This window comes from Mercenaria mercenaria, chromosome 15 (assembly GCF_021730395.1).
Source record: "Mercenaria mercenaria strain notata chromosome 15, MADL_Memer_1, whole genome shotgun sequence".
NCBI classification, from domain to species: domain Eukaryota; kingdom Metazoa; phylum Mollusca; class Bivalvia; order Venerida; family Veneridae; genus Mercenaria; species Mercenaria mercenaria.
In genome coordinates, this window is record NC_069375.1 from 34,550,655 (window position 1) to 35,127,370 (window position 576,716).

At 35.4% G+C, this 576,716-nt stretch overlaps 12 protein-coding genes across 28 annotated transcripts; 6 read left to right on the plus strand and 6 right to left on the minus strand.

Moving 5' to 3' along the window:
* Positions 1-18,452: 18,452 nt before the first annotated feature.
* LOC123550853 (potassium channel subfamily T member 2-like) lies at positions 18,453-314,434 on the minus strand. Of its 10 annotated transcripts, none has more exons than XR_008367420.1 (32): positions 146,897-147,641; positions 124,957-125,036; positions 124,226-124,319; positions 122,214-122,327; positions 108,543-108,651; positions 104,605-104,619; positions 102,816-102,890; positions 99,323-99,406; positions 97,887-97,981; positions 96,888-97,071; positions 91,849-92,013; positions 86,938-87,138; positions 86,485-86,593; positions 84,196-84,304; positions 82,587-82,736; positions 80,642-80,880; positions 75,592-75,835; positions 74,964-75,069; positions 71,314-71,486; positions 68,448-68,519; positions 66,667-66,801; positions 64,763-64,874; positions 63,972-64,157; positions 63,195-63,335; positions 60,126-60,185; positions 52,099-52,128; positions 45,672-45,804; positions 42,431-42,515; positions 41,655-41,739; positions 38,623-38,721; positions 28,315-36,069; positions 18,453-18,485 (listed from the first exon to the last, which is right to left on the minus strand). XR_008367420.1 is itself a non-coding variant. In XM_053524976.1 (32 exons), exons 2-32 carry the CDS (start codon positions 202,306-202,308, stop codon positions 35,860-35,862), a joined length of 3,870 nt encoding a protein of 1,289 aa, XP_053380951.1. In that variant the 5' UTR covers positions 202,309-202,345; positions 314,315-314,434; the 3' UTR covers positions 28,074-35,859. The 10 variants fall into 10 exon arrangements, 9 of the variants coding, with proteins under 9 accessions (XP_053380951.1, XP_053380952.1, XP_053380953.1 ...); XM_053524976.1 differs by lacking the exons at positions 18,453-18,485; positions 146,897-147,641 and adding exons at positions 202,133-202,345; positions 314,315-314,434 and having other exon boundaries at positions 28,074-36,069; XM_053524977.1 differs by lacking the exons at positions 18,453-18,485; positions 146,897-147,641 and adding an exon at positions 202,133-202,539 and having other exon boundaries at positions 28,074-36,069.
* Positions 189,741-342,826, plus strand: LOC123550896 (glycosaminoglycan xylosylkinase-like). The gene is made up of 9 exons (XM_053524983.1): positions 189,741-189,876; positions 196,694-197,090; positions 319,841-319,964; positions 320,885-320,971; positions 322,125-322,275; positions 326,326-326,459; positions 327,595-327,786; positions 332,466-332,525; positions 338,774-342,826. Exons 2-9 carry the CDS (start codon positions 196,784-196,786, stop codon positions 338,985-338,987), a joined length of 1,269 nt encoding a protein of 422 aa, XP_053380958.1. The 5' UTR covers positions 189,741-189,876; positions 196,694-196,783; the 3' UTR covers positions 338,988-342,826.
* Positions 342,827-352,611: 9,785 nt separating this feature from the next.
* Positions 352,612-357,711, minus strand: LOC123556523 (uncharacterized). Its single transcript, XM_053524171.1, has 3 exons — positions 357,305-357,711; positions 355,471-355,670; positions 352,612-352,799 (listed from the first exon to the last, which is right to left on the minus strand). The coding sequence occupies exons 2-3, from the start codon at positions 355,589-355,591 to the stop codon at positions 352,612-352,614; spliced, it is 309 nt and encodes a 102-aa protein (XP_053380146.1). The 5' UTR covers positions 355,592-355,670; positions 357,305-357,711.
* Positions 357,712-383,223: 25,512 nt separating this feature from the next.
* Positions 383,224-462,107, minus strand: LOC123550936 (putative leucine-rich repeat-containing protein DDB_G0290503). 8 transcript variants are annotated; one of them, XM_045339471.2, is made up of 35 exons: positions 462,002-462,107; positions 449,163-449,218; positions 447,278-447,345; positions 445,482-445,586; positions 445,139-445,215; positions 444,537-444,639; positions 442,614-442,730; positions 441,696-441,727; positions 441,051-441,198; positions 438,986-439,021; positions 437,874-437,969; positions 436,974-437,114; positions 436,263-436,355; positions 435,250-435,291; positions 415,614-415,718; positions 409,334-409,387; positions 405,855-406,031; positions 405,204-405,400; positions 402,190-402,643; positions 401,560-401,869; positions 401,074-401,140; positions 398,475-399,435; positions 397,746-398,014; positions 397,232-397,400; positions 394,876-395,100; positions 394,118-394,293; positions 393,400-393,510; positions 392,250-392,362; positions 391,642-391,791; positions 391,304-391,381; positions 390,590-391,039; positions 389,886-390,058; positions 387,590-387,748; positions 386,902-386,998; positions 383,224-385,970 (listed from the first exon to the last, which is right to left on the minus strand). In XM_045339471.2, the coding sequence occupies exons 1-35, from the start codon at positions 462,055-462,057 to the stop codon at positions 385,858-385,860; spliced, it is 5,778 nt and encodes a 1,925-aa protein (XP_045195406.2). In that variant the 5' UTR covers positions 462,058-462,107; the 3' UTR covers positions 383,224-385,857. The 8 variants fall into 8 exon arrangements, with proteins under 8 accessions (XP_045195406.2, XP_045195387.2, XP_053380959.1 ...); XM_045339452.2 differs by lacking the exons at positions 435,250-435,291; positions 438,986-439,021 and adding exons at positions 434,467-434,505; positions 439,817-439,888; XM_053524984.1 differs by lacking the exon at positions 438,986-439,021 and adding an exon at positions 439,817-439,888 and having other exon boundaries at positions 401,074-401,137.
* A 7,716-nt stretch (positions 462,108-469,823) lies between these two features.
* LOC128548757 (uncharacterized) lies at positions 469,824-470,162 on the plus strand. Its single transcript, XM_053524172.1, has one exon. It carries the CDS (start codon positions 469,824-469,826, stop codon positions 470,160-470,162), a length of 339 nt encoding a protein of 112 aa, XP_053380147.1.
* LOC123550975 (mucin-2-like) lies at positions 470,162-493,599 on the plus strand. Its single transcript, XM_053524173.1, has 8 exons — positions 470,162-470,219; positions 481,553-481,662; positions 483,845-483,916; positions 487,006-487,174; positions 487,626-488,540; positions 488,907-489,470; positions 492,012-492,141; positions 492,799-493,599. The coding sequence occupies exons 1-8, from the start codon at positions 470,162-470,164 to the stop codon at positions 493,019-493,021; spliced, it is 2,241 nt and encodes a 746-aa protein (XP_053380148.1). The 3' UTR covers positions 493,022-493,599.
* A 16,409-nt stretch (positions 493,600-510,008) lies between these two features.
* Positions 510,009-512,082, plus strand: LOC128548758 (translation initiation factor IF-2-like). The gene is made up of 4 exons (XM_053524174.1): positions 510,009-510,225; positions 510,692-510,945; positions 511,239-511,567; positions 511,740-512,082. The coding sequence occupies exons 1-4, from the start codon at positions 510,009-510,011 to the stop codon at positions 512,080-512,082; spliced, it is 1,143 nt and encodes a 380-aa protein (XP_053380149.1).
* Positions 512,083-512,521: 439 nt separating this feature from the next.
* Positions 512,522-513,923, plus strand: LOC128548759 (sex-determining region Y protein-like). Its single transcript, XM_053524175.1, has 2 exons — positions 512,522-512,704; positions 512,922-513,923. Exons 1-2 carry the CDS (start codon positions 512,522-512,524, stop codon positions 513,921-513,923), a joined length of 1,185 nt encoding a protein of 394 aa, XP_053380150.1.
* A 7,482-nt stretch (positions 513,924-521,405) lies between these two features.
* Positions 521,406-523,709, minus strand: LOC123554453 (heparan sulfate glucosamine 3-O-sulfotransferase 4-like). Its single transcript, XM_045344658.2, has 2 exons — positions 523,419-523,709; positions 521,406-521,921 (listed from the first exon to the last, which is right to left on the minus strand). Exons 1-2 carry the CDS (start codon positions 523,707-523,709, stop codon positions 521,478-521,480), a joined length of 735 nt encoding a protein of 244 aa, XP_045200593.1. The 3' UTR covers positions 521,406-521,477.
* A 30,977-nt stretch (positions 523,710-554,686) lies between these two features.
* LOC123564666 (uncharacterized protein F54H12.2-like) lies at positions 554,687-556,086 on the plus strand. Its single transcript, XM_053524176.1, has 2 exons — positions 554,687-554,743; positions 555,121-556,086. Exons 1-2 carry the CDS (start codon positions 554,687-554,689, stop codon positions 556,084-556,086), a joined length of 1,023 nt encoding a protein of 340 aa, XP_053380151.1.
* Positions 556,087-559,812: 3,726 nt separating this feature from the next.
* Positions 559,813-560,912, minus strand: LOC128549018 (uncharacterized). The gene is made up of 3 exons (XM_053524986.1): positions 560,631-560,912; positions 560,177-560,471; positions 559,813-560,054 (listed from the first exon to the last, which is right to left on the minus strand). The coding sequence occupies exons 1-3, from the start codon at positions 560,906-560,908 to the stop codon at positions 559,821-559,823; spliced, it is 807 nt and encodes a 268-aa protein (XP_053380961.1). The 5' UTR covers positions 560,909-560,912; the 3' UTR covers positions 559,813-559,820.
* Positions 560,913-561,093: 181 nt separating this feature from the next.
* LOC123531892 (uncharacterized) lies at positions 561,094-562,365 on the minus strand. The gene is made up of 3 exons (XM_053524177.1): positions 561,947-562,365; positions 561,465-561,801; positions 561,094-561,337 (listed from the first exon to the last, which is right to left on the minus strand). Exons 1-3 carry the CDS (start codon positions 562,194-562,196, stop codon positions 561,094-561,096), a joined length of 831 nt encoding a protein of 276 aa, XP_053380152.1. The 5' UTR covers positions 562,197-562,365.
* Between the last annotated feature and the right edge of the window lie 14,351 nt (positions 562,366-576,716).

Consider the following 576,716-nt stretch of genomic DNA (forward strand, 5'->3'; position numbering starts at 1 on the left):
TTTACTGTACTGCATGAGGTTTTATGAACTATTCTTATCCACTTCACGCTCACTTGAAATATTAACTTGTTACTAAAGGCTTTCGTATGAGGTTTTACGAACTACTCTTATCCGCTTAAAGTATACTTGAAATATTTAATTGTTACTAAGTCGATTAATTGCAAATTCATACATGCTGTACTTAACTTGAAGACATATTTCCTGTTTTGAGAATAAAGTAAGAATTAAAAGGAAAACATATCGCATGATACAGTATACTTAGAATGAATAATGAAAAGGCTTTAATTTTAACAATTCTGGTGTTATGATAGGCATAAAGTGTTAGTATAAACAGAATAGATTATTAACACCATATTTTAATGTAACAAACGACTATATTGGCATAGTCTATTATAAAGACCCTTTTAGAATTATAATTACAGTTGAACCTCTCTAATCCGAACATGCTCGTTAGGATTAGAGGGGTTTTCGGATTAGAAAGGTTTCTATTTTAGAGCGAAAATTATGCTGTTTGTTACACATGGTGTGTATATTCATCTTTTTGTGAACAGACTAATAAGACAGAATTAAACTATAAGCAACATGTAGATTGGTTTAGTGTAATGTCAATTTTCATATTAAATTTAACTTCTCAACTTCACTTATAAACATCTTTTTTACCAGTCCTACATTCCTCAGAAAGTAGCTAAAAGGAGAATATTTTACAAAAAGCTATTGTAACGATCCGATTAAGTATCACTTTCAGTAAATCATTTTCCTATTTTAAATGAACAATTTGTGAAAAAAATCTGTGAGGAAGGTGTAGGACAAACAAATTAATATGGATTTATCACAGTGTTGTCAGTACTTATAGAATTGAATGTTTGTGTGGTTTGATCAGAATATATTACTGTTTGCTATTCTTACAGACAGTATCAGTGACTGGGCCTGTTAGTGGTGCGAGCGACATGACTCTGGTTTTCCTCATTGATACGCTATATGATACAAAGTCTCTTATAATTCAATTTCAAGAATGGCCAATACTATGTATTATATGTTTTTTAAAATTTATATGTGTATATTTGTAATGTATTGGATGAGACTGAAATAAACAAATAAAAAACAAAACAAATGTACATGCAGCTTTCACACCTGTGCTAATTGCATGCATCTACAAACTAAAAATCTGACACGACTTGTGATTACCAGTGTTGAGGGCCTATTGTTGTTGACACCTTTATCAAGATTAATAGTTAAAATTGTAAACAGTCTCAAAAATGCCAAAAGTGAGCAAGATTTATATCAGCAACATTTACTAAGGTTCGGATTAGAAGGGTACATTTTAATGTAATTAGATAATACAAATCTCAAAAGTTTGTACTAAACGGTTTTCGGAGTAAAGAGGTTTCGGATTACAAGGGTATTTTATAATAAAGAATTATTAAAATCGGGACCAAACAATTCGTTCAGTTTAGAGAGGTTTTCAGATTAAAGGTGTTCGGATTAGGGAGGTTCCACTGTACTTGTTTTAAATAGTGGGGAAATGGAATGTGTTATCCTTCTTGTAGATGATGTATACATACAATACAATATCATTTTATTGCGTTAAAGCACATATAGCAGTAAATATATAAAACAAGGTCCCTGGTAATGATATGATCAATTAGGGAACTCGGAATTTAGACCTTTTTTCTTTTTATACTCAAAGCTATGTTTTATTCATGGGTTTTTACTAAAATATTTTAGCATGTTTATTAATATAGGATTGACAAAATGATGGGTTTTTTTAAAGGCAGTACTAATTGTAGTGTGAAAATGAGGGTAGCTTAAATTAAGGGGATGATTAGTATTTAGTGGTAGTTGAGTATGAGCTCCTATCTAAATAATTTCAACTTGTCAAATTAATGGCTCAATTCAATCCTTTAGTTTGTAACTTTTTCTGGCTTAGTAAACACATAATATTAAATCCTTTTAAACAATATAGTTTTGGCATCACTGTGTATAACATGTAGTGCATTTTGTGTAGCTAAATCACTCCTGAATAATTCCGGGTATAAAAAAATACTTTCAAAATCAGGGATTTTGGTTACTAATTCAACTTCTAGTTTTCATGCCCCCGAACGTAGGCATATTAAAATCGCACTGTCCCTCCGTCCGTACGTGAGTGCGTGCGTACGTGCGTGCGTACGTCCGTGTAAATTTTTGTCCAGGTTGTAACTCTGCCATCCATAAAGAGATTTCGAAATTACTAGGCAAATTGTTCCCCATAATGAGACGACGTGTCATGCGCAAGATCCAGAGCCTAGCTCTAAGGTCAATATCACACTTAGAGGTTAAAGGTTAACATGGTTTGCTTCTTGTCCGGTCCATAACTCTGCCATTGATGAAAGGATTTTAAAATTACTTGGCATAATTGTTTCCTATATTGAGGTGACGTGTCATGCGCAAGACCCAGACCCCTAGCTCCAAGGTCAAGGTCACACTTAGAAGCCAAAGGTGTTTCTTGTCTGGTCCATAACTCTGCCATTTATCAAGGAATTTGAAAATAATTTGACACAAAATGTTAACCATATTGAGAAGGTTTGTCACGCTTATGACCCGGGACTCTCGCGTCAAGGTCAAGGTCACGAAATGATGCGTGATTTTTTTTTAAGCAGACAATTGTACAGCATTCTTGGGCACGCTTCGGGGGCATTTGTCACCAATAGTGACAACTCTTGTTTCTTCTTTCTTTAAAGTAGCTTTTAACAAGTTAATAATAATAAGAATGAATTAGTTTTTTAATGTGTTGTAATTATTGAAAACTATGACAGTATCATATTGTGTTTTAAATGTCCCTTAAAACTCTACCAGAGAGTGGCAAAGTACGTGTATAGACAATTTTATAATGTTTTAATATTGATTTGTGTACTTTGATGAGACTTTAATTCAATATGGCAAATAAAATTCAAGAAGGCCGCCATACAATATTTTTTCCATGAAAGTCGTGATATTGTGAATATTGCGAAACGTTGTATGATGGTATATATATTTGTAAAATATGCTGCTTAAACAATTTTAACACTTACACTGGGTAAAAATGTCCGTGAATATGACCAATAAAATTCAAGATGACCATCATAAAATCTGAATGTATGGATTTACTAGGAAAATGCACACCTGATCTCGAATATCCAAATACAACCCTAGTTGCTTATGTTGGGATATCTTGTTCTACTATTACACTCATTGACGGACTTAGATTTAATAAGCCCTTTTAGTTTAAACATGTTTTATTTCAGCAATTAATGAAACACAAAATGATAAATGAGGAAATGGAAAAATAGCAATGCTAAGTATCCCCCTCTAAGGCCAATGTAGACAGGATGTGACCAATCTGCAGTCCCTTCTGTGTTACATTGATTTTGTTGCACATGTTCTGTCATACAAAAGGGCAACAGATCTCTAAACTAGTTATTGAATGGCAACTAATATTACTTTATCCTGGGAAATCGTAGATGCCATACGCTGTAAGCCCCTAATTTGTTTTCAAGGGAAATGCAGTTCCTTTCCTCTTTTCACAGCAGAATAATTGGGTCTGATCACAACTAGCTTTCGGAGTATCCTACAAGTAGATGTCTCATACGATGTTATACCTGCTGAGTTTTAATTCTGGGAAGTAGTTGAAGCACAGGTGTCTGAAGCTCAGTCAATAAAATATATATGCAGGTTAGATATCTTGAAAGTATATTAGGTGGGTGGGGTATGGTAATGCATATATCTATTGATAGAGCTTCAAGCGCCTGTGGTTGAAGTGCTAATGATGAATACTCCGCGAACGCTTGAGTGTGACCCGTTTTCAGTATGTTCAAAATTGTAGCCCAGTACAATAATACTACATTAATTGAGCCGTGCCATGAGAAAACCAACATAGTGGCTTTGCGACCAGCATGGATCCAGACCAGCCTGCGCATCCGCGCAGTCTGGTCAGGATCCATGCTGTTCGCTAACAGTTTTTCTTATTCCAATAGGCTTTGAAAGCGAACATCATGGATTCTGACCAGACTGCGCGAATGCGCAGGTCGGTCTGGATCCATGCTGGTCACAAATCCACTATGTTGGTTTTCTCATGGCACGGTTCAATTAATGTAGTATTATTGCATTGGGCTACAATTTTGAACATACTGAAAACGGGTCACACTAAAGTTAATGTCTCAAAATTGAAGCAGAGTTATCTATTACATTCTAACCAGATTTCAGTTCGTTCAGATAGAAAATATGGCTTCTAGAAAAATATTTATAGGTTATTAGCTTTGTATCGAGAAATATGCACGAGTTCTTCAGCGGAAATATTGCGCGAATTTAGGAGCGCAATATTCTTCCGCTGAAGAACGAGTGCATATTTCCCGAAGCAAAGATAATAACCTTTTTATTACATACACATTTACACGTATAAATATTATGTAATTATCATAAATATGTTCAATAGCCTGAATACGATTGACAATACTGAACTAAATAGAAAAAAAATAGTGCAACAACACACACTGAATGACGTCACGCACCCGATATGAAATTCAGGCGTCAGTGTATGGAAAAATATTGACGTTTCCGGTACTAGTGTAACTTAACGGGGAATAGAAACGAGTATGTAATAATATCCATTATCGAATCTATGCTCAGATTATGTTGTCTTATATATTTTATGTGTCACATGACTGCTCGACAAGTGGGGTCTCATATGTATCAACAATATTCAATAGGATAATTTGGACTAACGTAAGAACCTTTACTTGATGTTACTGTGAGTATTCTTGAATGAAAATGGCGAATAAACAACAAGAAAACAAAGTTTCATAAACATTGGTTTGTCTTGTTTGTGCAGTAAAAAGTAACTATAAAATGTACATAGACATATTTATGAACTGTAATACATCATTGCTTTATGATATGACTCCGTATAGAAGTCTCCGGTACACAGTTTGTGCTATTGACCGGTGAATACTTCAGCACTAAATTTAAAGCTTAAGTCAAAACTTGCGCATCCGCGCAGTCTGGTCAGGATCCATGCCGTTCGCTAACAGTGTCTATAATTGCAACAGGCATTGAAAGCGAACAGCATAGATCCTGCAGTTGGTCTGGATCCATGCTGGTCGCAAACGCACTATGTTGGTTTTCTCATGGTGCAGCTCATTTATATTAAATAATTTAAAACAATATTTTCTCTAAATTCGAAATGGCTGTCTGCAATCATCTTTCATCAAAAATAATTTTTAATAAACAGGTAAAGTGAATATAAACAAAATAACTATTATAAATGTCTACTAGATGAACACCATGTTTATGCAACTATGGTCGTTAGAGCACATATAAGTAGTAGAAGTATTTTCTTAAAGTAGGTTAACTGTTAGTCCAACTCGAATTCAGTAAAGGGAGGTAACTAGAGTCACAGATTGGGACTAGTTTCTATAGTGCCAACAGAAATACGACGGAAGTCATGGAGTGTGTTAACCTAAAGTATAAAATGCACTGTTTGACTTGTAAATTTCATAATCTTAAGTTTGTTCATGTCTGTCACGAATTTGTTTATCTTTGTTAAAACTTTTAGCAATTCTATTTGCAGACGAAAAGTTTAATCTTCTTATCCGTTTTATCATTCACATACGCATCTGCAAGCTCTGCAACTGCCGTCGGCGTTGTTCTCTCCCCTGCACGATCCTTAAACTAGTCCGAACCTTCACACAATGCTTTGTATATAACGCTAGAACAACTCCTCTTCTGTATATCCCATCTTTTGGAGCCCTCGCGAAGTTTCTGGAAGTATGCCTTGATATTATCCTCGTTTAGCCCACTCATGTGAATAGTTTTGGCTGGATTTCCACACTCCATTAGCTCAGTTTCAAAATCTTCGTACCACTTTGCTGGTTTCCCAACAACTGCTGCCACGGGATTTTTTACTTCTTCAACTGGCCACCAACTCACATATGTTCTATCAGAAAGTTCCAAAGAAATATGTCCGAAACTTCCGAAACTTTTAGATGACGAATTCCATACGTAAATTCTCACAACCATATTTTATCTTTGTAAACGCACGTAACAAAACCGCCGAAATATTATGTAGTATCTAAATAGGACAATCATTCACTTTTTGTGTTCTTAAATCGCGGAAGATACGTTGAAATATCAGTTAAGAGCAATCTTTGATGATTAAAAGGTTACACCTGAATTGAAGGTCAAAGTGATTCAACTGTTTTCCCATAGGCCCACCTTGTAATGTTTTTTGTTATGGGCCTTTCCTAACATTAAAACTTTTGATACCACCTACTCAAAACATGCATAACTATCGCCTAAAATGCAGCATTCCAAGTAATTTTAGCCAGGAATCATGGATTAGAATTTTAATTTATGAAATTAGATAGTTTTCAAACACGTTCAACACGTATTAGACCAATGGGAGACCACTTTACATCAAAATATATACTGCAGAATTCCCTATACATTTTCAAACAATCGGAGGCCCTGTGATTTGCTTCACTGTCAGTGACCTGAAGTCCATGGGAAAATTGCTTTTGTTATTGTGGCTCAAATAAGCATTATGGTAAATAATATTGTAAAAAATATTGGCCCATGTGCTTGTTTTGTTTTTAGATATTTGCCTAAATTAAAAAAAATCCATACATTTTAGCCGATTTCAAGTCATTATTTGGAATTATCAAATGTGCTATTAATTTTTAAATATCATACATCATCTTTAGAATGCCATTTTAATACATTTACTCATGGGTTGCCAAACATTCATGACTTTCGTTTCCGTATGCCGAGCCCAAGCTTTGATCTACGTTATTCGGATAAGAGAAATTCGGTTTATCGAACGCGCAGAGTTATTTTATAATGAATAATTAAGAAATAATATATCTCAGACAGTAATTTGCGGTTGATAAAATCATTGTGTGGAGGTCAGATGCGAAGAAATTATGTCACGAGCCCTGGTGATGTAATATATACCCATCTGAAACACAAACAATGATTTTATTCAAGAGAAAATCAATGTTTGAGACACAATATATCTAGGAATATCCTTCACTACATCCGCCAAATATGTGCATGTTTTGTGAGGTTTTCTTTTCCAGTGCGCCGCTGTGACGTAATAAATGTTACATGCAGACTGTTAATTTGTTGCATAATATTACACACTTTCTGCCTTCTTTTTAAAAAAATGAAAATCAGGTCAATTAGAACTCATGCCTATTAGTACGGGGGCCAATAACGTCTACCATGCATCCCCCTAGACTTTTTTCATAGGTACCAAATTGTTCGGCAGGACCAACTCTTTCAAAAAAAAAAAATGTTCCCATGAAAAAAACTCTTTTGAACTATATACATGTATGATTTCACTGTTTCCATGGCAACCGTTCACCTTTGAAAAGGACAACCATATAGATGATAATCAGTCATATCTTGGTCACCGTGAACAAGATTCAAAACAGAATTTGACCTTAAAAGAATTTAGACCTTTATACAACAGATATTAAATATTAATAAACGCATTATTGGATACCATATTCTGTTGAAGCAGAAACTAGCATGGAAAACCAGCCACCTGTATTACAAAAATACTTACTACAAGTTATATTAGATCGTCTTAAGAAATGTAATAAATAATAATAATGCGGCAGAGTTTTTTAAGCAACAATTTTAGATTGTTTGCACTGTTTTCATGTCTACTCCACACTATTAAAATTGTGCTTTTCATGAACTTTAATGTTTTGTAGACTCTTTAATTAAATATTTAAACAATGTTAATTCAAGATCTATGAAATCTCTATATTGCTCTGGCCGACGGATTCGTCAGACTGAACTCCGACACTATACACTTTTTGTGAAAATGTGCTTACTTGTTAGTGTAACTCTTCTTTGAGAACTGGGTCTTAATACTGTCATAAATGATACAAAGGTACATTGTTGGAACAGGCCCTTGCCTTGAAGAATAAGGGTAACCCTGATACAGCCTGGCCGGTCAGAGTCAAAGGCCAAATGTCAAATTCTGGTAATATTCCAAAATATTTTCTGTGGGCGCCTGCACATTAACACATTATGGGGGCGATGCATGTTTGTTTACATGTGTGCATCCAATTTTCAACGTAAAAGTGTCAAAACCCATCGTTGCCAGATATTTGGCGATCATATGAGCCGCGTCATGAAAAAACTAACATAGTACGTTTGCGGCCAGCATGGATCCAGACAAATTTATTTTTCACTTCATTGCAATTTTTATTTCAAGATATATATATTTCTTGGAAGGCGGTGGCTTTAGACCAATATTTGATGGATAAAGTAGCAGTCCCTCTTGTCCCCTTATGACATCCAGTATAGAGCAGTATAATATGTGTATTAAAGGTTTGTCCGAGTATATGGTTACAGCATCCTTTACATGTCGGAGCAGGTTTCTGCTCTTTTAACATGCTCCCTGGTTGGTCTCGGCGGCGGAAACGAATCTCAATCATATAATTTAGAAAATCAAACACCACACATCACCCACCAAAACTGTCTCTGACGAAACAGAAGGTGAGGATTCTTCTCACTGGTCCGTCACATCCAACATAGCATTTCTAGGATTCTACTGACGACTTTTCAAAACGACAAGCATCTCTCCTTTTCTTATTGAAAAATACTCGAAAGTATAATTGGTGCACTGAATTCTGTCAAGAAATTACGTGCAGTACAGGGGATCTACTCGTTGAAGCTGAATTCATAAGCACACAGGTGTAGAAAAGGTGTAAATGAAAAACTGAACTGGAAATCGGTGGTATGGGAAAGAAACCAAATGATCCCTAACACTACAACCGTTTAATAAATATGGATATAGGGGAGGAGGATAAACATTCCCTTAAAAAGAAATCTCCTAAGAAGACTGATTAAAATGTATTTACCATATTTTTTTTAATAATACCACTTAGCATCTAGAAAACAAGACTATTTTATGACAGGTACTTTAAATGAAATAGATCTTCTTCAGACTTAATCAATTGCATTACCTGTAATATTACCAGTTAACAGTTGGTATTTACGAGAAAACCAACGGATGCGCAGGCTGGTCTGGATCCATGCTGGTCGCAAACCCACTATATTGGTTTTCTCATGGCACGGCTCATTCGTATATTTTAGATGATAAATGATATTCAAACTATGTTTTTCAGTTTAACATATCCGGCATTTTACGGCCTTTAGTCCTTTAGGTGTCGAATTGCTGTAAAATCCAACACGCTTAAGAGAATCTACATTTTTGTTCTTGTAAATATAGATCACATGAACTCACTTATAAAATTTATATGATATATGTCATATGCTTATTTACGGCATAAATTACGCGCTTAAACGGTCTGTTAAAACATTGGTTGATATTCTACAGTATACAGTTAGTCCACTTCAATTAAGTAACCACTTAAGGACCAATTAAGGAAATACATGACATCAACATATTTCCTTAAGATGCCGTACATAGCTTTATGTTTTATTAGCTTACATCTTCATAGTTTTGTATCTTTTCTGTTATAAACCTTTACATTGTTTTAATGGTGTATACGGGTGACTAATTTCCCAGCTCCCTACTGATAATTTAGAAGAATGTGGCGGTTGAGAATGGATAAAAAGAAGTGTTTTTATTGCTAATTGATATCGGTGGACACATCTTTCGATCTAAAAATGATTTGTCAGTAATTGAAATGACAATATTTGAGCCGTGCCATGAGAAAACCAACATAGTGGGTTTGCGACCAGCATGGATCCAGACCAGCCTGCGCATCCGCGCAGTCTGGTCAGGATCCATGCTGTTCGCTAACAGTTTCTCTGATTCCAATAGGCTTTAAAAGCGAACAGCCTGGATCCTGACCAGACTGCGCGGATCCATGCTGTTCTCAAACCCACTATGTTTTCTCATGGCGCGGCTCATTTCTTAAAAAGTTATTCATTCACTATCATCAAAAAAATAACGTGTTTATATTCAACTGCTTTATATTAGAAAGGTTTTTAACAAATATTATTTGACCTCTTGACCAAGCTTTTGACCCCAGTTCATTTAAATTAGAAAACAATATGATTTTTACAGTTCTTGTAAGGGTCCTTTTTGACTAAATGATCTAGACTAGTGTTAACTCTGGATGACGGCCAGTTTCAAACGTGGACTATATTATATAAAGGCACATATTCTGACCAGCTTTCATATAGATCAGCTGAAAATATGGTCTCGAGAGAGTTAAGAATTGACCGGGTTTTTTTTTACCCTGGGTGACTCTTTTTCAAAACTGAAATCGGTTTCTTCATTACGTTCTGAACAGATTTCAGCTTGTCAGGAAGAAAATGTGGCTTCTAGAGAAATCTTATCCTTTATCGAATCTATGCTTAGATCTTGTTGCCTTATACATTTCATGTGTCATTATGACTGCTCGAGAAGTGTGGTCTCAAATAAATGAACACTATTAGATATGATCATTTGGATGCGCAGGCTGGTCTAGATCCATGCTGGTCACAAAGCCATTATGTTGGTTTTCTCATGGCACGGCTCACATGTGCTTTATTACATAACATCAGAAATAAATTTTCATATCTTATTTCTTTTGACTTATGCCCGGCAAAATCTACTGTTGAACTAGAGATTGATCAATAAGACAAGCTATGGATATGCTGAGAGTAATTGTAATAATTTTGACTATTAACCGGTAAGTCATTCAATAAACGGACTAATATGGAATGATACTATAGCCCCGTCCGCTGGCTAACAGTCAATCGTAAATCATCAAACAGAACAATGTGAAGAACATATTTTTCTACATATGTTTTATTTACTACAGTCTAAGCAAAACATATAAAATTACACAAAAATCTATGGCAGTTTAAAAAACCCATAAGTACAGATCGAAAAACAAGAGGGTCATTGACCCTAAAGCGCTCACCTGTGTACAAGGCTTCAAGTGTGTTTTTATAAGTACAGTGTTAGGTTTCTTCTATGTTAGCCTATATTATATACATGTCACACACACTTTTGAACCTACGGCAATAATTTGAACTATTATGGTAGACAATACAAATCTGATATCACACGCCAAATATCAAGGCTCTAGCTATTATTGATTCAGAGAAGAAAAGTGACCACGTCCCCTGGCAGCCATGTTTTTCTTTGACGAATCTGAATAATTTGAACAATCTTGGTAGAGGGTCACACAAGGACCATTTGTGTAAAATTATTTTCAAATCGGGCTTGCAATTTCAAACAAGAAGATTTTTTAAAGTTTCCACTATATACATATAGGGAAGGGAAAAGTGAACACGCGCTCTGGCGGCCATGTTTTTTTGACGAATCAAAACAATTTGAACAATCTTGGTAGAGAGTCATACAAGGACCATTTGTGTACATTTTTTTTTAATTTCACACAAGCAGCTTTTTAAAGTTTCCACTATATACAAATAGGGAAAGTGACCACGCCGTCTGGCGGCCATGTTTTTTTGACAAATCAAACTAATTTGAACAATCTTGGTAAAGGGTCATACAAGGACCATTTTTGTAAAATTATTCTAAAATCGGGACTGCAGTTTCACACAAGAAGATTTTTAAAGTTTCTACTATATACATATAGGGAAAAGTGACCACGCCCTCTTGCGGCCATGTTTTTCACCGAATCAAAATAATCTGAACAGTCTTGGTAGAGGGTCACACAAGGACCATTTGTGTAAAAGTATTCTAAAATCGGGCCGGCAGTTTCACATAAAAGGATTTTTAAAGTTTCCACTATATACATATAGGGAAAAGTAATCACGCCCTCTGGCCGCCATATTTTTTGACGAATCAAAATAATTTGAACCATCTTGGTAGAGGGTGACATAAGGACCATTTGTGTGAAATTATTTAAAAATCTGACTATCGGTTTAGGAGGAGATGTCATTTGAAGTTTGTTTTTCCATTTTTAGCTCTGGCAGCCTGTGCAACCAAGCTGAACCGTTTGAACAACTTTGGTAGAGGACCACCCAAGGAACATCATGGCCAAGTTTCATCAAAATCCATTCACTGGTTTTGGAGGAGATGTCGTTTAAACACAAATGTTGATGACGGACGGACGACTTGACGGACGCACGCACGACGGACACAGCATGATCACAATAGCTCACCATGAGCATTTTGTGTTCAGGTGAGCTAAAAATATGCTGATATTAAACTGTGGATGAGTTTTATTTTAAAAGCATTCCAATTCAATGCATTATCGCAGTAATAGTAATATCAAAAACTATACTCGTGTAAATCCCGAACGATAACTCAAACGATAACATGAGCCGCGCCATGAGAAAACCAACATAGTGGCTTTGCGACCAGCATGGATCCAGACAAGCCTAGTTTCTCTAATTGCAATAGACTTTGAAAGCGAACAGTATGGATCCTGGCCAGACTGCGCGGATGCGCAGGTCTGGATCCATGCTGGTCGCAAAGCCACTATGTTGGTTTTCTCATGGCGCGGCTCACATGTTGATACTTATGTTTTTTTTTTCATTAAAACGTTTCAATACAGAAAATGCTTTGTATAACAGTCAAGTATGCACTTAACTTATATCATTGAAAACTTTTTTGAGTTCAACGATGGATGATAACCATAACAATCAAACAAACAATAATATATACATGCTGTCGTTTAAGTAGTATAAATTTAAATAAGAAAATTCGACATGGCTGGCTGCATTCGTCTTGCATAAAATGAATATATACAGAATTACACGTACACATATCTGATGGATTAATGCCAGGTTTAAGCAGGTCGTTGTGAAAATGTGCATAAAATGACGCGTGATATGAATGTCAAATAATTTTGTCAGGTTGATAAAGTAAGAAAAGAAAAATAAGGAAAGAAAAACATATATAATAAAATAAGAAATAAGAAAACCCTAATATTTTATACAGTCGTAATTATGGTCGATAGAACAAACATAAGCAGTAAAAATATTTTCCTGAAGTAGATTTACTGTTAGTCCAAATCGTGTCACTTTCATTTCATCAGCATGGGTGTGATAGTAACTATTGAGCCACACTTTGGGACTAGATGACTGTGTGTGTGTCACTGTGCTAAAAGGCATACGACGAACAAGTGTCTTAAAGTGTCTCATCCAATTTATGAAATACACCGTTAGACTTGCACATTTCGTAATCCCATCTAAAGGTTTGCAACATGTCTGTCACGAACACTTTCCGCAATTTTATTTGCAGAACGAAGCAACTATGATCTTCTTATCCTTTTTATTATTCACATATGCTTTGGCAAGCTTTGCAACAGCCATCGGCGTTGTTGTTTCCCCTGCACGATCCTTAAACCAGTCCGAACCTTCACACAATGCTCTATATATAACGCTAGAACAACTCCTCTTCAGTAGATCCCATCTTTTGGAGCCCTCAAGTAGTCTTTTGAAGTATGCCTTGATATTATCCTCGTTAAGCCCACTCATGTTGAGAGTTTTGGCTGGATTTCCATTCTCCTTTAGCTCGCTTTCAAAATCTTCGAACCACTTTGCTGGTTTCCCAGCAACTGCTTCCCTGACACCGTCCACTTCTTCATTTGGCCACCAACTCACATATGTTCCATCTGAAAGTTCCAACGAAATATGTCCGAAACTTTTAAGAGATGAAGGCTTCCACACGTAAATTCTTGTAACCATATTTTCGTTTGTTTGTAAGCGGATGTGACGAAACTGCAAAAATATTATGGCATCTAAATAGGGCCATCACACAGTAAACATTTTGTTGCAACGACTGTTTTCGTTTTGTGTTCTTACATCATTAAAAACAACCATACGAAAATACGTTACGTTAACTGTTTAGAAATTATTTATGTTTAAGATAATTCTGTACATTCGGGTCATTTTTATAGTGGAGAATTTGATTAAAACATGATTTTTCAAAAACTTCAGAATATACTAAGAAAATTATGCAGATGAAAATGACAGGGTCGTGCGCTTGATGGGAAAAAATCGCGATTTTGATGCCATTTTTCGTAAACAGAATATTTTCTACAGTGACATTTTATTGACACTTGCTTAAAAAAGCATAAGTGCGTAAACTCTTGCGAACAAGATGCAAAATAGATTTTGGCCCTGACATAATTTAGACCATACCTTATACAGCAAATGTTTTATACATCAGTAAACGTCCTTCCTCAAATACATGATAGTTGTGGTGGGACACCATAGTCCGAGTGTCGAAACCGAAATAGCTAGCATGGGAAACCAGTCAATAAAATGCGTAATACAGTACATACCTGTGTTGCAAAATAATTTGTATAAGTTAGATAATACATACAAGTGTGTTACCGGCTGGTTTCAGCAATCATGCGATAAAGTAAATTTAGATCACATTTAGCTCTTGTGGATTTGCCAGGCCCGGATTTAGACAATCATTAATAACTGGCTCACAAGTATTGTCCGTAAGTATTGACCTGGCACTCATTAATCTTCGCCAATATTTTCGGGCGTTTTCGATATTTCTCGTGATATTCGTGTCCTGAAAATATCTAGATTTATCAAAATAATCAATTTGGAGAACCAACGGCACAGTGGTGTAGTGGTAAGCTCTCCGACTTGAAAACACGTTATCATGGGTTCGAATTCTCTTCTAACCATTTTTTAAAATATAATTCCTTGTGTTTGTATTTGTATCTATGATTATATATTTTTTTATGAAACTTTGCATTTTGTATCGCTAACAACAGTTCTTTGAATTGTTCGTTGAATGAATGAATGCTTGTCCGGTCCTGAAGATTTTAAACGACATTTTGTAGAACGGTTTTATGTACGTAGAAGAAAGGTAATCGATAGCAGAGTATTTCGTTGATAAAACATGATAAGTGTGACAAGTTTCCGTCTTTTACAGACAAAATCATAAAAAAAATAATTTGGTCAGACAGAGGACTCGAACACTCAACCCTGAGATTAGTGGCAAAACGCTTTGTCCGCACAGCTATATCCGCACATGATACGTGATGGTATATAATTGGCTTTTCAACAGCTTTATCATTGTTTGGGTTCGTACACCGAAAATTAATTTACGGAAACATACGGAATATTCATGAGTGCCAGGTCAATACTTACGGACAATACTATAATGAACTTGTCCATCTTTTAAGGGAGTTCTGCACGTTTGGGTCGAAATTTTTTCTACAATGTAGAATTTGATTAATCTCTGATTTTTCAAAACCTAGAAAATTCAGCAAATAAAAAAGATAGGGTCGTGTGCTCGATTTTTTGCTAGACTGATTTGACTGAAAATTTGGACCTCATGCACTATTTCATAATGGGAGTCTATGGGAAAATCATAACTTCGCGAATATAATTTTTTCTACAATGTAGATTTTGATGAAACTTCTCACAGTTGTTAATAAACATATCGCCTATAATTTGGTAAAACAAAATGTATAGGCCCGTGTGCTTATTTTTGAGATATCTGGCCGTGTTTAAAGTGAACCGGACATTGCACGCTAATTTTAAGACTTATTTTGAATTTTTAACGTGCCATATGTTTTAGTATCATATTTTGACTTTAGAAATATAGCTACTCTATACACACCTGTGTGGCTCCAAGCAAAAATGTCTGATAAAGTTCACTAAATTATTTTTTAATAATAATTGCTTTTAGGTAAAACAAAGGACATTTATAATACTATCTAGACCTAATGCAAGGTACAAGCAGCCTGATGGGTAGGAACAAGGGAGGAAATGCTCTGAGGTCTGAATTCTGTGCTTTCAAAAATTTATGCCGCTTGTTGTCGTTATTTAGGTTGGAGCGTTGGGTGCACTCCTGAATCAGACATTGTATGTATGTATGTATCTATGTATGTATGTATGTATGTATGTGTCATAGCATGTATGCGGTGTGGTGTGGTGTGGTGATGCCATGTCATGTCATGTCATGTATCTATGTGGTGTGGTGTGGTGTGCTGTGGTGATGTCATGTCATGTGATGTCATGTCATGTCATGTCATGTCATGTCATGTCATGTATGTATGTATGTATGTATATGGTGTGGTGTGGTGTGGTCACAGGTGCATTGATGTCATGTCATGCCATGTCTGTATGCATGTCATGTAATGTAATGTATGTATGACTTGTATGTATATATGTATGTATGTATGTATGTATGAGCTTTTTTCCAAAGTTGGAGGCAAGGGTGGGTTTTTTTGTTTTGTTTTTACCTGAAGTAAAGTTTGTACTTTCACTTGCGGGCGGTATGGTAGGCTGAAAAAAATCGATGTCCGCTCAATAACTAGTGTTTTTTATCAAAACTAAAGTGAACGTAAACAAATTGTGTATCTTTATAAAATCCAGGCCAAGTTTAGACAAGTATCTCTAGAGGTATGGCTCTTGAATTGGTCAAAGTTGCCAAAATTGATGGCGTCCTCTCGAAAACTAGAAAAAAAATCTTTGATGTCAACCATACAAATACAGAAGATGTATTACAATAAAATCAAAGCAAAATTCTATTACGAGCCACTTCGGATAGAATCTCCAGGGTTATGGCCCTTGAAGTGGTCTAAATTGACAGTGTCCGCTCGATAACTAGAGTAACTTTTCTCACAATTAAAATAAAGTGTGTATCTCTATAAAATATCGGTCAAGTTCGATAACTAGCCAATTCGGATCAATGTTTCTTTATCTAAATTTCTACCGCGGTATCTCTATCAGTATCGTCTTGCCAATTTAAAGGAAATATATATACAGTCAAAAGATGGTGCTCCATGCTCTTACGCTTATGTATACTATTGAAATTATCAGTCAAAATTACACTATAAAGCGTTAATACATTCGTATCAATCCTTCACTTTTCTTCAGCAGGGTTTTAAATAATTAAACGTTGATGCAAATGCTATTCAGTACGTTAAAAAACAGAATAATTTTTTCAAGCAAATCCAAAGTCAGATTATTTTTACATAAAAATCCCCCAACCCCTCCCCTTGAATATCAAATGGTCGGTCCCTAACTCATGTTTTTTTTTATGTCTACTGCATATTGACTATTAAAAATCATAGTGTGGAAGGCCTTGTTTTTCTTTAATTTTAGAGTTTTGTAGACTCTTCGATAGAAAAGATATTTTGACTAAATAACAGAGCTCGCTAAACTCAAGATTTATGAAATCTCCACATTGTTCCCGCGACAGATTCGTTAGACTGAACTCAGACACTTTACAGCACGTGTAATCACCTTACCCCTTCTAAGCTTGACTTATTATATTGTTTTTATACGCTTTTAACCAGCTGCATGCCTTATCTCAAAAGCTACCCTACATGTCCGGTCTTGCTTTCAAGCTGCATCAAGGACCTTTACTTACATATTTCAGTCGTATGGGTTCTATCCAGGTCGAAACATTCCAGATATGGCAAAAATAATATTCTCATCGGTTCGAGCACTACCTATTCAACTTCCTATGACATACCCTGACCTCTATGGCTAAGCAAGATACCGGATCTTTACCAGGTCATATACCTGTATGTCAACGTGTAGTATAGTTGTATAGTACATGTACATGTTCTGGTCATTGGCGCCCAAACCAAGTCAAAACAACAGCATGAACTTTCTTACCCCATTTATATATCAGTTTATGTCCCTGTCAGTGGGCCTTACAAAACATTGTCCGCAAACACAGCTTTTATCTTATAAAGCGCGCAGGCGAACGCATGAATGCTGTTCATTTTATTCCGAGTATGTTTAGATATTATTAAGTTCTATCACTGAATATTTATTGATGTCAAAAACATTTTATAATTGTATTAAGTTCCAATCCAACATACGTAACGGTTACCGAGATATAAACTTGTATGCATAGCTTTAACCAAGGTGTTATTCCGGTTGGTAGAAACACGTGAAAACATCGAAAAACTAGAAAACACCAAAAACACAACTAGAAAACTATAAAGATTGATCGATGTTTTTTTTTTTTTTTTTTTTTTTTTTTTGATGAATTTCATATATCTGATTCATCTTTTGAAGAAACAGCTGTGTATTAGCCAAAAATGAGTCATATCTTATGTTTTTTCGGAAGTCCGTAGAAAAGCCTGAAAACACTCAAAAACACATTGAAAATAAAGAAAACTATAAGAATGTGTGACCTCGATGTCGCTAATGCCTGTGAGTAGAATAGCTCTCAAAATTCTTCGAATAGTCAAGCTATATATACCATATAATTCTGATGTAGTTTTACAGCAGTTAGTTGTGTATGGCTTCTGCATGGTTACGTTAATTACTGTATTATGAGAAATTTTACACTACAAGAACAAACAAAGAAATGATTAAAAAGTTTCACCTTTTATTACCCGATCAAAAACAATTCAGTTTCATAAACTTCATAACAGTTAGTATTTGAACAATCAATGCTTACATTAAATATATAAATAAACACAACAAAACACAGACCTACATTTATTCAGTATAAAATATTACATTGTTTAACTATAAAAGAGATTACTTTGCAATGTAATATAAAATGTTGTTTATATATACAGCTGAACCTGTCTTACCAGTCACCTGTATTAAACAGCCGCTTGCCTTAAGCGGCCAGTCACCTACCTTCACAACCTGACAATTTTTGTTCTGATTTCTACCTGCCTAAAGCAGCTACCTGCCTTAAGAAGCCAGACTTTGTAACTTCACTGACTGACTGCTTACTACAGGTTTAAAAGTACATGTATAACAGATTCCTCTGTAGATGACATGCTATTACTGGCAAACAACAAGACAGAGGTTTATCAACTTTATGGCCTAATAGAAAGGTGATACATCTTATAGCAATAACTAAATACTAGTTGACAAACCACATGGAAAATTCCTTTTTTTTGTGCTCATATAGCCTTTCAAAAATATCTAGACACTGGTAATAGAATAAAAAGAGTCCTGATTCTTGTGTCTTTTGTTGTGCCTTGTCTCCATGGCATCACACATTTTTTGAAATCTAGTTTGTATTTGTAGCATTTTATCGAAATCTTAGTGCATGCTTGATAAAAATGGTGGTGTTACAATTTTAAGTCCACACAAATACAGTCAAACTTGTGCTAGCGACCACCCGTGAATAGCGACCACCTGTCGACAACGACCGGCCTCTGATCCCTCCGTAGAAAAATGCTCATAAAAAGGCCGTGAACAGCGACCACCTGGCGACCGCGACCAGCGACCAGCCTAATTCATTCTCCTCCAGTAGACGTTGTTTTTTTTTAGTTGGAGGAGTTGGGGCTCGAACTCACGATCCCTCGTTTCGTATTCAGACGGGACAACTGCGTCCGCTCTGAAGTTAAAAACAGAACTGAGTGTAGCTTTTGTGTGCGCTATTTATATAACTCTCACCGTCTCTTTACTTTGATAATGTTCTTCTTGATTATGTTGACAGTCATAAACATTTAGGAGTTACTTTTAGATCAGATGGTAAATGGCACGATCATATCAATAATATACTTTCATCTGCCTCAAAAATTCTAGGGTCAATGAGAGCATAAAGTTCAAACTAAAAAGAAATACGTTAAATCAGATTTATATATCCTACATGAGACCTGTTCTAGAATACGCATCAATAGTCTGGGATGGCTGTGCAGATTACGAAAAACATTCTCTTGAAAAACTCCAATTCAAGGCTGCACGTATTGTCACAGGTCTTACGAGGTCTGTTTCTATCGAACGTCTTCTTAATGAAATTGGTTGGGTATCTCTGTCCGATAGACGAAACATTCAGAAACTTGTTACCATATATATATATATATATATATATTCTCTTTATTTCCACCTTGCGGTGATAGATATTTACAATACATGTATACAATTCATTTTCTTATCACAAATATGTTAAAACAGAAAAAGTAAAAGTATGAGCATAAGTTAGAAAATGCATTTATAAGTATTAGTATACACTTTGTTTTTGTTTCTATATATCTAAATGAATAATTATATAATGTTAATGATATACGAGAGAAATATTAACATTACTGCATATTACAGGAGGGATGAACTATATTACATATGATTTCAAAAATTCGTACAAATCTAATGTACAGTTTATGCAAATACAGGATTTTACTTAGCAATTTTGGGTGCTAATAATACATAATGTGTTTTAAGAAAATAGAGACAGATCTGATAGCATCATATTACCCCTTACTCTTATGCGAGAATATACCTTTCAAAATTATAAAGGGATATTAAGGGGTTTTGCAATTGATATCCTGATTTAGGAATTCATTCATTGTTTGTCGAAAGTCGAAATACAAACAACAACTGTTTCCATTTTGGAAAATTATACATTTGCGTATGTTGAAATGAGGTCCTCTAAATTGATGATGTATTTAGAGTTAAACATATTTCACAGCTTGTGTAGTTTTTGTTCTTGTTTCTGGGTATATAACGCAAATACCTATTACAGTTTTCTGAATTTAAGACATGAGATCAAATATTTATATGATACATGCAGAAATGATTTGTGACACTCCATATTGACAAATGATGCAAGAGTTCTTCCTAGCAAAACTTGATATAACATTTCATCATTTAACATCTGCATTTCATAAATCAAACCATGAATGTTGAGTCTGGTAATGCTATTATAAAACATTTGTCTTTCGAAGTACCATGTATAAAGCTAAGCATCGTACATTACCGGACTATCTATTAAATCTTATTCCAGATACAGTTGCCAATGATGTATCCTATCTTCTAAGAAAGAGGAATGATTATATAACAGTTGCTCGTCGTACGCAATTGTTTGCTAACTCGTTTATTCCATCAGCTTCTTCTTTATGGAACGATTTAGAATCCGATATAAGAGAGTCATCCACAATTCATATTTTTAAATCAAAACTTAAACTAAAATACAAACCTTCATCTGTACCTACATATTTTTGTATTGGCGAAAGGCTGTACTCGGTTTACCATGCTCAGATGCGTAATTAATGCAGTAATTTAAATGCTGATTTATATAAAAATCATTTGAGAGACAATGCTGCATGTGATTGTGGTCACGATACTGAAGATGCCGAACATTTTCTCTTTAAATGTAGACATAATGCTTTACAAAGAATACAACTTTTTAACGCCACACGTATCTTTCATCCACTGAATACGCGTACTCTTTTGTTTGGAGATGAAAATTATACTGAAGAAGAAAATTCACTAATATTTATATAAGTACAAAAATATATCAAACATACAAATCGTTTTCATTAAGAAATCTGATTGCTGCCGTATTACTTTAGTATATAAACTTAACGCAGTTGTACCCCACACATCAAGTTACGACCCTTGGAACACTCTGGACTCTCTCTCTTCTTATATTACCATCTATCTAGCTTTCTTTTAATTTCTACAGTTAAATCATTCTACTTCTTCTCCAACATTGTTGTTATTCATTTCGCTTAACTTTGTTCTCTTCCAATTACATTTTGTCATCTTTATAAGAATACAATGCAATCTATAATATAAAATTTTCCTATAAATATACCTTCGGGGACGGACCGAACTACTAATGTTATATGAACTTGTGGTCCAACCCTTTTACCTTTCTTAGAATGTTTTGTATATTTTCTGTATATGTACATTGCATATGTTGTCACAAAAAGGAAGGAATAAAATATGTTTAAATCAAATCAAATACAACTCTGTCAGGTCATGTATATCCAATGAAAGTTGCCCGACAGCATACAATACAAAAGGTACAGTATGAATTTTTTCTGCCAGTTCGTATTTCTTTGTGAAATACAAGCCGTATTTTTAACAGAATATACCGGGTATATAGGTATAACAAAATAATAAATTAATTTAGAATAATTTAAGGCTCATTCTTCTATACAGAAATGTTATCCATTATCGAACCATTGCTTAGATGTAGTTGTCTAAGTGTAATGATGACTGCTCAAGAAATATGGCTTCAAATGTATTAACAATATAAAATATGATATTTGGACAAATTCAAAGGCCAGAACTGGTGTTACTGTGGTAGTCTTGCCCATCATCATCAACTTTACCGAGATCTTGTCGCCATATATCCATAATAAACTGAGGAGTAGTATTTAACCCTAATCATGCTGGACACGATTGATTCTGCGTTTGCGACCAGTGTAGATCATGATCAGCCTGCACATCCTTGCAGTCTGATCATGATCTGCACTGTTCGCCATTCAGTCAGTGTATTTTGGTAAGCACCCTTTTAACAGTTAAAGGCACTGTCCAAATTGAAAGATGGACGAGTTCATTATAGAAATTTAGTAGGGTATGGGTTGATTAACTGAATTAAAATGATCAAGAAACCTCACACTACTGTGTAATATTTTTTAATATCTATGTCATTTTCGCAGTTGCGCACCTAATTTTAAACGCATTCCAGTTCAATGCATTTGCCATGCAGGTATCGCATACAAACGATAATAATTTAAAACAAATATCTTGTCAAAATTCGACATGGCTTTTGCGTTAAAAGATAAATGATAAAATGAATATAAACAAAATAACAATTGATGAGCACCAGGTTTATGCTAGTTGGGCATAACATGACATGTGATATGAATGTCTAACAATTTTGTCAGGTTGAGAAAACTGTCAGAAAAATACGTAACTAATATTTTATACAGTCGTAACTATGGTCGATAGAACGCATTTAAGCAGCAAAAATATTTTCATACGAAGGTTTACTGTTAGTCCAAATCGTGTCACTTTCATTCCATCAGTAAGAGTGTGAGGGTAATTACATATAAGTCACACGTTAGGACTAGATGACTGTGTGTGTCACTGTGCTAAAAGAAATACGGCGAATAAGTCAAGGATAAGTCTTAAATTGTCTTAAACCAGTTTATGAAATACACAGTTTGACTTGCACATTTCGTAATCCCCTCTAAAGTTTGTGCAACATGTCTGTCATGAATTCATTTATTCAACGCTTATCTTCTTTGAAGATTTCAGAAATTCTATTTGCAGAATGAACCAAGTTTTATCTTTTTATCCTTTTTCCCATTCACATATGCTTCGGCAAGTTTTGCAACTGCCATTGGCGTTGTTGTTTCTCCTGCACGATCCTTAAACCAGTCCGAACCTTCACACAGTGCTTTATATATAACAGTAGAACAACTCCTCCTTTGTATATCCTATCTTTTGGAGCCATCAAGAAGTTTCTTGAAGTATGTCCTGATATTCTCCTCGTCTAGCCCACTCATGTGAACAGTTTTGGATGGATTTCCATTCTCCTTTAGCTCGGTTTCAAAATCTTCGTACCACATTGCTGGCTTCCCAGCAGCTGCCGCCATGACATTTTCCACTTCTTCAACTGGCCACCAACTGATATATTTACTATCTGAAAGTTCCAATGAAATATGTCCGAAACTTTTAACAGACGAAGGGTTCCATACATAAATTCTCGTAACCATATCTTCTTTCTGTACGTAAACATACGTGACGATACTGCCAAAATATTATGGCATCTAAATAGGGCCATCACACAGTAAACATTTTGTTGCAACGACTGTTTTCGTTCTGTGTTCTTATATCTTTAAAAACAACCATACGAAAATACGTCAAGTTAACTGTTTAGCAGTTATTTATGTTTTAGGTAGTTCTGCACATTCGGGTCATTTTTATAGTGGAGACTTTGATTAAACCATGATTTTTCAAAACTTCAGAATATACTAAGAAAATTATGCAGATGAAAATGACAGGGTCGTGTGCTTGATGGGAAAAATCGCGATATTGATGCCATTTTTCGTAAACAGAATATTTTCTACAGTGACATTTTATTGACACTTGCCATAGTGGCTTAAAAAAGCATCAGTGCGCAAACTCTTGCGAACAAGATGCAAAATAGATTTTGGCCCTGTCATAATTTAGACCATACCTAATATACAACAGATGTTTAAACATCAGTTTACGTCCTTCCTCAAATGCATGATAGCTGTGGTGGGACACCATAGTCTGTCGAAACCGAAACTAGCTAGCATGGGAAACCAGTCAAAATTTAACGCGTACCTGTATTACAAAATAACTTGTATAAGTTAGATAATACATACAAGTGTGTTACCGGCTGGTATCAGCAATTATGCGATAATGTACCGGCTGGTATCAGCAACCATGCGATAAAGTAAATTTAGATCGCATTTAGCTCTTGTGGATTATCGTTAATAACTGGCTCACAAGTAGTTTAGTAGTACTCCTCATAAAATAAACAAGCGTGTTTGTAAACATGGACGGTTCCTAACTGAAGGGGATCCTTGCTAAAAATAATGACAAAATACAATACATATGGCATATCCGTAGCCGTGACCAACCTATAAACCGGGCCAGTCTATTTTATAGGCAAAACAACACTGTTGACCCAAATCTTTTTGTATTAAAATTTTCCACTTACTATAATGAACTTGTCCATCTTTTTAGGGTGTTCTGCACGTTTGGGTCGAAAATCTTTCTACAATGTAGAATTTGATTAATCTCTGATTTTATCAAATCAAAACTTCAGAATATACCTAGAAAATTCAGCAAATAAAAAAGATAGGGTCGTATGCTCGATTTTTTGCTAGACTGATTTGACTGAAAATTTGGACCTCATGCAATATTTTATAATGGGAGTCTATGGGAAAATCATAACTTTTATAACATTTTCGCAAATAGAATTTTTTCTACAAAGTAGATTTTGATGAAACTTCTCACGGTTGTTAATAAACATATGGCCTATAATTTAGTGAAATAAAATGTATAGGCCCGTGTGCTTATCTGACCATGTTTGAGGTGAACCGGACATTTCACGCTAATTTTAAGACATTGTTTTGAATTTTTAATGTGCCATATGTTTTAACATCATATTTTGACTTAAGAAATATATTAACAGTGCCACTGTAATAAATTTACTCACAGGTTTCGATTAATTCATAAATTGATTTTCATCTCCGTACGCCGAATCCAGGTTATATACTATGCTTTCCGGATAAACGTTACGCCATCACTTCCGGTTTTTCAAACTTGGACAGTACCATTAACTGTTACAATGGGTGCATACCAGATACTGAGTCAGAATGGCGAACAGAGCAGATCATGATCAGACTGCATGGATGTGCAGGTTGATTGCAAAGGCACAGCATTATAAGGGGTAAAGTCCTCGAGTGTATATGTATAAATTATATGACTGATACCTAAAAGATAAAGGCAGTGGCAACGATTACGGAACCGTAATCCTAGCCTCCGGTTCTAGGAATACGGAAGTTCCGTATTCCTAGACAACCCTATGAGGATAGGCTAGGATAACGGAAGTATTTAAGAGGCATCAAATAAATGTTAGGACAAGCATAAATGATGTTCGTAGATAAAAGGGCATAAGGGTCGTAGTCATCCAAAAATGGATGTTAATTGACAAATCAGGGGGTTTGAATTGTAAAACATCACTGGTGCATTTTGATGTATCAAAATAGCCTTTGTAATTATTCTACTAGCTACTCTATACACACCTGTGTGGCTTATCTGATGTAAATCCAAGCAAAAATGTCTGATAAAGTTCACTAAATATTTTTTAATAATAATTGCTTTTAGGTAAAACAAAGGTCATTTATAATACTATCAAGACCTAATGCAAGGTACAAGCAGCCTGATGGATAGGAACAAGGAAGGAAATGCTCTGGGGTCTGAATTCTGTGCTTTCAAAAATTAATGCCGCTTGTTGTCGTTTTTTAAGTTGGTGCGTTGGGTGCACTCCTGAATCAGACATTGTATGTATGTATGTATGTATGTGTCATAACATGTATGCGGTGTGGTGTGGTGTGGTGATGCCATGTCATGTCATGCATGTATGTGTGGTGTGGTGTGGTGTGGTGTGGTGTGGTGATGTCATGTCATGTCATGTCATGTTATGTATGTATGTATATGGTGTGGTGTGGTGTGGTGCATTGATGTCATGTCATGCCATGTCTGTATGCATGTCATGTAATGTAATGTATGTATGACATGTATGTATATATGTATGTATGTAAGAGCTTTTTTTCCAAAGTTGGAGGCAAAGGTTTTTTTGTGTTTTTTTTTTCTGTTTTTACCTGAAGTAAAGTTTGTACTTTCACTTGCGGGCGGTATGGTAGGCGGAAAAAATCGGTGTCCGCTCAATAACTAGAGTGTCTTTTATCAAAACTAAAGTGAACGTAAACAACTTGTGTATCTTTATAAAATCCAGGCCAAGTTTAGACAAGAATCTCTAGAGGTATGGCCCTTGAATTGGTCAAAGTTGCCAAAATTGATGGTGTCCTCTCGAAAACTAGAAAAAAATCTTTGATGTCAACCATACAAATACAGAAGATGTATTACAATAAAATCAAGGCAAAATGCTATTACGAGCCACTTCGGACAAAATCTCCAGAGTTATGGCCCTTGAACTGGTCTAAATTGACAGTGTCCGCTCGATAACTAGAGTAACTTTTCTCACAACTAAAATAAAGTGTGTATCTCTATAAAATATCGGTCAAGTTCGATAACTAGCCAATTCGGATCAATGTATATTTTATCTAAATTTCTACCGCGGTATCTCTATCAGTATCGTCTTGCCAATTTGAAGGAAATATGTATACAGTCAAAAGATGGTGCTCCAAGCTCTTACGCCTATATATACAGTACAGTTTACTATTGAAATTATCAGTCAAAATTACACCATAAAGCGTTAATACTTTCGTATCAATCCTTCACTTTTCTTCAGCAGGGTTTTAAATATTTAAACGTGGATGCAAATGCTATTCAGTACGTTAAAAAAAAAAACAGAATATTTTTTCAAGCTAATCCAAAGTCAGATTATTTTTACATAACCCCCCCCCCCCCCCATCCCCTTGAATATCAAATGGTCGGTCCCTTTAATGTTTTTATGTCTACTGCATATTGACTATTAAAAATCATAGTGTGGCAGACCTTGTTTTTCTTTAATTTTAGAGTTTTGTAGACTCTTCGATAGAAAAGATATTTTGACTAAATAACAGAGCTCGCTAAACTCAAGATTTATGGAATCTCCACATTGTTCCCGCGGCAGATTCGTTAGACTGAACTCAGACACTTTACAGCACGTTTAATCACCTTACCCCTTCTAAGCTTGACTTATTATATTGTTTTTATACGCTTTTAACCAGCTGCATGCCTTATCTCTAAAGCTACCCCACATGCCCGGTCTTGCTTTCAAGCTGTATCGAGGACCTTTACTTAAATTTTTCAGTCGTATGGGTTCTATCCAGGTCGAAACATTCCAGATATGGTAATCGGTTCGAGCGCTACCTATTCAACTTTCTATGACATGCCCTGACCTCTATGGCTAACCAAGGAACCGGATCTTCACCAGGTCATATACCTATATGTCAACGTGTAGTATAGTTGTATAGTACAAGTTCTGGTCATTGGCGCCCAAACCAAGTCAAAACTACAACATGAACTTTCTTACCTCATTTATACATCAGTTTATGTCCCTGTCAGTGGGCCTTACAAAACATTGTCCGCAAACACAGCTTTTATCTTATAAAGCGCACAGGCGAACCCATGAACGCCGTTCATTTTATTCCGAATATGTTTAGATATTATTAATTTCTATCACTGAATATTTATTGATGTCAAAAACATTTTATAATTGTATTAAGTTTCAATCCAACATATACAACGGTTACCAAGATATATGAATAAACTTGTATGCATAGCTTTAACCAAGGTGTTATTCCGGTTGATAGAAACACGTGAAAACACCGAAAAACCAGAAAACACCAAAAACACAACTAGAAAACTATAAAGAATGATCGATTTTTTTAGATGAATTTCACATATCTGATTCATCTTTTGAAGAAACAGCTATGTATTAGCCAAAAATGAGTCATATTTTACGTTTTTTCGGAAGTCCGTAGAAAAGCCTGAAAACACTCAAAAACACATTAAAAATAAGGAAAACTATAAGAATGTGTGACCTCGATGCCGCTAATGCCTGTGAGTAGAATAGCTCTCAAAATTCTTCGAATAGTCAAGCTATATAATACCATATAATTCTGATGTAGCTTTACAGCAGTTAGTTGTGTATGGCCTCTGCATGGTTACGTTACTGTATTATGAGAACTTTTACACTACAAGAACAAACAAATAAATTATTAAAAAGTTTCACCTTTTATTACTCGATCAAAAACAATTCAGTTTCATAAACTTCATAACAGTTAGTATTTGTACAATCAATGCGTACATTAAATATATAAATAAACACAACAAAACACAGACCTACATTTATGCAATATAAAAAATGTTAAATTGTTTATATATAAAAAGAGATTATTTTGTAAAGCAATATAAAATGTTGTTTATATATACAGCTGAACCTGTCTTACCAGTCACCTGTATTAAACAGCCGCTTGCCTTTTGCGGCCAGTCACCTACCTTGGCAACCTGACAATTTTTGTTCTGATTTCCACTTGTCTAAAGCAGCTATCTGCCTTAAGAAGCCAGACTGTGTAACTTCATTGACTGACTGCTTAATACAGGCTTTAAGTACATGTATAACAGATTCCTCTGTAGATGACATGCTAGTATCGGCAAACAACATGACAGAAGTTTATCAACTTTATGGCCTAATTGAAAGGTAATACTAAATGCTAGTTGACAAACCACATGGAAAATTCCTTATTTTTTCTGTGCTCATACAGCCTTTCAAAAATATCTAGACACTGGTAATAGTCAAAATATAAAGAGTCCTAATTCTTCTGTCATTGTGTGTCTGTTGTGCCTTGTCTCCATGGCATCATACATTTTTTGAAATCTAGTTTGTATTTGTAGCATTCTATCGAAATCTGCATGTTCCTAGTGCATGCTTGATAAAAATGGTGGTGTTACAATTTTAAGTTTAGAAAAATGTCACTGAAAAATCTAAAAGAGTTAATTTAAAGGGTTGTAGGTAATGTAGCATACCATTTGTATATAAAAGCTAACACTCCCTTCTCTTTAACTTAATCACTAGTAGTGACTTCATTGCATTTCTTATATAGTTAATAAACCAAATGGACCAGAGAATCAGTAGAAACACAGTATTCAAAAACCTACAATATCCTCCCCAATCCCAAACAAAATTAGATGAAATCTGGCAGCTGAATTCCAGGTCTACTTAAAAAGACAGTGTTCTCAAAATGACTTAAACTATTTGTTCCCCTACCTGATGAAAATTGTGTTTCTTAACGATGTAAAAACATAAAAGGTTAATAGGCCATTCACAAAATACAACCTGGACATCTTGGGAACTTCAAAATTGTGTTCAGGAAAAACCAATCAGATTTTAGAGGACAAGTAAAAAATGTGCGTCTTATACTCGCAGAATCATGGCACTCTTGATCGATTGCTTAACACTTATCATGCTGGACACGACTGATTCTGCCTTTGCGACCAGTGTAGATCATGATCAGCCTGCACTTCCATGCAGTCTGATCATGATCTGCACTGTTTGCTATTCAGTCAGTATCTTTTTGATAAGCACCCCTTTTAACAGTTAATGGTACTGTCCAAATTGGAAGATGGACAAGTTCATTATAGAAATTTAGCAGGGTAAGGGTTTACATCGAAAACTGAACATACTTAATAACAAAGATCTATACCAAAGATATGCAATCTACAAACTCTTTCAAGTTTATGAGTAGGTCAACCAACACTTTAACAATAATTGAAACATCACAGAGTTATGAAACAAACAAAAATGAGGTAAAAGTGTAAAATGTTTAACTATTGCACTACCACATCACACAGTTAATGAGAATCAATTGTTTATAAATTAGGAACAATTGCTACAGTTTCATCCTGAGGCAACAAAATAAACATTTGAGTAGAATTCTTATCATAAAAGTCATACTGTAAAAGCAGAAATATTCGCGAGGGTTTAATTTTCGCTATATTTGCGAGGCCCTTTATCCTGTGAAAATTAATCCTTGCGTAAATTTTCACCATTAGTATAATTCAAATTCAAGTAGGATACCATTTTTACAATTTCGCGAATATTAAACCGCGAAATTTTGACCAAGCGGAAATATGTGCTTTTACAGTAGGATACAAAAGAATCAAATAAAATTTGTAAGAAGATCCTCCAGAACAGAAGAAATAATATCAGACTGGTTTGAATGAGTCTTATTCATAAGAGGTAATGAAATATGCAATACTACTCATGCCACAGAGCACTTACTAAAACTGAATGTATTCCACAAACCCAAAGGACAAGAAAATATAACAACATGCTAGTAATACTCAAATGCCTTCCTAACAGATTAATTTTCTATGCATTATTAAAGATGAAACAATCTGTTCAGTACAAGTTGTGTTCTGTAACAAAATCCTTGACATGCCCACATAGTTTTCATTTTATTTTATATAAAGAAGTTGCGCATTTGATTACACAAAATGTCAACAACTAAGTACTAGTATAAATATTTAATCTGCAAAAAAATGGTATGCCCTTAATGACACAGTTCATTTAAGTATTCTGATATTTTATTAAAGGTACTGAGGGTATTTTAATAATTTATTGTTTAAGCGAATAATCTAAAACAAATAGTATCATAGAGCGAACAATCATGAGTAGCAAATCTATCTTCCTTTTATTCAATTTGTTCCCAGTTGTGTGTACTGGTACTGATGATAAACCCGAACAGAAAATGAGGTTTTTTACCTGTAACTTTTTTATTTCTGCAAATTGTAATCAATGGTCAGTATCAAAATAAAGCTTAACATCTGCTGAAAACTTTACATAATTCAAATTTATATTTAGTTAGCAAACTCACATGAAGTGAGGCCCTGAAAGGGGTTTGTAAAATGGGGACTGTAAGCAGGTTGACTGATGATAAATTCGAACACTTTGTCACTTACAAAATTTTCTTCGTAGTATTATATTGAAACTTTCCCCAAAACGCTGCAACCGTCATTCCTGATCAAGTAATGAAAAGTGACCCAATGTCAGGCCTTCATGTGGCGACAGTGAGCATGCGCAAAAAAACAGGCTCATCCCCAGTAATTTTGGATAAATATTTTTTATACAGATAAATGTAAGTCATTTATTTATACAGAATATTTACCAATTTTGTTTTTATTTACACCAGTTGGTGTTGTAAATGGAAACTGTTAGATGGCGTGTTCAATTTTATAAATAACCGATTGCAATCAAATATTTCCAAGGTGGTCGACTTTATCATCTGTCCGGGTTTATCATCAGTACCAGTATAGAGATTTCATATCTATACACAAACTGCCAAAGATTCCCCATTTATAATAACAGTGACTTTATACAGACATATTAAACTGTTGCTATATTTAAGAAAAATCTTTTAAGCTTGAAAGATCAACATTAACATTTTTTTTTACAATTCACAAAAATACACAAATTTCAAACATTACATGTATATGCCTCTTATGTGCACTTCAACATTTTACTTATTACAAGTTTTAGCATTAACAAAATAAATTCACAAAATGTTGATACACCAATGAAAAATGTGACATCATTATATGGAAATGTATCAAACATGAATGGTGAATAAGAACAGTGCTTTATGCTTTACCATTTAGGCAATAATCAAGTTCTTTCTATAACCAAACAACTTTTGTATCAGCCTGGTACACTGAGAACAGAAGATAAGATTTTTTGTCAGTCACCTAATATAAATTTTCTGGATTTGGCTTTGGCTGCCTTTAAAATGACCTAAGGGGAACCAAATGGGAGGTTCAAACACAGACGCTACAGACAAACTTAAGTGGCGATGAAGCAAGTTGTTCACAAGATGTTCAAGGACTTTTTTTATTTTCAGCTCTGGCAGACCCTAAAAGGAACCAAGCATAATCATTGAACAAATTTCAGAAAGGTTCACAGAAGAGTGCTAAAGACAATGATGATGAAGATAAATCATTTGGGCCATGAGAAGTTTTTTTGTTTTTTTATTTTCAGCTTTGGCAGCCACGAACACACTTGAGAAGTCTATAAAAGGAAGCTACATACCAAGTTTGGTAAATATCCAATATGTGGTTCCAGTGAAGAAGTCAATTTCAAGTTGTTTTTTCTATTTAGCTCTGGCAGCCCCCAAAAGTGGCAAAGAACACCCATTTGAATAAATCTGAGAAAGTTCCTTACAAGGATGCTACCGACCAGGTATGGTGAAGGTCTGTCATGTAGTTCATGAGAAGTTATTTAATCATTTAGCCCTAGCAGACCGTAGTTTATGACAAGTTATTTAATCATTTAGCCCTAGCAGACCCTAAAATGAGGATCTATAACATGGTTCATGAGAAGTTGTTCTAAGTTTTTCTACTTTTAGCTTAGGCGGCCCCTAATACTAGTAATCAAATCAAAATCCTACACATAACTTGAGAAAGGTTCATTCTAAGATGCTACAAACCAAGTTTGGTGAAATTTTGATAAGTACTTTCAGAGATGAAGATGTTTAAACTTTAGCCTGCTGGCATCAAGTTATTTTGCCTTTGTGACCAATGTAGACCAAGTTCAGCCTGCATGTCCATGCAGCCTGATCATGGTCCGCACTGTTTGCTATTCAGTCAGTAAATTTTCAGTGAACATCCCTTTGAATAATATGAGGTACTGCCCAAATTGAATGATGGACCAGTCTATTTTAGAAATTTAGCAGGGTAAAGGTTAAGTAAAAAAAACACTGAGGCAGGAAAAGGGATGCCATACCATTCACCTATACCAGTACTGTACAAAGCTGACTTAGGAACACTGTTATTATCTTACATGAAATGTTATGAGAACTTTTTCCAACAATAAGTGACTTCAAATATTATGTAAATGATTGTTTACCCAATCATGAGCAAATATGTACAAAAATATTACAACTTGTGGATATAAATATGGAACAATTATTACAAAATATAAAGTATTATAAAACAAAATTATTTTTTACAATAACTTGAGCAAAATGAACACAACAGGAATGGCTTCTTATAGGTATTTGACAAAATGGAAAAGTCGGGTGAAATGTAATAAATGCTCAGTATAATATCTGCCCTCCCTACTTGGGAGCTTTCATAGAGAAAACAACAGTCTCATTTTGGAATGAACATTATTTATGTGTGTTTCCAAACAAATGGCTGTTAACCTTAAGCCTGCTGGCGGCAAGTGATTCTGTCTTCACCACCAGTGTAGACCAAGATAAGCCTGTACATCTGTGCAGGCTGATCATGGTCTGCAATGTTTGCTATTCAGTCAGTCAACACCCCTTCGAATTTTAAATGGTATTGCCCAAATTGGATGATGGACCAGTCCATTTTAGAAATTTAGCAGGGTAAAGATTAATTAAACAAGAGCTGTCTCAGGACAGCAATGCTCCACTATTTGAAAGCCCTTTCCACTGAAGATATAAAATATAAGATATGAAAAAAAAGGGCATTGATTTTCAAAAGTGCAAATTGGATCTCAGACCAATCGTCCAAGTAAACAAGTGTGTGAAGTTTGAATCCATTTCTGCAAGTGGTTACTGAGAAACCACGTTACCAACAAAATCTTAATCAAGACAGGACACTGCTGCCAACACAATGGTGAGTGTAACACCTCTACCTGTTCTTCAAACAGTCCCGCTAAAAATGTCTTAAAGGGAAAATAAAGGTATGAAGGTACTAAAACGTGGTATTTAAACAGATATGCAATAGATGATGCACCCATTATCAATAAAAAATTTAAGAAATCATTTACAAATATAACAGAATCTGTACAATACTTATTGACAAACTTTAACCATAAATATACTCAATTCAAAACAATAACAACTAGCCTATGGTATTTCAATAAAATAGCAAATATGTAAAATGTATTTTAAAGCTTCTAAAAGTTAAGCCAGATTAAATTAACCCATATCATGCTGGACATGATTGATTCTGTCTTTGCGACCAGTGTAGATCATGATCAGCCTGCACATCTGTGCAGTCTGATCAAGATCTGCACTGTTTGCTATTCAGTCAGTATATCTTTTTGGTAAGCACCCCTTTTAACAGTTATGGTACTGTCCAAATTGAAAGATGGACAATTCATTATAGAAATTTGGCAGGGTAAGAGTTAATACTAGTGCTACCAAAGGCTTTTCTGAGAATTCATGATTATCAGAACATCTTGCTTTTCAGCAAAATTAACATTTTTTGCAATTTCTCATAGAAGACTTTTTGAGTGTGGAAATATTGGTTAAACATACAATTTTGATACCAGTAATTAAAAAGGATTTAAGTTTGATTTCATAATTTATCTTTGTTAAATTTTATTGTTCATTTCTATTAAATGTTTGGTTAGTTGATCGTTAGTTTTTATTATTTAAGCCCACAAGCTGCCAACCGTGAAGCGGGTTATATATAAACTAGAGCTGCTTTTGAGAAAAGCGTATGTCTCCCACAACTGCCTTATCATCTGAATAGTAGTATATGAGTCAACCATGCACCAAGACCTCAACTGCCTTATCAGACTTTGAGTGCTTTGATTATCAAAAAACAAGTTTCAAGGGCCATAATTCCGAAGTGCCTGGGCCGATTCGGCTAGTTATCGAAATTGGCCAAGGACTTATTGGCAAACACGTTTTGTTCAAGTTTGGTGAAGATCGGATGAGAAATGTTCGACTTAAGAGTGCGGACAAGCTTTGTGACAGACAGACTGACATACAGACAAACACACACACAGACAGGAGTAAACCAATATGTCTCCCACACCACTGTGTGGTGGGAGACATAACTGTGTAATACACTTATATCCAAATCTATGGAATTGTTGTATGTGCTAGCAGCTACACAAAAATTAATTTTTCAATTGGCGTCTTAATTTTGCAAAAATCTCCCATAACAAAGAAAATCACTAAAACATTGCCACATCACATAATTTACCTCTAAACAGCATCAACAAGCAGTGACCATAACCAATTTTAAAGTAAATTTCCAACAATTAAAATAGCAAAATAAAGCATCATATTGAAAATTACACAACATAAAAAATGTCCAACCAGATTAAGTTTGATTCAATCAAAATTGTAATAAATAGATTTAAAATAGTGACACCTTGTTATACTTTAAAGCTTTAGATAAAAATACAAATTGTGTAAAATATAACTTATATATTACTATGATCGATATATAATACTATTAAACAGAACAACCAGGAAACTTGACTGTCTAAATAGAAAATGATATCACAAATCTTCCTGCTTATGCAGTTGCCGTTGAATATTGAAATTCACACAAAAATAGATAAACAAAAGACCATGTTAAAATATAAAAATCACAACCATTTTTGATACACATTACACATACTGACAATATTCACTACACAAGTCAAACAAGTATTTCCAGTATACATGAAGGTGATGAAATGATGATTATTAATAAGTTCTCATATTTAATTTTTCTAAAATAAAACAAGTTTCAAAGAATTTGTATCTAAATTCAGAGTTCAATCTACAAGCAAATCTGGTAATCTAATATTAAATCTTTAAATAAAATATCAAAATATCACAGGTATGTTTTTAGTAAAATTTCCCCACAGGGATTGTACTTTACACAGATTTAGAATGTCAAAAAACAACTTAACCTAACTTCTTTAACACAATATGCTTCAACAGTTCTTAAAATGCACTCAAATAAATAAAAAAACTATCCTGGAAGTAACACAATAATTTACACATTTATTTGTTTATTTATTTCACCACTGAGCTCTGGAGGCCCTTCTTGAAGATTTAAAGCCTATAATTAATGCTTCAAGCTACCGGTACCATTAAACAAACAGTAGTGACTGATCTCATCAGTGGTTATCCTCCCTCAACAAAAACTCTCCCTCTCAAAGCTTCAACTGTTTCATGAGCATTTCATAGTGCTTCGCACCAACATTTCTATTTCACCTTTAACTGTTCATCATAAATGGTCAACAAAGTTTCATACCACTGTCCCTTTAACAGCTATAACTGGGGGTTCGAGGCTGTCAGATCTGCTAATATGTTTACTCACATCTTCCTGCTCATCATCATCAGTCATGAGGTCAAAGGTCGGAATATTTTTGTTTCTTTCTGTGTTTTCGCTGGTTGTTTTATCATTTTCTGTCATTTCATCTTCAGTCTCACTATCATCCATATATATTATTGGAATCTGAAATGAACCATAACATTTAAAATGTACCATAAAAGCTAAAATACAGAATTCAGACATATGTGTAATAAAAGTGATTTCTTCAGGATACGTGTCCACCATGCCAAGTTCAGAGCATCGCGCTTAAACTTTTAAAATGGATCAATGTTGCATACAAATGAATCTGTGCATTTTAAAGGAAGACCTTATTGTAATTAATGTAATGGAATTGCAATGACGGTCAGTAATTCTGTACGATAACGTACTTTTGTAAGACAATTCAGCCTTTTTCAGATGTTAAATACAGCTGAATGCATGAACACATACGTTAATACAGCTGAATGTGTGAACATGTACATTAATACAGCTGAATGTGTGAACACATATAAAAATACAGCTAAACATGTATGTCAATACAGCTAAACAAGTATGTTAATACAGCTGAATGTGTACTTTAATACAGTTGAATGCGTAGGTTAATACAGCTGAATGCATGAACACTTACATTAATACAGCTGAATGCGTTAACACGTACATTAATACAGCTGAATGTGTGAACACGTATAATAATACAGCTAAATGCGTGAACATGTACGTTTATTTAGCTAAACATGTACATTAATCAGGGTTCTAGCCAGGATTTTCTGAAGGCATGATGCAGGATATTTTTTGACAAGCAAAGGGGTGGGTGCGGGAGGGGTGTCCCCTCCTGCATGGGGGGTATGGGGGTCACCCCAGAAAATTTTGTGTTACTACAACTCATTTTGGTGCATTCTGGTGCATTTCAGAGTGAAAAACATTGTGGTATTTTCAGTGATTAATAAGCATCATTTACTTGTACAACAAGAAAAGATGTTAGGTCATAAAAATCCTATGTAGTTATTTGCTGAATGACAATTAAAAGTTCATCAATTTTAAGTTGCTAAAAATGTTCATTTACTATTTATTGTACATAAAACAACACAATTTTAGCACTGCACACAGATCTATTTGTATTTTAAAGTTTATGTCTTCTATTTCTGCGGAGTTTATTTGCTGAAAACTTATCCATTTTAAGTTTTTGAAAATGTCAACTGTTTGTTGTACATACATGTAAAACAACACAATCTGAGACTGTCATCCAGGGAAACGCTGGTTTCCATTTTGGATCAATGGCCATTTGGCGTGGCTGGGAGGGATTCTGATATTGTGACCGGGGCCTCCGTGGCCCAGTGGTTAAGGTCGCTGGCTTCAAATCACTTGCCCCTCATCGATATGGGTTCGAGCCTTACTCGGGGCGTTGAATTCTTCATGTGAGGTTCTTCATGTGAGGAAGCCATCCAGCTGGCTTACGGAAGGTGGTTCTACCAAAGTGTCCATTCGTGTTGAAATAATGCACGGAGGGTATTTCAAACTTTTCTCTACAAGTTCTATTTTGAAAGTGACGACAGAAAACATTAATTCTTGCATTGTCTTTTCGATATTCTGCCCGAGAAAACACATTTCATACATGTGAAAAACATTAGTATTACGGTGATAATTGCTCAAAAGCATTTTACCGTGATGCACAATTTTTGACTTAATTCCTTACATTGTCTTTCCTTGATTGCGAAAAACATTCGGATGATAATTGTTGAATCATCTGTCATTATATCTAACGACATGTATAATCTTAAAACTTGCGAAAACAGTCACTTTCATGTACACATCACAAGATGCCGCCTGTCAAAGGATTTAAAGGCGGAGCTACGATGAAATTTACGTCACACGTTCCACATATAGGAAGCTGTCATTGGTTTATCGGTTATCTTAACTGGCATCGCTTTACCTAAACTATCGGGTAGCACGTGGAAGCTTTTCGAATACACTATCGAATTAATCGGGGTGTTTATTGGGATGATTTTATGACATGTCCCTTCGGCAATTAAGGGATGACGGGGGAAATAAGGGATGTCGAATATACAACTCAAAGTCTGAAGGCATGTCGCACGCGACAGGCGATAATAGCCTGGCGAGAACCCTGTTAATACAGTTGAATGTGTACGTTAATACAGCTGAACACGTACGTTAATACAACTGAACACATACATGAAAAAGCTGAATGTGTATGTTAATACAGCTGAATGCGTACGTTAATATGGTTGAACGCATACAAAACTTTCTGTAAAAGAAAGCGTGTCGAAATCACATACACACAAAATGTAATTTGCCAATTGTCATTATGGGTCCACTACCATAAAATCTTCTCATCTCTCCAGTGAAACTAAGTCAAACTGAACACACGTTGAACAATCTTAAATCTCAATTCCTGTTTATACAAACATGAGGAATAATCATAAACTCATGTTAGTTTTATTGTTTCCCACTTAATAAAGGGGATCTTACAGCTCTTCCATTATCTGTTCAGTCATCTGCTCCATAACTGTTTACATAACTGCAGACCAGAACTCTCTCCTAAACAGTCAGATCTGTCCTCGTCTAGGATTCAGAAGTACCACTCTATTGCATCATTATTAAAAGCGAAGAGTGAAAATGGGTACTAACTGTGTAAGTTACAATAACAGATCTGCTCCATTTCTAAGTTTAATACCTTACCCTGTTATTGCCATCTTTGACAATTCTCCCTTTAGTTTTAACAACAGTATCAGCTGCCTGAATCTCAGCATTGTCTGCCCCTGTTGGCTCCTCCCTCTTCTGCAATTTACAAAACATACCATGTAGCCAGCATTTTTGATTTTTAAACAGCCATCATCAGTTACTGATGACTTTGTTGTTTTTTTAACCAAAACATCAATATAAACTTGATTATTACAGTTTCATGTTGAAGAACTGTTGAATCTCTTACAAGTCTGCTAAACAGGAAACAAAAACACAGGTGTTGAACAAGAGCTCGTCGAACATGAAATGCCCCCCTCGACGCATTCAGTAATTGCACAAGGAACAGAAATTATATGCTCACTGTAAACAAAAGTTCTACCATTCTGGTTTAATCTGACCTTGACCTTTAATCTATTAACCTAACAAGAGATTACAGACTGATATTGGCGCCATCCACTAAGCCATTTTTGAATGTTCCAAATTTCAAGACTAGCTCAAGGTCAAAACAAATGTTAAATTTCATTTTGGTACAAAACAATGTGTATGTGGTCCAAATTTGAAAGCTGTGGCTTGAGAAATGTAAAAGCAGGTCACTAGATCAATTTCAAGGTCAAAGTTCATTTCGGTAGACAGAAGTTATGCATGTGCTTCAAATTTGAAGGCTGTAGCTTGAGAAATGTGAAAGTAGGTAATAGGTAAAAATCAATGTCAAATTTCAATTCAGAACACAAAACTACGCATGCAGTCCAAATTTGAAGCATGTAGCTTCAGAAATGTGAAAGTAGGTCACTAGGTCAAAATCAAGGTCAAATTTTATTTCGGAACACAGAACTATGCAAGCAGTCAAAATTTGAAGCCTGTACCTTCAGAAATGTGAAAGTAGGTCACTAGGTCAATCTCAAGATCAAAGTTCATTTCAGTACACAAAACTATGCTTGTGGTTCAAATTTGAAGGATGGAGCTTGAGAAATGTGAAAGTAGGTCACTAGGTCAAAAGCAAGGTCAAATTTAATTTATAACAAAAAACTATGCATGTGGTCCAAATTTGAAGCCTGTACCTTCAAAAATGTGGAAGTAGGTCACTAGGTCAATAACAAGGTCAAAGTTTTTTCGGTACACAAACCTATGCATGTGGTCCAAATTTGAAGGCTGTAGCTACAGAAATGTGAAAGTAGGTCACTAGGTCAAGATCAAGGTCAACTCATGTCAAGGTTCATCTTGCCACTCAAAACTATACATGTGGTCCAAATTTGAATGATGTAAGTTATGGACATGAAAGTTCCAAGTTTTTCCCTATATAAGTCTATATGAACCATATGACCCCTGGGTCAGGGCCATATTTGACCCTAGAGGGATAATTTGAACAAACTTGGTAGAGAACCACTAAATGATGCTACATTACAAAATATCAAAGCCATAGTCTTTGTGGTTTGGACAAGAAGATTTTCAAAGTTTTTCCCTATATAAGTCTATGTAAACCATGTGACCCCCAGGGCGGAGCTATATTTGACCCTAGGGGAATAATTTGAACAATCTTAGTAGAGGACCACTAGATGATGTCATATACAAAATATCAAAGCCCTAGGCCCTGTGGTTTTGGACAAGACATTTTTCAAAGTTTTTTCCTATATAAGTCTATATGAACCATGTGACCCCCAGGGTGGCACCATATTTGACCCCAGGGAAATAATCTGAACAATCTTGGTAGAGGACCACTAGATTTTACTACATACCAAATATCAAAGCCCTAGGCCCTATGGTTTTGGACAAGATCAGAAACCGTTTTAACTGTTCCTGGCCAATGTGACCATGACCTTTGACCTAATGACCTCAAAACCAGTAGGGGTCATCTGCTGGTCATGGCCAACCTAACTATCAATTTTCCTGACACTAGGCCCAAGCGTTCTAGAGTTATTGCCTGGAAACCATTTTACTGTTCCTGGTCAATAGGGGTCATCTGCTGGTCATGACCAACCTCCCTATCAACTTTCATGATCCTAGGCCCAAGTGTTCTTGAGTTATCATCCGGAAACTGTTTTTCTCTTCAGGGTCACTGTGACCTTGACCTTTGACATACTGACCTCAAAATCAATAGGGGTCATCTGCTGGTGATGATCAACCTCCCTATCAACTTTCATGATCCTAGGCCCAAGTGTTCTTGAATTATCATCCGGAAACCATTTTACTATTCAGGGTCACTGTGACCTTGACCTTTGACATACAGACCTCAAAATCAATAGGGGTCATCTGCTGGTGATGGCCAACCTCCCTATCAACTTTCATGATCCTAGGCCCAAGCGTTCTTGAGTTATCATCTGGAAACGGATTGGTCTACATTCCGACCGACCGACCGACATCTGCAAAACAATATACCCCTCCTTCTTCGAAGGGGGGCATAATGAAAAGAATACCTGACCCCTGCTGGATCTGATCCAGTTGTCATTGCTGAATGTTCTCGCATACAAGATGTTAACATGGTTCCCTGGTAGTTTGTCTGGGGTACCATGTCGAACATCTGATGAGTGAGAATGTTGCTGAATGGATAAACAATATCAAACCAACCTTCACATCCTTTTGACAACGTGTATGGTTATACTTACCATTTACCATCCTAAAATAAATTTAAAGTATAAGCTGTTTACTTATATATCAAGAATGAGTACAAACTACTCCTGAACCTGTTAGTGGCCACCTGTATTAAGCAGCCAGTCAGCTAACTTGCCAACCTACTTTTGGTTTCTATCTTCAACTTGTCTTAAGAAGTCACCTGCCTTAAGCAGCCAGATTGTTGCTCCTCTGGCAGGCTGCTTAATCTCTATCCCGCTAAATTTCTAAAATGGACTGATCCATCATTTGATTTGGGATTTACCATTTATTATTCAAAGGGGTGTTCACTGAAAATTTATCGACACATAGCAAACAGTGCAGACCACGGATGTGCAGGCTGATCTTGGTCTACACTGGCTGCAAAGGCAAAACCACTTGCTGCCAGCAGGATAAATGTTAACAGAAATTTCACTATAACTTACCCCATTCATATGATGCTGCATCTGTTTCCTTTCATCAATCAAAGGAGAAGGTTTGGGTGACAAAGAACTCGGTCTAATTAAGTAACTGAAATATTGAAAAGGTAACGTATATAACCAATCAACTTACTGGAATAATATTGATCACTCTGCTACATTTGCAAGCATACTCTAAAGTAAACTTAAACTGTAATTTGCTGGAATAAGTTGGTCACTCTGCTATGTTTGGTTTAAACAATATTTTATTTAACAAATAGCATGTGATTACAATAAATGTTACAAAAGCAAGGGATCGAGTAGTAAGCTAATAAGCTTTTTCAGAAACTCTTTCCCGAGCTATCTGCTATGTTTCAAAGTATACTCTAAAGTAAACTAAACAGTTTCAATGACATTTGTCTCATTTTTTTCATGTTTGGTTTCATGCTGGTTCTATTCAATAGTATTTCTGTTAAACTTTGTATGCATTAAAATTTTAGCTTAACCATGATACATAATATATATGTGTTAATGTTCTCTATTGCTAATACTCACATTCCATAAACAAAGAAAGCCAAATGGATGACTTTATACATGGAATCTGTCAAACTGTCTGCGTTAACCAGATAGCTCCAGAAGAAATCAAACATAATCTATTTGATAATTTTATATTTAGAAACTGGAAGATTATGGTAGTAAGTCCAAAATTACAAAGCAGAAATCTGGTAATCACTTGGATTTTACAAATGACAATATAGGATTCTGACACTGGTTCAGTTTTTGGAATTCAATTAGTGACTTACACAACATCTCCCAGTTTGAGTTGCAAGTCGTATCCTGGGTTGATGACAACATAAGATATAGTATCTTTCTTTTCATTCTTTTCATCTGAAAATATTTGAGCCGTGCCATGAGAAAACCAACATAGTGGGTTTGCGACCAGCAAGGATCCAGACCAGCCTGCGCATCCGCGCAGTCTGGTCAGGATCCATGCTGTTCGCTAACAGTTTCTCCAATTCCAGTAGGCCTTAAAAGCGAACAGCATGGAGCCTGACCAGACTGCGCGGATGCGCAGGCTGGTCTGGATCCATGCTGGTCGCAAACCCACTATGTTGGTTTTCTCATGACACGGCTCATATTATAGATAACATCTCATATCATGTTACATAATATACAGAGGAAGCTTCATCTAGCAGAGAACTGTTACATCCAGACACATTATGTAATTTTCTAATCACTTATTTTCACTCAAATCTTCCTTTAATTAATTTACATGAAGCAAAAGAAATTTAAATAAAAACATCTATTATAATATTGGTTTTCAATTCAAATTTAGAGAAATTCAACTAAACACTTTCTGTAGTCAGTTCCTAGAAATCTTAAACTGATAAAATTTTAGCATTTTTAAGTGTTAATAGTGTGTTATAATCAATGCTCAGACAGGAAGTTGTTTAATCTATACAGGAAACAGGGTCATTTAAGACACAAAGTCTTTTAATTCAGAAGATGCTTGGACAGTTTCAACTGTTATCAGTTCATACAAATCTTAAAATGTTTTATAAACAAGAGCTGCCACTAATGGTGACAAATGCCCCCGCAGTACCTTGACCTTTGACCTGGTGACCCCAAAGTCAATAAGGGCCGTGTACTCAATAAGTACTATCAGCATGTGAAGTTTGAAGGTCTTGGGTGCAGTGGTTCGCGAGTAAAGTGCCTTCATGCAAAAAGTTAACATTGGCCCCTGTGACCTTGACCTTTGACCTGGTGACCTCAAAGTCAGTAGGGGTTGTGTACTCAATAAGTACTATCAGCATGTGAAGTTTGAAGGTCTTGGGTGCAGTGGTTTGCGAGTAAAGTGCCTTCATACAAAAAGTTAACATTGGCCCCTGTGACCTTGACCTTTGACCTGGTGACCCCAAAGTCAGTAGGGGTCGTGTACTCAATAAGTACTATCAGCACGTGAAGTTTGAAAGTCATGGGTGCAGTGGTTCACGAGTAAAGTGCCTTCATGCAAAAAGTTAACGCTGTGACAAACGAACGAAAGAACTAAAGAACGGAGGGACAGTTGAAAACTAATATGCCTCCCTTCGGGGGCATAAAAATACGCACTTCTTGGTGCTAATAGTGAGTTATAATTAATGGTATACCATGATTTTTAGGTTTGGAACAAACTTTTTTGAGCTGCAAGGCAGGATAAGGCGGGTCCACTAGAAAAGGAAGTTTGATAAAACAGAAGAAAAACATCAAACAGATGAGGACTGGATTTAATTTGTTTTCATATTTATATTGTTATGACATAATAATGTGTAATATTAAATGAGGTTGTTACGTTCAATTAACAGTCCATGTTTGTTAAACCTCAAAGCCACTCATACCAAGTTCAATTTGAACATATAAAATTACTGTAATCTGGTTGTCTTAAGACTATACATTTCTAGAATGGACACATGCTTTGTCTATTATATAACCATCCATAACTGGATCTGACATATGTGGTGACTATAATATGACCATCCATATCTGAATTGGACATAATGTTGTGACTATCCTGTCACTATCCATAATTGGACTGGAAATATGTTTTGACTGCCCTGCAAACATAACTTTTAACTGTTCTGTCTGAACAAGGTTTTATTTCAAAATGTCCATACAAATTCCAATTATTCCAGGAAACATGCCTACATAATTTCTTTCAGGTAATATACCTGAACACCTGGTCAGTTTGACTGGACTAACTGCATTCTATTAAAGACATCCGTCAAACAAAATATCTACTACTAATGACAATTTTGTTCTCTGTTTTTGTTTGGTTTAACATTACTTTAACACAATAATAGGTCATATGGTAACTTTCCAGCTTTTAATGGTATAGGAAGATCCCAGGTACCCTTTCTTGCCTTACTTCAGGCAGAGGCAGGCATCTGTTTAGAACCTCCCACCTTACATAAGTCACCTGGATTACTTCCTCCCATGATACAATTCTACACGCCAAGCAAGGTTTCAAACTATTAGCTGTGAGTGGTTAAGTTATTTGAAATCAGTGACCTTAACCACTCTGCCACTGAGGCCCCACCATAGACTAAACAACTCTCCTATACAGGATGTAACTTATCCTAAGTCTTAACAGCACAGTAAGCTAAGAAAGTTAACATGTATGGCTCTAAGATTTGTAAATTAAGCAAGCTGGGTTAAGTTTTTTCTTGATAGTTTCAGCCCTTACCTGTGATTTCTGAAAGATTTCAAGAGAGAAAATTTAATATCGCCTGGTATTATTTAAATACAATTATCACTTGTTACTGCTTATCAATTTACAAAATTATTTTACCATTTTGAATCTCTTCAATCATAATGCACTTCTGTTCAAATTCAGTAATGAACTATAAACAATGGTCTGATATAAACATAGCCTCAAATCAAGCATGTACAAAGGCAAGATTTACAGTGAAACACCACTAACTCAAGCATCCATGGTTCTAGTATAAGTGCCCACTTCAGCAATTCAATGGCTTTAGCACATTGGCTCTCTTGAGCAATTCATTGGCTCACTTGAGCAATTTAATGGCTCTAGCACATTGGCTCTCTTGGGAATATTCATTGGCTCGCCTGAGCAATGCAATGGTTCTATCACATTGACTCTCTTGAGCAATTCAATGGCTCTAGCACATTGGCTTGCTTGAGCAATTCAATGGCTCTAGCACATTGGCTTGCTTGAGCAATTCAATGGCTCTAGCACATTGGCTCTCTTGGGCAATTCATTGGCTCGCCTGAGCAATGCAATGGTTCTATCACATTGACTCTCTTGAGCAATTCAATGGCTCTAGCACATTGGCTTGCTTGAACAATTCAATGGCTCTAGCACATTGGCTTGCTTGAGCAATTCAATGGCTCTAGCACATTGGCTCACTTGAGCAACTGATGTGGTCTCCAATTTTTTTCCTAATATCTTCAATATTTGGACAGATGGAAACCCTGGACATGGCAAGCATTTTATTCATTCCCTTGTGACCTCTAACAATCAAAGTATTATTGTAATGATAAGCTTACCATAGTCATCTAGTGGCTGGCCAATACTTTGCATTCTACATTTGACCATTTGACTGATCTCATGAAGTTCTGGGTTGACTTGACCGGAGTGATCATCATGCCTGTCTCCACCAGTCATCATGTTCAGTGATACCTAAAACAGAAACAATTAGTTATCAGATCAAGATTACATATGTGCAACAAAAACGTGTAAGATTTCTTTATGTATTAAAATAACCACCTGAAATATGCTGTTTAACAGTAAAACTGATCTGGGGTTATAGTATGGTGATTTGAATTAGGGTAATGCCAAAACATGTATCTGTGCTACTGCTGAGAAATGAAATCAGGGGTTTTAATATTAACTTGCTGTATACTGTTTGCCAGTCAGTACCAGCTGCACACACTATCAAACTTCACAATACTGGCATAATGTCAATGTTTACAATTACATGGTGATAAAACACTTGCAAACAAATAGAATTAAAAAACTTGACTGTTTAAAGGGATATCTGATTGATGTATCCTTAACAGAGACTTTAAAGGCACTGGCCTCCAGATCGTTCGACAACAAAGAAAATTATTTTTTTGTTCCATATCTTGAAATTAATGTTATATTTCTTAAGAATGCTTTGAAACTTAATTACTGACAAACTACATGTATATGTCATGCAAACACATGAGAATTAGTTTGTAACATTTTACTCAGAGTAAACTGCCTCGATTATAAATATGTATAGTTAAGCCACACTGAACACTAAATCCTCAACAGCCTATTGGTGGCGACAGTGGAAAACTTCTTTATTGCAGCAGCGGTCCAGACGTGGTCATCTTTTTTTCTTGATATGGCATTTTTAAAACAATGTTTAGGAACAAAAACTCATATTCTAATGTTCAATATGAAAGACAAATAATTTTTTGGCCAAAATCTGGAGGTCAGTCTCTTAAAAGCATACACTGGTAATAAAACACAATGAATTGACACAGATATTGAAAGATATACCTGTAAAGGTTATTCGCTGGAAGGATTCTAGTATAATGTAACATGAAACTGATGGGAGAACAAGGAAATACATTTTCAAGAGATGAGTGAGGCAGCAATCTTTAGACTGCTAGCCCTGTGCTCACACTACTATCAAGAGATGTAGAAAGTAAAGGGGTCAGAATTACTTTTTAAAACAAATATGTGAAAAAAGGATAAGATATTTAACATTAAGTAAAGATTAAACAGAACTATAAAATAGTAGCATATTTACAGATTTTAATCATAATCAGAAAATGGGATTTCTATTTCAAAGAAAGGCAAGAGACATACACTTTTGTAAACACATAAATGTCATAATTATACTTGCAAAGAAAAATAAGACAGAAATAAAAGGGTGACTGAAAAATCAAACTTACAGCAGACAATGCCTGTGCAAAAATATAATAAAACTTTTTTCAATCAAACATGCTATTGTTAAACTTGGCAAAACTTCAAATAATGGCACCAACAGCTGAATTTTAGTGTCTTATTACACATATTTTTTTTTGTTTCTACTGACATCAGTCACTCGCTGAATTGTCCATTTTAAAGTTCTAAAAGTTTAAAAGTTTTCCGTTAAAACTTTCTTTGACTTTAAAAACAAACTTTTATTTCTGATGCAGAAAAAATTATTGCACATCTAAATGAATATTATTGTAAGCTTGAATGAAATAATAAAAATCTGCTGACTGCAGAAAAATACTCTTTCTTTTTAAATGTTCTCATTTATCATATGTGTAACAAAATACAGCGCATTAATTTATTTACACCATGCTGCAATAATTTCAAAGCAAAATTAAGTTAAAGCAATGCAGCCACAAATATCTGCTGAAAAAGTTTAATTGCAATTTAAATTCTATAATAATTAAGAAAAGTTCAATTCATACTTGTTTTACACTTATCAATAACAGATTCATTCATATTAGAAAGGTTGAGATTTCATGTGTAGAACTTTAACTATGCATATGTGTAGGACTTTGATGGACTTTTACTATGCATATGTGTAGGACTTTTACTACGCACATGTGTAGAACTTTTACTATGCATATGTGTAGGACTTTTACTATGCTCATATGTAGATTTTTTACTATGCATATGTGTAGAACTTTTACTATGCATATGTGTAGGACTTCTACTATGACATGTGTAGAACTTTTTCTATGCATATGTGTAGGACTTTTACTATGCACATATGTAGAACTTTTACTATGCATATGTGTAGGACTTTTACTATGCACATGTGCAGAACTTTTACTATGCATACTGTCAGGTCTCACATATAAGGCGAACTCACTTATAAGATGTACCCCGAAATTGGACAGACAATCTGCGGTCTTTTACACTGACCCTCACATAAGACACCATCATATATCGATATCATCAATGTAAGCAACATTCTCCATTTTTGTTAAAAAACTGCCAATTTTATTGTAAAAAAATACCAACTTGAAATTTTTTTTGTAATAAAACCCTTTTAAATGATTTATAAACAGTGAATGGGCGAAACCTTTTATGTTATCTGCCAATGTTTTTCAACAAAATAAAATAAAGTACTTCAAAATATATTTTTATGTATAAGCAAATGCATTTAAATACCTTAGAGATGGTGAACATATGTCTAGAAAATGTCTCTAATTCTGGCGTTGTTCACCGATTTTATTCAACAAATAGCAGACTAGTTTTATGAAATGTAAAAATAGAAAAGAATATCTAAGAATATCGAAATTTTTACGATATTCATCAATTTTATGCTGTCAAATGATGACATATGTCAATCAAATATAGGTATGGCCACTCTGATATATTATCAAATCGCGTTCAAGTTTCAAGTTGCTTGGCATCTCTACAGGTCCATCATTTTGCAAGAAGGGAATTCTGAAATAATTGCTGTCGGAAATTCTTTGAAGTCGCCAAAGTTTGACATCAATCAGTGTGTATCATAAATCTGTTTTCATGCCCGCATTTATTTATTGGTATACTGAAATTTCAACCTCTCTAGTATTTAAAAATAAATCAAGAAAATATGAGCCGCACCATGAGAAAACCAACATAGTGCAATTGCGACCAGCATGGATCAAGACCAGCCTGCGCATCTGCACAGTCTGGTCAGGATCCATATTGTTCGCTAGCAGTTTCTCTAGTTGCAGTAGGCTTTGAAAGTGAACAGCATGGATCCAGACCAGACTGCCCGGATGCGCAGGCTGGTCTGGATCCATGCTGGTCCCAAACGTACTATGTTGGTCTTCTCATGGGGCGGCTCAAATGTGTTATTACCGGTACATGGAGACATGATGACTATATAGAGATAAATGGGAAAAGTGTGCATGAAAGTGAAAATAAATTCTAGAATGTGTGCACATAGTTCCAGAATATATAAGTATAAGAATTCAGTAGTATCGAATGACGAGACAATTTTGGTACCTTAGAAGATGACAGTAAAATGAAAGTATGTTAAATAAGAAAAATTCCTAGAATATTCTAAACTACGCACTAGTACTGGTATTAGGTTCTTTGTTTTCAGCCATTAGAAAATAAATGAAACATAATAACTCAAATCAACAAATACTGATTGCAAAATAAATCTAAAATGAAATGAGCATTCCTCAGAAGTAGAGCAGAAATGCACACTAATAAAATATAACATATACTAATAAGTTTTCTAAAAGAAAAAACAAGAAGTATGTCCAATGGTCACATGTGCCTCCTATATAAATGGCCTATCCATAAAGTGTGTTTCTTTCTTTTTACAAAAACTTTAGGAATCAAATACAACAAAAGTTTTCTTGTACAGACCCATAACCTTTACCCTGTCTCAAGAATTGCATCTTAAACATACAGACTGATTCTTAATCTATATTATTAGCCTCAAATTAACACTGAAAACAATCACCAAAGAAATAAACCTCCTCTACCTATTAATAAAACAACTCAATCCAAAAATTAAATGTTTGGATAAATGTTTAGTATTCAAAGCATGCTAAATATGCAATCTGTTTTAAAACAAGAGGGCCATGAAAGTCCTGTATCGCTCACCTGACTCAAATGGGTACAGGTTGCTTATAGTTCAATTGGGAGGTTTAAATATATGACATATGAAAAAGAAACATTCATGATTTTACGCATTCCAGGGTGTCATATATAGTACGCAACATGTGATCATATTTGCATTTATCAAGGTAAGATGCAAATATCATAATAAAGTATGTTCAAAAATAAGAAACAAATATCTTAAGCTGGTATAGATCAACTTTATGCATCGAGACGTGTCTGCACTTTTAGCTCATAACAATACTGCGGTAAATGCCGAAGACAGCGGATAAGTCACGCCTCACTAACTGACATTGAATTATAATACAAGAGGAAATAAGTAACAATGTATAAAGCTGATTGAACTGTACTTGAGCAGGCTATCACCAAAATCATTATAAAAGGTCAACTTGGGCAGGTGCCAATTTTAATGCCAGAAGCATGATTTGAATAAACTAAACAAGAGCTGTCCGTAAGACAGCCAAGCTCGACTATTCGAAATATTGTCACAGAAGCAGGAAATTATTACCCAAAATGTTAAATATCAAAAGAGTTTTAAGTTCGAAACGGGATATAATTTGACCAAAATGCACATCAGAGTTATGGGACTTGATGCTATCAACTAGTTTAATAACCCCGAAGAAACATGTTAAGTTTCAATTCCATATCTGCATTAGTTTTGGAGATAGTAACTTGCATGTAAAACTTTAACCAGAATTTTCTAAGTCCAAAAGGGAGCATAATTTGCTCAAAATACATGTTAAGAGTTATGGAACTTGACCCAGTGAGGTTGGTAACTGACCTAGAAAAAGAATAAATAAGTTTCAAAGCTATATGCCTTTTGGTAATAGCTGTATGTACTTGCACGCAAAACTTTAACCAGGATTTTCTAAGTCCAAAAGGGGGCATAATTTGCCCAAAATACATGTCAGAGTTATGGGACTTGATTCTATCAACTAGTTTTATAACCCCGAAGACACATGTGAAGTTTCAATTTAATATCTGCATTAGTTTTGGAGATAGTAACTTGCATGTAAAACTTTAACCAGGATTTTCTAAGTCCAAAAGGGGGCATAATTTGCTCAAAATACATGTCAGAGTTATGGGACTTGGCCCAGTGAGGTAGGTAATTGATCTAGAAAAAGAAAAAATAAGTTTCAAATCAATATGCCTTTTAGTAATAGCTGTATGTACTTGCACGCAAAACTTTAACCAGAATTTTCTAAGTCCAAAAGGGGGCATAATTTGGCCAAAATACATGTCAGAGTTATGGGACTTGACCCAGTGAGGTAGGTAATTGATCTAGAAAAAGAAAAAATAAGTTTCAAATCTATATGCCTTTTAGTAATAGCTGTATGTACTTGCACGCAAAACTTTAACCAAAATTTTCTAAGTACAAAAGGGGGCATAATTTGGCCAAAATGAAGGTCAGAGTTATGGGACTTGGTGCTATCAACTAGTTTTATAACCCCGAAGACACATGTGAAGTTTCAATTCAATATCTGCATTAGTTTTGGAGATAGTAACTTGCATGTAAAACTTTAACCAGAATTTTCTAAGTCCAAAAGGGGGCATAATTTGCTCAAAATACATGTTAGAGTTATGGAACTTGACCCAGTGAGGTTGGTAATTGACCTAGAAAAAGAATAAATAAGTTTCAAAGCTATATGCCTTTAAATGATAGCTGTATGTACTTGCATGCAAAAACTTAACCAAGGTGTGACGCCGACGCCGACGCCGACGCCAGGGTGAGTAGAATAGCTAGACTATTCTTCGAATAGTCGAGCTAAAAATGGTAGAAGACCACTATATAATTCTATATGCCAAATATCTATGCTCAGTGTGTTGAGGTTTGACAAGAATCTTTTTTTTTTTAAAGTTTCCATTGAATAAATATGAAGAAAAGAAACCAGACCCTCTGGCAGATCTGTCTTTTGATGAATCTGAATCTTGGTAGTGACCCATCTAAAGAACATTTGTGTGAAGTCACTTGAAAATTTCACCAGCAGTTTCTGACAATTTCCCACTATATACAAAATTTTAGGGAAAATAAAACCACGCCCCTAGCAGCAATATTTTTTGAGAACTCAGATAAATTTGAATAACCTTGATAGATGAACATTTCTGCCATCTTTGAAGAAGATTTAAAAACTTCTTTCGTGTTGTTGTGGAACCCAGAGTTCTGCCTGGAAATAAATTCTTTGAATAATTTTGGAAGAGGACTTCCACAAATGGTTTCAGCAGAGTAGTTGTTTAAAGAAAAGTGTGGACAGACTTAGAGTGACCATAATAGCTCACCCTGAGCACTTTATACTCAGGTGAGCTAACAAAATGAAATGATAATTCTAGAAAACACATTTGATTAGTAAGTAAAAGCTAGAACAGTTCTGTATATACCCCGTTCTGGTTTCTATAAGTGCGCCCTCTCTGAAAACAGTCAAAAGAGATTCAAAGATGACTACAGTACAAACAATTCTGACAAATACATGACAAAAAAGTCCACAATTTAACTTAAATAAGTATCACAAACACTAATCAAAATTGAGAAAAATACTTAACATTTTAAAGAAATCAAATATAGTTTCTGCAGATAACAAGTATTAGAGTCAAAAGATAGAAAGACTACAAGACATTTTTACAGGTTGGAGATGCAGATAGAAATATCCTGCCCCAGGGTAACTGTTTACAAGAGCTCGTCGAACACGAAATGCCCCTCTTGATGCATTCAGTAATTGCACAAGGAACAGAAATTAAAAACCTCCCTATTAAGTTTAGTGATCCTAGGCCCAAGCGTTCTCAAGGTATCATCCAGAAAGGGTTTAACTGTTCCGGGTCAATGTGACCTTGACCTTAAGCCTACAGACCTCAAAATCTATAGGGGCCATCTACAGGTCATGACCAACCTCCCTATCATGTTTCATGATCCTAGGCCCAAGCGTTCTCAAGTTATTGTCTGGAAACGGTTTAAATGTTCCGGGTCACTGTAACCTTGACCTTTGACCTACTGACCTTAAAATCAATAGGGGTCATCTGCTGGTCATGATGAACCGTTCTATCATCTTTCATGACCCTTGGCCCAAGCGTTCTCATGTTATCGTCCAGAAACCGTTTAACTGTTCCTGGCCAATCTGGCTTTGAACTTTGACCAAATGACCTCAAAATCAATAGGGGTCATCTGCTGGTCATGATCAATCTCCCTATCAATTTTCCTGATCCTAGGCCCAAGCGTTCTTGAGTTATCGCCGGGAAACAGTTTTACTGTTCAGGGTCACTGTGACCTTGACCTTAAACATACTGACCTCAAAATCAATAGGGGTCATCTTCTGGTCATGACCAACCTCCTTATCAACTTTCATGATCCTAGGCCCAAGCGTTCTTGAGTTATCATCCGGAAACCGTTTAACTGTTCAGGGTCACTGTGACCTTGACCTTTGACATACAGATCTCAAAATCAATAGGGGTCATCTGCAGGTGATGACCAACCTTCCTCTCAACTTTCATGATCCTAGGCCCAAGCGTTCTTGTGTTATCAACCGGAAACGGATTGGTCTACATACAGACCGACTGACCGACATCTGCAAAACAATATACACCTCCTTCTTCGAAGGGGGGCATAATAAGCAGTAACGAGGCACTGCCAAGTTACCCGAGTGTCAGATATCTCCATCAGCGTCTACAACCAGTGATAAGATTCTTTTTCTTGCATACATTACAAGTTATATAAAGACATGAAATAAAAGAAAATTTATCAAGTTCTTTTAAGTACTCTTTCCTTATAGCAGTGTACATTTTTATGGAATCATTCACGTAAAAAGAAGTTTGTTATAATGTTAATTGCAGCGTAATTCATCATTTGCCACTGTTTTGACAGCAGTGGTAGAAAACCCAGACACTCCCATCTGGTATGCAAAAAAATATTTACTTGAAATTTGCTAAATAACAGACTCAAGTAGCACAAAGTTTGTAAACTTAAGATTAACTACACTCACAGCAAATAAAATTTAGTTTAGTATAGTGAGTGAGACAGTATGAGACAAAGCAATGAAAACTAGAAAATGCTTTTGTAAAAAAGCGCATGTCTCCCCCAATGCAAAGTCCTATAGGCACGAAGTCAATAGGGGTCAGGAGCAAAAGAGACACTGATGGTTGGCTGCAATAGGGAACATCTACTTGGCATGTCCAGTCATCCAGCTAACTTTCAATACTAGTGGCCTAGTGGTTCTCAAGTCACTGTTCAGGCTCCTGTGACCTTGACCTTTGATCAAGTGACCTCAAAATAAATAGGGGTCATCTGCTCTGCATGTCCAATCATCCTATTAAGTTTCAACATTGTAGGGCAAGTGGTTCTCAAGTTATTTCCAAAAAATGATTTGACATGAACAGGCCACTGTGACCTTGACCTTTATTAGACTGACCCCAAAATCAATAGGGGTCATCTACTCTGCATGACCAATCAACATTTCAACATTCTGGATCAAGTGGTTCTCGGAAATTGTTTTCCATGTTCAGGCTCCTGTGACCTTGACCTTTAACAGAGTGACCCCAAAATCGATAGGGGTCATCTACTCAGCATGTTCAATCATCCTATGAAGTTTCAACATTTTGGATCAAGAGGTTCTCAAATTATTGATCGGAACTGGTTATCAATGTTCAGGCCCCTGTGACCTTGACCTTTAACGGAGTGACCCCAAAAACAATAAGGGTCATTTACTTTGCATGAACAATCATCCTATGAAGTTTCAACATTCTGGGTCGAGAGGTTCTCAAGTTATTGATTGGAAATGGTTTTCCATGTTCAGGCCCCTGTGGCCTTGACCTTTAACAGAGTGACCCTAAAATCGTTAGGGTTCATCTACTCTGCATGACCAATCATCCTAAGAAGTTTCATCATTCTGGGTCAAGTGGTTCTCAAGTTACTGACCGGAAATGGTTTTCAATGTTCGGGCCCCTGTGACCATGACCTTTCACAGAGTGATCCCAAAATCGTTAGGGGTCATCTACTCTTTATGACCAATCATCCTATTAAGTTTCAACATTCTGGTTCAAGTGGTTCTCAAGTTACTGACCGGAAATTGTTTTCAATGTTCAGGCCCCTGTGACCTTGACCTTTAATGGAGTGACCCCAAAATCGATAGGGGTCATCTACTTCGCATGTACAATCGTCCTATGAAGTTTCAACATTCTGGGTCAAGTGGTTCTCTAGTTATTGATCAGAAATGGTTTTCAATGTTCAGGCCCCTGTGACCTTGACCTATGACGGAGTGACCCCAAGATCAATAGGGGTCGTCTACTCTTTATGACCAATCATCCTATTAAGTTTCAACATTCTGGGTCTGGTGGTTCTCTAGTTATTGATTGGAAATGGTTTTCAATGTTCAGGCTCCTGTGACCTTGACCTTTGACGGAGTGACCCCAAAATCAATAGGGGTCATCTACTCTTCATGACCAATCATCCTATGAAGTTTCAACATTCTGGGTCAAGTGGTTCTCTAGTTATTGATCGGAAATGGTTTTCAATGTTCAGGCCCCTGTGACCTTGACCTTAGACGGAGTGACCCCAAAAACAATAGGGGTCGTCTACTCCAGCAGCCCTACAACCCTATGAAGTTTGAAGGTTCTAGGTCAAATGGTTTTCCAGTTATTGCTCGGAAATGAAGTGTGACGTACGGACGGACGGACGGACAGGGCAAAAACAATATGTCTCCTGGGGGAGACATAACAAGAGCTGTCTTTTGACAGTTTGCTCGACTAAGCGAAGAATTGATGTAAGTATGGGGTCAAAATATTAACACAGATGTTCAGACAAAAGAAGAAAATAGATAAGACAAATAATGTATCTGTATTTGTGGAACTGGATAAGTATTATTGCACTATATGGCAATGTGTGACTGTGATGGTAAGCAAGTATTCAAAGTTTCAAAGCCACAGTCATATCAAACAGTTTAGACAAAATATGAAATGATATGTGAAACTTAACTAATTTCTCTGTCAAAAAAGGGCCATAACTGAGCCAAAGTCCATGCCCTACTTATGTAGTCTGCTACATGTTGACTTTGATAGTAAACAAATGGTCAAAGTTTCAAAGCCATATGACAAACAGGTTACACAAAATATGGACTGGTATGAAAACTTTAACTGATATCAAAGTCCAAAAACAGCCATAATTCAGCCAAAATACAAAACATGGACTTGTGCAGAATCTGAACCAATATCCAAGTCCAAAAAGGGCCATTATTTAGCCAAAATACTTGACAGAGTTACCCTTGCCTATAGGTAGAAACTGTTAAAATAAACAAGTGTTTCAAGTTTGAAGAAAATATCTTTGGATGGTTTACAAGATATTACCATAAAGACTTTAACAGGTGCCGACACAGGGTGAGTAGAATAGCTCTCCATATAATTCGAATAGTTGAGCTAAAAACTAACAGAGAAAAAAAACATCATTGTTAAACTGACAGTCTAACAGTCTGTCAGTGTAAAGCATGCAAATGTTAAAGAAGATGATACAAAGCATAAATCCCATGTAGAACTTACTTTAAAGAAAGTAATCAACTTCTTTACATGACTTTTAACCGCATATTTTTTCAGTATTTATTACCTACAGCTGATAGATGATAATGTATAGGACATGCTACATGAAGAAGATACACACAGTGTTCAGAAAGGTCACGAATTGTAGAGGTAGGGGTTCCTGTTACAAAACATCCATAACAATATCAATAGCAGAAAGACCATAGTATACTGTACAGAATGTCTCCCACTGTCATGTATGAAAACCATAAATCCCAGAGGAAATAAAGTGATATTGGCATAGAATATATCCTCCTTTACCACTGCATTCAATTTTAACCCTTACCCTGCTAAATTTCTGTAATGAACTTGTCCATTTTTCAATTTGGACCGTATCATTAACTGTTACAAGAGATCACAGAGTGATCTTGGCACCCACCAATGTGTCATTTTTGTGTGTTCCAAATTTCAAGACTTACTGACTAGCTCAAGGTCAAATTTCATTTCCGTACACAACACTGTGCATGTGGTCTAAATTCAAAAGCTGTAATTTGAGAAATGTGAAAGTAGGTCACTAGATCAATTTCAAGGACAAAGTTCTTTGTACACAAAACTATGCATGTGCATCAATTTTGAAGACTGTAGTTTGAGAAATTTGAAAGTAGGTCACTAGGTCAATCTTAAGGTCAAAGTTTATTTCTGTACAAAAAACTATGCAAGTGGTCCAAATTTGAAGGCTGTAGCTTGAGAAATGAGAAAGTAGGTCACTAGGTCAAAATCAAGGTCAAATTTCACTTCACAACACAAATCTATGCATGTGGTCCAAATTTGAAGCCTGTTCCTTCAAAAATGTGAACGTAGGTCACTAGGTCAATATCAAGGTCAAAGTTTGTTTCGGTATACAATCCTATTCATGTGGTCTAAATTTGAAGCCTATAGCTACAGAAATCTGAAAGTAGGTCACTAGGTCAATCTTAAGGTCAAAGTTCATTTCGGTACACAAAACTAAGCAAGTGGTCCAAATTTGAAGGCTGTAGCTTGAGAAATGTGAAAGTAGGTCACTAGGTCAAAATCAAGGTCAAATTTTATTTCGGAATACAAAACTATGCATGTGGTCAAAATTTGAAGCCTGTACCTTCAAAAATGTGAAAGTAGGTCTCTAGGTCAATGTAAAGGTCAAAGTTTGTTTCGGTACACAAAACCATGCATGTGGTCCAAATTTGAAGGCTGTAGCTTGAGAAATGTGAAAGTAGGTCAATAAGTCAAAATCAAGGTCAAATTTCATTTCGGAACACGAAATTATGCATGTGGTCCAAATTTGAAGCATGTACCTTCAAAAATGTGAAAGTAGGTCACTAGGTCAATGTCAAGGTCAAAGCTTATTTCAGTGCACAAAACTATGCATGTAGTCCAAATTTGAAGGTTGTAGCTACAGAAATGTGAAAGTAGGTCACTAGGTCAAAATCAAGGTCAACTCATGTCAAGGTTCATCTTGCCACTCAAAACCATACATGTGGTCCAAATCTGAATGTTGTAGGTTATTGACAGGAAGTTTTTATAAGCTTTTCCCTATATAAGTCTATATGAACCATGTGGCTCCCAGGGCGGGGCCATATTTGACCCTAGGGGGATAATTTTAACAAACTTGGTAGAGAACAACTAGACGATGCTACATTACAAATATCAAAACCCTAGGCTTTGTGGTTTGGACAAGAAGATTTTCAAAGTTTTTCCCTATATAAGTCTATGTAAACCATGTGACCCCCGGGGCGGGGCCATATTTGACCCTAGGGGGATAATTTGAACAATCTTAGTTGAAGACCACTAGATGATGTCACATACAAAATATCAAAGCCCTAGGCCCTGTGGTTTTGGACAAGAGGTTTTTCAAAGTTTTTCCCTATATAAGTCTATATAAACCATGTGACCCCCGGGGCGGGGCCATATTACACCCCAGGGAAATAATTTTGAATCTTATTGGTAGAAGACCACTAGATGATGCTTCATACCGAATATCAAAGCCCTAGGCTCTGTGGTTTGGGGCAAGAAGATTTTCAAAGTTTTTCCCTATATAAATCTATGTAAATTATAGAAATAAACAAAGGGCCATAACTCAATAAAGAATTGTTGAACCAGTCTGATTTTCAGGGGGACACAACTAGGGTACCAATACATCATTCTGACAAAGTTTGGTCAAAATCCCCCTGGTAGTTTCTGAGGAGATGCGATAACGAGAAATTGTTAATGGAAGGACGGACGGAATGACGGACGGACGGAAGGACGACGGACCATGGACGCAGAGTGATTTGAATAGCCCACCATCTGATGATGGTGGGCTAAAAAGGGGTGCTGACTGAATGGTGAACAGTGCAGATCATAATCAGGCTGCATTGATGTGCTGGCTGATCAAGACCTACACTGGTCGCAAAGGCAGAATCAGTTGTGTCCAGCATAATAAGGGTTAAAAATAAATAACAACAAGAGCTGTCGGAGGACAGCAACGCTCGACTATTCAACAGCCTTGTCGATTGAATGAATACGAAAGTCGAAAAAGGGGCATAATTTAAAAAAAGCAAAATAGGGTTATGGAACCTGCATAGTGCTTATCAGCTCATGACAGTGGACAAGTGTGTGAAGTTTCAATCCATTCCCATTAGAGGGTACTGAGATACCAGCTTACATATAAGAATTTAACCAAAAACTCCTAAGTTTAAAAAGGTGCATAATTTTGTAAAATGTAAAGTTGAGTTATTGACCCTTTGCACTGCATGTCATATCATGACAGTGAACAAGTGTGTGAAGTTTCAATCCTTTCCCATTAGTGGATACTGAGATACCAGCTTACATACAAAACCTTAACCAAAAAATTCTAAGTCGAAAAAGGGGCATAATTTTGTAAAAAAGCAAAATAGAGTTAGGGAACCTGCTTTGTGCATGTCAGATCATGAGAGTGAACAAGTGTGTGAAGTTTCAATCCATTCCAATTAGTGAGTACTGAGATACCAGCTTACATACAAAACCTTAACCAAAAAATTCTAAGTTGAAAAAGGGGCATAATTTTGTAAAAAAGCAAAATAGAGTTATGGACCTGTGCAATGTAAGTCAGTTTATCACAGTGAATAAGTGTGTGAAGTTTCAATCCATTCCCACAAGTGGTTACTGAGATACCAGCTTACATACAAAACCTTAACCAAAAATTTCTAAGTCAAAAAAGGGGCATAATTTTGTAAAAAAGCAAAATAGAGTTATGGGACCTGTGCAATGTAAGTCAGTTTATCACAGTGAATAAGTGTGTGAAGTTTCAATCCATTCCCACACGTGGTTGCTGAGATACCAGCTTACATACAAAACTTAACCAAATCGGGACACGGACGCAGACGCCGACGCCGACGCCGAGGCATGGGCGAGTGCAATAGCTCTACTATTCTATGAATAGTCGAGCTAAAAATTGCTCAGATCATAAAATCTTCACAAGGTCAGTAAGGGAAAATCAGAAAGTTTTTGTGAAGTTTTAAGTCTCAAATTAAATATCATTTACTAAAATTTATCTCTGCTGATCACAATGACATAATTTCCCTTCCTATGCCCCTATGCATTTTTGAAAAAAAATCTCGTACATAGATTCTATTCATGTTTAGAATTCTGTTGAAATCTAGTGTCTAGAAAATATCTGCTTTACAGAAACTAAACCGGATCCCATGTAGACCGAAAACCCATCAAAACTGAACTATTTACCCATATCCAACCCACTACAGTGTTATTCCATTATATAAAATTGAGACCTGTTAAAAATTCAACAAATGTTAGCTCAACACATATTATTTTATCATTTACATTTAAAGTAGTGAGAAAGTGCAGGATGGAGATAGAACATTAAAAACAAGAAATGAAGGGGTACATAAATATATACTTACTACAGAATTTCTAAATGCTAAATTTAATGCTGACTGGTCTCTGGACATGAATGAGGCATTCTAAATATATAGCAAACAAATGTGACTCATGTACATATATGAATGGCATTGCAAATAAATGTGACTGACTTGTACAAGAATAACATAGGCAACAAAAAAGACTGATTCATACTAATGACATTTGAATAGCAAACAAAAGTGACTGATTCATACAAGAATGACATTCTAAATTGACTGACTCATACAAGAATGACATTCTAAACTGACTGATTCATACATGTATGACATTCTAAATTGACTGATTCATACATGAATGATTTTCTTACTTGTCTTATTCATACATGAATGGCATTCTAAATTGACTGATTCATACATGATTGACTTATTCATACATGAATGACATTCTAAACTGACTATACATGAATGACATTCTAAATTGGCTGATTCATACATGAACGACATTCTAAATTGACTGATTCACAAAGAATGACATTCTAAACTATCTGACTCATACTATGTATGAATAAGCAACAAATGACTAATATTTTCCATATTGAGATTTCTTCATCGCTACGTAGTAAGTAATAATGGGCACCTGCTGAAAATTAATTCATTTATTAATGGTGTGTCTTACTACCAAAAAAAACTCCAATATAATCTATCATAACTGTTTTATCAACTTAAACATCTCATTTTGTTAAAACAAATTATGTTTTGAATTCTGACACTCATATATATATATTCTGAGCTTCTACATTGGTGAGGCTCCGTGAAAAATTGCAGTCAGTTGTTTCTTATGATAAACAAGTATTCCATTTAGATCTTACACATTAATGATACACCATGCTCATGTGATTCACTGATATATGAGCCGTGCCATGAGAAAACCAACATAGTGGCTTTGTGACCAGCATCCGCGCAGTCTGGTCAGGTTCCATGCTGTTCACTAACGGTTTCTCTAATTGTAATAGGCTTTGAAAGCTAACAGCATGGATCCTGACCAGTCGCAAAGCCACTATGTTGGTTTTCTCATGGCGTGGCTCATATGTAAAATATCCCAGCAATATATGGATGCCATTCAACAAATAAAAGCATAACCAGCAATGACTTGTAACAGCAGCAAACAAATATATTTCCATCTTGCAGCTAAATAAACAGGAAAAAGATCACGATGTTTCACACTAAGTTCCAATTAAGCTTCTTTTTTCTATAGTATTCAATACTCTGCGTAGTAACATTATGTATTTTTTCGACATCTGAATTTTATCTTGTTTCTGCAGAACATCCCTCACTAACAGACACAAGGGAAGTAACTCTTGTGAAAACCTAATTTAGAAGGCCCTATTCAACTGGGCTGCCATGTATGGGGAAAAGAAGTTATCACATCATGCCGATTGACCAACTGAACTTGTAGGACATAAGAAAAGATAAATCACTGAAAGTATTCGGACTTCACTAGCAATTCAAAATAACAAATATTTGCCCCACCCACAATATAAATATTAAACAAAAAAGTAATTTATACTTCATATTTATGCGCAAAACAAAAAATATTTAACCTTTAGCCTGTTGGCGGCAAGTGATTCTACCTCTGCGACCAGTGCAGACCAAGATAAGCCTACATGTCCGTGGTTTACACTGTTCGCTATTCAGTCAGTAAATTTTCAGTGAACTCCCCTTCAAATAATAAATGGTACTGCTCAAATTGAATGATGGCCAAGTCCATTTTAGAAATTTAGCAGGCTAAAGGTTAAAGAAAACTCATGCATATAAACATAGAGTTGAAGCCTACAGTAATTTTCAGTCAGTAAATACTGCTGCAAAATGGAAAATTACAAAAAATCTGTGATAAAAGACAAATGTTAAGGTGAAAAACGTAAAATACGAAATTACTCTATGTCCACTTTTGGCTATATAATACTCCAGTGCCTGAATAAAACAAACAAGAATCCTGAAACGTCTTTTAAAAAATTAATAAAAACAAGAGCTGTCACTATTGGTGACAAATGCCCCCGAAGAGTGCCCAAGAATGCTACAGCTGTCTGCGCAAAAAAAAAAAAAAACACAACATCTCGTGACCTTGACCTAAGAGACCTGGGTCATAAACATGACACACCTCAATATGGTTAAGTTATTTGTGTTAAATTATTTTCAAATCCCTTGATAATTGGCATGGACCAGACAAGAAACACCTTTGACTTCTAAGTATGACCTTGACCTTGGAGCTAGGGGTCTTGGTCTTGTGCATGACATGTCAACTCATTACAGGGAACATTTATGTTAATTAATTTTAAAATCCCTTCATCAATGGCAGAGTTATGAACCGGACAAGAAACAGACTAAATTAATGTTTAACTTCTAGGTGTGACCTTGACCTTAGAGCTAGGGGTCCGGGTCTTGCACATGGCACATTGTCTTTCTATGGGGAACATTTATGCCAACCCTTGACGAGTGGCAGAGTTATGGACTGGACACGAACAGACCCTGTTTGGCTTCTTAGTGTGACCTTGACCTTGGAGCTAGGGGTCTTGGTCTTGTGCATGACATGTAGTCTCATTATGGTTAACATTTATGCCAAGTTATTTCAAAATCCCTTCATGGATGGCAGAGTTATGGACCGGACACTAAACAGACTATGTCAACATTTAATTATATTCCCAGTCACGTTTGTCTGAATAATCTAATAAAACTATATGTATATTTCACTTTAATTCCAACATTTCTAAAGTAAATCATATCAAATAAAAACTTATTAATTGTTGGAAAGCATGAAGTGTGATACTACAGCTGATAAACCAAAATACATCATTCAAGCATATACATGTACATTGTATAATTTCTAATGATTTACATGTATATATTCTACAAATAACTTAATAGATAATATGCATCAGCACAGTCTATTTGAAACATCCAACCAGAAGCTACTACTATTTTGTATGTTTAATGCACATAACACAGGCTGAACTACTTTTAAAGTACTATAAACTGAAAAACCTAACAATTCACACATTCATACAAGCCTGTCTAATAATGAACAGAAAACAACTATGGATAGAGTTAACTTACGGAAGTATTGACAGGAGGTGAGCGACATGACTTGGTCTGAGTTCTGTAAATTCCTATTGGAATTTCACACGTTGTGGAACAAAGTTTTTGGTACAATCTACCATAGGTTCTTATCCACAGATCATCTTTAGTTATCTTCATCTGAAATGTGAACACATCAACATCAATTAAAGTTGTAAACATTTTTGCTTTTTATCATTTGCATAGAAAGATCTTTGTAGTGACTACAGTTTAATCCCTATCTCACTTGCTTCAAAACAATCAACTAGTACACTACAGCCCCAACTTCACAGTACATTACTATCTTACACTCATTAGCAACAAAAACTTTTACATATGAGCCACGCCATGAGAAAACCAACATAAGTGAATTTGCGATCAGCATGGATCCAGACCGGCCTGGTCAGGATCCATGCTGTTCGCTTTCAAAGCCTACTGCAATTAAAGAAACCAATAGCTAACAGCATGGATCTACATACTGATGTAAAATGATATTCTTTCATTGTTCACATCAGAATATAAGTTTCTTAAACCAAAGAGGAAAACCAACAACTGATGATGTCAGATGTGTAATGTCACATCAAAGTGTGGTATTCTGCCGTAAACTTTGTTAACACTGTAGAGTTTGTTAACAACAAATTTTCTCAACAATTTTTATATTGGACGGATGAACTTTAATTTGTACATACATTTCCATATAAAACACTAGAAATTCGTAAAATTTAACAATACGTTACTTTCCCACGAGGACACACACAAAGTATAAAAAAAACTTACACATGACAAATGTCCGGAGCCGACAGCCTGGTCAATGCCGAGTAAAAGTCTTACAAATGTGATGAGATAATCCTTCACAAAAGCTTGGTATAACAGCGTGTCTAACATACTGGCACTGAAAACATTCCCCGCAGCAAATGGCAGACGGAACATATACGATATGTGAGACCCTCGCTCTTTCTCTTTCTGTCAAAAGAATACATTATCATAATTAATCTGTTGTAGCAAACTGCAAATGCTTATATTTTCTCCAACAGTATGCAACATGTCAAATTTAAACATTTCATTGTAAAAAAAGACAGAATGGAAAAGGTATAACATGTATCCAAAACTGTTGCAATGTTTTGAAGCTGTCTGAAACAGTAATAGCTTTCAACATCTTAAAATGCTTTTTCTTAATTTAACACAGCTTTAGTTCTAATAAAAGTCTGAGAATGGCTTGCTGTTAGGCTCCTTGATATATATCATTTAGTCAAAGACAGGCTGTACACAACACAAAGTCATAACAATAACTGAAGAGCAGCCTCTGTGGCCATGCAGTTAAGGCCATGACAATCATTTGTTCCTCACTACGAGTTAAAAACTACACAAGGAATAAAAAAAGATTTCCATGTGAGAAAACAACCCAGCTGGCTTCAAGGAAAACAAAGCAGCTACTCATGTGTCAGTTTCTGCCAGATATAATATAACTTCTCGCTGCTGAGGGCACCAGCTGGGACCTTCAACCATCACTTAAGCTGGAAAATGGCCAATATAACCCATAATTAAATAAAAAATAACATCATATTTACCTTTTCTTGTTTTGACAATTCATAAGAGTATGAATCATTAGCTTGGAACTGCATAAACCTCATGTTTGATGATTGAGTTAACTCTGTTATAATGTTGGCACTTGGAAATAATCTGCAATTATAAGAGCACAATTAAAGGGGCATACTTCCAGATGAGCGTATCATAATCTTTTAAATAGTTAGCAACCTATATAAGTATCAAAACTAATAAATCAGTGTTACAATTTATTTACGTAGGGCTAAGGCAAGGATACATCTTGAGCACTTATTCCCCCCACTCTCCATTCTAAATGGAGTTATCTCTATTTTACTTTGAGAGTGGTACTGAATATTTCACAGGTTAACAATAAGTGACCATTAAGATAAAAAACCCTTTTAAATTATTCAAAATCCATTACTCGTAAAAGTGAGAAAAGTTCACCTAAAATGTTATTTTACACTATTGTTACAGCTTTAAACAATCAAGCGTAGTCTATAATTATTGTTCGGGAAATGTATTAGATGTACACTAAAAGCATCGAGTATCTGCCAAAGATTACAGACAGCTAATAACTCAATTTACAATTTTCCAAGTGATGTCCAAAAGATCTTTGCCACAATTTCAGATTAGAAATACAATTGATGTTGGACATCATCCATCTGTAATGGCTGTTCCTTTATTCAGGTTCTTTTTTTGTTCTACATTAACTGACACTTTGTGAACAGTATACAAATCTAAGAGTAATTTTGATCTATCAAACAAAAGGCTCAAGAGTTGGAGAAAGGGGTGATGTCTTTTGTGGGTCAATCTTGTCTGGATCCTTAATAATGTACCTAAATATAATTTGTACAGTTACAATGGTATTACTGGACAGTAAATAACGTACCTAAATATACTTCGTACAGCTTGGATGGTATTACTGGACAGTAAATAACGTACCTAAATATACTTCGTACAGCTTGGATGGTATTACTGGACAGTAAAAAACGTACCTAAATATACTTCATACAGCTTGGATGGTATTACTGGACAGTAAATAACGTACCTAAATATACTTCGTACAGCTTGGATGGTATTACTGGACAGTAAATAACGTACCTAAATATACTTCGTACAGCTTGGATGGTATTACTGGACAGTAAATAACGTACCTAAATATGCTTCGTACAGTTACGACGATATTACTGGAGAGTAAATAACATACCTGGACATCATCCATCTGTAATGGCTGTTCCTTTATTCAGGTTCTTTTTTTGTTCTACATTAACTGACACTTTGTGAACAGTATACAAATCTAAGAGTAATTTTGATCTATCAAACAAAAGGCTCAAGAGTTGGAGGAAAGGGGTGATGTCTTTTGTGGGTCAATCTTGTCTGGATCCTTAATAATGTACCTAAATATAATTTGTACAGTTACAATGGTATTACTGGACAGTAAATAACGTACCTAAATATACTTCGTACAGCTTGGATGGTATTACTGGACAGTAAATAACGTACCTAAATATACTTCGTACAGCTTGGATGGTATTACTGGACAGTAAATAACGTACCTAAATATACTTCGTACAGCTTGGATGGTATTACTGGACAGTAAATAACGTATGTAAATATACTTCGTACAGCTTGGATGGTATTACTGGACTATAAATAACGTACCTACATATACTTCTTACAGCTTGGATGGTATTACTGGACAGTAAATAACGTACCTCAATATACTTCGTACAGCTTGGATGGTATTACTGGACAGTAAATAACGTACCTAAATATGCTTCGTACAGTTACGAGGATATTACTGGAGAGTAAATAACGTACCTAAATATACTTTATACAGCTACAATGGTATTACTGGACAGTAAATAACATACCTAAATATACTTTGTTCATCTACTATGGTACTACTGGGTAGTAAATAACGTACCTAAATATACTTTGTACAGCTACGATGGTATTACAATCAGCTAGGGTCTCCTCCTCCTGGGAGTTGGAACTCTCCTTGTTCACTATCACAACATTATCAGCAAGGTTTATACCTGCTCGCAGTAAATCATCTATTCTGTAATAAAAAATCAGTCTCTGTGATAACAATACTCTTTAGCTGTGTCCGTTTTCCAGAACTGTGAGATCATTAATATTCATAGGGAACTATTTTCTGTGGATTTCACGGTTGAGTCAATCTATGCAATGAAAACCAAACAAATTAGTAAAAATCCATTCCACATATTCAGTTTTAAATGAAATATTTTAACACTCTTAGTAATGCGTCCTTTTACGTCTAAAAAAAAAGTCCAGATTAGTATCCCTTCCTGGTGTAAACTAAATGTGTTAGAATGGAAATAGATTTTAGTTTTGTGTGCTTTGTTGGCAAATGAAACACTTTTTTGTTAACAAAACATGCAAAACAAAAATCAATTTCCCAAGCCCAAAACATGAAATATTGCCCCACAAAATTAAATGATTCCACAGTAATGTTAAAAGTCAAACATGTATTAAAGTGCACCTCTCTATAAAGACTACAGCTATATAACTAAGCGTTCTTCTTCCTGCTTGCCTACAAACTGTACAGCTTTACAGGGTATGAGAGACTGCCATTTTCCACTTTCCAATGATAAGTCTTCAAAGACAGGTTTGACTGTGCAGTAAAGCTTTTAAATGGGTATGTCTGCCATGTAAATATACACATTCTAAACCTGGACAGATGAGGTTCCAGTCCACAGTCAGGTAAATCTTAAATTCCAGACCACAGTTAGGTAAATTTCTTAGGATGTTTTTCCTTCTCTATTATATTTTAGTAGTTGTCATTTTACAACAATTTATTATCCAGTCTCAAAACTTAAGCATCTTTTAGGTTTAATATTGAACAATAGCATGGCAGCATGCAGTAGATTTGACTTTAACAAATAGCATGGCAGCATTCAGTAGATTTGACTTTAAACAATAGCATGGCACATTCAGTAGATTTGACTTTAACCAATAGCATGGCAGCATGCAGTAGATTTGACTTTAACCAATAGCATGGCAGCATGCAGTAGATTTGACTTTAACCAATAGCATGGCAGCATGCAGTAGATTTGACTTTAACCAATAGCATGGCAGCATTCAGTAGATTTGACTTAACCAATAGCATGGCAGCATGCAGTAGATTTGACTTTAACCATAGCATGCAGCATGCAGTAGATTGACTTAACCAAAGCATGGCAGCATCAGTAGATTTGACTTTAACCAATAGCATGGCAGCATTCAGTAGATTTGACTTTAACCAATAGCATGGCAGCATTCAGTAGATTTGACTTTAACCAATAGCATGGCAGCATTCAGTAGATTTGACTTTAACCAATAGCATGGCAGCATTCAGTAGATTTGACTTTAACCAATAGCATGGCAGCATTCAGTAGATTTGACTTTAACCAATAGCATGGCAGCATGCAGTAGATTTGACTTTAACCAATAGCATGGCAGCATTCAGTAGATTTGACTTTAACCAATAGCATGGCAGCATTCAGTAGATTTGACTTTAACCAATAGCATGGCAGCATCTCATAGGTTTAAAACTGATCAATAGAAAGGCGGTATTGCCAGACTGGTCATTAATCTGTTGCAGCCAGGAACCAGTTAGTACAATGGTTAACTAACTGCTGTAACAAAGTCAGGAAACAGTACCAGTGATACATAAGCAAAACCAAATTTACAAAAAAAACTTACGCATCTATTGACCCAAGCATCCAGTAAACCATTGGAAAATGACATATTGTCTCAAGGAATGTTGTGTCTGGTCTGTAAACAAATTAATCATATCACTTTAAGACTTCTTGAAAACTCTTAAAAGTTGATGCCCTTTCAATAACTTTAACTTCTTGATAACTCAGAAAAGGAAATACAGTAGATTCGCGGTGCTACGAATCGCAATTTAACGAAATACCGGTATACTACGAAAAGGTGTTGTGGTCCCGGCTGCTTTCCTTCTTATTTCTATGCAACAAAGTCGCGGTTTTACGAAAATGCAATTTTACGAAAAATGCGCTCCTACGAATGTATTGATATGCCCTTAAAGCCTGTTTTCAACTTGTTTTAGTTGCGATTTTACGAATGTATCGTCTAAGTTTTCACACCTTCCATAACGGCCTGAAAATGCTTTGAGTGGAAAGTGTCACTATCATTTAGCTGGGCGTAAACAGTGATTAAAGTGTGAAAACTTAGTAATTAAATTCGAAACACATACGTTATACACTATGAACAAGTTAGTGGTTATTTTTTTCTCCTATAACTATCCGATCGGATGGCATACAAGTCACACTTGCTTCGATATCTATATGTCTCAAACAATCACTGCATAAAGAAAATAAAACAATATTTAAGTCCTGATCGTCTGTATATTGTTGTTTTATTATACCAAACAATTAGTAAAGGGTATGAGGGTATCGGAATATGCAATTGCTATTTTTTCTCGTGCAACAATGTACCCTGTATGTGTTTTATGTACAGTGAATAAAAAGTGAAGAAAAAAACCCGTTCTGCATTCTACATACGATCTGAGTTCAGAAAATCACATGTTTAAATATCACGGGTTACGTATATAGATATTAAGGTGCTATATAGCGAAATTTCCTATGCTACACTCGAACGAAAATGCGATATTACGGAAAAAACGGCCGGTCCCTTGGCTTTTCGTAGGATCGCGATTGTACTGTATGACATATCAATCAAACAAACATCTAAAGAATAGAAACTGTAATAACTGAAAACTGTTTTTCTTGTCTTGAACGGAATAAAAATACAAGAAACAAAGAGGGCCATGATGGCCCTATATCGCTCACCTGTTATCATTGCACTTGAGGACAAGAAGGTGCTCAGAAAAAATATCTAAGTCCAAAGGACAGAAACAACAAAGGAAAGAAATTTAACCAAAAAGAAAAACAAAATTCTTACAAGGTACAGATATGTCAAAATACACTTAAAAATTGGAGGTACCATCCACGTTGTACCACAGAAAAGTGGTCTCGGGTTTTTCCCTACGGCCAATAATAAAAAAGTAACTAAAAATATGCTATTTATAGTAACGTAAAAGGGAAGTAATTCAAAAGAAAATTATTGTAAGTTAACAAAAGAAGGATCTGCCAAATAAATCTGTTAACATAAATGAAATTTCAGATCAGTATCTTCATTAGTTACGGAGATATACTCATTTTAATTTCAAAAATAAAGGGAGGTAATTTGACATAAAATCAGTCCCTAGTTATCTTCCCTGATTGGCTCAGTCCAACTAGTGACAATAATGAAATTTCAAATAAGTCCTGTAAGTACTTACTGATATAAATCCATTTTGACTACAATTAGGGGAGGTAATCAGATATAAAATAACTCTGGAAACTACGAATGGATCTGATTTGTTTTGGAATCCAAGATTTATTGTTGTTGAAGATATTTTGGAAATTTGTATCAAATAAAACCATAAATGAAGTCTCTATATGGCTGCAAAAGCCAAAATAGCCAAGTTTGGACATTTAAGGGGCTATAACTCTGGAACCCATGATGGAATCTGTCCAGTTTAAGAAAGGAACCAAGATCTTGTGGTGATACAAGTTGTGTGCAAGTTTGGTTAAAATCAAATCATAAATTAAGTTGCTACTGTGCAGACAAGGTCAAAATAGCTAATTTTGGCCCTTTCAGGGGCCATAACTCTGCAACCCATTAGGGGATCTGGCCGGTTCAACAAAAGGAACTGAGATCTTATGGCAACACAAGCTTTGTGCAAGTTTGATTATATTCAAATCATAAATGAAGCTGCTATTGTGCAGACAAGGGCAAAATAGCTAATTCTGGTCCTTTCAGGGGCCATAACTCTGGAACCCATAATGGAATCTGGCCAGTTCAAGAAAGGAACCAAGATCTTATGGTGTTACAAGTTGTGTGCCAGTTTGGTAAAAATCAAATCATAAATAAAGCTGCTATTGTGCAGACAAGGTCAAAATAGCTGATTTTGGCCCTTTCAAGGGCCATAACTCTGGAACCCATAATGGGATCTGGCCAGTTCAAGAAAGGAACCAAGATCTTATGGTGATACAAGTTGTGTGTAAGTTTGGTTAAAATAAAATCATGAATGAAACCACTATCGTGCAGACAAAAAATTGTTGACGGACGGACGGACGCACACACGACGGACGACGGACGAAGGGTGATCACAAAAGCTCACCTTGTCACTATGTGACAGGTGAGCTAAAAATATTTCAATGACTAACTGAAAAGGCTTAGACCACATGAAAAGCTTGTACCCAAGCCATTGATGTCTAAGCAAGCACTGTTTCACTGTATCTTACAAATGTATAATTTTCTAAATTACTTATGTTAGTTGACATGTTTAAAGGGAATTTTTGTTTCAACTTCATTGTAATTATTCCTTTTCTTTGAAAAATGTGACCTGATCTGTTATAAAAATATCATATGCATCTTGAATTATTTCTAAATAAGGATTTAAAAGTTTTGTTATACAAAGCATGGTCCTTTCTGATAGGACAGAAAATATAATTACATTGTATTTACATATAAATGAATGAATTGTATATATATTTACCTCTTTTCTAGTACTAAAACAATGGGATTTAATGTATTGCTTGGCCTTGCATGGGAGCGCAAAGGTACAATGAAGTTGTATAGACCATTACTGGCATAGTCTGCTGCAACAATAATGGTCGGGTTTGGCCAATGATACTCTTTAGCGTTGTTGAAGCTGCAGTGTTCACACAGCTGTAAAATAGCAACAGATAACAAATTGAAACTCTTTATTGTGTACAGCAACATGAGAAGCTACAATAGGACAAGAGGGCCAAGATTGCTCTAGGTCGCTCACCTGAAAAACACACCATAACAGTGTAAACATGTTTGACCTAGTGATTTAATGGAAACAAATATTCTGGCCAATTTTCATTAGTATTGGACCAAAAATGTGGTCTCTTGAGTTTAAACAAGTATTTTCTTTGATATGACCTAGTGACCTAGTTTTTTTAACCCAGATGACCCATATTCAAACTTGACCTAGATTTCATCAAGGCATTCAATCTGATTAAATTTCATGCAGATAGATTGAAAACTACAGCCTCTATCGCATAGACAAGGTTTTTCTTTGATTTGACCTAGAGACCTAGTTTTTGTCCCCAGATGACCCATACTTAAATTCGACCTAGATTTCATCAAGGCATCGTTCTGACCAAATTTCATGAAGATCAATTGAAAAATTCAGCCTCTATCGCATACACAAGTATTTACTTTGATATGACCTAGTGACCTAGTTTTTGAACCCAGATGACCCATATTCAAACTCGACCTAGATTTCATCAATGCAATTATTCTGAACAAATTTTATGAAGATCAATTGAAAAATACAGCTTCTATCACATACACAATGTTTTTCTTTGTTTAACCCAGTGACCTAGTTTTTGACCCCAGAAAACCCATATTCAAACTTGACCTAGATTTCATCAAGGCAATCATTCTGACCAAATTTCATGAAGATCAATTGAAAAATACAGCCTCTATCACATACACAATGTTTTTCTTTGATTTGACCTTGTGACCTAGTTTTTGACACCAGATGGCCAATATTCATACTCGACCTAGATTTCATCAAGGCAATTATTCTGACCAAATTTCATGAAGATCAATTGAAAAATTCAGCCTCTATCGCATACACAAGGTTTTTCTTTTATTTGACCTAGTGACCTATTTTTTGACCTCAGATAACCCATATTCGAACTCGACCTAGATTTCATCAAGGCAATCATTCTGACAAAATTTCATGAAGATCAGTTGAAAAATACAGCCTCTATCACATACACAAGGTTTTTCTTTGATTTGACCTAGTGACCTAGTTTTGACTCAAGATGAACCATATTCAAACTTTGCCTAGATTTCATCAAGGTAATCATTCTGTCCAAAATTCATAAAGATCATTGAAAAATACAGCCTCTATTGCATACACAAGGTTTTTCTTTGATTTGACCTAGTGACCTAGTTTTTGACCCAAGATGACCCATTTTCGAACTTGGCTTAGATTTCATCAAGGTTATCATTCTGACAAATTTTCATGAAGATCAGTTGAAAAATACAGCCTCTATCTACAGACAGACGACAGACAGACGCCAGACAACGAGCGATCACAAAAACTCACCTAAGCATTGCTCAGGTGAGCTAAAAAGGAGCCGTTTGTAAAACACATATACCTCCCATGATGCCCTGCCACAGGCAACTGGATACAGTCAAACTTCGTTACCTTGAACTTGACAGGACCATCAAAATTTGTTCCAGTTATCAGCAGTTTGACCCACTGAACAATATACGTTATACAGGGCTTTTGCTGCAACCTGATAATGAGTATGAGCAAAAAGTGGTGCTTGAATTATCCAAGTACGACTGAATAAAGTTTAATTGTATATGAATTTCAATTATATAGGGATTGATTGGTGCTTAACTTTGTGTGCAGATAAGAGGAATATTCCAGTAACAAATATTCAAACAAGAGCTCGTAGAACACGAAATGCCCTCCTTGATGCATTCAGTAATTGCACAAGGAACAGAAATAATTTGGTCACTGTATAAAAAAGTTCTACTGTTCTGGGTAAACGTGACCTTGACCTTTGACCTTACAATAAACAGAGGTCATCTGCTGGTCATGATCAACCTCCCTATCAAGTTTCATGATCCTAGGCCCAAGCGTTCTCATGTTATCATCCGGAAATGGTTTAACCGTTACGGGTCACTGTGACCCTGACTTTTGGCCTACTGACCTCACAATCAATAAGGGTCATCTGCTGGTCATGACCAACCTCCATATCAACTTTCATTATCCTAGGCCCAAGCGTGTTTGAGTCATCATCCAGAAACTGTTTAACTGCTCCGGGTCACTGTGACCTTGACCTTTGACATACTGACCTCAACATCAATAGGGGTCATCTGCTGATCAGGATCAACCTCCGTATCAAGTTTCGTTATCCTAGGCCCAAGCGTTCTCAAGTTATTGTCCTGAAAATGTTTAACTGTTCTGGGTCACTACTGGATCTACTGACCTCAAAATCAATAGGGTTCATCTGCTGGTCATGACCAACCTCCCTATCAATTTTCATGATGCTAGGCTCATGCATTCTTGAGTTATCATTCAGAAACCATTTAACTGTTTAGGGTCACTGTGACCTTGACCTTTGACCTACTGACCTTAAAATCAATAGGGGTCATCTGCTGGTCATGACCAACCTCCCTATCAACCTTCATGATCCTAGGCCAAAGCATTCTTGAGTTAGAAACCATTTAACTGTTCCATGTCACTGTGACCTTGACCTTTGACCTACTGATCTCAAAATCAATAGGGGTCACCTGCTTGTCATGACCAACCTTCTTGTCAATTTTCATGAACCTAGGCTTAAGAGTTCTTGAGTAATCATCCGGAAACCGTTTAACTGTTCTGGGTCACTGTGACCTAGACCTTTGACCTACTGACCTCAAAATCAATAGGGGTCATCTGCTGGTCATGACCAACCTCCCTATCAATTTTCATGATCCTAGGCCCATGCGTTCTTGAGTTATCATTCAGAAACTGTTTAACTGTTTATGGTCACTGTGACCTTGACCTTTGACCTACTGACCTTAAAATCAATAGGGGTCACCTGCTGGTCATGACCAACCTCCCTATTAACTTTCATGATCCTAGGCCAAAGCATTCTTAAGTCATCATCCGGAAACCATTTAACTGTTCCGTGTGACTGTGATTTGACTTTTGACCTACTGATCTCAAAATCAATAGGGATCATCTGCTTGTCATGACCAACTTTCTTGTCAATTTTCATGAACCTAGGCTTAAGCGTTCTTGAGTTATCATCCGGAAACCGTTTAACTGTTCTGGGTCACTGTGACCTTGACCTTTGACTTATTAACTTCAAAATCAATAGGGGTCATCTGCTGGTTATGACCAATCTCCCTATCCACTTTATGATCCTAGGCCCAAGCATTCTTGAGTTATCATCCGGAAACTGATTGGTCTACATACCGACCGACAGACATCTGCAAAACAATATACCCCTCCTTCCTCGAAGGGGGGCATAATAAGTGGAGTCGACTGTACAAAGTATGCTGTGAACTTTAACATTGACTTAATATCTTCTTCTTCAAATGGGGGAATAAAAATACCAAGTGTTTTTAGCTGTGAATATTGACATAATACAGCAATTTTTATACCTGTACAAGTTGAAGACAACAAAGTGGACGTTTTTCTCTCATAAGATGACATAAAGTTGGACTTGTTCCTATGTAAGGTGTCACTGGCGGAAATCCTCGTACATATCTATACAAAATGAAACAAAGGAACAATTAAGGATAAAAAATTACATTTAATGTAAAAGGTACATTAGTTCTTAGAACAGAGGTAGAGATTTCATGCTTTTTCATTCTTTATTTCAATAAATCTGTGAGGTGTCAAAATTTAAAACAATGCATGTAATTCACACAATTTAGCCATATACCTGTATGTTCAAAATGCGCTTATAAAATTTAAATCTGAAATTGTAAATTTTCTTGTAGCAAGTGATTTAAATAAATTTCTTGGAGAATTTTCAGCAGATGATTAAAGGATGTATTTGTATGGAAGTATGGAAGTGTAAATCCACTTATTAGTGACAAACCAAGAAATTTACTAACTTGCCTAAAAATTAAAATCTTTTACTCACTCAAACATACATTCATTTGGTTATATTAATAAAAAAAAGTAAAATAACACAAGTATTTCTATCCCAAATATCCAAACATTATTTAAATATCTGATTAAACAGCATTTAATGTTTACAAGAAAGAAATTTAAACAACATACTCTGGATTATCCTCTTCATCAACATATGGCAAGCTGTCCTCGGACATCGTCTCTTCCTCTATCTGTATAGTAATATCTGAAGCCTCTACAAAGGCAGGCACAGGTGCAATACTTGGTCTTTTCTGTAGATTAGCTGCTGTCAAACCCGCAGGTAACTCCAGCTTGGTGCGCCGACTGCCCGTTCTTTTTATCTCAGGAGGGGCATTGATTAGACGTGTGTGCTGCAACTCTAAAGCCATTGTCCCTAAAACATAATATTTTTTTTATACAAATTCAGCAACTTAATGCAAATTCATTCTTAAGACACTTATTAAAACAGGTTTTTAGGATTTATGACAGAAAAAGGAAAAAGAAGGTTAAGAAACAGAGCTTGTATTATATTTCAAATATTATCTAATCTGATCTTGTATAATGGTTTCTTGCAAACTACCTTTTTATATGTATTTTCATCCAATTAACCACTTGCATAATAATAATAATAATAATAATAATAATAATAATAATAATAATAACAATAGAAATAGTAATGATGATGATAATAATAATAATGATAGAAATAATGTCAGAAAAATACACATAAATTTTATACATGTTTTATGCCCTCCTGGAGTAAATCTTGATATGCAATGTTTATCTGTACCATTTTTTATGAAAATCTGCATGAAAAACCTTTGAATCTTCTTTGACTAAATAAGAAGGTATCTTAAAACTGTGCAAAAGTGAAATTGCTTAAAACACATAACAGGGTGGATGGTGTGGTCAATACCTTAAAAAAAGGGTATTCTTCAATTTAAAACTGAATCCTTAAACAAATGCATACTAACACTAACTAAACATATTAAAACTGATGAAACTAGAGCTATCACTAAAGGTGATGAATGTACCCCCCGCATACACTGACACAGTACATTGCAATTTGATGCATACAAGATTGCATAATTATGTGGACTGTATGTATATAGACTGTATGTATACTGTATAGTAACAAAAAACAAAGTCCCATAACTATGCAGAATATTTATCTAAAAGAATGTAACATGCACCATGCACAACTAGGGTTGGTACTGATCACTTGTGTGAAGTTTCATTAAATTGTGTGTAAGGGTTTGGTAGATTAGGCACGCACAAGATTGCATATGCAGACTGTATGTACATAGTATGTTAACAAGAAACAAAGTCCCATAACTCTGCAATTTTTGTCGCCGAAAGAACCTAACATGCCCCATGCACAACTACTGTTGTTACTGATCACTTGTGTGAAGTTTCATTAAATTGTGTCAAGGGGATGAGGAGAGATGGTGCGCACAAGATTGTGTCTATGTACAAATGTATATTGTATAGTAACAAGAAAACAAAGTCCCATAACTCTGCAAATTTTTTTTCTGAAAGAACCTAACATGCCCCATGCACAACTACTGCTGTTACTGATCACTTGTGTGAAGTTTCATTAAATTGTGTCAAGGGGATGAGGAGAGATGGTGTGCACAAGATTGTATCTATGTATATAGTATAGTAACAAAAAAACAAAGTCCCATAACTCTGCAATTTTTTTTTAAAAGAACCTAACATGCCCCATGCACAACAACTGTTGGTACTGATCACTTGTGTGAAGTTTCATTAAATTGTGTCAAGGGGATGAGGAGAAATGGAGTTCTGTAAAATCAGAAACTTAGGGGTGGGAATTAAGTTTCGATAATCCAGTATTTTTTCTATTATTTTGCAAAAAATTATCCCTTCTGGAAATACAAATTTTATTTAGTTTTAAGGTAAGATTTCACAGCTTAATAGTATCTAACCTTAACCCTGCTGGCTGCAAGTGATTCTGCAGTGTTTGCTATTCAGTCAGTAAATTTTCAGTGAGTAAACTTTCGAATAATAAATGGTACTGCCAAAATTGAATGATGGACCAGTCCATTCTAGAAATTTAGCATTCCATTAAACACAAACTGACTGTCCAGCTTTTGATGATAAGGGTTGACCCAAGATACCTCTTCAGGCATATTTTTTCAGGCACAGGGAGACACCAGTACAATCACTGCAAAACTGCAAGCCAGCAAAGACAACTTCCACACATGAAGAATTCTACAGCCAAAGTGAGGTTTTGAACCCATGGGGCAAGTGACTGAACAACAGTAACCTCAAACACACTGCCAATAAACTTGAACCATGAGAATACTTACTGCTCTTTAGATGTATGCAACAATAAAGTAACTTACTGTCCTTGAGATGTATGCAACAATAAAGTAACTTACTGTCCTCGAGATGTATGCAACAATAAAGTAACTTACTGTCCTCGAGATGTATGCAACAATATTTTTTTTATACAAATTCAGCAACTTAATGCAAAGTCATTCTTAAGACACTTATCAAAACAGGTTTTTAGGATTTATGACAGAAAAAGGAAAAAGAAGGTTAAGAAACAGAGCTTGTATTATATTTCAAATATTATCTAATCTGATCTTGTATAATGGTTTCTTGCAAACTACCTTTTTATATGTATTTTCATCCAATTAACCACTTGCATAATAATAATAATAATAATAATAACAACAGAAATAGTAATGATGATGATAATAATAATAATGATAGAAATAATGTCAGAAAAATACACATAAATTTTATACATGTTTTATGCCCTCCTGGAGTAAATCTTGATATGCAATGTTTATCTGTACCATTTTTTATGAAAATCTGCATGAAAAACCTTTGAATCTTCTTTGACTAAATAAGAAGGTATCTTAAAACTGTGCAAAAGTGAAATTGCTTAAAACACATAACAGGGTGGATGGTGTGGTCAATACCTTAAAAAAAGGGTATTCTTCAATTTAAAACTGAATCCTTAAACAAATGCATACTAACACTAACTAAACATATTAAAACTGATGAAACTAGAGCTATCACTAAAGGTGATGAATGTACCCCCCGCATACACTGACACAGTACATTGCAATTTGATGCATACAAGATTGCATAATTATGTGGACTGTATGTATATAGACTGTATGTATACTGTATAGTAACAAAAAACAAAGTCCCATAACTATGCAGAATATTTATCTAAAAGAATGTAACATGCACCATGCACAACTAGGGTTGGTACTGATCACTTGTGTGAAGTTTCATTAAATTGTGTGTAAGGGTTTGGTAGATTAGGCACGCACAAGATTGCATATGCAGACTGTATGTACATAGTATGTTAACAAGAAACAAAGTCCCATAACTCTGCAATTTTTGTCGCCGAAAGAACCTAACATGCCCCATGCACAACTACTGTTGTTACTGATCACTTGTGTGAAGTTTCATTAAATTGTGTCAAGGGGATGAGGAGAGATGGTGCGCACAAGATTGTGTCTATGTACAAATGTATATTGTATAGTAACAAAAAAACAAAGTCCCATAACTCTGCAAATTTTTTTTCTGAAAGAACCTAACATGCCCCATGCACAACTACTGTTGTTACTGATCACTTGTGTGAAGTTTCATTAAATTGTGTCAAGGGGATGAGGAGAGATGGTGTGCACAAGATTGTATCTATGTATATAGTATAGTAACAAAAAAACAAAGTCCCATAACTCTGCAAATTTTTTTTTAAAAGAACCTAACATGCCCCATGCACAACAACTGTTGGTACTGATCACTTGTGTGAAGTTTCATTAAATTGTGTCAAGGGGATGAGGAGAGATGGTGTGCACAAGATTGTGTCTATGTATATAGTATAGTAACAAAAAAACAAAGTCCCATAACTCTGCAATTTTTTTTTCCAAAAGAACTTAACATGCCCCATGCACAACTACTGTTTGTACTGATCACTTGTTTGAAGTTTCATTAAATTCTGTCAAGGGGATAAGGAGAGATGGTGCGCACAAGATTGCCCTTATGGACAGACGGCCAGACGGACGGACAGACAGACGGACAGACAGACAGTCAACCTGAAACCAGTATACGCCCCCTTACAACTTTGTTGTCGGGGGGTACAATAACTTCATACTTGCAAGGATGTGCTTTCTAAAAATCAAAAATAACTGTGCTTTAATGACCTTAAATACAGCCTGTCATTTTTTCTTTCTATATACTTTCATTACTTATGGCTGGGACTACATAAATTTGAGTTGTGATTATCTCGATAAATTAAATAGTTAAAGATAGCGAAAATTTATGAAATATTCTCTTTAACATTTCTGTCACCCAAAAATGCATTTAATTCAAGGCTATAAATTCTGGTACTCATATGTTCATGCAAATGACAAACTTAAGATCCCTTTTTACTCATATCTGTTTGTAAAATTTGAAAGAAAAACAAAAAATCTGTGAAAGTAGAGTGCAGTGTAAAACCAAGAATAACTTGCTTAAAAAAAATGAAAACAAACCATTAGCTGACTCATGATTGGGTTCACTCTTTTGTTTAGGGACACACATTTCCAAGACACTCTCACTGGCTGATTTGAAAAGGGAAACAATTATATCCATTGTCAGATTTACCTCCCTTTGATAATTCAGAGTCGGTCTACATGTGTATTTACATACTAAATGAATTTTAATGCTGAAGCATGTTTCCTAAACGCAAAGGAACCTTACATCAATACAACATAGCTGACGTAATAACCAGGTTTTCAGCTTTGAAAAACCTGGTTAAAAACATTGCGAGGTCAAACTGAACATTCAGTATTATAAAGATTACATCTAAATTTCCAACTTTTAACCAGTATTAAATACAGACCCTGCTGTTGTGTCAAGTAAACTCAGACTAGCTATCTTATAAAATATGAGCCGTGCCATGAGAAAACCAACATAGTGGGTTTGCTACCAGCATGGATCAAGACCAGCCTGCGCATCCGCGCAGTCTGGTCAGGATCCATGCTGTTCGCTAACAGTTTCTCCAATTCCAATAGGCTTTAAAAGCAAACAGCATGGATCCCGACCAGACTGCGCGGATGCACAGGCTGGTCTGGATCCATGCTGGTCGCAAACCCACTATGTTGGTTTTCTCATTGCATGGCTCAAATATAGTTTTCATTAACTTCACATTACTGTAAAAGCTGCTTATACATACCAACACTAGCGATAACACTCGCAACTTTCGACGTATGTTCTCCTCCTTGCATCAGCTTTCTGTCCAGCTTAGATTCCTCTTGGTTCGGATGAGCTAAAATGAAAGCAGAGTTCTCTTCCTTTGATATATTCATATAGAAACAAATATCTGACTCCTTCATAATGTGTCGTGGTCCTGGGTTGAGCTGTATAGTAGAAACACCACTGTTCTGTTGAACACCAACTAGGCTTACACCATACCTGTAAAAACATAATACAGAAATATAAAAAAAGTCAGAAAGCATCAAAACACCTATTAGAATTCTAAAGTTAAGTATATACACAGAAAAAAATACATACCTCAACGGATGACTCAATAACAAAATCTATTATCAAATGGAGAGATACCGTATAGCCTGATCATCATCACTTGTTCAGACCCATCAAGGAGATGAAAAGCAACAGTTTTCCTGTGGCTGCATGTAGTGTTTCTCTCTTGCCAGATGGGTATTGAATGAAAACTCCTGCTCCTGCATCTTTGACGGCGCATGTGGCTGATCTGTCTGTATAGACATGAGTCCATGATTCCAGAGGAATCTTTGCCTCATGTATGAAGCTGCTACGTTTGAGCTGATTCTTTGTGTAGCCTTCATGGGATGGTCTTGAAAAGACCTGAACTTCTCTGCTTGAAGCAGAACCTTTGCATGTCTCCTGTCTTGTAACGGCTGTGTGCCTGTTAGCTTCTCCATGAAGGATATTGGTGTAGACTTTGTAGCACCTGTTATGATCCGCAATGTTTCGTTCTGAACCTTGTCTAAAGCCTGTTGATTAGTTTTGGCAGTAGTGGACCAGGCAGTTGAGCTATTGGGTCTGACTGTTCCCTGATATATTGTCTTGAGTATTTGCTCATTTGCTCCCCACGTTGTTCCAGCAAGTTTGCGCATCATGGAAAGCTTCCTACGGGCCTTCCCTTCTGCTTGACTGATGTGGGGCTTCCAGGTTAGCCGTCTGTCAAAGGTCACTCCAAGGTATTTCGCCTCGTCCGCTTCAATCAGCGAAGTATTTCCCACCTTGATTTTACCCGCCCTCTGCTATGACTACACAACCACAATTATTATGGTATGATTAACTTGACAGCAGACGAAAAACTCGTGAGATAAAGATAACGGGTTGTTATATTAAGCGAAATATCAAAGTTTATTTCTGCATCAAAAAATTCTGCAGACAGTTTAAATGTGCGGAATTTATTTCTGCGTGACAGCCTCGACCCTTAGAATAAGCAGAAATAAAAACCCACAGAATTAACCCGCTATAAGGTATACTAACAGAATTCAAATATATATGCTCTTGATAATGGGTTACACTTTTTGTTCCTACAGAAGATTCTGAATTTCTTAAATGGGCTTGTAGATACATGTGGCAGTTTCACGCAAAATTCAAATAACTGTGTTTTACAACCATAAAAGTAAAGTTACCCAATCATAATTATGTCTTGGTGTGATGTTTGTACCATAAAAGTGCAACTGCTCAAATAAAGTAATACTTCATACACCATAATTATTATAGTTTCATATGTCTTAGTGTGGTGTCTATATTGAGGGATTAAATTGTAACTCTTTAAGTAATATTTTAACTGGTCAAGTAAAGTAACACTTCATAATTATGTCTTAGTCCAGTGTTTGTACCTTGAAGGTGGAAACTGTTCATGTAAACGTGATACTTCACACATCTTAGCATGGTTTCATACCTCTTAAGTGTTTGTACAGTGAAAGGTGAACTGAGGTGTAATGTAAATCTCAAATAATACTTTGTATTACACCTCAGATTAATGAAAGTCATCAGTAACCTAGGAAACAGGTCAGTATTGACACAGAACCCAGGAACGTTGGAAAAGTATTCCATAACTCTTAATACTATCAAATAATGAGGTTTAACCCATATAAAAACATAAAATATGGTATACATACTTTCTATGAGCATGAAAAGAAGCGTATGTGAAGCTCTTTCCTTTGTATTCTCCAAAGAATTTACTTTCTCCGAGTCTAATATGGTATATCTCGTTTCCGGAGCACTTGCCGTATAAACGCTGCCATTCTTCCGAAGATGACTGCCCTTCCCTGGAAAAATATAAACATGCTTTCATTAATACAACCTTTAATGGCTTTCTGAGATACGGCATCCTGTCTGTCTAATAAATTGAAAACTAGAGATGAAATCTGAGAAAATATCCTACAGATCATCTTTCTAAATCAGAATGCATTTTGAGGAGAAAGAACAAAGAAATGGAGTTCTGTAAAATCAGAAACTTAGGGGTTGGAATTAAGTTTCGATAATCCAGTATTTTTTTTTATTATTTTGCAAAAAATTATCCCTTCTATAAATACAAATTTTATTTAGTTTTAAGGTAAGATTTCACAGCTTAATAGTATCTAACCTTAACCCTGCTGGCTGCAAGTGATTCTGCAGTGTTTGCTATTCAGTCAGTAAATTTTCAGTGAGTACCCTTTCGAATAATAAATGGTACTGCCCAAATTAAATGATGGACCAGTCCATTCTAGAAATTTAGCATTCCATTAAACACAAACTGACTGTCCAGCTTTTGATGATAAGGGTTGACCCAAGATACCTCTTCAAGCATATTTTTTCAGGCACAGGGAGACACCAGTACAATCACTGCAAAACTGCAAGCCAGCAAGGACAACTTCCACACATGAAGAATTCTACAGCCAAAGTGAGGTTTTGAACCCACGGGGCAAGTGACTGAACAACAGTAACCTCAAACACACTGCCAATGAACTTGAACCATGAGAATACTTACTGCTCTTTAGATGTATGCAACAATAAAGTAACTTACTGTCCTTGAGATGTATGCAACAATAAAGTAACTTACTGTCCTCGAGATGTATGCAACAATAAAGTAACTTACTGTCCTCTAGATGTATGCAACAATAAAGTAACTTACTGTCCTCGAGATGTATGCAACAATAAAGTAACTTACTGTCCTCAGTATGTATGCAAGAACAAAGTAACTTACTGTCCTCTAGATGTATGCAACAATAAAGTAACTTACTGTCCTTGATATGTATGCAACAACAAAGTAACTTACTGTCCTCTAGATGTATAAAACAATAAAGTAACTTACTGTCCTCGATATGTATGCAACAACAAAGTAACTTACTGTCCTCGAGATGTATGCAACATCAAAGTAACTTACTGTCCTCGAGATGTAAGCAACAACAAAGCAACTTACTGTCCTCGAGATGTATGCAACAATAAAGCAACTCACTGTCCTCGAGATGTATGCAACAACAAAGTAACTTACTGTCCTCGAGATGTATGCACCAACAGAATAACTTACTGTCCTCGAGATGTCTGCAACAACAAAGTAACTCACTGTCCTCGAGATGTATGCAACAACAAAATAAAAATACTGTCCTCGAGATGTCTGCAATAACAAAGTAACTCACTGTCCTCAAGATGTATGCAACAACAAAATAACTCACTGTCCTCAAGATGTATGCAACAACAAAGTAACTTATTGTCCTTGAGAAGTATGCCACAACAAAAGTAACTTACTGTCCTCGAGATGTATGCAACAATAAAGTAACTAATGTAGACGTGGCTGGACATAAACAGTTGTTGGCAAGAAGGGCATATTTAAACTCATCTACACAAACCACATGCTCTGAAAGTACAAATGGTAATATTAGAAATAGCTGAGGGTTGACAATATACTAGTATATATGGTTACTGAAGTATATTTCTTGGCGATACAATCAAATTCAAAGAAACTTGATGAAGTAAAAATCTTGTTTAAGTTTGTCTAAATCCATCAAGACTGTCTTCTTTTACCTGGGACTGTTCTATCTGAACAGCTAGGTCTCAATCCTAACTAATCTTGAGTATAACCTCTTTTATAACTTCAGACTGGTCTCCAGTCTCAATTATACAGCCTCAGACTGGCTTTTATTCTCAGCTTTATAGCCTCAGACTGGTTTCTATTTCTCAGCTTTATAGCCTTAGACTGGTTTCTAATCTCAGCTTTATAGCCTCAGACTAGTTTCTATTCTCAGCTTTATAGCCTCAGACTGGTTTCTATTCTCAGCTTTATAGCCTCAGACTGGTTTTTATTTTCAGCTTTATAGCCTCAGACTAGTTTCTATTCTCAGCTTTATAGCCTCAGACTGGTTTTTATTTTCAGCTTTTTAGCCTCAGACTAGTTTCCATTCTCAGCTTTATAGCTTTATATGGTTGGGTTTTGGAACAGATTGATAAAAATAGAGAATACCTGGCTAACAAAACAAATTTTTGAACATGATTATCAGTTTGTAGGTAAAACATAGTGTTCAGAGATCAAACATATATTACAAGAAGCAAATCTGTTAGAACATTTTTTGAACAAGACATGTGTTGATCTCAAAGAATTGGAAGATTGTTTGTTAGAAAAGTATAAGCTTGACTGTTCTGAAAAAATACAAACAGTATCGAAACTGAGAAGTTACGTACAATTCAAAAACGAGTTTACCACAGAAAAATATCTTCTCAGTAACCTTTCTAAGGTAGAAAGATCTCATTTAGCTCAGTTTCGCTGTGGAATTTTGCCTCTTAAAGTTGAAACTGGCAGATATATAGGACTTAACCCTAATGGAAGAATCTGTCACTTCTGTAACAACGGCTTGATCTAAGATGAAACACACTTTTTATTAACTTGTCCAACGTATGCAGACACAAGGGTAAATCTTGTTGCTAAAGCAATATAGTGTTATTCACATTTTCTTTCATTATCTTGTACAGAAAGACTAAAATACCTAGTTAATAACAGTTTTACTCAAGTTGCAAAATTTATTGTACTTGGCATGTTTAGAAGAAAATCTCTTTTGTATAACTGATAAATTTCATATCATAGTGTTTGAATAACTAGCTATAGCCTGCGCATTGTAAATAGGACTTGATTGTATATAAATATTCTCATACTGTATCATAAAATCTATTTATTGAAGTGACTTATAGGCCCAACGTGGCCGGGTGTTGTTATTGTTATTAGTCAAATGTTTGTCATGTATATACACAATGTCACTATAATAAAATTTACTTACTTACTTACTTACTTATAGCCTCAGACTGGTTTTTATTTTCAGCTTTATAGCCTCAGACTAGTTTCTATTCTCAGCTTTATAGCCTCAGACTGGTTTTTTTTCTCAGCTTTATAGCCTCAGACTGGTTTTTATTTTCAGCTTTATAGCCTCAGACTAGTTTCTATTCTCAGCTTTATAGCCTCAGACTGGTTTTTATTCTCAGCTTTATAGCCTCAGACTTGTTTCTACTTCTCAGCTTTATAGCCTCAGACTGGTTTCTATTTCTCAGCTTTATAGCCTCAAACTGGTTTCTATTTCTCAGCTTTATAGCCTCAAACTGGTTTCTATTCTCAGTTTAATAACCTCAGACTGTCTTCAATCTGACGTTTCGTAACTTCATAACCTAATGTTCTGCTAGAGGGAACAAATCAACGCCAGAGAACTTCAGAGCAAACATAAAACCTTATTAGTTATTACAGACTGTAATTACATACCTTTTTACTTTTTGTTCATTTCTATGCTTGTTCATGCTCTTATTTTCTTAGTTTTTACTAATATGTTTCAGCTTGATTGAGATAAAAGTTTACAGCACATTTGTTTCACTCTCGAGTCCACTGCCTTAACTGGGACTGTTATCATATGAGGTGTGGTTGTGAACCCAGAGGGGCTCAAACCATCGGCTTCTGAGTTGAGCGGATGACATGCTAACCACTCGGTCACCTTCCATTTAATTATCTGGACACAGTCATGTTATAATGTCAAACTATGATATCAAAATAAAACAACATACCTGCAAATTTGACGTGGAACTTATTTTCAGGTCTGAATATCTGGACATACTGTGGACATTCTGGAGCAAAATCTTTGATTGCCCATGATCTCATTATGGTATGTTGGTCCTATAATGAGCACAAACTGATGTTCAAGGTAATACAATTATAAAGGTCCTAACTTAGGTTAATACAAAATCATACAGCTAATTCTGTTAAAGTGTAGTTCTGTCACACAGCCTGCTGTTTTGTTTTGTAATGTATAGTATGTTAAGCTTTTTATGTGTTCAAAATGAATATGTCTGTCAAAAATCCATCATTATCCTCAAAGATTACGTTAAGTCAAATGAAATTCCGCAGGTCAAAGTTTAGAGAATAAATTTGTCTGAACATGACAATTCTAAAGTCTATCCATCAGGTCAAAGGTCAAGGTCAATGAAATGAAATTTCAAGGTCAAGGTCACAGCACTTACAGCAGCTTCCTTGTTTTCCACATTTTGTGTTGAGAGAATAAAGCAGGCTTCAGCATCTTGAACCCTGCACCTGGCAAGATCAGTGTCTTTAAGGGCTGACCCCTGAATGAAAATCACTCTCTGGGCCCACATTGGGACTTGAAGCAATACTTTCATTGTTGGGTCAAGCTCACAGGGTGACAGCAACACCACGAAATAATCCTGAAATAATGAAACAAAAGGTTGCCGAAAATGGCTTTGACTGAATTTGAATAACTGTTTCAACATGAAACAGCTTTAGCTTATTTTTATCAGTGAATAAAGATCACTTGCACAAGAAGACCACTTTATGGCTTTAACAACCATTACATGGTCTCAACATATAAGTTTGACTGTATGGTGCTTCTAAAATCACCGAGATGATGTAAAAGTTGCAAATATTGTTCCTATAATCAGACAGCAGCAATTAACACTGCCTATGTTTCTACGCAGTTTTAAAAGATTTAATGTCATGGCATTTCATGGAGGCATGTGCTGTCAGTATGTGTGCCTAATGCAGTATGAGTTGTGCTGTCTTATTTCACAACACCCCTGGGAAAACATTATCTTACTTACAATGCATTAGACATCCCACATGTCCCTAGATAAGCTGTAAACTGCAGAAAACCTTTATGTAAATTAATACATCGGTAAATGGCACGCCATTTGACATATGGAACGCCTCTGCATAAGGTTTAGTAATTCATTTATCAGGAAGATTGTAAGGTCTCAAAGGACAAATATGATGCAGAATGAAATGCAGTGAAGCTGCAGGGTGAAAATGACAACATTGCATGCAATTGAGATAAACATTATCGATGCACAACAGGGATTCCTTTCTGTCAAGATAAAATGATGAATTGCAAAACTGCAAGAAACAATTTGGAACAAACTCAAAATGACATACTCCCTTAAAACTGTAGAAAATGTAAAAACTTGCCTTGCAGATTCAAGTGTAAGCTTTATCATTACTGTGGTACTGACAAAAATTCTCCTAGAAAATTCAGCATAATGACATACTAATAATGTCAGTCTTTCGACATTAAATGGTGCGATAGCATCATTGTAAAGTACTGAAAGAATTCAGCATTAAATTGTGCGACATCAGCATTGTCCAGTACTGAGAGAATTCAGCATTAATAAGTATTATTTTGCCTAAAAATAATTACATTTATTTTCTCCCAAAATTTATAGCTTTCTTGTTGCTAGGTGTGTAAACTATAAACTATCGTCATTGTCAAGTAATCCGGTTTTCTAGTTCCTCGTCTAAACATAACAGATTAATGATGAACGCCTATGCATCAGGGAACCACTCGAGCGTTATGTTAACTCGAGATCACGTGCAACATTCTCAGTTGAACTTAAGGTATATTGGCGATGTTAAATTGAACAGCCATGCCATGTGGTTGATGCAGAGCACGCTAGAAACGTAGAGGCGAGCCAGCCTGCCGAGATGATTACCAGGGGAAGGAAACGAAAGGCGGACAAGACGGCGGATTTGCAAGAAAATTCCAGGCACCAGACAAATGCTGATAGGTTTGTTATAGATTTTGAACAACTCTAGAAAGAGTTGCAATTAATTCTGCAGTCTGATAATGACAGTACTTACGTCGGTAAATATTTATTCATAGCTAATGTGTTCCTGTTAACATATATGCACCAACTATAAATAAAATTTATATTGTATTTGTTAAGAACTTAAATACGGGGTGTGGCGACCCTAATTCTTAAAATTTTACAGATTCGAACCAAAGCAATAGTGTTGCTAGTTCAAACAACTGTCAAAATAGTTCCTTGATTCCAGCAATACACGAGATTCACAAATTGCATTTCCAATTAATAATACGTAAGGTGCTTGCAAAGCAAGTAGTAACGCTGGTGACATCACATTTCTTAGGATGATGACATTGCTGTGCTCATTTACTTCCCACAAATAAATAGCAAATTTGCAGAGGGTCTTAATATGTTAACCTCTCCTTGAGGCCAAAAGGGGCCGTCTAATTGTCTAAGTATTGCAATGGCATAGTATTATACCGGTTAAGTTTGGGTGGGTTTATCGAAACTAGCCAGAAAGATTGTAAAGAAAAGTTTATACAAGGACGCAACTGTAAGATATTTAAGTACGTTTTCTCATGCACATAATCACCGCCCTCACTTTGCGATAAGTTGCACAGGATCGGGAGAATCTGTTGGCATGCAAACGCGGGCATCTGCACAAACAGGTATTTTTCGCGACAGACATTTCTTGAAAAGTCTGATCAGATTAGGCAACTTAGTTCTCTCGATATCATAAAATTAGCAAATTCACCGGTTACAACATCAGATTTAGATGTACTTACCATTTTCTCCTGAATGATTTCAGTACTGATTTTTCAATATACTGCACGGGTGCACGTGTATCCAGAGAATCAAAAATTTAAGATCCTGTATTTAATCCAGATTTTGATAAAATCCAAAATAAATAAAGATGTTGAAGTTGTTAGGTTGTAATACAGGTAATATGCAGCTGTACTACATGTTTTCAGGTGGACTATTTAGGCCCTGCTTTTGAAAATGTGTTATGGCAACTTTATCTGAAAACTTATTTATTCATCTTTTTTCAGCATAGTTTTTAAAGTACAGAGGAATAATTGTCTTATACTGGGAAACAAATGCGATTGAAATTTAACTAAACACACTGATGTACATACATATTGCTACATTAATTCAATACAATGTTAACACATGAAACCTGTGAGATGTATATCGGGAAGGTTACATGAATTTAAATGGAAGCCGTTTCTTTTTGTAGGAGGAAAACTAAGCGTGCGCCGACTAGCACTGACTGCCGTCTATTATTAAAAAAAAATACTCAAATAATATGACAGATATCTAATTTTAAACTCTGTAGTCCTGTTGAGTATACTTTGAAATAACATCAGTTGAAACTAGAAGATGCTTTTGTAAAAAAGCGCATGTCTCCCCCAATGTAAAGTCGTATAGGCAAGAATTCAATAGAGGTCAGGAGCGGAAGTCAAAGAGACACTGATGGTTGGCTGCAATAGGGATCATCTACTTGGCATGTCCAGTCATCCCGCTAAGTTTCAACACTTTTGGCCAAGTGGTTCTCAAGTCACTGTTCAGGCTCCTATGACCTCGACCTTTGATCAAGTGACCCCAAACTAAATAGAGGTCATCTACTCTGCATGTCCAATCATCCTATTAAGTTTCAACATTCTAGGTCAAGTGGTTCTCAAGCTAATTTCCAGAAATGATTTTACATGACCAGGCCCCTGTGACCTTGACCTTTCAAAGACTGACCCCAAAATCAATAGGGGTCAACTACTCTGCATGTTCAATCATCCTATGAAGTTTCAACATTCTGGGTCAAGTGGTTCTCAAGTTATTGATCGGAAATTGTTTTCCATGTTCAGGCTCCTGTGACCTTGACCTTTAACAGAGTGACCCCAAAATCGATAGGAGTCATCTACTTAGCATGTTCAATCATCCTATGAAGTTTCAACATTCTGGATCAAGAGGTTCTCAAATTATTGATCGGAAATGGTTATCAATGTTCAGGCCCCTGTGACCTTGACCTTTAACGGAGTGACCCCAAAAACAATAAGGGTCATTTACTCTGCATGACCAATCATCCTATGAAGTTTCAACATTCTGGGTCGAGTTGTTCTCAAGTAACTGACCGGAAACCGTTTTCCATGTTCAGGCCCCTGTGACCTTGACCTTTGATAGAGTGACCCCAAAATTATTTGGGGTCATTTACTCTGCATGTCCAATTATCCTATGAAGTTCTAACATTCTGGGTCAAGAGGTTCTCAAGTTATTATCAGAAACAGTTTTCCATGTTCAGGCCCCTGTGACCTTAACCTTTAACAGAGTGATCCCAAAATCGATAGGTGTCATCTACTCTGCATGATCAATCCTCCTATTAAGTTTCAACATTCTGGGTCAAGTGGTTCTCAAGTTACTGACCAGAAATGGTTTTCAATGTTCAGGCCCCTGTGACCTTGACCTTTAACAGAGTGACCCCAAAATAGGGGTCATCTATTTTGCATGTACAATCATCCTATGAAGTTTCAACATTCTGGGTCAAGTGGTACTCAAGTTATTGATCGGAAATGGTTTTCAATGTTCAGGCCCCTATGACATTGACCTTTAACGGAATGACCCCAAAAACAATAGGGGTCATCTACTCTACATGACCAATCATCCTAGTATGAAGTTTCAACATTCTGGGTCAAGTGGTTCTCTAGTTATTGATCAGAAATGGATTTCCATGTTCAGGCCCCCATGACTTTGACCTTTGATGGAGTGACCCCAAAAACAATAGAGATCGTCTACTCCAGCAGCCCTACAACCCTATGAAGTTTGAAGGTTCTAGATCAAATGGTTCTCCAGTTATTGATCGTAAATGAAGTGTGACGTACGGATGGACGGACGAACAGGGCTGGGGGAGACATAATAATTATTTGATGCATAGCTTATTTTTGAAATAATAAAGAAAGTTCACAATTTTCTGGGACAACCCTAGTAATGTGTAACATAAGACTGTGCACTGCTTAGATTTCAGCAGAAAACTAGTGCAACATCAGCACTATTTAACACATCTAAAAGTGCAAAATTGGCAAATAAAGAATCTACTGTTTAAAAACAAGTGTTCTTTTTTCAGATACTAAATGAAGCTGATCTGACAAAATGGATAGAATTTATTTTGTGGTGTTTCAAGTCGCACCAACACAATTACAGGTCATCATGGCGACTTTCCAGCTTTTTATGGTGGAGGAAGACCCAGGTGCCCCTCCGTGCATTATTTCATCACTAGTGGGCACCTGGGTAGAACCACCGACCTTCCGTAAGCCAGTTGGATGGCAAAGTGGATAGAAAGCAATACATCACCTGTAATTTGGGATGTGAGTAGAACTCATTAAGGAAGTCCATGATAGTATCAGCTTGTAAGGTAGTTGTACACACTACCACATGTTTTTCTGTCTGGGCTCTATGACTACTGTACGTCCCACCCTGCTTCTGTCTCTCCATCCAGGTGTAAGCCAGCTGTTCAAGCTAAAACAGAGAAAAATTCAAACTGTAACAGATAAATACTTGAAATAAAGCAGAGAAAAGGTTGGAGTTAAAATAAGAGAGAAAAATTAAAATGAAATAGAGAAAACCTTCAAACCTAAACAGAGAAAAAGTTCAAACTGAAACAGAGAAATGTTCTACTGAAAAAAAAAAGAAAAAGAGAAAATTATTTTTGTGAGAAAGTTATATAGACTGAAAGTCACCTTTGTATAGCATTCACAAGACAATTCACATAATACTGTGTTTATTCTGGACTACAGGATACTCAGATAAAGTAGACATTTTGGATTTTAGATATGTATACATATCATAATTTTCTAGCTGCATTACAGTACCTGAAGCCAGACACACAAAATGACAATTTTTAGTAAAAAGCTCACAACTACACATAGTAATTTTATATAAATACATTTAGTAATAATTTAGCATTATTAAGTGTGTTTTGAAAACTCCTTACAAATTAAAAGCTCTTAATTTATTTGCAAAGATAAAACTGCCTGCAGATAACAAATAAAATTCATTCTGCATGTAATTTTCAGAAGTACAAAAGAACAAAACAAGCAGAAATATCTGCGACTTAAACATGAAACACATGTTTAAATTTGTATACAGTTCATGACAACAATGTTACCTTCATTCTGAAGAGTTATCTCCCGGGATTAATACCTCACTATATGATTAATCTGTTCATGTTGCAGATAGACTGATATATAGTTTCCATTAAAAAACACTGTACAAGTATTCTTTTGGGAGTAAAATATGCTATGCATACTCACTGCCTAGAAACAGTGACAGAAAATACTACCAGAGTTTAATGCGTCAGACCGACTGCTTCATACAAGTTCAATGTGAATTTTCAACAAGTTTCCTTTACATGACAGGTCATTCAACAAAATCAGTACTTGTGCATTTCATACCAGAAATAACATCTTCTCCACTACTATCCAACAACATTCTCACAAAAAGCATAGGTGGAGGATGTATGACTTCAGACTGACTGTCCTCTGTCAAAATTGTCTGACAAGTCTAATGACTATGGAGCTTATTCTCATAGCCTTGTGCAGACCAACACTAAATGAATGACACTGACATAGGCAATAAGGGTCAGTTTTACGATACCTTAGACATACAACTTTTTCGCTATGATTTGAAATCTTAATAAGGTCCAAGGTTACAAAGTTTAATTTGAAAACCAGTCAAAAATCTGCAGCATCTGATTGGCTGTATCTGATCACAATTTTGATATTGACCAATAGCAAGACTGCATTCCAAGACTGGTTCCCATACACAAATTTATTATCTTGAAGCCAAATCAACTCAGTATGGTGAGCTTTAACAAGATCAAACATTGCCTAATATCACAGCCATCCAAGGAGATAAAAAAAATTACATGTGTGCAAAAATATCAATTTTAAAAACCAGTGAATGCTATACAAAGAGGACAAGTTATTTTTTATATGAATGGTTCATGCTTGAAATGGGACTGTCAGCCATGCTCATGTTGTGGTCCAACCTCCCCATGCATACCTGTTTCCAAGATACAAAATTACATGTTAGTACAGCATGTAACACAGTCAAACTCGAATGTCATTTTCCAATATTAAATGTTTCTTTTAACATCAGAAAAATCAAAGAAGACATTATGACCAGCTTAAATGTAATATTTTAGAAGAGCAATCAAGTCCCTTCTACTCTACATTTTGTGTGTATAAACTGTTAAGTGTTCTATTACTGTTGCTGCCACTACCGACTTCTTCTTGCAGTAGCTTTTTCTTAAATGTTAAGGATAAGTTTCACTTTAGCATTAATTGGTCTACATAATTTGGAAAAATAACTTAAAATTGTTTGGATTCAGGAGATTTATCTTCTACAAATTATTCTTTTGTAAAAAAATTATCATTCTGTTCAAAGCAATCCCTGAGCATTACTGGAATTACAGATTTTAAAGAAAAGTGTTACAGGCATTTTTGGCTGTATTTGGGACATATGGGAAGTAAGTAAGTAGGTAAGCAAAGTCAGGGACCAAAAAAATTATCTTAATCAGAGATCCAGCTTCTTTAACATAATTAATATTGATTCTTTTGTTGTGGCTGAAAGATGTGTCTATATTGTAGTGTAGTTTAAAATATCGGATACAAAATGAAGTTTTTCCATACCTGTCATGTTAAAAATGCTTTTGATTGTTTGAGAATATTTTCTTCAGTGGTAAGTGAATTGCAAAGTAGTGCATGCACTTCGACAAAAATAGTTCTTGATGAAAGGAAACTTAGAATTTCACTCAATTTTGAGGCTTTTAGTTTTTAGGCTTTTAAAAGTGAATCTTGTCCATACAAATGTTTACCTAGAGACTTGCACTAAACCCATGCTGACATTTTCCATTGAGCACTAACATACTTTTAATAATCGGTTTTCATTGCAACTGTTTTATTTTCACTACTATTTTCAAATATTGCCTTGTCATCCACTCTGAATATTATCCAACATGTTGTCCAATAATATAACCAGTTTGACATGCCAAGTTGACAATGCAATTAAGCTGCTGACAACTAAATCACAAAATGAAACCACCTGCCATTCATTAGTTGATCAATCTAACCAACCAATTACAGACTTAGTTCAAGCTCTCTGAGGCATAATTTTACCTCAGCATGACTGGTTTCCAACTAAAAAGTATTGTACACAGTCTGGTTTCTTGCTTATTAGTGTTTTACTTATTCTGATTATTATACACAAACTGGTTTCCAGCTTACAAGTATTATACTCAATTTGGTTTCCAGCTTTAATACATTCTAAACTTTATGTAAGTTGGAAACCAGTCATGCTGAAGAATCTTTATGTAGCCTAAGAAAATTGGTAAAATTGTGACTAAGATGAAACAGACTTGTACATATATTTAACGAACTGAGACAGGACTGTCATCCCTTACTGAAGGTTCGTCTCAAATGGAAATCAAATGCAAACAAGAGCTGTCACTAATGGTGACAAATGCCACCGCAGCACCTTGACCTTTGACCTGGTGACCCCAAAGTCAGTAAGGGTGGTGTACTCAGTATGTACTATCAGCATGTGAAGTTTGAAGGTCCTGAATAAAGTGGTTTGCATGTAAAGTGCCTTCATGCAAAAAGTTAACGTTGGCCCCTGTGACCTTGACCTTTGACCTGGTGACCCCAAAGTTAGTAGGAGTGGTGTACTCAATAAGTACTATCAGTATGTGAAGTTTGAAGGTCCTGGGTGCAGTGGTTCGCGAGTAAGTGCCTTCATGCAAAAAGTTAACGTTGGACCCTGTGACCTTGACTTTTGACCTGGTGACCCCAAAGTCAGTAGGGTTGGTGTACTCAATAAGTACTATCAGCAAGTGAAGTTTGAAGGTCCTGGGTGCAGTGGTTCACGAGTAAAGTGCCTTCATGTAAAAAGTTAACGTTGGCCCCTGTGACCTTGACCTTTGACCTGGTGACCCCAAAGTCAGTAGGGGTGGTGTACTCAATAAGTACTATCAGCATGTGTAGTTTGAAGGTCCTGGGTGCAGTGGTTCGCGAGTATAAAGTGCTTTCATGCAAAATGTTAACATTGGCCCCTGTGACCTTGACCTTTGACCTGGTGACCCCAAAGTCATTAAGGGTGGTGTACTCAATAAGTACTATCAGCATGTGAAGTTTGAAGGTCCTGGGTGCAGTGTTTCGCGAGTAAAGTGTCTTCATGCAAAACGTTAACGTTGTGACTAACAACTAACGAACGAACTAAGGAACTAACGGACGGACAGTTGAAAACTAATATGCCTCCCTTTGGGGGCACAAAAATAGCACGACACACACAAAATGAGAAATCGACACAATATTGCTTAACCTCCTTGAATTTTGTACAAGGTATAAACACTCCTAAATTTGACAGTAGCAACAAAATGACAAACAAGTTTGACTGTATCATAAAACATGGTGATAATTCGTTCCTAAATTACCGTCTGGTTCCCTGGCGAGGAATTACCGGATCGTCGATGTAGACAATTCTTTGTCCAGATATAAACTAACTGCTCACACTGTTCATGTTACAAATAATACACAATATTCATACATTCATAATATAATCTGATTAATGCCTTTTTTATACAGTACAAAATGTCTCAATTTATTAACAACTGCTACACAATTGGTGGGATTTTCCGAACAATGGTATCAGCTGCTATCTTAAGATTTACTACTTACATTTTCACAATGTCACTTTATTTCAAGACAAATCTCTACATAATTGTACGTTTGGGAATATACCAAGTGGACTCAAATGAATCTTATAAAATCATCACCTGAACAACATCTATAGACTGTAGGAGTGGAATGGCCGTCTAACGTAGTCATTACCACACCATTCATGTTTGGTTATGAGATGTATTTTCATATAAACTTATTAATGTAACAGTTACCAGACAAATGAGTTCAGATTTTGGTCATCTTGGAAAATCATTTGAATATTTGCTATTACAGGGATGCAAAAAGTCAATGACTTCCTCTCAAAGATGAAACTGGTTAATACACTAGTCTATAAAGTTCAAGGTACTAAGGCTGCCAACTTAAATATGGACAACCCCTATCAAACAACACACCCCTGCTCAATTTTTTTAAGGGTGACATTTTCCCACTTTTTTAAAAATCTTTCTAGACAAATGAACTTTTTCAATAATCGAATTTTTTAAGGTCTTTTTTTTTTAAAACAAATTCAACGGGCTGGTTCTGTCAACCCTTGTCAATATCAGCAGGATGGATCTTGTCCGCCGAGGAATAAGCCTTACATTCCTATCAGGATGAATATCTCTGTTACACGAGATAGGCGGTAATACTATGATATACATGCAGAAAATAACTCACCTGTGTGGGCAAGACAAGCAAGGCAGCTACAATCATGCATAGCATCCAGAGTCGACTAGGCCATATATCAGGATGTATATCTCCGTAACCTACGGTAGACAATGTTACGATGGTGAAATACATGGCCTCAAACAGATCCAGCTGTCTGTTACCTCCTCGCTGGAGGTGTTGGATACCACAGGCACTGAAAGTTGAAATCAAAAGTAAGGGAATATATTAGTCTAAACCTATATATTCTACATCAATTGTTGAGAGAAGTACTGATGGCTGTTTCCAAGGTTTCTGACCAGTACTCGCACCTTGGTAAGGCATTGCAGACACCGTGGTAAAATTCTGTTCCAATCTGGATAAAAAGCATTGACAGCTGGACACAGACTTCAGTGCACTACCCCTGCATCCCTACTTCTTTATATTTCTAAAATATGTAATTTCAGTTTCCAAAGAACTGGACATTATTTCAAAAGTACTGAATATCGGGTAATTTTCACAATGGTTTTATTTTTGCTATTAGTCGTAAATAATGTCACTCGCAAATATAAAATATTCATGAATATTAATCGGGTCATGTTCTAAAACACAAACACTCACATTTTAAGAATTCTTAACACCACAAATGAGGCGCCCGCCGCTAACCATGAAAAATGCCACAAAATTACCAGTAGCTACATGAAAATTAACAAAATTACAGTAGTAAACATTTCAACAAACATGTTAGGCAATACAATTGTACAATTTCTTATTTGAAAAAAAAATGAGAAAAAAGTCAAACATAAGACTCAATCAAACGGAGTCTGCTATTATGTTGCTTGGTTGCATTCTATGCTTCCAAAGGATCTTTTCAGAGTTTACTGTGAAATTTGTGAAAATGAAATTTCTGCATTAAATATAGCACTGTAATTTCCACCATGACAAAGTTACGAGTCTGAAATTGTGTCTGGACAAAACTGGACAAAAGTAACAAACACATTTTTTTCGTTATTAAGGAATTTATAGACTTACCTAATAAAAACAAGGCAAATAAGAGTAGCACATAAAATCATGAGTTGTTGAGCAAGGGCTGACTGAGATTTCTGCATGACACGATGTAAATCATTCTGAAAGCAATAAAAATCGATACTGTGACATAATGCTGGCTCGTGCATTGATGCTCATGCTTCAGGATTGGCTCGAGCAATGTATGTCGTCTACGACTGTTTTCCTTATTTTTCCACGTTTCAATCCTTTGAAACCCTCAATAACTCAAGTTTGTTGCTCATCTTGTGATCTCGAACAATCAATGCTTTATTAAAGTTTATTGTATGAAAATGTTGGGTACCTACACTGGAACAAATATTTAGCAGACCTTCATCTAAACCTTTAAAAAAATTTGTCTGGTTCCACGCTCATTATTGCAGATAAATTTCTCACCAGTTTATTCCCGGTCAAACAAGACAACATAGTTCATTCCCAGTCAAACAAGACAACATAGTTTATTCCCGGTCAAACAAGACAACATAGTTTATTCCCAATCAAACAAGAAAACATAGTTTATTCCCGGTCAAACAAGACAACATAGTTTATTCCCGGTCAGACAAGACAACATAGTTTATTCCCGGTCAAACAAGACAACATAGTTTATTCCCGGTCAAACAAGACAACATAGTTTATTCCCGGTCAGACAAGACAACATAGTTTATTCCCGGTCAGACAAGACAACATAGTTCATTCCCGGTCAGACAAGACAACATAGTTCATTCCCGGTCAGACAAGACAACAGTTCATTCCCGGTCAGACAAGACAACACAGTTTATTCCCGGTCTAACAAGACAACACAGTTTATTTCCGGTCAAACAAGACAACACAGTTTATTCCCGGTCAAACAAGACAACATAGATTATTCCCGGTCAAACAAGACAACATAGTTTATTCCCGGACAAACAAGACAACATAGTTTATTCCCGGTCAAACAAGACAACATAGTTTATTCCCAGTCAAACAAGACAACAGAGTTTATTCCTGGTCAAACAAGACAACAGAGTTTATCTCAAAAACTTCATACTGCTAAACGTATAACAGTACTAGTATGAAATAGACGACATATTTCAGCACAGTGCTGATGAATAATTATTACAAAATCTTACATCTGAATTTCGAAGTGATCATTTATGAAAGCAGTTTGTTATCTCAGTCATGTATTCCAAAGCCAAAGGATTGAGGCATGGCCAAACTGTATGTTTCCCAACCTCTGACAGTGAAAACAATTTTGAATCAATTAACTTTTAAATACATATAGGCAATAAAACTAAGACGTTAACAAGTCTTAATAAACAAAATTTTGTGATGTTCAAGTCAAAATGATGCACAATTTTAAGTGAAACACTACCCATTTGAAGTTCAAGAGATATTTGATTTATTTTTCATGTATCAAAGTACAGTATTGAAAAGCTAGTACTTACAAACATGTTTTGCATGGACTGTTTCGCCAACCAGCAGTTGAGAAACACTGGGATGAAGAGCCGACGTAATGGCGCCCAAAAAATCTGAAACAAAACGAACGTGTTAGGTAGCCAGTCCATACTGTTCTATAACAGCTCAACAAAAAGGAGCTTATTTTCATCTCATATACAAATTGAAAGTTGCTTTCTAAAGGGAAGTTAGTCTCTTTTCAACAAAACAACATTAAAGCTAGTGAGAGAAAATTAGACTTTACTTCAATGGTTATACAGTCCCTTGATACTCAGCTCACTTGAGGCCACTTGTGTAAAATATCAAAGAAAAAAGTGTCTGAGTTTCATCTTAAAGCGACTGGTTCACATCTTAAATTTTTTTGTTTTCAGGCTATTTTTTCTCTCAGAAATTGATAAAGTATGAATGCTGTGAACGTGACAAGTAGGAGAAACTTATTGGCATATGAAATTTGCAAGATATCATAATAAATTGATCAACCACATTTTGAAGAAGGGTGAAAACTATTGCAAAACTTCTGAAACAGAGGAGAAAATTAGTATTTTTCTTCCTTTTTTCTCCAATATCTAACACTTGTTTTTACTCACATTATCATCTTCCTACATCATATTCATCATTTTCCAGCATCGTATTTAAATTCTATGTGAAACTTGGAAAAAAAACATACTGAAAAATTTCACACTGTGGGAGAGTAACTTTACAGTATGTAATTTAAACTGTCAAACTGGGGTTATTCCTATGTCATTTAACCTTAAGTCTGATCATGGTCTGCACTGTTCCCTATTCAGTCAGTAAATTTCAGTGAACACCCCTTCGAATAATAAATGGTATTGCCCAAATTGAATGAAAGACCAGTCCATCCTAGAAATTTAGCAGGCTAAGGGTTAAGCTAACAATAAGGCTTTAGATGCCATTTTTGCTGTATTCACAGATTTGGTAAAAACAACAAGAAACATGACTGAAGGTACCAGATATCAATATCTCCATTTACCCTGTTATTTTCAATTCATTACTTTTATTTTCATTTCATTCTGGTCTCTGGTATCTGTCAACACTTCTGGCATTAATCCTGTAATTTTCTGTTCTAGAATCCATGTTGTGTAAACAAAGTGTGTTTGCTCATTTAGAAAAAAACTAGCCCAATATGCAGTTAACTATCAAGGACAAATGAGCCGCATCATGAGAAAACCAACATAGTGCATTTGCAACCAGCATGGATCCAGATGCGCAGGCTGGTCTGGATCCATGCTGGTCGCAAAGCCACTGCATTGGTTTTCTCATGGTGTGGCTCAAATAATTTTCCTGTTTTGTCCATGATAGTTAACTGGGGGACACGTTAATTTTCTGAGCAGAAGTGTAGCTGGGCAAAATCCAGTGTGCACTTGTGTATCATCCTTTCTTAAACTTAAACAATCAGAATAACTACTACCCAAAATCTTAAAATATTCAAGAGGATATTACTGTTATTAGTAAACCCTTACCATATCAATGCTTTTCTTATTTTTAAGTCTGGAAATCTTTTTTACTCACACATTTTGCTCATGCTCAAATGTTTTGATAAAGATTCAAAAATGGTTTGCAAAAACTGATATTTCTTACAAGTTCTAGACTCTCTGGCCTTATTGGTATGCTGAATACATGTGCAATTACAAACATCCTGGATATTCCCCTGCTAACTTACTCTAATAGACTGACCAAAAATCCCCTGCGGTATTATTGTTACAGCTTGAGATATGCTGTCAAAACTTATATTGTCAGTGGTTAAGACTTGCAATTCTTTCTGCATCAGTTAAGACCAAAACTACCCTGTGGTATTATTGTTACAGCTTGAGATATGCTGTCAAAACTTATATTGTCAGTGGTTAAGACTTGCAACTCTCTGCATCAGTTAAGACCAAAAATCCCCTGTGGTATTATTGTTACAGCTTGAGATATGCTGACAAAACTTATATTGTCAGTGTTTAAGACTTGCAACTCTCTGCATCAGTTAAGACCAAAAATCCCCTGTGGTATTATTGTTACAGCTTGAGATATGCTGTCAAAACTTATATTGTCAGAGGTTAAGACTTGCAACTCTTTCTGCGTCAGTTAAGACCAAAACTACCCTGTGGTATTATTGTTAGAGCTTGAGATATGCTGTCAAAACTTATATTGTCAGTGGTTAAGACTTGCAACTCTTTCTGCATCAGTTAAGACCAAAAATCCCCTGTGGTATTATTGTTAGAGCTTGAGATATGCTGTCAAAACTTATATTGTCAGTGGTTAAGACTTGCAACTCTTTCTGTATCAGTTAAGACCTAAAATCCCCTGTGGTATTATTGTTAGAGCTTGAGATATGCTGTCAAAACTTATATTGTCAGTGGTTAAGACTTGCAACTCTTTCTGCATCAGTTAAGACCAAAACTACCCTGTGGTATTATTGTTACAGCTTGAGATATGCTGTCAAAACTTATATTGTCAGTGTTTAAGATTTGCAACTCTTTCTGCATCAGTTAAGACCAAAAATCCCGTGGTATTATTGTTAGAGCTTGAGATATGCTGTCATTGTCAGTGTTTAAGATTTGCAACTCTTTCTGCATCAGTTAAGACCAAAAATCCCCTGTGGTATTATTGTTAGAGCTTGAGATATGCTGTCATTGTCAGTGTTTAAGATTTGCAACTTTTTCTGCGTCAGTTAAGACCAAAAATCCCCTGTGGTATTATTGTTAGAGCTTGAGATATGCTGTCATTGTCAGTGTTTAAGATTTGCAACTCTTTCTGCGTCAGTTAAGACCAAAAATCCCCTGTGGTATTATTGTTAGAGCTTGAGATATGCTGTCAAAACTTATATTGTCAGTGTTAAAGATTTGCAACTCTTTCTGCATCAGTTAAGACCAAAAATCCCCTGTGGTATTATTGTTAGAGCTTGAGATATGCTGTCATTGTCAGTGTTTAAGATTTGCAACTCTTTCTGCGTCAGTTAAGACCAAAAACCCCGTGGTATTATTGTTACAGCTTGAGATATGCTGTCAAAACTTATATTGTCAGTGGTTAAGATTTGCAACTCTTTCTGCATCAGTTAAGACCAAAAATCCCGTGGTATTATTGTTAGAGCTTGCGATATGCTGTCAAAACTTATATTGTCAGTGGTTAAGATTTGCAACTCTTTCTGCATCAGTTAAGACCAAAAATCCCGTGGTATTATTGTTAGAGCTTGCGATATGCTGTCAAAACTTATATTGTCAGTGTTTAAGATTTGCAACTCTTTCTGCATCAGTTAAGACCAAAAATCCCGTGGTATTATTGTTAGAGCTTGCGATATGCTGTCAAAACTTATATTGTCAGTGGTTTAGACTTGCAACTCTTTCTGCATCAGTTAAGACTTGAGAAAATGAGGCCAGCACAAAAAGCAAGTTAGAACTTTATGTACTCTGGTGGAACTTAGTTAAATGAGTTAAGTACAGCCGGAACACCAAGACCTGATCTGATGAGATGTTAACTTACTGTAATGATGAATGGTACGGTGAGAAATAATTCCAGAATGAACTCAACGGACAGTATCTGCTGCAAGATGTTACCCTGAAATAATAGTAAAATCAAAACGACCATGATCATAAACATCAAACAAACGCATATAACAATTACAGTGTAAAGTTCAAGAATTTATTTCTATCACAGTTTTATCCTGAAAACTTGAATGTCACAAAGGATATATCTAATATTTTACCAATATAAATTTAAATTTCTTGCTCATAGTAATAATTATCTTGTTGGAAGATAACTGCAACAATATAAACCATGTTGCTAAGATACTGTAACAATAGATATCTTGTTGGAAGAATATTGCTGCAATATTATCATGTTGCTAAGATACTGTAACAATAGATATCTTGTTGGAAGAATATTGCTGCAATATTACCATGTTGCTAAGATACTGTAACAATAGATATCTTGTTGGAAGAATATTGCTGCAATATTACCATGTTGCTAAGATACTGTAGCAACACATAATGTTGGAAGAATATTGTAACTGAGATACTGTTGCTATACATATCTTGTTTGAAGAATATTGCAGCAACATAATTATACAACATAATTATACAATGCTGCTAAGATAATGTACCAATACATACCTCTTACAATAAAATGACAATACATACCATGTTGCTAAGATACTGTAACAAGAGCTGTCAGTGGACAGCGCGCTCGACTATTCTCAGTGCTTGATAGTATGAGCTATGAGTAAAACTATAACATAACAATAAGCATTCTAAGTCGAAAAGGGGCCATAATTCAGTCAAAATGCTTGATAGAGTTGCCTCCTCCTTTTTACAGACTGGGGTCATGATGGTAAACAAGTATGCAAAATATCAAAGCAATATCTCAATGGACTTTGAAAATATTTGGGGTGGCACGCAAACTTTAACATTTATTCTAAGTCGAAAAGGGGCCATAATTCAGTCAAAATGCTTGATAAAGACGCCTCCTCCTTTTTACAGAATGGGGTCATGATGGTAAACAAGTATGCAAAATATGAAAGCAATATCTCAATGGACTTTGAAAATATTTGGGGTGGTATGCAAACTTTAACATTTGTGTGATGCTTACGCTCAAGCATACGTTCACGCTAACGCTGACGCTGGGGCAAGTAGGATACTCCCCTATTCTTTGAATAGTCGAGCTTAAAATACATTACTTGACAGAAAAATATTTAGGCTTGTAGCTTATTTGAAGAATATTGTAGCAACATATACCATGCTAGTGAGACACTGTAGCTTTACATATCTTGTTCAGAGAATATTGTATCAATTCATACCATGCTGCTAAGATACTGTACCAATACATACCATGATGCTAAAATTGTTTGTTTGTTTGATTTGGGTTTAACGCTGTTTTTCAACAGTATTTCAGTCATATAACGGCGAGCAGCTAACCTAACCAGTGTTCCTGGATTCTGTACCAGTACAACCTGTTCTCCACAAGTAACTGCCAACTTCCCCACATGAATCAGAGGTGGAGGACTAATGATTTCAGACACAATGTCATTTATCAAATAGTCACGGAGAACATATGCCCCGTCCGAGGATCAAACTCGCTACCCTGTGATCCGTAGACCAATGCTCTACATACTGAGCTAAGCGGCGGGTGAAATAATGTAGCAATATATATCCTGTTGGAAGAATGCTAATGTAATACATGCCTCGAAGTTAGGATACTGTATCAGAACATATCTTCCTACTAAGATACTGTTCAAATACATACCTTGATGCTAAGATACTGTTCAAATACTTACCTTGCTGCTAAAATACTGTAGCAATATATCATATATACCTTGAAACTAAGATTCAGTAGCAACACCTTGAAGCTAATATACTGTACAAATACATTATCTGAAGCTAAGATTTAGTAGCAATTCAAACACTGTAACAAAACACACCTTGAAGCTATGATGCTGTAGTAATATACACCTTGAAGCTAAGATACTATAATAGTAAATATACCCTGAAACCAAGTTACAGTAGCAATACATTCCCTGGAGCTAAGATATGGTGGCAATAAATGCACTGCTGCAATATATACATTGTAGCAAACATACTGTTGCAAAAATGCCTAGTGGCATGAAGGGGGCAATTGGCCGAATATGCCTCCGTGGTCCACTCGAATGTAGTCCATATCAATATATAGTGCAATTTTCCCGCCTAGTAAAGGCCCTTTTCATGCCAGATATAAGCTTTATTGATGCTTGATTGTAAAAAGGAATGTCCGCAGATGATTTTAGGCTACGTTATATGCTTCAAAAGTTGATTTGAAGCTGCCTTGTAAAATGAAAGTGAAAGTAGGTATTTCCTGATGTCTACCTACGCAATATTAGCGTTTCCATCACGTGTCTCAGTCACGTGACCATGGTTTCACTGCATTATGGTCGACCCCATATTTTTTGGGTATATTTTGATTGCCTAAAGACAGACCTTCAAGACAAGGGTAGTCTCGCAGAAAGTGAAAGGCTAGAAGTCTTGATAAAAATATGTTATAAGTTGTTAATTTTATAAAGAAAATAGTAGCGGGTGCATTTAATACCTTCATACCTAAAATGAAAAATTCGCACTTCGTGAAAATTGCTTGAACCGATGTAAAACTGGTACTTTCTGGTTAGAATTGAGCAATAAGCACCATTTTAAGACAAACATGGCATATCATTTGCATATTTTGGGCGAATTTGAGATTTTTTCGGAAAGTAGGCAAAATTCTGTTTTTAAGGTGATTCCCCACATCTCTGTTTTGCATCAGCGACACCATTTTAGGTAAGAATGACAGAAATCAATTTTTTTTCTTGTACTTCTAGCTGTTTCTTGCAAACAAATTATAGAAATAAGAAAAGTAAGGCCGTATGATACTATATTTAATGAAAAATTGGCATTATCTATGCCCCTGACACGTTTTTTGCAGGTGTGGACTGTCTGTCTGAACGTGGCATAATTCCGACAGTAGCCATTCTTTCAAACTGAAAGTTGGCAAAATTGTTGACAATTGACTTACGTACAGTAATTGACTGCAACAGAACGATTTTGAAAACTTTGGTATTTCTTATAGGCATGAAGGGGGCAATTGGCCGGATATGCCTCCGTGGTCCACTCGAATGTAGTCCATATCAATATATAGTGCAATTTTCCCGCCTAGTAAAGGCCCTTTTCATGCCAGATATAAGCTTTATTGATGCTTGATTGTAAAAAGGAATGTCCGCAGATGATTTTAAGCTACGTTATATGCTTCAAAAGTTGATTTGAAGCTGCCTTGTAAAATGAAAGTGAAAGTAGGTATTTCCTGATGTCTACCTACGCAATATTAGCGTTTCCATCACGTGACTCAGTCACGTGACCATGGTTTCACTGCATTATGGCCGACCCCATATTTTTTGGGTATATTTTGATTGCCTAAAGACAGACCTTCAAGACAAGGGTAGTCTCGCAGAAAGTGAAAGGCTAGAAGTCTTGATAAAAATATGTTATAAGTTGTTAATTTTATAAAGAAAATAGTAGCGGGTGCATTTAATACCTTCATACCTAAAATGAAAAATTCGCACTTCGTGAAAATTGCTTGAACCGATGTAAAACTGGTACTTTCTGGTTAGAATTGAGCAATAAGCACCATTTTAACCCTTTACTCCATACAGATACAATAGTATTGATTATTGATACCCAATACACTCAGTAGCATTTTCTGTACACTATCTCCATACAGGTTATTGGAGAAAAATGCAAAATTTATACCTGTGTTACTCAGATCAAAATTAGTTTATGAATACTTGTTTTAACCATTTAGTGTCCAACATAATTTATTTTTAGAATTAAATTTCCTTTCTGATGGTATATTTTTCATAATTTTGTGATAAATATTTTTCACAATAGAAAGCTACAAACCTAAGACTTTAGAATATTATTATAATTTAGCTGTTTTATGCATGTGATACAACAGAAAAGAAATATTTTTACTGTTACAAATGCACAATTTTATTAATTGAAGGTAAATGAAAGACTAGAAAGGTCTGTATTAAGTGATTTTCAAAATAAGCAAACCCATTTAATTATAATCATTAAAATTTACACCCCTACCAAACTTACAGAACTTCATAGATCATAAAATTAATTAATTACATAATGTTTTGATAAGAAGCACTGATCAAAGACACTTTCTATAAAATTTGTTGATCCACATCATAAATAATGATGCAAACAACACCCTAATTGCTTTGTTTTGACAGCTGTGCACAATAAACACACTTCCAAGGGGCCTAGGTCAATTAGCATAAATTCCATATGTTGACAAGTGATCTATGGATTTTAATGGTTGTTATGGTAACCACACCTTTTATTACACCAATCTTATGTCTCATTTTTACATAATTTGCCATAGTTGAATGATAGAATGCAATATATAACTTGTTTTTGGGTCACCTATGTACTTTTCCATCCATCAATAGCTGTCCTAATATATATAAAGCCAGTGTGATTTTCAGAAAATGCCACCTGAATTAAAAGTGATAATTATCAATAAATTACAATTATAACCACAAGATTTTCTGAAACTGATCTTTTATTAACAGTTTAAACTTCACAAATATGCTTTTGTGGGCTTCATTGCCAATATATTTTATTGGTATTTTGCATTTAAACTATCAGTGTAGTAGAATGCGATAAAAGGAGTATCTATGGAGTAATGCATAGATGCGTTAAAATGCGTATCTATGGAGTAATGCATAGATGCGTTAAAATGCGTATCTATGGAGTAAAGGGTTAAGACAAACATGGCATATCATTTGCATATTTTGGGCGAATTTGAGATTTTTTCGGAAAGTAGGCAAAATTCTGTTTTTAAGGTGATTCCCCACATCTCTGTTTTGCATCAGCGACACCATTTTAGGTAAGAATGACAGAAATCGATTTTTTTTCTTGTACTTCTAGCTGTTTCTTGCAAACAAATTATAGAAATAAGAAAAGTAAGGCCGTATGATACTATATTTAATGAAAAGTTGGCATTATCTATGCCCCTGACACGTTTTTTGCAGGTGTGGACTGTCTGTCTGAATGTGGCATAATTCCGACAGTAGCCATTCTTTCAAACTGAAAGTTGGCAAAATTGTTGACAATTGACTTACGTACAGTAATTGACTGCAACAGAACGATTTTGAAAACTTTGGTATTTCTTATAGGCATGAAGGGGGCAATTGGCCGGATATGCCTCCGTGGTCCACTCGAATGTAGTCCATATCAATATATAGTGCAATTTTCCCGCCTAGTAAAGGCCCTTTTCATGCCAGATATAAGCTTTATTGATGCTTGATTGTAAAAAGGAATGTCCGCAGATGATTTTAAGCTACGTTATATGCTTCAAAAGTTGATTTGAAGCTGCCTTGTAAAATGAAAGTGAAAGTAGGTATTTCCTGATGTCTACCTACGCAATATTAGCGTTTCCATCACGTGTCTCAGTCACGTGACCATGGTTTCACTGCATTATGGTCAACCCCATATTTTTTGGGTATATTTTGATTGCCTAAAGACAGACCTTCAAGACAAGGGTAGTCTCGCAGGAAGTGAAAGGCTAGAAGTCTTGATAAAAATATGTTATAAGTTGTTAATTTTATATAGAAAATAGTAGCGGGTGCATTTAATACCTTCATACCTAGTTGCTAAGATACTGTGGCAATAGATACTAACATTCTGTATCAATTCATACCTTGTAGCTAAGATACTGTACAAGAATAGTCTCTGAAAGACTGATAACAGCCACTGTGACCTGTACAAACAGCAAAACATTGTGTCTGTCCACCCAGATAATGTGATCCCTGAAATGAAATAAATAGTCTTTTACAGAAAATGCAGCATCACTATTCCACTGAGCATCACTTTTTACAGATTTACTGTTAACTTTTTTTCTAATGAAGACTTGATGATGCCGTTTTTGATATTGGTTTGATATCATATTAAGTGATAAACAGAATGGGAAATATTTTCCTTTATTTTTTTTTGTGATCCATCAAACCATCAAACATCTTTCTCTGTAATACTTAAAGTCTGCCATGGGAAATACTGTTTTTAATAATTTACAAAATAAAACATTTTTTTATATACTGACACAAAGTGTTGACCTGGGAATCAGTAAAGGAGACTAAATACATTGAAGCTTTAATATTTGATGAATGGCTATAAAGTATTAAACTGTTTGTTTAGTGACCCATATTTCTGCAGAAAGGTTCAAAGAACATTGTAGAAATACAAAGAAGTGCTTTAATACAATCAATAATTGCATAATTTAAAGGCGTATGCTAGAATTCCCTGTATATGAGATGGGCGAAATTTTTCCCAAAAATAGAATTTCATCAAACTTATGATATTGAAGGACAATCATCTAAGAAACAAAATATGCAATAAAACATCATAGGTCACCAGTACTGAAAAAGAGTTATCTGCCCTTGAGAACGGCATTTTTGGGGAAAATGCTGTTTTCAAGGGCAGATCTCTTTTCCAATACCTGTGACCTATGATTTTTATTGCATATTTTTGTTTCTTAGATGACTGTAATTCAATATCCAAAGTTTGAAGAAAATCTGTTACTGGGAAAAATTTCAACCCGAATTCTAGCATACGTCCTTAAATACAAGGAGAAGCATAACCAAAGAAACTGAAATAAGAAATATCAGAAGAAACTACAGGGCAGTAATTGTTGTCCTATCCTAACTATGAAACTTGCAAAACTTCAGTGTTGTGCATCACATAAAGCTAACCCTTACCCACCTGAATTTCTATAATGAACATGTCCATCCTTCAATTTGGGTAGTACCATTAACTGTAAAAGGGGTGCTTGCCAAAAAGATACTGACTGAATGGCGAACAGTGCAGATCTTGATCAGACTGCACAGATGTGCAGGCTGATCAAGATCTACACTGGTCGCAAAGGCAGAATAAATCCTGTCCAGCATAATAAGGACTAATTGATTGATTGACAGACTACAGGACGTAAATGACAACTTTCCTACACTAATCAGCTGAATATGACCAATGACTTCTCATGTATTGTGATTTTTTATTTGTTTTGGTGAAAATTTATCTCATCAAAGTACCAAACTAAAGAAGAGAACTGATCTCTTGATATAACTAATGCCTTGAGATTTCATGCATAAAGACTATTCTACGTGGTATTTTTTTTCAAGCAAAGGCGAGCACATAGGTAGAACTAAGGATGTTCTATAAGCCAGCTGGACGGGTTCTTCACATGAAAAAAATTCTACATTATCATGCTGGTTCGCAAAACACTTGTATGGGTAAGCAATAAATACTGTGAAATCATTTAATATTTGTGGGGGAGTAATTTTCGTGGATTTTGTGGTTAAGTCAATCATTTTATGTTCAACTAGAGCTATCAATAAAGGTGATGAATGTATCCCCCGCATGCACTGACACAGTACATTGCAATTTGACGCACACAAGACTGCATAATTATGTGGACTGTAATATATGTATATTGACTGTATGTATACAGTATAGTAACAAAAAACAAAGTCCCATAACTATGCAGAATATTTATCTAAAAGAATGTAACATGCACCATGCACAACTAGGGCTGGTACTGATCACTTGTGTGAAGTTTCATTAAATTGTGTGCAAGGGTTTGGTAGATTAGGCACGCACAAGATTGCATATACAGACTGTATGTACATAATATGTTAACAAGAAACAAAGTCCAAGACTCTGCAATTTTTGTCGCTGAAAGAACCTAACATGCCCCATGCACAACTACTGTTGTTACTGATCACTTGTGTGAAGTTTCATTAAATTGTGTCAAGGGGATGAGGAGAGATGGTGCGCACAAAATTGTGTCTATGTATATAGTATAGTAACAAAAAAACAAAGTCCCATAACTCTGCAAACATTTTTTCTGAAAGAACCTAACATGCCCCATGCACAACTACTGTTGTTACTGATCACTTGTGTGAAGTTTCATTAAACTGTGTCAAGGGGATGAGGAGAGATGGTGCGCACAAGATTGTGTCTATGTATATAGTATAGTAACAAAAAAACAAAGTCCCATAACTCTGCAAAATTTTTTTCTAAAAGAACCTAACATGCCCCATGCACAACTACTGTTGTTACTGATCACTTGTGTGAAGTTTCATTAAATTGTGTCAAGGGGATGAGGAGAGATGGTGCGCACAAAATTGTGTCTATGTTTATAGTATAGTAACAAAAAAACAAAGTCTCATAACTCTGCAAATTTTTTTTCTGAAAGAACCTAACATGCCCCATGTACAACTACTGTTGTTACTGATCACTTGTGTGAAGTTTCATTAAATTGTGTCAAGGGGATGAGGAGAGATGGTGCACACAAGATTGTGTCTATGTATATAGTATAGTAACAAAAAAACAAAGTCCCATAACTCTGCAAATTTTTTTTCTGAAAGAACCTAACATGCCCAATGCATAACTACTGTTGGTACTGATCACTTGTGTGAAGTTTCATTCAATTGTGTCAAGGGGATGAGGAGAGATGGTGCGCACAAGAATGTGTCTATGTATATAGTATAGTAACAAAAAAACAAAGTCCCATAACTCTGCAAAATTTTTTTCTAAAAGAACCTAACATGCCCCATGCACAACTACTGTTGGTACTGATCACTTGTGTGAAGTTTCATTAAATTCTGTCAAGGGGATAAGGAGGGATGATGCGCACAAGATTGCGTCTATGGACAGACAGACAACTTGAAACCAGTATACCCCCACTTACAACTTTGTTGTCAGGGGGTACAAAAATTGAAATCAACAAATCCATATCAGTAGGGAGTGTTGGTCTACGGATTGCGGGGTCGTGAGTTCGATCCCTGGGCGGGGCATATGTTCTCCCTAACAATTTGATTAAAGACATTGTGTCTGAAATCATTCGTCCTCCACCAGTGATAATTCATGTGGGGAAGTTGGCAGTTACCTGCAGAGAACAGGTTTGTACTGGTACAGAATCCAGGAACACTGGTTAGGTTCACTGCCCGCCATTCCATGACTGAAATACTGATGAAAAATGGTGTTAAACCCAAAACAAAACAAACAAGAGGGTCATGATGACCCTGGATCGCTCACCTGAGTAATATGAGCTACATGTTTCAAATGTCAAACTGATGATAAAATATTAAGAAAGTCAGTAGGTCACATTCATGGTCAATGAAATTCAGTTTTACAATTTGTGTGCAAAACTGTGTATGTCATCAAAATTTCAAGGCTGTATCTTAAAAAACAAGGAAGTAGGTCAGTAGGTCAAGGTCACAGTCAAGTGACATCACCAGGTAATTATAATTAAACAGTCTTGAAAATAGGATCAAATGATTTTTAAGTATTTTTCCTATATAACTCACATAATAACTAAGTGACCCCAGGGCAGGGCCTCTTTTAACCCCAGGGACATATTTTAACAATTTTGGTAGAGGACTACTAGACAATGCATCCTACCAAATATCAAAAGCCTAGGTCGTATGGTTTCAGACAAGAAGATTTTTAAAGCTTTTTCCTATATAAGTCTATATAAAACTTGGGACCCCCAGGGCAGGGCCTCTTTTCATCCAAGGGATACAATTTGAACAATTTTGGTTGAGGACCATAAGACAATGCTACAAACAAAATATCAAAGGTCTAAGTGTTGTGGTTTCAGACAAGAAGATTTTTAAACTTTTTTCACCTATATAAGTCTATGTAAAACTTGGGACCCCAGGGGCGGGGCCATATTTGAACCTAGGGGGATAATTTGTAAAATCTTGGTAGAGGACCGCTAGATGATGCTACATACCAAATATCAAAGCCCTAGGCCATGTGGTTTTGTACAAGAAGATTTTCAAAGTTTTCCCTATATAAGTCTATATAAACCATGTGACCCCGGGGCGGGGCCATATTTGATCCTAGGGGGATAATTTGAAAAATCTTGGTAGAGGACCGCTAGATGATGCTACACACCAAATATCAAAGCCCTAGGCCGTGTGGTTTTATACAAGAAGATTTTCAAAGTTTTCCCTATATAAGTCTATATAAACCATGTGACCCCCGGGGGGGGGGCCATATTTGACCCTAGGAGGATAATTTTAACAATTTTGGTAGAGGGCCACTAGATGATGCTACACACCAGATATCAAAGCCCTAGGCCATGTGGTTTTGGACAAGAAGATTTTCAAAGTTTTCCCTATATAAGTCTATATAAACCATGTGACCCCCGGGGAGGGGCCATATTTGATCCTAGGGGGATAATTTGAAAAATCTTGGTAGAGGACCACTAGATGATGCTACACACCAAATATCAAAGCCCTAGGCCATGTGGTTTTATACAAGAAGATTTTCAAAGTTTTCCCTATATAAGTCTATATAAACCATGTGAAAGTTTTTCCTTTCAGTTGCCATGGCAACCACAGTTCTGCATGGAATTCAAGTCTTTGAAATATTTTGAAAGGGGGCCACCCAAGGATCATTCCTGTGAAGTTTGGTGTAATTATGCCCAATGGTTTTCAAGAAGATTTTTTTAGAAATTGTTGACGGACACACGACGCATGACAGATGACTGACGACGACGCACTACGGACGACGGACATCAAGGGGTCACAATAGCTCACCTTGTCACTTCGTGACAGGTGAGCTAAAAATATCCCACAAAATTGCTGTTTTGACCAGAACCACGAAATTTCATGCCCACAAAATTAAATGATTTTACAGTATTTTGTTAAATATTTCACAATAATCTTACGCATATTGTGTCAAATATGAGAATAATGCCATTTTAACTAAATGCATACACAAGGCATTCACAAAACCTATTATTGCCATATATAACCAATGTACATTCACATGTAGCGTGCCACTCAAACTATTAATTTGAGCCGCACCTTGAGAAAACCAACATAGTGGCTTTTAGTGATATGGAAATATTGTAAAAGTAGTTTCATGTCTTAATATGTTAATGTAGTCTTCGTAAAGCTTGTATGTAAATTGATATGTATTACAGGAATAAAATATCCCCAAAACCAAAGAAAAAAAAAAACAAAACGGTTTCTCTAATTGCAACAGGTTTAAAAAACCAGACTGCGGATGCACAGGCTGGTCTAGAACCATGCAGGTCGCAAAGTCACTATGTTGGTTTTCTCATGTTGCGGCAGATTTTTATAGATTTTCTGTAGAAAATGCATTTATATTGGGATTTATTACAATAATGCACACATTTAATGATCTTATTAATAACCTCTTTATTGTTGGCGTTTCAACAATAATCAGATGACAAGCCCACAAAAACCACTCAACTAGAAAAGCAAAATAATATTCTCTCGAAATATTGCCACTGTCTCTGACTTTCCTTCTTCAAATTCATGTGCAAGATGCCAAAGTTGCCTTTTTAGCGGGTTTGCTTTTTAACATTTTTCCCCCCACTAATTGTGGTTTGACATTATATCAAATGACAAAATAAGACTTTTCTGAATGGATTAACACATCCTCATTTTCCAAAGATATACTTTAATGACAAAAAAAGAAACAAATAAAAACAATCCCACACTTGCCAAATAGAGATTCAACATTTTGTATTTTATCCTTTGTTAAGCTTAGAGGATCTTGATACTTTTTGTTCATTTCTTGTGAATAATTTGTATTCTACTGTAAAACACCTTCTGTCACTAACATCCATCAATCTGCCCATTAAGGGAAAAGTAGTCTGGATCTAGACAGAGCTGAATCTCAAATAAGAAAGCATCTGGTCTCAATGGAGGTACAATCTGCATAAAGCATCTGGTCTCAATGGAGGTACAATCTGCATAAAAACTGCCCTTGTTTTTCAGTATTTGTCAAAGCCATGACATTTCTACATCTCTAGTTTTCCAGGTTTTATTTCAAGATTTACTGAGCTTTAAACATGTACATACAAAATGCCAGCAATTAAGTGTTAATAAATATTAATGTGTACTATAGTACATTTGCACTTCACTAACGAGCCATTAGTTCTGAAAGATTTTTCCTCACAGGGAAGTTAATTATACTTGCAAAACAGGGCTTAAGACATGAAATTTCTGAATAATTGAATATTACGATTTCTAAGAAATTCAGTTGTTTTTTTCGTGTGTAATACAAATAATTGAAAAGGTAAAAGGTATGGTAATGTATCTTACGTACGCTTGTGTACATGAAAGATAGGTCACAGTAAAGTATAGTAAGTGCTCGTACTTGATCGATCGTCAAAATCAACTTTACTTAAATAAGGAAACATGATACAGTATAACCTGCATTAAGAGACCACCAGTCCTACAGGATGGACAAAAAGTGGTCTCTTTACATAAATGGTCTCCTAAAACAACAGTATTTGTTCTATAACAAAACAGAACGGAAATTGAAAAAGTCGTCTCTTAAAGCAAGTGGTCTCTCAAGCAAGTTCGACATTAATTGTGTTGTTCGCAATGGCACTGCTTTCATTCTAATACCTATACTTACAAATTCTGTCGAACTGATGCCACACTCAATCATTCTTTCCTAATGGTATACATTTTTTTTTATATTTCAGAGTCAGATAGAAATATCTTTCACCTAGTGAACTGGGGGAGATACAACAGTCTCACAAGTTGTGTGTTGTGCAGCCACATCATTTCAAGAATATGAAAGAAATGGTGTTCATGAGTGAAAGATATTTTAGAACCACAGGTAAAATAAACATACATTCTTTTTTTTATTCATTTTAGTAGTTTTAACCAAGCTTTACCCATTTTGTAGTTCCGTATAGATGAAATTTTCCATTGTGAAATCACCAGACGCATTTCAATATTTCAATAATGCACTAAAAAGCATGTAATAATCAAAGGCCTGAAGGGCCTGAGAGTCGGCTAATGATTGATGTACTGGTAGTATAGTCTACCACTTTCAGTTTGGTTTTAGTTTTTTTCCCCAACTGAACAGAGATTTTGTTACAATAGATGAAATGGACATTCAATCGATGCCTAGTAAAACTTTGATTGACATTATACAAGTATTTAAACCCAATATATTTCTCTAAAATTGAAGAGTTGTTTGCAAAAATAAAAATGTTGAAAGTACAAACTACAATTTGACAGGTGACACTAAGATACTGCCCATGACTATAAATATTTTTCCAGTAAACATTTGCCTCCGGCATTACCAAAACAGGCAATTATCAGCTGGTATATATTCACACATGATGAAATTTGAATATGAAAATTTATATATTGAAATTTTATAGCGCGGATTGCCACATACAATTTGTAACGGATGGACGAAAGAACTGTTCAGATATTTTACAGATAAGGGGCCTGGCAATAACCGTGTCACACTCTAGGTATTGTTCAATCATATCATAAGGGATGTGAATTTAAAGTATACTTACTTTAGCATTTAAAGATATGTAAATGTTGCTGAGTGTCAATATATAGTGTCATGAATGTTTACACTGACAGGAAAATTGCGCATTCGAAACTAAGAGAAGTTACTCGGACTAGCTACCAATTTCGGAAAAGATAATCAATATTAATAAATGCAGTTCTTTTTTAATTAAAACCATCATTTATTCTATTTCAGACATGTTAACCGCTTCAAAACCATGTCAGTAGTCCCCAAGTCTATGTACTTTCAATTATCCGTTTTGATTCATGTAGACAGACAGGCCCAGACTGGGCTGAAAAAATGATTGAGCCATTTTTACGTGGTCGGTAGCAGGGTGGGTTTGGGGAGCGGTGTTCCTTCCCGCTTTGAACTGCAGTCAGATTTTGAAATGGGCATTGTGGCAGGTGGTAAAAGGGCAAATGTATCAAACTGTAAAGTGGCAATATGGGGGGAGGGTGTGGGAGGATACTCCCTCCTGCAATTAGGGTTTGGGGTATCACCACAAGGAAATTTTGAAAATGTAGACCCTTGATACAGCCTTTGGTGCGATTTCTAACTGAAAATTTTATGTTTCAATATCTAAATATTACCTCTAGATTCTTTTTAGTATTACAATATTCAAAGTATGAATGACTGTCACTTCATATTTTTACTTTCAGGTCATGCCTCAGCACTAGAATATAAGTCTGATATTGATTCTATGTATGTATTATAAAAATAAATTCTAGAATCATTTCTGTTACAATAATATCTATCATGTCTGTTACTTTAATGTTTAAATTTCATAACACAGCTCGATATTTACCCAAAATATTATATCCAGATATGATTACACTTTCTTTTATACCGCCAAAATCTCCAGTTTCAACAATATGTTTTACAAATTGTGATGATATGAAGACAGTTTAGCAGCAATTGGCAGTATCTGACATTGAAGTTTACGGTGAAATTATTTAAATCATTTCATAAAAAAAATTGTTTCGTTTCGTCAAAGCACTCTAACATAGACGATCTACTTTTGATTTCAAAAACTACAAGAAAATATAATTTAATGTTTCGCCGATTTGTTTATTTCTCGAAAAATAAGAAATAAAATCATTTTTAAAATCAGTAGTAATTAAACAAATCGGTAAGAGCTCTTTCTCGGGATAATTTATTTGCTTACTGACTGCAAAAATCAAGCCATTTGTCATCATGAAAAGCAGAATGGGTGACGGTTGCATTTTTTTGCGAACCTGAATCGTAAGCAAATTATCCAAACCAGTCAAAATTCCAGAAAGGTTACGATCTAGATTCTTTCTAGTATTACAATATCCAAAGTATGACTGTCAGTTCATCTTTTTACTTTCAGATCATTTATTTATTTATTTATTTTGTTGGGTTTAACGTCGCACCGACACAATTTTAGGTCATATGGCGACTTTCCAGCTTTAATGGTGGAGGAAGACCCCAGGTGCCCCTCCGTGCACTATTTCATCATGAGCGGGCACCTGGGTAGAACCACCGACCTTCGGTAAGTCAGCTGGATGGCTTCCTCACGTGAAGAATTCTACGCCCCAAATGAGGTTTCGAACCCACATCGATGAGGGGCAAATGGTTTGAAGTCAACGACTCTAACCACTCGGCCTTACTTTCAGATCATGCCTCAGGACTAGAATACCAGTCTGACACAGATTATATGTAGGTGTAATAAAAATAAATTCTAGAATCATTTCTGTTACAATAATATCTATCATGTATGTTACATGAATGTTAAAATTTCATAACACAGCTCGATATTTACCCAAAATATAATATCTGGATACGATTACACTTTTCTCCATTTTCAACAATATATTTTACAAATTGTGATGATACGAAGACATTTAGCAGCAATTGGCAGTATCTGACATTGAAGTTTATGGTTAAATTACCTCTTATTTAAATCTTTTCATAAAAAAGTTGTTTTGTTTCGTGAAAGCAGCCAAACATAGACGATCTACTTTCGATTTCAAAAACTACAAGAAAATACAATTTAATGTTTCGCCGATTTGTTTATTTCTCGAAAAATAAGAATCAAAATCATTTTTAATATCTGTAGTAACTAAACAAACCAGTAAGAGCTTCTTCTTCCGATAATTTATCCGTTTACTGACTGCAAAATTCATGTGTGTGTGTAGAAACCCACGCAAAGTTTATAGAAATCATACGATGCGTGTATACGTTCAGTGTGGGAGAATTAAGGCTGATCGGGATCGGCTATGTTACCTAACGCATCCAGACGATTCAGATTTTGTTTTTAAAAAAGCATTGTGTGCATTTCTGTAATTTTATATACGTTTTTATACGCTTAGAAATTATTAGACATGCGTATTTGCATTATTTCTATACGTAATTTACGCTAATACGCATCTTATCTGGAGCCCTGTGGAACTATTTTTTGTCTTTCGCTGGATGTTACGCAAGCTTTGTAAGCCTGCGCAATTCATAAAATGCACATTTATGCTTAATGAGTTACATTCAAGTATTGCACAGTTACAAGTCATAAATATAATCTAATGGAACTACATCCCTTCACTGTGTTATTTGGTCCATTTAGACTTAGAGAATCGCTGGACAGCAAGGACTCGTCAAAACGATTTCATCGTTTAGCCGACTATAAAATGTGGTTTGTTGCAAACAAAGCAAAATTATTCATTGTTTTAGAAAACAAAGCATAAATAAATCATGAATATAAACAAAACACACATACAATTTGTACAAATGAGTGCTATATATTATTCATTGTGCCTGTCTGACATTATTCAGTTCATTGCAGTCTACCAGTCTTTACTCAGATATTGCAATTTTACAAAATTAACAAGAGCTCCGGGAGCAATATACACCTAAAGTTTTAAAGTGGAGAAAGTAAAACTTGTACAAAGATTGTAATGGGTGTGTAACATGGTGATGAGTTTTGGTTATGGGATTTTGTGCACATGGCACAAGTAAATAAAAGTGTGTTTTTTTTCAGGGCATAACATTTTCTGATTTTTATAGAAACATTCTTTTCATATTTTATTAAATCGTAAAAACTGTATCTTTACTGATTACAGTTTTATCTATGTATGTAGTTATATATATAGTATTCACTCATTTTACATTATATATAATTTATATCTTGTGTTAAACAAAACAAAACAATGGTAATTCAATGATTATATGTTGATTTACACAGAATGTTTACTTGTTGTTAATTACTAATGGAAACCTTTTTCCCTAGGCATAAATTTGTATGACTGATCAAATGAACATCTGTCAAACAACAGGGCAACAAATGGCTTTGTATATGATTTTTTTCAGTTTCAGACTACTTAGTAAAAAAAAAACATGATAGATTTTTCTGAAATTTTACATGGAAAAATGTATGTATGACCTCCTTTAATTTCTATAAATCCACTAAAAATCAGCTTTAAGATCTTGAAATAGTGAACAATAAAATCTCTGAATACATCTTCTTTTCTAAATAACATTATAGCATATCACAGATTAAAAAGTTTACTCTTCACTTCCTGTAAGAAAAACATTAAGCTGTATATAGCATTACATTGTATCTGGAGAAACCGAATTCAATTTCACCCACACAGTAGTAGACAGTTTTGTCACTGGGGAGTAAAATGGCTTCAAATTCAGTTTATCACATTTTCTTACATGGCTCGATTTGATTGACATTAAAACAAAAGAAAATCAACCTCTGTATATTCTGTGATAAACAACGGTTGAAATACGATACGTAAGTGAGCATTATGATGTCAAATTGCCACATGATAACCTGTTCATTAATACGCAGATAAATCAAAGAGCTATAAAAATAAATAAACTTGGAAGGAATTTAGAGCAAATCTCGCCAACATCACATGGGAACTAATTGAGATCTCGTTTTACCGGTGTATGAAACAGACAGAAGAAGGATAAAAATTTGTGTCATGAAAAACTTTCTATCAGATTGTTTGTTTATAATGATGACGGTATTATTTTAATGTTATTAGTATTTTCTACATGGGGAACGAATGAATTTATGATTGGAAGTCTGAGGAATCAACAGTTGTTTGAAAATTGGACCGGATTTGGTTTATTATGTGCCGGCAGTATTGCCAGTGTAATACTTTAACAAGAGCTCGTCGAACACGAAATGCCCCCCTTGATGCATTCAGTAATTGCACAAGGAACAGAAATTATTTGCTCACTGTAAACAAAAGTTCTACTGTTCTGGTTAAATGTGACATTGACCTTTGACCTAAAAACCAAAAGGGGTAATCTGCTGGTCATGATCAACCCCCCCTATTAAGTTTAGTGATCCTAGGCCCAAGCGTTCTCAAGGTATTGTCCGGAAAGGGTTTAACTGGTCTGGGTCAATGTGACCTTGACCTTTAGCCTACAGACCTCAAAATCTATAGGGGACATCTACAGGTCATGACCAACCTCCCTATCAAGTTTCATGATCCTAGGCCCAAGCGTTCTCAAGTTATTGTCCGGAAACTGTTTATGTTCCGGGTCACTGTAACCTTGACCTCTGACCTACTGACCTTAAAATCAATAGGGGTCATCTGTGGTCTGATGAACCTCTCTATCATCTTTCATGACCTTGGCCCAAGTGTGTCTCAATGTTATCGTCCAGAAACCGTTTAACTGTTCCTGGCCAATCTGACCTTGAATTTTGACCAAATGACCTCTAAATCAATAGGGGTCATCTGCTGGTCATGATCAATCTCCCTATCAATTTTCCTGATCATAGGCCCAAGCGTTCTTGAGTTATCGCCTGGAAACCGTTTTACTGTTCCTGGTCACCGTGACCTTGACCTACTGATCTCAAAATCAATAGGGGTCATCTGCTGGTCATGACCAACCTGCCTATCAACTTTCATGATCCTAGGCCCAAGTGTCTTGAGTTATTATCCGGAAACCATTTAACTGTTCAGGGTCACTGTGACCTTGACCTTTGACATACAGATCTCAAAATCAATAGGGGTCATCTGCAGGTGATTACCAACCTGCCTATCAACTTTCATGATCCTAGGCCCAAGCGTTCGTGAGTTATCGTCCCGAAACGGATAGGTCTACATACAGACCGACCGACCGACATCTGCAAAACAATATACCCCTCCTTCTTCGGAGGGGGGACATAATAAGCGTCAGACTCTGCTGATATGATCAAGTCAGCAAACGCTTCAATAAGATAATGCGGTGACACAAGCTTACGCGAGATTATCAGATATCTCCTGTTGCCATTCAGTGTATTTTATACTTCTTTGAATAAATGAAGCCCAGTATAACTGATTATCAAAAGTTTTCTATGAACATGTAAGAATGAAATAATCAAGGCTTTCTTGTGGCTTATCATCGTTCAGATGTTTGGATATTTAACCAGACGGGCTAACGCCCTCATGGTTCAATTCCTGCGCATCTGAACTCTGAACCATGATAAATCCAGTCACAAACAACTTGATGACCTTGATTATTTGTTAAATACATAAAATTTCATGTTTTCCAAAAACATAGCAATGGCTGGCATCAGATCTTAGCAATAATTTATCTTTACCTCTCCTACCTGCGAAATGATACTTAAAGCATGCAGTCCACATGCAAAAACCCGACCAGTGTTTGGCATGGAATAATCCTTTTTTAATCTTTGGTACAGGGCCAGCCAAGGAATAATCCCTGCTAAGTGTCATCAACTTAACCAAACTATTTTAGAGTGGATGTCGTTTGAAGAAAATGTGAATGGACAGTGGATGATGATCGAATGGTCACAACAGCTCAACTTGATCAATTTGAACTCAGGTGACTTAAAGACAAGACATCCTACATCTCTAAATCATATGCTAAAGCTGAAAGTTACCAACAGCTAAGGTTAGTCTATTAATACCGTTTCAAGTCATGTGTTAGCAACTAGTGGAATAGCTCTCTCCAGGCTTTTGGCAAATGAAAAACCTCAGATCTGCCTTCGCAGAAAACCCTCAATATTTTCCAATTTAATTACTCAAAACCTTACCAATGAATTGTAGGGTGTTCCTGAAACATCTCCTTGTCAATACTCTTCCAACAATTAACCTCCTCCACAACGTCACTGCCATTGTTTGTTGATACTGTGTCTGGTAAACTATCACTTTATGAAAGTATAAGTTACAGATTCTTGATTCAAAATGAACAAAGAAATTTAAAGAGCAAAATATCTACATCACTATGATATCAATAACTTAAAAATCTGTCTATAAAGTCATGTTGCTTAAATCAGAAACAATGTAGAAAATTCTAGTGTCAATCTTCCTTCTGACTTCCTCCCAAAAATAAAATTAACTAGAATGTGTCTGTAGGACACAGGGTGTGCCCCCAACTGGTACATTTGTCACAAATAAGGGGCAATAATTCAAATGTTTGCAGTCTTAAGGGGGTAAAGCCTCAATAAACATTTTATAAAAAGGATTCATTATTCTAGGCGATTTACTTTTTTATACTATGAGCATCACAAACAAAAAGTCCACTATTTTGGCTATTTCAAGGGCCAAAACTCTGTAATAAGCGCTAAGATTCTCAAGAAAAATGCCAAATACTTTTTGAGCTAGGCACATTATTAGGTGAAAATGTGCATTTTTGACTATTTCAGGGGCCATAACTTTAAAAATAGGGGGTGGAGCCAGCCAAAAACTAAGAGGTGTGCAAGTTTATCTCATGATAAAGACTCGTGCAGGTTTTCATCAATTTATATCATATACTTTTTGAGCTAGGCGCGTCACAAGGTGAAAATATGCATTTTTTACTATTTCAGGGGCAATAACTCTGGAAATAGGGGGTGGAGGCAGACGAAAAATAGGAGATTCGCAAATTCATATCATGATAAAGACTCATGGCTTGCAAGGTTTAATCAATTCCTATGGAATACGTTTTGAGCTAGGTGTGTCACAAGGTGAAAATGTGTATTTTTGACTATTTCAAGGGCCACAACTCTGGAAATAGTGGGAGGAACCAGATGAAAAATAAGAGGTGCGCAAGTTCATATCATGATAAAGACCCATGCAAGGTAAAAAAAATTAATCAATTTATATTAAAAACTTCTTAAGCTAGGCTCGTCACAATGTGAAAATGTGTATTTCTGACTATTTCATGGGCCATAACTCTAGAAATATGGGGCGGAGTCAGATGAAAAATAGGAGGTGGGCAAGTTCATATCAGACTCGTGCAAGGTTTCATGAATCTATATCATATATTTTTTTAGCTAGGCGCGTCACAAGGTGAAAATGTGCATTTTTTACTATTTCAAAGGCCATACCCCTAAAAATAGGGGGCGGAGCCAGACGAAAAATAGGAGGTGCGCAAGTTCATATCATGATAAAGACTCATGCAAGGTTTCATCAATTTATATCAAATACTTTTGAGCTAGGCGCGTCATGAACTTCGGACGGACGGACGCACAGACAAGACCAAATCTATATGCCCACAACTCATAGCACAAAAATACACTTGTCCGGAGATAAATAATTCCAATGACAGCAAGTTACCCTAAGTAAACACAGAAATTCCAGGTCTGAGGAAAATTTTACATAGCAATTTCACACCTCTAACAAAATTTCAAATAGTAAGTAGATTGCTTTTGAAACTAGATGGCTCTACGTTGATCATCCAACCTTGAACACTGACCTTGAATATAGGTCAAAAACACTGTGTCGTAACAGAAGAATACTCTGATGAAAATGTTTACGGTCCATACTTAGTTCTTCCTAAGCCAGACAGGGGTTATGCAAACCAACTGGACAAACTTTAAGGATGCTGAGCATTCTTTAGTTATTAAGTGTCTCTAAGTCACTGTGACCTTGACCTTTGACCTACCTTTCTAAAACTTTGGCTGAAATCCCAGCATTAATCCAGACAATCTTTTGTGACAGACAGATAAACAGACAGGTGGACAGAATAAAAATCAATATATCTCCTCAATTTATGGACAGATGTAATTCTACATCCCTGTAGGCACAAAATTCCACACGGATGAGAACATGAAAAATAGCTTACCAGTCTGGCGGTATGTTTTCTGTAAGTACTCGCACTGTATACAAGACACATGTTAATAGCTTGATCACAAGATTGAATATACGAATACGCAAACCTGCAAAACAGAATTTATAAAACCATTCTGCATGTGAACATAACACAAGGAAAGAGTATACTATTCATATATAATATTATATATACATACTCCTATAATATTATGTTGGATAGTATTATGCAATAAGCAACATCATGAAACTACATTTTATTATGCAGTCAAACTTCATTCGCTCCAACGTGATGGGACTGGCAAAATTTGTTCAAGTTATCATCAGTTCAAGCCATCAAATTTATAAAACATTATATAAGTGGATTTTACTGGGACCCGACGATGATTTCGAGTGAAGAGTGGCATTCAAATTATCAAGTAAGTGAGCAAAGTTCGACTGTATACCGGTACCTGTATGCCCATCACAACATTGTTTCAGGCATGGTAGGGCACTGGGAAGAACCAGCGACCTTCTGTAAGCCAGCATGAATATTTGTGCATCAATTGCACTTGAAATAAAAAACATTCCAGACATATAAAACTTAACTACTAGTAAATTGAACAAAAACGTCTCCCCTCTCATTATGGCAGCACTTAAAATCTTAATTTTTAAAATAAGCATCCCTCGACTTGAGTGATGTCGAACTATGTCTGAGAATACTTGACAATGAATCACACTTGTATTTTATACTAGATAAAAACTTACTTGATCTTTGATTTTTGATGAAATATAACTGTAGCCTCTCCTTGAACGATTTCTCATTGGTAAAAAACTCAACACGTACTCTGAAATAAACAATTATTTAGAGTTAGTATTATAAATGAAGAATCCTTACTTCCCCTCATAAACAAAACCGAAATGAAAACCTTGGGAAAGGTAATGAAATAAAACTTAATAAGAGGGCCATGATGATTCTATATGTGTTATTTAAACTTTGTCGAGTTTTCCAGGTCACAATAAATCTGAGCAAGTTTCATGATGACCAGGTCAAAGCCACAGACAGTCAACAGACAGAGGGAGACAGGTTTATTTTGTATAAAATGCACACATACATAATCATATAAAATAGCATGATGTACAGGTATTCTCAAATACATATATATATTATGAAATAACGATCCATGTTACACATTTTGGATTGGCATAACTTATGTACACCACACTCATATAAGGTATGAGTTCATAAAAAGTTTAAATATTTGTTTGTGCTATCAAAAACACAGCCCTCACCCTGTACTCTAACATGTCAATGACCAACAAAATATAAACATTCAAACATTCACATTGATCTCATTGACCTCTGACCTTGACCTTTAAACAAGTTTATTTTGTACGGGCAGTCAGATATTTGGACGATCAGTGTCATAATTTTGTATAAAAATATGATACCTATTGAAATGGAAGTAAGTATTAAATTTTACAAAATAAATGGTCTTTCTGTAAAAATTTGTTTATTGCATTTCAGTTCCATTTTATTTTAAGATGGATAATTTCCAAGCCTACAGGCTACTTTCTCTTGCTGTATGTCTCAAAATTGTTTTCAATGTCATTTTCACAGACTGTTAGACCTACTAAATATGGTCTCCAGCAGTATCTTCAACACAGTATTTGTTTTCAACTATGAGAATATTTCCAAACCATTTCCGCCACTCAGCAATATCTGTTATTGTAAGCCATCTCAAACACTTAATCAATTAGTTAAAAATCCATCAGAAAAGGACTAGAACCATTGACCAATGTGTCTAACTTGCAATCATACCATCATTCTGAGCTATCAAGTGCTATATTTTCTTATTCACGTGAAATTACATTTACATAACAATTTACAACCATCGCAATAAACATGAATATTCTACATTTAAAAGTGCAAATTTTGCAAAACAAAGGGCAAATAACTCTAGACTTATAAATCCTATCTTCACCAAAATACAATGTGACCAAGAGTTAATGGGAATACACATTTTGTCCAGACATCCCAACTTTTTCTGAATGCCAAGTGGGAGTTTTTGCTTTCCAAAGTGGGAGATTGAGGTGTCCAAGTGGGAGATTTTATACCGCGGTAATTATGTTCATGATAACGAAGCTTTTAACAAATCTAATGATAATATAAACTTATTTGCCCTTATAAAATCACTAGTCTTAAAACATTCACTTATATCTTATTATTCATGCATTTTTAATGTTTTGGAACAATAATACATGAAGCCTTCTGTGCAAATTATAATAGTTATGGCACTTTAAGCACTATGTCTAAATTCAAAACACCACTGAGAATTAATCCTGCACTTTTATTTCTTATGTTGGAAAGAAGACTTCCCAGGTGAATTTTACATGACAACAGTGCAGCTGTTAGGACTGTAAAAACAAAATGTATATAGCTAAAAGAATAAAGTTCAAGCAATAGAAAATTTACTGTTTGATTCTCATCCCTGTCAACCAGTATTTAAACACCCTCGCTCAAATACTTTTATTGATCAAATCCTGTTATCCAAATTCAATGTCGGTATTGTTACACTTTCGTAGATTTGCCTAAATCTCCAGTGAAAAGGATGTGTTTGACAAATTGTTATGATGCAAAGACAGTTTAACAGCATTTATTAAGTAAGTGATATTTAAAATTTACCATGACATTTCCTCTTCTCAATGATTTAAGAGAATGTTTTAAAACCTAGCAGGTTGACTCGGCGACCATCTACTTTCGATTCAAAAAGTTACAGAAAAAGGTAAAGCCAGTATAATTTCTGATCTAAATTTGATTGAATTAAATTAGATATCTAATGTCTGGATTTTAATTTCAATTGTGACACATTAATCAACACCTGGCTTTGTTTGAAACTTTGTTGAATCGTGTAATAAACAATAATCAGCACAGGTAGAATAAGGTGCGAAAATATCCGAAAGGTGTTGTTTACAGACTCGATCAGTAGTGATACATACAGTATCAGATAGGCGCAAAGAAGTGGATTATTTCATAATTTTTGTTTTTTCATTGTTGTTTATGTTGTTTTGTTGTTGTTTTTTTTAATCGGGAGTTTGAGACTTCTGATCGGGGTGATCGGGTTTTACAACCAGAATCGGGAGAAACCCGATCGGATCGGGAGAGTTGGGATGTCTGTTTGTCTAAAAGCAGTTTGGAGTGTTGAAGAAAATTTTAATGAAGTTACTTAACTGCTAAAATTAGTGTTAACAACCCCTGTGAAAAAGGTTCATGAACTTCATGAATTTATTCATGAAATAGTTCATGAATAAATATTCATGAGAATCAAAATTTATGTTTCATGAATTTCAATATGAACTTGTTCATGAATGAAAAAAGTAATACATGAACTAGTTCATGAATATTGAAATACATGAAACATAAATTTTGATTCTCATGAATATTTATTCATGAATTTTAATTCATGAACACATTCATGAATATTGAAATTCATGAAACATTAATTTTGATTTTCATGAACTTGATATTCATGAACTTGTTCATGAATTAACAAGAGCTGTCTCCATAGGATGACATATGCCCCCGATGGCACTTTGAATGAGTAGTTATGGCCGATGTTAGAGTTTAGGACCTTTGACCTACGGAGCTGGGTCTTGTGCACGACACGTCGTCTTACTGTGCCACACATTCATGCGTAGTTATTTTAAAATCCATGCATGAATGACAAAGATATGGACCGGACACGCCCATCAATGCACTATCATGAAAAATGACCTTTAACGTCTAAGTGTGACCTTGACCTTTGAGCTACGGACCTGGGTCTTGCGTGCAACACGTCGTCTTACTGTGGTACACATTCATGCCCAGTTATTTGAAAATCCATCCATGGTTGACAAACATATGGACCGGACACGCCCATCAATGCACTATCCTTCAATGTCTAAGTGTGACCTTGACCTTTGAGCTACGGACCTGGGTCTTGCACGCGACATGTCGTCTTACTGTGGTACACATTCATGCCAAGTTATTTGAAAATCCATCCATCGATGACAAAGATATGGACCGGACACGCCCATCAATGCACTATCCCTTAATGTCTAAGTGTGACCTTGACCTTTGAGCTACGGACCTGGGTCTTGCGCGCGACACGTCGTCTTACTGTGGTACACATTCATGCCAAGTTATTTGAAAATCCATCCATGGTTGACAAACATATGGACCGGACACGCCCATCAATGCACTATCCTCTAATGTCTAAGTGTGACCTTGACCTTTGAGCTACGGACCTGGGTCTTGTGCGTGACACGTCATCTTATTGTGGTACACATTCATGCCAAGTTATTTGAAAATCCATCCATCGATGACAAAGATATGGACCGGACACGAAAACTGCGGACAGACTGACAGACGGTTCAAAAACTATATGCCTCCCTTCGGGGGCATAAAAATCATACAAGAATTTTAATTCATGAACTAATTCATGAATATTGAAATTCACGAAACATAAAATTTGATTTTCATGAATATTTATTCATGAACTATTTTTGTTTAAAAAGAAAAGAAAATGTTCATGAACCTATTCATGAACTAGTCAAGGAAACCTGGTAACACTATGAAACCTGAGAGATCCGCATGTAATGGAATTCTTTTAACAATTTTGGTAGAGCTTGATACAAGAAAAGCTCCTGTAGGTCAAATTGTTGTTCAGTTAGCCTTGCCAGAGACTGTTTTTTTAGTCTCTGCTGAGTCACTGTGACAATGACATTTTCCATCCTCGACAAATGACATGTTGAGTGAAACAGTAAACTAGAGTAGGATTGGGAGCATAATAAGAAGTAAACAATTGCTGTATAAAATACAAAACATTAAGTTAAACAATGTATAATTTACTTTAATCTCAAGATTGAAATTCAGATACTAGCTTTGCTCTGGGCCGTGAAAACTTGTGACATTTTAAAAGGATTTTATCTTTTTTAAATGAACGATTTATGACAACACTATAATTACTTATCTGATTTTCAGTATACTCATGTTCCTTTTAAACCATTCCTAACTGTAGTATGACAATTATTTCCTTCTTATTTGCTGCACAAACTTCTCAAAAATTCCTGAATCACATGTGCAAAATATTTCCCAGCATGCAACAAAATAATGGAAACCGATCATGTGACATTATAAATAAAATGTTCATGAACATTCATGAAAAGTTCATGAACTTATTCATTTATTGTAAAAGGTAATAAATCTAAGTTTTATGTTTAATGAATGAACAGTTCAGAAACTCACAACTGGGTTCAAAAACCAGTTACACTGAACTAGAAAAAGGTTTTGAATTTTAGTACTTTTAATGAAGCTGTGTTCATGAACAGTTTTGGTTCTTAGTCTTAGTTTAGACCAACAGTAACTGTTCAGGAACTGGTAAAGTTCCATAAGTTCTTGAACTTTTGCAGTTTTTGAACCAATGTTCAAGAACTATCATTGTTCTAGAATCACAGTCTAAGAACTGTTATGCTGGTTCAAGAACAGTTCTTTAAGTTCTTCAGAAGTTCTTGAATGTTCAAGAACTTAATACTACATAACCCTGTAGTTCCTGAATCACAATTTCAATCATTATCTGAATTTCATTTTCAAGTTCATGAATTTCTTAAATTATTTAATGATTTTCTGAAATGTTCATGAACTGCATTTACAAGTTCATGAAATGAAAGGAATATTCTTGAACTTGAGACTTCATGAACTTAAGTAAGTGAACTTTTCCTTGTAGTTCATGAACTTTTTTGATAATTCATGAAATAATTCATGAATAAATTCATGAAGTTCATGAACCTTTTTCACAGGGGAAGGTTTCTGATTAGGTTTCATGTACATCAGATATATTAAAATGTGAGTGTTGACAATGTGAAATAAGGTAATGCAGGCTAATTGTCTGGTTTCCCAAAAAAATAAATTTGCTAATTATTTAAAGGTGTGCTAGATTTTGCGGCAATTATACATTCTTCATAGTTTCATTAAAACTTCTCAGAAATTCTGCCTTAAAATGTGTTAACAAAGTGAAATATGATATTTTTGACTTATTCAAGGGCAGTTACTCTGATCATACTGATGTCACTTAAACAATCTTGCCCATTAAAGTTGGCCAATATGTTTATGGACATTCTGTAAAGACTGGTAAAATAATAATATGTACAATGTGTTATGAATAAAACTGTTAACAAACCCAAAACAACAAATGATAATGGACACTGGGCAATTACAATACCCCACTAGGTGAGACATATGATTCTGAAATGTTTCTGGCTATGTGTATAGGCCTTTTTGCTCCACACAATATAAAACAAACAAACATGAAAAGATAACTGTGCCATTGACCATCTTTAGGGACTAATATGGTTTAATTCATTCAATCTGAGGACTGTTATGAAAATTAATTTTATCCATTAATTGAATAGATAAACAAGTACAGAAAATTACAATTATATTTACATGTGTCTAATCAATTCATATATGGGCTAAAATAAGAAATATACCATTTCTTGAAAAGTTCCTAATTTATAAAGATATAGCACAGACACTAGATCCAGAAACCTGAGTGCATGGTTATGGAATGTGAGTTTGGAGACCATTTTCAGAATGCAACCATGCCATTGGTCTGGTCAAAATCAACCAATAATGAGTTTGGAGACCATTTTCAGAATGCAACCATGCCATTGGTCTGGTCAAAATCAACCAATCAACGACTCGAAATTTATAACTTATTCATTAAGTATATCACTAAATATCATCAATTCATATTTATAAAAAAGGTTGTATTTTCAATTGTTTATCTGCTTGAAATCTGACAGACTGATAAAACTCCTGGTCATGGCACCAATATTACAGGTGTGTTCAGATTTATACTTCGATAGTTGTAAAAAGCAAAACTCAGATCTTTTTGTTTCGCTTTTGTCCGGTTTAGAGTCAGAATGGAACATTTTAGTCATATGGTGCCTTTTCAAGCTTTTGATGGTGGAGAAAGAACCCAGGTGCCCCACTGTTCATTGTTTAAGGCACTGGCTGGGACCCGGGTAAAACTGCCATAAGCCAGCTAGATGGCTTCCTCATAGGTTTCTAAGAAAGAAACCCACATCTGCAAGTGGCAAATGAATTGAAGTCAGCAATCTTAACCACTAGGCCACAAAAAAAACAAAAAAAAAAAAACCTAGAAGTTATAAACATAGTATTATTACATTGTAGAATTTACAAACATTATGTATTCAGAAAGGGCAACAAATATTGAAACGTCTTTAAATCATATCCCCATGTGCATTGTATCTCTAGAAAGTCTGAGAACCATTACTTACTATGTAGCACATAATCTTATACAAAACTCAGTTAATGGAATTAGTCAGATTTCCAACAGCTATGCAAGGAAATTTCCATTGATCTGAATTTCATATGTCACTTTATCTAAGGCTCGACAATGGGTTCATACAGAAGCCTTCATACTTGGAATTTATAATCTAGGACCTATGACTTAAAATTTCTTACTTTGAACTTAGAAGTAAAAGATGATAAACAAAAATATTTACATTTTGGTAAATTTCTTTTATTTGTTATTTGTTTTGGAAATAAAACAAAAGCAAATCACTATCAAAGTAACCAAAAATGGGCATTTTCATACATCAACTACTTAAGTTCTAAGTCATAAGTTTTAAGTCCAAATTACCCTTACAGGCTTCAATAGATTTCTCATTTAGTGTATCATGTATGGTGCCTATAAATTTGTTTCTCTCCTGTCTCTTTAATATTGCTACATTGTATTCAGCCTATAAATTGCTTCTAGCAGAGTCAATGTCCTTATTAAGCATCCACTAATGATATCAGTTTGTGATCAAGGAAACCAAAATGGTCTTTTCACCTTACTGACAGGATTCATTATTTAATTGATAACTTTTTCATTGTTCCATTAGCCCTTACCATGCTGAACACTAATGAATCTGCCTTTGCAATCAGTGTAGACCAAGATCAGCCTGCACATATGTGCAATCTGATCATGGTCTGCACTGTTCGCTATTCAGTCAGTAAATTTTCAGTAAACACCCCTTCAAATGATAAATGGTACTGCCCAAAATGGAAGATGGACAAGTCCTTTATTGAAATTTAGCATGGTAAGGGTTATAGACATTATACAGCACTATTCAAAATATACTGTTTTAATTATGCAGACTTTCATAACGACTGGGAAGAAACCTTGAGGACAGTTTTAGTTATAACGAATAAGTCATGTCTTTAATGAAAATGTGAAAAGACGTATACATGCATATAACGAATTCCTTTAATTTACACCACATACAAATTGCATGACTAGAGTGTAGGACAAAACCCCTTCCGCTGATATTTGATGAAGTGGACAAAACACCTCCCATTGTTTTTTTCACGTAAAGATAAAACCCCTCCGGTTAAGTATTCAAGGCAGACAGAATCCCTCCAGTTGAAATATTAGGCAGACAAAAACTCTCCTATCTAAATTTCAAAGTGGACAAAACCACTTTCTTAATATTATGCTATCTTCAAATGTAATGAGAACATAAGGCTGGATATAATTACACAATAAAATTTCCTTTTGTAAATTTTATTTCCTCACAAGACACAAAACAGAAGATATAATATGTTTACTTGAATTGTTTAATGGTTAGTTTCATCTTTCCTTGTAATTACGGCTATTTTGAACTTTGTGTGAACGTGTGAAATATATACAAGAGGGCCATGATGGCCCTATATCACTCACCTGTTATCATTGAACTTGAGGACAAGAAGGTCCTCAGAAAAAATATCTAAGTCTAAAGGACAGGAACAATAAAGGGAAGAAATTTAACCAAAAAGAAAAAAAAATTCTTACAAGGTACAGATATGTCAAAATACACCTAAAAATTGGAGGTACCATCCATGTTGTACCATAGGAAAGGTGGTCTCGGTTTTTCCCTATGGCCAATAATAAAAAAGTTCCCAAAAATAAGCTATTTATAGTAACGTAAAAGGGAAGTAATTAAAAAAAAATTATTGTAAGTGAACAAAAGAAGGATCTGCCAAATAAATCTGTTGACATAAATGAAATTTCAGATCAGTATCTTCATCAGTTACGGAGATATACCCATTTTAATTTGAAATAAAGGGAGGTAATTTGACATAAAATCAGTCCATAGTTATCTACCCTGATTGGCTCAGTCCAACTAATGACAATAATGAAATTTCAAATAAGTCCTATAAGTACTTACTGATATAAATCCATTTTGATTACAATCAGGGGAGGTAATCAGATATAAAATAACTCTGGAACCTACGACTGGATCTGGTTTGTCATGGAATCCAAGATTTACTGTTGTTGAAGATATTTTGGAAGTTTGTATCAAATAAAACCATAAATGAAGTCTTTATATGGCTGCAAAAGCCAAAATAGCCAATTTTGGACCTTTAAGGGGCCATAACTCTGGAACCCATGATGGAATCTGGCCATTTCAAGAAAGGAACCAAGATCTTGTGGTGATACAAGTTGTGTGCAAGTTTGGTTAAAATCAATTCATAAATGAAGCTGCTATTGTGCAGACAAGGTCAAAATAGCTAATTTTGGCCCTTTCAGGGGCCATACCTCTGGAACCTATTATGGGATCTGGCTGGTTCAAGAAAGGAACCAAGACCTTATGGTGACACAAGTTTTGTGCAAGTTTGATTAAATTCAAATCATAAATGAAGATGCTATTGTGCAGACAAGGTCAAAATAGCTAATTCTGGCACTTTCAGGGGCCATCATTCTGGAACCCATAAGGGAATCTCGCCAGTTCAAGAAAGGAATCAAGATCTTATGGTGATACAAGTTGTGTGCCAGTTTGGTAAAAATCAAATCATAAATAAAGCTGCTATTGTGCAGACAAGGTGAAAATAGCTAATTTTGGCCATTTCAGGGGCCATTACTCTGGAACCCATTATGGGATCTGGCCAGTTCAAGAAGGAACCAAGATCTTATGGTGATACAAGTTGGGTGCAAGTTTGGTTAAAATAAAATCATAAATGAAACCACTATCGTGCAGACAAGAAATTGTTGACGCACGCACAGACGGACTGACGACAGACGACGGACGAAGGGTGATCACAAAAGCTCACCTTGTCACTATGTGACAGGTGAGCTAATAAAACGACAAATTTTCTCTGAATTTAATACATTTTCAAAATATCTACAGACCTAGTGAGTAGTATTAATCGGTATTACAGTCTCATCTCATGCCACCCTAAACATTATATAAACTTTAAACAAAAATAGATAGGCACAAAAAAATACATCAAAGTCTGTAATCCCCTTTGATAGGCTTAATTTCATTGGCTTTAGTCAAAGCTTTTTCTCAAATTTTCAGTATAGCAACTTCAAAGAATGTTTTTCCATTTTCAAATCAATGACTGTTGATTGATTGATTGATTTAATATATTGATAGATCTTTAATTGTTATTATAGGGGACGCAATGATTGTGTTTTGTAGGGGAATGAGTACATTTTTGCAAAGCAGAACAGATGTGGACCTTTTTTGTCAACATTAACTGCTGCAGAAGATTTGAAAAACAAAAATAACAAAAAGTATACCTTTCACTTTGTGCATCATCCAGATAACCAAAGGTAGAAATACTGTGAATACCACTATTCTCGTGTTTTTTCAATTCAGGAAATTTCGAAACATTTGACCCGCTTGCAGAATCACTATTATAAAACCTAACATCACAGGTACTGTTCTGCACTTTGGCCTTGGATTCTTCTAATAACTGTTGCCGTTTTTTAGGTGCAGAACTTTCGTTACTCTCCATTTTTCCTTGTTGGTTTTTGAAGGCACCATGAACAATGTAAGGATTGGACATCTTGACAGAGGCTTAAAGACCAAATACCTTTCCATTTATTTTACTTGGCATGTGAGCTTTATGCATATCTGATGGCCCTCTACATCGGTTGCCTGGACGTAAATTAACCTTCCTCGCTTTAAAGGAGAAATAGATAACATTTGTTTATGCAAATGAAGATGTGTAAATCGTAACCTCTCAGTCTGACTTCCTGACAGATATGCAACTCTGATCGCTCAACTAAAAAGCGTTTAACATGAAAATATCAATAAAACCATGATCAACAACAAAATCATGGTTACAAGTATCTTTCTTCTATTAATAATTTCAAGAAAATAGATATCAGAAGTGTTACATTATTCGGCATACATGAATGTAAACAGAAATACAGTCTAAACTGATTCTTTAAGTATCTTTTTATTTTCCTAGCACATACAAAGAGGAAAATATAACAATGGCACAAAAACCAGGTTTTCAACAATTGAAATCCAAAACCATTTCTCTATTTTAGTAACAGTGGCTTCAACTTGAGTGACCACTTGACATGATAAAAGCTATCTGCTACCACGTCTGGTGACAATAGGTGTACCCAAGTTAAGGTTACTGAGTGGAAACCACTATTCTGTTTTAAGTAACAGTGACTTTGACCTTGACCTCTGTGGCCTTATATGCAATCCCATCTGTCATCTCCATCTAAGCTTAGCCATAGAGTTTCACCATAATAGCTCATTCCTAATTAAGTTATTGCATGGAAACCATTTTTCTATTTGAATTTTATTAACATTATATACTACAATGACCCTAACCTTGACCTGAAAGACCCCAAATAAAACACATCCTTTGTCTTAACTCATTAAGTTTGGAAACACTGACACTGTAAGACACTGAGCAGCAATTTCTATTTATAGTAACAATGACATAGACCTTCAACCTAAGTGGCCCAAATGCAATCTTGTCTGTCATGTCCATCAAACCTACTTCACACCAAATTTCACCAACATAACTCATTTTTAAGTGAAGTTATTGCACAGAAACACCTCTTCTATTTTTGATAACAGTGTTCTTGACCTTGGTCCAAGTGGCTGTAAATAATATATATATGCAAAAACAGGGCCTTTGCAAATATACTTTTTATCTTTGCCAAATATTTGCTGTAACCTTTGCAGAACAGTTGCAGCACATGATTGCTGAATATATTCCACAGACGAGTAGAAATGGAACAAAACGTGCAACTATTCTGCAAAGCTTTCGCAAATATACACTACGCACACAGAATGCAAATACTTCGCAAACAATTTACAGTTCGCAGCTGAAACTTCGGCAAATAAATCGCAAAGTGATAGCAAAGTAATCGCAAAGTGATAGCAAAGTATTTGCAACTTGCATGCAAATAATATGCAAAGTATTCGCAAATACATAACAAATAGCAAAAAAATGAATTTCTGAGGTTCAAAGAAAAGGACTTTGTTTAATATCTGAAAAACAGATGTAAATTCACAAAACTATTTGCAGTTTAAATAACTATTAAAAGTCAATCATTGTAGTGATCATTCAGTAACAATAACTAAAATCATGTAATAATTAAGTTTCAACAATTGCTTCAGTAAAAAGTGTTTTATATAACTATCATTGATTAACATTACCTTTCCACATGCTGCAATATTCTCTTGCTCTTGGAAGTCTTATTGGTATTGCATTATCCTTATTCAACAAAGTTTATATCCAGAAAAAACAATTAGAATATAAAGATCTGTTTAACAGCAGTTTGCATTACCAGAATATTTCTACTAACTGATGTGTAAACATTTCCTCACAATATTTTCAAAAATCCTGCCATATGAATATAGACCAATCAGAAAACAGAATGGTTAATTACTTCCTGTACCTCGAGTCTACCAGGAAAGCAAATAGCGCTCTCTCGTATTCTATAAATAGAACACACCGCAGAGATACCATAATGCAATGCGCGAATTGCGGACAAGGGACCGTTGTTTATATATATAACGTATATATACTAAAAATTTTTATTAACCTTTCAGTAAACTTCGAAGAGAATTTAAAAAGTAAAATACGGAAAATTCACTTTGGCTGCACAAAATTCCTTGAAAAACCTGCTAAATAAAGGAATCAATAGGCATATATATTGAAATAAACGTAGGAAATAAATAGACATATTATTTTAGCATTTCGTTAGACCGGGGCCATTAAAAAGATGTGTTCAAATAAAAAAATTTAAAAAGTACAGTACATTGCATACAAATTACTCAATAGTCTGCAAATTACATCAATAAAGTATAGCATCAGAAGGACTGGCTTAAAGTCTTTATCACAAATATACAATATTTTCGGATTCGAAACACCAGCGGTCGAAAAAGTAAGTGCAAGATTATAATTTTGATTCATGATTTTCAAAGCATATATCAGCACAATCATTAACACATGTACTTCTTTCCATACATTTGGTTCACACAACACTGCGCTGAGCCTCAATACGAGGTACTTGAAAGCGTGGTCCATTAAATACTTCATAATTGAAAAAAATATATGACAGGACGTAGGTAGAACTGTATAAGGTGTTGCATTAAATTAGCACCATGTTTTATCAGATCACATCTAAATATCATTGCTAAAAGTCAAATATCTACATGTCACACTAAGGTGTCATTTGTAACATATCATTATACTGATGCATTTCACAGAGATGTTAATTGTTTCAATGAAGAACTATAGATCTAAGTTATGAAATATTGCTGACTTTCAGTTATACATATTGTTCATGACATTTCGAAATTTCAATCGGATTACTAGGATGTGATCATGTGATATCATATATTTACATTTTGCAAAAAACGCAGAATAGTGATAAATGTTTGAACACTTGCGAATGAGGTAAATAGCAAATGGATATAATCATATTGACATATGACCGTAACTGGAATGTGTAAGACAAATAGTAGAACAACATCATCCTTTCATATACTGATGACAATTCGATGTGTTATTACTGACATGGATTTTAAAAATTCAAAACTGTGCTGTCAACATTTTTAAGAATTTCTTACTGTTCAGTATTTAGGCGTAGTATATAGAAATTGAAAGCTATGTGAAACACATTCGTTTGATATGCATCAACTTTAAAATACACGAGGAGATAAATGCAAAATCTGTGAATTACTGATGCTAATATACAGGAAAAGCACCGACTGTTTGTCCGCACATCGAGACCTGTGCTATTTTTAGATAGCAGACATTGTCAGTGACGTCACAGATCCTTACATACGAGACAGCGCTATTCATCTATGTTAACTATTTGCAAATGCTTTGCTCTTTTATTTCTGTACAAAGTTTTTGTTTGCAATACCTTTGCTAACTAAATGAGCTAAGTGTTTGTTTGCAAATGCTTTGCTGTATGCTAATTTAATAAAGTATTTGTTTGCAAAACCTTTGCAGTCTGTAATTTATCTAAGTGTTTATTTGCAAACCCTTTGCTTCAGTGTGATACGTTTTGCAGACTGTTTGCAAAAGTCTGACGCAAATACTTTGCAATCACTTGGAATATAGTTTCTGAGAAAACAAATATTTAAAATATATTCTGCAAATACATGACAAAGGGTTAAATGTGTATAATTAACCAAAGACCAAGTTTATTGAAAGGAAATACTATGTCCGACACTGCCAGCTTGCCCACCTAAACAATGACATACCCAATTCTAGTAATTTTTGGAATCCCTGAATAAAACTGCACGTAGCAGAGATATTGGCAGACCGAACAAACAGGGCCATCATATAAGATACATGAATAAAGCTCACTTTAACCAAGTAAAATAAGTCTAGCAAAACACTAAAACAGCCACTATTGCCATTTACTCACTTAACACCACAATAAATGATAAAACGTTAATGACAACTCAATCTAAAATCCAGTTATCAACATTTCTGAATTAAGATTGTAATCCTGCTACTGTGAAATAGCCATGAAAACACATAAATATAAGTTATACTTTTTTTAATCCTTAGTTAATAAATGTTCCAGACAATTTAAGATTTATATAACTTGAAGTTTTGCATGATTAAATCCGGTTTTATTTCAGAACATATAGAGAAACTCCATACAGACAGCTATATCCCTTAATGTCAATCCTTGAATATATTTAAAACTTCTAACGCAGCGTAATGCTGACTCGGGGAATTTTATAACCAGATAGAAGCTAAACCGGACAAGTTTCACAACCATTACATAAAAATATAAATGTAAGAAAGGAAAATGACCAAATGTGCCAATTACCAGACCAGAGACAGCTTGTTCAGATGGCAATTAACAATTCATGTCAGCTAATTAACGTCCAGGAATAAGTGCCTTATAATTACATGGCAAGAAATTTACTTAACGACATGCTGAATTAGCGTCCTTTAATCATATATTTACTATCATTAGCCTTTTCTTTGTTGTTCTTGTCTGACCTATCTTCTTTAATTAAATCAGCAGGATGTTCCATTGTGATAATAAATGTGTGTTGGCACTATTATAACCTTTTATTCATTATTCATAATTTTTATGTAATTATTTCCCTTGGGTATCAGGGCCATGGTACAAGCATTGCTTATGCAAACACTTTTAAGACTCTCATGAGTGGATAAGAAACTATATAATCAGTTAGACTGAAGGAACCAGATTTTGCTATCATCAACAAAGGTATGAATTTTGTATTTCTAAGCAAGCGCAAGTAGTTGATATTTTCAAAAGTGCATATCGAACAATTTGGGGATCAAGGTTCATGTGCTTTACATGTAGGGAGACACTGCTTATTTCTAAGATATTTTCCCATGATTATATACTGAAAGACATAAATCTAATGGCTCTGAGACAAGGAGTTCAGAGCCAAACAGAAAGACGGACAGAGTGGTTACCTAGCTTACAGCTTCCATCAAAAGATGCAGCCCCAATAAATATCATTCAACGTATGATATGGAATACAGGTAAATTTTAATGTTTTCACTTATTTAGAGAGCAATTCTAATATCTTATAATCGAATTACCTCCCTTCTGTGATAGATTTGTGCGTGTGTGTTCGGGTTTAATGTCTTTTTCAACAATTTTTCGGTCATATTAACGACGGTGTCTACTTGTAGCTGTGAGCACAATGCCCAAATTTATAGTACTGCCTCACTGGAACATCACGCCGCAGACACGTGACATGATACCCCACTCAGTCACATTATACTGAAGCCGGGCTGACCAGTCTTAGCACTATCCTCTCAATGCTGAGCGCCAAACAAGAAAGTGTACTAGTACCATTTTTTACGTCTTTGTTATGAAGTGACCAGGGATCAAACACATAACCTCCCGCACTCAAAGCAGGTGCTCTACCACTAGGCTACCAGGGTAAATGCAAAGGATGTGTAAAACTATCCATCAAACTGACCATCCCTAATTTTTATAGTTGAAATCCCATTTCAGAAGAGACAGTCGAGACAAACATTTGTGCAAAAAGGACAGACAGATTGACAAACAAGACAAAATCAATAATTATCCCCAAATATTGGGAAACATAATTAGTGCTTTTCTGTGATTAGACTTTGTGGACTGACTCCACTATATCCAGGAAAACAAGTCCCCTATGAAAATTAATGATTATACAGTATCATAGCGCGACATCTTACCCCATTGCCCTTAAAGAACACAAACCAATATAACTGGAATATATCTACTGGCACATTTCCCTTGTGTACCATACAGACAAACTACTTGCAATCTCAGTACATAATGTTCTAGGGTCAACTTACAGACAACATACCAAATGCAGGGTGTCAGACAAACAAATCATATCTATTTCATAAGGCTTCGGAAAATATATGAGCCGCACCATGAGAAAACCAGCATAGTGCATTTACATCCGCACAGTCTGGTCAGGATCCATACTATTCCCTTTCAAATCCTATTGCAATCAGAGAAACCGTCAGCGAACAGCATAGTTCCTGACCAGACTGCGCGGATGCGCAGGCTGGTCTGGATCCCTGCTGGTCGCATTTAACGCACTATGTTGGTTTTCTCATGGTGTGACTCAATTGGTCATAAAGGTTTGACTCAGCTATAAAATGTCTATTGTTATACTGTACTATTCAGCTGAATATAAAATTTTGTAATTCTGAATTCATTTATTTCCAATCTATCTTGGTTGCGCAACCAAGATAGGCAAAGGGAGGTAATAATAATTTTTCAAACTTGCGTTTCTAATGAATTCCATCTAAATACATAATTTTTAATGCAAATATTTTACAAATATATTACAATATGTCTAATATTTATACATTTCCTTAGGCAAAGTATGTTTATCAAATTTATACTTATGATAAAATAACTCTATCTTGGTTGGGCAATGAAATTTTAAAAATACCTCCAGTGAAAATCTAATTTGTATTAAGTGTTAAGTGAACATAAATGAGTGTAAATGATCAGATGCTAAAGTTTCGAACAAATCCGTTACATGGCCAAAATCTGATTATCCACCTTCAAGAATGATATACATGCAGGGGTAAAATATACATACACATATACTTTTTTAGTATTAATTGTGGATTTACTAATTTACAAGTGCAAAAGTCAAATATATATATTCATATATATATTCTGCACTTGTGAAGTTGTAATCAGAATGCACATTAATATAAAAGATGCACATACATGTCCATAATTATATGTGTTCACCTATACATTTATGAATGTATACTTTTATAGGAGCATGTCTATTTTGAAATGTGAACACATGCAAAGCAGACAAGTAGTCAGCCCATATGAAAATAAAATTGGCAAATTTCATGTGATATCAGCAGAATGAATGTTTTGTCTCTGTCAAATTCAACTTCACTCATTTTTGACACTGTTTCGCTCCCAATTGTCTAACCTTGCCAGCTGTCTATAGTATACTAACATTCCTCAGCGGATGACACATATAAGTGCACATATAAGTGTTCATTTGGGGGGAAAAAAATTGTCACATGACCAAGACTTGCTGTAACTCTTCAACTTTTCATTCAAAATTTACATTTTAGTAAAACTTTTGTTTGGTTAAAACTTATAAAAAGCATAGTACAAAATTGAGCATCGTGTGAAGGGTTTCTTTGAAAAACTGAAATGTGATGTTTGACAATTACCATCAGGAAATCTAGTATATAGCAGCAACAGTGATTTACCTATATAGATTTACAGTGTTTCTTATGAATAAAATATTACTCCAGGTATTCGTGCCATAGAAAAATATTATTGACAAACATAAATTATTTCTTCACTTTTAAAATCCTCGTAAATTTCAACATAAAGCAAGAAGAAAATTGCTGATATGTCATTTCATTATTATTGTAGGTAGTAAAGCTAGAGCACTGCCAGTTAGGATGCTCATCTTTCAAGTTATCTGTTTTGATATATACATTTTAATACACTTTAACCCTTAGCCTGCTGTGGCAAGTGATTCTGCCTTTGCGACCAGTGCAGACCAAGATCAGCCTGCACATCCATGCAGTCTGATCATGGTCTGCACTGTTCGCTATTCAGTCAGTAAATTTTCAGTGAAAACCCCTTTGAGTAATAAGTGGTACTGTCCAAATTGAAAGATGGACCAGTCCATTATAGAAATATAGCAGGTTAAGGGTTAAATAAAATTCTAGATGAAATGAGAAATTGAACTAGTGGCTCATTTAAGGTGAGAACCTTTATCTAGATGCATGAACTAGTGTTACAGCTAGAAAGTTGTCATAAAGGACAGGTAATTCAACAAGAGGGCCATGTAGGCCCTGTATCGCTCACCTGACCTACTGACCTAAAGATCATCAAGATTAACATTCTGACCAACTTTCATTAAGATAAGGTCATAAATGTGGCCTCTAGAGTGTTAATTAGCTTTTCCTTTGATCTGACCTGGTGACCCAGTTTCTGACCCTACACGACCCAGATTCAAATTGGACCTTAAGATCATCAAGATTAACATTCTGACCAAGTTTCATTAAGATACAGTCATAAAATGTGGCCTCTACAGTGTTAACAATCTTTTCCTTTGATTTGACATGGTGACCTAGTTTTTGACACCAGATGACCCAATATAGAACTCGTGCAAGATTTTATTGAGGGTATTTATTTATTTATTTATTTGGGTTTTACGGCGCACCAACACAGTATAGGTTATAAGGCGCCAAACAGGACTACAAATTTTGGTTTCACATCCCATTTACATAGAAACTAGAACTGTCACAGGAGTGACTCATACCCCCACCATACGGTCTTGTCACAGAAGAATGGCAACCATAAGAAATCTTAAAAATACTTTGGAGTACTTCATCCTCGGCTTCCACATATAAGTAATACTAGTATAATACTAGTATAGTAATACTAGTAAATATATTAAATCTCTAATATTAGAGATACACTAAAATATACACTAAAAGTGAATACAAAAAAAGTGTCTTACCGACCCATGTTACCACAGAAAAATGTTTTTACTTTTTACACAGAACTTATAATAAAAAAGTAAGAAAAATACCTAAAATATTGAAAATCTAAAAATAGGATTTCTAAAAATAGACTTATTCCTGGAATTTAAGGGGAAGAAACTCAGTACAAAAGTTAAAAAAAGGTTACTTCCCTTTGGCTCTAAGCCAATCAGAATGAGATACAGTGAAAATACATCAAAATTAACCTTAAATTCTAGGTAAAAGGGGACACAATTCAAGAAAAATTAGTGTCAGAGTTATGCACCTTGTGTCACATGATGTGGGTGATGAGGTGGAACATCTGTTTTAAGTCTGAATCAAATCCATTCAGTAGTGACTGAGATATAGTGAAAATACATCAAAATCAACCTTAAATTCTAAGTAAAAAGGGGCATAATTCATGAAAAATTGGTGTCAGAGTTATGCACCTTGTGTCACATGATGTGGGTGATGAGGTGGAACATCTATTTTAAGTTTGAATCAAATCCATTTTGTAATAATTGAGATATAGTGAAAATACATCAAAATCAACCTTAAATTTAAAGTAAAAGGGGACATAATTCATAAAAAATTTATGTTAGAGTTATGCACCTTATGTTACATCATCAGGGTGATAAGGTGGAACAACTATTTTAAGTTTTAATCAAATCCATTTAGTAATAACTGAAATATAGTGAAAATACAACAAAATTAACCTTAAATTCTAAGTAAAAGGGGACATTATTCATGAAAACTTGGTGTCAGAGTTATGCACCTTGTGTCACATGATGTGGGCACATGATGTGGGTGATGAGGTGGAACATCTATTTTAAGTTTGAATCAAATCTATTCAGTAGTAACTGAGATATAGTGAAAATACCTCAAAATCAACCTTAAATTCTAAGTAAAAAGGGGCATAATTCATAAAAAAATGGTGTCAGAGTTATGCACCTTGTGTCACATGATGTGGGTGATGAGGTGGAACATCTATTTTAAGTTTGAATCAAATCCATTTAGTAATAACTGAGATATAGTGAAAATACAACAAAATTAACCTTAAATTCTAAGTAAAAGGGGACATAATTCATGAAAACTTGGTGTCAAGAGTTATGCACCTTGTGTCACATGATGTGGGTGATAAGGTGGAACATGTATCAGCGTTCGACACTAACTTTTTTGCCAGGTATCCCGAAGGAATACCTGCTGGGAAATTTAGGAGTCCCTGCTGAAAATTAGGAGTCCCTGATAACAAAATGTGGTAAGAACATGAAAAAACTAAAATCTAACAAACACAACTGTTTACAGTACTACATGTATTTTATTTCCACTTTATTTCCATTTTACATCAATGACAACAATAGCTTGTATGACTTTTGCTGTAAAAGAATAATGTCATTTCTGTCCTCGTCCCCCTCATCTTCACTACCATCGCACTCCTCTACCATTTGTTGTAGTTCGTCTAAATGTATACCGCCTAGTTCATTCCCCCTTATAACCCCCTTATTTGTAATCAATATTTTGACATAAAAAAAAAATCCGAAAAGTCTCTCTTAGATAAAAAAAAAAAATGTTCCGACCTACCTACCCTAATTTTTTGAGCATGTTACCAGATACAAAGATTTTTTAGGCCTTATTAATGCAACTCCCACAGACTTTATCTAAAACTAGTACATTGGTCATAACAGATTTTCTTAAACATTTCATATTTTAGTTGTTTTATTTTGCACATTGCCTAAAAGTGGGTGGGGTTTAGTGTTTGCATGCTTTTATTATCAGCAAATTCTTCTAAATAAGAGCTGCTTTGGCAACAGTGATCATATTTTTCGTAAATGTAGACGTTTTATTGGCTTTTTATTTTAGTTTGTACTAGAACAATCTTGTAAGAAATGATAAAAATGTTCGAAAATGTTGGTCTAGAAAACGAGTGACAGATACGAAAAACAAAAGTAACAGTTAAAGTTCTTGAAAAGATAACTGTTTTAACTTTATTTTCTCATCATACCACGTATAATTTCTGCTTATTTAATTTGTTTTGCCCAAACAAAGCCTCGGCAATGATAATAAATTTGTTATAGACCGTAACGGCCGACCGGCTCATGTAATCGTATCGAGCACACAAAATAATGGTACAAACACGATAATCTAAGGCTGCATTGTTTATCAATTAACTTGTAAACATTGATCCATAAACACTTTTGATAATGACAAGGCATATTGTACTAAATACAAACCGCGAGATAAGCACGTGTCATTTGGCGCGTGGCGTGACTGACATCTGTCAGTAGCTAATTAACATACGACGCTCCGCCTACTGCCATATTTCCGCTTGTGCCGGCTAACAATATTGAAATTCACTGGGATTTTGATTGACAGGGGGCAGAACTATCGAACTTGGAACGCATCTAAGTAAATTTTCGCGAGTCAAGCCGACGCACGTGCCGTAATTTATGCGGGTAAAATACGAGTTTTTCTCGATTTTCGCGGGTCGAAACCCGGGACCTCGGGTCAACTGAACGCCCTGGCTTAGCAAAAGACCGATGTTTGAGCGAACAAGACTGGGGAATTTCATTTTTTTTAGAATCATATTTTATCTGAAAATCAAGAGTCCCGACGGAACACCGAAATTGTGAACTTTAGGATCCCTTGCGGATTTTTGGTGTCCTCGGGATCCCGGGACACCGTTAGTGTCGAACGCTGTGTATTTTAAGTTTGAATCAAATCCATTTGGTAATAACTGAGATAATAGATTTCGGGACGCGACGGGACGGGACGGGACGCGACGGGACACGACAAAACTGACTCCTATATACCCCCCTCAAACATGTTTGGTGGGGGTATAATAAAAACATGAGGTATGGAATCAAAATTTGCATACCTGCTGGAATCACAGAGTTACAGCAAAACCAAGTGTTAAGACCCTATTAGTCGCCTCTTACGATCATGCAAGGGTAAGGCAGTGGTTCCAATTCTTTTCATACACAGATCATCCCAGATCATCCCAGAACCACAAGGGTAACATTCTGACCAAGTTTCATTAAGATTGGGCCAAAATTCTAACCTCTAGAGTGTTAACAAGCTTTTCCTTTGATTTGACCTGGTGACCTAGTTTTTGACCCCAGATGACCCGATATCAAACCCGTGCAAGATTTGATTGAGAGTAACATTCTGACCAAGTTTCATTAATATTAGGCCAAAATTGTGATCTCTAGAGTGTTAACAGTCAAACTGTAGACAACGGACGGACGGACTACTGACAACGGACACAGGGCGAACACAAAAGCTCACTTTGAGCACTTCGTGCTCAGGTGAGCTAGAAAGGTAATGAGAACTTTGTTTCTCTGCAGTAGGAGATAAAACAATTTTGAAAAGTTAAAAATCTAACTGACTTACTGTGGAGGTGGTGGAAGTGTATCAATGCTCTTACTGAGCCCTAGCACACCACTATTCCTGTGATGAGGGAATTGACGATACGATCTCTCCCTCATCGGTCTCGGATAACGACGTGAATGATTGCCACGGTTACCACTATTTACATGTCTACCAGCACCATTATCATGTCCGCCATGATGATAAAACCAAATATAGGACATATTAGATAATATAGTTCGTTGAAATTTGTAATACTGTCTTTAAAAAAAAAATTATTAGTCCATCGGTATAGCATGTCTATAATGCTGCCATATTCTTTCCAGTCTTGTCACACACTGATCCAAGTTGCAATCAAGAAAGAAATTGTTGTCAAATACCCGAAGCGTCTAGTCTGTTCCATTTAAACAATATATCTGCTGCATCCAATCAAACGCCATTGAATCGAAACCATTAGCTCACTATTGTTTAGTATTGAAGAAAAGTTGATTTAATATGAAAAGAATCATATGATCACTGCATAATTAATCACACACCATATCAAAATACAACTGCATGAAAACATGTCATGCAACTTTCACTTTTCCACAAGTCCTAAAATCAATCACAACTTTCAGCCAATTTGAAAATTTTATTTTCGCAAAATTTATTTTCCTAAATCCATTTTTTGGAATGACAAAAAACCCACACTTTTTAAAAACAGATATTCCAATACTCTACACATTTCAAATAAGGAGTTTAAGGGTATTTCAGAATATTTCACTCTGAAAAGAACTAATGTACACCAGAGACCTCCGAGAATTGAAATGCGAGGTAACTTACAGGCACACTTGTACAATGACTGACATATCAATCTCTCTCACACAGATGTCATTATTATATATTAGATCAACTACTGCAAGTCTTTTCTCAACAAATCCACAAACTGCATTGAAAATTGATAAATTGTAGAAGACAGGATGAAATTATAGCGTAGAGACTGCTTCGATATGAACATTTTAATTAAAGGTGGTTAATCAGCTTTTGTTCGACTAATGATTTTGTTCTGATCTGATCTATTAACGTATATTTATGTATACATGTAAGGTTTTCACTAGAGGTACTTTAAACAAGAGGACCATCATGGTCCTGAATCGCTCACTTGTCCCCACATGACCCAGTTTTGAACTGAGTATGATGTCCTTTTTTCTATTAATTGACATAGTAACCTAGTTTTTGAGCTCATGTGACCCAGTTTTGAACTTGACCTAGATATCATCGACATAAAAATTTTGACCAATTTTCATGAAGCCCCATTGAAAAATATGGCCTCTAGAGAGGTCACAAGGTTTTTCTATTATTTGACCTTATGACCTTTTTGAAGGCACATGACCAAGTTTCGAACTTGACCTAGATATCATCACGGTGAACATTCTCACCAATTTTCATGAAGATCTCATGAAAATTATGACCTCTAGAGAGGTCAAAAGGTTTTTCTAATATTTGACCTAATAACTTAGTTTTTGAAGGCATGTGACCCAGTTTCGAAACTGACCTAGATATCATCAAGGTGAACATTCTCACCAATTTTCATACAGATTTCATGAAAAGTATGGCTTCTGGAGAGGTCACAAGGTTTTTCTATTTTTAGACCTACTGAACTAGTGTTTGACCGCACGTGACCCACTTTCGAACTAGACCTAGATATCATCAAGGTGAACATTGTGACCAATTTTCATGAAGATCCATTGAAAAATATGGCCTCTAGAGAGGTCACAAGGTTTTTCTATTTTTAGACCTACTGACCTAGTTTTTGACCGCACGTGACCCAGATATCATCAAAGTGAACATTCAGACCAACTTTCATGAAGATCCATTGAAAAATATGGCCTCTAGAGTGGTCATAAGGTTTTTCTATTTTTAAACTACTGACCTACTTAAACGCATTTTTATTAAAAATTATTATTACCTCGATCTGCCTTATCTTGACTGCGGAACCATGATAGATCAGAAAAAAAATTATTCTGAAGTTACACGGAGTTTAAAACTTGTCCTTTGGTTCGGATTGTTGATTAATACTGATATCTATCAAGTGAAAATGTAAACCTTGAAATAATATTGAAATCAAAAGAAATAATCAGATTTTTAAATATTTTCATATCAAGGAGGATAAACTAATTTTTTTTATAAAAACAATTAAGTCTTACTTCATGCAAAAAGTCTTTTTGTTCCTTTTTAAAAATAAATCTCCTACAGAATATACAAAAAGTAAAAAATATTATAAAATGTTGCTTAAATGTGACTGAACACCTTTAAAACATAAAACAATAATTTTTGTTTTTACTTGTGTCTCTTTCGGAATAATTCCACTCTTGTCGACAGTTCTATATAACAACACTAGCCCATTAGTACTGGAGACTTTATACTGCCACATGGCACTTAAAGACAGTGCCATTAAAATAAATTTTGCTTTTCATCAGTCACAAGAAACCAATTTTCAGTCTTTGTTAACAACTGACCTATCCTTAAATTCTGATCCCTGTTTTCATAGAAAGGCAAGGTTGCGTCAAAGAACATATGAGCTGTGCCATGGGAAAACCAACATAGTGGGTTTGCGACCAGCATGGATCCAGACCAGCCTGCGCATCCGCACAGTCTGGTCAGGATCCATGCTGTTCGCTAACAGTTTCTCCAATTCCAATAGGCTTTAAAAGCGAACAGCATGGAGCCTGACCAGACTGCGCGGATGCGCAGGCTGGTCTGGATCCATGCTGGTCGCAAAGCCACTATGTTGGTTTTCTCATGGCACGGCTCATATTATTATTTTAACTTGATAAGTGAAAAATTCTTTTGTAACTTAAATTTAATTTGTGAGATTAAAAATTTTGGATGGACCATTCTGTTTTATCTGCATTAAAGTTAGGAATTCACAAATGAACTGAAAATTTCAAAATCTTTAAAATTTAATATTTAGGTAACTGACCAACAATGACCACTGGAAATTAAATTCTCGAATATTTCTTCGGCATTTACTGTCAATGCAGTTCATATTACATTATTAACTGGCTTTGCATACATAAATTTATGGAGTATAATTATGTAACTTATTTGAAAAATTGACGACTGTCACAAAACTAGTGAATGCAAAAACCACATAATGATGAAGTAGACCTAATCTGATGGAAATTGTAATTGTCATAAAACATGGAGAAATTGCCACAATCACATTTGCCACATTTGGAGTATACATAACCTGATGGAAATTGTGATTGTCATAAAAATAGAAAATGCCACAATCGCATATGGAGTATGCATAACCTGATGGAAATTGTGATGGTCATAAAAAACTGGAAAAAGCCACAATAGCACAGAGTATATGCATAACCCAGCAGATATTGCTGTCATTATGGATCCAATACCAAACATACATTATTTCGCATAAAATGTGAATGTGCTTATAAAATACTAAGAGCACACAGTGGTTCAGTGGTAACACTTCTACGTCTATAAAACCAGTGGTTGTTATTTGGGGCCCCCGCTCCTTCAACTAAAATTACAAAGATTGGGAAAATCGCCTTTGTACAAGTACTTTACATCTGGCACATAAGGAACCAGGGAAGTTTGTTTGTTTGTTTGTTTTGGGTTTTACGCCGTTTTCCAACAGTATTTCAGTCATGTAACGGCGGGCAGTTAACCTAACCAGTGTTCCTGGATTCTGTACCAGTACAAACCTGTTCTCCGCAAGTAACTGCCAACTTCCCCGCATGAATTATCAGAGGTGGAGGACGAATGATTTCAGACACAATGTCTTTTATCAAATCGTCACGGAGAACATACGCCCCGCCCGGGGAACAAACTCGCGACCCCGCGATCCGTAGACCAACGCTCTCCCTACTGAGCTAAGCGGAACCAGGGAAGATATTGGAATTGGAGTGGCTTCTGTATCTTGCGCTATACTACAATAAAATTAAGTCTTCCGGAGGAAATGCCTATATGGGTTTCCAAATGAGACTTATAAATAAGCTTACAAACAATAACTAACATTAATAAAATGCTTTTGATCTCTCCAACTGATTTGTATAGTACTACATTAAAGATTAAATACATTTGCAATGGACATACTTTCTAGAAACTGAAATAGTATTTTTTACGAAAACTCAAGCTTGACTCGGACAGTTTAAGATGAAGAATCTAAGCTTTTGTCTGTTAGGTCTTTAAAGTCTTTATTGCAAATTATTTTTTGTTTTTATAAGATATTGAACAAAATAAGAGAAAATAATGAAATCCTACAAAGATATGAAAAATTACCACTGAATTTATACAACCATGATTTTTATACTATCCTTACTTCTGATATAATGTCACTATAGTCAAAATCGGACAACTCGTTTTAAAAACACAAAAACACCTTAAATTAATACCCTCTTGTCCAATAAATCATCGTAAATTTCAAAAATGTTTACAATTATCATTGTTACTGAATACTGCAGTACGCACAATATTGATGAATTATAAAATTACTCAGCACTGTATAATCCTGTAAGGCTCTCACTCATTAAAGAACAAAGTCACTAAGATAGGAAATATCTATTATCTCAACTTATACACAGTTTTTCTCCAATTAACTATTAAGTTCTACATCTAGTCAACCTTTTCTATCATGTATTTTTCAGTCACAACAGCTGCTGTGTATGAAAGAAAGTAATCAAAAACAATCTGGTACCACATTATTAACAGGGAATTCCTATCAAGCTGAAATTCTGATACAGTCAAACACGAACATGGTGAACTTGGATATACCAAAATGTCCGATACAAAGCACCTGATTTATCTCCCCTTTATCCTTTATTAAATTGGCCAATAGTAACCTCATTTGCTTAATTCAAAAAATGGGTCACAGGCAATGAAGTTTCAGGGCCAAAAGTGACTAAAATTTATTGAAAAATGAATTGTTAACCCTTAGCCTGCTGGCGGCGATTGGTTTTGCCTTTGCGACCAGTGCAGACCAAGATCAGCCTGCACATCCGTGCAGGCTGATCATGGTCTGCACTGTTCGCTATTCAGTTAGTAAATTTTCAGTGAACACCCCTTCGAATAATAAATGGTATTGCCCAAACTGAATGATGGAACAGTCCGTTTTAGAAATTTAGCAGGCTAAGGGTTATTAGTGAACTTATTTTGACAAAGACATAAAGTAAATATTCACAAAACACACAAAACTACGATGATAAAAGTCGAAATCACAATGATGAAAACGCGATATAATTTCATATTTTCACCATCATGGTTTCGTGTTTTTATCATTGCCAGGTTTCGACTTTCACCATCAAACTTTCGACTTAGACTTTCATCATCTTAGTTTCAACTTTCACCATCATGGTTTTGACTTTCATCATCATGCTTTCGACTTTCGATGTTGAAAGTCAAAACTATGATGAAAAAAGTCAAAATTATGATGTTGAAAGTCGAAACTATGATGAGGACAGTCAAAAGCACAATGATGAAAATACAAGAAAACGCGAAATGATATTACTTTTTCATCATTGTTTGTGGTTTTGTGATTTCGTCTTTCACCATCATAGTTTTGAGTTTTCACACAATATTAAAGAAACAAAGTGCAACATTTATTTTTGTATGCAGTTACTAAATTCTACAGACTTTTTTTTGTGTTTTCGTTTTTGTTTAGCTTTCAACTTTCAGGGCCCTAAAATCTAAATTCTATTGACTAAGTTAAATGCCTGGATATAGTATAATCAACTGTTTCTTTTTGTTTTTCTTTAGCTTCCAGCCCCAAAATCTAAATTTTACAGACTAAGTAATGCCTGGAAATAGTGTAGTCAGCAGTTGATAAACTTTTGTTTTTGTTTTGTCTGTCAGTCTGCTTTGGCAGATCAGATGCAGTTAGCCTTTAGCCTGCTGGCGGTTTGCGACCAGCACCACAGACCAAAATGTGCATGGTATGCACTGTTTTCTATTCAGTGAACACCCCTTCAAATAATAAATGGTACTGCCAGAATTGAATGATAGGCCAGTCCATTTAGACATTTAGCAGGGTAAAGGTTAATTCATTTAGTTGTTTGGATTACCTCCCTTTGACATGATGGCTGTGTAATATTTACAAATATTTCGGTGCCACCAATGAATGATTGAAGCTTAGTCTACATCTGAGATAACAAGTTATCTATTTAAATACAACTAGGAAAGCCTCATACAACACAATTAATCTGAAGTCATTTATTCTCTGCCTCTCTTCCATCATGGGACTGTTCCATGAGGGGAAGTTGCCAGTTACAAGCAGAGAACATCTCAGTCAGTACTGATATAAAAATACAAGAACACTGGTTAGTTTCAGAGATAGCTGTTAAACTGTTGAAAAATGTAGAGATGGTACCTAAGGCTATGTATTCAACAACAACAACATCAAATCATATGCAAAACTGAAGTACATATCGCTTATCTCACACTAGCAATATTTTAACATAGCACCATGCAGTAAATACGTGAACTTTTGACAGTGACATCAGCTTCGTTGTTTTGGTGGAATAGCTAAAGAAAGGTGATTGTCATTTCTTTTTAACAAACCCAGCCATTTTATTTATACTAAAGCACATATTCATTAAATTAACAGAAACGACAGATTCCGCAAGGTAAATGCGATTCAGCACACCTCGGTCAATATGCAAATTAGGTTCATTTGTAAACACAAAGTGCGTGTCATAAAAAGTGAAATAACTTCTTTCGGCATAGTTTTTGGTATGGTTTTGGTGTGACCATCAGATAGAATATAGGTTTCTATATATATCGCTTTATTTTTAAATCACACATTTTGAGGCCTTGATCATTATTGGCAAATGAATTTTGTAAAATGATAAGGGATTCGATGTCGTAAAATTCATATAGTCTATTTATATTTTTTCTCATGAATAATGTTTTCTTTCCTATGATCATACCATACCTGTAAATTATCAGCAATAATAAATAAAACAAAAGTCTTAGAATTAGTTTGTTTGAAAATGAAAGATAATGCTCAACTTTTTTGTTTGAATGATTATTCACAAATCTTGAAGTAAACTATATTTTTGTGAAGGATGTATGCAAACTTTGTTCAGATAACTAAATAGTCCCAGAAGACTTATCTGTCACTGGCTTCATTTTTTCCAAGTAGGACCAAATTTTTTGGATTGAATATTACCTTTCAGCATGAAAAATGAAGTATGAATGTTAAACCATTATATAATTGAGGTACTTCCATATTATTAGTTTTCAACAGAAAGTAATATCACATGCAATTTGAATTTTTAGGTACCATCTCTTAAACAATGGCTCTACAAGATATAATCTTTCATTCATTAATTATGTATTATTCAGTATTATATAATTGTTTGCTCAGAGTAGTAACTGTATAGCAGGAGCGTATTATGTAACTTCCTCTAGGTACAGTACAAAAAACGGAAATGAAAGCTTCTGTCTCTACAGAATGAATAATGAGAATATTGTTTGCCCATGATTGTATATTATCTAATTTCTCTTTCAATTTTTCTCTGATAATGAGGAATTAGGTTTCATATTATCTGGTCTGTAAAAAGACATAATGCTATGTTCTACACAAGTAAGATTGATTTCCTTTTTCTATCATTTCTAATTGTCTGTAATGCAAGTTTGGTTAAATGTCAGGAATTTTTTCAATTTAATGAATTATACTGTCTGTTTCAGCATATTTGTAACTTAATATTTTTCTGAATTATCATATGGGCCTTGTGGTTTTAGAGGTTTTTCCTATATTGAGTCTAATGCCGTGTTTACACTAGCAGATTGGTTTTATTTTTATCGGGCACTAATTGGTTATAATTGGTATTTGACATTTAAAACCCATAAAAATATAATCTAGTTTGCGTCCATACTAGGAAAAGAAATGTGGTTTAAATATATACATGCAATGTTGGAAGTAAACAAATATTTTGCAATAAGCAAAAAAGATTACAAAGAAGGGGGCTGACAGAAACAAGAAGGAGTCATTAATGTTTAAACTTCTGTGTTCAGCTAAAAAATTCTGTTCATTCCATCTATAGTCAATTTTAAGCATCAGCATGACTCCAAATTGCAATTTAATGTTTTTGCTTCATCAACACTCCAATTACCTTTGCCAGCCATAGCATCAATTGTTTGATACAAAAGAGAAACACATGGTATTCTTCAGCCAAAAGGTAAGATCTGGGGATTTGGGATTGTAAAACCAGTTATAACTCACATTTGCTTTCACACTTATAAAATAATGTAGTATTACTTTTTAATATAGTATTAAAACCACCTCCCGAGGTAGTTTTAATGCTACATTACAGAAACCACTTGACCTTTACATAATTCACGTTTTACATCACGTATAGTGTGGACGCAAACGAGTTTAAAAAATAAACCCAAGTTAATGTAGGATTAAAAGCGTAGTCTGAACGCGGTATATGTAAAACAAGTGATATCCCCTGGGCACGGCCAATTTTGACCCAAGGTGCATTATTTGGACAATTTGGTAAAGGACCAACAGACAATGCTACATGCCAAATATCTGAGTTTGAGGGCTTTAGCTTTTGGAGATACAAATTGTTAAAAACTTTTTTTTCTTTTGGTTGCCATGGCAACCAGAAATCTGCATGAAGTGGAATACTTTAAACAACTTCAGTAGGCAACCATGCAAGCATTACAGCCAGGCTTCCACCACACAATTTCAGGGAAGATGGTGTAACCAACAGACTGATGAAGGGACAGTTAGTTATCACAATTATAAACTCACCGCTAAAAACACAGCAGTCACATTATAATCCTTTATAGCAACTTGTTCCTTGACTTTTGTAAAATTAGCTTACGTCAAAGTTTTTGTAGTAATTCCAGCAGAGTTTAGAAAAGCTCAAAACAATTTTAATCTTGTCAAAATATAGACTTTTCTTACATAATTTAAGTCAGTTTGTAGTTACAAATAAATACAAGATAAAAGTGATGTGCATCACACAAATCTGAAATGTCTGCTGAATGAAAAACATAATAGCATATTTGAAGAGAGCCGCAGGATTCAAATTTAAGCTAAATGTGAGCACATTTTGAACAATTTGAGTGACTTTAGACCAAGCTTAATTGCAAAGGCGAAAACCTAGGTATTCGGGTATATAAAATTTCTATAAAAAAAAAACAGCTGAAAAAAAGTTGATTTTTTGCAAGATGAAAAGTCTGAAATCCAAAATTAGAAACAAACACTGGATAAAATTAACTTATATACATTATTAGAAACAACAAAATCCTGTTACTTGAGTAAAAACTTATCTAAAATTTAACAAATAAATTTCCAAGAATCTTAAAACATGAAAAAAAAAACAAAACATTTTCAAACATTTCTGGCATAAAAGCCGTTAAAAAAAGAAACAGCAATCTATGTACACATGCATACATCAACACACATTTATTTCATTAATTAGCATGATTGACTGCACTCAAACTTCATTGTTCTAAAATTATAAACAGGATCAGTGCTTCTAATTACCCTAACCAACATATTAGACCCATTCTCCCCATAACCAACCCCCTCCCCAAACACATTGAAAGTTATAACTACATAAAAAATCCAATTATACATCCACTATCACTAGCAAATATGAAACTTATGATGACTGAGACCAGCAGAAATATATATCTATTTGTAATAGAATCCTATATTCATTGGTTCTCACATTTCAGTGTCACAGATAATGAAATTGGAAAACAGAGCTGTTCATCATAGCAAAATTATCAAAGATGTCAAGGTACTATTTTCTGCTATTTTCCTTGTACCAGGTACTTGAAAGCTCATAACGCCTTATGACTGCCACATTTTTTATCATGAACATCAAATATTATATTAATTTCCTGTTAATTCCTATTTTCAATACTTGCTTTCTCTAATATTTGTCAAAGGTGTGAACACTGATGAACGCGCAGCATAAAGTTTTATTGAATATATTGATTTCCAATTTTCCATTACCTCCCTTTATGGCTCCAACTGTAAAAGTTTTTGTGCAGTATTAAAAGTAGCCCTTTTCTAACCATGCAACTATGGTAACATCTAATGGGAGACAGCCTTTTCATCTGTTTAAAACATAATTTGTTTTAAGCCCTATGGATCTTTTATAAGTAATCAGTGGCAGGATGATGCTTATTATCTTTAAAAATAGTATTTCTTACAGTTGCATTAATAGAATAACAATATTTTTTCAGGGACCCTCCCATTATGACTGCATGGATGTGCTGGCTAATCATGATCTACACCAGTCGCAAAGGCAGAATCAATCGTGTCCAGCATGATGGGTTAAGACACTGATCTGAAGATTTTATATTTACATTTAATGAACAGCTCCTTATCTTGAAAAATACTGAACTTTAACATCAAATCATAGAAAGAAAGACTTCTTTCACGTGAAAATTGAACAATGTATATAACATGAATATTAATCAGCAAAACAATGACAATTTACTGGTATAGGCATTGAATTCGGGGGGCATAAAAGGGTCACTGTGACTTTCCTTTGTTGTTGTAGTTGAGTTTATTTATACTCGCTGCCGGGAGTCCCATATGAGCGAGAGTATTCGCGCCTTCACTGTCCATCATAGAGCGTCAGCGGGCGTCTTGTCATGCTGTCTCTCGTAGTCCTTGCGTAGTACCAATCTAAGCGTTCAGCGTGGAAGATGACAATACAAGCTGAGGAGGTAAACGATCCTTTTTAGGGCCACAGCCCTCGCCCTTAGTTGTGACTCTACCGGCTGTCCTCAATATATTTATGATCACTTTCGGTAGAGCCGCATGCCTGCTCCGCGACGTGCACGCGGCGAGAGCTCAGGAGCAGTGTGACTTTCCAAGAGTTCAACACCTTTAAATACCCATTGTTTTCAAAGAACTGTTACACATCTTCATTTTGATGCATTTGCAATAAAGTCCCAGTGTTAACTAAGTTTAACATAGTTTTCTGCAATTGTTTATTTTCATTTCTTTACAAATGGCATTCTTCTATTCTTTTTTAAAGGGGGACAACTTTTTGAGAATATTTTAAGTATCCAGTCTTTATGGGACAGTATGTTAAAGCATCAATCTGACTAAAGTGCTTGATCTTCTAAACGAAGATCTGAGAACGACCCATTCACATTCGTCTTCTGTATATTTTGGATTTCCATTATTGCTATTTTTATGTTATCCAATCAGACGACTTGTTCGATTGTCAAAGAGTAAGAAAAATATACAGTTATTCCAGGACTCGAACCAGGGACCCCTCGCTTACAAAGCAAGTGGCCTACCGACTGAGCTAACCGGCTATCTGATACATTACAACATAAGAATTGTAAATATCAAAAGTCAATGCTACAGGTAGATTTGCAAGATGTTGTAAGCTAGGCTCTGATTGGCTAGTGAAAGGGCCGTCAGAACGAGGCAATGAATAGGTCGTTTTCAGATCCTATGCGTAGCGTAATAGGAGATGTACTTTAGTCAGATTGGTTAAAGCATGTATAACTGGACAGGTAGATTGTTGGTAAAGAGGTGATTTTTTACCAAAAGTTTCTATGATTTGGTTTTATACTGCTAAAAACCTGAGTAACTGTCATAATAAAAACAGCTTCTCTGAAGCAATTTCATACAACCTGAGTAAGTGTCATGTAAATTGAGAAAGTTCTATATATTACCACCTAACCTAGTGTGTATAACATTTTTTCACCTAGACTGTTGTTATGATGTCAATTACCTGATGCTATGACCTCAAATTACATTATTTTACTAATGAATCAGGGAACAGTGTGAAGTTTCACGACTACACCTGATGGTTACACCGGATGGATGGTACGTATCATGTGACTGAGTTGCATCATGTGGCAGATACAACACTGATTTTCTTTCTCTTAATATTATTCATATTTAAACATATTTTCTAAACATTACCTTGAGACAGTAAGAATGTATAAATATAAATTGCAATAATGTAAAATGATCACTTGAGTGGGAGTAGTCTCAGGCATTGCCACAGGTAAAACTTTAAATTTTAAAATTTAAATCTTTGAAATTTAAAATCCATAAATTCATGTCCAAATCAGATAAACCTCCGAACATTTAGCAAAATTAATAAAATAAAATAATTTTAATACCCGGCCTTATGTTCAATCACATTTAAGCAACATTTTGTGTCATTTTTCATACTTCATAATTATATTCCATAAAAGATTTAATCAAGCCTGATATAAAGAACCATGTAACATAGAGTCAAACTCATGAAATTAAAAGAATCAAAGCTTTGAGATGTCTGGTGGTTGCGGGTTTTGCTATAGTTATTTTCATTTTAAATGCCAATCTATAAATATACATGTATAAGAAAAAATACTAATGTGCCTCATATCTAAGATAAACTCTGCCTGACCTTACATGAACAGCTGTAAGTCAGTGATGTAACCATGGGCTGGAATACCTAATCATTGCCAGATCTTATATAATCTAAATGGCCAGTGTGAATGGATAGAGGATGAATAAGAACTGCTTGATCATTGATAATTCATCCGTGTTGTTCATGAATGGGACTACTTTGTGTAGCACATGAACAAATTCCTTTGGATGTGATTTGGAATCAAATAAAGATACTACATGATTGTCAGAAATACACTTAACTTTGGTAGCGTGATAAACCCGCAACCAAAAATGCTGATTTTTAAAATATTTTCATATTAAAGGGAGGCAATTTTAGATTTTGATCACAAATAATAAAAAAAATATTTTCAATTACTTGTGATCTAACTCCCGGGTATTTTTGTTCCTTAAATAAATATCTAACAGAAGATTCGAGATAAAATGTGCTTAAGGTACTTCCGCAAATTGAAATTAGAAATCCATGTGAAAAATCAGAATCCTCGAAACAGCTTTCGAAATGCAAGGACACAAAAGATATATGATAAAACTTGAAAAGATATATCTGTAGGTAAACTTGCGAGTATGAAAGTTACGTTGAACCCTATATCCACAGTGCTTTGGAAGAAAATGAGTGAACATTTTTGGTGCAAAATTTTAGTATCGTATGCATCCTAAATTGCTATAAAATATTTATTTTCAAATCAAAGAAATGCCAAAATAGTGCACACGAGCGCTATTTTCTCAAGAAAATGTCGTTAAACATTCTAATGCGCAAAACACGTGCACAGTTTTTCTAAAATATTTCGCCGCCATGTTTATTTCAAGAAATAAAATATATGATTGTTCTTTTACCTCAGATTTCCTTACTGAAATATATATGCCTCCTTATCAATGGTTAGAGATATCCATTTAGTATAGTTTTGCACTGTCCGATCTCCTTAATTTGTTACCGATCCTTTACATTTAAAGAATAAACGCAATGTGTAATGATATTTTTTCGCTTTACACACCTCTTTTGGACAAGAAAGCCGTTTCACTTAAAATTTGTAAGCATCCGCTGACAAAATATTGATGAAAGATCGGGTCTTTTTCTAAAAACAAGTTCGATTTCAATCATTTTCAAAAACTGGAAATATTGCACATTGTGTTGAATTTATAAATAAACAAAAATCCTCCAAATAAGCCATTTTAGAACTTTTCCGGGAACTTTACGTTTCAGCCGAACAACGCATTTCAAGATGACACAAAACTGATTTCTCTTTGTAAACAATGTCAAAGTTCACCTGAGGAACATTGCTGGAAAAGTAAAAGTGCTTACTTGTTTCAGTTTTACGTCCTGTATAAAACAATCAACTTTCAACTTTAAATGCATATATGTTCTATGATTATTCCAATATAAAAAACCGTCCGATCTTTTCCGTGAGAAATAAAACGAAGCAAATTTAACTATTTGTTTACACTTCAACCATGTGAAATAAAGGCATGTACTATCACGAGACTCCCGTGCATTTTGAACCTCGTGGTGAATAAACTGAATTTACTTTTAAGTATGGTGTCTCAGCTGAGCCAGTTATTTGTTAATTTCAGAGAACATACAATAAAGAAGTGTTTATGAGATCATGCATATGTTCGAATATTTACTAGTTTACTTTATATTAACGATGATAGAAAACAAGTGTGCACTCGGCAAATAGCAAGTCTATTATTTCAGGTGTATACTGAACACTGATCCCAATGTTCGTAATTTTCAGATAAAGAACTCGTTATCCTTGGTTTTGTAGACAGTCTTAGTACTGGACCGCTGCTTCCGCTGTCAACACCGCAGTGACCACTAATGTAAAGTCAGTGTCCATTTCTATGCCGGAATTTCAATACACATTTATTGTAGGGATAATACACGCTTTTTTTTGTGTGTAGTAACGTCTGCAGAAGCCCGCGGGATTGTTTGTGACCGAGACCGAAGGTCGCTATTCTTGCATAAAAATATATTTCACGACGATTTATGTATTGTTTTCATATGTGATGACTTGACGATTCCGGTACATTTTTTACTTACCATTCCAGTTGTTCTCGGAAACGGTAAACATGTTTTAAATATCCGTATCCAGGGCTCAGAAATAAACATCACTATCAAAAGCACATCCTGAAGGTTTTTAAGCGATTTTGTTATCTCTCATTATTACAATATAAAATTACCGATAATTTTTCATATCAGTTCACAATTTGGTGGACTCGATCACAACTTCAAGAATAATAACTTTACATTCGAGTTATATTGGAGTACGGATGAGTATGAACGTAGTGTCATGTTTCCAAGCTGTTTATATAATTTCTTCGAGAAATTAGATAAAAACATACTGATTGATACATATCAAAATCATAAATATAATACCTAAAAACAAAGAATCGTACAGGTAAACACGCAATTCTTTAAAATTCACGGTTGTCTACAAAATCTGAATTGACGCAGAGTTAAAATGGGAGTTTAGCGTATTCGTTACTTACTCAACTTACTGATACAGTAAATCATTCTATGGTTTAGATTGCATATTTAATGCTTCAAGTAGAGGTTTTTATGAAAGAAAAAAGACGTAGATACTAGATGTCAATCTGCGCAGAATTACATATACGTCCCTGGGTAAGCATTTTTAAAAATAAAAATCGGGTATTAACAGCACGTGAATTGCCTTGTTTGAACATGATTTTTCTCCCGTTAATACATGGGTGGATCCAGTGAAAAAAGTAGTTTTTTATGCAAGAATATCTGTTTAAATCTATGAAAGTGTGACAAATCATCAGGTTATCTACAATTGTATACAAATTATAATACCTCCTAACATATGTTGTTGCACATTTTTTCTGCGATTTATTACATGCTGCATAAATTCTCACATTGTATAAAAAGTCGAAAGATCAAAATTGGCAAGTTTACGACGCATGAAACCTCTAAGGAATCATTATACACATCGAACTTGTCCCCGACCAGTATGCGGAAATACTGTGGTCAAATATTTTAAGATTGTCTAAAATATTTGCATATATCGTGATAACGCAAATATTTCGATTGTTTTTATAACTTATAAATATACAATCACGTATGTGTGAGAAAGTTACGTTAAGTAATTTCGGTAGTTAGCGCAGGAAGTGCCGAAAATTCCATTTCCATTAAATTTTCCGTGAGATAAGCAGCGCGTTAGTACATAAAGTCCACAATAGTAAATTAAAATTTTCTTATACTTGCACAATCCTTGAAAAGAATTTTGGATCGCTGCAAATCTTGTTCACATTAAGTCTGAGACTTCTCTTACAATTTTAGGCAGTTTGGTACACCATACATAGAAAAATCATTGTCCGCACATTGCACTACTTTTATGTATGCTGAAAATAGCAATATGTACAGATTTATTTTTGTTTTAATACATGAGGTGGTCAGATTTGAAAACAGATTTTGTACTAAGTTTAGTTCTATTCGGTAAGACAATTCTCCTATGCACTAATTGATACTTTGAAATAACTTTTGCCATTCATGAATTTTTAATGAAGTATTTTGAAAGGATTTATAAATCTAACCAAAAATTTGGAAAAATACAGGTAAAATATCTTCTTTGTTTATTTCCAAATTTTATTATTACTTTTTATACAGCTACTTTTACTTCAGATCTTGCAAACTGAGCTGTTTTTGTACTCTGGAACAGCTGCATTTGAAAGCTTTTGTTCACAATATTTTCACACCTTAAATGAAGGTCACTCTAAATTCAAGATGGCGGAAGTACCTTAATCTTTAGCTTGCCGACCGCAAGTGATTCTGCCTTTGCGACAAGTGCAGACCAATATCAGCCTGCACAGATGTGCAGGCTGATCATGGTCTATACTGCTCGCTATTCAGTCAGTAAATTTTCAGTGAACACCTCTTATAAATGGTACTGCCAAAATTGAATGATGGACCAGTCCATTTTAGGAATTTAGCAGGCTATTTTAGGGCTAAAGGTTGCCAATGACATTTCATGACATTTCTTTCATTTTCTGTCTGATAACAAATTTGTTATTTGACTAAAACTACCTTTAACCCTTAGCCTGCTGGCGGCAAGTGATTCTGCCTTTGCGACCAGTGCAGACCAAGATCAGCCTGCACATCCGTGCAGTCTGATCATGGTCTGCACTGTTCGCTATTCAGTCAGTATATTTTAGGTAAGCACCCCTTTTAACAGTTAATGATACTGTCCAAGTTGAAAGATGGACAAGTTCATTATAGAAATTCAGCAGGGTAAGGGTTAATATGCCATTTGTTCTAAAATTCATGACTACAGCATTAATTGTTAATTGTCTAAAAGGGTCAGTTCACAACAAAATGACGTTTTAACTCCTAAGAGCCTAATGAATGTAAATTATCTCCCATTAATTATATTGTTTATATTCCAGTCACAAGAGTTAATAAAAACTGTGACATTTTCGAGCCAGACACATCCATGACAATTTGAAAGGCAAGTGCGATCTGTAAGAAAAAAATCCCAATGCATTCATGTTGTGGGAGTTGCTGCAAAGTTTTCGTAACAGTCATGCCACAAAAGACATTAGTTCGTAACTGAATAGACAATACATAAAGTCATCTTGATGCTTCCTGCTTTGATCTACACAGCTTATTCACTGTCCCGATGTGCGAGTTGCTGCGCAGTTTGCTTAAACAGTAATGCCACATTACACAGTAAGACATTAGTTTCTTTTTGGATTGACAAAACATAAAGTGATATTGAACCTTCCTGCTTTCATCTGCAAAGCTTATTCACTGTCTCAATGTTGTGCGAGTTGGTGCAGTGTTTAACAGTAATGCCAAAAAGACAGTTCTGTAATCCATCATTTAAGAATAATTTTAGCAGTGAAACATTTAACAGTGCTTAATTGACAGAATAGGACTCCCCTCACATCACACTACATTTCAACATGTTTTCTGCAAATAAATAGAAAGGGCCCTCATACCAAAATTATCTAACATGTCATATGGAGCATAGCCTCAATTTTCAATGCCAAGTTAAAAGTCAGTCCTTTGAATAGTTATAAAGTTATGTTACAAACACTAAATAGAACAGACTGATAACAGACTGATGCATCATCGCATAATACATTCATTTTTCTATAAAAGATGAATAAAAAAGTAAGTTGTTATCTCCTTGCCCACTAACAACATTTACATGATTTTCATGCAAAAGTAAACCTACCGTATAACCCCATATTAACCCCCCCCCCCCCCCTAGTTAACGCCCTCCCCCCAATGTTTTTTGGGGAAAATAAAAAAATCTTACCTTCAAAAATTGGTCCTAGATCCAACACAATAATATCCAGATAATAACAATTCCATAACAATACAAATGAATTTAAAAAAAAACACACTTTATTAACACAAACACACAAACTTTTAAACACGTCAACAGGTATGGCACAAATAAATCTACTGTGTGTAAGTACTGAATATGCCACGTCACTCAGCGCGCGACTTTACACAGATTCCCAGTACGATGACATATCGGGTTATGTCAGTGAATGAATTGGGATGAATGGTGGGGGGGGGCGTTTATACAAGTTACTGACATTGTTTGGATCAAATTTTTCGTAAAATGCATCGCCCCCAGGGGTGTTTAAACAGGGTTATACGGTATATCAAATTTGAAAGAAGGCCGAGTGAAAAAATTAAAATAAATAGCTAATTCAATTTATGTACACATTTGCATATACCAGTTTATTTTGTGTTTTATATGCTAAATAAAGCATGCAGTTACATGAGTCGGATACACTTACTCATTCTGCTTAAAAAGCCTCATGTAAAAACCGTTATTAGACTGTTTTATCTTGAAGAACAACAAATATATCCTTGTCTAAGCTTTGGAAAATATATTTTTTTTGTCCATTTGAGGTTGTAGGGCACTTTTGAAGCAAAGTTGATACCATACCTATTACAAGATAATTTTCAAACAGCATTATAAGCAATACACTGCCTTCTGCATGTTGCACATCAACAAGAAACAATATCCTTTTCATCAGTGAACTAGAGCTGCTTTTGAGAAAGGCACATGTCTCCCACAACTGCCTAATCATCTAAATAGTAGGTCAGTCTTTATATACTGTTTACTTAAAGCACATGTGCATGCGCTTTTTTGACCTCAAAAGGACCCCTGTACAAATTTGAGCGTTTTTTGGTAATTCAAGAGCCAGAATTCCAAAGTGCCTGGGCCGATTTGGCTAGTTATCGAACTTGGCTGAGCACTTATTGGCAAACACATTTTGTTCAAGTTTGGTTAAGATCGGATGAGAAATGTTTGACTTAAGAGTGCGAACAAGCTTTGTGACAGACAGACAGACACAAGACAGGAATAAATCAATATGTCTCCCACACCATTGTGTGGTGGGAGACATAATTATACAGTAGATGAAATCTGTCAGTACAAGACTACAAAAAAACACAAGCCAGACACTTCAATGACAAGTTTAATTACAAAAGGATTATCTCAGTAAACCACAAAGTCCCCCAAGGACTTCAAACTATAGAAACCGAGCTTTCTTCTAATCTCCTTGAAAACAAGAGATTCAAAGCTATCATTTTCTCCAGTATGAATATTTCATTTCCAGCAAAAATGCTCTCATATACACTGTACATCAATTGCACGATCTTGAAAACAACATCCATATCAACCCATTCAGGTTGACTGGTTATAATCAAGGACAAAAGCTTTATTCCTTGCTCTGCAAAAGCACAAGTATATTCCAGAAGGACTTTTTGCTTTGTCAAGCCCTAAAAAACTGAAGCTATCATGATATATTAAGTCCGACCATATCTACACAGAGTTTTCCAATTTTTCTCTGGCTGCATGCAGGTTTGCATCTAATTCAACATGTGTCTATTGTCCTTTTTATGATAGGCAGCATCAATCTTGACATGTCCATCACTCTTTTATGCAAAAGAAAAACAATGGCAGCATCAGACTTGACCAGTCCATTTAATGCTAAAGACAAGTTGTCATGTTAATCGTCCTTTAATGCTAAAGACAAGTGCTACACATACTTGACAGGTACACTTTCCTTTCATGCTAAAGACTTTGGCAGTATCTAACTCGACAGGGCCATCACCATTTAATGCTAAAGACAAGTGTCGCATATGCTTGACAGGTACACTTTTCTTTCATGCTAAAGGCTGTGGTAGCACCTAATCTGACATGGTCATCACCATTCTGTGCTAAAGACAAGTGTCACATATGCTTGACAGGTACACTTTTCTTTCATGCTAAAGGCTGTGGTAGCACCTAATCTGACATGGTCATCACCATTCTGTGCTAAAGACAAGTGTCGCATATGCTTGACAGGTACACTTTTCTTTCATGCTAAAGGCTGTGGTAGCACCTAACCTGACATGGTCATCACCATTCTGTGCTAAAGACAAGTGTCACATATGCTTGACAGGTACACTTTTCTTTCATGCTAAAGGCTGTGGTAGCACCTAATCTGACATGGTCATCACCATTCTGTGCTAAAGACAAGTGTCGCATATGCTTGACAGGTACACTTTCTTTCATGCTAAAGCTGTGGTAGCACCTAATCTGTCATGTCATCACATTCTGTGCTAAAGACAATGTCGCATATGCTTGACAGGTACACTTTTCTTTCATGCTAAAGGCTGTGGTAGCACCTAATCTGTCATGGTCATCACCATTCTGTGCTAAAGACAAGTGTCGCATATGCTTGACAGGTACACTTTTCTTTCATGCTAAAGGCTGTGGTAGCACCTAATCTGACATGGTCATCACCATTCTGTGCTAAAGACAAGTGTCGCAACTGCTTTACAGGTAGACTTTCCTTTCATGCTAAAGACTTCGGCAGTATCTAACTTGACAGGGCCATCACCATTTACTGCTAAAGACAAGTGTCGCATCAGTCTAGGAATGTTCCTTTCCCTTCCGTCACATACATGGTCTAGCTTCCCTGGTCAGACATTATGTCCTTTCATGTTTTATATAAGGTTTCATCTAACTTGACCAGTACATGGTCCTTTATTTACATAAAGGTTTCTGACATGACATTTTCATTTTCCATTTATGCTAAGCACAAGAACTGTATCTATCTAGAAATGTTTACTGTCCTTTCAGTTTACATAATTATATGGTGACATCTGCCCCTCAAAATCACATCTTCCTATTTCATGCTAAAGACAAGTGTTGAACCTTACTTAATTGAGACATTCGTTGTTCTTTTAAACAAGAGAAAATGGTAGCATATAACACTTGTCCTTCGTCATTTTATGCTTTGTAAAGACAACAGTTGCATCTACCTTACATGTTTATTGCTTCTTATACTAAAGAATATGGTAGTATTTAACACTTGTCCTTTGTCATTTTATGCTAAGTAAAGACAACAGTTGCATCTACCTTATATGTTCATTGCTTCTTATACTAAAGAATATGGTAGCATTTAACACTTGTCCTTTGTCATTTTATGCTAAGTAAAGACAACAGTTGCATCTACCTTATATGTTCATTGCTTCTTATACTAAAGAATATGGCAGCATTTAACACTTGTCCTTTGTCATTTCATGCTAAGTAAAGACAACAGTTGCATCTACCTTATATGTTCAATGCATCTTATGCTAAGGACAATGGCAGCATTTAACATTTGTCTTATGTCCATCTATACTTTGTAAAGACAACAGTTGCATCTACCTTACATGTTCATTGCTTCTCATGCTAAGGACAATGGCATAATTAAACACTTGTCTTTTGTCCATCTATACTTTGTAAAGACAACAGTTGCATCTACCTTATATGTTCAATGCATCTTATGCTAAAGAAAATGTCGGCATTTGATACTTGTCTTTTGTCCATTTATGCTAAGTAAAGACAACAGTTGCATCTACCTTACATGTTCATTGCTTCTCATGCTAAGGACAATGGCAGCATTTAACATTTGTCTTATGTCCATCTATACTTTGTAAAGACAACAGTTGCATCTACCTTACATGTTCATTGCTTCTCATGCTAAGGACAATGGCATAATTTAACACTTGTCTTTTGTCCATCTATACTTTGTAAAGACAACAGTTGCATCTACCTTATATGTTCAATGCATCTTATGCTAAAGAAAATGTCGGCATTTGATACTTGTCTTTTGTCCATTTATGCTAAGTAAAGACAACAGCTGCATCTACCTTACATGTTCATTGCTTCTCATGCTAAGGACAATGGCAGCATTTAACACTTGTCTTTTGTCCATCTATACTTTGTAAAGACAACAGTTGCATCTACTTTACATGTTCATTGCTTCTCATGCTAAGGACAATGGCAGCATTTAACACTTGTCTTTTGTCCATTTATGCTAAGTAAAGACAACAGTTGCATCTATCTTACATGTTCAATGCTTCTTAAGCTAAAGACAATGTCAGCATTTAATAATTGTCTTTTGTCCTTTTATGCTAAGTAAAGACAACAGTTGCATCTACCTTACATGTTCAATGCTTCTTAAGCTAAAGACAATGTCAGCATTTAATAATTGTCTTCTGTCCTTTTATGCTAAGTAAAGACAACAGTTGCATCTACCTTACATGTTCAATGCTTCTTAAGCTAAAGACAATGTCAGCATTTAATAACTGTCTTTTGTCCTTTTATGCTAAGTAAAAACAACAGTTGCATCTATCTTACATGTTCATTGCTTCTTGTGCTAAAGACAATGACAGCATTTAACACTTGTCTTTTGTCCATCTATACTTTGTAAAGACAACAGTTGCATCGACCTTATATGTTCAATGCATCTTATGCTAAAGAAAATGTCGGCATTTGATACTTGTCTTTTGTCCATTTATGCTACATAAAGACAACAGCAGCATCTACCTTACATGTTTATGTCGGCATTTGATACTTGTCTTTTGTCCATTTATGCTAAGTCAAGACAACAGCTTCATCTACCTTACATGTTCATTGCTTCTCATGCTGAGGACAATGGCAGCATTTAACACTTGTCTTTTGTCCATCTATTCTTTGCAAAGACAACAGTTGCATCTACCTTACATGTTCAATGCTTCTTATGCTAAAGACAATGACAGCATTTAATAATTGTCTTATGTCCTTTTATGCTAAGTAAAGACAACAGTTGCATCTACCTTACATGTCCATTGCTTCTTATGCTAAAGGCAATTTAACGCTTGTCTTTCCACCTTTTATGCTAAGTAAAGACAAAAGTGGCATCTACCTTACATGTTCATTGCTTCTTATGCTAAAGACAATGGCAGCATTTAATAATTGTCTTTTGTCCATTTATGCTAAGTAAAGACAAAAGTGGCATCTACCTTACATGTTCATTGCTTCTCATGCTAAAGACAATGGTAGCATTTAACACCTGTCTTCTGTCAAGTGAGTTTTATACTAAGTAAAGACAAAATTTTTAGTGGCATCAACCTTACATGTTCATTGCTTCTTGTGCTAATGAAATTGGTAGTGTTGATCACTTGACATATCTATTAAATCCTTTTATGTATCAGGTCATGTTATGTTTTTTTTTTGTCATAAAGATGAAAATTAAGTTGACTTTATGACAATTTCTTACAATACATATTACGTTACAAAAAACATTAAATATCTTAATTATCTTAGGCCTAATTATAAAGGTCAAGGGACAGAAATCTTAAACAGAAATTTGAATGATGGTTCTCTGCAATTAATGAACTTGTTTTGCAAATTTTAAATAGTATATCTCACAGTACATATTGATTTGTAAACATTATTTGTTTGTTACCTTAGGCCTTATTGGCATTCTAAATTCTTATATAAAGATACAGAGAGAAAATAATTACTGTGAAATCATTAATATTCATGGGGGACTAATTTTCGTGGATTTCGTGGTTGAGTTAATCCACGAAATTTAATCCCAACGAACAAGTAAAATTCCCATTCATTTTATGTTCAAAAATTGAAATCCACGAATTCACATCCCCACGAAATTGCCGTTTTGACCAAAACCATGAAATTTCATGCCCACGAAATTTAATGATTTTACAGTACTTCATATTGTAATAAATCAGATTTGAAAATATCAGCCATTATATCAATTAAGCCAGGAAAAAGTCGAACTTGAATGTTCATTAAATGTTGCATAAATATTGCACAGCTGAAATAGGAAGAAGTTCAGAATCCGAGACTTAACTGAAGAAAAAGAAATGAGCCGCAACATGAGAAAACCAACATAGTGCTTTTGCAACCAGCATGGTTCCAGACCAGCCTGCGCATCTGCACAGTCTGGTCAGGATCCATGCTGTTCGCTTTCAAGGCCTATTGCAATTAGAGAAGCTGTTGGCGAACAGCATGGATCCTGACCAGACTGCATGTATGTGCAGGCTTACCTGGATCCATGCTGGTCGCAAACGCACTATGTTTGTTTTCTCATGGTGCGGCTCAAATACTGTTGACTCTCAATATCTCAAACTTTCTTAACTCCAACTTCCGGCTATCTTGAAGACATTTTTAAGTCCTGTCCTGAAAATTCATGCAAAAAATATCATTTTAACTCGAATTCTGGTTATCTCCAAGTAAATCTCTGGTTCCCTCGGAATTCCACATACCATATTTCAACTGTACATTATTTGAAAACGTCATTTTTTGGGGAAATGCCGTTTTCAAAGGCAGATAACTCTTTTTCAATACCGGTGACGTATGATTGTTATTGCATATTTTTGTTTCTTCGATAACTGTCCTTCAATATCCAAAGTTTGAAGAAATTCTGTTATTGAAAAAAATTTCACCCCTAATTCTAGCAATACGTCCTTAATTAATACAGGTATGACTGTCCTTTAATAAATTTCTTGTGTCGGAGTGATGTTAAACCCAACAAAAAAAAAAAAAAATATCTATAAATTTAATGAATTTCTGTATTTCTATGCTTAATGATGCCAAAAATGTTGTGTATCAATGATATTAAGCAGCTTACTTAATTTTTAAGCTGTGTTAATATGTCTTGTACTTTTAAAGTTACCTGCAGGATCCCACTTTGTGCAATGGACTGACAGATGGACAGATGTGGGGCAAACCTTAAGTCCCATCAGTGGTGGTTGGGGGAGGGGGGGGCTTTAATAAAGGACTCCTAATGTCAAAACATACATTGCATAAATTTTATTCAGACAGACATTTTCTCATTAAAATTTTATACAGCAGTGAAATCATTAATGATGAATTCCACTTTTTCAGAAATTGATTGTATTAAAATGAAATACTATCTTCTATTAATGACACAAACAGAAAATGCAGACAATTTCCTTGCCCATTAATGTTACCGTATTTTCCCGAATAAACGCCCCCGGGGGCGTTACATTTTCCAAAGAGGGGGCGTTCATTTGAGGTAAAAAAAAATAAAAAATGAAAATTTTTACAAAACTTAAAAACATTGTTCAGACCGACTGTAAAGTGTTTCTGTGTTGTTTAAAATTCCCCCAAAACGTAATTATTTGGCATCCAGTTTAATGCAGTGTGTCTTAAAATTATGCATTTAAATACGGTACCTCATGTATTCCGTGACACGCTCGCGACATTACACATTACGTCATCATACCCAAACAGCTGTGTACTCCGATAATATTTTCCTTAGTACATGCGGGTAGCAATACACAATGTCAGTGGTTTGACACGCTGCTTACGTGTCGGCTTTTAAATTAAAAGTTACTAAAACTGCCGAAGAAAAGGTTAACACTTTGCCGCAAATTTGTTTAAGGTCGACAGGAAGCTTGTGCGGGGGTGGTGCAAAAACAAATCAAAAATGGATTTACCGTTTAATTTTCTACTTGATGATTGGATACGTACCGTACTTAGTATAAACGTTTTGGATTTACGGTACATGGACTGTTTAAAAGTGTGTTTAATTCTTAATACATTGGATACTTACTGTATATTACTTATTATGATGACTTATAAAAATGAGGTAGGTGATTTTTTTTCGTTCTTGTTGACTTTTTTTCCCTCCAAAATGGGTGGGGGGCGTTAATTAGAGGGGGGGCCTTAATTCGGGAAAATACGGTATATGAATTTTACTTGATGATAATATAGTTTTGTTACAGGAAGTTTTAACATTCTTTCTGTTTCTCACAATTCAGTGATTTTTCTGGCCGTTTTTTCCGGCCCCATTCCCCTGTCCAAAAAGTATGTTATTTTTGTTATTTTCCCCTATTTCTGAAAAAAAATTCCCCTCCAAAAAAAATTATATTATTATTATTTTTGTTTTTACATATCCCAACCAACAAAACCCTTTCTAGATGTACATGATAATGTAAACTGTACCATTTAAAACATGAGACAATGTGCTTTTAAATCATTTTCTTTTTTAGCGTAACATATTTATGAAAAATACTGCTTTTATCACGATACAATTTTTTCCCTATTTTAGTGGTTACAGCGCAATTTTCCCTTCCTTATGGTCCCCGCCACCACTCCCCCAAAACATAAAAAAAACAACACTGCAATTTCCGATGACATTTCAAAAATGTACTCCTATCTTTCTTCCCTTTGAACAGTGACTATTACAATTTACAGCACTCAGTATTTTAGTACAACTGTCCAGGAGGTGAAAATATCAGTCCTATTATTTGTTAACTTGGAGAAGAATCAAGAACTTTGATACATCTCTGAAAACAGTAAGAGGCTGTTTTGAATAATGGTTGATTTCCTTATCTGATTTGCCTTAAGGGACCTTCATACCCAAGTTAATTGGAAGAACCATTGTCCAACTGTAATTTCTTAGAAAATCAGGCAGGATTATTTATCTTATGACTTCCAGAGCATACTGAGATGTTATCACTTATTCTTTTAGCTTCTTTCTCATTTTAAGGATATTTCTGCTTTCTCTGAGATTTATAGTAAAAGTTTAGCCTGCTGGCAGCAAGTGAGTCTGCCTTTTGCGACCAGTGCAGACCTTGATCAGCCTGCACTGTTCGCTATTCAGTCAGTAAATTTTCAATGAACACCCCTTCGAATAATAAATGGTATTGCCCAAACTGAATAATGGACCAGTCCACCTTAGAAATTTAGCAGGGTAAGGGTTAAATAAATGACTTCAGTTTCTATTTCAGCTGAACATAGTAGCCATTCAAAAATACCAGTCTGTCTTTCCATAATTAGTTCTTTTTTTTTACAAACTGAACAAATTCCAAAGGACTAGAACAGTACAGATTTTTACGAGTGTTGAACGCAATACTATCGTAAGTCCTTTTTTATTTAATAGGAGTTACTACAGTATTGTGTTCAGCCCGCGACTGAAATTATGGACCTTTGAGAATACAGTTCTAATTACAATGTATCATCAATACACCATCTGTAACCTCATGCATAAGTTTGAAGGAATTCCTCCTAGTAATGAATTATTATACCTTGGTACACCAACTTTTTTGGAATTATAGACAAAATGTGACATACTAGAAAATGGAGAAACATAATCGGATGAGAACTACGCCTGAATAATTTGCTATATATAAAACTTCAGATAAATGTTTAACATTACATTCTAAATTTCAAGTGTACAGTTCTGAATTTTGACTCCTCAGATACCATGAAATTCTACCTAGAACACTGTATCCTAGACTGGCTCCAGTCCCTATGTTTGTTCTTCTTTACATATATTATAAGTTTTATTCATTAAGAGGGACGTTACTCCAGCATGTTGTTTCTACATTGATATTTTTTATTGCCCCTGGCTCCGAACATGTGCTATTTTAGAGGCTTAAAATTTTATTATAAAATGTTTGCATTATTTATATAAAAATAACCATGCAGCCAGGGAGCCAGGCTAACTGTATCCTTATTAGAACCAATTAGATGATTATTTCTCTTTATATTAACAGAAAAGCCATAGGCTAGTTGCTCTCACAAATAAGCCCACCAGTGGGACATTATATTTCAATATATTCATGATTCATTAATAGTGGGATATTAATTTGCTAAATTAAATGCTAGAATATTGCTTCAGCATAAAATCTCACAAAGAAATTCTATGTTAAAACTATGTGACGACACTTCAGCCTTCAGGTGTGGAAAAGCTGCATCGATTAATTTTACCTCTAAATCAGTTATGCTGAGTACTTTTCACATGGTGAAAACATGACATTCTTTTTATGGTAATAGAACACTAAATGTGTTGAAATCCATCCAGGTAACGATACCCTAATTAAGGTTTACATGTATGCAAAATGAACAACACCAAGTGCCATTTTACAAAAATTAAACAGCATAATTTGCCCTTGTATTCTTAGTAGGGACCTATAATGGGGCTTATACAATTCACACTGTTCAACACCTTTAACACGTCCTGGGGGTTATGAATTTGTGGATTTAACTTCTGAAGATAAATTGAATTGAAATTTTATTTGTTCCTTGGGATAAAGTTTTCTGGATTGATGCATCCATGAAATACAAGAAATTTGGTCCCCCATGAATGATTTCACAGGACATGTCATGTACTTGCATTTAGAGGTATTATAGATTTTGATTCATAGTATAGATTAATCAATGGCATCCTGGATATGTAATAATTATACAGTCTGATTGACATCTTTTCGGAAGTTTAACTGAACAAATATTAAATAATAATTCGCCCCCTTAATGCAAAAAGGTACCAAGTGCTGTCTTTATTCATATGCTCATGGTACCTTTTTGCATTAAGGGGATGATATATCCTATATATATCCTAGATTCTGTTTTATTTCTGTCTGAAAATTACATAGCTGTTAAATTGTCTATCTGAAGCATACTTATTGTCAATGCAGAGAATCTTATTGGGGCAGGGGATAGTAAATTCTGAAAATTTGTTGACACCAGTGTGAGAAAAATCATAAAAAAAAAACTTTGAGAAATGTTGGTGGAGAGAAGAGCGAATGTTTTAAGTATATTCAGCACTTTTCAGCCTGCCAATTCACCTGTTTTCATGATAAAAACAAGTTTAAGGACACTAAATTTTGAGACAAAAATGGCCTAAGATGCGAGGCCTGTTCGATATTACCAGCAAAAGACTCAAGTTAAAATGGAATGTACATTTTTGTAGCATACAACCTGGTTTTTAAATAATGGCAGTAAGAACAGTGTCTAATATCCGCTCAAGTTTTTCTAAAATTTGAGCTGAATCTTAGTGAGACAGACGAATGATTGTTTCTATGCTGATTGACTTATACCTCAGGCACGTTCATAGTCCAGCCATCTGTAAAACATACAGATTAAATCATCCGTTTATATTACATGACAATTACTCATTCCTGGGAATCCCTAGTTCTACAAACAACATGAATAACCAACGGAATATAAATGCCTTTAAAAATACATTAACCTCTTTTATTCAGAAATCATCCTCGGCAACAAATAATGATACTGAGCCTCTTGGTGCTTGCTTTCTCTACCAAGATATAGATCCGGAGGAATAGCTACATTCCAAGAACACTGCCAGACAAAATTAATAATGCATATTTAACAGCTATCCTGTCATTTAACTTATGTAATGCCCTTACAAATAAGGCAAGATGTATACTTCCTAATCTGAAAACAATGCCGTATTTTAGAGTACTAACAAGGTTCTTTTCTATACTTTTCTACCCAATACAAACCAAATTTTAACAATAATATAGACAATACAAAGTAGATCTAGTAGAAAGCGCATCCTCCAGAGTACCAAGAAGTTTTTTCTTTGATTTGACCTTGTGACCTAGTTGCTGACCGAAGATGTCCCATTTTTTCTTTAAAATCATTCTGACAAAGTTTCATTATGACTGGGCAAAAAATATAACCGCAAGTGTTTGCAACAGACACATGGAGAAAAGCACAGGACAGCCACAATGTCTTTGAGCACGTTTTGCTCAGGTGAGCTAAAATCATCATGCCATAAAGAATGTCCTCATGTTCTCTACAATAGGCTACAAAATGAAGTGATCAAAGGGAGACAAACCTTGTGTGACACCCCTGAAAACATTACTTAATCATTTTTATGCCATAAATTATTATCTCTACAGGACAAGATTAATGATGTTTTTATTTTGATTCCTTTTTTATTCCTGTGAGTTTAATCAAGTCTAATTGAGATGCTGGGATAATTCTGCCCGATAATGCATTGTTAAATACCTGGCATTAAAGTGTCAATGTCGTTAGAAGCTTCAGAAATCAATAGCTGTTCAGGAGAAAAATATCCCTCTGTTTTCATGACATTTTATAGAGAACAAAAAATGCCTTTAAAAGGCTTCATTTTAGAAGACTTTTCACTCTCTTATAATCCAATAGGGAACACAAATCTTACAGAAGAAAAGTTAACTCTTACCCTGCGAAATTTCTATAATAAACTTGTCCATCTTTCAATTGGGACAGTACCATTAACTGTTAAAAGGGGTGCTCTGTGCTTCCACGAAATCTACCCTTTCCTTTAATCTCTTGTTTATACTGCATTGGGAATGGTATAATGTAAGGCAAAGAAATGGGAGTAGCACAACCTTTTTGATCAGGAATAACGGATTTGGAAACTATAAACATGTAAGCAGTGCTAATTGACCCATCCGTCAAGTTACACTTACGTTTATGTAAGATTTAAATGCTATGGAACCATTTTGATAATAGTGGAAAAAAACTTGCTGGTTTGTCAGCAACGGAAATTTTCCTTTATCAAAAGTTTGTGTGACAATTTCTAAATAGTTACATGGAATTGTATTATCACATTTATCCGGCAGGATAATAATATACAAGAAAGTTTAGTGCCCATAGTTTTACAGCATGCTATAGCAGGTAAAACTGACATATATATGAGTTAACAAATCATTAGGAAAAACACAAAAATGATAACATCATACTTCATTCTAGCAGTCATATTGAGAGACAATACTTTGCTATCAGTATTCCTGCTGTTGCACGGAATCCTTTTCTCTCCTTATCTGGTGATATCTAAAATATTACGAAATCGATACGGTATGAAAATGTTAATTTTCTTTATATAATGCATACTGGAGATGTTATATAATTTCTTTAACTGTAAATGATACAGTACTCATACTTCACATGAAACGGTGCCTATATAGTCTAAGTTATATTTTCGTCTTTATCTCATTACAATACAAATTTATGTAAATTCATAGACCTAGTGATTTTTGAAGACTTGATTTACATCATAAACATGAACTCAGATATAGTGTATAAATATGTTCTCACAGACAGCTTCACAATTCTACATGTATTAAATGTTTCATGTATGCACTTTTAGAACATCGTACATATATACACAGTCAGTTCTTCAATCACTTCCATCTAAAATAACGGCATTTTGACTGTAAACAAGAATTGTAAAAATAATTTGGCAGATACACAAAGAAATAATATCCTGCTATGTCATGACACAATTACATTAAATGCAACAATTTTGTTTAGTGTGAAATACATCCCAAAATATTATAGACAGGACACTGCAGTAATAAGAAAGTCAAACAAAACCATTTACACAAACTTCTGACCAAGTCTGGCAAAGATCCATTCAGCAGTTCATAAGAAGAAGCTGTTTAAAGGCTGTCCTTTTGAAGCTCCAATGGCCCCTACATGCAGTCAAACAGAATAGCTTTGAAACACTTGAGAAATGTCCATTCAAAGATGTTTATACAAGCAAAGTTTGGTGGATATCCATTAAATGCCATTAAGACTTTTTTTCTATTTTAAGCTCCAGCAGCCCCTAAAATGGGGTCAAGAAGAAGCATTTGAACTTGAAAATGGTCCAAATTATGCCAGCATGCGCAGTATGAATTCATTTGAGGCCAAAGCAACCCAGGTTTGATTCCCAGAAATGACTTTTTAGCTCAACTATTCATAGAATAGTAAAGCTATTGGACTCGCCCATGCGTCGGCGTCTGCGTCGGCGTGGGCGTCCCAATTTGGTTAAGTTTTTGTATGTAAGCTGGTATCTCAGCAACCACTTGTGGGAATGGATTGAAACTTCACACACTTATTCACTGTGATAAACTGACTTACACTGCACACATTCCATAACTCTGTTTTGCTTTTTTACAAAATTATGCCCCTTTTTTGACTTAGACATTTTTGGTTAAGGTTTTGTATGTAAGCTGGTATCTCAGTAACCACTTGTGGGAATGGATTGAAACTTCACACACTTATTTACTGTGATAAACTGACTTACACTGCACAGGTTCCATAACTCTGTTTTGCTTTTTTACAAAATAATGCCCCTTTTTCGACTTAGAACTTTTTGGTTAAGGTTTTGTATGTAAGCTGGTATCTCAGTACTCACTAACAGGAATGGATTGAAACTTCACACACTTGTTCACTGTCATGATCTGATATGCACAAAGCAGGTCCCATAACTTTATTTTGCTTTGTTACAAAATTATGCCCCTTTTTCAACATAGAAATTTTTGGTTAAGTTTTTGTATGTAAGCTGGTATCTCAGTATCCACCGATGGGAAAGGATTGAAACTTCACACACTAGTTCACTGTCATGATATGAGATGCAGTGCAAAGGGTCAATAACTCAACTTCGCATTTTACAAAATTATGTCCCTTTTTCAACTTAGGAGTTTTGGGTTAAATTCTTATATATAAGCTGGTATCTCAGTACCCACTAATGGAATGGATTGAAACTTCATACACTTGTCCACTGTCATGAGCTGATAAGCACTATGCAAGTTCCATAACCCTATTTTACTTTTTTTTACTAAATTATGCCCCTTTTTCGACTTTCGAATTCATTCAAGCGACAAGGCTGTTGAATAGTTGAGCATTGCTGTCTTCCGACAGCTCTTGTTTTTTTCTTGATTTCACATCTTTTAAAGGTGGATAATCAGATTTTGGCTAAGTAACGGATTTGTTTTAAACTTTAACATCTGATCATTTACACTCATTTGTGTTCAGTTAGGGCTTAATACAAGTTAGGTTTTCACTGGAGATATTTTTGATAATTGGTTTTCCTATTGCAGTTGCCCAACCAAGATCGAGTTATTTTATCATAAGTATAAATGTGATAAACATACTTTACCTAAGAAAATGTATAACTAACCGATATATTGTATTATATTCGTAAAATAATGGCATTAACAATTACATATATAGATTGAATTCATTAGAAATGCAAGTTTGAAAAATTATTATTACCTCCCTTTGCCTATCTTGGTTGCGCAACCAAGATAGAATGGAAAAAATGAAATTCAGAAGCTACATGCATTTTAAAACCCACCTTTTGATTCAGATTGTTAAATATTTGGTATATCTATCCAATGCGAATGTAAAACTCGGAATTATATGAAATAAAAAGAAATACCAAGCATTTTAAATATTTTCATATTAAAGGGGAGTAATTACAAATTTTTATGAAAATCAATAAAGTATACATTTCTAACAGGGATCTAAGTAATGGGTATTTTTGTTTCTTAAATAAATCTCTAACAGAATATACAAAAAGTAGAAAATGTCACTAAATTTTGCTTAAATGTCATTGACCACCTTTAAGATATTTTAGAGACAGTAACTCATGTTTCTAATGTTCATAATAGAAGAATTGATATGGCCAAACTTCAATTTAAAAGAATGATTGTTTTAGCTTATATATCTGGTATCCGGTCCCTTTAAAGCAACATTTCATCATTTAATTAAATTATCAGTAGTTGCTTTTTTCTCTTCTTCACTTTTTTGTTGTAATAAAGTCACCTGGGATTTACAAACTGAAACTAATTTAAGTAATAATAAATTATGAACTAGACGTATATATGTTCAGTCCAGTTAGTGATACCAGGTTATTTTTTCCTGTTATTTTGGAACTAGTCGACTGATTTCAGTAAAATGTAAGACTTAATAGTCTTGAACAGATAACAATTATAACATGACTAGTTTACGGTATATTTTTACATACAAAAGTAGTATCCTTCGATCATCTGTTTTGACGCTCATGAGTTTTGACGCCCTTATTTATTTTGCTGTTAAATAGGTATAAGTGACCTTTTATGATGCCAAATTACACACATTTGCAAAGCAGGCAATATTTTACCTTGCTCAAATAAAACATTAATGCATTCAACAGATTTACAGTAAGATTATATTATTTTTTCGTACTTTGGTGTATTTTTATGTCTTTTTAATAATGCAAAAATCTCCAATCCTTTAAAAACCTAATTCTTACAGAAGCAACTGGTCAGGAATTCAGATCTTGGTTTTCTCTTTCCCCCAGCTATTTTTCAAAGTCACAAGACAGTTCTTTGACTGAAATTTTGAATAAAGTTTAGAATTTTCACTCTCCTGTAGGCTATACACCTTGTATCATTTGAAAACATTAAATTAATTTAATTGAATATGGTTTTGCTGCTCTTTGGCAAATCTTGTTGTAAATAAAGAAGATCATGTTTCTAATAGGTTTTCACTGAAAGTACCAAAGTTAGAGCTGTTAGAAAGGGTTATATATTTTTGTGTCCTCACTGTTTTGATAATGAATGACTGCTATTAACAATATGTAAAGTGAATAAAAAAGATCACATTTAACAAAGAAGTAGTAAAAAGGTCACTTAAAAAGATTAATATTAATTTGTTTATTGTCCTTTTAAGTTTCAGGTCTCGACTGCATTCACATAGAATTATACCAGCCAAATATGATTTTGGCCATATAGGCTCCAGAAAAGTAAAGTTTTGGTTAAGAGAGCCAGCCAATCAAAAGGCGTCATTTCTCATGAGCCTTTAAAATATGGATGCCTCGATGGTCAGTCAGCAGTAATACAAATATTGACACCTTTTTGCCCACAAAATTCACAAAACAAGAATAAAACAAGAGATCACAGAGTGATCTTGGCGCCCACCAATGTGCCATTTTTGAGAATTCCAAAATTTTAAGACTTATTGACTAGCTCAAGGTCAAATTTCATTTCCGTACAAAACACTGTGCATGTGGTCAAAATTCGAAACCTGTAGCTTGAGAAATGTGAAAGTAGGTCACTATATCAATTTCAAGGACAAAGTTCTTTGTACACAAAACTATGCATGTGCATCAAGTTTGAAGGCTGTAATTTGATAAATTTGAAAGTAGGTCATTAGGTCAATCTTAAGGTCAAAGTTTATTTTGGTACACAAAACTATGCAAGTGGTCCAAATTTGAAGGCTGTAGCTTTAGAAATGTGAAAGTAGGTCACTAGGTCAAAATCAAGGTCAAATTACACTTTAGAATACAAATCTATACATGTGGTCCAAATTTGAAAGCCTGTATATTCAAAAATGTGAAAGTAGGTCACTAGGTCAATGTCAAGGTCAAAGTTTGCTCTGGTACACAATCCTATGCATGTACTTCTAAATTTGAAGCCTGTACCTACAGAAATGTGAAAGTAGGTCACTAGGTCAATCTTAAGGTCAAAGTTCATTTCGGTACACAAAACTATGCAAGAGGTCCAAATTTGATGGCTGTAGCTCAAGAAATGGTAAAGTAGGTAACTAGGTCAAAATCAAGGTCAAATTTTAGTTTGGAACACAGAACTATGCATGTGGTCCAAATCTGAGGCCTGTACCTTCAATAATGTGAAAGTAGGTCACTAGGTCAATGTAAAGGTCAAAGTTTGTTTCGGAACACAAAACTATGCAGGTGGTCCAAATTTGAAGGCTGTAGCTCGAGAAATGTGAAAGTAGGTCACTAGGTCAAAATCAAGGTCAAATTTCATTTCGGAACACAGAACTATGCATGTGATCCAAATTTGAAGCCTGTACCTTCAAAAATGTGAAAGTAGGTCACTAGGTCAATATCAAGGTCAAAGTTTTTTTCAGTATACAAAACTATGCATGTGGTCCAAATTTGAAGGCTGTAGCTACAGAAATGTGAAAGTAGGTCACTAGGTCAAAATCAAGGTCAACTCTTGTCAAGGTTCATCTTGCCACTCAAAACCATACATGTGGTCCAAACTTGAATGTTGTAGGTTATTGACAACAAGATTTTAAAAGCTTTTCCCTATATAAGTCTATATGAACCATGTGACCCCCAGGGCGGGGCCATAATTGACCCTAGGGGAGGACTTGAACAAACTTGGTAGGGAACCACTAGATGATGCTACATTACAAATGCCAAAGCCCTAGGCGTTGTGGTTTGGACAAGAAGATTTTCAAAGTTTTTCCCTATATAAGTCTATGTAAACAATGTGACCCCCGGGGCGGGGCCATATTTGACCCTAGGGGAATAATTTGAACAATCTTAGTAGAAGACCACTAGATAATGTTGCATACAAAATATCAAAGCCCTAGGCCCTGTGTTTTTGAATAAGAGGTTTATCAAAGTTTTTCCCTATATAAGTCTATATAAACCATGTGACCCCCGGGGCGGGGCCATATTAGACCCCAGGGAAATAATTTGAATCATTTTGGTAGAGGACCACTAGATGATGCTTCATACCAAATATCAAAGCTCTAGGCTCTGTGGTTTTGGACAAGAAGATTTTCAAGTTTTTCCCTATATAAATCTATGTAAATTATAGAAATAAACAAAGGGCCATAACTCAATAAAGAATTGTTGAACCAGTCTGATTTTCAGTGGGACACAACTAGGGTACCAATACATCATTCTGACAATGTTTGGTCAAAATCCCCCTGGTAGTTTCTGAGAAGATGCGATAACGAGAAATTGTTAACAGAAGGACGGACGTCGGACCACGGACTCAGAGTGATTTGAATAGCCCACCATCTGATGATGGTGGGCTAATAAAGGGAGACATGCCATAGTTTATAACAACACTATTTATTGGTTTAATTTATCTATATTACTAATGAAACACATGTTAGACTGCTTAAGGGCGTCAAAACTAATGACTCTAGGATAACTATGAAGTGTCGCTTTAAATGAATCAATTCTGACTGGGCTGAATAATAAGAATACCAAAAAATTGATAAAACTAACACCTTTTGCTTTAAAATACTGCACTGGAGACCTTCAAAAAAGCAATTCATAATGGATCATAAAGGTGAAGTATATAGTTATACATAATTTCATACATTTATTTTCTGTTAAAATTACATGTCATTTAATTTGTAAAAAAGTTGGATGGCAAGTTCTATTCGTAGAAGTACGAAGCTCCACCACAGGAATTGGCATTTCTATCTGAAAAGAAGTGTACGGATTTAATCTCATGTAATCATATTTCAAAATGCCTTAATACTGTGCAATTCTTAGATCTTAGCAAAAGATCCTATGGAAGCAAGTAAAGTATTGAGACTTGTTTTGACTGAATCTGTTCAAAAGAAGTAACCACAAGGACTCCATGATTCCAAAGGACAGAAAATATAACAACAGTATTCCTAGTATGTGTAGTTCTGACTACCATTTATAATTCAACTAAACAGCATAATAAACATCTCTGAAGCTAAAAATGATTTAGCTGAAGTAAGGGGTGACTTGTTATAGCCAATATATCGCAGTTAACCCTTAGCCTGCTGGCGGCAAGTGATTTTGCTTTTGCGACCAGTGCAGACCAAGATCAGCCTGCACATTTGTCTGCACTGTTCGCTGTTCAGTCAGTAAATTTTCAGTAAAAACCCCTTTAAATAATAATTGGTACTGCCCAAATTGAATTAAGGACCAGCCCATTTTAGAAATATAGCAAGCTAAAGGTTAAAGACTATTGTTCTGTTGGTAAATGAAAGTTAATTTTCCTTTTCATTATGATTATTCACAAGATACAATTTTAAGTCTTGGTTAACAACAGTTACTGACCTATTGTTAAAGTTGACCCCATTCTAAAAGAAAGTAAAGATTGCAAGTACAAAAGACCCAATATACTAGGTAACAGTTTACTTTATAATATCTAAACTGCAAATATCGCACAAACTGCCATATGATCAACAAAATAGTTCTGAGTAAAAAGTCCAAAATCTGACTCTGCCAAAATATCCCAACAGCATTCCTTTTCCTAAAATTTCCTGTCAACCAAGATGAAAACCAATCAACATTTTTCCAATAAAATATGACCGTAAACAGCATCCTCGGCAAACAGAATAAATCAAGCTATTCATTAGTCTCCTATAATCTTGTAATACTTGCCCATTATATCAATGATATCGCAAATATCACTCCATAAAAAATAACAGCAGGAAATTGATTTTTAGGACGGCATGCATAACATGTTTAATAATGTTCTCTTTGCAAATATTTTTGTTTGAATATACTGTTTAATATCTAATTTGATGAAAATTACTGCACTTTTAGTGCACATTTGAATAAACAGAATGATTTGTACATAACATACTGATATTCATCTTCTATTTGACCGTCGGAATATATTTGCTATGTTCAAGCACCTAAATATAACATTTAAGTCCTTTGGATGCGACTTAAATAAAATAAAAATCCCACAAGGTTTACTTAATGCTTTTACACACTGCATGAATCAGACAAAATCCTGGTCACACAAATGGTTTTGGTTAAGACTTGACACCCAAAAGGACCGCAAGAAAATTGAGGTCCCTGGTGATGCTTGCTTTAGTAAAGGCTTTACTCTCCAAATGAACCAAAGAAATGTAAGGTGATAAGGGCATTGAGGTCCCATGAAACTTGCTTTAGTTAAAGCCTTACACCCTGTAAGAACCTCTGGAAATCGTAGTCCTATGAAGCATTCTTCAATTAGGGCTTTGCACCCTAAAAACTCCTAAAATTGGTGTATCTCTTGCATCTTTTATCGTCCTCCAAAACCTTCAATGACCAGAGTTGCCCATGTGGGCAAAATAAACTTGGATGCAACAAGCATTTAAGCATCTGCAAGCTGTGTAACATGCAGGTTTTACACGCCCGTTTGAAAAACGGGACATATTATGGGAACGCCCCTGGCGGGCGGGCGGTTGGGCGGGCAGGCGGCGTCCACAGACTTTGTCTGGAGCATATCTTCTTCACGCATGGAGGGATTTTGATGAAACTTGGCACAGCTGTTCACCATCATGAGACGAAGTGTCATGCGCAAGAACCAGGTCCCTAGGTCTAAGGTCAAGGTCACATTTAGAGGTCAAAGGATACAAGAATGAAAACTTTGTCCGGAGTATTTCTTCTTCAAGCATGGAGGGATTTTGATTTTGATGTTCACCACCACGAGATGGAGTGTCTTGCACAAGAGCCAGGTCCCTAGGTCTAAGGTCAAGGTCACACTTAGAGGCCAAAGGTCAGATACAAGAATGACTTTGTCCGAAGCATTTCTTCTTCATGCATGGAGGGATTTTGATGTAACTTGACACAATTGTACACCATCATGAGACGAAGTGCCATGCGCAGGTCCCTTCATCAGAATTACTTCCCTTTGTTGTTACTATAAATAGCTTGTATTGCAACTTTTTCATTACTAGTCGTAGGGAAAAATCGAAACCACTTTTCTGTAGTACAACATGCATGTTACATCCAATTCTGAAGAGTATTTTGACCCATCTCTACCTTGTAAGGATTTTTGTGTGGACTTCTTTTTTTTTTTATTTTTTTTTTTTTTTTAAGATTAATTCCCTTTAGTTAGTTGTTACTATAAATAACTTATATTGTAACTTTTTTATAACTGACCGTAGGGAAAAACCAAGACCACTTTTCTGTGGTACAACATAGATGCTACTTTCAAATCTTAGGTGTATTTAAAGGTTTTTCTACCTGGTAAGGAGTTTTTATGTGGATTTAGAAAAACGAAAGAATTACAATAATTACTACCACAAAATTAACATTCCATTTGCAAATACAGGTGCTAGTGTAAAGAAATTTGCTGTGACGGGCATATATTGTGACATTCTGGCACTCTTGTTACTATTTACATTCATCACAGTCGTTACTGCTGCGCGTCATTGTGCTTATCAAACCACTGCAGACATATCTAGAACACATTTTGAACCTCTGAAGAAATAGTTTTTGTCCTAAAAACATGCAAATTTGGATTTCTCCTCAATAAGGCTTTGAAAGTCAATTCTATTTTTCCAACATCGCCAGATCAAATTATCAGGAAAAGCTATTGATCTACATTGAATTCATTGGATTAATTCTGTAAAACAAGCCCATTTATAGCAGAAGACTGTTCTTAGAGAAGGGTTTACAAAGAGGTGTTGATGTTTTTTGACATAATTGTTGTGCCTTCCCGAAGGATCATTAGGCCAAATAAAAGTTGTTTGTTTATGGTAACCCACACCCAGTCCTAGCTAAACCCCACTAGCAAAACCTACAAGTTTTTCATTTTACATTTGAGGACAGAATCTTTCCTCAAATTAAAAAAAAAGATACTAAAATATCACTTAAAAGGTTTGTCCAGGAAAGGTCAATTTTTGCAGCATGTGTGTATCATATAATTCCGTAAAATTCTGCATGGAAAAAACTTCTGTGTATTCTGCAAAATAATTGAGTACAAACATATCACTTTTACCGGTAATAACTTCCTTCTCATACAAACAAAAATTGCGTGTGTATATACAATTGTAATCATTTTGTCTTTTTTATTCCATAAAAAGAGACATTCTTCGTTTAATTTCTCAGGGAAATATAAATCAATAGAAACCCGTTAATCAGAAAACTATACAATAACAAACTTCACCACCTCTTATAGGAGCCAGAAGTGAGGGGGAAAAATGAAGAAAATAAAGAACTAGGTTAAGAGGAACATTCGTTATTAAATCCGACTGAATGGAAAGTAAACAGTATTCCTATGGGAAAACAACAAGCTGTACTTGAGGAAAACAGTATCAAGCTGTATTGCAAGTTAAAACAGCCACAAGTTGCATAATTTATGAGGTTTAGAAAATTTCAAGACTTTTCCATTCAGACTTAACTCTATTTTCAAAATATAGAAAAAAATCTGAATTGACCGCCATTACTTAAACAACACAATTAAATTTTGGGCTTCACATATTGTGGAGCATGGCAAAATGAAATTGTAACCAACAAAATGCAAATGAAAAGACTCTTTTATCATTTGCAATACTGAATCATGAATAATTCAAACAAAATACTAGACAGCGAATATCATCTCTTGCTGAGTATCATTTACTGAAAGTTTCAGATTATCATAAATCAAATATGCCAAAAACATATAAATAAACCATAGTTTTGTTTTTCATTAAGACAATTAACAACCAGATCACAAATAAGTACATAGTTTTCATGGTTTTGTTTTTCATTATTACAATCAGCTGTACCTTTTAATAGAAAGACTTCTAAGCCTCTGGGGGATGTTTATGGGGAAATTGTAGTGGGCAGACAGTGCAGTTAAATAAATCAATTTTATATTATCTAGTGACAGACAAACAGTAAAGACTAAATAATAATAATAAATATCTATGCAAAATATGACTTTTGAGTCTGATTCATAAAACTTATTTTTTCTCCTTGTACAGTCAAACCTGTGCTATAGTGATAGACCACTTCCAGATAAAGATTGCAACAATAAAACCTGGTTATGAAGGTCACCTTTTTCTCACTTAGCCATTTACAATGTTGAAGGACCATCAATCCAGGTATACCTTAAACCTGCTGGCGGCAAGTGATTCATGAGATCATGGTCTGCACTGTTTGCTATTCAGTCAGTAAATTTTCAGTGAACATCCCCTGCTACTGCAAAAATTGAATGATTGACCAATCCATTTTAGAAATTTATATGGCTAAAGGTTAATTAACATCACCTTGGTCACAAGGAAGTTAGTGGTCTTAAAAGACTGGTTTAACTGTATTTATAAATAACTGTTTGTATACCCTTGGGTAAGATCAGCATAATGCTAACATCAAATGATTACCATAATGATATGCAGGAACTTATCAGTATCACTGCTGAAAGATACAGATCTACATGTTTCTTCCATTATAATGTTAGCAGTTATGAGTTCAGAAACAGGTCACTAACAGACTTATCACAGACTGCATATAATTATATATTAGCAAAAAATCATTTTAAGGGATCTTTGGTCAAAATTGTGGGTAAACAAAAAATACTTTACGGATCAGTAAATTTTGCCACCAAACTGACAGTTCATAATACTTTTTATTGTTTGTACTTTTTATTGTTTGTATTATCAGGCACCAGTCCTGTCTTCTATTACATGTAATAGTGATATACTTAGTGTATGTGTTTTTTTTATGTTGAGGCTATGAATTTAAAACAGGACTACATAAACTGTGCTGTTTTAATTGTAGTTTGTCTTCTTTTCCACCATTTTCCTACAACTTCAGATGCACATCAATGTTGTTTGTTGGGAAATAGCTTAAGGAACAAAAATCTTGCTGAGGTCAGTTGTAGGTAAAATCTACATGAGGCCAAAATTAAAAATATGTTTGTTTGCTGTCTCCCTACATACCCGCTTAAAATGCTGCGCCCCAAAAGTTTTTATTGGACAATGCTGATCAAATATTTTTTTTAGTTGCTATTTATTATAAGAAGTGCCGCATATATTTCAAGTAAGCACAATAATAAGTAAGAAAGTTTAAATTGTATTGTTTGATTTCATCCTTTTATACAACATATACAGATTTGTCTTATTTTTACAGACTGAAGAAATATTCTGTAAGGAACGATCATTATATCTACCGGTAAAAGTATCATCCCCCCACCAATATAAAAAAAAGAACTGTCATTCTTAGTAACCTACCCAGTCGGGAGACAGCAAACAAAGACTTTTTTAAATGTGGCCTGACTGAACTAAACATTCTGCTAGGAGGATATCTGCAGTCTCTGCTACTGAATAAAAATGCTCTAAACTAATGAATAATAATTTAGCAATAGCATATGTTATTTCAAAAATGTCTTAATATATATATTTTAATAATCAGAGGTATTGTGAAAACATCTTCTAATATAATAACAAAGAAAACAGCATAAACTTAGTATCAGTTACACTCAGTGTCAATTTTCTTGAACGATTAGATTATAGATAGATCTAGTTAAACTATGGGTATACATGTTTATTATTATTGAGTACATGATGAATCTATTCAGTGCTTTCTCCATTCCTTATTTACATGTATCTTTCTCAAATACGTATCTCTCAAACTTTGACCATTAGAAACATTTTTGAAGTTATCCAACCCTATCACTTCAAATAATTACAAACATCTAATACTGAGGAGATCTTAACTGTTTGTCAACACAAACGTCAAAATTTGAGAGACAATATTTTGTACCTGTCGGAGTCTGCAGGACTGTTATCTCCAAGAATTAAGTCCCGTAATCTAAATCTTGGTGGTAGAGGCGGAACTTGCGAATAAACATCACCCTGAGACATTTTTTCACCGTGAAAATACAAGATACCAGCATTTCCGTGCATCAGAATTGGTCGCATCAGCTTCAGCAGCCAGACTGGTTTCGTTGATTCCCGATTACGGAAAATCAAGCTGAAGTCCAGTCATTTTGAACGAAATATTTATTACAATATAGCTTATTTTATTCATTTAAATAAATATTCTCCGCTTTCAATTTCAAGCAGATATTTTGATACATAAATTTTATATTATTTACGGGATAAGGGACATTTAATCATAAAAGTTATGACATATATGAAATAAGTTTCCGTCCACTGTTAATTGCAGATAGCGGACACTTGTCATTTACCAATTAACTATAATTTTTCTAATTGTCAAACCGTACTGTATCATTTTCATTAAAGGACAGTCCAGCAGGAAGTGATTAACTTTTTTCAGCACATAGGTGAATTTTATTGCCTTCGATATTTATACACAACGATTTATAATACAGCTACACGAACATGATGTATTTCGGATACGTCATTTCGGATGATGTTGATGCTAGGCCGCATAAATCTCATAATGCTATCAGAATTTAAACTAAAAACACACTCTAGTGAAATGAATGTTTACAGAAAAGTGATTTGTAGTGTTTTAATGAGATGTAGAAATTTTACTGTCACTGCCCAGCTGCTTCAAAATATTTAATTCCAGATATTTTTGTTTGGATAGGAGAGATCGTGGTTGTATACAAATTCTATTTTTAGAACTGATAAGACAGTGATCGGGTGGGCAGAAGCCGACCGTCCATGTTTTTTGTAAACAGTGATGTTTTTTCTAACGGTCTAAACTTTCTTAAAACACAAATTACATAAATAATTTTTAGATCAATGGAAAGGTTATAAAACAAGCAATTTATTGATTACTTTTAATTGTTATTTCGAAATAAAATGGATTAATTATGAACGCTTAACTTACACTGTTTTTCTAAAGGTTATGAAACTCACTACGCCCCTTTTTAAATTATATGTCATTTAAAACGGTTATTCATTGAAAAAAGATATTTGGTTACAAAAATATGAAGATTGTTAGTATTTCAAATCTTTTTGAATTTTGAAAATCCATAAATGAGCAAAAAAGTTATTAAAAATTAAAAATTCTGATTCAATACGCAAACGGTGTTAATATCATTTGTTTTGCCAACCACCAGATAAGCAGATGTTAACGCGTGACGTCACGGCGATTTCTCCTATATTGGCAGTGGCTAGGGATAGGAGAGATCGTGTTTGTATACAAATCCCTTTTATTTTCTATTTTTAGAACTGATAAGACACATATCGGGTGGGAAGACGCCGAGCATCCATATTTTTTTTTGTAAACAGTGGTGTTTTTCTAACGGCTTAAACTTTCTTAAAACACAAATGATACCAATAATTTTTTTGATCAATGGAAAGGATATAAAACAAGCAATTTATTGATTACTTTTAATTATCATTTCGAAATAAAATGGATTTATTATAAACTCTTAACTTACAGTGTTTTTTCTAAAAGTTTGGAGCATCGCTACGCCGCTATTAAAATCATATGTCATTTAAAACGGTTATTCATTTTAAAAAGATATTTAAATGAGAAAATATGAAAATTGTAAGCATTTCAAAACTTTTTAAATTTTTAAAATCCATAAATGAGCGAAAAAGTTATTAAAAATTAAAAATTCTGATCCCATACACAAACGATGTAAAAACATTTGTTTTGCCAACCACCAGATAAACAGGTGTTAATGCGTGACCTCACGGCGATCTCTCCTATATAATGGTAACCAGACCTCTAGACCAGGAAACTAGAGGTTCCAGTGACCAGACTAGACAACCTGTATAGGGCTGTCAAGAGGTCCTGTTATCAATATGAATACTGAGAATGGTATTTACAGAGAGGTGACTGTAATTTATCTACAAAAGTTACTGAAAAACAGAAGATGATTTCAAAAGTCAACTGTCTTTTTTTTATAGTCATTTCAAATACATTACAAGTGACAGGAAACAGGTTTTAGTTATTTATGATTGTTAAATTCTGAGTAAAACACCATTACAAATTCAATAAACTATTTATTATAGTAATTAGAAATTTGTGCACCTTAGTGTTTGAAATTATTTTTGCAATGGCAATTATTTGCAGTATTTTTCAAATTATTGGGAAATTTATTTTGGTAAATCAACATTTACTTCCAGTCGTTTATTAACACGGTAAGTTGCATACTGTAAACGGAGCTTAAATTTGTAAAAAAAACATAATTTCAAACACGAAACAGGTTAGTATTTATAAGTAAGCATTTATCAAATTAAATTGGTGGAAGCTTTCTATTAAATTCATGTTTTCAGCGTAAAAAAAATAAAAATAATAAACTTAATGCTTTCTTTAGTATAAATTTAAGACATGGATGGTGCTCATAAGTTGTCGGATTTGTTTTATGCCTTGAATAAATAATGGTGACTAAAGGAAATCACTGTTAAAATTGCATTTTCAATATGCCTCCAAGCCCAACCAGAGTGAGAGCTGTTTATAAATAAAATATTTACAAAAAACATACTATAATGGCAACTTGATAACAACTAACTATAGCTTTTCCCAGCAATAACCTCATACACCTGAAATACAGTACATGATAGTACATGTATACTGATTACCAGACCTAGAGACTCAGGAGTCTAGCGGTCCAGTTACCGGACACCTAGCCGTTTCCTTGGATATTGCCAATTTAAAACCCTACATGTATATAGATGTGAATGAACTGTGAAGAAATAGTCATAAAAATCTACACACTACATGGAAAAGTATATGAAAATAACTATCTTGATTATAATATTTTGTTCAGCTGATTATAACACCAATTATATATGATTATATGTCCTGTTATGTTTAAATATCACTGCATTTTTTGTCATCTGTCAACTTTACATTTGAAGCATGTAACGTTTTAAGCTTACAGTAACTAAGTGATAATGAAGTTAAAATTTTAAAACTGGTGTAAAATGGCATATAATAAACTGTATTAGCATTGATGAAATATTTTTGCATATAGTTTTATTTTGTTGGCAGTGTCTAGTCATACGGTAACATAACACCTAGCCTGCATTCTAGCCTTATGTATCTGTTTGTTTATGAATAGTGTAACGAGTTAAGTTGATTTAATAATTATATTTTGTTTGCTTAACCCTTACCCTGCTAAATATCTAAAATGGACTGGTCCATCATTCAATTTGGGCCATACCACTTATTATTCAAAGGGGTGTTCACTGAAAAATTACTGACTGAATAGCGAACAGTGCAGACCATGATCAGACTGCACGGATGTGCAGGCTGATCTTGGTCTGCACTGGTCGCAAAGGCAGAATCACTTGCCGCCAGCAGGCTAAGGGTTAAAATAGCAGTCCTTACCTGCACACAAATACTAGTATTTAAATTAAAACAGTTAAATATTACCCAGTCTGTTACTTTGTGTTGCCTCGTCTTTCTTTGGTTTTGTTTTAAATACTTAGACTACTCTTAGTTCAAACCTAAACTAGACAGACTTTTTTATTACTGTTTCTCAACAGGTAAATCTGATGTGTGACAAAGTTGATAATGGCGAAAATATATAAATAATTAGAAATAAACTTTCAGTCATAAAGAATATTTTAACGTGCTGACATTGCATTTACACAACTACTATAAGTAGTTTTATTATTATTCATAGACACAATATGCGCTTTTTTGATTAATATAGAATAATGTCTACTATAAAAAAAATTGTTTGTGGAAGATATTTAATGACATTGAAATGTTTATTTTTGTGTTCATATTTAGGGGATGCTAAAAGAGGATTTCAGTTCTCATCACTTTCAGTGTACCAAATGCAACCCTTTGTCTCAGCATTGTCTTCGAAATGAAAGTTCTGTTCCTCAAAATTAGCCTCAGCACAACAACAGCAACATTGGAATGCTTTTAAATAATGAAAGTAACTTCATTAGCAGAAGCGTTTTTAACACAAAATGTTGATCAGTGCAGTCTGATCATGATCTGCACTGTTCGCTATTTAGCCAGTATCTGTTTTAAGCACCCCTTTCAACAGTTAATGGAACTGTCCAAATTTACAGGCGGATAAGTTTATTATAGAACTTTAGCAGGGTAAGGGGTAAAATAAAAGAAACAGTGACAAAGATCCAGTAGGAATAGCCAGTAGTCAGTACGCATCCTCCAAAAACAAAACCACACAGTGATGTATGAATAGATTCATAAATGATAGGTAGATATATATATATATATACACACACACACACACAAAACAAGTAAAAGAACTAGACAACAAAGAGAAAACAGACACATAAAGGAACCCAGAGTGCACCATCTTGGAACTTATGGTACAAAAAAACAACATTGTGAGCTTGACCCAGTTAATTGCACGCACCCTCACTCTTAATCCCGACCATGTTCCAAAGTTACTTGTCACTGTAAAAAGTTATCCCCACAAGCTTAATCCCTTATGAAACACTGTACACATGGCAACGTGAAACCTCAAAGTCAAGTCTGACTGTTCGTTTCATAAACTGACAGCCTGGGGAAATTCATTTTTCAATTGCAGCACCTCCTACATACATGTAACACTCAAAATAAACAATGTATTATAAAGCACAGTATCTCTTGAATTCGTTCAGTTGCAAAAAAAAAGAGAAATAGGATTTTGACTAACAAGAAAGCAATCAGTTGCAATTGTGTAGTACCTGTGAATGTTTTCTTTCTACCTTCAGAATCTTTTCAAACAACTTGAAACAGCTGTTAGATATTTCAGTACAAACTTCATTGTGCTTTAATATTATAAGATTGAAAGATAGGCTTTATATGTAACATAATAATCTAGAGAAGATGGCAGATTTTAAAGATAAATTCCTCATTTTCATGTTGAGCATATGCCAGTATGATAAGAGTTAACTGTAAGTAAATAATACAATTAATGTAGACGACAGTCAATAATAATATGGTGAAATTTTCATCAGATTTCCTCAGGAATTAACAATGTAAGAAACACAGTCAGTACCCTTGCAAAGTGTTCTGGTCTGTTTTAATGGACAAGTTATTCACTTGCCAAGCTGGGCAATATGGTGAAAAATGACATAGGTAGTCCTTCCTATTGGATATTTGTTGGATTTATTATCATTTCATTCATGCATGCTTCAGTATTACTATTTTTAAGTCATAAGAAAAACAATTATTATTATAAATTGATAAAGATACAGAAATACATTGTATAGGAAGTGGCACAGGAAGCTTCTAAAGGGAAAGTATTGTTTCCTCATGACGAAAAGTGCCTTTCAGCAGCATATTTATTATAAGCATGATAAAATGCCTTTTGTAGAATTTTTGTCTGCTCCATATCTTCTTAACCTCTGAAAAGATTTTCATAAAATTAGCATCAGTTTTAATTATTGAATAGACAGTCCTTATTAGCTTGTCTGATTTTTAGCTCACCTGAGCACAAAGTGCTCGGGGTGAGCTATTGTGATCGCTCACTGTCCGGCGTCCGTCCGTCCGTCCACACTTTCCTTTAAACGACATCTCCTCATAAACCACTTAGCCAATTTCATCCAAACTTCACAGGAATGTTCCTTGGGTGAAGCTCTACAAAAATTGTTCAAAGAATTGAATTCCGTGCAGAACTCTGGTTGCCATGGCAACCGAAAGGAAAAACTTTAAAAATCTTCTTCTCAAAAACCAGAAGCCCTAGAGCTTAGATATTTGGTGTGAAGCATTGCCTAGTGGACCTCTACAAAGTTTGTTCAAATCATGACCCCGGGGTCAAAATTGACCCCGCCCCAGGGGTCACTTGATTTTACATAGGAAAATCTTAAAAAATCTTCTTCTCAAAAACCAGAAGCCCTAGAGCTTAGATATTTCACATGTAGCATTGCCTAATGGACCTCTACTAAAATTATTCAAATCATGACCCTGGGGTCAAAGTTGACCCCACCCCAGGGGTCACTTGATTTTACCTAGGAAAATCTTAAAAAATTTTCTAAAAATAATCCAGAAGGCCTAGAGCTTAGATATTTCACATGTAGCATTGCCTAGTGGACCTCTACAAAATTTGTTCAAATCATGACCCCAGGGTAAAAATTGACCCCGCCCCAGGGGTCACTTGATTTTACATAGGAAAATCTTCAAAAAATTTCTAAAAAATAAACCAGAAGGCCTAGAGCTTAGATATTTCACATGTAGCATTGCCTAATGGACCTCTACAAAATTTATTCAAATCATGACCCCCGGGGTCAAAATTGACCCTGCCCCAGGGGTCACTTGATTTTACATAGGAAAATCTTTAAAAAATTTCTGAAAATAAACCAGAAGGCCTATGTCTTCGATATTTCACATGTAGCATTGCCTAGTAGACTTCTACAAAATTTGTTCAAATCATGACCCCTGGGGTCAAATTGACCCCACCCCATGGGGTTACTTGATTGTACATAGAAAAATCTTCAAATTTTCTAAAAATAAACCAGAAGGCCTAGAGCTTAGATATTTCACATGTAGCATTGCCTAATGGACCTCTACAAAATTTGTTCGAATCATGACCCCCGGGGTCAAAATTGACCCCGCCCCAGGGTTCACTTGATTTTACATAGGAAAATCTTCAAATTTTTTTTGAAAAATAAACCAGAAGGCCTAGAGCTTAGATATTTCACATATAGCATTGCTTAGTGGACCTTTGTTCAAATCATGACCCACGGGATCAAAATTGACCCCGCCTCAGGGGTCACTTGATTTTACATAGGAAAATCTTCAAAATTTTTCTAAAAATAAACCAGAAGGCCTAGAGCTTATATATTTCACATATAGCATTACCTAGTGGAACTTTGTTCAAATCATGAACCCCGGGGTCAAAATTGACCCAGCCTTAGGGGTCACTTGATTTTACATAGGAAAATCTTCAAAATTTTTCTAAAAATAAACCAGAATGCCTAGATCTTAGATATTTGACATGTAGCATTGCCTAGTAGTCTTCTACAAAATTTGTTCAAATCATGACCCCCGGGGTAAAATTGGCCCCGCCCCAGGGTTTACTTGATTGTACATCGGAAAATCTTCCAAAAAAATTCTAAAAATCATCAGTTTGACATTTGAAACATGTAGCTTATATTACTCTGGTGAGCGATCCAGGGTCATCATGACCCTCTTGTTTCCTAAATGCTAATTGTGAAAACTTAAAATAAAACCAAAGAAATAATTTTCTGCGATCTTTCTCTTTGCAGGGTATTGGTAAAGGGAAATAAGACAGGGAGAAAAGAATGGAATTTTCCAATATGAACTACACATCTTGAGTTGATGTCAGATGTGGCACGATGCGACTTAAACCAAGGAGAGTACTTTTATTGGCATTGATATTGTTCATTTTTTACGTATTGTACAAGATTCTTGCGCCGGAGACCAGCAGCAAACACATTCAAGTTGATAAATATACAAACAAGCCTTCACTTACAGAGGCAAGGAAAAACGTTACACTCAAAATTGAACAAAGTGATGTGGTGAGAGAACTGAAAGCAACATATAGGCTAGATTGGGATCATCATCTCAATGAATCACCATGGACAATAGCACAGAAGTGGATCTCAAAAGAACATGTTCATCCAGAGAACACACCCGAGTTAGGTAAGTAAAACATGGGCAGCCTCATGTGCATTATTAAAAAGAGGACTTACATGTACGATTATTTTTTTTTTTCTGCAGTTTTGGCACTTTGTTTTGACTGTCATCTTGTACTGTCTTTAGCTCACCAGAGCACAAAGTGCTCAAGGTGAGCTATTGTGACCGATCATTGTCCGGCGTCCGTCGGCATGCGGTGTGTGTCGTCTGTTGTCCATCAACATTTGCCTTGTGAACACTCTAGAGGCCACATTTGTGGCCAAATCTTTATGAAACTTGGTCAGAATGTTAGTCTTGATGATCTCTATGTCAAGTTCGAAACTGGGACATGTGGGGTCAAAACCTAGGTCAGTAGGCCAGATCAAAGGAAAAGCTCGTGAACACTCTAGAGGCCACATTTGTGACCCAGTCTTTATGAAACTTGGTCAGAATGTAAATCTTGATGATCTCTAGGTCAAGTTCTGGGTCATGTTGGGTCAAAAACTAGGTCAGTAGGCCAGATCAACTCTGGTGAGCGATATATAGGGCCATCATGGCCCTCTTGTTTTCAGGCGTTTTCAGGGTCTGTTTCGTGTCCGGTCCATAGCTCTGTCATTCATTAAGGGATTTTTAATATAACTTGGCACAAATATTCCCCATGATGAGACGATGTGTCATGCGTAAAACCCGGACCTCTAGCTCAAAGGTCAAGGTCACAGTTGGAGGTCAAAGGTGAACAGTGTTTTTTCCTGTCTGGTCCATAACTCTGTCATCCATCAAGGGATTACAATATTACTTAGCATAAATGTTCCCTTTGATGAGATGACGTGTCATATTCCCCATGATGAGATGACGTGTCATGCGTAAAACGCAGAACCCTAGCTTAAAGGTCAAGGTCACACTTGGAGATCAAAGGTCAATAGGATTTTTTTTCCTGTCCAGTCTGTAACTTTGTCATGCAAAACAGGATTTGAATATCAGTTGGCAGAATTATTTCTCTGGATGAGACAATGTGTCTTGCGCAAAACCTGGGCCCTTAGCTGAAAGGTCAAGGTCACACTTGGAAGTCAAAGGCCAAAAGGGCTTTTTTCCTGTTCTGTCTGTAACTCAACAATCCGTCAAGGGATTTTAATATTACTTGGCACAAATGTTCACCACCGTGAGATGGAGTGTCTTGCGCAAGAACCAGGTCCCTAGATCTAAGGTCAAGGTCACACTTAGAGGCCAAAGGTCAGATACAAGAATGACTTTGTCTCAAGCATTTCTTCTTCATGCATGGAGGGATTTTGATGTAGCTTGGCACAAATGTTCACCTTCGTGAGACGGATTGTTTTGCGCAAGAACCAGGTCCCTAGGTCTAAGGTCAAGGTAACACTTAGGGGTCAAAGGTCAAATTCAATATTGACTTTGTCCGGAGCTATGTATGTTACATCCAATTTTTAGGTGTATTTGGACCTATTTCTACCTGATAAAGAGTTTTATGTGGACTTACATTATATGGATTTTTTTTAGGATTTATTTCCCTTTGTTATTACTATAAATAACAGTAGAGAAAATTAGGTGCCTTCCAGTAGCGGACTTTGTATTGCATGGCAATACTTCATTCACTTGTTTATATGTGGCTCTTTAAAAAGGATAGAGTTCATTGTATTATTGTCAGAATGTCTGTGGTTTTCAGGGTAACTGGGCCTTTGGCAGTAAAACTTTGTAGGATGACTGCCTGTGCCAGCAGATGATCCCTTACAATTTGCATGTCAGTAGATCAAAGGTCAAGGTCACATAGACTTAAAATAGTTTCAATAAATAGCTGAAAAACACTTGCACCTATTGCTGTTAAACTCTGCAAGTTGTCAGCAGATGACCCAAGTAGTTTTCGGGTATTTAGATCTAATGTCAATGTCACAGTATACTTCAGACTGAAAATGACATACTCATTTACCTCTAGCAGGCTTTCATTTGGAGCATATGTGTTTTGCAAACAATGCTTATAAATAAAAAAAGGTGTATTTCTTATTCTTGTTTATTTTGATCATATTTAATCAGCAGCTGGATTTTGAAGTCCCCATTTTCATTGTTTTGTATGAATTGATCTCCTTTATCTGCAATAAGAGGTCAGTTTTTATTGCTGTCTTATGCCAAAGAGCTAAAAAAATAAATAGATCCATATAGAGCAAATCTCGCCAACATCACATGGGAACTAAATGACATCTCGTTTTACTGGTGTATGAAACAGACAACAGAAAGATAAAAAATTTTGTTGTGAAAAACTTTTTATCAGATTGTTGCTTCATAATGATAATAGTGTTTTCAGCTCACCTGTCACAAAGTGACAAGTTGAGCTTTTGTGATTGTGCAGCGTCTGTCATCCGTCCGTGCGTCCGTAAACTTTTGCTTGTGACCACTCTAGAGGTCACATTTTCCACGGGGTCTTCATGAAAGTTGGTCAGAATGTTCACATTGATGATATCTAGGTCAAGTTTGAAACGAGGTCACGTGCCATCAAAAACTAGGTCAGTAGATCAAATAATAGAAAAACCTTGTGACCTCTCTAGAGGCCATATTTTTCATGGGATTTGTATGAAGGTTGGTCTGAATGTTCATCTTGATGATATCTAGATCAAGTTTGAAACTGGGTCACATGCGGTCAAAAACTAGGTCAGTATGTCTAAAAATAGAAAAAGCTTGCGACCTCTCTAGAGGCCATACTCTACTTTTGAATGGATCTTCATGAAAATTGGTCAGAATGATAATCTTGATGATATCTAGGTCAAATTTGAAACTGGGTCACGTGCCATCAATAACTAGGTCAGTAGGTCAAATAGTAAAAAAACCTTGTGACCTCCCTAGAGGCCGTATTTTTCATGGGATCAGTATGAAAATTAGTCTGAATATTTATCTTGATGATATCTAGGTCAAGTTCGAAACTGGGTCAACTGTGGTCAAAAACTAGGTCAGTATGTCTAGAAATAGAAAAACCTTGTGACCTCTCTAGAGGCCATACTTTCGAATGGATCTTCATGAAAATTGGTCAGAATGTTCATCTTGATGATATCTAGGTCAAGTTCAAAACTGGGTCACGTTCCATCAATAACTAGGTCAGTAGGTCAAATAATAAAAAAACCTTGTGACCGCTCTAGACGCCATATTTTTCATGGGATCAGTATGAAAATTAGTCTGAATATTTATCTTGATGATATCTAGGTCAAGTTTGAAACTGGGTCAACTGTGGTAAAAAACTAGGTCAGTAGGTCTAAAAATAGAAAAACCTTGCGACCTCTCTAGAGGCCATACTTTCGAATGGATCTTCATGAAAATTGGTCAGAATGTTCATCTTGATGATATCTAGGTCAAGAACGAAACTGGGTCACGTGCCATCAATAACTAGGTCAGTAGGTCAAATAATAAAAAAACCTTGTGACCGCTCTAGAGGCCATATTTTTCATGGGATCTGTATGAAAGTTGGTCTGAATTTTCATCTTGATGATATCTAGGTCAAGTTTGAAACTGGATCAACTGTGGTCAAAAACTAGGTCAGTATGTCCAGAAATAGAAAAACCTTGCGACCTCTCTAGAGGCCATACTTTTGAATGGATCTTCATGAAAATTAGTCAGAATGTTCACCTTGATGATATCTAGATCAAATTTGAAACTGGGTCACGTGCCCTCAATAACTAGGTCAGTAGGTCAAATAATAAAAAAAGACTTGTGACCTCTCTAGAGGCCGTATTTTTCATGGGATCTGTATGAAAAATGGTCTGAATGTTTATCTTGATGATATCTAGGTCAAGTTTGAAACTGGGTCAACTGTGGTCAAAAACTAGGTCAGTAGGTCTAAAAATAGAAAAACCTTGTGACCTCTCTAGAGGCCATACTTTCGAATGGATCTTCATGAAAATTGGTCAGAATGTTCATCTTGATGATATCTAGGTTAAGTTTGAAACTGGGTCACGTGCCTTCAATAACTAGGTCAGTAGGTCAAATAATAAAAAAAACTTTTGACCTCTCTAGAGGCCATATTTTTCAATGGATCTTCATGAAAATTGGTCAGAATGTTCACCTTGATGATATCTAGGTAAGATTCAAAACAAGGTCACGTGCCGGCAATAACTAGGTCAGTAGGTCAAATAATAAAAAACCTTGTGACCTCTCTAGAGGCCATATTTTTCAATGGATCTTCATGAAATTGGTCAGAATTTTTATCTTGATGATATCGAGGTCAGGTTCAAAACTGGATCACATGAGCTAAAAAAACTAGGTCACTATGTCAAATAAAAGAAAAAACGACGTCATACTCAGTTCAAAACTGGGTCATGTGGGGACAGGTGAACGATTCAGGACCATCATGGTCCTCTTGTTTTAATGTTGTTAGTATTTTCTACACAAAGAAATGAATTTATGATTGGAAGTCTGGGAAATCAAAAGTGGTCGTTTGAAAATTAGATCTAATTCGATCAGCCATTACCTTTGTATGAAACAGAAAGCAAAAGGATAATAATTTGTGTCGTGAAAAACTTTTTATCAGATCGTCTGTTTATAATGTTAATGGTGTTTTTTTAATGATGTTAGTATTTTCTACACAAGGAAGAAATGAATTTATGATTGCAAGTCTGAGAAATCAACAGTGGTCGTTTGAAAATTGGACCTGATTCAGTTTATTACGTGACGGCCTTATCGCCAGTGTAATACTTTAATAAGTGTCTGTCGATTTGATCATGGCAAACGCTTCAGTAAGATAACGCCGTTTAACGCGGTAATATGTGCCGCAAGATTATCAACAGTTACGATTCTGTGGGTTTATACTAGTCTTCTTTGCTTGCGTTTAACCCTTATCATGCTGGTCATGATTCATTCTGTTTTGTGACCAGTGTAGATCATGATCAGCCTGCACATCCATGCAGTCTGATCATGATCTGTTCTGTTCGCCATTCAGTCAGTATCTTTTTGATAAGGACCCCTTTTAACAGTTAATGGTACGTACTGTCCAAATTGAAAGATGGACAAGTTCATTATAGAAATTTAGCAGGGTAAGGGTTAAGACAGGTCAGAATTTATCCCATACTTGTACCTACCCTGTGTCTCTATTTATATTTATGCTTTCATTATCGGAGATGTCTGTAACATCAGATGACAGTGTATGCATTGTGCTGCGTCCCGGTCTTTTTTCCGGCCCGTCTTCCTGTTCCACTTGAATGTCTGGGACATTTGGTATAGGGTCGTATCCTCCACTTTGTCTTTTGGATCCCATCGTGATGAATAAGGCATCAGCTTATTATTTCTCTATTCTGAAATAGAAAGTTTAACATACTTTATCTAGTCCCATTCTGTTGTAATTCTGACAAGATTTTAGATATTGTCTTACTGGACCTCAACAGGTTGAAAACTATTTTAGGGCTCTATAAAATTTCACATCTTCAGTAATTATTTGTCAGTTTGTCATTCAGTCAGCACATCCCATTCTTTTTGTCCAATCCTTAACTCCATGACATTCATCAAAGAATTTTGATATTACTTGGCACATCATAATGATATGCTGCACACAATACTCTGGCCCCCAAGGGATTCTGATATTATATAGCACAAATATATACCATAATAAGACGACATGCCACCCTGAAGATCCAGGATCCTAGCTCCAAGTTCAAGGGTCAGTTGTTAGCAAGTGTCGTGTCTGGTTCATAATTCTGTCATCCATGAAAGAATTTTGATATAACTTAGTACAAGTCTTCCACATCACTAGGGCCATGTTTTTTGTGCAAGACACAAACCCCGTGCTAAAAGGTCAAAATCACACTTTAAGGTTAACATTTAGCCTGCTGGCGGCGAGTTAATTTGCCTTTGCGACCAGTGCAGACCATGATCAGCCTGCACATCCATGCAGGCTGGTCATGGTCTGCACTGTTTTCTATTCGGTCAGTAAACTTTCAGAGAACACACCTTTGAAATATAAGTGGTACTGCCCTAATTAAATGATGGACCAGTCCATTTTAGAAATTTAGCAGGGCGAAGGTTAAAGAGAAGCACTTATCCACTTTCGGCACTGAGGTGATGATTATTGTGTCTTACAAAATGGCCTTATACCACACCAGGAAGGTCTAATACGGGGAGTAGAAACTCCGTATAAATCAATACATTTATCTGTACTATGCTGTCGTCCAGACCTGTAAATATCGACCAGTCGTTAGCGATCGATATTTTGTTTTCGCCACTATCGATTAGCGCGTAATTAGCATATTACCTCATGTTAATCATGGAGCTATAACACTTATTGTTCAAAGGGTTTACCAGTCACATGTTAAGTGGCGATAATTAGATGATCAGAGATCGATCTAAAGGGATTCTGAAGCAAAAACAGCATGCGACTGCATGTGGTGATATGCTTAATTATTATGAATTAACTCGAGCTCACTTCCCTGAAGAAACATTTTACCACGTAACTTCAAACCTTTATCAAAGGGCCGATTTTTGTTGGATTTGAATAAAAAAATGGAAAATAACAGAAAGCTGACACTTTTCTTAATCTTGTAGAGTCATAATTATAATTATTGTTTATAATGTCAGATTTCTACATACAGAAACAAACATTCTTCTAGAACGTAGGGAATGTTTCAAACGAAATTGTTGTTTAAACTCCAAAAATTAGTTTAATAAATTTAATCTTAAAACTGATGTGTGAAAAATACAATGTATTTAAATTAAAATAATATTTTTTTTTAAAAAAGGCCAACAACGAAGTCACATTTAGTATTCCGAACTTTTAGATAAAACTGCAGAAAATCATCTAGGTTTAACACGCATTTAAATGGTGAAGAACAGAGCAATATCATAAACAAATATTTTCAGGCAACAGTTTACAGTTTTGACTTGCTATTTTCACTAAAATATGTCCTAATTTTTTTATTCTAAATACTCTGAATCAACAAGGCAAATATCATATAAAAAACAACATCTTTCTTTCTGGGTAAGACAAGTCTAGATTTAGCCATTTTCACAGGGCGAAAAGTAACATTAATGTAGATATTTGCTATTTAAAAACAGATGCAGGCAATAATTTCATGGCAGAACGTTTGTTTTCAACAAAAAATTCAACAAATGCTTTCCAAGATTTTCACTGAAAGGACGAGTTAAACTGTAAGGCGTAAGTGTTTGAGTAATAGCAGAATAACCTACGGCATACGCTTCGATTGGACGACAGCATCAGATAAGATAAATGCCGGTTTCCAGTCCCCGTATCAGTTGTTCCAGACCACACTAACCAATATTCCAGTTTTGAAATTTAACGTCATATAAATATCTGATAAAAGATTATTCAAAGGAATCCAACAATTTTTAGAAAGGCTACATTAATTATTTATGCAATGGTTATAATGTATAAGCTTTCATGTATTTCATGTATTATGAGCACTTTTCTGCCCATTTTTTTTTTTTTTTTTTTTTTTTTTTTTGGTAGATGATTGAAGATAAAGGAACACCGTATTGTAGTAAATAATTATAGTTTTTAGTATAAAACGTCTTAAGACAATAAAAAATAGAAGTTTTTTTTTTTTTTCAAATTTTAATAACTATAATTATTGTTACCTGTATCTTTTTCTTGTTAAATTTCCTTTGATGTAACTGCAATTTTGCAATTTGATATAATTTTAACCAGAAATGTTCTCCAATTTGAGGAAAATAATACTTAATTCAAATAATGCTTCATTTCCAAACTTGTACCGAGTACATCTTGTTCACTCAAACTCTTGCGGAAAAGACTGTTACATTGAAAAGAAGCTCAGCAGTTTATAATATCAGTACTATAATAATGTTTTGTCAATGAAATAGCATTTCGTATATAAGCTTTCCTACCTTATAAATTGTATGTACTCCAATGTTACATTATATTAATATAGACCATTAGTATACACTGATATTAGGCAGTATAGTATCCATTAAAATTCTTCATCAATTGAAAACTTGTTTTTTGCGTTATTGATTATTGGTATTTTTCAAATGTTAAACTAGATATAGGAGGGTGTTGTTTCTTGTTTACATGGACTGACCTACATGAAAAATGTAGTATTGTTTGTTTTATGTTCTTTTTTTTTTAAAGAGTAAAACCTGCTTTAGAGGTCACCTCTATTAAGCAGCCAACCTGTCTTAAGCAGCCAGTGTGTCATTTCCCAAAATGGTCATTCATTCTATAAATTACCTGCGTTAAGCAGCCACCTGCTGTAAGCAATCACTTTTTCCTACTCCCTTTGCAGGCTTTACTGTAAGTGAATTGAATTTAAACAGTTTTTTTTGTACATCAAGCGAAACTGACACCATGATGTTTAAAAAAAAACAATTTCAAAACTTGGAAGTGCTTCTGGTGAGCTGTAGTGACCTCTCCCCATTTGTCATCAGTCCATCCACCATTTTGCTTAAACATCATGATTCTCTAAAACTTAATAAATTATGTGGTTAAAGTTGACGAAATTTTGCATTTTTTGATGGCTCTGTCTGTTCAAAAGTCCAGACATGTGTTCCACTCCCACTGGCGCCAGATCAGAAAGAAAATGCCTCTGTACATATTATACCCTACCCCTAGGTATTCTATAAGAACCATGGTCGTGAACGGGAAAATATACTAACCCGTTTCAATCGCGCATTTCATACCTAAAACACGCAGTGGGGTAAATGTGTACTATGGATATCAAACAAGTGGTAATTTATCTTCCATTGTGCACCGGTCACATTTTTCAATACATCTTATCTTATAAAAACAACGCGTAGTTTATAGTAATTTCAACATTACACAAAAAACTTGCTTGAACTTCCCTGGTGAAGTTCCGTTCTAGATTACAAAACCATTCTGATTGGCTGTTGTAAAAATGTATGTCAATCGTCATTTTACTACACGTGTTCGCTAAAATGTGAAAATGCAGCAAAATGTGCAAAATGAATAAAATATACAGAACAGACGCAGACCAATGTACGATTTCAAATTAAAGATCATATACAAGATGAATTTCATTCATCATTTCGAGTTTTAGTGTAAAATTTTGATTTTTTTAAAATCTGTTTTTGTTTGTTTACGTTTCGCCAAACATGTGCGCACTGCCGTGACCTCTAGACCGGATGTTCATTAGGGAAGTTCAAGCAAGTTTTTTCTGTAACATTGACGAAAGCATAAAATATGTTGATAATCTCAGCAATATGGAATATTGAGACAATGTGACTGGTGCACGATGGAAGATAAATTATCGCTTGTTCAATATACTAGGTACCCATTCACCAAACTGCGTGTTTAAGTTGAGAAATGTACGATTGAAACGGGTTAGTGCACTTTCCCGTTCATGACCATGGTTCTTATAGAATACCTAGGGGTAGGGTATAACATGTACAGAGGCATTTTCTTTCTGATCTGGCGCCAGTGTCCACTCCCCCAATAATGTTAAAATTAGAAAAAATTTCAACCCAAGTCTCGTAAACCTTTTGCCAAATTTTAAAAAAATTTCACAGAGATATTCCATAGCTGACCTAGCAAGATGGTTTGAAATATTCATGTTTGTCCAAAAATATGGCCACTAGAGGGCATAGTCACTTTTCCTTATTTGTATACAGTTTTGTTCCGTCTGTAATGAACCTATTTATTCATTCAATTTTATTTCAGTAGTTGAAAGATGTTGTTGATGTATATGCTAAGTGTATGATTGCCTTCAATTCATAATCAATCTATTTCCTGTCTACCACCTCGGTAGCTTAGTTGTAGAGCACCTGCTTCAAGTGCGATAGGTCTTGGGTTCCTTCCTGGCTGCGTCATACCTAAGACATGAAAAATGCTTGGTGCTCAGTATTAAGAGGATAGTATTAGAACTGGTCAGCCAGGTGTCAGTATAATGTGTTTGTTTGTTTTGGGTTTAATGCCGTTTTTCAACAGTATTTCAGTCATGTAACGGCGGGCAGTTAACCTAACCAGTGTTCCTGGATTCTGTACCAGTACAAACCTGTTCTCCGCAAGTAACTGCCAACTTCCCCACATGAATCAGAGGTGGAGGACTAATGATATCAGACACAATGTCGTTCATCAAATAGTCACGGAGAACATACGCCCCGCCCGAGGATCGAACTCGCGACCCCGAGTATAATGTGACTGGTTGGGGTATCATATCACTTATGTCTATGGCATGATATTCCAGTGAGGCTGCACTATAAAGTTGGGCATTGTAATCACTGCTACAAGTAGACACTGTCATTAATATGACTGAAATATTGTTAAAAAAGATGCTTAACCTGAGCACACACTTAATTGGTCGAGTACTAGTAACAGTAACTGTTCTCATCCTTTAAACGTAAATTGTGGTTTCTAAGTTGGAGTCTGCCAAGTTATTGCAAATTTTGTATGTCTTTCAACATATTGCTACGTTTAATATTCTCATTCAGTCACAACTGATGCACTTGATGCATCCAGGGAAATCAAAGGGTCTGTACCGACCTTATATAATATCTATGTATTGAATTGAATTTAAAATTGCGGGGAATTTGATATAAATTAATCAATGTACTTGTTGTACAAGACCAGACATCGTGGTGTTTCTCAAGGCAACTCCAGGGTGTCAGGATTTAATAATGTATGAGTGGATATATTTGCGGGTCAAAAAGTTTGTGAATTGCAAATTCCAGATGTTAAATGCGATCAGAAATATTCGGGAATTGTCAAAAACTGAAGTTCCACAGCTAAGAATGTTTATCTTTACTTGACTATAATGACATGTGATATTTTGGTGAATTTATTGAATTTGCAAAATTCACAAACATTTTGACGATTGCAAACTTTTCCACTTTAATATACAGTCAGTTAGTAGCAAAAAAGTGTTTGATTTCACTAGGTGGCCCTGATGCATATTAGAAAAGAGTGCCGGGTTGACTCAAGTTATAAAGTTGTTTTCACCTTCTGAAATTATTCTCTTCAGCCTCTTCTGTTGTTGACATTAAAGACTAAATAAGATTTCAATTCATCTTCATTTTAAGGGCTCAACAAATTCCTTGAGAACAATTCATCTTGGAGAACCAGCTGCCTAAAGTTTTCACTTGCCTTGCTACAATTCTTACTCGTCCTGCAGTTCCGAGTTAGCAAAAACGTTTGTTACAGACAGCATCTTTTTTAAAGTCTGTTTAAAATGGTACAGACTGTAATTTTGTTCTAAACTATCAAGCATATAGCTAATGCAATCATGCGGTACCATAACATAGCAGGACAGAATTTAGAGTTGCGAAAAACAACCAACATTTTCTGTTTAAGATCTTCAGCTATCCAGTATCTGCACTGCTGGACCTTTTAATTTGATTGATCATATTTTTGGTTAAAAATCAAACTTGTCCTTCAGGACGAGTACAACAGCAATTTCCACTCATCTGGAGCCGATTTCTACTCGTATTTACAAGTAGATGAGTGGATTTGTCAAACCCTGGTTTTTGACCGCACTGACCCCAATGACAAATATACCACTCTTTTTATAAAAAAAAGAATTAAACCCATCTCGTGTGGGAATGAACTGCCAGCCTTCAAAACTTGATTGATACAATATCAAATAATAAAACCCTAGTCTTGAATCAGGATAGATTAAAGTCATAAACTTTTATATTTTGGAACAAAATTTTATTGTTTAGAAAACAAAAAAAAAGATCTGAAATGACATAAAGAAGTAATGAGATATAGATCATTTTTATCTTGTTTAACGTTTTACATATTACATAACAATTTAATTTATGACATTCAAGGGTTGAGTTAGGTATCAATTGTTATAGATTCCATTCTGAATTGTGAAATAATAATTAGGCAGAAAAAATGCTATATTTGTTTCTTACTAGAGTCTAAGGACAAGAAAAAAAAGATATTCATTGCAAGGTAATTTTCCTGCATACTTATTAAGTGTTTTATTAGCAATCCAAACACAGAAAAAAGGAAGGAAAAAAGCTTGAGTCAGCTTCGCTCCAGCGAGAGCATTGTTTCCCTGTATTGATAATAACAGCAACACAAAAGTACCGAACTTATAGTATTAGTCTGATAACCCTAACATGTTGCATATTTAGTGTCACCATAGACTATAGTTACTAGTAATAGGTGTATTTTTTATATGTCTGAGAGAGCATTGATACTTGTTGAATATCTGCTTACATTTGGCAGCAGGAGAAGTTAACCATGTTATAACTATGAAGGGAAGTAATTTAACATACAATATAAGAGACCAGTCTAGTGTCACAAATATTTGTTTGTTTCAGTGTAAGATCAAAATTTTACCAGATGCAGTAATTTTCATGGCACAGCCACTGGTGAAAATATATAATATTGTGTTCATGAGTGAAAGATATTTTAGCTCATATACATATAAAACAAAGAAATTTTCTTTTTTATTGTTTTTATTGCTCTGCCCCCTGTTTCCAGAGTTATGGCCCCTGAAATAGTAAAAAATGCTCATTTTCACCTTTTGATGCACCTAGCTCAAAAAGTATCTAGAGTTATGATTCCTTGTCACTACACTCCTCACTGACTTCTATCAGTTTGTAAAGTATCGAGTAAATATCTTGCATAGTATTAGGGGTGTAACGATACATCGAACTATCGATGCATTGCGAACTAAGTGTCCCGATAGCATCATCAAAGGGAAAAGTCACGATTCAAAACAATCGCCGATAGTTCCTTCAACAATCGATAGTTTCGATAGTTTTGAAATTTTAGTAAATACAGAAATAATTTATATTTATAAACCAAGAAACAGAGCCAGCTTTCATTTGCCCCTGGGAAAATGTTTACGTCTCCATTACAATAATTACCCTCACGAATTTAAACTAACATAAAGGACTGAGGAATCTGGAGATAATTAATAAATTTAGTTTCTTAGGACTTTGTTTAAAATTTATATTTAAATAACCTGTTAATCTTAATGAGAAAATGTACTATGGACGGGAGAAACCAAGGATACTTGTATTTACAGTAAACTGTTCGGTAGGGCCCTTCATTTAGTGCTGGTACACCTTAAACCGATCCTTTAAATTTTTTCGTCTTTTTCGATGCTTTGGTTATTAAACATGTTGACACTCGCAACAAAATGGCCGATTCGTTTGAGTATACCTTGCATAGGTTTATTTTACTTATTTTTCCCAAAGCTAAGGAAGTCAAGAAATATTTAATGTTAGAATTATTTCTGTCCATTTCATTTATACAAACATCTCAATGTGTGTTAACAGCAGTTATAAACAGTGCCGTCTCTTACACTGTGTAACAATGCCAGTTGGTAGCTTTACTGTATAAAATAGGATGGCCGATAACTATTGCAATAGTATCGCAATAGTAACCTGCAATAGAATAGTATCGCAATAGTTTTTAAGCAATATCAATAGTATTGCAATAGTCAAAATTGGCCTCAATAGTCACCCCTACATAGTATAAGAGTTATGTCCCAGACAAGGTTTGCAAAATATGGGAGATAATTCAAAATGAGACCACCTAGAGTTATGGTTCCTTGTCACTCCATTTCCTATCAATGAACTCTACCATTGTATTAAGTAACAACTTGGTATCTTCAGTACTTTTTAGTTATCCTCTGGACAAGAGGTGTGATGGACGGACGGACGGACGAGCAAGGTGGCGACTATATGCTCCCCCACTTCGGGGAGCATAAAATTGGAATCAAGAATATTTACAAAGCTTTTCTTTGATCTAAACCTAGTTGCCTAGTGTTAAAGCCAAGATGACCCGATTTCAAACTTTGTCGAGAATTTGTTCACTCAAACCATTATGCCTAAGTTTCATTGTGATATGGCTGAAAGTTTAACCTCTACAGTGTTAACAGTGTACGACGAATGACGTCGGACGACAGACACAGTGCAACTTGAGCACTCAGATGAGACGGATGTGTAACTCCTAATGTTAGATAAAATTCCTATACAATTTCATGATCGTTCAATACTTTTGGTGATATGTGTAACCAAAGAGCTATAAAAATAAATAGATTGGCAACTTGAAAGGCATATAGAGCAAATCTCGCCAACCTCCCGTGACAAAAAAACGAGATCTCGTTTACCGACGTGGCACTTTCTCCACGCGCCATTTTGTATGCGAAAAGCAATTATTCATGGGTAAATAATTATCACCGTATGACCAGCTTCTTTCGATGGCAAAAAAAAAACGTGTACTTCGTGTTTTAAGACCATTTCAAATTAAACTAATTTTGTTTTAGAAGCTAACATGTATTTACAATGTAGTTTTAAAGGTACAAATTGTAACTCCATGCTCGCCGATGTTTGCTTTAGTAAGATAACGCCGAATCACGCTCTGACACGAGCTCACGCGAGATTACAGCCAGTTGCCATTCTGTGTATTTTATACTTCTTTGGTGTAACACAACTTTTCTCTGATGGACAGAAAAAACAGACAAATCAAAATTATATCATCTACCGCATAGTGATGATATAATAATCCATACTTTATTGCCGTTAAAGGCTGTTTTTCCTACCGCGCATAATATAATCAAATTATGTTGAGATGACCCCCTTGAAAAATCAATCGTCCACACTCCACTTTGCCTTAATTCGCAAATGTCTATTACCTATAAACCAGTTTCAAGTTTGAAGGCAATATAAAATTCAGTTTGAAGTTTCCATTTGCTATTAAAAATGTCTGAAAATGTTCACTAAGTGGATTGATAGTTGATTGCCATCTTATCTACTGACATACTGGATCAAAACATTTTAATTTGCAATTAAACCAAAATTTTCATGCAAAAAATTACCAAAATAGGCTGTAAATTCACTTAAACCCCTCCACTTCAGTGTAAAAATAAAAATTAACAGTCATCCGTTAACCCTTTTCCTAAAGTGAAAATGTTAAACAGCTATTCCAATCATCCCTTTAGGTATAAACAAATGAAACAGCCATCCAGCTCCTCTCCTTGAGTGTAAACAAATCAAAGAGTCATTCAACCCCTGCCCTGTAGTGTAAGCAATTGAGAGTCGTCCATCCCATCCCCTTCAGTACTATAAAATGAAACGTCATCCATTCTCTCCCTTTCAGTGAAAACAATGAAACAGCCATCCATACTTTTACATATAAAACAGTCATCCATCCCCTCCCATTCAGTGCAAATGGATGAAACAGCCATCCAACCCTTCCTTTCAGAGCAAACATAAAACAGTCATCCTGAGTAATCCAACCCCTCCCCTTCAGCAAAAAATGTAACAGCCAATTTACATTTCTAAGCATTGTGCTTTTTAGCTCACCTGAGCACAAAGTGCTCAGGATGAGGTATTGTGATCGCTCACCGTCCGCGGTCCGCCCGTCCGTCCGTCGTCCGTCCACACTTCCTTTTAAAACAAACATCTCCTCCTAAACCAACGGGCCCAATTTTGATGAAACTTCACAGGATGTTCCTTGGATGGTCTTTTTTAAAAAATTGTTCAAAGAATTGAATTCCATACGGGAATTCTGGTTGCCATGGCAACCCAAAAGGAAAAACTTTAAAAATCTTCTTTCTCAAAAACCAGAAGCCCTAGGTTTTAGATATTTGGTGTGAACATTGCCTAGTGGACCTCTACCAGTTTTGTTCAAATCATGACCCGGGGGTCAAAATTGACCCCGCCCAGGGTTCACTTGATTTTATATAGGAAAATCTTAAAAAATCTTCTTCCATAAACAAAAAAGTCCTAGAGCTTAGAAAATTTGACATGTAGAAAATTGCATAGGGGACCTCTACTAAAGTTGTTCAAATCATGACCCCGGGGTCAAATTGCCCCCACCCCAGGGGTCACTTGATTTTACATATGAAAATCTTCAAAAAATTTCTAAAAATAAACTAGAAGGCCTAAGCTTAGATATTTGACATGTAGCATTGCCTATTGGACCTCTACAAAATTTGTTTAAATCATGTCCCCAGGGTCAAATTTGACCCCGCCCCAGGGGTCACTTGTTTTTTACATAGGAAAATCTTAAAAAAATTTTTCTTCTCAAAAACCAAAAGCCCTAGAGCTTAGATATATGGTGTGAAGTTTTGCCTAATGGACTTCTACCAAGTTGTTAAATTTCATGACCCCGGGGTCAAAATTGACCCCGCCCCAGGTTTACTTGATTCTACATAGGAAAACTTAAAAAATCTTCTTCTCAAAAGCATAAGCCCTGGAGCTTTGATATTTGACAAGTGGCATTGCCTAGTGGACATCTACTACAGTTATTTCAAATCATGACCCAGGGTCAAAATTGACCCCGCCCAGGGATCACTTGATTTTACATAGGAAAATCCAAAAAAAAAAAAATCTAAAAATAAACCAGAAGGCCAAAGAGCTTAGTATTTGACGTGTAGCATTGCCTAGTGGACTCTCTACAAAATTTTGTTCAAATCATGACCCCGGGGTCAAAATTGACCCCGCCCTAGGGGTCACTTGATTTTACATATGAAAATTTCTAAAAAATAAACCAGAAGGCCTAGAGCTTAGATATTTGAAAATGACATTGTAGCATGGCCTAGTAGACTTCTACAAAAAAATTTCAAATCAGACCCTGGGGTTAAATTGGCTCCCCCCTATGGGGTTACTTGATTGTACATGGGAAAAATCTTTAAAATTTTCTAAAAAAAACAACAGAAGGCCTAGAGCTTAGATATTTGACATGTAGCATTGCCTAGTGGACCTCACAAAAATTGTTCAAATCTTGACTCCCCCTCCCCCAACGCAGGGTCAAATTTACCCAGCCCCAGGGTTACTTGATTGTACATAGGGAAATCTTCATAAATTTGCTAAAAATAAACCAGAAGGCCTAGATCTTGTTCAAGTAAGCAACTCTACTCAGGTGAGCGATATAGGGCCATCATGGCCCTCTTGTTTCATTCAGTTTAATTATCTACATCAGACTGCCACTCATCTGGTAGACCATTTAATTTGGTAATTTGTGTCCTGTTGAAGCATATGACATGTTCCGCAGGCTTTGAAGGCAGAAAGTTAATTAATTTTGTTTGTTCATGCCTAGGAAACATTGCACAACAGTTCTCTAGAGTTCCAATAATATCCATTAATTTTTAATTTGTTGCTTTTAATTTTGATAATAATGGCTGAACATAATAAATTATGCTTTTGTTGTCTTTTATGCAAGTATCAAGCTCTAGATGTCAAATGAAGAAGCGAAAAATAGCTTGGAGTGAGCCATACTACAATGAAAAAACTACATGCTTGTATGACAACCAATTGTACAATTAGTCTGTTTTTATCTTTCAACAGGGAAAATGTTATTCATCTAAAAATTTAAGTGAGATGTCTTAGTTCAAAGTTCATCATTACTGTGAATATATAAGATTAAAATTCTTTTAAAGCAGTAGGTGCTGTAAACACACCTGTTAATATATGCGCTTTCCAGGGCAAAACGAAATGGTACAACAGCCCTGTAATGCATAATTAAAACATCTAAAAGGAAACGAATGCTTATTGACATAAGATTCTTTTAAGTTAGCTTTTGATACATTGTTATGAATTTAAAACTTTCAATGATGTACTGGTATATTGTCAGGCACTTGCTGATTGATTTTCTCAGTCACTTAAAATGCAAGAGTATGATTATTTTCACAAAATATGATATCCAGAAAATCTAGAATACTTCATCTAAATGTACTGTCTGATTATATTTTCTCCCTCCTTTTTTCTAGCTAGAAAACATTTAAATTGCATGAGGAGGTCTTTAGAAATTTTCGGAGGATAATTGATAATTGATCTGGTGTCAAATTTCAGAGATCGTTATTGAACAGAAAGTTGACTTTGACTACTCTTACAGTGTGCCTGGGACATAAATTGCTACTGTTCAAAAGTAATTGATACCTTTCATGTAGTTTCTACCAAAATCAATAGATTCGGAGAACTATAAATTGTGAGAAATACTTGCAAAACTTGCACTGGATGGACCCATATAAAAGAAAAAAGCCCCTGATATCCCTTATGAAAATGAAATATGGAAACAAGCTTGCATTAAGCTGCAAGATAACTGCCAATGATCTGGTAACAGTCTGTCAAAAAGAAAAGGTAACTGGAAATAATCTGACTCCTACAGGGGAACAAACCCCAAGAAAAAAAGTCTATCTGAAAATAACATGGACCCTATTCCATATTATTTCCAGTTTCTGGGAATAACCTGCAAACTATATGACAATAAACGGGCCCTCATAAAAATTCAGCATGTAAACACACTGAAAATATTGTCAGCTTGTTTCCAGTGTCTGGAAGAAATCTGGCAGGAAAATGGCAAGGAACTGGAAATAAAAAACATAATTTCTATAATCAAATTGATATGGAAAACACACTGGAATTGTAAACAAGAGCTGTTGGGAGGACAGCAATGCCTCAACAGCCTTGTCAATTGAATGAAGACAAAAGTTGGAAAAGGGGGAAAAATCCTGTAAAACTGCAAAACAGGATTAGGAACCTGACAGTGCATATCAGCTTATGGCAGGGCAAGTGTGTGAAGTTTCAATCCATTCCATTAGTGGTTTCCAAACTTACATACAAAAAAATTTAACAAAAAATTGCTATGTGGAAAAAGGGTATAATTTTGAAAAAAAAAAAGTTAAGGGACCCGCTTAGTGCATGTCAGATCATGACAGTGAACAAGCGTGTAATTAGTTTCAATCCATTCCCATAAGTGAGTAAATGAGAATACCAGCTTACATTTCAAAACTTTAAAACCCTTCTAAGTCGAAAAAAGGCCATAATTTTCTAAAAAAAAAACATACGGGCATGTCCAATAAAATGGCTATTCTTTGAATAGTTTGAGATAAAAAAATTTCATAATGACAATATTGTATGAATTTTCTGTCTGTCTGACAGTACAGTGGATCTAAATTTACTCTGAGAGCAGATTCTGGCAATGCACTGGCTACACACTGGCAATATATCCATCTTAGCAATTTTCACAGCAAAACAAATATTACAAGACACCTTATCAAAAAAAAAAGGCCCAGTATTGCATTTTTCCCACCAAAATTATTTTTAGTTTTCAATAGTTTTCCAGCATTGATGGGCACATTGTAAAGGTACTTTTTAATTTATTTTTTATTTTTTTCATGTAACACAGATTCTGTCCGCAACAAGTATTTGTGCTTAAGAGATGCAGAAATTAAAGTGATCTATTTTCGCTACCCTGTAAAATTAAACTTGCAAATTTACCAAAAATCTCGGTCAAATTCCTTTGGTTTCAATATTATATTATTGATAATTGAAATATCGCAAATCTTTAAATTGGTTTAAGAATTGAGTCCAAGCAAATGAAGGTTTTAAGTCACATTAAAATTCATATTAAACATTAATAAAGATAAATAGAAAAAATATATGCTGACACTAAAACTGGAAACAAACTTCCCATACACTGACAATGCTACGACAATACAATGGTAATAAAGACAAATTTTTCCCAGGGGGAAATAAATAAGATTAGTAATACTGAGTAAGCAAAGCGATTTTATTGGGATACTAGTCCTTCTTTAGCTGAGTAGGAGAGCATCGTCTACGGATCATGGGTCGTGAGTTCGATCTTCCGACGGGGCTTATGTTCTCCCTGACTATTTGATAAATGACATTGTGTTAGAAATCATTAGTCCTCCACCCCTGATTCATGGGGAAGTTGGCAGTTACTTGCGGGGGAACAGGTTTGCATGGTACAGAATCCAAAGGGAACACTGGGTAGGTTAACTGCCCCTGTTACATTACTGAAATACCGTTGAAAAACGAAAGTTTAAACCAAAAAACAAACAAACAAAACTAGTCCATCTGCCCCACTAATGTATAAGTGCTCATAACTTTGTACTGCATGAAGGAATTTAGTTAAAAAAAATTTAAATAATTTATTCCAGTTTGTAAAGTGTTTTTCTTGTCCATGTAAGAGAGCCTGGCATGTTGTGACTGACTTTAACACTGACAATACAATGACACACACTGGCATATGCCAGTGTGTTGTCGAAAAATATTTCCAGTTTTACTGGCTGTGCACTGACAATACAAGGACAACAGAATGAAAAGTCCAAAAACCGCTTGTGTCAGTTGTGTATCCAGTGTGTTGCAAGATTGACACTGCATACCAGTTTGTCAGTGTTTATTTCCAGATACCTCTATATAATTTTAAACTCCTTCAAATAATTTTTTTATGAAAAAATCAATAAAATTTTGTAAAATGTCATTACAAACATCACTGACAACAAACTGTATATAAAAACTGACAGCAGACTGGAAGTTAAATTGTACAGCTGGTTTTCAGATCTGGAAATTAGCTGACAAGTGCATGGACACATGATGGTTATTCAGTGGCAACACACTGGGTCAGTTTATTGTCAGCACTGGAAATAGGCTGGCAAGTAACTAGATTTAAGAGTATTATTCACTGGAAACACACTGGACATAAACTGACCATACACTGACAATAGTGAAAGTTTTTCGTAAGGGATGAATTGCAGCAAACTTTAAGCATACATAAGTGATTATATGTAGTCTGTTAGATTTATGTTACATGTATCATACCAGATAATATAAGGGCCATTCTAAAAATATTGACAAACACGTGCTTCCGTATAAGTTTGACACGCAAGAAACTCTAGTTTTACGTGGATGATACATGAATGACTCCTTTATAATCCTCTAAAGTTTTATTGAAAACTATTGTACCCTTACGGAGATATTCAGTTTTGCATCAGGTGTCATATACACAAAGCAAAATTTGAAGTCTGTAGGCAGACTGTGTACTATAACAGAGAGAAAATTATGAAATTATATTTCATAATTTAAATTTTATTTCATATATATAGAAATGTTTCATTTTTCATATAAAGTCTGCAAATTGTTATGTACAGGTTCCTCATCATGTGTTTGTAATATTATTATTTTAATTTCATTGATGTATAATATAACAGTTCAGTTTGTATATCAAAGGGATGCAGACGGACCCTAGCTTGTAAATATCCAAATTAGTATTTAAAGACTTTTCATTTGGGAAACCGATAGGGGTTAATTTTAGTTTTATATGTATGTGTTGACAAGTGAAATTTATGTGTTAGGTTACAATGACCAATGAATGGATATTGTTAATTAAGGTAAATTTTGGGAGTTAAGGCAGTTTAGTGAATGTTGATTGTAAGAGAGGAATAAAGGGTGTGGTCTTGATTTGAGAGAAAGGGAGCTGAAGAGAACAAAATTTTTAGTAAGTATAAGTTCAGTAGGGAGGTAAGGTCAGACTTAGAAAATAATCTTTGGAAATTTTTAATATGAGAATGTGGACTTAAATTTTAAGATGATGAATAAAATATATAGAAAACTGAATCAAGTTTCAACTTTGAATAATTATAAATAATAATAAATCTATTAATAAAGTAGTACCCTGGTTCCCGGCTGTAGAATGTCCATGGCCAGGGTTTTTTATCCATGTTATAAACATGGATATCCATGGCCAGAGCATGGATATCCAGGTGAATTTTGGGGTTTTTCCATGGAAAAGTTGAATCCATGGACAGTTGTCCAGGGGTGAAAAGGGAAGGTTATCATGGACATTGTCCATGGGAAAATGAATAGTACATGGACATGGTCCATGGTCAGCTTTTCTGTTCACACTTAGAATTTCTCTGATGAATTAGGCAGAAAAAGTTCTAAGTCGAAAAAATGGGTTTTTAAAAAAAATTATTAATACATTACTGTCCTTTGTTTTATGGTCTATAGGTATTCAAATTAATTGAAAAGAAACAAGGAATGTAACTAAATAAAATTTTTTCATTTTGCATATAAAAAAAAAGTAAATTAGAATTATATCATTTTATTAATTCATCTTGCAGTTATGTAACAAGATATCATACATCATTGAAAATGTATCCACTATTTAAGCAAATTTTTTTCTTTCAGTTTGTTATTGAACATCACCAAAAAAAAAACAGTAGTTCATAAGGATTAAATGTCATATAGTCAAAGAAATTGTTATGAAATTATGCTCATATATGTAAACTCATCATATTATAAATTTTAATAGTCTATGCCTTTGATAACCCGGAAGTGATAATTATCTAGCTTTTACAGCCCGTTAATAACACTGCTGTTTTAATGTGTACTGTTGTATAAATGAAACACAGAGATAGCTGATAACCTCTGGAGATTCTGACCAAGATAAAGACCAATGGAAATGCAGGCTTCTGAAGCCGTTTTAAAACCCTGTAGCCCCCAAAAAATAATCCCAATACTTTTTTATTTTTTTTCTGTGATCTTTGCAAATTCTGTGAGCAAAAAAATAGAAAAATTCTCATGAACTGTATATATATTTTAAGAACATTCCAGATTTTTCCCTTCAGTAACTATCTGTATCAAGGAATATTGCTCATGAATACAACATACAATTTGAATTTTAAACAGGGAAATGCTTTGTTCTAGATGTTGGAGGCCCAAAAAGGAATGGAGCTAAATAATTTTGTACCTTGAAATTCTAAAATGCTTTTTTCAGAGATATCAGGTAAGAACATTAAACTTTGAACTAAAATATAATTTAAATCTATATTATCCCAGAACTTTAAAAAAAATAGACTGAATTAGGAACTTTTTTCATCTCAGTGGCTTAAACTTTCACCTGGTTACAGGTATTTTTAAGGTATTTTGTGAATGATACATAATTTTCTTCATAGCAACAGTTTATTTAATGCATAAGTTCTTTCGTTTTCTATTATTCATTTTCTGTAATTAGTTCTACAATCACTTTGGCTTACAAGAAGTCTAAACATTTTCTTATAATTTTATTTTCAGATACAAGAGTGTCATATTTATTATTAGAAACATTGTCTTCAACATGTATGAATGAAATATGTAATCAGAGATATTTGATGGCTTTAGTGACTATGCTACAGGATGAAATGAGATCACAGACAGAGCCCCATCAAACACTAAACTGTAAGTAAATATTTGCAAACACTTATACTAGTATATTTATTTCTATTTAAAAAGGTTGATGATGTAATTAATCTATCTTGCTGGGGATAAGGTTTCATGACAGGCTGATAATTCATCAACATTTTATGACATTAATTTTTTTTTCAGTACGAAATTCTAAAATTTCTTTTTAAGCTTGTCTGTCATCATTTTTAAAAGCATTTACTGAGATGAGGGATAGTACCACAGATTGTGCTCTTATTTTCATTCAGTGTCCAATTATAAAGTAATTGGTTTTGATACCACATTTTAAAAGGTAACTGCAAATTAATCTGGATTTAGAGTTTTCCCTTTACATAGGTAATATGTATTGTCTAAAACATTTTTAATTGCAATTATTAATATAAATTGTTTATATCAATTTCAGAAATGGCTGGAATGAGGTTCCTGACCCTGTGATGGTTTTAGCAAAGCTATAAGAGACATTCAGTGCCACCTATATTTAGCCAACATAACTCCAAAAATGATTTTTTTGTATTCATAAAATTTCTATTAAATCTTTTATATTTAATTTTATCTTTAGTTTAATTTTTTAGTTAAAGCTAAGTGAATATTTATCATTCTTTACCAGAATCCACTTGTCTGATATGTAGATTTGAACAAATCCCTGTTCGGTAGGAAGTTCAAGCCACAATTGCCAGGTTAGGCTAAAGAAGTGCTGCATGATGACAGGTCCTTGGATGGCATTTGGGCCCAGTCCCCGGATGGCAAAGGACACCATCCATGGATGGCTTAGACACTGGACAATGTCCATGGGTATGCCCTGGACACTGGCCATGGATGCCAGGACATTGTCCATGGCCACTGTCCCTGGACAGGCATGGATTTTTATCCAGGGATACACAGTTTTTGTCCATGGATATGTGTTCCAATACTCCATGGACAACAGACCATGCTGAAATCCATGGAATCCATGGACATACTACAGCCGGGTTATTATAGTACCATATTCCAGCATGATAGTCATTATTTTTAGAATGGCCTGCATTTCAGAAAGCCATATTCATTCTACCAACATAATGTTTTGACCCCTTTCATAGATCTGACATTTATTGACAGCAATTTTAAAAATTCATTTTGCTGGCTTTCTTGTGGAGTATATTAGACTTAAGGGAGTATTATGTCATCATGTAGAGACCAGAATATTTCCTTCAACCCCCATCCATCATCTAAATCACCCACATTCCACTGAAACTCTATTGTTATTGCTGAAAGATGGATCCATGTGAATCATTGAGACACCATTCAGTAATATGACCTGATTCTAGATAGTAACCTATATGATGTAATGTTGGCATCAGTCGACGTTCCAAGCATCAAAAAGTTCAGTTTCAAATGAGATTTCTGTCCTATTAGTCTAAAATTATAGTCAGTCATTTTGGCTAGTATTACACTAGAAATTGCTACAGTTGAAACTGGCGATATTTCAAACTTGCTTATCTCAAAATCCCGCCTATCTCGAAGACATTTTCAAGTCCTGTCCCTTAAAACACATGCACAAAATATCATTTTAAGTCAGATTTCGGTTATCTCAAAGTAAAATGTTCAGCCCCTTGGAATTTTAGATACCGATTTTCAATTGTACTATATGTATATTATAAGGTCGGATCATATCAAAGCAGTACTTGTTGTGCAATGTTGGGGATTTGCCAGGCCAAGTTGTAGACAATTAATATGATTCTTGTATTAATAACTGAGATACAAGTAGTTCAGTAGTAATAGGTCCTTGAGAGGTACTTTTTGTTTCATTTGAGAATGCTGATCAAGGTTTGTACCAGCAACTGTCATATCTGTCAATTTATCCATTTTGCTCTTGGCTCAGTTTGAAGAAAGACCTGTTGCTTAAGAGAAATAGATTTAAACATCTTCACTAAATCATTATTGATCAGCTACTCTATTGATTATGTGTTGTTTTCTTTCCAAGTTTACAGTTTGTTTCCAGTTTTGCTTCTGTGCTTTCAAATATTTTCTTAGATAATCAATCATTTTAATTGACTTCAATATTTCTTGTGTCTTTATTTACCTTACATATATCTATTGTAGTCTCTCCTAGGAGTATTGCATTTTTCAAAATGGGGGCAATGCTTCTTTTAGACCTGTAATGGTAGAAACACCCAGCAATTTTTCATTAAGTTTTAGCCCTGGCTTGTCTGTAACAAGCTAATGACCTCAGACTAATATAGAACAGTGTTAATTCATTAATTTTTAATCATTAACAGCAAACCAGACTTCTAATTTCCAGTCTTTGTGGCTTTATTGCATGTAGCCTGAGAGATTAAGAGGTGATAAACATAGCTTTAAGAGTTGCAAAGTGTTTCATTTGAGACACGTCAAAGCTAAGTAATGTCCAAACACATGTCCTTTGAGAAGGTCCTTACAAGGTCATTTCATAAAGTGTTAAAGATTTGTAATATAACTACACACGACATTCAAAGAAAATGGTACAATGCTATTGAATCAGTAGTCATTTTGGTAGAAATTGTGATTGTGAATCAGTTAGAAATTGTGGTAGTGAATCAGAGCTAGTTTGGTTGAAAATGTGACAGTGAAGCATTGGTCATTTTGGTATGAAAGTGAATCAGAAGTCAGTTTAGAAGGAAATGTGAATATGAATCAGTAGTCAATTTGGTAGAAATTGTGATAGTGCATAAGTAGTCAGTTTAGAAGGAAATGTGATAGTCAGTTTGGTAGAAAATATGATAGTGAAGCAGTGGTCCTTTGTGTGGAAATGTAATAGTGAATCAGTAGTCAGTTCGGGAGGAAATGTGATATAGTCAAACCTGTGAACAAAGACCACTCTTCGGAACAAGCAAAAGTGGTCTTTGTTCACAGGTGGTCTTTATTCAGGGGGAAGGGTCACTTCTCAGTTAGCCATTATCATGCTGATAAAATATTTTTACAGCTTCTTGCTTTCTTTATGTTCTATGTATTAATTCGGCCAGTACAGACTTGCAAATTTTCAATCAAGCAGTAATTATTGTGTTTGCTATAATGTGAAAGTCGTGAAAATTCGGCGGATTTCAAATTTTTCATGCCAGAACGATCCAGCTTGGTCGTTATTGGGGAGGCAAATATGACTCTTGGGAATGAATAAGGCCGGTCGCTGGTCGCAGCCGCCAGGTGGTCGCTATTCACGGCCTTTTTATGAGCATTTTTCTACGGGGGGACCAGAGACCGGTCGTTGTCGATAGGTGGTCGCTATTCACGGGTGGTTGCTAGCACAGTTTTGACTGTAGTGAAGCAGTAGTCAGTTTGGTAGGAAATGTGAAAGTGAAGCATGAGTCAGTTTGGTAGAAATTGTGAAAGTGAAGCAGTAGTCAGTTTGGAAGAAATTGTGGTAGTGAAGCAGTAGTCAGTTTGGTAGGAAATGTGATAGTAAAGCAGTAGTTAGTTTGGTAGGATAGTGAAGTAATCAGTTGTCAGTTTGGTAGAAAAAGGGGATAGTGAATCAGTATGAGTTTTGGGAGGAAATGTTTAGTGATCATAGTTGTTTGGTAGGAAATGTTATAGTGAAGCAGTAGTCAGTTTGGTAGGGAAAAAAGATAGTGAAGCAGTAGTTAGTTTGGTAGGAAATGTTATAGTGAACCAGTGGCCAGTTTGGTAGAAATGTTATAGTGAAGCAGTATCAGTTTGGGAGAAAATGTGATAGTGAAGCAAGTAGTCAATTTGCGTAGGAAATTTTATAGTGAATCAGTAGTGAGTTTGGTAGGAAATGTTATAGTGAATCAGTAGTTTAATTTGGTAGGAAATGTAAAGTGAAGCAGTAGTCAGTTTGGTAGGAAATGTGGGTAGTGAAGCAGTAGTTAGTTTGGTAGGGAAAAGTGAAAATGAACCAGTGGCCCGTTTAGTAGAAATGTTATAGTGAAGCAGTAGTCATTTGGTAGAAATTATGATAGAGACATTATAGCATGGTAGAAATTTGTGGAAGTTTATTCAGTCAAAATAGAAGACATGATTCCATAGTGAAAATTGTGATAGCAAGTCAATAGCCGCCTTGTAGAAATTGTGATACAGTCTCTTGTCATTGTGGTGAAAATTGTGGTTATTAATCGGTTGTCAACATACTAGAAATGGCAGGTTCTGATGGTGAATCTGTACTTATTGTGATAGAAAATGTGGAGTTTTCATTGCCAACAAGGTAGCACAGTAGAAATGGGCAGTTTAAGGAAAGAGTCTTAGTACACAGTTTTGGTAAAAATTGTTTGAAAAGACATAATGAGCTTAAACTAATGTACAGAAAAAATATTTTTCTCCCCATAAAATGTATCATGATTAAAAGGTGCATTTAAAAAAAAAAATTTTTTGCACAAAGAATCACCATTTAACCAAAACCAAATTTTCTTTTTTTGTAAAAAAAACTCAAAAGACTCATGGAAAAGGGGGTTTTAAGCGAATATTATTGACATAGTTAATTAATAATGAAAAACCCCAAAAATGCCCAAATCCCTGTATAAAACATAAATTATATTAAATAGCAGAAACACTGTTGTAAGTAAATTTTTAAAAAAGTTGAATAAAAGCAGTTTTTAAGATTTTAAATTCCCCCGTTTTAAATTTTAATATTCTTTACGGGTTTTGCCAAGTTGCTAAAGGGAAATTCCCGATTTCGTTAAAATCGGGCCCTTTTTCTATTTCCCAAACAGTTGTCAAATCAACTGTATGTTTAAAATTTTTAATTTTTTAAATTTTTATGATTAAATAGACCCCCCAAAAAAACACTGACGAACTGAAAAGACTTTTTATAATTAAAATACAGAACTTTAAGATTTTTAATTTTTCTCGCTTTGCTTAATGCCGCACAAAATTAAAAATCTTAAAACTGCTGTTTTCAACTTCAATCTGACTAAAGTACTTGACTTCAAAACGAATCTGAGAAGGCCCTTTCCCACATTTGTTTCTTATTTTTTTTGGTTTTCCCCCAATATTACTTTTTTTTTTTCCGGCAAATCAATTTTTTTTTAAACCCAATCAGACGACTTTTTTCAAAAAGGCCGTGGGCCAAAAACCATCAAAATGTGCAAAGTCAAAGAGTAAAAAAAATGTACATCATCCGGGACTCAACCCCGGGAAACCCCTCGTTTACGGGAAACTCCCCCTACCAACGGGGGGGCTAACTGGCAAAAAACCCCTGACATTTTAACGTGACCAAGTGACATATGTTTTCTCTAAAAACCCGAGGGGTACCCCACGATGTGGTCGCAAAAAAATTTGGAAAAATACAAAAAAACCCGGGCTAAACATAGTTTTTTAAAGCTTAAAAATTTTTTGTAAAAAGGGCCTTCGATTGGCTAGGGGAAAGGGTCGTCAGAATGAGGCTAAAAATAGCTCATCTTGGGATCCAAACATAGCGTAGTAGGAGATGTACTTTAGCCCGATTGTTTTCCCCAACATAAAATTTAAACCATCTTACAGTTAGCCCACCCAGTGTACTTGACTGACAAAACAGGATAGTGTTTTTGGCAGAGTAAATTTAAATTTGGTAACATTTAAAAAATTAAACTTATACATCCCACTGATACTTTGGGAAGTGATTTTTAAAATTTAAGGGTTTTTTTTGCTCATGATTTAAATTTGGGTAGTATTGTTTGAACATAAACAACCTAAATTTTTTAATTTTTTTTATCTGTAATATATAAAAAAATAAAAGGTAAGAATAGATTAGACAAGGCTTTGAAAGAACATTTAAAATATTTTATAGAACAATGATTTTCCCTTTAACTTGTTTAACTGCTGGTTATTTGTTATTTTTAAAATTAAATTGTTTAAACCAATAATACATTTTAAAAATTTGCTGATTTTTAAAAAAAAAATCCCATATAGGTGGCAGTAACTGTACATAGGATATAGCCAAAAAAAATACTTCCCTTGGTTACAGGGGTTAAACCTTTTTCCTCCTTTTATTTTGTAAAATTTGTAAATAACGTAAAAAAAGGGCCCTCCATATTTTAAACTTTTTAACAAGAACAGTGTACAATTTTTGTACATCGCATCCCAAACCCAAAAATGTCAGATGTCCCCTTTTGTAGGTTTTGTTTGAAAACCCCAAAAATTGCAAAAGTAAAAATTTTCATACCCACTTTGGGAACAGGCGGTATATAAAAGTAAATTTTAACAATTTTTTTTAAAAGTCTCTCTAAAATATTACTGAAAAAGTAACGGGAAAAAAGGGATGGAATTTTTTTTTATAAAAATTTAAATTTCCTTCCCATTTTTTGTATTGATTTCTGTATAAAACGGAAAAAAGGGTTGGGGGGAGGAATGATAATTTTACTTGTTTTAAGTGCTGTAGTCAAACTTTATTTTTTTCCCCGCTTTTTGGGAGTTTCAACTTTTGTTCAAATCTCTACTGAGAAATTCCCTAAAAAAGAGGAAAAGCATTTTTTTTTAAATTGAAAAACTAATGCAAATAGCTTCTAGATAACTCCCCTGTTTTGGGATGGGACCCGGACCGATTTTGAGCTCCCCAAATTATATAATGGGAAATAACAAAAGAAATACAAAAAAATTTAGAAAACAGGGGGGGGTTGGGGGGGAATAAATAAAGTTTGATTATTTTTTAAAACCTTTACCCCTGCAACAGTTCAAAAGGGCCGGGCCCCATCATTCAATTTGGGCACACCACTTACTTTTAAAAGGGGGTGTTAAATAAAAATTTGGGGGGGGGAACGTGCAGACAGTATCAACTGGAGGGCTGAAATTGTTTCCCAAGCAGGCAAAAAGGTAAAGAAAATTCCCTATCAATCTATTTACGGGTGGGAACCCAATAGGTTTTTACCCATATGTTTAAAACAGTCCGTAGTTTTAAAAAAAACTTTTTTTTTTTTGTTTTCTCGGGTCCACTTTTTTCCAAAATGTTTTTATACATAGATAAAAATATGGTCTGAGAATCTTTGTTCGGACGAAGATTTGGTTTTCCCAGCTTTTTGAGAAGCTATTTTGTCTTTCATTTATATAAAAATTATATCTTTTTTATCAAAAAATTTTTTCCAAAACAGTGGCATTGCAAAAAAACCCTATTTTTTCTTAAGTTTTTTGAAGTATTTTTTTAAATAGCAGTTGAAAGAATGTTATGATGTTCAAAAAATAGTTTGGCCCTTTCCCTGAGCCAAAAAAAATACCCTGATTTCACCTTGTCACTATTTTAAGCCCAATATATCAGTTAGACTAAACCCAAAGGGAAAAATTGTTTTGTCAGTAGCTCTGTGTGGGGGCTGTTTTTTGAAACACAAATTATTCCCTTTTGGTGTGGAAAATTTCTTGTGTTCTGAAAATTTCCCAAAAGAATTCAGGGGCCCTAATTTTTAAATTCCGGGGTGGGGTTCATAGGTACTAAAGGGGGAAAAACAAAATTTTTATGGCACGGTCAAAACGGATTTTTTTCTTGCAATTCAACTGAAAAAAAACCCATCTAAAATAAAAAAAATTTTCTAGGAAACGGGGGGAAAACCTGGGGTCCCCTCCACCTTAAACCCGGAAAGTCCCCCAATGCCCTATCATGTGTGGGTGAAAAATTTTTAAAATCTAACAAGAAAAAAACATTTTTCCAATTTTTGCCCCAATTGTTAAAAAAATTTTTTTTTTTGAACTTCAAACTAGAAAAAGGCACTACCCATTAGCATTTAACAAACAAAATTTTTAACAATTTTAAAATTGCCAAAAAAACCATTCTACAGTAAAGGTCAACTTTTCCCAAGCTTTTAAAATTTTTCAATTGGGAAAACCAAAATCAATAAACTGCATGCATTTATTACTTTTTTTGTATCGATTAAATTGGGGAAATGATTGTTTTTTTGGGTTTGGGTTCCAATAATCCCTTGCTGAGCCGACCTATTTTTATATTTCCTTTCCCAATGTTGTTCCGTCAAAGTTCTAGGGGCCAAATTTTCCAAAACTTTTTTATCATTTTGGCATTCCGGGCCCCCAAAAAAACCCTATCCCCAATATATCACAAACCATAAAAACTTCGGGTATTTTGAATTTAAAAATTGCTGGGCTCAAAAAAATTTTAAACCGGGAAAAATGAAGTTACAGGAGAGAATGAAAAATTTGCCCCCTAAAAAAAATGTACTTTTTTACAAATTTTGGTAAAAAGGGCGGGAAAACCACAAAAAAAACCTTTCCTTAGAAAATTTCAAAATTTAATTTTTACAAAAAGTTGGCACCCAAATTTTGGGGTGTACATCTACTGCTCTAGTTATCTACTGATAGTGTAACGTTTCAGTCCCACACAAATCCCTTAAAGTGAAAACTAGCTCATCCCCAAAAGGGTTGTTTTAAATGCGCATATATACTGCCCTTTTTACTCCAACGACAATTCACAGGTTTAAAAATTTTGCATATTAATGGAAAAAATTTCCCCTTTAAATCTTTCATAATCGTTACATTATTTTCCCCCCTCCGAGAAACTTGCCCCAGATTTGGCCGGGAAAAATACAGGGGAAAGGCAACCCCTTCCCGGCAGTTGCTTCACCCCCGCTGCCACCTTTTGTAACTTTTAGCCCCACAAAAAACCCGTAATTAAAAAAGCAAATCTCATCACCAAAGTGTTTAAAAGCGCAAATATCTGCCCAATTTAACCCCAACGACAATTACGGGTTTAAAAATTTGCATTTTAAATGGAATTATTTTCCCTTTTAAGCATTCAGTAATCGTTACAATAAAAGAAGAACAGTTTAAATTTTTGGGCATCATCTGTGTGTCTCCCTTTTTTTCCATAGGGAAACTGCCATATTTTTGTGAAAAAAAAAAAACTTGTAATAATTTTACAAATTTCCCGTTCACTTAAATTTAAAAAAATCTGAATGGTATTTTGAAAATCTTCCAAAGTAGATAAAACACATTTTTTGGGTTTTAAAGATGGTTGGGTTTTTTTGGGCCCCAATTTTTTTGCATCTGGGAATTTTATACCACAATGAAAAATTACAAATGTTTAGTTGGGATTTCAATTTTTAAATATGGGTTTAATGTATCACAAAAAAATTGTCCCCGTTTTAGCCAAAATATCTATCCCCAGTACCCCCAAAAAAAAAAGGCCCCCCCAAAATCTGTCTCAGCACCACATAGCATAGAATTTTTTCAGCACCAATAGCAATAGATCATCCGGGACTAATAGCCATGGGCTAACTGCCCCCAAATAGCCAAAAAACTATCCAGCACCACATAGCAATAATCCTTTTCAGCACAACAACAATAATCTATCTCACACCACTAACCATAAAATCTATTTGCACACCCCATAGCCATGATCTTTTCACAGCACCACCTGGCCCTATTCTATCCTCACCACATAGCCATAATCTATCTTTAGGGCCCCCCATAGCCATAGATCACTCAGCACCAAACCCCTAGATCTAAACTCAGCACCACCAAAACATTTTGAAACTATCCAGCACCCCTTTGCCCCTAGATCATCTCACACCACTAGCCATAGATCTAATTTTCAGGGACCACAAGGGCCTAGACTATCTCAGCACGGAAAAATAGATCTATCTCAGCACCCATAGCCATAATCTATCCCCAGCACCACATAGCCATAGATCATCCCCCACCACCCATAGATCCATCTCAGCACCACAAAGCCATAGTATTCCCCCCGCACCCACATAGCCATAGACCGTCCCCCCAGCACCACATACAATAATCTGTCTCAGACCACATAGCCATAAACGTCCCCACACCACAAAGCCCCTAAAATTCCCGTCTCAGCACCACATAGCCATTTGATTTCCAAACTCAGCCCGCACATAGCCATAGTTTTCTCTCATCAAAACCCCATAACCATAGATCGGGCTCAGCACCACATAGCCCTAGATCTGTCTCAAACACCACATAGCCATAAATCTGTCTCACCCCACATAGCCAAGATCTATCTCAGCCCAACCCCATAGCCATAGATTCTGCATCAACACCACATAACCATATAACTATCTCAGCAAACCCCAAAACCATAAACTATCTCACACCACATAGCCATAGATCTCTCTTTATACCACAAACCATAGATCTACTCAGCACCCATAGCCCCCCGATTTTCCCCATCACCACATAACCATAGAACTATTTTCAGCACCCCCATGCCTAAAACAACTCAGTTTCCACATGCAATAGTTCTATCCCAGCACCACATAAACCCTAGATTTTGTTTTCAGCACCACAAAGGCCCAAAATTTATCTCCAGCACCACATAGCAAAAGAACGTCTCAAAACCACATAGCAAAACATCTCCCCAGCCCCCAAAACCATATACCCTCCAGCCCCACATAGCAATAGATCTATCTCAGCACCACATAGCCTTTGGGTCGTCCCCTGCACTAATAAACCCTTTATCTATTTCAAAGCAACCCTAGGCATAAAATCTAAAAGGGACCTCAAACCCCAAAATCTAATCTCAGCACAACAAAGTTAAATAGTAATCTCATACCCCATACCAAAGATATACTCACACCAAATAGCAATAGACTGTCCCACAACCCCATGACCAAGAATTTTATTTCCCACCACATAGCCTTTGATCTGTCCACACCCACATAAAAACCCTAATAATCTCCACCAACATAGCTATAATCACTCAGCCGACTAGCCATAGATCTATCCCTTTACCCCCAAACCATATAAATTTACTCAGCACCTCTTACCATAAATCAAACTCAGCTCCACATTGCCATAATCGATCTCACACCCACATAACCAAAAAATTTTCCCACACCACAAGCAATAGATCCTCTCAACACCACATAGCAATTAAACTATCCCCAGCACCACAAAAACCATATTCTATCTCAGCACCACAAAAGGGCCCTAGATCTTCTCAGCACCAAAACCCCCTAGCCATAGATATATCTCACACCACATAGCAATAGATCTAAACCACCACTACATAGCCTAGATCTACTCAACCACCCCAAAAAGCCATGGGTCTATCCCCACCAAACCCCATAACCAAATATTTACTCCGCACCCCATAGCCATATACTGGGCCCCGTACCACATAGCAAAGATCTATCTCAGCACCACATTTGCCATAGTCTTCTCAGCACCCCATAGCCATAGAATAACTCAAACAAAAACATAGCAATAGCTCCCTCACACCACAAAAGCCATAGTCTACTTATCACCGCATAACCCTATTTTAAACTCAGCACCCATACATATATCTAAACTCCACCACATAGGCATATATATATCTCAACACCAAAATAACAAAAAGATCTGTCCCCAACACCCCATAGCAATACATCTATCTCAAACACCACATTTGCCATATATCCCTCTCAGCACCCCCAAAGCAATAGTTTTACTCAAACACCACATAGCCATAGGGTCTGTCCCGGGACTAAGTAACCATATATCAAACTTAAAAACAACATAGTCATAGATCCCAAAAAGCCCCAAACCCCATAGCCATAATTTTGTCCTCCCGCACCACAAACCCTGAGATATACTCACTTTGTTGGGGCCTTTTTGCTATCTCTGCATGGGAAACAGCCTAATCTGTCCTGGGAATTTGTAGCAGTAAACTGTCATTGCACCTTTTTACCATAGATCTTTAAACTGCTGCTCAAAACCATAAAAGGGCCCCTCCACCCAAATTTCCAAAGACTATCCCCTTTCACCTCATAGCCCTAAATCTATATCTTCCTTAAAAGCCATAAATCTGACTCGGGAAACCCTAAACCCGGGTTTATCGCTGCATCTTAAAGCCAAAGTTTTATCTCTGGCCCTCGTAAACCTTAAAAACTTTTTTCCCGCACCTTTTGCCATAAGTGTATCGCAAACCCCGTAACCAAAAATCGTCCCCCACACCTCATTGCCTTGAATTTTAACAATTTTTTTTTTCCATTAAAGCAATTTCTGGGTTTTTCAAATGAAAATGTTTTTTCATTTTCTCCTTTCTTTCGTAAAACTGCATCAAATTTAAATTTTGGGGGTTCATCGTTATTTCTCTAGGGGGATTAAAAAGAAGCAGTTCTGTCTGGGTTCGTTTGAAAAAGTGACATAGCTGTCCATTAAATAATTTGAATATAAACACAGCTGAGACTCAAAAAGGGGGTTTTTAAATTCGCTTTTGAATTCAAAAAACAAAACTGTTTGCCCCCAAAAGTCCCAAAGCCATTCATTTTTTTTCTCAAGCAATACCCAGCAAACATTGTTGGGAAAATAACCATTCCCCAAAAAACAAAATTTATATGTTAAGGAGTCCTGTAATAATGGTGACTCTTCCTCGGGGCAAATTTGCTTTTTCAAGCAACCTATTTGGTTTTTAAAATCAAAATCCCCACTTATCCTGGTTTATTCCCAAGTCTAAGTTTGGGGCTTCCCCGTCAAGATTTATGCCCCAAAAGTCCAACAAACTTCTGTATTTGGTTTTTTTCCATAAAAGGGTGGGCAACATTTTGGTTTAATCCCCTGTTTAAATATTAAAAAAGTTTTTAAAAGCTTTTTCAAAATCAAAGGGGTTTAAAAAAAGATTTTTTTATAGTTTTTTACTTTTTAAATAATTTATTTTTTGGGCATTTTAAGCAAGGGTTTTACAACTTATTTTTAAACACTTTTCATACCCCCATTTTTGATGGGAAACCATTGCCACGAGGGTATGAGAGAAGAGGCCAGTTTTTCCCTTTTTTGCTGATGCCAAGCAAGGGGGCTACTGGGAAAATTTTTCACAAAATTTTTTTTTATACCCGGAATGTTTTAAAAATGTGGTCCTTACATTTCCGGGGGGGTTTTGCCCCTGCCATGGCCAAAAAGAAAAATATAGCAGCAGAGGTTTGGGTATAGAGGGACACAACTCAAAATGGCCCTTTTACTGGGGGGGGGAGGGCCCGAGAGCGTTTTCAACCCAAAAGGTAACAGTATTTAATTCTATCCATTATTTAAATTTTAAAAGCCCGTCCCGCCACCCAACCATCTAAACCCTGGGTAGTATTGCAAATATTTCCAGCACTCCCGTTGTACAAAAATTTTAATTTTTTTAAAAACAGTCAATTTGAAAAAAAAAATCTTTTATAATTTTTTTTTGGGAAAATACTTGAAGTAAACTGTCAAATGAGTTTTAAGAACATATGAAAAGATCCCTTTGATGGTTTCCCCTATATTTTTCCCCCTCTTTTTGGGTTTTTTTTGTTTTTTTTTCATTCACTGTAAAGTATTGAGGTTAATTTGAAAATTTTTTCCATTCGAAAACAATAAGGCTTGCTTACATCATGGTTTTAAACCCCTTTCCAGCTAAAAATTTGGAAAAAGTACCATTAACTATTAAAAGGGGTGCTTAAACCCAAAAAATTTCTGACGAATGGCGAACAGTGCAGATCATGATTTAACGCCCGGGTGTGGGAGCTGAAAAAATCTACACGGTCGCAAAGGCAGAACCAGTTTATTCCATTTGGGAAGGGTTAAGAAGAACGTCTGGAAAAACCCCCGCTTGGGGTTTTTGGGTAAAATTACTCCCTTTCTGTTTTAATCACTAAGGAACCCGGTGTTTTGGGGAAAAATGCTGCCCCTTTTAGGGGATTTGCTCCTTTTGCCTTCCAAATATCCCCAAAATGGACCGGTCATCCCTTTCCTTTTTTGGGGAATACCATTTTTTAATTGAAAAGGGGTGGTTTTACCGAAAATTTACTACTGAATATTTAACAGGGGCTGACTGATCAGCCTGCCCCAGATCTTTATCTCACTGGTCGCAAAGGGCAAAAGACTTTCCACCATAGGCTAAGGGGTTTTGAGACAAAAACCGTGGGTATACAGTGTACCTTCCAAACCAACATGAAGATTATGATTTTTGTATTTTCTAGGGTTTTTAAGAATCAAGGGGATTGAAGGGCCCCCCCGTATCCGGGGAAAACCGCCCCAATGGAGAAATTTTTGCTTTTCATCTGGGCAGGTAAAATTTAAACCCAAAAACTCTTTCTGACGAAACCTTCTAGGGAAATTACAAAATACCCTGCTTGGAAAATAGGCTTCAATGGGGTGAGTTAACTATTTCTCAAAAAATAAGACTAATATAAAAACCCGACAGGCAGTTTTAAAAATTGGGCTTGGCAGTTTAATTTCCCCTGGTTAAAAAGGGGAAGTGAACTTGTTAAATTTGTCTTCTTTTTCCTTTGGGAAAATCCAAGTACAAAGAAGAAACTATGCTTAGAGGGGAAAATTCATTTTTTTGTCAAAATAAATTTTACAGGGTGGTTTTTTTGGGAAATAGGGGAAAAACAATTTAAACAAAAAAAAAGCGACTAGGTTAATAAGAAGTAGTGTGAAGTGGGAATGTCCCCTTTATCAGCTTGGGGGGAACTCTTTGTGCGATCAATTTTGTAACAGAAAAATCCAAAAAACTTCAAAAATGGAAAAGCACCAAAATTGGCACAGCTATTTTTAAAGCATTAAAAACATTTTTTTCATGGGACCCATTTGATATCTGTCAAGATGGCCGATATGTCGGCCATTTTCCCAAAATGGGCCACCAAAACTCAATATTTACCTTGGAAGATTCTAATGAAAGGTCATTATATTTACATTCACCCCCAAATGCACTAAATAAAATGTATATAAAATAAAAATAAATCCTAAATTTGCATCAAATGCAAAAATAACAATTCAAATGATGTTAGTTTCTTTCTGTTTCCATGTTAACGGCAAAAATCTAACCTTTAAAACTTAGTTTAAAAATTATCATTGTGTAGTTTTCATATTTTAAAGAATATTTGTTTTAATATATGTAATTTTATTATTTCATTTGAATTCCCTCCACAGCAGCATATTGAAACATTGTTTGTTATTCCCTACCAGTATTTAGCCAGATGGGGCTTATGGGTTGCCCCTGTATGCATGTCAATACGTCAGCCATGCAGAGTGGGATACTGCAATAACTTTGAAACTACAGCAGAATTTTTCATGATACGTGGTACATGGATAGATGGCAATGCAGAGAATGCCAATGTCATTTAAATTTGTTCCTATGGCAACAAATGTTGTTGCTATGGCAACAAATAGTGCACGAATATGACACAGTGTCATTCTGCATTTCTTCAAAACAAGGAGAGATTGTTTCTTGAGAAATTTTACATAGACAGAGGGACAAATTGAGAACATGCTTGTTACCTTATTTTCTCCTGTTGTACATCATTTTGTCCATCTGTATGTCGGTCCATCATTTGCAAATGGCGGATTCTTCAATAACTTCAAAATTGCAAATTCTAAAGACTTCTTTATGAAACCTTGTTTATAGATGGTAAGTGATATGGAGAATGTGAAGGTCAATTAACTTAGTTGCTATATAAAATTGTAGTTTCTTTGACACCAAGTACGACAACTACCCCTTTCAGTTTGGGACTTCAAAATGCAAGAATAGATTATAGCGACGGGCTAGTAGGATCAAATGAAACAATGTTCCCTATTATGCACCCGCAGTCACAATGTCTGCGTAATAAATTGCTAACTGTGTAACAAAGAAGAGTGAGGCTGAAAATATAAAAGTTGCTTTCATGGACAACACTTAGTAACTATTCTGTGAAATATATTACTCTGAACAGTGAGCTGAAATCTGAAATAAGGTACATGTCAGATACTCTTGTCAGTACACACAAGCACGAGATTGTCGACAACTTTAGTTAACTTGCATAAGGCAGTGCAGAGCATTTCAGCACGTTTGACAAAGTACGTCTTCCTCGACAGACTTTATCGAGGTTGCAATTGCACTTGAGGAGCTATTGGTACGAGACTCCGGTACTGCAGACAAAAACTATTGGAAAGGGTCCAATATATCAAAGATCTCTCTGGTCAGCCTTATTTATCTTGACTAGGAATTTTAGGAAAGTGATAGAACACCCGACACCCATATGTGCCCGACCTAATGGGCAACCTTTTTTTATATGTTCAAGAGGGGTAGCAGACGATGCAGGAATGCACATTAAGCCCTATCTATATGTGAACAGATGGTTGATCAAGCTACTTGACATGTTTTGCTGTAAGAAGATATCAAAAGCCTCCATTTATATCCCCAGAAATATAATACGAACAGTTTGCTTGTAGGAAGATGTAGAAAATGCATTTTAAAAGCTTGATTCATCGGTAAGCACGAGCTGTACTGGTTAGTTTTGTTTGACAAGACAGTGTTATTCTTACATTGGACTGCTTAACGAAGTACAAATGGTAATAGATAATATTTGTCGTCTTAAAACTAGTAATTTAAATTGGTATTAAAATTGTGTTTCGAATGTACCAGTGCTCATTAGAAAAATCCTCAAGTACTCACCATTTAATTTTAATTTTAATTTCAGTAAAATGTCCAGAAATAGATATTAGAGCACATTTTTCTTGTAGAAATGATAGACTCTGCTCTTAATTTATACCCCCGTTACACTCAGCCACGTTCCCACTACGTCGTAAAAACTAGCAGGACGCAGTAAGAACTTGTACAATGTAGAAGAAATACAGTAGACTCCGATAAGAACATGATAATTAATAATTATGGTCTCCATTAGTGTAGAGAACGCGGTCGAATTTTGGACATGTTCAAAACAAATATAGTGAGAACGCGGTCTAATCAGGAAGCAGGAAGGACGTAGTAATGATTAACTAAAACCTAGTAGGACATGGTACAAGCGTGGTGCCGACAGGAAAGGCTGCATGGCGTACTCACTGCGCTGTCATTGGGTTATCATTGCGTTCTTGCTACGTCAATGAAGTTCTTACTACACCTTATCTACGCTTGTTAGCTATGACCATGCTATGTGCGATTGTAGGACATTTGCCCCCCAGGACATTTGCCCCCCAATGAAAAAATGAACTACTGGACATTTGCCCCCCAGTTGAAATGCCAGAGAGGACATTTGCCCCCCACTGCTTATTTTTAGAATGGACATTTGCCCCCCAATATTTTTTGTCCTTTACCATAGATTGTTTGTGTATTATTTTGTTTTGTTTCAAAATTACTCAAAAGGCAATTTTTTCCAAAAAATTTTTTAAATTTGAAAAAAATTTTGAGAATATCAAATTCACCCAGGTTTTTAAGGAAAATAAGGGCCTATTTTTGAGTTATAAAAGACTCATAACAACATATTTTTTTTAAATTTGTGAAATGTTTTAGCACTAAAAACTTTTTTATTTGGAAATTTATGTACTAAAAAAATTGTAAGAAAAAAAGATTGTTATCCGCAATATGAAAATTATCTTTAAAAATTTCATAAATAATCCTGGGGGACAAAAAATTTTTGGGGGGGGCAAATGTCCGTTTCAGAAATAACAGGGGGGGGCAAATTCCTATCACCATTTAAACTGGGGGGCAAATGTCCATTTCCCCATTTTTCATTGGGGGGCAAACGTCCGGGGGGGCAAATGCCCGGATCCCGTACGTGCTGCCCATTGATAAAACCGCTAAGGTTTTTTATACGTTCTTTCGGTTTTAAACACTCTAAGTCCGTTTGCGCATTTTCTCGCCTGATTGGTTCCAACACTTCGTTTTAAATCACAAGGGTATCGAAACATCAGGAATTGCCACAAAAAATCATGACTCGCCACGGCCTTGTAGGGGACGGGGCCCTCCGTAACCTTCACATGTTTTTTGCTTTTTCCCAAACCCCCATCTCTCTATAAGACTGCTCTTTTTTCCTTCATTGGGGATTTGGGTGGGGGGGGGGGGTCTCGTTTATTTTAATTTATGGTTTTTTGATGTAGATGCGGCACATTATTTTAATAAACTTTCAGAAGGAATGGAAAAAAGGGGGCGGCGTAGTATTTATAAATAGCTGACAATACAGTGAAAAGGTGATGCAAAAGGTTAAAGCTGGAAACGAGAGTGCAATCTGACTGATCGTACTAAGAAAGTATAAAAACACACTGGGCGTGAAAAGGAATGTAAAAAAAATTTTGGGGAACGTGTTAGGGCGCCGTGAGAACCTGGGAAGGTGTTAAAACGCGCAGTATAACTTAGAACTGACATTTTTTGATTTTATCCCCTCCCCACCGCTCAAACTTTTCAGGAAGCAGTATGATCTTCAGGTCTTTTCCTGAAGTGATCAGGGGATTAGTGACTTACTTTTTATGCTTTTGACATTAAAAGGGAAAGAAAATCCCTATTAAAAATGACACCCCCCCCCCCCCCCCCCCCCCAAAACCCGACTTTTTAATCCCCAAAATCAAAATCCGTCTGGCCAGTTGATAAAGGGGCCATAAAACCCCTGTAAAATTTACTTACCAATTTTGTCAGGGGAAATCTAAATTTTTTTGCCCTACAGGGAAATTGGGTTTTTTCCCTTGGGTTTTTGCATTTATTAAATTTAAAAAGCTGTTGTTTTTTTAGTCTTTTTTCAGGATGTAACAAAATTATTTTAAAATTTTAAGATACAATTTTGTTGCTCAGCGTTGAGTAAGTCCCGGCCAAATTAAAATTTTAAAGCTTATAAAATATTTTTCCCCTAAAAAAAATTATTCAAAACTTAATAAAGAAATTTCAAGTTTGTTTATTTTTCAATTTTTGACTTTTTACAAAAAGGGGAAAAAAAAAAAAAAAAAAGAAAAAAAAAAATTGCTGGGTTTTATTAAAATTAAAGAAGCGTTCGTTTCATTTTTAATAAAGAAGGTATATAGACAAAGGATGTTACTATTAAAAATCTTAAATTTCCCCTTTTTGTTTATCTAAATTGTTAAATTTCTATTATTATAATTTAAAATCCAGCAAAAAAGATATTTCATTTTCAAAATACACAATAATTATTACTTTTTTAAAAAACTCGGCCGAATCATTTTTTTATATTTTTGATAATAAAAACAGCAAAAATGAGAAATAATGAAAAGTAATTGTTAAAAAACTTACTTTATTAAAATATGATAAAACACTGTTGTATCTTATCACTTTGTTTATTTAGCCCTAATTCAGTCAAGCTTTCTTAACTCGTTACAAAGGTGAGAACTGATTTGCTATAAAGGTGAGAAATATCACCTGCAATTTATTTACTGCACAGTAGCTATACAGTAGCTTATTATGATAAACAGAAGCAAGTCTACCAATGGTCCTGACTTGTGTATTGGCCCTTATCATCTCCATAGGCCACATACCAGGCATACCAGAATCAGTGTCTTTAAACTATAAAACCATTGTTATGGCAAAGTGTGCTACAATTTGACAAAAACAGAATATTACAGGGACATGCAAATGTAAATTTGATTACGCTGATCAACCGGCAATGACTTTTTCCCAAAGAAATCATGATGATCTGACAGGCCAGGGATGTTCACATGGTCTATCACACTAACATAATTAATGAATTATATAGTTTTATTAAGTGTCATTAGTTCTCTTAGTGTAAATAAATTGAAATGAATACAGCAACACTTACAAATTCTGAGTCACGAAAACTAATGACAAAGTGAAACACATATCATTTATTCACTAATACACATTACAGACTAAAACTTCGTTTGCTCAAACTCTGATAATTCAAACACCATTCTTCAATTAATCTATCGTCAGGTCCCAAACTTCTGCTTAATAGCCATTTTATCCAAGGGAGACTAACTTTTTTCATTTTTGTTGGAAGAGCGGTATTTTTGTTAATATAATATGTTTGGATTTATTCAGGCAGGTGGTTTTAGCTTATAATACTGATGACTGTAAGTGTCAATAGAAATCTTATATATAATATTATGTATTTTTGAAAATATTAACATATATGGCGGCCATCTTGGATTTTTCGGCCATATTGGATTTTTCGGAGTGGGTCTCATGCTCATTTTTAGTATTTTGCCATAAAGAAGTTATGTACCAAGTTTCATGCTTTTCCCATTTTCTGAAGTATTTTTACACCATTTTACTGTACTATCTGTTGTAAAAGAATGTTGAATGAACTCAGTGATCCAAAAGGACCAGAATTAATAACGTCACTGAGTCAGAGTACTATAAGCCTAATTTCACTAGAAACCTGAACATAAGTTCCAAAATTATTGTACCATTAACCATTTGAGCCATGCCATGGGAAAACCAACATAGTGGCTTTGTGACCAGCATCCGCGCAGTCTTGTCAGGATCCATGCTGTTCCCTAACAGTTTCTCTAATTGCAATAGGCTTTGAAAACGAACAGCATGGATCCTGACCAGACTGGTCGCAAAGCCACTATGTTGGTTTTTTTCATGGCACAGCTCATTTTAGCTATGCCATTTCCTGTGGTTTACTAGGATATCTTCTACTCCTAAAGATTAATGCAGAAGGAATAACTAGGAGGCATTAATGATAATATAATAATCAGACTTCATTTAGGAGGAAGCTCAGCTGGTCATAGACAAACCTTACCTTTGTTCCTGCATAATACAAACTGCTAATAGAAAAAGGGAAATCTGAGATATACTGTGAAATCATTAATATTCGTGGAGGACTAATTTTCGTGGTTGAGTCAATCCACGAAATTTGATCCTGACGAACAAGTAAAATTCCCATTCATTTTATGTTCAAAAGTTGAAATCCACAAACTCATATCCCCACGAAATTTCCGTTTTGACCAAAACCACGAAATTTCATGCCAACGGAATTAAATGATTTCACAGTACATAAAATGTTGTTTGTTACAATTAACTCAAGCTAAACAGTAACATCTTTCTAACTATACAGACTGTTTGATTTCCGAAGAACACCTCTGGCAGTTGGACGTATTGTGAATTTGGAGACAGAAATCAAACCAGTTGCCAAGCAACGGTTGCTAGAGACTTTCTTCAGGAGGGGAAATAATACATGTTTCTATGGGAAATGTTATTACTGTAAGGTGAGTGATCATGGTCTGATCAAGTTAAATATGGCATGTCTAGTATTCCTTTTTAGCTCACCTGAACTTTGTTCAGGGTGAGCTATTAGTATAGGTGGATGGTCCATCGTCCGTTGTCTTGCATCAACATTTTTACTTAAACATACTCATTTTTGGAACTATTAGTCAGAATTTCACAAAATTTGGTCTGTAGCACCCTGGCATAGGCCTTTATCAAGTTTGTTCAAATAGTTTAACTTTGCTCCTTTCTGGGGCTTCCTGGCTCCAATTTCACGAAAAAAACGTAAGTAATTACTTAGTTAAGTCTGTTATTTTAAAATCATGCTGTTGCTTAAGCTATTCTTATTTAATGTTGATTTTTTTCTCTTCCAATGTATTTATAGCAAAATTAAACTATGGTTAGAAGTATTTGTCTGCAGTACTTATTTCAGTCGCGCAAATACGATATTTCTACTTAAGCACGAGATAACGAACTGAAGTATTTGCTTAAGTATATTTCTTATTTTTATACTTCATTTTCTGTAAAATTCAGAATTGTTGTGTTTTGATCTGTGAAATAGTCATGTATGGGTCTGATATAGATGAAAAAGTCAACACTGAAGACGCATAAAGGGAAAAAACAAGCATTTCAAATAACAGACTTAGCAAAGCAATTACTTAAGTTTTTTCGTGAAATTGGGGCCAGAGCTAAAAATAGAAATTTTTTTTGAATGATTCCTTCTCATGAACCAATTGATGGATCTTTATCAAACTTGTTCTGTAGCATTGTTATAAGGTCATTTCCCAATTTTGTTCAAATGGGTGGGCTTGGCCCTTTTTAGGGGCTGCAAGTGCTAAACATGAAAATACCTTTAAACAACTTCTTCTCATGAACTGCTTGGGTACCACAAATGACATGCGTCTGCTGTATGTCCCCTATAATTAGTAAGAGGTGTTGGTGTTTTATAATAGTAGAAATTTAGCTGGCAATTGTAGTTTACTCCAAATTACTTAGTGAGATAAATGTTAAGTGTTGTGAGTTAGTAGCTGGCGTTTGTAGCTTACTCGAAAATAATTGATTTAGAATAACAGTAAACTTATTTATAATCTGGAGACATGCTCCTTTAAAGTGAAATTCATGTCAAAACAGAAAATTCCTTGAAGAAGAAGAAGAACCATTTTTATTTTTGATAATTCTTTAAATTATCCTTTTACATAAATTGTGTTCAGTCTTGTTTAAGACCAAACAAACAGTACAAACAAATTAATTTTCTTTGCACTAGGGAGAGGAGACAGGACTTTGTGGTAGTGGTGTACACATGGAAGGCACTGTGGTACTATGGTTACCAAATACTGTGACACTGAAGCTGCACAAACACCCATGGTCTAGAACTTACAGAAAAGGTGTAATTGCACAGTAGGTAACTGGTCTTTCATAGGTTAGAGATAAGTTTGAAGTTACTTGATACTTCTTATTCAAAAGTGATTCTTGCGATATGAAATATTCTTCTTAAGCACTTTCATTTAATATATTACTCTCCTAGAGGAAAATATTTTCCATTTAGCTACTTCTTGTTAGGAAATTTTCAAGATAGCTTGTGCAAAATTGTTGATTCTAGCTAACTCTCAAGCTCTCCCAGAAGTAATACCTGGTGTTGAACCTCAGGTCTTCATGACCCAGTAAAGTTGGAAAGACACCACATAACCTATTGGTAGGTCAAGTCATTGTGACTTAAAACAAAGACAAAAAAATCACAGTAATATCAGATAATAAACTGAAAACTTATGTTCATTCACATATACTTCGATAATCTTTATCAAAGTATCATAAAGTTTAATTGACTTTGATATTTAAAATTTATAAGTAGACAGTAACTGTTGTGTTTAGATTGAGATAACTAATGTTTTTTGGTGCTATAATTTTTAGCTCGACTATTCATAGAATAGTAGAGCTATTGCACTCGCCCATGCGTCGGCGTCCGCGTCCGCATCCGCGTCCGCGTCCCGATTTGGTTAAGTTTTGTATGTAAGCTGGTATCTCAGCAACCACGTGTGGGAATGGATTGAAACTTCACACATTTATTCACTGTGATAAACTGACTTGCATTGCACAGGTCCCATAACTCTATTTTGCTTTTTTACAAAATTATGCCCCTTTTTTGACTTAGAAATTTTTGGTTAAGGTTTTGTATGTAAGCTGGTATCTCAGTAACCACTTGTGGGAATGGATTGAAACTTCACACACTTATTCACTTTGATAAACTGACTTGCATTGCACAGGTCCATAACTCTATTTTGCTTTTTTACAAAATTATGCCCCTTTTTCGACTTAGAATTTTTTGGTTAAGGTTATGTATGTAAGCTGGTATCTCAGTACTCACTAATTGGAATGGATTGAAACTTCACACACTTGTTCACTGTCATGATCTGACATGCACAAAGCAGGTTCCATAACTCTATTTTGCTTTTTTTACAAAATTATGCCCCTTTTTCGACTAAAATTTTTTGGTTAAGGTTTTGTATGTAAGCTGGTATCTCAGTATCCACTAATGAGAAAGGATTGAAACTTCACACACTTGTTCACTGTCATGATATGACATGCAGTGCAAAGGGTCAATAACTCAACTTTGCATTTTACAAAATTATGCAACTTTTTAAACTTAGGAGTTTTGGGTTAAATTCTTATATGTAAGCTGGTATCTCAGTACCCTCTAATGGGAATGGATTGAAACTTCACACACTTGTCCACTGTCATGAGCTGATAAGCACTATGCAGGTTCCATAACCCTATTTTGCTTTTTTTAAATTATGCCCCTTTTTCGACTTTCGTATTCATTCAATCGACAAGGCTGTTGAATAGTCGAGCGTTGCTGTCCTCCGACAGCTCTTGTTATATCTGCAGAATCCCAAGGGACTGGTTGTCAATACAAAATATATTTAGAGGGAATCTGCAAATGCTATAACATGAAACAAACAGTCGTTAGTGTGTAAAATGCTTAAAAAATAAACATCATTTTGTTTAGCATTGTTAAATTTTCATCAGATGTGCTGAAACCTTGAGAATATCTGTTGATGTTAACTTCATTTCCATCCAAACTTGCTTGAATTATGTGAGCCGTGCCATGAGAAAACCAACATAGTGGGTTTGCGACCAGCAAGGATCCAGACCAGCCTGCGCATCCGCGCAGTCTGGTCAGGATCCATGCTGTTCGCTAACGGTTTCTCCAATCCCAATAGGCTGGTCTGGATCCATGCTGGTCGCAAAGCCACTATGTTGGTTTTCTCATGGCACGGCTCATGTGTTTTAGGGCTTTGCATTTGTAACGCTTTGTCAACATAACATACAAATTTAATGTAAAATGGTATCCTAACAGTATTTTTAAGTGCAAAAATCTCTGTGGAAAGATACATTTACTTTCCTGTTAATACACCTCCCAAATGCCAGAATGCTGCATTTATTGCTACAACATTGCTCTATTTCAGATGGGAGAAAGATGATAATTATTGTCACAATACGGTACTGTTGAAACCCCAGTTCCAGGATGGTCCCCGGCTGCTGGACATAATTGATACGGCAGTGTTTGATTACATCATTGGTAACGCAGACAGACACCATTACGAAACATTGGGAGATGAACAGTCAGCAGTAATGCTCATCCTAGATAATGCCAAAAGGTGAAATATGTTGATACTATATTTATAAGTTGAATTTAGTCAAGACCTTAGACCGTTAGGTTAGCATAATTGGCACGATACCCAACCATTATATTTTTAATATTTCTTTTTATGCCCCTGGGCATGTAGCGATTGAACTGTCCATCCATTCGTCTATCTCTTTTCATGCGAACCAGATTGCCTACAGCCCACATTAATGACCTGATTTAGTTCATACTCGCACTCAAAATACCTTGTGGCAAACTGACCTATATATAAATGACCTTGTTCCTCGTATGACTACACCCTGCATGAATGACCCAATTTAGTTTATACTCACACTCAATAGACCTTATAGCAAAACTTACTAACTGACCTATATATAGATGACCTTGACCTTTATTAGATTTTCACGTTTAAACTTAAACCTCAAAAAAAAAACATCTTTGGTCATACACCCAGGGAAATTGAAAATGCAACTCATTGCTAAAATTTCTTTTTGTAACTGACAGTTGAAATCTGTCCTTGTCTGTTAAAAGATGTACTTAAAGTAGAATAGTAAATACTTTTCTAGGTTGAAAGGTGAAGGAATATCACAGATGCATTTTTTCACTAAAGGCATCCTGTAAGCTAGTTGGATAGTTTCTGCCACAACCTTTGGTGAGGCCAATTCATAGGCATCCGTCTTAACAACTCAACAGTGGAGTTGAAGAAAATATTTTACCCTGTTGAAAAATATTGTCAATCTGAAACGAAACAAACATATATATCATATGCTACTGTAAGTTATGTATTATCACTGTACTGAAGGCTGTTTTCTTATGGGCGTGATATTTTTCCAAAAGTTGCCTTTCATCATTGTCAAGTTACAGTAACCAATGAGCTTGTTTTTTTTTCAGTTTTGGTAATCCACATAATGATGAGAAATCTATACTAGCTCCATTGTATCAGTGCTGCAGGTAAATATTGTTTTAATAAGATGTGAGAATGTAGTTAGCGTACTTTAATGGGCATATAAAAATCGCACTGTCCATCCGTGTAAATTCTTGTCCGGGATATATTCTGCCATCCATGAAGGGATTTTGAAATAATTTGGTTTAAATGTTTCTCATAATGAGAGGATGTATCTTGTGATATCTTGTAAGACCCAGATCCCTGGCTCCAGTGTCAAGGAAGTTAAAGGTTAACAGGGTCTGTTTGGTGTCCGGTCCATAACTCCGCCAGTCATCAAAGGGTTTTGAAATTACTTGGCATAAATGTTCCCCATAATGAGATGACATGTCATGTGCAAGATCCAGACCCCTAGCTCTAAGATCAAGGTCACACTTAGAAGTTAAAGGTTAACATGGTCTGTTTCTTGTCCAGTTCATACCTCTGCCATCAATGAAGGGATTTTAGAATTACTTGGCATAAATATTCCCTATAATGAGGTGACATATCATGCGCAAGACCCATAACCCTAGCTCCAAAGTCAGGGTCACACTTAGAAGTCAAAGGTTAACATGGTCTGTTTCTTGTCTGGTCCATAGGATTTGAAAATAATTTGACACAAATGTAAACCATATTGAGGAGTGCTGCGCTTATGACCCGGGTCTCTCAGGTCAAGGTCAAGAAATGATTCATACCTAAACTATTCTGGCATATTTTGCACAGACAGCTGTGGCATTCTTGGGCATGCTTCTGGGGGGCATTTGTCACTTATAGTGGCAGCTCTTGTTTTTCCTATTAAAACATCTACAGAGTCTAGTAGTAATGTATCCCTTGGGATTCTGCAGATGCTAGAACACGAAACAAACATTCATTAACACTGTCCTTGCATAAAATATTTAAAAAGCTAGAAAACATACTGCATGTGTTGATCAGATAAATTAATTAATCAATAAACTTGCCGGAACATGAGCAGTGCTCCAGGTAATCTGAGTATATGGTTGTATCATGCACACTTGATTCTAGATTACCAGATATATGTGCATGATTTATTAATGTTACAAGTTACACAAGTGCTTCATATGTTATGCAAAACATGAACAATCCAGGCATACTTTAAATTTTAGAACTGATGATTTTTGCTTCTGATTGATCATTTTTGTCTAAAACGTACCATTAAGGTAGAAAGAATTTATAAATTAAAACTCTAAAGGATTTTGTTTCATCATAAAACCTCTTTTCCCTCAGACTTCTCCCATACTTTCCATTTCATTCCCTTGTTTTCAGAATCGTGTATAATTACCTCCAGGGTAAAAAAAAATATCTGGAGCACTGTTTTAACGTTGACTGGTGACGTTAATATCACTTCCTTTCCAACTTTCTTAAATTATTCATTCTATGGCTGTAATTAACATTTTTATGTTGGCTATATATTAATACACTACCAGGCATGTGTCCAGGTGGGGGCCAGGGGGCCCGGGCCCCTCCAGCTGGCTGGCTAGCTACGATTTTTATTACTATGGGCCCCTCAATTAACAAATTTATACACTAGCGCAACTGGCTTGATTTGACAGCAATACACAGGCTAAAGAGCCATAAAACTGTGTCCGGTAGTGGAAATTAGCCCCAGGCATGTCACAGGTAAAAGTTTATCTGTGCATGCTTCATTGATGGCTTGATCGGTACTTGATTGGGTAGTGGAGAAACTATTATGTTTTTTAGTCATTGGAAGTGTTATAAAATGATCAGAACATTGTTGGTTTTGTTAAGTAAATCTTAAAATGAATCTGAAAATTGAACTATTATGATGGTTGTATTTTGTTTTTACATTAAGGCACATTCCCCAAATTTATTAAATTGATAGATATTTATCCTATCTTTTTATTTTACAACAATTATGAATTTGAAACTACTGTATCAATTTTACTCTTTTGGGTCCAATAACCTTACTTAAAAACTCTCGTAGTTTTAAAAGTAGTTTCTCAGTAAATCTTACAAAACGCATCTAAAACTCGTTACTTATGAGGGATTTTATACATAAAAATATCATGTAATATGTGCTGTGATGATCATGTTTACAGTTTGTACAGTCAAAGAAGTATAAAATACACATCATTTATTTTTATAGGTCTTGGTACAGTTAAGAGTTCATTGTCATTTGAAATCTGTGATGTAAATAGTTATTGTCATAAAACTTCGTTTGTTTTGTTGGAAATCTAAAAACATTTGGCCATTTTGCAAATAGGATACCCTTGATAATTAGACTAGCCACTAGACTGATAATTACGATATTTCTATGATTTCTTTTCTTTTTTATGTTCATAGAGACAAAAGCCAGTCTATTCTAGAGATTTTCTAAGAGGACTGATGTTAAAATTGTAATATTGGACATAGTATATAGACTGGCTCAGTTCACTACATGAAATCATAAAAATGTGAAAAAAAAATTTATCATAGTCCAGGAGCTAGTCTACTTAATAATCATCTTAAAACTTCAACATTTTTTTCAACTGGGTATCATACAGAAAAATAAGTCCATACACTGTGACTGTGCAATCATACATACATTGAAAAGGCTTGATGAAATGATTAAAACGTAGACTTTTCCTTAAATATATAATACATTCATGCATCCTTAAAGGTGTTTCAGGTAGCAGGAAAATGCATCTATCATGTGCCATATTAAAAAAATTTCGCAGTAGGGAGGGGATACCCCTCCCGAACCCATCCCAGACTGGGCCCCCCCAGCAAACAAATCCTGCACATGGGCCTGCACTACTGACATTATGTAAGTTCTACTTTAGTTGTTGCTTGTCACCATTTATGTAGGATATTTATAGATTTGAAGAAATTAAATGTATTGTTTGTTCTGCCATGGAAAACATACAAAGTCATGTTAAAAGAAGACAAGACATTTTACAGCTAGGTGTTATCCATCAATCCTTTTCGGGTATTTTTATACACCCGAAGGGACATATTATGTTACGACACCGGTGTCCGCCCATCCGTTAGCAATTTCATGTCCACTCTGTTATTCTTGAACCCCTTGAAGGATTTTGAAGAAACTTGACACAAAGGTCACCACATCAAGATGATATGAAAAGCGCACGTTTTGGATTGCTCGCTTCAAGGTCAAGATTACACTTAGGGGTCATATGAGTTTGTTTCGTGTCCGCTCTGTAACTCTTGAATCCCTTGAAGGATTTTGAAGAAACTTTACACAAAATTTTAATGTTCAACACAATGAGATGACAGAGCACATGTTTCAGCTGGCTCACTTCAGGTCAAGGTCACACTTGGGGGTCAAAGGTCATACCTTCGGGCATATATTGCTCTGCATTGAATTTGTGGTGCTCTTGTTTATAAATTTATTTTAGCTCAGTTGTGACAAAGACCTTTAAGCTTCTGAAACAAATAGATGATAAAAACAGTTGTCAGTTTTTTTTCCAGTTTGTTCAAAAAAATTTTTTTAAAAGATGGAAGTTTTCCTCTTATCTCATCCCTGAAATTGCTTATTAAGTTAAAAGGCATTCTCCTGTTCGTGTCATTGTACCCCCCGACAACAAAGTTGTAAGGGGGGGTATACTGGTTTCAGGTTGTCTATCTGTCCGTCTGTCTGTCTGTCTGTCGGTCTGTCCGTAGACGCAATCTTGTGCGCTCCATCTCTCCTTATCCCCTTGACAGAATTTAATGAAACTTCACACAAGTGATCAGTACCAACAGTAGTTGTGCATGGGGCATGTTAGGTTCTTTTAGAAAAAAAAATTCAGAGTTATGGGACTTTGTTTTTTTGTTACTATACTATATACATAGACACAATCTTGTGCGCACCATCTCTCCTCATCCCCTTGACACAATTTAATGAAACTTCACACAAGTGATCAGTACCAACAGTAGTTGTGCATGGGGCATGTTAGGTTCTTTTAGAAAAAAAATTTGCAGAGTTATGGGACTTTGTTTTTTTGTTACTATACTATATACATAGACACAATCTTGTGCGCACCATCTCTCCTGATCCCTTGACACAATTTAATGAAACTTCACACAAGTGATCAGTAACAACAGTAGTTGTGCATGGGGCATGTTAGGTTCTTTCAGAAAAAAAATTTGCAGATTATGGGACTTTGTTTTTTTTGTTACTGTAATATACATAGACACAATCTTGTGCGCACCATCTCTCCTCATCCCCTTGACACAATTTAATGAAACTTCCACACAAGTGATTCAGTATCAACAGTAGTTGCGCATGGGCATGTTAGGTTCTTTCAGCGACAAAAATTGCAGAGTTATGGGACTTTGTTTCTTGTTAACATACTATGTACATCAGGGCTCCGGAAATTTGATAACTCAATCGGTCCGAAATGAAAATCCTGACATCGGCGCTACCCACCCACCGCATTCCAATATTACATATTTTGTAAAACGTGATAGAGTAAGAAATAAGCATGTCATGCATTAAAACTGAGTTACCGGTCACCGCGAGTTACCATACAATGAAGACAGTTATTCAGTGTTATGTGTGATGGTTACTTTGTTTAAATTTCGATGTTTTTCCAAGAAAATACTTGCAAGGATAAAATTGCCGGGGCATTGACAACGCGTACGTAACTAGTCTAAAAGCCAACGCACGTGACTTCTGTACCGTACACACGGCAGATACTTTGTGATGTTTCCTCATTCTTTGACGGAATTCTATAAAATACAATGCGTCAGAGTGAATTACACGAAACATATTCTCTGCTAAACAGCCTCAGTATTTTAAGAATACTCTGCCGCGGACCGAATGTTTACGTTATGTGAACGCTGAGATCGAATTTCCCGCATGCATAGTACCAAAATGTCACACGGGTTGGCCACTGATATTTCATTTCACTTACGTTGTACTTCAATAAGCAACTACATTTTTATAAAGTTATGTTCTCTTCTGATGTAAACAAAATTTCATTTTGAAACGTTTTTTAAAGGACCGATTTGATAACAGCGCCACTCCGGTTCTCTCTATCATTCGTGTTTGCCAGTCCATTGTTTTCATTTTTTTTTTTGTACAGTCGGGTTGCAAAGAAGATTTTCCACACTTGTTTCAACTGGAGCCCCAACAAATGAATCATGTAATTTTTCAAATAAATTAATTTAAAAATTATTTTTATCAGTTTTCCGTGTGATGTCTCATTAAATCAAGACCTATAATGCACAATTATAACTCTTGATTAAATGCAGTGACCCTTTGTTTTTTACCGCGATTGTAATAAACCATCCATCGGATTCTAAATAAAAGAAGTGGATCCCTGTCGAAATGATTTGGATCCAGTCAGAACATTTGGAAACCAGTCAAAAATGTTTTAATACATTGCAGTCGGCTGTCTGCAAACATTAAAGGATGTGCCGCGCGAGCACTGATTGCGTCACGTGCTAATTACGGACGGATTATCAAAGTGACAATCAGACCGTTTGTCACGTTTATTGATTATCTGAGGGTGCGACCAACAATTTCTTGCTTGGCAGGTGATCGTGTATTGAGATATCAGACCTAAATTTATACTTTTCTCCATTTTTATGGGACCGATTTTTTTCGTTTTTTCACTTCACGAATCGGTCTGAAAAGTCAAAAATCGGTCCAAAACCGACAAACCGGCAAATTTCCGAAGCCCTGATGTACATACAGTCTGCATATGCAATCTTGTGCATGCCTAATCTACCAAACCCTTACACACAATTTAATGAAACTTCACACAAGTGATCAGTACCATTCTTTTAGATAAATATTCTGCATAGTTATGGGACTTTGTTTTTTGTTACTTTACTGTATACATACAGTCTATATACATACAGTCCACGTGATTATGCAATCTTGTGTGCGTCAAATTGCAATGTACTGTGTCAGTGCATGCGGGGGTACTTCATCACCTTAGTGATAGCTCTAGTTCTCTCTAATTATTCATTTAAATTGGCATAAATTCACAGATCAAGCAGAAAAAGTGACTTATTTCAAATGAAAAGAAAATTGTAGTTCCTTCTCTTTATTCAGATAATATAAGAACAGTTTTGAATTTTTTAAACCTTTAGCCTGCTGGTGGCAAGTGATTTTGCCTTTGCAACCAGTGCAGACCATAGGTGCAGGTTGATCATGGTCTGCACTGTTCGCTGTTCAGTCAGTAAATTTTCAGTGAACACCCTTTGAATAATAAGTGAGATTGCCCAAATTAAATGATAGACCAGTCCATTTTAGAAATTTAGCAGGCTAAAGGTTAAACAAATTTTTTTTCAGGATAAGAGAGTCGACCTGGTTTGCGGTTACATATGTTTGGAGATGGTATGCTAAGTGAGTGCTAGAGGCAGTATTGTCAGCTGATCCTATAGCCCCTGTGATCTCACAGCATCATTTCCGTGCAATGGATCGGAGATTATCTACAGTAGTTAATACAGTTAAAACTTGTTTGACTAAATTTAGTGTTAATGAAGTTTTAATTAAAAATAGATAGCAATTAGTTTAGTTATCAGTTAGTTTTAGTCTTTTTATGCATACCACTGAGATTAAATTCAGAAATATAGATACGTAATATATGTTTTCTTAGGGTATGAAAAATGTTCATGCGAAAAAGAGATTACAGAAGGTGTGTCATATATATCTGTTTTTAGCTCACCTGAGCCAAAGACTCATGGTGAGCTTTTGTGACCGCTCAATGTCAGTCTTGCATCGTGCATCCGTCAACATTTTGTAAAAAAATCTTCTTCTTGAAAACCACTGGGCAGAATTACACCAAACTTCATAGGAATGATCCTTGGGTGGCCACGTTTCAAAATTGTTCAAAGAATTGAATTCCATGCAGAACTCTGGTTGCCAACCAAAAGGAAAACTTTAAAAATCTTCTTGTCCAAACTGCAAGGCATAGAGCTTAATATTTGGCATGTGACATCATCTTATGGATCTATGAAGACTGTTTCAAATTGTGTCCCTCGAGTGAAATGAGGCCCCACCCAGGGGGTCCCAAGTTTTATATAGACTTATGTAGAAAAATCTTTAAAAATCTTCTCGTCTAAAAACCACAAGACCTAGGCCTTTGATATTTGGTATGTAGCATTGCCTTGTGGTCCTCTACCAAGGTTGTTCAAATTATTACCCGGGATTAAAAGAGGCCCTGCTCCGGGGTTCTGAAGTTTAACATAGACTTATATGGGAAAAACTTTAAAAATCTTCTTATCTGAAATTGCAAGGCATAGACTTATGATATTTGGTATATTGCATTGCCTAGTGGTCCTTTACCAATTTTATTCATATTATGCCCCTGAGTTGAAAAGAGGCCCCACCCAGGAGGGTCCCAAGTTTTACACAGACTTATATAGGAAAAAAACTTTAATAATCTTCTGCCTGAAACTGCAAGTCATAGGCTTTTGATATTTGGTATGTTGCATTGCCTAGTGTTCCTCTACCAAAATTGTTCAAAGTATGCCTCTGGGGTGAAAAGAGGTCCTGCCCTGGGAGTCCCAAGTTTAACATAGACTTAATATATAGGAATTTTTTTTTTTAATCTTCTTGTCTGAAAGTTTAAGGCCTAGGCCTTTGGCATTCAGTATGTAGCATTGCCTAGTGGAACTCTAACAAAACTGTTCAAATTATGCTCTGGGGTGAAGAGGCCCCACCCTGGGGGTCACTTGTTAAACATACTTCAAAAATTATCAGACGTATTTCCTAGACTGTATAATTTTAATTACATGATGACCCAAAGTGATTAGGGGTCACCTGACTGTGACCTTGACCTACTGACCTACTTTCCTGTTTTTTAAGATACAGCCTTGAAATTTGGATGACATGTACAGTTTTGCACACCGGTCGTAAAACTGACTTTCAGTGACCATAAATATGACCTACTGACCTATTTTCTTAATATTTAGCATCAGTTTGACATTTGAAACATGTAGCTCATATTACTCAGGTGAGCGATCCAGGGTTATCATGACCCTCTTGTTTAAAATACCTGCTGAAATTAAGGACATTACAAACATTCAAAAATAATTTCAAACAACTTTGTTCATGTTACAGTCCAGTGCTTTAATATGTTCTTCCAGTTTTTACATATAATGATGCCATTTACTTTTAGCTCACCTGAGACAATGCTCAGGTGAGTTTTTCTGATCGCTCGATGTCTGGTGTCCGTCGTCTGCCTGTCTGTCGTCAGTCGTCCGTCAACATTTAGCTTGTGTATGCGATAGAGGCTGTATCTTTCAACTGATCTTCATGAAATTTGGTCAGAATGATTACCTTGAAGAAATCTAGGCCAAGTTCTAAAATGGGTCATCTGGGGTTAAAAACTAGGACACTAGGTCAAATCAAGGAAAAACCTTGTGTATGCAATAGAGGCTGTATTTTTCAATTGATCTTCATGAATTTTTGTCAGAATGATTACCTTGATGAAATCTAGGCCAGGTTCGAAAATTGGTCATCTGGGGTCAAAAACTAGGTCACTAAGTCAAATCAAGGAAAAATCTTGTGTATGCGATAGAGGCTGTATTTTTCAGTTGATCTTCATGAATTTTTGTCAGAATAATTGCCTTGATTAAATCTAGGCTGAATTCGAAAATGGATCATCTGGGATCAAAAACTAGGCCACTAGGTCAAATTAAGGAAAAACCTTGTGTATGTGATAGAGGCTGTATTTTTCAATTGATCTGCATGAATATTGGTCAGAATGATAACGTTGATGAAATCTAGGCCGAGTTCGAAAATGGGTTATCTGGCTTCAAAAACTAGGTCACTAGGTCAAATCAAAGAAAAGCCTTGTGTATGCGGTAGAGGCTGTATTTTTCAATTGATTTTCATGAAATATGGTCAGAATGATTGCCTTGATAAAATCTAGATAGAGTTTAAATATGGGTCATCTGGGGTTAAGAAGTAGGTCACTAGGTCAAATAAAAGAAAAACCTTGTGTATGCGATAGAGGCTGTATTTTTCAGTTGATCCTTATGAAATTTGGTCAGAAAGATTGCCTTGATGAAATCTAGGTCAAGTTTAAATATGGGTCATCTGGATCAAAAACTAGGTCACATCAAGGAAAAATCTTGTGTATGCAATAGAGGCTGTATTTTTCAATTGATCTTCATGAATATTGGTCAGAATGATTATGTTGATGAAATCTAGGCAGAGTTCGAAAATGGGTCATCTGGGGTCAAAAACAAGGTCACTAGGTCAAATCAAAGAAAAGCCTTGTGTATGCGAGAGGCTGTATTTTTCAATTGATTTTCATGAAATATGGTCAGAATGATTGCCTTGATGAAATCTAGGTCAAGTTTAAATATGGGTCATCTGGGGTCAAGAAGTAGGTCACCAGGTCAAATCAAAGAAAAACTTTGTGTATGCGATAGAGGCTGTATTTTTCAATAGATCCTTATGAAATTTGGTCAGAATGATTGCCTTGATTAAATCTAGGTCAAGTTCAGATATGGGTCATCTGGGGTCAAAAACTAGGTCACTAGGTCAAATCAAGGAAAAACGTTGTGTATGCGATAGAAGCTGTATTTTTCAATTGATCTTCATGAAATTTGGTCAGAATGATTGCCTTGGTGAAATCTTAGTCAAATTTGAATACGGGTCATCTGGGATCAAAAACTAGGTTACTAGGTAATATCAAATAAAATACTTGTTTAAACTCAAGAGACCACATTTTTGGTCCAATTCTAATGAAAATTGCCCAGAATATTTGTTTCCATGAAATTCCTAGGTCAAACATGTTTAAACTCTTATGGTGTTTCACAGGTGAGCGACCTAGGGTCATCTTGGCCCTCTTGTTTATTATTATTTTTGTTTGCTGTTGTTTGTTTATTCTCTTTAATATTCATATAATTATGTGCGTGTCTGTCAGATGGATAAATGGGAAGCTTTTATTTGATACATTGATACACTTTTTATATGATTTTGTGAAATCGTAAATGTTTGTATTCATGTGTATTGTTGTTGTTAACTGAAGGCCATACTGAAAATAAGTTAAACTTTATGTTTCATTTTCATGTTATGTACTCTTTGTATGTTACCTTCATTAAATAAAGATTTTATTATTATTTGAATTATTATTATTATGTCTCCATACACAGTGGTGTGGGAGATATATTGATTTACTGCTATCTGTGTTTGTATGTGTGTGAGTGTCTGTCTGTCACAAACCTTGTCCGCACTCTAAGTTGAACATTTCTTATCCAATCTTCACCAAACTTGAACAAAATGTGTTTGACCGTAAGACCTCCGCCAAGTTCGATAACTAGCCAAATTGGCCTAGGCACTTCGGTATTATGGCCCTTGAATTACGGAAAATCGGCCTTTTTACTCTTGTCCGCGCTCTAAGTCGAATATTTCTCATCTGATCTTCACCAAACTTGAACAAAATGTGTTTGACGATAGATTTGTCCTCGGCCAAGTTTGATAATAGCCAAATCGGCCCAGGCACACCGGAATTATGACCCTTGAATTACCGAAAATCGGCCTTTTTAGCTCGACTTTTCGAAGCTATTGCACTCGCCCCAGCATCGGCGTTACCGTTTGTTAAAGATTTTTGATAAAGTCAAATATGTCTGTTACTAACAGAGTTATTGACTTGAAACTTAAAATAGTTATTTACTATCAAAGTCTACACCAGGAGAAACAATCGCTATATTTCTGATTTGAATTTTGACAGATTTATGCCCCTTTTTAACTTAGAATTTTTTGGTTAACGTTTTTGATGAAGTCAAATATCTCTGTTACTATCAAAGCTTTTGACTTGAAACTTAAATTAGTTATAAACTATCAATGTCCACACCAGGAGATACAGTCCCCATAACTCCTGATTTGAATTTTGACAGATTTATGCCCTTTTTTAACTTAGAATTTTTTGGTTAAAGTTTTATGCAACGTCCAATATCTCTGTTACTATCAAAGCTATTGACTTGAAACTTAAAATAGTCATTTACTATCAAAGGCTACACCATAAGAAACAATCCCCATAACTCTGATTAGAATTTTGACGGCAAAGCTCTAATTCAGAGTCAAGCACTGAGAAAAGTTGAGCGTGCTGTCTTATGGACAGCTCTTGTTTCTCTTATCCACGCTATAAGTCGAACATTTCTCATCCTATCTTCACCAAACTTGAGCAAAATGTGTTTGCCAAAAAGTCCTCAGCCAAATTCAATAACTAGCTAAATCTGCCCAGGCACTTTTGAATTATGGCCCTTGAATTACCCAAAATCTGCCTTTTTACTCTTCAAAGGTATATTTGTAGTGAGTAAACAGTATATAAAGACTGACTTACTATTTAGATGATTAGGCAGTTGTGGGAGACATGTGCATTTCTCAAAAGCAACTCCAATTATCATTACTATTATTTTATAGGATTTGCAAGTTATTCCATGTACAATAATTATTGTTAACTCTCTTGATGGACTGTGAAAAAGTTGTCGCTGATATAAAACCACAGAAATAACGAAGATGATGATAATAATGAGGATGACAGCAATGATGATGATGTTGATGGATGACATCAATGATAATGAGGAAGGAAAGAATGAGGATGATGATGATGATTATGTTAATGAGGATGGTAAGAATGGCAATGATGATGATGTTAATGAGGATGGTAAGAATGGCAATGATGATGATGTTAATGGGGATGGTAAGAATGGCAATGATGATGATGTTAATGAGGATGGCAAGAATGGCAATGATGAGGATGGTAAGAATGGCAATGATTATGATGTTAATGGGGAATGGCAATGATGATGATGTTAATGAGGATGGTAAGAATGGCAATGATGATGATGTTAATGAGGATGGCAAGAATGGCAATGATGAGGATGGTAAGAATGGCAGTGATGATGATGTTAATGAGGATGGCAAGAAGGCAATGATGATGATGTTAATGGGGATGGTAAGAATGGCAATGATGATGTTAATGAGGATGGTAAGAATGGCAAGAAGGCAATGATGACAATGTTAATGGGGATGGTAAAAATGGCAATGATGATGTGGCAATGATGATGATGTTAATGAGGATGGCAATGATGGTGATGTTAACGAGGATGGTAAAAATGGCAATGATGATGATGTTAATGGGGATGGCAAGAATGGCAGTGCTGATGTTAATGAGGATGGCAACAATGGTGGTGATGTTGATAATAATGAGACCTGCAACAGTGGTGTTGATGATGATAATAATGAGGATGGCAACAATGGTGATGACACTGATGGATGATAAAAATAGTGGTGATGATAATGATGATGAATATAGGGATGACAATAAGGTTGATGATGATAATGAGTATGATAAAAAATGGTGATGATGACATTAATGAAGGAGACTGCGTTATATCTGAAAATTAATCATATACTGACTGAGTTAAAAGGTTATTAAGAAGACTTATTGATGTTGCATAATCAGTTTTAGCTGTAACTAGTGGCTCTTAAAACTACAGTAAAAACACAGATCTATGCTTAAAATCACAATGTTATGAGCAGAATGCTAGAGTTACCTATGATTTCAAGTGATTCAATCAAAGAAAATTACGAGGAAAGTGGTCAGGGATCACAAAATTCGCTCAATTGAACTAAGATCCTCAAGGGAATAGTGTCTCGCCATATTTGTGATAAGAGAGTTATCGATTACAATGTAAACATATAGAAAAAACAGTCTCATAGGATTTTTATCTCGAAATGAAAATATGTACACTTGCTGAATTATTACCATAATACTTTTGTAAAATCAAACTTTATTCAAGCTCATTTTAAAGCTACTCGCCCAAAGTTTGGGTGAAATTTTTCAACATGTTCATTTTAACCAAGTTTGGCACAGAAAGTATATGACACTGAAAAAATGATAAAGTGGGTGAAAATAAGAAACTGATTAAACTGCAAGAAGAATGTAAGTTTTCTGCATTATTTCAAGAGCTTTGCAATGGTTTACTACCTTCTGCACAATATTTATTAGAATATCTTGCAAAATTCTTACGTCAGTAAGTTTGTACCACTAGTCACTTTCAGAGTACTCACTTTATGTGTTTTTTAGGGAGAAATTATTCTTGCTAAAATGTGTGAGTTAGCCCTTTAAGAAATAAAATCATGATTTGGTGATCTGTTGTGTAAAATCAGTAGTATTTCATTCTCAAAATAAAAACTACATTAACATTTAGCCTGCTAAATTTCTAAAATGGATTGGTCCATCGTTATACCCCCACAAAACGAAATTTGAGGGGGGGGGGGGGGGGGTTATAGGAGTGAGCTTGGTGGTCGGTCGGTCCGTTGGTTTTGCATGGGTTCCCAATGATAACTCATGAAAGGCTTGACCAATTTAAATAATTTTTGGTACACAGGTGACAGTGTTTAGGGAAGGGATACTGGTTGCTTGTCCTGAAATAGATATCAGATTCATGATATTGACAACACACGCTGGAAAACTCTGTAGTATTTTATGGGGGCAACACACACAAAAGAAAATGAAAAGTTTTATGTTTTGTATCGGACGACACACACCAGTAAACTCTTTAATATTTATGAGGGCAACACACAAGAAATATGAAACAGTTTGAATAAGTAATAGTTATAGTATGTGTGAGAGTGTGTTACCAGGATATATCAGAGCTAGGGGTACATCGAGGGTATTTTTCTCTGCACATATCGTCGAGGCCGGTAGGCCGAGACATATGTGCAGAGAAAAATACCGAGATGTACCCCTAGATCTGATATATCCTGGTAACACACGAGCATTACATATTATAACTGTTTTATCGCATAGTTTATCATTAAAATTTATATATTATTTTCATTTAAATTTGTTTATTATTATTTTTACTCTTTTGATTCCCTTTCTGCACCTCGCTGACTGAAACACTAAAACTTGTTTTAGAAAAAATTGTTCCCCAGATAAAAGCATCCAATAGATTTCTGCATTGGTTTTAAATCTTTGCATTTCACTGGCAAAACATATTGTAAAACTTGTTGTTTTGTTTGTAAAAAAAAATCAAAGAAAAAGAAACATTTGAGAAATCTCAGAATTTCATATGCATGTATTTCTGAATTTGGCAATAACTATCAAGTTTTTGAAATATTCTAGTTTATTTATTCTTTTACTTTATAAATGTAGGTGTTTGTGACAATTCTTTCTCTGTGAACTGTAAATTGGAGCTAAAATAATCTTTTCTTTGAAAGGAAAAAAATTAAACTCCCTTGATAGGACCTCAATAGAGAAAAAGTGTTGCGATATATATCGGAACAGTTTTACTGTGCTGATATATATCGCAACAGTTTTTTTTTCAAATGAAACTCTATAGAGATTTCTGTGTTGATATATATCGTAACAGTTTTGTAAAATATCAGCACAGATTTTGTAGTATTAATGTGTGTTACCATGTTTAACCTACTGCAAAGATCAAAGGAAAACTGCCGCACTATGCGATAAGCGCAAACGCATAACACCAAAAACTTTATTTTTTGTATCGGACAAGTATCAGACAACACACACAAAAAAAATGAAAACATGTATGTTTTGTAAACTTTATGACTGTTTTGTATGGGTCAATACACAAAAAAAATTTGAAAATTTTTAAGTTTTTTATGTGACAACAAACACTGGTAAACTCTTAAGAAAAAATTAAAAATTTTGATTTTAAGTGTTTTTATGGGACAACACACATTGGTAAACTCTTTAGAAAAAATGAAAAAAAAAAAATTTTTGTGAACTTTATGACTGTTTTGTATGGGGCAACACACAAAAAATGAAAAAATTTAAGTTTTGCATGGGACAACGCACAAAAAAAAGAGAAAGTTTTTTTTAAAAAAAAAAGCGTGCACGCACCTGTCCAACCCCTGCCGCCACCTAGTTCAAATAGTTGGAGTTCATACTTAATATTATTGTTTGGTCCAAAAGTATGAAAAACCTCCTAAGTTTTGTATGGGGCAACACAACAATATCTGAAAAACATTATGTTTTGTATGGGGCAACTGGCACAAAAAAAAAATGAAAATTTTTAAGATTTTTATGGGACAACAAACACTGGTATGCTCTTTAGAAAAAATGAAAAATTTTAATTTTAATTGTTTTTTATGGGACAACACACATTGTTAAACTCTTTAGAAAAAATGAAAAATTTTAAGTTTTGTAAACTTTATGACTGTTTTGTATGGGTCAATACACAAGAAAAAATGAAAAATTTTAAGTTTTTTATGGCACAACAAACACTGGTAAACTCTTTAGAAGAAATGAAAAAATTTAAGTTTTGTAAACTTGATGACTGCTTTCTATAGGGCAACACACAAGAAAAATGAAAAATTTTAATGTTTTTTATGGGACAATACAAACTGGTAAACTCTTTAGAAAAAATGACAAATTTTAATTTTAAGTGCTTTTATGGGACAACACACACTGGTAAACTCTTTAGAAAAAATGAAAAATTTTATGTTTTTTATGGGACAACAAACACTGGTATACTCTTTAGAAAAAATGAAAAATTTTAATTTTAAGTGTTTTATGGGACAACACACATTGTTAAACACTTCAGAAAAAATGAAAAATTTTAAATTTTTGAAAACTTTATGACTGTTTTGTATGGGGCAACACACAAAAAATGAAAAATTTTAACTTTTGCATGGGACAACGCACAAAAAAATGAGAAAGTTTTTTAAAAAAACGCGCGCGCACCCACCTGTCCAACCCCTGCCGCCACCTAGTTCAAACGGTTTGAGTTCATATTTAATCTTATTGTTTGATGCAAAAGTATGAAAAACCTCTTTAAGTTTTGTATGGGGCAACACAACAAAATCTGAAAAACATTATGTTTTGTATGGGGCAACTCACACAAAAAAAATGAAAAATTTTAAGATTTTTATGGGACAATACACACTGGAAAACTGTTTAGTATTGTATTGGGGCAACACACAAGAAAAATGAATAAGTTTCAAGAAGGGCACGCGTGTAACGTGAAAAACTTTATGTTTTTATTCGGCAACACACAAAAAAATGAAAAACTTTATGTTTTGTATGGGGCAAACTCAAACACAAAATAAAGAAAAACTTTAAGTTTTTTATGGGGCAACACACACTGAAACACTCTTTAGTGTTTTATGGGGCAACACACAAGAAGAATGAATAATAAGTTTCAAAAAGCGCATGCGTGTAACGTGAAAAACTTTATGTTTGTATTCAGCAACACACAAAAAAATGAAAAACTTTATGTTTTGTATGGGGCAACACACACAAAATAAAGAAAAATTTTAAGTTCTTTTATGGGGTAACACACACTGAAACACTCTTTAGTGTTTTATGGGGTAACACACAAGAAAAATAAAAAATGTTTGAAAAAAAGCGCACGCGTGTACCATGAAAACCCGTCAGCACTTACGGCTGGATCTTTTCACGCTCTGCGTAGTTTGTCCTGTAATTTTATATGACGCATATACACTTGTTGTCCTCTGCCCTGCTGTTCTGTGATTTGTTGATCCCCTGCATGTTGGAGGAGGCATGCTGGAGGTAGTGTTGTGATTTGTTGATTTACAGCTGGTGTGTGGAGCTTGCTTAGGGAAGGGATACTGGTTGCTTGCCCTGAAATAGATATCAGATTCATGATATTGACAACACACACTGGAAAACCCTATATTATTTTATGGGGGCAACACGCACAAAAGAAAATGAAAAATTCTATGTTTTGTATGGGACGACACACACTTGTAAACTCTTTAATATTTAAGGGGGCAACACACAAGAAATATGAAACAGTTTGAATAAGCGAAACGCATAACACGAAAAACTTTATTTTTTGTATCGGACAAGACACACAAAAAAAATGAAAACATTTATGTTTTGTAAACTTTATGACTGTTTTGTATGGGTCAATACACAAAAAAAAATGAAAAATTTCAAGTTTTTTATGGGACAACAAACACTGGTAAACTCTTTAGAAAAAATGAAAAATTTTAAGTTTTGTAAACTTTATGACTGTTTTCTATGGGGCAACACACTAGAAAAATGAAAAATTTTAATGTTTTTTATGGGACAATACAAACTGGTAAACTCTTTAGAAAAAATGAAACATTTTAATTTTAAGTGCTTTTATGGGACAACACACACTGGTAAACTCTTTAGAAAAAAATGAAAAATTTTAATTTTAAGTGTTTTTATGGGGCAGCACACATTGTTAAACTCTTTAGAAAAAATGAAAAATTTTAAGTTTTTTATGGGACAACAAACACTGGTATACTCTTTAGAAAAAATGAAAAATTTTAATTTTAATTGTTTTTTATGGGACAACACACATTGTTAAACTCTTTAGAAAAAATGAAAAATTTTAAGTTTTGTAAACTTTATGACTGTTTTGTATGGGTCAATACACAAGAAACAAGAGCACCGCCTTGCGGGTGCTGACGCTCATCTGATTTTTTTTGTGTAATAGAAATATTGTCCTACCCATGATTTTCTAAGTCTAAAAAGGGCTATCATTCTTGCAAAAAGCAGGATAGAGTTATGTTTCTTGATGTACAGTGTCCACTTATGATGGTGAAAAACTGTTGCAAGTTTTAAAGCAATAGCTTTGATAGTTTATGAGAAAAGTTGACTTAAACATAATACTCAACCAAGAAAACTGATTTTCTAAGTCCAAAAGGGGCAATAATTATTGCAAAAATCAGGATGGAGTTACGCTGCTTGCTGTACAGGGTCAGCTTATGATGGTGAACAAGTGTTGCAAGTTTCAAAGCAATAGCTTTAATAGTTTAAGAGAAAAAGTTGACCTAAACATAAAACTTAACCAAGAAATCTGATATTTTCTAAGTCCAAAAGGGGCCATAAATCTTGCAAAAAGCAGGATGGAGTTATGTTTCTTGCTGTACAGGGTTCAACTTATGATGGTGAACAAGTGTTGCAAGTTTTAAAGCAATAGCTTTGATAGTTTAGGATAAAAGCTGACCTAAACATAAAACTTAACCAAGAAAACTGATTTTCTAAGTCCAAAAGGGGCAATAAATCTTGCAAAAAGCAAGATGGAGTTATGTTTCTTGCTGTACAGGGTCAGCTTATGATGGGGAACAAGTATTCCAAGTTTCAAAGCAATAGCTTTGACAGTTTGGGAGAAAAGTTGACCTAAACATAAAACTTAACCAAGAAATCTGATATTTTCTAAGTACAAAAGGGGCCATAAATCTTGCAAAAAGCAAGATGGAGTTATGTTTCTTGCTATACAGGGTCAGCTTATGATGGTGAACAAGTATTCCAAGTTTCAAAGCAATAGCTTTGATAGTTTAGGAGAAAAGCTGACCTAAACATAAAACTTAACCAGGCAACGCCGACGCCGACAACCGCTCAAGTGATGACAATAACTCATCATTTTTTTTCAAAAAATCAGATGAGCTAAAAATGAAAAAATTTAAGTTTTTTATGGCACAACAAACACTGGTAAACTCTTTAGAAGAAATGAAAAAATTTAAGTTTTGTAAACTTGATGACTGTTTTCTATGGGGCAACACACAAGAAAAATGAAAAATTTTAATGTTTTTTATGGGACAATACAAACTGGTAAACTCTTTAGAAAAAATGACAAATTTTAATTTTAAGTGCTTTTATGGGACAACACACACTGGTATACTCTTTAGAAAAAATGAAAAATTTTAATTTTAAGTGTTTTATGGGACAACACACATTGTTAAACACTTTAGAAAAAATGAAAAATTTTTAATTTTTGTAAACTTTATGACTATTTTGTATGGGGCAACACACAAAAAATGAAAAATTTTAAGTTTTGCATGGGACAACACAAAAAAATGAGAAAGTTTTTTAAAAAAAACGCGCGCGCACCCACCTGTCCAACCCCTGCCGCCACCTAGTTCAAACAGTTTGAGTTCATATTTAATCTTATTGTTTGATGCAAAAGTATGAAAAACCTCTAAGTTTTGTATGGGGCAACACAACAAAATCTGAAAAACATTATGTTTTGTATGGGGCAACTCACACAAAAAAAAAATGAAAAATTTTAAGATTTTTATGGGACAATACACACTGGAAAACTGTTTAGGTAATTGTATGGGGCAACACACAATGAAAAAATGATTAAGTTTAAAAAGCGCACACGTGTAACATGACAAACGTTATGTCTTACTCGGCGACACCCAAAATCTGAATACATTCTGTTTTGTATGGAGCAACAACACAAAAAAATGAAAAATTTGAAAGATTTTTATGGACAATACACACTGGAAGAACTGTTAGTATTGTATGGGGGCAACCACACAAGAAAAATGAATAAGGTCAAAAAGCGCACACGTGTAACATGAAAAACTTTATGTTTTTATTCGGCGACACACAAAATCTGAATACATTATGTTTTTATTCGGCAACACACAAAAAAATGAAAAATTTGAAGATTTTTATGGGACAATACACACTGGAAAACTGTTTAGTATTGTATGGGGGGCAACACACAAGAAAAATATAAGTTTTCAAAAAGCGCACACGTGTAACATGAAAAACTTTATGTTTTTATTCGGCGACACACAAAATCTGAATACAGTCATGTTTTATTTGGCAACACCCAAAAAAATGAAAAACTTTGAAGAATTTTATGGGACAATACACACTGGAAAACTGTTTAGTATTGTATGGGGGCAACACACACAAGAAAATGAATAAGTTTCAAAAAGCGCACAGCAGTGTAACATGAAAAACTTTATGTTTTTTATTCGGCGACACACAAAATCTGAATACTTTATGTTTAATTATTCCGCAACACAACAAAAAAATGAAAGGACTTTATGTTTTGTATGGGCAACACACATGAAAAATAAAAAATGTTTGAAAAAAAAAAAGCGCACAACGCATACCACGAAAACCCGTCAGCACTTACGGCTGGATCTTTGCACGCTCTGAGCAGTCTGTCAACTGTACAGTTTTTATATGGACACACATATACACTATGTTGTCCCCTCTGGCCCTCTGATCTGTGATGGGTTTGATTCCCTGCATGTTGGAGGAGCCATGCTGGAGGTAGTGTTGTCATTGGTTGATTTACAGCTGGTTGTGGAGCATGCTTAGGGAAGGGATATGTTTGCTTGTCCTGAAATAGATGAATAATAGATTCATGATACTGAATTTTTTTGTACTACTAAACTGAAGGAAACAAAAAAGTCAGCTTTGTTACGGCCGTTTCAAGTAAAATATTGGTTTCAGGACGCAAAATTATGTGGCAGAAAAGGCTCTGAATTTGCTCACCTAGTGAGAACCCTCTTGCGTAAGGAACTAAACATATTTTATTTATTAATTTAATGACATTCCGATGAATAGCATAAAACAGGAACACCGTGCAATAACTATAATATCACAGCATATAAAAAGCAATTTCTTTTACATAGTTTATAAAAACCAATAAATATTTAAGACTAGAGTAAGCTGCATACTTTTAATAAAACTGAAAATTCTTAAGCCAGGTGTTTTAACTGTTAGAGAAAGCTAAAGACCTATGGATAACCCATGTAGATAAAAGCTTATTTCCAATGGGCATCCATGCTAAACTAAATAATAGATACCAATGTAAGAAAGGGAACACAAAATATAAGAAATACCCAGATTTTGGTACAACAGGGGATTATTAAAAGTATGGCATAACATATTACATAAATTTTATCAAATTAATACATTTTTTTTATCAACTTATCATAGTTGTGTGAAGTTATTTATCACAGATACACTTATCACATAAAGATCAGTATATACAAAATCACTTTTACTTTCTGAAGTTTGCTTACCAAAAGAAATTTCTTAACTACCATTTGAAAGTTTTAATATTCTTCACATTTTTATGTTTTCAGGGAAGAAAAGTCCATTCCTTACATCCGGTAATAACAAAATGTCTGTTTTACTTGTGTTATTAATAATACATAGGTAACATTAAATTCTTCTGAGTGGATCTGGAACCTTAAACAAAATTATCACTCAAGTATGATGGGCCAAGTGCCATAAAACACTCTATCATATGATTGAGTCGTAGTGTTTTGCTTCACTCAATTTTTCTACATTCAACATCTTTTAATGCACAGAATCCTAGTAACTGAAACCCTAGGAGAGAACCCTTTATAATCTAAGAAATTTGTTTTTGCATTACCTGTAATTTGTGTTTTAAACGTAAATTTTATACCAACTTCATACCAGGACGAACAAGGAATAATCGAAATTACATTGAAAAGTGCAGAACATAAAAGTTTCCTTGCGTTAAAATCCAGACACTGTTTTGTCTATAAAAGAATTTAAGTTTCCATTGATTCCGTTATAATATTGTTTACAATTGAGTCACTTGATAAAAATGGTCTATTGATAAACCGGAGGTATCTTACCCTGACTAGAACTATTTATACTATGTCATTGCAATAGGTGAAGGATAACTTATTGGCTATTAGCCAGACCTGAGCAACTTTTCCAGTTACTCTTGACCAAGTTTGACAGAAATACAATCCTGGATTTTTATGCCTAAAACAACGGGCAGGTAATCGGCTATTAAGTATTTGAAACTTTGACTTTCCTAGACTAACGACCTGACTTCTACCTGACAGATAGGACTCAAACCGATGGAATTGACCTGACGCCCTCAGTTCTAATTTTCTAAACATGATTTACTGATCGAAAGCCTTTTCTGAAGGTCTAACATTATCATAACCTGTATAATGATTTTTTGAGGTATTCCACTAATATAACTAACAGATGAAACATATTGTATATTTTATAGCTTGTGACGGTGTGCAGCAAAGTGTCTCAAAACAAATAAGTTTTTATCAATTTTGAGCTAAATCTAGACAGATGCCTGACCGTTTTTCCGTTTTTGACTGACTTCCGATACCCAAAGAAGGTGATAAAATACTTCCGATACCCAAAGAAGGTATAAAATAACAATTAATTTTAGTAGCTCTTTGCGATACCTTAGTAAGTTTTAGACTCAACCGTCTCCAATTTAAGGAGCTAGAAGATTCAATTCGAGCATTTATTTATTTTATGTAACAATTACTCATTCCGCGAAAATCTTTTTAGTTTAGGAAAGCATCATACAATAACCATTGAATATAAATCGACTATAAAATACATCTATCTGTTTTATCTAGAAAACGTACCCGGCCAATCACGAAACTACTACTATTCCTAACTCTAAGAAGGGACAAACTCCCAACCGCGATTACATCCCCTTACCGCAATCATTGTTGTTTCAGATTTGTTTACTTTTTGAATTGCATTATTCGCATCTACATAGTAATATTCGCGCACAAATATGTTCAAAATAACTCAATGAAGTGATGTTGTAAACATATATCTATTGGGCTTTGAATAACTCAACAGGTGCTGGAATTTGTTTCTTTGCGTCCTCCGCCAATTCTAACAGTTGCAGCGGAACGCGGCTGTGATTGACCATGTACATTCCATGTCAGATCAACACACTGAAACGATTTTTGTTGGGTTAACGTCACACCATGTTCATGGTAAATTTCAAGCTCATGGGGGTGTAAAAGATTTCCAGATCCCCTCTGGGCTTTATTGCAGTCACGGGCGAAAGCACTCTCATAGAGCTGCCAGCAAGATGGATGGCTTTTTCAGTTTAATCACATTTTATTTATTTCTCCATATGGCAATACAACTTATAAGACGTGAATGCAAAGGTAAACAAAATTTTAGTTAAATCAAGAGCGTGTCCGTAAGAGGTTTCTTTCTCAGTGCTTGGCTCGGAATTAGAGCTTTTTGCCAGTAAAAAAAATCCAAGTGAAAAAGGGGACTAACTCTGTCAAAACTAAATCAGTAGTAATGGGGATTTTTTCCTCCTGGAGGAGACTTTGTAGTAAAATAACTGTTTTCAAAGTTTCGAGTCAATAGCGCTGACAGTAACAGTGATATTTGACCTTAATCAAAAAATTTTTTAAAACCAAAATCTACGTTAAACAAGACCGTCTTGAAAGACTGCTAAATCCCCGCCACTCGCTATGGCTATGAAAAGGGTAAACAGTTAGACCTTTAGCTGTGACCTTGACCTTGAACATGACATGGCTGACTCATGAACTCAGCACAATGTCTTGATGAGGTGATCCTTTGACCTAAGTTTCATGAAAATCCTTCAAGGGTTTTAGAGATACAGAGCTCAAACCTTTGACATTGAGTTGTGACTTGACCTTAGTTACATGGCTGAATCATGAGTTCTTGATGAGTGATCATTTGACCCAAGTTTGATGAAAATCCTTCAAGGGGTTTACGGGGTACAGAGTGGGACACAAAAGAAGGCTCAAACCTTTGACCCTAAGTTGTGACCTTGACTCATAAGTTCTGCATATTGTTTTTGATGAGGTGAACATTTGAACCCAAGATTATAAATTTCCTTCAAGGGGTTTAGGAGATAGAAAGCGGACACAAAAGAGAAGGCACAACCGATTTACCCTAAATGTGACCTTGAACCATGAGCAGGCATGGCTGACTCATGTTCGCACATCGTCTGAGAGGTGAGCAATGGAACCCAAGTTTTATAAATTCCTTAAGGGATTTTAGGAGATACAGAGTGGACACAAAATGGAAGGCTAAAACCTATGACATTGATGTGACCTTGACCTTGAGCCGGCATGGCTGACTCATGATGTTCTGCACACGTCTTGATTAGGTAGCATTTGACCTAAGTTTTCATGATTATCCGTCAGAGGGGTTTTAGGAGATACAGAGCGGACACAAAATGGGAAGGCTCAAACCTTTGACCTTTCAGTTTGTGACTTGAACACTGATCAAGGCCTTGAACAGGGGGCGGGTGTAAACCAAAAAAAACAAAAAAACAGAACACGCGAACACGCAACCGACCCTTACCCACGGGTGGGGAACTTCCTCAAAGCTAGCCACCCCGACCCCACCCCCCCCCGAGACGGATATGTTGCCCTCCTCCCCACTGGGTCGACATGGCTGCCTACATAATCAGAGCACCATCGTTCCTTGATGAGGTGATCATTGACCCATAGTTTCCAGTGATCATCCTTCAAAGGGGGTTTTTTGGAGATATAGAGCGGACACAAAATAGAAGGGCACAAAGCTTTCATCCTAAGTTGTGACCTTGACCTTGAGCTGGCATGGCTGACTCATAAGTTCTGCTCAATCGTCTTAATATGTGATCATTTTGACCCAAGTTTTATAAAATTCTTCAAGGGGTTTTAGGAGATACAGAGCAGACAGACAAAATGGAAAGGCTCAAACCATTGACCTTGATTGTGACCTTGACAAGGGCTGACTCATGGTTCTGCACATCGGTCTTGATGAGGTGATCATTTGACCCAAGTTTTCATGAAAATCCTTCAAGGGGTTTTAGGAGATATGGGAGCGGACACGAAAGTGTTACGGTCAGACGGACGGACGGAAGGCCGGACGGAGACGCATTCCAAAACACACTCCCACCCTTTGTAGCGGGGGATTAAAGAAGAGGCATAATTTTGTCAAAATTCAAATCAAGTTATGGGTTTCTTCTCCCTGGTGTAGACTTTGATAGTAAATAACTATTTCAAGTTTAAGTCTATAGCTAATGATAGTACATAGATATTGACTTGATCAAAAACTTTAACCAAACATTCTAAGTTAAAGGGCATACTTCTGTCAAAATTCAAACAGAGTTATAGCGATTGTTCTCTCCCGGTGTAAACTTGATAGTAAATAAGTATTTTAAAGTTTCATGTCCAATAGCTTGGATAGTAACAGAAAATTGACTATAATTCCCCCCCAAAAACATTAAAACCAACGGCGACGGCGAAACGCCGAAAACCTGGGCGAGTGCAATAGCTCTACTTTTTCTTCGAAAAGTCGAGCTAAAAACGTAAGGGTATAAAATTATATACAAAAGCAACTTGAAGGATCGGTCTGCAAGTTTTAACATTAGATGATTGGCCCTTAGCAATTAAGATTATATTAGGCGTATAACAAAATGAAAAGTATATAACTTGTATTTGTAACATTCAGATAACTGATAATGAGAAATATAACGACGAAGTTAAAGATAAATAGTAGGAAAAATATTGGGGAAAGGGGAGAATGAAAACAGCCCTGTGTTGATATTTTTCCTGCCCAAATGTTACAAAAACTTGAAAAAGAAAAAAAAAACCAAGAGCTGTCCATGAGACAGCCAGTGCCCGACTATTCGAATAGTTCTCCTAGAAACAGGAATATTATCCAAAATGTTAAAAATCTAGTTTCAATCCAGTATCTGCATTAGTATTGCAGATGGTAACTTGTATGCAAAACTTTGACCAGAAGTTTTAAATTCAAAAGGGGACATTATATGGCCAAAATGTACGTCAGAGTTATAGAACTTAATGCAATCAACTAGTTTTATAACCCCGAAGACACGCGGGCATGTGAAGTTTCGATTTAATATCTGCATTTGTTTTGAAGATAGTAACTTGCTCAAAACTTTATTTTAATTAACCAGGAATTTTCAAAGTTCAAAAGGGGGCATAATTTGCCCAAAATACATGTCAAAGTTATGGGACTTCACCCAGTGATGTTGGTAATTGATCTACAAAAAGAAAAAATAAGTTTCAAATCTATTTGTCTTTAAGTAACATGCTTAAAGTAACTCCAGGCCAGGCCCCGCTTTCACTAACGTTCTCAAAGTGTGAAAATTCTAACAAATTTCTCAAGTTGGCTTTCACTAAACTTTTTCTCTAGTCTTGAGATTTTTCTCAGCTGAGCCGTAATTTTTTAAGACATAAGCGGCCAAACAGCCGAGGAGCCGTGTGAACTTTCCCGCGAACACGAGTGCATGGTTGGGGGCAGTGGATTTATTCATTTACTGAGATGAAATGAAGCGTTGAGAAATGTTCATAAACAACGTGTACAGGATATATCCAATTAAATTGTATATTTGTACAAAGGTATGACAGTGTATTTTCAATATTATAATTAATCAGCTTCAAATCTGTCACTTTAAACCTATCAAACCCACAGTCGAGGGTACTACGTAATATTGCATGTGTTTTCTTTACCAAATATTGGATTAGTCCTGTAAACACAGCCATATGTTCACTATATACTTTTTTTTATACGTGTGACAATCTCATGTTATCGGGCATATGTTTGTTGGAATCAGATATGCAGCCGTAAGTATACATTGTTTTGTGATTCACATATTAATTACTGCAGTTAAAGTGTAGTCACATCAATGATTGCAGGGACATAAATAGCTATGCATTTCTCTAGCATTTCAAACTTCACTTTGAACAACACAATTTGTTCACAATACTTTGACTGTTCACATTCTTCTATTTTGTAAAAGATATCAAGCTTCCTTTTCAAAAGCATTTTGTCATTTCCGTCATGATTATAAATTAATTGTGTGTCTAACGTATTTCGCCAGGTACTGTGCGAGTTGAAAGTGCTGCAAACCATGTACTTTTTTTAAAAAGCAAAATGAAAGTGGAAGTAGGCAGAGCTGTCAAAATAAAAAAAAATGCAGTATTTCAAAAAATATAAAAGTTAATTAGTTTTCATTAACCAGACTACCTAGATAAGTATGTTAGACACACAACAAAAACAAATTTAGAGAAAAACAAGAGCTGTCAGTGGACAGCGCGCTCGACTATTCTCAGTGCTTGATAGTATATTCTAAGTCGAAAAGGGGCCATAATTCAGTCAAAATGCTTGATAGAGTTGCCTCCTCTTTTTTACAGACTGTGGTCATGATGGTTAACAAGTATGCAAAATATGAAAGCAATATCTCAATGGACTTTGAAAATATTTGGGGTTGTACGCAAACTTTAACATTTATTCTAAGTCGAAAAGGGACCATAATTCAGTCAAAATGCTTGATAGAGTTGCCTCCTCCTTTTTACAGACTGGGGTCATGATGGTAAACAAGTATGCAAAATATGAAAGCAATATCTCAATGGACTTTGAAAATATTTGGGGTGGTACGCAAACTTTAACATTTATTCTAAGTCGAAAAGGGGCCATAATTAAGTCAAATTGCTTGATAGAGTTGCCTCCTCCATTTTACAGACTGGGGTCATGATGGTAAACAATTATGCAAAATATGAAAGCAATATCTCAATGGACTTTGAAAATGTTTGGGGTTGTATGCAAACTTTAACATTTATTCTAATTCAAAAAGGGGCCATAATTCAGTCAAAATGCTTGATAGAGTTGCCTCCTTCTTTTTACAGACTGAGGTCATGATGGTAAACAAGTATGCAAAATATGAAAGCAATATCTCAATGGACTTTGAAAATATTTGGGGTGGTAAGCAAACTTTTAACATTTGTGTGACGCTCGCACCGACACCGGGGCGAGTAGGATAGCTCCCCTATTCTTCGAATAGTCGTGCTAAAAATGTAGGTAGAATGTGGACAGTTAGAGGTACATGTGTTTAACAAAAGGTGACCTTTATAAAAGTATCTGCTACTTGTGTATATGTGCTATGAATAATATTGGTCTGTCAGGTATAATTTCCATTTATGAAAATTTACATGAGGGGGTCTCAAAAGCTTTACATGACCCTTAACACAAATATATCAGTAGAGTTCTAGCTACTTGTCATTTCTACTTTCACTTTCAGTTTGAACTGTTTCCATTTCTTTTAATTTATATTTTTGCAGCACTTTCAACCCCCAGACTTCCTGAATAACCAATATCACACTGGATAAACAGCTATCCTGGCACCTGCTGGAAATGTAACTCGGCTGTAAATCGGTAGGTAAAGTTTTTCATTTATTTCTATTAAAACGAAACCAATTCTTGCATATCAACTTGACAGTTTTGTCAAGGAATGACCATGGCTTACATTTACAATTTCTGGGCCAAAAATGATTGTTATGTTTTCAGATATTCGCTAACAATTTCTTCAGTTTGAAAAATCGAGCAAATATCCAAAGTTTTGTGCAAATTGTTTTGTTTATGAACAACCTGTGAAAACTTTTGTCATCTGGTTTAACAGATGTGTCCTTTCGGAACACCTGTGTGAAGTTTCCGGGTTCTACGTTATACTTGAAAAAGTATATTAGCCGTGGCATGGTCTAGAAAAAAAGACTGTCGAAAACGGCCGCTGTATTTGAAATAGGCAGTCGTTGAAGTCAGCTGTCGGCTATCGAGAATACAGCTGTATAAAAGTAAAAACAAGAGCACCACCTTGCGGGTGCTGACGCTCATCTGATTTTTTTTGTATTATAGAAATATTGTCCTACCCATGATTTTCTAAGTCTAAAAAGGGCCATCATTCTTGCAAAAAGCAGGATAGAGTTATGTTTCTTGACCTACAACTTCCGCTTATGATGGTGAAAAACTGTTGCAAGTTTTAAAGTAATAGCTTTGATAGTTTATGGGAAAAGCTGACTTAAACATAATACTCAACAAAGACAACTGATTTTCTAAGTCCAAAAGGGGCAAATAATTATTGCAAAAAGCAGGCTGGAGTTATGTTTCTTGATGTACAGGGTCAGCTTATAATGGTGAACAAGTGTTGCAAGTTTCAAAGCAATATAGCTTTGATAGTTTAAGAGAAAAAGTTGACCTAAACATAAAACTTAACCAAGAAATCTGATTTTCTAAGTCCAAAAGGGGCAATAATTCTTGCAAAAAGCAGGATGGAGTTACGTTTCTTGATGTACAGTGTCAACTTATGATGGTGAACAAGTGTTGCAAGTTTCAAAGCAATAGCTTTGATAGTTTAAGAGAAAAGTTGACCTAAACATAAAACTTAACCAAGAAATCTGATATTTTCTAAGTACAAAAGGGGCCATAAATCTTGCAAAAAGCAGGATGGAGTTATGTTTCTTGCTGTACAGGGTCAGCTTATGATGGTGAACAAGTTTTGCAAGTTTCAAAGCAATAGCTTTGATAGTTTAGGAGAAAAGCTGACCTAAACATAAAACTTAACCAGGCAACGCCGACGCCGACACCGATAAGTGATGACAATAACTCATCATTTTTTTTTTTTCAAAAAATCAGATGAGCTAAAAAACTGTCTTGTAGACATGTTATATGCCCCGTTGTGTCTCTTTATGTATATTTTGTATCTGTTTAGTCTGTCTGTGTTTTTGCGATTTCTTTCATCTTTCATTTGTGTAAAATGTGTATACTTGCAGTCAGTAAACAGTTTGTACATATTTATATATTATTGCCATGCATGACATGTCGAGTAATTCTGGTTGATTTCATTATATATCATTGTCCTTTTGGTTTAGAGTCTAGAAGTTGCTTTGTTCCTTTCATCCGTCCGTCTGTCCGCCCGCAGTGTCTTGTCCGGGCTCAGATTCTACAGGACTGATTTTTAAGTATTTATTTTTAAACTTCAAACATGTGTTACCGATGATACAAGTATTAGTGAGGCCCATTCATTAATGGCCACCTCCAATGTCAGTTTAACAAAAAAATCTTTAACACAAGAGCTATAGATAAGTATTTTGTGTCAGGCTGGCAATTCCTACATGGATAGGCAAAATTTCAAATATATTGTGTTGTATAATAGAACTTTTATTTTCATGCGGTTTTATTTGATAGCTGACTGTGTAAGATCGTAAACAAACAAAGAAGAGTCCGATCTACCTTGTTATATGTTAATTAAAGCTACATGTGACTGCCATGTTAAGAAATAACTGATTAACAGTCATGTGACATTTTGCAAAGTTCTGCTTATTTAGATTTGAAACAAACGTTTTCAATCGTTTGCATCTATACATCAACAACTTGCAGTTTTAGATCATGAATAAACTGGTATTTGTTGAAAAGGTATTAATGAATAAAACAAAATGGCAGGAGCAATTAAATAATTATGTATGAGCAAATACGATTATACACCTATCAAGCACCGCACTAAGAACACTTTTCAAAACAAGAACGGGCATTTGAGATTCATTAAAGATACTGAATTCTTCAAACGAAATTCAAAGGACCAGAAGCAATCATTTGCACTTGCAAAACCCGAGGAGAAGTTACTTTCTGTAGTAGCCCGGATGCACCTGTAGTGGTTTTCCTCCACCATCAAAAGCTGGCAAAATGGCAATATGTACTATATATATTGCTTCAGTGTAACTGCAAAAAATATATGGTTGGCTTTCGCATGGCGGAAAAATGGCAAGAACGTGTGAACTAGGTTAAAATTCAGCCCGGGTGTGAACAGTCAGGGGTGTAACTGTTTTAAGTTATTTAACCTATTTCAGTTACTTTTTCAAGCATTATAACCTGTATTAGTTATAAAATATAGTTAACTCGGGTAAGTTATTCAAAAAAAGTCTTTTTGCTCAGTTCTCACAAAGTTAGACCATTAAAGTGAAATTAGTAGCAAACTGTGGTTAATTAAATTCTCTTTTAGTCTGAGCATGACCTGATAAGCATAATGGGATATTAAGAGTTTTATAGCTTTAAAAGGTTTCGGTAGAACTTTATAAGCCTTATGTAAAAAATTTTACTGCATAGCTGGAAAGATAAAAGGTCAAGGATTCAGGAAATAATTGCATTAGTCTCATTCATTAATGAGGAGTTTGAAAATGAGGGCTTTGTAATATTTTATGATAAGGCTAAAAAAAAAATATGTGTGGTTCAGGTAACATTGGTAAAAAAAATAGGGTAGGTAGGTAGGCTTTTTTTTTTTTTTTTTTTTTTTTTCCCTTCGACGCCAGTTGGTACAGATATAGTTGGTCACAATTCTGTGAGATATGCACATGGAAAGCATCTCAACAATATATGCAATTCTAAGTGGCATTCTGTTATAAATAGGCTACTACATGGCCAGTTTTCGAGTTGTCTGATTGATTATGAATTTCCATAAATACATCTCCGACGAGGGACGAGTGAAGCATTGCCTTCATAATGCGTTTCTGGTCACTGTGAATACATTTTTCCACTGTCACGGCGAGAACACTAGCCGCTGCCATGTTGAAATCGTAATCGATAAGACGCTTGCATTGATTTGTATATTTTCGTACTCAATATTTTTCGTACCAGGTTAAAAACCACAAAAAACTATAAAAAAGTGTTAGGGTCGGCGATGAAAAAATAGGGTCGGTCGGGTTACCTGAACCACACATATTTTTTTTTTTAGCCTAACTTAAACAAGTTATGAAAGTTTAAGCAATAACTCAGATGGGTTATAAACTGGGATAACTTGAAACAGTTACACCCCTGACTGGTGAAGGAATATAGTCCTTAAAGGCCTCTTGAAATGAAAGTGCCATTTTAAAAATTAATTACGTTTCCGTCAAATCACTGCCAGTAATACTTTTTACATACAAAAGTATTCAAAATCATCGGAGTTAATGGATAGTCTATAAATGTTAACATCCGAGTTCAACGACAGCACAAGCGGCCATTTTCGACAGTCTTTTTTTCTCGACCATACCTATTTAACGGCTAATATACTTTTTCAGGAATAAAGTAAAACCCGGAAACTTTACACAGGTGTTCCGAAAGGACACATCTGTTAAACCAGATGATAAAAGTTTTCACAGGTTGTTCATAAACAAAACAATTTGCGCAAAACTTTGGATTTTTGCTCGATTTTTTCAAACTGAAGAAATTGCTAGCGAATATCTCAAAACGTAACGATTGAATTTGGCCCATAAATTGTACATGTAAGCCATGGTCATTCCTTGACAAAACTGTCAAGTTGATATACAAGAATTGGTTTCGTTTTAATAGAAATAAATGAAAAACTTTACCTACCCATTTACAGCTGGGTTACATTTCCAGCGGGCGTCAGGAAAGCCGGTTATCCAGTGTGAATATGTCATGTAAGACAATTAGTATAAACATTTAAATCTCACTTGAGATGTAAACTACAGGTGTCATATATAGGCTTAGCTGATTCCTATTTTTGGCAAAGAGCTATAAAAAAAAAATGTATTTTATACTTCTTTGTTTTTGGTGGCTGCTGCCACCAGTATCAAAAAGAATACTCAGTTTGAGAAATCTTGTCGGTTCTTTAAAGACCATCCTAACAACACAACCAAAAATAGTTCCAGGCTTTCCAGGGAAACAATTATCTACACAATGTGCAGAATATGCAATGCTACAATATATGCCTTAATAATACCATTTTTAATGTAAATTCCGCGACTAAAATCAATACAAACTGAAGTCAATGTTTTAGTTAAAACAACCACGTGTATGAATACAAATATGCAAATTTATGGTCACATGAAGAAACGATGACCTCATGTCACCTGAACTGGAATGATGAATTTGATTAGCTATTGCATAGTATTGCCCTAGAGGTCACGTAGCTTATAAAAGGTAGAAACCTTGCCTGGGAATCCAGACTGACAATTCAAACATGTTTCCTAACCGCAGTGTCACATGTATAACTCCCGAAATTTAAGGCTGTATTTGATAAAAAAATGATTAGTTCTGCTAGCAATAATCCGCGGCTAAAAATAGAAACAGAATTTCAACAGAAAAGATTTAATCAACTTGTAAGCTAGTGAAAATGGGCGCAGCGATGATATTAATACTCGCCTTTTTGAAACGGCAATCTGTCAGACTGTAGCAAGTCGTCGGATAACAGATTTGACCAACTTAAAAATTAAATTGTTTCAAGACAGATTCTGCTCACTTCAGCTAAATTCATTTGAGTCGCACCATGAGAAAAACAACATAGCGCATTTGTGACCAGCATGGACCCAGATCAAACTGCGGATCCGCACACTCTGGTCAGGATCCATGCTGTTCACTAACGGTTTCTCTAGTTGCAATAGGCTTTGAAAGTTCTATCAGCATGGATTCTGACCAGACTGCGCAGATGCATAGGCCGGTCTGGATCCATGCTGGTCGCAAACGCACTATGTTGGTTTTCTCATGTTGCGTCTCAATATATCTGGATTGATACAAATATACATGTATGTATGAAAATTAAAACAGTTTCGTTTAGCCAGTTACATATTTTTCACCGATTTTTTTCCCGGTCTGACTAAAGTTGTAAGTTTGTCTGACTTAATGTCCAGCATTTTTGTGAAGCCTGCTGTTATGTCTAGCGGACTTTTGAGTATAACAGATGGAGTGATAATTAATGCACCTCTAAAATACACTGGCTGCAGAACTGACATTCTGAGATGCATTTGTGGTGCATGTTTGTGTTGTTTTCTTTCACAAAAGTCTAATGAAAACCGCAGCTAATTCTGATAAGGACTAAATCAGTGTGTATAATAATTCATGACAGACACTGTCCAAAAATAAGAACTAAATTAGTGTATATAATAATTCATGACAGTGACTGTCCAAAAGAGTTAGAAAGAAATCTTAAAAGCTGAATGATTTGGAGGAAAAGCTTATATTATTTATTTATAGTAAAACATCGTCGATGTAATTTATGTTGTAGTTTTCGTCACAAATAATCAAAAAAGAACAAAGCTATTCGTTAAAGACTGACTCAGTGTGTATGTAAACAATGACTGGCAGTGAAAAAGGATTAATTTTGAAACCAAAGCCGAATATTTTGCAAAAAAAGGTTCTTATGGTTTTTATTAACAATTCCTCAGATGTCGCTTTCTTTGTAATATTTTACACATTGATTAGCAGCCACCATCAGCGCTTTGAGCGCTTTGATTAAATGTGGCAGGTTTCACTAATATATCATAACTTGAGACAGGACTGTATAAAATCTATTTTTGACCCAAGCATGGTAACAAAATATATTTTTTTGAAACAGAAGTTTGAAAATCTGTATGTCAGTATAATAGCATCTTATGATGGGAAATTTCCAATCAGTAGAATCACGGGGGAGGAGCTGTTACACGAGACTCGGTTGTGGAGGATATCATGTTACAGATTTAGGATGCTACTGTTACAGTATTCCTGGATAACGTTACAACATTCGGAGGATAATAATCGCTGTCGGTGTTTTGTTTGCCAAAGAAATGGTAAAGATTTATCTCTTTTTTGCAAAAGTAAAAATTGTTTTGCTAGATCAATGGTATGTACGTCTGTTGAGACATGATTTAACCTGCGAAAGACAGTATATTGATTTCTATTAAGCGTTTAATGACAAAATTCGAAATTTTAATAGAAAATTATCTAAAAGAAGTTGATTAAAATATATTTCAACCATATTTTATGCTCATTTGCATCGATAAAAACCCTCTTTAGGCATGCACTTATAATATGAGGTAGAAAAATCACTGTGGGTCTAATTTTTCGTGGTTTTATGGAATGTTACAGTTTAGCTGGGTATGTTACAGTTGTGGGGTGCTTAGTAACTTCTGGATATGTTACAGATTTAGGATGATACATTTTGGAATACATTTTAGCAATATACAATACCAGGATAGCAAATAAAATTTAAATATCATGAATTATGCGGGATTGTTTTTGTAAGATGTAACAAATATATTATACCAAGTGCTTTTTTTTTTCTAATTTCGAAATTCTAAATCAAAATCTATATATAATAAAATGATATAAGCATTTTTAATGGAAAGCTAGTGTTCTATATCCAATGCATATAATACTACAATCACCAATTCGCACTGATTCGTCGTTTGCACTGTAATAGACTGTTCTGTTATAAACAGTACCTGTTTATGCTACATGCACTATGCTAGCAAACGATGCGTCATAGCTTCAGAAGAGCTTGGCAATGCGTGTCTTTAACAACGATTTCAATTACTAATATGCTTAAAAGAAAATATCCTCTCGGAATCGGTAATGGAGAACTTCAGAAATTAATTGACTTTCCTAACGACAACTCGCACATATGCAATAAAATTTTATTTCAGATAACAAAAGATTCTTTTGTGTTAAACATGTATACGTGTTGGAACAACCATCGAATCATAGTCTGCTTGCAGGCGCGTAGCTGCCTACAAGCAGATATACATCTGCGCAATGAAGATCTGGCAAGCATGCACAATCAAATAGGCTAATCTGAAGCATTGAATCTGTTTGGTCATAGTTAGGAGTCTATATCATTTAACAGAGGATTTTACACGCATTTCATAGTTAAAGTGCATAATGTTTCAGGATTTTTTTCTAAAAATATATGCGTCTTTGTCTTTGTGTGTATGCCGGTGCCAAGGTCTTTTCAGGACCGTGCGTCATTAGAAGGCATGTCTCAGGACTGTAATGCCCGCCATCTGGCATTGTGTAAACATGAGCACGAGCACATTAAATTCGGGTTGTTCAAAAATTAGTTGTTACCTTATAACCATAGTAACTCGCTCTCTTCTTAGATTTGAACGAAAGTAATCTATGTGTATATAAATAAAGAAACACTTAGAACATTTTTTTATTTTGCTCCGCGATATCTTTGGTGATTTATTTTGAGGTTATCAAAAAATTTAACAACCGATGTATTTAGAGATTTTTCAAACGATCGGTCAATTTGCATGGAAAAGGGATAGGAGATTTGCTCTGCATAACTTGTATCATCAACTGTTCATCATATGTGATTCTTGACATATCACAACCGACATCTTCTCCCGTTAGGTGGAATGTTCCAGTTTTTCTTTCCTGTGTTTTTAAACGTCGTTACAGCAACGCCACTCTAGTACATGTCTGACTGCCTCAAATGACAAAATAAATGTTGTTTACCAATATTTACATCTAACAACAGAATCCTGAAGAAGGAAAAAGGTATCATCCTAAATCTGTATCACATTCAGAAGCAGCACCCCACAACTGTAACATATCCTGCTAAACTGCAACATTATATCCCGCCGTTACATGACTGAAATACTGTTGAAAAACGGCGTTAAACCCAAAACAAAAAAAGCAACATTCTATAAAACCACGAAATATTAGACCAACAGTAATTTTTCTACCTCATATTATAAGTCCATGCCTGAAGAGGGTTTTTATCGATGCAAATGAGCATGAAGTACGGTTGGAATATCTTTTAATCAATTTCTTTTAGATAATTTTCTATTAAAATTTCGAATTTTGTCATAAAACGCTTGACTGACATCAATATACTGTGTTTCGCAGGTTAAGCCATGTCTCAACAGACGTGCATATCATTGATCTAGAAATATAATTTTTTATTTTTGGAAAAAGAGATAAATCTTTACCACATCTTTGGCAAACAAAACACCGACAGCTATTATTATCCTGCGAATGCTGTAACGTTATCCAGGAATACTGTAACAGTAGCATCCTAAATCTGTAACATGATATCCTCCACAACCGAGTCTCGTGTAACAGTTCCTCCCCCGTGAGAATATTTATTTGTATACTAAAGCTTTTCCAGGGTTCTCACTAGCAATTTCAAGTTGCAGTCCTGGGACTCCCAAAACTGAAAAGTTGCAGTCCCAACAACTGACTAGACTGACAGACAGACTTGAACTTTCGTCAAAACACAGGCCTCTATTGTACTGTCAAATTAAGTAAATTAATTGTAGACCGACAGACATTTTGTAATCACAACTCTTCACCCATTAATATTGTTAAGGTGAGATAAAAAGGTAAATTTATGTAAAATAGGTAAAATGTAGTCAAAAATTAATGTAGGACAAAATCACCCCTTCTTTTTATACATGTATATTGTAGATCTAAATAGAGACAGAGTATGAAATTCCTCAATAAAATGCTAAAATATGTTGAGTTTTTTTTTTCAAATTATTATGAAAGAAAAAGCTATTTCAATTGTAAGGCATCCCTGAAATGCCACAGATTTTGATAATGGTTTTAAATGTTCATTGTCAATGCATAATTTTGTTTCAAAGTATGCTATTTAATTTTATATGTTTATATATTTTATATGTGGTTTATATAATACACACCCACACACAATTTTATTAAGATTCTTGTAGATCAAAATATTGTAGCTAATAATTATATGGTCCGAGAGCTCACGGACTTTTATTGCAACAATTGAGGCCAAAAGAAGTTTATACATTTTTGGAAACAATATTTCATATCCTCCATGAAAACCCATTTCTTAAGTGTCAAAGCCGTGCCTATCTATATTTTGTTCACTTATGTTTGTGATAGGGGAGGTAAAACTCACTTGTAAAAATTTAGGGGGTATGGTAAAGTTTACGTCTACCAGTTTTTTCACTGTTTAATTACAGTAGCTATATGATTGTCAGTAAATGTATATATGTCAACCAATGTCAGCAAAAAGAAATTCATCAAAAAGGAATGAAGGGCAAACTTGATATTTAAGGTCAAAGGTCAAATTTATGTACAAATCACAAAAATTGGCATATTTGAAATTTATTTTTATTCTTAAAAATTAGTTTGTTATCATAAGTCACTCAGCTTTATATATGTAATGTGTATATATCAGTCAAAGTCAGAAATGCAAATCTTATTGCAAAACGTCAAGGTCAACCCTGATAATTGAAGGTCAAAGTTCATTTTCATGCAAAAATATGAAAAATGTTACATTTACTTTTTCTAACGTTTTTAATATGTATTCACATTGTTAGTCACTGAAGTTAATTCGTTTTAATGTCTGTATGTCAGGCAAAGTCAGCAGTGCAAAGGTAACCACAAAACCGCCAATGGTAAAGCTTATATCAAAGGTCAAAGGTCAAATATTTGTGAAAAATTGCATGAATAGCTTCCTGTTTGAAATATAACAGCTATTTCTGATCATTATTTGTAATTGCTCGTAATTTATTTTAATGTATATATGTCCGACAATGCCAGTAATAAAGATATCGTCTAAAATCAGACAAGTTCAAATGTGATATTAAGGGTTAAAGGTCATTTTCATGTAAAAGAATGAAAAAATAGCTCTTTAACTTATCTTCTTGTTAATGATATTTTGTCGATATTAATCAACAATATCAGTTCATTTTAATGTATAAAAAGTAGGCGATGTCTGATATGCACATATAATGTCAAAACATTCAAGGTCAACCATAATTTCAAAGGTCAAAGGTCAAAAAAGTGAATAATATGTTGCGATAATATCACCTGTTTGTAATAATTTTTATTGTTTAAAAGTATTTGTTTTGTCATTTTAGTAACTGATCGTTTTTCATTTTACTGTATATATGTCAGACGATGTCATGGAAGAGAAAATAAGTCAAGTTCGAACCTGGTATTAAAGGTCAGGGGTCATTTTTGTGTAAAAGATCAAATTGTAGCATACTTACTCATTACTTTGTTCAAAAATAATAGCGCTTGTTAGAATTTTCTGTTGGCAATTTATTTTAATGTATACATGTCAAGCAAGGTCAGGAATGTAGGTCTTTTCCAAATAAGGCAAAGACAAACCTATTATCAAAGGTCAAAGGTCAAATTTGCTTGAAAATTAGCCAAAAAACCCAGTATTTTTGCTATGATTTTTCATTATTTTTTGAGGGTATTTAAAAACTATTAACTAATTACTATTCATTTTAAAGTATATATAACAGATGATATCATTCTTGAAATAATAATAAAAAATTAGTCAAGGTCAAATCTGACATTAAAGGTTAAAGGAGAGGGCCTTCAAAAAACAAGCCATTATGAAAAAAAAACTGGCTGGAACAAGTTGGGGAGTAAATGCAAAGATCCTCTGCCAGTCTACACAGGCAACGTACGGTACATAGCAGAGTACGCATCAACCTCATTGGTACCTGCTTCCAAAACCAGTAAAGATAAACTGGACAAGGTTAAATTTCAGGTCTGAGGATAATCCCGGGGCAATGAAAACAACTCAAATAAAATAAATCGAAAAGACAGCCAACCCTGAACAATTAGAGACAAGACGAGAGTACAAAGCTTTTGTCCATGCAGAAAAGGCAAAGAGACTATCATCCCACCCACTCCACTCAAAATTCGAATGCAGAACCAAGAACAGACTGAAAAGACAGAGTCTTAACCACATCGTCAAAAAACTGCAAAAAGGGAAAGCAGCAGCACTGGACACAGAGGCAGAGCCGCTCGAGCCCAATGAATGGGTTCCCAGACAATGCGCTCCCAAGATCAGATTGGAGGTGCCATGAGTAGAAGAAAAGGGAAAGCAACATCAGGCTTACCAACAATCTCTTACGCTATAAATGGTCAATAACCGCTATCCAGCACACTCTTGCATCCAAGAATATACCAATGGATCAGTGGAAAGGGCAGTTCAGAAAGCTTGGGGTGGTGCCTACATCAAAATTTCAGACAGCTCCTCCTTCATACTCCCTCATACAGTCGGCAAGAGATACTCCAACTACAGATCCAGATGCAAGCCCTCACATCGGCGACACTCGAACAGTATGAGCGAGGAGAAAAGGGACAATATATTCCTAACAGACCCCAAGTCAGCTCTCCAGGCTCTCTCAGCATGTCCATCAGACAACTTAATCAGACAGCTGTTGAAAAACATCAATCTCCTGCCTGAGAACAACAATGTAACATTTCGATAGATTCCTGCACATGTGGGCACAAACTTGCAAAGACAGCAACCAGACAAATACAGCCCCAACCTCAAACTTCATACAGGGAAGCTCAGACTCTGTGGAAGGACAGCTTTGCGTCAGACTGAAAGAACATTGATGGAGGTTACCTGCCAAATCAGGACTGTCTACACTAGCTAAACAGCCAATTAACTGTCTTCCGTCTGCGCACTGAAGACTGTGGCCTGAGAAAACATATGAAGAAGCTGGGAGTTGCAGTGAAAGCTAAATGTCAGTGCGGATCAGAGGAACAAACACACGTTTTACATTCTGCAGAGCTGTTCCTATTTGGAAAAGCACGCCAGAAAGTTTGGCCATCAGACATCCCATTTGAGACCAAGCCGTGTAGAGATATCAGCGACCTGCAGAATACGGCGCAGTTCATTGCCGCATCTAATCATAAAATATAAAACGGCCATAAGAAGATGGAAGGCAGTGAGGAAGTAAGGAAGTAAAGGCTAACATTAAAATGAATTAACATCAAGTTATAACAAGATATGTTTGAAAAAGAAATAAAATAACAGTGCTATCTTTTGAATTAATTACCCGAAAATGAATTTTAAACTTTAACATCAGGGCCGATCTAGACTCATGTCTTATGATATCTCCATTGTTGACATTGACCCATATATATACATGTATGAAACTTCAAGGAATAACCATAAGATATTAATAATGATAAAATACCTTTAAACAATGAAAGTATTGCAAAAATGCTACTTTTTTGCGATCTTTCACGCAAATTTCACCTTTTACCTTTGATATAAGCTTTACCAATCACTGTTTTCGAAATTAGATCTGCATTGCTGACATTGATTTACAAATAAACATAAGACAGAATTATTTTCAATGAACAAGATAATTTGTAACGAAGAAGAAATTAAAAATGCTGTATTTTGAATTTTTACATGAAAATGACCTTTGACCTTTAATTCAGGTTTGACATTGACTTATTTTTCATTATTATTTCAACAGTGATATTGTCAGTTGTATATACTTTAAAATGAATACTGATCAGTTTTACTAGTAGTGACAGAAATAACCTACACAATAAAGAATCAAAGCCTTGAAATGTCTGATGGTTGCGGGTTTTGGTAGATTTATATTTCTATTTAAAATGCCAGTCTATGAATATACATGGAATGAGAAACAAATATAAATTTAATGTGCCTCATATCTAAGATGAACTCTGCCTGACCCAGCTTGTGATGTAACCATGGGCTAGAATACCTTGATAGATCTTATATAATCTAAATGGTCAGTGTGAGTGGATACAGGTTGAATAAGAACTGCTTGTTTATTGATAATTCATCCGCACTGTTCATGAATGGGACTATTTTGTGTAGCACATGAACATCTTTTGGATGTGATTCGGAATAAAATAAAGATGCTATGATTGTCAGAAATACGTTTTAACTTTGGTAGCGGGATAAACCCGCAACCAAAAATCATTGCAAAATTCTTGTTATTTTGCGAATTCTTACACAAATTTGACCTTTGACCTTTGATAATAGATTTGCCTTTGACTTATAAGGATAAGACCTACATTTCTGACCTTGCTTGACATGTATACATTAAACTAAATTACTAACAGTGAATTATAACAACAAGCTATTTTTGATCAAAGTAATGAGTCAGTATGGTAAAGGTTGTGATTTTTTATATAAAAGTGACCCCTGACCTCCAATACCAGGTTTGACCTTGACTTATTTTCTCTTCCATGACATCTTCTGACATATATACAGTAAAATGAACAACGATCAGTTACTAAAATGACAAAACAAATACTTTTAAACAATAAAATTATTACAAATAGGTGATATTTTGGCAACATTTTACTCACTTTTTTTGACCTTTGACCTTTGATATTATGGCTGACCTTGAATGTTTTGAAATTATATGTGCATACTAGACATCGCCTAACATTTATACATTAAAATGAACTGATATCGTTGACTAATATCGACAAAATATTATCAACAAGAAGAAAAGTTAAAGAGCCATTTTTATCATTCTTTTACATGAAAATGACCTTTGACCCTTAATATCATATTTGAACTTTTCTAATTTCAGACGATATCTTTATTACTGACATTGTGGGACATATATACATTAAAATAAATCACGTGCAATTACAAATAATGATTAGGAATAGCATTTATATTTCAAACAGGAAGCTATTCATGCAATTTTTCACACAAATTTGACCTTTGACCTTTAATATAAGCTTTACCCTTGGCAGTTTTGGGGTTACATCTGCACTGCTGACTTTGCCTGGCATACAGACATTAAAACAAATTAACTTCGGTGACTAATAATGTGAATACACATTAAACAGATTAAAAAAGTAAAGGTAACATTTTTCACATTTTTGCATGAAAATGAACTTTGACCTTCAGTTATCAGGGTTGACTTTGACGTTTTGCAGTAAGATTTGCATTTCTGACTTTGGCTGTTATATACACATTACATAAGTAAAAATGAGTGACTTATGATAACAAACTAATTTTTAAGAATAAAAATAAATTTCAAATATGCCAATTTTTGTGATTTGTACATAAATTTGACCTTTGACCTTAAATATCAAGTTTGCCCTTCATTCCTTTTTGATGAATTTCTTTTTGCTGACATTGGTTGACATATTTACATTTAACTGACAATAAGATAGTTACTGTTATTAAACAGTGAAAAAACTGGTTGTCGTAAACTTTACCCTACCCCCTAAATTTTAGCCAGTGAGTTTTACCTCCCCTATCACAAACATAAGTGAACAAAATATAGATAGGCACGGCTTTGACACTTAAGAAATGGGTTTTCATGGAGGATATGAAATATTGTTTCCAAAAATGTATAAACTTCTTTTGGCCTCAATTGTTGCAATAAAAGTCCGTGAGCTCTCGGACCAATAGGCTTATGTAATAACCATTGATCTTGTATACCTAAGGCTCAAACTTAGTGTTTAAGATTTTCTATATTATCAAAATCTTTGTGTAATTTAAAGATTGGTATTCCTCCTTATAAATGGAATAAGGTATGTTTAATCTGGTTACAGAGCAATTTTCAGACAAACATTTTTATATATTTATATCAGGTCACAGCCTGCTGATGAAGATCCTCAGCTTATACAGAGGTCAGGGCTGAGCTGTGTGCTGATTCAAAAGATGCTAATGACAGTGGATAATCCATTCTGAGTTGTTCTAGGACAATTCACCAACGTTTCAAAACACTGATGGAACTGAAGGCAGTACATGTACTGGTGTCTGGCCTGTGATTTCAAGTATAGTATGTATTGACTAAGTTAGTCGCAATGTTTCCTAAATGCAGACTTTATTATAATTCAAACCATGCTAGATTTTAATTTTACTCAAAAGGAAATAAAGGAGAACAATAAATAAAATCATGCTTGCAAAATATACATAAACCAATTTGATACTGGGTAACCCTGAATGGAGGCACTTCATTTACAATCATTTGAAATGGATCAGTCTGATTTTGGTTCGGTTTGAAATTTTCAACATGTTCAATTTTGATAATTTGCATGCCTAGCTCAGAATATATAGCACTAGACTATGAATCAAGAAAAGTTGTAAGTTTGATCCCTTGGCTATGCATGCAATGTCTTTAACAGTTTGAGAGAAGAACATGTCTGAAGTCATTTGTCCAACATTTCTTACTCATTTACAATGGGAAATTGTCTGTGAGCACAAGTAATTTCTAGTAAAGAATGCTAGTGGAGGCTACAAGATTGAAAATAGGCTCGAATTGTGCACTTTTTAGAAGAGTTTGGATCTTTATCTGATACATTACTATTATATATAAGGAAACATTTTAGATGTAGAACCCACCTCTACCAACCCTTTTATGGTAAATTATAAGGGTCAGAGTTATGTCCCTTGAAATCATTTATAAAAGGCATTGGTATACAAAACCCACCATATACTTATTTATGTAATACAAATGTCCCATCATTTTATGTGAAATGTGTATCGGAGGAAATTATTAATCAGTCTGGGTGTTCAGAAATGAAATAAATGTGCATATTTGAGAGTTACGGCCCTTGAATTTGTCAAGTTATAGAAAAACTGGACAACACTTATACTGGTACATTTAAAGTTCGGTTTTTGAATAGTTTTTTTCAGCTATCTTTCCAAAAACGATATTATAAGTAGTGAAGGGCATGCTCATGGGTTGGGAAAACCAATTTTTATGACCCCCTTCGGAGAAGGAGGGGTATATTGTTTTGCAGATGTCGGTCGGTCGGTATGTTGACCAATCGGTTTCCGGATGATAACTCAAGAACGCTTGGATCTAAGGTCGTGAAATTCGATAAGGAGGTTGGTCATGATCAGCAGATGACCTTTATTGATTTTAAGATTAGTAGGTCAAAGGTCAAGGTCACATTGACCCGAAACAGTTAAATGGTTTCCGGACGATAACTCGAGAACGCTTAGGCCTAGGATCACAAAACTTAATATGAAGATTGATCATGACCTGCAAATTATTCTTGATTATTTTGAGGTAAGTAGGTCAAAGGTCAAGGTCACAGTGATCCGGAAAATTTAAACTGTTTCTGGACGATAATGTAGAAATGTTTTAGCCTAGTATCACGAAACTTGATAGAGAGGTTGATCATGACCAGCAGGTGACCCCTATTGATTAAGAGGTCAAAGGTCATGGTCACATTGACTAATAACATGTCTACAATTTCAAGATGATAACTCAAGAATGCTTGGGCCTAGGATCATGAAAGTTGATAAGAAGGTTGGTCATGACCAGCAAATGACCTCTATCGATTTTGAGATTAGAAGGTCAAAGGTCAAGGTCACAGAGATCCAGAACAGTTAAACGGTTTCCAGATGATAAATTAAGAACGCGTGGGCCTAGAATCACGAAACTTTTAAAGGATTGTTTATCATGACCAGCAAATGATTCCTGTTGATTTTGATATTAGTAGGTCACAGCGATCCGGAACAGTTGAACCGTTTCTGGATGATAACTTAGAAACACTTTGGTCTATGATCACAAAACTTGATAGGAAAGTTGAACATGACCAGCAGGTGACCCCTATTGATGTTGAGGTCAGTAGGTCAAAGGTCAAGATCACACTGACCAAGAACAGGTTTACGGTTTCCAGATGATAACTCAAGAAAGCTTGGGCCTAAGATCATGAAAGTTGATAAGAAGGTTGGTCATGACCAGCACTGGACCCCTATGGATTGTGAGATCAGTAGGTCAGAAGTCAAGATCACAGTGATCCAGGACAGTAAACGGTTTCTGGACGATAACTCTGCCTAGAATCACGATTTTTGAAAGTGTGGGTGATCATGACCAGCAGATGACCCCTGTTGATTTGAGATCAGTAGGCCAAAGGTCAAGGTCACATTGACCCAGAACAGTAGAACATATTTTGCCAAATAACTATAGAATGTCTAAGATCAGATTTGATACAGAGGTCACTTATGACTGGTAAATTACCCACAATTATTGATTTGAGGTCAGTACGTCAAACATCCAGTGCTCTGTGACCAAATAATTTCTGTTCCTTGTGCAAATACTGAATGCATCAGCGGGTGGGGGCATTTCATGTTCTACGAGCTCTTGTTTCATATTACAGTATGTCTGTCTGTCTACCTCTACCTGTCAGTGTCCTAACACATCAAATTCTTGCCTTTCACACTGTTATTTCAAATTTGTTTAAATTTGCGTAAGTATCATTCCATTTGATCAGGGTCAAGAACACGTTCAAACCCTCAGATCAAGGTCAGATGTGAATAAAGGCCAATAAATTATATAAACATAGCTTGTCATGTTACAAAAGCTTTAAGATGTTCCATTAAAGTAAGCTTATCATTTACATGACATGGTTTTATTGTCTAGCCCGCTTGCGGAAGTGAAGACATAATTGTCCAAATGGCTGTTCGGTGTATGTGCGTCCGTCCGGATTTGTTTGTCCGGACCATAACTTTGACTTGCATGGAGCAATCTTGTTTATATTGGGCATGAATGTTAACCGCAGTGAAGCGGAGTGTCATGCGCAAACCCCAGGTTCCTATCTCAAAGGTCAAGGTCACACTTAGATGTCAAAGGTCAAATTCAATAATGACTTTGTCCGAGCATTTCTTCTTCATGCATGGAGAGATTTTGATGTAACTTGGCACAATTGTTCACCATCATGAGACAGAGTGTCATGTGCAAGAATCAGGTCCCCAGGTCTAAGGTCAAGGTCACACTTAGAGGTCAAAGTTTACAAGAGTGACAACTTTGTCCAGAGCATTTCTTCTTCATGCATGGAGGGATTTTGATTTAACTTGGCACAAATGTTCACCACAATGAGACAAGAGTGTCTTGCACAAGAACCAGGTCCTTAGGTCTAAGGTCAAGGTCACTCTTAGAGGTCAAAGGTCAGATACAAGAATTACTTTGTCCGGAGCATTTCTTTTTCTTGCATTGAGGGATTTTGATGTAACTTGGCACAATTGTTCACCATCATGAGACGGAGTGTCATGCGCAAGAACCTAGAATTACTTCCCTTTGTTGTTACTATAAATAGCTTATTTCGTAAATTTTTTTATGCCCCCCTTCGAAAAAGGAGGGGTATATTGTTTTGCAGATGTCGGTCGGTCCGTCTGTCGGAATGTAGACCAATCCGTTTCCGGATGATAACTCAAGAACACTTGGGCCTAGGATCATGAAAGTTAATAGGGAGCTTGATCATCACCAGCAGATGACCCCTATTGATTTTGAGGTCTGTATGTCAAATGTCAAGGACACAGTGACCCAAAATAGTAAAATGGTTTCCGGATGATAACTCAAGAACACTTGGGCCTAGGATCATGAAAGTTAATAGGGAGGTCGGTAATGACCAGCAGATGACCCCTATTGATTTTGAGATCTGTATGTCAAAGGTCAAGGTCACAGTGACCCTGAATAGTAAAATGGTTTCCGGATGATTACTCAAGAACACTTGGGCCTAGGATCATGAAAGTTGATAGGGAGGTTGGCCATGACCAGCAGATGAACCTATTGATTTTGTCAAAGGTCAAGGTCACAGTGACCAGGAACAGTAAAATGGTTTCCAGGCAATAACTCAAGAACGCTTGGGCCTAGTGTCAGGAAAATTGATAGTTAGGTTGGCCATGACCAGCAGATGACCCCTATTGATGTTGAGGTCATTAGGTCAAAGGTCAAGGTCACATTGGCCACGAACAGTTAAACGGATGATAACTCAAGAACACTTGGGCCTAGGATCATGAAAGTTGATAGGGAGGTTGGCCATGACCAGCAGATGAACCCTATTGATTTTGTCAAAGGTCAAGGTCACAGTGACCAGGAACAGTAAAATGGTTTCCAGGCAATAACTCAAGAACGCTTGGGCCTAGTGTCAGGAAAATTGATAGTTAGGTTGGCCATGACCAGCAGATGACCCCTATTGATGTTGAGGTCATTAGGTCAAAGGTCAAGGTCACATTGGCCACGAACAGTTAAACGGTTTCTGATCTTATTGTCCAAAACCATAGGGCCTAGGGCTTTGATATTTAGTGTGTAGCAAAATCTAGTGGTCCTCTACCAAAATTGTTCAGATTATTTCCCTGGGGTCAAATATGGCCCCACCCCAGGGGTCGAATGGTTTATATAGACTTATATAGGAAAAAACTTTGAAAAACGTCTTTGTCCAAAACCACAGGGCCTAGGGCTTTCATATTTTGTATATGACATCATCTAGTGGTCCTCTACTAAGATTGTTCAAATTATTCCCCTAGGGTCAAATATGGCTCCGCCCTGGGGGTCACATGATTTACATAGACTTATATAGGGAAAAACTTTGAAAATCTTCTTGTCCAAACCACAAAGACTATGGCTTTGATATTTTGTAATGTAGCATCATTTAGTGGTCCTCTACCAAGTTTGTTCAAATTATCCCTCTAGGGTCAAATATGGCCCCGCCCCAGGGGTCATATGGTTCATATAGACTCATACAGGGAAAAACTTAGAATCTTCATGTCCATAACTTACATCATTCAAATTTGGGCTACATGTATAGTTTTGAGTGGCAAGATGAACCTTGACATGAGTTGACCTTGATCTTGACCTTGTGACCTACTTTCACGTTTCTGTAGCTACAGCCTTCAAATTTGGACCACATGCATAGGTTTGTGTACCGAAAAAAACTTTGACCTTGTTATTGACCTAGTGACCTACTTCCACATTTTTGAAAATACAGGCTTCAAATTTGGACCACATGCATAGTATTTTGTTCCAAAATTAAACTTGACCTTGATTTTGACCTAGTGACCTACTTTCACATTTCTCAAGCTACAGCCTTCAAATTTGAACCACAAGCATAGTTTTGTGTACTGAAATGAACTTTGATCTTGAGATTGACCTAGTGACCTACTTTCACATTTCTGAAGGTACAGGCTTCAAATTTGGACCACTTGCATAGTTTTGTGTTCTGAATTAAAATTTGACCTTGATTTTGACCTAGTGACCTACTTTCACATTTCTCAAGCTACAGCCTTTAAATTTGAACCACATGCATAGTTTTGTGTACCGAAATGAACTTTGATCTTGAGATTGACCTAGTGACCTACTTTCACATTTTTGAAGCTACAGGCTTCAAATTTGGACCGCATGCATATTTTTGTGTTCTGAATTGAAATTTGATCTTGAGATTGATCCAGTGACCTACATTCACATTTCTGAAGGTACAGGCTTCAAATTTGGACCACTTGCATAGTTTTGTGTTCTGAAATAAAATTTGACCTTGATTTTGACCTAGTGACCTACTTTCACATTTCTCAAGCTACAGCCTTTGAATTTGAACCACATGCATAGTTTTGTGAACCGAAATGAACTTTGATCTTGAGATTGACCTAGTGACCTACTTTCACATTTTTGAAGCTACAGGCTTCAAATTTGGACCGCATGCATATTTTTGTGTTCTGAATTAAAATTTGACCTTGATTTTGACCTAGTGACCTACTTTCACATTTCTCAAGCTACAGCCTTCGAATTTGAACCACATGCATAGTTTTGTGTACCGAAATGAACTTTGATCTTGAGATTGACCTAGTGACCTACTTTCACATTTCTGAAGCTACAGCCTTCAAATTTGGACCGCATGCATATTTTTGTGTTCTGAATTGAAATTTGACATTGATTTTTACCTATTACCTACTTTCACATTTCTCAAGCTACAGCCTCCAGATTTGAAGCACATGTATAGTTTTGTCTACCGAAATGAACTTTGACCTTGAAATTGATCTAGTGACATGCTTTCACATTTCTCAAGCCACAGCTTTCAAATTCGGACCACATACACATTGTTTTGTACCGAAATGAAATTTGACCTTGATTTTGACCTTGAGCTAGTCTTGAAATTTAGAACAGTCAAAAATGGCTCAGTGGATGGTGCCAAGATCACTCTGTAATCTCTTGTTAGGTTAATAGATTAAAGGTCAAGGTCTGATTAAACCAGAATGGTAGAACTTTTGTTTACAGTGAGCATATAATTTCTGTACCTTGTGCAATTACTGAATGCATCAAGGGGGGCATTTCGTGTTCGACGAGCTCTTGTTATTACTGGTTGTAGGGAAAAATCAAGACCACTTTTCTGTAGTACAACATGCATGTTACATCCGATTTTGAGGTGTATTTTGACCTATCTCTACTGGTAAGGATTTTTATATATATTCAACATTTATGATACGTAATAGGTATATGTGTGTGGTTTGAAACTTAATTTATCAAATATTTGTGAACAATGGTTTTCAAAATCACCATTTCTGCATAAATATCACATGAAAATAAAATTCTACCTAGAAAAGTTATTGCTCAATGAAAAATAATTAACCTATTGTTATTGTAAGGGTAGTAATTCATAAAATATTATTAAGAGTTATAGTCCTTGTGTCTATTGATATGCATGGGTGCTGATGATGTAGTACAATTATTCAAAGTTGGAGTAAAATCATTTTGGTAATAATAAAAACAGAGCGAAAGTGCATCAAAACTTTAACCTAAAACTTTAAGTAACAAGTGCACCGCCTTGCGGGTGCTGACGCTCATCTGATTTTTTGTATAATAGAAAAATAGTCCTACCCATGATTTTCTAAGTCCAAAAAGGGCCATAATTTTTACAAAAATCAGGATGGAGTTATGTTTCTTGATGTACAGTGTCAGCTTATGAAGGCGAACAACTGTTGCAAGTTCCAAAGCAAAAGCTTTGATAGTTTAGGAGAAAAGTTGACCTAAACATAAAACTTAACCAATAAATCTGATATTTTCTAAGTCCAAAAGGGGCCATAATTCTTGCAAAAAGCAGGACAGGGGTTATGTTTCTTGCTGTACATGGTCAGCTTATGATGGTGAACAATTGTTGCAAGTTTTAAAGCAATAGCTTTGATAGTTTATGAAAAAAGCTGACCTAAACATAAAACTTAACCAAGAAATCTGATTTTCTAAGTCCAAAAGGGCAATAATTCTTGAAAAAAGCAGGATGGGGTTATGTTTCTTGATGTACAGTGTCAGCTTATGATGGTGAACAAGTGTTGCAAGTTTCAAAGCAATAGCTTTGATAGTTTAGGAGAAAAGTTGACCTAAACATAAAACTTAACCAAGAAATCTGATATTTCCTAAGTCCAAAAGGGGCCATAATTCTTGCAAAAAGCAGGATGGAGTTATGTTTCTTGCTGTACAGGCTATTGATGGTGAACAAATACTGCAAGTTTCAAAGCAATACCTTCGACAGTTTAGGAGAAAAACTGACCTAAACATAAAACTTAACCAGGCAACGCCGACACCGATCAAGTGATGACAATAACTCATCTTTTTTTTTCTTCAAAAAATCAGATGAGCTAAAAGGGGGAATGATTCATAAAATATAGGTGTCAGAGTTATCGTCCTTGTGTCAAATGATGTAGTTGATGATGCTGAACATTTACTTTAAGTCTGGAATAAATTCCTTTTGGAATAACAGACAAATAGTGAAATGCATCAAAATTAACATGAAATTCTAAGTAAAAGGGGGGGGGGGGCATAATTTATGAAATATTGGTGCCAGAGCTATGGACCTTGTGTCTCCTCATCTGGGTGATGATGTCAAACAACTGTTTTCAGTTTGAATCAAATCCATTTGGTAATAACTGAGATAGTGGGAAAGTGCACCAAAACTTTAACCTGAAATTTTAAGTAACAAGAGGGTCATGATGACCCTGGATCGCTCACTTGAGAAATATGAGCTACATGTTTCAAATGTCAAACTGATGATTTTTAGAAATTTTTTGGAAGATTTTCCAATGTACAATCAAGTAACCCCTGGGGCGGGGCCAATTTTACCCCGGGGGTCATGATTTGAACAAAGTTTGTAGAAATCTACTGCAATGTTACATATCAAATATCTAAGATCTAGGCCTTCTGGTTTATTTTTAGCAAATTTATGAAGTTTTCCCTATGTAAAATCAACACGCCATGTACCCGGATAATCTTAACTCTGTTCAGCAACCCTAACTCAGTGCCAACATGGCGGATGTAAAGCCAATACAACTTTGTTTTCTGTGTAATTATGATGTATAAAGGAATGTTTCTGTTGTTATATCTATATACATTGATCAAGTGTATATTTATTTCAAAATGTATCATGTTAAATATATCAACCCTTGTGATTTCAGGTGGAAAAACGACGAACAAGGCAACTTTTTCAATGAAAACTTTTACAAAAAATCTTTAAAAATACTTCTATGCTTTTGATGCCTCGACTATTTTGTTGTTTGAAAGCAAATATATACTGCTTTATAGGCCCGTTTACACTATGTTGTTAACCCACTGCATGCTGACGCAATACATGTTCAAATGTACTGACAGCAAGAAAAGGGATAAAAACCTAACTTTGATTTGATAAAAACCGAACTCAGTTTACATGAGGAATGGATAAAAACCTAACTTACACGAAAATGTGTGACGGATAAACACCTAACTGACTAATATTCTATAGAAATGAATGAGTTGACATGTACATGGTCTGATTATTGTAAACATTATAAGTGGTATTGTCTTCAAACTTTGTCATTAATTTTACAAGATGTTATATGTATGCCCACTACAGTCAAATATATTTTCTTTATTTTAATATTATGCAAATAGCAATGTTTGGAAAAGTCTGGATAAACCCTAAAAAATAACTCAGTATAAAAGTCAAAATTATTATATTTACATAAGAAATTATTTAATATCACCGATGTTCGAAGTTCTGTAGTACCCCCCCACACTCCAGCTTTCCCCCCACCCACCCACACACACACACACTGTTTCAGAAGAATTGTGTTTGTTTCAAATCTTGTATATGGTATAGTGTAAGAGATTTTTATAGAGGTGCTAATGGAATATTTTTGATATTGTTTAAATGAGATTAGATTTATGATTAATTATTAAATATGATATTTTTCAGAGGGTAAATAGGGAAGAAAAGTGTGTATGTGTTGTGTGGTAGGGGTGATGCATGGATTGACGGGACAGGGGTGTGGGTAACCTTACATTTTTCACTTGTCCACGGACACTTAAAAATCTACTTGTCCATTGTCAAATTTCATTTGCTCTGATTTGTAATATTAAACCTTCATGAAAGCGCAAATAGACTAGAGATCGAGTTCTTTATTTAGGACAATGAAAAGAAAAGCATGTCACAGTAACTGTGGTAAAAGATAAGCTGTTGAAATATTTGCCTTTTAACGTTTATAAAAGTCTGAAATTGCGAAAGCAGTGTTCGGGATCTTTTGAGGTCATGCCCGAAACACTGCCCACGCAATTCTGCAAAGCCAGATGAATTCAGAGAAAGACTCTTAATACGTTCCGACTTGTTTTAGTCATACTTGCGATCTCTGTGTGCTTTTGATTTTAATTTGGCTGACTACTGGGTCAAATATTTCCTTTGACAGTGACTTATTGTCTCAGCAGTTAGAATTCTACTTACAAACTTGTCATAATGCTTTTTTAGTCCCCTACTGGTTGAAAACCAGTTTCGGGGACTATAGGAATGTACTTTTCCGTCATTCCGTTCGTCCGTCTGTCCGTCCGCCCGTCCGTCCGCAATTTCGTGTCCGGTCCATAACTCTGTCATCCATGAAGGGATTTTAATATTACTTGGCACAAATGTCCCCTCTGATGAGACGACGTGTCATGCGCAAAACCCGGACCCCTAGCTCAAAGGTCAAGGTCACAATTGGAGGTCAAAGGTCAACAGGGCTTTTTTCCTGTCCGGTCCACAACTCTCCCATCCTTGAAGGGATTTTAGTATTACTTGGCACAAATGTTCCCCATGATGAGATGATGTGTCATGCGCAAATCCCGGACCCCTAGCTCAAAGGTCAAGGTCACAATTGGAGGTCAAAGGTCAACAGGGCTTTTTTCCTGATGGTCCATAACTCTCCCATCCATGAAGAGATTTTAATATTACTTGGCACAAATGTTCCCCATGAGGAGATGATGTGTCATGCGCAAAACCTGGACCCCTAGCTAAAAGGTCAAGGTCACAATTGGAGGTCAAAGGTCAACAAGGCTTTTTTCCTGTCCGGTCCATAACTCTCCCATCTATGAAGGGATTTTAATATTACTTGGCGCAAATGTACCTCATAATAAGACGATGTGTCATGCACAACTTTCAAACCCCTAGCTCAAAGGTCAATGTCACACTTAGCAGTCAAATGTTAACATAGCATGAACAGGGTCTGTTTCGTGTCCGGTCCATAACTCTGACATTCATGAAGGAATTTTAATATCACTTAGCACAAGTGTTCCCCATGATGAGACGACGTGTCATGCACAAATCCCAGACCCCTAGCTCAAAGGTCAAGGTCACAATTGGGGGTCAAAGGTCAACAGAGTTTTTTTCCTGTCCCATCCATAGCTCTGCCATCCATGAAGGGATTTTAATATTACTTGGCACAAATGTTCCCCATGATGAGACAACATGTCATGCGCAAAGCCCAGACCCTAAGCTCAAAGGTCAAGGTCACAATTGGAGGTCAAAGGTCAATAAGGTTTTTTGCCTGTCCGATCCAGAACTCTGTCATCCATCAAGGGATTACAATATTACTTGGCATAAATGTTTCCCATGATGAGACGACGTGTCATGCGCAACACCCAGTACCCTAGCTTAAAGGTCAAGGTCACACTTTGAGATCAAAGGTCAAGAGGATTTTTTTCCTGTCCAGTCTATAACTTTGTCATGCAAAGCAGGATTTAGATATCAGTTGGCACAAATATTCCCCTGGATGAGACAACATGTCATGCGCAAGAACCAGGTCCCTAGGTCTAAGGTCAAGGTCATATTTAGAGGTCAAAGGTCAAATTCAAGAATGACTTTGTACGGAACATTTCTTCTTCATGCATGGAGGGATTTTGATGTAACTTGGACCAAATGTTCACCACCATGAGGCACCCTTGTTTTTAGAATTACGTCCCTTTGTTGTTACTATAAATAGATTTTATTGTAACTTTTTTATTACTGGCGGTAGAGAAAAATCGAGACCACTTTTCTGTGGTACAGCATGCATGTTACATCCAATTTTTAGGTGTATTTTGACCTATCTCTACCTGGTAAAGAGTTTCTCGTGGACTTATATTATATAGATTTTTTTTTTTTTTTTTTTTTTTTTTTTTAAGATTAATTTCCCTTTGTTGTTACTATAAATAACTTACATGATAACATTTTTATAATCAGCCAAAAAAATTCAGTATAAAAACAACTGTAGGTTTTTATATATATAAATTTTAATCCAAGTGTTTTGTTATAACATATTGTATAATTATATAGTACAATATTGTTTATACATCATTGACAGATATCAGTTCATTATGTTATACTGCAGTAGAGAAAATTAGGTGCCTTCCAGTAGGGGACTTTGTATTGCATGGCAATACTTCATTCACTTGTTTTTTAAGTTGTTTACCTTTCTGATGTCTTTAAATGTCCTTTTAGTTCTCTGTGTGTAACCCTTGTTTTCCTTTTTTAGTTTTAGTTACAGAATGCTATATGCTGATGATGCAAATATTGTTCTTCGGCTACTTTAAGTAGTTCTTATGTTCCCTTTAGCATGTATATGAATTCTTCTTTTATGTTTTTTTTTTAATGCATGTTGTACAATGTGACTCTTCTTATTTTTGTGTAGTGTCAGATAATTTTTTATGTTGCTTTAAATGTGCTAAATCTGTATGTGGTAAATTACCTTTTCCTTTTATTTGCTAGTACATATGTGCTATTTTGTTTTAATGCGCTGTAACATGTATGATTTGTGATTTGTTACTTATCTACTTAGAGCCAGATGCTTTATTTGCTTTAATGTGCTTTAACATATTTGCATTTTATCACAGCTGTTTTACTTATGTTGAGCTTATTTACATGTGTTTGTCAGAAAATAGCTTTAAGCTAGGGTTATACCCGTGCGAAAAAAGAACAGGAAATCCTGGGATTATCCCAGGAAGTCCCAGGACTATCCTGGGATAATTCCTGAAAATATCTCAGGAATTCCTGGGATAGTCCTGGGACTTTTCACGCCGTTAAATGGGAATGGGACAATCCCAGGATTTTCCTATGAACAGGAAAAAAACAGGACATCAGAACTATAATTTATTATATTGTCCTGTTTTCAGGAAATCCCAGGAATTCTTGAAGTCAGGATATTCCAGGACAATTGTCCTGTCTTCAGGAAATCTCAGGACAGTTGTCCTGTATTCAGGAAAACCTAGAACCTTGTAAACATTTGAAATTCACTTTGGCGGGAAATACAGTAAACAAATTGATTGTTAAATTTCAGTAGTGTTTATGTGAACAGTAAGAGTATTATGCAAGGATTATCATTTCCTAATATTGAAAAATATTTTGTTGTTAAAAAGCATACATCACTACACAATCTGTCATAGCAGAAATATAAATTTCTTGGCACATCATAAATCAGCTCAAATATTTGCACTCATGGCAAAAAAATAGGCAAAAATACTACTATTTGGTCTAAAATCATGAAATTATGAGCTTCATATTGAGCAAAAAGCTTATCATTCTATGGTCTGTTCACTAGAGTGAAACTGTTTAATCAAACATGTACAGATCACCTAAAGTGTAGTAAAACATTTCTGACTTATTTTAAAGAAAACTACTTTCTATATAATACTGTTTTGTAAAATCATTAAATGAAGGAGTTCATGTATTATTTCTAAAAGTTTATACAGAAATAATTTACTAACTTACCAAAAAATATAGAATATATTCTTGTTACACTGACAACACCATAATCACATGTGCTTATAATGATACTGTTTCTCCCGAAACATGGGTCTTCATCACCAGGATGTAATTAACTTACTAGACCATTACAAGATCATGTTTCAAATTAATTACCATTTTTCATTCTGTATCTTTTAGAAAAAGTCCTGTCTTTTTCCTGTGAACAGGACGGTTTTTCTATCAAAAGTCCTGTGTTTTAGTGTTAAAGTCCTGTCTTCAGGACTTTTTTGCAGCCTTGCTAAAAGAATCCCAGGATAATCCTGGGATTTCCTGAGAACAGGAAAATATTTCTACACGGGTATGTTTATACTTTTCCGACGTTAAATAAATCTTCTTGTATCTAAATCTTCTCTGATATTTTATCATAGTTACCGAGTTACAGTGTGCGCGAGACCTAGTCAAAGAACCCATTATCTTTATCACCTCCATACACTTGAAGCAACACACACTCTAAATGATATTTTATGTTTTCTTATTTTATACCTGAAAAAGTATGCTTGTCCACGGACACACAGAATGAAAAATGCACTTGTCCGCCGGCAAAAAAACAAGAGTTGGATAAGTTGGACATAGGAATACCACATCCCTGCAGGGGTGGGTAGATCAAAGAACTTCGATCATCAGCAGTCCATAAAAAAGCACAGACGAACAGCCGTTTTCGTTTGGTTAGGTGTTTATTCATTCTAAGTTCATATTTATCCAGCACTGTTTCCTATTCCAGTTAGGAATTATCCTCAAATTTAAACCCACCTCATAATCAATACATTTTTAAGCTATAAAAATCAATTTCAAACTTTGATACTGTTAAACATTGTCAAAGAGATATTTATGGAACTAATACATTTAATAAGTAAGGTCTTACTGCAATTTCTGGTACTTTAAAACAGTTAGAAACATAAAACATGTTCATTTTGAAGACTTTTTTCAGTACATTTTAATGAATTCTGCCACATAATGTGACACTTCGATTGGAATATTTAGTACACAAGACATTTTATCAATACAGGATATTATGACTATCAAAAGTTTTACGCTAACATTGCATACTCACATAAAAACATGAAAACAGACAAGGAAATTAACTACATACATCGTCTTTCTGTCAGCCATGTTGGCACTGAGTTAAGGTCGCTCAACAGAGTTAGGATTATCCGGGTACATGGCGTGATCAAGTAACCCCTGGGGCTGGGTCAATTTGACCCTGGGGGGTCAAGATTTGAACAAATTTTGTAGAGGTCCACTAGGCAATGCTACATGTCAAATATCTAAGCTCTATTTTTAGAAAACTTTGAAGATTTTTCTATGTACAATCAAGTAACCCCATGAGGCGGGGTCAATTTGACCCCAGCAGCCATGATTTGAATAAATTTTGTAGAAGTCTACTAGGCAATGCTACATGTCAAATATCTAAGATCTAGGCCTTCTGGTTTATTTTTAGAAAAGTTTTGAAGATTTTCCTATGTAAAATCAAGTGACCCCTGGGGTTGGGTCAGTTTTGACCCCGGGGGTCATGATTTGAACAAATTTTGTAGAGGTCCGCTAGGCAATGCTACATGTCAAATATCTAAGCTCTAGGCCTTCTGGTTCATTTTTAGAAATTTTTTGAAGATTTTCCTATGTGAAATCAAGTGACCCCTTGGGCGGGGTCAATTTTGACCCCGAGGGTCATGATTTGAATAAATTTTGTAGAGCTCTAGGCCTTCTGGTTTATTTTTAGAAAGTTTTGAAGATTTTTCTATGTACAATCAAGTAACCCCATGGGGCAGGGTCAATTTGACCCCGGGGGTCATGATTTGAACAAATTTTGTAGAGGTCCACTAGGCAATGCTACAAGTGAAATATCTAAGCTCTAGGCCTTCTGGTTGATTTTTAGAAATTTTTTGAAGATTTTCCTATGTAAAATCAAGTGACCCCTGGGGAGGAGCCAATTTTTCCCCGGGGGTCATGATTTGAACAATGTTTGTAGAAGTCTACTAGGCAATGTTACATATTAAATATCTAAGATCTAGGCCTTCTGGTTTATTTTTAGTAAATTTATGAAGATTTCCCTATGTACAATCAAATAACCCCTGGGGTGGGGTCAGTTTTGACCCCGGGGGTCAAGATTTGAACAAATTTTGTAGAGGTCCACTAGGCAATGCTACATGTGAAATATCTAAGCTCTAGGCCTTCTGGTTTATTTTTAGAAATTTTTTGAAGATTTTCCTATGTAAAATCAAGTGACCCCTGGGGCGGGGTCAATTTTGACCCCAGGGGTGATGATTTGAACAAATTTTGTAGAGGTCCACTAGGCAATGCTACATGTCAAATATCTAAGCTCTAGGGCTTCTGGTTTATTTTTTTTAAAATTTGAAGATTTTCCTATAGAAATCTATGTAAAATCAAGTGACCCCTGGGGCGGGCTCAATTTTGACCCCTGGGTCATGATTTGAACAACTTTCGTACAGGTCCACTAGGCAATGCTACATGTCAAATATCTAAGCTCTAGGGCTTCTGGTTTTTGAGAAGAAGATGTTTTAAGATTTTCCTATGTAAAATCAAGTGACCCCTGGGGCGGGGTCAATTTTGACCCCGGGGTCATGATTTGAACAAACTTGGTAGAGGTCCACTAGGCAATGCTTCACACCAAATATCTAAGCTCTAGGGCTTCTGGTTTTTGAGAAGAAGATTTTTAAAAAATTTCCTTTTGGTTGCCATGGCAACCAGAGTTCTGCATGGAATTCAATTCTTTGAACAATTTTTGTAGAGCTTCACCCAAGGAACATTCCTGTGAAGTTTGGATGAAATTGGCCTAGGGGTTTATGAGGAGATGTCATTTAAAGTAAAAGTTTACGGACGGACACTGGATGACGGACACCGGATGCCGGACGATGAGTGATCCTAATAGCTCACCCTGAGCCTTTGGCTCTGGTGAGCTAAAAAGAGGGATAATTCATGTAAAAAGAGCTGTCCAAAAGACAGCGCGCTCCACTATTAGGCGATTTGACAGAAAAATGAATTTATATCTCAATAAGAGACTTTACCTTGAAAATAACGTAAGTATAACACCTTGGTGACCTTGACCTTGGGCATAATGGGCCCAGCCCCAGCACATACTTTGTTTGTATGCTGGACAATGTTGATGTGAAGTTACAATAAGATATAAGGAATAGTAACAAAGAGATGACAGAAAAATGAAGGTTGAGGAAAAACTTTAACCTTAAAAGTAATCTTTGTATAGCACCTTGGTGACATTGACCTTGGGTAAAATGGGCCCAGCCCCTACACATACTTTGTTTGTATGCTGGACAATATGTACATAAAGTTACAGTAAGATATAAGCAATAGTAACAAAGATATGACGGAAAAACAAATGTTGCCGAGAAACTGTAACCTTAAAGATACCCTAAGTATTACACTTTGGTGACCTTGACCTTTGGTATAATAGGCCCAGCCCCTGCACATACTTTGTTTGTATGCTGGACAATGTTGATGTGAAGTTACAATAAGATATAAGCAATAGTAACAAAGAGATGACAGAAAAATAAAAGTTGCCGAAAAACTGTAAACTTAAAAATAACCAAAGTATAACACCTTGGTGACCTTGACCTTGGGTATTATGGGCCTAGCACCAGCACATACTCTGTTTGTATGCTGGACAATATTTATTTGAAGTTACAGTAAGATATAAGAGCAACAGTAACAAAGATCTGACAGAAAAACAAAGGTTGCCGAAAAACTTTAACCTTAAAAATAACCTAAGTATTACACCTTGGTGACCTTGAACTTGGGTATAATGGGCCCAGTCCCTTCACATACTTTGTTTTTATGCTGGACAAGGTTTATGTTAAGTTACAGTAAGATATAAGCAATAGTAACAAAGAAAACAAAGGTTGCCGAAAAACTTTAACCAAGCAAGCTCACGCCGACGCCGGGGCGAGTAGAATAGCCCTCCTATTCTCAGAATAGTGGAGCCAATAATGGTGTGGGAGTTATGGCCCTTGTGCCATATGATGTGGGTGATGATGAGGAATATTTTTTTTTTTGAAGTTTGAAACAAATCCATAAAGTAATAGTAGAGATAAAGAGAAAGTGTATCAAAACTTGCGGACGCGGAAGGACACCGACGCCAGGGCGAGAAGGATAGCTCTCTATACTTTGTACAGCCGAGATAAAAATTTTGGCAACTGTTACCAAACTATCCAGAGCTCTGATATGAACGTGTCAGAAATCGTGTTTACATTTAATTTTTCACTGGCGTTTAGTACAAAATGTTAGCACAGCTTTGCAAATTACAAGTTGTAGTGTAATGAGTTTCAACATAAACATCACAAGTACATTTTGTATATTTTATATGTGTTGGTGTGCAAAATACAACAAAAACTACGGTAGTGCTTTCATCCTGTCGCACTGACCTGTGTACTTTCACTCGGGGCATTAAAGGTAAGAAATATTTTCAACATGGAGCCGTAAACAAGGAAGTGAAAGTGTGTTTTGAATTTTTAGCTTGACTTTTCGAAGAAAAAGTAGAGCTATTATTGCACTCGCCCCGGCGTCGGTGTCGCCGTTGGTTAAAGTTTTTGATAAAGTCAGAAATCTCTGTTTAATTATCAAAGCTATTGACTTGAAACTTAAAATAGTTATTTACCACCAAAGTCTACACCAGAAGAAACAATCCCCATAACTCTGGTTTGAATTTTGACAGAATTATGCCCCTTTTTAACTTAGAATTTTTTTTAAAAATTTGGATAAAGTCAAATATCTCTGTTACTATCAAAGCTTTTGACTTGAAACTCAAAATAGTTATATACAATCAAAGTCTACACCAGGAGAAACAATATCCATAACTCTGATTTGAATTTTGACAGAATTATACCTCTTTTTAACTTAGAATTTTTTGTTAAAAGTCAAATATCTCTGTTAGGCGTAAAAAAAAAATTGTTTGTTTCTGGTATCCCGACCTACCCTAAATTTTTGGCCCAACCCTAAATGTTTTTATGGCCTTAGAGAATATTTTTTTCAACTTTTTAACCAAAAGTTGCAAAACTGCACTTTTTTATGCTTTAAACATGGCCAGTGATGTTAGAAATCAACTTACTGATGCTCTAAAGGCATGACCCCCTTATTTGTAATCATTTTTTGACACAAAAATAATTTCCGAAAAGTCTCCCTTAATAAAAAAAAATCCCCCCCCCCCCCAAAAAAAATTCCGACCTACCTACCCTAATTTTTTGGAGCATGTTACCGGGCGAAACAAAGAATTTTTTTTTTTTAGGCCTTAACTGTTAAAGCTTTTGACATGAAACTCAAAATAGTTATTTACTATCAAAGTCTACACCAGGAGACACAATTCCCATAACTCTGATTTGAATTTTGACCCGAGTTATATCCCTTTTTAACTTAGAAGTTTTTTTACTGGCAAAGCTCTAATTCAGAGTCAAGCACTGAGAAAAGTCGAGCGCGCTGTCTTACGGACAGCTCTTGTTAGTTGAATAATTCACCATTGTTGTATGATTAATTCTAGTGTATCCATTCTAGTATCATTTGAAATGATGAATTTAATTTATCTGCAGTTGTGCAAATCGATTCATACATAGAAACAGCATCGTTTACTAAGTTTTAGTTTGTTTACCTGCAAAAGTTCTACATGCATTTTTCTGTAATGTTTTTTTGTTTTGTTTGGTTAGGGTTTAACGCCGTTTTTCAACTATATTTCAATCATGTAATGGCGGGCAGTTAATCTAACCAGTGTTTCTGGATCCTGCACCAGTACAAACCTGTTCTCCACAAGTTACTGCCAACTTCCCAACATGAATCAGAGGTGAGGACTGATGTCATACACAATATTGTTTATCAAATAGTCGCGGAGAACTCATGACCCCTCGATCTGAAGATCCACGCACTACCTACTGTACTGTACATGTACATCATTTCACTTAAGGAATGTACAAAAATATTAAATGCACCAATTTTCAGTATAACAATAAATTGAAATAATGTCAGTCATACATTTTTTAAAAGATTTTGCAGGACTAATTTCCAAAGTATCAGCTCAGTGTAGTCCCGTAAGGATAAATGCACAGTCTAGCCAGAATTGGTCCAGACCTAAAAGGCTAAATACCAGACGCACACTTTGTTTTCTTGTATTGTATTCTTGTTTTGTTAATTGATATTTTTTCTATACAAATTTGAATAAACATTTGATAATTAGCATGAGTTTATATGATATCTGAATAGTAAAATTTTAAATCATTTTCAACAAAGATTTCTAAACTTGAGTTGAAATTTAAAAAATCTCAGAATTTATTTATTTCTCGGTGAGGACAGTCGGTGACAGGTAGCTCAGTTGGTTAGAGCACCCCAGACATCGAAGTACAATGTCATGGGGAGGTCTCAGGTTCGAATCCTGACCTTGCACTTGTCCATCATATAACCAATTATGTCAATTTACACTTACAAATTTTAACACATAAAACTTCAATTCTACATGTACATTTTGATCTTATAATTTTTTTCATAACACAGCACATTTAGAAAGTGTTTCGAGCATTTTGCCATGGAAAACTGACGAGACTGATTTTTTGAGTTATTGTTATAAATTTTGTTGTTGAGCACAGTATCCTATTTACTTAGATATAATGTTACTGTTTAAATACATGAAACAGTAGGTATAATTTACTTAGGTAACATTTAGATTTTTTCAACTGAGAAACAGGCATGTCCCATGCTTTTAAACTGCAGGCCAACAGGTAATACAAACTGGAACATGTTTGTTTTATTTGTACAAACATTTCTGTTGTAATTTTAAGAGTAATCAAACTCATTAGTCTACTTTAGATGAATAATGACCAAGATACTAGCATCAGTATATTACATTTTTGTAAAGGTCACTGTACATAATCCTTGTATACTTCTCAATCTGCTGCATGAGCTGTCAAAAAATTGTAGTGATTATAGAAATAATGGAATCTTTTGAAACTAAGTGACATCGTTATTTTTATATCAAAATAAATTGTGAAAAATTCAATTTCAGAAGAAAGGGACTTAATTTAAACATATTGCTTTGTGTTTTAAATGGTATGGTTGACATAATATTTACTGAAAGTTTTGGTGTAATATAACACTTATTGAATGGCTTGCCGGTCAGTATTCATAACTTATTACATACTCGTTTCTATTTCCCGTTAAGTTACACTGGTACCGGAAACGTCAATATTTTTCCATACACTGACGCCTGAATTTCATATCGGGTGCATGACATAATTCAGTGTGTGTTGTTGCACTATTTTTTCTATTTAGTTCAGTATTGTCAATCCTATTCAGGCTATTGAACATATATATGATATTTACATAATATTTATACGTGTAGATGCGTATGTAATAAAAAGGTTATTATCTTTGCATCATGAAATATGTACTCGTTCTTCAGCGGAAGAATATTGCGCTCCTAAAGTCGCGCAATATTTCCGCTGAAGAACTCGTGCATATTTCCCGATACAAAGCTAATAACCTATAATTAGCCTTATTTTTACTATTGACCAGCAAATATATACTTCAATCAATAATTATATTGTATTGAAGTTGTCTGTGCTAAGGATTTTATAAGTTTACCCGAAGTGTATTTGTTTGATATGTTATCCCTCCATGTTTAGTAGACCTGTTAGGCCTAATTATTAAAAAAAAATAGACTGCAAAATATAGTATGTATGAACTTTAATATATGTACAAATATAACTGTAATTTACAAAGGTGGTTGCTTTTCACTCATGAAAGTGATGTTGAAAACTGAAATCCTGTCAGTATTATATTGTCCATGATTCATACAAACAATAAGTACTTTTTAGCATTTCCAGTTAGGAGTAGCAGAGAAATAACTCACTCTTTCATATGTGTTAACATATGTCATATTTTCATCCTGCTTATTGCCAGTGATGTTTGTTTTAACCATGTCTTAAATGTCTTAATGTATAATCTTAACTTAATGTTTTAGTTACAGGTTTTGTGTTTTTTAATTGCTTTATCGTCTTTTGTTTTATAGTCGGAAAATAGCATAATGCTAGCTAATGTTATATGTTTATAAGACCGACTCAAAATAAAGTTTCTTGTATCTTGTATCTTCGATCTGTCAGTGTTGCACCAAGGGAAGGACTAAACTATCAGAATTGCAATATGTAAACTTAGAGAAAGTGTTTGGTTATTAACACTTTGAACAGAATATGATATACATGTATATTGACATGGGTGCCAGCTCAGGTATATCATGTCACACAGTATTCCTTCTTGATGACATGACTTAAGCACTCTATTTGTGCATCCTTTAGACATTTAGGACATTGATCTTTATGATATCTATAAGTCTTCCAATCCATGTTTAATATACCATATAGCGTGGCAATACTATAGTATAGGAAAGTGAAAGTAGATTTTCCTTTTTGTCAAAGAATAAGTCTAGAGTCAGTGTACCTGGTTTCGCACACTTTTTACACACGTCTTGAAATAAACTGAAATATGTGGAAGCAATTTATTATTTTGCATTTTCAGACAGAAGAATAGATACTTATGCACTAGGTTATTCTTCATGTGATAACTGCTCACCACTGGTAGCTCTCCAATATAGCCAGAAAGTGACCCATTATTTAGACATATTTGTACCCGGTTTTGCACAACGTGACTAATAATTCTCTAATTCTTTGTACAATATGGATATTGGTTGAATCGAAATTGCACAACACTGATACTTCTGTAGAAACTGGTTTTTTAGCTGTCATTATCATAATGATGTCGCTATAACATGCACAAACGAGGTACCCTCAGTGGTGTCTAATTTTATGCTGTCTCGGTGATACTTTTACTACACTTTTATATATCCTTGTCTTTTATCAGAATGCCTGCTTGTCGTTTAGAAAACTATAGGAACATTTAAAAAGAGACCTGGTCCCTTGATTTCACCAGTTTAAATTTCTCTTGGCAAGTATTTCATTACAAGAAACGGAAAATTCTTTGGTGTGCGAAACCGCGAACTGTGCGAAACGGGGTACACTTACTCTATGACACAAGTCAGAGAACAATAATGGTTTAAAAAGTTTAAGTAATCACAATTACTCATATTTCTTGTAATAACGTGCAAAAAATAAGTTAATTCTGAAAATTTCATCTCCTCCACAGGACTATGTTTTAGTGTATACATGTACATGTAATTATCCAAAATCGGCGATTTATCAGTTCCTACTATAGTATAGAGGTTAGACGAAATGTGTGATGTCACGCTCTATGTACAGAATGGTCGCGTACGGCAAAAATGCGCAAATTATTGCATGTTCGCACGCATTTAGTGTATTAAATGTATGATATACTGACTAGAGGTTAGGGTTACAAAATATATACATTTAAAGTACTTTTAGTTCAAATTGCTTCAATCCGGCATATACTGGAGTCTGTAATTTATACCGGCGCTCCAACTCTGCATTGAATCACAGCTGTTTCTAATCCCGAACCGTACCCATACCGTACATCCGTATTCGTAAACTATAGGTTTTGTTCGAAGAAAGGCAGAAACTTACATCGCTCTATGACATCAAAATAATTCAGAAACAGGTTATACCCGCTTATTAAGAAATCTGCCGTTTGATAATATGATATATCTCAAAGTCATTTGCTCAAACACTGAAAGAGTTTCCGTGGCATTTGTCGAGAAGCCTTTAACCTGTACTCTTCAAACTTAGTGGGATGATTGGCTAAATGGAGTGGATAACACATATTGCTTTTAAGATCAATATGTTAAAGGTAAAGGATGCGGCAGCCGAAATGATGAAATGATTTCTTCCTACAGAAATCCAGAAAAAAAAGTTTCTACAATCACACTTTCGGTGAGTTTATTCCAAATGTTCCTAAGTTGAGTGACCTTTTGATCCTCTTGTTAAATATCTCTGCCTTAAGCTGTGGACAAATACAGAATACTATCAAGAGTTTGGCTGAATATATGCCCTTGTTTGAAATAAAATTGATTACGTATTTCGTACTGCGTTGTATAAATGCCCACCACACCCCGCCTCGTTGTAATTTAATTTAAGCGAAATCTAATATGGTGACCTATCAATTTTCTTTTTGTTTTAGATCAGGTAGACATAACCAAAGGTATGTGCAGAGTTTGATTAAATTCTATTATGTGAAACTCGATAAAATAGCGGAAGTACCAACTTAAAATTGACAAAAATATGCAAAAGTAGCCCTTGGGTCTGATGAACAAGATTTAGTATTCCTTTCTTTGCAAAATCATTTTCTTTTGATTTCTCTGAGCATGTTTCAAATAGATATATTGTTTTCCGTTATAAAAATGCTTAGATATCAAATTGATGCTTGTTATTGTACTTTACTGAAATATATTTTTGGAGTATAGAAATTTTGAAAAATGTTAAAAATAGCATCTAGGGGCAAATAAAATTTAAACAAAGCTGATGACCTAGTATTTTTATTTCATTTTTCACTACATCATAACATGGTCGCTATTCACGGCCTTTTTATGAGCATTTTTCTACGGGGGGACCAGAGACCGGCCGTTGTCGACAGGTGGTCGCTATTCACGGGTGGTTGCTAGCACAATTTTGACTCTAGTGAAGCAGTAGTCAGTTTGGTAGGAAATGTTAAGGTGAAGCAGTAGTCAGTTTGGAAGAAAATGTGGTAGTGAAGCAGAAGTCAGTTTGGTAGGAAATGTGATAGTAAAGCAGTAGTTAGTTTGGTAGGATATGTGATAGTTAATCAGTTGTCAGTTTGGTAGAAAAGGTGATAGTGAAGCAGTAGTCAGTTTGGAAGGAAATGTGATAGTGAAGCAGTTAAGTCATTTGCGTAGGAAATTTTATAGTGAATCAGTAGTGAGTTTGGTAGGAAATGTTATAGTGAATCAGTAGTTAGTTTGGTAGGAAATGTTATAGTGAAGCAGTAGTCAGTTTGGTAGGAAATGTGATAGTGAAGCAGTAGTTAGTTTGGTAGGAAATGTTATAGTGAACCAGTGGCCAGTTTGGTAGGAAATGTTATAGTGAAGCAGTAGTCAGTTTGGTAGAAAATGTGATAGTGAAGCAGTAGTCATTTGCGTAGGAAATTTTATAGTGAATCAGTAGTGAGTTTGGTAGGAAATGTTATAGTGAATCAGTAGTTAGTTTGGTAGGAAATGTTAAAGTGAAGCAGTAGTCAGTTTGGTAGGAAATGTGATTGTGAAGCAGTAGTTAGTTTGGTAGGAAATGTGATAGTGAAGCAGTAGTTAGTTTGGTAGGAAATGTGAAAGTGAATCAGTAGTGAGTTTGGTAGGAAATGTTATAGTGAATCAGTAGTTAGTTTGGTAGGAAATGTTAAAGTGAAGCAGTAGTCAGTTTGGTAGGAAATGTGATATTGTTTGTTTTTTGTTTGTTTTGGGTTTAACGCCGTTTTTCAACAGTATTTCAGTTATCTAACGGCGGGTAAATGTGATATTGAAGCAGTAGTTAGTTTGGTAGGAAATGTGATAGTGAACCAGTGGCCAGTTTAGTAGGAAATGTTATAGTGAAGCAGTAGTCAGTTTGATAGAAAATTATGATAGAGACATTATAGCATGGTAGAAATTGTGGAAGTTATTCTCAGTCAACATAGAAGACATGATTCCATAGTGAAAATTGTGATAGCAAGTCAATAGCCAGCACTGTAGAAATTGTGATACAGTCTCTTGTCATTGTGGGGAAAATTGTGGTTATTAATCGGTTGTCAACATACTAGAAATGGCAGGTTCTGATGGTGAATCTGTACTTATTGTGATAGAAATTGTGGTAGTTTGTCAGTTGCCAACAAGGTAGCACAGTAGAAATGGCAGATTAGGATAGAGAGTCTTAGTACACAGTGTGGTAGAAATTGTTGTGAATATGACATAATGAGCTTAAACTAATGTACAGTAAAAATAGTTTCTCCCATAAAATGTATCATGATTATAAGTGTGCATATAAGATGAAATTTTGCACAAAGTATCACCATTTAACCTAATCACTACTTTCATTTTTGTGAAAAAAACTCACAGACTCATGGCAAAGGTATTAAGCTGAATATTATTGACATAGTTAATTAATAATGTAAAACACATTGTCATATACTGTATATACATGAATATATTAAATAGCAGTAAACATCTGTTGTAAGTATAGGTTATAAGTTGAATACAGCAGTTTTAAGATATTAAGTCTCGCTCGAATTAATATTCTTTACAGTTTGCCTAAGTTGCTCAATGGAATTCCTCGATTTCGTTCAAATCTGGCCATTCTATTTCACATACAGTTGTCACATCAACTGTATGTATTAAATTTAATTGTTAAATGTTATGATTTAATAGACTCTGCCCAATAACACTGTAGCGAACTGTAAGACGGTTATAAGTTGAATACAGCAGCTTTAAGATGTTAATTTCTCGCTTTGCTTAATGCTCGCACAAAATTAATATCTTAAAACTGCTGTATTCAACTTCAATCTGACTAAAGTACTTGATCTTCTAAACGTAGATCTGAGAATGGCCCATTCACATTTGTATTCTGTATATTTTTGGATTTCCAATATTACTATTTTTATTTTCGCAAATCTATTTTTATTTGAACCAGTCAGACGACTTGTTTCAACAAGCATTTGGCTAAACCATCAAAATAGTGTCAAATGTCAAAGAGTAAGAAAAATGTACAGTCAGTCCGGGACTCGAACCCGGGACCCCTCGCTTACAGGGCAACTGCCCTACCAACTGAGCTAACTGGCTATCTGACATTTTACGTGACCAAGTGACATATGATTTCTCTCAAACACGAGGGTGTAGTCACGATGTGGTCGTCATAAGAATTGTAAATACGAAAAACCCAGGCTAAACATAGATTTTTCAAGCTTACAAAATGTTGTAAGTAAGCCTTCTGATTGGCTAGCGGAAGGGTCGTCAGAATGAGGCTATCAATAGCTCATCTTCAGATCCTAAACATAGCGTAGTAGGAGATGTACTTTAGTCAGATTGTATTCAACATATAAGTTAAACCATCTTACAGTTAGCCCCACCCAGTGTACTTGAGCTGACATACAGGTATAGTGTTATTGGGCAGAGTCAATTAAATTGTAACATTTAACAATTAAACTAAATACATACACTGATACAGTTGAAGTGACTTTACATTTAATGGATATGTTTTGCTCATGAGTTATTCGGTAGTATTGTTTTGAACGGTAACAACCTAAATAGTTAGATTTATTTTATCTTGTAATATATACAAAATAAAAGGTAAGAATAGATTAGACAAGGCATTAAAGTAGCAGTTAAATGATTTTATAGAACAATGAGTTTCCTTACTTGCTAACTGCTGGTTAGTTTGTTTTATTATAAATTGATTAACGATAATACTATATAGTATATTGCTGAGTTTTAAAAAATAATGCATATAGTGTGGTCAGTATACTGTACATAGGGATATAGCCAAAAAAGATACTTACATTGGTTACACGGTTATCCTTTTTTACTCCATTTATGTGTACACTTTGTCAATAACGTAAATAAAGGTTCTCCATAGTTAATCTTGTTAGACAAGAACAGTGTACAATATTGTACATCGCATACCAACAACATGTCAGATGTCCCGTTTGTAGGTATTGATTGAATAACTCCAATTGCAAAAGTATATTTTCATACACACATTGGAACAGGATCTGTATATACATGTATAATTTACAAGTTTTTAAAGTCTCTCTAAAATATTACTGCAAAAGTAACAGGATAAAGTATGGAACTTTTTTTTATCCAAATGAATTTCCTTTCCCTATTATTTGTATTGATTTCTGTATAAAACGGAAGAAGTTGGAGGAATGATACATTGTTACTTGCTTAAGTGCTGTAGATCTACTTTATTTCTTTCGCTTGTTGGAGCTTCTACATTGTTCAAATCTCTACTGAGAAATTGCTATATATGAGGAAAAGCATTTTTATTAATTGATCACTAATGCTTAATAGCTTCTAGATAACTCTCTGTGATTGATTGACCGGGACCGATATTGAGCTCGCCAATTATATAATAGGATAACAATAGTATTACTAAACATTTAGGAAAACATGGCAGTTGGGTAGATAAATATAAGATTGTTTATTATTTAACCTTTACCCTGCTACAGTTCTAAAATGGACTGGTCCATCATTCAATTTGGGCAGCACCACTTACTATTCAGAGGGGTGTTCACTGAAAATTTACTGAACAGTGCAGACAATGATCAGACTGGACGGCTGCACTTGATGCCAGCAGGCTAAAGGTTAAGAAATTACATATCAATCTATTTACTGGTAGGAACAATAGATGTGTTATCCATATGATTATACAGTACGTAGATTTAAAAAAAAAACTTGTTTATTTTGTCTGCTCAGCTGCCACATTTTCCTAAATGATTTATACATAGATATAACTATGGTCTGATGAGATCTTTGTTCTGACTGAAGACTGTGATTTCCAGCATTTTGAGAAGCTAGTGTCTTTCATTTATATAATATTATATCAGATTTTATCAAGAATTTTTCCAGAAACAGTGGCATTGCAAACAAACTTTCTTTTCTTAAGTCATTGGAAGTACCATTGTATAGCAGTTGAAAGAATGTTATGATGATCTAAAATACCTTGGCTTTCCCTGAGCCAAAAAAATAGTCTGATTTCACCTTGTCACTATGTAAGTCATAATATATCAGTTAGACTGAGCCAAGGTAATTGTTTTGTCAGATAGCTCTGTGTGAGGGCTGTTCTTGAAACACAAATTATTACCTTTGGTGTGGCAATTTCTTGTGTTCTGACAATTCGACAAGAATTCAGTGTGCCTGAATTGTTAATCCATGGTGAGGTTCATAGGTACTAAAGTGTGAAGAACAAAATCTGTTATGGCACAGGTTCAAAACGGATTATTTCTTGCAATATCAACTGAATAAATTACCCATCTATAATAAACAATTTCCAATATTTGACCATGATTGTTAAATAAATTGAACTTCTACTAGAGAAATGGCACTACACCATTATCATTTAACAAACACAATTTTAACAATTGTAAGAGTGCCAAAGAAACCATTCTGACAGTAAATGGTCTACTTTTCCCAAAGCAATAAAATTTTCAATTAGGAACCAAATCAATAAACTGCATGCATTTATTACTTGTTTGTATCGATTGATTGGAAATGATTGCGTTTTTAGGTTGTTCCAATAATGCTTGCTGAGCCGACCTATTGTTATATTTCCTTTCCCAATGTTGTTCCTGTCATAGTTCTATGGGCCATATTCCAGACTTTATATCAGTTGTTGGCATTCCTGGACCAGAACTATCACAATATATCACAAAGCTATACACTCAGGTATTTTGAATATTAAATTGCTGGCATCTCAGAATTTGGGGCCTTTAAATTTACCTAGGTATATGAAGTGTACAGGAGAGAATGACACTGCCTCATAAATAAAATGTACTTATTTACAAATTTTGGTACAAAGGGCTGTAATCCACAAACTTACGCTCCTTTGATAAGTTCTGAAATTATCATTTTACATAATGTTGGCAGCCAGTTTGGTCTACATCTACTGCTCTAGTTATCTACCAATAGAAAGAAGACAGATATACTTTTGGCATCATCTGTGTGTCTTTCCATCTTTCATATGTAACTAGCCATATATTTGTGAGAAAAAAACTTTGTAATAAGTTGTTACATTTCTGTTCACTTAATTAACAAAATCTGAATGGTATTTTGAGAAATCTTCATGTAGATATGAAACACATTTATTGCATTTTAAAAGATGGTTGGTTTGGCCTCAATTTAGTGACATCTGTGGATTTCATACCACAATGAAAATTACAAATGTTTAGTTGCATTTCAATTCTTAAATATGGTGAATGTATCACACAAAATTGTCCAGTTATAGCCATATATCTATCTCAGTACCGCATAGCCGTATATCTATCTCAGCACCACATAGCAGTAGATATATCTCAGCACCAAATAGCAATAGATCTATCCCTGCAGCTAATAGCCATAGGTCTAACTGCACCAAATAGCCAAAGAACTATCTCAGCACCACATAGCAATAGGTCTTTCTCAGCACCACATAACCATAGATCTATCTCAGCACCACATAGCCATAGATCTATCTCAGCACCACACATAGATCTGTCTCAGCACCACAAAGCCATAGATCTGTCTCAGCACCACATAGCCATAGATCTGTCGCACCATATAGCCATAGATCTCTCTCATCACCACATAACCATAGATCTATCTCAGCACCACATAGCCATATATCTATCTCAGTACCACATGGCAATAGTTCTATCTAGCCATAGATCTGTCTCAGCACCACATAGCCATAGATCTTTCTCAGCACCACATAGCCATAGATCTCTCTCAGCACCACATAGCAATAGTTCTATCTAGCCATAGATCTGTCCCAGCACCACATAGCCATAGATCTGTCCCAGCACCACATAGCCATAGATCTGTCCCAGCACCACATAGCCATAGATCTGTCCCAGCACCACATAGCCATAGATCTATCTCAGCACCACATAGCCATAGATCTGTCTCATCACCACATAACCATAGATCTATCTCAGCACCACATAGCCATATATCTATCTCAGTACCACATGGCAATAGTTCTATCTAGCCATAGATCTGTCTCAGCACCACATAGCCATAGATCTATCTCAGCACCACATAGCCACAGATCTCTCTCAGCACCACATAGCAATAGTTCTATCTAACCGTAGATCTGCCTCAGCACCACATAGCCATAGATCTATCTCAGCACCACATAGCCATAGATCTCTCTCATCACCACATAACCATAGATCTATCTCAGCACCACATAGCCATAGATCTCTCTCAGCACCACATAGCCGTAGATCTGTCTCAGCACCACATAGCCATATATTTATCTCAGCACCACATAGCAATAGATCTGTCTCAACACCACATAGCAATACATCTATCTCAGCACCACATAGCCATATATCCTTCTCAGCACCACATAGCAATAGATCTATCTCAGCACCACATAGCCATAGATCTGTCCCTGCACTAAGTAACCATTTATCTATTTCAAAGCAACATAGTCATAGATCTAAATGCACCTCATAGCCATATATCTATCTCAGCACAACATAGTAATAGGTCTATCTCAGTACCACATAGCCATAGATATATCTCAGCACCACATAGCAATAGATCTGTCTCAGCACCACATGACCATAGATCTATTTCAGCACCACATAGCCATAGATCTGTCTCAGCACCACATAGCCATAGATATATCTCAGCACCACATAGCTATATATCTATCTCAGCACCACATAGCCATAGATCTATCTCAGCACCACATAGCCATAGATCTGTCTCAGCACCACATAGCCATAGATATATCTCAGCACCACATAGCAATAGATCTATCTCAGCACCACATAGCCATAGATCTATCTCATCACCACATAACCATATATTTATCTCAGCACCTCATAGCCATATATCTATCTCAGCACCACATAGCCATATATTTATCTCAGCACCACATAGCAATAGATCTGTCTCAACACCACATAGCAATACATCTATCTCAGCACCACATAGCCATATATCCCTCTCAGCACCACATAGCCATAGATCTGTCCCTGCACTAAGTAACCATATATCTATCTTAAAGCAACATAGTCATAGATCTAAATGCACCTCATAGCCATATATCTGTCTCAGCACCACATAGCCATGAGTATATATCTGCACTTAGTTGGCCTTTAGCTATCTCTGCATGGCACAGCCATAGATCTGTCTCTGCAATTTGTAGCAGTAAATCTGTCATTGCACCTTATTACCATAGATCTTAATCTGCTGCTCATAGCCATAGGTCTATCCATACCAAATGCCAAAGAACTATCTCTGCACCTCATAGCCATAAATCTATATCTGTACCTAATAGCCATAAATCTGACTCTGCACCATAACCATGATTTATCGCTGCACCTTGTAGCCATAGTTCTATCTCTGGCCCTGGTAGCCTTAAATCTATTTCTGCACCTTATAGCCATAGATGTATCTGCACCTCGTAATCATAAATCTGTCTCCACACCTCATTGCCTTGAGATTATGATCAATTTTTTATTTCCATTAAAGCAATTTCTGTTATTCATATGACATGTTTTACATTTTTCTCTTTTCTTGCTGTATGTCTGCAGTCATAGTAATTATGGCTTTCATCGTTATTTCTCTAGGGTATTAGAAGATGCAGTTCTGTCTGTTTACGTTTGAAATAGTGACATAGCTGTCACATTAAATAATTGAATATAGCACAGCTGAGACTCAAAAGTGTTGTGTAATATTCGCTTTTTGAATGTCAAAAAACAAAACTGTTTGCCCAAATGTCTGAAAGCCATTCAGTTCATTTCTTCAAGCAATAGCCCAGCAAACATGTGTTGAATATAGACCAGTCATACAAACAAAGTTTATATGTTAAGGAGTCCTGTAATAATGGTGACTCTTCCTCGGAGCATTAGCTGTTCAAGCAGACCTATTTGTTTAAACATCAAAGTCTGCACTTATCCTGGTTTATTCTATGTCTAAGTTTGTCTTCCAGTCAGAGATTCATGTCTCAATGAGAGTCCATACAGCTTCTGTATTGGTATTCATTCCATACTGGATGGTGCAACATTTTGGTTTAATCCATGTTAAGTATTAAATAGTTAAATGCTTTTTCAACTCAAAAGGGTTTAACGATTTTTTATAGTTTATACTTTATACTAATTTATTTTAGGTCAGTTGTGAAGCAAGTTCTACAACTTATTTTAATCACTCTCGATACCTCATTCTTGATGGAATCCATTGCCACGAGGGTATGAGAGAAGAGGCCAGTTTCCCTTTTTATGCTGAGTGCCAAGCAAGGGAGCTACTGGTATAATTTTTCACAATTTGTTTTTATACCCGGAATGTTTGAAAAATGTGTCCTTACATTTCAGGGGCTGTTTTGCGTGCCATGGCAACAAGAAAGATAATAGCAGCAGATGTTGGATATAGAGGGACACAACTCAAAATGACCATTTTACTGGAGGGAGGCCAGAGAGCTGTTTTCAAACCCAAATGGTACAGTATTTAATTCTATCCATTATTTAAATTCACAGCTGTCTCCTGCCACCCAGACCAGTCTAAACTCTGCTAGTATTGCACTATTTCCAGCACTCCAGTTGTACAGAGTTAATTTTTGCAAAAGCAGTCAATTTGATAAAAAAAGTCTTATATAATGTATGTTGAAGATACTTGAAGTAATCTGTCAGATGAGTTTCATAGAACTATATGAAAAGATCAGTCTTTGATGGTTCCACTATATTTACCAGCTCTTTGTGTTTATTTTGATGTTTGTTCATGCACTGTATAAGTATTGAGGTTATTAGAAAATTTGTCCATTGCTGAAAACATTAAGTGCTTGTCTTACATCATGGTTAACCCTTACCATGCTAAATTTGGACAGTACCATTAACTATTAAAAGGGGTGCTTACCAAAAAGATACTGACTGAATGGCGAACAGTGCAGATCATGATCAGACTGCACGGATGTGCAGGCTGATCATGATCTACACTGGTCGCAAAGGCAGAACCAATCATGTCCAGCATGGTAAGGGTTAAGAAGAACGTCTGTGAAAAACCCAGCTTGGTTAGCTGAAAATTACTCTTGCTGTTTTAAGTCACTAAGGAACTGGTGTGTTTGGAGAGAAAATGTCTGCCTTTGAGGTATTTGCTCTTTAGCCTTCCAAATATCTAAAATGGACCGGTTCATCATTCATTTTGGGCAATACCATTTATTAATTGAAGGTGTGTTCACCGAAAATTTACTGACTGAATAGCGAACAGTGCTGACTGATCAGCCTGCACAGATCTTTGTCTGCACTGGTCGCAAAGGCAGAATGACTTGCCACCAGTAGGCTAAGGGTTAGAGACAATATACAGTGGATATACAGTGTACCTTCCAAACAATTCATGAAGATGATGATTTGTGTATTTGCTAGGTTTCCAAGAGATCATGTGATTGAAGGACCGCCGTATGCCGGGGAAGACCGCCACAATGGAGAAATTGTTGCTTTTCATCTGGGCAGGTAAATTACCATACAATCTCTTTCTGACTGTAGACATACTAGGAAGTACACAAATACATGCTTGGTAGATAGGTCTACAATGGTGCTGTAGTTTGACTAGTTCTCAAAAGTAAGACTGGTATAAAACTGACTTGGCAGTAATCCACTGGTTAACATGGTGAAGTGAACTTGTGAATTCTGTCTTCTTGGCTTGGTAAAATCCATGTACAAAGATTAGAATCTATGCTTAGATGGAAACTTCATTTTTTTGGTCAAAATAAATATACAGGGTGTTATGGAAGTATGGAACATCATTAAGCAAAATAATAGCAGACTAGGTTAATAAGAGGTAGTGTGAAGTGCAGTGTCCTTCATCAGCTTGAGCGGAACTCTGTTGTAAAAGAATGTTGAATGAACTCAGTGATCCAAAAGGACCAGAATTAATAACGTCACTGAGTCAGAGTACTATAAGCCTAATTTCACTAGAAACCTGAACATAAGTTCCAAAATTATTGTACCATTAACCATTTGAGCCGTGCCATGGGAAAACCAACTTAGTGGCTATGTGACCAGCATCCGCGCAGTCTGGTCAGGATCCATGCTGTTCCCTAACAGTTTCTCTAATTGCAATAGGCTTTGAAAACGAACAGCATGGATCCTGACCAGACTGGTCGCAAAGCCACTATGTTGGTTTTTTTCATGGCACAGCTCATTTTAGCTATGCCATTTCCTGTGGTTTACTAGGATATCTTCTACTCCTAAAGATTAATGCAGAAGGAATAACTAGGAGGCATTAATGATAATATAATAATCAGACTTCATTTAGGAGGAAGCTCAGCTGGTCATAGACAAACCTTACCTTTATTCCTGCATAAATCAAACTGCTAATAGAAAAAGGGAAATCTGAGATATACTGTGAAATCATTAATATTCGTGGAGGACTAATTTTCGTGGTTGAGTCAATCCACGAAATTTGATCCCGACGAACAAGTAAAATTCCCATTCATTTTATGTTCAAAAGTTGAAATCCACAAACTCATATCCCCACGAAATTTCCGTTTTGACCAAAACCACGGAATTTCATGCCAACGGAATTAAATGATTTCACAGTACATAAAATGTTGTTTGTTACAATTAATTCAAGCTAAACAGTAACATCTTTCTAACTATACAGACTGTTTGATTTCCGAAGAACACCTCTGGCAGTTGGACGTATTGTGAATTTGGAGACAGAAATCAAACCAGTTGCCAAGCAACGGTTGCTAGAGACTTTTTTCAGGAGAGGAAATAATACATGTTTCTATGGAAAATGTTATTACTGTAAGGTGAGTGATCATGGTCTGATCAAGTTGAATATAGCATATCTAGTATTCCTTTTCAGCTCACTTGAACTTTGTTCAGGGTGAGCTATTAGTACAAGTGGATGGTCCATTGTCCGTTTTCTTGCATCAACATTTTTACTTAAACATACACTTTTTTGAAACTGTTAGTCAGAATTTCACAAAATTTGGTCTGTAGCACCCAGGCATAGGCCTTTGTCAAGTTTGTTCAAATAGGTTATCTTTGCTCCTTTCTGGGGCTTCCAGAGCTAAAAATAGAAAAACTTTTGAACGATTCCTTCTCATGAACCAATTGATGGATCTTTACCAAACTTGTTCTGTAGCATTGTTATAAGGTCCTTTCCCAATTTTGTTCAAATGGGTGGGCTTGGCCCTTTTTAGGGGCTGCAAGTGCTAAACATGAAAGTACCTTTAAACAACCTTCTTCTCATGAACTGCTTGGGTACCACAAATGACATGCATCTGCTGTATGTCCCCTATAATTAGTAAGAGATGTTGGTGTTTTAAAATAGTAGAAATTTAGCTGGCAATTGTAGTTTACGCCAAATTACTTAGTGAGATAGATGTTAAGTGTTGTGAGTTAGAATAAATTTAGCTGGTGTTTGTAGCTTACTCGAAAATAATTGATTTAGAATACCAGTAAAAACTGATTTATAAACTGGAGACATGCTCCTTTTAAGTGAAATTCAAGTCAAAACAGATGATTTCTTAAAGAAGAAGAACCATTTTTAGCTCGACTATTCAAAGAATAGTAGGGCTATTGGGCTCACCCATGCGTCGGCGTCAGCGTCGGCGTCCCGATTTGGTTAAGGTTTTGTATGTAAGCTGGTATCTCAGTAACCACTTTTGAGAATGGATTGAAACTTCACACACTTATTCACTGTGATAAACTGACCTACATTGCACAGGTTCCATAACTCTGTTTTGCTTTTTTACAAAATTATGCCCCTTTTTCGACTTAGAAATTTTTGGTTAAGGTTTTGTATGTAAACTGGTATCTCAGTAACCACTTGTGGGAATGGATTGAAACTTCACACACTTATTCACTGTAATAAACTGACCTACATTGCACAGGTTCCATAACTCTATTTTGCTTTTTATACGCCCGTTTGAAAAACGGGACGTATTATGGGAACGCCCCTGGCGGGCGGGCGGGCGGGCGGCGTCCACAGACTTTGTCCGGAGCATATCTTCTACATGCATGAAGGGATTTTGATGAAACTTGGCACAGTTGTTCACCATCATGAGACGGAGTGTCATGCGCAAAAACCAGGTCCCTAGGTCTAAGGTCAAGGTCACACTTAGAGGTCAAAGGTCAAATTCAAGAATGACTTTGTCCGGAGCATATCTTCTTCATGCATGGAGGGATTTTGATATAACTTGGCACAAATGTTCACCACCGCGAGGCGGAGTGTCATGCGCAAGAACCAGGTCCCTAGGTCTAAGGTCAAGGTCACACTTAGAGATCAAAGGATACAAGAATGAAAACCTTGTCCGGAGCATTTCATCTTCATGCATAGGGGGATTTTGATATAACTTTGCACAAATGTTCACCATCATGAGACGGAGTGTCATGCGCAAAAACCAGGTCCCTAGGTCTAAGGTCAAGGTCACACTTAGAGGTCAAAGGATACAAGAATGAAAACCTTGTCAGGAGCATTTCTTCTTCATGCATAGGGGGATTTTGATATTACTTTGCACAAATGTTCACCACCACGAGGCGGAGTGTCATGCGCAAGAACCAGGCCCCTAGGTCAAAGGTCAAGGTCACACTTAGAGGCCAAAGGTCAGATACAAGAATGACTTTGTCCGAAGCATTTCTTCTTCATGCATGGAGGGATTTTGATGTAACTTGGCACAAATATACACCATCATGAGACGAAGTGTCATGCGCAGTTCCTTTCTTTAGAATTACTTCCCTTTGTTGTTACTATAAATAGCTTATATTGTAACTTTTTCATTACTAGTCGTAGGGAAAAATCGAGACCACTTTTCTGTAGTACAACATGCATGCTACATCCAATTATGAGGTGTATTTTGACCAATCTCTACCTGGTAAAGATTTTTGTGTGGACTTACAATTTTTTTATGGATTTTTTTTTTTTCTCTCTCTCTCTCTCTCTTTAAAGATTAACATCCCTTAGTTGTGATTTTTTGTGTGGACTTACAATTTTTTTTTTATACGCCCGTTTGAAAAACGGGACGTATTATGGGAACGCCCCTGGCGGGTGGGCGGGCGGGCGGGCGGCGTCCACAGACCTTGTCCGGAGCATATCTTCTACATGCATGAAGGGATTTTGATGAAACTTGGCACAGTTGTTCACCATCATGAGACGGAGTGTCATGCGCAAGAACCAGGTCCCTAGGTCTAAGGTCAAGGTCACACTTAGAGGTCAAAGGTCAAATTCAAGAATGACTTTGTCCGGAGCATATCTTCTTCATGCATAGAGGGATTTTGATGAAAGTTGGCACAATTGTTCATCATCATGAGAAGGAGTGTCATGCGCAAGAACCAGGTCCCTAGGTCTAAGGTCAAGGTCACACTTAGAGGTCAAAGGATACAAGAATGAAAACTTTGTCCGGAGCATTTCTTCTTCATGCATAGAGGGATTTTGATATAACTTGGTACAAATGTTCACCACCATGAGGCGGAGTGTCATGCGCAAGAACCAGGTCTCTAGGTCTAAGGTCAAGGTCACACTTAGAGGTCAAAGGATACAAGAATGAAAACCTTGTCCGGAGCATGTCTTCTTCATGCATAGAGGGATTTTGATATAACTTGGCACAAATGTTCACCACCACGAGACGCAGTGTCATGCGCAAGAGCCAGGTCCCTAGGTCTAAGGTCAAGGTCACACTTAGAGGCCAAAGGTCAGATACAAGAATGGCTTTGTCCGAAGCATTTCTTCTTCATGCATGGAGGGATTTTGATGTAACTTGACACAATTATACACCATCATGAGACGAAGTGTCATGCGCAGTTCCCTTCTTTAGAATTACTTCCCTTTGTTGTTACTATAAATAGCTTATATTGTAACTTTTTCATTACTAGTCATAGGGAAAAATCGAGACCACTTTTCTGTAGTACAATATGCATGCTACATCCAATTTTGAGGTGTATTTTGACCAGTCTCTACCTGGTAAAGATTTTTGTGAGGACTTACAATTTTTTTTTTGATTTTTTTTTTTTTTTTTTTTTTTTTTTTTTTTAAAGATTAACTTCCCTTAGTTGTTACTATAAATAACTTATATTGTAACTTTTTTATAATTGACCGTAGGGAAAAACCAAGACCACTTTTCTGTGGTACAACATAGATGTAACTTTCCAATTTTAGGTGTATTTTAAGGTATCTCTACCTGGTAAGGAGTTTTTTTGTGGACTTAGAAAAACAAAACACTTAGTTATTACTAAACAACCACAAAGTTAAAATTCCATTTGCAAATACAGGTGCTAGAGTAAAGAAATTTGCTGTGACGGGCATATATTGTGACATTCTTGCACTCTTGTTTACAAAATTATGCCCCTTTTTCGACTTAGAAATTCTTGGTTAAGGTTTTGTATGTAAGCTGGTATCTCAGTACCCACTAATGAAAATGGATTGAAACTTCACACACTTGTTCACTGTCATGATCTGACATGCACTGTGTAGGTCCCATAACTCTACTTTGCATTTTTTTTTCAAAATTATGCCCCTTTTTTGACTAAGCAGTTTTTGGTTAAGTTTTTGTATGTAAGCTGGTATTTCAGTATCCACCTATGGGAAAGGATTTAAACTTCACGCACTTGTTCACTTTATGAGCTGATAAGCACTGTGAAGGTTCCATAACCCTTTTTCCCATTTTACAAAATTATGCCCCTTTTTCGACTTTTGTATTAATTCAATTGAGAAGGCTGTTGAATAGTCGAGCGTTGCTGTCCTCCGACAGCTCTTGTTATTTTTGATAATTCTTTAAATTATCCTTTTACATAAATTGTGTTCAGTCTTGTTAAAGACCAAACAAACAGTACAAACTAAATAATTTTCTTTGTACTAGGGAGAAGAGACAGGACTTTGTGGTAGTGGTGTACACATGGAAGGGACTGTGGTACTATGGTTACCAAATACTGTGACACTGAAGCTGCACAAACACCCATGGTCTAGAACTTACAGAAAAGGTGTAATTGCACAGTAGGTAACTAGTCTTTCATAGTTTGGGACATAAGTTTGAAGTTACTTGATACTTATTCAAAAGTGATTCTTGTGATATGAAATATTCTTCTAAATCACTTGCATTTAATATATTACTCTCCTAGAGGAAAATATTTTCCATTTAGCTACTTCTTGTTAGGAAATTTTCAAGATAGCTTGTGCAAAGTTGTTGATTCTAGCTAACTCTCAAGCTCTCCCAGAAGTAATACCTGGTGTTGAACCTCAGGTCTTCATGACCCAGTAAAGTTGGAAAGACACCACATTGCCTATTAGTTGGTCAAGTCATTGTGACTTAAAACAAAGACAAAAAAAATCACAGTAACATCAGATAATAAACTGAAAACTTATGTTCATTCACATATGAGCCGTGCCATGAGAAAACCAACATAGTGGGTTTGCGACCAGCATGGATCCAGACCAGCCTGCACATCCACGCAGTCTGATCAGGATCCATGCTGTTCACTAACAGTTTCTTTAATTCCAATAGGCTTTAAAAGCGAACAGCATGGATCCTGTCTGGATCCATGCTGGTCGCAAACCTGCTATGTTGGTTTTCTCATGGCGCGGCTCATATACTTCGATAAACTTTATCAAAGTATCATAAAGTTTAATTGACTTTGATATTTAAAATTTATAAGTAGACAGTAACTGTTGTGTTATAGATAGAGATAACTAATGTTTTTTGGTTCTATAATAATATCTGCAGAATCCCAAGGGATTGGTTGTCAATACAAAACGTGTTTAGAGGGAATCTGCAAATTCTATAACATGAAACAAAGTGTGTTAGTGTGTAAAATGCTTAAAAAATAAACATCATGTTGTTTAGCATTGTTAAATTTTCATCAAATGTGCAGAAACCTTGAGAATATCTGTTGATGTTAACTTCATTTCCTTCCAAACTTGCTTGAGTTATGTGTTTTAGGGCTAACGCTTTGTCAACATAACATACAAAATTTAATGTAAAATGGTATTCTAACAGTATTTTAAAGTGCAAGAATCTCTGTGAAAAGATACATTTACTTTCCTGTTAATACACCTCCCAAATGTGATAAAAAAAAACCCCATTTTTATGCTAGAATGCTGCATTTATTGCTACAACATTGGTCTATTTCAGATGGGAGAAAGATGATAATTATTGTCACAATACGGTACTGTTGAAACCCCAGTTCCAGGATGGTCCCCGGCTGCTGGACATAATTGATACGGCAGTGTTTGATTACATCATTGGTAACGCAGACAGACACCATTACGAAACATTGGGAGATGAACAGTCAGCAGTAATGCTCATCCTAGATAATGCTAAAAGGTGAAATATATTAATACAATTTTAATAAGTCTAATTTAGTCAAGGTCTGTTGACTGTTAGGTTAGCATAATTGGCACGATACCCAAAATTTCCAACCATTGTATTTTTTATATTCCTTTTTAGCTCACCTGAGCACAAAGTGCTCAAAGATGAGCTTTTGTGATCGCCCTGTGTCCGTCGCCGTCAGTCGTCCATCGTCAGCAATTTGACTGTTAACACTCTAGAGGTCACAATTTTGGCCCAAACTTAATGAAACTTGGTCAGAATGTTACCCTCAATAAAATCTTGGATGAGTTTGATATTGGGTCATCTGGGGTCAAAAACTAGGTCACCAGGTCAAATCAAAGGAAAAGCGTGTTAACACTCTAGAGGTCACAGTTTTGGCACAATCTTAATGGAACTTGGTCAGAATGTTACCCTCAATAAAATCTTGGACAGGTTTGATATTGGGATATCTGGGATTAAAAACTAGGTCACCAGGTCAGATCAAAGGAAAAGCTTGTTAACACTCTTGAGGTCACAATTTTGGCCCAATTTTAATGAATCTTGGTCAGAATGTTACCCTCAATAAAATCTTGGACGAGTTTGATATTGGGTCATCTGGGGTTAAAAACTAGGTCACCAGGTCAAATCAAAAGAAAAGCTTGTTAACACTCGAGAGGTCACAATTTGGGCCCAATCTTAATGAAACTTGGTCAGAATGTTACCCTCAATAAAATCTTGGACGAGTTTGATATTGGGTCAATCGGGGTCAAAAACTAGGTCACCAGATCAAATCAAAGGAAAAGCTTGTTAACACTGTAGAGGCCAGATTTATGACTGTATCTTCATGAAACTTGGTCAGAATGTTAATCTTGATGATCTATAGGTCAAATTCAAATCTGGATCAGATGGGATCAAAAACTAGGTCACCAGATCAAATCAAAGGAAAAGCTTGTTAACACTGTAGAGGCCACATTTATGACTGTATCTTCATGGAACTTGGTCAGAATGTTAATCTTAATGATCTCAAGGTCCAGTTTGAATCTGGGTCATGTAGGATCAAAAACTAGGTCACAAGGTCAAATCAAAGGAAAAGCTTGTTAACGCTTTAGAGGCCACATTTATGACCATATCTTAATGAAACTTGGTCAGAATGTTAATCTTGATGATCTTTAGGTCAATAGGTCAGGTGAACGATACAGGGCCTTCATGGCCCTCTTCTTTATATTCCTTTTATGCCCCCGGGCATATAGCGATTGAACTGTCCATCCATTTGTCTATCTGTTCATGCGAACCAGATTGCCTACAGCCCACATTAATGACCTGATTTAGTTTATACTCGCACTCAACAGACCTTATAGCAAAACTTACTAACTGACCTATATATAGATGACCTTACCCTTTATATGATTTTCACGTTTAAATTTAAAACCCAAAAAAAACATCTTTGGTCATACACCCGGGGAAATTGAAAATGCAACTCATTGTTAAAACTTCTTTTTGTAACTGACAGTTGAAATCTGTCCTTGTCTGTTAACAAGATGTACTTAAAGTAGAATAGTAAATATTTTTCTGGGTTTAAAGGTGAAGGAATATCACAGATGCATTTTTTTCACTAAAGGACAGGCCATTGGCATCCTGTAAGCTAGTTGGATAGTTTCTGCCACAACCTTTGGTGAGGCCAATTCATAGGCATCCGTCTTAACAACTCAACAATAGAGTTGAAGAAAATATTTTACCCTGTTGAAAAATATTGTCAATCTGAAACGAAACAAACATATATATCATATGATACTGTAAGTTATGTAATATCACTGTACTGAAGGCTGTTTTCTTATGGGCGTGATATTTTTCCAAAAGTTGCCTTTCATCATTGTCAAGTTACAGTAAGGCCAGAGTTTTTTTATTTTTTGTTTTACGGGAGCGCCGTACCTAAATATTGTAAAACCCAAATAAGAAAAAGATACAAATTCTTAACTTTATTTTTATTTTTTCCGCCGGTCATTGCTTGGATCTCCGATTGCAAATAAAATTAAGGGTCGTTTAACCTAACGCTAATTTCACGACATAAAATTTACGCGCGCCGAATCGCAGACTGGTTTATCGATTGCCTTTTTTATCGGTATACTGCACCTACTATTTCGTTACAACAAATACCCGTCTTCCACAATTTTCAACATGGCGGAAGCCGTTGTGTACAGGCTTGGGACTGTCTGGTATAAAGAGATCGTAATTGCAATGTTGGTAACACCTAACAGACAGAGTCTCGCCTTCTTTATCCATAAGTCTTTATGTATGTCAGTGTGAATTTTTATCTCTTGATAGCTTGGCAGACACATAGGGATCACTTTGTCGGTGTTGGTCATCGTCTTCGTCGCCCTTTCATTTCAGTTGTAAAGTTATATACCAGAGAACACTTTGACCTAGGAACTTGGTAAGTCATAGTCACATTTCTGGTTTACAGAATACTGCTTATGACACATTACCATGTTAAAGTGAGAAGAGTGAAAAGAATAAAGAATGTATACAGGTTAAAAAAGCAGAAGATGAAAGCACACCAAGCCACCAACAATACTACTAAACTACTTTATACCAGGCGTGTTTGGTCTCTACTTTAGTCACTGAAATTTGCTTTACGTGTGCCTATAGCTTTATGTCTTTTATGAAAAACCATGTCAAAAATTCTTTCACTTTTTATATGCCCGTTTGAAAAACGGGACGTATTATGGGAACGCCCCTGGCGGGCGGGTTGGCGGGCGGGCGGCGTCCACAGACCTTGTCCGGAGCATATCTTCAACATGCATGAAGGGATTTTGATGAAACTTGGCACAGTTGTTCACCATCATGAGACGGAGTGTCATGCGCAAGAACCAGGTCCCTAGGTCTAAGGTCAAGGTCACACTTAGAGATCAAAGGTCAAATTCAAGAATGACTTTGTACGGAGCATATCTTCTTCATGCATAGAGGGATTTTGATGAAAGTTGGCACAATTGTTCATCATCATGAGAAGGAGTGTCATGCGCAAGAACCAGGTCCCTAGGTCTAAGGTCAAGGTCACACTTAGAGGTCAAAGGATACAAGAATGAAAACTTTGTCCGGAGCATTTCTTCTTCATGCATAGAGGGATTTTGATATAACTTGGCACAAATGTTCACCACCATGAGGCGGAGTGTCATGCGCAAGAACCAGGTCTCTAGGTCTAAGGTCAAGGTCACACTTAGAGGTCAAAGGATACAAGAATGAAAACCTTGTCCGGAGCATGTCTTCTTCATGCATAGAGGGATTTTGATATAACTTGGCACAAATGTTCACCACCAGGAGATGTAGTGTCATGCGCAAGAACCAGGTCCCTAGGTCTAAGGTCAAGGTCACACTTAGAGGCCAAAGGTCAGATACAAGAATGACTTTGTCCGAAGCATTTCTTCTTCATGCATGGAGGGATTTTGATGTAACTTGACACAATTATACACCATCATGAGACGAAGTGTCATGCGCAGTTCCCTTCTTTCGAATTACTTCCCTTTGTTGTTACTATAAATAGCTTATATCGTAACTTTTTCATTACTAGTCATAGGGAAAAATCGAGACCACTTTTCTGTAGTACAATATGCATGCTACATCCAATTTTGAGGTGTATTTTGACCAGTCTCTACCTGGTAAAGATTTTTGTGAGGACTTACAATTTTTTTTTTAATTTTTTTTTTTTTTTTTTTTTTTTTTTTTTAAGATTAACTTCCCTTAGTTGTTACTATAAATAACTTATATTGTAACTTTTTCATAATTGACCGTAGGGAAAAACCAAGACCACTTTTCTGTGGTACAACATAGATGTTACTTTCCAATTTTAGGTGTATTTTATGGTATCTCTACCTGGTAAGGAGTTTTTTTGTGGACTTAGAAAAACAAAACACTTAGTTATTACTAAACAACCACAAAGTTAAAATTCCATTTGCAAATACAGGTGCTAGAGTAAAGAAATTTGCTGTGACGGGCGTATATTGTGACATTCTTGCACTCTTGTTATATGTATAATAAAGTGATTGTATACATTTGAACAGAATAGTTAAAGCTGGATTTGCCAGTGCATGTTTCAGTGACTATTTAAAGGACTACAAAAGCATAGATCAAAATCATGCATATAAAATGAAAGAACTGAGTAATCTGGTTACAGTTCTGCATGCAACAGCTTTCAAGGCCATATCCCAGTATCCATTGCTTGCATTGAATTGAAGCTTCTCACAAGACATCTATACCATCAAACTTATTGAAAAGTGATTGAATACATTTGAACGGAGTAGTTACAAACTGGTTTTGCCAGTGCGAGTTTCAGTGACTATTAAAAGCACTACAAAAGCATAGAATCATGCATATAAAATAACAGAATTGATTTAATAATCATTTTGTGAAAATGACAGCTTGTTTTGCCTTTATAATACAAAACTATTATACAACAGGCAGTATAGAGTACAAAACAAGTGTGCACAACCTCAAAACACACGTTCTATAAAGATTTCCGAAAAAAAAAAGAAAAATATATGGAAAATCCATCTTATTCTTATTCTTTTTTCTCAACGCTCATTTTTGGACATCTTTTTCTTATTTTTATTCCCTCCTCCTGGCGCTTATTTTTGAAAAAATTCCAGTAAAACAAAAAATAAAAAAACTCTGGCCTAACCAGTGACGTTTTTTTATTTCAGTTTTGGTAATCCACATAATGATGAGAGATCTATACTGGCTCCATTATATCAATGCTGCAGGTAAATATTGTTTTAATTAGATGTGAGAATGTAGTTAGCCTACTTTAATGGGCATATCCTATTCATCCGTGTGTGCGTCCATGTAAGTTCTTGTCCGGGATGTATTCTGCCATCCATGAAGGGATTTTGAAATAATTTGGTTTAAATGTTTGCTATAATGAGACGATGTATCTTGCGATATCTTGTAAGACCCAGATCCCTGGCTCCAGTGTCAAGGAAGTTAAAGGTTAACAGGGTGTTTGGTGTCCGGTCCATAACTCCGCCAGTCATCAAAATGTTTTGAAATTACTTGGCTAAAATGTTCCCCATAATGAGATGACATGTCATGCGCAAGATCCAGACCCCTAGCTCTAAGATCAAGGTCACACTTAGAAGTTAAAGGTTAACATGGTCTGTTTCTTGTCCAGTTCATACCTCTGCCATCAATGAAGGGATTTTAGAATTACTTGGCATAAATATTCTCTATAATGAGGTGACATATCATGCGCAAGACCCATAACCCTAGCTCCAAAGTCAGGGTCACACTTAGAAGTCAAAGGTTAACATGGTCTGTTTCTTGTCTGGTCCATAGGATTTAAAAATAATTTGACACAAATGTAAACCATATTGAGGAGTGCTGTGCTTATGACCTGGGTCTCTCAGGTCAAGGTCAAGAAATGATTCATACCTAAACTATTCTGGCATATTTTGCGCAGACAGCTGTGGCATTCATGGGCATGCTTCTGGGGGGCATTTGTCACTAATAGTGACAGCTCTTGTTTTTCCTATTAAAACATCTACAGAGTCTAGTAGTAATGTATCCCTTGGCATTCTGCAGGTGCTAGAACAGGAAACAAACATTCATTAACACTTTCCTAGCATAAAATATTTAAAAAGCTAGAAAATATACGGCATGTGTTGATCAGATAAATTAATCAATAAACTTGCAGGAACATGAGCAGTGCTCCAGGTAATCTGAATATATGGTTGTATCATGCACACTTGATTCTAGATTACCAGATATATGTGCATGATTTATTAATGTTACAAGTTACACAAGTGCTTCATATGTTATGCAAAACACGAACAATCCAGGCATACTTTAAATTTTAGAACTGATGATTTTTGCTTCTGATTGATCATTTTTGTCTAAAATGTACCATGAAGGTAGAAGGATTTTATAAATTAAAACTCTAAAGGATTTTGTTTCATCATAAAACCTCTTTTCCCTCAGACTTCTCCCATACTTTCCATTTCATTCCCTTGTTTTCAGAATTGTGTATAATTACCTCCAGGGTAAAAAAAAATATCTGGAGCACTGTTTTAACGTTGACTGGTGACGTTAATATCACTTCCTTTCCAACTTTCTTAAATGATTCATTCTATGGCTGTAATTAACATTTTTATGTTGGCTATATATTAATACACTACCAAGCACGTGTCCAGGTGGGGGCCAGGGGGCCCAGGCCCCCCCAGCTGGCTGGCTAGTTACGATTTTTATTACTATGGGCCCCTCAATTAACAAATTTATACGCTAGCGCAACTGGCTTGATTTGACAGCGATACACAGGCTAAAGAGCCATAAAACTGTGTCCGGTAGGGGAAATTAGCCCCAGGCATGTCACAGGTAAAAGTGTATCTGTGCATGCTTCATTGATCGCTTGATCGGTACTTGATTGGGTAGTGGAGAAACTATTATGTTTTTTACTCATTGGAAGTGTTATAAAATGATCAGAACATTGTTGGTTTTGTTAAGTAAATCTTAAAATGAATCTGAAAATTGAACTATTATGATGGTTGTATTTTGTTTTTACATTAAGGCACATTCCCCAAATTTATTAAATTGATAGATATTTATCCTATCTTTTTATTTTACAACAATTATGAATTTGAAACTACTGTATCAATTTTACTCTTTTGGGTCCAATAACCTTACTTAAAAACTCTCGTAGTTTTAAAAGTAGTTTCTCAGTAAATCTTACAAAACGCATCTAAAACTCGTTACTTATGAGGGATTTTATACATAAAAATATCATGTAATATGTGCTGTGATGATCATGTTACAGTTTGTACAGTCAAAGAAGTATAAAATACACATCTATTTATTTTTATAGATCTTTGGTACAGTTAAGAGTTCATTGTCATTTGAAATCTGTGATGTAAATAGTTATTGTCATAAAGACTTCGTTTGTTTTGTTGGAAATCTAAAAACATTTGGCCATTTTGCAAATAGGATACCCTTAATAATTAGACTAGCCACTAGACTGATAATTACGATATTTCTATGATTTCTTTTCTTTTTTATGTTCATAGAGACAAAAGCCAGTCTATTCTAGAAATTTTCTAAGAGGACTGATGTTAAAATTGTAATATTGGACATAGTATATAGACTGGCTCAGTTCACTACATGAAATCATAAAAATGTGGAAAAAAAAAATATCATAGTCCAGGAGCTAGTCTACTTAATAATCATCTTAAAACTTCAACATTTTTTTCAACTGGGTATCATACAGAAAAATAAGTCCATACACTGTGACTGTACAATCATACATACATTGAAAAGGCTTGATGAAATGATTAAAACGTAGACTTTTCCTTAAATATATAATACATTCATGCATCCTTAAAGGTGTTTCAGGTAGCAGGAAAATGCATCTATTCATGTGCCATATTAAAAAAATTTCGCAGTAGGAAGGGGATACCCCTCCCGAACCCATCCCAGACTGGGCCCACCCAGCAAACAAATCCTGCACATGGGCCTGCACTACTGACATTATGTAAGTTCTACTTTAGTTGTTGCTTGTCTACGTTTATATAGGATATTTATAGATTTGAAGAAATTAAATGTATTGTTTGTTCTGCCATGGAAAACATACAAAGTCATGTTAAAAGAAGACAAGACATTTTACAGCTAGGTGTTATCCATCAATCCTTTTCAGGTATTTTTATACACCCGAAGGGACGTATTATGTTACGACACCGGTGTCCGCCCATCCGTTAGCAATTTCATGTCCACTCTGTTATTCTTGAACCCCTTGAAGGATTTTGAAGAAACTTGACACAAAGGTCACCACATCAAGATGATATGAAAAGCGCATGTTTTGGATGGCTCGCTTCAAGGTCAAGATTACACTTAGGGGTTATATGAGTTTGTTTCGTGTCCGCTCTGTAACTCTTGAATCCCTTGAAGGATTTTGAAGAAACTTTACACAAAATTTTAATGTTCAACACAATGCGATGACAGAGCACATGTTTCAGCTGGCTCACTTCAGGTCAAGGTCACACTTGGGGGTCAAAGGTCATACCTTCGGGCATATATTGCTCTGCATTGAATTTGTGGTGCTCTTGTTTATAAATTTATTTTAGCTCAGTTGTGACAAAGACCTTTAAGCTTCTGAAACAAATAGATGATAAAAACAGTTGTCAGTTTTTTTTCCAGTTTGTTCAAAAAAAATTTTTTTAAAAGATGGAAGTTTTCCTCTTATCTCATCCCTGAAATTGCTTATTAAGTTAAAAGGCATTCTCCTGTTCTTGTCATTGTACCCCCCGACAACAAAGTTGTAAGGGGGGGTATACTGGTTTCAGGTTGTCTATCTGTCCGTCTGTCTGTCTGTCTGTCGGTCTGTCCGTAGACGCAATCTTGTGCGCTCCATCTCTCCTTATCCCCTTGACAGAATTTAATGAAACTTCACACAAGTGATCAGTACCAACAGTAGTTGTGCATGGGGCATGTTAGGTTCTTTTAGAAAAAAAAATTCAGAGTTATGGGACTTTGTTTTTTTGTTACTATACTATATACATAGACACAATCTTGTGCGCACCATCTCTCCTCATCCCCTTGACACAATTTAATGAAACTTCACACAAGTGATCAGTACCAACAGTAGTTGTGCATGGGGCATGTTAGGTTCTTTTAGAAAAAAAATTTGCAGAGTTATGGGACTTTGTTTTTTTGTTACTATACTATATACATAGACACAATCTTGTGCGCACCATCTCTCCTGATCCCCTTGACACAATTTAATGAAACTTCACACAAGTGATCAGTAACAACAGTAGTTGTGCATGGGGCATGTTAGGTTCTTTCAGAAAAAAAATTTGCAGAGTTATCGGACTTTGTTTTTTTTGTTACTGTACTATATACATAGACACAATCTTGTGCGCACCATCTCTCCTCATCCCCTTGACACAATTTAATGAAACTTCACACAAGTGATCAGTATCAACAGTAGTTGCGCATGGGGCATGTTAGGTTCTTTCAGCGACAAAAATTGCAGAGTTATGGGACTTTGTTTCTTGTTAACATACTATGTACATCAGGGCTCCGGAAATTTTGATAACTCAATCGGTCCGAAATGAAAATCCTGACATCGGCGCTACCCCACCCACCGCATTCCCAATATTACATATTTTGTAAAACGTGATAGAGTAAAGAAATAAGCATGTCATGCATTAAAACTGAGTTACCAGTCACCGCGAGTTACCATACAATGAAGACAGTTATTCAGTGTAATGTGTGATGGTTACTTTGTTTAAATTTCGATGTTTTTCGAAGAAAATACTTGCAAGGATAAAATTGCCGGGGCATTGACAACGCGTACGTAACTAGTCTAAAAGCCAACGCACGTGACTTCTGTACCGTACACAAGGCAGATACTTTGTGATGTTTCCTCATTCTTTGACGGAATTCTATAAAATACAATGAGTCAGAGTGAATTACACGAAACATATTCTCTGCTAAACAGCCTCAGTATTTTAAGAATACTCTGCCGCGGACCGAATGTTTACGTTATGTGAACGCTGAGATCGAATTTCCCGCATGCATAGTACCAAAATGTCACACGGGTTGGCCACTGATATTTCATTTCACTTACGTTGTACTTCAATAAGCAACTACATTTTATAAAGTTATGTTCTCTTCTGATGTAAACAAAATTTCATTTTGAAACGTTTTTTAAAGACCGATTTGATAAACAGCGCCACTCCGGTTCTCTCTATCATTCGTGTTTGCCAGTCCATTGTTTTCATTTTCTTTTTTTGTACAGTCGGGTTGCAAAGAAGATTTTCCACACTTGTTTCAACTGGAGCCCCAACAAATGAATCATGTAATTTTTCAAATAAATTAATTATAAAAATTATTCTTATCAGTTTTCCGTGTGATGTCTCATTAAATCAAAGACCTATAATGCACAATTATAACTCTTTGATTAAATGCAGTGACCCTTTGTTTTTTACCGCGATTGTAATAAACCATCCATCGGATTCTAAATAAAAGAAGTGGATCCCTGTCGAAATGATTTGGATCCAGTCAGAAACATTTGGAAACCAGTCAAAAATGTTTAATACATTGCAGTCGGCTGTCTGCAAACATTAAAGGATGTGCCGCGCGAGCACTGATTGCGTCACGTGCTAATTACGGCGGATTATCAAAGTGACAATCAGACCGTTTGTCACGTTTATTGATTATCTGAGGGTGCGACCAACAATTTCTTGCTTGGCAGGTGATCGTGTATTGAGATATCGGACCGAAATTTATACTTTTCTCCATTTTTATGGGACCGATTTTTTTCGTTTTTTCACTTCACGAATCGGTCTGAAAAGTCAAAAATCGGTCCAAAACCGACAAACCGGCAAATTTCCGAAGCCCTGATGTACATACAGTCTGCATATGCAATCTTGTGCATGCCTAATCTACCAAACCCTTACACACAATTTAATGAAACTTCACACAAGTGATCAGTACCATTCTTTTAGATAAATATTCTGCATAGTTATGGGACTTTGTTTTTTGTTACTTTACTGTATACATACAGTCTATATACATACAGTCCACGTGATTATGCAATCTTGTGTGCGTCAAATTGCAATGTACTGTGTCAGTGCATGCGGGGGGTACATTCATCACCTTTAGTGATAGCTCTAGTTCTCTCTAATTATTCATTTAAATTGGCATAAATTCACAGATCAAGCAGAAAAAGTGACTTATTTCAAATGAAAAGAAAATTGTAGTTCCTTCTCTTTATTCAGATAATATAGAGAACAGTTTTGAATTTTTTAAACCTTTAGCCTGCTGGTGGCAAGTGATTTTGCCTTTGCAACCAGTGCAGACCATAGGTGCAGGTTGATCATGGTCTGCACTGTTCGCTGTTCAGTCAGTAAATTTTCAGTGAACACCCTTTGAATAATAAGTGAGATTGCCCAAATTAAATGATAGACCAGTCCATTTTAGAAATTTAGCAGGCTAAAGGTTAAACAAATTTTTTTTTCAGGATAAGAGAGTCGACCTGGTTGCGGTTACATATGTTTGGAGATGGTATGCTAAGTGACGTGCTAGAGGCAGTATTGTCAGCTGATCCTATAGCCCCTGTGATCTCACAGCATCATTTCCGTGCAATGGATCGGAGATTATCTACTGTAGTTAATACAGTTAAAACTTGTTTGACTAAATTTAGTGTTAATGAAGTTCTAATTAAAAATAGATAGCAATTAGTTTAGTTATCAGTTAGTTTTAGTCTTTTTATGCATACCACTGAGATTAAATTCAGAAAATATGATACGTAATATATGTTTTCTAGGGTATGAAAAATGTTCATGCGAAAAAGAGATTACAGAAGGTGTGTCATATATATCTGGTTTTTAGCTCACCTGAGCCAAAGACTCATGGTGAGCTTTTGTGACCGCTCAATGTCCGTCTTGCATCGTGCATCCGTCAACATTTTGTAAAAAAATCTTCTTCTTGAAAACCACTGGGCAGAATTACACCAAACTTCATAGGATAGGAATGATCCTTGGGTGGCCACCTTTCAAAATTGTTCAAAGAATTGAATTCCATGCAGAACTCTGGTTGCCAACCAAAAGGAAAAACTTTAAAAATTTTCTTGTCCAAAACTGCAAGGCATAGAGCCGTAATATTTGGCATGTGACATCATCTTATGGATCTATGAAGACTGTTCAAATTGTGTCCCTCGAGTGAAATGAGGCCCCACCCAGGGGGTCCCAAGTTTTATATAGACTTATGTAGGAAAAGTCTTTAAAAATCTTCTCGTCTAAAACCACAAGACCTAGGCCTTTGATATTTGGTATGTAGCATTGCCTTGTGGTCCTCTACCAAGGTTGTTCAAATTATTACCCTGGGATTAAAAGAGGCCCTGCCCCGGGGGTTCTGAAGTTTTACATAGACTTATATGGGAAAAAACTTTAAAAATCTTCTTATCTGAAATTGCAAGGCATAGACTTATGATATTTGGTATATTGCATTGCCTAGTGGTCCTCTACCAATTTTATTCATATTATGCCCCTGAGTTGAAAAGAGGCCCCACCCAGGGGGGTCCCAAGTTTTACACAGACTTATATAGGAAAAAAACTTTAATAATCTTCTGCCTGAAACTGCAAGTCATAGGCTTTTGATATTTGGTATGTTGCATTGCCTAGTGTTCCTCTACCAAAATTGTTCAAAGTATGCCTCTGGGGTGAAAAGAGGTCCTGCCCTGGGGGTCCCAAGTTAAACATAGACTTAATGTATAGGAATTTTTTTTTGAATCTTCTTGTCTGAAAGTTTAAGGCCTAGGCCTTTGGCATTCGGTATGTAGCATTGCCTAGTGGAACTCGAACAAAACTGTTCAAATTATGCCCTGGGGTGAAAAGAGGCCCCACCCTGGGGGTCACTTGTTAAACATACTTCAAAAATTATCAGACATATTTCCTAGACTGTATAATTTTAATTACATGATGACCCAAAGTGATTAGGGGTCACCTGACTGTGACCTTGACCTACTTTCCTGTTTTTTTAAGATACAGCCTTGAAATTTGGATGACATGTACAGTTTTGCACACCGATCTTAAAACTGACTTTCAGTGACCATAAATATGAGCTACTGACCTATTTTCTTAATATTTAGCATCAGTTTGACATTTGAAACATATAGCTCATATTACTCAGGTGAGCGATCCAGGGTTATCATGACCCTCTTGTTTAAAATACCTGCTGAAATTAAGGACATTACAAACATTCAAAAATAATTTCAAACAACTTTGTTCATGTTACAGTCCAGTGCTTAAATATGTTCTTCCAGTTTTTACATATAATGATGCCATTTACTTTTAGCTCACCTGAGACAATGCTCAGGTGAGTTTTTCGATCACTCGATGTCCAGTGTCCGTCGTCTGTCTGTCTGTCGTCAGTCGTCCGTCAACATTTAGCTTGTGTATGCGATAGAGGCTGTATTTTTCAACTGATCTTCTTGAAATTTGGTCAGAATGATTACCTTGAAGAAATCTAGGCCAAGTTCTGAAATGGGTCATCTGGTGTTAAAAACTAGGACACTAGGTCAAATCAAAGAAAAACCTTGTGTATGCGATAGAGGCTGTATTTTTCAGTTGATCTTCATGAATTTCGGTCAGAATGATTGCCTTGATGAAATCTAGGCCGAATTCGAAAATGGGTCATCTGGGGTCAAAAACTAGGTCACTAGGTCAAATTAAGGAAAAACCTTGTGTATGCGATAGAGGCTGTATTTTTCAATCGATCTTCATGAATATTGGTCAGAATGATTATGTTGATGAAATCTAGGCTGAGTTCGAAAATGGGTTATCTGGCTTCAAAAACTAGGTCACTAGGTCAAATCAAAGAAAAGCCTTGTGTATGCGATAGAGGCTGTATTTTTCAATTGATTTTCATGAAACATGGTCAGAATGATTGATTGATGAAATCTAGATAGAGTTTAAATATGGGTCATCTGGGGTTAAGAAGTAGGTCACTAGGTCAAATAAAAGAAAAACCTTGTGTATGCGATAGAGGCTGTATTTTTCAGTTGATCCTTATGAAATTTGGTCAGAAAGATTGCCTTGATGAAATCTAGGTCAAGTTTAAATATGGGTCATCTGGGATCAAAAACTAGGTCACATCAAGGAAAAACCTTGTGTATGCAATAGAGGCTGTATTTTTCAATTCAATCTGACTGAAGTACTTGATCTTCTAAACGAAGATCTGAGAACGATCCATTCACATACGTCTTCTGTATATTTTGGATTTCCAGTATTGCTTTTTTTATTTTAACCAATGAGACGACTTGTTAGAATGTCAAAGAGTAAGAAATTATTCCAGGGCTCGAACCCGGGACCCCTCAATTACTAAGCAAGTGGCCTACCGACTGAGCTAACCGGCTATCTGACACATTTCGACATAAGAATTGTAAATATCAAAAGTCAAGGCTACAGGTAGATTTGCTAAATTTTGTAAGTTAAGCTCTGATTGGCTAGCGAAAGGGTCGTAGGAACGAGGCTATGAATAGGTCGTTATTAGATCCTATGCGTAGCGTAATAGGAGATGTACTTTAGTCAGATTGTTTTTCAATTGATCTTCATGAATATTGGTCAGAATGATTACATTGATGAAATCTAGGCCGAGTTCGAAAATGGGTCATCTGGGGTCAAAAACTAGGTCACTAGGTCAAATCAAAGAAAAGCCTTGTGTATGCGAGAGGCTGTATTTTTCAATTGATTTTCATGAAATATGGTCAGAATGATTGCCTTGATGAAATCTAGGTCAAGTTTAAATATGGGTCATCTGGGGTCAAGAAGTAGGTCACTAGGTCAAATCAAAGAAAGACCTTGTGTATACGATAGAGGCTGTATTTTTCAATAGATCCTTATGAAATTTGGTCAGATTGATTGCCTTGATGAAATCTAGGTCAAGTTCAGATATTTGCATCTGGGGTCAAAAACTAGGTCACTAGGTCAAATCAAGGAAAAACCTTGTGTATGCGATAGAAGCTGTATTTTTCAGTTGATCTTCATGAAATTTGGTCAGAATGATTGCCTTGGTGAAATCTAAGTCAAATTTGAATACGGGTCATCTGGGATCAAAAACTAGGTCACTAGGTCATATCAAATAAAATACTTGTTTAAACTCAAGAGACCACATTTTTGGTCCAATGCTAATGAAAATTGCCCAGAATATTTGTTTCCATGAAATTGCTAGGTCAAACATGTTTAAACTCTTATGGTGTTTCACAGGTGAGCGACCTAGGGTCATCTTGGCCCTCTTGTTTATTATTATTTTTGTTTGCTGTTGTTTGTTTATTCTCTTTAATATTCATATAATTATGTGCGTGTCTGTCAGATGGATAAATGGGAAGCTTTTATTTGATACATTGATACACTTTTTATATGATTTTGTGAAATCGTAAATGTTTGTATTCATGTGTATTGTTGTTGTTAACTGAAGGCCATACTGAAAATAAGTTAAACTTTATGTTTCATTTTCATGTTATGTACTCTTTGTATGTTACCTTCATTAAATAAAGATTTTATTATTATTTGAATTATTATTTGAATTATTATTATTATGTCTCCAACTACACAGTGGTGTGGGAGATATATTGATTTACTGCTATCTGTGTTTGTATGTGTGTGAGTGTCTGTCTGTCACAAACCTTGTCCGCACTCTAAGTTGAACATTTCTTATCCAATCTTCACCAAACTTGAACAAAATGTGTTTGACCATAAGACCTCCGCCAAGTTCGATAACTAGCCAAATTGGCCTAGGCACTTCGGTATTATGGCCCTTGATTTACGGAAAATCGGCATTTTTACTCTTGTCCAAATCTAAGTCGAATATTCCTCATCTGATCTTCACCAAACTTGAACAAAATGTGTTTGACGATAGATTTGTCCTCGGCCAAGTTCGATAATAGCCAAATCAGCCCAGGCACTCCTGAATTATGGCCCTTGAATTACCGAAAATCGGCCTTTTTAGCTTGACTTTTTGAAGCTATGGAATCTCGCTCCAGCGTCGGCGTTACCGTTGGTTAAAGATTTTTGATAAAGTCAAATATGTCTGTTACTAACAGAGTTATTGACTTGAAACTTAAAATAGTTATTTACTATCAAAGTCTACACCAGGAGAAACAATCCCTATATTTCTGATTTGAATTTTGACAGATTTATGCCCCTTTTTAACTTAGAATTTTTAGCTCACCTGTCACAAAGTGACAAGGTGAGCTCTTGTGATTGTGCGGTGTCCGTCGTCCGTGCGTGCGTCCGTCCGTAAACTTTTGCTTGTGACCACTCTTGAGGTCACATTTTTCATTGGATCTTTATGAAAGTTGGTCAGAATGTTCATCTTGATGATATCTAGGTCAAGTTTGAAACTGGGTCACGTGCCTTAAAAAACTAGGTCAGTAGGTCAAATAATAAAAAAACCTTTTGACCTCTCTAGAGGCCATACTTTTCATGGGATCTGTATGAAAGTTGGTCTGAATGTTCATCTTGATGATATCTAGGTCAAGTTTGAAACTGGGTCAACTGCGGTCAAAAACTAGGTCAGTAGGTCTAAAATTATCAAAATCTTTTGACCTCTCTAGAGGCCATATTTTTCAATGGATCTTCATGAAAATTAATCTGAATGTTCACCTTGATGATATTTAGGTCAGTTTCGAAACTGGGTCACATGCGGTCAAAAACTAGGCCAGTAGGTATAAAAATAGAAAAACCTTGTGACCTCTCTAGAGGCCATATTTTTCACGAGATCTTCATGAAAATTAGTGTGAATGTTCACCTTGATGATATCTAGGTAAAGTTCAAAACAGGGTCACGTACCTTCGAAAACTAGGTCAACGGGTCAAATAATAGAAAAACCTTGTGACCTCTGTAGAGACCATATTTTTAAATGGATCTTCATGAAAATTGGTCAGAATTTTTATCTTGGTAATATCTAGGTCAAGTTCAAAACTGGGTCACATGAGCTCAAAAACTAGGTCACTATGTCAAATAATGACGTCATACTCAAAACTGGGTCATGTGGGAAGAGGTGAGCGATTCAGGACCATCATGGTCCTCTTGTTTGGTTAACGTTTTTGATGAAGTCAGATATCTCTGTTACTATCAAAGCTTTTGACTTGAAACTTAAATTAGTTATTTACTATCAATGTCCACACCAGGAGAAACAGTCCCCATAACTTAGAACTTTTTGGTTAAAGTTTTATGCAACGTCCAATATCTCTGTTACTATCAAAGCTATTGACTTGAAACTTAAAATAGTTATTTACTATCAAAGGCTACACCATAAGAAACAATCCCCATAACTCTGATTAGAATTTTGACAGATTTATGCCCCTTTTACTGGCAAAGCTCTAATTCAGAGTCAAGCACTGAGGAAAGTCGAGCGTGCTGTCTTATGGACAGCTCTTGTTTCTCTTATCCACGCTCTAAGTCGAACATTTCTCATCCTATCTTCACCAAACTTGAGCAAAATGTGTTTGCCAAAAAGTCCTCAGCCAAATTCAATAACTAGCTAAATCTGCCCAGGCACTTTTGAATTATGGCCCTTGAATTACCCAAAATCTGCCTTTTTACTCTTCAAAGGTATATTTGTAGTGAGTAAACAGTATATAAAGACTGACTTACTATTTAGATGATTAGGCAGTTGTGGGAGACATGTGCATTTCTCAAAAGCAGCTCTAATTATCATTACTATTATTTTATAGGATTTGCAAGTTATTCCATGTACAATAATTATTGTTAACTCTCTAGATGGACTGTGAAAAAGTTGTCGCTGATATAAAACCACAGAAATAACGAAGATGATGATAATAATGAGGATGACAGCAATGATGATGATGTTGATGGATGACACCAATGATAATGAGGAAGGAAAGAATGAGGATAATAATGATGATGATGTTAATGGGGATGGTAAGAATGGCAATGATGATGATGTTAATCAGGATGGCAAGAAGGCAATGATGATGATGTTAATGGGGATGGTAAGAATGGCAATGAGGATGGCAAGAAGGCAATGATGATGATGTTAATGGGGATGGTAAGAATGGCAATGAGGATGGCAAGAAGGCAATGATGACAATGTTAATGGGGATGGTAAGAATGGCAATGAGGATGGCAAGAAGGCAATGATGACAATGTTAATGGGGATGGTAAGAATGGCAATGATGATGATGTTAATGAGGATGGTAAGAATGGCAATGATGATGATGTTAACGAGGATGGTAAAAATGGCAATGATGGGGATGGCAAGAATGGCAATGCTGATGTTAATGAGGATGGCAACAATGGTGGTGATGTTGATAATAATGAGACCTGCAACAGTGGTGTTGATGATGATGATAACGAGGATGGCAACAATGGTGATGACACTGATGGATGATAAAAATAGTGGTGATGATAATGATGATGAATATAGGGATGACAATAAGGTTGATGATGATAATGAGTATGATAAAAAATGGTGATGATGACATTAATGAAGGAGACTGCGTTATATCTGAAAATTAATCATATACTGACTGAGTTAAAAGGTTATTAAGAAGACTTATTGATGTTGCATAATCAATTTTAGCTGTAACTAGTGGCTCTTAAAACTACAGTAAAAACACAGATCTATGCTTAAAATCACAATGTTATGAGCAGAATGCTAGAGTTACCTATGATTTCAAGTGATTCAATCAAAGAAAATTACGAGGAAAGTGGTCAGGGATCACAAAATTCGCTCAAGTGAACTAAGATCCTCAAGGGAATAGTGTCTCGCCATATTTGTGATAAGAGAGTTATCGATTACAATGTAAACATATAGAAAAAACAGTCTCATAGGATTTTTATCTCGAAATGAAAATATGTACACTTGCTGAATTACCGTATTTTCCCTAAGTCTTGGGACACCCTAAATCTTGGGACACCCTTAAAATCTGGAAAAATAATTATTTTTCTTGTCCCTAATTTTTCGGACATGTATTTTCTCAGCATATTTTTCGTCCCTAAGTGTTGGGACTATGGTTGTTACTGATTCAAAATGTAAGTCGTATACCGTTATTATACATTGTATGGTTTTGTATCGATCAAAATGTCAAATAATTATAAGAACCAAAGATTATTTTTTTTAACATTTTCGTGTCGTGTTTTTACTTATTCTTTTGACAGTAAAGTGTTTTTTTACCATACCAGTTAAGTGTTGTATATTTTTTTTTACTGCAGCCAGGAAGTCCGTTTTCCGTTAGTTAGTTATTTTTATTTACCACTGACTGGAATTTACCCGCGAATCGTACAGCTATCAAAACGCCATGCCGGTAATTTTCCATTCCACGAGCACGTGCGACCTATCGTAATGTCTAACTTACAACGCCGTTACTTTTGTTTATTGACACGTATACAAAAAACGCGCGTCACACATTCATTTTTTGATTTTATCGCTTCAGATTTTCAACGTAGATTGAGAAGTAATATAATTTGAATTCTATAACGATTTTAAAAAGGTATCGACAGAAATGTAGGCAAAATTCTATAAAAATAGTCGAATTTTCATAAAATTACTTGCAAAATTTCAAACAGCGCGATCCTAAATATTTATTTCTTTCTAAAAGTAAATAAATGATGCAAACTATAGGCATAAAATTCAGACTTTTGACCAGAAAGTGCAAAAAAACAGAATAGAAAAATCTTAAATAATGAAAAAGCGGCAGCAATTTAAAAATATGAAGTAAAACGATTTTTTGGCAAACAGATTTCTGTTACGTGACCTCGTGAACGTAAATAGAAAATCGGGACGCGGTTTAAAAAACAAAAACAATGATGTTGTTGCGTTTTTTAATAAGTTTTGAATGAATCTTTGTGCATGTACATGTATTTTTTGACACGACACTTTATATTAAGATATTCTTCTCAAACCGTTTTGAAATTTCCTTGAGGGCAAATAGGTCACAGAGGTAAGATATCCGCTATTATAGTTTGACACGTTTACCTGTCAGTTTATACGGGATATTGCACATTCACTTTAACAAATTAAAAAGAAGTTTTTTTCATTGATTTTCACAACACTAGATCTACTTCTCAGCTCTTTAAAGAACCGAGGCGGTACGATCAAACAGTGATGTACAACTTGGCGCGAAAACATGACGTAATGCCATGAAAATCTCGGGGAAACTATACCGCTTTGATCTCCACTTCTAATGTCATGATACCGACACACTTTTAGCTCTTTGAGGGGGTGTTAATTGATGATGAAAACAAGGCCAATTACTTTGTTTATCAACAGAATAATTACCGATAATCGTTAAACGTTTATTTTTTCGCTTTCAACACGGGTGGGTGGGGGATGTTACCCGATGACCGAGAATTGTGTCCATATTTTTGGGACACTTTTCAAAATAATTATTTTTCGGGAAATAAGTCTTGGGACAGTGAAAAAAATAATTATTTTATGCTGTCCCAAGACTTAGGGTAAATACGGTATTACCATAATACTTTTGTAAAATCAAACTTTATTCAAGCTCATTTTAAAGCTACTCGCCCAAAGTTTGGGTGAAATTTTTCAACATGTTCATTTTAACCAAGTTGGCACAGAAAGTATATGACACTGAAAAAATGATAAAGTGGCTGAAAATAAGAAACTGATTAAACTGCAAGAAGAATGTAAGTTTTCTGCATTATTTCAAGAGCTTTGCAATGGTTTACTACTTTCTGCACAATATTTATTAGAATATCTTGCAAAATTCTTATGTCAGTAAGTTTGTACCACTAGTCACTTTCAGAGTACTCACTTTATGTGTTTTTTAGGGAGAAATTATTCTTGCCTAAAATGTGTGAGTTAGCCCCTTTAAGAAATAAATCATGATTTGGTGATCCTGTTTGTGTAAAATGAGTAGTATTTCATTCTCAAAATAAAAACTACATTAATATTTAGCCTGCTAAATTTCTAAAATGGATTGGTCCATCGTTATACCCCCACAAAACGAAGTTTGGGGGGGGGGGGGTATATAGGAGTGAGCTTGGCGGTCGGTCGGTCCGTTGGTTTTGCATGGGTTCCCAATGATAACTCATGAAAGGCTTGACCAATTTAAATAATTTTTGGTACACAGGTGACAGTGTTTAGGGAAGGGATACTGGTTGCTTGTCCTGAAATAGATATCAGATTCATGATATTGACAACACACGCTGGAAAACTCTATAGTATTTTATGGGGGCAACACACACAAAAGAAAATGAAAAGTTTTGTTTTGTATCGGACGACACACTCCAGTAAACTCTTTAATATTTATGAGGGCAACACACAAGAAATATGAAACAGTTTGAATAAGTAATAGTTATAGTATGTGTGAGAGAGTGTTACCAGGATATATCAGAGCTAGGGGTACATCTCGCTATTTTTCTCTGCACATATCGTCGAGGCAGCTCTGATATATCCTGGTAACACACGAGCATTACATATTATAACTGTTTTATCGCATAGTTTATCATTAAAATTTATATATTATTTTCATTTAAATTTGTTTATTATTATTTTTACTCTTTTGATTCCCTTTCTGCGCCTCGCTGACTGAAACACCAGAACTTGTTTTAGAAAAACTTGTTCCCCAGATAAAAACATCCAACAGATTTCTGCATTGGTTTTAAATCTTTGCATTTCATTGGCCAAACATATTGTAAAACTTGTTGTTTTGTTTGTAAAAAAAATCAAAGAAAAAGAAACATTTGAGAAATCTCAGAATTTCATATATTTCATGTATTTCTGAATTTGGCAATAACTATCAAGTTTTTGAAATATTCTAGTTTATTTATTCTTTTACTTTATAAATGTAGGTGTTTGTGACAATTCTTTCTCTGTGATCTGTAAATTGGAGCTAAAATAATCTTTTCTTTGAAAGGAAAAAAATTATACTCCCTTGATAGGACCTCAATAGAGAAAAAGTGTTGCGATATATATCGGAACAGTTTTACTGTGCTGATATATATCGCAACAGTTTTTTTTTTTCAAATGAAACTCTATAGAGATTTCTGTGTTGATATATATCGTAACAGTTTTGTAAAATATCGGCACAGATTTTGTAGTATTAATCTGTGTTACCATGTTTAACCTAGTGCAAAGATCAAAGGAAAACTGCCACACTATGCGATAAGCGCAAACGCATAACACCAAAAACTTTATTTTTTGTATCGGACAAGTATCGGACAACACACACAAAAAAAATGAAAACATGTATGTTTTGTAAACTTTATGACTGTTTTGTATGGGTCAATACACAAAAAAAAATTGAAAATTTTTAAGTTTTTTATGTGACAACAAACACTGGTAAACTCTTAAGAAAAAATTAAAAAATTTCATTTTAAGTGTTTTTATGGGACAACACACATTGGTAAACTCTTAAGAAAAAATGAAAAAATTTTAATTTTTGTAAACTTTGACTGTTGTATGGGGCAACACACAAAAAATGAAAAATTTTAAGTTTTGCATGGGACAACGCACAAAAAAGAGAGAAAGTTTTTTTGTTTTTTTTTAAAAGCGTGCACGCACCTGTCCAACCCCTACCACCACCTAGTTCAAATAGTTGGAGTTCATACTTAATCTTATTGTTTGGTCCAAAAGTATGAAAAACCTCTTAAGTTTTGTATGGGGCAACACAACAAAATCTGAAAAACATTATGTTTTCTATGGGGCAACTCGCACAAAAAAAATGAAAATTTTTAAGATTTTTATGGGACAACAAACACTGGTATACTCTTTAGAAAAAATGAAAAATTTTAATTTTAATTGTTTTTATGGGACAACACACATTGTTAAACTCTTTAGAAAAAATGAAAAATTTTAAGTTTTGTAAACTTTATGACTGTTTTGTATGTGTCAATACACAAGAAAAATGAAAAATTTTAAGTTTTTATGGCACAACAAACACTGGTAAACTCTTTAGAAGAAATGAAAAATTTTAAGTTTTGTAAACTTTGACTGTTTTCTATGGGGCAAGAAAAATGAAAAATTTTAATGTTTTTTATGGGACAATACAAACTGGTAAACTCTTTTGAAAAAATGACAAATTTTAATTTTAAGTGCTTTTATGGGACAACACACATTGTTAAACTCTTTAGAAAAAATGAAAAATTTTAAGTTTTGTAAACTTTATGACTGTTTTGTATGGGTCAATACACAAGAAAAATGAAAAATTTTAAGTTTTTATGGCACAACAAACACTGGTAAACTCTTTAGAAAAAAATGAAAAATTTTAAGTTTTGTAAACTTTATGACTGTTTTCTATGGGGCAAGAAAAATGAAAAATTTTAATGTTTTTTATGGGACAATACAAACTGGTAAACTCTTTAGAAAAAATGACAAATTTTAATTTTAAGTGCTTTTATGGGACAACACACACTGGTAAACTCTTTAGAAAAAATGAAAAATTTTAATTTAAAGTGTTTTTATGGGACAACACACATTATTAAACTCTTTAGAAAAAATGAAAAATTCTAATTTAAGTGTTTTATGGGACAACACACATTGTTAAAAACTTTAGAAAAAATGAAAATTTTTTAATTTTTGTAAACTTTATGACTGTTTTGTATGGGGCAACACACAAAAAATGAAAAACTTTAAGTTTTGCATGGGACAACGCACAAAAAAATGAGAAAGTTTTTTTAAAAAACGCGCGCGCACCCACCTGTCCAACCCCTGCCGCCACCTAGTTCAAACGGTTTGAGTTCATATTTAATCTTATTGTTTAATGCAAAAGTATGAAAAGCCTCTTTAAGTTTTGTATGGGGCAACACAACAAAATCTGAAAAACATTATGTTTTGTATGGGGCAACTCACACAAAAAAAATGAAAAATTTTAAGATTTTTATGGGACAATACACACTGGAAAACTGTTTAGTATTGTATGGGTGCAACACACGAACAAGAGCACCGCCTTGCGGGTGCTGACGCTCATCTGATTTTTTTTGTGTATTAGAAATATTGTCCTACCCATGATTTTCTAAGTCTAAAAAGGGCCATCATTCTTGCAAAAAGCAGAATAAAGTTATGTTTCTTGATGTACAGTGTCCACTTATGATGGTGAAAAACTATTGCAAGTTTTAAAGCAATAGCTTTGATAGTTTATGAGAAAAGTTGACTTAAACATAATATTCAACCAAGAAAATGATTTTCTAAGTCCAAAAGGGGCAATAATTATTGCAAAAAGCAGGATGGAGTTATGTTGCTTGCTGTACAGGGTCAGCTTATGATGGTGAACAAGTGTTGCAAGTTTCAAAGCAATAGCTTCGATAGTTTAAGAGAAAAAGTTGACCTAAACATAAAACTTAACCAAGAAATCTGATATTTTCTAAGTCCAAAAGGGGCCATAAATCTTGCAAAAAGCAGGATGGAGTTATGGTTCTTGCTGTACAGGGTCAACTTATGATGGTGAACAAGTGTTGCAAGTTTTAAAGCAATAGCTTTGATAGTTTAGGATAAAAGCTGACCTAAACATAAAACTTAACCAAGAAAACTGATTTTCGAAGTCCAAAAGGGGCAATAAATCTTGCAAAAAGCAAGATGGAGTTATGTTTCTTGATGTACAGGGTCTGCTTATGATGGTGAACAAGTATTCCAAGTTTCAAAGCAATAGCTTTGATAGTTTAGGAGAAAAGTTGACCTAAACATAAAACTTAACCAAGAAATCTGATATTTTCTAAGTACAAAAGGGGCCATAAATCTTGCAAAAAGCAAGATGGAGTTATGTTTCTTGCTATACAGGGTCAGCTTATGATGGTGAACAAGTATTCCAAGTTTCAAAGCAATAGCTTTGATAGTTTAGGAGAAAAGCTGACCTACACATAAAACTTAACCAGGCAACGCCGACGCCGACAACCGCTCAAGTGATGACAATAACTCATCATTTTTTTTTCAAAAAATCAGATGAGCTAAAAATGAATAAGTTTCAAGAAGGGCACGCGTGTAACGTGAAAAACTTTATGTTTTTATTCGGCAACACACAAAAAAATGAAAAACTTTATGTTTTGTATGGGGCAACTCACACAAAATAAAGAAAAACTTTAAGTTTTTTATGGGGCAACACACACGAAGAATGAATAATAAGTTTCAAAAAGTGCATGCGTGTAACGTGAAAAACTTAATGTTTGTATTCGGCAACACACAAAAAAATGAAAAACTTTGTTTTGTATGGGGCAACACACACAAAATAAAGAAAAATTTTAAGTTCTTTTATGGGGTAACACACACTGAAACACTCTTTAGTGTTTTATGGGGTAACACACAAGAAAAATAAAAAATGTTTGAAAAAAGTGCACGCGTGTACCATGAAAACCCGTCAGCACTTACAGCTGGATCTTTTCACGCTCTGTGTAGTTTGTCCAGTAATTTTATATGACACATATACACTTGTTGTCCTCTGCCCTGCTGTTCTGTGATTTGTTGATCCCCTGCATGTTGGAGGAGGCATGCTGGAGGTAGTGTTGTGATGTGTTCATTTACAGCTGGTGTGTGGAGCTTGCTTAGGGAAGGGATACTGGTTGCTTGTCCTGAAATAGATATCAGATTCATGATATTGACAACACACACTGGAAAACTCTATAGTATTTTATGGGGGCAACACACACAAAAGAAAATGAAAAATTCTATGTTTTGTATGGGACGACACACACTGGTAAACTCTTTAATATTTATGGGGGCAACACACAAGAAATATGAAACAGTTTGAATAAGCACAAACGCATCACACGAAAAACTTTATTTTTTGTATCGGACAAGTATCTGACAAGACACACAAAAAAAATGAAAACATTTAAGTTTTGTAAACTTTATGACTGTTTTGTATGGGTCAATACACAAAAAAAAAAAAAAAAGAAAAATTTTAATTTTAAGTGTTTTATGGGACAACACACATTGTTAAACATTTTAGAAAAAATGAAAAATTTTAAGTTTTGTAAACTTTATGACTGTTTTGTATGTGTCAATACACAAGAAAAATGAAAAATTTTAAGTTTTTTATGGCACAACAAACACTGGTAAACTCTTTAGAAGAAATGAAACATTTTAAGTTTTGTAAACTTTATGACTGTTTTCTATGGGGCAACACACAAGAAAAATGAAAAATTTTAATGTTTTTTATGGGACAATACAAACTGGTAAACTCTTTAGAAAAAATGACAAATTTTAATTTTAAGTGCTTTTATGGGACAACACACACTGGTAAACTCTTTAGAAAAAATGAAAAAATTTAAGTTTTTTATGGGACAACAAACACTGGTATACTCTTTAGAAAAAATGAAAAATTTTAATTTTAAGTGTTTTATGGGACAACACACATTGTTAAACACTTTAGAAAAAATGAAAAATTTTAAATTTTTGTAAACTTTATGACTGTTTTGTATGGGGCAACACACAAAAAATGAAAAATTTTAAGTTTTGCATGGGACAACGCACAAAAAAATGAGAAAGTTTTTTTAAAAAATGCGCGCGCACCCACCTGTCCAACCCCTTCTGCCACCTAGTTCAAATGGTTTGAGTTCATATTTAATCTTATTGTTTGATGCAAAAGTATGAAAAACCTCTTTAAGTTTTGTATGGGGCAACAAAATCTGAAAAACATTATATTTTGTATGGGGCAACTCACACAAAAAAAATTGAAAAATTTTAAGATTTTTATGGGGTAACACACACTGAAACACTCTTTAGAAAAAAATGAAAAATTTTAATTTTAAGTGTTTTTATGGGGCAGCACACATTGTTAAACTCTTTAGAAAAAAATGAAAAATTTTAAGTTTTTTATGGGACAACAAACACTGGTATACTCTTTAGAAAAAATGAAAAATTTTAATTTTAATTGTTTTTTATGGGACAACACACATTGTTAAACTCTTTAGAAAAAATGAAAAATTTTAAGTTTTGTAAACTTTATGACTGTTTTGTATGGGTCAATACACAAGAAAAAATGAAAAAAAATAAAGTTTTTTATGGCACAACAAACACTGGTAAACTCTTTAGAAGAAATGAAAAATTTTAAGTTTTGTAAACTTTATGACTGTTTTCTATGGGGCAACACACAAGAAAAATGAAAAATTTTAATGTTTTTTATGGGACAATACAAACTGGTAAACTCTTTAGAAAAAATGAAAAATTTTAATTTGAAGTGCTTTTATGGGACAACACACACTGGTAAACTCTTTAGAAAAAATGAAAAATTTTAATTTTAAGTGCTTTTATGGGACAACACACACTGGTAAACCCTTTAGAAAAAATGAAAAATTTTAAGTTTTTTATGGGACAACAAACACTGGTATACTCTTTAGAAAAAATGAAAAATTTTAATTTTAAGTGTTTTATGGGACAACACACATTGTTAAACACTTTAGAAAAAATGAAAAATTTTCAATTTTTGTAAACTTTATGACTGTTTTGTATGGGGCAACACACAAAAAATGAAAAATTTTAAGTTTTGCATGGGACAACGCACAAAAAAATGAGAAAGTTTTTTAAAAAAAACGCGCGCGCACCCACCTGTCCAATCCCTGCCGCCACCTAGTTCAAACGGTTTGAGTTCATATTTAATCTTGTTGTTTGATGCAAAAGTATGAAAAACCTCTTTAAGTTTTGTATGGGGCAACACAACAAAATCTGAAAAACATTATGTTTTGTATGGGGCAACTCACACAAAAAAAATGAAAAATTTTAAGATTTTTATGGGACAATACACACTGGAAAACTGTTTAGTATTGTATGGGGGCAACACACAAGAAAAATGAATAAGTTTCAAGAAGGGCACGCGTGTAACGTGAAAAACTTTATGTTTTTATTCGGCAACACACAAAAAAATGAAAAACTTTATGTTTTGTATGGGGCAACTCACACAAAATAAAGAAAAACTTTAAGTTTTTTATGGGGCAACACACACTGAAAAACTCTTTAGTGTTTTATGGGGCAACACACACGAAGAATGAATAATAAGTTTCAAAAAGCGCACGCGTGTAACGTGAAAAACTTTATGTTTGTATTCGGCAACACACAAAAAAATGAAAAACTTTATGTTTTGTATGGGGCAACACACACAAAATAAAGAAAAATTTTAAGTTCTTTTATGGGGTAACACACACTGAAACACTCTTTAGTGTTTTATGGGGTAACACACAAGAAAAATAAAAAATGTTTGAAAAAAAGCGCACGCATGTACCATGAAAACCCGTCAGCACTTACGGCTGGATCTTTTCACGCTCTGAGCAGTCTGTCCTGTAATTTTATATGACACATATACACTTGTTGTCCTCTGCCCTGCTGTTCTGTGATTGGTTGATCCCCTGCATGTTGGAGGAGGCATGCTGGAGGTAGTGTTGTCATTGGTTGATTTACAGCTGGTGTGTGGAGCTTGCTTAGGGAAGGGATACTGGTTGCTTGTCCTGAAATAGATATCAGATTCATGATATTGACAACACACACTCGAAAACTCTATAGTATTTTATGGGGGCAACACACACAAAAGAAAATGAAAAATTTTATGTTTTGTATGGGACAACATACACCGGTAAACTCTTTAACATTTATGGGGGCAACACACAAGAAATATGAAACAGTTTGAATAAGCGCAAACGCATAACACGAAAAACTTTATTTTTTGTATCGGACAACACACACCAAAAAAATGAAAAATTTTATATTTCGTAAACTTTATGACTGTTTTGTATGGGTCAATACACAAAAAAAAAAAAAATGAAAAATTTTAAGTTTTGTAAACTTTATGACTGTTTTGTATGGGTCAATACACAAGAAAAAATGAAAAATTTTAAGTTTTTTATGGGACAACAAACACTGGTAAACTCTTTAGAAAAAATGAAAAATTTTAAGTTTTGTAAACTTTATGACTGTTTTCTATGGTGCAACACACAAGAAAAATGAAAAATTTTAATGATTTTTATGGGACAATACAAACTGGTAAACTCTCTAGAAAAAATGAAAGATTTTAATTTTAAGTGCTTTTATGGGACAACACACACTGGTAAACTCTTTAGAAAAAAATGAAAAATTTTAATTTTAAGTGTTTTTATGGGGCAGCACACATTGTTAAACTCTTTAGAAAAAAATGAAAAATTTTAAGTTTTTTTATGGGACAACAAACACTGGTATACTCTTTAGAAAAAATGAAAAATTTTAATTTTAAGTGTTTTATGGGACAACACACATTGTTAAACACTTTAGAAAAAATGAAAAATTTTCAATTTTTGTAAACTTTATGACTGTTTTGTATGGGGCAACACACAAAAAATGAAAAATTTTAAGTTTTGCATGGGACAACGCACAAAAAAATGAGAAAGTTTTTTAAAAAAAATGCGCGCGCACCCACCTGTCCAACCCCTGCCGCCACCTAGTTCAAACGGTTTGAGTTCATATTTAATCTTGTTGTTTGATGCAAAAGTTTGAAAAACCTCTTTAAGTTTTGTATGGGGCAACACAACAAAATCTGAAAAACATTATGTTTTGTATGGGGCAACTCACACAAAAAAAATGAAAAATTTTAAGATTTTTATGCGACAATACACACTGGAAAACTGTTTAGTATTGTATGGGGGCAACACACAAGAAAAATGAATAAGTTTCAAGAAGGGCACGCGTGTAACGTGAAAAACTTTATATTTTTATTCGGCAACACACAAAAAAATGAAAAACTTTATGTTTTGTATGGGGCAACTCACACAAAATAAAGAAAAACTTTAAGTTTTTTATGGGGCAACACACACTGAAAAACTCTTTAGTGTTTTATGGGGCAACACACACGAAGAATGAATAATAAGTTTCAAAAAGCGCATGCGTGTAACGTGAAAAACTTTATGTTTGTATTCCGCAACACACAAAAAAATGAAAAACTTTATGTTTTGTATGGGGCAACACACACAAAATAAAGAAAAATTTTAAGTTCTTTTATGGGGTAACACACACTGAAACACTCTTTAGTGTTTTATGGGGTAACACACAAGAAAAATAAAAAATGTTTGAAAAAAAGCGCACGCATGTACCATGAAAACCCGTCAGCACTTACGGCTGGATCTTTTCACGCTCTTTGTAGTTTGTCCTGTAATTTTATATGACACATATACACTTGTTGTCCTCTGCCCTGCTGTTCTGTGATTTGTTGATCCCCTGCATGTTGGAGGAGGCATGCTGGAGGTAGTGTTGTGATTTGTTGATTTACAGCTGGTGTGTGGAGCTTGCTTAGGGAAGGGATACTGGTTGCTTGCCCTGAAATAGATATCAGATTCATGATATTGACAACACACACTGGAAAACTCTATAGTATTTTATGGGGGCAACACACACAAAAGAAAATGAAAAATTCTATGTTTTGTATGGGACGACACACACTGGTAAACTCTTTAATATTTATGGGGGCAACACACAAGAAATATGAAACAGTTTGAATAAGCTTGATTCATGATACTGAATTCTTTTGTACTACTAAACTGAAGGAGACAAAAAGTCAGTCAGCTTTGTTACGGCCGTTTCAAGTAAAATATTGGTTTCAGGACGCAAAATTATGTGGCAAAAAAGGCTTATTTGCACACCTAGTGAGACCTCTTGCGTAAGGACCTAAACATATTTTTATTTATTTATTTATTGACATTTAAGATCAATAGCACAAAACACAACACAAGGCAATAAATATAATATCACAGCATATAAAAAACAATTTCTTTACATAGCTATAAAAACAAATTTATATTTAAGACTATTTGAGGCACACCACAGGTAATCGGATAAGCATTTGACATTGACTTTCCCAGACTAACGACCTGACTTCTACCTGATAGATAGGACTCAAACAATGGAATTGACCTGACGCCTATCAGTTCTAATTTTCTAAACAGGATATCATGATTTACTGTATCGAAAGCTTTCTGAAGGTCTAACATTATCATACCTGTATAATGATTTTTTTAGGTATTCCACTTAATAGTATCTAACAGATGAAACATATTGTATATTTTATAGCATGTGACAGTGGCAGCGTAAGTGTCTCAAAACAATTAAGTTTTTATTAATTTTTAGCTAAATCTAGACAGTAGACTCTTCCACGCGTTAAATTCGATAAGACAGATCAGTGTAACAGACTATCTAGACAGATGCATGACCGTTTCCATTTTTGACTGACTTCCGATACCTTAGGTAAGTTTTAGACTCAACCGTCTCCAAGGAGCTAGAAGATTCAATTCATTTATTTATTTTATGTAACAATTACTCATTCGCGAAAATCTTTTAGTTTAAAAAGCATCATAAATAACCAACTGAATATAAACGACTATAAAATACATCTATCTGTTTTATCTAGAAAACATACCGGGCCAAACACGAAACTACGTACTATTCCCTAACTCCCCACTGCGATTACTTCCCCTTACCGCAATCACGAGTTGTTTCAGATTTGTTTACTTTTCGAACTGCATTATTCGCATCTACATAGTAATATTCGCGCACATAATTGTTCAAATAACACAATGAAGTGATGTTTGTAAACAGTGTCATGTCAGGGCCGTCGCCGGGTTCGAAAAAGTGGTCCGGCCATGGGACGTCGAAGGCGTCCCGCGAGTGCCGACGGCAGGAGAGTGGGGAGAGCAGGAGAGGGGTTTCCCCCTCTCGTAAGGGGGGTTTGGGGGGTCTCCCCCGAGAAAATTTTAAGATATGGGATGCCCGTAAGTACGTTTTCCTTGCATCTTGAAAGCATTTTCCATTAAGATTTTCAGTCAATTTTATAACAGTTTTCAAGGATAACTATCCGACATTTGCCCAATGAATGTTGACCCCTCTGTGAGTCTCATCAGGCGGTGGCATTAATAATGAAGGCTTTATCAAGATTCGAACTTGACAACTTGCCGTCTATGTGAGCAAACATACACACATGACAATAAGCAAGGTCATTAGTTTCATCGTAATGCAACCACGATCTATTAGTGAACCACAAAGGCTGAAAACTTCTGTTCACCGGATTTTTCCGACCAAAGGTGCGTTTCGGAAATTTAAATGTCTTAGGTTGTTTTGGAATTTCAGGTATGACCATTTTGCAGCAATACGTTAAGCAACGAGTTAAGCATACGGTTTCAGAATTTAGAGAAGATAGAAACGAAGTTTATATTATTTTATATAGTTGAGATGTACGTAAGCATTTTATTTGATTTAAAGCAATTATTTAAGATTATTCAAAATAATTAGAAGAAATTAGCTTTCGGTTAGTTTTGTTTTATTATACCACGAAAAACACACCTTTTCTAATTTTTTTAAACATGCGACTATTTTTTTTTTCATCAAAACAATTATTATAGATTATAAAAAAATGCCCTTTAGATCATACCGGATTAAAGATATATCAGATAAGCGTTTAATTATGATTAATCCAATCAAGCAGGGTCGATACTTTTGACACGAAGTGTGCCGAAGTTTTCACACCCCGCGGGCAATTATGACAGATACCGCTCGTTGCGGATAATTAGCAAGGCAATATTTCGGCACTTTCAATCTAAGCAAAAGCTGAAATTTTATGCGAAAAAACAACTGGTCATGCTCGGCCAAAAAAATGGTCCGGCCATGGCCGGATCGGCCGAACCGCCCGCGACGGCCTTGCATGTGACTTCCTCATCGTCACGTAGCATATGCAGCGGAAGGTGCTGTGATGGAACATATACATTCCATGTCAGATCAACACACTGAACGATTTTTGTTGGGTTTAACGTCACACATGTTCATGGTAAATTTCTAGTTCATGGTGTAAGAAGATTCCAGATGCCCCTCTGAGCTTTATTGCAGTCACGAGCGAAAGCAATCTGCATAGAGCTGCCAGCAAGATGGATGGCTTTTTCACTTTAATCACATTTTATTTATTTCTCCATACGGCAATACAATTTATAAGACGTGAATGCAAAGGTGAACAAAATTTTAGTTAAACAAGAGCTGTCCGTAAGACAGCGCGCTCGAGGTTTCTCAGTGTTTGCTCTGAATTAGGGCTTTGCCAGTAAAAAAAATCCAAGTTAAAAAGGGACATAACTCAAAAAATTTAAATCAGAGTAATGGTGATTGTTTCTCCTGGTGTAGACTTTGGTAGTAAATGACTATTTTAAGTTTCAAGTCAATAGCTTTGATAGTAACAGTGATATTTGATTTTTTCAAAAATTTTAACAAAATAATCTAAGTTAAAAAAGGGGCATAACTCTGTCAAAATTCAGTATCAGGGTTATTGGGTTTCTTTCTCCTGGTGTAGACTATGCTGGTAAATAAGTATTCTAAGTTTCAAGCCAATAGCTTTGATAGTAACAGTGATATCTGACTTTATCAAAAATTTTAACAAAAAAATCTAAGTTAAAAAGGGGCATAATTCTGTCAAAATTCAAACCAGAGTTATGGGGATTGTTTCTCAAGGTGTAGACTTTGATAGTAAATAACTATTTCAAGTTTCAAGTCAATAGCTTTGATAGTAACAGAGATATTTGACTTTATCAAAAACTTTAACCAAACATTCTAAGTTAAAAAGGGGCATACTTCTGTCAAAATTCAAACCAGAGTTATGGCGATTGTTTCTCCCGAGGTAGACTTTGATAGTAAATAAATATTTTAAGTTTCAAGTCAATAGCTTTGATAGTAACAGAGATATTTGACTTTATCAAAAACTTAACCAACGGCGACGCCGACGCCGAAACCGGAGCGAGTGCAATGTAGCTCTACTTTTTCTTCGAAAAGTCGAGCTAAAAATGTAAGGAACTGTTACACATGTTTGTTTTGATGCATTTGCAATAGCGTGCGAGTGGTGAAATTTCACGTAAGAAGGTGGAACATAGTTTTCAGCAATTGTTTATCTTTTTTTCTTTACAAATGGCATTCATTTTCAAAGGGAGACAACTTTTTCTCAAAGATTACTTAAAATAATCGAAAAAAGTTGTTTCCCTTTGAAAATGAATGCCATTTGTACTTAAAATAATCGGGAACAGTTGTCTCCCTTTGAAAATGAATGCCATATGTAAAGAAATAATGATAAACAATTGCTGAAAACTGTGTTCCACCTTGTTATGCGAAATTTCACCACTCGCACGCTATTGCAAATGCATCAAAACGAACATGTGTAACAGTTCTTTGAAAATGGTGAGTTTTTAAAGCCGTTTAACTGTCCGGAAGTGGAGCCCCTTTAGGCAGCCCTTTTCCGGAATTCAATGTTTATATCAGTATACCACATATCAGTGGCCACATTTTTCTAATTTTTAACTTATTTTGGATAAAAAGAATTTCTGCAAAGTTGTATCACCCAATTCAAAATATTATTAAGATTAATAAGCAAAGTGTTTTGGATGACTTTATTGATTCCTGACTAAGCTAAAGACACTTTCCACTTTAAAAAGCTTTGTTGACAATAGGGGTCAAGGTCATTGAAATACCTGATTACGTTTCAACAGTTTAACAGGCTGATAACAGGTTATTTCTGTCTTAATATGCATCATATGTTATGCTTGATAAACAGACCAAGTTAGAAAGAAATATCTTCATTATTTTTCAAGAAATAGTTTTTATGTCGAAAGCCGATCGGGCAATGTTACCAGCCTGTTTAATAGAGGTTTGTTGTGATTTTAATCAGGGGTCTATAATATCTGTTAGCAATACACTCACTTTTAATTAATGTTTTAAAAACAGCCTGTTAAACGGAAAAAGACCACGAGAGGTAAAGTGAGCTATGTAGGCTCACAAAAAGAATGGTTACTAAGCTCAACTGATAATGCTCTTTAAGGTATAGATGAATGCCTGCTCCGTGTTTATATTGATAACCTTGCTAAATCATTGCGTACTTAACTTGAACACAATACTCAAACTACTATCACCAGACAGAGTGTTATTTATAAGCAAATAACAAATTGTTTACTTTTCTCGTGAGAAATTAAAAATATTTAGGGCCTAATATAAATAATATATTTGATTAGGTCTAGAAAACAGTCGTTTGTTATCGCTAATATTTTGGTAATTTGAGTTCCTTCAATAAAGTTCGGTTATGTTCTTATAAATTTACGTTACACAAGATTATTAGTAATTCTAATGTGCTTGTCTTTGTTAAAACAAGTTTACGCTAGAATGACATCACGTTAATGTGCGATGACGTCAAAGTTTTTGTTGCTACCAAAAAAGAGCGCTGCTACATCTTATCTATTGTTTTAGATAAAAGGCATAGTAGAATCCAAATAATATAAAGCAAACCGTGTTTTAACACTATTTATACACTCGGGCGGTAATAAGTCGTACAAATAAGTTCTGCGCATGATTGACAGGATGGCAACAGTACGATGGTGAAGAACGAAGATGCGACGGCTAAAGCTGTCATCGATAGAAACGGTATCGGTGTATCAACGATATTTTTTTGTCGATTGATTATCGATTCCCATTTTCAAAAATCGATATTTTACAGAGAGAAAAACTATCCAAATAAACACTCAGACCCTAAAAAACAACTTCATTTCACAAAGTTGTAAATTTGGATGAATGCAAAAAAGGAGTGAAGGCAAAAAAAAAATGAAAGATGTTATTAATTTTTATTTATTTATTTATTTATTTCATTCAATTCAATTCAGTTCAATTTTATTCAGGTTATAAGATCATAAGAATATAATATCATATTAAAAATATCATACATCACATAAACATATACGTATTTAATATAAAAGACAATTATTCTAAGAATATGATATTAATAACTAATCATATGCAAATTTGATCTTATAGCCTGGGATGGCCCATTAAAGTAAACTTAATCACTTATTTCCAATGGGGTCCCTAAAATTATATATCGATCCTGTAAAAATAGACAAAAGCTAAAAATGAATTGTTATTATATAATAAGTAAGTAAATCATCTTTTATATTCCCGTACGATGAATGGGAAAAAAGCAATCAGTAAAAATTCTAAATAAATAATGAATCTACAAACTAAAACTGAAACTGTATCTATAGACCTATACATATAAATATCTCTAAAAATTTACACTATAAAATACCATTTTGTCTCTGCCTCATAAATATAAATACAACACAATCAAACAGAAATATGAAAAGTAGGCAGTAAAACTAAACATAGCATTTACAGGAAGGTATATAGTATGCATATGAACAAACGGGTCGTTAATCTAACTTAATAATCGATATATCGTCGATATTTGTCTTCTGATATATCGGTATCGTCGATATGCCTAAGACCCAATCAATGACAGCCCTAGCGATGGCAGAGCGGACAGTACGATGGACTGTCACCATCATACTGTCGCGCTCCACCTTCGGACTGTCATGTTATCGTCATCGTACTATCGCGCTTCGTCATCGTACAGTCGTATCTTCACCTTCATAGAGAGCAGTCACTAAGAACACCGTAGTTTTTACATGGTGCAGCTCATTTAATTTTCAATTTGTCAAGTATTGCAGTGCGGTGTAAAGGTATCATTGCCGTTTTGTTCATAAGTTGAAATTAATAATTCTTTCTTATGTTGTTTAAAAAGCTTTATTTGCATTGCAATTTTAAATTATTGATACCTTCAACAGAAGATAGTCAAAAATTAATTCATCTTGAAAAGGGACATTCTTACATCAGGCACAGTTTATGACTTAGTTCATGATTTTCACGTGCAGGTAGTTAATTGATAGAGTGCGTTAATACAGGACACTTCTATTTATAAAGTGTCCGCTTACAACCGTAAGAAGACACTTTTACCATATATGGCCCAAAAACACAACACTTTCCACACCCTTCATTTTTTGTATCCTGGTTACATAGGATACATAGGGATACACTTTGTATGTGCAGATTTTTTGTTTTTACCATTATAACATTATATCATTATTCTATAAATTTATTATTTTTATTATGTTTTATTTCATTAAAACATTATATTATTATTTTATTATTATGTTTTAACACACTATATGGAAAGTTTTGTGTTTTTAGGACATATCTAACTTTTACAATAGCTCTGCTGGGGGTATAGTCGTATAAATAAATATAAAACGATCATCTTGTAAAATTTTGGTTGCAATGTCTGTTTATACTGCTAAAAAATGTCAGGTAAGTATTTACGCAAGTTATTTAACATAAATTGTTAAATCCAACAACAAATTAAATATGTTACCACTTTCAGTAGAGTAAATACGGCAATAAAACATTGACCCGGTCAATCCATTACGATTCGATCCGTGAATTTGTTGCGCATAATTAGAGGGTCGCAATGGGGTTTGTTTTCACATATTATCTCCATGCATTTGAATGTAACGATAATATTTAGTTGTTTACATTTAAATTTGCTGATAATGTCTATCTGGTTGACTGAATGTACATATGTTATGTTCTTCAAGAATGGAGGAAATAAAAGAATCAGTCAATCATCCTCAGGTTTAGTAATATATAATCCATGGAACGCGTTAATTCAGAGAGTCGCCTCAATTAGGAAAGAATAATTTAACGTCAGAGGTTATTTCCAAGGTCACGGAGTTTAATTGGCCAGCTTGTAATTACAACAGCTTTCGATATCAGTAGCTCAGTCAAGTGTGACTTACCGGATTAAGATATTCCTTCTCAAGAGAAGGAACAATAAAATAAAACAACGAAAGTCAGAAAAATTCTACCTTTTCACTTAACTACGGCATTCAATCATCGATTAAAAATAAGAACCAAAATAGACAGGGATTTACCTACGATACAGTCTACTGGTTCGAGTTGTAAATTCGGCCAGGTCGTAAATATTCGGCCACCCACTTTAAAGCTTTTTTCCGAGCCAGATGCTTGAGAACACATCTGTGTCATCACATGCACTTGGGTTAGCAACAAAGTCGGCAAAAAACAACAAGTTCACACTATGTACCCGGATAATCTTAACTTAGTCCAAATAATTAGATGTGAAAAAGTTGTCATTTGACGTTCAACATTCAATATTCTGACATTTTTACTATCAAAGCCTTTTTCGACATAACATGGAAAATAAAAAATGTAAAATATCAATTAAAAACGAACTTATAACGTGATATGAGTTATGTCAGGTCTTATATTTAGGACTATATTGTTTACCATACTGTAAATGGCCGTTAATGATAACAATCAATGTTGCTTGTATTAAAGCACATACGGTAGAAAATTTGTACAAATCAATTGTAAAACAAAAGAAATGTTTATGAAAAACCGCAAAAAGTGGCCGACAAAATAGTGCGGAAAGTAGTTCCATGCCATAGAATAGGTCAACCATCAAAATATAATTATTCTGGCACGACTGTATTTTCAGCTGTCGAACGTCCAAAACAAGAAATTCTTAACGTATTTTCCAAGTTTTATTACCTACATTTCTGATTTGTATTTCTGACTGCAGTGACATATTAATGCGCGAAAACTGGGTCACCGACAAACCTACGATGCCAGTTTTGTTTACAGCACAGACTGATCCTTAGACGTTGTTTTAAGGTTACAGCTAACCTACAAGAGTCTTTTCTGTAGCGATTTTGATCGATAAGATTTTATTGAATTTTAAAAAAAACCCAGTCCGAGATAGCAAGTTCGATTCGTCTTTAAAAAGTTACCTCCCTTTGTTTCATTTACGTCCTTTGCTACATTTTTCCACGAACAAAAAGAGGTTAATATCTCATTCCAACTTTTCAGTCATAATTTTATTGTACAACAGACATGCTGATTTAATCTGTAAATGCTCTAGACTCTGCTGTAGTTCGTTAATATTTATCTGTTTATGCAGGATGAAGGTGTAATTTCGCCCCAGTCAGTTCGTCCCCAATTTTAATGTGTTATAATTTGGTTAGAGATCCGTTACTTAATATACAATTAGTAACATGTATGTATTATGTACTGTAAAGCAAGTGTATAAAGTAATTGCTGGTAAAATTGATGATTAGTTGTTATCACGATTTTTGTAAATGTATTATTTATAATTCTGATAATTACAACAAGTCATGAGCACACTCCATGCCTTATTTACTAAAGCGAAGAGCTATAAAAATAAATCGGCAACTAAAAAGGCATATAGAACAAATCTTGCCAACATCCTGTGACTACTGAATGAGATCTCGTTGTAAGCGTCTGTTGATCACTGGTAATTCAGTCCCTACTATGCCAGATATTAGGATAGGTACAAATGGTATTGAGAAACTTCTCAGCAACCTGAACCCCCATAAGGCCAGTGGTCCTGACAAAATCAAGCCTATAATACTTAAAACACTCTCTGTAGAACTATCTCCCATCCTTGAGGTCATATTCCAGAAATCCCTGGAGGAAGGTTCACTTCCATCCCAGTGGAAATCCGCATATGTTGCCCCCATTTTTAAAAAAGCATGGGTGAAAGTTTTCCGGAATACTCCGGAAGTTCCGGATTTTTCATCTCGACCGGGATCGTTTTTCCAAATCGTCTAAATCCGGGTCGAAAGTCAGGGGGGGGGGGGGGGGGTATAGTGTCATCATTCCCACAAAGATCGAAAAATCAATCGATCGCCGACAAACACAACCGACTCTATGTTCGCATAGTCGCTGTACTTCAATAAAAACAACTGTTAGTTTTTCATATAAATTTTACATGCGCCGAACAGTTCCCCCGCGTCAGGTTTTGCACGGACTTTTGTCTGCAGCATGCATTTCTCGATTTCTTGCATGCAATTTTATCTTCAAACACTAAGAACATTTAGACGCCTTGTATATTGCGAGTTATGTCTTATGCGAGGATTGGCGAGTTAATGTCTGGATAGGGACGAGTGGACCTCTCTGTATGCTCGTCGGATCGGTGAGTGGCTTTTTCTCGTAACTTTACCAAATTCAGAAATTACATCCTTAAAAATAACCTGGATTGAATGTAATTTTCCCGCGAATCGTAAAAATATCAAAACGTCATACCAGTAATTTTCCATTCCACGAACATGAGCGACCTATCGTAATAATAATATCTTTGTTTATCGACACGTACACCAAAAAACGCGCGTAATGCTTTCATTTTTTAATGTAATCGCTTCAGATTTTCAGCACCACTTGAGAAGTAACACAGTTTGAATTCTATAACAATTTTAATAAGATATCGACAGAAATGTAGGCAATATTCTATAAAAACGATCGAATTTTCATACAGTTATTTGTAAAATTTCAAACAGCGCGGTCTTAATTATTTATTTATTTTAAAAAGTAAATAAGTAATACATTCTATGGTCATAAAATTCAGACTTTTGACAAGAAAGTACAAAAAACAGAATTAAAAAATCTTAAATAATAAAAACGCGGCAGCTTTTTCAATACATCGAGTAAAACAATTTTGGCAAACATTTCTGTAATGCGGCAGTAACACCTCGTGGACGTAAATAGAAATGTGGTTTTAAAATAAAGCAGTATGATGTTGCTGTGGTTTTAAATAAGTTTGATAAGTAAATGAATCTTTGTAGGTGTATTTTTGACAGGATATGTAAGATATTCTTCTCAAACAAAAATATAAATTCCTTGAGGGCAAATAGGTCACTTGTCGTTCGACACAGTTTACCTGTCAGTTTATACGGAATATTGCTCATTCGCTTTTAAAAAGAAAATAAAGAAGATATTTTTTTACTGTTTTAAAGAACCGAGGCGGTACGATTAGACAGTGATGAGTCACATGGCGCGAAAATATGACGTAATGCCATGACAATCTCGGGCAACTTTGATCTCCACTACAGATGCCATGTTACCGACACACTTCTTTTAGCTCTTTGAGGGGGTTTTAACTGATGACGAAAACAAGGCCAGTACTTATTTTATCAACAGAATACTTACCGATCATTGTTAATGTTCTTCCTCACTCCGGGAGAACTACGTTCCAACGTAAGTCAAGTCTCATCGATATCATGTGACATACCTCAACGATGAAGCTACGGTATCGCTTCAAATGACCTTGTTGATTCACTTATTATGTGTAATTAAGCATATATTTTACGTTTTCATAACTGAAAAGATAAGTTTGATGTGTAGAAGATATATTAGCTATTTGTAGCATTTTGCAAGATACAACGAACTAGTTACAAATACACTTATGTAAGCTATATAAATGTTGCAATGCCGCAACGATAACATACATTATGTGACAACGTCTCACATACAGTGTTGCAAAGTCTCAGCATCATAATTACCATTTGAACTTGTAGTAAATTACACTTATTAGATAGTACGTACATGCGTACGCCGGTAATCAATACTGTATAGATAATTAGGATAGTAAAGCATTACTCCAAGAACTTTCCACATAAATTAGCTATTTCGTAACAAATGTTTTCGACACCATGTGCAGGCGTATTGCTCATTTTATCCGCATATAATAATTATTATTACGTCGTGCAAATTTATTAGGAACCTGAGACGTCATAACTCGTAACCATATAATAAAATCTGTAAAAAGATCCTTTGGAAGCAAAAAATGCAACCAAGAAGAATAATAGCAGACTCGGTTTGATTGAGTCTGTTCATGAGAGGTAATGAAATGTGCAACACCTCTCACGCCCCCTAGCACCGGCTTAAGCGGAACTCTATTATATATGTGTTGAATGGACTCCATGATCCCAAAGGACTAGAAAATAAAACAACACTGAATCTAAGTACGGGGAGACTTTTTACAGCCGCCGCCACACGGCACTTAAAGATTGCTGTTGTGATAGTTAATAAAATCTGTAAAAAGATACTTTGGAAGCAAAGAATGCAACCAAGAAGAATAATAGCAGACTCGGTTTGATTGAGTCTGTTCATGAGAGGTAATGAAATGTGCAACACCTCTTACGCCCCCTAGCACCGGCTTAAGCGGAACTCTATTATATATGTGTTGAATGGACTCCATGATCCCAAAGGACCAGGCGCAAGTGCCCTCAGGACGGATATTTCTGTCGAGGTCGTAAACACATAACTGGATTTTTTCTTGCATATCGCATAAAAATTACCGTTTCATTCTGACAGATCATTTTTGTTGCATGCCGTATTTTACAAATAACAACAGAAATTTAAAAGCAATTAGAAACACTTCATTTGCAGTACTCATTCTTATGGCAGAGCATGCACCCACAGCGCGGGAAATGAACGTCCGTAACTCTAAGCCGAAGTGACGTCATTACATTCAAGTGAAGCACAATAACAAAGTTCCACTTTAGTTTTATCGTTTTATGAACGTATTTCAGACCGACAAAAATACTACATGTAAATAGGACGAAGAGAAGGTCTCAAGGTACATGATAATGTCTACGTTCACATATACAATACCATATAATATCAAAGCAGCACAAGTTGTCATAACCAGCACGACAGCCATCGCATGGGGTGCCAGATGGGTTTTGCAGGCATTGGTAATGTCGACGGAAAGGCCAGTCCGGTGTATTTTTCCTTATTACGTATATAAAATTATTTCAATTGAGTTTCAATGGACTGCGATCGTGCAATATTTTTCCTTATTATATATATTACTATAAATAGTAACAAAAAGCCGTTTAAAACGGTCATTACGGCTTCTGTTTATGTATCCATAATGGTTCAGTGCGCCTCTGGCGCCATAACCATAACGGCCCCGGGTAACCAGAACGTCAGCGCGTTTTGATGTTGACGTCATGAAGCAACATTATTTATGGCGATCGAAAGGTCGCTGAATCAGATCGATTGTCAAATATTGATGGCATTGTTGATAAAAAAGCAAAACAAAATAATTCTTTTAGGTGTTTGGAAAATATATAAAATGAAAATACCAAAATAAATATGAAGTGAACGTATATGATAAAAAAGTCAATAAACGGCTGGTTGTGCCTTCTAGCCGCAATGGCACACCTATAGTTTAATAATAGTCCTCGAAATAAAGCCCTTGGGTTATATTATAACACTAGACGTGCCATTATGGCAAGAAAGCACAACCCAGTCGTATATTAACTTCGTAGCAATTCTTTATGATATGATTTTCTTTTCAACCCTAAATTATGCTGGATGTAAGAAAGTACAACTATCAAGGCATTTGATTTTATACAACATGTAGCCCCTTATCCAAATGGTATAGAAACTGAAAAACCCCAGTAAATGCTTGAACAAATGAAAAATGCACGTTAAACTCTTCTTAAACGATTATATACACGTATAATAAACAGGTAAATAGATGGGAGAACGGTGTCTTTGAGTGATAATGTCCCTAAAAGCAAATAATAGCCCTCGAGCTATTATCACCTTGGCAGGGCCATTATTACTCAAAGGCACCACTCTCCCATTCATTAAACTGTACATATGTTATTGCGGACAACGCTTTCATATCGGAGAGTAATGTTTTCTAAACGTTTAAATGGAAAGAATCGCGTGATGTCCATGACGTCCACACGCACGTTGCGACATCTATTTCACGTTTCAACTTGTGGAAAATATGAATACGCGTCAGCTTCATTTGTTTATTAGATTTTCAAAGAAATTCTTCTCGTGTTTTTCCTGTGTCGTACCAGAAAGAAAATTTAGACATAAAGTAATTACTTGATAGTAGGTATGTAATTAAAACGTTATCAACTTTGTATGTGGATATATGCACTCGTTCTTTCGCTCCTAAGGTTGCGCAATATTACTGCTGCAGAACAAGTGCATTATATCCACATGCAAAGTCAATAACCTATAAATATCGACGTTTTAGTTTTATTTTGGGTGCGTGTCGTCAATTGTGACGTCAGTTTCATGGATGTCGTCATGTTTTTAAGTTCTTTAACTAGGACATTTTCAGTTCCACTTGGGTTAAAGAACAACTTTGTTTATCATTGATGTAATGAATAATACACACGTAGTAATTATAAAAAGATTTTTAGATTTGCATCGATAAATAAGCATTCATTCTTCATAAAAAACAAATACAAATATCAAACAGGGAATGCCACGTACCAAAAACGCAGCCTCCTCAAAACGAAACCCCCAGCACGCAGACGCGTACACCACACACACACACACACACACACACACACACACACAAACACACACACACAAAGCCAACACACAAGGACAACACGAACAAATAATGGAACACTGTGGGGCACCGCCTTGGAACGGTCAGTGGCAAAAACACCACTGGGGAGCTTAAACCGGTTTATGGTGCGCACCCAACCTCACTCTTACCCCTACCATGTTCCAAAGACACGGGACAGTGTAAATAAAAGTAATCCCCTCCAGGTGAATCTCTTACACACGTAATGGAAACAGAAAGGCATGACATGTAAAACACAAAAATGCTCGTGTATAAAAATATAAAAAGCAAACCTTAAGAACCAAAAACGTATGTACTCAATGCCTTTTCGCGCAATATTTCTCTATTTCCGCTGCATAACGCGTGCATATACCTAGATACAAATCTAATAACCTACGATTACATGCTTACTTCAGGTTTCTTAGTTGCGTCCTGTGCTTCAAAAGAATCGTTTTACAGACTTAATAATAATTAAGGTGTGCGCATGCAATAGTATAAGTCAACTCCGCGGCTACCCCGTACATATTGCTAGTAAGATATCTTGGGGAAACCGTCAAATGATAATAAAAGAAACGGATAAAAAAAAAATACTAGTACATATGTACATACTTTGAACAAAACCTGATATTCAGTCACAGACTTTCTGGTACATTTCACTCGAATATAAGTAATGTTTAGCCGCAAGACTTCGATGAGTGTCAGTAACGCTTACCTATGTCGCGTTTAGAGTTAGTAACATCATCGGTTAGAATGAGGAACATGATATTAAATAAATATTGCCTGTTTATGATAAAGCAGTTGCAGTAATATATTTCTAAGATTATAACTGGTATTGCCTTTAATCGATCGTTGACTGTCAGTAAGTATTGCTGTTGAAAAATGTAGTATATTTGTTTTATTCTGGAAAATAGCAAAATGATTCTATTTTCTAAATAACAGACAACTGTTTTTGAAATTCAAATGTTTTGATAAATTTATGCGATTACTTCTAGAATCTGAATACATGTTCAAGTCAAGACATAAGTAAATATCATAAAAGTAATTGCTATATATGAAAATAATATAAGCCGTGTCACATTGAGCGATACCGTAACCAGAAATCGTTGAGATATGTCACATTATATCGTTGAGACATGACTTACGTTGGAACGTAGTTCTCCCGGAGTGTTCCTCTTTGAACAGGGATGGGTTGATGATAATTATTGTGTCCGTATTTTTGGACACTTCTCAAAATAATTATTTCCGGGGGTTTCGAATCCAAAGCAATGTAGATCAGATAGGATACAGGAAAAATATATAAACAGCTGCATACTGATAAAAGGAAGCAAGACGACCGTTTATATAACTATTCACTCACGTTTTTCATGACTTTCACGTGCGCCTAAAAATTGCCGAGTCAAAGTTTGCACGGACTTTCAAACGCATGTCTTGATTTCTACGCTTTGCAGGCTTTTTATCTCCAAAGTTTTTCCATGAGGAACACGAATAAAATCAAGATTTCTATTGGGGATGAACGCACCGTAATTAGGGGTCACGGGATAGTGGGTGAAAAATGAAGTTTTTACCGCCAGCGTACAATACCTAGGACTTAGAAAGCAAACATGGTAACAAATGGAGATTGGTTTGACTATCTGAATGTGGCACTGATGGTGATCTATGGGGTCTTTGGCTACGAAAACCGGATATTGCAGGGTCTGCATTTAGTGAATGGTGTGCCAAAACTTTAAATAAAAAAAAAAGGGTGGCATGAAAAAACAAAAATGTTGCTAGAATTATCGGGTTGTTTCAGTCTGAACCTTACAAAAACATGTTGAGGGTATATTGTTGAAACAAGTCCTTGACTTAAAAAAGTTACTGTTAACTGATAATCATGCATTTTGTGCAACATAATTAGTAATTTTTTGGCACACATATAAGGCTAGAATAGGGCTGTTCTAAGCATTCAAAATCACTAATTCTCAGTAGCTTCGGGGGGCTTTGCCCCCCTGGCCCCCCTACCAGGGCTTTGCCCTGGACCCACTGGGGGCCCTAGCGGCCCCCATGCCCCCAGCAATTTTTTTCAGGATTTTCAAAATTCCAAACTTTCACCCATGAAAAAGGTGATAGGTCAAAACCAGTAAATTATAGACCAATTTCATTAACATGACTTGTGTCCTATGCAGAGTTCTTGAACACATTGTTTCCTCATCAATTGTTAAGCACTTCACCAACCATGGTATTCTGTATGACCTACAGCATGGTTTTAGGGAAAAAAGGTCATGCGTTACTCAGTTAGTTATGTTAGTAAATGATCTGGTCACCTCAGTCTACAATAAGAAACAAGTAGATCTTATACTACTAGATTTTAGTAAGGCTTTCGACAAGGTTAGCCATGAGAAAGTCCTACTAAAAATGCATGAATATGGAGTCAGAGGTAACATACTAAGATAGGTCAAAGGCTTCTTAGATAATAGGATCCAATCAGTAGTCCTAAATGGCACTACCGTATTTACCCTAAGTCTTGGGACAGCATAAAATAATTATTTTTTTCACTGTCCCAAGACTTATTTCCCGAAAAATAATTATTTTGAAAAGTGTCCCAAAAATATGGACACAATTCTCGGTCATCGGGTAACATCCCCCACCCACCCGTGTTGAAAGCGAAAAAATAAACGTTTAACGATTATCGGTAATTATTCTGTTGATAAACAAAGTAATTGGCCTTGTTTTCATCATCAATTAACACCCCCTCAAAGAGCTAAAAGTGTGTCGGTATCATGACATTAGAAGTGGAGATCAAAGCGGTATAGTTTCCCCGAGATTTTCATGGCATTACGTCATGTTTTCGCGCCAAGTTGTACATCACTGTTTGATCGTACCGCCTCGGTTCTTTAAAGAGCTGAGAAGTAGATCTAGTGTTGTGAAAATCAATGAAAAAAACTTCTTTTTAATTTGTTAAAGTGAATGTGCAATATCCCGTATAAACTGACAGGTAAACGTGTCAAACTATAATAGCGGATATCTTACCTCTGTGACCTATTTGCCCTCAAGGAAATTTCAAAACGGTTTGAGAAGAATATCTTAATATAAAGTGTCGTGTCAAAAAATACATGTACATGCACAAAGATTCATTCAAAACTTATTAAAAAACGCAACAACATCATTGTTTTTGTTTTTTTAAACCGCGTCCCGATTTTCTATTTACGTTCACGAGGTCACGTAACAGAAATCTGTTTGCCAAAAAATCGTTTTACTTCATATTTTTAAATTGCTGCCGCTTTTTCATTATTTAAGATTTTTCTATTCTGTTTTTTTTGCACTTTCTGGTTAAAAGTCTGAATTTTATGCCTATAGTTTGCATCATTTATTTACTTTTAGAAAGAAATAAATATTTAGGATCGCGCTGTTTGAAATTTTGCAAGTAATTTTATGAAAATTCGACCATTTTTATAGAATTTTGCCTACATTTCTGTCGATACCTTTTTAAAATCGTTATAGAATTCAAATTATATTACTTCTCAATCTACGTTGAAAATCTGAAGCGATAAAATCAAAAAATGAATGTGTGACGCGCGTTTTTTGTATACGTGTCAATAAACAAAAGTAACGGCGTTGTAAGTTAGACATTACGATAGGTCGCACGTGCTCGTGGAATGGAAAATTACCGGCATGGCGTTTTGATAGCTGTACGATTCGCGGGTAAATTCCAGTCAGTGGTAAATAAAAATAACTAACTAACGGAAAACGGACTTCCTGGCTGCAGTAAAAAAAAATATACAACACTTAACTGGTATGGTAAAAAAACACTTTACTGTCAAAAGAATAAGTAAAAACACGACACGAAAATGTTAAAAAAAATAATCTTTGGTTCTTATAATTATTTGACATTTTGATCGATACAAAACCATACAATGTATAATAACGGTATACGACTTACATTTTGAATCAGTAACAACCATAGTCCCAACACTTAGGGACGAAAAATATGCTGAGAAAATACATGTCCGAAAAATTAGGGACAAGAAAAATAATTATTTTTCCAGATTTTAAGGGTGTCCCAAGATTTAGGGTGTCCCAAGACTTAGGGAAAATACGGTACCTTTGATGCCATCCCAGTATCATCATGTGTCCCGCAGGGGTCTGTACTTGGTCCCCTGCTCTTCCTAGCTTACATAAATGACCTCCCACAAAACATCAGTTCCAAAGAGTTTGTAGCCTTGAACATGTCTTGCCCTAGTTATCCTGCAAACTCAAGTTTTAACCTTTTATTTCACCAAAGTTATTTTTTAGTTTCTTCCACTCTTAGTTTTTATCACTATACTCTTTCTCTTAATGATTTTGACGCGCAAAACGTCTACGTCCCCGCAAGGGGTTCAACGGTCACGGAACATAGATAGAAGAGATTAATTAAGTGGGCAAACGCTTTGAAATTAGATTAATTTCGGATGTTTGTTTACAATGATAATGGTGTTTTTAGCTCACCTGTCACATAGTGACAGGGTGAGCATTTGTGATCGCCCTTCGTCCGTCGTCCGTCCACAATTTCTTGTCTGCACAATAGTGGTTTCATTTATGATTTTATTTTAACCAAACTTGCACATAACTTGTATCACCATAACGTCTCGGTTCCTTTCTTGAACTGGCCAGATCCCATTATGGGTTCCAGAGTTATGGCCCCTGAAAGGGATAAAATCAGCTATTTTGACCTTGTCTGCACAATAGCAGCTTCATTTATAATTTGATTTTTACCAAACTTGCACACAACTTGTATCACCATAAGATCTTGGTTCCTTTCTTGAACTGGCCAGATTCCATTATGGGTTCCAGAGTTATGGCCCCTGAAAGGGCCAGAATTAGCTATTTTGACCTTGTCTGCACAATAGCAGCTTCATTTATGATTTTATTTTAACCAAACTTGCACACAACTTGTATCACTATAAGATCTTGGTTCCTTTCTTGAACTGGCTAGATTCCATTATGGGTTCCAGAGTTATGGCCCCTGAAAGGGTCAAAATCAGCTATTTTGGCCTTGTCTGCACAATAGCAACTTCATTTTTGATTTGATTTTAACCAAACTTGCACACAACTTGTATCACCACAAGATCTTGGTTCCTTTCTTCAACTGGCCAGATTCCTTCATGGGTTCCAGAGTTTTGGCCTCTTAAAGGTCAAAATTTGCTATTTTGCTTTTGCAGCCATATAGAGACTTTATTTATGGTTTTATTTGATACAAACTTCCAAAATATCGTCAACAACAATAAATCTTGGATTCCATGACAAATCAGATCCAATCGTAGGTTCCAGAGTTATTTTATATCTGATTACCTCCCCTGATTGTAGTCAAAATGGATTTATATCAGTAAGTCCTTAGGACTTATTTGAAATTTCATTATTGTCATTAGTTGGACTGAGCCAATCAGGGTAGATAACTATAGTCTGATTTTATGTCAAATTACCTCCCTTTATTTCAAATTAAAATGGGTATATCTCCGTAACTACTGAAGATACTGATCTGAAATTTCATTTATGTCAACAGATTTATTTGGTAGATCCTTCTTTTGTTCACTTACAATAATTTTCTTTTTAATTACTTCCCTTTTACGTTACTATAAATAGCTTATTTTTAGTAACTTTTTTATTATTGGCCATAGGGAAAAACCAAGACCACTTTTCTGTGGTACAACATGGATGGTACCTCCAATTTTTAGATGTATTTTGACATATCTGTACCTTGTAAGAATTTTTTTTTCTTTTTGGTTAAATTTATTTCCTTTGTTGTTCCTGTCCTTTGGACTTCAATATTTTTTCTGAGGACCTTCTTGTCCTCAAGTGCAACAGGTGAACGATATAGGGCCATCATGGCCCTCTTGTTTTACTGTTATTAGTATTTTCTACATGGGGAAGGAATGAACTTATGACTGGAACTGTCTGGCAAATCAACAGTTGTTGTTTGAAAAATGGACTCGATTCGGTTTATTAGGGCTAGGCGTACCGTCTGTTTTATACTTCCTGAAGGTAAGCGTCTGTTGATTTGATCACAATTGATTGATTCAATAAGATAACGCGCAAACATGGGATGATGCGGAAGTATCTCCAGTTGCCATTCTTTGTATTTTATAGTTCTTTGACTGAAGGAAACGTTAATAATTTTCATCAATCAGTTCCGAGACAAATATGAATTTAAGAAAGTTTAGCTTCTGATTATGGTGTACAAATTGCTAAATATATATTTTATCATTGGAAGTGTTTTGTCATCTGGTAACTGGATGTCTACTACTCACTGAGCCTGAGTTCTAGGCGTTCACTAGTCAAACTAATTTGACGTTGTCCTCAGAAATATTGAGATATTTTTATATGGACAATATTTCCCCACTCGCATCAAACACTCGAAAGACCAAAATAGTTGAAGCGATTTCCAATGAAACTTTCATCGCTGCTGACGCTTCACATGCTATAGGTTTAAATGCCAATTATTTCACGGAATTGGCAATAAATTCAAATGCAACTTACATTTATCAAAAGGGGATTCAATTCGATATCGATCCTGATTGATTTATGTAAAAGTTATCAAATAATATCCAAAATTACAAATGTTCTGGTGATTTAAACCTGTGTATGTACTGTACACGATTAATATCTACTGTTACTTCACAAGTGAATTAGGCCTAAGAAAAATCTTTGTTTCCAGTAACATGCTAAAAAAAAATAGGGTAGGTAATTCGGAAATTTTTTTTTTATTATTTTTATTTATCAGGGAGACTTTTCGGAAATTATTTTTGTTCAAAAAATGAAAACAAATAAGGGGGTAATGCCTTAAGAGCATCAGTAAGTTGATTACCAACATCACTGGCCATATTTAAAGCTTAAAAAGTGCAGTTTTGCATCTTTTTGTTAAAAAGTTTAAAAAAATATTCTCAAAGGCCATAAAAAAAACATTAATTTAGGGTAGGTCAGGAGACCAGAAACAAACAATGTTTTTTTTTTTACGCCTTAGTGATAAAACCAATAACTTTACAGGACTGTGTATTTTGCTTTATATCTTCCATTATTTTGGTCCTTCAAAGTTTTGATGTTAAGATTAAATATATGGTAAAACAGTATGAATGTCAAATTATTTTGACGCACCCTCCGGTGACCGGACAGTTTGCAAATTCTCAGGTGATTTTCTAGCTGTCATGTTATTGATTTCTTAATGAATAAGTAATGATTTTATATAGTTTTAACTGTTATTTACTTAAAATATCAGTACTTATCTGTAAACAAAATATTGTATGAAATTCACACTGTCACAGAATACATACCAATGTACATTTTTCAATGTCTCGGATAGATTACCAATTTATCAGTCGATAAAACGAATAAGATCGTGTTTGTATACAAATCTATTGTTATTTTCTTTTAGAAATGATAAAACATTGATTGCCGAACGTCTGTGTTATGTTTTTTTAACGGCATAAACTTTCATCCATAAAACACAAATTTAGAAATATCTTTTTGATGAATTGAAAGCTAAATATAAACCAAGCACTTATTCATCAATTTTTACTTTACACATGTATTTCGAATAAAATGGATTATTTATGAACACTTAACGACTGGTTTTCTAAAATGTTGACGTCACATTGCCGCTATTGGTGTTACATGTAATTAAAAAAAATTTTGAATACCGTATTTTCCCTAAGTCTTGGGACACCCTAAATCTTGGGACACCCTTAAAATCTGGAAAAATAATTATTTTTCTTGTCCCTAATTTTTCGGACATGTATTTTCTCAGCATATTTTTCGTCCCTAAGTGTTGGGACTATGGTTGTTACTGATTCAAAATGTAAGTCGTATACCGTTATTATACATTGTATGGTTTTGTATCGATCAAAATGTCAAATAATTATAAGAACCAAAGATTATTTTTTTTAACATTTTCGTGTCGTGTTTTTACTTATTCTTTTGACAGTAAAGTGTCTGACCATTACATGTTCTGCCGTACTGTCCCATACTTAAAATATTCTGAAAAAGTTGACCCCCTTTGAAAATGAATGTCATTTGTAAAGAAATAAAAATAAACAATTGCTGAAAACTGTGTTCCACCTAGTTATGTGAAATTTCAACACTCGCACGCTATTGCAAATGCATCAAAACAAACTTGTGTAACAGTTCTTTGAAAATGGTGAGTTTTTAAAGGCGTTTGACTGTCCGGAAGATGGACCCCTTTAAGCAGTCCTTTTCCGGAATTCAATGTTTATATCAGTATACTGACACATGTTTTGTAGTTTTTGTAATGATAGCATATATATTACTCTACAAAACAAGTGTCAATATACTGATTTAAACATTGAATTCCGGAAAATGACTGCCTAAAGGGGCCCCACTTCCGGACAGTCAAACACCTTTAAAAACTCACCATTTTAAGGAACTGTTGCACATGTTCATTTTGATGCATTTGAAATAGCGTGCGAGTGTTGAAATTTCACATAACTAGGTGGAACACAGTTTTCAGCAATTGTTTATTTTTATAATTTTACAAATGGCATTCACTTTCAAAGGGGGACAACTTTTTCAGAATATTTTAAGTACGGCAGAACATGTAATGGTCAGTTAAAAGATTGGTAACGTTATTGTTCGTTTATAGAATATTTCTGTGTTTTGGTGATATACTTCTAAACCTTAATATTGCTGAAAAACCAGTGTGGTAAGAGAGAATAGATTATTTCCTTGTGAACTAGTTAATGAGTATTTGCTGAACTTGGTCTGCAGCAGTCTTGCTCAGAATTGTTCCATATTTATTGCAGTGCACTTGAAAGACATACTTAACCCATAAATGGTAAATGTCTGTTGGCAGTGAGTGGCGACTTTGCCGTTCTTTTGAATGTATAAAGAGGCTGCATGATAGATGTTTATGCCTTCTCCCAATGTTTGAAGGAAGAGAGGGTATATTGTTTTGCTCATGTGTTTGTCAGGAAACCATTTAGAACTACTTCAATAGCTGTATGGTAGTGTCCGCTTCAAGTACAGGAGTTTGGACCCCGACCATGTGGTACCAAAGAAGTAAATAATGGTTCTGGTAGCTCCCTTGCTTGGCACTCTATATTAAAAGGGTACCAAGAGGAAATAGGAGCTCCGATAAGCATTAAAAATCAAGCTTACCTTTACCTTTAGGTTTCTGATCATAAAGAAGGTATGTACCTACAAACATTAAACTTGAGGAGACAATTCCCTGTACTTAGCAGATGACCCCTATCATTTTCTATGGTCAGTAGGTAGAAGGTTGTCCGCCTATCAATAGCTAGTGATCAAGAGACTGAAAATGGTAGAGGTGGTTTGGTTTGTCATGTCTATTGGTCTTTAAATAATTTCATTTGTGATCAGTTACTGGAGATTTCTCAAGCTTAGTATCTAGGATGACTGCCCCTGGTCAGTGAATGACCCCTACAGTTTTTGAAGGTGAAAAGTCAAGGCGGCCATGAGGCTTAAAACAGTTCCTGGTTTGGGCCTACAGTTGTCAAAACTTCAAAGGAGGAACACCTATTGTCAGTATGTGACTGCTGTTTGTATAGTCAGTTTATAAGTCAAGGTCACAACATAAGAGATTGAAAACATTTCAAACCAATACCTGGAAAAAGCTTGTGCCTACAGCCTTCAAACTTCATTAAATAATTGCAGGTTTCAAGTATTGTTTGGGTTCAGTTGGGCAAATGTCAAAATCACTGTGACCTTGACACTGAAAATGTACAGGGTAACAGATCTCTATCTTCATGTGATGATTTGTTGTTTAGTATTATTTAAGGTGTCAGTGGGTCAAAGTCACAGTAACCTTATAAAACAAGAGGACCATGATGGTCCTGAATCGCTCACCTCTTCCCACATGACCCAGTTTTGAGTATGACATCGTTTTTGACCAGCTTTCATGAAGATCCCATGAAAAATGTGACCTCTAGAGTGGTCACAAGGTTTTTCTATTTTTAGACCTACTGACCTAGTTTTTGAAGGCACGTGACCCAGTTTCGAACTTGACCTAGATATCATCAAGATGAACATTCTGACCAATTTTCATAAAGATCCCATGAAAAATGTGACCTCTAGAGTGGTCACAAGGTTTTTCTATTTTTAGACCTACTGACCTAGTTTTTGACCGCACGTGACCCAGTTTCGAACTTGACCTAGAAATCATCAAGATGAACATTCTGACCAACTTTCATGAAGATCCCAAGAAAAATGTGACCTCTAGAGTGGTCACAAGGTTTTTCTATTTTTAGACCTACTGACCTAGTTTTTGACCACACGTGACCCAGTTTCGCACTTGACCTAGATATATTCAAGATGAACATTCTGACCATTTTTCATGAAGATCCCATGAAAAATGTGACCTCTAGAGTGGTCACAAGGTTTTTCTATTTTTAGACCTACTGACCTAGTTTTTGACCGCACGTCACCCAGTTTCGAACTTGACCTAGATATCATCAAGATGAACATTCTGACCATTTTTCATGAAGATCCCATGAAAAATGTGACCTCTAGAGTGGTCACAAGGTTTTTCTATTTTTAGACCTACTGACCTAGTTTTTGACCGCACGTGACCCAGTTTCGAACTTGACCTAGATATCATCAAGATGAACATTCTGACCAACTTTCATGAAGATCCCATGAAAAATGTGACCTCTAGAGTGGTCACAAGGTTTTTGTATTTTTAGACCTACTGACCTAGTTTCTGAAGGCACGTGACCCAGTTTCGAATTTGACCTAGATATCATCAAGATGAACATTCTGACCAACTTTCATGAAGATCCCATGAAAAATGTGACCTCTAGAGTGGTCACAAGGTTTTTCTATTTTTAGACCTACTGACCTAGTTTTTGACTCCACGTGACCCAGTTTCGAACTTGACCTAGATATCATCAAGATGAACATTCTGACCAACTTTCATGAAGATCCCATGAAAAATGTGACCTCTAGGTTGGTCACAAGGTTTTTCTATTTTTAGACCTACTGACCTAGTTTTTGACCACACGTGACCCAGTTTCGAACCTGACCTAGATATCATCAAGATGAACAATCTGACCAACTTTCATGAAGATCCCATGAAAAATGTGACCTCTAGAGTGGTCACAAGGTTTTTCTATTTTTAGACCTACTGACCTAGTTTTTGAACGCACGTGACCCAGTTTCGAACTTGACCTAGATATCATCAAGATGAACATTCTGACCAACTTTCATGAAGATCCCATGAAAAATGTGACCTCTAGAGTGGTCACAAGGTTTTTCTATTTTTAGACCTACTGACCTAGTTTTTGACTGCACGTGACCCAGTTTCGAACTTGACCTAGATATCATCAAGATGAACATTCTGACCAACTTTCATGAAGATCCCATGAAAAATGTGACCTCTAGAGTGGTCACAAGGTTTTTCTATTTTTAGACCTACTGACCTAGTTTTTGACTAAACGTGACCCAGTTTCGAACTTGACCTAGATATCATCAAGATGAACATTCTGACCAATTTTCATGAAGATCACATGAAAAATGTGACCTCTAGAGTGGTCACAAGGTTTTTCTATTTTTAGACCTACTGACCTAGTTTTTGACCGCACGTGACCCAGTTTCGAACTTGACCTAGATATCATCAAGATGAACATTCTGACCAATTTTCATAAAGATCCCATGAAAAATGTGACCTCTAGAGTGGTCACAAGCAAAAAGTTTACGGACGCACGGACGGACGACGGACACTGCGCGATCACAAAAGCTCACCTTGTCACTTTGTGACAGGTGAGCTAAAAACTACTTTGGTCTAAGCCATCAAATTTCCTTCTGGGATCATCATTTTTCGTGTAGAAAAATAAGTGCAGTATCCAAGTTAATAAACTGATTCTGGACACCAGTCACAAAAGGCAACTTTGCCATTTGTCAATTTCAAAAATTTGCTCAGGAAACAGCCAATCAGATGCTATAAATTTTAAACTACATACTCAGACTACAGACTGCACTATATTATATGGAACCCAACAAAAAGTAAGAAGAGAAAATTACATAACAAAATTATCTTTTATTTCTTTGTTTCATCATTTCAGTATCCAAATTGGTCAAATTGTAATACATCTAGCATGTAATGACATGAACCTCAAAATTATGCAGCATATACTCTTATAAACGGGGGATAAGTTCACCATAGTAAAACTGATCTTGAGTCTTTAAATATTTAACATAAATGCTACAAAACACAAATGTACAGTTTACTGAAAAGGAAACGAAAGTTTGGTGTATTGCTCGAGATACTATATGTGAAATTTTCAAAAAAAACTTGGTTGCTTGACACTGATTATTAAAAATTCCTTCCTAATATGGTAGCCAATAGAAAACATAAAAACTTTTCCTTCTTTACTTCCACAAACGAAGACACTGAAAATGGGACTGCCGTCTCCAAAAATGAATAAAAATACTAATGCAAAAATCATTTAATGGACTGACACAGATATGAAATCTATAAAATTAGCCCCCTTCAAAATATGACTTTACAGTGCAATGATAATCATTGAAACTACTAGTATGCATTGAGGCAATGGCAGAATGAAGAAAACACAGATTGCAAATACAAACAGAACAAAATATTTTTAAGAAAAATGATACAAAGAAAAAGTTGGGCATGGTTGGGGTATACAAAATTATGGAGAAAGCAAGACAACTCTTGTGAACTATAAATAGGACAAAGTATTTACAATGTTAATGATATTGTACAACAAAATATTGATGCATGAAACTATAACGGTGGGAGATCCGTACACATTTCTGGTTGAGTATTCAAACTGAAGCACACTGAAACTGATTTGTTCACATGGGAGCAGCCTTTGATATAAATTTAACACACAACTTCACATAAAGTCTCCTGATAAAGCTTCAAAAGAAACAATGCGTTTTTGAAAAGACATTTTTGAAAGGAACATCAAATAATATCACTTCTTATGTTATTAACTAATGTCAGATACAATCTATAAATTTCACTTCGAAGACTTTCAGAGCCCACTCTATTCTTATAAAAATTAATATGTTGCAGCAAACCTGGAACCGAGCAATTAAATCACAAAAGGCAGATTGATATTGCTTATATTTACAAGCATGAAAAAAAAATTGAATTATTTCAATGCCCCAGCACTACCTCAAGTGTCCCAATATGATTTACATTTCAAGCACTATTCTACGTATATTACAACTCAGAAAATGATAGGTAGAGTGTTTCCAAAAATATCATTTTCTATAGAAATTCACTCCTAAAGAGAAAGTACATCTCAACCTCTGTACACCTAGCAAATTTGCTCTTCCCAACAGGTTAGATACTGAACAGCGAGAAAAATCATCTCTGATGATGAAATTATCATTTAACACAGGTGGTTGTGATTTTATATGCATAAATGACTTTATGAACAAGAGTTCGAGACCTGCCTCAAGTCCATTATTGAGCAATGTAAACATATGTCTATTATAAAAGGAAGACTTCAGTGTTTTTATCACTTGATAAATACTGTGTATATGGTTAGGCCATTCTTTTTATTTTAGGCTAAATCTAATAATGCCACAAAAAATATGTAGACCCTTATAAATTTAGGCCCATTGATTAGAACCTTTGAAAAAAAGTACTATTAACTAACAAAATGTAACAAGAAAAATATATACAAAATCACTGCAAACTTTGGCATGAAACAACTGGTGGAAGACATAACTATATTAACCCTTAGCCTGCTGGCGGCAAGTGATTCTGCCTTTGTGACCAGTGCAGACCAAGATCAGTCTGCACATTTGTGCAGTCGAAGCCTCGTGGTCTGCACTGTTCACTATTTAGTCAGTTAATTTTCAGTGAAAACCCATTCGAATGATAAATGGTATTGCCCGAAATGAATGATGGAACAGTCCATTTTAGAAATTTAGCAGGCTTAAGGTTTACAGACCTACAAACCAAGCACTACATGCTATATAAACAATGTATCACATTTAATTCAACAATGTATGTACACAACCACAGTACCATATTACTACGCAGAATTTTTTTTTGGTCAATAGTTCCTGCCAAAAAAAAAAAAGTCACACATTTCTTATACCCTAACCTATCATGACTAGCATTCACCATATTATGTCATGTCCAATGAAGAACTATTACATTCTGCATCTGTCATATCACTCACTGCATCATAATTATGTACACTTTATTACTGAAGGTCAAGCTATAAAAAAAATTGTTTTCTTAGCACCCATTCCCTTCCAAGCTGTAAATCCAGTTACATAAAGCTGGTTCTGAACTTCATTCCACAAACTTGACTTGCCTATAAGCAAAATTCTTGTTTGCATACATCAATTATCCAAAGACTTAACATTTCTGTCTGATGATAAGCATCAATTGTTGTATAGTCTGTGAAAGACTTGCATCTCTTTGGGTCAAATGAAGTACACAGAATCCCTACCTACAAGCTTATATAAGTTCATTTACACAGAACATTTTCAAACTTTCTACAAAACCACTTTTCTCCTACTTATAATAATCTTCTGTCATTTGTCAGTCAACAGCTTTTGTAGCTTTTACAGTATTTATTGTTTATCAAATTGACAAAATAGCTCCCTGTATCTTATCTGTGTGTTTACACTCGAGACATCCTTGTGTCAATGTAACTGTTTTATTTGCGAGGACTATGTGATGGACTCCTGTGTGGACTGTAACGTCTGTGCTGTTGTTGACGATATTCCAAGTTATGTCTGGCACGTGACACAACATCTAACGTAGATTCCACTGCAAAATATTTAAAGTAGAAAAAATGTTTAGCAAAGTGAAAAATATAACATAAAGAGGCATTAAAGTATTGGTGGCAAATTCAGTTAATTTTTTTAAATGCTATTTTGTGGGGAAAACTTTGTCAGCTTTATACTCATGTACTTAAGCAACTCAAACATGGCTGCCTAAAATTAAGAAATAAGTTCCCAAATGTGGTTTATCGTAGAATAACCTGAGTTTTGAGTTGTTATGCGTAAGAACGTACGGCCTTCGTGATATATCATTTCGCATAAGAACGAAGACCTCTGGTTACTCTACGATAAATCACACTTGGGAACTTATTGTTTTGATTCGACATACAAGTATCAACAGTGTTAGAAATTTACGACCGTGCTACGCACCTGAATTGGATGACATCATTGCACGCGAGTGGTTTATTGCAGAATAACCCGAGATAGATTTTGCTCTACATGTATGTAGGTTATTTGCTGGTCATGTTAGAATATGTGTTTTCCATATGCAATTCAATATCTTACCTGTCTTCCAGCCAAAACTTCAGAGGTCAGTTGCCTTTTTCATTGCTTATTGATTTCAAGGTTTTTTAACACATAAATTTACAATCAAGCCTCAAAATGAGCCACCAGTAACTGAGAGAATTTAAACAATTATCAAATCATTATCTTTATACCAGTAATGTTTTATTTTGTTTCTGTTATGGTTTAAGTACACCTTAATGTCATAAGGACCACTTTCCACACAGGCAACTTTAACTGTAGCAGCATACATGTATAAGAGATGCACCTCTGAGCATTATTTGCAGCAATAGTGTAGAAACACTGACCTTCCATAAACCAGCTGTATGACTTCCAAGCTATATAAAGTCTGTAATGCTAAAGTATTGACCACAGAAGCCCTTCTTATTTTATCAATCTGTGAAACTTATACTTACAACTTCTGCAGATCATATCTTCACTTCTTTTACAACCGGAGGAGTTCATATCCAATGTGTTCATCAGAGTGGCCAGTTCTTCTCTAAGAGCAGCATTCTATAAAAAGAAATTTCATGTTCAGATAATGCATTGCTACTCATTCAGCACTGTCAGAAAAACAATGTTGAAAGTGTAAAATTGCAAATTATATCTCCCTTTATATTCCTAAAACCTTAATTGTACTTATCATAGATGATATTGTTTGTTTGTTGTTTTTTTAACTAGAACTAAGTTCTCTTTTATAAGGCAATAACTTGAATATATTCGTCAATATCTGACACATGTACACCATTATCTATTCAACATTTACCAATTAAAATATAAAAATATTACTTCAAATATGGCCATGGCCTTTGTTAAGTCCCAAATAGAGCAACATATTTTTCCAAAGTTTTTTTTTCAAATCGCATCTACCTAGTCTGTGATCAATCTAGTGTTATAATGCCCCATTATTTTATGTCCCAGGTAAGAACTATACGTTTTCAGACAAAGCACTGGTTTATTCAAACTGCATAAATCTAGGCTGTGTAACAAGTTCAACAGAAGTTTCAATATATATATAGTGTAAGTTACACAGCTACTTGTTACACCAAAACTACACGACTCCTTATTTTTTCAGTCCTCAATAAAATATTATATAACCATTACCTTGTCCAGTAGCTTTTGATTAACAAATTCTCCTCTCTCATTGGGCGCTGGCAATTCACTGGTCCAGAAACAGCCAATCAGAGACAGCTGGCTGTCGAGGCAGATTCGCATATTCTCTGTTGCATATGAAATCTCCTTCAATACACTGTACTCTACACTCTGTAATGCATTAAACAATTATGCATATAAAATCTCCTTCAATACACTGTACTCTACACTTTATAATGGCATAAAAGAATCATGTATTGTGTATCTCATTCATTACACTGTACCCTAAACTCTATAAAAAAAAATTATGCACTGCTAATCTCCTTCAATACATTGTACCCTACATTCTGTCATGGCATTAAAACAATTATGTATTGCTAATCTAACAATACTAGACCTATTGCAAGAAATTTTTATTCATGACATATTGCAAATAACTGACCAATGTGTAATAGTATTTGAAGTTGCTGGTGTCAACCAAATTTTACACACAACACTTTTTTAAACCATCTAACAGAAGAATAAAATTGGGTTATGTAACAATATTCTTGAAAACCCTTCGCTGAAAAACTAAATTTGAAAATGTGCTTACAGAGGATCTATAATGTACTTAGGAAATAAAACAAACCACTACATTTTACTTTTCATCAACATACAAGAATGCATAGTATAGTACATGCAGCACTGATGCCAGGGCTGTTTCAGAAACAAAGGCAACAAACTTATTGCTTTTTGAAAATTCCCAATTAGAGACTATGGTCCAAGAACATACCAATTTTGAAGACAAATAAAAAATATTAATATTACAGGCATACTGTAAAGTAAATATTTCTCCATTTCGAGACGTCTAAAAAACAAACATGCTTACGAAAATAAGATTTATAAAGTGTCATGCTCTTTAATGAAGCTCAGTTCCTTGACCGATTCAGGTTAGGTTATATCAATGCATTGTAGCAATACACCCGTCACCAGTTAAGCTCTTTTGGAACATGCATAAATACTCAATACAAATACATCCTTTACAAGAAATTTCGTACCAAATCCTCCATTCATTCAAAACACTAATACTGGACTCACTGCCCCCTTTTCAACAACATGCAGAACATGTAATGACACTTGACCAACTACCAATGTTCTTGTATTCAGCACCAGTACTAGCTGGTTCTCTATTGACAACAACTTCCCCAGATGGACTGTGGGTATAGGATCAAACTTGTCATGCCGTTATTTATACGCTTGTACTCTACAGGGCCATCTCCATTACTACATGCACAGTATTGCAACATTTACACAACGATGCATTATACGTAGCATACATTCATTTGTTAGAAACATATACAGTTAAGTGATTCATGCTGGTGTACAATACATACAAAAATATAACTAGCAATGTGTGTTTACCTTGATCATCTGTTAAAAAAAGTGAAAATTGAAAATCAGAAATGTGAAAAACTGGTGATCAGATATGTGAAAAACTGGTTATAAATGATAAATGTGATTTTTTATTTAAAAATGAAATGAGTGAGCAATAGTACTTTGGTATCATGCTTGAATGAGATTTTTAAGTGAGTATGAGAACAGTAAGGTGGTGATAAATGTAGTAATTATCTGCATTAAAGGGGGATACAGGTCTAACACAGACAAATATGAACCGTTCACAATTACAAAAGAAAAATTATTTTTATTCTTTTATTGCAATTTGCGTAATTCAACAAGTCAATACAGAAACCCGAAAACTGCACCCAGCTAGTTTCATAGGAGTCTCTTGAAGTACTTTACATTCATAGCCGAGACATTCTAACCTTAATCCCAATCCGAAAGTTTTTGCCTGTGACCACGACTGTGAAAACATGAAAATGACTCTATTACATTAAACATTTGTGTAAAGCTGAACTGGAATACCTTGAATCATATAATTTTTATAGCCCAAAAATGAACTTTTTTCCGAGTAAATAGCAAACTAATGTAGTGCAATTATAACACACCTCCCTTTATAGGGCATAAAAACTCCCTGTATCTCCCTTTAACAAAAATCTGCTATTTTTTCCTTACTGTGAAATCATTTAAATTCGCTGGCATGAAATTTCGCGCAAACGTGAAAAAGGACTGTTTCGCGCGGGCTTTAATTCGCGCATTTTCAATTTATAAATGAAAAAATAGAATTAAAAAATAATATTAGCGCGGTCTTAAATTTGCGCATCAGTTCTAGCGCGAAATACGCGAAAATTCGTCCTACGCGAATGAAAATGATTTCACAGTAATCTAAATATTAGAGATTCTACAAATCACATTTACATAAGAGTATTACCTCCAATGCTGGCATTGTATTGAAGACCTTGAGACGTTCAGTGACTCGTGTAGACAGACCTTTCAATATGACATTACTCTCGTTCGTTTCCTTGCGTAACTTCTCAAAATGATCAATCATTCCTATTGCAAACACGGAACGGATGTCCGAGTCAATCCTGACCTGCGTCAAACCTAGAAACAGAAATGTTAACACTTCACGTGTGAACTGTATAAAGAATATACATGTACGTCATGGTGAGAACAAGAGCTGTAAGTTTACAAGTGACTACAGTCTAAATAATACAAAAGTATGAAATATCAAGACTTTATCACATATAGTTAATTGGATAAGAGTTTTCAGCTTTTGTCAATACTGATGCATTATAAGTGTTATAATGAAAACATCAAACCTCAGCAACTGTACACAACTGTTAAAAAATCACACTTAAAACACTAATAGCTAAATCTGAAAACCAGTCTCACAAGGCTATCTTTACTATTCCTTCCATTCAAATTTTTATTTACACTAGAACCAGTCAGATGCTAGAGTTTTGAGACTGGTCTCCAAACTGTTTTTAATCCTGAATTTGTACGAGCTTTCACAAGTACTTCTTCAATTCTTTGGGTATTTGAAACCTCTGATTGAAAAACGAATCAAGTTTAATGAGCTTTGTAAGAATTAGCATGAAGTTTTCTTGATAACATTAAAAATATGATGTATACCTTCTAGATATTTTGGTGAGTCATTTACATTGTACAACAGACATTTATCAGTAATGCCTTGTTTGTAGATGGGTCCAGGAATACTGAAATGGTTCCCTGAACTCAGTACTGGTTCCTCTGTGAATGACTTCCTCGATAGGTTTAGTTCCATAGATACATAGTCCTCAAGTTTTCTGGAACTACTTTCTTCATTTTGTTGCTGAATTGAAGATGTTGTTTTTGCTTTATTGTCACTGAGGCGTGATGGTTGTGACAGGAGGTCACTCCTTCTGGGCTGGTGGGAAGGGAAGTCACTCTTCCTTGATCTGTGATGTGAAGATGCAGGGCCACCTGGAGTACTCTCCCTTAATGGCAGACTACAGGATAAGTTGTCTGTTCTTGGTAAACCTCCGGTCAGATCATAATACAGCGGCCATGTTTGGTTACCTCCGTGGCTAATGTCTGGTATTTCTGTTAGATCAACCAATTAACAAACATACAGAACAATACATATACCATACAAACCATTTATTAAAAAATTACGTGAAACAACTGTTCCAGATTTAGTGTTAACAAAAATACAAATAACCTACATCCACCACCAGCAAAATTAATCTAGTTAAAACATACATACACAACTCAAATTTCTTTTCAGATCAAAAGTTGACTATGTTTAAGGATTAAGATCCAAAGCACAAAGAGACTGTATGACTATTGTATTCAGGATGATTATACCTTCAGCTAGTGATCTGTCCATCGAGTCCTCTGACTTAGAGCTACCTGCCAGCTGTCCTGTCCCTTGACTTCTGAATTCTGAAAACATTATTAAATGCATATTTTGATGTTGGGAGATATTTCCTAGTCTAGGCTAAATTAATTTGTTTATCAACATAACCCCTTCTAACGAAGATCTTTTTCTAATTTTTGAAGGAAAACATAAATACATCAAAGTTACTTTACTTCAAATATAGTACTTTAAATTTCAGTGACCAACAAAATAATACCAATTTTTCTTTAAGTATGTAGTCAGACAGTCCTTTTTTACATGATATGCCACATATATTAAAACTTACGCTGTTCTTTTTTCTGCTGAATTAATTCCATCATTTTCTGTTTAATGTTCTCATTCTGCTCAAGAATCTTTGTCATCTGTATACGTGCCAACTTGAGCTCGTTCAACAATTCCCCGATCATATTGTGCTTGTCATCATCCGTCAACATGTCTGACAGGGAAATCATGTTAAAAAGTTAATGATATGCATCAATTATATTCCTAACATTTTTTCTCTTTTATGACCTCTACTATAGTATCTACACACTACTGATGATCTTGTTTCAGTTTATTTCTTCAAACAATGAACTAGTTAAACATATTTTTTAACATACTGTGCAATCATTAATATTCGTGGGGGACACATTTTTGCGGATTTTGTGGTTGAGTCAATCCACGAAATTTAATACCAACGAACAAAATTTCCATTCATTTTATGTTCAAAAGTTGAAATCCATGAATTCATATCCTCATGAAATCGCTGTTTTGACCAAAACCACGAAATTTCATGCCCACGAAATTAGATGATTTTACAGAACTATGTATCTCTTGCTCCCATCCACACACCAGTTCAAACTTGAAAGTAAAACTGTTTATTTTTTTGTTTCTGTCTACAGGTTAAGCACATACCTCCTTTGTCTTCCATCAATCGTTCTCGTACACTCAGTTCTGTCTGAAGAGTGCTGTTCAGAGCACTTGTGTCCTCACATTTCTTCTGAACCTCCTTCAGTTCCTTCTTTGTCCTTTAATAAAAATGAAAATAGATTAGTTCTTCAAAGTCGATTGAATCCTTCTAAAATTTACCTGTGTGCATCCTTATTTAATTGTTATTTTGTTTGTTTTGGGTTTAATGTCCTTTTTCAACAGTATTTCAGTTATGCAACAGTGGGCAGTTAACATAACTAGTGTTCCTGGATTCTGTGCCAATACAAACCTGTTCTCTGTAAGTAACTGCAAACTTCCCCACATGAATCAGAGGTGGAGGCAAATGATTTAGACACAATGCCTTTTATCAAATTGTCACGGAGAACACATGCCCCAGGGATTGAACTCACGACCCCACGATCGACACTCTCCCTATTGAGCTAAGTGGGCGGCGGGCAATATTTAATTGTTGTAGCTTTGAAAACAACCCTTTTTGTTTGCTGTGTATCTAAAATCTTCTTTAACAAGTGATCAAGCCCTTTTATACGTAAGTGTGCAGCACTTTTAATTTTCACATAAAGAACTGTTTTTATTCGAGCTGGAATAATTTTTGCGGCTGCTTCAATCCATAAAAATTAAATATAAATGAACAAATGAAATTCACATTCACAAATATATGTCCTCAAGAAACAGCAATTTTGGCCAAACAACAGGATTTTAAGCCCAAGAAATTAAAGGACTGCAGTATTATTTACATATACAGAATACATATACTGAACTTGTCTTAGCTGCCGTCTGTATTAAGCAGCCACTTGCATTTAACAGCCAGTCAGCTTACGTCCTGTACCGGCATTTTTGTTCTTATTTCTCTCTGCCTTTAGCAGCAAGATTGTGTCACTCCCTGGCTGCTTAATACAGACTTGACTGCACAATTAATTTTTACCTCATACATAAGATTGATGCGACAGTCCTGCAAGGAATTTTACTGATCTGGCTGTACATTTCAGTTTCTATCAATGGCACAAATGAATAAGACATACAAAATCGTTGGCAACAAAAGAATATTTCTGAATCCCTTGCAACAAGTGTTTTTTGAAATCACTGTACTTTTCTTCAAACTAAAATCAAGACATACTTGCTGAATTCCTTGTAAGTGACCTTCAGGTTATACAGGTATTTGTCCTTTAACCTTGTCGACTCCTGTAGCTCTTTCTGTCTCTCCATCAATAACTTATCCTGAGATTCCCTGAAAACGTACAAAACATGTTCATAGTAATCATGTTATTTACTCTTTTAAAAGCACATTTCCATATTTGGTCACATTGCTCAAAAACTTGCCCTCCTTACAATGGTCGCACCTATTTCCCCGAACTTTCACTTACTTTCCCCATAGATTATCAGTTCTGTCTGGTTTGATTTTCAGTAAAAAGTTATATACTAAGAAATATATATTAATTTCATATATCTGCCTTCAAGTCATACTTTACATAGGAATTGTTTTTTTTCGTTTTTGTTGGGTTTTACGTTGCACTGACATAATTATAGGTCATATTGCGACTTTCCAGCTTTTATGGTGGAGGAAGACCCTACGTGCCCCTTCGTGCATTATTTCATCACGAGTGTGCACCTGGGTAGAACCAGCTACCTTCCGTAAGCCAGCTTGGTGGCTTCCTCACATGAAGAATTCAATGACTGGAGTGAGACTCCAGTCCACATCGGTGAGGGGGCAAGTGGTTCCAAGTCAGTGACGTTTACCACTCTGCTACGGAGGCATAGGAATATAAAGATGTTACAGCACATGCACTTTATACTACTTTATATGTTTAAGAAAAACTGAAACAAACCACACATACCTATTTTGTATAGACTGAGACAATTCCTCCCTCAATTTGTCAATTTTATCCTTGAGATCTTTTGTGAGAAGGTTTTGTTTCTCTATCTGACGTTTATAATCTGCACACGTCAACCTTTGCTGTTCAAGTTGTGTTGACAGTTTACTGTTTGCTGATGAAAAACTTTCCAGTTTTGACTGCAACAGCAAACAACTTGTTTTTTAATTGCATACAGTGATTTTTAAGAACAATTTCAGGTTTTCTGTAATACATTCAGTCGGTTGAATTGTTCCTGAATCCTAGAGATATGGGTGGTTACTGTTTTCTTTCAACAAGTAATTGACAATTTCCCAACATGAATGACAAGTCCAGAATGGTTTATTTCATTATCTTCTTTCAAACTGTCATATAGAGTCTAGTATTCTCCTGAGATTAAGCTCTACTGTCATGTACTGACTACACAGCTTACAAGACATGCTGTTATGGCTTTGATAGAAGAGGAAGACCTCCGGTGTCATTCCTTTTTCAGGCATGGGCGTACACATGGGAAGCCACTGACCCTTCACAAGCCAGCCAAAATGTTTCCTCACACAAAATAATTCTACACCCAAATCAATGTTTTGAACCCACAACAGTGAGGGGCAGGCAATTCAAAGTCAGTGACATTAACCATTTGGCCTATGAGGCCCCTTGACTATTTGATTCCATCTGTAAAACCTTATATTTAAATTGTGACTACACAAATTCTACTGAAAGTCTTGAATCCAGTCTATACTTACTGTGAGATTCTGACAGACAGTGTCTTGCTCATGCAGGCAGTTATTTTTGTCCTCAATTTCTCCCTTCAACTCGTCTATATATCTCGTCTTCTCACCAAGTTGTTGATTCTGTTCTTCAACCACGTCTCTGAGATTTTCTAACTCTGCTTTAAATGTGTGCAGTTCAGAATCACGTTTTCTCACCTCATCTCGAGACACTTCCAGATCACCTGACAACTCAGTTACCTGAAAACAACAAAGCAGGCATACAGTGAAAGTGAAGAAGCAAATAGGCCCATCTTAAGGACTGTGTATTTTTACATTCAAATTTTCTTCTCTGAAATTATACACAGAATACTTTCACAAGACAAAAAAGATTCAGCACAAAATCTAAACCAATCAAGACAAAAACTTAAAATGTCTTAACCACAGACCATGAAAATGTGTAGAGTACAACCTGCTACCACAACCTTCCATGAGCAAGCACCTCTCTTCAAAGGCCATGACTGCTTATCCCATTTGACAGAATTTTTAGTAAAATGAACCTTGCCAAGCCACCACCTCTTTACAACAAACACATTTAAAGTCTTCTCAGTGGTGTTGGTTCTATAAAGACTAGAACTGTCACAAGAGTGACTCATACCCCCACCATACGGTCTTGTCACGGAAGAATGGCAACCATAAGGAATCTTAAAAATACTTTGGAGTACTTCATCCTGGGCTTCCACATATAAGTAATACTAGTATAATACTAGTATAGTAATACTAGTAAATATATTAAATCTCTAATATTAGAGATACACTAAAAGTGAATACAAAAAAGTGTCTTACCGACCCATGTTACCACGGAAAAATGTTTTTACTTTTTACATAGGACTTATAATAAAAAAGTTAGAAAAATACCTAAAATATTGAAAATCTAAAAATAGGATTTCTAAAAATAGACTAATTCCTGGAATTTACGGGGAAGAAACTCAGTACAAAGGTTAAAAAAGGTTACTTCCCATTGGCTCAAAGCCAATCAGAATGAGATATAGTGAAAATACATCAAAATTAACATTAAATTCTAGGTAAAAGGGGACAAAATTCAAGAAAAATAGTGTCAGAGTTATGCACCTTGTGTCACATGATGTGGGTGATGAGGTGGAACATCTATTTTAAGTCTGAATCAAATCCATTCAGTAGTAATTGAGATATAGTGAAAATACATCAAAATTAACCTTAAATTCTAAGTAAAAAGGGGCATAATTCATGAAAAATTGGTGTCAGAGTTATGCACCTTGTGTCACATGATGTGGGTGATGAGGTGGAACATCTATGTTAAGTATGAATCAAATCCATTTTGTAATAATTGAGATATAGTGAAAATACATCAAAATCAACCTTAAATTTAAAGTAAAAGGGGACATAATTCATAAAAAATTTATGTCAGAGTTAAGCACCTTATGTCACATCATCTGGGTGATGAGGTGGAACAACTATTTTAAGTTTGACTCAAATCCATTAAGTAATAACTGAGATATAGTGAAAATACAACAAAATTAGCCTTAAATTCTAAGTAAAAGGGGACATAATTCATGAAAACTTGGTGTCAGAGTTATGCACCTTGTGTCACATGATGTGGGCACATGATGTGGGTGATGAGGTGGAACATCTATTTTAAGTTTGAATCAAATCCATTCAGTAGTAACTGAGATAAAGCGAAAATACATCAAAATCAACCTTAAATTCTAAGTAAAAAGGGGCATAATTCATAAAAAAAATGGTGTCAGAGTTATGCACCTTATGTCACATGATGTGGGTGATGAGGTGGAACATCTATTTTAAGTTTGAATCAAATCCATTTAGTAATAACTGAGATATAGTGAAAATACAACAAAATTAACCTTAAATTCTAAGTAAAAGGGGACATAATTCATGAAAACTTGGTGTCAAGAGTTATGCACCTTGTGTCACATGATGTAGGTGATAAGGTGGAACATGTATTTTAAGTTTGAATCAAATCCATTTGGTAATAACTGAGATAATAGATTTCTGGACGCGACGGGACGCGACAAAACTGACTCCTATATACCCCCCTCAAACATGTTTGGTGGGGGTATAATTACACTAAATAACCTAAAACTTGTCACTTTCACAATAAGGCAGGTAGGGTAAAACACTACATGCTTAAAACCAAAAGACATGAGGGAAATGCTTGTGTCACTGACGGTTTTGAACAATCCTAACACAGAAATATATCTCGAAAACGACTGGGACCACATGAAAGGATCAAGTCAACCCTGGTCTTTTAGTCACCGATGTTCCAGCAAACGCTGTTTCACTATATTAACACACTATGGTGTAACTGAACAAGCTGTATTAAGGGGTACACTACCTGTAATCTTGTCTGACTTAACAGATTCTTGTACTTGTTTTCATTTTCCCTCCACTGCTGATAATCACTTTCCAACTCATTCACACGCGTCTTCAAGGCTTCTGTCTGTGATCCAAGCTCCGACCTAGATATTACGTCTTCTTCCAGCTCCTTTACTCTGCTCTCATACCTAGGAATAACAGACAGACTTTTATATTAAAACTGTAAGCCAGTATTTAGTAATCATTACAAAACTGGTTAAAAAAATTTAAAGGACATTTTAAGGTTTGTGTAGGTTATCATTGGACAACTGAAAAACTGATCAACTTGCAGCTTCAACCTCATCAGGCAAGGATTTTTCTGGAAAATATTTCCCCCAAGTCATACTCAGATCTTTCACTTTCTATTCATTATATCATGATTTTAAGGTAAAGAAAAACTCTGTTCACTACCATTATTAAAGCCTTGAAAATACATTGGAACTTTCTTTAATAAAAGATGCTTTTGCCCATCTCTTTACAATTTACAAACGTACCGAGACACAGCTTCAATATGTTGCTTGTTATCATCTTCAAGTTGTGTACATCTTCTCTTGTATTGTTCTACAGCCGTCTTCAGTTGCTGGCACATCTCTGTTAACTGCTCGCAGGTCTTCTTACTGTTCTTCAGTTCAAATTCAAGGGAGTTAATTCTATCCGTACACAGCTGCAGCTCTGCTGAATCTCTTGCAGAGTTATCTCTGTATTGTTCAAGACTAACTTTTGTCTCCGAGATTATTTTCTCTTTCTCTGTTATGATCTTCACCTGATAAAAACAGAAAATATAATTCAGAAACATGAACTTCAAATAGAGACTAAATCAAACAACCTGAATCTCCAAAATATAATCCAAAAAACACATTAATATATTTTCTTACGTGGCGATGACAGTAGCTTTAATAACATTTGATCTAAGGGCAATTTTCAATCAGTATTACTTTTATTTCTTTTACAAATTTACCTTACATAAAAAGAATCTGAAAATATCAATATCTGATAAAGACACCAAAATATAAATACGAATATTATTTTTCTGATCCCAAGTACCAAATATGAATATATCCACAACAGAGGTTGGGATCAACTAATTGCACACATATTGGAAGTTTACAAAGTAAATCTTGTTTTTTAAAGTTCGAAGATTAACATGTTACCAGACGATTCACTTATTTATCAAACAACACACATGCTAAAATCCCAACCTCTATAATATGTAATTCATCTACCTTTTCTCTGACATCACTGTCACTCTCTGCAAGCTGAGTTTTAAGTTCCTGTATTGTAGACTCGGAGAACCTGTACAAATCCGCCAACTGTTTCTCTAGAATCTCATTCCTTGCCATAGCCTTCTCTAACTGTATTCTAAGGTTTCGTAACTCTGCAAGTTGCTGTTGTAAGGAGTCCATATCCGGTCGCGATTTTTGTCGAATTTGCTCCTCATATGTATGGATAATATCTTCAAGAGATTTTATTCGTTCCTGCATTTCTGCTGTGTTTGTTTTGTTATGTGGATTGTCATTTGATGTGATATCTAACAGTGACACATCATCAAATTTCATTAATGACTGCTGTCCAATATTTGTGAAATCAGCGAAGGTTTCATCACCCTCACCGCCTAGGAAACTTGGCGAGAAAGTTTGCTCAAATTTATCAAGGTACGATTGTTTATTATGCAACTGTTTAGGTTCACGTATAGCACCATCGCCTATATCAATGTTTGGCACCGTGTTATTTCCTAGTTTCTGGAGACCATTGGTCGTTGGTGCTCCAGACGCAGTGCTGAACACACTGGCATCAGAATCCAACTGACTGAACACACTAAAGTTTTGGAGATTTGGAACACCACTGCACTGCCTTAGTCTTTCTATTGACTGATAGCTATTCTGACTGCTTAATCTTGGATCAGCACCTGCATCCCTCCTTCTATGAGCAAAATCTGACTCGGAACCAGGAGACGACTGGCTCCCAGTGCTTGAACCATTAGACTGGTACCTCATTTTGTTAGATGAAGTATTATCACAACCTTGCACTTGTCTAGACTGTGCACCATTATCAAATTTATCATTATATTGTCCTGGAAGCCGGGATCCAACATTATTCCTTGGACTGCTTACATTAGATCTTGGACTGGTTGATTTTCTGCCTGTTGGACTATTTGAAGGGGATTCTTTTAATGTGTTGTGAGCACTGAAATACGTAAGACAAGGTATACACAAACTGGTATGATATAGGTTAAATATTGTAAATCAATCTAAACTTTCCAGCATGTGACCAACTGAGCACAATCCTGGATTAACAAATGACCGGACTGCATTTCAAGTTTAAATTTTCAAAACCATGGAACCTGGACAAAATGCAAACAGTACCATCACTTACATTCATGAGTTTCTTATCACTTAGGTCATCTGTATTTTTGAATTTAACAAGAGCACCGCCTTGCGGGTGCTGACGCTCATCTGATTTTTTTTTGTGTAATAGAAATATTGTCCTACTCATGATTTTCTAAGTCTAAAAAGGGCCATCATTCTTGCAAAAAGCAGGATAGAGTTATGTTTCTTGATGTTCAGTGTCCACTTATGATGGTGAAAAACTGTTGCAAGTTTTAAAGCAATAGCTTTGATAGTTTATGAGAAAAGTTGACTTAAACATAATACTCAACCAAGAAAATGATTTTCTAAGTCCAAAAGGGGCAATAATTATTGCAAAAAGCAGGATGGAGTTATGTTGCTTGCTGTACAGGGTCAGCTTATGATGCTGAACAAGTGTTGCAAGTTTCAAAGCAATAGCTTTGATAGTTTAAGAGAAAAAGTTGACCTAAACATAAAACTTAACCAAGAAATCTGATATTTTCTAAGTCCAAAAAGGGCCATAAATCTTGCAAAAAGCAGGATGGAGTTATGTCTCTTGCTGTACAGGGTCAACTTATGATGGTGAACAAGTGTTGCAATTTTTAAAGCAATAGCTTTGACAGTTTAGGAGAAAAGCTGACCTAAACATAAAACTTAACCAAGAAAACTGATTTTCTAAGTCCAAAAGGGGCAATAATTCTTGCAAAAAGCAAGATGAAGTTATGTTTCTTGATGTACAGGGTCTGCTTATGAGGGTGAACAAGTATTCCAAGTTTCAAAGCAATAGCTTTGATAGTTTAGGAGAAAAGTTGACCTAAACATAAAACTTAACCAAGAAATCTGATATTTTCTAAGTACAAAAGGGGCCATAAATCTTGCAAAAATCAAGATGGAGTTAAGTTTCTTGCTATACAGGGTCAGCTTATGATGGTGAACAAGTATTCCAAGTTTCAAAGCAAAAGCTTTGATAGTTTAGGAGAAAAGCTGACCTAAACATAAAACTTAACCAGGCAACGCCGACGCAGACGCCGACGCCGACGCCGACAACCGCTCAAGTGATGACAATAACTCATCATTTTTTTTCAAAAAATCAGATGAGCTAAAAATCAAAGGTTCTTTAATCAAGCTGAAGATAAATGGGTATGAACAGATGGGATTCAAAACATGTAAACTAAAAAAAAACTATATAAATTCCTAATCATCAAAGAAACAATATATCTAGAAATCTGATCACTTAGAAGCAACATAATGCTGTCAAATCATTAACATTCATAGAGGACTTAACTGTGTGGATCAATCCATGAAAATAAATCCATACAAACAAGAGAAGTTCCCATTCTTTTATCTTGATAAGTGGAAATCATGAATTCATATCCAGAGGAAGTAGCCATTTTAAGTAAACCCATGATTTTTCTACCCACAAAATTAAATGATATCACCTAATACATGTACAGATTTAACTGACTGTAGACAATACCTGGCAGGGTTATCTGAACATCCACTATCTGGTGACAGACGTCCTTCACTAAGCTTATCCTGCTCTACTGGAAATATAAAACAAGTGCAAGCTGAAACCTAGTTCAACAAAAATACACAGTCCCATTACAACTGGATTTATTAATACTTCACCAAGTTAAAAATGCTGAAAATTTTAAAATATTACATCAGGCCTTTTTTCAAGATAAAGTGGACTCAAATATAAAATTAAGAATTTGCAAATTCTGTAGAATCCAACCAAACCAGATTCCTAACAATTGATACCTCTCTTCAAGTGAACATTTATGTTTTTTTTCATCATTTTGTTCTATAGAAATGCTTAAACAGAAAGGTTCTGAAAACAGTACTGTTGCTGTGACTTCCCTGGTTGCACGACTTATTTGGTTAATATGTGTTCATCTGCTTCAAACATTTATATTCACCAGTCTTTTACAGTAAAGAACCATTTTAATGTTTCACAACATACCTAATGAAGTCTCAGACAATGACTGAATGGCCCCCCTTGCTTGTACCAGACCTCGTCTTAGCCGAGTTACTTCCATGTTGGATGTTGGGCATTGCGCATGACCCTCCTGGTCCGAGTGGCTAAGCTCTGTAAGAAACTTGTCCAGCATGTCCAACCAGCTGCTCAACAAACAACTAGCACTCTCAGAGCTCATAGGGGCTGGTTCCCCATCCTGACTGCTCCCTTCCTCACTGGGGCTCGGACTTCTACTCTGGAAAACCTTCAGTACACGCCTGTAGCCATCCACCTGCTGTTTTAGCTTCGAATTCTCCTATTAACGTATTAAATGCTTTTTGTTATTATTCTGATTTTATAATCAGTCTCAATAAACATTCATGCAAAAAAATGAAGTAATAAATCTTTTTTCAAACCGTACAAGTATTCCTGGTCAGATATTTACTAGCAAATGAGTATGCAGGATGCCTCAATGTTACTATTACACATTAAGATGTAAGCATAGTATAGACCTATGACAAAATATATTTTAAGAAACAGTAACAGTTTATGGTTTGGTTAATACAAAAGTTTTTGAACGTGTAAAAAATATGTTGACAGTGACGTTCTTATTCAAAATAATATTTAAAACCATACCTTTACAAGTTTATCAATATTCTCTGGACTCTCTATGAATGTTTGTCTTCTTGCAACAGGTGTTGGTGACACGCTTCTACATCTACCAGAAGATGCCCTTGTTGACAGACGTCTTGTCTTCTCTCTCTCAACTCTCGGAGACAGACTGTCCTTTATGAGATTAGGAACACTATTTGACCTTGACCTTGGTAGCAACCCGTTCTCAATGAGCATATTTCTGTAATGTTTCATCTTCTGTGTTTGGCAGTGACAAGTTTCTTCTGTTGCCTTTAGAGTGTTCTTCAAATCATGTACCTGGACTGTGAGATCTGTCACCTGGTTATGCAGAGACACCAACTCGTTTGGAGCCGAGCTGGACGATGATTTATGCCGGACCGGGATATGACTGCCATTCTTACCCATGACCGTGGGTTTATGGTTCACAGTAGACCCTGGTCTGACAACATCTAGGTCACTGCAAAAATGTAATCATGTGTACATCTCATGTGTCCCACAAGAAGTTCTGACAACAATAACAAAGCAATTTGCCCAAAACTTTTATTGTTGAGCATTCAGTTATTATTATTTTTTTTTTTGGAGGGTTGGTGGGGGGAGGGGGTGTGGGTGTTGGTGTTTTTTTTTTGTGGTGGTGTAAGGGTTTTTCAGTTACAGACAGCTTACAATAGTCAGGTATGCTTTACATTTTCGTAAATCTTGTGCCCTGAGTATCATTTTTGGACAAAGGAAATTTCAAATTATATACATTTTCTCATGAGACTGAGCACATGAATATTTACTTCACTAAAATATGACTTTTTTTCTGAAATATGCTACACTTTAGCAATACAAAAATGTACAAAGTTATCTGATTTTCAAGCATCATTTATCACAAAGTTGGCTTGCTTCACCCCGACCCGCTACATCCCTTACTTACACCATCTCAGAGCAATCACTGTATGCTCTCTTTTATCAGTGCTTTTAACACACTTTGAATAGAGCAAACCGTACATTTATTTATTCATGGAGGTGGAGGTTGGGGGGGGGGGGCAATTTTTCTTGGATTTTGGTTTGTGTCAATCTACAAAATTAAATCTCAACAAAGAAAGTTATTTATGTATTTTCTCTCCACAAATTTATGCCTTCAATGAAAAAGCTGTTTTGGGAAAAAATAGGTAAAAGTACATAACATTTATTAACAGGATTTTTTTTTGTTAAAAAAGATTGAAGAACAGAACAAGGATTTCAAATTTACAAGTCATTTCTAAAGGCAATATCAATAACACACATTTTTTTTCATTCATCTGACAAAATACAAAGATGCAATTAAAACATAAATTACATACTGAAAACCATAAATCTTCAACATTTTCTGTAAATACTGCAAATCCATAACTTTTATTTTGCTCAGATCTTCTAATTCAATAAAATAACCATTTTTGCTTTTCCATTCTCAAATTCCACACATAGTTTTAACCAACAATCAGCTTGGGCTAATTTCACCACTCTAATTAACTCTATTTACTTCACACAATTTTCAGCTTAACAACCCAATAGATCTCGCAACTTGTTTAAAATCATTTTATAAACAACGAAGCATATACATAAATGGGCCGAAAAATAATACCCGTTAACATGGCGATTAGCAAAGCCAATGAACATGAAATTAGCTGACTCTTTTATCTACAAATAAATGATAAATATGCTGATCAGAGCTTCTATAAAAATCGTAAAATACTGAACAAAGAATCATATGATACTCCCTGAATAGGGCTACAGTGGTTTCTTCATGGGAAACGAACCCTAATGCAGATTTTATAAATTAAGAATAGCTGTAAATAAATAATGAGTGTATCGTATTTCCTGTCTTATCATTTAATTATTTAAATATTTAGGTATGTGATTTGCATGATAAAAAAAAGTTAAAAGACCGAAAAATAAACATTCAGAGGGTTAACCTGGTTTGCTTTTTTTTTTTTTTTTGTTAAAGTACCTCCTTATAATCTATTTGTCAATTACAAAAGTATAATCCCAAAGATGAGAGTTAAATTTTTTATATTTGACGTGTATAGTATTTGTTTATTTTGGATTTTATGTCAAAAAGTATATCATAAAAAGCTTATTCCTTATGTAATTTATATTATGTTATGTTTTTCAATAATACCCTGTTATATCACAACAGTTATAAGTTAGCTAAGCAGATTACAGAGGTATTAAGATAAATATTTTTGTTCAAAACAAATATTTATTGCAATTTGCTATTCAAGTATTTTGAAAACTTTGTTAACATTGAGGAAAAGAAAGCACAATCTGTAGAGGTAAAATCCCACTTAATATCCCTCCCACTACTTATGACATAAATGGATAAAAACATAAAACAATTAAAATTTATATACTACTACACTATTAAAATCATATTTCTGCAATTGTAAATATTTTGAAATTAAGCAGAATTTTAGTAATACAGAGCGATGTGGTCCACATACCATTTATATAAAACAATAAGTAAAAAGTTTTATCAGTAAATGATATTCTTTTAAAGATTTTTCATTTTTGGATCAATTTTCTTTAATTTTAAGACAGACTGATATTTGCATTACAGAAAAAACAACAACAACAACAAGGATAAAGTCCAGATGGGGAAACTAGGTCTTAAAAAGGAGCTGTGTTCAATTAACGCTTGATGCCCCCAGTGGCATCCTTGTCGACAGATTTTGCACTCAAGTCCAAAACGAGGTCAAGGTCAAGGTCAAACTGAGGTCAGGTGATGTCTAAAGATGAGGAATGGTCACAGATTACATCTGCATTAGTATAAAGTCATTCTAGTAAGGGGTATTGATGCTAGACGAAACGGTCCCATTTGGTTAACCTCATACGGACGGACGGACAGACAGGACAATCACTATAATATCAGTAGATGCTGGGGGCATAAAAATTCTAAGCACAAATTTTAAAGATATTATTATGTCCTATACAAAATCTGTTTCTTTTGAAATTTTGTCTACATTCAATTCATATGTGTTAAGAATGTTACTTACTGTGTTTGGGAACCATCTGTTTGTGAGAGCTTATGTGTAGAGTATGGAGGGGAACCGCTTCTAGATATATGTGTATTGTGTGGCGGAGATCCATCTGGCATTCCTGACATATGTGTTGAGTTTATGTCAATGTGTAGATGTCTCTCGGATTCAACAGCTCCCTTTAAATGCTGCACCTCTCCCAGTATTTTCTGTAACTGTAACCACACTAAGTCTTGATTATTTATTTTACTTTTTATTTTTCTGACATATATAAGTCTGCCCAAGAAGCAGGGATTTCTTTTGTAAAATCTACATGTTTCAATATATGTATTTTAATAATACATATCAAAAGTAAACTAATGCCATTTTGGATTGATTATTTCTGAGAAAATTTTATGTTTTTATGTGACTCCTCCCATCAAACACACATACACCTAAATTTTCAAAATAAAGGAAAAGAAGGAGCCGTATTTATCAAAGGCCTTTGTCCTAGGTTATAAAACTGAGTCTGAAGGCTAGTCCCAGAGTGCTTCTTTGCAACTGGTCAAATTCAAAAATTTAACTTTCATCAGCCAATCAAATGTTGGGGTTTAACTCAGGTTTATGACCTTAGACCCTATATAACTTGAAGCCTTGCCCCATTTCCCATACATACGAGACTATACTCACCATATCTGACTGATCACTGCCGTTACCCTGCGTTGTCACTTTGATGTTAAGCCGTTGTGCTACTGTGTCTAGTTCATCACATTTAGACTGGTACTGTTTCTCGCGTTCTTTCAACTGGGCATGGAGATCGGCAAGTTCCTGACGTAGCCTAGATACATCTCCATCACTGCTATCTCTCTGTGCATAGAGGATTAACATCAGTGTTGTTATTATCAATTTTAAATATCTCACTAAATGCCTGTCACCCTCTGCTACTAGACAGTTTTTAGACATGCTTTTAAAAAATAATCTTCAGGATCCATCACTCCTAAAAATGGCAAACTCCATAATGACCAAAAATTTTATTGTACCTGGGTGTGGAATTTTCATTGTGTGGAATTTTCATTAAAGATGTTTCTTTTTTCTTAAAAGGTGGCCAATCACAATAAAGCAACATTTTAGGACATTTTTCAGTTTTCGTACATTCTGTTAGAGGTTTATTTAGGGAAAGAAAAGACCCATTACATAGAGTTAGATCCCTATCAGAAATGTCTGTTTTATTACTGTATGAAATTTTGTAAGTACCTCACTTTAAGAAAAAGTATTTAAAAGCAGGCTATTTCTTTTGATTCCAAAATATTTCTAGTTTTTTTTTTTTTTTTTGTTTTTTTACATTTGCATTTGAGAGATACTGGGAGATTTTAACTATTTAAAACAAAAGACAAATTTTAAAACAATGTTTAGCTTTGGAATTCATCTGTTCTCACTCTATTTTGGTTGGACAACCAAGACAGGAAAATCAAATTTTAAAACTACCTTGAGCAAAAATTCATAATGTATTAATAGCTTGGTGAACATAAATAAGTGTAAATGATCAGCTCTTGTAAGTTTCGTACAAATTCATCAGCTGACCACCTTTTTTTTAACATCTCCACAAACATGGTTTTATTTTTTAACCAACAAGTTTTTTAAAATGTTTTTTTTTAACATCTCCACAAACATGGTTTTATTTTTTAACCAACAAGTTTTTGTTTTTTTTGTTTTTTTTTAACATCTTCACAAACATGGTTTTATTTTTTAATTATAGCAACTTTTACAGACTACCATTTTCTGACATTGACATTTTGCATAAACTTGTTCAATTGCAATTATGTCCCAGGGAGCCTTAATCTTTACAAAGGAAAAAGTGTCAAAACGAAAAGGATTAATTCCTAGTTTGACAAAGGAAAACAGTGAAAAACAAAATCTTTCTCAAGTGGAATTACACAAAAAAAAAATGTTCATTTAATCTTACTAAACATCAAACATGCTAAAATGATTAAGTAAATATGCCACAAAGACACAACAATAATTGAAGAGCACTTACTGCCAGATATAAAGCAAATATTATGACACTGTATCAGATTGGACAATTTGTTTAAACTGGTGAAAGAATTTCATTGAAAAGATTTACATTAAAACATCTCCTTTTTTTCCACTTCCAAACACATTATAATGTCACTTTTTGCTTCCCAATTTCAAATTAAAACAGCATTTTTTTTGCTTCGACATTTAACATTTTAACAACATTTTTTGCCTCCCTATTTTACATTAAAACATCATTTTTTGCCACTATATTTTATAACATCATTTTTTTCCCTCCCTATTTCACATAAAACATCATTTTTTGCCTCTATATTTTACATTATAACATCATTTTTTTGCCTCTATATTTTACATTATAACATCATTTTTTTTGCTTTATGTGGCTTTATGAATAGAATGGAAAAAATTAACCAAATTTCGTGACAATTTTTTGGAAAAAAATGAATCAAGCTATAAAACAAATCACAGGCACAGCCGTTCTTGCTTTTTTGAACTTAAAGCCAAAGGGATTAACCAGTACAAATCTTCTGATCCAAAAAACGTCGGCTCGAAATCGGCTTAGGCCCATTATCAACAACTACTTCAGTGGACTTATCTAAATCCCTCACAAAACCTGTAAATAATGGTACCGAAAGTTTAATACTCTTTTACAATCATTGAAAAATTAATCGTCAATTGACAGCTCTTGTCAAGTACAATTAGCAAAATATAATTGCAATTCTAGTCGGCCATGTTTAACATACAGATTAACTGATCAATTATTCAGCTCTAGCAACCATGTGCAAAAAATCAGAAATAACAAGTTGCCATAAAATGGTGGACACTTTCCGGCATTGCAATATTTCACTAATTGCCGAAACTGCTTATCTACACATCTCATCCATTTTTTATCATTCTTACAAGTCAAATTGAATATAAAACAAAGTATAACCCTCAAATGCATGTAACAGTAAATCAAGTACCCCTCAATAATTACAAAATTGTAACAGAATTTATGGTGTATATAATTTGAGAAAATCCACTAAACTATCTTACTGTGAACCTATCCGGTTCTACAGTACTAAACAAACTAGCATTTAGCCCTTCTTTTAATACGGTTACGTGTCTAAATGCTCTTTTCAGACTGGTCGTGGTTATATTAATCAAAACCAAAAACAATTAGGAAGATTAGAATAAATACTTCTTTAACTTCTTTTGCTTCTACAGGTCTATAATTATGAACTTTCCACACTGGTCGTGAATCAAAACAAAAAGATTAGGGAGCTGTCAGTTTAACCTACCTTTGGCGGCTCTGACATAATATCAGAACAGAACATATATTCATCAGTCTTAAGCTTATCAACATTGCTGTCTTGGTATTAGAAAATCAAAATTCAAATGCTTTCTACAGAGTTTGTTCTGTTCATTCTAACTAATAAATTTTAGAAATAATTTTTTAGAACTGTATTCTAGACATTGCTTTATGGGCACATGTCAATAAAAGCAATTTAAAAACAGAATTGTAAAAAACAAATCAACAAGACATGGGGAAATTGCATCAAAACCTGGTTATTCAAGACTTAGCATTTTCAGTTTTAATACCAGTGATCTTTGACCAAACTAAGAGACCCTTAATGGCCAGAAAATAATCCCCCAACCTATCTGTCTTTATTATACTACCTGCCAAGTCACACTATCACATCTCTAATTAGTAACTGTGTTGATTTTTCCACTTTTAGTGACAGCAACCAAAAATACAATCCAGTGCTAGTTTTTCACATAAGCTCTATATACGCCATGTTTGGTGACAATATGTTGATCTTAACTGAAGTTTTAATTTTGAAACCCACTTTTAGCAATTGTGACCTTGACCCTATGGATCTAAACATTTTTTTTTTTTTCTATTTAAAAAGACAGTGACCTTGACTATGACTCCATAGACCCCATATACAATACCAGCATTGATCTCATTATAAGCCACCTAAAGACCAAGTTTCAATTCAAAATCTCAACCCAAACATATGTTACTGAGGGGAAATGAAAAGACACTGCCCATCCATCCATCTGCCCGCCCATTGACACCACCAATCGAACAACCCTAATGCATTTCTAAATTCAACAACAACAACAACACTTCACCAAGAGGATATTCTTACCTTATCTCTTGCTCTGTCCTTACATCTTTCTTTCTCTAGTTGTTTTTGCAGGCACTGAAACACGAAGATTGACAACTGAATGACTCGAGAATATTTTTTTACCCCTAGAAATCAATCATTTTATTAGCATAAAATTTCACAATTTCTGCCAAAAAAGCTATTTTGCAGGGATATGAGTATGTTGACCTGAAATCTCTTAACAATACCACAGTCACACATACGGAGCGGATAGCTACCTCTAGCTACGGAAAGAAACGTAGTAATTCGCATCAATCCATACCTGAACCGTACTTTAAAGTAGTAATTCGTACCAATCCGTATCAGTCCGTACGGCTCAGGTACGGATCGATACGGATTACTACGTTTCTATCCGTGGCTAGACGTAGCTATCCGCGCCGTATGTGTGACTGGGGTATAAGGCAGTTCAGCAGACTGTTGTCAAGTAATACACCTGCTAATTTACAATAACAGTCAAACTTCGTTAACTCAAACTCGGATAATTCATACACCACCTTTCTTTCGAACTCATCGTCAGGTCCCAGAAAAATCCCTGTATAATGAATTTTGTTTGACGGCTCAAACAACCGATCACTCGAAGAAATTTTGCTGGTACCATCAAGTTCAATTTAACGAAGTTCCACTGTATCTGTGTTCAAACAGTCTAATACAAGTTACATTTCATTCGAAGTATTTATAAATACTTATAAAATTTGGTTTTCGGCTGGAAGAGGTAATTTTAGCGTAAGTATAGATTTGATAAAGATACGTTGCCCAAGGAATTATATGGGCAAATTACATGGATGTATGACTATCACTTTTCATTTCATTTCATTTCATTTCATTTCTAGTTTAATTCAAACCTGCATTTCTAATAAAATTAATGTCAGCTAAATATATAATTGTCAATGCAATCTTCGACAAATATAATACAATGTTTCTTACATTAATTTTACAACATTCCTAAGGCAACGTCTTTTTCTTCAATTTTTACTTAATGCTAATATATCTCGATCTTCATTGCGTAACCAAAGTAAAACCAAAGTAAGAAAATCAAGTTTCAAAAAATACCTCCAGTTGAAATCGGATATTTAGCACTTATTGCGAATGGTTTATCATTAAAGCTTAGAACAAATGCATTACTTCACAATAATCTAATTAACGGCTTCTAAATATATGACTGTTTCCTTGGAATTAATTTTGTTGACACAAAAACAAAATATGTATCAATTCATTCTCCCATTAAAAAAAAAAAATTCATACTATTTTTGTTGGAAATAAGTCATAAGAGTTATGACATATGTCTTGTTAACATTTCATAGAGAACATTACACTTTTTCATTACAGTACTGTGGATATCTAGCCTGGTCGTAAACTGAGCATGTAGGATGGTCATCTTTTTTTATTTTTAACTGTCATCTTTTTTTATTTAGAATCAGAACTATTTCGTTCAACCCTGTTCAAAATGCTTAATCATAACCTCCGGAATGTAAACCAGTTTCAAACCTCACAAATAATACCAAAACTCCTGGCAGCAGCCTACTGGGTGTGCCCCCATTTGACACCTTTAAACATAGAACTGTTAACCTTGTCATAAATGAACACAATCAAATTGTACCAATCTCAATAAAGTTATATTTCACAATGACATTGACCAAAATCTGATTAATCATGCAATTCATTCATAAAATGATTGGTCTTATCTAACTATTCACAAAGATAAAATACTGTACAATCTTCATTCAAGCTGCTAAAATATCACAATGATAATCGTTCCATGTGGAATATTCTTGTGCTGATTAAACATGGCATTGATGAACCATGAATAAATGGTCCATGACATGATGGTTAAGGAAAATTTTCAACATTGACACATTCTGATGTCCTAGCTATATTTCTAAGTCAGACTAGATGCAATATCTACAAATTGTTTTTTTTCCAGTTAGACAGAATAGTAACAACTAATAGCTACATGGTTTTATGTTCAAATTACATAAATTAATGGAATTATGTTATTACCAAAAATCAGCAAGTTTGACCTCTTCATATATTGGTTATAATTTAAACATTTAGTTTTTCTCATGATTCTACTTAGTTGTATTTTGGCTAAAATTTAAACATTTGGTTTTCGTGATGATTTGACTTCTTCGTATTTTGGCTAAAATATTAACATTTGGTTTTTGTCATGATTTGTCTTCTTCGTATTTTGGCTAAATTTTTAACATTTGGTTTTTGTCATTTGTTTTCTTAGTATTTTGGCTAAAATTTTAACATTTGGTTTTTCAGGGTTCATATAGACAAGGCAAAGTCAAATTCAAGGACTTTTCAAGGACTTTTCAAGCACTAGTCTTATAGTTTTCAAGGACTTATTTATAAATAATACTTACACAGATTTGTAACGAATTAACGCCATTTTAATCAGGGGAGACAACGCTAACAGAAAGTACGAAACATTCGTACCCAAACTTTGCTTTCGTCCCGAACACATTCGACCTTTTTTATTACGGCGTTTTCGTAGCTTCTGGCTTTTGTCATGATTTGACTTCTTCACATATTGGCTAACGTTTTAACACTTGGTTTTTGTTATGATTTTTGGCTAAAATTTTAACATTTGGTTTTTGTCATGATTTGACATCTTCGCATTTTGGCTAACGTTTTAACACTTGGTTTTTGCTATGATTTTTGGCTAAAATTTTAACATTTGGTTTTTGTCATGATTTGACATCTTCGCATTTTGGCTAACGTTTTAACACTTGGTTTTTGTTATGATTTTTGGCTAAAATTTTAACATTTGGTTTTTGTCATGATTTGACTTCTTCGTATTTTGGTTGCAATTTAAACATTTGGTTTTAGTCATGATAATTATGCACTGACTAACCAATATCCAACACACTGCATTCCAATGTTCTTTGTGAAAAAAAAAAAAAAAAAAAAAAAAGCTTCACACCTCATTATTATGATCACCTATCTAAGCTGCTTTCACATGACCTAATAATAGTTGGTCACTTTACATAATATATTTTTATGTAACTGATTACAAATATTAATGACCTTACACAAGATCATTTACGAGGTTTATTACTAGGTATTTACAGACATCAGGCAAATATTTTTTACAGGATTCTTGAAAAATCATTCAAGACCATACACAACAAAAATATTTTTTAACCTGCTAAATTTCTAAAATGGACTGATTCATCATTCAATCTGGGCAATACCAGTTATTATTCGTAATCATACGGAAAATGCCGTTAATTGTCATTACAGAATTTCTATCTGACAAAAAAAAAAAAAAAACACAACCAAATTGTTATTGACGTTAAATGCTAACAAGAGGACCATGATGGTCCTGAATCGCTCACCTATCCCCACATGACCAAGTGTTGAACTGAGTATGACGTCGTTATTTCTATTATTTGACATAGTGACCGAGTTTTTGAGCAAATGTGACCTAGATATCATCAAGATAAAAAATTCTGACCAATTTTTATGAAGATCCATTGAAAAATATGACCGCTAAAGAGGTCACAAGGTTTTTCTATTATTTGACCTAATGACCTAGTTTTTGAAGGCACGTGACCCACTTTTCAATTTGACCTAGATATCATCAAGGTGAACATTCTCATCAATTTTCATGAAGATCTCGTGAAAAATATGGCCTCTAGAGAGGTCACAAGGTTTTTCTATTTTTCGACCTACTAACCTAGTTTTTGACCGCACATGACCCAGTTACGAACCTGACCTAGATATCATCAAGCTGAACATTCTGACCAATTTTCATGAAGATCCATTGAGAAAGATGGCCTCTAGAGACATCAAAAGGTTTTTCTATTTTTAGACCTACTGACCTAGTTTTTGACCGCACGTGACCCAGTTTCAAACTTGACCTAGATATCATCAAGGTGAACATTCTGACCAATTTTCATGAAGATCTCTTGAAAAATATGGCCTCTAAAGAGGTCACAAGATTTTTCTATTTTTAGATCTACTGACCTAGTTATTGAAGGCACGTGACCCAGTTTCGAAACTGACCTAGATATCATCAAGGTGAACATTCTGACCAATTTTCATATATAAAGATCCCATGAAAAATATGGCCTCTAGAGAGGTCACAAATTTTTTTCTATTTTCAGACCTACTGACCTAGTTTTTGACCGTACGTGACCCAGTTTCAAATTTGATCTAGATATCATCAAGGTGAACATTCTGACCAATTTTTATGAAGATCCATTGAGAAATATGGCCTCTAGAGAGGTCACAAGATTTTTCTATTTTTAGACCTACTGACCTAGTTTATGACCCCATGGACCCAGTTTCAAACTTGACCTAGATATCATCAAGATGAACATTCTGACCAATTTTCATGAAGATCCATTGAGAAATATGGCCTCTAGAGAGGTCACAAGGTTTTTCTATTTTTAGACGTACTGACCTAGTTTTTGACCCCATGTGACCCAGTTTCGAACTTGACCTAGATATCATCAAGGTGAACATTCTGACCAATATTCATGAAGATCTCTTGAAAAATATGGCCTCTAGAGAGGTCACAAGGTTTTTACTATTTTTAGATCTACTGACCTAGTTTTTGACCCCACGTGATCCAGTTTCGAACTTGACCTAGATATCATCAAGATGAACATTCTGACCAATTTTCATGAACATCCATTGAGAAATATGGCCTCTAGGAGGTCACAACGGTTTTTCCTATTTTAGACCTTGACCTAGTTTTTGACCCCACGTGACCCAGTTTAAAACTTGACCTTGATATCATCAAGATTAACATTTGCCAATTTTCATGAAGATCCATTGAAAATATGGCCTCTAGAGAGGTCGACAAGGTTTTTCTATTTTTTAGACGTACTGACCTAGTTTTTGACCCACGGACCAAGTTTCGAACTTGACCTGATATCATCAAGATGAACATTCTGACCAATTTTCATGAAGATCCATTGAGAAATATGGCCTCTAGAGAGGTCACAAGGTTTTTCTATTTTTAGACCTACTGACCTAGTTTTTGACCGCACGTGACCCAGTTTCAAACTTGACCTAGATATCATCAAGATGAACATTCTGAAATTTTTCATGAAGATCTCATGAAAAATATGGCCTCTAGAGAGGTCACAAGGTTTTTTCTATTTTTAGATCTAGGACCTAGTTTTTGACCGCTCGTGACCCAGTTTCGAACTTGACCTAGATATCATCAGATGAAACATTCTGACCAATTTTCATGAAGATCCATTGTGAAATATGCTCTAGAGAGGTCACAAGGTTTTTCTATTTTTAGAATCTAACTGACCTAGTTTTTGATCCACGGACCCATTTTCGAACTTGACCTAGATATCATCAAGATGAACATTCTGACCAATTTTCATGAAGATCCATTGAGAAATATGGCTTCTAGAGAGTGTCACAAGGTTTTTCTATTTTTAAGACCTACTGACCTAAGTTTTTGTCCCCAGTGTCCAGTTTCAAACTTGACCTAGATATCATCAAGATGAACATTTTGACCAATTTTCATGAAGACCTCATGAAAAATATGGCCTCTAGATAGGTCACAAGGTTTTTTCTATTTTAGATCTAGTGACCTAGTTTTTGACCGCACGTGACCCAGTTTCGAACTTGACCTAGATATCATCAAGAGAACATTCTGACCAATTTCATGAGAGCCATTGTGAAATATGGCCTCTAGAGAGGTCACAAGTTTTTCTATTTTTAGATCTACTGACCTATTTTTGATCCACGTGACCCAGTTTCGAACTTGACCTAATATCATCAAGATGAACATTCTGACCAATTTTCATGAAGATCCATTGTGAAATATGGCCTCTAGAGAGGTCAACAAGGTTTTTCTATTTTTTAGATCTATGACCTAGTTTTTGATCCCACGTGACCCAGTTTCGAACTTGACCTAGATCATCAAGGTGAACATTCTGACCAATTTTCATGAAGATCTCATGAAAAATATGGCCTCTAGAGAGGTCACAAGGTTTTTCTATTTTAGATCTACGACCTAGTTTTTGACCGCACATGACCCAGTTTCGAACCTGACCTAGAATCATCAAGATGAACATTCTGACCAATTTTCATAAAGATCCCATGAAAAATGTGACTCTAGAGTGTGTCACATAGAAAAAGTTTTATTACGGACGACGAGACGCCATGGATCACAAAAGCTCACCTTGTCACTTTGTGACAGGTGAGCTAAAAATTATTAAAAAAACCTTATAAGACATTACAAGACATAACTATTAAATTTAAATCAAGAAATAAACAAAGACCTTACCTCCACAGCCTCTTCACTCATTGTCAGTGAATTCTGAGCTTTTTCGAGCAAGTCCCGGAAGTTTTCCAGCTCTCCCTCTCTCTTTCCAAGGGTACGTACAAGTTTCTGCAACAAATAAAATGACAGTTTAATACAAGAATGGGCTATAATGTGTAAAATCTAAAAGAAAAAAAAAATATCATATTGCAGACATTATTTCTCTAGAAAACTTTATAGAAGATGTGCAACTCTTTCAATAAAACTTTTAGAATTGTGAACAAAAATGTATAAATGTTTTACAATTATGCAAAATATTTAGTCTTGTATTCTAGTTCCTTTTTTTTTTTTTTTTTTTTTTTGGATTTAACGTCGCACCGACACATGATAGGTCATATGGCGACTTTCCAGCTTTAATGGTGGTGGAAGACCCCCAGGTGCCCCTCCGTGCATTATTTCATCACAAGCGGGCACCTGGGTAGAACCACCGACCTTCCGTAAGCCAGCTGGATGGCTTCCTCACATGAAGAATTCAATGCCCCGAGTGAGGCTCGAACCCACATCGATGAGGGGCAAGTGATTTGAAGTCAGCGACCTTAACCACTCGGCCACGGAGGCCCCTTGTATTCTAGCTATTGTAATGTGAAAAAATACAAGCTTATTTTTATCAAAGTAAACATTGTCTTGACAATTTCAATACATTTCATACTATTTCACTACCAAACAAGTTATTTTATTACATTTTATTACAAATTTAAATTGTACTATGACCATGAAACTTGCATGCAAAACTTCAATCAAATTCTCTATGCCAAACAAGGGCAATTATTTGAATTAATTTCAAACAAGAGTTCCCTATGTTTGATGGGAAAGTCGACTTGTATGAAATTTCAGTTCAATATAATTATTTAACTGTTACCGAGATACAGCTGGACTGTTGCATGCATAAATTGAACCAGATTTTCAAAGTACTTTAAATTTAAACTAACTTGAAAATGAGTGTTTTTTTTATATTATTTATTTCATACTTGCTTTATATTTGATGGGCAGCATCAATTCTAATCTGTTAAAACTTACTTTATTTCCAAAAGTAACAACCTCTGTTCTGCTATTATGGTTGACTACATCTCTAATAATCTTACTCTGAGCAAGTTTGTTCGAAATATTTTCAGATTTTTGCAAAACGGAAGCCATCAAATATTTCAAAGATTTCAAATCTGGCTCTTTGTAAACTTCCTTTTGGGGATACGTTAGATCTATTCTGTCACAGCTTGTGTCCGAATATGTCCTGTAATCAGAGTCAGAGTCAATACATTTGTTACATTTCGGCACATCAGACACGCTTAATTTTGCAAGTTTGTTATCTAGCTGCTGACTTAAATGTGAATGAGTTATTTTCAAGTCAATTCTATGATCCTCATTTTCATCATCACTATCTGACAGTTGTTCTGTGTCCGAGTTCACCACAAGTTTTGGAATAGCAATTCTCTTTTGGTTCAAAGTACGACTTCTTTGCATGCGCTTTTTTCTGTCCGGTGCCTTCCGTTTCAACCTTGCAACATCATTAAAGTCCATACTAGTTAATACTTCATCCGTGTCACTGCCGCCACAGTTTTCTGGCCATTCCAGGAATTCTTGCAAGCTCTTGTCGAACTGAGAGCCACGATTTCGTTCCCAAGGTGCTTTATACTCCTCAAGATCGGACCAGAATTGTTTTTCTACATACGGGGACTTCCAAACCTTCATGCGAGTGTAATAGCTTGCATCTGCATAAGACCTATCAGATATCTCTGAGCACGTGTCAGACTCCAATGCTTTCAATGTGTCATTATATATATTATCAATGTCAAGATCTAATAAATTATTTTCCATAATTCCGTTGCTATGGTTACCTAAAGCTCTACTCCTTAACATACAAGTTGGTAAAAGGTAGTCAAAATTATGATCCATTCTTGATATTATTTTTTAACAGCAAATTAAAAGAGGAAAAAGTCCATTCATATTTACTAAATGTATCACTAATTTGGTATCGCTGTTTTTTCTCCAAATATAAAAAAAAAAAAACTATTTCTGAATAACAGTCCTCTTTCTTCAACACGTTTTATTAAACTAAATGTCCAGTAGCAAGAACTATTTTCTTCTGCCCAATAATCCAGTAAGAAAGTCCATGCCCTTTGGTTAGCAGCCTTTTAGCACTAAGCAAACTACTTTCAAGTTCAACATTATTTTATTTATCCCTCTCGACATGCCGCAAAAATAGACTCGACAGGTCTAAAATAGCAATTTAAATCCAATAAGCTGCTTCTTGGACTACAAGAGGTTTTTGATTGTTATTAGTTCTTACAATCCCTACTCCCTATACGGTTAAAATGAAATATGTCAATTCTGTTAAACCAATTAACCAAATAAATCTCTACCAAACAGTATTAATTGTTTTTGCGGCAGATTTTAATTCCAAACTAGGTAACGCACACAAGTTCTGTCTGAGTAACTTTGAAATACAGCACTTCTTCAGAGTCAATTAGTTGCCACTATTTACTAAACAGGAGTCATTTATTTGTAAAACACATAAATGAGATTTATTGGAGATATGAGATTTATTGGAGATTGCAAACTGTATCAATTTAAGCCAATAAGACTGAGACAGTGTTTAATCTAGTATAAATCCATATCAACTTATCACATTTTTCTTCCAAAAAATTTAAAGATAAAAATCTATGTCATTTTTTTCTCTTAAAATAATCTCTCTTCATTCACATAAAATATCAAATTTATAGAATCAGTTTATAATTTCTAATATCTTAAACAGATTGTCATCCATTCCTAAAAGTTTAAAGATATATTAGTCTTGAAAACAACCCTTTAATTCATAAAAAGAGGACAACAACACTTAACTTTTCGAAAGCCTAAAAAATTTAAATGAATGAAATTATTAAGTTGAAAAAAAAAAAGGCATAAAAATGCAAAACAGAGTTATGGAACCTATGCATTGCATGTCAGTTCATCAGTGAAGCAGATGCAAACAACAACAGGTCAGTGCATGCTAAAAATAGCACACAGGGCTTTTGAAATTGTTGGTTTCTCATTTTTAAGACCAATTTTCAGACATGGTGAAAGATATAAATTAAAAAATAGGTTACAGGTGTTACAACAGTACATCTTTAGACGAATGCAGATAGCCGACTTAAATGTTCAAACTGCTTCAGATGTGGATCAGTAGCTAATTCTTGAGCCAATATTTTTAAAAATCTGGAAGGCTGATAATTAGAGAACTCATTTGTATGAAACCTTAAAATTATATAATGGACTAAAACGTTTTATTTCAAAGGCGACTGTACACACTAGAAATGAAATGCCTAAGATTACTTTGCTTCTGTGATTTCCCACAAGGATAAATTTTACAAATATTTGTTAAAACTCATATTACGCTTTATTCTGTCAATTGACAAGGTGCTGGGGAAAACAGTGCCTTGGTGATTTGATCTTGCTCATTTTTTTTTTTTTTTTTAAACAACAAAATTTTGCCCAATCAGACATAACAGAGATTGATCTGCTTCATTGTATGAAGTTACCTATAGGGACCAGTAAATCATTTTTGGTGGTGGCTTTACCCGCTATCAAAGTTACAAGATTAGTGTATTTCTGACAATCATAGAATCTTTTATTTTATTCCTACTCTATTGCACTACAAAAATAGTTCTATATAACTACAGTGGGTGGGGTAACACCAATAGAAGAGAAGTGATTTTGTCTCGTACTGTTTGAGCTGTCTTACTTACTGAAGCCGTGATAATGCCATACTGTTATAAACCACCACTGACCAAATTTTTCAACATGGAAGTCCTTTCTGTAACTTTCACTTCAATACCAAAAACTGAATATTCATATAGATTATGATAATTCATGTAATATAGTTAAGGTTCTTGGTCACCTACATTCAGTGGTGGATAACACTACTGATATAAAACGGTAACTACAGTCGAACTTCATTCCCTTGTACTCTGATAATTTAAACACCACCCTTTGCTCAAACTCATTGTCAGGTCGCAGCAAAATCCCTTTATATTGTATACTGTTCAATCGCTTAAACTACTGGTAACAACAAATTTTGCTGGTCCTGTCAAATTCGAGCGAACAAAATGTGACTGTCGATGATTATCAGTACTTGGAAAAGTCAAATAAAGGTTATTTTCATTGCATTTATAAAATATCTTTTAGTCACAAGATTAGGAAAATTTAAGCTGTCCAGCTATTATTTTTTTAAAATTTTTTTTTTGTTATATATAAAGGTGTACTTATTTAAATCTGAACATGTCTATAATGCAGATTAACAACAATTATTTCACAATCTAATTCAATTCAAGCTTATGTTATCAGGTTTTAAGATCTATCGGGGGTGTGACAGTCATTTTTTCAAACAAGAGAGTCATGATGACCCTGGATCGCTCACCTTAGTAATATTGCCTACAACATGTCATCAATAACAAGAAAGTAGGTCAGGGCCCAGTTGTTCGAAACTTTAACAGGCTGTTAAACTAACCGCCTGTTATTAATGTTGATTCAAAATACTAGACTTAGTGGGAAACGTTAGTATGATGTTTTAATTTTACTGAAAGACATTTCAGTGTTAAAAATTCTTAACATACACGTTTGTTTTTCTTAGTTTTCTAAAATGTCAAAATATAACTGTGAAAGTTCATCAACTGTATGCTTAATCACTTCTTAAAGTTTCAAACAACTGGGTCCAGATGGTAAAATAAAGCATGGAACCGAGATCTTATGGTGATACAAGTTGTGTGCAAGTTTGCCCTTTCAGGGGCTGTAACTCTTGAACACATGGTGGGATATGGCTGCTTCAAGGAAAGAACCAAGATCTTATGGTGATAAAAGTTGTGAGCAAGTTTGGTTAAAATCAAATTGTAAATGATACCACTATCGAACAGACAAGAAATTGTTGACAGATGGACGAAGGACATCAAGCGATCACAAAAGCTCACCTCGAGCCTTTGGCTCAGGAGAGCTGAAAAGGTGATGAATTACATTGATCTCTAATTCTTAATTTTGTACCATTATCATATCTATCTAAAAGAAAAATTAAAGAAAAATATATATTTTTAAATCATTAAGTAAAATTAGTAACAAAATACGAAATTTACAAGAGCATTCAATGTGCTTTCAATTGCATGGAGCAGCTATTAAGAAAATTTCAAAAGTGCCATTATTTTCATTCTTTTTTAAAACTTCAAAAAAGTTGCATGCCTCTAGAAACATTTTGCAAAAGTATTTAAACAAGAGGGCCATGAAGGCCCTGTATCGCTCACCTGACCTATTGACCTAAAGATCATCAAGATCAACATTCTGACCAAGTTTCATTAAGATATGGTCATAAATGTAGCCTCTAAAGTGTTAACTAGCTTTTCCTTTGATTTGACACGGTGACCTAGTTTTTGACCCCACCTGACCCAGATTCAAACTTGACCTACAGATCATCAAGATCAACATTCTGATTAAGTTTCATGAAGATACAATCATAAATGTGGCCTCTAGAGTGTTAACAAGCTTTTCCTTTGATTTGACCTAGTGACCTAGTTTTTTACTCTCACCTGACCCAGATTTAAACTTGACCTATAGATCATCAAGATTAACATTCTGACCAAGTTTCATTAAGATATGGTCATAAATGTGGCCACTACAGTGTTAACAAGCTTTTCCTTTGATTTGACCTGGTGACCTAGTTTTTGACCCCAGATGAACCAATATCAAACACATCCAAGATTTTATTGAGAGTAACATTCTGACCAAGTTTCATTAACATTGGGCCAAAATTGTGACCTCTAGAGTGTTAACAAGCTTTTCCTTTTATTTAACCTGGTGACCTAGTTTTTGACCCCACATGACCCAGATTTGAACTTGACCTTTGGATCACCAAGACTAACATTCTGACCAAGTTTCATTAAGATATGGCCATAGATGTGGCCACTACAGTGTTAACAACCTTTTCCTTTGATTTGACCTGGTGACCTAGGTTTTGACCCCAGATGACCCAATATCAAACTCGTCCAAGATTTTATTGAGAGTAACATTCTGACCAAGTTTCAGTAAGATTGGGCCAAAATTGTGATCTCTAGAGTGTTAACAAGCTTTTCCTTTGATCTGACACGGTGACCTAGTTTTTGACCCCATCTGACCCAGATTTGAACTTGACCTATGGATCATCAAGATTAACATTCTGACCAAGTTTCATTAAGATATGGTCATAAATGTGGCCTCTAGAGTGTTAACTAGCTTTTCCTTTGATTTGACCTGGTGACCTAGTTTTTGATCCTACACAACCCAGATTCAAACTGGACCTTGAGATTATCAAGGTTAACATTCTGACCAAGTTTCATTAAGATTGGGCCAAAATTGTGACCTCTAGAGTGTTAACAAGCTTTTCCTTTGATTTGACCTGGTGACCTAGTTTTTGATCCCAGATGACCCAATATCAAACTCGTCCAAGATTTTATTGAGGGTAACATTCTGACCAAGTTTCATTAAGATTGGGCCAAAACTGTGACCTCTAGAGTGTTAACAAGCTTTTCCTTTGATTTGACCTGGTGACCTAGTTTTTGAACCCAGATGACCCAATATCAAACTCGTCCAAGATTTTATTGAGGGTAACATTCTGACCAAGTTTCATTAAGATTAGGTCAAAATTGTGACCTCTAGAGTGTTAACAGTCAAATTGCTGATGACGGACAAACGGACGGACGGACGACGGACACAGGGCGATCACAAAAGCTGAACAAGATAAGTGTTCATTGCTAGCTTTTTAAAAGTTTTTCTTGGGTGGGAGGAGGGCATTCCCATCAAGCACATGCCACAATAAACCTAAAACGCCTTATCTCTATTGCAAAAACTCTTACTAGGTAGTTGTTTTTTTACAAAGGTGACATAAAACTACATTCGTTGACAAACTGACAATTGTCACGAAAGGACTTAAATGTTCCTTTAAATAATTTATTTTACACCACTGGTGAGCCATTAACCCCGAGACAACATCTTAGATTCAGGTAATAAAATACCCATCTGTACTTGTAACATCTTCAAATATTATAGAAGTACCTAATAAATTATTAACACAGAACTGAAGTGGGGTTTAAACAGGCCTACTCTAAGACCTGTAAGTGTTATATCACCACTTGAAAAAGAAATCTATCAAGACTGAATAATAAATACCCGACATGCAGATTACAACAACAAATTATTTTTTCCATGGTTACTAACCCTTACCATGCTGGACATGATTAATTCTGCCTTTGCGACCAGTGTAGAGTATGATCAGCCTGCACATCCGTGCAATCTGATCATGATCTAACTGTTTGCTATTCAGTCAGTATCTTTGTGGTATGTACCCCTTTTAACAGTTAATGGTACTGTCCAAATTGAAAGATGGATAAGTTCATTATAGAAATTTAGCAGGGTAAGGGCTAGGTATCATGCACTTCTACTAGAAATGCTGCATGAAATACCGGCAGCCTTTGTTCACTATAGGCAATGAACCAGTTTTCCCTAATACAAAATTTAACTTTCAAGTGCATTTTTTGGCATCTGATAAATTTACTGGTATCAAAATGAAATAATTTAATATATAAAAGAAATGTGTAAAAATTGCCAGTTCACAACTTAAGTGTCCTCAACATACTACCTCCTGGCTGGAAGGTGGTCTAGCTATTAAGCTAACTTGGAGGGCAAGCCCTGTGTCATTTATTTGTCAATAGATAACCCTCACAAAGCTAGAGAATACCTGGTAGGAAAAATGCTAAAGTGGCCATGTCACTAGGCCTTCTAAGTTGCATTGAGCTTGCTTCTCTGCAAGTAACTGACACTTTTTTTTCAACTTGACAATACTGTAAGTGATAAATGTATACTTGAAATAAACAAGATAATGGCTCTTTTTCTTGAAGTGCCCTAAACCTCAGCAAGTACAAAGGCAACATTTTATTCTTTACAAAAATATCTTTAACCCTTACCCTGCTATATTTCTATAATGGACTGGTCCATCTTTCAATTTGGACAGTACCACTTATTACTCAAAGGGGTTTTCACTGAAAATTTACTGACTGAATAGCGAACAGTGCAGACCATGATCAGACTGCACGGATGTGCAGGCTGATCTTGGTCTGCACTGGTCGCAAAGGCAGAATCACCTGCTGCCAGCAGGCTAAGGCTTAAACTTGTAAAATGTAAAGTAAATTTCTTTACCTCTGTTAGTCATGCAATGAAATTTGTTGAAACAGTTCCTGAAAATTTGATAAACTGGAAGTAATGCGTAATGTTAGTTATCCAGAGCCTGGACTCTGCATATGGAAATGAACATCATTTTATAAAACAAATGGCAATCTATCTGGCTTCTGTTTTGTGTAGTAAAGGGTTAAAATCTACAGTGTAGAAAATTTTCTATTTGGGGAAACATTATTAAAGTTGTGTTCTTCCCATAGACTTCAATTATAGGACCTTGCACGAGTTTAAATTTTTTGAAATCAGTCTAACTAAAAATCAAACGACCCTATGTTTTTATTTGCCGAATTTTCTAGTTTTAAAAAATCAGAGTTTAATTAAATTCAACATTGAAAAAAAAAATCCAAACATGCAGAACTACCTTGAACTTTGTTGTATTGAGCAAAAATATGAAAAATATTCTTTCACAAGAGGGCCATGATGGTCAAATCTTTTGCCTAACCTTGACCCTGAATATACGTCAACCTGTCAATCCACAATCAGTTTATTTGATGTGCCTAGATTAACTTCTGACTGGGTTTAAAGTTCAAGAGTTTTAAAGAAACCCCATCAAGAGCATAAGGTATAGGATTTTTTCAATAGTTTTTTTTTCTAATTAAAGGAGGAAAACAAGCTGTGTTCGTGAGAGAAAAATTAAAAAAAAAAAATTTGAAGGAATTTTTATTTTAACTGTCAGCCACTAAAGAATCTTTAAGATGCAAGTAGGTCAGAAGAAAAAGTCCTTTCAATGTGTTTTCTATTTTTAGCTGTGGCAGATTCTGAATGCAGCCACGCTGAACCATTTGAATACACTAAAAGGAGGTCTTTACAAAAAATCTACTCAGTGCAGTAAGCCAGTGCACAAGATGTTTCTAATTTTGTTCTGATGGCCTCTAAATTGGGTTAAACGGAAATACAATGTTGTGCTTATGTTAATTCCATATGCTAGGATTTCTTATATCATTAAAAGAAGTGAAAGAATTTTCAAAATCGGTTAAGTGATTATCCATCAAGTGACTCATGCGTTCATTAAAAGGTTTTTCTATTTTTAGCTCCATCAATGCCTAACAGGATCTAAGCAGAACCATCTGAAGAAACCTGACGAAAGTCCATGCAAGGATGCTTCTGTTTAAGGTTGGTGAAGATTCATTATGTAGTTCAGGAAAAAAATGTTTAACCCTTAGCCAGCTAAATTTCTAAAATGGACTGGTCCATCTTTCAATTTGGACAGTACCATTACCTGTTAAAAGGGGTGCTTACCAAAAAGTTACCTTCTGAATGGCGAACAGTGCAGACCATGATTAGACTGCACGGATGTGCAGGCTGGTCTTGGTCTGCACTGGTCGCAAAGGCAGAATCACTTGCCACCAACAGGCTCAATGGGGAAGGCAATGTTGTTCTTATGTTAATTCAGTCTGCTAGGATTTCTTAAATAATTTAAGGAACTGAAAGAATTTTTTAAAATCGGCTTAAAAAGGAGAAAGTTCTGAGCATTTAAATATTTTATCAATATGGCGGCCATGGCAACAAAAATGGCGGATTTATCAAATTTCTAGATAGATATCTGAACTGATATTTACTTATTTCTGTAAAATAGTTTCTCTACTTCTTCCAAATATAATGAAAGAAATTACCATGTTTTACATCTTACACTCGAGAAACATACAAAATTAATCTATCTAAAGATTATTTTCCCAAGAAAGAATTCAGCAGTGTGTAAACGATGTCATAAACATCCTAAAATGGCTGCCTCCACGATCAGCCATTTTCTTAAGTTTCAAACTGCCATATCTTTTTCAATAGCAGTCTGATTTTAAAAAATTCTTTCAGCATTAAGAAAGGCTTGAGAATGGCTTTCATATAAAATTTAACTTATTGTTAGGCATTCCTTGCCCTTTAAAGCAAAAAGCTTACACCTGACACAGCACCATAATAAAAGCGCACACTGAAAGATTTTTTTCTACGGCTAAACAGGAAACTACTGTATCTGTTCTTTATTCATACACAGATACAATACTTTTGCACTTAGCCTTTGCACCATCATTTGTGTTTATAGTGCAAACTGTAAAGCAATTACTTGCACTTTTCATGGATATCATATTTTTTTTGTTCAGTATTTTTTAATCCTGTGTGCTTTTGGAAGGATTAACGCTTGAACTTGAACGAATTTAAATTACAATCAAATCTTCTATATTGGAATTAAAAACTGACTGCTAAGTTCCTTTAAGTTAGAACAAGAGCACCGCCTTGCGGGTGCTGACGCTCATCTGATTCTTTTTGTATAAAAGAAATATTGTCCTACCCATGATTTTCTAAGTCTAAAAAGGGCCATCATTCTTGCAAAAAGCAGAATAGAGTTATGTTTCTTGATGTACAGTGTCCACTTATGATGGTGAAAAACTGTTGCAAGTTTTAAAGCAATAGCTTTGATAGTTTATGAGAAAAGTTGACTTAAACATAATATTCAACCAAGAAAATGATTTTTCTAAGTCCAAAAGGGGCAATAATTATTGCAAAAAGCAGGATGTAGTTATGTTGCTTGCTGTACAGGGTCAGCTTATGATGGTGAACAAGTGTTGCAAGTTTAAAAGCAATAGCTTTGATAGTTTAAGAGAAAAAGTTGACCTAAACATAAAACTTAACCAAGAAATCTGATATTTTCTAAGTCCAAAAGGGCCATAAATCTTGCAAAAAGCTTTTTGTTTGTTTTGGGTTTAACGCCGTTTTTCAACAGTATTTCAGTTATGTAACGGCGGGCAGTTAACCTAACCAGTGTTCTTGGATTCTGTACCAGTACAAACCTGTTCTCCGCAAGTAACTGCCAACTTCCCCACATGAATCAGAGGTGGAGGACTAATGATTTCTGACACAATGTCGTTTATCAAATAGTTACGGAGAACACACGCCCCGCCCGAGGATCGAACTTGCGACTCCGCGATCCGTAGACCGACGCTCTACCTACTGAGCTAAGCGGGCGGGCCCTTGCAAAAAGCAGGATGGAGTTATCTTTCTTGCTGTATAGGGTCAGCTTATGATGGTGAACAAGTGTTGCAAGTTTTAAAGCAATAGCTTTGATAGTTTAGGATAAAAGCTGACCTAAACTTAAAACTTAACCAAGAAAACTGATTTTCTAAGTCCAAAAAGGGCAATAATCCTTGCAAAAAGCAAGATGGAGTTATGTTTCTTGCTATACAGGGTCTGCTTATGATGGTGAACAAGTATTCCAAGTTTCAAAGCAATAGCTTTGATAGTTTAGGAGAAAATGTGACCTAAACATAAAACTTAACCAAGAAATCTGATATTTTCTAAGTACAAAAGGGGCCATAATTCTTGCAAAAAGCAAGATGGAGTTATGTTTCTTGCTATACAGGGTCAGCTTATGATGGTGAACAAGTATTCCAAGTTTCAAAGCAATAGCTTTGATAGTTTAGGAGAAAAGCTGACCTAAACATAAAACTTAACCAGGCAACGCTGACGCAGACACTGAAGCAGACGCCGACAACCACTCAAGTGATGACAATAACTCATCATTTTTTTTCAAAAAATCAGATAAGCTAAAAATGTTTACGTCCATATAGATTTGTATTATGAAACAGGGCAGTCACGTTTAATCTTTTCACGTGACTTCATGACATTGCCCTTCATTGAAAACGTTTTGTTTTTTTCTGGAATGATAAAAGAGTATGTCATTCCATCTATAATCAAATTATGTAAATATATTGAAGCCTTATACATACTTGCAGAAATTACAAGAAAAGAAAGGAAAACTTTGCATGACCTTGAAACAATGGCATTCTGCATACCATATACTGTAACATTTATCATACCTCACTGCAAACCACAAAACGATAAACATTTGTACAAAGTTTGAATGACAAAAGTAGTGACTTGAGCCAGATCTCGCTATATGATGTTGTGATAAATATATGTACAGGTTTGAACACTGACTACTATTAACAAAGTAAAGTCTTGAACAATGTCGGCCACTGCCTCGACAAACAGAACAAGAGCACCACCAGCTGGTGCCATCGCTTGTCAGCAGGTGCTGGACAATACGAAAGAAAAGAGTTATGGTTCTTGGCCTTCTTACTCATTTTAACTGATGACAAAAAAATGTATGAAGTTTCAAAGCTATAGTAAGTATTCATGAAAAGTGAACTTGCACAAAATTACAACCAAGAAATACTGATTTTATAAGATGAAAAGGCCCATAATTCTGTCAAAATGCAAGACAGAGTTATGGTTCTTGACCTACATATTAATCTAATGATAATAAACAAATGTACAAAGTTCAAAGCTATAGTTCTCATAGAATTCAAGAAAAAATGGACCTAAACAAAAAGAAATTCAAATTTTCTTAGTACATAAAGGGCCATTATTCAAACAAAAATGCACATGTTGATAAATAAGTCTGCAAAGTTTCAAAGCTAGTTTTCTTATAGTATTCAAGTAAAGTGGACCTAAACAAACATTTCAACCAAGAAATTCAAATTTTCTAAGTAAAAATGGGCCTTAATTCTTACAAAATGCAGGTTAGATTTATTGTTCTTGGTAACTTACTCATCTAATGATGAAAAAAGAAGTGTACAAGGTTACAAAGCTGTAGCTCTTACAGGTTTGGGGGGGAAAGGACCTAAACAAAAACTTTAACCAAGAAAATCAAAATTTTCTAAGTACAAAAAGGGCCATAATTCTCATAAAATGCAAATCAGATCAGAATTATGGTCTTGGCCTACATAGTCCCCTAATGATGATAAACAAGTGTGCAAAGTTTCAAAGTTGTAGCTCTTACTGCTTTTGAGAAAAGGTGGACCTAAATAAAAATTGCAACAAACGCCGACGAGCATATTCCCCGTAGATTTTTTTTTTAATCAGACAATTTTGAAGGTAAAAAGGCGAACTAACAACTGAAAATGTGGAGAAGAAATGTTTCTCATTTTAAACTACGAATTTGTCTTACAGAATGCTATTAAATCCTCAGATCCACGCACACAAACTATAAACAGAAGTATACAAATATTTGTGTAAATGATAATACATAGTGTCAACATAATCAAAATTCATTTTGGATTTCCTACTAATTGCAATCAGAAGTGTATTTAAAAGAGTAGAAGTGAAAACCTGTACAGAATAAAAACAAATATTTACCTGGCCTAAGGCCCTGTTAACAATACGTAGGTATGATATGTAAAGTCAATATCTACATTACTACTTAGTGAAACTGACCAATATAACGCCTTAATGCAAGGTTAACAAATGGACAGGACATAACCCAGGTTAATTAGGTCTTGCTCTTCCTAGTATTGGATTGTGGTTTAAAGCTGTTTATGGATACATTTTTCAACAAATCTGTGTCAAATGTGGAAGAAGTTTAATTCATAAAGACACAGTTCCTTTGTATGTTCCTTCCAGTACAAGTCTCCAAAATTACATAGCTAAATTCCATTCTCTTTAAATTCAAGAAGTCAAAATCTTCAGTTAACTAAAAACTTTCCATACCCCTAAACTTTTAAACAGTCAAGCTTCCCTCATTGTTTTAAGTTTAACAGTTCCTTAACTTTAATAGTCAAATCCTTCCCTAATTCCTTAACTTCTAATCCTCAAACCCAACAAACACTAATACAATTAAACTTCAAGTTTTTTCATGAGACTTTTTAAAATATGAAATAAAGATAAATTAATGAATATATGGATACTAATTAACCCTTACCCTGCTAAATTCATATAATTAACTTGTCCATCTTTCCATTTGGACAGTACCAGTAACTGTTAAAAGGGGTACTTACCAAAAAGATACTGACTGAAAAGCGAACAGTGCAGATCTTGATCAGACTGCATGGATGTGCAGGCTGATAATGATCTACACTGGTCGCAAAGGCAGAATCAATTGGTCCACCACGATAAGGGTTAAGGTCACTATATTACTAACTATGTTGAGCCCAGACTAGAAGTACAGTGGAAGTAATGTGTTTAGCCATAAAAAAGGGTAAAGAAGGAGTCTCATCTTAGAAATGTATGTTTATTTATGCACTGCGTATTTGTAATAAAATATTTTTGGTAGGGGCAATTTTTGTAGGTCAATAGCGGAGAGGGAAACAATTTTTCATTTTAGGCCAAGGTACTTTTTTCTTTGAATGAATAAATTAATGCAATACCTAAATGTTTTCAGAGTTTTTGCTTCTTCTTTCAAAACTGCTTGTTATTTGTTTAACTTCAAGTATGAAGCCATGCATCTTTAAGAGTATCTCATTATTATTTAAATCTCAAAAGTCTTAATAATCAAAGGAAGTGTTGTTGATTTTAATATGATGTCATATATATATTACATATATATATATGTTAATATATAAGGTTTCATATAATATTTCAGCTACTGACAAAATGCTTTATTGACAATAGATCAAGTAAACAAACAAGACAAAGTGACACCTTAGAATCCTTTGTAAAATGAAGGGAATAAAACGTTTGTGTGCATGTATTTTTTCACTTATATTCAAATTTTTCATATTCACTATGCCCTTTTAAGTCTAAGATTGTTCATAACTCTGTACTTTGCAATAAGAAGCCCTATATAAACTGTGAAATCGTTAATATTTGTTGAACACTAATTTTCATCCTTTTTTTGGTCGCGACAATCAATGAAATTAAACCCGAACGAACAAATATATTCTTCAATTTAACTTCAAAAGCTTTTATCACCAATAAAAAACTGTTTTCATGCCCACAAAATTACACGATTTCAGAAAATTTGAGAATTTCCATAACCTTGTCATTCATAACTTGACTTGAAAAAGTTTGCAAATTGTTAAGAATCAAAAATAAAATATGATCTAACATAATGTTTAATGTCAATTACAAAGTGTTCAGCTTCCTAATTCCTGATTTACAGCATCAAAAGTTTACTTATTGACTAACATTTATGATAGGTTTCTTCATAAATTTTACATATTCCATGAGTGTTCCGATAGGCTTTCTGCATATACTTCACATATTACACGAGTGTTTCGATAGGCTTTCTACACATACCTCACATATTCCAGGAGTGTTTAGCTAGGCTTTCTACATATATTTCACATGGAGTATTCTGGTAGGCTTTCTACACGTACTTCACATATTCTATGAGTGTTTCGATAGGCTTTCTACATATACTTCATATATTCCGTGAGTGTTTTGATAGGCTTTCTACATATATTTCACATATTCCATGAGTATTCTGGTAGGCTTTCTACATATATTTCATATACCCCACAAGTATTTCTTACAATAAATTGTGCCTGTTACTCAATGAATCATTGTCCTGTTATATTTTGTTAAAAACAAATGAAACAAGTATGTCCACGGGCAGAATGTCGAGCCCACCAGCTGTCTAAGTGTGACCTTGAACTTAGACCTAGGGACCTGGTTCTTGCGCATGACACTCTGTCTCATAATGGTGAACATCATGCCAAGATACATCAAAATCCCACTATGCATGAAGAAGAAATGCTCCGGACAAACTTCAATCTGACCTTTGACCTCCAACTGTGACCTTGACCTTTGAGATAGGAACATTGGGTCTGCGTATAACACTCCTTCTAATTGAGTTAAGTAAACATTCATGCCAAATATAAACAAGATTGGTCCATGCATGTCAAAGTTATGGTCCAGACAAAAAGGAAAGCACGCACATACACCGACCCACCAAAAGTAACGACTAAGTCGAGCTCACCACAAGTGGGCTCAACAAAAACTTCTGAACACGTGAAATTCTGAGAGAAACAAGAGCTGTCCGTAAGACAGCGCGCTCGACTTTTCTCAATGCTCGACTCTGAATTAGAGCTTTGCCAGTAAAAAAAAATCCAAGTTAAAAAGGGATATAATTCTGTCAAAATTCAAATCAGAGTTATGGGAATTGTGTCTCCTGGTGTAGACTTTGATAGTAAATAACTATATTAAGTTTCAAGTCAACAGCTTTGATAGTAACAGAGATATTTGACTTTATCAAAAACTTAAACCAACGGCGATGCAGATGCCGGGGTGAGTGCAATAGCTCTACATTTTCTTCGAAAATTCAAACTAAAAATGACATAAATCTGAACTGTGACCGTTTCAATTTGCATGAACAATACAGCTGTGTAAACTGTAAAAGGTCAAAAATAACTAGGACTAGGACAAACCACTGTAAAGTGGTTACATTATTTCAGAGCGGTTTCACAAATGTGGCGACTTACGACTTTTAGTACAAGTTTGACTGTATCCTGCTATATTCTGAAAGGCTACATACACTACATCCTCATATATTATCTAAAAGCAGAGGAGACAGAGAACCATCACCAGGTAAGTAAATTGTTAGCTTGTTCTTGCTGTGTATTCATATACAAGAGGGTCAAGATGACCCTAGATCACTCACCTGAGTAATATGAGCTACATGTTTCAAATGTCAAACTGATGATTTTTAGAAATTGTTTGGAAGATTTTCCGATGTACAATCAAGTAACCCCTGGGGCAGGACCAATTTTACCCCGGGGGTCATGATTTGAACAAAGTTTGTAGAAGTCTACTAGGCAATGTTATATATCAAATATCTAAGATCTAGGCCTTCTGGTTTATTTTTAGCAAATTTATGAAGATTTCCCTATGTACAATCAAGTAACCCCTGGGGCTGGGTCAATTTGACCCTGGGGGGGGATTTGAACAAATTTTGTAGAGGCCCACTAGACAATGCTACATGTCAAATATCTAAGCTCTAGGCCTTCTGGTTTATTTTTAGAAAATTTTGAAGATTTTTCTATGTACAATCAAGTAACCCCATGGTGTCAATTTGATATCAGGGGTTATGATTTGAATAAATTTTGTAGAAGTCTACTAGGCAATGCTACATGTCAAATATTTAAGATCTAGGCCTTCTGGTTTATTTTTAGAAAATGTTTGAAGATTTCCCTATGTAAAGTCAAGTGACCCCTGGGGTGGGGTCAATTTTGACCCCGGAGGTCATGATTAGAACAAATTTTGTAGAGGTCCACTAGGCAATGCTACATGTTAAATACCTAAGCTCTAAGCCTTCTGGTTTATTTTTAGAATTTTTTTTTGAAGATTTTCCTATGAAAAATCAAGTGACCCCTGGGGCGGGGTCAATTTTGACCCCGGGGTCATGATTTGAACAACTTTAGTAGAGGTCCACTAGTCAATGCTACATGTCAAATATCTAAGCTCTAGGGCTTCTGGTTTTTGAGAAGAAGATTTTTTAAGATTTTCCCATGTAACATCAAGTGACCCCTGGGGCGGGGTCAATTTTGACCCTGGGGTCATTATTTGAACAAACTTGGTAGAGGTCCACTAGGCAATGCTTCACACCAAATATCTTAGCTCTAGCGCTTCTGGTTTTCGAGAAGAAGATTTTTAAAGTTTTTCTTTTCGGTTGCCATGGCAACCAGAGATCTGCATGGCATTCAATTCTTTGAAAAATTTTGAAAGGGGGCCAGCCAAGGATCATTCCTGTGAAGTTTGGTGTAATTCTGCCCAGTTGTTTTCAAGAAGAAGATTTTTTTAGAAATTGTTGACGACACACTACGCACGACGGACATCAAGTGGTCACAATAGCTCACCTTGTCACTTCATGACAGGTGTGCTAAAAACATACACTAACTGGAAATTACTGTAAAATCATTAATGGTCAAGAGTGCTTATTTTCGTGAATTCTGAAATTTTATGTCCAGCTGCAAAATTAAATCACAACTTCTAAATATTCTATTTTTTGACATCCACTAATTTAAGCTCCCATGCAATAGCCATTATGGCCAAAAAGACCAAAAATTGCCAAGGAAATTAAATGATTTCACAGTTATCCCTAAGAAAGGTAACTCATACAACCAAGGTCTACGTAGGTGATCAGCTTTACATGAAAGGGACTGCCCTCCAGATTATATAACGCCAAAGGAAGAAGAACAATCTCAAGTTATAATGCTCACAAGATCAAACTTCAGTTTTAAAGAAAGATCATTTTTAGCAAAAAATCTGGAGTCCAATCCCTTTAAGCTACAGCTGTTAAGTTGTACTTACTGAACTACAGTAAAGACTGTCTAGAGTGACCAACCTTCGCATAATTTCAAAAAGGTTATTGTAGACAGGGAGTCTCTATACATAATCTGACTAGGAGAGGTCTTGGTTTAAGGCAAATAAGACATATTCTAGTTAGCATTTTATTAAGGACCTTTAAACACTTTTAAACACTCTGATAAAACATGGAATATTTTAAATGACCTTTCAGTCTGCTTCACTTAATTTTCATCGATAAGATGGTGACGCAGTTATTAAGATCAAGAACCACACTCCATGATTTTTTTATTAGAGTTTTCTCCCTTTGAGAGGAGGGGTCAAAAAGTCATTATAAAAGTTTGAAGTCTTGGTTTGGGGCTATGAATTCATAGTCGCTATACGCATCAGACAGGGAGACGCTAGAAACAAGCCAATTTTTATGTGAACTGGATCGGGAGGAAATAAAAAGGTTGTTGTAGACAGAAAGTCACTGCAAGCATGGGGTTGCTAAGGCAGTGTTTACTGTATTAAGATTATAGCAGTAGGTGCAGCTTATTTATATACTGCTATTACAAGGATATGAAAGTGATATGAATAAAATTACCTCTATGTTCTCTTCAAGCTCTCTGATTTTATCTGCATCCTGATTGGTTAAACAAAATAACACAAAATTCAAACAACAACCAATCAGATACATGCAAACATCACATTTACAAACTGTCAAAATTACAACATAGCTGGTTACTTCCAACACTCAATGTGAATTTTCTTAAACAAGTTTTTTTTCTTTGTCATCACTGCCAAATTTAACCCAGTAAAACCAGCCTGTAAAGACCATCCTAGGAAAATGAAAGAATTTTTTGTGTTGGTAGGTGGTCACACAACACAGGTAAATTGCTATTTATAGATAAAGTGGAAGATAAAAATAGTGGCCTTGATAGGCAGGTTTTATTATGAGATTTTTTCACTGGTGGTAGGTAGCAGATGGGAATATCTGGCTCGCGGGTAACAGTTTTTGGCAGCAACGAGGCTCTGCCCAGTTACCAAGCAAACAGTTACCAAAGAGCCAGATATTTCCATCTGCAACTACCACCAGTGATTGAATATTTTTCTTTCATGCAACATTCAACAAATAATAGTAAAAACAAATTTAAACAAATGATTTTCTTGTTGCACTTTTTTCTTATAGTAGCGTATTGACAAAGCGCAGGAACTTTTATATCCATAAACAGGAAGTACGTAATGACATTACAAAGAGGAAAACAATAGAGATTACTAGATGTTTTAAATTTTGCTCTGTGGAAATAACCAGCTATGCCATAAAACTTCAAAATAATTATCACTGGAAATAATAAAACATTTAACATGTAAAACAATGCATTCAAACCTCTTTGAAACTAAGATAACTCCTGTCTGGGGATAGACTCATCTATATAAAACAATCATGCAAAATTATCATTTGAGTCGCACCATGAGAAAACCATCATAGTGCATTTGCATCCAGCCTGGTTTCGGACGAGCCTGCGCATCTGAGCAGTCTGGTCAGAATCCATGCTGTTCACTTTCAAAGCCTATTGCAATTAGAGATACTGTTAGCGAACAGCATGGATCCTGACCAGACTACGCGGATGCGCAGGCTGGTCTGGATCCATGCTGGTCGCAAATGCACTTTGTTGGTTTTCTCATGGCGTGGCTCATTTAATTTTCATCTGCTACAGAACATGCTTCTCTGAAAACATCCTTGCATAGTCTATAGTTTATAAAGCTGAAGATCAGTCTCACAACTGACATTATCTGATTGGTTACTTCTCAACTCAATTTTAAAACTGACAAATCAAAGGCTTGCATTCTTAGACTGGTTTCGAAACTCACTTTTAAAATTTCAAATCCAGTCTTGCACTAATTTGTTATGCAAGACCTTTACTTTTTTTGTTTGTGGTTTTCAAGCTACTTCAATAAGGTATAAACTGCTAGTTTTGTATCCATGTTCATGGATTTTTTTCCAAACACTATTAGTTCTTGTACTTAATTAGTAACTCAGCTCAGACTGAATGACTTCTGATGCAACATCTGCGGTCAAAATATTCATATACATGTATCTTTATTGTAAAAAATAAACTCTAAAGCCTTCCCTTTCACAACAATCTTGGCAGACTACTGTATTTTATACAAGTCAAGAATATTTACTTTAAAATCATGAAAACAATCTTTTACAGGACTCCTCTTTCATATGACTCCTGCCTGGCAAGTGATTTAAACTTTTCATTCAATTCAGATTGGCCATGATTCTAAATGACACAAATTCATCAACATGCAATGCAATTAAACACTTTCAAATATGCTGTTTCAAAGGCAGGTAACTCTAAAACACAAATGCGAACTACTATAAGAGTTACCCACCTTTTGCCTATTAAGGTATGCTTTTTGTAATTCTGCTTTCAGTGCTTCAAGCTCTTCTCTAAGCAGTCGTAATTCTTCTTCTAAACTCTTTATCTGAAAATAGTATATCAATTCAATTAAGAATTTGAAAATACAAACAATATCAGAAGAAACTTTTATACAAGTTCCCGACAAACATTTCTTTCTGGATCTGTATTTAATATTAGCCCATTAAAACTGTTTCATTAGTGAAGCTCACCAATTACAGATGTACATGTATTAGAATACTGTTAACCCTCCAAGGTTAAATATGGTGTAAAATATTTTAATTAAAACAAAAATAATGTAACAGTTCTTTACATTTCAGCTTTGCAAATAAACTATTTTTGACTAATTCTGGGACACTGTTCTGAAACTGTGCTTTGTTTCAAGTATTGTATGTCTCGTAAGGAAACTTGCCAATTCAACAAAATATAGTTCAGTTTTACACCCCACCCCCATCAGATTTTGTACCAATACTAACTTATTACCTGCAAAGACAACAACTTCCAAGTATGAAACAAAGTGGTGGAGGAAGAACACTTTTATAAATCTATATTTTGACTGCGACAAAGATAACAGCTTTCTTGCCTCAGCTCTGAGCTGGCAGCTTACAAGCTTAAATGGGATGGGCTGGGAATAAAATTGAGGGAAATGTAGCTAGAACACAAAGATCTCAAACAAGTTAGCTACCTTCTGTTCCTTTATGTGTGTATCTTTAACGAGATCACTGATGATTCCCTTGCTACGTGTATATACTGTAGTTCTTTCATCATATGCCTTCTGCAGGGCCTGCTTTTCTTTCTCTTTAGTACGCAGTAAATCTTCCAATTTCTAGAACAGAAAAGTCGTGTGTATTTATTTTCTAAAATATGCTTGCACAGGACCATATAATTCACATTTCAAATGTTAAACTCTGAATCCTTAAAATGCTATTGAAACATTGTAACAATCTACTTTTTGCTTAAACAGCTTGATATTTATGCGAATTTTTAATGGGTATTCAATTTTATTTCTTTCAAGTTTTTTTCCCATTCTATATTTAAGAAATAATATATCTCATCCAGTGATTTGTCGTTGAATAAATCATTGTTTGGAGTTCAGATGTGAAGGAATTATATCATGAGGGCGCAGCCCGAGTGATATAATAATACGCACCTGAACGACAAACAATGATTTATTCAAGAGCAAATCACTAAATGAGATATATTATTTCGATTCTAACACGATACCAAGGATTTTTAAGTACATCCTTGACGACATTCGTTAAATATTTGCCCGTTTTCAAGTGGTTTCTTTTCCAGTGCGCCGCTATGCCGTTTGACGCTATGACGTAATAATTGTGATGTCAGAACAGTGAATTGTTGTATAATAATTCACTGTTTTCATCCTTCTTTGTTAAATAGGAAAATGAATTGAATCGTGTTAGAATAAAAATTAAAGTACCAAACTGGAGCTTAAATAAAAACTGAACATTTTCAATAAAACTGTCAATTCTCTTTTCACTTTCACTTTTGTCACATGGTCTTGAGAAATTGGCCTGTTCGACAGCCGATCTTTTAAATTTTTATATACAGTTATCACACCACTTACCCCAATCAGTTGTGACTTTTTATCCAGGTCCTGTTGTTGTTTATCACAGTTTTTCTGCAGCCTCTCTAAACCTCTCTTAGTATCTTCAACTTCATCCTGTCAATACAGTAATAGCATACAGTCGAACTTTGTTCACTCAAACTCAATGGGACAGGCAAAATTCAGTAGTTAGAATGTTTAAACGTTATTTTAATACTTATAGAAACTGCTCAACTTTACTGGTGAAAAAAGCAAGTAAATGTGTAATTCGATGTTCAAAAAATGGTCGTATTTCCATGTTTTAAAGCATTATGCCTCCCGATTTTGTTAACATATTTTGAATTTGAGAAAGTTACCACAGAGCACATCAATGATCATATATCACTGGCAAAAGCAAGGTAATACTGTTAAAGTATATCCACAACGTGCTTGATGTGCCATGTCTTCTCAAATATACTCAAATAGGAATGCCCTTGTATTTTGTGGCATCCAAAGGCAGGCTACTTTATGTTTAAGTTCATAAGAGATATCTCTTCTCAAAAAACTTGCATTATAAGCATACAAGTACTACAAGGCACACATTTTTTTCTAAAAGCAAACTCTAAAATCATTGGGTATCTAACTATACATTTTAAGCATGGTTTCTATAGTATTCAAATTTAAATACATCTAAATTTTGTCTACATGTTGCTGTTTTTTTTTTGCTAAACATATTACAAAGACAAATTATATATTTCTAAACATATTAGTGCCTCAATTATCAAGAAGAAGGCAGACATTTGAAATGATTTGCAACAAATGCCTAAATTAACCAGAATGAATGCAGAAATTTAGAATTATTTGCAACAAATGCCTAAGTTAACTAGAATAAAGGTAAACATTTGGAATTATTTGCAACAAATGCCACAATTAACTAGAATACAGGTAAACATTTGGAATTATTTGCAACAAATGCCACAATTAACTAGAATAAAGGTAAACATTTGGAATTATTTGCAACAAATGCCACAATTAACTAGAATAAAGGTAAACATTTGGAATTATTTGCATTAACTAGAATAAAGGTAAACATTTGGAATTATTTGCAACAAAGGCCAAAATAAACAAGAACAAAGGCAGAAATTTTGAATTACTTCCAACGATGCTTGTATCAATAAGACTGAAGGCATCTGAAATTATTCACAACAAAACCATTGTTCTGAAGCAAGTCAGCTATTTCAATTTCTAGCTATATATTTGGCAACATAACATGACGTCATTTCCTGTATTATTTTTGTTTTTACTGATGAAGGCGTTGAGTCTAAACATGTTCAACAAATAGATATAAATAGAAATATTAGTGTTAGTTTCAGTTTTGGATTATATAAAAATTTCTAGCTAAAAAAATCACACTATAAATACTGTACTACAAAAATATTTCTATTTTCAGATTATTACTCATACACCTACAAAGATTACATTTATTTAAACAAAATGAAGTAAAGAATTGAAAACAAAATATTCTAAGTATGCATATAACACATAATATAATTCTAGCTTTAAATGTCTACACATGCAACACTCTGTTGTAAATTAAACACATTTGAAACATTTACACAAGCTGATGACCAGAAAGGCTGTCAAAGTTAGTATTGGTAAAGTAATTAATCGATAAAGCATACAAATAATCAAACACTACACTTTGACTATATGGGTCTATAAAAAGCCTACTAGAGTGTGAAAAGCAGATCTGAGTCAAGTATAGCAACTTCTACAACAGGTTAGACAGATTTCATGTCATTTTTTGCAGATTTTTGTTAATAAGGCAAACTTGTGTTTAGTTAGGAAGTTATTGTGTCAAATTCAGATTATGTGCTGAGTTAAGCCAGATGTGTGCAATTTTAAACACTTAATTACAATTTATTGCAATATGCATCCCATCACCAGCGAGTCACCGCCACCATAATATCCATTTCCTCACAAACCTTAAAATGGTCTCGTTCAAGGGCCGTAACTCCCTCAATACTCGTCTTATCTTGTACAATAAAAGACAATCGCTGCATGCGGAAAAATGCACAAGATTATACACAACATTTAAACAAATGAATTGTCAAAATGCACATGCGTCATAGCTGATACACAGTAAAACCCCTCAAAACATATGTCTACAGTTATAAAACTGTATTTGGAGACCAGTCTCAAATCAAAGAATCTGATTGGCAATTTCTGAGATAAAATTTGAAATTGACCAATGGTAAACTTGCATTCATAGACTCAGGTCGCAAATCAATTCCGAAAACTTGGAGCCAAAACATTTTAAAAGCTAAAATTTGCCACTGCTTTAAATTTTGCCCTATTAAAGCCAGACAAAATTTCTTGGTATAGAAAACCCTCCTCTGGTTCCCCATCAAATTTCTTCAATGGGTAAGAGTCTATTTTGAAGTTTAAAGGGGTTCCACTGTGAAAATGAGTATAGGAAACGAGTATTCCAACTGCTGAGTTTTGTAATGCTTTTACACAGACTGAAAAGATTCTGTCAAAATGTTTTCAATTATCACTGAAACATTAGTAAAAGAGAAACACAGCAGTTTAATATACTCTTTTCCTGTTATATGGTAACTTAAGTAACAGCAATATATAACCCACGAGAGAAAATACAGATTAAATCATATACTTGATTATCTGACAGTCAGAAGGGTATTCCTTTATAGATAAGTATTATCAGCAGATGAATAAGCAGTGGTTATATTTAGGAAAGTCTTTGGTATGCAACGAAACCTTACTATTTTATTGATATGATACGAGTGGAACACCATTTCACCATATGTAACAGAAGTCAGTGTTTGCAAAGCCTGTATAAGTACTAACTTGTTCTCCACAAGAAACTGACAACTTCCTCACATATCTCAGAGGTAGAGTGATTTCAGAGGAATATGCCCCTTTCTTCAGGGCTGGTCTAACAACCACTATGTTATAGCTTTTTACTCTACCTACTTTGGCTGTGTATTCTTCTTTAATGAAATGTGACAGACAATTGATTATCAAACTCACAGCTACTTCAGATTTAGCAAAACCCTTTATGACACTTACATTAAATGCTCTACCCTTCTCATGAAAATATCTACATTCTGACATAAAAATTGCTGAAATCAATTAGAACAGATATCAATGTATCAAGTACAAAATGTAAAAGCTGAAATAGAGTGATCAAACATCTACCTGTATGTCACGATCTTTACGGCCTAGATTTGTACGTATGCACTCCATTTCCTCTCGTAACTGTTCCTCACGCCGTTCAGCATGATCTTTCAGCTCGGTCACCTCTATCTTCAAAGCTTTCACCTTTTCTTCAAGGTCACAGATTTCTCTGATATAACCATTGAAAAATTCATAATTGAAAAATCATGCATAATGATAGATAATGAGAAGTACATAGTTTTCTAAGTAAAGAATGACATAAAGTTAACATACCAAACAAAGATGAAATTGACAAAGTTTTAACAAGCTCCCCCTTTTTAGCAGGTTAGTTTAATATTTGTTTAATGCCAATTTTCAACACTATCTCAGTAATGTTATGAATGGCAGCCTGTTATCCTAACCAGTGTCTCTGGACTGTATACCAGTACAAACCTTTTCTACACAGGTCACTGACTCCTTCACCACATTAATCAGTGGTGGAGGATGAATAGATTCAAACCTGTTGTTGCTAGCATGGTTGGTCTGTCCCCTTTATAGCATCAAATACAACTGTTTTCTCAAGCAGCCAATCTTTGTACCATTTTCTTAATTGTTCACAAATATTTTTTAATAAATCTTTTGCCATGTATTATCGGAATTTTCGAAGAAAAAAATATTTATACATACTTGTCCCTCTCTTCTAAGTTGACAGTCAGTTCCTACAAATATACAATAAGAGGAATTAACATACGGGCAACAAATTTTTTTTATATAACTAATACACCATACTGTAATCTTATACCATTTCAATAAATATTCGATTTGTATCTTTTAAAAGCAGCAAATTTATTTGCAATTTTCAATTCTTTTTGTTACAGAAACTTTTTTACCCTAACCTGTCCTTTTAAATAAACCAATGACAAAATGTGTCAGATAAAAATCCCGCATACATTAAACACGGCAGGCAAATCTTCCACACTGTAAACCCAAATACACTCCACCTGATTCAAAATTGGTGGGAATCCGCAACCCTCTCCCACCCCTCCATATTTTTGCTGAAGTGCTAGAATCCCTTCCTGCTACAATTCAAGGTAGACAAAGTCCCATTATTTTGAACAAGTACTGGTAAAATAAAATCACTCCCATTGTTCGGTATTAATATCTAGAGCAGAACCCCCATACTAACATATAGATATTTAGGAGTCCCATGTATGGTCTTCTTTTCATCTGGATTTCTGTCTTGGGTGTGGGAACTTACCATCTGGATTTATGTTAGTCTCATGTATGGGCGCTTTACATCAGGCACACTAAAGAACTAAAGTAACTTCTTGAACGGAAGCATCTTCTGTGTTTTGAACTATCCTCACATTCAAATTAATAACAACATTTTAGAAGAGAAGCCATGATGGGCTACAGGTGTTGGCTATAAATAAACTTACATACACATACATACACACATGCATTTATAGGAGAGGATTGTTTTGCTTCCAAAAGTGGCTTATTTTAATTTGGGAAAGAAATAAAACAGATTTCCTACGATATGCGTCAACAGGAAAATATCAGTAATGATTAAACACAAATCAACTAGTCAAGGTACAAAAATACCTGAATCTGTTTATCTTTCATTTCCAACTTTGGTGTTAACTCTTTATCACGCTCTTCTTCCAGTTCTTGCATTTTGTCTTCAAGGGCAGATAACTCATTTTCTAACTCAAAGGCATGCTGTCAAATACAAGCATAATCATTGAAACTGATATCAAAGAAATGTGATATGAAACACAATTTTGCTTAATGGCATGATAAAGTCAGTTTAGCTAAACACATAAACTTTACATAAAATGAAATTATTACAGCAGTAGAATTATTCTTATATTCAAGATCAACAACTGCTGTCTGTAGGACAGTGCACTCAACACAATGGTTCCTGAGAAGTAACTTTAACAAAGGTGTGATGTCAAATAGCTGAGCTAAAAATGACAGATATAATGAATAAATCTTACCAAAATAGTTAGCAGCAAAAAACAAGAGCTGTCACTAATGGTGACAAATGCCCCCGCAGCACCTTGACCTTTGACCTGGTGACCCCAAAGTCAGTAGGGGTGGTGTACTCAATAAGTACTATCAGCATGTGAAGTTTGAAGGTCCTGAATGAAGTGGTTTGCATGTAAAGTGCCTTCATGCAAAAAGTTAACGTTGGCCCCTGTGACCTTGACCTTTGACCTGGTGACCCCAAAGTCAGTAGGGTTGGTGTACTTATAAAGTACTATCAGCATGTAAAGTTTGAAGGTCCGCGGTGAAGTGGTTCGCAAGAAAAGTGCCTTCATGCAAAAAATTAACGTTCGCCCCTGTGACCTTGACCTTTGACCTGGTGATCCCAAAGTCAGTAGGAGTGGTGTACTCAATAAGTACTACCAGCATGTGAAGTTTGAAGGTCCTGGGTGCAGTGGTTGCGAGTAAAGTGCCTTCATGCAAAAAGTTAACATTGGCCCCTGTGACCTTGACTTTTGACCTGGTGACCCCAAAGTCAGTCCGGGGTGGTGTACTCAATAAGTACTATCAGCATGTGAAGTTTGAAGGTCCTGGGTGCAGTGGTTCGCGAGTAAAGTGCCTTCATGCAAAAAAATAACATTAGCCCCTGTGACCTTGACCTTTGACCTGGTGACCCCAAAGTCAGTAGGGGTAGTGTACTCAATAAGTACTATCAGCATGTGAAGTTTGAAGGTCCTGAGTGCAGTGGTTCGCGAGTAAAGTGCCTTCATGCAAAAAGTTAACGTTGGCCCCTGTGACCTTGACCTTTGACCTGGTGACCCCAAAGTCAGTAGGGGTGGTGTACTCAATAAGTACTATCAGCATGTGAAGTTTGAAGGTCCTGGGTGCAGTGGTTCGCGAGTAAAGTGCCTTCATGCAAAAACTTAACGTTGGCCCCTGTGACCTTGACCTTTGACCTGGTGACCCCAAAGTCAGTAGGGGTGGTGTACTCAATAAGTACTATCAGCATGTGAAGTTTGAAGGTCCTGAGTGCAGTGGTTCGCGAGTAAAGTGCCTTCATGCAAAAAGTTAACGTTGGCCCCTGTGACCTTGACCTTTGACCTGGTGACCCCAAAGTCAGTAGGGGTGGTGTACTCAATAAGTACTATCAGCATGTGAAGTCTGAGGGTCCTGGGTGAAGTGGTTCGCAAGTAAAGTGCCTTCATGCAAAAAGTAAACGTTGTGACTAACGAACGAACGAATGAACTAACTAACAAACGAACGAACGAACGGACGGACAGTTGAAAACTAATATGCCTCTCTTCAGGGGCATAAAAATCAACCTCATTAATCACACTAAAAAGACCAAAAGCCTACTTACATTTCTGCATTTAAACTCATTGAGACTTGAATAGTGGCAAGGAGGCAAGTGATTCAATATGTGTGATCTTAACACTTGACCAAGGAGGCCCCACTTGGTAAAATTTCTTAGATTATTGAAATCATAATATATGTATAGAAATTATATATTACATGAAAATTGTGGAAATACTATCAAACCTGGTTGGCTTTTTCTACTTTATCGTCACATTCCTGTTTGATGTTGATCACTTCCTTTTCCAGCTCCTCTGAATATTTACTCGTCAAAGTATCTATAGTTTCTCTGTAACAAAAACATCCTCATTCTGTTAATTTTTCACACTGGTAGTTAATTTGTAACAATACTTATGCATTTAAACAATCAAGATTTCAAACTATATTAATAAATGTCTAATGGTGGCTCTCATTTTATCAAACAGATCCGTCATGATCCAGGCAGTAAAAACCTTACAAAAGAAAATTTTTGCAGGTTCATTCAGGCAACTTAAGTAGAAGTATATGTTAACTTGTGCCAGATAATATAGCAAGTGGCTAGAACTGTATGCTTGTTAAAAACATCCCATAATTCACATAGATATCAAAACCCTTGCTCGCACTGCTTTTACATTCTTGAAAATGTACACTATGTCTCTGTAGTCTGCAGCAGTTCTGAAACCGGATGTTCTACCTAAAACATGTAATGTCTTATCACAACTTCTTAATAGGGACACAGCAGACCATGGGGCAGTTTACAAAAATGTTCTTTAGCATGATTTGCCTTTAATAAAACAAGAATGACTTACGAAGCCTTTTCCAATAATGCCTGTTTCTCTACAAGATCTTTCTTATAATTTTCCATCTCTACTTTCAACTCTATGTTCTGAAAGACACAAGGAAAGAAGGTTCAGCACTCATTACATCTAGGTTTGTTTTCAATAATAAATAGTTCTATTAGGTCGCTACTGCTATAATAAACTATGCAGACATGAAAACCTTCCACTTTTACTTTTTTGAGTTTAACTGAAATTTGTCAGAAGTTCGAGAAATAAGACAAACTATGAACTAATATTAACAAGATCGACTTGGAGAAGACACATCATACAATATAGTTATATGTAATTTTATTTCCAGACTTTAAGTACTCACATGTTTTATGACATCTTCCTCATTAAATTTTGTATTCATTCTTTCCTCCATAAAGTAGATCCTCAGTTTCAGGTTGAAGTTTTCCTTTTTCAACTCCCCAAGTTGCTGAAAATAAACAATCAGAATCATTATCAATATCAAGAACTGTTTACAAATCACATGCTCCACATGATGGCCTAAAAGAAGTAACTGGTTATGTCATTTTTTGTTTGTTTTGGATTTAGCCCCATTCATCAACAATACTTCAGTTATGTAACAGCAGGCAGTTAACCTAACCAGTGTTCCTGGATTCTGTGCCATCACTTACTTGTCTTCCAAAACAACTGCCACATCTCCATGTGAAACAGAGATGGAGGTCAAAACGAATTCAGACACTGAAACTTTTATCAAATCATCACCAAGTACATACGTTTCACCACAGAATTAGACTGAGGACCCCATGGTCCTCATATCTGCGCTCTCATTACTGAGCTAAGCAGGGAGGCTATGTCATTTTCAGTCTCAATTATGGTGTGCCCTTGACTTCACCTAATGACCCAAGAAGGAAAGGGGTGACCTACTGACCACAGGATATCAGTTTGATGGCTCAAGGTTGCGTGTCTAACTATTTTCAAGTCACTGATAGTAAACTTGCTTTTGGTCCCAACTTCACTGTGACCTAGACCTTGAAAATGAAACATGACATCCGTTCTGTACTGACAGAAATTACAAGTAATACCATTTAGTTAAAATTAACTCATGTCATCAGAAGAAATAGTACAGCTTGATTTATTGTATTCAATTTGAAACCTCAACAATTCAAAAATGTTGATCATAAGCAATGCTACCTCCATGTTCAAATCATGTTTTTCACTGATAATACCTGCTCAGTTCTTGCCCTCCCTCTTCATTACCCGATCATCCAATCATTTCATGTTCAAATTTATTTTTTACAAATATTTTAACTAACAAACCCTTTTAGTACACATTTAATATGATTAACCAGTGAAGACAGCCTACCATTTTTAAATTGAGGATTTTCTTGTTTAAAAGGCCTACAGAAGTATAATAAATGTCTATTACTAAGTTACTAACAATGTGAGCATTTGTTAAGGCAATAAGATATCCTAGACAGAATTAAAGATTGAAATTCAAATTTGGTCCATGAAAATCATTTTTTCCCTGACTTCACTGCAGTTTCATTTTTCACTAACCAATTTTCAAAATTTCTCAACAATTTGTTTGCTTTGGGAAAAAAAAATTTACTTTCTAAGATTGGTTGTAACCCTGCTACTCTGTTAAATGTTCCCTTTTATTTACTGCGTAAGTATGAATGATCCATATCAAACTATTGTGTGAATAAGGGCAAATTAAGGGTTCAATTTTCTTGACATGTACTGAAACTGGTTCTGTCAGAGATCTGGTTCTGTATGGAAACTGGTTCTTAACCACCACTTAATCACTCAAAATGGGGTCATTCATGATCAAAGAGGAAACTGTTTGCAAGACCTTATGAGTACAAAAAGGTTTTGTCTATCTGTAATTACAACAGTCTTCTGTATTTGTGAATATTAAGACGTCTGACTGTCTGAAGGACAAAATGTAAACAGTTTCAAGTCTCCTCCTACTTCCACCTAATGTGAGTTTTATCTCTGAGCCTAAATTCTTGCATTGCATATATAATGAGAAACCCAGTGACATACTGCACTTAATTACATTTGCATAAAGTGTTATCATATCAGGGTTATATCAACAGATACACCCAACACCAGTTAAATTTTTGTGTAAACAAATCACACTATTTACAGATTTCCTACCTGGTCGTACTCCTTCATGGTGCGACCTCTGACCGGCGACATTCTTCCAGTACTACTCTTTTCCATCACTGAAACAGCAGGCAAAAATAGCTCTGTTACATGCTTTAAATGAATTATATAAATCACTGAAAGAAATATGAGCCGTGCCATGGGAAAACCAACATAGTGGGTTTGCGACCAGCATGGATCCAGACCAGCCTGCGCATCCGCGCAGTCTGGTCAGGCTCCATGCTGTTCGCTAACAGTTTCTCCAATTCCAATAGGCTTTAAAAGCGAACAGCATGGAGCCTGACCAGACTGCGCGGATGCGCAGGCTGGTCTGGATCCATGCTGGTCGCATACCCACTATGTTGGTTTTCTCATGGCACGGCTCATATAAAGTAAGTCAGACATATATAGTTGCTAATGTTCCTATGAAAAATATCAAATGGTTGTCCAAGGTAAAATTTGGTTACACCATTTAAAAGACGTATGAAAATATAAGTGTTTGGTTTTACAAGCATGCAAGGATTTCATCAATAACTGAAGTAAAAGGCAAAATTGTGAAGTAGAGTGGGGTCTAGGAGAAACCCCTGTGAAAGATGAAATTATCTTTCACATTACACCAAATTTGATATTTGCACTAGTACCTAGACAACTTCCAACTGCTGAAAATATCCTGTCTAATGTTACTTAGGTAAACAACATTTGAGCCCCACCTTGGATCCAGACCAGCCTACGCATCCGCGCAGTCTGGTCTGGATCCATGCTGTTCGCTTTCAAAGCCTATTGCAATTAGAGAAACCGTTAATGGCGAACAGCATGGATCCTGACCAGACTGCGCGGATGCGCAGGCTGGTCTGGATCCATGCTGGTCACAAATGCACTTTGTTGGTTTTCTCATGGTGCAGCTCATTTTATCTTACACTGAAACAAATGCATAATACACTGGTCAGCTAGGTTATAGATTTATTAGAAAGTTCAAAAGAGTTTTTTCAAATGAAATTTATTAAACTGGTAAGCTGGTAACCAGTTTAATTAATATCAACACACTGTAGTTTAGAGTAATATTCACAACGGTTTTATTTTTTATTACATATACATTTTACATATAAAATTTTAATTTTCGCGGTTTTGGCTAAAATGGCTGTTTCATAGTAATATGAACTCATGGATTTCAAACTTTTATCATAAAATGAGTGTGAATTTGTTAAAGTTTTTTTGGATTTAATTTCAAGGATTGGCCAAAAAATGAAATAAATGAAAAGTCATCCCAAATGAATATTAACAATTTCAAAGAATAGTCATGCAGTTCTTAAATTTAAATAGAGTAGGATTATGAAAATGCATTATGTCCAATTATACAACCTTTAACTGAATCACTAGATCTTAACAAGGTTGCATACCATTAAATCATGAAGTAACAAGAGCTGTCCGTAAGACACTGCTTGACTATTCAAATTGTTGTCCCAGAATCAAGAAATATTATTTCCCTAAATGATGAAATATCTATAGAGTTTCAATGATATGCATTAGTTTTTGTGATAGTAACTTGCATGTAAAACTTTAATCAGAATTTTCTAAGTCCAAAAGAGGGGCATAATTTGGCAAAAATACATGTCAGAGTTATGGGACTTGACCCAGTCAGGTTGGTAATTGACCTAGAAAAAGAAATATCAAGTTTTAAAGCTATATGCCTTTAAATGACAGCTATAAGTACTTGCAAAACTTTTTACCAAGGTGTGATGCCAACACTGATGCCAGGGTGAGTGGAATAGCTCAGACTTTTCTTCAAATAGTCGAGCTAAAAACAATGTCAACAATACCCAGACTACGGTATCAGTAAATACAATCATGTATATATCACTTAGGAAACAAAATTTAATACCCATTAAAGAATACTTACTGGGTGCTATTCCAACTTCTCCATATGTGACTTCAGTCAAAAGATCAGGATTTGAACTGAAAATAGACAAATAAAGACTTATACACATTTATTATCCTGACATTAGTCATAGAAAAAAGGCACAGCTGGCCTATGGATGATCTGTATTTAAGGCACTGATCTCCAGATGTATGACAAAAAAAAAATCAAAATTATTGTTAGTATATTTCTTAAGAAGGCTTTGAAACTTACAATGTAGTTATGGATGGAAAAATATACAGGTAAGGATTAGTTTTTACTAATTTATCAATTAAAAATTGAACAGTGTTTTGTAATGGAGTACGGGAGGTAAACTGCCTTAATTCTAAAGCTGTATCTGTCAAGAAAGCAGGAGTTTTCTTATTTCCGCGGCAGCCCAGGTAACTTTTCAAAGTCAGGTCATGTTTTTTTTTTCTTTTTTCTTGAATAAGCATTATGTTCTAATGTTCATAATACGACCAAACTTCAATTGAAAGAAAGATAATTTCTGCCAAAATATGGAGATTAGTGCTTTTAAAATTGCATCTGTGACATGTATGTATGTAATTTTGATGCTGTCAGGTTGTGTGTGGATCAATCTGACTTAAGTACTTGATCTTCTAAACGAAGATCTGAGAACGACCCATTCACATACGTCTTCTGTATATTTTGGATTTCCAGTTTTGCTATTTTTATTTTAACCAATCAGACGACTTGTTCCAATGTCAAAGAGCAAGAAAAATGTGCATTCATTCCAGGGCTCGAACCCAGGACCTCTCACTTACAAAGCAAGTTACCTACCGACTGAGCTAACCGGCCATCTGACACAATACGACATAAGAAATTGTAAATATCAAAAGTCAAGGCTACAGGTAGATTTGCAAAATGTTGTAAGTTAAGCTCTGATTGGCTAGCAAAAGGGTCGTCAGAACGAGGCTATGAATAGGTCGTTCTCAGATCCTATGCCTAGCGTAATAGAAGATGTACTTTAGTCAGATTGTGTGTGGATGAACTTAGTGATATATAACAATATAAAATTAAATCACAACAAGAACAAAACTTTTAAGTTACATTTTTATATTCTTGTTAACCTGGCTCTTTAGACATTGTACTGTACAAACTTGCAAATATTAAAATGACAATATAGAAGTATTTTTATTAATTTCAACTGTTTCAATTTCTGAATGTAATGTGCAGTACAAAACCGTGGTCAAACCACTTTGAGGGCTAAATAAGGCAATAATGCAGTTTAAAATGAAAATGCGCTTGTCTCAAAAAAGCTTTATTTCATTTGTTAATAGAAGGTTGAAATGAACTCTTTTCTGCATTTTGGCTTTGTATGGTAAACATTTGTACCAAGTTATTTGAAAATGCTTTAAAGGATTAAAAAAGATATGAGCAGGCATGAAATAATGCCTATCTAACCTTGACCCTTAACCTACATGACTTAAAGGTGCATTCTGCCACATTATGATTATGGCACACATCGGTGATGTGGCATTTGAAAATCTGTGGGGAGATGAAATACTGATTAATTGGCCTTAATTTCACCACTCGACCTTCACCTTGGACCAAAATGCCTGAAATTTGTTTTTCTACACTTCACCTTCTTAAAAATGACATTTTGTGTCAAGTTATTTGAAAATCTTTCTAAGGGGTGAAACGATATAGATGCAGATAAAAAATATTCCATTTGTATTTTACTTCAGATTTCACCATATGACCTTAACCTTGAACCAACATGATTGAAATTTGCATTTTTTTCGTGCTGACTATTTCTGGGCTAAGACATAATCAATACAAAACAGAAATACTGCAGTTACTGAACAAGGAGAGTCACAAACAACAAATGAGCCGCGCCATGAGAAAACCAACATAGTGGCTTTGCGACCAGCATGGATCCAGACCAGCCTGAGCATCTGCGCAGTCTGGACAGGATCCATGCTGTTCGCTTTTAAAGCCTATTGGAATTGGAGAAACTGTTAGTGAACAGCATGGATCCTGACCAGACTGCACGGATGCGCAGGCTGGTCTGGATCCATGCTGGTCGCAAACCCATTATGTTGGTTTTCTCATGGCACGGCTCATATAGTCAAGACAGGCAATATCAAAAGCTAAATACAGTTTGAGTTTCAACATAATACGAGTCAAAGTTTATTAACAACTGGGGGAGTGAAAATCTGACCATTAATTTTTGACCTGCTCTTATTTTGTTCGCCACTAGTATCTTACAACCCGTCTACTTAAAATGAAGGGAACCTGGGGAAGTACAAATTTTTCTGCAATAATCTTCACAAAGAATATTATAAATAAGGAACATAATGAACCTGAATGCCCTGTATCACTCAGCTGACCTACTTCTTACCCTAGATAACCCTAGTCTTATTTGGCCTTAACAAGGTTTTCCCTTGATTTGACCTAGTGACCTAGTTTTTGACCTCATGTAACCCAGTTTTAAACTTTTCCTAAGTTTCATAGGGACAAAAACACACTGACAAAGTTTTATAAAGTGTTAACCAGGTTTTCCTATTAATGGACTTAGTGACCTAGTTTTTGACCCCAGATAACCCATTAACTTGTTCCAGATTTTATTGAGGGAAATGTTCTGACCAAGTTTCATTAAGACTGGGCTAAAATTGTGGCATCTAGAGTGTTATCAGTCAAGCTGTTGACTGACAAAGACTGACACAGGATGACAGGCTCCTGTGTAAAACCACCAACAGCAAGTCACGGATGAGTTGGAAGATCAGTATATGACTGACCAAAATCTTGAAACGGACCAGTGACATAGTTGCATTCTGTGACTGGAATTTAGCTACTTCATGCAATGTTATCACAAAAATACCACATTTAACATATTTTTCCCTAGATTACTATGAAACAAAAACATCTAAATCTAAAAAGAGATTCTGTAAAAGTAACTAAAGAGGAAACAAAAGTCATATACTTCACTTACCCACGCTTTGCCTTCCAAGCCATTTGCTTTTTCAATGTAAATTGCACAATTAGAGTAATATTCCAATTTGAAAGGGCGTCATTTTCAACACATTATCCAAATTCAAATATCAAAATTCCAACAACTCATGAATGTTACTAAAAATAGAAACTTTGTAAGACACATTTCAAGCTTTAACTTGAGTTACTTTTAACCACATCATGTTCCAAATACCACACCACTAGTTCCACTCTCACATTTGTTGTTTATAATATACATACTATTATACTTATATATTATGTCACATATTTACTGTAAACACAATGGTGTTATTTGCATGCGTGCATTAAACAATAACACTCATCTCTTCCTAAATACCAACAACAATATGTTTCCTGATACTTGAGAAACATCGCTTTAACGTAAAGTACAACTATTTCACGGCTTATAAGTTTTGTACGGTTTAAAAAGTGTAAAAGAGAATAATAAATAGAAGCGATAAACTAACAAAAGCTAAATCATTGCATCCTGAAGCTAGTAAAACATCACTAGCTTTGTATAATTCATTAAATTGCTTGTCAAAAAGATTCTTCTTAAATATTGACTAAAACAAATTTGTACCAGTAAGCGTAGTAATGATGAGAATAAAAATGATAAAACATCCTGCAAATCATTATTAAAACAAACAAAAATTTGTATCAGCAAATTAAATCATAATCATCGAAAAAAGCCTTCAAGTGTATATATCCTGCTTTACATAGTCGTAAAAGCTTAATCTGTCTTCCCATCATAAATACTTTGAAATTCACTGTCTCTATCTCAATCAAAGTAATTTCCCTCTCTTTACTGAAGATCTTACAATTCACACTTACTAACCAATAATTCAGGAAAAAAAGTTAATCACTAATGACGCAAAGAGGATTCAAAATTTGTATGATACTAATCATGGACAAAATCAATTTGCAAATGCAAATCAAGTACACAGGTCACGAGGATACTGAATAATCAAAGTAACAAAGTGATTGTATCTTAAAAATTACAATATTACAACATCTTATTATTGATTTTGTCCTCACAACTCGGACTTGATTACACTTAAATGGTCAGTGAGCGAGTGTCCACTTACAGGATTTAGCTGTATCTAGTTAATGCTTTGCACAGCTGCAAGCTAATGACTGACAGATATTTATCGGTCAATTTCATCAACAACAGCTGTTCTAGTGGCATCTTTATGTAATATACGCGCTTGGTTAAAAAAGTAACTTCAACCCGTACTGGGCATCTTTGCTGAGTTTTGAATTCTGTGAAAACAATTGAAGGAATCAAGATAATGGTATATAGCAGGACTTAATCCTTACCCTGCTAAATTTCTATAATGAACTTGTCCATCTTTCAATTTAGACAGTACCATTAACTGTTAAAAGGGGTGCTTACCAAAAAAATACTGACTGAATGGCGAACAGTGCAGATCATGATCAGACAGCATAGATGTGCAGGCTGATCATGATCTACACTGGACGCAAAGGCAGAATCAATCATGTCCAGCATGGTAAGGGTTAATTTGGTCAAAATTTAGGTTTGTTCATAGCTCAGTATGGCTAGAACTGCTTTTATTCATAGGCCCTACAGGCTCTGGCTACCCCCACCCTCTGAGTGAAATTAAGCAAAACTATATCTAAGGATGCTTCTTACTCGGTGAATTTATATCAAGCTCTCAATCAGAGAAAGCTGTTTAAAAGTTGTTTTTTTTTTAACTCTAGCAACCCTGAGTGCACTTAATGCAGTCCATCTGAACTAGATGAACAAGTGGAGTAATGTTCATGCAAGTGTGCTTCTGAAGAGTGGTTCATGATAAAATGATTATATATGTTTAAAGGCTTTTCTATTTTAACCTTTACCCTGCTAAATTTCTATATTGGACTGGTCCATCTTTCAATTTGGGCAGTGCCATTTATTATTTCAAGGGGTGTTGACTGAAAATTTACTGACTGAATAGTGAACAGTGCAGACCATGATCACGGATGTGCAGGCTGATTTTGGTCTGCACTGGTCGCACAGGCAGAATCACTTGCCGCCAGCAGGCTAAAAGTAAAGCTTAGGCAGTCCATGAGTGCAAGCCAAACAGAGCTATTTAAACAAACTTGGGTAAGGTCCATCTAAAGATGCTTCAGACCATGTATGATGATATTCCATCAAACTGTTCAAAACAAGTTGTTTAAAGGTTGTTTTTCTATCTCTATTTTCAGCTCTGAATGTAGTTCAACTTGAATAAACTTGAGGGAGGACCATACCTGGATGCTACAAACCAAGTTTGGTAAAATTCTAACCTGTGTGCCCACAAACCAACCAAGTTTTGTGTAACTGTAAAATGTAGTTTCGGAGAAGATGTGTAAATCAAAACTGCAGAGAAAGACCAACACAGACAGACCATCCACCTATACTAACAGCTCACCCTGAATCGATGCTTCATGTGAGCTAGATCCACCGAAGCTATCTACTCTGGATTATCACTTATTTCCATAGATCTCTGTTTAACCAGAATCTTAACAGCTAAGGCAGTAGTTTACATTCAGCATAAATCCACAGACAATTTAGACAAACAAGCACTTTATATTTCTGGCAAAAATCAATATAACCAAATACAGAAGTTAGGGCTTCCCAAAAGCATTTCTGGATAAACGACTTCTGTCTAAGACAGAGCTTGTCTACACCATAAATCTGTCTGCAGGAACCACTCAAAGATATTTAGACTGTATTTTTTCTTAATTAATCTACCTTAACTGGGTTAGCCACACTTAAACAGGCAATTTATTACAGAATAAATAGACTTTCAGTAAGTTACATCGTACATATGGAATATTTACGTAACCCAGATCTATGCAGAAATTCTGGTATTCAAATGAATGTGCTGCCTTTCTCAAAAGATCTTCAATGTAAACCTTGCATGTTAACCCTTACCCTGCTAAATTTCTATAATGAACTTGTCCATCATTCAATTTGGGCAATTCCTTTTATTATTTGAAGAGGTGTTCACTGAAAATTTACTGACTGAATAGCGAACAGTGCAGACCATGATCAGACTGCACGGATGTGCAGGCTGATCTTGGTCTGCACTGGTCGCAAAGGCAGAATATTTTGCCGCCAGCAGGCTAAACGTTAAAAACACCTGTCATAATCAGGATTTTTTCTCAAGTTATAAATGTGCAATAAAGAGAGGCATTAACATTATTGATATTCATTTCAATCAAAATCTGATTACCATTAATTCTTTTATGGTAAATTATTCATTGTTCTTAATTAGGTATCACTTTCCAGCATTTATTCTGGACATTCTGATGACCATTTTTACAGTCAATTAATTAATGTCTCACACAGTTAGGTACAAGTTTGATTACATGTAATACATACTAAATTTGCTTGTCAATGTCCTAATGTCACGCCATTCAGAATCAATGATATCTACAAAGATAAGATTTTATAAAGATAAAAATTGTGTTTAAATACCTGTTAAGTTCTAATACTGATAGTTTTGTTTAATTATTCAACATTTGTTCCATAAACATTCCAGTTTTTTTGTTCTTATTGCAAACCAATTCCTGTATTCAGTTAAACTCTTTTTAACTCCATTAGTCAATACTTTGAGAAAACAAAAGCAATATAATGGATAAGTATATATGAAACATATACGATATGCTCAATGATTTTTTTCACATGTACATAACAGTTAAAGCTAGTGGCTATTATTGTTTCAAATATTCTATAAAGTTCTATAATTGCAATTTACTTCCACTTTTTTTGCTTTTCTTTTTATTTCTTAATACACAAATGACATAAAAAATTTGTCACCTCAACGCAAGAAGTGGATAACTGCATTGACTTAAAGAAGGACTTACTCACTATTTGCGCTAAGGTGACCATTAATTTATTATACCGGGGTATGTATTTTTTGCATATATCATGGTAGTTATTATCAAAAACAACAGAAATTTGCAAAAATACATACAAACTTTTATAAATTTATGTATTAAGGATATGGGTACAAATTTACCTGGAGTGCAAACATAGGCTAGAGGCAAAATACTATTACCTTACTGTCATTTAAAAAGCTTTAGTTATTAAATGACAATTCTTTGTGTCCGGTGAACAAATAATAAAATGAGCAATGAGAAACAATACCCTTGGCTGCAATGATTACCTTTATAAATTTCAAAATCCAAAAAATGTTGGAAAATCATCTAATCTCTCAAAAATATTGGAAAATGTAGATATTTGTTGACTGCCTGACCAGTATAAATTATGAAACAGCAGTAAAAATCTGATGTTTAAAATCAAAGCTAGGGGCAAAATATCTGAAAAGCTGTTAGTCAGACAAAATTATACTGATTAAATTATTATCAAACGATTCATGAACAGATCTGAACTTTATAGTTATTAGCTGATAAAACCATGTAGCTATAAATTTTGTAACATCTAGATACTTTGGCACCACAAAAGTGATGGGGTAATAAGACAATTAAATGTCAAGTGCTTGTCAATATTGACAAACTTGTTCAAAGCTGTATCAAGACAAACTTCTGCATGTATTAAAGTCAAAACATTTAACCTACCACATGATAAGAGTTTCCAATTACCCAAAATCAAATACACTGTCATAAATTTGCAAATTATTATTACTAAATAAATCATCTTTCTCTCTTTCAAAAAAGCTTTTTCCCTCATTTTACAATATTTTATGGCTATTAACATTGTAATGTTATAACGTTTATATTCTTACTAATAAAATTCTTTCTCTCAAAACTGCATTTGGACCCCAACTTCTTACGCTAAACATGTCACAATTGTAACACCTTTTATGCCTTTAAATTATATAGAGTATGTTGTTAACTTTGTCTCATACAACATCTGTTTTGCTTAAGCAGTTCTGAAAGCTTTGAATCAGCCCAGTGCCTCATATGGTAGTAAAAACTGAGACCAAGTGAGGTCTCAATATTCTATTCTCGGAACAGGGCTTTTTCTCCTTCTTTAACAGAGGACGAAATTTGGTGGCTTTCCCAATCCAAAAACATGCTTTAATTTCCCAATTTTAGGGGATAATTCCCAAAAATTGCAAGTTTTAAACAAAATCTTGCTTGAATTTGCCCAATTTACAACATAAATAATGCTTAAATTTCCCAAAATTTACAGGCTACCACTTCTTCCCAAAACCAAGAAAAAAGGCCCTGTGGAAATAAACTGATGTCATAGATCTTTAATTATCACATTCATAATGTTATCTCTGCAAATGTCTGGTTATCAAATTAGCATCTCTATGTAAACCAGCTGTACAGTGCTATGTACAGGAGGTGTCGGATGTGTTTGATTCTTAGTTTCTATCATAATTTCATCAATCACTGTTTGTTCACTGAGGTTCAAAACCTTTTCCTTCAGTTAATATAACAGCCAGTCAATTTCTATCAAACTGCATGTCCACTGTATTCCTTCAAACTCAAAATACATCTTATCATTTAAATGCACCCCCCTAAAAAGCATGCCCACTGAAGTCAAATGATACTGGAATTGACTAAATGACATATCAAGATAATGGTAAACATCTATTCCAAAAGCTAATTAGACGTAGATGCAATTTGTAAGAATTTTCTGTTGGACACTAACCTCCTTGCTGCAAGTTTGGAAAAAGAATCCATTTTGCTAAAACTCAACTTTAAAAAAAAACAAAAAGGCAAAGACTGAGAAAACTTAAGCAAATCTGAAAGATAAGGAAATGTCCTAATTAAGTCATTACTGAACTGTTTTTTTCCTTAAATGTAACATTTCAATCAAAAATACTACTTTTTTACACTTCACAAAGGAAACCACTGAAATTCACATTAAATTAAAATTATGCCAATAACTGACCCACCCCTTTTTCATCTAAGGGAATACCTTTTCTCCCCACACCCTACCCACCACTTTGTTAAAATTCCGCAACAAAAGGCCATAAAATAAATGTTTTAACAATTAGTGTTGGGACTGAAAACGAGACTGAACATTTCACTCTATCTGGTAATGTTAATGCCACTTTCATGTGATATGCAAATGGGGTAAGCCCTAGTATGTAATTAAAAAGAAAACAAATTCTAAAAGACCAACAGGTCTAACATCAGTTGTTTGTTTCGGGTTTAATACCGTTTTTCAACAGAAAATCAGTTATAAATGTAATGGCAGGTAGTTAACCTAACCAGTGTTCTTGGATTCTGTACCAGTACTTACCTGTTCTCTGCAAGTAACTGCCAACTTCCCCATATGAATCAGAGGTGGAGGATGAATGATTTCAGATACAATGTCTTTTATTCAAATCATTACTGGGAATATATGCACTGCCCGGGGATCAGACTGGCGATCCCGCATTCTGTAGACAGGGTGTTTGGTACGTTCTGAAACACATTGACTCTTCAGCCTAAATTTTCAAGGGTCCAAATCAGATTTTCATGAGTCAATACATTGCCAGTATTAAACGCTAATTGTTGTTGTCATTGAAATTTTACTTCATTCTTTGTCAGTCTATTCATGTATAACAGCTGTATTACAGCTAATGATTCCATCATCAAGCACTAAAATACAATGACTTAAAAAGCTAATGAGCATTATCAAGTCTACACACATATTGTCAGAAAAATTCAAAGTACTCAAGAAAATTTCATAAAAGCACGAAATTACCACTTTTTCGAAACATAAACCAAGTCTGAACGTTTTAGAGAACTAAACAGAAGTGGACCGGATAATTACGGTACGAAAATAAAAATCAAATATGAGTATTTGAGTAATCGACAGTGTTCCAGCTAGGATTTGAAAAATACAATTTTCTGCGGTTGAACGAATGTGAATTAGAAGAAAATTATTTTCCATTGGTCGAATAGTGTGTCCAGTAGGTGCTGCTTGTGCACGAAGTTTTCGTGTTAAATGTAAGGTATTTTATTTGTCATTCAGCTTTGAGCGATCGACGGGACTTTATCAATATTATTTTAAAAAATTGTAAAAAATTGGCAGCAATATGTATACGTTTATGATGATGAGTTTTAACAGAGTTTAAGTTAAAAAATTTAGACAAATGTTTTTCTATGAAGATATATTCTCTTTATCTGATACTTTTAAACATTTTCTAATCTGGGTTAACAGTAACGCATGTTAAAACTTTATGGAAAATTATGAAAGTCCTATTACAATTGTGGTATGTGCAGTTTCTCTATAATTATATAAGACTATGTATAAGATGTGATGAGTACAGTGTTATGTTTCAATGCACACATTGATCACCCAAGTGCTACTTACCAAATAATAAATGATAAAGTTGTTATTGTTTGTTTGTTTCTATTGGACAGTATAAGTTTAAAGGAAGGGCAGGGTGGAGGTAAAAAAAAGGCACTTCAAACCGCAAAGCGGCGAGGGTGGGAGGGGGTATTCCCCTCCTAATACGTGGTTTTGGGGAGCCCCCCAAAGAAATTTTTGAATAATTGGGCATCAAATAAGGCATCTGGTGTGTTTCCTGACTGCAGATATTGTTTTTCTTTTTATTAAAAAAAAAAAAGATTTTGTATTAACTATACAAGTTAATGATGCTGCAAAACTACTGATAATAAGAATATAATGTTTCAAGCTTTGTAGACACTGACTGACTCACAATCTCGAAAAACTTTTGAACTTTAAAATAGTCTTTTTTATTCAGCAGATTTTTTTTCCCAATTTTCAACTAATGTGACAAAGACTGTCTGGCTGCTTATTGAAAAACAAATAAACAAGAGACTGCTTTTGAAAAAGCGCAGCCCCATCCCATATAATGATATACTGTTTCTCTTGAATGTTAATCGATATGAAACATCTGGCTCAATTTTTTTTGTCAAATTGTATCCTTCAAGTGACAAGTAAATATTCATAGATTACTAAGAAATTTCATGTCCCTGAACAAAATCATATTCATACTACACTAAGTGAGCATTAATAGAATTTGTCAGTGACAAACTCTGAACGTACTTTTGACACATTTTGTGAAAAAAACAACATTTACTTATTTTCCAAGGTTTCACTGAATTATAGATAAAATTAATGGGAAAACCTCTTCATTCTAACAAGATATGTGTACGCTTATTATCATACCCTGTATAGATGCATGCACTGCTTAAATATTATATGGAAAAGGCATCCAATGCGGAAAGTGAAAACAGTCATTTCTGTGCAATTGTTAGGAAATCAAACATTAAAACACTTATTTGCCTTCTTGGTTATTAATAATGGAAACAGGCTGATTTGGACCATGGCTGCAGGGATATAAATTAACACTCGCCCAGTGCAACCAGATTTGAAGCTGGTCGAGTCAATTTTCCAAGTTAGTCGCCCAGCCGGCGAATGGCTTTGGATTCTCCTAATGTCAATATTCTGGGTTTTCCCGAGACTGTCTTATTAACGACGTCACTTAAATTGACCAATTAAAATTAAGGATATATACTACGACCAATCGACATACGCGGATCATTTACTCCGTCTCTAACAATGGCTGCGCCCATAGAAATACAGCACTAGAAAGTAGAGGTTTACTGAAGGCTGTTAAAGAGCTTAGAACAATAAAAAATGGGCTGTTAACAGACCTTGGCTGCTTAGAACACCAACCGCAACATGGTTAACTTTGTACTTTTTGTACAAGTAATAATTTCGTGATGGGTTACGAGTCCTGTAACTCGACAATGTAACAAAACACTAGAATTCAGATGTCCATAAGCGTGCAGCCTCTATCAAAATGCCCATAAACAACCCAACTCCTCTAGTGCTGCAAAAATCATTCAAACTTTAAAGTAAGTGTGTCCGTGTTTGAGAGGCTGTGTCCTATGTTTAGAACATGTCATGCACTGGTTGATTATAACTTTCCTCAGTCAATGTGAGTTTGATAATGTTCTGTATGTTTATTTAAAATTTTGATGTATTTTGGCAGGAAGCAATACTTATTACTAAGTATGTAGATCTAAACTACTGTTAGTATATTTTTCCGCTAATAATAGCTGGGCCCTTAACTTTTAGGCTGGGCCCCTAGAATTTGCCTGTAAGGAGCCCAGATGGCCAATAGGGTCTGAGTGTTAATTTATATCCCTGGGATGATTCGGCCCAGGCTGATTCGGATTAAATATTTTAGCTGATTTGGACCTAATACTTTGAACAAAAATTAAAAATTGCCATAGATTTTGGCTGATTTGAACCACAAACTTTGATTATCGAGTCAATAAGGACCATATATTTTGGATGATTCAGTAATGATCAGGAAATAATGTTGATAATAGGGATTTAACTTGAAGAAAGGATGTTTAACATAAAATATACACAGTACAAGCAGGTAAGAAGTTTTGACCAGCTTAAATGCATCAGTTATGCATCTGATAAGCATTTTAATTATTCTTTACATTAGAAATTAAACTTATACTCATCAATCTGGGCCGAATAAGCCAAGTAAATTTGGGCTGAATCTGCCTGTATTCTTAATAATCTATGCATAAACAAATTTCAAGTCAGGAAAAGAACAAGTGCATGCTTAAGTTAAGGGTATAGTTGACATATAATACCCCGTGGCAAAAGAACATCCGAATAATAGTTTGTCCAAATTTACGAACACTTTAAATAAATTTAGGATGCAAATGAACTATTTTGCCAATCAACCTTGAAGAAACTGCTGAATATCAAAAGATAGAGTCATCATTATCATTCAAAGACACGCTTTTAGTCTAAATTTAAAACTTGTCAAACAAAGCATCATTTGATTATCGCATCCTGTCAGACTCACAGATTTCTAAAAATAGCACACAAGTGCCAAAATTCAACAGATTACAAACTAAACTGAGAGCAAGAGAACGCCTTAAATTTCAAAATTGTACTATAATGCAATAATAACCTTTCGTTTAAATCTATCGGCAAGGTTTTATCTCTCACAAATGCTGAACTATCCATGTTTTCAAAGCTACATTTGAATTGAATTTTCTTCGCCGCCAGTTGTTGATATCAGAGAATTACGCATGCGTCATCTGCACTACAGTAAAAACTTACACCGTTACTTAAGACCGTCCGGTTTACTTTGGATTTTACGCTTCACGATGTAAGTGATTGCCCTATATATTTAAATGTTAACATCGCCTTACATCTGACAATAAACCATATATAGTATATTACAGATTATAAACTACATGTAAAATAAATAACAGACAAAAATATTGCAAGTAAGTAAGTAAGTAACACAACACATTACAGTGCAATGCAATGCAACGCAACGCAACGCAACGCAACGCAACGCAATACAATACAATACAATACAATACAATACAATAATATAGAAACCCAGAGTGCTCTCTAGTTAGAGAGCACTCTGGGTTTCTATTGTATTGTATTGTATTGTACATTTCCAGACATAAGTAAAATTATCACTAAAAGTTCTCTCGCATAGTTATGCGAGAGGACTTTTAGTGATCATTTTACTTATGTCTGGAATGTAGAACAAAATCCAGGCTCTGGTAATGTGCAACGTGTGACATGCCAATTACTTGGTCTCACGAAGGTGAAGCGTTTGACGATTTTAGCATATGGTACCACCAATCCTGTTTATCTATGTGTAGCAATGACATCAAAGATTTAGAAAGATCCAGTGCAGTTTGGAAATGCTGCAAATGTGATAATTTTAATTGTGATAGTTTGACATTTCGAAGGTACGAACTACAACTTTCAAATTCATTGGGTGGGGGGGGGGGGGGGGGGGGGGGGGGCTCCGTGTCACTTCAAATCACTTGCCCCTCATCGATGTGGGTCCGAGCCTAACTCGGGGCGTTGAATTTCTTCATGTGAGGAAGTCATCCATCTAGCTTACGGGAGGTCGGTGGTTCTACCCAGGTGCCCGCTCGTGATAAAATAATGCACGGAGGGGTACCTTAAGTCTTCATCCACCATCAAAGATATTACAGTAGATTCGATACATTCTGATATCTTTACCCCACTGCGTACGAGTAGCCCGGCACATTATTTTAACAGTTATAGAAATTTTTCGATCGCTTCTTCTAGAAGAAGTCTAGTAAGTCCGACTTAAATGAAAACCCGTAAGCACTACCACCGAAACAAAATCTCAGAATACTGAATGTTAATTGCAGCAGTATCCGCGATAAAACATCGGAATTTAAGATAGCAACTATCAAACCGGATGCCATCTGCGATATTGAATCATGGCTGCATGGTATCAAACCTGGTATTTTTCATCCAATGCTATCAAATCATCGGAAATTTTTCCTGAAGAGTACACTATTTATAGAAACTACCGTGGTTCACGTGGTGGCGGTGTTTTTGTAGCCCTCCATTCCAGTATAACATCCATTTAGTGTATTGAATTCATCACAGACTGTAAAATAGAATTTGTAAAAATAACTTTGAAATCAAAGAAAACGGTATATACTGGAACGTTTTATATGCCTAAGAGATCGACGAAAGACATTGGAATTTTGAAAAAAAAAACAACTCTAGACCTTTTAAATGAATGCTAGACATTTCGACCCAATAATAGTAAACCTGGAACAACTGATACGTATTAATTTATGAATTTATCTTATATCAGGTGACTTTAATTGTCCAGACATAGACTGAGCCACCCTGACCGTAAACGCTGTAGATATACAAGATAGAAAAAATGTCCAGACATAGACTGAGCCACCCTGACCGTAAACGCTGTAGATATACAAGATAGAAAAATTGTCCAGACATAGAATGAGCCACCGTGACCGTAAACGCTGGAGATATACAAGATAGAAAAATTGTCCAGACATAGACTGAGCCACCGTGACCGTAAACGCTGTAAATATACAAGAAAGAAACATCCAACAATATTTATTTGATATCATGAACGAAAACAAGTACACCATGAACCCACGCGCCAAGGAAATCTGCCTGATCTTACGTTTACCACTATTCATCTCTGATAAAATCTACAACCAATCATCCAGAGATATCAGACCATGATATAGTAGTGATTGACTCTGACATCAAACCATATGTTACAAACACTAAATCTAGGGGAATCTTTAAAGATAATAAAGCAGATTGGAATTCTATTAGAGCAGAATAATATAACTGAAAAAGTGAATAGTGACACAAATATTGAAGCTCTCTGGTCTATTTTTAAAAACAGTATTAAAAAGAAGTGTTAACAAAATGTTCCATCAAAATTATATAAATACAAAAGGAACCTAGGTACCATGCATGCTAAACAGTAAAAGTAAAAATCTTTGAAAAGGAAAGCCCGTCTTTATAAACAGGCAAAAAAGGGATCTTGGAGCAAATTTAGACAATACCAAAAAGAATGGGACCATATAAATATATCATTCAAGAGAGCATGGATAAACGAAACTCTAAGCCTGGAATTATATAAAGTAAAAAAAGCACAAGATAATATTGGGGTTGCACCGCTTAGATTGAAAGGAAACTTATTATTTGACGCCAGAGAGAAAGCCGAAATCTCGGTCAACCATTTTCAATCCGTATTTACGAAAGATAACAACAAAACTGCCTCAGAACTTTTGAACAGGCAATCTTATCCTGCCGTGCCGCATCTTCAGCTAAACTCCAAAGAGGTTATGAAACAATTAGAAAACATCAACACTTCAAAAGCAGCCGGACCTGATAGCATTCCAAATATTATATTAAATATTATAAAACTTGTGCAAAATAACTTTCAACGGGCCTGAGCATAATATTCCAATTCTTGCTAAGCACCGGTGAACTACCTCGGGAAATGCAAATATATCGTCTGTATTTAAAGCAGCATGCCTCCAGATTTGGCTAAAAAATAATCTTTCTTTCAAATTGAAGTTTGGTCTTATTATGAACATTAGAATATGAATTTTTGTTTCTAAAATATTTTAAAAGTTCCAAACCAAAAAAAAAAGATGACCGCGTCGGGAATCGAACCCCGGACCGCCGCGGCAATAAAGACATTTTCCCGTCGTTGTAACCAATAGCGCTATAGCTGAAGAGTGAATAATGGCTTCAAAATATAGATATTTATAATAGAGACAGTTTACATGGAGTAAAAGCGTGACAAACACTTGTCGATTATCATTGTAAAAAGTAGTAAAAACAGCAAATTCTCATGTGTTTCCGTAACATAAAGTTTGTCAGTAATTAAGTTTTAAAGCCTTCTTAAGAAATATAGCATTTATTTCAAGATATCTAAAAAAAATTTTTTTTGTTGTTGTCGAACGATCTGGAGGCATACTGCTTTAAGAAAGGGGGATAGGCATCTTATCTCAGTAACCAGCAAGTCTTGAGAACATATAATATGTAGCCATCTATTGAAACACTTTGCAAAACATAACACTTTGACTACATTAAACCATGGCTTTAGACCTGGATACTCTAAAGTAACTCAATTATTTGTGACCATGCACATCTTCTTACATCTTTTGAAAAAAAAATACAGGTAGACGTAACGATGTGTAGTATGCTGCATTGTTGTTTACAAGTACTCTTTGCACTAGTTCATTATGTCTATCAATGTTACCACCACATGCATATTATATGCCCTGATGTGAAATAAACTTGAAACTTGGAAATAACATTTTACTGAATATACTTCTAAAAGCGTTAGTACAAATAAATTGATGCCATTAAGAAAATATTGTAGTAGTATACGTTTTCATAGATAACTTGTTTCCCGCAAATAACTCACAACTTGCCCATATGAATCAAGTAGACAACTTGTTTCTTGAAAGCAACTGACAACCTCCATATATGTTGAAAAACGGCGTTAAACGCAAAAAAAAAACAAACAAACAAACAACCTCCATATAGGAATCAGGTAAATAAGTAAACGGCAACTTCCCTGCATGAATCAGGTACATAACGAAATAGCGTCTTCTGTCAACTCGTCATAGAGGAACGCTCGCCTAACTGGTGATCGAACTCGCGAGCTCTTTACTGGTAGACTACTGAGCTATCTTTGTGGGTCAGATATTTGTATCTATGTAACAGACGACTGAAGTATCAAACACCATGACTAGTATTCTATAATGCTCCTTTTCATACACATAACTTATAATATCAGGTGTGATTTTGTTATATAATGTACGTTTCTACGACCCCCAAATATAAAAAAATGGTTACAAATTTGAATACAGGAACAAATGTGAAATAATATGTAAAAGTTTTACTTTCTAAATGTAAAAATGATGCTGGTCACAAATGTCTTAACAAACCGTTGCAAAAGTAGAAACATTAATTTGGTCACAAATGTAACAAAAATATTCCTACAAATGTGAATAGAGATTTTGCAGTTACCTTGAATTTTTTTTAAGCAAAGTGCAACTTAGAAGGCATGTTCTTGGAACTGGAGGGGATACAGTAACGGTACGACCGTTAAACACAAGTTAAGATAGTAACAGACGGCAATGCGACGGATTTAGAGTCTTTGGCAGATATTTTGGCGTATCAACGTGTTAACTGCTTAAAGTATTTATGGGAACGTCATTTTTCTTTAAGTTATATTAAAGTTTCATATTGATTTCGAAAGGTTGGATTGTCGGTTGCTAATTAATCCCGCCTATAACAATGCCAATATATTGCATTATTCAGTGTTAATTAGCAGAGGCGGTCTTTGTAAAGTTGCTAATATGCCGCTTACACGATCAGCTTATATTAGGTGAAGTCCTCGTTTTTCCAGACAAATTGTCTAGTAGATCGCATTCTATTCAGATGCAGCAATATATCGGGTCATTATGGAAGACGTAACCTTTTATTCTGCGCAAAAATCTTTCGACAAAGCTAAAAGTTGGCTCGGAAATGCTTTTGATGAAATTGAAAACTTATTCAAAAGGAGCAATGAATTCGCCGGCAGCGATACGAGAATGCCATACAACGGTTTCATTAGCGAAGCAGAGCTAGTTGACAAAAGCCGATTTTCTGTCGAAAGCAGATTTCAGCAAACATCAAACGGGGAAATGTCCAAAGAGTTTGAAAATCCAATAAACAAAGATGAAGACAGAAGCAATATTGATGTTCAGAAAAGTCAGCATAACGAAAAAGTACACAAAATAGAAGTGAGGGGAAACAGTGCCTATTCTAAACATGGAAAATGCATAGAAAATCAGGCTTCAATACCACAAGCGGATAATAGAGAAAAGCAAGTGCTCTCACCGTTTGACGAGAAAACAAATTTGAAAGGTCCATATGCGCTTTTATCTCCTAGATGCCGATATTTTGCTTCCAGGCGTTCGCAGTTCAAATATGGCCAATGTTCCATGGACTTAGAAGCTCTTCGAGATGCAAATCGGCAAAATCAAGAGTCTCCTTACGTAAAGAACCTCGACACGGCAGAAAAATCATTACAATGGAGTAGGTCTTTCAGTGATGTTTGCACTACTATATGCAGGTCGAAACTTCAGGACTTTTCAAGTTATCACCAAACAATGTTCAAATCTGATGTGAAAAATGACGAACAATACATAGGCAGTCTAAAAATGTATTTGCAACACTTCCGAAGTGCTCGTCAGCTTAGAATCGGCCTGTGTTTTGTTGAAGGTCTCCAAACTGACAATCATGAGTTAGTGGTACATATCTCCTTGTTAGGCAGCAATAACAAACGGATTCGGAAAGTAGTATCGAAAACTGTCGCCACTGAATCCAACAAAGCTACGTTCAACGAAGACCTTTATATCAAGACAAACAATGAGTATGCCGAGACAGGTCAGCTGGAAGTTAGACTTTGTAAGTTGTCGAGACGACTGAGAAGGGCTATACCAATTGGCAAGACATTACTACAGCTCGATGAACTCGACTTGTTTTTTGATACAATTGTATATGCAGCACTGTTACCCCAATAGGTAAGTTCTTATTTTTGGCACTTTTACTTTGTTCTTTTTATGTATTGCATGCATTCACTTCTTTAATAATTTGAGAATGTCTATACAGTGTACATGCGTCGTTTACTTTTGAGTTTATACATTACCGTTGAGCATTTCTGATCTTTTTTGTTTGTTTGCCTTATCTATGCAGTGAATAGAAAGTGAAATGTTTCTAAATGTACATCTATATGTTAGCAATGAAATATGATTAAACCTCATCTTTTCAGACTGTCCATGCAAAAGGTGCCACAAGTGTGCACGGCTCAGATGGTACAGAGGAAAAAGAGCAGTTATAAACAGATTCATATCTTAGAAGTTGCATGCAACAAAGGCAACACAGTACGGCGCTGTCGAAAGTAAACTCATTTTTAGTTAAATCTACAGTGCAGGTCATTCTTTAGTAGTACTAGTATTTGACAAAGTTGTTACCACTGTCTCAAGTTATGGTTATTACGAAAAGAGGTGTTTTATAGAAATGATATACATGTATTTGTTATACTGTAGCACAGGATCATTGTTGTATATGGAAATCAAGTTTATCTTTTTATTTGTGATTCTAACAAAAATGTACATTTGTATATAATATGTGTTTTGCAGATATTTATATGACATAAAATACACAAAAGGTTATATTTTAACGCTTTGAAAAGAATTCATATTTCGTACTGAAGATATGTATATACGGTACATGTGCTAGTATTTTGACTGAATATTTGTAAATGTTATGTGTATCAAAAGCCATTTTCTATTGTATGAATAAATAGAGATACATGTTATATACTAGAATGCGAGTAGTCGCACAGAATGTGACATTGTCAACATAGATTATCCTATAGATTGTATATAGAGTATTTTCTGTGTAATATAAGAAGCAATGAAAATAGTTTTATGTATTAAACATACTTATGCTAAAGGTGCCCTTCATGTTTTTCTTTAGTTCTGGCAAGCCTTGCCAAGTCTCGTCAAGAAACTCTAAGCTAAAGGCATTAAAATAAAGGCCAGGAGGTTTCCGTGGCAGAGTGGTTAAGGTTGCTGACTTCGTACCACATGCTCCTCACCGATGTGGGTTCGAGACCTGCTCAGGGCGTTGAATTCTTCATGTAAGACCAGATGGCTTATGGAAGGTCAGTGGTTCTAACCAGCCCCCCCCCCCCCCCGCCTTCCCGTCCGTGATGAAATAATGCAAAGAGGGGCACTTTGGGTCTTCCTTCAACATAAAAAGCTATGAAGTCGCCATATGACCTATAATTGTGTCGGTGTGATGTTAATGTAGAATAAGACGTTTTGTCTGCCCAAAGAGCACTTCATTAAATATCGTACTCTCTCCCCAACTCTCTTTCTGCTTATCATAAATGACCTAGTTTCGGAGGTACCCACAGGAGTTCACGCTGCTTTGTATGCATACGACCTGGTACTTTGATACAAGGAGGAGCATGCCACAACAGCCACTCTGAGAATGCAAGAGGCTATGAATGTCCTCACCGCATGGGCTGAAGACTTGTGTGTCACTTTCAACAAAGAAAAATACTTCACAACACTTTTTACTCTGTCGTCTAAACAGAAAGCAAGCTGGTCTCCTCCACCTCTGATTCATGTGGGGAAGTTGGCAGTTACTTGCGGAGAACAGGTTTGTACTGGTACAGAACCCAGGAACACTGGTTATGTTATCTAAGTGAAATACTGTTGAAAAACGGCGTTAAACCCAAAACAAAATCATGGAAAACAGAAAACACAAGAACGATAATACCAAACAAGCACACACACTTGCAATGATCCATGACCAATACACTCCTGAGACATGGACCAATGTTTACATAGATGGATCTGCAACAAATTCTGTCCAAGATGGTGGAGCTGGTATCGTTATTAAGCACCCAAATGAAACTACAGAAACTACAAATGCCGCCGCTGGAAAACACTGCATATTTAGAAGCATTGAAAAATGCCACCGGAATGGCCACGGAATCTGATGAACAAAGCTCCCAAGTTGCATTCTTCACTGATGCACTATCAGTTCTGGAAGAGCTCGCAAACAAAAAACTACCGCAGTTAGCCAAGGTATTGCAACAATTCAGTACTAGCAGCAGAGTTGCACTCCAGTGGATACCTGCCCACTGTGGAGTTCCAGGCAATGAAGCTGCTGACAAGCTTGCAAAAACAAGAAGCAAAGGCAGATCAACCTAATGAGAGTGTTCCGTACCAGAAAAAAGTTACCATCATCAAGACATTGTTTAAACACAGGTAGGAGAAGGATGCCTATCACTTACTTAGCAGGCCAGAACAAGACTACTTTTTCTATTTGATGGTGAGACTCCAGACAAGGCACAATAGGCTGAACGCACATACGTTCAGAAAATTCTAGCTGGTGCCATCGCCAAGCTGTCCATTTGGTGAAGAAGAACAGACAGAAGAGTATGTCCTCCAAACATGCAAAAGGCACAGCCAGGAGAGGAACACTGATCCCACTCAACTAAAAACTGTATGGTTGAAGTGTGGGATCTTAGAAGTACAGAACAGTTCATCTCTGCAACTGGACTGACTGTGTAAGAAGAGTACATATAATTTTACACCACGTGCAGCAGTATTATAACTTATGATATATACAGTTTACACATAGCATGATCAGATTTTGTTAGACAACTGCAGTTTCATTTATATTTTCCGAGATTTCTTTGACGTATTTTGCAAAATGTGTACTACAAATTTGTTTGCAATAGCTCAATAAATTTAAGCATCGGTGGTCGAACATAAATGTGTTTATGTTTACATTTTTTTTTTTACTTAGATTACTATAAAGAGAAATAAGAATTAATTAGTTAGTTAATTAATTTATTAATTATTAATCATGCACTCTACTTCTACTAAACGACAAGTTTGAATTCTAACAGAATGAGTAGGTAGTCTTAATCTAGAGATGAAGACTCTTAACCCTTACCCTGCTAAATTTCTATAATGGACTTGTCAATTTTTCAATTTGGACAATGCCATTAACTGTTAAAAGGGGTGCTTGCCGAAAATATACTGACTGAATGGCGAAAAGTGCAGATCTGGATCAGACTGCACGGTTGTGCAGGCTGATCGTGATCTACACTGGTCGCAAAGGCAGAATCAATAGTGTCCAGCATGTTAAGGGCTAAAAATTTGGCAGAACTTCAAGTCCATCGACAAATTTGTTTTTACAATGAATGTAAAGCTCTGACATTTTGCTTATATGAATTTAGCTATGTTAGTCGAACATATAATGTATCAATCAATCATGTTTAAATATATTATAGAATGCTTTAGAATCTATTTTATCACTATGTATTAAACAATCAGTAAAAACATACATGTATAACAATCTTTTGACATTAGATGCTCTGTTTTTTTACAACCTCCTGAAAAGACAGTTACATTTTACGTATAAATCTTTTAAAGGTAATATTATCTGTATTTAACGGTGTTCCGTTTGCTTCATCGAGATTTTTATTCTTGAACTCCATACCTTGAAAGTCGAAATCACAAAATTACGATAATGAAAACCGAAACCACGATGGTGAAAGTCGAAATCACGATGGCGAAAACACGAAACTATAGTGTTTCGAGATATGGGGTTCAGAAATAAAAATATTTATTGTCCAATATTTAAATCCTTTAACATATCCAGAAATATACGGAGAATATATCCCTAGTTTACCACCGAACACTCCATCGTTACATCATCTAACCTTAAGATTTGAGGTGAAAATCCTCTATTTCTTTGGATTTAGTACAACCTCATACATCAGCAGAATGATTTAAAATAAAGCCTACAAAAATAATCAAAGAGTTGGCACTGGAGTTTAAGTTCTACATAGCATCTTTACATTTCAGCATTAATTAATTCTTTCAACATTTTAATGCTCCTTGTTTCATTGAAAAATTACCAACCTGTTAAGTAATGTCTGAAGTTAATTTTAAGCCATGACGCCATTCTAAAGTCCACGACTGTAACAATTTACGACGTCTCATCTTTTAAAAATAGAACTATATCATCATCTTTAAATATTTGATCTGAGCTTTTTTATGGTAAAAGTGAGTGTTATGTGTTTTACATCGTACATTTATCTCGTATTATATTATTTTGAATACAAGGATCGTCATTTATACAATATTTAAGATATATCATAGGTAAATGTATTTAAAATGACCACATATTATCTATTACGTGAACAAAAAACAGAGGATATTACATAAGTTTTTTTGAATCAATCAAACGAGTTAAATAAAATACATGTAATAACTTGCGATGCACTTCCGAGCATTTTACTAATTTTGTTCAACGAATTTAATAAATTCAACGTGAAAAGACACACATTTGTATTTCTTCTTTACTTGCTGAGAGCCAACTTCAACCCCAAACTTGTCCGCGGCTATAAATAACTTGCGTTAGGAATAGTGGTTGGAATGGAAGCAGTGTCTTGATAAGCATTTGTAACCATTTCAAAAAGTACAAAATAATTTTAACATTTGTAAGTATTTGCTTTACAGAATACTGTTTTTTTACCTGTAAAGGTGTGTCAAAATGTTTGATCACACCAACACTCAGTCCCGTTAGAAAAACTGTATGATACGGGGAAAGTGTCGAGTTTGAGTGGTTCTCTAGTTGAACTCGGGATTTTGACGAACCTCTGATGGATGAGAATGGGACAGTGTGTGATATGTTAATTAAAAGATAATACAAAGGGTTTTTCAACCATTAACCTTAAGTATGGTGATCGTGATTTCGCCGAAAGACTTTGCCTCCTGTTTTGTATTTTAGCATAGAGATATTGTGATCGAGTCACGACAAGTAAGGGCACAATGGGTCGTGCTAAAGTCAGAACGAAAAGATTATTCTTAATACAGTAGTAGGTCAAATGTGTCTGAAAATTAACAAACGCCCCTAGTACTAACTAGAAGTTATGCTGATCCTTTAAGGAAAATTTGTTGTTGTTTTTTTTGTCAGGAGAATGGTATTTGCAAATATCGGTTGTTCAAAGTAACAAATGTCTTTAAGGTGAAAACTACACAGAAATTTACATTGCAAATGCTTTCGATTGTGTAAAAATACTGTTGAGGAAAGCATGTTACTCGGTGTTCTTTTTAAGAAATATAGCTGGACAAATACAAAATAGTAACACAGACTTCAGAAATAGTATTTGTCTTTTGTTCAAAACGATCTTAACAAAAAAAAAAAAGGCAAATTGAATATGAACGAACTCTCTACCGTGTGCACAAAATATTTCCCCTGCAAATAAATTCTTTGGGAAAAAGATGATACATCGCCCTGATAATTTTCAGGATCAGGTGATGATCAATTCCATCGAGGAAAGCCCATGCCTATCTACCTTGCCCTATTTTCTCACGTTGGTTGTTTTTCGCAAAAGGCGAGAATGGTAGTAGACAATCTCGCCGCATAATCCTATACACTCACTCACAAACATACATCTTGCCCTATCCCTGCCCTGTACGTTTCTCACGTTGGTTATTTTTGGATTCTTTCGCAAAAGGCGAGAATGATAGTTGACAATCTCGCCACATAATCCTGTGCGCTCGCACAAACATACATCCGTAAATAAATCTACTGCAAATATTCGTCGTTTAAAGCTGCTACAGTATAAACAAATGTAACGATAAAAAAGCAATGGTATATAGCTATGTCATTCCGTGGTTCATATGTTTTTTTATGCACAAAAATGTGTTTAAGACGAAAATTTCGATTTTCCGAGCCCACTGACGTTGGAGTTCATTGTTTACCACAACGAGTGTCCTGTGCGCGAACAGAGAGGGATCCGTTTTCTCATTTTCCACAGGGAGGGATCCGATATGCTTATACACAGTGATATTGCAATGGTTCGGTATAAATGAAACAAATAAATCTCTGTTGAAAAGAAGTGGGTGGGGTAATTTAAGATATATTTTGATTAAACCACAGCATTTAACTGTTAATTTACTTCAATATTGGTATTAGATTGGCAACACATATTCCAGCATAAAAACAATGAAAGATAATGATATTAAATGTGTCTGTGTAACTTCAGTTAATTTTAAGATAGGCCCTATGCAAGTTCATATTTACAAAATTGGCCGCCATTTTGACGACGACGTTCCAGTCACAGAACTCGGACTGGCGACATGTCTTGTTGTGACCTTCGCACATTTATTAACAGACAGCTTGATACATGTTGCCATTACATTTTTGTCGATCGCACCGTATTCCCGTTCTTGAAGGAGTCTATGACGATCCTACTGTTTGCAGATCAAATTGCCCTTAAACATTTTTTAAAGTCGATAGAGTTATACGTTTACGTCACAAAAGCGACGAAGCTAAAGCTATTTTAAGAGTATTCCTGGCAGGTTAACCCCGCTCCATCCGCTAGCTTTTTACCGTATACACATTGTCGCTTGAAAGAGCTGAATGCGATGACACACGTACACATAGCGCGAGCTCTGACTCTACAACATGTCTAAAATTAGGCCCAGTATCCCTGTCCTTGTATACGTTATAACTTTGGTACAATAACGTGAATATAATCATATCCGGGATAGTGGATACATTGATTAAAAAGTAAAATACTCCTATTTCAATTACGTCCAAATGGGAACAGCGGTTTTTGTTTGTTTTGACAATTATTATCGACGAGGGAAAAATATTTACGTCTATAGTAATTTCCGGCCACGACGTAGTTATACAGAATTAGTTTTTGTTGCGTAATAATATTAATAAGTGACCGTATAACGGAGATTCATTGAGCTACACAACACTTGTAATTGTGATATCCATAAAAATCTTATTCTGCAAAATGCATCATAAAATCTTGGATATCGCTTTATGTCCTTTCCGGCACACACTATTAAACCTATTTTAGTCAGTATATTGTATCTGCCGAAGAGGTTGAAAGATTCATTGTGAAAATGTTCCGTAATTTAACTATCGCAAATCTAAGTCTATTATATTTTTTTTTAGTTCAGGCCTAGACTATTGTTAGTGGGTGTGAATGTGTGTGTGTGTGGGGGGGGGGGGGGGGGGGGGGGGGGCTTCAGTCTGATCCTTTATAATTTATGTATATGTGAATTTATCTACTATTTATTTGAAGGGTTTAATGCCCGTAGTTTAAACACTATCTTAGTTATTTACAGACAAGCAGTTGATAAGCCTTGTCTTCGTTCTTGGTAAGAAACTTTTTCTCTAGACTCGCATATTCCGTAAGAAATTACCGACTTTTTCAACCAAAGACCTTCAATCAATAATAGGTTACAGCGACCACGAGTTAGTCGCGTTACACGAGATACATTATCTGAAATTTAGGCAGGACAATGCCTATAATGTATTGGAGGGTTTCGTTTTTATTTTCACGTCCACGCGACCTAAATGTAGTCATTGACATAATTTATGTCTCTGATGTAGTGTGCATTCATTTAAGATTTAAATGACGATTATTATATCTTTTACTTTTCGGTTAAACAACCGTAAATCAACCTTTTATGTATATTAAAAAAGGCGAAAGGGCAATTTGATCTGCAAACAGTAGTAAACGGTACACAGTGCCAGAAGCCGAGTAACCGGATACTCATTATTGTGTAATGACTCCAAAATCTCGATGTTTCGAACTTCCGATAACTCGAACACATTTTGCTGGTCCCGTCGACTGTGTTCGACTGTAATATAAAATTGGCAGCAACAGTGAATAGTGCATGTTTCTTTATCCTTTCAGTAAAGAAGCCTAGATTAGGATTATTACTTACATTCTGCCGAGGTGGAGTATCATATAGCAAGGGTTCATGATGTCGAGATATCGGCATGTACAGAAAGCATGGTAACGATGATCGGCGCACGTCACTGAAGTTATTGATGGTTAGAAATTGATATTTACCACTATACAACAACAATCATTAGCACTACATTACATAGGTTGACAATACACGGTTATTTTTAGATCGAGTGTCGAATGACGTATCCTCTGTCCCTTTTTTATATTGGTGTAAATTGATGATTGCCTTTTATGTATTGTCCAAGGTTGGGGTGTAAGATCAAAAGTTAGGTCGAACTCGTATGGGAAAAGGGAAAAACAGTGCATACTGGTTTTGAATGAAAACTGGGCATTTATTCTAAATGTCATAAAAATACACAATATAACGATTATATACATAACCTAACATTCTACTTGTAATGAAAATGACCCGAATAAACATAACTAGGTGGCAGAAAAACCGCCAAAAGGAAAAACCGCCGCCCAGTGAGGTCTTTTTCCTGTCTATCAAAGAAACGTTTTTTTTTTGTTTTTTTTTTGCATGTGGTGAAGTGTCGTCAGGTGTGAAGCATTTAAAAAGAAACAACTGTAATAGCGTACTACAGCAATATATAGATGAATAAATGCACAGTGGTATTACTTCTGGATCAACGCTCGTATTATTACGAAATTACTTCGTGTCTGTAATATTCTTTTTTTTCATTTTGGATGACAAATTGTTAAGTATATCAATTTTTGATTCTTATATTACGTGACAGTTTTCAGACGCGTTTTAATGAATAGTATATAAATTGAACAATAATATATTGTCTGTAACATGAGTTTTCATCAATTTCAACTTGTACATCATTCAACAGGTCTCCGGGGTGGTAACGTTGAAGATATCTCGAGTCGTTTTAACTTTTTATGGGTCAACATTTCCTTTGAAAAAATACATAGAAAATTCTAAAAAATATTTCATAAATGTTTAAAGCGTATTTGTTGCTGTTACGCTAATTAAGGTAGTTCTGCACGTTTAGATCGAAATATTTTCTACGATGTAGAATTCGATTAAACTCTGATTTTTTCAAAACTTCAGAATATACCTAGAAAATTTAGCAAATAAAAAAGATAGGGTCGTGTGCTTTATTTTTTGCTAGACTGATTTGAAAAATTTGGACCTCACGCTATTTTTCATAATGGAAGTCTATGGGAAAATCATAACTTTCATAACATTTTCGCTAACAGAAAGTTTTCTACAATGTAGAATTTAATGAAACTACTCAAAGCTGTAAATAAACATATGACCTATAATGTGGTGAAATGAAATGTACAGGTCCGTGTGCTTATTTTTGAGATATCTGACCATGACTGAAGTGAACCGCACTTTTCACACTAATTTTAAAACATTATTTTGAATATTTTAACGTGTCAGATGTTTAAATATCATATTTTAACTTTTGAAAGACCATAACAGTGTCATTGTAATAAATTAACTCACAGGTTGCTATTAATTCCTAAAATGATTTTCATATCCGCACCCCGAATCCAGGCTTTATCCTACGTTTTCCGGATAAATGACGTTACGCCATCACTTCCGGTTTATCAAACGTGCAGAACTACCTTAACTAAATATTTTGCGACGTTCATAAAGATCCATCAGCAAACTGAGTCAAAATTTTATTACCGAAAATGACTGAAATTTACAATGGAAAATATAATACCCAATCATTTTTGTTACAATAAATTCAAAACCGATAGGGTTATTAAACAAGAATCAAAATCTGCTGTGTTCTGTTCTTAATAGATCAAGGAAAATCCTTATTGTGGTAAAAACGAATCCAACAATAAATGATTTAGAATAGAAATATCAATGGTGGAAGGACGTAAGAACAATCATGTTATGAAATACATGTATTAACCTAACCTTAACCCTGCTAAATTTCTAAAATAGACAGGTCTATCTTTCAATTTGGGCAGTGCCATTTATTATTCGAAGGGGTGTTCACTGACAATTTACTTCACTGAATAGCGAACAGTTCAGACCATGATCTTGGTCTTGGTCTGCCCTGGTCGCTATATATACCTTTTTTTCAAAGAACAAGATCTTATCAAATTATAGTTAAGGTAACCTAATGATAATATCTCTCTATTTTCTCTTACCATTTACGTAAGACAGGGTCTTTCAAAATGTCATTTTGAGTGACCCTGCGTAAGAGCAGTTAAATTTTACTTCTTATTACAGATCGCCTATTGACAACATATTTTTATCATTTCCGCAGGATTGTCTCATAACAGGTTTTACAACATGATAAAGCATGAAAGAAAAGAAAAGAAAAGAAAAAATACACACAAACGGCCTAATGTATTTAGATAAAATAGTTTATACCTTAGAAACGCCATGAAGCACCTAATTTTTAAATCATTAATTAGGATATTAACAAAGACGACAAGATAAAACTAATGCGTGTTGAAGAATTATGAATAAGACTTAATGAGAGGTTATGATGAAGTCGCATACCTTACCTGCCAAGATTAGCAAGGGCGTGCGTCTCTACTCTCCTCTAATGTAGGATTAGCACACGTCAAGGTAGGCTTATAACAGTAAACGGTCAAAACAATAGTAGCACCAACTACATAGAACTGACCGGGTTTTTTTTTCAGTCCAGCCGTTACATTCCTTTCGTTATGGAACGTAGATGACTTGCACAGAATCTGTCTATCAAACAAACATAAAAACCTATTCTAGCATTGTTACTGGTATGGTGACCGAAGTAATAAAGGACTTGGAATGTTTTCAGAATTACTGAATCAAATTGTATCATTTCATTCTAAAAGGCGTATCGTTTAATAGTCAATACTAGTTGGTTTTTGTCCAACGTTATTTGATTCATTAGTCAGTATGCCCACGCAGGCTGTCAGTATTTAGATAAATATTGGACGTTTGGATCGAAAATTTTTCTACAATGTAGAATTTGATTAAACTTTGATTTTTCAAAACTTCAGAATATACCTAGAAAAATCTACAAATAAAAAGGATCCTAGGGTCGTGTGCTTGATTTTTTTGCTAGACTGATTTGAAAAATTTGGACCTCACACAATATTTCATAATGGGAGTCTATGGGAAAATCATAACTTTCATAACATTTTCGCGAATAGAAATTTTTCTACAATGTAGATTTTGATGAAACTTCTCACAGTTGTAAATAAACACATGACCTATAATTTGGTGAAATAAAAATTATAGGTCCGTGTGTTTATTTTTGAGATATTTAACCAAGATTAAAGTGAACCGGACATTTCACGCTAATTTTAAAACATTTTTTGAATTTTTTAACGGCATCATATGTTTTAATATCATATTTTGACTTTAGAAATATAGCAATAATGCCATTATAATAAATTTACTCACAGGTTTCGATTAAATCATAAAATCATGTTCATTTCCGTACACCGAATTCAGGCTTTATTCTACGTTTTCCGGATAAATGACGTTACGCCATCACTTCCGGTTTATCAAACGTGCAGAACGACCTTAAGCGCTCGAACTATCGCTCGAACTAAGACTACCACAATTTAATCGTGCACAATTTATAAACCGAACTAATGTTTTATCATGAACACTCGAATAAATTTGACCAAACAGTGTTTAACCACTGCGGAATAAACGAAGCAAGAGTTATTCCGAGAACACCTGAAATAAGGTAACGCTTGCATTAAGACTATTCCCGGGGGGATCAAACAGAAGCTATTTCAGGTAAGTTCTTGTCACGACTTGGCCCGAAAACGTCGGCCTATGCTATCATGTGGATTTTGATCTATGCATATTCCATTAGGGCTCGAATTTAAATTGTCTCGGAGGTGTGTGTTGGGGGTGGGGGCGACAAGAGCTTCTACATCATCAAGGCTTTTTTTGGTACAACGTATAATATGACTTCCTTTGTAGGATAAACTGGATTAAAGTTCTGTGTAATTTGATATTTTCATATCTCTATTGTTATAAACAAAGAATTTTTGTTATAAACAAATTAGTAATTTTAATCCGCACAGCCACTTTGACAAGAAACAGGAGTACACGGGTTAACACAACAATATTTATCCTATCTTTTCAGTTTATCTTTGAGCTGACAAGATATTTGTTCATTAACGAGCCAAATTCCGGTGTCCCCATCATGTTTATTTGTTTAAAGGAAACGAAAATATTAAATGATATTTGAATTATGAAGATGTCAAATGTTCATATACACCTACACACAGTAACATCACCATCTCAAACGGGAAAACGTTGAGTTGCCAGTTGTTCGATCAGACAGCACGATGTTAATTTCGGAGCTTTACGTAGCTGTCATATTTGGGATTTTAGGTTCGAAGTTTTTTTTATAATTCTATTCTTTCAGATATTAATTTTGTGAACAGATAGGGTTTTGATTTTTTTTTTCAACTTAATTTGTAAAGTTGCTTATCAGTCAGAGTATGAATCTTGGATTATTATGTCTATGGAATGGAGCCATAAATGTTTAAATTTCATCTTGGACAGACTACGAGTATGCGGCACCATAGTTAAGTCAAAACTTACGTCGTTTTTAGCTGATAAATTGCAGAAAGTCTTTTCTTCCGAACATTTCGTCATTTGTAACAGTGTAACCACCATATTCAATAATATATGGTCTAAATTTGAACACAGTTCTTTTTCTATATTCAACAATAATCAGCGTCTGAAATGTGAACTCGGACTGACGAAATCATAAAACAAAGATTTGGATACTAAATACATAATCCGACAATATTTTATACTGTAACTTACCAGAAATTTGGATTTTTCTGGACCAGGTCAAAAGTTTTGGGGGATTACGGGGTCAAATCTTGCAAAAATGACTTTTGAAACTTGCAAAAATGACCCTCTCCAGTCGATGTTCACAGAGGCGTTGGAGAGTATATCATCGAAGTCGAAGTCGAAAATGCTGTTATGCTTTAAAGACTTGATTCTCTAAATCCTGTTAAGTTTGTTGTTGTTGTTATTTTGGCTTTATTTGCAAAGCTCCAAAAATAAGTAAAGATATAGAAGATAATTTTTGAATTGTGAAGAATATTTCTATAGACAGGATTGTATTTAATAGAAAATTTCCACAGTCCAATTTCTAGCCCATGAACATTTTGAATTTAAATTAAAAACTTTTTTTCCGTATTCATGTAGCTGCTATGCTTACTAAGATGTTTACAAATGGAGTCACATTTATCTTTATTTTTTTTAAACTTCATTGGTCAAAATAGCTGAAATTAGCAATGGGAAATAAATAGCCTGTCAAAATAAATTTTTGGTAGATACATTCATACTATACATGCATCCTTAAAAAGGTCCTTATAGACAACTTTGTATAAGATTAGTAGTGTTGTCTTATATATTTAAAAAAATCTTGTTACGAAAGGTGGACCAAGCATGAACAAGAGTATTGGTGTTTTTTTTTAAATCCTAAATTTAAAATCCAAAAAATATTTTAATAAATCAAGTTTAAAGCCACTCGCTTGGTCGAATTTTTTCAACATGTTCATTTCCACCAAGTATGGCTCAGAATGTGTTTTCAAAATCACTCAAATGACATACACAACTGCATTATCGTGCACTAAACTGAAAGTTTTATTTATTTTTTGTTATACCAGGATAAGGTTTAGGATTACTGAACATCTGTTATATTTTATGTCCAACTATCCTAAAACTTTTCCTGGTATCCTGGTATAACATTTGGCTTGTATTTTTTTGCAGTTTTGTATAAACACGTCGTTACTGTATAACTTAATAGATGTGAATCGACTCAGACATTAATTAGTTGTTGTTTTTTTTTTCAGCATGCAGAGCGAGTCCAGCACCCCGCACAGTCAGTCACAGCTGTTACACCTGCCATAATCAGGCGCTGCACGAGTCATGTAACCATACACAAATCTGCTCGCCCAAACAGGTAATGAATCTGCATGTTTATATAGTAAATAAATTAATAATGAGCCGCATCATGAGAAAACTAACATAGTACATTTGCGACCAGCATGGATCCAGACTGTTCGTTAACGGTTTCTCTAATTGCAATAGGGTTTGCAAGCGAAATGAGTCGCGCCTGGATCCATGCTGGTCGCAAATGCAATATGTTGGTTTTCTCATGGTGCGGCTCAGTTTTGTTTCTTAAATTTTCGATTGAAACACACAAGTCCTCGTTTTGCCATTATAAAAATATGAGCAATTTAAAGGGTTATACTGCCTTTGTTTATAGTGTGGCTGTCACTTTCTTTGTTTTGAACATAAAATCAATTATTTTCTTGTTAAATCCTGTTTTCTATATAAATGTTTTCACATATATTTTTCACTGATGAGTTTGAATATTTTATTAGTATTGCAGAATGTTTTATTGAATTCATTATTTTGATTACCTCCCTTGATGATTCTAATTATGTAAGTTCATGTGTAATATTGAAAATGGTGCTTTTTGTAGGGATAACGCATGTTTTTTCCTGTTATAACATCTGCAGGATCCCGAGGGATTGGTTGGTGCCCGAGCCAATTAGGGCGAGGGCACCAACGTATCCCGAGGGATTCTGCAAATGTTATAACACGAAATGAACATGCGCTAACGCTATTCTAGCATAAAAATCGTAAAAACTGATAAATGAATACAATGTCACTCAACGTCATTAAATTTCCACGAAATGCACGGGAATGTCTGAGTTGTTTTTTTACGTTGACGTCATTTCGTTTTGAATTATCCGTTTTGGGGCCGAATGACGTTTACGCTTTGCCACGGAACGCGCATATATAAAAAGGTGTTTTAACAGCACGCGAGCGCGAGAATCTCTCTGTTAACACACGTTTTCTCTCCTGTTAAAACACCCCTGAAAAGTGACAAGAACAGCAGTTTTATGCTAGAATAAACCATTCTAGCATAAAACTGCTGTTCTTTTCACATTTCGGGGGTGTTTTAACAGGAGAGAAAACGTGTGTTAACAGAGAGATTCTCGCGCTCACGTGCTGTTATAACACCTTAAATTATATATGCGAGTTCCGTGTCAAAGCGTTAACGTCATTCGGCCCCAAAACGGATAATTCAAAACAAAATGACGTCAACGTAAAAAACAACTCAGACATTCCCGCGCATTTCATGAAAATTTAATGACGTTGAGATAGGATGTATTCATTTATTAGTATTTTTTCCGCGTTTTATGCTAGAATAGCGTGGAAATTTAATGACGTTGAGTGACATTGTATTCATTTATCAGTTTTTACGATTTTTATGCTAGAATAGCGTTAGCGCATGTTCATTTCATGTAATAACATCTGCAGAATCCCTCGGGATAAGTTGGTACCCTCGCCCTACGGGCTCGGGCACCAACCAACCCCTCGGGATTCTGCAGATGTTATAACACGAAAAAAAAATGCGTTATCCCTACATTAAATTATGCATTTCCCCTTTATCTGTTTCGACCTCAAGCGAGAGCCTGTTACTATAAAAGGCAAATGTAGTCTATAACAATAGAAAGATTTCCACCAAATTACACTTTTGTTTAAATCTAGTTACAGTTGAATATCGTTACCTCGATATCCGTTAGCTCGATATTCCGGTTAGCACGATGTGTTTTAGTCGGTCCCGATTTTTCCCCATATATTTTAATGTAATTATTTATCATGACCTCGATATGATTAGCTCGATATTTTGTTTAGCTCGATGAGATGTTTTAGTCCCGTCAACTTACCTGTACTGTTTTTACACCTGGTTTCGTCGATATCACAGCGTATCAAAAATATCCATGTTATTTGTAAGGTATTTCAAACCCTCTGAAAAAGTATTGCATGTAATGACAATATAGACATCTGACACAAGTACAAAGTAGTCCCGGATAGTCGATATCGTTACGTCGAACTTCGGGTACGTCGATGCAATTTTTACAGTCCCTTGAATATCGAGGTAACGGTATTCGACTGTATATCATCTTTACATACCAAGTTTTGAAATATTTCTGTATCTGGTTTGCAAATTCGTTATATTTGTGTGAAGACTGTCGGGCTAATAACATAAAAACTACCACAGACTTTCTGGTACATTTGTTTTAGGAAACACGTGAACTTAATGTAAATTATATATCTTTTGTCTACAGGGTGTGTGTATAACACAAGTGTCTTTCACGGAGGATGATACATGGGTAACGCGAGCATGTGCAAGGGTTACGGTAGGTTTAAGAACATATTTTTTTTCATGATTGTGATCTTCTTGTGTTCCATTTCATTAAAAAATCCGGTAACACGTTGTTGATGTATGCACCCCATCAATATGTGATAAACTGGCCTTTCGCGTACTTCGCAAATTATGTTAAACTTAAAAATTTCCCGATATTTTACTTATTTCTATGACTAACTGTTAAATTCACACCACTAGAAGGATGATCCTAGAGCAATTACGTTTGTATCTGTTTAAAGAAACATGCGCTCCTTCAAATTTTCATGTCTATCAATACTTTACCGGCGCTGTGGTCCTTTATATAGGACCATCCTTCTAGTAATGTGAAGATTTATAACATTATTCCCCCAGCTTGAAGATTTCCATTTCGAGTGTTGGTAAATGGGAGGAGGGGAAGGATTGGGGAGGGGGTACGCAATTGCTTATGGCGGTTTATGTACCCCACCTATGTGCTTTTCAACCCGTTTTATATATCTTTCTAAAGTTATATTCTTGTCATATAGGTTAGGTTAATTTCTGTGTTCTTTATTCGTCATTTAATAAAATAAATGACAGTTTCGCATATGTATGTCTTTGTGGTATTCTGGTAGTGTTGTAAGCACATGTGAACTTCCACTCGAATTGGTAATTCCTCAACTGGGCATAATATTGCTGACTCGCAAGATAATACCGACTCTGTTAGTTGGAAGGGAAGATTCAAAGACTAAGAAAAAACAAAACATATCACTTTTATAAGAAATCATGATATGAGCCGTTCCATGAGAAAATCAACATAGTTGGTTTGCGACCAGCATAGATCCAGACCAGATCCATGCTGTTCGCTAACGGTTTCTCTAATTGCTATAGGCTTTGAAAGCGAACAACATGCATCCTGACCAGACTGCGCGGATGCGCAGGCTGGTCTGGATCCATGCTGGTCGCAAAGCCACTATGTTGGTTTTCTCATGGCGGGGCTCATATGGCCGTTGCATTCACTGTCCTAGTTGCAGTATCACTTACCATATTATGACGTTTCAGTTTGTTATACCACTAACAATACCGATTATGTGAACCTTTGCCGTGACCACTTTGTATGCCAATTAAGTACCCTTTATTAACCGCCGATTTGGCCAGTCATGTTCCCCTTTGCCATATCATCGGCCACATCAATTTTATAAACGTTTGCTGTACCACTGGCCTGATTTATTACAGGTGTGTTTCCCTTTGCAGTATAACTAACAATGTCAGTTATGTAGCCCTTTGTCATACCACTGGTTATGCAAATCATGGAAACCCTTTCGTGTACCACTGATAATGTCAATTATGAAACCCTTTAACTGTGGTACTGGCTATAACAGTTATGTACCCCTTTGTGATACTACCGACTATGCTAGTCATGTAACCCCTTACTGTACCACTGAACATAACAGTTATATAACATGTGTTATACCACTGGCTATATATGTCAGTGATGCTACTTTTTACTGTGCTGCTAATTTGACAAATAATGAAACCCTGCACTGTACCATTGACTATACCAGTTATATAACCGTTTGTGGTACCACTGACTATGCAAGTTATGTAAACCCTTTCCTTATTAACCATTTATTTACCAATCATGTAACCTTTTACTGTACTAAAGACTACACTAGTTACGTAACCATTTGTCGCGCCATTGTCTTTACCAAGTATGTGATCATGTTCTGTCCCATTGACTACTAGTTAAGTGACACCTTGTTGTACCACTGATTTTACCAACAATGCAACCTTTTACTGTACCACTGACTATACCACTCAAATAATCTTTTACTGTATCAATGACTATACTATATTAGTTACGGGACAGTTTGTTGTACCACTGATTATACCAATTATGCGGTCCATTGTTTCGCCACTGACTACACAAGTGATAATGAGCTTCACAATCCGAATGCTTAGGACTCGACTCTTAGCGCACTCTAAACTAATCATTATCCCCACCTGTATGTCTGTCTGTTCGTCTGTCTGTTCTAGTCCAGACACCTTGTCCATGCCATTTCTTTGAAACTGTTTAAGGGATTTTATTAATATCTTCTTACAATTTCATAGGAAATTGAGAGGAAGTGCAGTTTTCAAGAACCGTAATTCTTGCTTGCTCACTTTCTGAATTATATTCTTTTTTAGTTTTACTTGTTCGGACCGTAACTTTAGAGTGTTTCATGGTATTATTCATAATATGTACAAAGGTAGAGGTCATTAAAAAGTGCAATGTACAAGAACACTAAAACTCTACCTTGATTACTTTTTGAATTATCCTTCATTATTAACTTACTCATAACACGTGTGTCAAACGCTATGAAGGTGATTTTGTTGAAGATACGGCTGCTTACTATTTTAATTTAGATAGTCTCCCTTTATTTATTTTATTTGCCAGAATGCTTAAGGAAGTTTCTTTAAACTGCATTCAAGGACCGAGGACATTAAAGGAAGAAACATAACTGCTGTTCTTTGCTTAAATGCTCAGTTACAATTTTATTATACTTGTCACAAAAAATCTCTCCTGAAAACAAGTGGTTCGATTAATATTTCACACACTGGTAAAGAGGATTCAGATGAAGTGCTTTGTCCAAGAACCATTACTTAACTCTACATTGTTACTTGTATTTTATTTTTCTTGTTTGGAACATAACTTTACAAAAATATTCAAAGGATTAAGTTAACATTGAGGACAATGATAGAATACATAGAGAGAAAATGCAGTATGAATTTCATAATTATGCCTTTATATACTAATTAACCTATACGTTTAGGCTTTCTTGAACGGGCCATATGTTTTTACAGTCTTTTAATTAGATGTAATATTATCAATAATTATACTCGTACATTGAAAATGTTCTGATTCGGCAGGGTCCTCCGTGTACTGATATTCTAGATATTTATAGTTTTATACTTTGCAGTTACTCTTTCTTTACCAGGTATATGACCCTTTGTGTCCCGCATATATCATTATTTATCTGTCATCCGAATTTAAAAAAATGATTATGGAATTCCTTTTCTATCTCATACTTCATGTGATTGTTTGGTGCTCGTTATTTCTCACCGACAAGAATTAACACTTTGCAGTTATGTGCGAACTCTGAGGAGAACAATGCTGACGAATGTTACTGGGAGGACCCACTGTCCTATGGCTTTGAGGGAAAATGCTCGTTTTGTTGCAGTGGGGACGATTGTAACTATAACCACCTTCCAGACAATCTAGCTGCGAAGCTATCCGATGACGACAACGAAAACGGTAAGCATGTTCACGTATTCCTGGTCAAGGAATTAATATATGCGACGCAAATAAAATGTAATGATGCTAACTTTCGAAGTCGGTATGTACGTCATGCTTGAAATAATCATGTCATATGTCTTAAAACGTCTTTCAAAACGAAATTTTGTAATGCAAAATAATAGTTCTGACATGACGACTGACTTAGGGTTGGTATAAAAATTATGTGATGAAAGAAGGCAGGCGCGTTTTGTAGATGTGCATAGGTATTTGATGTGTGTTTTAATTAAACATAATTTCATGAAGGTTTTTCATTACAAGATGTATACAAACACTTTGAAGTGTTCTCTTTCAATTTGTATTCGTTCCAGATCATAAAAATCCGCCACCGCCGCCACCAAAACCTGGTGGTAAGACACCAAGTGGCAAAACTCAACCGAAACCAGGCGGTAAAACACCAGGTGGACCACAGGTGGACCAAAACCAGGCGGAACAACAAGACCAAAACCAGGTGTTCCCAAACCAGGTGGAAATACTGGGCCAAAACCAGGTGGACCAAAACCAGGCGGAACTACAAGGCCAAAACCGGGCGGCACAACGAAACCTAAACCTGGTGGTCCCAAACCGGGTGGAAATACTGGGCCAAAACCAGGTGGACCAAAACCAGGCGGAACAACAAGACCAAAACCAGGTGGTCCCAAACCGGGTGGAAATACTGGGCCAAAACCAGGTGGACCAAAACCAGGCGGAACAACAAGACCAAAACCGGGCGGTACAACGAAACCAAAACCTGGTGGTCCCAAACCAGGTGGAAATACAAGGCCAAAACCCGGCGGTACAACAAAACCAAAGCAAACACGACCACCTGCAACAAACCCACCCCGTACAAGACCAGCACAGACACAACCACCAGCAACAAACCCACCCCGTACAAGACCAGCACAGACACAACCACCACAAACAAATCCTCCCCGTACTAGACCAGCACAAACTAACCCACCTCGTACTCAACCAGCACAAACACAACCACCACAAACAAATCCTCCACAAACAAACCCACCAAAAACAAATGCTCCAACTATGCCTCCTTCTGGTGGCGGAAGTTCTTCCGGTGGCGCTTCTCACGGCGGAAATTCCGGACATCATCATGGCGGTAGTCCCAGTGGCGGGAATCATGGTCAAGGCTCTTCTTGCCATTCTCATGGTGGACAAGGGTGCTGTATGAACCACGTAGACGCGTCATATGATATTGATGTAAAGATACATATCGGCAGAAATCAGTTTGGTGGAAAATTTTCTGGTGGCAGTTCGCATGGTCATGGCAACGGAAAACAACAAAATCAGAACAACTCCTCTGCAACAATCAAACCAGTAGCACTATCCACAGGTAAAGCATTTTAGTTATTTTCAGACAACATAACTAACCCGTTTTTGCTGCTGTTGCTAAAACACTTTCATGTACAAAAACACACCACGTATATACATTTAGGGTTCCGATGTTGCAAATAATTCTTGAATTGAACTTTTCAGCTGTATAAAACCAATTTACCAAAATGGACCAATTCGTCATTAGGTACTTATTTTTGGTGGTCGTAAATAGTGAATATATACATATAACATGTACAGTGAATGCAACTTATTAGAAGGTGTAGTAATGTAGAAAAGTACTTTCCCTTTTTTATAAAAACTTCCTTAAATGTGTATTGTCTACTACTAGTACTTTAAACTAATTACTCGCAACCATCTATTGCAGTTGTTCCAGTGACTGCAACAAGTACTCCAGTAAAAACTTCCGCTCCTACTTCTAGTACCCTTGTTCCCACAACACCTACCTCAACTAGCACTAGTGTTCCCACAACACCTACCACAACTAGCACTAGTGTTCCCACAACGCCTACCACCACACTCCCACCGGTGAGCGCAACCTCTGTACCAAACAGCAATGTCACCCCAAAGAAATTGACTGTACAGCAAACAACTCAGCAGCCTACTACTACTAAACCTACTACCCCTACCCCAACAAGCACAACGACGAGCTCTACAACCATGTCTCCAACAAGTGCCACCACTACAGCTGCCGGTTCGACTAGTAAACCGAAATTTACCCTCGCACCAACCACTCAACCACCAACCACAAAACAACCTACCACACCAACACCAACGACAACAAGTACGACAACATCAACAACAACGCCAACCACTACTAGTACTACGACCCCAACAACAACTACAACGAGTACGACCACGACAACACCGAGTACAAGTACCAAACCAACGACGACACCAGTCAGTACAGTACCTACGACAACTGATCCACGTAAGGCGTATTTTAAAAATCTCGTTCACACTTCTTTTTGTACAAATGAACCATTTTCATTAAAAAATAGCCGATGTAGGCAATATAGTGGTATATCTTCAGCGGCTTTGATCAAAGGTCCCTGAATTTTACTCTTATTTTTTACTTCTTGCTTAGACTTGTAGGTGTATACGTTCTCCAATGTATCATTGACAAGATGTTAGGTTATAAAACTGATTTTTTTTATCGAACCACAGACCCTGACTGTTCATGAGCACATTTTTGAAATGCGAGACTGGTCGCCATACTCTCTTTCATAACATTGATATCAGATCTGATTCCACAAGTCAAAAAAGCTCGAAAGTAAAACCACACTTGTATAGATGGAGTGAAAAGATATTTCTTTATCCTATGATATTCACAGTTCGAAATGTAACGGAATAATCCACGTGGTGCAGTGTGAAAGTCCACTTGATGCAATCTGATAGTCTATATGTTTCTGTGCAATTCAATAGTTTCTTGTTGAAATATGAATAAACTGAACACATTCGGAACATGTATAAGGCTTCAAGACTATGCTAGATAAAAAGAGAGCGGTCGTCTTGTTGAATATGTACCGGCCGCTCGATTCATTGGGGTCTTAGAGCATGTCCTCAATTCACCATCAAGCTAGGTGGGTTGAACGCAAACCGTCTTAACTTATTTTTTGATATCATTGAGTTTCGACAGTTTTCCATTCAGATCTCGATATGTTTATATTGATACACTGAATTGAATGACATGAAATGTTTGCTTAATTGTCCCAGACCTTTATGCCGATGAATAACTTTGTTCCTCGTCTGTGCATCATGCAATGATAAAAACACACAAGAACACAGCTTATAATGAACATATAATTTGAAGAGTTTTACAGATCTAGTGTAATTTTTAGCTCATCTGAGCAATGCTCAGGTGAGTTTTTCTAATCACTCGATGTCCGACGTCCGTCGTCTGTCTGTCGTCTGTCTGTCAAAATTTAGCTTGTGTATGCGATAGAGGCTGTATTTTTCAACTGATCTTCATGAAAATTGGCCAGAATGATTACCTTGGTGAAATCTAGGCCGAGTTTGAAAGTGGGTCATCTGATGTCAAAATCTAGGTCACTAGGTCAAATCAAAGAAAAACCTTGTGTATGCGATAGAGGCTGTATTTTTCAAAATTATCTTCATGAATTTTGGTCAAAATGATTACCTTAATAAAATCTAGGCCGAGTTCGAAAATGGGTCATCTGGGGTCAAAAACTAGGTCACTAGGTCAAATCAAAGAAAAACCTTGTGTATACAATAGAGACTGTTTTTTTAACTGATCTTTATGAAATTTGGTCAGAATGATTATCTTGATGAAATCTAGGCCGAGTTTGAAAGTAGGTTATCTGGGGTTAAAAACTAGGTCACTAGGTCAAATCAAAGAAAAACCTTGTGTATGCGATAGAAGATGATTTTTCAATTAATCTTCATGAATTTTGGTCAGAATGATTGCCTTGATGAAATCTAGGCCGAGTTCGAAAATGGGTCATCTGGGATCAAAAACTAGGTTACTAGGTCAAATCAAAGAAAAACGTTGTGTATGCGATAAAGGCTGTATTTTTCAATTAATCTTCATGAATTTAGGTCAGAATGATTACCTTGATAAAATTTAGGCTGCGTTCGAAAATGGGTCAACTGGGTTCAAAAACTAGGTCACTAGGTCAAATCAAAGAAAAGCCTTGTGTATGCGATAGAGGCTATATTTTTCCATTAATCTTCATGAATTTTGGTCAGAATGATAACCTTGATGACATCTAGGCTGAATACGAAAACGGGTCATCTGGTGTCAAAAACTAGGTCACTAGGTCAAATCAAAGAAAAACCTTGTGTATGAGATAGAGGCTGTATTTTTCAATTAATCTTGATGAATTTTGGTCAGAGTGATAGCCTTGGTGAAATCTATGTCAAGTTCGAATATGGGTCCTCTGGGGTCAAAAATAGGTCACTAGGTCAAATCAAAGGAAAAGCTTGTATATGCGATAGAGGCTGTATTTTTCAATTGATCTTCCTGAAATAAAGTCCAAAATGATAACCTTAATAAAAACTAGGCCGAGTTTGAAAATGGATCATCTTGGATCAAAAAGTAGGTCACTAAGTCAAATCAAAGAAAAACATTGTGTATGCGATAGAGGCTGTATTTTTCAATTGATCTTCGTGAAATTTGGTCAGAATGATAATCTTGATGAAATCTAGGGCAAGTTAGAATATGGGTCTCGTGCTCTGGGGTCAAAAATTAGGTCACAGGTCGAATCAAAGAAAATATTTATTAATACTCAAGATTTTTGCTCCAATTTTAATGATAATTGGTCAGAATATTTATTTCCATGAAATCACTAGGTCAAACATGTTTACAACACTGTTATGGTGTGTTATGGTGTATTTCTCAGGTGAGCGACCTAGGGCCATCTTGGCCCTCCTGTTACCATTTTTCACGAGTTAAGTTTTGTAGGAAAGATTTCAAAATTTATTTCATAGAGAGTTTTGCCATATATTTCAGCATATATATGTTACGTCTGTAAGGACCCTCAATGTACTAAGCAAGTGTTGAACGTATGCGCCAAAGATTCTGAATTCTGTATGACCACAGTTACTCAGCTGGCTGATGGAACTAGAGTTTTCAATAAAGGGTAAGTTGAATGGACTTCTCTTGACTGCAGTTTCAGTATATTCAGTGTAGTTCTCCTGAGTTCAGTTTCAATAAGCTGAATGGAGTTCTCGTGGCTGCAATATCGGTCAGTTGAATGGAGTGTTCGTGAGCACTGTTTCAGTAAGTTATTTAGATCGATATCTCTTGAGTGCAGTTTAAGTAAGCTGAATGGAGTTCTCGTGACTGCTTTTTAAGTGCGTATCCATGGAGGTTTAGCTCAAGACTCAGAGTTCTTTAAATTCATTTCATTTTGTTTTTTAATTACAAATATGATAACGAAAAGTCATACTTTTCTGAAAATATTATGAAATTCACGAACCAAAATGACAGACTGAGTAATAAAAAATGTTCCTGTACCATTGAATATATTTTTCAGAAAGCGCAGTTGTAAACAGATATCTTTTGTTGTTTCATTATGTTATAAAAATTCCTTCATCTTTGATTAGTGTGAAGAAGTTGTCAATGACTTGTTGAGAACAGGTCAAGTGCTGGTACAGCATCAGAGTAACTGACCGCCCTTACTTTTCTGGAATCTTGTTCAAGAAGTGACGTTGACGTCATATCAAACAGTCAAACAAATAAGTGTCACGCTTCATGTGAAATCAATATTATGTATTGCGTTTTTTTTTATTCGCAGATGTGTGAAGGAGAACGAGTGTGAAGCGGAGTGGTGGCAGAAAACAGCCGGAAGTTCCGAGTGTATGTCTAATATAATAGACGATAGTCCATCTGGTCCGCCTAACATGCCAATGAAGTGTAGTTATTGCTGTAAAGACTCTCTGTGCAATGAATATGTTAAACCTAAAACTTCAGCATCTTACTATATCGGCAAAGCTCTTCCAAAAATCTCCGGTCGGTAGAGGACACCTGTCATATTTATACGTTATAAACAGAAATTTCATAACTTGCACATTTTAGTTTATCATAAAACTGTGTTACCATTCTACAGACATTAGACCGTGCTACCATTTTTCAGCAAGTTTTAACTGTTAAAAAAGTTTTAATCTTGCAACTACTCCAATGAAACATTTCGCAAATGCAGCTTTTCTCTGCAGAAACTTAGCAAAATAGATGCACTAAAAAGCGTCTTTATTCCGGACCCGGAACACTGATTCCTTTGTGTCCGCAATTTCATAAAAAAATCTTTATGTCACATATTGATAGTTTTCTACGCCGTCAGGTCATTTCGTATTTCAAACTGTACAAACAAGTCGGACTCAATTATTCAAATGACCTGTATTTGAAAAATAAAACATAAAAAACTTGGCAGATGCTATTTTTGGCGCGCCACATAGTAGCTAAAATGCACTCAGGTCAAGGGTGTTTTTTTAATAATATATCCGCAACATGGGACATAGGAGTTGTTATATGTAATCAACATTGGTATTATATGCGATTGCGACAGAAAACAGAGTAAAAGTTATTACTTGCCACTCTATAGTATTTGTGCTTATCATATTGTATGTCATTGTTTAAAATAACCAAAAGTTTTCCTACCACCATCTATAAGTGGATTCGAGAGATTTTCTACAACATCATCAGTTTGCCAGGCCGTAGTCAGAATCTATTTTTAGCACACGGACTTCTATTAAATATGGTGGGGACTCTTCCCCGATCCCCAAATTTGTGTCCCCTAGTATGCACTACCTGCGTTTTCCTTATCCTAGGATATCTTAGCCTTTCAAATCGATGAAACAAACTGCATTTCATAAAAGCATGAAAAGTGTCCGTGTTTTTCAATGTACCATTAATACATATTGGTATCTTAACAGAAAGTTTTGAATGTAAAACATATGCATAGCCTTCTACTTCCATGTAAAATCAGAATCTGTTGAATAACTTACTTTTCAGAATGTAAATTATATTTGCAAAGGACTTATTTCTGAACATTTTCAAACTCGTTTTTCCCCCATAAATTATTGTTGAGGCCCAAACAACAAATTTTTATTATACTAACAAAACTTGGTGACTTACTGCCTAACTGAGCTATAAAGCTTTTGTGCAAACCTACACCAACGGTAGTTATTGACAGCTTAAAGCAGTACTTTATATGTTTTTTTTCTCTCTTTCAAATCTAACTCTATTTTTACCGAATTTGTCTAATTTCAAGATCGTGATACACTAAATGAAGATCGTTTTCATGAAAAACATCAAAATAAACAGTTATTTAATTAATCTTTACTTTTGTGTCCTTGCGTTCAAAGCCCCAAATGAACATGTTGTTGTAATTGTACAAATCTGTAATGTACTCTTGGGAATAAATATGTTTAAACTGCTAGTAACATACTGACGAATATTTATCAAAAATAAAAATGAATTAAGATCATTTTGCCTTTCAGTGAATAGATAATCCGTGAAATACGCCGAATTTTCAGGTTGTAACTAAACACCAACATACAAAATATCGCTAAGTTTAGTTTATTCTTTGAAATAGTAATCATTATCTTATCTTACTTTCACTTTAAATCACAGTTATTTTGTTTAACCGTTTAATATCATGCTGGACACGACTGGTTTTGCCTTTGCGACTAGTGTAGATCATGATCAGCCTGCACATCCGTGCAGTCTGATTATGATCTGCACTGTTCGCCATTCAGTCTGTATCTTTTGACAAGCACCCCTTTTAACATCTATTGGTACTATCCAAATTGAAAGATGGACAGTTTAGCAGGATAATGGTTAACAGCTAAAATAAAACCACCTGCCTTTCTTCCAGAGATCATTTTTCTATGTTTTTAATAAATATTTTTTTTTTCTAATATGACCTTATGTAAAGAATTTACTTTAGTTTCTTTCAAAGGAAAGATATCATAATTCTCAACCCGGGTGGTAAACGCGCAATCCAATTCCCACTGGGAATACGCTAAGAATGGGTTGCGCGACTTCCGGTGCTAGTGTTGCGCATCAATATATACAAAATCGGTGGGTTTTTGTTTTTGTAAATAATGACACATTTACGAGTGCTTTCGAAAAAAGCAAAATGCTATTCGACACAAAAATGAATAAAGATCATATGTGTGAAATACCAACTTATTAATTTAAGGATCAGGTCTGTTATCACGAAAACTCTGCTGGCTCGAGCTGTCAAAAAAGCATGGAATCATGAAAAATGCAGATTTTCTAACTCTTGTGCATTCTTTCTGGAAATGTGACGCTTCTAATGATCAAACACGTGTAAAACAGTCATGAATAGTACATACACTTGAATGAACTGTTGCTTTTGGGGGAAAGATTGGCAAAAAATAATCGGGAATGGAGTTACGCGTATACATTATATACATTATGATGTATACGAGCAACTCCATTCCCGGTGCGCAACCCAATTCCCGATGATTTTTTTGTCAATTATGTCCCCGTAAGCAGGATTTGAAGCAAATAATTTTGATATTCGTTACTTAACAACAGTTGAGTTATCATAAAAAGCATCAGATGTCCTCAGATTAGGCATATGAGGTCAGAAACTTCCATTTTTGTTGATTTCATACTTTTTTAACGCTTCGTGTCACCTGAGTTTTTGTGATGATAGAGCCGAATCATAAATTACAAACCAGATATTTTACACATATTATGTTTTATCATATTTGTGTCGAATAGCATTTTGCTTTTTTCGAGAAAATTTATTCTTGTCTCATACTAAGCAAAATCATAACTTCACATACCTCAATTTCGTCTTTTTTTACGCGCAACACCAGCACCGGACGTTGCGCAACCCATTTCAAGCGTATTCCCGGCGGGAATTTGATAGCGCGTTTACCACCCGTGTCAACACTTAACAAAATTTCAGAACATTTTCATTTGAACATATATATTTAAGGAAAGTAGTTTTAGATTACTACCCAGTGTCTATGTGCGTTCAGTTCTGTAATCAAAATTTTGTCTATCCGCTAATAATACCTTGTCATATACAAGGTAACCCTTTCCATCAGACCCACACGCACCGGACCGGAAATAACGTGTAATTGCATATGATACCATACCCCTGTGTATAATAGAATAGGCATGGCCATGACCGGGGAAAATACTAGCCCATTCGAATCGTGCATTTCTCCCCTAAAATGCAAGTTAAAGGTTACACTCTACCAATTCAGTTCCTTCTTTATTTCATATAAACAATCAAATCTTGAGACCTCATTTGCAGTACTTTAGAGCATTTCAATGATATGAAAATTATAGATGGTCAAGTACGGTATGACATGTCTTCTTATCAAAAATAGAAAAATATTGACATGTTATGTTACAAATATAAGAAAAATAATCTGTTCTGAAAAACACCACACTCTGAAAATGGCTACTAGGCGTACTGAAACATTGATAATGTATTTCAAATCGTATACCAGTCACTTTTTTCTCAATATTTCTTACTGCAGAGACACTCCACGTTTATTACGTTCTCGTCAACGTTATGTAGCATCGTTGGTTCAGCTCACGAACTAGGGCTACTCTTGGACCCTACTTACTCTGCTCTGAAGAAGGTTTGTTTGATTCACGGTTGAAATGGTCGATCGTGCAGAATGAGCAAGACTAAAGCAGGTACCAAGACTGTCATTAGTCATTAAATTTACAGGTAGAAGTAATTATACTAGACCTTTATCACGGACACGGACATGGGAATGTAAATGTAAACGCACTCTGTACTCCGTTCAAATCTAGGGGTTTTTCTCAAACATGTTTTAGCAACTTGTTGTATTAAGAATATGTATGATAACAAATAAAAGCGCATAGTAAGATAAAGGTTTAGCCCAGTTAAATAGCATATTTTAAAGGCTTACAGAACGAAATACAGATCTTTCACCTACTTGTTATTGTGTGGGAAAGGGTAGGCTGTACTGAAACAATAAAAATGAAACACCAAGAATTGAAAAAGAAAGGAATATGAATAGAAAGCACAATGAATAATTGAGGATCGGTGTAGAAGTCTATCGGGGATGGGAGACTGGGGGAGGGGGAGGGGGAGGGGGAGGGGTTTTGGGTCTAGGTGTTCGGAAGAATAAAAAAAACATTTATTCAAATGTCTCATGTTTTGGTGATCAGTGTGTTGGAGGAAAAATAAATACTAAGAAACAAAATGAGCTGTAACACGGTCTGTAAACACTGGCTCCACCTGCTTTCGGTGGCAAATGAGGTGAGTGGAAAAAAGAGCTAATGATACTTCCGAGGTGGAGCTAAGTTGTAAAAAAGTCTTCTTTTTGTAACAATATGGAACAGAATTTCTGTTAAACGGGCAATTGGTTCTAATCATAAATGATTTTAGTTTATAACTTACATATATGTAGCGCGATTTGCAGAGATTACTGTCTAACTTAAACGAAAGTTGAAATAGTACCGAAATACTTTGGGAAGGAGGAAAGATACTTCATTATTATTTAGTTTACTGACTGTATTGTTTTGACTTGCCTATATACATTTTTGGGATGCCAATGCCACTTGTTTAGGCGTTAAGAGTTGAAGCATATGAAATATTTACACCCCTTATAAAATCAATCCTTAAGTAATGCTTTCAGATTAAGAAGGTATCGAGAAGTATGATATAAAAATATCTAACCAACATTACTGCAAAATATGAGATTTGATAATCTTAGGGGCAGTTTGATTGTGACGTTTAGAAGGTGGCCGACGTTTACCCACATCGGCACCGACGCCGGTGTGATAACAATATAACCCTCCTTATTCGCTTAAATTGATTGAGCCAAATAACTGTAAATAAAAATGAGATATTACGGTAAAACTTTATTGATAGGAAGTATATAAAAATAAAAGGCTTGGCTATAGTGGCAGCTGCTGCTAATTTAAACTTATTTGATACTTAAAATAGAGACAAAGGATTGATGTTAAACTTTGGATATCACAACCATGCTTATAAAAACTCCAGCGTAAGATTCATTTCAGGTTGCTTAGGTCAAGGTTTCTGTTTCTAAAAGATAATCACTGTTCTCCGAATTACTATACCAACTTGATTGGCCTAGTTTGACCAAACTTGGTTATTATGTAGAGGCATAGCTGTGGGCTATTTGAACTGAGGTCAAATTTATTGTACCTAAACAAACAAAAAAGAACAGCTACAGGTAAATGAATTTTAGTTCTGATTGAGACATATTGTCACCAAACTTGGTGAATTGCTAATGTATATCAGGACCCACCTTAAGAATGTATTTTCGGCCGCTAAGATGAAAAAGATCAACCGTTCAAAATTTGTTTTACTGATTGGGTTGATTGTTGTCACACTGACAAATTAAATGCCGTAAATTTACAAAATAAGATCTGAAAGAATATTTTATCAAATGGCAGACAACAAGTAAAATTTAAGGAAGAGACGTTTTATTAAACTGAATCTGGTAATTTTCGTAAGATGTAGGTATATGAGTTCGTCTGTGTTCTCCTTACACAGACAAGATTTATTCACAGCAGGGTATAACACTGTCAAGAATTATAAAAATATGCTGTGTCTTGATAATTAGGCAAAAGCATTTGACTTTGGTGTCTTAGAAAGTAAACGCATCTCTCCGGTTATGTTTTCCGATTACTATGTTTTGAGAAATCCCCTAGATTTTGACCATAGTACATAGTACGTCTACATTGTCCATGTCCGTGATAAAGGTCTATTAGCGAGACAGCCTACGCTAAGCTTAACTCAAGGATTGTGTAAATTCTTAATTACATTGTGTTAACATGGCATGTGGTCTAGCATTTCGTTGTAATAATGATGAGATAATTTGACGGGAGTGACGTTTATGCATGCTATACAAAAACATAATGAACTAGATAATGAACATCAAATAAATATTGCATTCCTGAGAGGGTGATATGAAATATGTTCACCGCGGGATAGCCGAGGTCTACATTCATATTTCGAGGGGTGAACATTTTTCATATCACCCTTTCAGGAATGCGATATTTATTTTATTATACCGAAAATATATATATATAAGGTCAAAATAATTACTGGAAAATCAACATAATGATTTGAATGATTTATTTTTAACATTAAAAAGTAATTAGGCCTACTCACCAAGTAATGAAGACAAAATTACGGAGTCTTTACTTGTTTGCACTCTGAAATTGTGGCGATTTTGCTGTGTAATAAGACTTTTTTGATAGATTTAGTCGAGACGTTTACATATCGCTGACCCCTATATTTATGCGCATATTTCAACATCGCGTAACATTCGAAAAACGGCGATAACTTTCTTATTTCTAAACGAAACATATGTGTGAGCACTCATTTTCTTAGATCATTTCCAAACTGATGACATTGATAGTTTCGATTCAATATTTGATAAAAAGTTGTTTTCGAAATGTTTGGTCAGTAAAAAAAGGGAAATCGGCCGGGTTCACAAATGCATGAACACCAGAAAAGGTTATTTAATCCCTAAGTATATATAAGCGCCTCGTCTGAAAATTTATCGTCTCAGTATTTTAATCAATGCGAAAGTGCCAATGCGAAAGTATCTATCAACGGGAGATATGAAAAAATAATATCACATGAGCAGAAAAACGAAATAGCGCTGTTGCGCATGTGATATGAAATTATGGATCATATCACATGCGCAGAAATTGAAAATAACGATTATGCGCAGGAGATACAAAGTCACTGGGAAATATGATATATTATCCAAGTTAAACTAATGGGAAATTTGCATTGGACATTTATGTGAGGTATAATAAAATGAAATAGGTGATGTACATAATGAAATATATAATACACATAATGAAATAGATAATGCACATAGCGAAATAGATAACGAACATATTGAAATAGATAACGAACATATTAAAATAGATAATGTGGTTCGACCCTTTTGCCTATTATATGTACAATTGACGTAGTTATCTGTTTATATATGTATATATTGGCAATAAAATATGTTGAAACTAAATAGATAATGAACATAATGAAATACATAATGAACATAATGAAATAGATAATGCATATAAAACAACAGCATCCCACATAATATAATTGCCCCTTCCACATGATATACTAAAATTTATGTATCATATAATTAACTTGCTGCATAATGCATTAACGAATGTACAACACCATAACATATCATTCAGAAAGCACATAGATCTAGCATAATAGAATTACCACACAAAATAATTAAAGTGTGTACATAATCTTATGAAATAGGAAGCGCCCGGCATAATAATTAAATATAATGGAATCAATGCGTTCCTTACTTAATTTTTTGAAGGACTGCTAACACCAAATATGAGGTGACTACTCAGTGTTACATGTGAAGTAGTCCAAATTGTAGTTCCTTGTTGAAGAAATATGGTAATATGAGGCATATAAGGATGTGGCAGATTTATATCCTGTCTAAGTTTTATTTGCTTATTGTATTGAGAAATGATCTAGACCACTTTCAGTGTGAATTTCCAGGTTTTAGTTTTATTCCATGAGAAAAAGTCTACATACGCGTAACTGCAAATAGCAAACTGTTTTGTAAAACGTTTGAGAATTTGTTATTAGAAGGGCCTTCATGGTTTTTTCCTCTTCATTTTTAGAATAATTGACGTACAACTTGTGGGCGGCAAAGAAATTGATAACACTTAAAATATTTCAACTGTATATATTACTCTATCTTAGTACGATACATCTAGTAACCAGTCAACTTACACTTTAGATAGTGGCTAGATTTCCGTTGACCAGGCCTAGGGTTAGACTCAGGTAACAGTATGATGATTTCTTAAACAGCAAATTGTACCTTGATTTCTCTAAAAAATACAAAATTCTGTACATTTTCTCATCAAAGTATTCTCGCTTTATACATATCATTGGTAGTCAAACTGACTGAAAACTATGAAAACCTTCGTTTTGTGCAGTTTTAGTTCTTGAACATTATTGCAAATGCTTAAAGCAATACACACAACAGTTCTTCGAGCTAGTTGTGGTATTTAAGGCGATGAACTGTTCGGAAGTTTAGCTCCTTTGTAGGCCCCTATTCTAGCTTACAACGGCAAGTGGAAAACATTTTTTATTCAGAAAAATATACATGTTTTTTATGTTTTTTATTTTCTTTAGCAAAATACGCTGCCTGTTTGTGATAAGGTGCTTTTAATTTCCATGTGAAAACGTCTATGTAAATGTTAAGTGTTTTCTAACATCTTCGCAGGTCAGGTTGTTACATATATCAATATGAAATTATGAAATTGTTGAGCTGTAACTTTTACAGTCAATTTCTCCATGTTTTATGACGTTCGTTTTGTATAAAAAGTAGTGGGTCGAGGAGACCGTTCTTTAGATGTCGTTAAATACACCAAAAATATGTTCTATATGTACAAATTAACCACGCTAGCGCAATATCATAGTCTGTTGAACTCAGAAACATAATTTCATTTCTTAATTACTGTTTAATTAATGCGTGACAGTTTTTAAAACGTTTTAATTTGCATTATATTGACAAACATTATCTACATTGATGAATAACATGACCAAGGAGTTTCGTAATATTTGCATATACTTCAAAACATCCAGATATAAGTTAAACGTATCGGATCCACAGGTGTCTCTGGGGTGGTAACGTTGGTATCTTGAGATGAACCATACTTTTGAGAGGGTGGCTGGGTGAGGGCTCTACCGTAACTATTTCGAGAGGGCAAAAACTAGGACTATCGAATAATAACTCATACCAAGACTATACATTGAGACGGATTGAATTATAATTGTCCCAGGCGATTTCTAACCAAGGAGGTTTGAATTTGAGTTCGAACTAGCTATATTTAAGGAGATTTTCAAACTGAGGTTATCCCATGAGAGTTCAAAAATGACTAAAATTATGACTATGCCAAGAAAGTTCGTACTTTGGCTGTTCCGGATATGCTGGAACATAGCATGTCCAAGAAGGGCTCGTAGGGGCCAAGGTTATCTGACCTTTGGGATGTTATTTTATTTTGCGTTTTCTACATGTTAAACCGACTGACTCAAATTTTTTACTAGTGTATTATGTTGCCACAGTGGTTGACTGATTAAAAGAAATAGTGACATAAGTAACATATAGTTCGGAAATAAATCTTTGACTGCCTGACCGGCCGTGTAAATCCCAGTAAGACCGCCGCTGTTATCTAACAGTGTGCCGACAGTAGTCTTTTCAGGAGTTTTGTGGTAGAGGCAGATCCCAGAAGCTGATCCAAGCATTATTTTAGATATGGGCAGGCAACTGGAATAGTTTCCTAACATGGACTTATTCAGGTCTTTATGAGGCTTTGATCCATGGTGGAAAGGAGGAAGAACGTCTACATCAGCAAACATCTTTTATACCAGACACATGACTTGCTTTATAGGATTAACTGAATTTAAGTATTGTATAATTGATAATCATCATATTTTCATTGTTATAAACAAACAATTTTTGGTATAAACAAATTAATTATGCTACTTTGAAAAGATCTTAACACAACAGCAATAATTATGTCTTTTTTCGTTACAAGATAAGCGTTTTGTTAACGAGGCAAAATCCAGTGTCTCCTTCCTTTTTATTAAATGATATTTGAATGTGAAGATGCTAGGTGATCGTATATATACACCTAGGTGTTGCGTAACACGTTCGAATTTTTTTCTTTACAGATAGAATTTTTCAACTTCATTTGTCAATTTGGGGAACTTTGTTTATCAGGCATCGTTTACCTCATTAACATGAGGGCATGCGTATATTCATGTTCAAATTCTTTGTTGAGTATTACAACTGAATTTTCAATTTTTGTACTCTACTTCCCTAACAATTTCAACCCACTTGAAACGAAACTCCGATTAGGCCTACATCATCAACATTAAATGAAGGTGTGCATATTATCAAAAGTTAATGTCCGATTACTATTTTTTAGCCATGGCCCCTTTTTGGACTTTATTTAGAAGTAATAGCAGAGCTACCGGCGCCGCGAAGCGGCGCCGACAGCGTCGCATTACGGTTAAACGTGTGAAAAAGAAAATGAATAAAACTGTGTATAGAATTACTATCGAGTTGAAAATTCGTGGTACTGTTTTGGAATCGGTGTTGTTCGGGTTTCTCCCAGTACACAATGCTCATAGTAATTAATCAGTAGAAAATGGAAAAAATGTCATTAATAAGCAGAAAGAAACGGGAACGCGGTAATGACGTCACCGTGACACCGGCTTCCCATAAATTTTGCAACGTACGATATTCACTGTTATAGGCATGGTGACACTAAATGTAGACTTTTTTCATTATAGTCGATAGGTTCTCCTGAATTCTTGTGACTAGTGAATAGTTCTTTGTGACAAATAAATGATGTATGATACGGGAAAACCGAAGGTTTTTCCGTCTATAGATAATGTGTACGTGTATATATGTCAAAGTAAACCTATATACCGTTCAGCTTGGGAATAAGTTCTATACCTTCACCGGTTTTGTTGTTGTTGTTCTCCCATAATTCTACCGGACCTAATTCGTGCTTGCGCAATAAATAATTTTCAGGACGACATTTGATAAAATAAAATTTATTATGAACGATCGGGCGCCGCATTATTAAAACAAATTATTCTATCGAATTGAAAATTCGCGGTATCAATAGAAATCGGTGTTATTCGGGTTTCTTCATGAAACGAGTTTATGATTCAAGCGCAATCTGATCACCTCGGCCTTTATGCTACGCAATACCGGAGTATACGGAAATGCCCGATGTTGCACGATTGGATTCAAGCGGTCCGCTTTTTGTTTCCAATAATGAATTATGATGTAACTTACAGTAAGCTACATTACTGCACTGTTTGAATAACAAAACCGTTGTTTATTTATTTCTTTGATTGTAGAAAAGCCAATAATTTTAAAAAGGTCAATGTAAAACGAATATAGACACGCTGTCCTAACAAAATTTATTTATATACATAATTTTACCACACATTTATGTCAAAAGTCTCTGTGGTCCAGTGGTTAGCGCACACATTTTCCATGCGCGAGGTCCAAGTCCGAATCTCGTAGTTTGCTTGATTTTTTTTTTTAAGCTTAGGCACAATTTAATTTTTTTTCTTGATATTTATCACACTTTTTTTAATTACTGGAACACAAATCAATAATAAGTATAGTTAACCAATGTTCTGTTTGTAAATTTTGAACAAAATATTCGAAGGCATGGAAAAGCATATATCGATATTGCTTATCTCCCCTCCCTTCCACAATCTTTCACATACATTGCAACTACTTTCTAAAAGTCAATTCATTGACTAGAGTTTTACTAAAATTACACTTGGAAAAAAATGTTGGCTATAAACTTTAGAGGCTCACTACGATCCCTATCAAGCTAAGAAATTAACCTTAATCATATTCAAAAAAGGTCCCAGACTGTTAGCAGTTAGGTAAATTAAATTGAATTTCGACCAAGAGTGTTTGTGTTATATATAAAATTCTGGTCAAGAACTTTTTACAATGAATTTGAAATAAGAATATACAAGTAAATGGTTGTTTGTCATTCTCACATACACGAGTTTTACCATAGCTGTATTGGTGGAACACAATTTGTCCTAAAAGAGTGTCATTTGACAATAATGGCATTTAAAAGAATTAAAATAGTCCGTGTTTAGGATAGCAGGATTATGTAATTTCCGGTATCTATACTACAAAAGAATATCAAACAAGATGATATTGAATGTGATGTTACACAGGCATAATGTGTAAATTGTTTTGTTTTATTTTTTTGGATTGTTTTGTCGTTTTTAGAAACTATTTGTTTGTAACAAATGAACTGAAAAGAATATGTGCATTCCCGGATTCAGAAATTTTTATCAGAGAAACAAATTGATAGCAAAGGCATGATCGTTGTAAACAGAAACAAAATTGGTAATATTATGTATAAATAAATGACTTGCATTAAAATATTTATCCAAAACTACTGAGGAAGAGTGTGTTTTACGCATGCTCACTGACAACGCATAAAGGCCTGATATTGGGTCACTTTTGAATGACTGTTGCACCATATATAAAACTATGAGGAAAATTTTGTAAATGACAAAGTGTTTGAATTTATCAATAATATAAATTTGAATTATGTAAAGTTTTCAGCAAACGCAGCGTTATTTTGATAACAATAAATGATAACAATTTGCAGATATAAAAAAGTGACAGGTAAAAAATCCCTCGTTATCTGTCCGGGTTTATGCAACAGTTTCGTTTTTGTCGTGTTGAGCGACATGTGAAGTTTCCACTTTTCTCTATTTTATCATCAGTACAACTAATGGTGCATTTTGGGACTAGATTCTGTGCACCCAAATATCACTATTATCTTTAACTCATGAACACTATTTTCCATTGTCTAGTCTTGATACATTTGAAGAAATGATTAGATCTATGTTCATTTAAACAAAACTTTTTAAAACATTTCCGCTTCTTATTTTTATAACAATAGCAAAACCATCAGGCTTACTGTCAAAACTGAAAGCCAAACAGAAAATATCAGAAAGAACAATTTAATGCAGAAAAAAAAAAAAGAATCCGTATCACTATCACTAGGTTTTCCCGTCAGATAGGCAGCGCCTAATTTCATATTATTTTTAGATAAATCCGATTTCTTTGAGCTCGCTTTGAGGCTTTGCCTTAGTTCATATTAGCGAGCTCGAAAGGCAGGCCCTAAGGGCCTGCTCGAGAATCGAGCTTTACGGTAACGCAAGTATACTTTCACACTTGGTGATGGATTTGAAAAGTTTCGTCGGAAGTTCTTAAAAAGCGCACCCTAACGGATAGGTGCTCACAGGAAGTACTTCTTTCCGGAGTGAATACAGAACTTCATTCAATTGCTAAAAAAATATTCATCACTCAACAATAATGAAAGAATGCTTTCCAGTTGTTTGAAAAAAATATTATTTTCATTTAAAAGATCAAGCATCGGCCAGAAAATGGAAAAAATGTCATTAATAAGCAGAAAGAACGGGAACGCGGTAATGACGTCACCGTGACACCGGCTTCCCATAATTTTTGCAACGTATGATATTCACTGTTACAGGTATGGTGACACTAAATGTAGACTTTTTCAAGTGAATGGGTTCTCCTGAATTCTTGTGAGTAGGGAATAGTTTCTTTGTGACAAATAAATGATGCATAATATTTTTAGCTAAATCCGATTTCTTTGAGCTCGCTTAGAGGCTTTGCCTTATTTCATATTATATCTCATTTAGTGATTTGTCGCTGAATAAATCATTGTTTGGAGTTCAGATGCGAAGGAATTATATCACGAGGGCGCAGCCCGAATGATATAATAATACGCATCTGAACGACAAACAATGATTTTATTCAAGAGCAAATCACTAAATGAGATATATTATTTCGATTCTAACACGTTACCAAGGACTTTAAAGTACATCCTTGACAGCATTTGTTAAATATTTGCCCGTTTTCAATCGATTTTCTTTTCCAGCGCGCCGCTATGCCTTTTGCCGCTATGACGTAATAATTATGACGTCAGAACAGTGAATTGTTGAATAATATTTCACGGATCGTGTTAGAATTTATCACAACTTCATTTGAACATTTGAACATTTGAACATTGTATACTCTGTTCCTGTACTTTCGATCCTTGATATGCATACATCATCAGCATGAAGTGGCCATGGACGTATTGTCGGCATTCATATTGAGGTATGATCCTTTTTTTGGACTTCACAAATTTTGCTATCTCGCTTTGATTTACTTCGCCAATTGGCTGACCCTTCTTGGTCGCGTGAATCACTATTTAGATTCTACTTGGTTATTTGAATTTACCTTTCTTCAATGGTAATACAATTTCTCCTTTGTTTTCTATCCTCACTTCATGTGTTTGTTTCCATAATGCTCAACTAAGCTTTCAAGTCACGTCTAGGTACCATCCATAAATTATCATCATTTTGCAGTTATGTGCGAACTATACATATTTAAAGGAGAGCAATGCTGACGGATATTATTGAGAAGAGTCAGCCCTATGGCTTTGATGGAAAATACTTGTTTGTGAACACGTAGGCCTACAATATGTGTCAAGGAATTAATGTATGTGAACCGTCACGCCAAAAAGGGCCGTGCAGTTGTTGGAAATTTTCTGTCGAAATTTGTCTTGAGATGATGTTTTAATGCGAAAGGTTGTAATGAAAAATAGTAGTTTTGACCAGACGGCAGACGTCACATCATTATGACGATTATAATATGTCATGAGAAATTTCTAATTAAAATAAGCACTCATCTGATAGACGTATATAAGAAGCAAAGGTAAGTTTGTGAATGGTTTGCCGTTTATAAAATTACATTTTTGTGTAAATGTTCTGAAACGGTTTTCTTTCATTCTTTATTTAATCCAGATTATAAAAATCCTCCGCCGCCACCTAAATCAAGCGGCACAACTAAACCAAAACCAGGTGGCCCAAAACCAGGAGGCACAACAAAACTTATACCAGGTGGCCCTAAGCCAAGCGGCAAAACAAAGCCTTAACCAGGTGGCCCTAAGCCAGGCGGCACAACAAAGCCTAAACCAGATGGCCCAAAACCAAACGGCACAACAAAACCTAAACCAGGTGGCCCTAAGCCAGGCGGCACAACAAAACCTAAACCAGGTGGCCCAAAACCAGGCGGCACAACAAAACTTAAACCAGGTGGCCCTAAGCCAGGCGGCACAACAAAGCCTAACCAGGTGGCCCAAAACCAGGCGGCACAACAAAGCCTAAACCAGCATATGGGAAAATTAGTCCCATCGTGAAAATCACCACAAAAACCGATAATACGTTCGGCCAGGTAAATCGGCTGTCGAGACTGTTCGCTAGTTTTCGGCCTACTCCGTATTTCAGGCCGATGTCTAACCCTTCTTCGCCAATGTACCGTTACATTAATACTTTTGATCATATGGATTTTGGGATATTGTTAAGTCTAATTCACAGTGATTGCAAAGATAGATTAGAAAATAGAAACCTAAAGGGCTGTTGGTGGTTTAATCAGGATACCATTTATAACGGTATTCTCAACAAACACATTATCATAAAACCAAACAATGACTTTCCAAAAGTAATTTCTACTTTCTTACAATCAGATGGAAAGTCGCTTTTATAATACTTTCTTTGATGTTCATGATTATGAAATAAAGATTTTAAGCAGTTTTTTATGTAATCAAATAACTGCACATTTATTATTATGTCGTGAGCGGTGTCCAACTAGCTTAGAATTTTATGCCAGCTCGAAGATCGAAATTCAACTTCACAACTTATCGAAATTTGATCCTAAGCTACATCTGAAGATTGAAAAACGTCAAATTTCAAAATAGCTTTTAATTTCGGGCCAGCTCAATGATCGAATTTTATAATATTCCAAAAGCCAAATTTCGATCTCGTATTGAATGAACAGCCTGTTCCAAGATTGATATTGAAATGAAAAAGTCAAATATCGAGCAAGCAATTAGTGTCGAGCCATCTCGAAAATCGTACTTCAAATTTTGAAAAGCTGAATTTCAGTATAATACTGAAACTGCGATCTGCTCAAGATTCAAAGATTAAAAATCGTGCAAGATCGGATACATCGAAATTCAAGTTTTTATGCCCCCGGCATCTACTGATGCGGGAGGCATATAATGATTGTCCTGTCCGTCCGTTCGTTCGTCCGTCCGTCCATCCGTACGAGGTTAACCAAATGGGACCGTTTCGTCTAGCATCAATACCCCTTACTGGAATGACTTGATACTAATGCAGATGTAACCTGTGACCATTCCTCATCTTCAGACATCACCTGACCTCAGTTTGACCTTGACCTTGAACTTGACCTAGTTTTGGACTTAGGTTGCTTTGTATTGACAAGGATGCCGCCGGGGGCATCAAGCGTTTATTGAACACAGCTCCTTGTTAAAAATCTAAATAGATTATTCTCGGTATTATATTTCAAGCATGCTCGAATTTTCAAAGCAATCGAATTTGAATGTGAAACTATCTTTTAAACAGCCAGCTTCCGGGAAACCCAGTACTGGTGTCATATGAGAAGTCATGGTCGTGACCCCTTTCACGGATGCTCGAACCGACGACCCCTGGGTTGAGCGGCCGACACATTATTCACTGGACGACCGCTCCCCTCAAAATATTTGAATTTCGGTCATCCTGCTGGATCTAATTTCAATTCTGCCTCGAAATTCGACGAATTCTTTTTATTTTAATTTCGATTTCCTAGTCTGTGCGAAATTCAATGTAAGCGAAATTCAACATCATCCTTTCAAAATTTGAATTTTGATTTTCTACTTCTAACTTGCCCAAAATACGCCGCCTAAAATTTCAACGTTTCTTTTTTAAATTTTGAACTTCGATCCTCAAGCTGTTTAAAATTGACTATTGGCTGTAAACAAATCATGGAGCGTCCACTAATTTATAAATCAACGTGTGTGCTGTTTAGCGGGTGAGAAGATATCAGTCTTTACCGTTAAGGAGCTTAAATTCCGTAAGAATTGACGGAAACATACGAGAATGTTCGAGTCTTCCGATAAGGAAAAAAACCTATACTCATCTGCAAATTGCTTAAAAAAGACCATTTTCTTCTTCACATAGAAAACTGAAATTAGTATGAAACAATAGCTAAATGAATATAGATTACTAAGTCGTTTGCAAAGGTCTTTAAGCACACTTAAGAATCTATTATATTCTTTGTTAAACAGAAGAAATTTCAGCAACTTATCCATATTTTACTATATTTTTAATTGTAGATAGACAGACATAAAGTATACGCAAAAAAGACCATTTTCTTTTAAATTCATTTTCAAAATAAAATATTCATAAGAAAGATAATGCATTGAATATTATCACATCGTTTGCAAAGCTAAAATACCTATAATACTTTTCCATGAATTTAAATAAAGTAAAGGGCTCCTTCTTTGCGCTATATTAAATATTTTCACTCGTGTGAAAAATCGATGGGTCTAATTTTTCCATATGGTGGCCAAAAACCAAGCGGCACAACAAAACCTAAACCAGGCGGCCCTAAGCCAGGCGGCACAACAAAACCTAAACCAGGTAGCCCAAATCCAGACGGCACAACAAAGCCTAAACTAGGTGAACCAAATCCAGGCAGCACAACAAAACCTAAAGCGGGTAGCCCAAATCCAGGCGGCACAACAAAACCTAAACCAGGTGGCACAACAAAGCCTTAAGCAGTTGGTCCAAATCCAGGTGGCACAACAAAACCTAAAGCAGTTGGCCCGAATCCAGACGGCACAACAAAGCCTAAATAGGGTAGCCCAAATCCAGGCGGAACAACAAAGTCTAATCCAGGTGAACCAAATCCAGGCAGCACAACAAAACCTAAAGCGGGTAGCCCAAATCCAGGTGGCACAACAAAACCTAAACCAGGTGGCCCAAAGCCAGGCGGCACAACAAAGTCTAAGGCGGGTAGCCCAAATCCAGGCGGCACAACAAAGCCTAAACCAGGTGGCCCAAAACCAGGCGGCACAACAAAGCCTCAAGCGGGTGGCCCAAATCCAGGTGGCACAACAAAACCTTAAGCGGTGGCTCAAATTCAGGCGATACAACAAAGCCTAAAGAAGTTTGCCCAAATCCAGACAGCACAACAAAACCTTAAGCGGTGGCTCAAATCCAGGCGACATAACAAAGCCTAAACAGTTGGCCCAAATCCAGGCCGCACAACAAAGCCTAAAGCGGCTGGCTAAAAATCCAGGCGGCACAACAAAGGCTAAAGCGGCTGGCCCAAATCCAGGCTGCACAACAAAGCCTAAAGCAGTTGGTCCAAATCCAGGCGGCACAACAAAACCTAAAGCAGTTGGTCCCAATCCAGGCCGCACAACAAAACCTAAAGTAGGTGGCCCAAATCCGGGCGGCACAACAAAGCCTAAAGTAGGTGGCCCAAATCCAGGTGGCACAACAAAGCCTAAAGCAGTCGGTCCAAATCCAGGCGGCATAACAAAACCTACAGCAGGTGGCTCAAAACCAAGCGGCACAACAAAGCCTTAAACAGGTGGCCAAAAACCAGGCGGCACAACAAAGCCTAAAGTAGGTGGCCAAAATCCAGGCGGCACAACAAAGCCTAAAGTAGGTGGCCAAAGTTTGTGAATGGTTTGCCGTTTATAAAATTACATTTTTATGTAAATGCTCTGAAACGGTTTTCTTTCATTCTGTATTTAATCCAGATTATAAAAATTCACCACCGCCACCTAAATCCAGGCAGCACAACAAAACCTAAACCAGGTGGCCCTAAGCCAGGCGGCACAACAAAACCTAAACCAGGTGGCCCAAAGCCAGGCGGCACAACAAAGCCTAAGGCGGGTAGCCCAAATCAAGGCGGCACAACAAAGCCTAAACCAGGTGGCCCAAAACCAGGCGGCACAACAAAGCCTAAACCAGGTGGCCCTAAACCAGGCGGCACAACAAAACCTAAACCAGGCGGCCCTAAGCCAGGTGGCACAACAAAACCTAAACCAGGTGGCCCAATCCAGGCGGCACAACAAAGCCTAAACCAGTTGGCCCAAATCCAGACGGCACAACAAAGCCTAAAACGGGTAGCCCAAATAAAGGCGGCACAACAAAGCCTAAATCAGGTAGCCCAAAACCAGGCGGCACAACAAAGCCTAAACCAGGTGGCCCTAAACCAGGCCGCCCTAAGCCAGGGGGCACAACAAAACCTAAACCAGGTGGCCCAATCCAGGCGGCACAACAAAGCCTAAACCAGTTGGCCCAAATCCAGATGGCACAACAAAGCCTAAAACGGGTAGCCCAAATCCAGGCGGCACAACAAAGCCTAAACCAGGTGAACCAAATCCAGGCAGCACAACAAAACCTAAAGCGGGTAGCCCAAATCCAGGCGGCACAATAAAACCTAAACCAGGTGGCTCAAAAACAGGCGGCACAACAAAGCCTAAAGTAGGTGGCCAAAATCCAGGCGGCACAACAAAGCCTAAACAGTTGGCCCAAATCCAGGCGGCACAACAAAACCTTAAGCGGTGGCTCAAATTCAGGCGACACAACAAAGCCTAAACAGTTGGCCCAAATCCAGGCCGCACAACAAAGCCTAAAGCAGCTGGCTCAAATCCAGGCAGCACAACAAAGCCTAAAGCGGCTGGCCCAAATTCAGGCGGCACAACAAAGCCTAAAGCAGTTGGTCCAAATCCAGGCGGCACAACAAAAATTTAAAGCAGTTGTTCCAAATCCAGGCGGCACAATAAAACCTTAAGTAGGTGGCCCAAATCCGGGCGGCACAACAAAGCCTAAAGTAGGTGGCCCAAATCCAGGCGGCACAATAAGCCTAAACAAGGTGGTTCACAACCAGGCGGCACTACTAAGCCTAAGTCAGTTGTCCCAAAACCAGGCGGGAAAACAAGACATAAACCAGGCAGCACAACAAGACCTAGACCAGGCGGCCAAAAACCAGGCGTGACAAGACCTAAACCAGGCAACACAACAAAGCCTAAGCCAGATGGCCAAAAACCAGGCGGGACAACAAGATCTAAACCAGGCAGCACAACAAGATCTAAACCAGGCAGCACAAAAAAGCCTAACCCAGGCAGCACAACAAGACCTAATCCAGGCAGCACAACAATACCTAGACCAGGCATCACAACAAAATCTAAACCAGACAGCACAACAAGACCTAGACCAGGCAGCACAATAAGACCTAGACCAGGCAGCACAACAAGATCTAAATCAGGCAGCACAACAAGACCTAGACCAGGCAGAACAACAAGACCTTGACGAGGCAGCACAACTAGATATAAAAAAAGGCAGCACAACAAGACCTAGACCAGGCAGCACAACAAGACCTAGACTAGGCAGCACAACTAGATCTAAAAAAGGCAGCACAACAAGACCTAAACCAGGCAGCACAACAAGACCTAGACCAGGCAGCACAACAAGATCTAGACCAGGCAGCACAGCAAGACCTAGACCAGGCAGCACAACAAGATCTAAACCAGGCGGCACAACAAGACCTAGACCCGGCAGCACAACAAGATCTAAACCAGGCAGCACATCAAGGCGTAGACCAGGCAGCACAACAAGGCCTAGACCTGGTAGCCCAAAACCAGACGGAAATACAGGACCCAAACCTGGCGGTACGAGACCAAAGCAGACACGACTCAGAGCGACAAACACTCCACGAACATGACCAGCACAAACAAACCCACCTCACAGACAACCAGAACAGATACATCCACCCAGGACAAAACCAGGACAGATACCTACACCTAGAACAAAACCAGGACAGACACATCCACTCAGGACAAAACCAGGACAGATACTTACACCCAGAACAAAACCAGGACAGACACATCCACCCAGGACAAAACCAGGACAGATACTTACACCCAGAACAAAACCAGGACAGACACATCCACCCAGGACAAAACCAGGACAGATACTTACACCCAGAACAAAACCAGGACAGACACATCCACTCAGGACAAAACCAGGACAGATACTTACACCCAGAACAAAACCAGGACAGACACATCCACCCAGGACAAAACCAGGACAGATACTTACACCCAGAACAAAACCAGGACAGACACATCCACCCAGGACAAAACCAGGACAGATACTTACACCCAGAACAAAACCAGGACAGACACATCCACCCAAGACAAAACCAGGACAGACACATCCACCCAGATCAAAATCAGTACAGACACAGCCAACACAAACAAATTCGCCACAAACAAACGCGCCTACTAAGCCTCTCTCAGGCGGCGGAAGTTATTCTGGTGGCGTCTCTCTCGGTGGAGATTCTGGACATCATCACGTTGGTAGTTCCAGTGGCGGGAATAGTGGCCAAGGCCATCATTGCCATTCTCATGGCGGAGAAGGGTGCTGTAATGATATGAATATAGATGTAAAATACCATATCGATAGAAATTCAGTTTTGTTAGAAAATTATTCTAGACAGTATCGTCAATGTGCAGTGGACAATCGGAAATAAACTAAAATAAACCAACGTTAATACGCAAGTTTAAGTTATTGTAACAATTCTTTCATGTACAAACAACAACATATATCGACGCCCCAGAATAAGTAGAGCGTAAGTGTTGGATACGCCCTTTTATGAATCATACATTTTTTGAAACTACACACCAAGGGGCATAATTCTGTAAAAAACAAAAATTGTCACAAACTGCTGTGTTGACCAAATTCACCAATAATAAAAGGGCGTAAATGAAAAGTTTTTCAGAATCCCAGTAATAGAAGGGCGTATCTGCACTTAATTGTTGTACCAGAAAAGTCCATTTACGCCTTTAGAATCAGAAGGGCGTATCTGTCATAGACAGTGTTTTTCATTTTGCCGAAAACTATGATTTTCCACTTACGCCCTTCTAATTCTGGGGCGTCGATATATTAGCGTTCCATGAAGTGAATGGTTCTTAAATTACATGTCTCAGATATATAAAACCAGCTACTTCACTACTTTCTGATAGAAATGAAATGATTGATAATTTATTCCGTAGAAATTAACAGTTATACATGTATGTATACTCATCCTAATTCCGCAAAATATTAACACATATACATGTCTGTAAATTACAATAAATGAATTTGATCAGTCCTTGACGTAGTATAAAGGAGTTTTCTTTATCATTCTTATCAAATTATCAGCTTCCTTAAATGTATGAAACCTCCTAGTTCTCTAATTGTTAATTATTTACTGTAGCAGCACCGGTCACTGCATCAACAAAAAACAACCGCTCCTTCTGACATTCCTACTAGTACAACCGCACCAACAGCTAAAACTACCGTTCTTTCTAACACTCCTACTAAGTAGCACTCCTACAAGGAGCAGTAGTCTTCCGGTAACTCACTAAACTCCCTCCACGCAACCAACGACGGCCACTCAGTACAGTACCTACAACCACCGACCCACGTAAGCCGTATTATTTTTAAACTAGTCATTTAAATAATTTTTTTATACAAATGCTACATTATCACTCAAAACAGCAGCTTTAGGCGATACGGCGGTATGTCTAAGCTGAATTTGATCAACGTTTTTATCCTGGCATTTTATTATTGTTATTGTAGTTTGGTATAAATATGTTAGAATATACATACTTGTTTCAAAACAAAACAGGGCCCCAAGGAGATAAAACTGAATTTTAACACAATTATAGAATCTCAATGGTTGTTTCTGAGCACAATTTTGAAGTCGACCAATTACAAAACTGAAGTATAACGCGAGTATCCATACACTGAAGGTTTGAGTTTGAACGTCGAAACGGGTGTTAAGTAAAGCCACGCACGCGTAGACTGAGTAGAGTGTGTTTCGATTACAGTGTAACGAATTGATTAAGTTTAAAAGGCGTTTCGCTTAATGTTTCAGCATATATATGTTACGTCTGTAAGGACCCTCAATGTACTAAGCAAGTGTTGAACGTATGCGCGAAAGATTCTGAATTCTGTATGACCACAGTTACTCAGCTGGCTGACGGAATTAGAGTTTTCAATACTGTTTCAAAGGTTGTGTGCCAGTAGGTAGTTTATGCCTTCTTTATTTATATATAATTGAAACCTTCTAGTTCTAACCCTTCAGTTTATATGGTACCAACATACTGTAAACAACATTATGAAGTGTCCAATCAGATGATTCACACTTAAATAGACGCTTTTTATAATTTGCTGATGCTATCCAGGACCTAACAAATACAATCTAGTGATTCTATTCACCGTAACGATAGTGTAACAATGTGCTTGTGGGTACCAGAACTTGTCAAGTAAATTAAATGAACATGTGCACATTACTCTTGCGTCAGAACCTGTTAGCAATCAAATTCTCCAGGAGTGTTAAATTGTGTTAGTATAATTAACAATGAACATTAACTAGCCTGGGAGGTAGAGTTCTACGTTCTGTTGAAGGTATAATTATATTCATTATTTGCAAGCGTTGTGGTTAGTAAGAAGTTAGCACAATTTAACACCACAGTATTCGCATTTACTAGCGTTCTGAGTAAACATGGCACAAGTTTACACCGCAGTATTGGCATTTACTAGCGTTCTGAGTTACCTTGGCACACGTTCACATCGCAGTATTGGCATTTACTAGCGTTCTGAGTTACCTTGGCACAAGTTTACACCGCAGTGTTCACATTTACTATCTGAGTAACCCTTGCAAAAGTTTAAACCGCCGTATTGGCATTTACTAGCGTCCTGAGTAACCCTTGCACAATTTACACCACAGTATTCGCATTTACTAGCGTTGAAACCCTGGCACAAGTTTACACCGCAGTACTGGCATTTACTAGCGTTCTGAGTTACCCTGGCACAAGTTTACATCGCAGTATTTTACTAGCGTTGCAACCCTGACACAAGTTTAAAGCGCAGTATTCACATCTACTAACGTTCTGAATGATCCTGGCACGAGTTTACAGCGCAGTATTGGCATTTACTAGCGTTCTGAGTAACCCTGGCACAAGTGTACACCACAATTTTTGCATTTACTAGCATTGTAACCCTGGCACAAATTTACACACCACTATTCGCATTTACCAACGTTGTAACCAACCCTGGAACAAGTTTACATCACAGTATTCGCATAGACTAGCGTTGCAACCCTGGCACAAGTTGACACCGCAGTATTGGCATTTACTAGCGTTTACCCTGGCACAAGTTTACACCGAAGTATTTGCATTTACTAGCGTTGTTACCCTGACACGAGTTTACACTGCAGTATTCACATCTACTAACGTTCTGAATAATCCTGGCACAAGTTTACAGCGCAGTATTCGCATTTACTAGCGTTTTCAGTAACCCTGGTTCAAGTTTACACCGCAGTATTTGCATTTACTAACGATCTGAGTAACCCTGGTACAAGTTTCCACCGCAGTATTCGCAATCACTAGCGTTCTGAGTAACCCTGGCACAAGTTTACACCGCAATATTTGCATTTACTAGCGTTGTAACCCTGGCACAAGTTTACACCGCAGTATTCACATCTACTAACGTTCTGAATAATACTGGCACAAGTTTCCACCGCAGTATTCGTATTTACTAGCGTTCTGAGTAACCCTGGCACAAGTTAACACGGCAGTATTTGCATTTACTAGCGTTCTGAGTAACCTTGGCCCATGTTTACACCACAGTATTCGCATTTATTAGCGTTGTGAGTAACCCTGGCACAAGTTTACACCACAGATTTCGCATTTACTAGCATTGTAAGCCTGGCACAAGTTTACACCGCACTATTCGCATTTACTAGCGTTGTAAGTCTGGCACAAGTTTACATCTCAGTATTTGCATTTACTAGCGTTGTAACCCTGACACGAGTTTACACCGCAGTATTCACATCTACTAACGTTCTGAATAAACCTGGCACAAGTTCACATCGCAGTATTAGCATTTACTAGTGTTCTGAGTAACCCTGGCACAAGGTAACATAGCAGTATTTGCATTTAATAGCATTGTAACCCTGACACATGTTAACACCGCAGGATTCACATCTGCTAACGTTCTGAATAAACCTGGCACAAATTTACACCGCAGTATTTGCATTTACTAGCGTACTGAGTAACATTGGCACAAGTTTACACTACAGTATTCGCATTTACTGACGTTCTGAGTAACCCTGATAGAAGTTTACATCGCAGTATTTCCATTTACTAGCGTTGTAACCCTGACACAAGTTTACACCACAGTATTCACATTTGCTAACGTTCTGAATAATCCTGGCACAAGTTTACACTGCAGTATTCGTATTTACTACGTTCTGAGTAACCCTGCCACAAATTTACACCGCAGTATTTGCATTTACTAGCGTTCTGAGTAACGCTGGCACAAGTTTACACCACAGATTTCGCATTTACTAGCATTGTAACCCTGTCACAAGTCTACACCGCACTATTCGCATTTACTAGCGTTGTAACCCTGGCATAAGTTTACATCGCAGTACTGGCATTTACTAGCATTGTAACCCTGGCACAAGTCTACACCGCACTATTCGCATTTACTAGCATTGTAACCCTGGCATAAGTTTACATCGCAGTATTCGCATTTACTAACGTTCTGAATAATCCTGGCACAAGTTTACACCGCAGTATTTACATTTACTAACGTTCTGAATAACCAAGCCACAAGTTCTCACTGCAGTATTCGCATTTACTAACGTTCTGAGTACTACTGGCACAAGTTTACAGCGCAATATTTGCATATACTAGCGTTGTAACCCTGGCACAAGTTTACAGCGCAGTATTCACATCTACTCACGTTCTGAATAATCTTGGCACAAGTTTACACTGCAGTATTCGCCTTTACTAGCGTTCTGAGTAAACCTTGCACAATGTTACACCACAGTATTTGCATTTATTAACGTTCTGAGTAACCCTGGCACAAGTTTACAGCGCTGTATTTAAAAGCGTTGTAACCCTGGCACAAGTTTACAGCACATTATTCGCATTTACTAGCGTTGTAACCCTAGCACAAGTTTATACCGCACTATTCGCATTTACTAGCGTTGTAACCCTAGCACAAGTTTATACCGCACTAGTGTCGTATAATGACTTTAAGAATTCATTTTACTTATTAGATAAGCATTACTCATCTTGTTTTTCGGTCAAGTTATAAGTCACACACAAAAGAATTTCGGAATGCTACTTAAAATAATTTCAGCACTTGGCATATGAGAAAGTGACAGGTCATGATATCTCGCCCAGGTTAACTACCCTCTGTCCACGTCATGATTGTTGTTTTTGTTCAGTTACTAATTGTTTTGACAAGCTGACTAAATAGGAATTATGACATGTTTATTTTCTAATGGTCATTTGCGTGTGTGCTCCGAGAAAAACATTTTAGTCATCCGATAGACAGTTTTCCTTAAATACAGCATACTTTGAGGCAGAGCTTTAGCATCATTCTGGTACTCAGTTAGGTTAGATGCGTATGTTCGATACTAGCAAAATAAATTAGTTAGATAAAGACCGAGGCAATTAACGTTGAAGTAATTATGTCGAAGAATAGAAGTTCTGTTAATAACTGAGGAAATGTTAGTGAACTATGTTAGAGAATTATGAAGAAAGACATTGATGTATATATTATCTTAGAACTTAGTACAATATTAAATAGTAGTTATCATACAGAACAGAGTTGTTGTTGTTGTAGTTAGAATAGTGAACTTTAGACCCTATTACACCACACTATTCGCATTTACTAGCGTTGTAACCCTGACACACGTTTACAGCATAGTATTAGTATTCGCATTTACTAGCGTTCTGAGTAACCCTGACACAAGTTTACACCACAGTATTCACATTTGCTAACGTTCTGAATAATCCTGGCACAAGTTTACACTGCAGTATTCGTATTTACTACGTTCTGAGTAACCCTGCCACAAGTTTACAGCGCAGTATTTGCATTTACTAGCGTTCTGAGTAACGCTGGCACAAGTTTACACCACAGATTTCGCATTTACTAGCATTGTAACCCTGTCACAAGTCTACACCGCACTATTCGCATTTACTAGCGTTGTAACCCTGGCATAAGTTTACATCGCAGTACTGGCATTTACTAGCATTGTAACCCTGGCACAAGTCTACACCGCACTATTCGCATTTACTAGCATTGTAACCCTGGCATAAGTTTACATCGCAGTATTCGCATTTACTAACGTTCTGAATAATCCTGGCACAAGTTTACACCGCAGTATTTACATTTACTAACGTTCTGAATAACCAAGCCACAAGTTCTCACTGCAGTATTCGCATTTACTAACGTTCTGAGTACTACTGGCACAAGTTTACAGCGCAATATTTGCATATACTAGCGTTGTAACCCTGGCACAAGTTTACAGCGCAGTATTCACATCTACTCACGTTCTGAATAATCTTGGCACAAGTTTACACTGCAGTATTCGCATTTACTAGCGTTCTGGGTAAACCTTGCACAATGTTACACCACAGTATTTGCATTTATTAACGTTCTGAGTAACCCTGGCACAAGTTTACAGCGCTCTATTTAAAAGCGTTGTAACCCTGGCACAAGTTTACAGCACATTATTCGCATTTACTAGCGTTGTAACCCTAGCACAAGTTTATACCGCACTATTCGCATTTACTAGCGTTGTAACCCTAGCACAAGTTTATACCGCACTAGTGTCGTATAATGACTTTAAGAATTCATTTTACTTATTAGATAAGCATTACTCATCTTGTTTTTCGGTCAAGTTATAAGTCACACACAAAAGAATTTCGGAATGCTACTTAAAATAATTTCAGCACTTGGTCATATGAGAAAGTGACAGGTCATGATATCTCGCCCAGGTTAACTACCCTCTGTCCACGTCATGATTGTTGTTTTTGTTCAGTTACTAATTGTTTTGACAAGCTGACTAAATAGGAATTATGACATGTTTATTTTCTAATGGTCATTTGCGTGTGTGCTCCGAGAAAAACATTTTAGTCATCCGATAGACAGTTTTCCTTAAATACAGCATACTTTGAGGCAGAGCTTTAGCATCATTCTGGTACTCAGTTAGGTTAGATGCGTATGTTCGATACTAGCAAAATAAATTAGTTAGATAAAGACCGAGGCAATTAACGTTGAAGTAATTATGTCGAAGAATAGAAGTTCTGTTAATAACTGAGGAAATGTTAGTGAACTATGTTAGAGAATTATGAAGAAAGACATTGATGTATATATTATCTTAGAACTTAGTACAATATTAAATAGTAGTTATCATACAGAACAGAGTTGTTGTTGTTGTAGTTAGAATAGTGAACTTTAGACCCTATTACACCACACTATTCGCATTTACTAGCGTTGTAACCCTGACACAAGTTTACAGCATAGTATTAGTATTCGCATTTACTAGCGTTCTGAGTAACCCTGGCACAAGTTTACACCGCAGTATTCGCATTTACTAACGTTCTGACTAACCCTGGTACAAGGCTACAGCGCAGTTTTCACGTTTACTAGCGTTCTGAGTTACCCTGACACAAGTTTACACCGCCGTATTTGCAATTACTAACTGCCAGCGTTCTGCATAACTCTAGCCAGGAAGGTCTAATACGTCGTATCAGTTGTTCCAGCTCTAGCATAAGTTTACATTCAACCATTCGAATTTGCGAGTGTTCTCAATTTCTCTAGCACAAGTCGAGATAGCTTTAAATTCCATCATCGGTTCTGAGTAACTAAAGCACAATTTACACACTTTTGTCATTCAGCAGTTAACTAATTAACACGTTTAACTGTACGGTTATACTGAAAATGGCAGTATTATAAGGATATGCTAATATTTGATCTGTTCCTGTTTTGAAATATCGTTCGCCAGCCAACTACCGCATTATGCACGCTATCTAACTTTTATATGATATATGAGGAATAAAGAAAGTCTGTCATAAATCATTTTTATTTTAATTTTAATATCTACGCTACAAATCTGACAAAAAAAACATGCATAAAATGGACTACCAATCAAATTTTTGCCTCGCTATCCGCGATAACTCTGCATTATATGGTCTAAAGTAAGCTCTCAACTTATGGTAATGTGTTTTACTTAAGGCTGGGTGTTCTCTCCCCTTTCCTGAACCTAAGCAAGCAGGTGATCCTTCCACATTCAGACAATAAAATCCCTTTTCTTTATCCAGTATAAATTTATCTTCAGTGATGTAATGTTTTATTCCAAGAAAACTTTCCGCTTTCGCTAGCACGTTTATTTGATGTTCCTTGAATTCGTCACCATTTAGTATTAATATCTGGGATAATTTGAAATATTTCAGCCATCTTTTGAGTATCAGGCTATATTTTGATAAATATATATACTTATTATTAGGATCGACAGCACCACTGCGTGTAAATACAATGTCTTCAAATGATTTCCCTTTTACTTGTTCTGGATGTGAATTTTTCACCTGAAATAAAGACAGCAGTGTCAAGATTGTTAGGATTGTTGTTACAGAAAATAAAAGCAGTACTTTAAAATGCCATCCCATAGTATAAATTGCGTGATTGTTACACCCGTAATTACATTCGGGAATTTCCGTGTGATTACGTGCTCTCATTCGACGTTCTTCGAACGTCAATATAGCCCAGCGTACGTCAATATAGCCCAGTGCGCACATGTTTTTCCGTACAAATAGGAGAATGCCGAAATCTCATACGGACAAAATGTAACTTGCCGATTGGCATTACGAGTAGGAGGCATTCATTATTGTCGCAACGATTTTAAAAGATCTTTTATTTAGAGAAAAGCAGAATTTGTATACTTTTATATAGTATTGCTTAATAATCATATATGGTATGACGAAAAGGGAACGGTGAAAAAAGCACATGTGGGCAACAAGATCGCACCACCGATCTTGCGGCGGGATCGAACCCACGTGAGGACGTTTTTCAAAAATTGGAGACTTAAACACAAAAACCACGGATGCCCGAAGACGTTTATGGCCAAAATAATATAAAGTTAGCCCCTGTCACAGCGTTGTCGTTTCTTATTATAGGTTAGCCAAAGTCGTAACCAGAAATTCAAAGTTTTTAGGTCTCTAAGCTGGAATATTTGAGTGGAGACATTCACGTATGTTACATTTTAAAGAACCTTTTTTCACACTAAATGTTAAAATTGTGCAAATAAGCTTTTTTTTTGCATCTACAATAAAAGAAAAATATTGGTTCAACAAACGTTTCTAATATGAAAATATTTTTGGAACATTTAGTGACCCTTTTTATTGGAACAGTGTGTAGCTGAACTGTATTTCATTTGTATGCACTTTGTCTATAATCTAAATTGATTGCAGTATTACGGTTCCTAATGGAAAGATGAAAAATATGAATCTGAACACAATTGTTAATGATATCTTTTTAAAAATCCAATTAATTTGATAAATTTCAAGTTATTAAAACTGCCGAAAAAGTAACTGAGCGGTTGGGGTATTTCAAACCCTAGAGTTATATTATATAACGTCAAAATTTGTATTAAAGTCTAACAGCCAGCCTTTGATTGCTTAAGAACAATTACATTATCAAAAACTAATTGTTTGAAAGTCAGTGTTTAAATAGCCTTTTAAGATTTAATAACTTCAGAGAAAATTCCATATTTCACATATACCAGGTTAATTAAAATGTGTATAATTTTGTTTGACATACGGGTAGAAAGCGACATCCGGTCTTAAACTATCCCAAAATTAACGTATTTATGATTACAGTAGATGAACCTTTGCCTAATTTCTAGGTTACGAAGGACTTTCGGTGACATGCCGACAACCATTACACTTACAATATACTTTCAAGGGCAAGCTCGACAACTCTCTAGAATCGATCTTATTATTAATCTTTTCTCCGAAAAATGCTTTAGCTTGTATTAATATGACTATATACTATTCTAACTAGTACTCAAAACCCTTTCTAATTACCTGCAAGTAATGGGACACGGCCCTATCAATGGGGTTTCTAACCAAGAGTATAAGTTTGATGTGCTTATTCATTTTGTAAATACGTTGTGGAGCCAAGGCGTTCGGGAAATATTGTGGCGCCTTTTCTATTGTCGTCTGCTCTTTCGTCTTGCACGCCATCTGCTGCCGGTACCAAGATAAACCTTTAGAATACGTCGAAGTGAAGAACAAAGTCGATCTTACGTTCAGAGACATTGCTACTTGTGGGTTGATAGCAAGAAATGTCGAGAAGGCTTCCGTACCGGCTTTCATCACGCCTGTGAACACAAAATATCTCAATAACTCGGACCTATTATATCCAAGTTGTCTTAAATAACAGTTTTTTACTATATACCTATATAAATAATATCAAAAATTCGGCTTCTATTTCACAAGTAAATATGAACAGGCAGAAACAAATTCCGTATTGTACCTTTTGTATTGTATGTTGCCGGACTACTTTAATATGCATGAGCTGATACAGTTCTATAAATAGCGCACATAAAAATTTCACTCAGTTCTATTTTAATATCAATAAACATCGAAAATTTCGTTAGATAACAAAACAACAAACAGAAAGGTGGAACATCAATAAACATCGAAGATTTCGTTAGATAACAAAACAACAAACAGAAAGGTGGAGGTACACAAAATGTATATAATAATAGTGTCATTTTGTATTCGGCTCTCGTGGATTTGCAAGGTCGGATCACACTCGGCGCTTGCGCGCCTCGTAAAATCCGATCTGGCAAAATCCACTCGAGCCGAATACAGCATCCCAGATCAAGCTACTGTTATAATAACCCCATTTTCTTACCTTAGGAAAAGCCATAAGTATATTCCTTATGGTATATTAGTGGACACGATGCTCTTAAATACAGAAAACTATTTAGTTAAAGACCATCTTTGAACTTTAAACACCTGATGAAGTGTAGGAATAAGCTGAAAACATTTTACATAGAATAGCAGATCGTCTTCATACAAAAATTATCTACTATTTCGTATATGGTGCAGAAAAAGTTCTTCCACTATATCTGATTAATATGGCATATAAGTTTTTTTTTAAAAGTATATTTACCCACACATTTAAATATCTGAACAGTCTTGTAGTATTACGCTCTGTGATCAGTTTTGTTTTATCCTTTCAGAGATTAAAAAGGCCTGTCCAAAGCTTTGTGCCCTTTTTCTTTATATTTAGAAAGTACAACATAACCTTTACTACATTTTTTTATAACTTTGTATTTGACTGATCAAAATAAACAAACAATATGGTAAATAAGGTAACGAAAATATGTACTTATAATTCAGATTCATATTGAAATTTCAGGCTGTCAAAAACGTGATGTACCAACCCGGCAGTCTGTGCCTCGTTTTGAAAATTAGGGATTTGTCGAGAAATCCAGAGAATGTTAGATCCGCTTAATGGGAAACTGGTCTATTTTGTCATAGAAAAATTAATACATTAGAAATATATTTCCATATGGCTAAACATTACAAATTTTGACCTTATTATTCGACCAGCTTTAACCAGTCTTTACTCTAGTTTTCCATAAATAATAGCCAGTTTATAAATATATGTATATATCTATAAATATAATATATAACTGATGTTTTCAGCACCTTTTATCTCTCATTTTGCTTTTTATATAGTCGATAAGAACTAAAATCGAGCAGTTATAACAATGTTGCCTTAAAGTGGTGACTTCTTGTATCTTTCAGAAAAATGCTATACATGTATATGCTAAAAGCATGTGGACTGTTCAACTGTTTTCATGTCAGCCGAAAATACAAACGACATGCATTATAAATATGCCTGAGCATTATCTATTAAGGTGCGATTAATGAAATGGGTGCAGCTTGATTTATACTCACCAATAATAATTGCTTCCGGTAGCGTTTGTCTGCACTTCCGGTCCTCTGCTAGCATGTCATTACGTCCCAACAGTTCGTACTTCCGCCGCCCTCTTCGAGTCAAATAACGATTGTCTGAAAGCAACCACATATGTAAATTCATAAATGTCCTAAATGTAGTAATACATATATTACAAAATATTAAGGTCTACAGTCTTCAGTCTGCAGTTCGATTTGCAAACTGAAGTATTTTGCTACTCTGCAAAATATTTTGCAGTTTGCATTTCTCAAATTGCGCTTTGTAATTTGAATTGCAAACAGTTTGAATTTCGCGATTTGAAAAGCAAATAGAAATTTTAGATTTCGGTTTAAGATATATGTATCTATTGAACCGAGATTCGATATCTTAAAAATGTTTTTAAAGGCATTTTAGGGTTTAAATTTGATCATTTCAGTCTCTTTTTATTCTGTAAGTCGGACTGCTAACTGCAAAACATTTTACATTGGCATTTACGATTAGAATTTTAGAATTCAAAATATGATAATTTTATCGAACCTCGATTCGCTTTCCCGGAAAGTAGGCTTTTATTTTAAGGGTAGGCCTATTTCAAACATTGAAATTGAGCATGCGCTACGTAATTTAAAAAAATAATCAAACTGCAAAATTGTAAGCTTATTTTAATTTAATTTATACTTATAAAAAGGAGAATATGAAGAATCCGAAATGGTTAACATATCCTTTCTTAGCAAGGATTTTCCTACATTTGAAACTGTTTGTAATTCGAAATGCAAACTACCTATTTTACATGTTTTGTAATTCGCATATTGCGATTAGAATTTCGGGTTTCTGACAATCTTCATCGACCTAAATGTTGTATTGGCCAACTGTCGTGGTCTGACTTTTTTCCCATTATTTAAAAGGCTCATAATGCCTTTGTTGATAGTGTGGCTGCCACAATTTTTGTTTGAACACTGACAGGCTGAGGTAATATATCAAATACTTTTTTTAAATCCTATTTTTTGATAGTTGTTTTTTTCCAATATATGTCGAAGATTTGAATATTGATTAACATGGTAGAACGTTTTATTGAACCCATTGCTTTTGATTATCTCCCTTTATCGTTCTTACGCCATTTGTTCATATACAGAAATGTAAGTAGTGTTTTTCTAATCAACATCTATGTAAACACCTGGTTCATCTGTTTTAACATAAAATTTAAAGTCTTATGGAACATTACGGTCTCAGATTTCACATTAAAAGCTTGTTCATATTTGATATTTTAATTGTGGAACTGCAAAACATTTCTCAGAACAGTTAGATCTATAATATTTTGCAGCTCAAAAGGAGACAGCTTATGACAGTATAAACATTTGAGACTGTTAGCGATAAATGTATTTTTCTTGACAATGTGAAGTAGTTTAGAATTATACGTGGTGATCTAAAAAATAAAATTTCAGTTTTCAGTTGCAGACCAGCTTACCGATAAAAAAGGCAAAAGAGTTGAAGAAAAAAGAAATGAATAGAACAGATTTTTTTACATGTAAGGTTCTTATACCTGTTGAATGATCAAGTTTTCTAGACCGTCGAAATTCTCGAATACTCAGACCTTCGTCTGTGTCACCCTGTTCTGTAAAATACCATGATGGTAAAAACTGATCTATAATAGAAATCTATCAGTCAAGTTCCAGTATGTAAAAATATCACGTATGTTCCTATTATATATGTTATATAAAAAGTACGGTTGAACTGAAAATATATTTTTAACACTTTGATGTTGCTGAAGAAATTTTTCAATTACTGTATTAAAAACTTTTACGATCTTTGTTAGGCAACCTTGTTAAACTACAAATACATTCTGCATGACCACTGTCAGAATGTCGAGCCCGCCAGCTGTCTAAAAAAGTAACATTTATTATGCTATTTGGCAGTGTCAGAACTGATTTACACTAGCATCTGCATTTGCATATGGATTTTTTTTTGACCAATTATAAAAAAAAAAGTCTATATAATATTAGTCCACAAAAACTCTATACCAGGTAGAGATAAGTCAAAATACACCTTAAAATTGGATGTAACATGCATGTTGTACCACAGAAAAGTGTTCTCAATTTTCCCCACGGCCAGTAATAAAAAAATTACAATATAAGCTATTTATAGTAGCAACAAAGGGAAGTTATTCAATAAATAAGGTCGCCGCATGGTGTTGAATATATGTGCCAAGTTACATCAAAATCCCCTCATGCATGAAGACGACATGCTCCAGACAACAATGTCATTCTTGTATCTGACGTTTGGCCTCTAAGTGTGACCATGACTTGAGACCTATGGACCTGGTTCTTGCGCATGACACTCCGTCTCATAATGGTGAACATAGGGTTTGCGCTTGATACTCCTTCTCATTGATGTAAACATTCAAGCCAAATATAAACAAATTTGGTCCATGTATGTCAAAGTTATGGTCCGGACAAACATCAATTTGACATTTGACATCCAACTGTGACCTTGACCTTAAAGATAGGAACAAGAGGTTTGCGCATGACACTTCTTTTCATTGAGGTTAACATTCATGCCAAATATAAACAAGATTGGTCTATGCATGTCAAAGTTATGGTCCGGACAAAATCGGACGGACGCATGCACGGACGCACGCACATACACCGACCCGCCAAAAGTGACGACTAAGTCGAGCTTACCGCAAGCGGGCTCGACAAAAAAATCAACAACAACAACAAAACAAACGGGGCACTAAATTGCCAAGAGAATGTAATATTGAAAGTATAGTAAATAATGAATTAAGAAAAATCTAAAATACTGTTGATATATCCAAATTTAAACTAGCTGGCTATCTTTAAAGCTATGTGACAGAAATATACCTTTTGGATGAGGGATGACAGTAGCTTTTAAATCGGCTTTAACGATGGCTATCTTTGGTAGAGCAGGTTTGTGAATTTTGGGTGGCACTTTCACATCTAACAAATGTAAGGATATGATTGAAATGATGCCACAGTACATACAAAATAGAATTTACGGTACAGACAAAATAGAGCCTACGGTACAGACAAAAAGGAATTTACGGTGGAGACAAAATAAAATTTACGATACTGACAAAGTTTACGGTACAGACAAAATAGAATTCAAGGTACAGACTAAACAGAATTCTTTGCACAGACTAAAAACATAATTCATTTCAAAGGGAATGACAACATAGTTTTAATGTTTATTCTCTTTGAGTCGTTAAATAAAAAAGCATAATCTAATGACTTATTTCATTATTATGTCACTGTACTTATATCAGTACCTTATTAACGGTACATAATTTAAAGTATTTTGTATTCAATAAACTATTTAGAAATTCTTTTTCAGTAAAATATAAATAAGGACCTCAACATGAATACAGATAATATTGATAACGCTTAGTGGGCACACAATACTTTCTTTTGGGAGGTTTACAGTTCGAATCCCAAGCTAGATGTATCCTGGCTTAAGACAACACGTATAAGGTTATTTCAAATCGTTTCGTCCTGGAGACTTCTTATTCATGGTGTGGAGAATTTGGAATCTAATTGAGGCGAATAGTACAGTGCTAGTACAGAATACAAGAATTTTGGTTAAGATAACTACCCGACGTTACAAAACTGCAGTGCAGCAAGAAAAAAGGGCGATAAAGCCAAAGCAAGCAAACGGATTGAAATGTATGTCATATACTGGCTGCATGTTCTCAGAATCAGTGGTGTAACAAAAGGAAAAACTTTTTTGAATCGAATTTTGATGAAAGATTGTTTTGTTTTAAACCTCACTGAAATCCAGTGTTGTGCTCCTGTCTGTGCAAATGACTGAATAAAATGAGCGCATTTTAGCAAGGCTGAATTCGGAGCATATTATTTGTGCACTGCCAGTGTTGAAACACTTTCATGAAAAAGCTGAAGTTTTAAGACTTAACACTAAAGCAATATTATCTAACTTTGAAATGACAAATAAATATACACTTATTACCTTTTATCTTTGGGTTGTGCGACTTTTCACTGACGTGATCTATAAAAATAATCATTTGGTAAAATATTTAGAAATATACATTTGAAAATAAGGCATTAGTACTATTTTTGTGATGTATTTTTGGCACTGTATAATAAAAGAAGTTTAATGATAGAACTAGAAATAGTAAGCATGGTTGTGCTTCTGAAAACTAAGCAAAATAATAGATCTGAGTACGAGATTCTGTTGTATATTTTGTTGTTCTTTGCTAAATTCTTGATGTCATTAATAAGTTTAGAACTGCAAATGCATTTTTTTACAAAAAAAGTTGTTTTATTTTTGTTTTACAAAAAAGCTTTCATATTTCAAACCTATTGATTCTTTGGTTTAAAGTGATTTTTTCTTTTTTATAACCGGTATCTATGAAATTCGGAAAAAAATGGTCACTAATGGAAGGTGGCCATAATTACCTCTTGGTTTAGGTTTCTTCAAATATGCATTTACAACGTCTAGAAAAAAACGCAAACAAGAAATCTAAATAATGTTAAACAGTTTAAGTAAGAGATGATTTCGACGAATATTGAATCGACGAGAAAATCTCAATCTTAACGATTCTGAAAATAAGCTTAAACAAGTGTTTTATATCTGTCCAGACAGAAATGCCATTCTTAATCATTTTTATGTGAATTGATAAAAAAAGAACCCTAATGAAAGTAACCACATATGGGATTTGCGTGTGAATTCAACAGAATACGATAGTTTTATATTGAGAGGAAATTATTTTCCAACCAGTTTTTGGCAATAAATAATTTTTGATCTAATTCATAGCCTTGGAAATGTTTTAACTGATTCAGCACTACTGATAATTAGTAATAATTGACGAAATAATAGGGAATTGATCTTACCGATTTTCGTCGCGAAGCGACGAAAATCGGGATCGAATCCCACTACGGTAACATACGAGGGTATCCAAACAACACATACTATCCAAATAAAAAAATATGGAGTTCCGGTTTAGACCATGGGCGTGCGACGACCCCGATGAAATTCGGGATATCACGGTCTTCGTTAATGTTAATAAGCGTCCGTCAGATCAGTAGGCGAAACGCAATATCCGCACAATAAGATGTCTGCGACTCGGAAGAATATTCAAAGTAAGCTGTTAATTTTGTTGCGTCAGAAGCTAATCAGTCGGTAACGTGACTACACTGATATAATTTGTGATAAAAACATGCTTTATTCAATACTGAGTAGCATTTTTAATCGGCGACATTTTGAACATTTTCATATTTAGAGTGAGAGTGGATACACGTTACACTGGCGCCGACATTTTGAAAATTTGAGGAAACAAAAACATTCTCCAACGAGTTCTTCAGCTCGGGGAATGAGAGAATAGATTCACCTTTGTGTCGCTTTTCAGATCGTATTTAATTCCTTTCCGGTACTTTAGTTTCTTTGAACTGCTTTGTTACTAAGCCTATATTGAATTTTTAAAATTAAGAAATCCGTGATTTTACTTGCAGGCATGACTGATTAATGGAATTATTTTACTTTTATATAGAATATGGACGGCACTCCATTACAGCATGTGCATGGTTGGACCTGTTGACATTTTTAGAAACGTGAGTAACTAACTTTCCATTGTATAATAATAATGTGAACAAACACCCCACCCATAAAAAGCATAGAAATTCCTTATTTTTTACATTTTTATTTATTCATCAATTTGAAATGGGCCTTTTAGATTATTATTTCTTAAGGCTCACTGCATGGAATTCCAGACGTTTCACCCCCAAGACTTTTCCTCCCCTAGACATTTCACCAGGTCTAGGAAAGTGGAGTATTTACAGATTATCTGTAAATTTACAGATAATCTATAAATTTACAGATTTTTCAATCTGTAAATTTACAGATCAAGTGTTTGAAAACTGCTAAATTTATGTATAAACACAAAATCGCAGCTTGAAATTAATTGATTTACTTATGGTATGTATAAATAAAGGCCAGTTGTAACTTTCAGTCATTTCTGTTGACTTTGATTTTTCTTAAAATGCCAAAAACTCAAAGTCAACAAAAATGGCTGAAACCCACAATTGACCTTAATTTATGCATGCTGTAAATAAACCAATTAATTCCAAGCTGCGGTTTTGAGGATAAATGTAATTTCATCAGTTTTCATACACACAATCTGTAAATTTACAGACTGAAAAATCTGTAAATTTATTGATTATCTGTAAATTTACAGATAATCTGTAAATACTCCACTTTCCTAGACCTGTTCACCAAATTGGGGGTGAAAAGTCTTGGGAGGAAAAGTCTTGGGAGGAACAGTCTTGGGGGTGAAACATCTGACACCCCACTGCATGTATACACAGGAATTAAGCTGAGCTTATGATTCTGCTGATAAGCTGTGCTTGACCTAAATATAGCATTATAGGGAATCAGATCGGCTTATAGAAAAAATATAGGTTTTAAACAGGCTGACCCAGTAACAATGCCCGATCTGGCTTTCGACATAAAAACTAACATTTTTTGAAAATAGTAAAGATATTTCTTTCAAACTTGGTTCATCTGTTCATATGAGTTATGACACAAATTAAAATAAAAAATAACTTGGTTGCCTTCCAGCCCTTTTTTTGTAAATTTGGGGAAGGGTACCAGGTCCCTTTTGGAGGGGAAATTTACGTCGCGAAATCATTGTTTGGAGGAATATATTTGCTGAAAAGTTGTTAAAATCAGGACTGAAAATCAAAATTAATTTCATTTTTTTTGCATGGGGAATTTTTGGCCAAGGTGGGGAAAAAAGTATACTTTTTAGATTGGGGAATGGGGCCGAATTTCGGCCCTAAAATCAGCATAAAAAAAGGCCTGCCTTCAGTTTTGGTAGAATTATTTCCCCTTTTCAGATTTTTATGACGCATAATTTTTGAAGTCCAAAAAAATATGTGTTAATGCATTACATTATTTGTTTGTTTCGTATATTCCACACTCATTTGACACCGTGCAAATTGTCAACAGTCGAAATAGCGTTGATAAGCGCAACTCGGCGCAGACATGCAATTCGGCTCGATCTTTCTTTGGAATATGTAATACTGTTTACATGTCGTACTGATACAACCACATTTTAAAATAAATTCGTATTGATACATCCACATTTTAAAATAAAGTCATATCTGATCCTAACAAATTCGTAATTACAAAAATACAGCCCTTATCTGGAGTTCTGAAGCATGCTCGATTAGTTGGTCAGAATTATGAAGGAATTGAATTCAAACTGTTCCATAAATGCACAAGAGTTTAAGAGTTAGTCAGAACCATAATCATGCAGAAGATGTAATTACTTTCACAAATCAAATTTTGGACTCGCTAAATGCAAGTCAATTTCATGGAATGCAAGTTAAGATAAAAATTTCGCACAATTTATTTTGTAAATACAAATAATAGTCAAAATTGTTGCGGTTTTTGTTAATGTTTATAGATTCGCTTTCATTTGAGGATAACAGAAAACACAACATCTTTTTTGGTTAGCCATTTTTTGTTGAATGGATTACTGATTATAAAGAAATGTAGAGGTCTATCTTACAATTAAATCTAGAACACAGGCTATCTTTCTAATTCGTACATGTATACAGTTGAATCGCTATTTATAATATTAGGTACGAAAATTTGCCTTGCCGTAGTTTCAGCCAGTAGTTAAGTTACGCCATCAATGATGCGTTCCGAATTACTTTGAAGGTCATATTGAGTTATAACGCACAAAATTGTACACCAAGGAAAACCGTGCAAACAATATATTGATGTTCTAGCATGATTTTTTAGGATATTCTAAAATTTTTAATTGAAAGTCTAAATTTGCAAGTAGATTTCAGATTAAGCAACAAGAAAAAAAAGCTACATGCTAAAATTTGCAGTACGTTGGTCAAAAAAGTTAAATTTGAGCTCTGCAAATGCAAACTGAAGCCGCTCACATTACTTTTTGGTCCGATGCATTCAGTTCCTGTTCTCCTAGGAATCCCCAGTCGAGCATGTCCCAAACAATATGATGAAGTATTTTGAGGGTATGAGCTAGACCATACTTATTTCAAAGCCTGACAAAAGCATCCAGTACTGTTATTAAAAGTTGTTATTCACAGTTCAGCTATATTTCATGTATGGATAAAACAAATTATGTGATCTGTGATCATTATAAATGTGTATACAGATAAAACTTAAACATGTGAACAGTTTATTCAATAAATAAAGTGTAATGCAAGTCTTTGTGATGTTTATATAAAAGCAAAATTAGGATTGGTTTTACGAGTAATTTCAGAATTACAATTAACACAAATAGAAAAAACCAAGCCTGCACAAGAAGGCTAATATGTCTCCCTAGACTGAGCTCTTGCCGTGGTGCAAATAGATTGTTAATGTGTGTCTGTTAAGTCTTGTTAACAGTGAGTTGCAATCTAGTAACTTTTAAGTTTGTATGATTTTTAGCTCACCTGAGCACAGTGTGAGCTGTTGTGATCACCTTAAGTCTGTCATTGTGCTTCTCAACAATTTGCCTGTTATTAAACACCCTAGTAGAATGTTTTTTTAAATGTTAAAGGGATGAGTTGAAGTCTGATCGATTCCCGATTGAGGCAGTGCCTTATTTCATATTATTTCCGTCTTGTTACTTTTGTTATAAATACAAAACTTTGATATACCTTCTTTCCGCAGAGCAGGCAGTCTTTCATTATGTATTTTTTCATTCCCTTTAAATTTCTTCATTCCACCAGAGTGATCTGGAAGGAGGTTGTATTACATTAACCCTTACCCTGGTAAATTTCTATAATAAACTTGTCCATCTTTCAACTAGGACAGTACCATTAACTATTAAAAGGGAAAATTTGTAAAAAATATATACAAAAAAAAAAGAAAAGAAAAAAGAATCAGGAAATCGTGCCACTAGCTCGTGCACTTTTTGTTACAGCGAAACACTGCACTCGCGTAATCTTTACAGCATACTACTGTACGATCATAACCTCTCACTTAACAAATATGTCATGCGGTAAGGCAGATAATAACTTCCATTTTTGGTTGCGGGTTTATCCCGCTACCAAAGTTAAGTATATCTCTGACAATCATGTAGCATCTTTATTTGATTCCAAATCACATCCAAAGGAATTTGTTCATATGCTACACAAAGTAGTCCCATTCACGAACTGAATTATCAATGATCAAGCAGTTCTTATTCATCCTCTATCCATTCACACTGGCCATTTAGATTATGTAAGATCTGTCAATGATTAGGTATTCCAGTCCATGGTTACATCACTGACTTCCAGCTGTTCATGTAAGGTCAGGCAGAGTTTATCTTAGATCGAGGCATATTAGTATTTGTTTCTTATACATGTATATTTATAGATTGGCATTTAAAATGAAAATAACTCTAGCAAAACCCGCAACCACCAGACATATCAAGGCTTTGATTCACACTAAGTATCTTACCATGTTTGGCAGATAGTGCCTTCTCGTTATGCTATCATATTACACAGAAAATAAGCATCCTGTGCATTGAGTTTGTACTATGTACATTATAAGGCTCTTACACGACTGCCTGAGTAAGACAGCGTTTTTTACCAACTGATGGGAAGTAATGGAATAAGAAACTGGGCGCTTGTGAGGCGCTTGTGAGGTTTTTATTCATTCTGTCCCGGGGGTTGGGAAGCACATGCTTTACCCGAGTATACAGATTAGATCATTTGTCTTTCCTATCGCCAATATTTTCACTATTTCTACAAAGATATTTAAAATCAAAAATCGTTCATACCCTCAGACATCATAATATGGCATTTTAACCCTTAGCCTGCTGCAGGCGAATTTAACAGCCTTTGCAAACAGCTTGGAACCAGATCAGACGTAAATCGGCGTCTGATCAGGTTCCAAGCTGTTTGCTACTCTGACAATATTTCTTCCAATTTTGGAGCAAATTGAATGAACTTTACAATTTTAGCAGACGACATTTCCAGCAGACGACAATTTATCTAGCATGCTAAAGGTTAAAAATTATTACGTCAGTATGCGTTCGTGTTGCTATGTTTTTCCTAGAGAAAAGATAAAGTGATCTTCGACCTGGTCAACCTTTACATTTCCTGTAAAGTATGCAAGAAAACATTGTCTTTCCCCGCTAGGTAGCCAAGAAAATAACATCTCATGGCATTGGGATTTGACCAGTTTCACATGCCCGTTTGGTGTTTGAATTTATAATAACTGTAGAGGTTGCTTATACAACTTAACACTGACATTTATTGTAGAAGAATTATGTCGAGTTATTTCACCGACGTAAATGTATAAATATTATACAGCATGCCTTTTTATGTAGTTACCTCTATTTGTCAGAACGGCAGAATGTTTTACTGAACTGGGGTCTTTGCTGTGGGATTTTATGATATTTGTTAGCTTTGATGCACCGCCATTTCCCAACTTGGATGACTTGGCAGGATTGTGTAAACCGCCATCTCCCAACTTGGATGACTTGGCAGGATTGTGTATACCGCCATCTCCCAACTTGGATGACTTAGCAGGATTGTGTATACCGCCATTTCCCAACTTGGATGGCTTGGCAGGAGTGTTTATATTATCTGTGGCAGAGAAAAGAATGTATTGCATATTAAGGAATTAAGTTTAACACTTTGGGTGTTGCGTTATCAATATTTCAGGTTTTGAAGATTTCGTTTATAATTTCCATGTGATGAATAACGTTCGTTTCATAAGTATTTCTTGCCAATGAACTTTTAGTTTATACTAATTAATTTTAGCTCGATTGTGACGAAAACATTAAGCTTATTTGAACCACTCCCGAGTCCGCTTCCTGGAAAAAAACAACAGTACTGGTGTCATATGAGAAGTCATGGTCGTGACCACAGTGGGCTCGAAACCCACGACCCCCGGGTTGAGCGGCCATCGCTCCCCTCTTAAGGTTTAAAATGAACTTTTAAAATATGTTTCAAAGATATTAGTTGCCCGTGAATTTTTAAAAGTATGTTTCATAGGTGTTTCTTAACCATGAACTTTTAATGTTTCTTAAGTATTTCTTGCACCAGCACTGATAGAAATATGTTTCATAGGTACTTCTTGCTCACGAACTAATAAATAATGTTTCATAGATATTTCGTGCCCATGAACTTTTAAAAATATTTTTCAAATTTTTACAGAAGTAACTATTCCATGTCAAAGTAACAGTTACTATAATCTTCTAGACAGGAAAATGTATATGACATTTTGCATGCCGTCCGTTAGAATAATAGCTGGGTATTTATAGGGAGAAACTTAATACAGATATACCATGTCACTTAGAATGGCATGTAACTAAGCAGGTTTTGAATTGTTATTGTACACAGTACATCCGACACTGACCTACCGTACCACTGTGCCTATCACTGAACAAATACGTTTTGAACTAAAACAAGAAGCATACAGATATGCCCTATCCCATTGCTGATCATGAAAGGAAGCATACAGATATGCCCTATCCCATTGATATGCCCTATCCCATTGCTGATCATGAAAGGAAGCATACATATATGCCCTATCCCATTGATATGCCCTATCCCATTGCTGATCAAGAAAGGAAGCATACAGATATGCCCTATCCCATTGCTGATCATGAAAGGAAGCATACAGATATGCCTTATCCCATTGATTTGCCCTATCCCATTGCTGATCATGAAAGGAAGCATACAGATATGCCCTATCCCATTGCTGATCATGAAAGTTAGCATACAGATATGCACTATCCCATTGATATGCCCTATCCCCTTGCTGATCATGAAAGGAAGCATACAGATATGCCCTATCCCATTGCTGATCATGAAAGGAAGCATACAGATATGCCCTATCCCATTGCTGAACATGAAAGGAAGCATCAAGATATGTCCCTATCCCATTGCTGATCATGAAAGGAAGCATAAAGATATGCCCTATCCCATTGCTGATCATGAAAGGAAGCATACAGATATGTCCCTATCCAATTGCTGATCATGAAAGGAAGCATATAGATATGCCCTATCCAACTGCTGATCATGAAAGGAAGCATACAGATATTTCCATATCCCATTGCTGATCATGAAAGGAAGCATATAGATATGTCCTATCCAATTGCTGAACATGAAAGGAAGCATACAGATATGCCCTATCCCATTGCTGAACATGAAAGGAAGCATACAGATATGTCCCTATCCAATTGCTGATCATGAAAGGAAGCATACAGATATGCCCTATCCCATTGCTGATCATGAAAGGAAGCATACAGATATGCCCTATCCCATTGCTGAACATGAAAGGAAGCATACAGATATGTCCCTATCCAATTGCTGATCATGAAAGGAAGCATATAGATATGCCCTATCCAATTGCTGATCATGAAAGGAAGCATACAGATATGTCCCTATCCCATTGCTGATCATGAAAGGAAGCATATAGATATGTCCTATCCAATTGCTGATCATGAAAGGAAGCATACAGATATGCCCTATCCCATTGCTGAACATGAAAGGAAGCATACAGATATGTCCCTATCCAATTGCTGATCATGAAAGAAAGCATATAGATATGCCCTTTCCCATTGCTGATCATGAAAGTTAGCATACAGATATGCCCTATCCCATTGCTGAACATGAAAGGAAGCATAAAGATATGCCCTATCCCATTGCAAATCATGAAAGGAAGCATACAGATATGCCCTATCCCATTGCTGATCATGAAAGGAAGCATACAGATATGCCTTATCCCTTTGCTGATCATGAAAGGAAGCATGCAAGCGACAACAAACAGTCACATATTGTTTCATATTACGTGTACTTTCACTGTATACGGACATCAGTATATTATAGAGACATTAAAATATCGTACATACATGAATATATCATACGGGCACCAAGATAACAGATCAAAGTTTATTTCACACCTATATATTTTAAACCGAATGTTAGCTCTTCTTTCTATCACGTGACAATACATAGAAGCCAATATTGAACTGTGTGATTGAAAATGCATTTACATTTTCTCAAGTATATTTAGCAACATTCGAAATCTACAGTCCACTAACTCTATAAAAAATATTTTTACATATTGGACTGAAGTCCAAAAAAAATCAAAACTTTTCATATTGGACGGGACACGCTAGTTTTCAGTAGTATTTTAATTATGTAACGGCGGGCATTTAACCTTACCGTGTTCCTGGATTCTGTACCAATATAAACATGTTCTCCACAAGTAACTGCCAACTTTCCCACATGAATCAGAGGAGGGGGCGAATGATATCAGACACATCTGATGACTATGGTTTCAGTTAAAAAAAAACATTTTTTTTTCGATTATTTTAGCACTGGGTATAAATGTTGGAAAATTAACAATTAAAAGTCAATTATCAGAGAAGAACTTGTTTATGTGTGTTGTTGTTTGTCAGTTAAAGTGCGTGTGAAGTTTTAACGTCTAGTCTATCTCTCTATGGTGTGAAATAAAGAGGTAATTTACCAGTGTGAAGTACAATACTCAACATTGGCATCAACTCGGCATTCGCCTCGTCCAAGTATGAATTATTACTGTTGTGTACGTGTCGAATTAGCATAATTGAATTCAGTATTGATTTCAAGATTTTATTTTATAAACACCAGTAGGTCATCGACCCATGTGGCAAACACATACATATACATATATGGCGACAGTAATGGGTAGTTGATATTATATATATATATCAGCACAGTTAAATTATGTTTTTTCGAAAAAGGCAGCATTAGGACTGCATGTATTTCATACCACAATAAAAAAATTAAATAATGAGATAAAATCACATGTATGCCTAGAGCTATTATTATAGCTACTGCCAGTGCAAAAAATATCGAAAATAACTTTCATCAAATTTTGAACTAAACATTTGAGTGCTCACGCAGTTTTTTTTCTCTCAAATTTTACTGCTCTCTGCAGACAGAATACTTTATACCAGGGAAGTAATTCCAACATACATTTTATGAAGAATAGGAAGAGTTATCCCATCCAATTATGAAAAAATATGGATTTTTGGATCCGAATCCAATAGGAGAAAAAATACAGAGATTTTGGAAGTGGATTTCGGAAGTTGTTATAATATGCTTCAAAAACTGTAGTCTACTGAAGTAAGAACTCAACACGTTCTACTTTGATAATACGTATGCTAATTTTCCAACATTTACCCTTAGTGCTAAAATAATCGAAAAAAAACTTTTCATGAAATTTTGAACCGAAACTATAATCATTGGATAGGAAACATTCTAACTAAGAAAATGAAACTGGTTTCTATTGTATTGTCACGTGATAGAAAGAAAAACTTCCAACTGGTTAAAGATATGTAGGGGTGAAAAAAATACATTTATTCAGTGAGACAAAACATTTCGTGTCACTGGACAATGGTTTGATATTTATATATTCTGATGCATGTACAATTTTTCTATATATGCATACATGTAGCAATTCTGCTCTATTTTTTCATAACTATATATATAGAGAGAGAGAGAGGGACGGGGAGGGAGAGAGAGAGAGAGAGAGAGAGAGAGAGAGAGAGAGAGAGAGAAACTGAATCTTTCTATGTAAATAATAAAACAAATAAAATTTGAGAAATATCAAAATAGTACCATACACGGGTCTAGGTGGAAGCTTGGAACAGTAAGACATAAAGCAATCAAAGCGACGATAAATAACGATGATCCTGGTACACTTGTCACCACATTTCTAAGTTTTGCCAGACTACAAAAGAAAAATAGAAGAGATTTCAAGTAAAATAATATACATGTACATTGTAAAGAAAGAAATCAGTTTGATATCCATGTCCGGCTCATATTTAAAACAAATGATTTATTTCATTCTTATTACATTTTTGTATGGTTAATGTAGAAACATAATTTCACTGTACATATAAGGGTATGAAATGAAATAATGCTAGTAATAATTATTCCTCATCCAGGTACAATAATAATAAAATGTATTAAAGGTAGTAGTATTTTTCAAGAGTATTTAATCATAATATTATCATACGATTGGCGAAAGCAAAGTATATACCAATACGTTATAATTTTTTTTTGAATGAAAGTTTTTCTTTTACAAAAAAACGAATCCCGTTAAAAATTAGTTTCAAGACAGACATCAACATACTGTGACAAAGCTTCATCAAGGCAATGCTATTTAAAATTCAGTAAAGCGTTTTGAGTACAGGTTCTGTTCAACACTTCAGGATGGGTGAAACATTTCATACAATTATAGGGACCTATTTTTTTTTATATCCATACGCCCTATCATCAGTTTTGTTTGATTTGCATGATACACTTGTCCAAAATGCATTGGTGTATATACTTTCCAGATATATACGATAGAAGAGTTATACATCACTTTTTAACGCATTTTTCAAACACATTTTATAAACAGCTATTGATAAAGGTATCTTTAAATTTACATGTTTCTGGGTGATATCTATAATAATATATAAGTTTCAAGTTTCCAAGTTTTATCATACAATTATTGACTTACGTTGAGGTAAATATGTGTTTTTACGAGGGTCCCTGCCTATAAGGGCCACGCCAACCTAACAAATACATACAATGTAGTAAAAGCCGCCCCGCGTAATCTCTTGGTGATAACAAAATAAAATGTTTTTCGCTGAGGGAGCGGGTCTGTATTAACAACTAACATATGTATAAACCTTTCTTACTGAGATTTGATATTAAATCACTGGTATAGTATTTCTTGATTATTTCATGAATGCTCAGTTTTGGCCTCTTCTTTTATGTTCTACTAGTTATGCTTTTTACATTAACCATTCCCCATGCCTGTTTAATTTTCATTTTTTGTTCAGGTAGAAAGTGTCATATGATAGGCATGTTTCTGTAACTATACAGTCTCTAGTGGCAATAACGTAGGTACAATCACTATATCCGAATATGGTTATTTTACAGTTTATTAATTAAATAGTTGCATATTCTTGTGACTATGGTGTTAATTTTATAATCACTATTCTCGTTAATTCTTTATTATTTTTGTACCAGAATGCATTGATTATCGTCACAATTCGATAGTCGGTGACAGGTGAAAATAGGCAGTTATAGTACCTGATCCAGTATCCAGTTTCGTCTTAAATACTACTTGTATAGCTAAATTTTCTAATACAGACAGTAATACTTTTTACATCAGTCGGTTTTCTTATCATAATTGTCAATTCCTAATGATGTTTTGTAAAATTTTCATATAGACCCCTAGGTCAGTATACAGCTAACTCATACTGAAATACGGTTGTGGTACGGCAGGAAAGCTACACTCCGTGCCTTCCGGTGTACGAAGCAGACGAAAGAAATGATCAAGTTTATGTAAAGTATTATGAATTGAATGGTTTTATTATGATTTCGTTGTTATTTTCTCTAATTATTATAGTCAAATTTTCTTTAGAAATGTCTATTTAGACTGTGAAATGTGCATGCTGCCTCTGTGAACACTGTTCGGATATAATCCGCCAAGAAAGGATACATTATAGAAATAGACTGTATGTGATGATATAGAAATTTAGAAGTAAAAATGTCATTGGAAACTGTTCAGAGGTATGTGCCATTTCATTTATTAGCTATTTAATTAGGACTGGGATGAAATGTTTATGTAAATATTGTGAAAATCAAGAATAATCAACAGACTACATGGTTATATTCGTTTCTCGGATATGTGTTCTAATACAACAGACTGGTATTTAAGTTTTCATAGTGTCTGTACACATGGCTAAAATATTTTAAAAGATGGATGGACTATCATTTGTTTATTGTGTTATACGTCACGGTTTAATCAACAACACTCCCCTCTGTTTTGTTTTCTATAGAAACTAAAAAATATAGATAGTAATTTCAACTGTTATTACCAATAAAACTGGAAACTAAAATTAAAGAACTGCACAGTTTGCACTTGAAAGTAACTAAATTTCATAGACCAACACTCCCCCCTGTTTTATTTTCAAGAGAAACTAAAAAATATAGATAATAATTTCAACTTTTATTGCCCATACAACTGGGAACTTAAATTAAAGATAAGCACAGTCTTCACTAAAAGAAACTAAACAATATAGATAGAATCTTTACTTTATTAAAATATTCCATTATCCTTTGTTTGTGTCTTCTCCTTAGTCAGTGATGTCTGTTGTGCTGATTGCATTTTGAATGTGTGACATTAGAGTGCCGAGTGTTTAAGCTGAGTAAAACATGTTTAAGGCACCACTACATTTTCACAAGGAATGTATAATGTCATATATTCTTGTTTTTTTTCCAGCACAGGCTGAACCGAAAGATAGTGTCTGTAGTGCTGGCTAAGGATGCATGACACCTTATTTTACTTTATTTTTGTTTCCTATTAAATTAATACCTTAAAAATATATAAAACTCACTACCTTAGGACTGCTACTTTAAATATTAATTTCAATACCTTAAAATGTATGCAGATCGCTGTTTGTAAATTGCCACCTTTAAAATTCTTGAATATTATAGTGAATACTGAATTGATAGAACTGTTAATTCTGAATTAATTTTGTTTTATAACATTATCGGATTGTGGTGGTACTTGAAGCTTTAGAGTGGTACCTAGTGCTAAACTATTATACTTACTTCATTTGAACATTCGGATGCGGTGACTTTGTGTTTACATTTAAATTTGGAATATTTGAATGGCACTTTTCTGCGTGCCAGTTCATTCATTTCATTATTACGGCTTGATGTTACAAGATCCATGAATACAGGCATTACCAACTTTTAGTAACATCGATCTATCGGAAAATCGATAAATTTGCCTATATAAACAAAGAAGGAAAAATCACTTAAACTTAAATAGAAAAAGTTCTATTTGGAAATCAAAAATTCGATACCCCACAAATTAAAGTTTAATTTATTCCGGATATTATGAATATTTATTTTAAAAAATATTTTAATATTTGGTTGGTCCTTTTTTACTTTAAATAGACCCACCTCAGTTCATATAGACTCTGTAGGAAACGGGTTAAAAAATTTGACTTTTTCAAATATAACAGATAAAATGAGATATTTTCCGCAAATAATCAAAAATTCGATACCCCTAAAAATGTAGAAAAATTATTCAGTTTTCGTTATGTGTAATTTGTTTTAAATTTGATAATGGTTTGTTTGGTCCTTTTTGCATTTTAGTGTGTACAGTGAACATTTCTTTAAAAATCCGGCTTTTTCCGCCGTTATCCGTAAGTACTCGGAAGCTGTTACGGAAAATATTGTTGTCTGCTAGCCTGACTTTGTCGGTTCAAGTTGTTATAGCTCAAAGCCTATGAATTGTAGGCAACTTCACATTGACCAAAAAAAAAACAACAACAAAAAACTGAGATTGCAATAAGACAAATTATAACAAATTAATTGTTGAACTCAGAAACTCAGAAACCTAGATCTGCTGTCGTTTAAAATAACGCTAAGGAGGATTAAGTGTTCAATTCGCATTTATAAAATATACAAATGCTTTTAATTTTCCCCGCAAAAAAAGATACTTAAAGCAACTAATTCTCATGTGTTTCCGTAAAATATAGTCTGTCAGTAATTGAGTTTCAAAGCATTCTTAAGAAATATAGCGATAATTAATTTCCAGATACCTATAGTACCTATATTATTTTTTGCCGCTGGTGACTTTTTTATTGCCGCGGCGGTCAGGGTCCGATCTCCAACGCGGTCAACTTTTTTTCTTCATATGGGATTTTTTCAAATAATTTTGAAACAAAAAAATCATTTTCTATTATTCATAATATGACCAAACTTTAATTTAAAAGATAGCCTTGATGAACTGATAATTCTGCTTCTTTCCGAATCCACTTTGTATGTATTATTCTGTATTCTTAAATTAATGCATATTTTTGGTACATTCTTAAATCATTCGTTTAAAAAATTGCGATATCTATTATTTGTTTTAGTCCCAAGATTGCACACAATCACATCAAGCATAAAATAATTTAATTGTAACAAATATCTTAAAATTACCCTTTGACTTTTATTGTGTATTACAATATTGCCTAGGGGTAAACAGTATCCGTTCAGTGTTGTTTCAAGCCGGGTCATAAAAAATATGTTACCCCACTTACTACAAGTGATAGGTATTTTTATGGTTTTATGGTTTTTGCGTTTTAATATATTTATTTAACTTTCTTCTGTCTTTATATAGTCTTTTCCCTTTCTTTCAGGAACTTTGTTTTTACGATTTTTACACTTATTTCATGAATCGTATGACAGTACAAATTTAGAATTTAGAGTTGTTCCGTAAATATTTACTGAGTAAAGATCTTGGCCCAAATTTTACGAAAAAACTTATTTATTCTAAAATTATAATTTAGTAAGTCTGCTATTCTAAAATTGAGATATTGATTAAGTTATTGTTATTTAATGTTGGTTTTTTCCTGTAACGATATATTTATAGTTAAAGTATACTATGGTAGTAGTATTTGTCAGCAGTACCTATTCAAGTCACGCAAATATGATATTTCTATTTAGGCACGATATAAGAAGCTTAATCCTTACCATGCTAAATTACAATAATAAACTTGTCAATCTTTCAATTTGGACAGTACTATGAAAAGGGTGCATACCAAAAAGTTACTGGCTGAATGGCAAACAGTGCAGATGATGATCAGTCTGCACATACGTGCAGACTGATCATGATCTGCACCGATCGCAAAGGAAGAACAAATCGTGTCCAGCATAGTAAGGGTTAAGTATTTCCTTTTAAAAGTATAAGTCTTATTTCTATACTTCTTTTTCTTTAAAGCGACTGGTCTCCAAATCGTTCGACAACGTTCGACAACAAAAATACATTTTAGATATCTTGAAAAAAAAGCTATATTTCTTATGAAGGCTCCAAAACTTAATTACTGACAAACTTTATGTTACGGAAATACACGAGAACTTGCTGTTTTACTACCCTTTACGATAAAAATCGAAAAGCGTCAGTGATTTAGAATTTTGAAAATATTTTAGAAACAAAAGCTCATACTCTAATGTTCATAATATATGAAAGAAGTTAGCATGATGTTTCATGTATTAAAAAGAAAGTAAATCTATGTGTTCGATGTATAAAATGTAACGATTTCTAAATATTTCAGATAACATATTCATATTCTTAAATATTACTTTTATTTGACAATTAATAAAGTATTATATAATGATTTTCACTTTAATAATTATTAAAACTTCATTCAGGTATATCATATAGAAAACCGCCCGCCTGTAAATGCATCAGATAATGACCAAAGCTGTTAATTATCGATTTTTGCCCCCGTGTTACTACAACAACAATAATTAGTACGGAAATCAACGAATCCATCCGGTAGCGATGATATTGGATTACTGGTTTTATTGATTTTTATGATTGGTAGATCTGCCCCGCTTTATCGGTTTAGAGATGTTACTAAAAGTTGGTAATGGTGAGGGTCCCTGTCTATAAGGGCCACGCCAACCTAACAAATACACACTTGTCCAAAATGCATTGGTGTATATACTTTCCAGATATATACCATAGAAGAGTTATACATCACTTTTTAACGCATTTTTCAAACACATTTTATAAACACAGCTATTGATAAAGGTATCTTTAAATTTACATGTTTCTGGGTGATATCTATAATAATATATAAGTTTCAAGTTTTCAAGTTTTATCATACAATTATTGACTTACGTTGAGGTAAATATGTGTTTTTACGAACCTGTAAAAATGATACTGACCGAGGACGCAGTCCGAGGTCAATATTATATTTTACAGGTCCGTAAAACACATATTGACCGAAATGTCAGTCTATAATTGTTATATTATATGACTACTCTAATGCATTCATTCAACTAGCCCATATTGCATACATATAAGAAAAAGTGATATCAAAAGAGTCATTATCACTTTTGCAGGTCAATATCGCTTTTTGCGAAACCCGCGCGTGCACTCATTTCGGCCAATCAAATGAGCGTATTTGAAAAGTGTATATAATATTTTTATTTAAACCAGAAGGTCATAGACCCATGCAGAACATATACATCATATATATACATGACAAAATTTAATCCCGGGCGTAATTTAACGCAATAAACAAATGATCCGTATAATACTACAATTCTAACATCTCCAACCATTCTGGTATGTTACAATCTAACATAACAACGAGATACAAAGGAATGCAGTTGGTATTTTTTTTAAAGGTTGAAATACATACCATATATACTGATTAATTCAAGCACCCTGACTCGGTTACGGTTTCGTTAAATAGCCTCTACAACGTGCTTAGAATAATTCAAATTCTTTTTTTTCTCAATTCAAGTCGTAGACCTACCTTGCTCTACATGCTGAACAAATATTTCTACAAAAATCCATTGTTTTAGTTCCAACCTATTATAAAGAAACCTTTTTGACGTGTAAAGTAAGTCACAAATGATTTATGTATTTTCTACCAAAAGAATATCCATACTTTAACACTTTAATCTAAATAAAATTCTCTCTCCATTCCCCTTTTTAAAAATACTGAATATTTCAATTTTATTTAAATTTAGAAAAAAAATGAATCATATCTAAAATATAGAGATATTGAAATTTTATACGACTGTCTTAAGGCACACATTTCGATAGACAACTAATGATTTTATCTGTAAACAATAGAAAATTAATAAAACAATATGTCCTCGGGGAGAAATCACCGTTCATTTTTAATGGTTATCAGATATTTTTTTCCCTCACAAGTCCAGTTGTTACAACGTCATCACTTAGTAAAAACCAGAAATATGCGTGTAACATAAACACGTTCTGTTACAGTGATAAATACATTTATACAGATAATTCATGACCAAGGCTGTTTTTTGTTCATATTTCTGTTTTTAAATTTATTCTCTGTCAGTAAAAAAGTTCAAAGAAGAAATTCATTCTGTATGAAAATTCAAGGTCTGCAAACGTCCTTAACTATGAACATGACAAAATGATACCGCAAAGTCCTAGTCTTTCCCATAGACCGAATTTCTTTAACTTTGTATACTGACTGAAAATGAAGTCTGAAAGAGAAATAAAAATTAAAAGTGCTCAGTTCTCTTGCCCTGATCTTGAATTATCTGCCCTTGAAAATTGGATTGTTTTTAGTATTTTCTGATTTTCAAGGGCAGATAATTCAGATCAAACTGGATAACTATGAGTTTTAATACATATTTTCGTTTAAAACTTGATTCTCAGTCAGTACACAAAGTTTAAAGAAAGTCTGCCTGTAGGAAATATTTTGCCCTATATACGTTTATATAGGCAACTGTGACATTTAGCCCGCCCGCTTAGCTCAGTAGGGAGAGCGTTGGTCTATGGATTCTCGGGCGGGGTGTATGTTCTCCGTGACGATTTGATAAAAGACATTGTGTCTGAAGTTATTCGTTCTCCATCTCTGATAATTAATGTGGGGAAGTTGGCAGTTACTTGCGAAGAACAGGTTTGTACTGGTACAGAATCCAGAAACACTGTCCGCCGTTAATGGCTGAAATACTGTTGAAAAACGGCGTTAAACCCAAATCAAACAAACAAAACCTTTAAAGTCACTTCACAAAAGGTACAATTTTAGATCGTGTACGATAAATATAATTGCTGTACAACATGAAGATAATTGATCTACTTTTGAAAAGACCATTTCGAAAATAAAGACAAATATATTAAACAACTTTGAACTGTATTTTATTATCCCCCCGCCAAAGGCGAATGGGATATTAGAAATGCTCTCCGTCCGTGCGTGCGTGCGTGCGTGCGTCCACAACGATATTTGTCCGGAGCATAACTCCAAAAGTACTGGAGGGATTTTCTTCAAACTTCATACACTGATAGAACACATTGGGAGGAACTGCAGTGTGCAAGAACAATAACTCTACCTTGCCTATTTTTTGAGTTATTCCCCTTTATCTTATTTTCTTAAAAAATTTTGTCCGGAGCATAACTCCAAAAGTACTGGAGGGATTTTCTTCAAACTTCATACACTGATAGAACACATTGGGAGGAAGTGCAGTGTGCAAGAACAATAACTCTACCTTGCCCATTTTTGAGTTATTCCCCTTTATCTTATTTTCTTAAAAAAAATTGTCCGGAGCATTTCTTCTTCATGCATAGAGGGATTTTGATATAACTTAGCACAAATGTTCACCACCACGAGACAGAATGTCATGCGCAAGATCCAGGTCCCTAGGTCTAAGGTCAAGGTCACACTGAGAGGCCAAAGATCAGATACAAGAATGACATTGTCCGAAGCATTTCTTCTTCATGCATGGAGGGATTTTGATGTAACTTGGCACAATTATACACCATCATGAGACGAAGTGTCATGCGCAGTTCCCTTCTTTAGAATTACCTCCCTTTGTTGTTACTTTAAATAGCTTTTATTGTAACTTTTTCATTACTAGTCGTAGGGAAAAATCGAGACAACTTTTCTGTAGTACAACATGCATGCTACATCCAATTTTGAGGTGTATTTTGACCAATCTCTACCTGGTAAAGATTTTTTTGTGGACTTGCAATTTTTTTTTTTTTTTTTTTTTAAGATTAACTCCCCTTAGTTGTTACTATAAATAACTTATATTGTAACTTTTTTTATAATTGACCGTAGGGAAAAAACAAGACCACTTTTCTGTGGTACAACATGAATGTTACTTTCCAATTTTATGTTTATTTTAAGATATCGACCTGGTAAGGAGTTTTTTGTGGACTTAGAAAAACAAAAGACTTACAATGATTACTAAACAACCACAAAATTAAAATTCCATTTGCAAATACAGCTGCTAGACTAAAGAAATTTGCTGTGACGGGCATATATTGTGACATTCTGGCACTCGTGTTCCCTGTTAGCTTTCCATTCCTTCTTTTTACAGTAGCCATATAGGAAAACATCATAGCTATACTGTTCATGAAAATTAATAAAATTTAGCAGTAAACCACCTCACCACTGACTTATTCTTTCTTTCACATCTTTAAAACCCCTGATGCGGACCACAACTAAATGGTTCTTCAAAGCTTTCCCCAAAATTAATACTTTCAGACACTAACTTGCCAGGAACTTTAGCCTTCAATTATAATATGCCCGGCGGGGGGATTGGCCATGTCTAACATGGCTCTTGTTAAACCGAAGGTTGCCGCGGAAGAAAATCGAACCTCTCTCCTCAAGTATAGCTAAACACGATTATTGACGAGCATGTCAATTTAAATTTTGCATAACCATTTGTGCCAGACTTGTTTTTAGAATTCTAATAAAATGTACATCCCAGTTACAATTTTTCTTTTGCAGAGAGGCGTTATTCCAGACTCATCAAACATCTTCCAGGTGATTAGATTTCTCTTATACAAGTCCCTGGCGAACGATACATCACCCAACATGTACACATATTTTACCTTTACATAATTGTGACCGTTGGTATTCGCCCAATTTGCATATTCCGCTAAAACAGATCTTATAGCGATTTGAGGTACATTTTACCCATGACTTTTTTCAGTTCCACTGCCTATGTCAGTAGTATATAACGAGGCGTTTCGGAGAGTTGGGGCAGCGGTGCAGCGGGGCAGCGGGGCAGCGGGGCAGCGGGGCATTTTAATCCGACGTAATCCCTAATCCGGCTTAATCCCCTCGTAATCGGGGCAATGGGGCAGCGGGGCAGTAGGAGTTATGTTATTAGGACATCAGGAATTGCGTTTAGGCTCTAATCCTACGTAATCCCTAAGCCGACGACCCTATTACGGTCTTTATTTATTAGCAAACCGTATTGACAGCGAGTAACATTCTGCAAAACGTTTCCGAGACGAAAAGATAAACCTTTTTTTCTTTTAATTTATATCGTGATTTATTGAGGACTTAAATGGATATTTCCAGAAAATCAAAATTAGATTTTAGCAAGCATACGAACGCGTTTTACGAAGACAGATTGAGAACTTTTGAACTGTGGTCTAAGCAAATACGACCGGATAAGTATTCTTTATCAAAGGCTGGATTCTATTATTCTGGACATTCCGACAAAGTGATTTGTTTTAGCTGCGGCGTAAATGTGGGAAGTTGGGAGCTTAACGACGACCCTTGGATAGAGCACGAGAAGTGGTCTCCGGACTGTACATACTTGAAAATCATAGGCTACGAAACTCCCAAATCGACAGCTGCAATACAAGGGAGCGGTTTCGTTAATTGTCAGACAACGAGTCAAAACAAGTCTGTATTCGGGTCCAGCTCAAAGAACCCCGGATTCAAGTGGCAAATTAGACAACCTAACGTTTTCGCCTGAAATTGGGAGTTCAAAAAACACACATAAACAGCAAATATGTGTACGATAGCTATATTCCTTCTCACGAGTTTATACTAAGAACATTCTTACCTAACTACAATCTACGTTACGAAGCCATGGAAGCGGCCAACAGACTCGTGGAGAGTTTCTATAGTGCGGAAGAAGATGTGACCACTTCCGGTCGAGTGATAAGAACATCATCAGCCATTTTCAATGTGTTGTGACATGGGGCATTGGGGCAATGGTGCAATGGAGCAGCGGGGCATTTTAATCCGACTTAATCCCTAAGCCGATATAATCCCTAATTCGGCTTAATCCCCTCCTATTCTGGGCATTGGGGCAGCAGTGACGTACGGCCTAGCTATTGTCTCGACCAATCGGAGAGTATTCAGTTTACATTACGTCATCGACAACCAATCGAAATGCGACGGATTAAACCGTACTGGACGTTAGCTTCCTTTAAGCGTCATTTTAGAAGGAGGTCGAGCAAGTGTATACATCTTGTCATACAACGATACATTATTTAAAAAAAAAAAAACTTTGATATTATAGTGTAAATTAAGATAAACGGGAAATTGGACGTAGAAAAGTGATATTTTTGTGAAAAATTTACACAAACATATACAGTGAAGAGACAGTACATTGGAATATAATAATAATAATGGCTACTAGAATGGAATCGAAGAAATCCATAGCAGAAAGCAGGATCCAACCTCGCTACATCCAGCATTTGGGTAAAAACATTTACCTATTTGACAGCAGTTTTCACGGAAGCGTCTATGTGAATATACGGAAATTAATTAACGAACAGATTCCGACAAAAGACGGTATCTCTCTCACGCTTCAAAGGTGTAACGAATTATTTAAAAGCTTACCGGAAGTGGACGGTGCAGTTAATCTAATGGAGTTGAACCAGGACACGTTCTTCAGACGTCACCTTGGTGGAAACTGGTACGTCACAGTGCAGAGTGGATTCAAAAGCGTGGACATTAGAAAGTTCTGGCTTCCGGACGAGACCAAGGACATTCAAGCTACGAGAAAAGGCGTGTCTTTAACACTGGATCAGTTCAGGGAGCTGAGGAACGGACTAAGGTGTCTAGATAGTTTTGTACCCGAGTTGCGCGACGTCTTGCCGTGCTACAGCCAACCTAAACACAACATTGCCGGATGTCCAGAATGCACGCCTAAATGAGTGTACTCAGTGACTATACATGACTTTGCGTTATTTTGACACTATTCTATTCAAGAGACTTTATGTAAAAATAACTTATTTATGTTAAATTGTTTATGTATGTATTATTGATGATTTTGTACTAAACAAAACATTAAAACGATTGACTTATACATCGATTGCTTTGTGTCTATATTTAGCTCTTAGGGTTTTCCCCACAATTCAGACCGTTTAAAAAGCCCACTTTGCAAACTGTTAAGGTCATTTTTACACCAGCTATCTAAGAATGAGGGTCACAAACGTCGTGTGCAGCGCCAGCTTAAACACCTCTATTGATTTGAGTCAATTAGCCGGTACGTTATGCAACGTTAAATACCACCCGTCCTCCTTTTCCGGTCTAATTTGGCAACATAGACGAATAGGCGGTAACTGTTTAGTGTTTCGCAATGGTAATATAAACTGTAGCGGTAAAGCAGAGAGTATAAAAGACGGATTGACCAGACTGAGACGATACGCCCGGTGTCTGCAAAAGTTGGGCTGTTGTTCGAATTTAACTCAGATCCGTGTTTTGACCATTTCCGCCTGTCACGAAATGAGCGGTTTTTTAGACTTGGAGCGTCTAGCTCGAGACACAGGGTGTGGCTACGATCCGGAAATATTCCCAGCAGCCGTGCTGAGAAGAGAGTCCGTAGCAATGAGTTGTTTTCACACGGGCAAAGTAATAATCACCGGAATAAAGTCAACCGAGACGATAGAAGACATCGTGTATCCTACTCTGTTAGAGTTAGAATACTTTACGACGTAAGAAGCAGCACAGAACGGGAATATGCCGAATATGGAGCGCTCAAGAATATATATCAGGATTCACTTTCTACAAGAGTTGGGAAAATCGAATGCTCGGGATCGACAAATAATGCTCAGGGCTATGATTCCTGGTCAAATGGAATGCATACAGTTGATAGCCAAGAACATCGTAGAAGGACGGGTACCTATACTGGACAGGATTCGGATTATTTTAGCAGATACAGATTACTGCTGAGGTCGGTGGCGAGCGATCGAGTATCATTTAACCGTAAGAAACGACTCCTACTAGACAGGCACAACATCTTACCTAGATTACTAAGGAGACACTATCTACGTTTCGTCATTTCTAACGAGCTACGTTCCAGGGAGGACTGAATTTCGTCAGGAAGAAGAACCTACTCTGGCATCATCATAAAATGAACATTGACATGAAGTACCAACGCTATTTAGAAAAAATATACTACGATCCTGCTCACCCGGCTTCGTATTCCGGCTTAGACAAACTCTACAGAAGCGTTAAAAAGGATGGAAAATTTGTTCTGGACAGAGCCAAAATTAGGAAATGGTTGATGAAACAGGAGACATATACTCTTCATAAAGGCGTGATTCGAAAATTCAAACGTCAGAAGATCGTAGTTCCGTATATAGACTATATGTGGGAGGCTGACACCGGATATATGAACACCTATGTCAATGATAACGACGGCATTAGCTATTTTCTACTCATCATCGACGGATTTTCTAAGTTTGTATGGACATTTCCCGTACGCAGAGTACGCGGCGAGGAGGTGTTGAAGGCCTTTAAGACGATCCAAAACCGCCGTTGCGAGAAACTTAGAACGGACTCGGGATCCGAGTTTAAGAGTAAACTCTTCCAAAAGTGGTTAAAGTCCCAGGGCATCCAGCACTTTTACTCCCTCAACGAGAGCAAATGCGCCTTTGCCGAACGGGCGTTGAAGTCCATCAAGTCCAGGATCGCTCGTTACATGACCAGGTATCAGACTCATCGTTGGATCGATATTTTATCTAAAGTAACAGACGTTACAACAAACGTACCACAGGAGTATTAAAGAGGAGTCCGGCGAGTGTGACCAGAGCAACGAAGCGGAACTTTGGAATACTAGCTATAATCAACTAGGAAAGGGAAAAGGGACGTCCGTGTAGTCAGCAGCTCCGCATATCGGTTCAAAACTGGGGATACTGTACGCTTGTCCCATTTAAAAAGGCCATTTCAGCGAGAATACGACGAAAGATGGACCATGGAGTATTTCATCGTTGCTGAGAGAGGCAAAAAGGCCGGAATTCCGTTTTACAAATTGAAAGACCTGCAGGGCGATGAGATAAAAGGCAGTTTCTACTCTAACGAGTTGACAAAAATTATAGTGGACAAAACGACGACATTCAGATTAGAGAAGGTTTTGAAGAGATCTGGCATAGAGTGCTGGTGAAGTGGATGGGATGGAGCGATAAGTACAACAGCTGGATACATAAAAGTAAAGTGACGAGCTACAAAAAGCGTAAGAAACGGACGTGTGAGTCAGCATATCCAAACATGAATCAGTCTTGCTACGTGTACTTTGACCTCTCGTGAAAGAGCGTAAGAGGGAATTCAGCGTTACTCTACGCATATCATTTCTAACGACAAGCTGTGGGAGTGCGCCATTTCAGAATTGGATATAGTTTTTAAAAAAACCGACAGTCGCATGGTGTTTTTGTGTTGCGACCTGCTTGAAGAGTCCTACGTGAACGAACAACGGCAACAGGTGTTGACTAGCGTTGATACTAGAAAAACGCGTCCATCGGTATCATCGATTTGAATTACTTTTCTATTAGACCGGGCAGACCAGAAAAGTTCAGACTCTACTTTATAGGATCTGATTGTAACACCATAGAGCTAGGACTTGAGCGACTTTACGTGGTTTTACACTTTAGGAGAAGATGGGTTCCGTAGAAGTGTTTGATTGGAAGGAGAAGAGATGGATACCGTACGTAGCCGATTTCGATTACGTGGTACAGACACTTGAAAGATGTTGCCGATGGTTACGCTAGGCCAAACAAGAACGGTCGATATGTTGTGGGTAGCGGTGCCATCAATAGAAAACTTCAGAGCAGGAAAAATCGATGATCGACCCTTGGTGAAGATGGTCACGCTCTCGCGCAGGCCGTAGACATGGCAAAATCGGAACTAAAGGCGGAAGCCAATCAAAACTCTCCAAACCGACATGGCGTAAGAAGCCCGATAACAAAAAACGTAGAAGACGACCAAGCGAGCAACCAAAGAGATCCAGGTTTCATTTTAGCGAATCTCAACTGGACGGATAGAACATGGAGGATCATACTCACGCCGAGGAAATATCAATTTTCAACACATTTTCCAACTGACACTTCGCTGCAAAGTAGAGAATGGATAGAATATTTGCCAGCCAAACTCGGTTAACTCGGGGAGTCTCGAGTTCAAACATTCCTGCTCAGACCTCTATGTATATGGACTTGAAAAGAGCTTACTCCACTTGAAGATACGACTCGTCGACTCGTCGGGCGTGCCTATTAAAGAGGACGTGAACGCCAGTACAATTAATATGCATTTCACACCTGTTCCGACAGATTGATGTCAGTTTTCAACAGACGCCATTAACGAAACCGGAAGAGTACTACGCCTACAAGAGCTACATAGATACCATTCTTCGAGGTAACGTGAAAGACCGCACCATTCTCAGTAACAGTCAAATGTTCTTCAAAGAAACCGGAAATATGGACGAAACGGACGCAAATGGTGATAATCTCGGACTCTTCCTACGTCATCAACGTCTTAAAGGCGGGAAGATAGTCGACATGGAAGGACCGCTGCTATTAGACATTTTTCAACAACAGAGACTTATCGTCAACGGTGTGGCACTCACGCTAAAACTATGGCCAAATTACGACGCCTTCCGCATCATGTCCGAGGACGCGTCAGTGAAACTACAGATAGTGGACGCCAGCTTCAAACTCTGCGTTCAACGCTTAAATCCGGCCATAATCGTGGCTCACGAAAAGCTTTTTTCGGACAGACACGCCCTATACCCGTATCAACGTAGCGTCATCAAAACGTTATCCGTACCGCAGGGAAATTATAACGTAACGGCCGATGACGTTTTCCAGGGTCTCGTTCCTAATCGACTCGTTCTCGGTTTGGTGAAAAGTAGCGCCTTTTCCGGAGATCATAAGAAGAATCCCTTGAATTTTCTCCCGTTCGATTGCAACTTCGTTGCCCTTTACGTTGACCGTCAGTCGATACCTAGCAAACCGCTGCAGCCCAATTACGACCAAAAGAACTACGTGAGCTGTTACAGGACGCTTGGAACATTTGGCGAAGACTTGGACATAGATCTAAACGATTATACCAAAGGATATTGTTTGTACGTTATAGACGTCAACCCCTACGTCAATTTTGACGTCAAAAGAAGAGGACACTGCCGTTTGGACTTGAAATTTGCCAAAGCCGTGCCAGAGAGTTTGAATCTCATTATATACGCCAGCTTTCCAGAGGTTATGTACATAGACAAGACCAGAAGCGTAAATCTTCAATGAATAATCTTCAATTATCAACCATATTAAGGGAAATACCAGCGACCGTATGTTCGGCGGACACGTGGGAAATCAGCAAATTGGTTTTACGTTGCAAACACGGACGTTACCGGAGCACGGGGAAAACACTGGGTAACATTCTACTTTCCAGAAGAGGCCGAACGAATTTTTTGATTCAATGGACATACGCCGGCTTATACGGATTTCCTAGAAGTTTGACATCGAAGTCGTACATAATGCTCCGAGATCAAATTCAACACTCTGAATCTGACTTGTGCGGAATGTATTGCATTTATTATGTCGTGTATAGACACTCGGGAGAGACTATGGACAATATTGTGCGGCCATTTGACGCGATTGACCGGGAAATAAACGACAGACTTTTAAGCTATATATTCAAGATAAATAAATGTTCATTTTAGTAAAATTTATTCAACAAGTGTACAGTGAACGTAATTGAATATTTTGTACGAAGTTAATAAAATTTTGTATTTCAAAAGAAATATTTTTGTTGTAAGTATAATGTCCATAGAAATCTTGCTAAAAGGTCAGCCACTTCAATTCTAACGTCTGTTCAGTGTCACGTGTTTTATTTCTACCACCACCACCTTTTTGAAGGCGTTGTCCCGGGGGTTGTGGATACGATTTCTTCTTTCGCTTTATCCCTTTTTTACTTCGGGTAACATATCGGTCTCACGCTTTTGAGTTTCACCTTCGTCCGCCCGTTCGATAGTTTGATGCTCGGATTTGCTGGAGTCTTCTCTCCATCACTTTCGCCGCCGCTACCGCCATTTTGTTCATGGCTTCCAACATACGTCGATATTTATCGTACGGTACGAGAATGGATTTCTCCATCTATTTAGCGTCTGTTTAAAGTAGCTCAGAGCCAAAGACACGAGGGTCAGCCCAGTTTAGGTTTATTACGAATTATCTCCCTTTTCTTGTCGTAGCTAACTCGTTTAGTCCCCAGTAAATGCACAATTCTCTTGTCCCTTTTAAGCTCTTCTTTCGTCTTCCTGGATACGAATGGTTGACTTAATTACGTTGTAGGCTATTTGACTGAGCGCCTTGATTTGCTGGTCACTGATAGTGTTTAGTAAAGCTTCCTCTGCGCCGGTGACGTCCGCAAATAAAGATGTAGAAAATAACGCTGCCTCTTCATTAGATCCATGACTCTTCATCGCTCTTACAACTCTCTGTCTGTCTGTCTCTCTTACGTTAGTTTTATAAACACGGGGTCCTCTCCGGGAAATACACAGGTTCTCAAACGATATTTGTCGTCCGAATGAGGGTCTATCCACGACTAGGTAACCGAATCTTTGGGATAATGCGTCCTGATAGGCTTTGTTGAAACCCTGAGATTTACCGGGGTACAGCTGTCTCGCTAAAACGTTGACTTGGGAAACGTCTCTTAGATTTTTCATCAGGACGAGGTACCACGTATTTAAGGCTATTGTTCGCGCATGTTTACCCCTCGGGTAGAGGTTTTGCGAAAGCAGTATCACGCTTATGCGTCTATGATGCGTTCCCTGGCTGAAGAGCAGCTCCATCTCTTTATGTTGTACGACCTCGTGTATCAAATCATCTATGATGATGAGCTTGTGTTTGCGATCCCTGGTAAAGTCGTCCAATTCCTCGGTCGTAGGTAGTCCAAATTTACATGTTAAGTTAGGTATTGTCCGTTCAATCTCATCGTATAGAGGTTGATATATACCGTAGCAATACAGCACGTGTTCCGGAGGCTCTCTGGAATACATGATCGTGCACGTGCGTCAAGAATCTGTACACCATTGCTCTTTCCAGCACCCGTCTGCGCGCATACGCATATGGAAGAACATGGTTCAAAAGGTAGTAAGGACATTACTTCTTCCTTAGTTTCGGTGATAAGGAAGTGCGAGTCCAATACAACTGCTGAGAAGACTAATCCACAGCTCCGTTGATCCGTTTTGTATTGACAAGTTGATGATAGAGGTAAGTATGATGGCGTACACTATAATCATTTGAGAAAAAAAGACGATTTCCGCTTGTGGTACTTTAGTACCTAATAAGTTCCACTTGTCTCCGTTTGAGCGAATATCAGAATCAGATTTGGGAAAATCAATTAAACTATCCCTTTCAGCGACATTTCTTTCCATGTCAGTCATTATGATGAATTTCAAGTGGGTCAGAGTGCCTTCTTACGCATTTATATCAAGCACATATAGTGTAAGAACGCTGTATTTAAACTACAAAAACCCGAATGCAACAAAATATGCCATTACCTTTAACAAAAACTTCCTGAGAGTTTACAAAAATTGATTCGGTTAATACAAAAAATCGATCGACATTGACAAAAACTTACCCGAACTAAACAAAAACTCGATTTTTAACACTATATAATTTAACGGGGTTTAACATTTCTTGTGGGTGTTCGCGCAAAAATATCATTAGTCTTTACCAAAACTTACTTAGGTTATACAAAAATGTTGATTAGCGTTTACAAAAACTTATCCGAAAGCAACAAAATATGGCATTACCTTTAACAAAAACTTCCTGAGAGTTTACAAAAATTGATTCGGTTAATACAAAAAATCGATCGACACTGACAAAAACTTACCCGAACTAAACAAAAACTCGATTTTTAACACTATATAATTTAACGGGATTTAACATTTTTTGAAGCTGTTCGCGCAAAAACATCATTAGTCTTTACAAAAACTTACTTAGGTTATACAAAAAGTTGATTAGCGTTTACAAAAACTTACCCGAACGCCACAGAAAATGCTTATTACCTTAACAAAACAAAAACAAAAAAAAAAACATACATTTGGCTCTTAGATATAATTATATGGATACTAAGTTGATGATACGCCTGACTTTTTTTCAGCACGGTTTGAAACTTTTTTATATTTTGGATCTTTTACAAATTACCTTAAATCCGTTTCTTATATAGAACTGATATATTGCAATAATAATACTAATAATAATAATAATAATAAAGACGAGAATTCAGATAAAGGTATTCATGTTTATTATACGCGTCAAATAAATAAAGTTTCCAAATTAATACAAAACATTTCATATATATTAACAAAACATTTCAAATGATAAAACATTTACAATCTTTAAAATAATTATCAAATTATTTCAAATATACAAATTAAAAAATATAAAAAAAAGAAATACAAAATCAAAAATGATACAAAGCACAAAGTTCAAAATAAACATTTTTTTCAAAACTGTGGTTCGAACCAGATAATTGTCAAATTTACAAAGTCATATAAATATAAATTTTCAAAATGAATTCAAAACCTTTCCAAAATAAGTTTTAAACTTTATACAACATTTTGAATGAAATACACATATCCAAACTGAAATACAAATTTCACTATACATTTTATGATAACATGTCCCCTAAATCCTGTTCCGAAAGTTCGTCTATCAAATCCTCTACCTCCATGGGTTCTGGACCGTTAGACGTTTTCTCTTTTCTAGGGCACAGAACAATGTCTAAAGGTACTGTGTGAATACCATCGTCAAGGACTCTCCGCTTACAATAAAAGTACGAGAATCCGCACCTGGGTCTGTTGATAAGAATACACCCGTTATTTCTTACGCGGAACCCCTTGTTTTACCGGATGCGGGCTTTGCGGTATGCAGCACCTCTTTAAGATATTTAGAGGTTCTTCAACCAGGCGCTTAGACACACCCTTGAACTGAATTTATAATCCTGTCCTGTACTTTTTACGATGTAGGTCTTAGAGCAGAGGACCTATCATCTCCTCACCTTCATATTCCGTTTTGAAGAGTCCGGGCACTCTTTTGTCATATTTGGCGTGCTTGTCGCAGCATTCGCGGGGAAACCAGCGGTCTCCAACGGGATTGTACTTATCGTCGCACAGTCCCGTGAGTCCATGCCGGTATTCCGCCAGCTTTTCGGACTTTACGACCTCCTGGAGACTCGACGCTGATATAGCCATGTACGCAGAGTCCTGAAATGAGAAAATAATTATCCGTGAAACGAATCGAAACAATAACATTTTGCGTTCATATACCTAACGAATTGTATCGATTGATTTTTTTTTTTATAATTTAAAACGAAACATTAACTCACCGTGTCCATCTCCATATATTCAAAGTCGGAGCGGTCCACGTATTTGTCCAAAAGGTCGTAATAAAACTGCAGCATCCTTAGTTTGGCGTACTGCAGAATAAAGAAACCCAATTGCACAGGAAGGTCGAGTTTGATTCTTTGTTTAGCCGCCTCCACTTCGTAATATTGATCGTCGTCGTCCAGACACATGGTTTGTCTGAACTGCGGTTTGTTGACCTCGAAGCACGCCCTGTTCTCCCCTTCCACGTAAAACACATTGCGGTGTTTGGTTTTATCCATTATCATTGAACCATAACTGAAAACGTTAAATAAATGATTAGAAAATAATATGTAAATAAAGTTTTAAATAAATAATAATAATAAAAATCATTAAAACTATATAGATAAAAACACAAATAAATTACCTTGAAAAGTAACTAGCAAACAAAATAAAGGAATAAATAGATACACTTACCCGCTATTGCCAATGAGCTTCATGGTGTCGGCGATGATGGCCATGTCTTTACAAGCGTCCCCGGCACGTCTGGCGTCGCTGACTTCCTCCACGAAACTCTCGAAGCAAGCTTTCTTTCTGTACTCAACCACCTGATAGATTTTAGTCACTTGAAGTCCATGATCCAAGTACCATTTAAGGAGAGGTGTTGCGAGCAGGATTTGGCGAGCTTTAGTACCACCCACAAGAAGTCGCCTTGGTTTGTCACTCAACTGGTATTCCCAGACGTGGGCTCTCATATGCTCCCCGATATGGTCAAACCCAACTTCCGTATTGCAGAAAATGGGCACATTTCCTCGAAATATTGCTGGGGAGATAAAGATATGTGAGACTTTTCGCAACCCCATTCTTCCGGGACCTCGATGTCGCACTTACCATGCCAAAAAGCTCACCAGTTCGAACCCCGTTAAAATTTGGTTTTCGGTCACTTTGCCGCGGTGTTTTTGACAAAATATAGGGCGACCTGATCCCGAATCCAGTAGATTTTGGGATGGGTTTTACAATAGTCCCGGAACTCGCACTCCCACATCTCCACGACGTTGAAGCCATACGGCGCAGTTGAGCCACCTTTTTTTCCGTCCTCTCCATCAGGCGTCTTTGATTTGATGCCACCTTTCGTTGGTGACGATTTTGGTGACGACGCATTGGTGTCCGTGGTGATAACACCCCTAAGGGGAGATAATAAGAGGGGAGATAATTAGAGGGGAGATAATATGATAATGAAAAGTGTTATTACTATGCATGGTAATATAAATAATTATTATAATAGAGATAATAATAATAAAGGATATTTACCTGAATTCGTAGATGGTCTTGGTCTCGGAGTCATAACCATCTAGGGGTATTTTCCGAAGCGGATCTCTTGCCGTGATTCCTTTGGTGGAGGATATGGGTCCTTCGTACTGGTTTAAATAATTCAACCAGTTAAACGCCTGCATATACTGATCCCTATGTTCCGGTTTGAAAGCGTTTTCGACTCTACGACGCACGAACGCGCCTTCTGGCATAGCCTGTCCAATTGCCCACAGGTACAAGGCATTAGCGTCGTACCCCACCACCTTTTCACAAGTCTTACCTCCCCTGATTTTCGTCTTTCCTGACTGGTGGTGACGGGTGAAAATGATGGAAGGACCTAGAATGATATAATAAATATATTATTAAACCAGAAAGAATACCAACAACAATAATAAAAAATAAATAAATAGATAAATAAATAAATAAATAGATAAATAAATAAATAAGAATAAATAAATAAATGAATAAATAAATAAACCTACCTCCGACGATGTTATCTTTGATGGTGGCATGGAGGTCGGCGTTCTTCCGATCGATCAATGAAAATTCGGCTCCCTTTTCTGTCGCCGATTTAAAAAGCAGCTGTCGGGCTATACCTGGCACGCTCATGGCCGTCTTGAGCACGTCGATGTTTTTATCGAAATAAAACTTTTGTAGACGTTCCACTGCCGTGACGAAGGGACCCACATCCAGGTTATTATACCAGACAAGAAAGTCTTTAAATGTGGACATGTTTAGTTCCGTCCACACTTTCTGGCAAAAGGTATATGCCTCCTCTGAGATATTCTCATTTTTAAGGGCGCTGTAAAAGGCCTCGTGAGGAGGTAACTCAGTATGCTCCAGCTTGGACGGGTCATCGAGCCATTCGTAGGGGAAGAAACCTTTAGTTCTCTCGACCCTATAGGCTTTCAGGAACCGGCGTAAGATGTCCCAGGAGCCAAAAAGTGGCTAATATCCAGAAACCGGAAGCGGTCGGTCGTCAGCAGGCGTTACGAATTGGCTTTTTTGACCACGAACCCGTACTTTTGTTCGTGCATGCGCAGATGTTTGGCCAGCTTTTGTTTTACTAAATTCAGGTCGTATTTGGCGCTGAAAATAATCAATTAATTAATAATAATCCTAAGTGTTACTACTAGTAACTATTTTTACAAACGCTTTCGGTGCTTTGGTTTTTAAATAAAGACCTACGTGGTATAAGTACTTTCGGTACTTTGATTTTTAGAATTAAAGACAAATGTGCTATAAATACTTTCAGTACTTTGATTTTATAGTTTTATGGAATTTTACATGCTTTGGTTTTTAAATAAATACCTACGTGTTATAAGTACTTTCGATACTTTGATTTTTAGAATTAAAGACCTACGTGTTGTAAGTGATTTTATAGTAAAAATTTATGCAACTTCCGGCGCCTAGCGGCTTTTACGATTGAATATAAAATGTGCTTTCAGTACTTTGATTAAGCTAAATGAATAGTTACCTGTTAAAGCCGAGTACGGGCAACGTAGACATGTACGCCTTCAATTTGCCGTAAAGAAGTTTCGTCTTTTCGACCTCTTTCGCGCCTTCCTCGCCTCTTCATTTAGAGACTCAAATACTTTTTCAGTTTCTCAAAATACTGGCCCCATTTTTCGCTTGCGTACGTGGCGCCGCTGTTTGTATTCTGGTTAAGGCTTCCACCATTTCATTCAGCAATTCGTCTTGCTCCGCGTTGACGATACACACGGGTTCCTTGTGAGAGGGGACGTTGGAGCAGACGCTGACGCTGATGGGAACGTGCTGGTGGGTCCATTCCAGTTTCTCCGTGGCGTCACCTTCTAGTTTAAGTAGCATGGATTCGAAATCGAATACGGCGAACCACGGATACGTACGATCGTCTTGGGGTACGTTGATACCGATCTCCGTCATTTCATCGAACACGGTGCGCTGTTCCTTGTAGAACCCACCCGGGTATTCGAACTCGGTCTTTTTGTCGCATATTTTGGCATGTCGCTTGAAATTCCAATTATCATCAAACATCCGGTCGCACAATTCGCACTTAAATGTCTTGGCGTATTGGGCAAACTCCGTAACGTACGAGCAGTGGTTTTCGTACTGGTTCACGTACATTGTGTCCGCGTACCTGTCCATAGACTTGAATACGGACGCCACTATCCCGTCTTCGTGCAGACAGTACATGTGTACGTTCAACTCGAAACGCTGCTCGAACTCCGGGAGGTCTCGAAGTTGAAATCCTTTAAATTGTGAGGCCGGAGTTATCTGGACCGAAGTTCGACAGCCTAGAAAATCTTCGTATTCTCGTTGATTATGCGACTTTTCCCACTGGTTATAAAGCTCTAACACTTTGGTTTTGTTAACTGACCCGTAGCGGTGTAAACACAGACACCGGAAAAGGCATAAGTTGTCGCTATACTTCAGTTTTGTGACGGGGTCCTTGTCTAGTGGCACGATTGACATGTTTCTGGTAATATAAACCGGAAGCCCAGCATTTTTAATGGCGCCCAGTGGAAAGTTGGTGTTGTAAACTTTGACTCGGATGTTGGTCAAGAGGACCAGCCTCCATTTGGTATCGGATCTATTTTTCGACAACTCCGCCATAATATCTAACGCTTTTAATTTCTTCAATATTTTGCCAATATCGGACCGGCGTGAAATCAAAATCGGGGCGTCGAACACGTTGACGTTGTCGTACGGCCGGAAGTACCTGTGACGTCCCGTCTCCACGTGCCTCATAATGAATCCGAAGGACAGGTTGACTTTAAAGGAGTGCCGTTGACGGTCGTAGATACCTGCCGCGCCTCCCCGATATCGCCCATGGACATCCCTGGAAAACCGGGGTATATTGTAGACGGAGTCCACGGGACCTTCCCTGTACCGCTCCAAGATTAGTGCTCTATTGGTACGGTAGCAGTCCCAAAGCCCTTCGTCTATACTCCCGTCCTCGTGTATCCAGGGTTCCCGACCTTCGGCAAACGGTTCCGGGTGCAAGCCGGCGCCAACTTGGTAATGTCGTTCCACCGTATGAGCGTGCAAGGCCCGACGATCTGGAAACTGGGCGGGACATCGGCGGCATTTATAGGTACTGGGTCCGGCTTCTGGATTCGAGCCGCTAGTTGATAGGCCACCGCCGTGCTGCCTGGAGTTATGCGCTTGTAATTGTTTCTGATGCTGGAATTTGGAGTCGCAACGCCTACAGTTGTAAGTAGAAGATCCGTGCTGTGTGCTCCCTGTTGTTGTTGTTTTTCGTGCGGTCGGCTTGACTTTATGTTTAAGTTTTTGGTGAAACTCTAGTTGCCTGGCCGTTTTCAATACTTCCGGACATTTGTCGCAAGGGAATGCCACAGACCCGCAACATTTCGACTCGTGCTCTAGGCGCTTGACGTTTCTGGTATAGGTTTTACCGCATTTGCGGCACGAAAGTAACGCTTTTTCGTGTACGCTTTTCATGTGCTGGTTTAAATTGCGTTGTAGACTAAACGATTTACTGCACTGGACGCAAATAAAAGGCGTTTGTTTACCAGCCCCAATCTGAACTCCGGAAGTTCCAGGCAGAACATTGAAGTCTATCTCCCTCCTGAAATAGATGAATGACGTTATAAACTTCAGTGAAAAAAAAAAAAAAAAACAAAAACAAATTAGACCGGAAAAGGAGGACGGGTGGTATTTAACGTTGCATAACATGAATGAACTTACAAAGCGCGTTTATTTTGGTGATCAGAAGATTTTTTCGGGAATTTTGATAATTCTAATAAATTATCGTCGTCGTCCCTAGTCCGTTGCCTGGGAGTTCCGGACAATACTTCGGGACACTTGCCGCTAGAGAAGGCCACAGACCCTTGACATTTCGACTCGTGCTCTAGTCGCTTAGCGTTTCTGGTATAGGTTTTACCGCATTTGCGGCACGAAAGTAACGCTTTTTCGTGTACGCTTTTCATGTGCTGGTTTAAATTGCGTTGTAGACTAAACGATTTACTGCACTGGACGCAAATAAAAGGCGTTTGTTTACCAGCCCCAATCTGAACTCCGGAAGTTCCAGGCAGAACATTGAAGTCTATCTCCCTCCTGAAATAGATGAATGACGTTATAAACTTCAGTGAAAAAAAAAAAAAAAAAAAAAAAAAAAAAAAAACAAATTAGACCGGAAAAGGAGGACGGGTGGTATTTAACGTTGCATAACATGAATGAACTTACAAAGCGCGTTTATTTTGGTGATCAGAAGATTTTTTCGGGAATTTTGATAATTCTAATAAATTATCGTCGTCGTCCCTAGTCCGTTGCCTGGGAGTTCCGGACAATACTTCGGGACACTTGCCGCTAGAGAAGGCCACAGACCCTTGACATTTCGACTCGTGCTCTAGTCGCTTAGCGTTTCTGGTATAGGTTTTACCGCATTTGCGGCACGAAAGTAACGCTTTTTCGTGTACGCCTTTCATGTGCTGATTTAAATTGCGTTGTAGACTAAACTGTTTTCCGCACTGGACGCAAATAAAGGGCGTTTGTTTACCCGCCCCGATTTGACCTCCCGAACTTCCAGGCAGAACATTGGAGTGTATCTCCCTCCTGAAATAGATAAATGATGTTATAAACTTGTGGCCAAAAAAAACAACAGTTTTATGCTTTAAAAATGAATGAATGAACGAATGAATGAACGAACGAACGAACGAACGAATGAATGAATGAATGAACTTACAAAGCGCGTTCATCTTGACGATCAGAAGACTTTTCCGGGGATTTTAATAATTCCAATAAATCATCTGCGTCATCCGTAATCCGTTGTCTGGGAGATCCGGGATTTAAGGTTACTTGTTCAATCAACAACTGATGGAGTATCTCCTGAATAAAAGGGTCTTCTTGGATTCCGTTCTCGGTGACGAAACTGTAAAATTCATCTACGCTTACACCCTCCCGTAGCAGAGCGTGAATTACGGATTCCATGTTTTTAAAACCAGTCAATAGTTTAGGCAATTCTACCGGTATTCGGGATTACAATTAGGGCGACGAAGGGCACCGAGCTGATTAAAATGATCTTCCCATGAATAACGAGGATAGACTTCCCCGACTGAAATGATAAAAGTACTTTCAACGCTTTGATTACAACCAGTCAACGTTTTAGTTTTACAATTTTAAGAACATTAATTTTAACGTACCTTTAAATTACTTCAGATATTATTCTAGAATGTTCACTATATGAAGACTTCAGATTGATTATGTTTGAAAAAGCAAATGAAGTAGTCCCAGGTTTTCAAGCTATGCATTTTGAAGAAAAACTAGTTGCTTTCAACGCTTTGATTACAACCAGTCAACGTTTTAGTTTTACAATTTTAAGAACATTAATTTTAACGTACCTTTAAATTAGTTCAGTACGTTTAGCGCTTTGATTTTTAACGTATAACATTTTCAGTTAATTTAGTACCCTTCAACGCTTTTATTATTAAAACTTTTCGTTTTGTTTTATTATAATACTAATACATAATTTCGTTCTAAGTAACAACTTTATAATGTTTTTTGCTTATCTTTACACCTTTCTCCCATATATATCGGTTTAACGTTACAATAGAGGTAGTGAATTATCCTATATATATATAGAATGCCACTTACTGTTTAGATTTTCTGGAAATATCCATTTAAGTCCTCAATAAATCACGATATAAATTAAAAGAAAAAAAGGTTTATCTTTTCGTCTCGGAAAGGTTTTGCAAAATGTTCCTCGCTGTCAATGCGGTTTGCTAATAAATAAAGACCGTAATAGGGTCGTCGGCTTAGGGATTACGTAGGATTAGAGCCTAAACGCAATTCCTGATGTCCTAATAACATAACTCCTACTGCCCCGCTGCCCCATTGCCCCGATTACGAGGGGATTAAGCCGGATTAGGGATTACGTCGGATTAAAATGCCCCGCTGCCCCGCTGCCCCGCTGCACCGCTGCCCCAACTCTCCGAAACGCCTCGTTATATACTACTTATGTCTACGCGCTCCTTTCTCGCGGGACGTGTTACCTTCAATATTTACATTATTAATAAAAGCGTTTATAAGCCGCATGTAAATATTGATTCGAGTTAATCAAAACAAAAACATAATTGAAAATTTATTTATATGCAAAAATGGTTCTTCAATATTGGACGGATATTGGCTTAAATATATTACTGATGACATTTTACCTTAAAGGTTCATAATGCTTTAATGTTATGTCTGAAGCATACATAAGTTGAAAGAGCTTTCCAAATAAATGTTATGCATACTTAAATGCTTAGAAAAGCACTTATATAAATTTAATGTTACACATGAACTATTATAGAACCATAAAGGGAGGTAATAAAAAGCAATAGATTCAATACAACGTTGTAGTATATCCAGCAATATTGAAACCTTTCACAAATTGCAAAGAAAATAATTATCAGAAATAGGATATAACAAGAAATTAATGTATTTTATATTCATAACGGAAAATATGACAGCAACGTTTTAAACAATGGCATTATGAGCCTTTAACAAATGAATGATCGCAGAATGTCGTAATATTCTATTTTATTGATTAATTTATTCTTCAGAGGTGTGTGACGTAATGATAGTGTTTCTCAAAGAGCGACATCTTTATCAGCTAATCGTATTCAATACTATTGTCAGCATTCGCTGCCGAATCAAATAGAGGACAACTTGACAATCGGTCGTAATAACAAACATTCTAAATGGCTACGTGCAATGTTGTGTTACACTGCCATGTATTTATTGCATAGATAAGACTAATCAACAAAAAGTAGTCTGTGTTTACTCGTATAGTTCGGTTTTGAGGTTATCAGTGGTTTTTATACCGGTCTGTTATTTAGGTAATGCTCACAAATCAGTATGATTCAATAAAATATATGTGGGATAAAGGGATTAATCTTAGCAACACAAAAATGAACCGCCTTGATATGAATGAAATGAAATGAACCACAATCATTTTTAACATAGCATTATGTGAGTCCACATGTTCGTTCTCTTATTGTAGAACTTCGGAAAAATATAATATTTCAACGAATACATCATCAATGTTTTAAATACATGTGCATAAAAAGTAAGTTACAATTGTATATTGATGAGGAAAAAATTGTATTATGGACTCTGAATCTATTGACACAGATGGGGAAACTCATCGCCCTGAAGCATTATGAATGGTATTTAATAAAAAAGTTTTTACTGAATTTTTTTTTAGGTTTAACGTCGCACCGACACAGTTTAAGGTCATATGGCGACTTTCCAGCTTTGATGGTGGAGGAAGACCCCAGGTGCCCCTCCGTGCATTATTTCATCACGAGCGGGCACCTGGGTAGAACCACTGACCTTCCGTAAGCCAGCTGGATGGCTTCATCACATGAAGAATTCAATGCCCCGAGTAAGGCTCGAACCCACACCGATGAGGAGCAAGTGCTTTGAAGTCAGCGACCTTAACCACTCGCCCACGGAGTGTCATCGGAGTGTTGAACCCCACTCGCGTATGTGCTACGACCCACCTACTTGCCAAATCTAAGGAGTTATTACTAGGAGTGATTCTAATCCAAATAAAGCAAAACAAAATCATGTTGATATCCCTAATCGACGAATGAGCCTATAAGTGGGACTCTCAATTGTACATTTAGAATCAATACTGAATAACAAGCCTATACATTTGTTCAAACTTATCAGCAAACCCTATTATATTTGTAATCGATAAAACGAGACTTTTAACATGAAAATCCTTTAGTTTTAGGGACACTTGCCAGAATAGCATAAGGATATAAACTTTTTACATTTGACTGATTTGAAGAAAACATTACATAAAGATATATTAATTGATTGTGTGCGTAACGTATTCAGAAAGATATTTATATAGAAGCTATATTAAGAAGCTGTATAAATAATTATTTAATCTGTAATTTTAACAGACAGAAATGCAGAAAAACATTCCTGTTAGATATAGATACGTGACTGGAGGGACAAATAGTTCAAATTTTAACAAATGCGCAATCATATTTCATATCGTGGTTCAAATCCATCAAATCTGGATACATATCTGGAAAAAGTATTTGACAATGATGTCAAATTTGCAGCTGGGAAAGATGTAGAGAGTTTCATTCAAACTGGAATAGAAAAAATTGTTAAAGATTTACAAAAGTTTGTAATAAGCGACAAAGAAGTGCAAGATGATATAAAAGAACTGAAGGACGAGTTTGGACATGACACGTTTATAGACAGTTTGTACCCTAAAATACTTGAAGTAGGAAGTTTTTACGATGACACAAAAAACTCTTTTCCAGATGAATTCGACTTTGTTTTGGTTATTCTGCATGCAAGAAAACCAATATTTAACGAAACATGTGATCGTAGCATTTCAGTTTTCAATAATAAACTCTTAAAGACTGTAATTTGGAGAATCGACAAACATGTAAAAAGCGAGGAAAAGTATACCGTTGGAAAACATGACAGATCCACGTTTTATATTTTACAATTTGTTGATACAACTTTGGCTAAATGTAATGGTCCAAACATCACACTACACTTCAACTTTAAAATCGTAAAGGAAAATGAAAAACCGAATATTAAAGAAATCAATGTAGATATTGTCCCTGCAATAAAAGTATTAGATTCAAGTACGTCAAAGTATTTAAGCACTATTTGTCAATCCGAAGAGTTTGGAAGAGAAGTACTTGAAACTGGAAGCTTTCTCGTTTTACTACGATACGCATACGATTACACGAAAATTTCTTTTATCGAGACAGAAGTGAATTTCATGAAATGTATATTATCCAACAGACACAGGAAGGTATACAGGCTGTTAAAATACCTAATTAAAGGAAATCTGTCTGAAGATGAAATCAGAGACATATGTCGACATCCAGCAATAACGCTCCATAAAGATACGGACAGAAAGCATTGGATATCATCATATGATATTAAAACCATAATCATTCATCACCATTACAGATGTACTGTACTCCCCGACTCACCCGTGTCACATTGTATTGTAAAAATCTTGAAATGGATCTTAAAGAAAGTGTCAAATTACTCCGAAAGCAGTGACATGTGTAGCGTTACGATACAATCGCTTGTGCGTACACGTGGTAGATCCAATTGCTACCAGACATTGTTTTGTGCTGAAATAAATCACATTGAAGTGTTTCAAAGTCATCTGTCTAGTCTGATATATGAACTGAAAAATTTAAATAAAATAAATGATTCAAGCTCTGTCTCAGTAACACCATTGTCTGAGAGATATTACGAATTTTTAAAGCAGCTAAGGTTTGAACGAGAAAAGAAACACGGTCAGGAAACAATATACGAATTATTTCACACTAGAATTAACCTTATATTCCGAGGAAAAAGACATTATAACTTCATCGAAACAAGAAATCTGACTTCCAGGATTCAGACAGCAAGTGTGGTACTAATGAGTCCTACACAATTACCATTATGTACGGCATTGCAAGAACAATCGAGGCGCTGTTTTTCATTTATACTAGGGTCACTTTTCCTTTGTATATTGTTTTTTGTTGTTTTCCTGTGGCTGTATTATGAATTAATGTAGGACGTTATTCTGCAAAAAAAGATACATTGTAAAATTTAGAAAGTCTACATGTTGTTACTTTAGCTTGGAACTTAACGAGAGGCAACATGTGTTTCTTACACGTTTTCGAGACTTATTCTGCAATATCTTTTATGTTGAGGTTTAAATACTGTATATGATTTCTGCAATGTGTTTTACGTTTCTTTTTAAATTATATACACTTACATATAAATGTAGATAACATCAGCTTCAGTGATGTCTATATACAGTTATGGATCTCGGAGATATTGAAATCTAACCAAAAATCATGCCAGAAATCTGCCACGTTATATCGTCCTGTTTTCGATTGCACGGACTCACATTTTACTTTAACATATATCAATCCATTCTGCTTTTGATGATATAACATAAACCATGCAACATGAAAACGAGTTATACACACACATTTCAAATGGTACAACTGTATATTTTGCCCACCAATGCAGTCATCATGTTATCTAGGTACTCTTCATTTTGAAAAGAAATAGGCGATATGGAGTCGTTATTCATGTTTTTTTTGTGAATATGAACTTTCTACGGTATGCTTTTAAGGACTGTATTGGAAAAGCTAACATCTATAATTGAATTAAATTCATAAATATAAAAAATGTTGATCTTGATATTGAAAAATAACCTGTAAAGGTCTTAATGTAATTTGTTAGAAGTTGTTGCCCAACTCAGTTGCTTTTGTTTTGTTACAATTTTATGTATCTGTTTGCATATATGTATATAAAGGCAATAAAATATGGTCAAACAAAAAATAACCATGCGCTACGAGCTCCGCGTTGCGTCTCCAGGTTCCAACGACAATCAGTGCACAGATGTTGCGGTTCGACACCAGTTAGGTAGACCATCAGAAGCTAAAAATAGCGTCGGCTAAGATATGGTAGCATACAATTAAACGATTATATTTTGTAAGTGTAAAACCTTGTAAATAAATGCCTTTCTTGAAAATGCAAAACATTTTATTTCAGTAAAATAATCCTTTTAAACAGGAATCAGTGATATATAACAGGTTAAATTTTAAGACTACTAAGTCAAAACCTAAACGGTAACATTTGATTTTAAAGTAACCGACAGCAAGGAAGCATTTAAACTAAAATCGTCATTTAAGCTTCCCTCGAGGATATTTGTGTTAATGGTTGGCATCCGAACTTCTACCGATACTGCCCTCTTCATGATATGTTTACTTGTTATATTCACTTTTGTGCATACAAAGGTCGAAATAATTTTATGACTGTTTTTGCACTGGAATGCTTTGAACTACTGCCCTTGTAACAAATTTAAGTTCCTTGTTCTAAGAAAAGTTCACTTATTTCCATTGGACTAAATGATGTGACACAATCAAATACTCATCTAGTAAATAAATTCACAACCTTTAATATATCGAAAAAATAGTAGTTCGTGAACATTCTAAATTTACTATCTAATATGATAACGATTACAACTTTTTACAAACGTTCCAAATTCCGTATGATAACATATTGGTTTTGGCCGCAAAAGCATTTCTTAAAGTAAAGTGATAACTCTGTCCTTAATTTATCAAGATTGGCTTTTCTGTTTGACTTCCCGCGGGTTTTAAGCCCGTTCTATATTAGGCACATTTTCATGAACCGTACAACGATTGTAAGCGGGGTGTTGATTGGTCAAATAAGCGTTAAAAGGCTAAATATACAGATTAATATGTTACTAAATCTGGCATGTAATACGTGTGTATTTTCTTTCCCCGAAAAACATATTGCTTGTTTAAGACCGTACAATTACTTTATTGACAAAATAATTGTTTGAAAACCAGATGGCTACATTCATATGGTAGTGTACGTTTGCTTCTGAAAGTATTTCTGAATTATACAAATTGTGTGAAAAGCTGAATAGTCCCTTTTCCAAACAACTAATCAGGCGGATAAAATATAACCATTATTATTTTACCATACTATATCCTACCACCATGCATTACAACTGACTATGGTGGCTGATTTCTGCCATTTCGTATGTTCGTGTCGGCGAGGCTAAATGTCGAAGTAACGAAAACACGAAAGATCGGAATAGTGCTTATTTGTTTGTGTTGGCGGGTTGAAATTTTGTTGACGCGAAAACACGAAAGGTCAAAAACAGCTTATTTGTCGTGTGTTCGCATTTCGACTTTCGAGGCGAACACACGACGACATGAAACATTGAAGCCGAAATGACGAAAATTCAAGGGCGAACACACGAACTTTTGTATCTCTCATTTTTGTGTTGGCGGGTGTTAAAATTTGTGTTGTCGCCCTTCTTTTTTCGTGTCTTCGCGTATTCGCCTCGAAACTCGAAAGGCGAACACACGACAAATAAGCAGTTTTCGATCTTTCGTGTTTTCGTGTCTTCGACCCGCCGACACGAACACACGACAAATGTGAAATTTCGTCCTTTGGTGTATTCGCCTTCCGGTAGGCATGCGCATAACAATTATACATACATTAGGCTCCTACCAGTCTTACGGGGCATCACTACGCCGCCCTGAGCTTTGAATGCTATCTAAATAATGTGCTTTACCATTTATAAAATAATATTTGTCCTAAATTTTTGAAAGATAATGATTTATATTCCTTAAATGATGTCATTGTGTAAATATTTTATCACTGGTATTAAATTTGTACATACATTAAGTTTCTATCAGTCTTACGGGACATATCATTATGCCGACCTGAGCTTTGAATGCTATCTAGATAATGTGTTTTACCATTTATACAAAAAACTCTTCTCAATTTATGATAGAAAATATTTCATATGCAATAAAACAAATCACTCTTCAAGTATTTTAGGTCTGGTATTAAATTTATATTTACATTACGCCCTATTTTGCGCCTGCTACATTACTGTATTAAGGCTGACCCTACACGAAACATTTGTTGAGTGTTCCTGTCGGCGCGTCGAATTAACGAAAGGTCGAAAACAGCTCATTTGCCGTGTGCATGTTCGCCTTTCGCCTTTCGAGGCGAATACACGAAGACACTGTTAAGATTTGTCTTTTATGTTCCTGTGGTATTATTAAGGAATAATAATATATGTAAAGAACTACAACACATGTGTGTTCTAACTAAATTTAATATATACAGAACATGTAGACTATTGCATGGAATTCTAAGAACTGATTCAACAAGTATCCAGCAATAGCACATTCTCTAATCAGCCCCTGTGTCTATTTTTAGAATGGCCTGATAAAACCCAGGTTTATGGTTTTAGGATTCGGACAAACATTCAGAGAGATGTGTGTTATTTATACAGAATCAATGAATGTTATGTGATGGTTGAATATTGTTATACACATTATTTTTTCTGTTGAAGAACTTAAATGGATTCAGACATGACTGAATTACAGAAACATTTACTTTACCTGATGTTATTATAACATTCAGAAAACTGTTTTCACACAAAATTAATTTAGATTATATCTTAATCGTGTTGAAATTAATTAGATTGACTATACTGAGCGCTATGACATTAGTTATAACAAATAATAATTCAGGAAAACTTGATGAATAAAAAATAACATTAAATATTGGTTTTAACTAAGATTATCATAAAATCAAATCACATATTGTTCTGTATTATCATTGGTGAATGTAAACAACAGATGACACCAATAGGAAAATAAACCATCTGTTATTGAAGCCTTAGATTGAAATCTGTATCAATCAAAAAAAAAAAAAAAAAAAAAAAAAAAAAAAAAAAAAAAATACTTATAAATACAATGTATTAAAGTTACATAATGTGATCTGTCAGTATAAAACAATTTTCCCTTTTTTGAGAACCATAGTGGGGAGATCATGAACAACTGTCTTACTTTGTAAGAAAATTTATTTTTTTGTTTAAACTAAAACATAATCAGTATTTTAGCCAACTCAGTGTGACCAATCCAGATGTTGCGAGTTTGATCTCAGTGACAATCTGACTAGAGAGAGTAAATCAGAAATAATTTGTTCTGATCCAAATTTTGTGGGGAAGTTGTATGACAGTTTACATTACTTCAGAGACTCTTGATACATAGCCTAAATAGGACTAAAATGATAATAATGCTGCAACAAACAATAAAGAAAAAAAAACCAAGCAGAATCTGTCAGAACAAATGTTACAAATTTATATATGTAACAAAAATTAAAAACTATATATTTTGCATTTTTTTACTATCATTCAAGATTATATAAATAATCATTGTGTAAAAGTTACTAAATTCAAATTTAATTTTCCGTCTTAAACAAAAGCAGAGATTGTTACAAAATACAATCCGTTTATTATCATTAACAAATATCATCTAATAACATCGTGGAAAATAATAGTTTAAAAGTTTGTCCAGCACCTGCACTAGGTACATTAATTAAGTAGCTTAAATGGGCTATAAAATTACAACCCATTAATTGACAGGGTTCCACTTGATATAAAAACCAAATTGTACCTTTTTGATTGTATTGTTGTACCCATTCTATTATATGGATCGGAGGTTTGGGGAGCGTATACTTTTAAAGAAATTGATAAATTACATATTAGGTTCTGCAAAAAAATTCTAGGCGTGCGTCAACAGACACCAAACCTAGCCGTATTTGGGGAACTAGAAAGATTTCCATTATCAATTTTATGCAAAGAGAGAGCGATTAAATATTGGTTAAAAGTAAGAAAAAATGTCGGGGCACCTGAAAATATATTATTTAATGATGAATCAGCTAGTCTGAATAGAAAACACTGGGCAAATTCTATGAAAACTTTAATCGAAAACTTAGGATTTCCTCATTTATTAACTGAAATTGATGCTGGTGTTGACTACTTCCATATACTAAAAAGACGTTTACGAGACCAGTATATACAAAACTGGTCTTCATGTATCAATGAAATGTCTAAACTAGAATATTATGTCAAATATAAAACTTCATTTTGCTATGAGCCTTATCTAGACTTTGTTACAAATGATAGTTTGCGTAAGCAACTTACATGTTTTAGGTTAAGTTCACACCATCTTGAAATTGAACTAGGTAGATACAGTGGTATTGATAGAGTAAATCGCATTTGTAAATGTTGTAATCAAAAGAATGTTGAATCTGAGTATCACTTCTTGTTATGTTGCCCACTTTATTCTGAAATTCGCCGAAAGTATCTAGGGCCAGTATCATGGCCAAATCTGAATAAATTTATACATGTGATGTCAACAAATAGTAAGCGTATGTTGTTCAAATTATCAAACTATGTAAAAGCTGCTTTTGTTAAAAGATCTCATACCCTAGATAGCATGACTGTTTCTTAATGCATGCATGTTTGTGTTTCATTTTATTATTGTATTGCCATTGTATTGTATGTCTTGGTCATATTCTCTTTACACTTTGTTAGATGGCCGAAGGCAATATATTTTGCCGATTTGCCGAATAAACTGAACTGAACATTAATTTTTAAGTTATACTATCGTATAATATATAAATCTTGCAGATGTTCTTATTTTAACTGCCCATTTCGCCAATTGTTAAGACATTTTATAAGCATGTTTTTTACTAAGAATATTGGCAAAAAGTCTCATAAATATGTATACATGCTCAATTATTACATGTATATTCCATTCATGATTATATTAAAAGATACAAACAAAATGCACCAAATATTCAACCATCTCAGTTAATATGCATTTCAGTGCCTTAAATATAAACAAATTTTGCAACACTGGCCAGGTACATCAT

What these genes read in the sequence shown, in the direction of transcription:
- LOC123550853 (XM_053524973.1), bottom strand. Translation starts at nt 147,096, where the DNA reads ATGTCCTATATTTGGTTTTATCATCATGGCGGACATGATAATGGTGCT. An exon ending in AATTGTCAAAACAAGAAAAG is followed by an intron (nt 64,158 to 64,762) that starts GTAAATATGATG and finishes TTCTTTTGACAG; the next exon opens with AAAGAGAAAGAGCGAGGGTC. An exon ending in CTTATAGAAACCAGAACGGG is followed by an intron (nt 45,805 to 52,098) that starts GTATATACAGAA and finishes TTTCTGTTTTAG; the next exon opens with GTATCACTGAACATGATGAC.
- LOC123550896 (XM_053524983.1), top strand. Translation starts at nt 196,784, where the DNA reads ATGCGACTTAAACCAAGGAGAGTACTTTTATTGGCATTGATATTGTTC. An exon ending in GCTGTTTTCAAACCCAAATG is followed by an intron (nt 319,965 to 320,884) that starts GTACAGTATTTA and finishes TGTATTTGCTAG; the next exon opens with GTTTCCAAGAGATCATGTGA. An exon ending in ATCCTAGATAATGCTAAAAG is followed by an intron (nt 327,787 to 332,465) that starts GTGAAATATATT and finishes TTTTTATTTCAG; the next exon opens with TTTTGGTAATCCACATAATG.
- LOC123556523 (XM_053524171.1), bottom strand. Translation starts at nt 355,591, where the DNA reads ATGCCTCCTCCAACATGCAGGGGATCAACCAATCACAGAACAGCAGGG. An exon ending in GAGCGTGAAAAGATCCAGCC is followed by an intron (nt 352,800 to 355,470) that starts GTAAGTGCTGAC and finishes TATCTATTTCAG; the next exon opens with GACAAGCAACCAGTATCCCT.
- LOC123550936 (XM_045339443.2), bottom strand. Translation starts at nt 462,057, where the DNA reads ATGGATAGTTCAGCATTTGTGAGAGATAAAACCTTGCCGATAGATTTA. An exon ending in GTAAAGATCGTGACATACAG is followed by an intron (nt 439,889 to 441,050) that starts GTAGATGTTTGA and finishes TTCCGCATGCAG; the next exon opens with CGATTGTCTTTTATTGTACA. An exon ending in ACAGATGGTTCCCAAACACA is followed by an intron (nt 402,644 to 405,203) that starts GTAAGTAACATT and finishes ACATTTTTGCAG; the next exon opens with TGACCTAGATGTTGTCAGAC.
- LOC128548757 (XM_053524172.1), top strand. Translation starts at nt 469,824, where the DNA reads ATGGTGGAGCTGGTATCGTTATTAAGCACCCAAATGAAACTACAGAAA.
- LOC123550975 (XM_053524173.1), top strand. Translation starts at nt 470,162, where the DNA reads ATGAGAGTGTTCCGTACCAGAAAAAAGTTACCATCATCAAGACATTGT. An exon ending in AAATCTGCTCGCCCAAACAG is followed by an intron (nt 481,663 to 483,844) that starts GTAATGAATCTG and finishes TTTTGTCTACAG; the next exon opens with GGTGTGTGTATAACACAAGT. An exon ending in ACTAGAGTTTTCAATAAAGG is followed by an intron (nt 492,142 to 492,798) that starts GTAAGTTGAATG and finishes TTTTATTCGCAG; the next exon opens with ATGTGTGAAGGAGAACGAGT.
- LOC128548758 (XM_053524174.1), top strand. Translation starts at nt 510,009, where the DNA reads ATGGGTCTAATTTTTCCATATGGTGGCCAAAAACCAAGCGGCACAACA. An exon ending in GCGGCACAACAAAGCCTAAA is followed by an intron (nt 510,946 to 511,238) that starts GTAGGTGGCCCA and finishes TATTTAATCCAG; the next exon opens with ATTATAAAAATTCACCACCG. An exon ending in GCACAACAAAGCCTAAACCA is followed by an intron (nt 511,568 to 511,739) that starts GTTGGCCCAAAT and finishes AACCTAAACCAG; the next exon opens with GTGGCCCAATCCAGGCGGCA.
- LOC128548759 (XM_053524175.1), top strand. Translation starts at nt 512,522, where the DNA reads ATGGCCAAAAACCAGGCGGGACAACAAGATCTAAACCAGGCAGCACAA. An exon ending in CACAACAAGACCTAGACCAG is followed by an intron (nt 512,705 to 512,921) that starts GCAGCACAATAA and finishes GACCTAAACCAG; the next exon opens with GCAGCACAACAAGACCTAGA.
- LOC123554453 (XM_045344658.2), bottom strand. Translation starts at nt 523,709, where the DNA reads ATGAAAGCCGGTACGGAAGCCTTCTCGACATTTCTTGCTATCAACCCA. An exon ending in CCGTGTCCCATTACTTGCAG is followed by an intron (nt 521,922 to 523,418) that starts GTAATTAGAAAG and finishes TCTTTATTTCAG; the next exon opens with GTGAAAAATTCACATCCAGA.
- LOC123564666 (XM_053524176.1), top strand. Translation starts at nt 554,687, where the DNA reads ATGGCAAAATCGGAACTAAAGGCGGAAGCCAATCAAAACTCTCCAAAC. An exon ending in ACTCTCCAAACCGACATGGC is followed by an intron (nt 554,744 to 555,120) that starts GTAAGAAGCCCG and finishes CTGTTCCGACAG; the next exon opens with ATTGATGTCAGTTTTCAACA.
- LOC128549018 (XM_053524986.1), bottom strand. Translation starts at nt 560,908, where the DNA reads ATGAGAGCCCACGTCTGGGAATACCAGTTGAGTGACAAACCAAGGCGA. An exon ending in AAGCTCATTGGCAATAGCGG is followed by an intron (nt 560,472 to 560,630) that starts GTAAGTGTATCT and finishes TAACGTTTTCAG; the next exon opens with TTATGGTTCAATGATAATGG. An exon ending in AATATATGGAGATGGACACG is followed by an intron (nt 560,055 to 560,176) that starts GTGAGTTAATGT and finishes TTCTCATTTCAG; the next exon opens with GACTCTGCGTACATGGCTAT.
- LOC123531892 (XM_053524177.1), bottom strand. Translation starts at nt 562,196, where the DNA reads ATGTCCACATTTAAAGACTTTCTTGTCTGGTATAATAACCTGGATGTG. An exon ending in CAAAGATAACATCGTCGGAG is followed by an intron (nt 561,802 to 561,946) that starts GTAGGTTTATTT and finishes ATATCATTCTAG; the next exon opens with GTCCTTCCATCATTTTCACC. An exon ending in AAGACCATCTACGAATTCAG is followed by an intron (nt 561,338 to 561,464) that starts GTAAATATCCTT and finishes ATCTCCCCTTAG; the next exon opens with GGGTGTTATCACCACGGACA.